The sequence below is a fragment of the Gobius niger genome, assembly GCF_951799975.1.
Source record: "Gobius niger genome assembly, chromosome: 2".
Classification (NCBI taxonomy): Eukaryota; Metazoa; Chordata; class Actinopteri; order Gobiiformes; family Gobiidae; genus Gobius; species Gobius niger.
In genome coordinates, this window is record NC_136853.1 from 22,488,162 (window position 1) to 23,031,882 (window position 543,721).

Here is a 543,721-nt window from a genome sequence, read left to right on the forward strand (position 1 = left end):
TCTAGAGTTTTAATTGAAAAAATATATACAGCGTCCTACTTTTTTGAGGGATGACATATGCCTCTTTTTTTTATATAGCATTCCTGCTGAAGTCCCTCCACACAAGGACAAAAAATATATTGTTCACGAGGACCAACTGCTGGAGCTGTTCAGGCGATGTCCTGTCTGCACTAGTCGCTGTGCTGTGGACACCATCACAGTCGGCACACTGCTTCGGGTCACGCAACAGTGTCCTCGCTGTGAGTTTACCAATCAGTGGTCCAGTCAGCCCATGGTGAACAACATCCCAGCTGGAAACTTACAGCTCTGTGCTGCTGTGCTGTTCACCGGCTCATCATTTAGGCAGATTTCAAAGGTACTACAAAAACATTTGAATTGTTTGGATTATTTTTCCATATATTATCAGCTGATAACAGATGTTTTCATTTTATAGTTCTTGGGGGCCTTCAATATTCAGGGCCTGTCAGAGCAGTGCTTCTATAGGCATCAGGCAAAGTTCCTCATCCCTACGGTCAACTGGCAGTGGAAGCTGGAGCAGGATGACCTCATCAGGGAGGCTCTTGAAAGCGGCTCTGTGTCACTGGGTGGGGACATGCAGGCAGATTCACCTGGTAAATACATTTCATAAACATTTATCAGAAGTATTAATAAAAGTCAGCTAATGTATAACTTGCATTCGTGTAGGACATTCAGCCAAGTATGGCAGTTACACCATGATGAATCTAACGTGTAACAAAGTCATTGACATCCAGCTAGTCCAGGTAAAACATTACAATAAAAATGTATATGTAATTTGGGATAACTGTGCATTATGATAGAATTCTTTATTCTTATTTTTTTTGTCTTATTAGAGCAATGAGGTTGGAAACAGCGTGCGCATGGAGAAGGAGGGCTTTGTGCGGAGTCTGACCATGCTGGAAGAGAGGGGTGTCAATGTGGAGGCCATTGTGACGGACCGACACACCGGCGTGCAAAAGTTTTTACGGGAGGAAAGAAAGGAAATCCGTCACTACTTTGACCCATGGCACATGGGAAAGGGTATGCATTTTGGTAATGCTGTATAATATTATGGTTATTGTGCATTTAGTAACAATATATTTTAATACCTAGGAATTGGGAAAAAAGTGGATGAGCTGGGAAAGAGAAAGAGCACCCAGGACGCTGGCCAGTGGAGGAAAAGCGTGGTAAACCACCTCTATTGGTCAGCTTCTACGTCCTCCTCGGGACAAGAGGCTGTCGCCAAGTGGACTTCTGTGGCGAACCACATGCAGAATGTCCACACGCATGACAACGTCCTGTTCCCTCAGTGCCTCCATGGGCCTCTGGTTGGGGAAGGGTCAAGAGTGTGGCTCAAACCAAGTAAGTATAGCAAGCAATACTGGCCCTTTGGCCATTGTATTTTAGATTTCAGGCTAGCATTGCCATTCTAAATGTCATTCTTTAAAATGCTTTACTCTGTAGGTACAGCAGCGTGTGAGAGACTCTCAGACATTCTATTGGCCCCACGCTTTGTCAAGGATGTGGAAAAAATTAGTCCGGTGTACCACACATCAACCCTTGAGGCTTTCCACAGTCTGATTATCAGATTCTCCCCAAAAAGTGTGGGCTTCTCCTTCAAAGGAATGTTCGCTCGGTAATACCTACAGAAAGTATTAAAATATATGTTCTGTGTGTATATATGTAAATATACTTTTTTTCCCCAGGTTGCAAGTTGCTGCATTGCATTACAATGAGAATGCAAATAGGTCTCACGCAACGACAGTAGAGGGTGTGCTTAGGTATGCTATTGTGTACCCAAAGTACAAACACGGAGACTACACTGTGAGAGCCCTGAAGACGAAACCTACCTCATGTATGTCACATTTACAAAATGAGTTCAATGCTTATAAGTCAGCGAGGACAAACGTTGTATTCTTTGTTTACAGTCTATATTGACAAGCTGATGGCACTGCTCTTTGACAGTGTGGTGGAGGATCCTCTCCTGTATCAGGAGCATTCAGAAAAAGTCCCTGTGCCTGAACCACTCTGTGCACAATATGAGAGGCCAGACAAACAGGAGGCTGTGAGCAGGCACAGGTCCAGATTCTTCAAGAAGACATAAGGTGACCAACGCACCTGTACTGCATACAGATTTTAAGAAATTTTGGATTTGGTCATTTTGTATGGCAAGTACATGACGTAGATTATAGAGCTAGCTTATTTATTCCGAGGGCTCGCATGGGCACCGCCATTAATTGTGCCAGCCCCTTTTCTCCTATCTGTTAACATGGGACTGCATGCACTACACGAAAACAAAGCCTTTTTTCGAGCGCAGAGCAACGGTGCAGTGTTGACTTGTTGATGCAAATGAACATTGGACATTTTGCACAAATCAATCTACTAAATGTCAGATTTTAGGGAAGAATATTTTCCCTCGTTCTCCGTTAAATGAACGGGCTTCGCGCTCGACCAGAAGTGTCTGTACAACGGAAGTGCCGAGACAAAGCAAAAAGTGGCAAAAGTGGGCGGGCCAGAATAAGGTGAATAGTGCTAAGCTATAGTGCTAACCATTAACCAAAGTGTATTTTAGTCATGTAATTGTTTAATTTTTTCAGTAATTTCATTTTATATCTCATGTATTAAAACACATATTTTATTGTCTTGGGGTGTTGGGTGTCCCAGGGATAGGAAAAAACTGAGCTGGGCAAAAAAAGGTGAACGGAGGAAATGACGAGTTGGAACAAAAGCGTTGTGAACCATCTATATGAACCATCTCTACTGGTCGCCATCAAAGTCCTCCTCAGGTGATGATGCAAGAGTGCGTCCAAAATCAAGTATGTGGAATTGCAACTACTCCTCCCAATATCTAATTTATATTGATGTATTTACACTTCAGATATAAATTTATTATTCTTTGTAATTCTTTATAATTCTTTGTAGGCACAGCAGCATGCGAGAGACTCTTACTATTTTGTTTACACCACGTTATTTGAAAGATGTAGCTAAAATGAGCCCACAATACCACACTTCGCATACTGAGGCATCCATAGCCTGATTCTCTCTCAATAGTCTGGGCTTCTTGTTCAAAGGAATGCTGGCCAGGTAATGAATCATAAAGGTTCAACAAATATTCACTTGAGTTATTTTATTGCTTTGAAATGTTTAGAAAATAATACATTGATACTGCATGTTAATGTTTATTTGTGAAATTGATTATGATTAAAAAAGGCAAATCGTCACATATGCTGCTGTATGCCATAGTGTATCCAAAATTCAAACGTGGAGACTACACAGTGAGAGCCATGAAGACCAACCCTACTTCATGTATGTCATATTTATTTAAATTAGCATGACACATAAGTATTATTAGGATAAATGTTGATTTAAATAAATGTTGTGTTTTAGACTACATTGAAGAGCTGATGGATCTACTTTTCAATAGCATGATAGAGGAGGCCCGTCCCTATCAGGACTACTCTGACAAAGTACCTGTGCCTGTACCACTTTGTGCCCATTTTGAAGGAGCAGACAAACGGGTGTCGTGTAAGGTGAGAAATGTGAGAATTTTTAAATGTGTGTTTTTAAAATACAGATAACAATGTTTCACTTTTGGAATTTAAATTTTTATATTCATACATTTTTTGTGGATGTTGAGAAAATCAGCCATCTGTACCACACAACCCTTGTGGCATCCCACTGCCTGACATTCAAAATCATCGTCATCAAATTAATGTTGGCCAGGTAATGAGTAGATAAAGTTATAAAAATATTTTGTGTAATGTGTACATTTTACTTGTGAATAATACTACATTTTGTGTTTGTCTTCTTTAGGCCCAAATTGTGATGCTGCAGTGCAACGGAAGCACAACATGGTCACACACTACAACTGCTGGGAGTTTCCCAAAGCTCAAACATGGCAAGTACACATTGCAAACCTTTATTAACCTCGATTAGTGTCCTGCGTAACAAGACCTTCCAGAATGGAATGATGTGTTGTCTTCTATATTTTGCATGACAATATTATTACATTACTGTTAATGCTAATTTTTTGTTTTTTTGTTTTTTTCCAGATTTATCTGGCGTGGTCAATGGCAATAAGGACCAACAGTGTTTGAGAAGGAAAAAAGTTGTCAGCCAAGTGCTGTAACAGACTAGTATGATGATGGATTCCTTTGCACATGCTATCTTCGTGAATATCCTGCCTGAGGCTTTTGCAAAACAGAAAAGGCAACTATTATCTGTTGTTGCATGTATCTACAGGAGAGCATATGACAAATGGTGTAGTTTTGCTGCAATCAAAATAATAAATTTAGTCTTGGGCTAGCCTGGCCTTAGCCATCCGTAAATTCCAGTCAATTATAATTACCATTCAGTGAGCAGGGGAGGTGGGTGCGGCACCTCAGATGGACCAGTAGCCAACCGCATATAGAACAATAGGGTGTGATGATGAAGTCCATTATGAACATGTAATTCAGATGTGTCAAGTTTTGATTGTGTGCAGAGTGTGCAGGCCAATGTGTGTTCTGTATTTACAAATACTTCATCAGTGTCACTTTATCAGCCACAGTCAACCTTCATTATCACAGTAATTTGTAAGTTTATCTTTTGGACAGTCAAGGAATGTTTTTTTTATTTTTATTTGTATGTAATCAAGGTCTACTTTGTTTCCTTTGCACATGTTTTATTCATTTTACATAAAGGACTTTTTTCTGTTATAAGTACTTGTTATCAAATGTAACTTTTTTTCTTTATGCTTGTTTGCACCTCAAAGCTGTCTCTGTAGTAAAAAAGCTGCCTGCATGGATATTGATTGTAAAAGTGAAGCATAAAAGTATGATTTCAAATCGATACCAAGAAATGTTTTTTAATGGACCAGTAATTAACAACTGCAAGTCTTTTCAGATATTTGTATTTGATTAAGAACATCCATCCATCTTCTTCCACTTGTCCGTTGCCGGGTCGTGGGGGCAGCTGTTGGAGTTGCCCAAATCACATTGCACCAGCCCTTATGGCTTCTCCTGCAGGTGGTGGGTCCACGGAAGGACGGCCTCATGGTTCTAACCGGGCCTGGTGGTCTCTCATAAGGGGCTTCTGAACCGCTCTTTGTCTGACCCGTCACCTAGGACCTGTTTGCCATGGGAGACCCTACCAGGGGCACGAAGCCCCCGACAACAGAGCTCCTAGGATCATTCGGGTGCTCAAACCCCTCCACCACGTTAAGGTGGCGGTTCAAGGAGGGGTGATTAAGAACACATATATTTAAAACAAAAACTGCAAAACTATATACAATAAAATACTATACAACTATACAACTATACAAATTCCAGTGGCGGGAGGAACCCAGTATATTCCCCGTCTTCTGGGAATTCCTGCCTGATCCTGGTCACCGCACAGGAGGGGATGACCACACGAATGTGCTGCCCTAAATAACCCCAGCACCACCGGACAAAGTTCCTGTATGCCAGGTGCCTGTAACAGCTGTAAGAAAGATGATACATGTGTGTTTTTATTAAATTAATGAGCCAACACATTGTCATACTCTAACTCAAACTAACCTGTTGATCATGGTCTCTGGCATGTCTCCAAACAGCTGCACATAGGTTGCATACACTGCTTGGAGAACATACGGATTTAGAGACACTGGCTCAAATCCGGGGTGCTGGGTTATGCAGGTGGCATGACCCACCTGCTGACATCTGCGCATAACCTGACAGGCAAAATTAAAATAAATAAATCAGGGCTAAGACTTTAGTGTAGGGTTAATGTGTTAAATTAATGTTTCTTTTGTGCACATAATTTCTATCAAAAATACCTTGGGGGTCTCCTTGCAGCACACGTTTTCCCTTGGGGACAAACAGGTGCAGTGACCACAGGTGCACCTATTGAGGCAGAGTTTTCAATATTATACCTATATAATAACACAACATATAGTTTATCTTGGTCTGGGTTCATTTATTAAATTCAAATACAAAAAGGTCAAGCAAAGGACCGCAACAAAAGGGGTTACTTTAAAATTGTATGGGAATGTGTTAGGCTATATAATTGCCCACTCTTGTCAAAGGTTCGATTCAGACAGGTTAGCATTTCGGTATCCGGATCCCTACAGGATAGCTTTTCAAGACCTGTAACAAGCAGTTCGTACTTTTTATTCCGCTCTAATATATATATATATACCATTCAGAAACAGGCCCCATTCTGTGGCCCTGCGCTGCCTCCGCAGCCTCCGCTGCCTCCGTAGCCTCCGCAGCATCGGCTCCCCCGGTGGCGCGGGCTAGCTCGCGAGCTAGCGGCTCAAATTGATAGGGCTGAGGGCCGCTATCTGCCTCCTCTCTCTCAACCTCCGGTGAGGATGGTGGAGAGAAGTCCTCCACCTCCCAAGACCGCACAGAAGCTGTAGAGCTGACGTCGCTGTGATCGTCCTCCATCTTGGTCACTGCCAATGTCAAGTGTCAATCATAGCCTAGACCCGCCCAACATTAACCCCCCCGCCTGTCCCCTTTAGTCCTCCAGGCTACGCCCATTTGGAGGGAGATTTGAAAAGAGAATGTGAGTGACGTAAGCCTCGAGCAGCGGGGGTGAGAAGCTCTTTAATGGAGATTAATATGAACAGGAAGTACTAGCGCCCACAACTTCAGCTCAGAGGAACTAGCGTAGCCACATTGTGCAACAAGCCAGAGCCGTGGGAAGATATTATAGTTACGGGGTGCTGAGGGACAAAATTTACCCCAAAAATCCTTTTTCTGTACATATTTCCTATTTATTCATATTGCCTGCCGTTCGCAAATTATCCACCAGGGGGTGCTGCAGCGCCCTCAGCACCCTGTGTTCCCACGGCCTTGCTAATGGAGATTTTAAAAGTTCAAATACTGGAGTTATTGTTCACATTTAAACACTTGGCCTCCACAGTGAGTTAGATCTATTTACCAGCAGTAACTCAGCTGCTAACGTCGTTCCACGGAGCCTATTTTCTCCACTTTTTATACTGTTTTTAGCTAATGTTAGTCTATGGAAATGTATGCTAACGGCTGCAAAGATGGTGGATCTCCATGGTAACTGTGGAATTTCACAGAAACTCACCTTATTCCGCCCCGCCTAAACGGAGAACAAGGGAAAATATTCTCTGCTCAAATCTGATGTCCAGTCGATCGATTTGTGTAAAATGTCCAATGTTCATTTGCACCAACAAGTCAACACTGCACCGTTTCTCTGCACGGCCGAAAAACGGCTTTATTTTCATGTAGTGACTGATTTTATGTGGACTTCTCTGGACAGCCCCATGCTAACAGATAGGAGAAAAAGGGCGGGCACAATTCATGGCGGCGCCCACGCGAACTTCCGGAATAAGGTGATTAGAGCTTCACACTATTAAGAGTTTAATGGAACTAAGATTAGACAGGAGAAAATATGCTCGGTTCATGTGGGGGTTAAGAGGTTAAAGGAGAACTAAGTAATAAGTCTTTTCCGTAGGCCCTGTGGGGGTAACGCAAGTGTTAATGGGACGATTGGTGGTCTTTCCTCTCCCCCTGGTGTCTCTGTTCAGAAAACCACACTTGTAGCTTTCTCTGCATCGGGTCGGAGTCACCAATACACACTAATGGAATCACAAAGAAGAAGCTAACAGGCTAACGGGCAAAGCTAACTCTGGGCTAGCGCCACTTAAACAGTATTTACAGCTAAGTTTGAGTGGAAAAAAAATGTCCACACTGCAAAAAGTATTTAACTAGATCAGTATAAACATCTAAATTTGAGCATAATAATCCAAATTTTAGTTGTTTTGACTAGTTAAGTAGTTCTTGGGCATTTGTCCTAGATTATTTCACTTGTTCTGAGATGTTTCTGACTCGTTTCGATACATTTCGTCCTTATTTCAGGTAATTTTCTTTGCCAATGGGGTAAGAAAATTGGTCTTATCTCATTGGCAATTTTACTTTCTTATTTCAAGCGAGATTTACCCTAGAACTGGTCTGAAATGTCCTCAAACAAGCAAAGTAAACCTGGAATCAGGAAAAGTGTCTAAATGAGTGAAAACCACTCAAAACAAGATACATTTCCTCAATTCAAGTCATTTAAGCCAATGCTTGATATTTCCTTTTTGTAGTGCATTGTGTCATTGGGTTGTGGCACAATGTACAACAACACAGTCACAGTTTCATTCAAGGAGGTTTAGACTTTTGTCGGCTGTGGTGACTTTGCTCCTCAAAGGCTAAATACAGATCCCCAAACACTCACTGCTGTTAATAGGCATAATGTATCAGTAACACATGGAGGTGGAATCCCTTTTGTTTCTCTTCTTGTTACTAAGTTTAAATCGCAGTAGCAAATGCTGGTCCAGAAACGCCCACAGCTTTGTGACAAGCATGTAGATTTCACACATTTTTCTTTCTTTGTACCAAACTATAAAGAAATGTGAGTGCTATAAATACAAAAGAGTGGGCTTAGTGAATGTAGTGCATCATTAGAGCAGGGACTGGACTTTTCAAACTCTGTTAGCAGTACTTTGGCTCTCTAAAGGTAGGCCTGTTGCTGAACTGCTGTCACAAAGTAAGAATGTAAGTATAAAACACTACCTAAACACAATGGAGCTGAACGTTTTATTTTGCATCAGATAACAGTTGAATACCAAATATTTGTATTTTTTATTTGATAGGGACAGTGCATATTAATGAACATCCACAACGTTTGCACAGTAAATATACCTGATCAGTTTCCATGTGTCCCTCCCTGTAGGCGACAACAAGTGACAACAGGTCAGCACTAAATGTGACTATCCAGTTAATAAGAAAATCTAATTAGATACAATTAATAACTAAACTTTTAAATATTTGTATTAATGCAAACATTATAACCACTTTTCCAGTCATTTCAGTGTAGGGTGTTTAGGCCTGGCCTAAGGTGTTTAAGTCAGCTTGAGTTTTGAAAAAATAATGATCAGAACTGTTTCAGTCTTTATTGAAATTATGATCTTTCAGTTTATTATTTTACAACTTACAATACAAAATAATACAAAATACAGTTTTTAGAATAATTTAAAGTAGCCATTTATCTCAAGTATGTTCACTTTTGTGTGGAGATGATGGTGTAGTTTCTACGGTTGCTTCACATTTTTATTATCCATTATTTAACCAGGAAAGTCCCACTGAGATCTCTTTTACGGGGGAGTCCTTGCCCCAGAGGGGAACCTATTGTACACGTTTTAGTGGTTGGGGAAACCGGAGTATCTGGAGGAAACCTATGCATACACGGGAAGAACATGTAAACTTTGGGACCTTATTGTTGTGAGGCACGAGTACTAACCGCTGCACCGCCGTGCCGCCACATCTGGCAGAACATTGGCTCTAACAAGTGAATCTCTAATGTTCATTTTGTAATTGTTGTTGGTGTAATATGTGTCATAAAAGGGTGAAAATGACCACTGACCACCACTCATCAATGCACCAGCTCTGTTCAGTTTACCAGGTGTTTACACCAGGAATTCTCTGAAAGTGACTCAGAGAAAGCTCAGGCCATGTTTGTGTGATTGGAAAGACTTCAAACTCCAACTTCCTGAGTCACTATTCATTGCACTGAATATAGATGCTCCTTTTGACTCCCTGTCTTCCCTCAAACCCTCACAGCTATAGAATGATCTGTCCTGTGAGGACACAGAGCCCAATGTGTGTCTCTATGATGGCTGGGCTGTTGTCCTAAAATCAAACTCATGCAGATTGATTAATGGGAGGCTCAAGGTTGTGCAATCTGTGCACAGCTCTCTTTGGTGAAGATAAATACACTGCGTTCCAAATTATTATGCAGATTGGATTTTTGTGTCAAAAAGGTTAAAAAAAAAGCAATAATAATGAAACTCATGGATGGTGTCGTGTCTTGGGGCTCTATGAATCACTGACATAAATCTCAGAGACCTGGGATGATTAGTTGTCAGGTTAAGCCCAGTTAAGGGAAAAACTACTGAAAAAGGGTGTTCCACTTTATTATGCAGATCATCATTTTCAAGCAATATGGTAAAGAAAAAGGGACTTTCTGCTGAGGAAAAGCGTGAAATAGTTGAATGCCTTGGTCTAGGTATGAAAACCTTCGATATTTCATGAAAGATTAAGCTTAATCATCGTACAGATAAGAGATTTGTGGATGATTCAGAGCACACTCCGTTTTGTGCCGATAAAGGCACAATATGGACGGTTTCTGCCAGACAAACACATCAGGGAACACATATGGGAACAGATGCTACAAAGCAGCATACAGGTATTTGAAGCTGCTGGTGCCTCTGGAGTCCCCCAAACATCAAGGTGTAGGACCCTCCAGAGGCTACAGTTGTGCATAAACCTTCTATCCGGGCCTCCCCTAAACGGTTCATTGAAGCTGATGAACAGAAACGGCTGCAGTGGCTCAGAAATACATTAGGACTCATTTTCAAACAGTCTTGTTCACTGATGAGGCCGTGTAGCCCTGGATGGTCAAATCAATGGAGTAGTGAATGGTTGGTGAATGACCACAATGTCCCAACAAGGCTGTGACGTCAGTAAAGAGGTAGCGGAGTCATGTTTTGGGCCAGAATCATGAGGAGAGAGCTGGTCGGCCCCTTTAGGCCCTTTAAGGATCCCTGAAGGTGTGAAAATGACCTTTGAAAAATATGTGGAGTTTCTGACTGACCACTGTCTTCTATGCTACAAAAAGAAGAGCCGTGCTTTCCCTAACAAAATCCTCTTCATCATGACAACGCACCATGTCATACTGCAAAGAATACCTCTGCATCACTGGCTGCTATGGGCATAAAAGGAGAGAAACTCATGATGTGGACCCCCTCCTCCCCTGACCTCAGCCCTATTGAGAACCTTTGGAGCCTCAACAAAAAACACTTCTATGAAGGTGGGAGGCAGTTTTCATCCAAACAGCAGCTCTGGGAGGCTATTCTGACATCCTGCAAAGGAATCCAAGCAGAAACTGTCCAAAAACTTACAATTTTAATGGATTTAAAAATTTTGAAGCTGCTATCACACAAGGGCTCCTATGTTAAAATATAACTTGACCTGTTAATATTTTTTTGATTGAAAAAGCTTTTGATTTCAGTAAGTATGATCTCCTAATGCTGCAAATACAACAAATGACCATTTTCAGTTAATTACAAGCTTTAAAATGTATTGAAACGATGAGTTGCATAATAACTTGGAACAGTGGATTTTGAGGTTTTTACTATATTTATTTTTGAAAAAAATACTGTTGTCACTAGGAAATTTTTTCCACCACATTTAAATGATCCTCTACCAGTTAAAGACTTAAAAATTATGCTGACTCTCATTTGAGTTGACAATTTGGAAAATCTTAGAAAAATGTCATTTGCATAATAATTTGGAACGCAGTGTAAAGGTGGAGGACTGGAAGAAATGTGCAACAGTCTGGTCAGACAAGAACTAAGGACTTGAAAAAAAATGTCTGTATTCATTGAATAACACAAAGTTTTGTGCCATCTCCCTGTTTGTATGATAGCGCGCAAATAAATAAACTAGGCTTAAAACCAATGCCATCGTATTCATAACAGATTCAAAACATGATGAAAGTAAAATTGAAAGTGTAAATGACAAGTACCAGTAATTATCTCATTGACCATGAAGAGACTGAGGTAATATGACCTAACCTGTATATCACTGTGATCGGACACTGCATCCACTGCAGCTACTGTACAAATCCAACATTGTTCAAAGTAAACTGAGGTCACCTGATTAAAGATGGGGTAACTGATTATTCCTGTTCAAACTGTGAAATGTTTAGTTTTGGCCCAAACTCCTTTGTCGCTCTCACAATCTGAATTGTTCAAGCAAATGAATTATGTGCATGTTTCCACCTGTGTGGTGGCAGAATGAAGGAGGGGCCACTCCCAACGTAAATCGCACTCATTTAGATTCTACTTCAATGTTCCATCACTCAATTAAAAAATGTGTGAAGAAAAAGAAATAAGATCTTTTTGTTGTTGTTTTTACAACATACTCTGTGCAGGCAAAAACAAATAAACAACAAAAAGTCAGGTACCTCAGCTTTAATGCTGAACCTCCATCTGTGGTATGTGGTCCTGCACAAAGCGGTTAATGTTTATAGTTCTTATAGAAGTGTAGAGGTGAAGAGCCTAGCACAAATACCAAGATATTTTAATGGAATGAATGTGGTGTAGCGTGTCATCCAACAGTGAGAGAACCAACTAGAACACACATCAACATGGTTTACAGGTCTGTACTAGGAAGTATGTGATGTTGGTAATATCTCATTATGCTGCAGACTCTCGTACAGACAGACTGAGTTAGTGGGATCACAGTGTTCTCTTACCATGTCAGGAAGTGACTCATAAAATATAACCCAGTTTAAACAATTTCTCTGTGCTTCTGGCAGATGTGTTTAGATTAAAACATAGAGCATTTTACCCCGAAGTCAATGGGTTAACTTGGCCTTCATGAGTGAGGCAAGTCCAGCTTATTTGTAGAGAACAATTCACAAGTGTTTCACAGTTACATGAAATCACAAGAAGGCAGAAAACATCAATGTGCTAATTATAAGAGTGCAGATAAAATCCATTCACTTGTCATATGCACAACTATTTTCAACCTGGATTTGAACATTGTCAGAGCTGAGAGACTTGAAGTGACTGACAACACCTTCTCTTTGTTTCTGTGGGCCTGAGGGAGTTTTATTGGAGTAAGTGTGCATTCTCTGGTGATGTGCATGTATTTATGCTGCGTGTCTGTGGGCCAAAGACAAGCAGTTTCAGTTTTGTCAGATTAGCCTGTAGAGAGTGTTGTGTGGTCTAAGTCACTTAATTTACAGTAAGCGCCGCACTTCCTTGTCCATTACTTGCAAATGGAAACAAACTCACCTCACTTCTCTTTGCTTTATCACACAAAAAGATATGCAAACATATTTGTATTGTCCGTGCCGAGGTAATCGCCTCCAAGCAGTCGGCTTGAGTAATAAAATAAACAGCGTGATGAAAAGCAATCAGGCTGCTTTAAATGATATGCCTTTATACAGACTTCTGTCATTTCCTTCTGAAAACAATTCTGCTGCAGAAAATATTGTGATACATTTTCAGTTAGACACGAGAGGGAAAAATATAATTCTAGATGTTGTGTAAGAAGAAAGAATAATTGCTTTGATATACCCTCCAGTCTCCTCATAAATTGAAGATCTGATTTGCTAAAAATGTCAAGGAAAATAGTAAAACACCATGGCATATCCTCATAGTTCCAGTACAACTCTGTATACTATTATATCTGTGCGCTGTGTGCCAGTCTCACATATTATCAGTCAACCTGAGCCGCACTTACTGTGTCCTTGTCCAGTTGCCAGCCCCCCTTTCTTCCACTTAATAGTTGGGTTTGTCTGTGAGTGGCAGCACTGACAAAATGCAGATGGTCCCACTCAATCGCTTTTGCCTTCAGCCATTTTGGTAAAGCAAAGCAATCACTTGACAGTAAAAAGAGATGCTGGCCATATCCACGGAGAGACTAATATGATGGAACTGTAAGATATAGTGAAAACAAATCTCTGGGTTGGAAAGAGAAAGAGCCACACTTGAAATGCGGATCACAAAATGTTGAGCTAGAATATTAGACATACAGTATGACCTGTCGTGGCCGAGAATGACAGAATAAATACAGATCTTTTTTGTCAATATCTCCCTGGTTCATTATCAATACCTTCAATCCCTAACTTCACAGTTTCTTTGCAAATCTACGTATGTGAATCTCAATGCTGACATAATCTCTTTTTTATATTTCACATTTTTCTATTTTCTGGAAGATAAAGATAACGTAATGTTATATTTTATTAAACAAAATTAACGTAAAGTTGTTAGTGATACAAGCATAAAGTGTAACATTTTTAAATATCAGCAGGAAAATGTACTACAAATACCATGAACATGCATAATAGGTTAAGGTTATTCTTAACATCAGCCTGGCTCCACATCTATCTATCTATCTATCTATCTATCTATCTATCTATCTATCTATCTATCTATCTATCTATCTATCTATCTATCTATCTATCTATCTATCTATCTATCTATCTATCTATCTATCTATCTATCTATCTATCTATCTATCACAGGCAATCACTCACCATTATTAATAATTATTATCATAATTATTGTTCCCATTGAGCAGCACATGTTTTGTGTTAATGGTTCATGATTAAACCAGACAAGGGAGTGTTAACAGGTTAAGAACCATGGCAGCTGCAGTGCGTATGTTTTTTTAAAACAACATGCAGAACATTAGCTGCTCTGTGATCATCCAGATCAATGGTGTGTTGTATGGAGGCTGCCCGGCAACATGACATGAGTCGCTATTCCCCCTCTTAAAACACAACAAATTAAATGGCATAAATCAACTTTAGTAATAGCAATAAATCAATGCTGGGCGGGTGTCACGGTGTGTGTGTGTGTGTGTGTGTGTGTGTGTGTGTGTGTGTGTGTGTGTGTGTGTGTGTGTGTGTGTTCTTGTAAAGCATCACATGTGGGGACGTCCACCTGTATACACACCAGCCATGTGGGGACCTAAAACCTTATGAGGACCTCATTCGAGGTCCCCAGAGGCACAATGCTTTTAAACGGCTAGAAATGGCCTCAAGATGGGCCCCATGTACTTTTCCTGAGAAGTCCCCAGAATGTCCAAAACCTGAATTAGTGTGAGTGTATGCGACCCTAGTGGACACACTGAGGTACTGCAGTCCCCATATGACACCATGTTCTGGTTCTGTGTATCACAGGTCCCCACAAAACAGCGCCCCCACAAGGTGGCTGCTGGTACTGCATCAGTCCTCATATGACACCATGTTCTGGTAGTGTGTATCATCAAGTCCCCACAAAACACCACCACCATGTGTTTGCTGTTGCACTGCACTTATTACAACTTCAACCTTTGTAACCTTTTACATTATAAATACATGAAAATATTAGTTGTTCTTAATGTAACATGCAATTAAAAAAAAGCAAATAAGCAGGATATGAGAAATATTTAGGGCTTGACGGTAACTGGTTTTCTTAAGTTACTAGCTACCATTGCTAAAACTAAAATGGATATATTTTATTGGTAAATGGTCTCAACTTATATTGCGCTTTTCCACCTACATACTGTAGGCACACAGCAAGGAACCATTCACTCTCTCATTCATACAACAGTGTATGCAGACACTTGAGGCATGGAGGGTGAAGTGTCTGGCCCAAGGACACAAGGTCAGTACGCAAATTTGAACCCCCGACCTTCTGATCATGAGACGACCCGCTCCACCAACTGTGCCACAGTCACCACCATTATCGTTTAATGATTATTATTTCAACTTAATTCAATATAAGCGTAATGTTAACATGATTTGTTAACACAGACAACCCAAAAGAAAATCATAAAAACTAAAATAAATGTTCTCTTCAGCCTTCAGCCCTATCTGCAGAGGGACTTTTATCTGCCCTGAGTCTATCTATAGCCTGTCCTAGGAGCGATCACTGTTATTGTTTGCCTCCACGATTTTTACCAGATGAAGGTAGAAAAGTGCCATAAATGTGATTTTATGTAGGCTTCACATGAACAGGATTTCACCAGTCTAGAGCTGTGGGCTGTGTGGAACATGCTGTAGGTGTCTCCAGAGCAGTAGCCTACCTAAGTGTTGGAAGTGAATATCCAACATCCAACGTGAAACCATCTTGAATGTGCACCACATCATTTGCCTCCCATGAACTTTCATAGCGGCCTCTATCTTTTTATCTTCACTACAAGGGCGTTTATTAACAGCGCTGGCTGCTTTGAATCAAGTCTAAATCAGTCATTAAATCTATGTCATTAACCATTGAGTGAATATTTGTAAAGCACTTTGAGTTATTTTGTATGAATGGTTCTCTTCAAATACAGTTGATGGATTGACAAATAGAATTATAAATTGGCTTGTCTGAGTGTTGGGGAGGGACTTGTGTCCTGCTTCTGCTCCTCCCTCTCACCTCTCTGTATGCAGGGGCTCCACCCTCCCCCATGGCTACTGGGTGTGGCTTCTCAGCTGTCCCCTAAGATTGGCTGCATCTGGCCTGGTGGCTCAGCTCAGTCCCAGCCACCTTTGCCATTTTTGGAGTTAAACTTTGTAATAAAATTGGTATTTAACCGCCCTTCTGGTTGCTTTCCTCATTGAGCCGGTCGGGACAATTTGTGAAAAAGGAGCTATATTAAAGCTGTTAATATTGTTGTTTTGTTTACAATAGTGACGTTTAAAGAACAATTAAGACTGAGAGGTCCATTAAAACGAACTAGAAAACAAACATTTAGGGATGCACCGATAGTATCAGGTATCCAGGACCCAGGAAACAAATGACAAATTAAGCCTTGGAAAAAATGATTAATAATAATGAAAATTATATTCAATTAAAAAAAAAAGAATAAAATAGCATATGTAAGATTCTCATATAACTAAATCTACGTTTCTCAGGTAAATGGGTAACTACTAACTAGTCTGCTATGATATAGTCTATAAACCATCTATACACAAGAATGTTTGAGAAAAATGCATGGTACTCGTTTTGGTATTCGGTGTTGGCAAGTAGGCTACTCAAGTCAAAGTACTCATAACAGTTTTAGAAAAAAGTAGTATCGGTGCATCCCTATCAACAATAACAACAGACTGGTGGTGATGCTCCATCATGACACAAACTGGGATTAACAGGTCCTCATAATGTTCATCTCTAAACTGTCTCATTATACAAAATGGTGGCTTGACTACATCGTGATACACAAACCAGGATTACCAGGTCCTCATAATGTCCATCTCTAAACTGTCTCATTATACAAAATGGTGGCTTGACTACATCGTGATACACAAACCAGGATTAACGGGTCCTCATAATGTCCATCTCTAAACTGTCTCATTATACAAGATGGTGGCTTGACTACATCGTGATACACAAACCAGGATAAACAGGTCCTCATAATGTTCATCTCTAAACTGTCTCATTATACAAAATGGTGGCTTGACTACATCGTGATACACAAACCAGGATTAACGGGTCCTCATAATGTTCATCTCTAAACTGTCTCATTATACAAAATGGTGGCTTGACTACATCGTGATACACAAACCAGGATAAACAGGTACTCATAATGTCCATCTCTAAACTGTCTCATTATACAAAATGGTGGCTTGACTACATCGTGACACACAGGTATCAGCTATGTGCTAACTACCGACCATTGCACAATATTTTACAAGAAAGAAAACATTCAATACTACATTGAAAAACTTTTCAGTTTATAAAGTTTTAGACAAATCTTCAATTTAAATTTTTTTATTCTGTGTCCAAAAGTTGGAGCATAGCTGATTAGCAGACATCATGCTTTAAAACTCTTAATATTGAATTCTTCTTTTGAAATCAATGCTAAAAATAAATTGGATATTAAGGCTTTAAGTAGCCTGTGGACACAGGCACAATTTTCACTGTAGGCATATGTGAAAATGCCATTCCTCCTTCGTCTAATTTATTTAACCCTTTGTCTTTTGATATTCTTTAAAAAATTAGCATTGGTTTGTTTTGGTTTGCAAAATCCCTGGCCGCCATTTTGCATTGCGGGGGAGGAGCTAGTGGTGCCACTACCCGTGCTCTGCATCTCTCTGCATCTGCGTCCACGACAGATGTCACGTAGCCTACAGTCAACAAACTGGTAAGTCTTTTTTTGAGAGTTAACTAAGTTAGAGATGACAAATTAGTTTGCAATGTTCATGTTCTAAGATATGTGCTCAAAAACGTTTCAAAAACAGTGCTAAGTACTGTGGCAATGTGCTAGCTTTTCTGTTCATTTCTACCACAATACATAAAGAGACAGACTTATTTTTTGCTCAACTGCCTACTTGAAGGAAGGTATATGAGGCTCTTTTTTTTTTTTAGATTAGATTGTTGAAAAGTTTAGTGGATATTAGCTTGATTAGCTAGCTGCATGGTGGTTAGCTATCATGCTAGTTGTACATTAGCAAAACCAGACTCACGTGGCCTCACTTTTCTTTAACAAGGAATACATTATACAGTTAAAACGTTGGTGTAAAGTAATTAGACATTTATTTTGAGCTCCACAATACTGGTGGGCATTTTTTGCATTGGGTCGTCCATAACTTTTCTGTCTGACCCAGTCTTAGCTTTGAGAATAACCATAACATTGAACATGTTTAGCATCGTGGTAAGAAGCTGCTGTAGCACCATGTGCTGTGGGAAGTGGAGCTGAGACTGCCACAGAGGCATTAAACATAAATAACTCATCTAACAATGGGACAATAGACTATGTTTGAGATCTCAGGACGTTAAGCAAAGATTGTTCACAGCTACCATAGTTAACTCAACTTTATTTTTTCAGCAACAATGAATGAGTCGAAGGATAAAGAGGGACATGGGAAATCTGAGGTGAGATGTTTTTTCTTCTTCTTGTGAACCACTGTACTGTATAGAAAAGGCTTTATTTATTCATTCATTTTTTAATACATGTATAAAAGGAATACCACTACATGGCCATAATGTTTTATCCAACGTTTTAACCTTAAGTCTCATGCTGTTTATAGGGCAGATACATGTAAACACAGCGAGTGATTTTTTTGTTTTGTTTTGTAGTCACAAGTAAGATATTTTCGTTGGCTGCAGACATTGAGAAATCACCACGATGCCTGTGTGACCCGACAAGAAGAGTGGCTCACAAAGGAAACACACAAAAACTTTTAAATTACATCACTACCTCAAATTGTAAGTCTGTGCATACAATATTGTTTAAGGCAAGACACTGCAGGGTAATGGGCTATATGCACAGTGACCCCACGTGATTTCCGCCTGGACAGTCAGCCAGACGCTGTCCTTCCTGTCCGAATTAGCAGGTCCCACAGAAATGAAGCAATAGCTTAAGATTTGGTAAAGGACAGCGAGTAAAAGTTCAGATGTGACTGGAGCAGGTTAGAAAATATTACATGAGACGTAACGACTTCACTGGAGGAAACTCCGTGTTCATAACGTGGATGTTTTTGTCTTGAGGCTAACGCGGCTAACACAAAATAAAAAATAAAACTAGCGAGGCGTTTGGAACGAGCCTGCGCAAAAAAGAATCATCCTGTTAGTTTAAATTATATTTACTTGTTTACATGTTATATTATCATTTTTCAACACTAGCCTTTAGCTCTAAGATAAAGCTCCGTCCCTTACGACAGCTGGCGTTTCCTTTGGGGCAGATTCACAGCGAACATGATGTTTGTAACACGTTTCTGTGACTCCATCAGTAACTCGTTGTCCTTAACCAGATCCTGAGCTTCTCTACATTTGTGTGGGAACCTGCTAATTGTGAACATAAACGACCAGCGACAGGAAGTCCAGCGTCTGGCTGACTGTCCAGGAAGACGTCACGTGGGGAAACTGTGCATATAGCCTATAAGGAAAAAAATAACGCCCCATAGTTAACCGGATATTTTAATAAAGAGTTTTCTACAGCAATATAAACAAATATCTCTGTCCACATGACAGATTATGCGCAAAACAGATTAGTCTATCCCACGAAAGTTATATATTTTCCCAACACTTTTTTTTATATAGCAAATAAGTTTGACTTTGCATTTTTTTTTATTTTGCTGAGGTTTAGCTCAGCCACTCAACTCATGGAGAAACTTTAGCAAGGTCAACCCGTCAAAAAAAGGTCTCTCTGTATAATGAATAAGTTCTGAGAAAAAAGAAATAAAGAAATCTGCAGCCGCAGTGCATGTGACGTCGCGCAGCTCGGAGAAAGTAGTGGCTTCTGTCCAAATCGCCAACAGAATGAGTGGACTATACACTACTATATAATGCAGGCCTATATAGTGAATGAGGGGTTAGGGACATTCGGACACAAGCCAGGTCTGGTCTCCTGTCCAGACCTGTTCACGTCCAGGTCTAGTTGCGTCCAAGTTGTGTCCTGTTAAATGACTGCATGCCCAAATCCATAATTGAGTCTTGTCTTTTTCAGTCAAACCCCAGAAAGGATGACATGTCCACATCTGAAGGCCGCCAAGATGAGTATGTCCCAGATCACACAAAGAGCAGCACAGACAGTGAAGACGACGATTCATCTGCCCACCAGAAGCAACCACATAGAAAGAATCTGGATCAAATAAATATAGATCCACAAGGTAAGATAAGTTTCACAATGCCATGTACTGTTACTTCCTGTTATCTATTAAGTGTCCTGGTAACCATTTCATTTTTGTTTTTAGAGGGGGTCATGGAAGACACAGAGGCATCAGATGATGAAACTGATCCAATCTCAGCCCCAGATTCGTCATCTTCAAAATCTCCAGGTATTTGAACAAGTAACACCAAGACCAAGGACAAGAAAACAAGACAATTATTTCCTGTATTTTGCTTAGATTAATCTCATTATGTCCACAGGAACCAGGAAGAGGAGAGAGCCTGCACTCCAAAACCTTCAACCAGGAAGTGAAGATCATATCCCTGGGTTTTCTTCGAAGTCTCCAGGTATTTTAAACAATCAATGAAGGAGAGAGTTTGGCTGTTTGATTCGGGAAGAAGAGATTCAGGAAAGAAGAGAGAGTGTGACCGGGGAGAGGAGACGGGTGAGAGAGATACAGGACAGACATAGGGGAGAGAGGAGGAGACTGATGAGAGAAATACAGGACAGACGGTGGGGAGAGAGGAGGAGACTAAGGAGAGAGATACGGGACAGGCGGAGGGGAGAGAGGCAAACGGATGAGAGGGAGGAGGGGAGTGAGAGGAGTAGAAATGGGAGAGGAAGGGGGAGAGAAGACGAAGGAGAAACGGATGCAAACAGGGATGGAGGAGTAAAGAGAGGGAGACTGGAGCGAGCAACACAAGAGCAACAGAAGTGGAAGGATTGGTACTGGTCAGAAATGTCTGATAGTGTTGCAGAATGAAGTGATGATACATTTTATGGGAGAAACATCCAGGAACTTGTGCTAAGTCCCCGGCCCCTCTATTATTCTGTGGGTCTTCAAACACGTGTTGACGTTGGCATTAGTTACTGTGTGAACCATGTATATATTGCTCTCACAATTCATACATTTAATATAAAAGGGACAGAAATAAAGCTGAAGCTGTAATTACAAAAAAATAATAATAATAACATTAAAAAAAAACAATTTCATGTTGGTGAGTGAAATCAATGATTTCTTTATGCCCATAGAACCAAGGAAAAGAGAATTTTTAGCTATATACTATAACTTGTCTTGAACACTCAGGACAGACGGGAGGAAAGGGACTGCAGACACGGACGCCAACAGAAGAAATGTCTACTTCCACTGGTAAAGCTCATTCCAACTACTTGCAATACAATTGGTTATTGTCTGTAAAGTCATAGTAAGTCATGTCTATGTCTTTGTTGTCGTCTTGTTATATTTTACTTTTTTTTTTTTTCTTCATGCCCTTATGGCCTTGTAGATTTAAAGTTTGTATAGCTTATTTTTACCTGAATTCTATGTTTGTTGCACGATTGTACTGAGAAACATTGCTAGTTTGTGAACCTGTTCTCAAACAATGGCAATAAAAAGTGTTCTGATTCTAGTTTTTGCATATCTTCCAGGATCTAAAGGAAAAAAGAGACCGTGGACAGTGCAGGAAGTGAATGCAGTAGAGGAAACCCTCATGGACAACATTCAGTCTGGAAAGGTCCCTGGTAAGGCGCAGTGCATCCAATGTATTGAAGAGTCTGCTGGGGCACTTCAAACAAGGAAATGGGAGGGTGTCAAATTTTATGTCAAAAACCGGATTGAGGCTGGGAGACGACAAAGTTGTAAAAGAAAGTAATAAGTAAGTAAGTAAGTGCTTATGACACATTAGGTACGATGACAGAAACCGTTTTTGTAAGAGTTGGCTAAAGAAAACGTTGTTCTGTTGTATATATATTTTTTGGCTTTTATTGATCCTTAAAGGAACAGGCCACTGTGTTTACACACTGAGATATGTTCTTATCTGAGCTTTGACGAGTTCTTTAGGACCTGTCTGATCTTCCCCCGTGGCTTCAGTCACGTAAACATAGCGCAGACGGCGTTAGCATTTAGCCTCTCCCTCTCTCCTCTATAGCTCCAAAACAGGTCAAGATAGAAGCTACCAAGCTCTTCCACGTTTTCCCTATTTAAATATGGTTACGTGAAGTGTTACACTACAAAGTATAATTACACACAATTAAACAATGTGGATTTTCTAAGCGGATAAAAGGGGGGACTATATTGTAAGGCGTAATAATACCAGGAGTAATTTGGCATCCGCACAGTAAAGTGAAGATTACTGTGCATTAAAGTGAAGATATTACTGCGCGGATTTCGAACTACTCCTGGTATTATTACGCCTTACAATATAGTTCCCCTTTTTATCCGCTTAGAAAATCCACATTGTTTAATGTTGTGTAATTATACTTTGTAGTGGAACACTTCACGTAACCATATTTAAATAGGGAAAACGTGGAAGAGCTTGGTAGCTTCTATCTTGACCTGTTTTGGAGCTATAGAGGAGAGAGGGAGAGGCTAAATGCTAATGCCGTCTGCGCTGTGTTTTTTCGTGACTGAAGATCAGACAGGTCCTAAAGAACTCGTCACAGCTCAGGTAAGAAACATATCTCAGTATGTACAAACAGTTGCCTATTCCTTTAAAGGAACAGGCAACTGTTTTTTCAGTCTGAGATATGTTCTTGCCTGAGCCTGATTGTGATTTGATGTGTGAAACCATAGACATTAGCATTTAGCCTCTCCTCCTCTCCTCTATGTGGCCAAATGGGGGTGAAGTTAGAAGCGACCAAGCTCCTCCACGTTCCCCCTATATGGTTATGTGAGATCCAAGTATAGTTGAACAAAATTAAACATGTCAATTTTCTAAGTGGATGAAAAGGGGAACTATATTGTAAGGCGTAATAACACTTAAGAAGCACTTTGGCGTCTTACTGCGCAGATGTCGAGGTGCAACTACTCATGTAACTGTATTTAAACATGGGAAACGTGGAAGAGCTTGGTGGCTTCTAACTTAACCCCATTTAGCCCCATAGAGGAGTGGAGATGAGGCTAATTGCTAACAACATCTTTGGTCTTTTTGACTGAGTGCACGCACAAAGACCAGACAGGTGCACATTAACTCGTCTAAGCTCAGGTAAGAACATATGTCAGTATGGAAAACCGGTGGCCTGTTCCTTTAAATACAGGAAGTAACAGCTAGAGGTAGAGTTTTCATACTGTTGTGCAATCGTAAAGTTATGCAAGAGTTTAAAGTAGAGACCTGTACAGGAATGGATTTTGTGAAATGTTTTGGTCTGACCGCCCGTTCCCGCCTAAGGCTTTATGAATCCTGACCGATCCTACAAAATTAGTGTCGAGTCCTGCAAGTCTTGTGAGAATTCCCGCCCGTTGCAGGTCTCTAGTCAAGAGTTCTATTAAACTTTCCCTCCAACTTACTCGTGTTGAAGAACATGATAACTGGCAAACCGTTGGGCGACAGACCCATGTTCAGTTTTTTGTAAATAAATATTTCATTGTTAATGAACATTTGTTGGGCATTGAATTTTTTGTTTTAAACCTCCTCCTTTTTCCTGTTAACCTATCTACCAACATTCAAAAATAACAAAAAATACAAGAAATACAATTTTCCCCACTATTGCCATCTGGTGGTTGTTTCAGGTACTACATAATAGACAGGTCCCCAAAAGTCACCAATTACCGGACAAAAAATTAAAAAGAAAACTTAGGAGATTTTGGTTCAAAATTTGCATTTGGAGCCCAAGGCTCAAGAAAAAATTTTGAGAGTGGTTTTGGTGGCTCTATTCCCTTAAAAAAAATGGGGTCCCCATATGGAGCAGTTTGCCTTGAGGTCCCCATTTGTACTGATTTACAAGTATGCGTGTGTGTGTGTGTGTGTGTGTGTGTGTGTGTGTGTGTGTGTGTGTGTGTGTGTGTGTGTGTGTGTGTGTGTGTGTGTGTTCAGTTGTGACAGGTGCAAAATTAAAGTTGCAAATGAGACTGGATGTCTTCCTGTGTCCCGCCAGAGAGAGCGCTTGCTGCTTCAGCATTACCCTGATCAATTTGTCACTATGTGTTGAATAATCCAGTTCTTTTGCTCTGGAACATTACCACAATCTACCGTCTTGAATCATCAACAAAACACAAAATCAGTTATTGATGATCTGCGTTTGATCAGTTTTTCTCAGAAGACAAATTCACCTACAGGCATGAATAAAGCAGCCTAACCAAACCTGTGTGAGACGGGTTAAAAATAGGCTCCGATATCGAGGAAAGTAATGGTGCATTTCTGTGCACTTCTTAAATAATGAGCAGAAGTAATGTATTCAGAGGGGTCCACTGATGTGTAACAGTATGAGACCAGGCTAACACATCAGAGGCGACTTGAAGCATGACCTTGTGTCAAATCACCAGTTTAGCAGCAGCGCCTTGATAGCGGACAGACTCTCTCCGAATATATCAAGACTAATGATTCCCAGCAGTCGCCCAGTAATGGCCACATGAAGCATGATAGCCGTCTCATTTGGGCAGCAACAGTACAGAGAGTCTCCGAGCTGAGGGGAAGAGCGTGCACATGGAATCTGATGCCTGCAGTTGGCGTTAAATTGATCCAAGTCAGATATAGTCTGGTATTGAACAGGCTTTCCCCAGGATAGCCTGAATTATTGATTGTTCAGTGAGGGACTTCCATTTCCATGAATGTTAGTGTCACCGCGTTTTTTAGTCCTACAATATTGACACTCAACTTTACATTCACAAGCACTTTTCCACGTTGATGTTAGAAGTTAGATACAAAGACTGTGTAAAGACATAATTGGATGTAAAAAAAAAAGGATAGCATTTTTTTTTTTACAAACTTTATTGATTTGCTTCTTGTGTTATTGCTGTAAAAGGTCCTTACGGCACATGTGACATTACAAGGCCTCAGTTCGAGTGTAAAAAGAGTTGCTCGTGGTTCAGTCCCACTTGCACCACAACACGGCTGCTTCTTTCACCTTTTCTTACACTTTTGTTTGTCACCTCCACCTGGCGTATGGCAGCTCCCACAAAATAAATAAATACAAACAAGGGAGGAAAAGAGATGATCACAATGTCACATGCTGTATTCTCAACTGCAGAACAAAAGCATTGAAAATATTTGTCTCTCTAAACACAGACCAAGAGCCGTCTCATTAACTATCATTCACTGAAAAACATAAAAACATGACATGCTAAAGCCAGCCTCAACAAATAAAAAGAAATAACAAAACAGCTACATCCTCATCACTTTACCATTGCATGTGTCATTAACTCAGGTGCCTTGTAAAAAACATTTCCCAATATCTCCTGATAATCTTCATATCGGAGCGTGATAGTCAGTACACAACGGCAAAATGATTGAAAACAATTCATCGAGAAATACAACAAGCACCTGTTCTCACATTGTCGTTTGATTCTAAATCCAGTGCAAAACCTAAGAAATGTGTGTTTGGTAAATTGCTTTTGTGTTGTAGCAAAAGTTATTTGTAAATTAAATAAAAATACAGCATGAAATCCCTTTTTAAAAGTGTGGCACAATTACAAAAAAACGACAACAACAAAAAAACATACATTTGTGTAAAAACAGCAGAGTTGAATAAAAGTTCCAAACAGATGAAATGTATTTCTCCATGATGACACTGACGCTGTGAGGAGGATCGATACAGACGGAATCGCATATGGTCGTGTTTGAAAACAGTAAAAGGGAAAACAATTTGGAGAAAAATCTAAACTTTCTCTAATTATTCCAAAACTACTTTAACAAATGCAGAGTTATGAATATAGTTTTATACTAAATAAAGATACAAAGACATGGAGAGGAGCAAAGTGGTTTAACAGCCCATAAATACAGAAATAGCAGAGAATGCTAACTTGATGCTTCACGTTAGCATCGGGCTAATGCTAACGGTTAGCTAGCGCTAGCTACGACTGCCGTTTTTTGTTGTGAATAAACATCCATATGGGCCTGATTTAGACTTGACTTTATTTGTATGTGATAAATAAGTTAATATTTCACCAGAAAATGGCTAAAACGAGTGAAATATTGTGTTTCCCAAAAGACTTCACCTTGGCGAGGCCACGCCCCTTCTATGACGCGAGGCCGTCTGTATCTATGTGCCAGGCTGCGGACATGGTTTGTCATCTTGCCACTAGGGTTCCATTTGAAACAGTTTCTGTGTTAAGTTCCCACAACATATGTGCCTTAGTTGGTGCAAGAGTAGCTACATCACTACAATGTAAACTAAATTATTTCCCTTACAAAAATACCAGCATTGTTCATTATCTATTATCATACAGGAAAATATAGCATTCTGATGATACGTGTATTATCACAGGTGGAAAGAGTGTCTTGAAACCTACAGTTCACAGCATAAAGCGTGTGTCGAGTGGACATGGCAAAGACACACTGATACACTGAGGTGAGACACTGTCCTAACCCCTCTGTGGGACATTAGTTGTGTCCTGGTTGCTGTCCAGGAGCTCCTCGTCGGAGAAACTGATGTGGAGACAGGTATCATTCATATGGGACTGTTCTGAGTCCAGATGGGATTTCACCTCAGGCTGAGAAATGCTGCTTTCTCTTCTTTCCTCGTCGGGACTTTCACAGCCACTTGTAGCAGTGAAAAATGTCAGCCGCTCTCCAAAGAGGTTGTCGTCGTCGCAGAGCGGCGAGAAGAGCGACTTGGTTTCCGAGCGCACGCCTGAGTCCTCAGAGGTGGAGCAGGAGCTGGTGTCCCCGTTACTGAAGGAGTGGAAGTCCCCAGAGGACAGGGGGCTCGGGGTGATGTCGGGGAAGGACAGGCTGCTGCTGCGGCTGGCTGCTCCGTCATTAGAGCTCATCTCCAGAGGCAGCGGCGCACAGCCGGCCTCTGAACTCGGAGACAAGGTCCTGCTGGCTCGCTTGCGGTTCATGGAGGGAGGAGGAGGGTCAAGTTTGGGGATCGGACATCTGCCAAAGACAATAGAAATAGACATATGACTAGAGGTCTATCTAAAAACAATATAACGTATGCACTGCTGTCTACCAACCGACCCGCCAAAACGTATTCAGCTTTAACGAGAGCTGAGAATCATGTCGAGCATTATTTAGCACAGTATCTCAACAGGAGAAAAGGCAGCATGAGACAGCATGTTCAAATCAACAGTCTTTACAACAACAAAAGAGACGGAGACAAATGCAGAAGATGCCGAACAATATTTGGATGATTTCTCCATTTTAAGCTGTTTCCTAAAGAGTACAGTCAGAACAAGCCTCGAGAAAGAATCCCCCACTTTTCATCAAGCTCACCGTGAAATGAACTCAGTGTGATGCTCTCTTTTACTAGACAAACCACAAATCCCCCGTCTCTCTAACTAGCGCCTGCTGAGATTTGGTCGATCTGGGGGCATTATACATCTTCCCAACTCCACCAGATTCACACACACAATATCCCTGATTATACAGCGGGATAACATGATAACAGCCCTGCACCATTACAACTACTGAAAACAGGCTCAAAAAACCCTGCTAACAACAGAAGCTCTCTGATATACACTGTAGTTCACTCTCATTACTCCTCATTGTAGTGCATTCACTTTGCAGATGGAGTTTTCCTTATATCCACGTTATAATGCACTGCAGGCCTAAAGCAGCTGCTCAGCACAGGTATTATCATCATACACGTTACTTTATTTAGTACAAGCTTTCACAGCGACTCAATAATTGACTGGAGCCTTATTATAAAGGTCTGACTCAGCACTTTCCTTCTGTCAAACTCCTCACTGCCCTTTCTTTCCTTTGGCCTTTTTATTCATTATTTGGCCTCCTCCTCCAAGTTCTATTCAAGACACCTGCCAAGTGTCTCTGCTGCAGTCTTCTCAGTTCACCTTGCATTTTATATCGTCTGCACTAACATCGTAAATGTCCCATTAAATATGAGAACAATGATTCGTAAATACAAGTGTGTAATTAACATGACCAGAGCTAATCATCTGTGTGAGGTTTTAGGCTGACCTAATTAACCTAACCAGGCCTAACCAGGTGCAGTTTGTCCAGTCAGCTTTACCCAAATCTAAAATGTTACAGCCTATAGACCAGAATAACGCCTCAAGCTAAGACCTACATTACTGATCTAGAAGGATCTTTTTCCTTGCGTTGTTGCCACGTCACTTAAAAATTATTATTATTTTTTCATCCTTTCATGACTTTTCAGTCACATTTTTGTCATTTTTTAATCGCTTTTCGGTCACATCATTTTTGTCATTTTAAAAATTATTTTTCATCACATTTTTGACATTTTTGACTTTTTTTTGTCAAACTATTGTCATTTTTCCCATCACTTTTTTGTAATTTTTTGTCACATTTTTCCATCACTTTTTTGTGTCATTTTTGTCATCACTTTTGTGAAACTATTATTTTTTTTCATCACTTTTGTCATATTTTGTCTTTTTTTTCATCACTTTTTGTCACATTTTTGTCACTTTTGTCTTTTTTTTTTTTTGACAAAATGATAAAAATGAATTTTGTAATTTTTTTACAACTTTTTTTGGACACATTTTTGTAATTTTTTCCATCATTTTTTTGTTACTGTTCTGTTGCTCTTTTGTGGCTTTTTTGTTGTGTTGTGGCTTTTTCATCCTTGTTTTCTAATACTTTCTGCTCTTTAGACCCTTCCTTCAAGAAGCTTTTAGATTTGGGAAATGCCAAACTGGAGATAATGTGCTCGCTTTAGGTGGGGGTTAAAAAAAGAAATATATTTCCCTCAATGTCATTGTTTTTTCATACGTTACGCCTATTTTAGCAATGATTGATCCAGAATTGACATCTTTTTTGACCCTGTGAGCCACTTTGACAGGACAAAAGTGGGGATATTTACAGACTAGGAGGAGGCGCAGTGCCACCGATGATGCTATTATGGTCATAAACCTGCACAGCCATATCCGCATTTACATGGATCTAGTTATGAGGTCGTTAGCAGAAAAACACCCACCACACGCCTCAGACCCGGACACAGCTCTATACTCACATAGAGGGAGGAGAGAAAGGATGGAGATGAGGAGAGAAGGGGGGTATGCTGTGGCGCGGGCTCCCCAGGCTCCCGAGGAGAGACAGGCCGGTGCAGCGTATGAGGAGGGGGACACAGAGGGTTAGAGGCAGCAGCGGGAGGGGCAGGAGATTTGTTGGGAGAGTGAGAGAAAGCGGGGATGGTTATATGAGGAGGAGGAATAGCACAAAGGGGTCCTCGCACCTGCGCCAAAGAGAAGGGCAATTAGAGAAATACATGGCTATGTATGGGGATAATCTCATAAATATTAGGCATCATGTGAAAATATAAATTGATGAGTTTATAATCCCTATAGTGTCTTGACTTATGTTGACTTGCAATGAATCCATGATAAATGAAAAAGTAATCTGACTAAGTGTGAGTAAACTTTAACATTCCTGCATTAGGCTGTATTCCTGCAGTGGTGGTGGTGGTGGTGGTGGTGGTGGTGGTGGGGGGGGGTTGCACATTGAGAGCTGGTGTGTGTGTTTCTATTTGATTTTGTATCTAACGTTGTTTTCTCTTTTCTTTGGATGTGAATGTGAGGACCCCCTTGAACACCAGGGGATTCGTCTCATGGGGAAACTCCTCCAATAAACATAAAGCATTACAATGTCAAATAATCAATGCAATGGTTTTTTTTTTGCTCTAAACATCAAATGCAAATCAAGTTATGTTTGTGTTTATCTTCATTAGTTGCAACACACACAGTACAGAGCAGCACAGATTTCAGTTCATATTTCAGTCTCTCAGGTGTTGATGTGCCTCATCTATGTCCATTGTGAACTGAAACCTTGCATAATACCGTATACTTCATAAAACTATCCAAACTAATCTTAACATCTTACATATAGTTGTGTATCATGAGATCCAACAATAACGGAAACTCTGATGTTTGTCCAGGAACTATCCATTGTAGTACAGGTGATAAAATTAGGGCTGTCAATCGATTCATGTTTTTGTGAAATTGGATCAATCTCCGTTAATTTTTCTCTAAAAATTATATTGATTTTTTAAATACTTGTCCAACATAAATTTTCTTTTCTTCATTTCATTAACCAAATATTCACAGTTTCATAATTATGGGAAAAGCCCGCCAGTTTATAACCGGGATCTCTTCAGCCCAACACTTGATAAGTCACATTTTAGACACATTTCTTTCGGTGCTGAACAAACTTTCAGGTTCATAAAGTAGAGTATGGGGACAGAATTGAAATGGTGAAATAGGTTGAATGATCTTATTGAATAGGATAATCAGACCAGCCTTGTTGATGCATAAGTCGCTCTTTGTTGCTTTTGTTTCATGAAACCTCATCGTGTGGAAAGATTGCAGACTCCTGGCTTATAATTTGTAGTTAATGCAAGTGCTTTGTGTTTCAGGTCATGTGTGGCTCAGATACAGACGTGTGTTAATGCCGATTAATTATGTTTTCGATTAATCGCGATTCATTTTGACAGATAGTATGTTGTCGTCTGGACTGGATAAAGGAATCAGATCATTCTGTCTGCACCGAAGATTAAAAGTACATGTTTTCTAGATTTAGTTAATTTCTTTGTTGCATCAGTCCAGTCGACAACATTTGAAAACAGCATTTCAAAACTCTGATGCCCCCACCCTTACTTTAAAATTACAACATATTCAACATATTAGTTACAGCTTTAAATATATTATATGTTTGTGTGACATATTACTGTTTCAAAAATGTAGCTGAGTTACACGAGTTACTTTTGGCAAAACACAAATTAAAAACAGTAATAAAGCCAAGGAGCAAAAGTGCATAAGAGTTCCTTTTCCTTCACTTTCCTCTTTCTCTTGTGTTTTTTTTACTTTTGTAATACGTGAGTGAATCAATGTGTAAAATCCAACAGCCCCCAACAACTGCAAACAACCTTCATTATAACTGCATAAGATCTTATTGAATCAGTGAACGTATGAGCATTAACGCAGGTCTGACAAACAGGCCCCGCAGTGATGGTAATGATAAAGCGGAAAGGTAAAAAGGAAACAGGACAGGAAAAGGCGTGTGTGATACAAGCCGAGGCCGGAGATTAAATTAAGTAATCTACAATTCAGGAAGGCATGGCTCAGTTATTTATGTAATGTACGGCTATCAGGCATTTGTAACTCGCCTGATCGTGAAGTAACAGATAATGTCGTCATAATGGCAAATGCTCATTTGAGTGGTGGCCCCTTCCTCACATCATGGCATAACATTTATATCATTTATTTTTATAGTATTGTAGTTTTTTTATAATCTGACACTCCTTGAGGAACAAAAAGATGAGAAGAATAGATGTCAGCATGCATTGATTCTCTGAGGATTTCCTGAATGAAATGGAGGGAATACAAATGTGGTAAAAAGGAGTGACCAATCATATAGAAACATGCCAGAATAGTTAAGCGGAGACACTACAGGCAAAATATATATATATATTTTTCAATTTTCAGGTTATGGGCCCTTAAAGGGACTATACAGAGTTTAAAAATGTTAATAATGTTTTAAAATGATGTATTTTCCTCCCCCTACATGTTCCATCCATGTCCTAATGTGTAGAATGAGCCCAGACCTGTTCACCACAACTGCCTCTAAAATCCTGCACTGTCACTCAGAAAGTTGTTAATATAGAGACTGCAGTTACACACATGACCTGAGGTGGCAGTAGTGAGTATAAAATGACCAACGTGCATCTTGCCCCTTTAACATATAAACTTTCAACTGAAAACAAACCAAAAAAACCTTCACAATAACATGCTACATTTTTCCACAGCTTATTTTAAAAACTAAAAACGACATCCCAAATCCCCTCTGAAAAAGTCAACTCATATGTCAACAAAATAAAACCATAAATCGATCCATTAATCGCACAAGCTTAAAAAAGGCAACACTCTCTATAGTAGAAATTAAAATGTAACACGTCTGCCTTCAATGTCTATCTAATTATCTCTCAATACTTTTTCTGAACGGTTTGCAGAGATCATGACTTTATTTAGAGGTTCGGTATTCAGAAGGAAATGAGATAATTCTGCAAACATCAGAAGCTATGGTAGTGCCAGATGATATGTGAAATACTAGCTATAAAAGTATTCAGATAATCACCTTTCTTTTCAGAGTTAAAAAACATATAAGTGGATGTAAAGGTTCTGATTTGTGCAGCCCATAACTTGATTCTGTCTTTGCTCGTCTTACAGTAAAGGCTTTCCTCCGAGCTGCAGCCTCCTAGTTTGCATTAGCTGCAGAGCATTTTGCTGAGTTGTGGCTTTTCTCAGTTGCACTAATAACACTAAAAGCTTAAAAGCCATAACCTATGTCGACTCAAACAAAACTAATAAGAAGATGGCTGTATGCTTTCTCAACTATAACAACAGAGTTAGTCTTAGATTCTTCTTCTTTACAATTTGTGAATTCATATTTACACATGTCGATTTTCTCTGTGGATAAAAGGGGAACTTGCGAGGTGTAGTAATACCTTTGGAGCACTACGGCGTCAGTAAAGTCGAAGTGCTCCTAAGATGTTGCTACGCCTTGACTATACTTGGATCGTGTAATGAATCATGTGACCATATTTAAATACAGAAAACATGGAAGAGCTTGGTCGCTTCTAACTTCACCCCCGTTTGGCTCCATAGAGGAGAGGAGGAGAGGCTACTAACAACATCTGCTGAACTGACTGTTCTGCTTTATGACCCCGACATTAGAGGCCGCCATTGCTGTAGTACCTGCATATAGGCGCTATTCCCTCATTGGAATACAGTGGACTTTAGACAGGTTAAAAACAACTTTAGAGCCTGGTGCCTAATTTTTTGGAACTGATGCAGCTAGACAGTCCTCCTGTGATAACGCTGGGTTAGTTACAATAAAAGGGACCAGGCCGGTTTTCGTAAGAAACATTTTAGAAATCTTGTATACTAATGAGGGCTGGACTGTTAGCATTGGAGCAGCGCGGCTCCGACCGAACTACACGTCACGCTAAGGCGGAGTCTCCAGTGAAGATCCCGCCCTTATGCCCTTTTTGGGAACTTGCGCATCGTCAGAGCTGGGGCGGAGGACTCTGTAAATCCGCCATGATTTCCCCCTCGAGCGTGGTCATTGTGGTAAACGGGGAGGAGTGAGCAGGAAACGTCTATTCTTTGTCTATGTTTTTTGCGTGACTGAGCGCACGCGTAACGACCAGACAGGTACGCATCAACTCGTCTAAGCTCAGGTAAGAACATGTCTCAGTATTTAAGGGGAGACACTACAGGCAAAACTTTTTCAGGTTTTGGGCCAAATTGGTCTCTGAACATACAAGCTTTCACCCGGAAACCAAAAATATACCTAATCTTCACAAAAACATGTTTAAATATTGCGCTGATTCAATGTTCCCCCATAGACTTATATGGGACAATGCAATTTCAAGGGCCTTTTTCTCAAAATACATTTTTCTGTCATTGTGGCGACACTATGTTCACTTCAGTAGGACCTAAAGACTTCACATTTTCCAGCCTTGGACTGGACAATACTTGGAAGATTTTTTCAGGAGGGATTTTTTATTATCTAATCCCTAAGCCCCATTTATTGAGTTTTGGATGTCAAAAAATGAGGCTAAAATTTAATTTTTCCACTAAAAAACAGCTTATTTTAAAACTAAAAAAGAAATCCTAAATCCCCTCTGAAAAAGTCTTGGCAACTCATTTATCAATAAAATGAAACAATGAATTTGAATGTAGCTCTATCCATTATTCAGATTTCGTCGCCGAAAAGATGGGAAATTTGGGGTATTTTTAGGCATGAAACACCTTGTTCTTATATGAAAAGATAAAATGACAGAAAACTTGCAATGTATTTTTTTCTCACATTTATGCCAGTGATCTACAGCAACAGTTTCAAATTGATATCTGTAAATATACATTTTTTCCCCTATTCGCCTGCAGTGTCTCGCCTTAAAAACGGTGGCCTGTTCCTTAAATAGTCCATATCTTTAGCGTTAGGGGAAATACCTACACAGAAACGCAAACTCCACACAGAAAGACCTTATGTAGCCACAGCTCCCCATCCTTAAAGTGAAGCTGCCCGTCTTCACAGTCCTTTAAACTTCCAGTCCCACAGCCACACACTCAGAGCGAGACAATACAGGTTCAAACACTGAGCCACCGACGCTCATGTCATAAAGATGCAGAATAATGAACTTTAAAAAGGAGCTGCTTTGACTTTCGAATGTAACTTTATGTGTCTTACTTGTCATCCACGCTGCTGCCGCTCCTCGTCTTGTATGGTACAATCTCACTGCCGGCCTCTTTATTGTCTGTGGTGCCGTTGGCCTTAATAAAAGGGTCTCCCTTAAGGTCTGCGTCCGCTTTATTGCCGTCTCGAAGGTTGAGCAGGTTCAGGTAGGACTCTGCGCTGTCCACCTGCGACGGAGAGACGGGCCAGGTCGCCGTGGAGATGAGCTGATCCAGGGAGTCGCCATAGCGATTCATCAAGTTCAGAGACAATGGTTTGACAGCGGCTGATGTCGGTTCATCTAAAACACACAAACAAAGAGATCACAGATGGAGTACCAAAATATTTACTCAAGTAAGAGGGTAGTTAAAGTTCCTATCTTGCTATTTGTACACCTGGCAGGATAAGCATGTTCATGTGTTAGTCACAGTATCAAAGTAGAAGTGAGATGCTGCATGTTCCTGTATTAACACAAATGACATCATCTGATTTATAAACATACGCCCGAAGAATGGCAATCCCGCTGTTGTTCTGTGTGCCTCATTATCTCCTTGGAAGGATTGGTCATTTTTCTCGCCAATGCAAATGCCAAGCTCTTTGCTAACAACACGCTTGGGACAAAGTGTGAGAAAGGTGAAAACAACTTCTACTTTTTATCTCACTATAGTATGAATGCTTAGATACTGTGCAATAACAATGCAGAGACACTTAAAGTCACAATGCGCAACTTTTCACCCGATAAAAGGAATAGAATACAAGCCTCTCCTAAGACGTGGCTTGTAACTTCACTGGGAGAGTTTGTCTCCATGGAGATAAAAGGCAACCAAATATGAGATTTAAATTTATTCCTCATGCAAATCCAGTCTTTGATTGCCCACTGCAAAAATAGCATTTTATGTGTCGAGCTGGTCATTAGGAGCATGTTTTGTATTGCTTGGCCAAGAATTTAGTACTTTAGAGTACTTCATTTAGAGTATTTTATATCAGATCAGATATTGAAAAATCACAGAGGATGTCCATGGCATATTCAAGATTGTCTTTTTTTTGTCATACTGTGTGATGCCTGCCCATTACTGTTTAGTATCTTCCATCTGCACCTATTATCCTTGACGTCAATGGTCTACATGGTTTTAACTTTGCTTTAACCTTGAACACGTTTTTTTTTCCTCTTTACCCAGGAAGGACAGACTCAGACATTTATGTGGCTCAAATGGAAGAGCACTTATCTAAAGTCCATACCTCCACCAACAAAAGGTCCTGTTCATGCCACATCATGACTTTCTAAAGAGCAGAACTAAGGTGCAGTGAACCAGACTTAGAATTAGCCTCTGTGATTGTGAATATGCAGATGTTTTGACCTGGTCTAGTGTTTATATCTCTGTAATTACTGGGCCTATTTACATGAAGCAAAGCTAGCATGAAGTTCAATGTCTTCTCTGCCAACTAAACCCCAAATATTTTTCTGAAGAAAAAAATCTAGGAAAGGGAACAACTGCTAGCTAACGGCTAAATACAGTGTGTGAAGCCTAATTAGAGTATTTCATTGGATAGCATTACATCCGTTAAAAATGACAAAATCCCTCTATTCAAAAGTGGCAGCATTAATTATTTATTCAAGCGTGACTGTTGTCAGTGGGCAGGACTTTGTGCCACAAGATTAAAGCCTCCTGGAGCCTCTGCCCTCCATCAGAGATGGTGACATCAAAAGTTAACTCACTGTGCTCAGTAGACTCTTGTTCTGGGGACGCGGGTGTTTTTGGGGAGCGGGCCTCCAGCTCCTTCAGCTGCTGCACCAGGACAGTGATGTGCTGGAGCAGGTCTCTGTTCTGCAGCAGTAACTGGTGCACTCGGGCCTGAGCCTCCATTCGAGCTGCTGTCTCTGCTGCCATCTGATCCTTCAGCAGCTGCACCTGCAACAAACAAACCAGGTCTTCATTAATGCACTTTGATCAGCTGGATTTCTACAGTTAGAGGAGGAAGATCATTCTGAAAGAGATTGTTGATCATATTTTTTACTTGTGGTAAGACAGCCTCGTGGGTGAATGAAGCTGACGTCTGTGGGGATATTTTATTCTATAAGAAGATCAAACTGCGAAGTGAAGAAATGATTCTGTTTACGTGGGTCATGCCCCGTCATGAAAGGTTGAAGACGGCTCCCAAAGCTTCATGGGCGACAGTGGCTCAGAGTGGGACGTCTCATGGTAGGTGAGAGGTTTGAAGCCCAGCTCTCACAGGTGCAGACTGTTGTTCAACCACCAACAATTCAACCACCTTGCATGTGTGAGTGAGAGGTTGGCGTCCAGCAAGTATGTAGTGAATGAATAATGACTACAGTGTAGCTCTTTAAGAAGCTTGTACACACAATACAAGCATAAACCAGGAGTTGGCAACCACAGCTTTAAAGGATGAACTAATGATTCTCAGATAACTGTTTGTTTGTTTGTTTGTTTGTTAACTTTATTGTCCCCGTAGGGAAATTCGTTCTCTGCATTTAACCCATCCTTCGATGCAGCTGGGGCAACCCGTAAGGAGCAGTGGTCGACGGCAGTGCCGCGCCCGGGGACCCATCTCCGTGATGTGGAGCCAGGCTGATGGTCAGAATCACCTGGCTGGAGGATTCACCTATTGCACATGTTTTTAGTGGTAGGGGAAACCGGAGTACCCGGAGGAAACCTACGCAGACACGGGGAGAACATGCAAACTCCACACAGAAAGGCCCCATCCTTGGTGGGAATTGAACCTGGGACCTTCTAGCTGTGAAGCGGAGGCGCTAACCGCTGCGCTACCGTGCCGCCCAACTGATTCTTTCACATGTTAGAAACATTGGATGTTTAAAGTTGTTTTTATTTCATGAAGGCCTTTTGATTCTTTTCTCAATTTTCTCATTTCTATCATTTTTTCTTTTCTTTTTTCTAGCACCACATGCATGTGAAGTGGACCAGCACAGTTGATCTTCTCCCATTTCTGCCTCCTGTTCTGCCCCCTAGTGGAACAGCCCAAACACCTGCAGTAGTTGGTCATTTAAATGCAGCTGTAGTTTTGGTCAAATATTGATTAATTCATGTTCAGATATTAACTAATTGATATTAGTGAAACGTATTCAAATCAAATGCGTGTCTGTCACATGTGTAGCTAACTGTCCAATCACAAAGTCCTGAGAGCTCCATGTTTGTATTGTCAGATTTAATGCCAGGTTATAGCAGTTCAGTTTTGTTTTTCTGGCCTTTACTCAAACATTACTGTGGATGAACCAGTGGATCATGTTGTACCTGAGCCACGGCCACTTGTGTGTGTTGCTGCTGTTGCTGTAGCTGTTGTTGTAGGAGTTGCAGGTAGTGCTGTGAAGCCAGTGGAGTGAGGGACGGTGAGCAGGGGCTGCTGGCAGTTACGCCTTGTGACGTCACAGTGAAGATGGATCCTCTGTCGAAGTCCTGGTAAAACAAACATCAACATTTAAATGATCAATAAAGCAACACAAGCAAAACACTTTTTTATTCTTAGAGGTAATGGCTGCAGGATTAGTTCTTTGAGGATTTTTTCGAGTCCTACAAATACAATAGAATTTGAGTTGCCTTAAAAATCATGTTTTTTTCACCAGTACAGCTGATATAAACCAATATTTATTTTTGAACATGTTGATGAACATTTCTGGGGGCTCGGATGGGTCACGTTTATGAATTATATACAAACTAGTCGTACATAACCAAGATGTGTTTATTAAGCGTCATTATTTGTAGCTCCCCTGAAGAAACACTAGGGGGCGTAAGTACACCATTTTGAACTGTTATTCTGTAAATCACATTTGAACCATCAAAGCATTGATAATAATGATGTTCCAAGGGGCAGATGTTTGATATAAAAACGAGGTCGATCAATGAGATCGACATACAACAATGTATTTGTTTAAATAGAACATTCTCACAAACATTATAAATACATTTATCTAATATCTAGTCTCATTATATATTCTATCACTACTGTAATGGCTTTCCCCTTCAAAGAGAATCAGTGCAGTCATTCTCTATTTCTGTGACTCTCATCTCCGCTTTCCTCTTTCTCTCCATGTACCCTGGTCGCATGTGTTACTTATCTCTTTTTAGCAGATGTTTCTGAACTCCCTCTATGGGATTATGGGTTTGGGAGATTAGGTAACCCCCATAACAGCAAGTAGGAATATTTCAGGTTTCCATATTTACGTTTGGTAGAGAAAAGGCTAAAAATGTCCTTATTATAACTACAAAGATGCACAACATGGCGCATGGTAATATCTGGACCTTCTTGAAGTCAACATTAAAGGATTTCACTCTAATGCAACAAGCTCTTTCCACCTTAAGTATTTCATGTCAGCTGTGATTAGTCACTGTGCATTGCACTCCGAGATTGGCCAGGTACTGCAGTAGATGACATAGCACTTTTGTCGTCCAATGAGCCGTTCGGCAGCATTACAGATAAGAGCATCAAAACACAGCTAAGGCCAAGGAATAAATCAAAGCACGGTTTGCATCTCGTAGATATCAGTGCAGAAGGAGAAACTTTGACTTTTATTATTCAATTAGGGGAATGGGACGTCTCCATGCTCTTACTGCTGGAGTGCGCAATAAGCTTTATAGAAAATATAGTAGCGCTGCTCTAACTGATAAGGCTTAAGAAGCCCTTTGTTCTATACAGAAAGATGTCATACATTATAGTTTAACCAACGTAAAGCTGGGGTACCAGACTAACTAGCTTACTGTCTGGTGGAATATGTCTTTTTGCCACCAAACAGCACAGTGCTTTCAGCAAATATTGGCACCACTGGTAAATAAAAGTGTACTGAAAAAAAAAAGACTTATATTTGTAACATTTTCAAACATAATACAAAATACAGCTCAAATACCACTGTAAGTCGCTCTGAAGTATAATTCACACCAGCCTTGGCAACTACCTGCACCGTAACTGCACCGTTTCCAAGCCTCTCCCGGCGGCACGTTGTTCAAGCTCTCATTTGTGAACTCGTTCCTCTCGCTGTGGCCATCGAGCTTCTTTTAGCCCGTGATTAGCTTATTTTGTTTTCTTCATTGCATAAGAGTAACCTCCGCTTTTCACCAGTCTCTCACCAGTGTCTCGCCCACTTCACACTTTCTTTCTGCTGCTCGATTACCGGTTGGTACATTTTGGTGATACAGGAGTAACGATAGATTTTGATATATTAGTCGCACCTGAGTATAAGTCAGCCAAACTATGAAAAAAAGAGCGATTATAGTCTGGAAATGATGGTGCTTTGGTTTGTGTTGGCAGAGAGAACAGCTCTGAGAGAACTTAAGCATGATGCTGAAATCAATCCTTCACCTACAATCTCTCTAGACCTTTCATAATCATTGATGCAGGTGTTCAGTAAGATTCAGGTCATCCTGAGGTGGGTAGAGGAGTCAAAATATTGATTCAATCAAGAGTAAGATTACTTTAAAATAATTTCACTCAAGTAGAAGGAAAAAGTAGTAAAAATGTGTGAGTTCTGTGGTACTGAGTGAGTGTTTGAGTGTAAATGTTTGATTAATGTTTCAGTTGTGACATAAATTATGAGAAACAAAACATGAAATTGTGATATTTCCACATAAAATACCCCAAAAATGAATTGTATGAATGTATACGTCAGATTTACTTACTGTGGAACGAGCAACAAGGATTTTTTCATTATAATATTGTTTATTTTTTTAAAGTAAAATGTACTACTGTATGATAATACTACTCAAATACATAATGAGAGCTCTCCATATTGTATTGTAGGTGTGGTGAGGATTGGAAGAGCTAGAAGGAAAAGGTTTGAAACATGATCAGGTACATGAGCTTTAAAAATGGCCTTACTATGATGGTCTGTCCAGGCCTGACCACACTAAGCTCTGCCAGACTTTGCAGGATATCACTGACTGCCTTCTCGCTCTCTGAAGGCCCCTCTTCTGGCTTTTCACTGCCGTTGGTTTCCTCCTTTTCCCCCTGGTTAGCTTCTGTCAGCTCATGACCTGAATGAGAATGTTGCAAAAGAAAAACAACATTGGCAACGCTAAAAACATGAAACGAAACAAAGGCAGCCAACGTTAGAGAAATAACAACGGGGGAAACACAAACCACAATGAGCTCTGTTCTCAGTGAGTGTTCATTAGGAGACAAATTACACTCATTACCACGGACACTGCTGCAGACTTACAGCGCTTTTCTGAAGGCAGCCCTTATTCAGGGACAAAGTATTATCTGAGAAACTGATGCCCCAGCAGACATTTACTATTGCGACCTTTAAGGGCGGCAAATATATGCCCAAATGGTGATGCAATATTCATATCACTACAAGTTACATTTTATATTTAAATCACTGAGGTCTTGCTTGAGATTTTGGTTTCAATGTAATGGACTATATCGGGTTGAAATGGTATAATACAATATTGTTAGAATTCATTTCATATCGTGCAGTCTTACATCCTGTGCAACTGCAATTCCAAATTGTGTGGAAATCACCTTGGCTGCTGTGCTGTTCTGTGTCGCTGTGTCCATCCGTCTGTCCGTCCACGTCCTGCTCCGCGTGCTGCAGACTGATCTTATGACACACCTCAAAGGCCTGACCAACAGTTCTGACGATGCGCATGGCCTGGGTCTGAAACACGAGCACACAGAACAACAACTATAGGTGCAGCTTAAACCTTAGGTGGCAGGCTGCTGATAAATCTGCAGCGGGAACTAAGTACCCATCAAAATGCAGATGTTTTTAGTTTTTATCTAATGTCAGTACTTTCTGGGCCAAGATTGGTACCAAAGTCACTGGCCCTGCCCCCCCATCTGAGATTATGGCAACATCAAACTCTAAAGTACAACCCAGTGTTGTAAGTAGGGCTGAACCATATTAAAGTAACTTGTGATACAGCTGTGCAATATCACGATAACGATATTATTGCGATATTTCACTAAACCATTTTAACACGATATGCTCCATTCTAGTCAATCACAGATCGTAAGTATTTCGTTTTTTCAGCAAATTGTGTCAAAATAAAACTTAAAAAAGACACTACATCAGGAACAAAACAAGACTAAAATTGAGTCAATGTTTAACTAAAACTGAACTTTTACACATTTATAAATTCAATGCATTGTTTGTTTTTGGCTGAGTTTGTTGATCTTAGTCCGATAAAGGCTTTACTGATGTTGCCATGTACAGTGGGGAGAAAAAGTATTTGGCCAAAATCTAAGAGAAAGTCTATGGGAAACTGACCAAACACTTTTTTCCCCACTGTATTGTGGCGCCCTGTGATACGGATATTGCATCCCCTAATATTATGCAACCCTAATTGTCACTTTGACACAAGTTTTTACACGAGAGATAAACAACATCATCATATGGGTATATGGGGATATGGGTGCTGCTGCTGGATGCTCTCTCATCGAATGCAATTTCTCCATCTGTGAGATCAATAAAGTATCATCTTATCTTATCTTATCATTCATCACCTCCTCATCACCGGCAGCTCTCTCCAATTGTCCAATCACAGACCCTGCTCAAGCCACACCTTCACAATCACCGCAGCTGCTCATCCCTGCTCCATCGCTCAGGATCCCTTTGTTAAGCTCCCTGGTCAATCACTCAGCTGTCTCCCAGCCGTGCTACGACCCTCCTCGACCCCTTTGTCCGCCTGGCCTCTCCTCAGCTCTGCTCGTCAACTGGCCAGGGTCCAGGCTCCGGGGGAGATTCTGGCTATCATTCATCAATGCTGTACATTCCATATCATTCATTCAATCGTCCACCGCGGTCTGAGCCCAATAATGATTCACTTTCATTAATAAAACACTCATACCGCCATTCTGTCTCTGTGAGTCTTTTCAGGTCGAACTAGCTTTCATAGATTGAAACCATGAACATCCAGAAGTTCATATGACAAGACTTTCCAAACTTTTCAGGTCATGAATATGAGGCATACAAATGGGCCCCCATGCTCACTTTGGGAACCCCCAGGTTAGACCGGTGACCTCGTGTGCTCCTTGGGTCATACATTAATTTAAAAAAGCAATAATTATAAAAACAAGTAAAATCCGCCAGCTTTTCACGTGGATTTACCTTTTTCTTGGATTTAAAAACATTACACCGGAAGGAATTGCTTGATCCATCTCTTGCAATGTAGCTGAAGATCTTTAAGTCCTGAGAGTCATGGGACACATAGAAGATTCTGTAGAAAAATAAAAAAAACTACAATATTTATCACAGAGACATCCAAGACATGATGACTTCACTAACAGATTTCCGCACGTGGCTGTAAAGTGGTCAAAGCAAGTCCGAGGAGCCTCCTTTGGGAGCACATAATCATTTCATCCTCATACATAATCACTTCATCCTCATACATAATCATATACAAGGCAGAGTAGTGCTTTTTGTATACTTTTTTAGATACTGTGTGTTTTCTAATACTGTCTTCTTTTTTTCTTTTTTTAAGTGCATCAGAATCTAAGGGTTGGAAAAAAACATGCATGCACCATTTCATAGAAGAGTAAATGGGATGCTAACTATATGCACACGCTACAGGCGATGGATTATTCATTACCAAATCCACCGCCACTGGCACGAATGAAAGTCACATAAGTAATAGCTCTGAGTCACATGTGTATAAAGTGAGATATTTGTTCAGCCTTGATGTTCTTATAAACTATTGGAAGTGTTTCTCTGTGCTCTCCACTGGGTATTTCAGTAAAAGTCATGGATTATTTGCTTCACTGACCTGTATATGGGATCGTGCATGATCAGCATCTTGCTCTCGTCCCACGCCCATTCTTTCCTCTGTTAGATACACATGATAAACACCTTAAAATGTCTGCGAATGGAACTGAAATCAGCTTGTTCCAACAAACCTTTTGTTTCTTTCTGACGATCACTTTGACTCCATCCACCGACACCACAATGTTAACTTTCTTCTTCTTGATATTCTTTGCCTTGAATTCAAACTGAAAAGAGAAAAACAAGACATATTTTACAATTCAACAGATGTTTTGTAACACAGACAAAAGTATAGAGGTAAAATGGAAGCCTTTGGACGTGACATTGGAGCCGATGCTGAAAAAAATATGATATCGGGTATCGGCTACAAATATCTGACACTGAACCGATACCAGTTTTGTCTCTCAATGCCATAAAAACACAACTTTTACCACTGAAATCTAAGTAAATATGGGCATGCTGTATATCGTTTTGAAGAATCCATTCGCTGAGTTGATTTTAACCTCTGAGTCGCTTTATGTGTATAAAGTGAGATATTTGATTTTTGTTCAGCCATAATGTTCTTATAAACTATTGGAAGTAGTTTATAAGAACTATTGCTAGCTATTGCTAACCGCTGCGCAAAATGCCGCGGTTAGCAATAGCATGCTAAAGCTAGCTAAAACTAATCAAGGTTGAGTCAGAAACTAAAGTAGCCTAATAAAAAAAAATAAAAACACTACTGAAGACAAGTGTTTGTGTTTTAAAATAACTGATCTAACATATAATGAACAGATCACTTCATTATATTATTATATTAATGTGACCTAAAGCCTGACATATACCCAAGGATATATAAGTCCAGTGATCCTTATTAAATGTTTATCCAAGAGATTGTCAATATATGTAATTGACAATAACATGATTTTATTCAATGTCAATTCAATGGTTCACTCAAAGATAGTCACTTTTAACAAAGTCTCTTGGTATCAGTAAATATGGGCAGAGACTCAAACCCCAGTATTGGTGTCGGTAGCAAAAAAAGCTGGATCTTTTCATCTCTAACAACAATTACACCTGCTGCGTAAAATGCTTCACATAAAAAAAGAAGATTTGAGACAATAAAATCTAGCGATACAAAAATACAGCAGTCATCCTCATCAAGACCAGAGAGGAACCGAGAGGTGAGGATTTAAACCAGTGATTCTCAACTGGTTTGGCATCGGGACCCACATTAACCCAAGGATGAACCCGTAAAGCTGAAATAATGATCAAAAGAGAGCTATGTATTTCATCGCAGGTTTTTGTGATAAGAAATGCTCCTAAATCAATGAATCAAAACCTCATTCTGACACCTTTAGTTCTAGAAAGCATAGAACTACACTATATAGGAAATAAAGTTACACAGAAGTGAAGATCCTTGTAAAATGTTTTCTGCATGTTTGTGTCATTTCTGGACGGCCTGTCTCAGACTTCAGTCCACGGTGCCACTAAAGCTTTAGACTAATTATACAGAGGTCAGAATCGGAGGAGCTGCTTATGAAGGTAAGTTTAGAATCAGAGAGATATGAGAAAGAAAGAAAGAAAGAAAGAAAGAAAGAAGGAAGGAAGGAAGGAAGGAAGGAAGGAAGGAAGGAAGGAAGGAAGAAAGAAAGAAAGAAAGAAAGAAAGAAAGAAAGAAAGAAAGAAAGAAAGAAAGAAAGAAAGAAAGAAAGAAAGAAAGAAAGAAAGAAAGAAAGAAAGAAGGAAGGAAGGAAGAAAGAAAGAAAGAAAGAAAGAAAGAAAGAAAGAAAGAAAGAAAGAAAGAAAGAAAGAAAGAAAGAAAGAAAGAAAGAAAGAAAGAAAGAAGGAAGGAAGGAAGGAAGGAAGGAAGGAAGGAAGGAAGGAAGGAAGGAAGGAAGAAAGAAAGAAAGAAAGAAAGAAAGAAGAAGGAAGAAGGAAGAAAGAAAGAAAGAAAGAAAGAAAGAAAGAAAGAAAGAAAGAAAGAAAGAAAGAAAGAAAGAAAGAAAGAAAGAAAGAAAGAAAGAAAGAAAGAAAAGAAAGAAAGAAGAAAGGGAGCATAGTGAAAAGTGCTGCAGCCTCAGCACACTGTAGCCTGGCTCTGTTGGATGAAGCCGTACACCTATCTGCACTTTCTCTGAGTCAAAACAACTCCTCTATAATTCACACCTCGAGTCGCCTTCTGCCAAAGCAAAGAGCTGAGCAAATTCCTATTCAGCGTTTTTTATGCACTTAAAGTCCTTTCTGTATTGCATTCAAAATGACAAAAGCCACAGAGTTTCAGTACAGCTGTAATAAGTAAGTAAGTTTGTAAGTATGTAAAGTTTTTTTTTTTATAGAAACAAGTAGGTTTTCAGTTTACTTTTCAAAACATCAACCAAATCAAGCAAACGTAAGGAAGGAGAACGTTCCAGAGCGTCGGCGTGACCACCTGGAAGGGGCGACCTCTTCTGGTCCTAACATGAGTACGAGGGACCAGGAGCAGGTTCTGAGAGGGGGAGTAAGGACAACAAGTCTGTAATGTAGGAGGGAGCCTGACCATGCAAGGCTGGGGAGGTCAGGATTATAGGACGGAAACAAAAAGAAACAGGGAGCCAATGCAGAGCTTTAGGAGTAAAATGAGCCCTTCTGTAACCTCGCTGCAGAATGTTGGACCTGCTGAAGACAAGACAGCTCGTTTTTGTTTAGACATGAAAATAACCTGTAACGAGATGAAAAAAAGGCTGGATAATCATTCATCTGTGGACATAATTGTTCTGAGATTTTCCCCGTTCAGTTCTGACTGATGTTCTAAGGACAGTGATTCGTCAAAGATCACGCAGAGATTTCTAATACAATATTGAATCTCTAATTAAACTCCACATTATCAGCCCGAGTGCTTTAGGAACAGGCGAAATGTCAAACATAATCATTTAAAACCTAAATCTTCCATTGTACTCCAGAAAAGCCCAAAGATTGTTATTTAAAACTACAACCTACCAACACCAGGTGTATGAGGCTTAAAGAGATGCTGTACGATCTGTGGACTCAGTCAGACTTATCACTGTTCCCTCACAGCAGAACACGTTTCCACAAGCTTCACAAAAAGGACAGAGAGTTACTGTTTATTTGTTTGTTTGTTTATTTATTTAGATCCCCATTAGCTACTAAATAAAGCAGCTATTCTTCCTGGGGTCTTAACAATTTTAAACAAATATTAACATCAAGGCTGTGCAACAATGAAGACAAATACAGAAGTGCACACAAAACACATACCCCCCCCCCACACACACACACACACACAGCGAAACACAACGAAACATAACACATATATACTGAACATTAGGGCTGCAACTAACGGTCATTTTGATAGTCGATCAATCCATCAGTTATTTACACAACTAATTGACTGGCTGTAAATAGAGTATTAGGATGGTAAATGTTTTTTCTTTTTTTCTCTCTCTCTTTTCTTTTTCTTCTTTTTCTTTTCCTTTTTTTTTTCTTTTTTCTTTTTTTCTCTCTTCTTTTTCTTTCCTTTTTAGTTAATTTTCTTTCATTTTTCCTTCTTTTCTCTTCCCTTTTTTTTTTACAAATTAGTAAGTTGTCACCTATTTCAATAATCGATTATTAGTCGACCGATCGATTAACTGTTTCAGCCCTACTGAACATGACAATATAACAACATAAGCTCTTCTATGATAACAAATATTACCACACTCGGGGTATCATATCAAATATAACAAAAACATATCAGCTGACATAGCTCATTGTAAAGTCATTACATAGATGATCCAGTTACTCCAAAGTAAGTGCATACAATCTAAGTCGTTTGGAAAAACTAACATTGTGAATCCCAGAAACCAGGAATTGTGGGAGTGAATTCCATGCCACCATTGCTCTATAACACGATGTTCTCTGAAGTTGATTTGTTCGACAGGCAGGTAGCAGAAAACGCCCTTCACTTGATTGGCGAGTGGAATAAGTATGAACATCACTGAAGAGAGTCAGTCTATTATAAATAATTTCAGGTGCTTTTGTGATAATTATATTTTTTAGAAATTTAATAAGACAATAATTGATTCTACTTCTTACTTGAAGCCATGCTAACTGATTGTGCATGTCTGTAATGCTTGTTCTGAAAGAACAGTTAAGCACAAGCCGAGCCGCTTTATTTTGTGCAATCTGTAATCTGTTTAAATTATTCTCTGTAGTTGTTGCCCAAATGATGGGACAATAATCCAGATGACATAAAACTATTGATTCCACCAAAGTTTTCCGTATGCGAGTCGGTATGCATTTTCTGCAATGCCGAACTGCGGCCATACTCCTACCCATTTTATTCACTAATTGTTTTATGTGAGCGTTCCAGTTCAGCCTGCTGTCCAGAGTCACACCAAGCAGTTTGACCTCAGCCACTTGTTCAATGATCGACCCACCAACAAACAAATTCAGAACAGGGGACTCTTTTAAAAGATGATTAGATCCCAATATCATACATTTGCTTTTCGCAACATTAATAATTAACTTATTTTCTTTGATCCAATTTTCAATTAGTTTTAGTTCATTATTTAATGAAGTATTAAGTCTGGTAGAGTCATAATCCGACACATAAACAGTTAAGTCATCTGCATATAGGGCAATAGTGGCACACTCCAAAATAAAAGACAAATCGTTTGTAAAAATAGAAAATAACAGTGGTCCAAGGCAACTCCCTTGAGGCACCCCACAACACAGAACCTTTGTCTCAGAATAACTACCATTAAACAGTGACTTTTGTAATACAGGAAAAGCTAAAAGTTTAGCTGTAAATAATAGGATACTGATCTTTACGGACAATTATGATAAGACTTTAAAGCAATAGAGTTTGGAATGTGATAAATTCACTGTTGCCATGGATACCCGCCATGTTTCTGAGCTTGCAGCTTATGGGCCAGAGTGAAGCCTCATTTGAAAGCTAAGGCTTATTTTCATCACCTTTTTGTCGCTCTATCGTGGCTTTTTTTGTTGCTTTTTAATCACTCTTTAGTCATGTGTTTTGTCACTCTTTGCGTTGTGTTATTGTTTTTGTGTTATTGTGCTTTTCCAGCACATTTTTGTGGCTCTTTTGCCACATTTTTGTCACATTTTGGAAAGTTATTGCAGGGTTCTCGTCTTTTTTAGTTCTGTTTTTCATCTCGTTTTTGTTACTCTTTTGTGGCTTTTTCTGGGGCTTTTTTGTTGCTTTGTCCTCACTCTGGTTTGCCACTGTTTTTGCTTTCAGATTTGAGTAATGTCAAACTGTTTTCTGTTCTTTTCTCTACTTTTCACTTGGATTTCTTCTAATGTGGACGACGTCAGCACATAACCAGAAACAGGACGGGCATCCATGGTCAGACTGAGTTTATAACATCCCCTCCTGAAGTCTGTGGGCAAATGCTTCAAGATTACATGACGAGAGCCGAGAGGACGTCGTAATTATCGGAGTAGCTAAGTGCTCACAGTGGAATATGGTGAGACAGTTTCAGAGCAGCATCACTCAGTGGAATGAATAATCAAGACCTGCAGCAATGCCATAAGGATTCGTAACCGTTCTTTTCCCTTCGGATAAAACAGGGACCAGCAGAGGAAGCAGCAGGGCAACCTTTTACAATGAAAGATAGCTACGCTCGAGATTAACTCCTACAAATCTGGTGCACCTGCCAACCGCCAGTGGGGAACGATTCCTGTAGCTTCAGTATTAAAAGAGGCCCAGTCTGTTCTTTGAAACTGTAATAATGAAAAGGGCTTAATTTTGGATTCCCAGTGGCAGAAAAACACAAAAATAAGAGAAACCCCCCCCCCTCTCTTCTTGGTGCTAAAAACAGAGGAATGCAGGGTGCATTGTGGGTCACCGACACTCCCCCTTTGCACTGCTATTGAGTCTATACACCAGTCTACAATGGGCTCTATACACTGCAGCCTAGCAACCCCCCCAATACAATCCACAAGATTTAAGCACTTCCAAGGAATTTCACTCTTTTTCTCCAGTGACCTCACGAGGAAGTGACGGTTGGAGGTTCAGATCAGAAGGAAAATGTTCACATGCAGACGTGTAGAAGCAAGAGAAAAGTATATTATGGTGGCAATTTTAAATACACTTAGAAGCATTTGTTTATTTATGTCCACGTATCAGTCATGCTGTAGAGCGGGGGCCACCTATGTAGACCTGAGTGCTACTTAGAGAGCATCAGAGACTTTAAATGACTCTATTTCATTTAGTGTCTTCACCATATCCGGCACAATTTCATGCTTTTGCACAAATAGAGTCTTAAGAACAGAAACAATGGTATAAAGAAACCACGGCATAAAAAGTCCTGCAGTGATTTCACATTAACTCTACTACCGGAGGCCTACTGGGTTTTTGCCCTTCAGACTCTGCCTCCTAAGGGTCTAAATGATTTCTATCTGAATATCTCTTGATGAAAAAATATTATTATTTGAGGTGGACATAGTCATATGATGATACACAGTCCGTTTTCCTTCGATTGACTGACTGTGATATTTGTTTCCCATATGAACACTACATCTTACATAGACAGGCCTGTCACGACACATTTGAAGTTCGATATATTGAGGCAGGAAAATATCGCGATAAATGATATTATTGACTCTAACGATACTAGATACTGTCGACTCTCAGGCATAAACATGACAGTAAACCTTTATTTTTATCCTAAACTACCACACGATGTAAAAAACAAATATCACGATAACGATATATTTGACGATGTAATTGACAGTGGACAAATGACAAAATCCCAGCCTTACGCCTACTGGGAAGATTAATTCAGTTTTTCTTTTAATGACTTGCTAATTTCCTCATAAATATGATCTGCTCAAGCACTTTACATCCTTGTTTTCACTTCACTTACTAAGCTCCTGTCCCCGTGTTCTACAGTCAGTGTTTCTGCTGCTCTGATGGAGCTGAGCGGAACATAAATTATATCGTGTCCACAACGATATAAAAAACGATTAAAAAAGAATCATATCACGATAACAATATGCAAAACGAATTGGCCCTTCCCCCCACCACACAAGCTGCAATAAACATGAAACATAATGTAACTCAATAGGTTGCATTCACGTGACATCACAACTTTCTGAAGAGCCCATAGTTTAAATTGAGGTGGAGCAACTGACGGTAACTATGGTAACTGTGGTAACTGACAAAATGCATATTTTTATGTCTTTGTTTTTTGGCTCATATCTCAGTCATTACAGGAGGAACCCACATGAAACAAAAACTGTCACAAAGCTCATTGTCTGCTCTGTCGGCACATATGAACTAATGTACAATTATTTTCTCAGAAAAACGTCAAAAAGTGGTGACATTATGCGAAAACATAACCGTGATGCTGGCCAATAGAAAGGACTTTCAGACATAAAAATAATATCACAGGTTTGTGAATCCAATCACGATCAAATACTGAAGAGGAAAACCATTTGTCAGTTTTCGTTTTGGAGATTTCTTACAAAAACTGCATTTCTCCCATAGAGTTGTATTGGCCCTGCCCTCCACCTGACATTATGACATCATCACAGTCTAAATCGTGAACGCTACGTATTTGCGTCTGTTAGAAAACAAAGTTTTCCAAATAAAAAATAGAGGGGACATGCTGTTATTTATTGAATGATAAGTCGATATAGTCATTATCGTGACAGCCCTATACATAGATCAAATATACTGATCTGTATTGAGTGTCAAATGTTATATGACCCGTGCACCTTTTATTTCAGTCATTTTTGCGTCATCGGCCACTCCTTTTTAAGATGGCTCCTGACCGCTCTGAAGAAGGCCGAGTAAATAAACCGTACTTTGTTTTACAGTGTGCGGGAGATGATATTTTTCACATTATACGCAGGTCTAAAATAAAATAATTACTGACCCACAATGCACTTCCTGAGCCAGGTGGAGGCACCTGAGCAGCTGATCAGAGTCCATGCTCCTGGTTATGTCAGTCAACAACGCTGCAAATGGACCAGGCGTTTAATGCAACGGTGCTACAACAATGTCCACTTGTTGACCACTTGCATCTGTATTGATTGTGACATCAGTTGCAGCATATGTTAAATCGAACCAAACAAAGTGTCCCTCCTCGAATGAACAGAACCACTACTGCCGTCTGTGTCGCTTCCTTCATTTAAAGCTACAAAGTCACCTCCATGAACAGTGTGTGTTTGGTGAACTACACCTGAAGAGAGCATGTCCCAGGGCGACCAAATGCTCTTAAGTAGTCTCCCCCCCCACACACTGTCGATGGCCCCACGCCTGAGCGCCTCTCTGACAGGCACACAGAGAGGACAGCCTGTCCCCAGCACCCACCGCAGTTACTCAGGGTTAGGAAATACAAAAAAACAACCTGAGCGTACCAAACACTTTGGTTTTGGTCGGACTTGAAAGCAAAAGGTGCAAGAAAAGAGAAATAAGCAGAACATAGAGGATTTGTCTGGATGAAAAACCTTTAACAAAAAGCGAGGGAAGGGAGGAAGTTTAGCTTTGACTCTATGCCACAGAGTGAAGTCATAATATTTAAGAGCAGGATTACGACAACTCACTCATTACTTGATCAAAACAAACCTACACAGTATTTGTTTCGAGGTTCGGTTACATTATGAGGAAGCAGACTGTGACTACACCACACTACAATAAATCTACTTCTCATTTATTCAATATGAAATGAAAGTGCTGCTGCAGTCTCTGTTTGGACTGAGAAATGCAATTAGCTTGATCACATTCAGGAAAGTAATGAACCCTCCTTTTTTTTTAAACGCTCTCTTGAGGATTATTCAGTTTCTAATTTGACTTCATCATAATTCTTATGAACTTGGGAACACCAGGTTTGCATGAAGTTTACAAGTGACAAATTCAGATGTTTCCAGAGAGACCTTATGTACAGTATAGAAGTCGACCGATGTGGATTTTTCTGAAGCAGATGCCAATTTTCGATGACGCTTCTAAATTGCAAAATATGTCAGTGTGTGAGGGGCATAGGGCGTATTTATTACTACTACTACTACTACTACTACTACTACTACTATTAGAGAAACTGTATCATGTGTAATCTTTGGATAGAGTGTCACAGTTGTAAATGGGGTTTCTTTGATCTTTGAAAAACATCTGACATGTGAGGAAATAAACTACTACTATTTATTCAGTACATTCATGTTTAGCAGGAACTTCTTTGAAAGACAAAATTCTGCAGATTCCAAAACAATCTGAGCATCCGAGGTGTGACCGATTGCCACTGTAATGTTTCTCCGCTCCCTCGAGGAACAGGAAGCCGATAGCTGATACCCATATATCGGCTAAATATGTATTAAACTTAATGATGAGAGAATGAAAGGGAAATATAGGCCACCGCAGAGAGGCAATACGGTTCTGTCATTTTCACAGCTACTTGATCACAGGCTACACGGATCCAGTTGGGACGGAAATATTCAGAGGAAGAGAAAACTATGAAAACACATTCAAAACTTATGCTAATGCCACCGCTGAATATGATTACACAGAATATGGGCTGCCGCTGTGCTCATTAGCAAGTCAGTTCCAATCCCCCCATGGCATGATGTGAGGCGAGCCGGATAAATACAGGAGAAAGCCCAGACAGCAGTGTGTTAAAGTAATGCCTACACGGACACATAACATTGTCTTTATTTCTGTTAAAACCACAGAGACCTGAAGGACAGTCATCATCACTAAGTTATCACAAAGGGTTCACTGTCACTGATGGGCACAATAATCACTGCTCTTAATAAAAGCTCACAAGTAAAAATGCAGTTGTCATGGTGAGGTCAATGTTTTATTGCAGACAGGTCGAAAGTTTTAGCAAGGAAAATCCCATCTAGCTTTAGAATACATGAGAAGAGTCCTGGATCCAGAGGTTTTTTTTTTTCTCCCTGTCTGACATGAAACCAGAATGAACTTTTACTTTTTTAGGTCAATCAAATGCCAGAAGAATGAGAGATAAAATGTTCTACACAGTTTTATATTACTTTTTACAAAACCAAAAGTTGACATACATTTGATTAATATTTGGTAGAATTGCCTTTAAACTGTATAACTTGGGTCAAACGTTTTGGATTTCCTTCCACAAGCTTCTCACAGTAGTTTTAGTTCATTGACTTTGTTTTCCTTAAGCCACTTTGTGACCAGTTTGGCCGTTTGCTTTGGGTCATTGCGTTCATTGAGGCATTTGGAAAACCCATCTGTGCCCAAGCTTTAACTTCCTGGCTGATGTCTTGAGATGTTGCTCCACATATTTCCACATAATGTTCTTTCTTCATGATGTCATCTATTTTGTGAAGCGCAACATTCCCAACATTCCCAACAACCCCACAGCATGAGGTCTTTTGCATTTGTTCTTGGGTTGATCTTCACATTTCAAACACAGCACGTTCATCTCTGGGACACAGAACCCGCCTTCTTTCTGATCTGTATGATGGCTGGACATTTACATAATTGTTTGAACCAATGAGCCTGAACCCTGGAGTGTCTTGAAATTGCACCAAAGGATGATCCCGACTTGTGCTTCCAAGGACATCATCATTTCCCAAATTGTTTGAGGGTAAAGTAATCTTAGTGTATGTAAACTTCTGACTTTATAGACAGTAGCAAAATAAATTCTATCTCTCATTCTTTTAGAAAATAGAAATAGTTTTGAACATTTTAATTGACCTAAAAAAAGGAAAGTTAATTCTGGTTTCATATCAGACACATAACACCAGTGTATCTTTTAAAATAGTGTATGTAAACATCAGATGTTTAACCTGGTCATTATTTATTTGGAAGTGAAACTGGTTGTTTCTAGTTTAACCCATCACTAAAGTAGTAAATTACAGCGTGAGTATCAGCCAGACATAACGACTAGTCTTTTTTTGAGAATAGAACACAAGAAAAGTGGAAGTCATTCAATAATTCATAGGAACTGACAAACTTCAGAGCAGTTCAGTGGGCACCAGTGGAGCACGTTTGGTCTCTTTGTACCTCCTTTTTTATTTCACATAAGGTCACATTTTGTGTGTGGCAGTTTTGTGCTACAGTTTTAAACTCTGCCTGAAAAAAGGTGTGCGTATTGAGACTATAACATCAACCTGTCCATGGAAATCCCTGTCCCTGTTTAGATTAAAACACACCATCAAAACAGCAAAAAAGAAAATATACAGTGAAAAATATACAGTGGAAATGAGATGATCCCAGACAATATTATCTACACAGAAAATAATCTAAATGTGGACAGCCCTGCAATTTTAGCACACAAACTAAATAAGATAAAACGGGTTGAAAACAAAACACGGAGCATAATGAAATATTAAGAAAGCTGTTGTATTTGGGGCAGGGAGTGACAGTGCTGTAGCGCTGGAGCAGAAAGAAAGTGAGTGAAATGCACACATCTCCACATTCAGAAGTAGGACAGCCTATCTGCAGCTCAACGGCCTAAAGCAATTTCCTCACACAATTATTGACTCCACCACAATATCTCAAGTGATCACAAGTTTGTACAATAGCAGCCACTGCAAAGTGTGACTTTCATGACTCACAAACTTGGCATTCGATTGTGTTATTATGTCAGCTGGGCATTTGTGGGGATTCAAATGTGTATTAATATTGTGACAAGCAAAAGGAACACTCATGTGGAAAGATGATACATGCTATTGTTGATATTCTGTTTGGAGGATTTCAATCAAAACATAAGATACCTCTATTTCCTATTGAACTGTTTGCATATTTCCTGTCTATTATTACCCTGAGTGTTTTCTTGAGAGCCGAATGTAATAAGTGAATTTCTCCATTGTGAGATCAATAAAGGATCATCTTATCTTAAGAACTGTTTTCCATTGAGTTACATATATTGTTATGTGAAATTAGGAAACTACTGTGATGAATGAACATGAACCTATTCATCTCATTTTAAATATGAACATGTTTTGTTGCATCAACCTTCACAACAGGCTGAGTCCCTCACTAAATAATACCCTCCCAGTGGTCGGTAGAAATGCCCCGCCCTTCACTTAGGCCTTGTTCTGCAGGTGTGCTGGATGACATGAGACTGTGGCCGTTTCTCAATCTGTGTACTTGTGCGGACTTCTGTGCTCGTGGACTCGTGAAACGTCATCACGCGCGGCCCAAGTCCTGTTCCAATTCAAAGTTCGCTTCTCAGCAAGTTCGCTGTAAATCCCCGGATGAGAACTTGCTCCGCCCGTTTTACCGAGGATGCATCAGAGGAGACTTGTGCGTTCTCCGCCAGCTATATTTCCCACAATCCGTTTCGTTTTGAGCACGCGCCTCACCGCGCGCACCGAGCCCCTCCAGCTGAACTACAGCTGATCGCGCGCATGTAAATAAACGCGGAGATGTTCCCGGTTTAAGAGTCTTTTATCCTCACAGACGTGTCTCCTGCTCAAGATGGTTTTCTGAGCAGAAGTGTGGAAACAACTTTGAACATGCTTTCATTTTCTCAACGATCAGCAACAGTTTCATTTAAAGTCTTAACGTCATGAACAGGTCATTGAGGACAAATGCATTTTACTTGTACATTGTTTTATTAAGGGGGCGCTGCAGACACATCTTTATATGGGAACTTCAAAAACAGCTACATATTTTAAAGTCTGTTTGTTTTTTCAGAATAATTTGCAACCCCCAAACAAGTTCATATTTGACCCATTTGTTTTTTATTATTATTGTTTCAGTTTGCACATCAGATTTTTTAATGACTTTCCACATAGCGCCTTATTTATAGGCTATAATTGTAAAAAAATAATAATGTGAAATTGTCTAAAATGTAAACATTTATGTTTTTTTTATTGCAAAAGTGTATAATTTATGTCTTTAAAAACATGTTTCCACTGCAGTGTCACCCTTTTAATTTCATATGATGTGATTTAATGTTCTAAAAGCTCACAGCCCTGTGTTCAGGAGCTACTTCCTGTGATGTCATCGAGTTCACTCGTTCCAAACGCTGAAAAAGCCGAGTCCACACTCGTGAACTCCTGAAGTCCGTTCTCCGAGTCTGCACCCGCAAGTCCGTACCCCGGAGTTCACGAGTACTAAGTACGCATACTGGGGATTGAGAAACGGCCTGTGCTTATGGTTTAACCTCAACACTGAAAATGACAGCCTTGAGGCACATATTGGCATTTGTAAAGACGGTGTGTCGCGTGTGTCATGGCTTGCAGAAAAAGAGGGGTCAACTTACTGAGATCTGAGCAAAACCCTCTGTCAGTGCCTCTCTATGACAAGGGCTGCACCAAATCAAATGCCTACCTTTTCCGAGAGTCTTCAGGCCCTAAAGTAACTGCACACAAACTACCACAAACATGTAGGCCTGACATGAGAACAAAATCTGAAGTTCGATATACTCAGCCTGCATCTAGATGGAGAAAACTGCCTTGAGATCAAGCAAAACATTCGCTATAAACATTCGACATTGTACAATGTGTCTCCACCCCATAAATTATCCCTGACCCTGCTTGCCACTCCGTGATATTTTTTCTAGATCCGCCCCTGCCCGTTAGTCTGTTAGCTTCTTCTTCGTGATTCCATTAGAGTGTATTGCGCCTCCGACCCAGTGTAGAGAAAGCTGCAAACATGGCTTTCTGGCCAGAAACACCAGGGGGAGATGAAAGACCCCCCCAATCATCCCATTAATACTTGTATTACCCCCAGAGGGACTACAGAGAGGATTTATTAAAGTAAACAAGTTACTTAGTACTGCTTTAGCAATTCTAAATCTCAAGCAGACTATAAAAGAATATGTTGGAATATAAAAGACCTGGATTTGAAAAGGAGTATGAAAAGTATTTTGATGCTCAATCTATCAAATACAATACTCCAAATATTATTACAATACTTCAGGACTACTTGGTGCGTACTGCATATAATGAGTATAAATTAACACATACTAAATTATGATATATTGTACGCATTGCAGAGGCAGGTACTCAATTACAAGTAAATCTACTCTTGTAACCTTTTATAGTAACTGTACCACTTTAATCATGCAGTAGTCTTTACTTATGACTTTGAGGTAACAGTTACTTTTAGTACCTCTGTCTATAGTGAGTAAATATGTAAATGGTACAAACTTCATGTTGGAAATGATTGAAACTTGATTAAAACATTTCATCTGTGATTAATTTTCTTCTTTCCTAAAATAATAATTTACTTTACCTATACCTTCAGGGCATATGTTAAAGAAAAACTTAAATTAGACACACTCAAAAAAGCGCTCTATAAATCGGACACATTATTATTATTCAAACAATTACTTGGTATTTTCACAAGATACTTTTTTAACTTTTACTTGAATAATTATCTGGGGGGCTACTTCTTATTTCACAGTAACGCTGCCCTTGCTTGAGTAGATTTTGGCTGCTCTGCCCACCTCTGGCATTGCACATATGTGAACGTTCAAAGAGGGGCAGCAGGGTTATCTTTTCAGAGCTCATGATCCTCATTTTGCCACGCATTTAGGTCACCCCTGTGTTTCTCCTGTACATCTGCCACTAAGCCAGCATGACACAAGACAAAACAATGCCCCCCATTATGTGTCATGTTCCCCTTAAACACCCTATCTCACACACATCCACTGTGCCATGGACCCCCCTCCTTCCTAGAGTCAAGCTGTGCTCTCATTTCTGCTCTGTTTTTTTGGGACAGACGTATTGACTTATTGTTATGCAAATCTTATAGCCTTTGCCTACAGTATGTGCCTACAGTATTCAGGGGATTTGCTCTGACTTAGTTATGAATCATCATTAGATACATTTTCTTTCATCATGTTGAAACATAAAAAGCTGTCACGGGTCTACAAGGTAAGTCTGATTGTATCTAAATAGAGCAATATGAACAAATTATATGCATTTATTTTTCCACACATTCAAGAGCATAGGCTACTATGCACTACTACACTGCGTTCCAAATTATTATGCAAATGATATTTCAGTGTCATAAAGGTCAGGGCTCTTTGTATCACTGATATCAATCTCAGACGCCTGTGAATAGTTGTCAGGTGAGCCCAGTTAGGGGAAAAACTACTGAAAAGGATGATAACTATTATTAAGCAGACTATTATTTCAAGCAGTATGGGAAAAGTGTGAAATAGTTGAATGCCTTGGACTAGGTATGAAAAACTTTGAGATTTCACGAAAAATCAACCTTAAAGGGACTATACAGTGTTTAAAAATGTTAAAACTAAGTATTTTCCTCCCCCTACATGTTTCAGCCATGTCCTAATGTGTAGAATGAGCTCAGACCTGTTGGTGTTACTTCGGGTCCAGCTTAATATAGAACCTGCAGTTACGCCTAAGACCTGAGGTAGCAGTAGTGAGCATAAAATGACTAACTTGCATCTAGCCCCTTTAATCATGATTTGTGTGTGATTTGTGTGCAGATAAAGGCACAATGTGAACGGTTTATGCCAGACAAATACATCAGATTAAGAGAACAGCTGCTACAAAGCAGTAAACAGGTATTTGACCATTTAGAAAATCTGAGTAAAATATCATGAGCATTTGGAACTCTCACAATTTCTAATCTAGGCTAAAAACAGTTCTGTATAGTTGTGCATGTAACAGAAAAGCTTCACTAGGATCCATACTTCCTGGACAACAGAGTCTGCACAAACATAACACAAATATATCTAATTTTATTTCTTTTAAATTAATATCAGTTTGTTGTTGTCATTATTTTTCGTCTTTTTTTAATGTATAATCAGTGTGTGTGTGTGTTTTTTTTTTTACTTTCACCTAATTCTCCATAAAGCGTAAACAAACCTGTCTTTCCTGCAAGACCGGAGAAATCGTTGCGTTAGGAAGAATCTCCGGCCATAAAATCTATGCTACATCAGGCAAATCACCACAGAGGGTATGCAGATGACATCAAAAGACAGTAAGAAAAATATAGTTAAAGTTAAACATGAAGGTGTAACCATGGGTCAAATCCAAAAAAGTGAGTTTGACTGAACCTCTTGGCCGTGGGAGGAAAGAGGCAGCATCCTGGCGGACATCTGAGGGAAGCTTAAAATCCCATTAGAGCTGATCAAAATTCAAAGAGAAGCAGAGGCTGCACTCAGCCAAAAATCTATTTCTTTCAGCACTAAGGAGAGAGCTGTAGATGGGACAAATCAACGCAGACTATTTTGGTGGGAGGAGAGACAGGGCATGGAGAGAAAATAAGCATTGTTGATGTGAGGGAGGAGGGAGGTGGGCGTATGAGAGGCAGACAGACGAGGTTAGAAATACCTCTTGTCATTAGTGAGATGGAAACCTCCAATAAACACCCTTTTCCTGATTACTATGAAAATGCTCATCAATCTTTAATTCAGTGGTTTGGTTTGTATATGTGTTGAAATAATAAGAAACCTGACCTGAAGAGTGCCATTTTAGGGAAGATTAATGTGTTATTCTTGTACAACACAACACACGATCAAATAATGTGAAAGATAACCAACTTGATAAAAAAGGGTATGCTATAGTGCCAGCAAAGATGTCGTGAACAGCGTCTCTATTCCCTGTTCCCCCGTTTGGAGATGATGTTAAAGCTCCCTCAGTCTCTCCTCATGTTTCCCACTGTTCCTTCCATAGACTGAGACTAAAGCGATTAGCCGCCCGAGATGAAAGGACTACCACTGCCAGGCCTGTGCCACTATTCTTCTGGATTCTGGGGGCTCCTCTGCAAAGCCACTGCTCCTGGCGTCACATTGTCCTTATAGCTTTCTTTAATCACACCCAAGTCCGCTGAAAACCATGCACAGTTGCACAGTTAAAGGACCAGTTGAACCTTCGTGAAAACAGATGAGAGGGAAGAAGTCAGTGGAGGAGCCCGTCAATATTCATCCATGAAGAACAACTTGGCAATGGCACACACGGCTGCCCTCTAAAATGCTACTTCTGTATTCCGACAATGGAGCAAGAAGACTGTGAGGGGTTTCACTCAAACAAAGAGCTAAGTGCTTGGCAAAAATAGAGTTCCCCAAGACCATTGAACCAGGGCAGTACCTCTTAAGGCTATTTATATTCTGAAAAGCAACACAAATAGAAAGTATCTGGAACCAGCAAACTCAACATGGCATGCTTAGTGCCATTTAAAAGGCATATTTTTATCTTGTAAATATAATTATTTATGAATGAGTTTCTTTTTATATGGTACTTTGTCGAAGTGTAGGATGCATTCAAAGCATTTTCCCTGAAAAACCCATTAAAACATAGATCGCATATACGTACAATGGCACGTCCATTATCATCTGTCTTATTCATTATTGAGGCTTTGAGGCTTAAAGCTCTTCTGGGAACTTACTAATAGATATTCACAAACAGTACATGCATCCTAAGATATAAATAAACAATACTGAGTCAGGTTGTTGGTGGTTGCTGGTTAGAGTGTGCATGTAGAAAGTGTTGCATTGATCACTATTGTCCGCTCTTCTGCATGTGTGAACAACAACAACAACTGTTCTGCTTAAGATATTACGGAAACATTACTGAAATCCACTTCTGAATATACTCAGTGTTTTTGTTTTATATATAATTAAAGCCACATCTGTCCATGTAAAACACAATGCACCTTCATCCACTTTTGTTTGATATTACATGAATCCATCAATTAACCAGACACACACTAACACAGGTGAGGCAAACAAAGCCCCTGGTGAGCCTGACCAACACATTGTCATGCAAAAGACAATATCTTCTCCAAATGACTTCAGGTATGCTAAACAAAACAAAAACAAACACAGAGACTAATGTAAATGCCTCTCACCACATGTTCATTTGCATTTCCAGCAGCAGCAGCAGCAGTCAGCCCTGTTGTTGTGGCTGACTTTCAAACCACTGCAGCTCTCAGTAAAGCAATGAGAAGGCTTCTGGATAAATGAAGGTCCACAGGGAGAAATGAGAACATGATTTGAACGGACAAAGAGATAATCTGTTGTGTCACCGCTTAATATTTTGTTGTTGTGTCCTCCAGAAATCCTTTATGTGCACTATTGTTTGAAATAAATAAAATCCTTCTTATTCACACTGCCTGTGAATGAGGCTGCACTGGTTGTGAGTCGTTTGTGTTCATCCTTACCCTGATCCTCCTCATGGCAGCTACAATTTCCATTCGACTATTGGGCCTGGCCACGTCAAGACTCCCCACATACTGTTTCCAATCACAACAAAGCAGAGTCAGTACAAACATGTGGCAAAAGTTTTCAGGCTACAGACGCTGCACATTCACATTAACATTCAATTGTAGGGCTTTTGTTTTGCTCTTCGTCACTGTGGAGTCAGTGTCACGGGACACAATAAAGACACACCTAGAGCAGGCTTTGAAATCTCTTACTATGCACTCTACATATAAGTGAGCTATCAGGTGTCAGATGAAAAAGGTGGAAACAAATGAATGGGCAAACAAACATTCGCTTATTGTGTTCATACTCTGAAGGATATAATAATACAATAATAAAAAAACAGCTCGTGCTCTTTTCAAACTGATAAGGCAACTCCTATACCACCTGCCTTCAAAAGTCCTACAGGATCCTTGATCTCACCTTGGCTTGGAAATGTATCCCGTGCTGATAAGCCTCCTCGTTGTGCAGCGGGATCCTGGAGTCCGCCAGATCGTCCACCAGGTTGTACCTGTTCCTCGCGGGCATCGCTGTGAATCTAAAGCACCGTTCAACAAAACACCAAAGTGAGATCGGCGGGCACTGAGTCTGGATGGCACTGCTCCAATACAGAGTCCCCCGTGGAGACGAAGCGCATTGTGTTCCTGTTTCGGGGGGGTCCCGCTCTCAAATAAGGAGATGATTTGAAAACGATCACATGTTCGCAAACATTTTGTTACGTCCTCTTTTCGACTCGATCGCCTTCAGCAGAGACGTGGCTGAATATTGCCCTTCAGTGCGCGCTCCGCAGCAGGTGATGCTCTCTGCTCGGTGTTTGAATCAAGTGCTGTTGGTGGCGACCCCCCCGTCTCCCCCTCAGAGGAACACAGCATGTCCTCATTGGAGCAAAGTTCCATGGCGCAACCGCGTGACAGCTTTTGCGTCTGAGGCTGAAGTCTTTCGGGAGGGGGTTCAGACCAGACATAACATCGCAGACACAGAAGTGAGCACCACACAACCGATATGGAGACACTGGTAAAGTCGTAGCCTGGAATGAAAGCCTCATGTGGCACAAAATCAGTGTAACAGGCACGTGAGAAAGACCAGAAATGTGAGGTTATGTATTTAACTAATTCTACTGTGTAGCAACAGGTTTTTTTGTTTTGTTTTTTTCTTTAATTTCATTTCTTTGCTTATGCACATGGATACGTTATTTAATGAAGTGTAATAGATGTATTGTAATCCTCTCAATTAAATCTAGCTTTAAGCCATGGCGCCCTCTGCTGGTTTCTTTAGTTGACTGCAGACTTTGTCTTATTATGATACAATACTTAATTTATCTGTAGTCTGTTCATCACTATTCACATGGTGTCTCTTGTCCCACTCCCCCTCGGGAGTGCCTGTCTAGATCGAACGGAGGAACCTGGGTGAACGGAGGAACCTGGGTGAACGGAGGAACCCTGCATTCTGGAATCTGAGGACTGGACGGTCTGTTATCTTGGCCCGTCTGCTGAGGGATCCTTCGGCCCTGGGTCTCTATAGCCTGTCCGTCCATGGGAATGGATCTCTCCTTCTGTGGTTTTCCCCAAGGTTTCTCTTTTCTCCTGCCGGGTTTTTGAGTTTTTCCTTGCCGTGCTGGAGAGTCTAAGGACGGGGGACACCCACGCCGCTCGTCGCTACCTCCTATTGGACATTATATTTGCCATTATATTTACCTGAACTTTTAATTGTCATATTTATTGCTCTGTTTTATTGCCTTGATGTTTGGTGCTGCCCTGTGAGGCGACTTCTGTTGTGACGATTGCTGTAAAGTGTTTCTTTTTTTTATGTGTTTAACTTCTTAATTCAGTAGATCCTGCTTTGTTTTTGTGAATGTGAGGAAATATATACTATCTATCCATCCATCCATCCATCCATCCATCCATCCATCCATCCATCCATCCATCCATCCATGAATGAATGGGCTACGTGTACTGTATCATTTTTCTTTAAACAAGAGAAAGAGTTCCCCGCAACACAGAGATGCAAGTTTGTTTAATTCGCAGATATCATTCGAGTCAACTCACACATAAGAGTCACATAAAAAGTAACATTCACGACCTGCAGGCTGGTGCAGAAAGTGTTACTGGATACATGTTTTTTACTGCGAGGAACCAACAAAAACAAGTTTCAAAAGAAAACAGTGGATCCTCAGTAGAAGCTTAAAACTTTAGTATGTGGAGACCAATGTTAGCAGCTGGTGGGTCTTTAGTGTTAATGACACTGTTAAACATTTGTGCAGCTGTTTGAAAGAGTTTAACCAAAGTTCTTTAGGCTCAGAATTTCTTTCCACTTCTCTCCAATCCCTTTGAACAGTAACTTTGTACACAATACCTGAGAGAGATTTACTACACTGAATAAGGTTAAGAGAACATGTAAACAATTACGTCAGAAACACAGGTTCACAACAGAGGCAAGGCAACACCACAAGCACAACTTCTCCCACGGCCTCCCCAAGGCAAAGTATGGTTAAACACGGATTGGACCAACCTCTTGTTGTTCAGAGGAGATTTTTTATCATTTGTCAATGCCATAGAAAAGCTACAAGTTCAACAAATTCCAATGAACCTATGAATCGCTCTTTCCCTTTTTTCCCCCCCAATGCATGTAATATTTAAAAAAAAAGATTGATCAGCTAGGGCAAATAAATAGTCAGATTTTTCTCCACATATTTATCAATCTCAATCTTACTTTCTGTATTAAAAAAACAGTAAAACTTTACATTACGGGCCGGTAAGTCCTTGGTACTTACAGTGGTAATTATAGATACTTATCGTGGTACTTACAGTGGTAAATACTAGTATTAATAGTGGTACTTCTAGGTACTTATCGTGGTACTTAAAGGATACTATAGTGAGAATTACAAGGTATGTACTTCTAGATACAGTGGTAACTCTCAGTAATGAAGGTTGTACTTCATATTTTCCCTAAAGCTGTTCTATGTTGTGTTAACATTTTGGACTATACTGTTCCCATTAGTGCCTATTGACCAGCTCGACACAGAAAAATACTATTACTGCAGGGAATAATCAAGAATGGATTTGGATGAGGACCTAACTTATTTTAATCTCAAATTCTACTGACTTTAGTCACATCTCCTTGGAGACGAGCTGGAGGCGTACCCACTCCTGGTAAAGATACAGTCATGTCTTAGTAGAGCTGAGCCGCTCACAGCAAATACACATGTTTGTTTGTGCATTTATGAGGTATTGTTCCAATGATGAAATTATTCATCATCAAATAAATGCTAGTATTTCCATTTCATTTCTAAGTCAAATTCTACGCGGTGCGCCTTTAAAGTTACACAATCTTAGAAATTACTGTTGTATGTAGAAGTACACCATTTACTACCTATGAATTGCTGCTGTTGTATCCTTGAATTACCAGTAAGTACCATAGAAGTATCACTGTAACTACTAGAAACTATCACTTGAAATACCGAAGTATAGAAGTACAACCTTCATTACACAGAGTATCCCACTGTATCTTAAAGTAATGAGAGATACAGTGGTAACTCTGTGACTTGGCAAAGGCGGTATGGCCATGACTTACCACTGTAAGTGAAGTACCACAAGAAGTACCAAGAAGTACCACTGTAATTACCACTGTAGGTACCACAATAGGTACCACTGTCATTACTAGTAATTACCACTGTGAGTACCACGGACTTACCGGCCTGTAATGTAAAGTGTTACCAAAAAAAAACAATAAATTAAACTTTTACTATTATGATTCACGAGCACAGACGAGACTTTCTAGATTTGATTTGTGAATGCTTTGCTGAGATTGACCAAAGTTGAGATTACGATTTTGAAACATTTTGGTTGAACCATCTACTGCTATTCCATTCCCTACAATCCAGTTGGAGAGACCCACATGTTCACGCTAAAATATGGGTCAAGAAGAGCTCAATGTTTTAAATACATTCATCACCTGCACCGACATGAAAGGTGACATCGATGCTCAACAATGTGTCCACGGCCGCAATGTGAGTTCCAACTAAAGGAGAGGTGGTTCAATAAACAGGCGAGGATTTTCGGACCATTCCATAAATAAACAAGTGGCATGATAAGGATGGAGGGTGATCATGAGAGATCAATAGTTTAAACTGAAATACAACACTGAAAGCAATGCAGATAACATTGTTCTGTCTCATTCAGGGGCACCGTTTGTCACCTTCTCCTCGTCTCCTTGTTTCTGGTGCTGAAGTCGGGCGTAGGTCACGGCGTCCCCTCTACACAGGAAAAGGTCGGGAAATGGACGCTCGGTTAGTGACCAAATGTTAGCAGCAGGTAAGGAGTGGGTTGATTGTTAAAAATGAATACATGGAGACTTTAAATAATGAGCATTATCTTAAGACGACATTCAGTGATTACAGCAGGTAAGAAAGCAAATCATATTGAAATTAATCACAATGTAATCAAACTGTAACAACTGTTGCATGAGAAACATCCATATTTGTTTCTTACTTTTTGCCTAAGGATGCTAAGCCATACAGGACTCCTGTGGCAAAGGCAATGGCGTTTCCAAACAGGGTGGTGAAGTTGAAACGTAGGATTATAGGGAATAGTGCCATCCTGCAAAACAGAAATCAATGGAATTACAAACATGGGAAATACATTCTGATTACTCTGTGTGAAGTATATTGCACTCACCCACAGTAGAACAGGGCCTTTTGCCAAGGCTTGAGCCGGTCTGCACGAGCGGCTATAACATTAGCAAACTCTACAAACTGGCAACAGAAGGGGACTTCACACAGAAATAACACGCAGGCTGTCAACCTTCAGAAAAGAGCACAAGCATTGATATTTATTCCATCTTTTTATATTTATTTTCATATTTGATCAAAAACATATAATGCTACTATATGGGTAGCCCTTATAATAAGTTGTAACAAAGAACTTACACCATCCAAACTCCAGCAGCGATATTTAAAGGATTAATTGTGACACAGTTCCACACTCCCGCAGTGGCACAAGCTGCGTTTGTTGAACAAAAGAAAATGAAATCAAATTATTTTCACAATAACTTTTGTATATGAAGTGAGGGGTTCGCACTGTAGGTCTGTACAGAATGTGAAGCCAAACAAGCCCACTCTGTTCCAGACACAAGAGGCCTGTTCTGGACTGCTTTAATAATACAGAGCTCATTGCATATGCAACAGTCCGTGAGTTAACATGATCCGCGCCAGCTGACTCTGGTGTCACTGTGACTGGAAGAACAGAGCAAGAAAGACCCGCTGCATATGTGTTATAAAGGCTCCATTACAGTGTTATAACGATGTGATCGAATAAAGCATGTCGTATGTTTGACACGGGGGACATCATAGATAGAATGGATATATGCACCACATGCATCCGAGCCAACACTACTTACAGATTCCTCCCAGGACTCCAGCAGTTTTGCAGAGCCATCGGTACCACCATGTCATCCCATCATCCTCAGGGGCGGGTTTGGCGGCTGCTCCAGCCTCCTCAGAACTCATTGTGTTATTCTGCTTATGAAGCGAAAGCTCTCGGGGGAAATGTGGTGAAATAATACAAAAGCCAGATGCAATACCACAGGCCCTGTCAGATCCCACCGGCACTGTCAGTGATCAGATGTGTACTAAGGGCAGAGTAATTCCTTTGTTCGTACTATGGGTGGCCTGATGTTAACCAGCAGCAAAACCCGCAGCATCCGAACCACGCGCTGACGCGAACTCCACAGACATCAGGCGCAAAAACAGAACCGATGTGAACGTGACGCGTTACAAAAACTATTATAACGGTAGAAACCCCAAGGAAGTAATACAACTCCCCTTGTTTGGGTATTAGCAGCTGCTACGTAGTCCTCCTCCCCGATGTGACGAGCAAAGCATTGTGGGAGGAGGGATTGCCCTGCGTCATAGTTTGTTTACATGCGCAATCACAGACATGGCAGATCCGGGCTTTATCCCTCCTTTCTACTGAATGTGTGTTGTATGTTCAGCAACACCAAACACAAGCAAAACAAACTCATAGTACTTTGTTTTTTTATTATTAAATAAGTATTTTATTAGCAGCACAAAGTCCAAAGTTGTAGTGAAGTAACGCCTTTCCCGTGGCTCCTTAAAGGCCTCTGCATCATGACATCACATTATGGATGCATTTGTCGTTCTGTTCTGGACATGACAAACACAATCTGCACACTTTGGGGTAAATCGGCTTGTACACCAGATAAAGAAACTCAGGTCATTTTCAATAGAAACCTCATCACAAGTTCCCCTGTGTACATTTGTAACACAAGAAGCTCCCGGGGTAAAACACAGGAGACCTCGGCCCTGGCGCCGCCTACACCCTGTGCAAACACGTGTGCCTTCTGAGGTGAAAAGGTGATAGATAATTACTATAAATTGTTGTTGACTGACATCTTCACTCAGACAAAAGGGCGGAATTGAGGAGCGTTGAAGTTTGTCGACTTTTAGTCCTTCTTGTGTCTCCCATTTGTGGAAAAAGTTTGGCCTTTACATCAGGAGTGTGGCACAACAGGTCATCTAGAGTGAGCTGGATAACTTGTCCAGCTTGTTCAAGCCGAGACAATATCTGGTTCATTTCAGTTCTATCAGGTCTATCTCCACAGTGTACACGAACATAATCCACCTGTAACACACGCTACAATAAGAACACAAAGACGCACACTTTAAGGACGCACTTTTACATTGCATTTCACATACCACTTCTTGAGAAAATTCTTGCTTTCTAATCAATGCAGGGGCTTTACGCGAAGTAGCCGCCATAAGAACTGAGGACACTTCTTCGACCTCCCCTGACATGGCCAGTGTCAAGACCTAAAGAGTAAAAGGTTTTTAACAAACAGTATTTGGTGTAATTTAATACCAGCATGATTTATTCAAGTTTGCACTCACTTTCAGATTTTTACATAACCTTCCCTCCGTATTGATAATTCTGGAAAACAAACACTGTGCCATCGCAGTGTCATTCTAGAGGAAGAAAGTAAATCACATTTTAAAATACCACTCCTCAGTGTGTAGCTCAGTGTGCAGAGCAGTGTTAATTTTGACAACATATTTAATTTAGTTTTAGTCTTAGTCTTTTGACTAAAATGTAATTTAATTTTAGTCGAGATTTAGTCGAAAAAATCTTTACAATTTTAGTCTAGATTTAGTCGACTAAAACTGCATGTCTATTTAGTCGACTAAATTTAAGACTAATTTAGTCGACTTTGCATTTAAAATATTAATGATAATCATATTTAATCTGGTTCCTCTGCTTCATGGAGCTGCTCCACATGAACAAAGCTCAGAGCTGATCCTTTGGCAGAGAATTTACATGATCTGAGGCTCTTTCAGACGCTCAATAGAAGTTTGGATGATTTTAGTCTCTCCTTTTCATTTTTATTTAGTCTTATTTTAGTCGACTAAAATATCTGGACATTTTAGTCATAGTTTTAGTCTCATGAGAAACTTTTAATTTAGTTTTAGTCGTCAAAAATATCACTTTGACTAAAATTAAGACTAATTATTTTAGTCGACGAAATTAACACTGGTGCAGAGACAGCTCTGACCTGCTGAAGAGCCAGCGCTATGCCAAAGCAGTAAGCATGTCGAGGAACCAGGCGCCCCTTGGTTTGGCTTTCCTCGATCAGAGAAATACAGATCTTGTAGGACTCTGGTGTATTCTGGGAAGAAAGAACAAAAACAGAACCGGGAATTAAACATTGTGAATTACAGGTCACTGTCTGTTTCATCAGTTACTATAGTCAAAGGCTACTTTCAGTTCAGTTTCTTTAGTAATCTGTGCTTTAGGATCAGGAGAATAGAAATGTGGATTTGGCTTCATCATAGACACACCGGGGCAGACGGGCTGTGTCCATTCTGGAACAGCACAGAATTACCACTGGCTCTAGGGTTCCCGGTCTGCCTCTACACTTTTACTTAACCTCTTAACCCCCCGCCTTAACTGAGCTTTACCCAAATCTGAAAATGGAACAAAAATCTGGCGGAAAAGCAAGGCTATAATCCGGTGTGGCTTGTTTACATGCATGAGGTGAGACCCATGTATGTTCATTAACATGCACTGTCCTGACCAAATAAACCAATAAATACGTAAACAAAAACGCAACGCAAAAGGTGACAAAAACAAAGCAACTGAAAAAAAGCAACAAAATGGCCACAAAAACAAAATAAAAACGTAACGAAAAAGTGACAAAAACACAATGAAAAAGGTGATGAAAAAGCAACACTTCCTTTTTCTTTTCCTTTCTCACGACAGAAATAATGAAAAAGCTGTTCTACAAATTAAAAACCTGTTGGGCCAAATGTGGATTTGCAGAAAAACTACCAGAGGTCTTACGTTTTCCTGCAGATCCAAGCGTAACATACAATTACAACATTTTAGGTGTAATTAAATCCAACATGAAACAGTTGGACAGAGGGAAAGTGTTTTTTGGGGGGGTAATATATAAATTAACCAACATTTGAGGCGTTGGCCAGTTTTAAAATCTTGCAAAGAACCAACATACATTTACAGATGTGATGTCTGATTAAAAAGCTGAATATGTCGTTACCAGTTTATAACAGATGCCAAATGCCAGTATCAGTGTGGCTTTATTCAACACAATGTTGTAGATTTGCATTGTTCTTAGCACTTCCAGCGCATCTGTAAAGGACCAAAATCACAATCACAACCACATCATTACAAATAATGATGTTAAATGTTACTTACCCTCATAGGCACCCTTTAAAAAGAGCATGTTTATGCAAATGTTAAAGGAGGTGGTGTCATTGAAGAAACCTTTCAAAGTCTGTTAAGACAAAAAAGTGTCAGTCAGTATGTGAATATTGACCAAAACAAAATATATGACCAGTTACCGTATCTGTAATCGCAGCAGCTGCCATCTCCTCAAAACCCAGCTCAAAACACAGCCTCATAAAGAGAGGCCCGAAAATGAACTCTCCGTATGCCACGTTTGGATTCTCTGAATGGTACCTGTGCAGGACAACATAGGCTTATCTTTAAGAAAACAACAATCACACGTCACGTCTTCCATACCTGTAAATTGCCTCCCTGGCCACGCCCATGTCGTCAGGTGTCTGGCATAAGTGGAGAAGACGCTTTAGGTCATCCTGCAGAATCATATCTTTTCTCTGCAACTTTTCATTGAAACGCTGAACAAAATGTCCTGCAGATGAATGATAAAGCTCTGTGATATTTGTTTTGGTCCTTTCAGTCCATACATTGTTGTGAACAGCATGTCTGAGGCACCACCTTGTGTTCCTTCGATAAGATGAACTGCTGCCAACTTTTTCAGCTGAAAGTCTTGCAATTTAATCACATCTTCTGTCAAAAGATGACGTTTCACTGCAAAAATGTGTTATTACAAGATATTAGAGAAACAGTGTTATACAAGTCCAGAATACTCAAGGCAAAAGGCAAGGCAACTCAGTGCGCCATACAAGCACGACTTTGTGCCACTCTTCAGCTGCAGCTCGCACGAGTATCACGAAACCTTTGGACCTTCATGTTGGTTTACCTTGTACGCAGCTGCTCCTCCAGCCTGAGTGTAAAAACCCGCAGAGAACTCCTTTAGAAGACTCGTATAATGAGGACGCACAACGTTTAGAAAGCCTTCCCAGCGCCATGGTCTCAGACTGAACCAACATCAAGGACAAAAGGGGGGGTCATGAACATTTCACACCCACAGTTGTTTAAGTATGAGAAACAATCAAAGGGAATATGTGAAGTAAACCACGGCTCCGGGAATTCAGACGTAATCTCAAACAACTCTGATAATATACGTGTCAATAACAGGCGCGTGCTTTTCTGTAACACCATCTCCCCCGTATGTATTGGTATGATCCAACATGTCAGCGCACTGCATGGTCAGCAAGCGTTTGGTCAATATCAACAACATTAGCTCAACAATAGGCTACGTGTTAGTTTTAGTGTGTACAGCTTTTTCTTCGTAGTAAAGCAAGTGCAGTAGAATATATTTTAGTTTTATTACGTGTTCAGGGTTTGGTGTATCCAGCAGGTGGTGCTGCTGAGTAAGTTTTCTTCTAAATATACTGTCAATGATGTGAACACGAGACACTGCACTTTTTTTGTCAATTTTTTTTGTCAACAAGGCCTATGATGAAAAGTGCACCATATTTACTGTGAACTATGGAGCTCCAAGTGAAGATCCGGTTAGTGACAATCTCACTTTTATCTTTCATATTCTTTGAAAATAATAATATTTAAAAATAAATAAATTTATATAAAATAAAATAATAATATCATAATAATCATAACAATAATAATACAATTCTGCCTGGGTATGTAAACTTTTGAGCATGTATATTGTATATTCTTTATTAGTAGTTGCAGCTTTAAAAATCGACAACTAATCTATTATTGAAATAAATGACAGCTATTTTAGTCATCGATTTATCGTAACACAGACTCAGATAGAAAAATGACATGACAATTATATATTTTTGTGGAAACCTACTGTTTTTAAAGTTAGGGTCTGTGGTATCACATAATCGTTTGCTGCAGCAGCATTAGTTAGTTTAACATAGGGCGATATGGCCTGAAAGCTAAAGTCTTGCTTTGCTCTGCCCATTCTCTCGCGTCTTGTCACTACAGGAAAAGTCCAGCTTGATTTGGTGCTGAATTTTGTCTTGGGCAGAGTTTGGCCTTTTTTCGTTCATACATTTAACTCCAGTTTATGACTAATGACTAATGTGTTCTTTATTAAAAAGTCATATAGTTTTGTAACTCGTTACTTTTGTAATACGTTAACAGTGATTGCTACAACATGGCGTCAGTTCATTAACATGTTTAACATGTTGGTGTAAACTCCACTCTTAACACTTTTAATTGCAAAGGTTTCCACTCTTTTTCACACTTTTTTGTTGCTTTTTCAACACGTTTTTATGTTTTTTGGTCACTTTTTTGTTGTGTTTTTGAAAACGCAACAAAAATGTGACGAAAATGTGACAAAAAAAAACGAGGAAAGAGCTTTGGCTTTAGCTTTCAAATGAGGTGTTACATCTGCCTACAGGGTGTAAACTCTCAGGTTATGAAGCTTTTAGATTTGGGTCTAAGCATGCAATGCAGGAATGCTGCAATTTATTATATTTTACCTAGATTGGTGAAAAGACTTTTCTGCCACATAACGCTGTGTCAAACTGTGACATTAAGCTTGAGATATTCCTATTATCATCATCTCATTAGTGAACAAATGGAAACATGTGACTGTGATTCCCATTTGTACAGAAAGCAGGAGTGGCGCCGCTTGCCGTGCACACAGGGTTTTAAATTAGCATCTTCTGAGCGTTTTGTGTTTTAAAATATTTAGACAATTATATTTTCCCACTAGAGAAAACAAACAAGCAAACATGAATTTATTGAAGTTTTTATTTTGCTGTGGTCTTTTGGGCATTTGTTTACCTGTTCTCCGTACAGAAATATTGCAACACACACATCTGTAAGCTTTAACAAACACTAGTTGCATATGATGCACACGTTACATATGGATTCAGGGGCAGGTGGTGGATTGAAGAGTACAAGACTAATACTATATAGCTGCTGACAAACATGGTTAAAGATCTGCACACAGGTGTGGAGAAAGGCAGAGAAGAGTTGAAAGTGAAAAACAAACAGAGAAAGCCATTAGACTTGAGGAGTCTGTTAGTTTGTTGCTGTTGATGACATAGTGGTCATAATATATTATGTTGATACCCTATTGGAAAAATGATTTCTGATCTGAATCCTTGCCGAGTGAATGACAACAAATAAATGTATTTTCTGCAACTTTTATCGTTAAAGTTTGAACCTTACAGTAGAGCTCAAAGTAAGCCAGAATGAAAATCCTGCTGTTTTGTCATGTTTCTGTGGTGTTTAATAATATATTGTGGTCAACAAGAGAAGGTCCAACTGTTTTCTACAATTGGCATTAATGTCCATAATGGTTTTCAAAAAGCCATGTAACAGAAAGAATCATCATTCAGTTCCCCCTCGATAATTTCGCTGTGATTATACCAACTCAATTACAAAAACTCAAATGCTGCTTTGTTGTTTTAGATTTGGTGTCCATGGACCTGCTAATCGCATTGTGGATTTCTACAAATGTTCTGCATTACATGTGACCTCAATGCTCAAGAATGTTATAACCAATCTCTCTGTATGCTCTTACCAAACTACAAGGCATCCACTTAATCTAAAAATAAGCCACTGTAGTAGAACGTTAGTGAAGGCTTGAGATTTACAGGTTATATCTTTTGAGGAACCTGGGTGCCCAAAGATTTGCGTGGGTGCTCGAGCCCCACAGCACCCACAGGAGCGGCGCATATGGTAGCTTCTGAGTGCATGAAAAAGCTTCATACATTTAATACAGCTCGAAAAGCCCTGTTATAGATCATTTATAATAGCAAGCCAACATCTGTCCTTAAAGTAAGTAACTAACTAGTAACTAAGTAACTAAGTAAAGTCCAATCGTATGGTTGTATAAATTGCTAATCAAACACACTTTAAAAACGGAGACGTTTTGTAGAGGCCTGTTGAAATTGGCACAGTTTCAAATAAATAAAAAAATACAATAACAATAAGACAATAAGAAAAAACAATAACATTATCTTCCTAACAAGCACAATAAATATAAATAAATACATTCCAAATAAATAATGAACTTTACATGAGCAGCGGGAAATAAAAAAAACAATATTAAAGCCATTTATAAAACAAATGTTAGACCTTCTTGTACATCTTGTATGGTCTTGACAACCTACATTCATTTAGCCTCCCTAAGCAGGTAACAATAGCCTGATGTCTGAAGTCCTTTGTTGCAAAACTAGTCATAATTCACAAAAAAATGTCTTACCAGGATTTTTAGCACTTTTTATTACTGTTATATTGTGTCTGTGGGTTATGTTTTCTGATTACATAGGTTTATGATCTGTTTTAGAGTTGGTATGAGTTGCTTTCTTCTCTATTGTATTGTTGTACATTAATGTATTTCATAATCAAGATTCCCTATCGTGTCACACTGAAGCCATCGATTCACAACCTTACATTTCGATTTTACAAGCGGGAAAAGACTCATCCTGCATAACAACGGTGCTGCTGCTGGCCAGAACCATGATGTTCAGTTCTTGTTGTTTGTCGTGAGTTTCCTGGTACCACTCCCTCAGGACATCAGTGTCATGCGTCGGAATGAGAGTAACCTGAAAAAGAAGTTTGTTTTTTAACTTTTCAATGTACATCCCTCATCAGACTAGAAATCAGAATCAAAAAACATACTTGCATATTGTGTTCCCAATGGGCCTTTCCTTCGAGCAGAGCATCAAGGACTCCCTTACTCGGCTCCTGAGCCGTCTGGTTGTTGCCACTGATAACATAATAAGATGACCGCACACACTTGAAGAAGTCAGCGTCCACATTCTTGGCACTGCAATGATTAGGGATGTACACTAAGTCCATGTACATAGGTGGACAGTTGAGTTGAGATGTTCCACTGGATCCCTTTCCACTACCTTAAAAAGAAGAATCATCATGTATTGGTATTTAACATGTAGCAAAATAGATCTAGACCAGTGGTTCTCAACAGGTGGGTCGATCATTGTAATTTTTGATGGAAAGAGTTATGGTCAACGGCTATTAAATAATTAAATTAAATTGACAATGCGTTGATGGTGGGTCCCGAAGGCACAGTTGAGAGACCCTGCTCTAGACAAGTGGTTCTCAACTGGTGGAGCTTCGGGACCCAAATTAATTATTAATTTCAATTTATAACAAAAAACATTTTCAGTTTAGCCCTGTTTTAAAAATATAGAATTAAAAAACAATTTCATTACAAAGTTCTGTTTATTCAAGCATTTATTTTTGGGGTTGACTATGAAAACAATTTATAAACAATTCTTCTGGCAACAACCCTCGACCCCCGATCCACCGGTTGAAAACCACAGCTCTGCACAGAGTACTTACCTGTGGCACTTTTTACTCCTCGAGATGCAGAAGTGTTGGTTGCATTTTTAGCGTCTTTTCCTTCACCGAGACCTTTCTTATGCGATACAGTCTTTGTGTCCTTGGCCTTTGGAGAAGCAGTCTTACTCGCTGGTGTAGACTTCTTTGACATCTTTTTCTTCTGGGGTTTTTCGCTCCCAACAGTGTTTGAATTTTCTTCCGCCTTCAGAGCTTCTGGATCCACCATACACACATCATGGTGCCCAGGTGATGGAGAAGAGTCCCTGACTGCCACTGGAGGTGGGTCTACATGTCTGTAAGTGAGGGTCCTGTCCGTGGGCAGCGTTTCAGAGTCATCTTCTGAGTCTATATTAGCATCTGCTGTGATCGAGGGGCACTCCTCTGTCCCGGGAGGAACATCTGAATCAGTCTGGGAGGGTGCAGAGTCACTGAGGGATGTGGGTGGGGTTTCTTCACATTGCTTTGAAGACAGCTTTCCTCCTGGGGGTCGGGAACCACCCCCAGATTTTGCCATAGGCTTGTCTTCGTCTAAGGTGCTCTCTTCACCAATGAAATAGTCCAGGGGGGTGGGGTTGATGAAAGATGGAGACAGCTCGGTCTTTGGGTGACGGAACTCGCACGATGAGACCAGGCAGAGGTCAACATCTGTTTTAGAGGAACCGCAATGACTTTGCTTGTCAGATGCTGGGTCCTTAGTGTCACCTGGCGCAAGTGGATCAAACGTGAGAGGAAGAGTAGTGGGGGAAGGAATTTTGGATAAAGATTTTCTTTCCGGTGAAGATTCTGTGTACATAAATGGGTTACAATCTTTTTCTGGTGAAAGATTTACGTCTTTCTCATAGTCAATTGGAGAATGCACTTTTGGAGGTGTGGGACAGTCAACCTTTTCATCTGTGACTGTCTTTTTATCAATATTTTCCACCGGAGATGAGTCTGAACTGAGGTTGTCTTTAGCTAGTGGATCTTCAACCAGTGGAGAAGGGTCATTTGAAAGATTGACAGAGGCCATTGGCTGGGCACTTGAAGACCTTTCTGTCTGTTCCACCACATTCTGAGTCAAATCTGTCAATTGGCAGGGTGTTGTGACAGAAGGAGTGGACTGAGAGGCTTCTGAGGGAGTAGCAGAGGTTGCACGAGCATCACATTCTTCAAAAGGCACTGATTTATCTTTAGTAGGACTGTACTCCCCTGACGGTTTGATGTCTTGTCTGCCTGATGGACTAAAGTCAACCTCAGTGGGGCCATTTTCTGTTGCATGTGGCCTGCTCCCTTGTAGCGGATGCTCTGGTGACTGCTTACTAAAGTCCAAAGCAAGGGAATGGTCAGGTGACTCTTGGTCAAACTCTACAGACATTATTGAGTTCTCTGGGGATCTTGGATCCATCTGTGCTTGAATTTTACCTTTTGGTGAGATATCTGGAGAAATTGACATTGGCCGTGGGCTATCTTCTTTTGTAGGAGATCCTTCAGTTTCATGAAATGTAGTTGGGGTCTGAACCACAGACACTGAGAGTGAGTCATCCACTTCTGTTGAATGTGGAGAGCCAACTTCGGCGTGAAGTGAACGAGAGTCAGTGGTGGGCTCTGGGAGGGAGCTTGTCGCTAATGAAGCTGTCGAGGCTGAAGCCAGATGAGAGAATGTATCTTCTGCCACCACTTCCTCCAAAGGAGTGCCTGACTTATCTGATGTTGTTCCTTCAGAAATCGACATTTTACTTTCCTCTTTCAGTGTTGTAAAATTATTGTTGTCTGTTTCATGTCTGCATGCTGATGAGTGCTGATTGTCATCATTTTTCTTTTGTCCAATGGGAAGTGTTGTGTCCTTATCGCTTGGTTGGGTAATTTGGCTTGTCAAAGAAATGTTTTGTGGTGCACATGCCACCTTCTCAGTGGATTGTTGTGGTTCCTCGGGATCAGGGGTAACTCTAGAGAAATCCTCCTTATCGCTAATGACTTCCACAATAACAGGACCCTGCACTGTCACCTCTTCACCATCTGGAGGTAGGGGGCCTGTTTTCTCATCAACTGGAGATTGGTAGTAAGGTGTGTGTCCAGAGGACTGGGGAGAGGATGTTCCTTCCAACGTTTTGTCTTCTGGACTTGCCTTTGCCAATGTGGTTGACAGTTCTATTGCAGCAGCAAAATTTGAAGAACCTTCAACATTGTCTTGCTTGCTTTCCGCAGAGGGAGACCATATGAAAGGGGATGAAGGGGAATGTGACCCATCATAATCTTGTTCCTTGGATTCATGTACTGTTTTCTCTTCGACCTCTTTAATTAATTTGTCATCTTCTAGTAATGAACATGGTGATATTGTTGAAGCAGACACATTATAGTCATGTCCTTCAGTGGCATCACTATGGGATCTATTGTATACAGACAGGCATTGAGGTGGAGAAAGTTGCTGTTTGTCAACTTCTTCAGATGGTGATGTTTCCAGATTTACAATATCCTGTGTGGGCGATTCATCATTGGCGGTTTCTTCACTCATGGCGTCTTTGGGTGTTGACATGTCATCCAGGGCTGTGGGCACACTGGAGATCTCAATTGTGGACTGGGTAAGACCAGAGGTGACAGTAAAATCTTCAGGTTGTTCATCTCTGTTCTCGTCATCTGACACTGAGTTCTCAAAGCCAACTGGTATCATTTCGTCATGGATAGATGCAGCTGGGGAAATCGGTGACGAAACCTTGTGTGTTTCTGGTGCAAACTGTTGTACTCCTACTTGTACTATCTCTATAGACTGAAGCTCCACTTTCTTATTTGTCACATCATCATCATTTGCAATATTTCCAAGGTGTTCATCTTCAGAAGGCTTTTGACTGCTTGATTCTTCTTGTGGTTCATAAACCTCTTCTATATCATGCTTTTCTTCAGAGTTTATTTCCTCAAATGTTTCTGTCATAACTGTTCCCTCATCTTCAAACTTTTCACATGTGCTGCCATTAATTTTTCCTTTAACGATTTGATCATCTGGAGATACACTGTTTCCTTCAACTTCAGTCAAGGTGATACCATCATCAACACTTTCTAATGCTTCTGGTGATTCTTTGGTCTGTTTTATATGTTCTCTTTGGATAATTTCTTCTCCGAGTGGTTCTTGCACTGTAACCTCATCTTCTGTAAGAAGCTCTGCCCTGAATTCCTCAAAGTCTTTAGTTAGGTCTTCCGGTGAGGACATCAGCGACCTCTCCACCTCTGGATCATCTGCCACTTGATCATCTGCGATTGGATAGTCTGCAACTGGCTCATCTGTGATTAGATCGTCTGCGACTGGATCGTCTGCGACTGGCTCATCTGTGATTAGATCGTCTGCGACTGGATCGTCTGCGATTAAATCATCTGCGATAGGATCGTCAGCGACTGGATCATCTGCAATTAGATCGTCTGCGATTGGATCGTCTGCGACTGGATCGTCTGCGATTGGATCGTCTGCGACTGGATCGTCTGCGACTGGATCGTCTGCAACTGGATCGTCTGTGACTGGAGCTTTAATGTCATCTGCTTTGCTACTGGTTGTGCTCAACTCTTTCTTTGCTGACTTTGATTCGCTCTTTTCCTTTGATTTTGATGCCGCCCCTAACTCTTTTTTCTGTGTTTTTGGTTTTGACGCTACATTCTTTGCCTCAGCCACATTCTTTTTTAAATTTTTTAAGGGCTTCTTCAAGTCTTTCTTTAGTTCTTTCTTGTCGTCACTCACTGAGGACTCTTTCTTTGTGTCCTTTTTAATGATTTTTTTGGTCGTTTTTACTTCTGGTTTTGATGTGTCATCCTTTTTTACAGCATCCTTTTTGATCTCTTTCTTATTTTCCAGTAATTTCTTGGGTTCCTTCTTGAGGACCTTCTCTGTTTTAGGTCTTACCTCAAATTTCTTCTTTTCAGCGGCATCACTTTTGGCTAGTGATTCCACCTTCACCTTTTCTTTCTTGACGAGGACTTTGTCTTTTTTCTCTATCTTTTGTGTTTTTTCATGTGCCAGATCTACGCCTGGTTTGTTTTTTTCTGGAGGTTCCTCTTTTGACTCTTTCCTCCCTGTCTTAACCGCTGCTGGCTTTGCACCAGACTTTAAGCTCTCTCTGCTGTCTGCCCTATGTTTCATCTTGGCCTGCTTAAGAATTGGCGTTGACGGCACACTTGAAGCTACTCCTTTTTGGGTCACAATTGGTTGCTTCAAAAAGTCCAAGTGCTTCAGCTTTTCCAGGCCCTCAAAGATGTGTTTTTGGGTCGCATTTCCAGGGAAGAGAACACGTACAACCTTATCTGAAGGATTTGCCGGGTGCCAAACAATGAGTGAAGAGATAGATGTCAAATACGAAACAGGGTATTCAGATTCTTTCTTATTCGGTAGAAGAATAGAGGCTGTGTCCTTTTCAGTGCCTTTCCAGTGTTTCATGAAGTGTTGCATCTCCTTACTGTTTTTTGATGGATTTAACACATACATCTCAAGTTTTCCGACACCCATTTTTTGGAATAGTATGACTGGCTCTATAATGTTTCCAACAGGTCTTTGTAAAGGCTCAACTCTCAAATTCAGCTTTGCAAGTAACTGTTGTGTCATTGTGACTTCATCAAGAGTTCGACGCACTCTGGAATTTGGTTCAGGATTATCCAAGCTTTCTGGTAGATTTACAAACACAACACCGATATCTGGAGAAATCATGTTATTTGTCCAGTCACTATTTGCTGTAGATCCTTGTGACTGTTCTTCCTCAAACTCTGCCACTTTTCTCTGTAGCATACTGTTAATGCCTGGCAAGTTTTCGTCTCCAATATGAGTCAGAAGAATTGAGTCCACCCTGTCTAGATGTCTTACAAGTTTCCAAAAGCATGATTTTCTGTCAGAGCCACCATTGATGAGCATGTTAAAACCATTTACTGCGAAGAGAGCTGAGTCGCCTCGGCCACCGGGGAAAATGTAGCAGCATGGTTTGGAGAGTTTGAGGAAGCCACCCGATGTTGGTGGTTCTAGCAAGTCAAAGGGTGCTGGGATTTCGACGGACTCAAATAAATACTCGGTGAACTCTGAGAGACCCTCCATTTCAGGAAGTATGAGCACAGAGTTTAATTTCATATTAATAAAGTCTTGTAGATTGTGTTTTTCCAAGTTTGAGTTTTTCCAGTCACCTTGATCTGGACAAGAGAGAGTCAGGTTTGCTTTGTTTGCTGGGTGAATTGTGCTGAGCAGCTCCCCAATCTAAAGGTGGAGAAAAGGCACAAATGTACAATATACATGAAGTTTATCATAAAGTCAGATCCATTTAAGAATGTACTCTATACATACAGAGAAATATATACTTACTTCTTGGTCAGTAAATATGTCAATAAAATTGTAAAAAGAGAATGATCCGGACTGAAGAATAAGCTCCCCAGTGTTTTCAGAGCACTGTCCTGAGAGAACTAAAAGCTTGTGTCTAGCCGTGTCTGAAATCATCAAACGGACCTGAAAAATAAGATGATGTTAGATTTGAGTAAAGGCAATCAAGTTCTAAAATTAAAATGGAAAACAAAGCCAATCTTTAGCTGCAGCTAATTCTGAGAGTAGACTTTAATTATGCATGACTGGCATGGTTTGACCTCAGCCAGCCAGTATCAGGCAGCAAGCTAAATGGATTGGGAATGTCATTTGGCTTTAATTCAAATGTAATAAAATAACAATAACAAATAAATCAAAAATATTGATTAAAGAAGTAGTGATGTTCCCTTTCTAAAAAACAAAAATAAATATAATTTTGCTTGTGAATGACTCACCTCTGTGCTGACTGCTTCATCTGAAGGGTTGATGAGCACCACTGTTTCCAGGACAGTGCTTTTATGATGAAGAATTCTTTGCCCTAAAAGAAAGAAAGAGTTACTACAGTAAACACAATAATATTATTACAATGCATGAAATTCCATAGTTATAAAGGCTTTATTGTGTCCAGTATTCTTAAAGTAAAACTAATTCAGAACAATCACAACAAATGTGAGGTTTTCAGCTCATACTGACACTAGAGCACATGAAAAGGCACTGCTATGATTTTTCGCGTCTGGGTCAATGTGGACAGATAAAAAATGTCCTGCAGGGAGGTTCATAATCGATCAAAGTTTTTAATTATGTTAATTTGTTACATTCATCAAGTCAACAGGCATTAGGACATACATGACTATCCAGAAGCCGTCTTCACAAATCATTAGCCTACTCATCTAGCGCTGTGACACATTGCCTGAAATATTACAAGAAATCATCTCTAGATTTTATCAAAGGATGAGGCCATAATAATCCACACAAGTGCACGCTGTAATTGTGTCCTTGGGCAAGACACTTCACCCAGCTTGCCATTTACAGTTTCTTATATTGTTCTTTTAACTTTACGTCTCATGGGCCCTGCCTGCACTGAAAACAATAAACTCCAAACACACCTTAAGTATCACATCTCCCAATCACAATAACACATGTGACTATGCCTTCTGTGCGAAGGCAATAATCAGACATGATGGAGGACACATTATTAACTTAATCATGATCTCCTCACATATAGTATTTGTCACACACAAAAAAATCGTAATTTCAAATTGTGCCTTAAGACTTCCTGTCTTTTCTTCCTTCACATTTGGTTTGTTTGTCTCATGGTTCTCATCAGCGGTCTTTCCTCTACCCGTATGGATAGCCACTTGCCACAGGGGATTTCACACTAATTACTCCCACACAAACTGTGTATCTTCAACACAACTGGGAAGGTACAGCACTAAGGGAGGACAAAAACAAAGGGCTATTTGCTTTTGTGGTGCCTTTGAGAATCTGTTTTATATGTTGCAATCTTGTCCGATGAAAGTCATAACCTACATGTTGAGAGCTGAGGCCTCCAGACTGTCACTGCCCTACTGCCCACTGAGACCACATGTCTCCCCTCCCTGATCTATTTTATGTGACCACTCCCTTACTGTGCCTCTGGAGCACAATGTAATAAATCACTGGTGTATCTGGAATTAGGTAATACAGTAAAACACAGTCTGAGATATGATACATCTGAAAAAAAAAATGCCATAAATACATATATTCTGTTACTCGCGAGGGTTGGAGAGTACCAGAATATATGTATTCATAATACATATTTAAAATACTCATTTTCAGTAACTGTATTCAGGTATTGATACTTTCATTTGATAGTATTTATAATACAGTAACCAAAAATCAAAGGAATACATTACACAGTCATTACATTTCAGCTTATTGCACAACATTATTAAGAAAGAACTTATAATGGCCTGTTTTTCGTCCGTGTTCCTCATTACTGGTAAAAGGTTGTTAACAGGTGTTCCAACAAGCATAGCTATGTTTTTAATTATAATTATTATAATAAAAATATAATGCATATATGTACCACATGCCAGTACCTATATATATATGTATATATATATATATATGTATGTATATATATATATATATATATATATATATATATATATATATATATATATGTGTGTATATATATATATATGTGTATATATATATATATATATATATATATATATATATGTGTGTATATATATATATATATATATATATATATATATATATATATATATATATATATATATATATATATATATATATATATATATATATGGTCCTGGCAACTGCTCAGGGACTTCGTCCTGTACTCTGGCATTACCTCTGACATCTGCAGAAAATCGAGCCGAGTGCCGAGAGACGAAGAGCTTGAGTTCCTGGTCCAGGTTGCAGTCAATAAGGTTGGTGTCCCATGACCGGATCCCTGGAAGATAAACATACGCCAATAAACATAAAAAGAAATAACTCAAATCAGAAGGAAATAGAAATGCATAACACATAGAGGCTACAGTAAACCTCATAAATCAAAGTTAACTTCACTTAGCCCAACTGTTTGTTTTTCTTTGATTCATTTAACATGACATCAGCACATTTGAAACCATGACTAATGCCTTATTGTGCTCCTTTCTGTCTGTCTGTTTGGCTACAGAGTGAATAACATTTGTTTCTTTCTGCTTTAACAAAACTAGAGACAGACTAGTTTCCAAAACCTATGCGCATAAGCAGATGATAGTTTGCCGTACGGACCGCAGTGCGCATTAGCCACGCCCACTAGCCGGTGTGATGTAGGATGGATGAGAGAGCTGGATGCTGCTGTGTGGGAGGGGGGCACGAAAAGAGAAATAAACTTCTCCTTTTTGTTATTCATTTCAAACTCCAATAAATGGGCCCATGCAATAGACTGTCTGGAAACAACAGAGAGAATAGAAAGGAACCTAAAACATAAACAACTCCCCACGGAATGAATCGATCGCAGGGGGAAAACAAAAGCCTGACGCACGTGATTTTAACCCAAGGAGACGCGCTGCAGGAGAATAAACGCACACAGCATTGGCACACGGCCAACACTGTTTTTACCTTATTAACCCGTATCAATAAACTGATGAATCACTGTGGTGTGATGAAACCGTTTTCGTAAAAAATCATTCCAATCTTCGGAAATGCCTTATGTGAAATACAACAGGCTGTCCTTATTAAATAAACTTAGGCTCTTAGCGAACGCAATGAGCTTCAAAGAAAGTGACAGGTGGAAAGCCGCACCAGGCAGTGGGGATGGGCAGTCTATAGCCTATGTTTTGGGAGACTGGGAGGGGCCACATCGACATCACTATATAGCCAAGGCTATTTAAGATTACGCTATACAGGCTATATGCAGATAAACTATGCATTCCTGTGTTTTGGAAACATGCAGCGCCGACCACAGCTACAGGGCCGTTTTACAATCTGTCAACACTAATGTAAACTTGGCCTCCACCCTGAGCCTCCACCCCACAGTATGACTCTTACCTTTCTCAATGTCTGCAATGGCACACTTCAGATGCTCCTCGTTAACCACCTCCCCGATCACCACGAGCAGGTAGAATTTGCTGTCATTGAAATGCTGTGAGGGACCGGAGGATGTTGGCGTCGTCCTAGTGTTGCTGGGGTTGTACAAAGTCTCCATCACATCTCCGGACTGGACCAGGGTAGCCATCTCCGCGCGCACAGTGTATCCCGACAGCGACAGCAGCAGATAGCAGCGACAGCACCTCCCTCCTCTCAAATCTATTCACTCAAGCAAGCAAAGCCGTGAAGGGGCTGAAAGGAGGGGCTTTTGCTTTATATACCGGCAGACATGGTGTCATCCTTGGTTGGTAACCAGGGAGAATGAGAAAGCCCGAATCTTCTTTTTGCACACTCACTCCACAACTGATGTCACGAGAAATCAAACGCCTCCGGAAGTATACAGCCTGATACAGCCTGTGGTCAATGATGGCAACTGGGCTATAGTGATATTATTATTACGATTTAGGATTATTATGACTTATTATTGTTGTTTATTATCATTTTATTACTATGATTGTTGTTATTAATAATAATTTGAATAATTATAACAACATGATTGCTAATAATAATAACAATATGATTAATAATAATAATAATAATAATAATAATAATAATAATTAAAGCCGCACGCGGCGATAAAGGCCCTCGCCCCTGGCGCACTCCCCGCTCGCTCTCGTCCCTTGCGACCACTCTTCATCACACTAGGTCCTTGCGAGCCCCATGATTGAATTCGCTCATTTTGACGCGAAAATCCCTATTAAGTTGCATTACAGTGCATTATATGCGAAAGTCCCTTTAAGTTGCATTACAGTGCATTATATGCGAAAGTCCCTTGAAGTTGCATTACAGTGCATTATATTCGAAAGTCCCTTGAAGTTGCATTGCAGTACATTATATGCGAAAGTCCCTTGAAGTTGCATTACAGTGCATTATATGCGAAAGTCCCTTTAAGTTGCATTACAGTGCATTTTATGCGAAAGTCCCTTTAAGTTGCATTACAGTGCATTATATGCGAAAGTGCTTTTAAGTTGCATTAAAAATCTCTGACAGACTTCACTGTATCATAATCCTATTAAAATGCTGGCAAGAAAAGAGAAAGCATTAGAAAAGTGTCAAAGCCATATATGAACCAGCAACCTCCTACACCAGAGACAAGCACACTATCACTGAGCTGTAGCTCCATAGTAGTCTTATCCTGATGTGCGCTACTTTTGTCTAAGTTATCGAGCAGAGGTTAGTTCCCAGCACACCACTGGAGGAGAGAGGTAGCTTCATTTCCTCGATTGTTTTCGACATTTTCCCTAGTGTTGCCTCAATTGTTTTCCTACGATCCCCCCATTTCTAGCTCTTTAGTGACGCATATGAAAGCGTTTTTCATGAAAGTGGGACCGTAGGTGCGGTTAAAAAAAAAAAAAAAAGAGGAAAGGTCAAAATTGACCCAGCAATCTCATGGTTGGAAACCCAATGCACAAGCAATAATGCTACACAGGCACAGCAAAACTTATGAAACGTGCTGTACTCATGTGACAATGTGTGCAGTGGCCCATGTAAAAGGTGAAAGCAATAGAAAAGTGTCAAGGCTGTGTTTGGACTAGCAACCTCCTTCACTTGAAACACATGGGCCTGATGACAGCTTGGCTTATTTTAATTCCCAGGCTGCAATTTTGTACCAGCAACAAACTGGAGGAGAGGTTTTTTCTGTGGGGGACCATAGGCAATGATTCTTGTTCTTCCCAGAAAGTGCTGAGTCCAAAAGAAAAAAATAAATAAAAAGAGTGAAGGTCAGGATTTGATCCAGCAACCTCCTGTACACTAACCCAGCTCTCTACCAATGGAGCTACTTTAGTTGAGAAAAAACAGCGGATGTGAAATAAATGTCATGAGAGACTCCGCACTTGGGTGTTTGCAGGAAACGGATTAACAGTTTAGAAAATAATATATTGTATCATTTTTTTGGTTGCCCAAAGAATCGTTGAGAGGGGGTTTCAGCCCTGCAGCACCCTCGATATTGAAGCAATTATTTGGTAAGACCCATATAGTATGAGGAACACACAGAGAGACGGACAGGAAACAGTCGAATTGAACTTCCTGTGATTGTACAGTTGAGAAAAACGTGAATTTGGAGGCAAAAACGTCCAAATTAAAGCTGATGTCTGTGACAGAGGGGTAGGATAAGTATATACGAGTCCAAAAGTGTAGTTTTTGTGAAAAAAGGGGGAAATTTGGAAAACTGGCGAATTTCAGGAGAAACCTCTGACAGAAGCCAGCATGCTGCCAGGCTAAGACCTCTGGCGATTTTCACGGAGGATGGGCGGGCCACTTACAAGCCACTTACAAGCCAATTAAAGGCATTTTTGGCGATAGTGGCTGCGTGTGCACACCATTAGGTCCAGGTGGGGAATGTGCACGTGCGCCGGATTGGGTCCGTTCCAATCCGGCCAAGTCTGTGAAAGTTATGAGGCTTTGAAATTTGCTAAAAATGGCCTCTCAGTTGCGGCCTTGTCATGACCACGCCCAATAGTTTAAAAAAAATGTAGTTGGTGATTTTGAAAGCCACAGGGGTTTGGGACATGTTGGCCAAAATTGGAGGCGTTCCATTGAAAACTCGGGGATCAGGGGCCAGAAGTTCAAGAGGTACGATTTTGAAGGTTTGAGGTTCGGGCCAAGATGGCCGACTTCCTGTAGCATTTAGGGCGGGGTCATAATATCATTTTTGACATGTCCTGACGTGGTCTATGTCCCTGGCCAATGTCACTTTTGTACCATGATTTTTTTTGCGACCGCTACTCCATTAGGTCAATGTAAACTGCCTGTTTGAGGGGGCGCCACAGAGCCATCTTTTATCATTCTCTCTCGCGAACCCCACCCAAAATTAGAGCTTGCAGAGCACTACGTTTTGACCCCTGTTACTTGCGAATCGGTTGACGTTTGCTACGTGAAATCTTGCGTTTTCGTCCCCCGTTAACGGTTTTAATTAGTCCCTCGCGGGACACTGCGTGTCCGTTGCTCGGGCCTAATTATACAAAAAATTAAGCGAGATAGAGGCATGTTGTGATTGACTTTTTTGATCAGTGTGACGTGCCGAATCAGAATATGACCTTTGTTTTCACTTTCGTGAAACTAATTTTTTCCCATCCATGCAATGTGCACAGGGGGCGCCGTTGGGCACTTTCTTTCGCGGACTTGAAAATAGTAAATTTTACACCAGCTTTGATCATTTGGTCAAATAAAATGGACTTTTCGTTAATGTTCAGAGGGTCAAAATTGGGGTCAAAGGCGCACCAAAATAATAATAATGGAAACGATTTTTCGGCCATTATTTTTCTCCCACAAAGACATTACTCAGAGAGCCGTGGCTTTGATATGTTGTTCCCCATCACAGACAAGGTCTGTATGATTTTTTCCACACCTCCATACCATCCCGTTTTTTTTATACAAATTCTTAAAATCAAAACTTTGAGGGGGCGCCAGTGAGTCATTTTTGGCGCTAGCGGCTGCGTGTGCACACCATTAGGTCCAGGTGGGGAATGTGCACGTGCGCCGGATTGGGTCCGTTCCAATCCGGCCAAGTCTGTGAAAGTTATGAGGCTTTGAAATTTGCTAAAAATGGCCTCTCAGTTGCGGCCTTGTCATGACCACGCCCAATAGTTTAAAAAAAATGTAGTTGGTGATTTTGAAAGCCACAGGGGTTTGGGACATTTTGGCCATAATTGGAGGCGTTCCATTGAAAACTCGGGGATCAGGGGCCAGAAGTTCAAGAGGTACGATTTTGAAGGTTTGAGGTTCGGGCCAAGATGGCCGACTTCCTGTAGCATTTAGGGCGGGGTCATAATATCATTTTTGACATGTCCTGACGTGGTCTATGTCCCTGGCCAATGTCACTTTTGTACCATGATTTTTTTTGCGACCGCTCCTCCATTGGGTCAATGTAAACTGCCTGTTTGAGGGGGCGCCACAGAGCCATCTTTTATTATTCTCTCTCGCGAACCCCACCCAAAATTAGAGCTTGCGGAGCACTACGTTTTGACCCCTGTTACTTGCGAATCGGTTGACGTTTGCTATGTGAAATCTTGCGTTTTCGTCCCCCGTTAACGGTTTTAATTAGTCCCTCGCGGGACACTGCGTGTCCGTTGCTCGGGCCTAATTATACAAAAAATTAAGCGAGATAGAGGCATGTTGTGATTGACTTTTTTGATCAGTGTGACGTGCCGAATCAGAATATGACCTTTGTTTTCACTTTCGTGAAACTAATTTTTTCCCATCCATGCAATGTGCACAGGGGGCGCCGTTGGGCACTTTCTTTCGCGGACTTGAAAATAGTAAATTTTACACCAGCTTTGATCATTTGGTCAAATAAAATGGACTTTTCGTTAATGTTCAGAGGGTCAAAATTGGGGTCAAAGGCGCACCAAAATAATAATAATGGAAACGATTTTTCGGCCATTATTTTTCTCCCACAAAGACATTACTCAGAGAGCCGTGGCTTTGATATGTTGTTCCCCATCACAGACAAGGTCTGTATGATTTTTTCCACACCTCCATACCATCCCGTTTTTTTTATACACATTTTTAAAATCAAAACTTTGAGGGGGCGCCAGTGAGTCATTTTTGGCGCTAGCGGCTGCGTGTGCACAGCATTAGGTCCAGGTGGGGAATGTGCACGTGCGCCGGATTGGGTCCGTTCCAATCCGGCCAAGTCTGTGAAAGTTATGAGGCTTTGAAATTTGCTAAAAATGGCCTCTCAGTTGCGGCCTTGTCATGACCACGCCCAATAGTTTAAAAAAAATGTAGTTGGTGATTTTGAAAGCCACAGGGGTTTGGGACATGTTGGCCAAAATTGGAGGCGTTCCATTGAAAACTCGGGGATCAGGGGCCAGAAGTTCAAGAGGTACGATTTTGAAGGTTTGAGGTTCGGGCCAAGATGGCCGACTTCCTGTAGCATTTAGGGCGGGGTCATAATATCATTTTTGACATGTCCTGACGTGGTCTATGTCCCTGGCCAATGTCACTTTTGTACCATGATTTTTTTTGCGACCGCTAATCCATTAGGTCAATGTAAACTGCCTGTTTGAGGGGGCGCCACAGAGCCATCTTTTATTATTCTCTCTCGCGAACCCCACCCAAAATTAGAGCTTGCGGAGCACTACGTTTTGACCCCTGTTACTTGCGAATCGGTTGACGTTTGCTACGTGAAATCTTGCGTTTTCGTCCCCCGTTAACGGTTTTAATTAGTCCCTCGCGGGACACTGCGTGTCCGTTGCTCGGGCCTAATAATAATAATAATGGAAACGATTTTTCGGCCATTATTTTTCTCCCACAAAGACATTACTCAGAGTGACGTGGCTTTGATATGTTGTTCCCCATCACTGACAAGGTCTGTATGATTTTTTCCACACCTCCATACCATCCCGTTTTTTTTATACGAATTTTTAAAGACAAAACCTCTGAGGGGGCGCCAGTGAGTCATTTTTGGCGATAGCGGCTGCGTGTGCACAGCATTAGGTCCAGGTGTGGAATGTGCACGCGCGCCGGATTGGGTCCGTTCCAATCCGGCCAAGTCTGTGAAAGATATGAGGCTTTGAAATTTGCTAAAAATGGCCTCTCAGTTGCGGCCTTGTCATGACCACGCCCAATAATTAAAGAAAAATTGAAATGATGATTTAGAAAGCCACATGGGTTTGTGACATGTTGGCCAAAATTGGAGGCTTTGCATTGAAAACTCGGGGATCAGGGGCCAGAAGTTCAAGAGGTACGATTTTGAAGGTTTGAGGTTCGGGCCAAGATGGCCGACTTCCTGTAGCTTTTAGGGCGGGGTCATAATATCATTTTTGACATGTCCTGACGTGGTCTATGTCCCTGGCCAATGTCACTTTTGTACCATGATTTTTTTTGCGACCGCTCCTCCATTGGGTCAATGTAAACTGCCTGTTTGAGGGGGCGCCACAGAGCCATCTTTTATTATTCTCTCTCGCGAACCCCACCCAAAATTAGAGCTTGCGGAGCACTACGTTTTGACCCCTGTTACTTGCGAATCGGTTGACGTTTGCTATGTGAAATCTTGCGTTTTCGTCCCCCGTTAACGGTTTTAATTAGTCCCTCGCGGGACACTGCGTGTCCGTTGCTCGGGCCTAATTATACAAAAAATTAAGCGAGATAGAGGCATGTTGTGATTGACTTTTTTGATCAGTGTGACGTGCCGAATCAGAATATGACCTTTGTTTTCACTTTCGTGAAACTAATTTTTTCCCATCCATGCAATGTGCACAGGGGGCGCCGTTGGGCACTTTCTTTCGCGGACTTGAAAATAGTAAATTTTACACCAGCTTTGATCATTTGGTCAAATAAAATGGACTTTTCGTTAATGTTCAGAGGGTCAAAATTGGGGTCAAAGGCGCACCAAAATAATAATAATGGAAACGATTTTTCGGCCATTATTTTTCTCCCACAAAGACATTACTCAGAGAGCCGTGGCTTTGATATGTTGTTCCCCATCACAGACAAGGTCTGTATGATTTTTTCCACACCTCCATACCATCCCGTTTTTTTTATACAAATTCTTAAAATCAAAACTTTGAGGGGGCGCCAGTGAGTCATTTTTGGCGCTAGCGGCTGCGTGTGCACACCATTAGGTCCAGGTGGGGAATGTGCACGTGCGCCGGATTGGGTCCGTTCCAATCCGGCCAAGTCTGTGAAAGTTATGAGGCTTTGAAATTTGCTAAAAATGGCCTCTCAGTTGCGGCCTTGTCATGACCACGCCCAATAGTTTAAAAAAAATGTAGTTGGTGATTTTGAAAGCCACAGGGGTTTGGGACATTTTGGCCATAATTGGAGGCGTTCCATTGAAAACTCGGGGATCAGGGGCCAGAAGTTCAAGAGGTACGATTTTGAAGGTTTGAGGTTCGGGCCAAGATGGCCGACTTCCTGTAGCATTTAGAACGGGGTCATAATATCATTTTTGACATGTCCTGACGTGGTCTATGTCCCTGGCCAATGTCACTTTTGTACCATGATTTTTTTTGCGACCGCTCCTCCATTGGGTCAATGTAAACTGCCTGTTTGAGGGGGCGCCACAGAGCCATCTTTTATTATTCTCTCTCGCGAACCCCACCCAAAATTAGAGCTTGCGGAGCACTACGTTTTGACCCCTGTTACTTGCGAATCGGTTGACGTTTGCTATGTGAAATCTTGCGTTTTCGTCCCCCGTTAACGGTTTTAATTAGTCCCTCGCGGGACACTGCGTGTCCGTTGCTCGGGCCTAATTATACAAAAAATTAAGCGAGATAGAGGCATGTTGTGATTGACTTTTTTGATCAGTGTGACGTGCCGAATCAGAATATGACCTTTGTTTTCACTTTCGTGAAACTAATTTTTTCCCATCCATGCAATGTGCACAGGGGGCGCCGTTGGGCACTTTCTTTCGCGGACTTGAAAATAGTAAATTTTACACCAGCTTTGATCATTTGGTCAAATAAAATGGACTTTTCGTTAATGTTCAGAGGGTCAAAATTGGGGTCAAAGGCGCACCAAAATAATAATAATGGAAACGATTTTTCGGCCATTATTTTTCTCCCACAAAGACATTACTCAGAGAGCCGTGGCTTTGATATGTTGTTCCCCATCACAGACAAGGTCTGTATGATTTTTTCCACACCTCCATACCATCCCGTTTTTTTTATACACATTTTTAAAATCAAAACTTTGAGGGGGCGCCAGTGAGTCATTTTTGGCGCTAGCGGCTGCGTGTGCACAGCATTAGGTCCAGGTGGGGAATGTGCACGTGCGCCGGATTGGGTCCGTTCCAATCCGGCCAAGTCTGTGAAAGTTATGAGGCTTTGAAATTTGCTAAAAATGGCCTCTCAGTTGCGGCCTTGTCATGACCACGCCCAATAGTTTAAAAAAAATGTAGTTGGTGATTTTGAAAGCCACAGGGGTTTGGGACATGTTGGCCAAAATTGGAGGCGTTCCATTGAAAACTCGGGGATCAGGGGCCAGAAGTTCAAGAGGTACGATTTTGAAGGTTTGAGGTTCGGGCCAAGATGGCCGACTTCCTGTAGCATTTAGGGCGGGGTCATAATATCATTTTTGACATGTCCTGACGTGGTCTATGTCCCTGGCCAATGTCACTTTTGTACCATGATTTTTTTTGCGACCGCTAATCCATTAGGTCAATGTAAACTGCCTGTTTGAGGGGGCGCCACAGAGCCATCTTTTATTATTCTCTCTCGCGAACCCCACCCAAAATTAGAGCTTGCGGAGCACTACGTTTTGACCCCTGTTACTTGCGAATCGGTTGACGTTTGCTACGTGAAATCTTGCGTTTTCGTCCCCCGTTAACGGTTTTAATTAGTCCCTCGCGGGACACTGCGTGTCCGTTGCTCGGGCCTAATAATAATAATAATGGAAACGATTTTTCGGCCATTATTTTTCTCCCACAAAGACATTACTCAGAGTGACGTGGCTTTGATATGTTGTTCCCCATCACTGACAAGGTCTGTATGATTTTTTCCACACCTCCATACCATCCCGTTTTTTTTATACGAATTTTTAAAGACAAAACCTCTGAGGGGGCGCCAGTGAGTCATTTTTGGCGATAGCGGCTGCGTGTGCACAGCATTAGGTCCAGGTGTGGAATGTGCACGCGCGCCGGATTGGGTCCGTTCCAATCCGGCCAAGTCTGTGAAAGATATGAGGCTTTGAAATTTGCTAAAAATGGCCTCTCAGTTGCGGCCTTGTCATGACCACGCCCAATAATTAAAGAAAAATTGAAATGATGATTTAGAAAGCCACATGGGTTTGTGACATGTTGGCCAAAATTGGAGGCTTTGCATTGAAAACTCGGGGATCAGGGGCCAGAAGTTCAAGAGGTACGATTTTGAAGGTTTGAGGTTCGGGCCAAGATGGCCGACTTCCTGTAGCTTTTAGGGCGGGGTCATAATATCATTTTTGACATGTCCTGACGTGGTCTATGTCCCTGGCCAATGTCACGTTTGTACGATGATTTTTTTTGCGACCGCTCCTCCATTGGGTCAATGTAAACCGCCTGTTTGAGGGGGCGCCACAGAGTCAACTTTTATTATTTTCTCTGCAAACCCCACCCAAAATTAGAGCTTGCGGAGCACTACGTTTTGACCCCTGTTACTTGCGAATCGGTTCACGTTTGCTACGTGAATTCTTGCGTTTTCGTCCCCCGTTATCGATTTTAATTAGTCCCTCGCGGGACACTGCGTGTCCGTTGCTCGGGCCTAATTATACAGAAAATTAAGCGAGATAGAGGCATGTTGTAATAGACTTTTTTGATCAGTGCGACGTGCCGAATCAGGATATCACCTTTGTTTCCACTTTCGTGCAAGTGTAATTTTGAAGGTATAGGTAGGGGGCGCTATTTTTGGGAAAATTGTACAATTATCAAGGGTAATCAGTACGATCCATAGAGGGGCTTATGTGATCCAAATATGAGTGTGATCTGAATTTGCGTGCCCCTGTGAGTTGTCACCAAAGAGGCGGGGAAAAAGCATGTTTTTTAGCAGAGCGGTAGAGACAAACCGTAACAGATATCCGAACAAAAGAGCTCGATTATTGTAGCTCTACGCCTCTAGATTACACTCACCAAGTTGGATGTCATTTGGTTCAAAACCCTTCGAGTGACTTGACAAAATATCAGGTGAAGAAATTCAGGTTACAATTTTCAATCCAATATGGCCGACTTCCTGTTTGTCAGAGGGCGGAGTTATAATGATGTTTTAAGTTTGTCTTGATGTGCTCTATCACTGTACTCAAAGACAAATGTTTAGGCCAAAAAATGCATGCTTCCAAATGAATGGGGGGCATGCATGTGGGGGCGCCACTGAGGCATTGTTCAAAGTGTTGTCTTGCGAATATCAAAATAGTTAATTTTACACCAACCTTGAACCGTTGGTCAAATAAAATTGACTTTTCGTTAATGTTCAGGGGGTCAAAATTGAGATCAAAGACGTAATAATAATAATAATAATAATAATAATAATAATAATGGAAACGATTTTTCGGCCATTATTTTTCTCCCACAAAGACATTACTCAGAGTGACGTGGCTTTGATATGTTGTTCCCCATCACAGACAAGGTCTGTATGATTTTTTCCACACCTCCATACCATCCCGTTTTTTTTTAATGAATTTTTAAAGACAAAACCTTTGAGGGGGCGCCAGTGAGTCATTTTTGGCGATAGCGGCTGCGTGTGCACAGCATTAGGTCCAGGTGTGGAATGTGCACGCGCGCCGGATTGGGTCCGTTCCAATCCGGCCAAGTCTGTGAAAGATATGAGGCTTTGAAATTTGCTAAAAATGGCCTCTCAGTTGCGGCCTTGTCATGACCACGCCCAATAATTAAAGAAAAATTGAAATGATGATTTAGAAAGCCACATGGGTTTGTGACATGTTGGCCAAAATTGGAGGCTTTGCATTGAAAACTCGGGGATCAGGGGCCAGAAGTTCAAGAGGTACGATTTTGAAGGTTTGAGGTTCGGGCCAAGATGGCCGACTTCCTGTAGCTTTTAGGGCGGGGTCATAATATCATTTTTGACATGTCCTGACGTGGTCTATGTCCCTGGCCAATGTCACGTTTGTACGATGATTTTTTTTGCGACCGCTCCTCCATTGGGTCAATGTAAACCGCCTGTTTGAGGGGGCGCCACAGAGTCAACTTTTATTATTTTCTCTGCAAACCCCACCCAAAATTAGAGCTTGCGGAGCACTACGTTTTGACCCCTGTTACTTGCGAATCGGTTCACGTTTGCTACGTGAATTCTTGCGTTTTCGTCCCCCGTTATCGATTTTAATTAGTCCCTCGCGGGACACTGCGTGTCCGTTGCTCGGGCCTAATAATAATAATAATAATAATAATAATGGAAACGATTTTTCGGCCATTATTTTTCTCCCACAAAGACATTACTCAGAGTGACGTGGCTTTGATATGTTGTTCCCCATCACTGACAAGGTCTGTATGATTTTTTCCACACCTCCATACCATCCCGTTTTTTTTATACGAATTTTTAAAGACAAAACCTCTGAGGGGGCGCCAGTGAGTCATTTTTGGCGATAGCGGCTGCGTGTGCACAGCATTAGGTCCAGGTGTGGAATGTGCACGCGCGCCGGATTGGGTCCGTTCCAATCCGGCCAAGTCTGTGAAAGATATGAGGCTTTGAAATTTGCTAAAAATGGCCTCTCAGTTGCGGCCTTGTCATGACCACGCCCAATAATTTAAAAAAAATTGAAATGATGATTTAGAAAGCCACATGGGTTTGGGACATGTTGGCCAAAATTGGAGGCTTTGCATTGAAAACTCGGGGATCAGGGGCCAGAAGTTCAAGAGGTACGATTTTGAAGGTTTGAGGTTCGGGCCAAGATGGCCGACTTCCTGTAGCATTTAGGGCGGGGTCATAATATCATTTTTGACATGTCCTGACGTGGTCTATGTCCCTGGCCAATGTCACGTTTGTACGATGATTTTTTTTGCGACCGCTCCTCCATTGGGTCAATGTAAACCGCCTGTTTGAGGGGGCGCCACAGAGTCAACTTTTATTATTTTCTCTCGCGAACCCCACCCAAAATTAGAGCTTGCGGAGCACTACGTTTTGACCCCTGTTACTTGCGAATCGGTTCACGTTTGCTACGTGAATTCTTGCGTTTTCGTCCCCCGTTATCGATTTTAATTAGTCCCTCGCGGGACACTGCGTGTCCGTTGCTCGGGCCTAATTATACAGAAAATTAAGCGAGATAGAGGCATGTTGTAATAGACTTTTTTGATCAGTGCGACGTGCCGAATCAGGATATCACCTTTGTTTTCACTTTCGTGCAAGTGTAATTTTGAAGGTATAGGTAGGGGGCGCTATTTTTGGGAAAATTGTACAATTATCAAGGGTAATCAGTACGATCCATAGAGGGGCTTATGTGATCCAAATATGAGTGTGATCTGAATTTGCGTGCCCCTGTGAGTTGTCACCAAAGAGGCGGGGAAAAAGCATGTTTTTTAGCAGAGCGGTAGAGACAAACCGTAACAGATATCCGAACAAAAGAGCTCGATTATTGTAGCTCTACGCCTCTAGATTACACTCACCAAGTTGGATGTCATTTGGTTCAAAACCCTTCGAGTGACTTGACAAAATATCAGGTGAAGAAATTCAGGTTACAATTTTCAATCCAATATGGCCGACTTCCTGTTTGTCAGAGGGCGGAGTTATAATGATGTTTTAAGTTTGTCTTGATGTGCTCTATCACTGTACTCAAAGACAAATGTTTAGGCCAAAAAATGCATGCTTCCAAATGAATGGGGGGCATGCATGTGGGGGCGCCACTGAGGCATTGTTCAAAGTGTTGTCTTGCGAATATCAAAATAGTTAATTTTACACCAACCTTGAACCGTTGGTCAAATAAAATTGACTTTTCGTTAATGTTCAGGGGGTCAAAATTGAGATCAAAGACGTAATAATAATAATAATAATAATAATAATAATAATAATGGAAACGATTTTTCGGCCATTATTTTTCTCCCACAAAGACATTACTCAGAGTGACGTGGCTTTGATATGTTGTTCCCCATCACAGACAAGGTCTGTATGATTTTTTCCACACCTCCATACCATCCCGTTTTTTTTTAATGAATTTTTAAAGACAAAACCTTTGAGGGGGCGCCAGTGAGTCATTTTTGGCGATAGCGGCTGCGTGTGCACAGCATTAGGTCCAGGTGTGGAATGTGCACGCGCGCCGGATTGGGTCCGTTCCAATCCGGCCAAGTCTGTGAAAGATATGAGGCTTTGAAATTTGCTAAAAATGGCCTCTCAGTTGCGGCCTTGTCATGACCACGCCCAATAATTAAAGAAAAATTGAAATGATGATTTAGAAAGCCACATGGGTTTGTGACATGTTGGCCAAAATTGGAGGCTTTGCATTGAAAACTCGGGGATCAGGGGCCAGAAGTTCAAGAGGTACGATTTTGAAGGTTTGAGGTTCGGGCCAAGATGGCCGACTTCCTGTAGCTTTTAGGGCGGGGTCATAATATCATTTTTGACATGTCCTGACGTGGTCTATGTCCCTGGCCAATGTCACGTTTGTACGATGATTTTTTTTGCGACCGCTCCTCCATTGGGTCAATGTAAACCGCCTGTTTGAGGGGGCGCCACAGAGTCAACTTTTATTATTTTCTCTGCAAACCCCACCCAAAATTAGAGCTTGCGGAGCACTACGTTTTGACCCCTGTTACTTGCGAATCGGTTCACGTTTGCTACGTGAATTCTTGCGTTTTCGTCCCCCGTTATCGATTTTAATTAGTCCCTCGCGGGACACTGCGTGTCCGTTGCTCGGGCCTAATAATAATAATAATAATAATAATAATATAGTTGTAGAGGACTTGAAATACTGTATATTGTGTCTAAGTGTATGATATCTACTGTACATGATATTTAAGGTAGACCTTTTCCTCAAGAACAGATTATTGCATCTACCACAAGACTTAGGCCCGTAAATCATTTGGTGAAGGTGCACATACACATTGTTGACTGTGAGAGAGACAGAGCCAAGCAAGAGGTTAAAGAGCCTCAATAAACAATCAAAGAATGTGCAGTTCACAGGAAACTATGTTCATCTTCTGTTTGAAGTTCAACACGTCCCTTCTTTATTCTGCTGCACAGGCTAAGCTTTGCTGACAGTATAATAAGAGTTTTGTGGTTTGAAGTAAAGATAAAAGAGGCAGATCTTTCCCAAGAGAATGAACAGGTTTCTTCAAACAGTCTGCTTCAATAAGACGGTGAGCAGCGTGACAGGGTTGTAACGGAATACATATTTAGAAAATAATTATTTTGAGAAACTGGATTCCGGTACAGTTGCTCTTTCATTTGAGGTTAAAAATACAGCAACTCTCCTGAAATCAGAGGAATAGGGAAGACCGAGCTGCTTTTTACAGCCGCACTGAGCAGCACTGTGAACATCAAGTTAAACATCCTTATTCTCCCGCTGTCATATACTTCCATTCACTCACATTACACCAGGAGAGGATTGATCTTTTCTGAGGGTTTGGATAATTTTTCAACTGTCTGATGCTTTGTGTTAAAAGTCTGAAAATTCTCATAAAAAGCTGTAGGTCACAGCTCTAAGTTGAACAATAATTGAGCTTTCGAGCTGAAGTCAGTAGAACCAGGTGAAGCCTCATGCCAGATGGTCAGCTGGGGCTGGTTGTCTCAGGTGGGTCAGGAGTTGGTTGTCACATGAGTCTAAATGGTGGTGTAAAAATGTTTATCATGAGCGTTTGTTGAGCACATGTTACTGCTTTGGATGATCTGCTGCTTTTTTTCAGCTCAATACAGAGGATTTTGTAGAAAATGAACATGAAGGATGACAAGTAATTAAATAATTAAAACAACGTTATAGCGAAATACGGAGTCAGGTGCCAACTGTGGCTCCCAAGATGATGATTTTTTATTTTATTTTATAATAATAATAATAATAACAATAATAATAATAATGCATTTTATTTCTTAAGCGCCTTTCTAGACACTCAAGGTCGCCTCACATCATTTATTATACATCAATTATTATAATTTTTTTTTTTACAAAAGTTAAAATTTCCCTGAGGTAGAAACCTCCTGCTTTTATTATGGACAATGCAACTATTTGTGCTGCATCATTTTGGCAGGCTCAGCTGCGTCTAAATAGAAAAAAATGTGATCAAGCCAAACTTGTTTACCTTTGCTATAAACATTCAACATGAAAATGTGTTGCCGCCCCAGAAATGATCCGTGACCCTGCTTGCCACCCTGTGATTTTTTTTCTAGATCCGCCCCTGGCGGGGCCTTTCTGTGTGGAGTTTGCATGTTCTCCTCGTGTCTGCGTAGGTTCCTTCCGGGTGCTCCGGTTTCCTCTACCTCTAAAAACATGTACAACAGGTTTCTCTCTGGAGCCAGGACTCCCCTGAAAAAGAGATTCTTAATCTCAGTGGGACTTTTCTGGTTAAATAAAGGTCAGATAAAAATAAGTTCACAGGTGTTCCAAGGGCATCTGTTCCGGATATCTCCTGGTCGCCTCTCTTGGGAGGTGTTCTGGGCATGTCCTATTAGGAGGAGGCCTCATGGAAGGCCCAGGACACGCTGGAGGGACTATGTCTGAGCTGGCCTCGTGTCGGGGTTCCCCAGAACATCAGGAGGTCTGCGTGGATCGGGAAGTCTGGGATCTCTGCTCAGACCGCTGCCTCCGCGACCCGGAGTTATGATAGAGTCATGATAGAGTTCTGATAGAGTCATGATAGAGTTATGATAGAGTCATGATAGAGTCATGATAGAGTTATGAAGGAGTTATGATAGAGTTATGATAGAGTTATGATAGAGTTATGAAGGAGTCATGATAGAGTCATGATAGAGTTATGATAGAGTTATGATAGAGTTATGATAGAGTCATGATAGAGTCATGATGGAGTTATGATAGAGTTATGATAGAGTTATGATAGAGTCATGATAGAGTTATGATAGAGTCATGATAGAGTTATGATAGAGTTATGAAGGAGTTATGATAGAGTTATGATAGAGTTATGATAGAGTCATGATAGAGTCATGATAGAATTATGATAGAGTTATGATAGAGTCATGATAGAGTTATGATAGAGTTATGATAGAGTTATGATAGAGTCATGATAGAGTCATGATGGAGTTATGATCGAGTTATGATAGAGCTATGATAGAGTTATGATAGAGTTATGATAGAGTTATGATAGAGTCATGATAGACTCATGATAGAGTCATGATAGAGTCATGATAGAGTTATGATAGAGTTATGATAGAGTCATGATAGAGTCATGATAGAGTCATGATAGAGTTATGATAGAGTCATGATAGAGTTATGATAGAGTCATGATAGAGTTATGATAGAGTTATGATAGAGTTATGATAGAGTCATGATAGACTCATGATAGAGTTATGATAGAGTTATGATAGAGTTATGATAGAATTATGATAGAGTTATGATAGAGTCATGATAGAGTTATGATAGAGTTATGATAGAGTCATGATAGAGTCATGATGGAGTTATGATCGAGTTATGATAGAATTATGATAGAGTTATGATAGAGTTATGATAGAGTCATGATAGACTCATGATAGAGTCATGATAGAGTCATGATAGAGTTATGATAGAGTTATGATAGAGTCATGATAGAGTCATGATAGAGTCATGATAGAGTTATGATAGAGTCATGATAGAGTTATGATAGAGTCATGATAGAGTTATGATAGAGTTATGATAGAGTTATGATAGAGTCATGATAGACTCATGATAGAGTTATGATAGAGTTATGATAGAATCATGATAGAGTTCTGATAGAGTTCTGATAGAGTTATGATAGAGTCATGATAGAGTCATGATAGAGTTAAGATAGAGTCATGATAGAGTTATGATAGAGTTATGATAGAGTTATGATAGAGTCATGATAGAGTCATGATAGAGTCATGATAGAGTCATGATAGAGTTATGATAGAGTCATGATAGAGTTCTGATAGAGTCATGATAGAGTCATGATAGAGTTATGATAGAGTCATGATAGAGTCATGATAGAGTTATGAAGGAGTCATGATAGAGTCATGATAGAGTTATGATAGAGTTATGATAGAGTTATGATAGAGTCATGATAGAGTCATGATGGAGTTATGATAGAGTTATGATAGAGTCATGATAGACTCATGATAGAGTTATGATAGAGTTATGATAGAGTCATGATAGAGTTCTGATAGAGTTCTGATAGAGTTATGATAGAGTCATGATAGAGTTCTGATAGAGTCATGATAGAGTTATGATAGAGTTATGATAGAGTTATGATAGAGTTATGATAGAATCATGATAGAGTTCTGATAGAGTTATGATAGACTCATGATAGAGTTATGATAGAGTTATGATAGAATCATGATAGAGTTCTGATAGAGTTCTGATAGAGTTATGATAGAGTCATGATAGAGTTCTGATAGAGTCATGATAGAGTTATGATAGAGTTATGATAGAGTTATGATAGAGTCATGATAGAGTTCTGATAGAGTCATGATAGAGTCATGATAGAGTCATGATAGAGTTACGATAGAGTCATGATAGAGTCATGATAGAGTTATGATAGAGTCATGACAGAGTTATGATAGAGTTCTGATAGACTCATGATAGAGTTATGATAGAGTTATGATAGAGTTATGATAGAGTTATGAAGGAGTTATGATAGAGTTCTGATAGAGTTCTGATAGAATCATGATAGAGTTCTGATAGAGTTCTGATAGAGTCATGATAGAGTCATGATAGAGTTATGATAGAGTCATGATAGAGTTATGATAGAGTCATGATAGAGTTATGATAGAGTCATGATAGAGTTATGATAGAGTCATGATAGAGTTATGATAGAGTTATGATAGAGTTATGATAGAGTCATGATAGAGTTCTGATAGAGTTCTGATAGAGTCATGATATAGTCATGATAGAGTTCTGATAGAGTTCTGATAGAGTCATGATAGAGTCATGATAGAGTTATGATAGAGTCATGATAGAGTTATGATAGAGTCATGATAGAGTTATGATAGAGTTATGATAGAGTTATGATAGTTATGATAGAGTTATGATAGAGTCATGATAGTTATGATAGAGTTATGATAGAGTCATGATGGTGTTATGATAGAGTTATGATAGAGTCATGATAGAGTTATGATAGAGTTATGATAGACTCATGATAGACTCATGATAGAGTTATGATAGAGTTATGATAGAGTTATGAAGGAGTCATGATAGAGTCATGATAGAGTTATGATAGAGTTATGATAGAGTTATGATAGAGTCATGATAGAGTCATGATGGAGTTATGATAGAGTTATGATAGAGTTATGATAGAGTCATGATAGAGTTATGATAGAGTCATGATAGAGTTATGATAGAGTTATGAAGGAGTTATGATAGAGTTATGATAGAGTTATGATAGAGTCATGATAGAGTCATGATAGAATTATGATAGAGTTATGATAGAGTCATGATAGAGTTATGATAGAGTTATGATAGAGTTATGATAGAGTCATGATAGAGTCATGATGGAGTTATGATCGAGTTATGATAGAGCTATGATAGAGTTATGATAGAGTTATGATAGAGTTATGATAGAGTCATGATAGACTCATGATAGAGTCATGATAGAGTCATGATAGAGTTATGATAGAGTTATGATAGAGTCATGATAGAGTCATGATAGAGTTATGATAGAGTCATGATAGAGTTATGATAGAGTCATGATAGAGTTATGATAGAGTTATGATAGAGTTATGATAGAGTCATGATAGACTCATGATAGAGTTATGATAGAGTTATGATAGAGTTATGATAGAATTATGATAGAGTTATGATAGAGTCATGATAGAGTTATGATAGAGTTATGATAGAGTCATGATAGAGTCATGATGGAGTTATGATCGAGTTATGATAGAATTATGATAGAGTTATGATAGAGTTATGATAGAGTCATGATAGACTCATGATAGAGTCATGATAGAGTCATGATAGAGTTATGATAGAGTTATGATAGAGTCATGATAGAGTCATGATAGAGTCATGATAGAGTTATGATAGAGTCATGATAGAGTTATGATAGAGTCATGATAGAGTTATGATAGAGTTATGATAGAGTTATGATAGAGTCATGATAGACTCATGATAGAGTTATGATAGAGTTATGATAGAATCATGATAGAGTTCTGATAGAGTTCTGATAGAGTTATGATAGAGTCATGATAGAGTCATGATAGAGTTAAGATAGAGTCATGATAGAGTTATGATAGAGTTATGATAGAGTTATGATAGAGTCATGATAGAGTCATGATAGAGTCATGATAGAGTCATGATAGAGTTATGATAGAGTCATGATAGAGTTCTGATAGAGTCATGATAGAGTCATGATAGAGTTATGATAGAGTCATGATAGAGTCATGATAGAGTTATGAAGGAGTCATGATAGAGTCATGATAGAGTTATGATAGAGTTATGATAGAGTTATGATAGAGTCATGATAGAGTCATGATGGAGTTATGATAGAGTTATGATAGAGTCATGATAGACTCATGATAGAGTTATGATAGAGTTATGATAGAGTCATGATAGAGTTCTGATAGAGTTCTGATAGAGTTATGATAGAGTCATGATAGAGTTCTGATAGAGTCATGATAGAGTTATGATAGAGTTATGATAGAGTTATGATAGAGTTATGATAGAATCATGATAGAGTTCTGATAGAGTTATGATAGACTCATGATAGAGTTATGATAGAGTTATGATAGAATCATGATAGAGTTCTGATAGAGTTCTGATAGAGTTATGATAGAGTCATGATAGAGTTCTGATAGAGTCATGATAGAGTTATGATAGAGTTATGATAGAGTTATGATAGAGTCATGATAGAGTTCTGATAGAGTCATGATAGAGTCATGATAGAGTCATGATAGAGTTACGATAGAGTCATGATAGAGTCATGATAGAGTTATGATAGAGTCATGACAGAGTTATGATAGAGTTCTGATAGACTCATGATAGAGTTATGATAGAGTTATGATAGAGTTATGATAGAGTTATGAAGGAGTTATGATAGAGTTCTGATAGAGTTCTGATAGAATCATGATAGAGTTCTGATAGAGTTCTGATAGAGTCATGATAGAGTCATGATAGAGTTATGATAGAGTCATGATAGAGTTATGATAGAGTCATGATAGAGTTATGATAGAGTCATGATAGAGTTATGATAGAGTCATGATAGAGTTATGATAGAGTTATGATAGAGTTATGATAGAGTCATGATAGAGTTCTGATAGAGTTCTGATAGAGTCATGATATAGTCATGATAGAGTTCTGATAGAGTTCTGATAGAGTCATGATAGAGTCATGATAGAGTTATGATAGAGTCATGATAGAGTTATGATAGAGTCATGATAGAGTTATGATAGAGTTATGATAGAGTTATGATAGTTATGATAGAGTTATGATAGAGTCATGATAGTTATGATAGAGTTATGATAGAGTCATGATGGTGTTATGATAGAGTTATGATAGAGTCATGATAGAGTCATGATAGTTATGATAGAGTTATGATAGAGTCATGATGGAGTTATGATAGAGTTATGATAGAGTTCAAATAGAGTTATGATAGAGTCATGATAGAGTTATGATAGTTATGATAGAGTTGTGATAGAGTCATGATAGTTATGATAGAGTTATGATAGAGTCATAATGGAGTTATGATAGAGTTATGATAGAGTCATGATAGAGTCATGATAGAGTCATGATAGAGTCATGATAGAGTTATGATAGAGTCATGATAGAGTTCTGATAGAGTCATGATAGAGTTATGATAGAGTCATGATAGAGTTATGATAGAGTTATGATAGACTCATGATAGAGTTATGATAGAGTTATGATAGAGTTATGATAGAGTTATGAAGGAGTTATGATAGAGTTCTGATAGAGTTCTGATAGAATCATGATAGAGTTCTGATAGAGTTCTGATAGAATCATGATAGAGTTCTGATAGAGTTCTGATAGAGTCATGATAGAGTCATGATAGAGTTATGATAGAGTCATGATAGAGTTATGATAGAGTCATGATAGAGTCATGATAGTTATGATAGAGTTATGATAGAGTTCAAATAGAGTTCTGATAGAGTCATGATAGAGTTATGATAGTTATGATAGAGTTGTGATAGAGTCATGATAGTTATGATAGAGTTATGATAGAGTCATGATGGAGTTATGATAGAGTTATGATAGAGTCATGATAGAGTTATGATAGAGTCATGATAGAGTTCTGATAGAGTTCTGATAGAGTCATGATAGAGTTATGATAGAGTTATGATAGTTATGATAGAGTTATGATAGAGTCATGATGGAGTTATGATAGAGTTATGATAGAGTCATGATGGAGTTATGATAAAGTTATGATAGAGTCATGATAGAGTTATGATAGAGTTATGATAGTTATGATAGAGTCATGATGGAGTTATGATAGAGTTATGATAGAGTCATGATGGAGTTATGATAGAGTTATGATAGAGTTATGATAGAGTTATGATAGAGTTATGAAGGAGTTATGATAGAGTTATGATAGAGTTCTGATAGAGTCATGATAGAGTTCTGATAGAGCTATGATAGAGTTATGATAGAGTTATGATAGAGTCATGATAGAGTTCTGATAGAGTTATGATAGAGTTTTTAAAAAAGTAATTTATGTAATAAACCCCTATTAAATGTTTGTTTTCATCCCAGAAAGGTGTAGAATATTTAGCTTTTGCACAGTGACTGTTTACACTGACAAATAAGTAGCTGCACTCTTCATAGGGGCCTGCTCAGATGATAAGTGTCCTGACTTCAAACACTGTTATCCAGGATTGAATTCCCGCTGGGGGCATGTGAGTGCTATTGGTTGCTTCCTCTGACATACAATCAATAGTGTTGAGATAAGAAAGTTCCATTAGAAAAACCTAATTATTAACCTAATTAAAAACAAATAAATATGCAGGCCTCGTCATGATCTGTACCATTTTTTTTATTCTGCGACAAACTTAATTTTTAGCTTACGAGTCTTATCTCGCAAAGTTGGAGAAAGAACGGAGGTGATCGGATTAGGGTAACTCTGAGTTTTCATTAAAGTTCACTGAGTGCCAATTGTAACAGTGTGAAAGAAATATGAATAATATTCACATAAGAAAACAATGTAACGTGGTTACCATGAACTATACACAGTTGTGCTCAAAAGTTTACATACCCTGGCAGAAGTTTTTTCAGAGAATATGAATGATAACACAAAAAGTTAATTTGTCATTGTTCAAGTGTACAATGAAAATAGTGTTCAGGTGTTAGTCCTGAAAGCCGGTTTCTTCAGGGCCATTATCGACTCTTTGCAGTAAAAAACAAACAAAAAAAATCCACCGATCCCCACAAAACACGTCAACATGATAACTGAAACTGACCTTGATCAAAAGTTTACAAACCCTGGTGATCAGCCTGCAACACACACATGAGTTGACACAAAGCTACTAAAGGTAAACATCCTCACCTGTGATCTGTGTTTTTAATGAATGTGTGTGTACTAAAGGTCAGTGAGTTTTTGGGCTCCTGACAGACCCTTTCAGCGTTTCTGGTTTCTGAGTCATGAGGATAGGAAAAGAATTTTCAGAGGATCTGCAAAATGGGAAAGGGTTAAAAAGATATCCAAGGTACTAAGCGTTTTAATCAGCAGTGTTCAAAAGAAGATGCGGGTAAATGGCAGAACAATTGTGGATGCAAAGAAAAACCAAGAGATAACTTAAGCTATAATACAAAAAAAAAGTGGTGTATCTGTTTTGAGATGCACAGTGGAGGCACTTGATTTACTTTGCAAATGCCACAAAGTATCTGCTTAAATAAGCCAAACAGCACAGAGAAAAGCCTCAACATTTCTGAAACAGTGTCATTTGGCCTTAACCATAAACGTCACATTTGGAGGAGTCAACGAGGCCTGTGATGAACAGTGCACCATTCCTACAGGGAAAGTGTCTCATCAGCCGGGAGCTGCACATGGAGGTTCCAACATGACAACGATCCAAAGCACAAGGCCACGTCGACCTCTGATTGGCTACAGCAGAATGAAGGGGAGGTTCTGGAGTGGCCGTCTCTGTCTCCTGACCTCAGTATCATTGAGCCACTCAGGAGAGATCTCAAACGAGCAGATCAAGCAAGACAATCCAGGAATTTAAATGAACTGGATGGCAAGATATGTAAACCGAAAGTAAACCTTTGAGCACAACAGTATTTTCGGTCCCGTATTTCCACCTGATGATCGGGGTCCCTGGTCACTGACAGGACTTTTATGAGCTTTGCTCCGCGCACTGCTATATGATTTTAAGAGCCTCTTCGCCAGCCTTGATGGCGCTCAGGCCTAAAGTTGTGTTTTTGCCATGGGATATGGGAGCACAGATATACAGTAGCTCCCTCTAGCAGCAACAATGAGGCAGCATCTAACTACTGCCTAAAGAAAAAAATACACATTCTTGAGTTTGTCCTTAAGCCTGGTTATTTAAAAAACAAAGGGGGAGGTGGCCACGCACCCATGTTTATCCCCCAGCGCCTTTATTCTCAGCCCAGAGCCCCGTGAGGACAGTGTGAAGTGAGGGACACAGTGACAGCGCCTGCTACACAGTGGCAAAGACCGACATGTAAAACAAAGTATGCCCAAATGAGTAGCATATATATATATGGACTTGTTCCTGCTGCTGTGATTTTAAATGATACAATTAAAGTGTTCCATATTGTTATATACATATTTATATGTAGGCCTATAAATAAAAAGTGTAACTAGGGGCTTGGAGTGGAGGCTGACGTTTGAGCCTTTGAACTATGACTCTGCGTGGCCCTGTTTAGCATTGCAAGAGACAACCCAATGTAGCACGCTTTACAAGATTCATTATGGATTGATGAGCAGAAAACGATTTGTATTTGTCGAAGGTCTACAGGCCTAATTGAAGAGACAGATCAATCTGAAATTGAACCTACAGATGGCGCTAAAGTTCTGCGATAGAAACAGACCGCGTTGCTGCGTTAGTTTCTCAAAGAGCCATAGTCATTATTCATGATCCCCACACTGACTGGTGGTAAGCAACTATTGTAGCCACAGCCGCCCCAGACTAATGGAATCGAGGCTGCCAATCTGCACCATCGGTCCTTCTGGCCTATTGTACATGTTTTTAGTGGTGAGGGAATCCTTCGGGAAAGTACCCAAAGGAAACCCACACAGACACAGAAAGGCTGCCATGGCCGGGATCGACCCCTGGACCTTTAGCTGTGAAGCACGAGAGCTTCCATAGAATATGCAACAAGACGAAATGAGTGAGACAAAAATATGTTTTGAATAAACCTTTTTTTGAAAAACACAGTTAAACTGAAATAGGCTGTTTTGCAGCTGATTAAAAAGTTTAGGACCTCATGTCATTAAAAGGCCAAATCAGGTATTCACACTGTCACAAAAAAAAAAAAAACAACAACAACAACTGCAGCCCAATAACCAATGTCCTGATGGTTTCTAACGTTTCTGGTACCACAGATGTTTTCTATGTACCACAGGGGAGGGGGCGCCATAATGATCTGTGGTGCTGTTTCCTTCAGTGGAACAATGGAGCTTCAGGTGGTGCAGGGTGATGTGTGGTCCTAAACCTGTGATCAGCTGCAAAATAGCTTGGCCAAGGTGTAAAGTAGCCTACTTCATATCAGAATGGTTTGGTTCTATCTATTTTGACAAGTTACGTATGTGAATAATATTCTGTTTAGGGAACTATTGCATGTGCCGTTTCACATAGAGTTCTTCTGAAGCAGTAATTGGAAACGTTGCTGATGAGATGTTGATAAACTCTTTTATTGATGAAAACTCCCATAATTCATGAAACCTGGAAACACTGCAGTCGATATCAGACTGTCACAGCCTGCTTTTAATACCAACACCAGCATTTCCTCCTCAAAAGTCACATTTGTCTCTTGAACTAGTCAGAGTCTGCGTGTGATTTCACTTCCTCTTTCTCTCGGAACAGTTTAGTTTCCACAAGGCAAGAAAAACATGTCAATGGTTCAGCACTAAAACAAAACAATGAATTTAGTACAATTAAAGCAGATAACTAGTTTTATTTAGATTATAAGAATGTGATTATTTCTGTATGTTGACTTGACTCTTGAAATGATCTTTCTTTTCAGTGGTTTGTCACAACTCAGTATTAACGTTAGCCGTCCTATCATACAACTGTATTTATTAATCCTTCAGACATTTTTATTATTAAACTGTGGTGCCGTCTGATCTGGGTGAACTGTGTTTGTGGTTGACATGTTTATAGAGCCAAGTAAGGCTATGGGGCAAAAAACCTTGGGAATGCTCGTTACTCAACTTGTCTCCTCTAAACATATCTCTGCCCTGGGATTTTCAATGACAAAGACACTGGGGACAAGTTAAATATACAGTACAGTTATTTTGTGTTTGTGAAATTAAAACTGTCACACAACTGAATAATTAAACGACAACGCCATCTTGGATTTTGTCCCAAGAACCGCAAGTTACAGATTGGCCCACGCTTGAAAGGTTACACAGGTTTGTAAGGACTTGAAAATGGACAGACAAAGGAAAAAAAGTTTATATAAATTGTGTTAAATTAGCTTTTAAGAAATGTGAGTGAAGAGATCACAGAGAAGTGTGAATATTCAGAAAGAGCAGATGGCTTGATAAGACACCCTGAAGGTAGGCTACATGAATAATGAATAAATCAAAATCAATCATTAACTTCACTAAACTGGGATATTTAACTGGCCAATGCACAGTTAGTCAGGTAATAACTTCATATATATGACCATTTATTATTGATGTCGGAAGTTTCAATTTCTGTGCATGCACTTAGATCAAGGGCTTTTTAGATGTGGACTTGTGAAATATAAATCCACTTTTTGAAAAAAGGTTCATACTGTCTTCTTAGTTTAAACTATTATAGATTGTTCTTTTAGTAAGACAGAAGGTTTGCTGGTACCTGCTTACTGACTGACTGACTGACTGACTGGCTGGCTGGCTGACTGGCTGGCTGACTGACTGACTGACTGGCTGGCTGGCTGACTGACTGACTGACTGGCTGGCTGACTGACTGACTGACTGACTGGCTGGCTGACTGACTGACTGGCTGGCTGGCTGACTGACTGACTGACTGACTGGCTGGCTGACTGACTGACTGACTGACTGACTGACTGACTGGCTGGCTGGCTGGCTGACTGGCTGGCTGACTGACTGACTGGCTGGCTGGCTGACTGACTGACTGACTGACTGACTGGCTGGCTGGCTGGCTGGCTGACTGACTGACTGGCTGGCTGGCTGGCTGACTGACTGACTGACTGGCTGGCTGACTGACTGACTGACTGACTGACTGACTGGCTGGCTGGCTGGCTGGCTGGCTGACTGACTGACTGACTGACTGGCTGGCTGACTGACTGACTGACTGACTGGCTGGCTGACTGACTGACTGACTGACTGGCTGGCTGACTGACTGACTGGCTGGCTGACTGACTGACTGGCTGACTGGCTGACTGGCTGACTGGCTGGCTGGCTGGCTGGCTGACTGACTGACTGACTGGCTGGCTGGCTGACTGACTGACTGGCTGGCTGGCTGACTGACTGACTGACTGACTGACTGACTGACTGGCTGACTGACTGACTGACTGACTGGCTGACTGACTGACTGACTGACTGACTGGCTGACGCCTTCTGTGAACACTGTGTTCTCTATGAACTGGGACGACGGAGCCTACACCTTATCCCACACCTGAGATGCCGTCCTGGGGATCGCGTCAGTCAGTAGGAGAGCTCCATGTACTGCCTACAGCACGTCACCTTCACCACCAGGTGATGCCTCTCTGAGGAAGATAACAGGAAGTGACTGACAACTAGTAAAGCAGGTAAACAAACCTTCTGTCTTATTAAAGAACAATCTATAATAATAAGTCTAAGAAATATATATAGAATTCCTAAAGACAGATCAGCATAAGTTGAGCTCTACTTTGCACGTAGTCCGTCAATGGTTGAAACTGCAGCCATTCGATTAGTTTATCGTTATATGATTGTGAAACACCTGCCTTGAATGTTTGGGTAAAGAAAAGAGAAAACATTCCAGACAAAGGTGGTTTCGTTGAACGTTAGAGGCTGCAGATGAAGCATGAAGGAGCGTGGTGGCTCAGATATCAGTTCTTTCTCTTTGTGCTTGCAACCAACCTAAACTTTGTTTGTTTTTCTAACAGTGCCATCCCGCTGCTTAATCATGATGGATGACGGTGCGTTATATCCCTTTCTCTTCCATCATTTTGTCCTGTTTTATGCCAAACCTGTCCAAGCTGGTTCCTTACCTTTCACTCTCCACAGTTCAATGGGGGCTTTTGCTGTTATTCTAACGGCCTGGCTTTGTCGTTATTTTGTTTTGGTGTAAAAAATGGGTGACCGATTTGAACAAAGAAGATCAACAATTAACTTTAGATTGTTTTATAGATGCTGAATGTTTTTTTCTAATGTTAATTTGACTGTTTTATACTATGACTGGAACATTTCAGGTCAAACTTAAATCGTAATTTCAATACACAACTACTGCAAGTTTTGATGAATTTTCCTTGCGACTTTATTTGTGTCTTGCATCAAGATAAATGACATCTTAACACAAATCTGTCATGATGCAGAGATGGGTGGGTACAGATGAACAAGGTGAGGAAACACCATCCGAGGAGCCGTCTGCACCGGGAGCAGCTGCAGCCACAGGGCACCGACACAGGGCGCCCAGAGGAGGCGGGCTGTGACACCACACCTCCATCAGGCACCCATAGGACAGCACTCAGACAGCCAACCACCACTCCCGAGTCCTGTTTCGACCCCGGCTCGTGAGGCCGCAACAAAGGAAGGAACAGGACGCAGAGTACGAGTTTTTAACCCAGAACGTATTTTCTTTTACCTCGACTGGGGATGTTGTCAGGCGGTGGAAGGAGTACTTCGAGGATCTCCTCAATCACGTCTTCTGATGAGGAAGCAGAGGCTGGGGACTCGGTGGGGGGCTCGCCCATCACCCAAGCTGAAGTCACCAAGGTGGTTAGAAAGCTCCTTGGTGGGAAGGCTCTGGGGGTGGATGAGATTCGCCCTGAGTACCTTAAGTCTCTGGATGTTGTAGGACTGTCTTGGCTGACACGTCTCTGCAACATTGTGTGGCGGTCGGGTACAGTGCAGACCGAGGGGTGTTGGTCCCTCTCTTTAAGAAGGGGGATCAGAGGGTTGGGATCACAGCCTCCCAGGTGAGGTCTATTCCAGCATGCTGGAGAGGAGGATCCAGCCGATAGTCGAACCTTGGATCCAGGAGGAACAATGCGGTTTTCGTCCTGGTCGTGGCACACTGGACCAGCTCTATACCCTTCATCGGGTGCTCGAGGGTTTGTGGGAGTTCGCCCAACCAGTCCACATGTGTTTTGTGGATCTGGAGAAAGCGTTCGACCGTGTCCCTCGTGGTGCCCTGTGGGGGGTGCTCCAGGAGTATGGGGTCCGGGGCCCTCTGTTAAGGGCTGTCCGTTCCCTGTATGACCGCAGCAGGAGCTTGGTTCGCATTGCCGGCAATAAGTCAGACCTGTTCCCGGTGCGTGTTGGTCTCGCCAGGGCTGCTGCTTGCAGACGATGTTGTTCTGTTGGCTTCATCAAACCAGGACCTTCAGCGCGCTCTGGGGCGGTTTGCAGCCGAGTGTGTAGCGCCCGGGATGAGAATCAGCACCTCCAAATCCTCCAAATCCGAGGCCATGGTTCTCCACCGGAAAAAGGTGGCTTCCCCTCTACAGGTCGGTGGGGAGTCCTTGCCTCAAGTGGAGGAGTTCAAGTATTTCAGGATCTTGTTCACGAGTGAGGGACGGATGGAGCGTGAGATCGATAGACGGATCGGTGCGGCGTCAGCAGTGATGCGGTCGCTGTATCGGTCAGTTGTGGTGAAGAGTGAGCTGAGTCGGAGGGCAAAGCTCTCGATTTACGGATCGATCTACGTTCCCACCCTCACCTATGGTCATGAGATTTGGGTAATGACCGAAAGGATCGCGAATACAAGCGGCCAAAATGAGTTTCCTTTGCAGGGTGGCTGGGTGGTAGTTCGAGATCGGGTGAGGAGCTCAGCTACCCGGGAGGAGCTCGGAATAGAGTCGCTGCTCCTTCACGTCGAAAGGAGCCAGCTGAGGTGGCTAGGGCATCTGTTTCGGATGCCTCCTGGAAGACCCAGGGCTGGTGGGACTATGTCTCCGAGCTGGCCTGGTGTCGCCTCGGGGTTCCCTCAGAACAGCTGGAGGAGGTGTGCGTGGATCCGGAAGTCTGGGCATCTCTGCTCAGACTGCTTCCTCCGCGACCCGGCCCCGGATAAAGCGGAAGAAAATGGATGTGAAGTATATGAAACGTATAGCGGGCGGCATGGCTGGCGCGGCTTGGCGGCCCAGGCGAGGTGATGTGCGCCCAGGAGCCACAAAGGAAGAGAGAGGGAGACCACTCAACCACCGCCATCCTTAAAGGGCCGCGGCCTTAATTATAGCCAATCACCTCCACGGCACACAGCCTGCTGAACACAAAATAGTTAGTAGAGCGTGGGCGGGGGTGATGCACGCACGGAGCGTGCATCACCCCCGCCCACAGGTGGAGGTGAGGATGAGGCGTCACAGGGCGCCTTCAGAGGAAACACTGGAAATCCTAAGAATAAATTCTGAGAATAAAAGAAACCGTCTTCAAAAGTCTTAAAAGTAGAAAAGCCAAAAAACAAACATGAAAACTAGAATCGAGGCAACAAGAGAGGAACCCCCAAACAGGAATTGTTTGGCAGGTGGAGCCGGCTGCTACTTTTTTCCTCCAGCATCCACTAGTTAATCCTTTAGGTTAGCACCTCAACATGTCCCAATAGATACATGCAGATTTTTGGGGTCCAATACTGATGTGAAGGGGGTTGGCATGGCCGATATACAGTAGAAGCCAACATTTTATGTAATTTTTTAATTTGCTGTTCTTATTTTTTTTCTCTCTCTCTTCATATCAAATCAAATCAAACTTTATTTATAAAGCGCTTTTCATACCGAAAGCTTTCACAAAGTGCTTTACAGATAACAACATTTAAAACAATGCGCCTGGGACAACCTCCCATATATATATATTTTATATATTAGGATTCAATAAATAGATTAGTCAGTTAAAGGCTAAGCTAAAAAGGTGGGTCTTGAGCCTGCTCTTAAAAACATGAACGTTCTCTGCAGCCCTGAGCTCCTCCTCAGGTCGTTCCAGAGGCGAGGGCCGTAATATTGGAAAGACGCCTCACCGTGAGTCTTTTTGTTGACTTTAGGAATAACTAGGAGACCCCTGTCGGAGGAGCGAAGGGGCTGTGAAGGTTCGTAAGGTAAAAGCAGTTCTGAAAGATAAGAAGGATCAAGACCATTAAGACATTTAAAAACCATTAAAAGAACTTTAAAATCGATCCTGAGACACAGGATCGATTTTGACTGAGCTCTTTCCAGGGCTCTCGATATAGTAGTATACCGCGAAATCGGCCCGAATAGACTATATTACACATTACCATATGCCTCCAAGCACTTACATTAGACATCAGGAGATAGGCAGTTTATTTCTAGTAGACCTGGACAGGACTGTAGGTCAACAACCATCACCAGTCCAGGACAGTTTGAAACAGGATGACTACCACCAAAAACGTAGAATGACCACCAGCCGGCTATACTTTATGGAAAAGCAAGCTCTGGTTAAACATGTTTATCCCAGTTGGTTGGTGCTTCAAGATTTATTTTCATTATAAAGATGTCTACATGAGAAGGATTCTTGTTTGGTGCAGTGTGACTGATGTGTTTTGAAGGTTTGATGGATGTATAAAAAGACAAGCCCCTGGGGACACCTTAGGAAGGAATGTGAAATGAAAAAGATTATGTTAGAGTTCCCCTGGCACCAGAATGGCACTGTGTAGACAAGGGATCTTTTGTGCCTTTGTCCGGGGCAGCATTTACACTTTGTTTGGAAACTTCACAGATGCCTCAGGCATGGATGTTTGATGGCCCGGGGCCTAAAGGTTTATAACAAACAGGTAGGTATGTATAGGATGTGTATGTGGCATTAATGCACACTTTGTTTCTCAAAAAGCACCAGTGAGATTGAACCAACAGCCAAACTGCTGTCAGTATCGATAATGATAACGATGTGGCACTTTGAGAAACTTAGTAACGCAGGCTTGTAAAGCGCAATACAGGTGTAAGCCATTATTATTACTATGATCACACTGTCAACAAAAGGACTAGTGAGGATTTTTAGAGAATAAGTTGCATAATGCGCTTTTAAATAATTAGCTGACTCGCCTTCATTAATTTAACAAAAGACATCACTGTGTTGGACAACAGTTTCCTAAGCGTTATCTGTCGAAACTACACAAGTGCAGTGTAAGCATTAGGGTCAGACAAGGTCACCTGTGTGATCCTGAGGTCTGCTGCATTCTGGGGCCTCTCAGGCCCATCGGACTCGACAACCGTCATTAGTAAATGAAAAGGAGCAAAGGTGCATGAACGGCTGCTCCAATTGATATTTATATCATATATTTCTCTGTCTCTGTTTTTCATACATAAAACAGTGGCACAAGACGTTCTGTTTGCTCCGCCGTTTGCCGCAGGGGAATAGTTTGCCACTGTTGAAACTTGTTCCTCTAAAGCTTATGTTTCACCAACTGCACCAAGGGGAGATGATGACAATAATTATTGTCATTAGTGTGTGTGGATCTTTATGAATGCACTGGTAGACTTCAAGAGATTTGACACAATAAAAGAGCAGGCCTGTTTACAAACACACATTGTCACAGATAAAGCATAGTCCAGACGACCACTCAAACTGCTTCCTATTGCTCCACATGATCTGCCACAGGCCTATGGCCACACTTTAATCTTTTCAAGGCAGTGCAGCAGTTAGTGATCATGCTTCACAGGTAGGAGGTCTCTCTGTTTGGAGTTTGTATATTCTCCTCGTGTCAGTTTAGGTTTCCTCCGGTTTCCCCTATACCACCATCCTATAGGGATGAATGTGTGCGTGACTGTAGGGTGGTAGTCATTTGGTGCAAATGTGCAGTCACACTTCTGTCAGTCTACCCCAGAGGAAACTGAAGATGCAGACAGTTTATCATCACTGTGTAGAGTGAAAAACAAAACTTTGTGTGACTTGTGTCATGTGAAAAGCACTATGCAAATAAGCTTCCAATCTAAGATTAAGGGAGACGGAGGGTGTGATAGCGCCCCCTGCTTTGGGCAAGGTGGTCGGGCGAGGGCCGATAATCGCCTTATTCTCCTGTTTATTCTAAACTGTGTTTATTCTAAACTGGAGATTTCTTTTGAATGTATTTCAAATAAGGCTATATTCATTATTCTTTATTTTTTGAGCGTTGGGAAACTTTATAAAGAAACAGGAAATGTATGTGATTAAATTGTGGTTGGAATACAGGGTGGGATTAAATAGACACATGCATTTGTAAATTTGGCTTTGAAAGAGAGTTCACAAGTTTGCTTTAGTTCTGATTTCTAATACGTTGTTTTGCTCACATGCTCAAAATGATCAGTCATTCATTTACGATTGTAGGTTCTGTCTTTTTCCACCCATGGGTGCAGTGATTCATTTGCATTAAATAGAGAAATATATTGAAGTATTTAGTTTATTGCTGTAAACCCATTGGAGAACAACAGCATGTTAGTCCCAGTTTAAGGGATAATGTGAGCAATGTAAGGAATCTAGAAGAGAAAACATGACTTTTCTCTTCTAGTTGTAGTGGGGTGGTTTCTTTTGACCCTTGGTACACCACATAGTGTTTAAGTTTCTCTCATGATCTGCTAGGGGACTTGCTCATATGCATATCCTGGAACACACAACCACAAGTGCGTCCACAAGTGAAACAAGCTAGAGTGTGTGCTACAATGTAAAGATTGTCAGCAAACTTGTTTAGGCATCATGCTCTAGATATTAGACATTTTATATACATATTAATATTACTATATGTTTAGTTTCTTTGACCTAACACATGCAAATACACCATCATCCATCCTGTAAACCAACTTCAGTCATTAAAGTTTGACTGAAATGAACTTCTCTCAGATTGGAGTGCTGTCAATGGAACTTTCCAAAACATCTCCTCAAATGTCTCGAGAAGGTTTTGAGTCAATGGGAATTTTCTAAAATGGTCGGACATGTCTACGAAGATTAATGATAGCAATGTTTGTAAGTGGAACAGGACATGGTCTGGGTTAGGACTTTGGACTGGGTGGGATTGAGTTGAGGACGTTTCTATTCACAGGAGCTTCTTATCTTTGGCCTGAATGTGACAGTATTGATGAAGACGGCACGAGGTCATGAACCACCTGACCCAACGGAACAAAGCCCCAGTGCAAAAAGACTCCACCTGAACCGAGCACATTTTCAACATAGGCTTTACCCAAATCTAAAAGCTTCTTGAAAAAACTAGCAACATAATAGCGGCAAAAATTAGATGAAAAAGAGGATGAAAACGCAACAAAAAAGTGACCAAAGAATAACAGAAAATGTGAAAAAAAAATGACAGAAAAATGATGAAAAAGTGATGGAAATGGGACAAAAATGTGACAAAAAAGTGATGAAAATATGACAGGAAAGTGACAACACGCAGCAAAAAAGCAACAAAAACATGGCAAAAGAGTAAAGGAAAAGCGGCAACAAAGTGACAAAAAAGCAAGGGAAAATATCCTTTAAAATGAGTTTTGTAGGTTTTGGCTTTCAAATGAGGTGTAACACTGGCCTAGAGGCTGTAAGCTTTTGAATTTAGGTAAAGCCGATCAGCAGAAAATGTGCTCGGAGAAAGGTGGGGGTTAAGAGGTTAAAGGATAAGTGACGTACGACCTCCGGAAACTGTTAGAGAGCGACTACTCTGGAAAACTTTGACAATTCTGTATTTTAGTCAATACATTTTTCCTACGTCCGTTAGCATTTAGCCTCAAACATCGCTAATTATGAACAATTCAGATGTTTTCAGCTGTTGTCAACCCATCGACCTCATTTAGATGATGTCAGAGCCTGGCACGAAATCATTCATGAAATACTTAATAATAATAATAATAATAATAATAATAATAATAATAATAATAATAATAATAATAATAATAATAATAATAATAATAATAATAATAATAATAATAATAAACACAAATAAAAAGTTAGGTAAAGCCTAACTGGAGAAAATGCGCTTGGTTAAGGCGGGGGTTAAAGCAGTACTAAGTAACTCATGCCCCTAGAGGTCATAAGCGCCACTGCAGGTGTCGTAGCATGTTGCAGTTTTTTACTCATTAATTGTCCGTGAGAGTAAATACTACACTGACAGAAAAGTCAAAGGGAGAGAGGAATATTGTACATTGTGCCACAACCCAATTACACAATGGAGATAATTTTTGTCACTCAAAATTGGCGGTAAATACTGCTAAAAAGGTGCTAGCATGCAGATAGCTTTGCCCATTAGCCTGCTAGCTTCTTCTTCGTGATTCTACTAGTGTGTATTGCGCCTCCGACCCGGTGCAGGGAAAGTTGCAATTGTGGTTTTCTGGCCAGACACACCAGGGGGAGATGAAAGACTCCTCAGTCTTCACTTGTATTACCCCCAGAGGTACGACGGAAAGGATTTATTTATTTAGTTACTTACAAGTTCTTTATAGGGTTAAAACGTATTCATTTTTTTCTGCTTATTGCGGTCGAGTACAAATCTAACAGCCTCCAAACATCATCTCCTAATTTGTTTTTTATGGAGAATTTTCAGAAATGATTTAAATTCCATGAAATGGACATTCTTACCTCGCCGTATAAGCACTGGCCTCACCATCCAAGACCATGGACCTTTTTATTTCTATGTAATAGAGCACGAGTCTGGAATAAAGTTTAATTGGATTGGAACATCCTTGCTTTCTAAATTCTCTCTTTCTATTTTTTATTTAATGCAACATTTGGACACGATGTTAGTGACATCTGCAGAGTATTTTTCTCTAGTCAGCCAGAGGCGTATTGGCTTGGTGTCACAGAAAGTTTACCGCATTACCGGAAGCAATAGTCAATGATGCAAGCAATGTGATGGTGTGAATTTCATAAAGGAAACCACCCTGCAGATGAAAGTGAACAAATAACAAAGTGGGCATTTGGGGTTCACACAGATCGAATGTTTACAACAAGGAGCTGGACCTATTTTTGCATAGGCGCTACATTAAAGATAGGCCTAATTCGATAGATTTAATTCCAATGTTTAGCTTGTATTATCCAATTATGAGCAGACAGCAAACTACCGTAGCTTGAACACTTTGTTCTGAGCTTTCAAGGTCTGGGAACTCCTCCATGTGAACAAGTGTGACTGCATGTGTGTGGCGTGGTGAAGCAGCGCAGAGGAGGAGCTGCCAAACCAGAAATCCTGTCAGGTTAGAATGACAGCGGAGCTGCGCAGAATGATGAGCGTCTCTAACGAATCATCACATCAAAATCCACCTTTTTAATGGATTTACAGCGGTTTGGCCATTGCGCGTAAAGCAGCGCGCCTGTGCGTAAAACCAGCGGCAAAGAACTCAAGCCTCATGAAGACAACCACTTTCCTGTGAAAGAGCGAACTTGCGAGCAACAGAAATGATGAACTCTACCGAGTCACCGGGAAAGTTTCAGCCGCCGACAATCCCATCCATAATGTTTCTTTTTGGCGTTGTGGGCAATGTTATTGCCATTGTTGTATTGCGCATCTCCCGCAAGGAGCAGAAGGAGACGACTTTCTACACGCTGGTGTGCGGGTTGGCTGTCACTGACCTGCTGGGTACATTACTTGTGAGCCCGGTCACAATAGCCACATATATGAAGGGCGCGTGGCCGGGAAAGGAGCCTTTGTGTCAATATTACGCATTCATCCTGCTCTTCTTCTTCTTGGTGCAACTCAGTATAGTATTTGCTATGTCCGTGGAGCGATACCTGGCCATCAACCACGCATTATACTACAATCAATATGTCAATCAAAAAGTGGCCGCCGCCACTCTCATGGCCGTGTACATGGCCAGTGCCCTCGTGTGCTCACTGCCCAGTTTGGGGCTTGGGAAGGTCAAGCGTCAAAAACCAGGGACATGGTGCTTCATAGACTGGAACAGTAACCACACCGCCACTGCTGCATACAACCTGGTTTATACTGGGCTCAACTCGGCTATTGTGCTGGCGACAGTCATCTGTAACGTGCTTGTATGCAGCGCGCTCATCGTTATGCATAAACGCTTTATCCGCCGCACGTCTTTGGGCACAGACCCACTGCGCGCGGCGGAGATTCGGAACAGCAGACGGAGTTTTCGGCGGCTGGCCGGAGCCGAGATTCAGATGGTCATCCTCCTCATAGCTACGTCTGCGGTGGTTCTAATCTGCTCCATACCTTTGCTGGTAAGTTCAGTCGCATCTTTACAATTCAGGTTTAAAAAACATTTCTGAGCCAATATGTTCTTTGGCTCTTGATGAACACCGAACCATTAATCAGTGTACACTGTTCTCAAAAGTTTCACTCACAGCTGTGCGAAGCCATTTATGCTCAAGATAAGATAAGATAAGATAAGATAAGATGAGATAAGATTTTTCACGCAGGTCCTTTGACAATTCTCTTGCTTTCCTCATGACTCAGAAACCAGAAACACCAGTGCAGCTCTGGATGAAAGACACAAGCGTCTGTCAGGAGTCCAAAAACTCACTGACCCTTTATACAAACACATTACAAACACAGGTCACAGGTGAGGATGTTTACCTTTTACTTGCGCATGTTATCAGGCCAAGATCATCAGGGTATGTAAACTTTGGATCAGGGTCATTTTGGTAGTTTCTTTTATCATTATGATTTAAAAATAGTAAACTCAGTTGTTTGACCATATGGCTTCACACAATCACTAAATATGAGTGTTTTTTTTGTGTGTGTTATCATTCATATTCTTTGATAAATAGTAAAAAAAAAAAAAGAAAAAAGTGCCAGGGTATACTATAAAATTTAGCCTAACAATATGCAGTGACCCCATGTGATTTCCGCCTGGACAGTAGCATAGGCGCTGTCCGTCCTCTCCCTGGCTCTTACATTCACAATTAGCCGGGTCGGCACTTGGATGGAGACACATATCAATAAACACTTAGCCTAATTTGAATAGCAACTACGTATATACAGTTCAATATTTTGGCAAACTTGTGTGCAGGTTTGTACTGGTAACATTAACACTGCATCAGCGCCATTAAGTGACCGCTGAGAGGCCTGTGCCACCTCTGCCAAACCCAACACATGCACCTGCTTTCCACCACTGCTTTAGCCCTTTGGCTGAGGCATATTTTGATTGACTTTTTAATGAATTCATTTTTTCCCTTTTTTTTTTTACTAGCTACGGATCTTTATAAACCAGATGCACCAGAAAGAGGAGAGTTCTCGCTTTGACCTCCTGGCTGTGCGCATGGCGTCCATCAATCCTATTCTCGATCCATGGGTCTACATACTGCTGAGGAAAACCGTGGTGCTCAAACTCATGGAGAAAATAAAGTATCTGTTTTGTAAAATGGGGGCATGTGGCCACGGGGGAAGTGGTCAGTTTCGCTGTGCGGACAGACCCCTCTCTTCCTCCATTGTGTCACGGGACTCTCCGTCGCTAGTGACTCGGGATCTAAGGGAGTTTGCCGGCACCCCACAGATCTGCCTGCACACTCTGGAAGGGACATCATTGCTTCCAGTCTCTGTGGGGACAATGAGTATCTCTGGTTCACCATCCTCTGTAGAGACGTTTGCTCTGCAGGACATGAAGGTACTTGGGAGGGGGCTTTCAAAAACAGCCAGAGAGGATACATCACATGTAAAGGAAGTTCCTGTCGACCCTGTGTTGCATGTTACCTTCACTGAGGAATCCAACCCTGTTCAGGAAAGGTGCATCTAGGAACCATGAGAACACATGTGGGGCCCTTTAGAAAGCACCATCTAGTATAAGCCATGATTCCAGTTGACTGAGCTCAATGTATTTATTCATAACGTTTTAAAGTAAAACTATGTTTCTTCTCCAGGAGAAGGCCTCAGCCGCTGCCAGTAGCCATTATTTAGTCAAGGTATTTTGGATAACCTACTGGTGGTGAGAACGGCAGCTAAACTATCCTTGAGGACATTCAAAATGCTTTTAAGCTACTTTTTAATGTTTTACCATTTCATTCTTTTCTCTGAATATAATGTGAACTTGTCCTGGTTTTAACTTTTCAGAATCCAATGTGATGTTCCTCAGACTGAGCACACCCATGTTATGATAAGAATACTACTGTTAATTAAAGAGACTAAACAAAGGGAAATTTGTTCAGAGTAATTTTAATTGCCTGCCTTCAGTTGACATAATTTCTATTATTTTATTATTTTAAGAGGAATAACCCATATATATATATATATATATATATATATATATATACACATACACACAAGTACATATATATACTTATATATATATATATATATTTATATATATATACTTATATAAGTATATATATATACTTATTACATATATATATATATATATATATATATATATACATATATATATATATATATACTTATATATATATATCAAATTTCCTCCAGTGGTCAAATGAGTCCGTCTTCACCAAAGGAAACAGACAGTTTGGTCCTGGTTTATGCTGAACATGCTTGATAAAGTTTTCTCCGAGGCCCACGACATGTCTTTTACCCAATTCCAACTGGGTTGAAGTAATTTTAATGATCTTATAGAGACGGACTTTTAAACTTGATGATTTGCTCTTTTCCTCTTATGTAAGACTTAATGGTAATTAAAGACATAATCTCAGACTCAAACAGACTCAAAACTCAATCACTCTGATCTTTATAAGAAAGAAAAAAACACATTAAGTTTTACAGATCGTCACATCAAACATGCAGTATATTATCAGTCCATGTTTCAAACAAACATTCAATTCAAAGTCCTCTTGCTTTTACATATTGTTCGTTTGAAGGCGTCGCCCCCTCTGCTGACCCTCCCTCCCCGGGCAGCACATTTCCCAGATTCCCCTCTGCATCGATAACCAGCGCTGTTCTCTTCAGCTCCTCGTAATGACTCTGTCTCTGGGCCACAGCCTCACAGGCCGCCACCACCTCCTCAGACTCAAAGTCAAAGTCCTGCTCCAGCTCAGGTGCATTCAAAATCTGCTTCTTTGTCTCCTCTTCCTCCAGATTTTTCTCTTTTGTGGCTAAATGCTGCTTTTGTAGCCTGCATGCCCACTTTAAGTCTTCTTGCCATAAGGAGACTTCTGATGGACAAAGGTGGATTGCGATCTGGAAGGATCTGACAGCCTGGAAGAGATGAATCATTTAGATTAGATTAGATTAGAATGTAGTAACTCAGTAGCTACGGCAGTGGCCGCTTCCGCATCATGCCCCGAACAGTAAATCATTATTTAACGCTTAATTTCATGCACATTAATGGTTTACTGCTGAACAAGCAATAGGAAATCAATCAAACGTTTTTTACACAGATAACCATCCAGCAGAATACAGATCTTCAGCTTTAAAAAAAAACACGCTTGGTTTATAATTAGCTCATGAATCTCCAACAGACTCGATCGCACCGACATGGAACAGATCAAGGACAATAATCAAGGTGCAAAATACAAACCCTAAGTCTAGGATTCACTACCTGCTATTGCCGTCTCTCAAAAACCAACAGTATCTTTGGGACACACTTAACTTGACTTTGACATTCTATGATTGTATATTCAGTTTGTTAACTTCTACTTGGAATGCTGTTAAATTATATATTATTGGCTACTTTCCTTTGAATGTCTACCTGAAATTAGACAAAGATGAGCAGAAAATTAAAAAATGCTCATTAAACAAAGCAATTACTGCTTTACCTTGTGTACGAGGGCGCGCTCCTCAAACATGTTTATGCACACAAAGCTCACACGACACGACCCAACAAGTTCTGCTATAAATAGCCGAGCATTAAAAAAATCTTGCTTCAGAATAGCTTTATTATACCGGGAGGCGTGTTTAAAAGAACTTTCAACACTTCCTATTGTTGATATTGGTCCTGAAGGACAGGTCTACTGCTCTGGGACAAGTGCCTTCTACAGTATACACCCTCAATAGTTAAAGGATTTTTGAGGTCGGGCTTGTTGGTTTTAGATGGGTTGTGTAATTATGAACATCAAGTATTCATTCAATCACGGGTCTAGACATGTTGTTTGAGGCAATCTGTCGAGCCTTAGGCACCTTTGTGCAGAAGCAGGAAAAGAAAGTCAGTAAACAAAATTGTCTGATTTCACAACTACTTTAGTTTATTTAAAGATTCAATTATTTTCTTGTCTCTTAGATTGTAAAAAAGATTAACCTAAAGTATGAAAACTGAGGAATCTAGGTAAGGCATTACTACTCATTGGATTTTTAACATTTAATCTACTTTAAATGATACTGACCAGATCCACCTCTCCCAGATTGAGTTGAGCTCGACCCAAAGTTTGCCAGGCCTCCCACCAGTCGGGGCGGAGCTTCACGGCCGTCTCTGCCGCGTTCACAGCTGGGAACACCTCATGGAGAATGGTTAATACCTGGACATTAAAAAAACAGTTAAGAACGAAAGAGAGAGAGAAAATATGAGAGAGACATTGACGGAGAGATATTGTTATTGAAGTCACTGTAGTATTCATTTGTCTGTATTTATGACTTGCTTCTCGTTTTCACGGGTGCCCTACCCTGGACATTTCTTTCTTAGGTAGCGATTCTCCTAAATCCCATAAAGCGCTGCCTGACTTTCTTTAATAACACTGAAAATAAGTCTCTCTCTAGGAATAATGATGCAATGCTGTAATACAACAAGTCAACCAATCAGAAGTCTTGACCTGAGGGGAATGATACACTTTCCCAGTTTTATTTATTTATTTGTTAGACCTTTATTCGACCAGAACAATGCGACTGAGCTTTTCAAGCAGGTTATGGCTCTTCTGGTCATTGTGTTTTTATTTTGCCAATATTCTACATGGCCTCTGCTGACTTCTCTTAACCGTTATATAAAATAAGATTTAAATAACTGCATGAATACAATTAAACCCACAATATACAACAGGACGGTCAATCTAAATCGGCACAGTCCAGTCTGGTGAGTTTTTACACGACTTGGCGTCACACAAGGGTCAATAGGGTTAAAGACAAACAAGCTGCACAGCCAGGATGCGGCGATGAACAAACAGCACAGAATTAGCATTGAAACACTGAGCAAACCGGGCACGTCATATAGAAACGGATCATATTAAAGTGATGAGAGGAAATGAACAGCCAACCACAGACTAATGGCGTCATCTGGACCTGTAATAGTATTATGACAAAATCCGGAATAATCACTAAAAGAGATACTCTATATTCTTGTTAGAGCTGAGATTGAGTAAAACTACACATCCCTCGGCATGCTCCTCTAATGACATCCTTCTCAAATGTCTTCTAATGGACATGATCGTATTAGCTCTAAAGCACTGCTAAGAATATATTTTATTGCATTAGTAGTACTACATTCATTAGTCTTTTAATATGGATGCCTGTGTTGAGAAAGTAGGTGTGTGGGATGACTCAGTGTAGCTAACATGAGGAAGTTGACTAGTAGCAAATTTTTAAGTGTGCACTGAAAACTGGTCACGGACATGTGCTCAGACATACCCACACTGAACAGCCACCCGCGACGATAGTAGATGGAGAAACTGGGTGCTACAGGTGGCACCTCACCTTGCACCTTGTTAATAATCACTCGTTTATTATTTGCAGTTAAATTGATCAAACAGACATGCGAGATGGTAATATGCACTTTAGCACATCATTGATTGATTCACACAGAACCTGGCCTTTAACTTTATTGACTGAAGACTATTATTGTTCAAAATCAATTTCAATGTTATAAAAAGGAAAAAAAATATACCTGTGACTTCATCTCATATAATGATGCATTTTCAGGAGTCAGCTGTATTGCATCGTCCCACTTCTTAATGGCCTCCCAGTGCCTGAAAAACAAACAAGTGGCTTTTAAGTGATTTTTAATTGATTTCTCTATTTTTTTTTTCCCTCTTAGGAAATCATAAAAGGCGTTTAACCTCAACTCCCACCTGAACCGAGCACATTTTCTCCAGTTAAGTTTGACCCAAATCTAAAAGCTTCTCGACTGGGGCTTACAGCCTCTAGGCCGCCTCATTTTAAAGATAAGACCTCGATATCTGATCGAAGATTTGTCCTCACGTTGTTGTCACTTTTTTTGCTGTATTGGTGCTTTTATTGTCACATTTGTTCTGTTCTGTTGCTTTTTCATCCTCACTTAGGTCTAATTTCTGTAACTGTTTTGTTGCTTTATTATCCCTTTTTGTCCCTTTTTAGTTGCCATGTTTGTTGCTTTCTGGTCACCTGCTTTTCTGCGTTTTCATACTCATTACGTCTCATTTTTGTTGCTTTTTTTTTTTTCAGAAGCTTTGGGTCAAATCGACCTGGAGAAATGTGCTCAGTCAAAGTAGGGGTTAACAGTACTAAGTAACTTGTGCCCCTAGAGGCCATAAGCGCCACTGCAGGTGTCGTAGCATGTTGTGTTTTTTTACTCATTAATTGTCCGTGAGAGTAAATACTACGCTGACAGAAAAGACAAAGGGACAGAGGGATATTGTTCATCCAATTACACAATGGAGATCATTTTTTTCACTCAAACTTGGCTGTAAACACTGTTTAAGTGGCACTAGCCGCAGCTAGCTTTGCCCGTTAGCCTGTTAGCTTCTTCTTAGTGATTCTATTGCGCCTTCGACCCAGAGGCAGGAAAGCTGCAAGTGTAGTTTTCTGGCCAGAGACACCAGGGGGAGGTGAAAGACCCCCCAATCATCCCATTAACACTTATATAACCCCCAGAGGGCCTACGGTAAAGAAGTTACTTAGTACTGCTAGTTAGTAAGAGATTAAAGGTGCACACAGTATATCAATCTTCAGGCTTGTTTTCTTTTATTGCCGGTATTTACTCATCACAATGTACCGTTCTATCTGGTCAAACATGGCTTTGTATTTACACTAAAGTTTGAGTACCGTCGGTATGTCCAATGGAACATGCACTTTACTGCCTTATATATACACAACCTGTTCTCTAATTTATTTACTTTAGACAGTGACAGTGTAAATGGAACCACCCAATGTTGCAATGCATGTCAAGGCTGAGGCAAGAAAAATACCAAAGTAGGAAGTTAAGCAATATTTGTCAGCATTTTAACATAATATCCTAACTCAGCTTTGAGCCCTTTGTGTTTTAGGATCCACCCTGCTCCCCAAACGCCAAAACCTCCTCAGGCATGATTTTAATTGAATGTATTAATAGAATGCATCACGAAATGTGCCGTCTCATTTTCGAGGAGGTCACTGGTTTTGTCCACCAATCAGAAGGCCCGTTACAACCAAAGAAGCACCTTCAATCAGTGAATGTATTGAAAAAGAATTTTACTTATTTACTTATGTACTAGGATAAAGCAAGGCCCGTCCAAAGAATGTCTTGGCTTGGCTTATACATGAGGATTATTTAAACCTTGAACAATTTAAAACAGGAGTGAATCACATTAAAGACATGATTTACCCAACTCTCATACGGTCCACTCCAAATTGTGTTCGATTCCGGTCTAATTTCTCTAGAGAGCTGGGCAGGCTGTCTCAAACCTCAAAGCAGGCATTATGAAGCATCATTTCCTCTGCAAAATCCACTTTTCTAACAGAGATGACAAAGTGCCACAACTGATTATCTGCGGGAGACATCACTTTCGAAACCCAAACTCGTTTGCACAACATGCCCATTAACCGCCTACTTTTACACTGCATCTCAACACCAATGTTCTATTTCCATTGATTCAGGATTGGCCTAAGCAGATATAAACACTCGCTGACAGCAAGACGCACCAGGAATCCATAAAGATGATCCTTGTATCCGCTTAAAAAATAAAATGCCTCATTATAGCGCCATTGAAACTAATGAAATTACTGATTACTTAACCATAACTGTGCACATATTCCCCAGTTTTATCCAAATCGAGAAGCTTCTCGGCTGAAGCTTAAAGCCTACAGGCCAGTGTAACGCCTCATTTGAAAGCTAAGGCCTGCAACACTCATTTTAGCGTCTTCCTCGTTTGTGTTATCATGTCTTAGTTGTTTTGTTGCGTCTTTTTTTTAATCACGTTTTCATTGTTATTTTTGTCGCTTTTTTGTTTCGTTTTGGTGGCACTTTCTTTTTGCCGCATTTAGTTTTTTTCTTAGTGTAGCGTAGCTACAGTCCTGACAGGAACCAGGAAATACGACCATATTAGTCCATTGCTCCGGTCTCTGCCCTGGCTTCCTGTCACTCAGAGAATAGACTTCAAAACAGCTCTGCTTGTTACAAGTCTTTTCATGCTTTAGCACCAAAGTACATCTCTGACATGTTACAGCCGTATGAACCATCTCGGGCCCTGAGAACTTCAGGGAGGGGTCTCCTGGAGGTTCTCAGAGTCAATGATAAACACGGTGAGGCTGCGTTTCAGTTTCATGCAGCTAAACTCTGGAACAGTCTTCACGAGGATGTGAGACAGGCCTCAACTCTGACAATGTTCAAATCCAGGCTGAAAACAGTTCTTTTTGCCGATGCATATGACTGAAAGTATTTTATCTGCACTCTTGCCTTTTACTATAATTGATTAATTTTATGTTGATGTTTTTATTGATTCTATTTGCTTTCTTGTATTTATGCAACTGTGAAGCACTTTGAATTGCCTTGTGTATGAATTGTGCTCTACAAATAAACTTGCCTTGCCTTGTCTAGCTGTGATCAAGCCACAAAAATGTGACCAAAACATGCCAAAAAACAACAAAAATGTGATGAAAACACAAGCAAAGAGGACGAAAATGTTGCAATCATAACGAGGAAGAAGCCAAGATGAGTTTTGTAGGTCTTAGCTTTCAAATGAGGGTGTAAGCTCCAGTCGAGAAGCTTTTAGATTTGGGTGAAGCCGACCTGGAGCAAATGCAAAGGGGCAAAGGGGTTAAAGCTTAAAGAAAGATTGTGTTTTGGCGCCCTCTTCTGGATGACCTTTAGACCAGGTTAAATGTTTTAATTCCTGACTCCTGCAAGACCAGCTGCAGAGATAAAGGAAAAGTCAGGCCTTTAGATCCTCTCCCCACAAAGAGAGCAGATTTACCTCCCCTCTTCAGCGAGCAGAGAACCCTCATCCTTCAGTCTCTTGCTCTTGGCGGCGCAGTCCTCCTGCAAAATCTCCTTCCGCCGCTTGATCGCGTGCAGCCAGTCCACCTCCTCGTGCTGCTGCTTCTTGGTGTCCTCGTCATCAAACTGTTGGAGCACTGCTTTAGAAACCTTCTCCCCAGCTTTGCGCTTCCACCCGAAGGAGGCCATTATGCATGAAGTTTAACCGTGTGCAAATACAAGAACTGACAGACCGTCGGAGTATCGGCTAATAACTTGTAGAGGTGAGTTGGTAAAGTTTAGAGCTCAGCCAACAGCGCAGTATCTTTCAGGCTTGATTGACAGACGCATACCCGCAAGACTCTGTAATGTTCGTTTATAATAGATCATGTTGTAAACAGTACGGCAGCTGGCCTGGCTAACACAACATGGCCATAGAAATATATGGCCCGGAAGTGATAGGAGTCTTTTCAACATATCTTAAAGGGGCAGATCATTTAGGCCGCACTTGAGAAAATTAATGCAAATAAGACAGACCTTTTAATTGTTTGTTAACATTCCGGGCTCAGCTGGAGGCGCGGGGAGCCAGATTCCTATCTATTTCCATTGTAGCTGTTGTCATAGTAACGATAAAAACATGTCTAACTGTTGTTGGAAATATCAGATAAACCTTATTTTATCGTCTCAAATGTCATTGCTCTTGTTCTTGGCCACACGGGACCACATTTTAGACGTAGTTTTACACGTATAATCGCTAGTTTTAGTTTAATTATTTCTCTTGATCACTTCCTGCCTCTCGCTGATGTCACGGAAGGAACGAAACCTTATTCCGGAAGTTAACGTGGGACTGGAAAAGTCCAGATAAAATCAGTCACTACACGAAAACAAAGCCGTTTTCAGGCCGCGCAGAGAAACGGTGCAGTGTTGACTTGTTGGTGCAAATGAACATTGGATATTTTACGCAAATCAATCGACTAAGCATCAGATTTGAGCGGCGAACATTTTCCCTCATTCTCCACTGAATGAACAGGCTTCGCGCTCGACCGGAAGTGTCAATACAACGGAAGTGCCGAGACAAAGCAAAAAGTGGGCGGGGCGGAATAATAAACTAACTTAATCCGTCGACCTTCTTGAAAAATACAATCTTATGGGCTATATGCACAGTGACCCCACGTGATTTCCGCCTGGACAGTCAGCCAGAGGCTGTCCTTCCTGTCTGTCATCTCTTCCCATTAAAAATTAGCAGGTCCCACAGAAATGAAGCAATAGCTTAAGATTTGGTAAAGGACAGCGAGTAAAAGTTCGGATGTGGCTGGAGCAGGTTAGAAAATATTACGTGAGACGTAACGACTTCACTGGAGGAAACCTCCGTGTTCATAACGGTGGATGTTTTTGTCTTGAAGCTAACGCGGCTAACAAAATAAAAAATAAAACTAGCGCAAAGTTTTGAACGAGCCAGCGCAAAAAAGAATCGTCCTGTTAGTAGTTTAAATAATATTTACTTGTTTACATGTTATATTATCATTTTTCAACACTAGCCTTTAGCTCTAAGATAAAAGCTCCTACCTTACGACAGCTGGCGTTTCCTTTGGGGCTGGATTCACAGCGAACATGATGTTTGTAATACGTTGCTGTGACTGTCCATCAGTAACTCGTTGTCCTTAACCAGATCCTGAGCTATCGCTATTTTTGTGTGGGAACCTGCTAATTGTGAACGTAAACGACCAGCGACAGGAAGTGCTGCGTCTGGCTGACTGTCCAGGAAGACGTCACGTGGGGAAACTGTGCATATAGCCCATTGTTGTGAATTAGCAGACCCCTGTGTTGTTTTTTTAGTTTTGTTTTGTGTTAACTGATTGTATGAACGTGAGCAATGCATGTTGTGTATGATGATTTTGCTTGAACATGAACGTATTGTAGCTCTAATGTATGATTTTGTACTGACGTTTAATAAAGACAAAGGAACAGGTTTATGTCATAGGTTGCGGTCACGTGACATCACAACATTCTGTGGAGGGCAACTGAAAATTCTAGCTCAAAATGCAGATTTCTAATCTGAAATTATTGCTAATACATCTGTAATTCCTGGGCCAATTCACATGGAACAAAAAAGACAAAGTTCAAAGTCATATCTTCCAGCACTTATGAACATATGTCCAATTATTTCCTCACAAAGGCATCCAAATGTAGAGGCAATATTCAAAAACATGTGTTTGATGTGGGCCAGTAGAAAGGACTTCCAGCCATAAAATTCATATGTCCAGTTTGTGAATCCAATCACTGTCAAATGATGATCAGAGAAAACATTTGGACATTTTCTTTTTGGAAATTTCTCATGGTTTACCTCGGCTATTAGGAAACGAGTCACTGATGTGTAGTTCAGCAGTTTATTAGGCAGTTGCGAATACAAATTATATCAACACTTTCACTTAAAATGTACACTGGTCAATCATGTAAGGTCCCTTTAGCAATTGCTCAATCTTATAAACTTATATTCTATTGTATTAACTGTCAAATGTAAGACAATCATTATCATAACACCCTTTGTGTAGTGCAGACTCAGAGCAAATTTTGTTTGACGCTTGAAATGGCACCATATCAAAAATGCTCTTAGCAGTTTCAAGGTTTAATTAAATACACAAGAATAAAGTTTTAGAATTTACTTCAAAAGTGGTCACTACACAAGAACCAAATGAAGATACTACCGCTCAGCTAAGAGATAAAAAATAAACAATATGAACAAAAGTGTGATTTAAGGCAAAGAGCAACCATGCCAAGATTATAACAGTTAACACAAATCATCTGACCTAAGAATTTAGTTTCATTGCCAAAGAACAATACCTCACTGTCATGGGGGAGAATGTTTGAGTTGGGAAGTTGATTGTATAGGGACTGCAACGAGTAATTCACTTATTTTTTTTCTAACAATTGAAGTAACAGATCAATGCAATAGCGGAATCAATAAAATTAAAGTACATGACACAATAAAAGAAAAAAAATCTATGAATTGATGCAAAAACATGGATTGCCTTTGGCCAATACTTAGTAAACCTCAATGACAAAGAAAACAAATATATATATATATATATTGCTCCACTACAGGTCTTGGGGGTTCATCTGCCAGAATTGTCATCAAAATGGAACAGTAAACGTGACATAAGGCCCCTTGCAATCAGATTTGTGTTTTACACTTCAAAACGGATTTGAGTGCCAAGTGTGCAAACCTTTGACTAGCAGTTGATAAGCAAATATCTCCATCTCAAATGAATGAAAAGGCAAAAAACAAAAACAAATGTCAAAATCAGCGCGTCATTTAATGTGTCTCTAACGATAAAGATTTTGATGGTTGGGGAAAAATACAATTTAAATCATAAAATCAGTCTATACTTGTTTGGAAAGACACTCAAGGTTTAGAAAACAATGTGATTGACAGAAAGAAAATATTGTAAAAAACAAAGAAAATAAAAAGGATATATTACATATAATCCAGCAATCGATATAAATGTATGAAAAAAGGTGGTTTGTTTTCCCCCAATGGAACCAATAAATGCACTGATAAATATATCCATGTCTTTATAAAAATGTTTGGGACAGACAGACTTTAACATTATACATCTAGGACATCATGAAAAGTTTGCTTGGAAAGAAAAAAAAAAGCATTCTGTCCCTGTCACATACAAGAAATAGAGGGACATCTGCAATGTCCGAAAGAGTTTGATAACAAACTCTGGATAAAACTCACTGCAGTGTCCCAACACAAGTGCACCTCTCCTCTGATCTTCAGAGACAAACAAGAGCAGCAGGAAATAAAGGAAATTTGTGCAAAAGTGCTTTCTGTATCCTATACATCGAACGCATCATTTCCCAACCTCTGATGTGTCTCATTTCTGCAGACAAAACTTGATGTTGTCTTTTGTACTGAACAGCAGTTCTCACTAGCTACAAGTACAGCAAACAGATTAGTCACCGTGTATAATTATTTTCTGGACTGTTCCCGATTGATTGCAAAATCTTTCTGAGCTAATATTAAGCTTGTTGTTTATTTGAAACAAAGTTGTTACATTCCTCTGAGTGCCGTGTCCTGTCAGCTCTCGGGACACCCCCCTGTTTCAGTGCCATTGAACAATCTCTTCACCCTCTGCCGGGATGAACTGAGCCATTAAATGGTTGCATGCTTATTGCTGTAAAGACACTAATAGGAAAAAGGCTAGCGATAAATTTGCAAGCTATCGTGCAAGTAGTTTAATTAGGTTTGCACACATCTCGAAGAACTCTATGGTGTGGCTTCCTGGTCGAGGTAAAGTGGCATTGTCTCCACCTGTTGAGTCAGTGGATGAAGTCAGTGATGATGCTAAAGAGCCCTCTGTCACTTTGGGGGTGTGCACAATGCTAGATGTCCCAGGTGTCTCTGCTCCGTCTACATCATTCTTTATCGTGGTGCGGTAATTGCCCACAGAGCCTGATCGAAGAGGGGTAGCAGTCCCAGATTTTGTCTCCACAATATCATCTGAAGGAGACAAGGCATTTCCCACAAAACACATTTTAATATAGACTTCACAATCATATCAAGCTTCTGTATAACCTCATATGTTATTGTCAGCCTCCCTTCACAATACTCTGGGTTTTACGGCTATACAAACTCAATGCTTGGACATTCATGTGAGAGCAAAAGTAAAAAATATGCATACAATGAAACGTTTCAATCTACCACAATCATCTTCAAAGTTAACATGAATCTGCACTCATAATTGTTTCTTTTTTGTAAGTTCGCAAACACATAAAATATATACATTTGTCTTACCATCTATGCTACGAAAATCAAGGAGGTAGGTTCTGCTGTCCACCTGGTAAAGCTGTAGACTCATCTTGGTTTGCATCGCCGTAATAGGATTCTTTCTTCTCACACGTAAATAAAACGGATTCACAACCTGATTCGAAATAAAGAAATGCGAGTCACTCAGTCATTTACGCTTAATTATTGTTTGTGTAGGTGTCGCGCACTCACTTTCCACTCGTAGTCCAGCTGTTTCATGGCACGGCACACTTCTGTCATGATATCATTTGGTCTGCTTTGGCTGCGGATACCCAGATGCCACTTGGCTCTTCTGACCCCCTGATGTTTCGACTTTTGTGGGTTGAGTTCGTCCAGCGTATGTCGAGGTCTTGGAGGGGTCTCTGCCAGGAGAAAGGGCACACGTTCAGGGTGAGGCTTTATGACCACGCCGAAGTGCTGATCATCCAGAAAGGTGTCGGGGGGGCTCGAGGCAAGATAGAAATCCTTGGCTTCGCTCATTATGCGACGATTGTCAATGATAAGATGGTAGGCAACGGCGAGCGGATCCTGATGGTTACGGCTGTACAAACAGGAAAGAACTTCTTCCTCTGTGCACTCGAACTTCTCACACACTTCCTTTAAGGCTTCGTCATCGATCATGTTGTTGCTATAGGAAGGATCCTCTGGGAACAGATACTTTGGCAAATCCTGTTTGAACCACTCATCCTCCCTGTCAGAAATGCAAATGTTGTCAGGTCACAAAGACTTGAATTAAAGTACTACGTCAAACATACAAACCGGATTTCTTTGATTGTGGCTCTCTTCATAGGGTCGACCTGCAGCATGTGTTTCAGTAGACTTATGACAGAGGGGTTCAGGTACTGTGGCGTGAAGAAGATCCCATCACAGATCTTCTTAAAGAGTGTCGGCACATGGTCATCATCAAAGGGTAGAGTGCCACAGAGCAGGGCATAGAGGATGACCCCGCTGCTCCAGATATCCACCTCTGGTCCAGCGTATAATCTGAAGCAAAAGGAAGCTTTAATGTGCGCCCACCCCATATTCAATACACAATACTTGACACCTGCATTTTACAGAAGCACATGTGAGCTGCATGCTTTCTCCATAGACACTACTAATGTCAGCAATTGGCCTTACTGGATATTTAAAACAGCTGATTCCTTGTCGAGTTACCAGATTAAGTGCTCATAACAATCTTTTTCATGTTTTCATAAGGTAACAAAATTCGCAAGCACAGAATAAGGCTGCAACACTTTGACAACGAATCTTCCAACAGCGTGAGTTATTTTCTTGTGTTTGTCGTAGACGATGCTTTAGTTCTTCTGAAAGGCGCCGACAACACTCTGATATTTTGGCTGGATTACCTTGTCCTCTGTCCCGCACACCGGCAGCTTGTCTGGGTGATGACACAGGAAGTGGACTCACGCTCATGTTTGTGTTTCCGGAAGGTACAGGGCGCTTGTGTGGCAGTGCTTGCACAGAGCTTTATTTCTATTGACTATTTTCGTCCCCTGGTCGTTATAATTAAATCCAATTAATCCTGCCACAGCTGATCTGTGCAAAGCTGGCGCGTTCAAACTTTGGTCTCTCACCATGTCTGTCTGTGAGCAGCTCGTGCTACAAACACAACAGGCAGATTATGCAGGGGGGGCTTGAGGGAAGGAGTATCTCACAGGCAGCTGCTTGGAGGTGGCCGTGTATGGCCTTTTGTGATGAGTGCGCCTCATCACCACCGATAAGATGGTTAAGGCTGCAGCATCAGTCCAGGTGGCCCCGGGGCCGCTATGATACCGAGTCCCCATCCCTACCAACTACTAAATTATGAATATTTGGCCACGAACGAAAATAAAACAACTGTTCATATTTTCTCAACATTAGCAAACATTTCATCCCAATATGTTTTGGACCATAATTCTCTTTTTCTGATGAACCTTTGCAGCATACTTAGTCAAGCAATGTCGTTGTTTTACGAGAAATATTTATTTAATGCCAGTTTATCCAAATCAATACTTTTTAATGATATTCAAGGACTTAATTTAGGAAAAGTTATTGCAATTACTTTTAATACTTTTGAATGCCCTGTGTAGTGATGTAAAAGTAAAATGCATTAACAATATGAAACAATACCTTCCTGATATGACTTCGGGAGCAGCATAGTTTGGAGAACCACAACTTGTTCGCAGAAATTCTCCATCTGACATCATGTTTGACAACCCTGAAAACAAGATAGGCAAATGGATAACGTAGCACCGGGAAGTTCAAATATGTCACTTATGCACCGGCTACTATTAAGCGTTTTACAAACAGTGCACCAAAGATACAGACCTGAGGCACTCAAAGAGTTGGTAAAAAGGCCTTTATTGTAGCATGGCCATTTAATGAAAACTTTGCCCTTGTGGGCCTTCAACAGAGAGAGCTTTGGGCACCTTAGTTTTGTATCTTTGTAAAGTATCTGCTGATCCCTGCAGTGAAGCGCACCAAATAAACATTACTTACAAAATTCTATAAGGCTGCCAAATACTCACCAAAGTCTGCTATCTTTGCATTCATATGTGCATCAAGCAGAACATTTTCAGGCTTGAGATCTCTGTGCACGACCATGTGCCTGTGGCAATAATCCACTGCCGAAATGATCTGCTGGAACAAACGGCGGCTCTCTTTCTCATCCAACTGTCAACACACAGGAGATCTATTATTTCTGTGACTCATCATCACACATCGCACCACAGCTCACAGCACAGAGCCCACTATGGTGTTTTTGAAATTGTTCACAGTCACTGCATGGTCAAAGATAAGCTGCATCAAGGGGAAGGAGAACATTTTCCTTTTTAAGAGAAACGCTCATTGGTGGTGCCTTACCTTTCCATTTTTACAAATGTAGTCAAAAAGCTCTCCTCCTGACACATACTCCATCACCATGAAGATATCAGTGGGGGTGCTTATAACTTGGTAGCTGTATAAAAGACACACACACATTACCAAATCAGCACAGATATTCAAGAAAATACTTCATGTTGGTACAGCATAAAGTCAGTTAATCTTGTTTACAACCTGGTTGTGTGCATAAGAGGAGCAAAAAGTGAAATAATCCCCACAACAGTTTTACAAATGGAGGATGCTTATCAGCTGTATTCTCAGATAAGCAATAGTTATGTGTGTTGCCAACAACTTCATATTACAATATGTAGTGTCTCGATACAGGCGCCACAAAGCATGTGGAGGGCACACACAACTGTGTTCCATTCTACAATGAATCATCATCAACACACTTTTTTCCCCATACGGTGCAGCTTGTGAGAATTTTCATTGTCCAAATTGAATCCGTGCCCAAAACAGGATCATAAGTGACCTGGGTGCCCCGCCGCCGCAGATGAGTTTGGAGGAGAACTTTGAGGCCCTGAGAGCGGTTTGGTAAAAGGGGATGTTTATCTGTGCAAATGCGTAATTTATTTGTGCATATGCGTTGTTAGATTTAATAACAACAATAATAATAATAATAATAATAATAATAATAATAATAATAATAATAATAACAATAATGCATTAGTCTTATATAGCGCTTTTCCAGACGCTCAAAGTCGCTTTACAATTTCGTGCATTATTCATTGACTCCAGACTCAGTGATGGTAAGCGAGGCAACCAGTCTGCACCACACACTACATTCACCCAGGCTCAAACGGTCTCCCATCCAAGTACCGAGCAGGCCCATCCCTGCTTAACCTCTGAGGTCTGATGGGATCAGGTATAGCAAAGGCTGTATTAGAATGTAGAACTTAAGTCCCTAATATTATGGTGAGATAATATTTCCTCAAGTAAATTTCCCTCATACAAAAATAAAATGACATCAAAACATCAGTCTATTTAAGGAACTACACTGATGATAAACTGCAGCTCGGAAACCAAACAATTTAAAGCTAATCAAAGCAGTGAAACGGTCACTGATGAATCCCCAGAAAACACATTATCTGTGTTACTGTAATTCAGTACTGAGAGTTCAGTAGTATTACTATGACCAGTGTAAACGTTAAGCCTTTTCTTGTGACATATTATTACTATAACCAGACATGTTGCGCAGATGAGGCTCAGTCTGGACTCTGCCCCAGTGTTTTGCACTGCTGCTCACTGTTCAAGATGGTATCTATCATCGTGTACATGAGCAAACATGGGTTACATTCCTGTGCATGCACGATACGGAAGTGCTATTTTACAGAGACAGTATCTTGGCAAGATGTTTTTCCTTTTTCCTATCACATGCACATTAATGTTTGTGGATGTCATTAAATCACACATGTGGGATTACAGAAGAGTCAGTATAGGGTCGTATGGGACTTACAGTTTAATTATGTGAGGATGCCTGAAAAGCTTGAGGTTCTGGATCTCCCTGCGGATCTTTCCTACGACATCTAAACTGCGGATCTTTTGCCTGTTCAGGATCTTCACTGCAACTTGATGCTTGGTCAGTTCATGCTGGCCCACTTAAAAAAAACAAAGAGATTTAAGCAAAACAACAACTTTAATCACTATGCCCAAGTATTAGTGTGTCAAAAACAAACAAACAAATAACCAGACAGTGAGATAGACTGATATATATTGGTATATATATATATATACAGTGGGGAAAAAAAGTATTTGGTCAGTTTCACATAGACATTGTATTGGATTTTGGCCAAATACTTTTTTCCCCCACTGTAGATATATATAGGCAGCAGCATCAGTCCATCTCTGCGTTAACGGTAAAACACCTTTCTGCAAGTTAATAAGTAGTAAATAGCCTGAATGAATGACAAATGGTGCCATACTGTGTCCTGGCCATAACCTGAGGTTTCACCCTCGGCAGTGTCTATTAGAACTGACAGGTACAGACTTTTGTTTTTGCTCTTTTGCCGTCTCCTTATGATAATGCGTAAAAAGACGTGCAGTGAGCAAGGGTTAACACTGCTTTATGTTTGTCTTGAACAAACAAAAACATGTCGTTTTTGTTCATTTCATGCACTTAGCTTTGGTTTGAGAGAGTAAATGATTAGTTATAAATTAGACAAACTTGATTAAACATGTCACATCATTAATATTATTGCTCGATACACCTACACCTAACCTTTCCCTGACCTAATCAGAAATGTAATTATTGCCATGGTTATGAACAGGTTCACAACTAGGCGTTTTTTTTCCCTCTGGTCCATCGTGCAACATGAAACATAGAATACATAACACATAACTTAGCCTTGATTGTTTTCCTGTTTCCAAACTTCAGCTTAGAAACAGGAAAACAATTAAACAGTTGGGCTAGATCAGGGATCTCCTACCAGAAGCTCTCCAGCCCTGTTGGGTAGGTATTTCTACAATCACATTATAAATGTATTTTCTTTTTGTTTTGAACAATTTGAGCAGAATCTGTACAGTACCAAATAAAGTAAATGATAGGGAGAAAATTCAAGTCAACTTCGTTAATTCTGTCTTGACAACAAACTCTTGTGTGTGTCTCCGGAGCACAAGTGTCTCTCTGATGGTTCTGGTATGTAAAAGTAGCTCACAAAGGTTGGAGACCCCTGGGTTAGATGTGGTCCAAACATAATTGTGAGGGTAAACTAGCCGGAACCGTCCGACGGCATCGCAGACACTCCGTTCTCCCTTCGCGATGCTGCTCCTCTGGCCTAAACTTTACATTTGTAACTTGTGGAGGGCAAAGTCGAGCTGCAATAACTTTAGAAATCGAGCCTGGGTGGACAACTCTTTGGTTAATTTGTACCCAGTTCGTTTGAGTTCAGAGACTTTGGGGCGGTAATTACTTCCCGGAGTGATGCCTGGTATGACAAGCTACTTGTGGCTCGCTGACTTACGCAGAGGCTGTATGCTAAACGGTTTGTATCAACATGCTGTTGTAAACAATTAATTTTAACCCTGCAATCCTCTAGCTCCCACGAGAAATCCCTGAATCATATTCATTGTGCTTAACTTTGAAGACAAATGACTAGCATAACAACTAGCACAACTTCAAAGCGTTACAAGTTAGCCTTCAGTGGTGCTAAAGTAGCAATGAGCTAATAGCCACCATCTTTCGGTTGCAGCACGCAGTTGGAACCATACCTTTAACCTTCCCAAATGTTCCCACTCCGAGTGTGTCGCCAAGAATATAATGTCCAATCTTGACTCTCCCTTCGTGTTTCGTTTTGTCCGTCGCCATCTTCCCGCAGTGGCCTTGCGACGGGGTTGTGTTGCTGTGGGCAGAGATGGTCTGATCTCCGCGGTGCGTCTCTACACTTCGGCCGCTCTGCCTCACGGAGGAAGTGCGCCGCCGCGATTCGACGTACTCCGTAATGTGATGCGTTCACGGGCCTCTGGGAGCTGGCGATATTTCACGGTTCTTGACTGTTTATGGCTGTATAAGAATGTGTATGTATATATTTTTTATGTGATATGTCTAATAATAAAAAAAAAAGTGAATTTCACGGACTTCCACGTATCTCTAAATCAGTTCTCATGTTTTCTTTTCATAGCCTCCCAAGTTAGACGCTCAAGCCCCTAATAGATATTCAAACTGAATATTATCGCATGCGTAAGTGCTCAATAGGAAAACATTCAATACAATGTGTGTATGTAGCCTTAGCCAACTTCCCAGGATTTTTAGATACCGCCAGTTGCAAGTAACAATGTGGCCAGTAGATGTCAGTGTTTTCCATACGAGGATAATGCAGTTCACAAGTGAAAGGTTTTTTCCCCATTCATGTATTAATTTACACCGCATAATCATCAAAAATGTAATGCGTAGACTACCACCACTCTGTGTAGTGTCAGGCTACACTGTGTGAAGCGCTTTGTGTGACTTCTGAGATGATGGAATATACAAATAAGCTTCCTTTCTCTTCATACCTGTATGTAACCCGATGCAAATGTGGAATAAGTAATTTGCACTAGTAAACAGTTTGTCACAAAGTGTATGAGACCACTGAAATGTATTCCTTTTGTGCTTGCATACAATGTGTAAATGACAAATAGATAAACATAAAAATTTGAAAACTTCCTGTAAAACTACAATGAACCCAAAATGGGGAAATGTAAAAAATAATTTCAAAGTTCACATTGCAGTGTGAACTTAAAATATATATTTTAAAGTGAGGCACAACAGCAAAACAAAGCAAAATACTAAAAACAACAATGGAGTACAGGTGATAGGAATGAAGTTAAAGAAAAATACAGAACAATTGATAAATTAGCGTTACACATTTAAAATATGTACAGTGCACAGAATTCAACAGACAAATCTAGATTTTAAAAAGACACTTGCCACATTTTCTTATTTCAAAAGCCTAAGCTATAAAGCTAAAACTACCTTTGCCAATTTAATACCATGACACAGTGGTTCAAAAGCGGTGGTACATGTACCATGACTTTATTCAATTTAATTTGAGACCATTTCAATTATACTTTCGTAATGCATTTAATTTGGGTGTTTTTCTGGTGTGGATATGGTTTACACCCAGTTTGCCATAAAACCAGACATACTTTAGTCCAATATAGGTCTAGTATAGACCTGGTTTAGTCCTGATTTGATCTTGGTGGTAGTACTTGGGAGGTCAAATACTAGGAGGTTGTGCTTGGTGTCAAAAGTTGAACCACTGCCTTAGCATTTCCAAATCAAGTTGCAATCTGAGGCACTTGGAGAAATGATTGAACAGATGAATGATTTCCTTGCATCTGTAACTCATGTGGGTTGTTTGTGCTTGTAAAAATCACACTTCTGACATTTCAACATGAAATCCACCTTGTGATCAGACAGACATTGAAGTCCATGGTCCCACAGTCAACAGGTTCTCCAGCCATGTAGAGCAATCGGCAAGATTGAGGTCTTCAGTGACACATTCTGTAGTTACTGCTGCTTCCAATTCTGGATTTTTTCAAACTGCCCAAGAGCCGCCCGAGTCTAATCTGAAGTAGAGCTTTTCAATAAAACTGGGCACAGTGCAAAATGTGTTGGGGGATGGAGAGGTTACTTGTTCTATGCCTTCCAAATGCATCAAACTTAAAAAACTAAAACACAATGACACATTTCCCTTCGAATGCATCCATGTAACACGATAAAATGGATTTTCACAACTTCCCTTGCTACATCTTACTCATGGGTAAAAAAATATTCACAGTCAAACATGGAGTAAATCCAGGTGTCTTTCAATACACAACACTGGGGCCATTTATGATGGTGTCACAAAGTTCAAATCTTCACAGACTGTTCCCGCACAAGCACAACACCCAAGAAAATGGAAGGAGAAAGACTCATTCACACAAGGCAGCCAACAGTGCCTCTGTTATAAGAGACGTCTGGGCTTAAGGCAGACTGGCAATGTCCCGCTTAGGAGGAGGTCCAGATGGTTTGGAAGGAGAGCCATTTGCCTTGTCCTCAAAGATCAAGACACTGAAAAAAAAATAAACAAATGATCAAAAATGCACTATATCACAATGCTGGCACAAATCATTTACAAAAAGCACAGTTTTCTCTCTCTGGCTCCATCTGGTGGTCATGTCTGTGATAGTTTCAGATCCAGATACAAATAGTAATGGAAGTATTTCTGATATGAATATTGTATTGGAATGGAGGTATTTGTTCAGGTATTTTTTCAGTATTTCGAGTATGCAAACATTAGTGGTGCTTGTTCATATAAGAGTGTAGCATATTTGAGTGTCATTTGTGGGACAGTAAAATATACCTTGGAAATATTTTACATTACCGTATTTACTATAAGTCACACTTTTTTTCATAGTTTGGCTTGGATCTGTAAGTCGCACTGAGTTGCACTCAAAAAAAAGCTACTCGCGGGCTAAAAGCTAGATAGGCACAGCGAGAGGAACGAGAGCTTGAACAACGTGATGCCGGGAGAGGCTCGTCAACGGTGCAGTCATGCCCCCAACCCCAGTTAGTTGCAAAGGCTGGGACTTAAAGTCCAGAAAATGTGGTATACATATTTGTAATATTGCACAGTTTTTCCCCAGTATCAAAATAGAGTTTTAAATTTGAGTAACATGACAACACTAATCAGACTTAAGGGTCATTTACTCTGCTTATTCAGTTCAGGAAGACTCCATTTTAGTCATGCTGTTCGTTAGTTAATCATTTGGAGGACAGTTGAATATTATCATGCTATGATAATATAATGTATATTTCAAACACACCAACCAAAGTTTCTAAAGTTTCTCATCATACTATTATTTTCTGGTTCCTCAGTTCTTCTTGTCGAGCTTGTGTTATTTGAACGCATGAGTCTCCCAGTGGCACAAGCAGATCAAACCCCAGCTGGGACACTCTCTGTGCTTTCAATTTCAGAAAAGTCATTTGTGGTAAGTGATGGTTGTATATCAGTCTGAGTCACGTTATGTGTACTGTATATTTCTAGTTAATCATATATCAGTGTATCAAAGTCTGCTGATGTAGTAGTTATTTGCAGTTGCTCCAAAATAAATCCAGTGCATTTGATTTGGATGAAGTATAAGAATGTGAAAAGACCTAAAGGAAACGGTTGGTGAAGCAGCTGAGGAGAGTGAAAGGTCTGATGGGAGCTATTCACAGCGAGCGTCTTAAATGCCCTTTTTTGGGAAACCTCTGCAAAGCTCCACTAAGCCTGTGAATAGTGATCGCCAACAAAAAAAACAAAAAACAACCTCAGGAACGCAACACTATTCACTTTGTTTCACTCAATCTGCTGACACTGCTTCATATAATCAAGTGTTCTGCTTTCTTGATCTACTATCTACTAATTGTGGCTTTTTTCCCCTTCTTTTAAAAAAAATAAAAGGCACAAAAAAAAGCATAGCCACACAGCCATAGCCAGAGTTTGAGGACTGGGGAAATAATAGTTATTTAGGTGTAAGATTAAATCCGACTTGTATCAAGGTGCAAAGACGGAAAGGCCTTTTCTTTAGTTGGTGTTAGGATTATGAGATTTGTCCAGTAACGTTTTCAGCATAGGTCTATAAAGCTGACTAACAGAAGCAATTCTACCACTTGTTTGTCCAAGTCAAGGATGGGTTAAAAGTTTACTCCCATATTGTATGAAGAAACTTCGAGAAACCATTACTCATCAACAAATATTTAAGAAATGTTTGGAATAAAATAAAATAATAACAATTATATCATGGTGTGGGTGAATACTCGATTCTGATTGGCTGGAGGGTGTCCGTTAAATAGTCCGGCAACAGTTAAACAACAGTTTCCATAGTGACGATAAAGAATTGAGCTGGATATAGCTTCAGGTAAAACTGATTAAAAAGTGAAATAACTAGTGATAGGCTAAATGAGCCGAGGCATCGACACCTGTATCAGGCGCAGAAAGCAACACCTCGGCCGAGTTGTATCACGGGCGTATCATTTTAAGAAAGGTCACATGACCAACACTTTCACTCTGTCATTTTGTATCATATAGTGTCTTGTGCAACGAGCAGCAGTGAGCAGCTTCATTTTTAGAAGGTTGTATCACTGATACTTCTCATTAATTCTCATTAATTTGTTTGTTTATTTCTAAATGATCAGACAGACGATAAACAGACGATTTGGTTCACATTTCTGAACGACACCGTCAGTGTGGAGTTCGCTTTTTCAGACTCACTGCTCCAAAGCCTTTTCACCACTAGATGGCGCCTATAAGCCTACAAACACAGTGTGATACAGTGTGATACTGTGTAACACACACTTTGAGGTATCATTACCCCATCACAAGAAATAACTCCTGCCCAGGACTTTGAAAAATAAGCAAACAGGCCCCAGTGAACAGTTTCAGTTTGTGGGATGATGCATGACGAGGTGTCCATTATCAGAAATAACTGGACTCTTACATCAATTAAATTAAATAAAAGGTTAAAACTAAAATACAACATGAAGTAACCCAAACTTCGCTCCACGGATTAAGAATAACTGCACTAATGCATTCTTCCCTTCCCCCATAACGTGTTTCTGTAATGTTTTTTTTGTTTTGTTTATATTAATCAAAATCTATACTGCAAAAAAAACGAAATGTGAAAATGAAAGGTTAACTTCACATCCGTTTGTAAATCTCCTAATCCCTCGCGACAGTCACTTAACTATCTGGTAATCAGCTACTTAAGCTCATGATCCCAAGCTACAGGTAAAGACTGCAGTGAATATAGACTAATAGACTATTGTTTACGTGTTGTTTTGTTTTTCCAGTTGAGTTCAAACGCTAGCGTAGTATGCGGTTACTTTCAGTGGTGTCATGACTGTTTATCTCCTTGTCTCCTCCATTGTCGGCTCAAATAAAGCCGGCCTGTAACACAGACAGGTGAGGGCGGCACTTACAGTTTGAGAACGGCCGAGCGCTTCCCCAACATCATCTTGACAAAGTCTCTGTAGTTGATTGTGTTGCTGCTGCCGCCTGTGACTTCAACGATCATTTTCTTCAACTCTAGGTGTGTTTTGGGCACTCCAAGCTTCTCCATCATTCTCTTCAAACCCATCAACTCTGAAAGGAAATGAGCAACAATTTAGCAAGAACACACACTTTTGCTTTTAATTTTAGATGATTTTCGCTAACTAAATAATCACTTTTCACAATATACATGCTACAAAATTTGACCACAACATAGCATTATCTTGGCTTTCAACATTAGCTTTGCACCTGTTTTTGTTTTTTAACAGACAGGGGTGTCATTTTACACTAACCTGAAATCTAAGCCCTCACACGCTGTGGCCCAAATACACAAACATCTTTAATTACAGGTTTTACACGGCTCAATGCGCAAGTGTTGTTGCAGTTGGCGTTCAGGTGTACTCACCAATGTCTCCTTGGTCATTAAGGTCAAATTCTGCATATTTATCTGTAAAAACAAACAGATTAGTTTAGAATCTGGGCTTATATAAAGGCATTTGTGAAGTCTGTACATATGTATTTAGTAAGTCAGTGGTAGTCGTGATTTAAAGCAGAACTAAGTAAGTCATGCCCCTAGAGGCCATAAGCGCCACTGCAGGTGTCGTAGCATGTTACGGTTTTTTTACTCATTAATTGTCCGTGAGAGTAAATACTACACTGACAGAAAAGACGAAGGGACAGAGGGATATTGTACATCCAATTACACAATGGAGATCTTTTTTTTTTTTCCATTCAAACTTGGCTGTAAATACGGTTTACGTGGTGCTAGTCCACAGCTAGCTTTGCCCATTAGCCTGTTAGCTTCTTCTGCTCCGACTCCCGGTCGGAGCAGGGAAGGTTGCATGTGGTTTTCTGGACAGAGACACCAGGGGGAGATGAAAGACCCCCCAATCATCCCATTAACACTTGTATTACCCCAGAGGGACTACGGAAAGGATTTATTAAGGTAAACAAGTTACTTAGTACTGCTTTGAATCTTGTGTGTATACAAGTCTGTACAGTTCTCTATTCCCTAAATAAACACAATAGTTTACCTGCCTACATATACGTGTATATATGTGTGTATATGTAGGCAATAAAGCTATAAAGAAACAAAAAACAGACAAGAGAAGAAAAAACTAAACAAATGCAACAATACAACCACATACAGAACTCTACCTTGGGTGATCTACATTATGGGAGAACTATACAAACAGGACTCCCTCCCTTTGGTTAAAGAGAGACCATAAAAATCTGCTTTTTTAACGTTTATTTTATAAGTCTATCGCTCCATTCATTTAATACTTTCTATAGCTTCAAACCAGTTTTTGCAAATAGGTTTAATTAATTTTTTGTGATTGCAGTTATTCTAAAAATCCAGATGAGATATTGCTCTCTTCTTTTCAGTCTTCTTGGTGCTATACCCAGTAGATGTTTTGCTTCAATGTGGCTTAGAGAACCATGAATTTGAGCTTGGACCAATACATTTCTGAGTTATGCTTAGTAATTCTCTTCTTGTGAACGGTACAGTTCCTCAATGACAGGTTGTGCATTGTGAGACCCGATATTGGACAACTTAAGCCTGGGCCAATACATAACATTCTCTGCGTACTTACTTCTATTGGAATCTGGATGGGAAGATGCCACACTTAAAGCACACGACGCGCACCAGCTGCTGCGCACCAGAGGAACATGTGTCTTGAAATGTGATATGTTATTTTTTGAATTGTGCGTTAAGAGTTGGGAGCTGTTCCATATACAAGATGTAGAAAATATGCATTATTGCTGTAATTGTGCAATGCATACTGGAATTCATCTCATCATATTGGAAGTATAATATTTGGGGGTTTGTTCGGAGAACCCCCGCTATAGTCAATGAATAAAGAGCACACAGCCATGTTAACAAAGCGATCTGCTGGTGATCTCTGTTAGGCAGTTGTTGTGGCAAAAGGGAGAGGCCATACAGCTGAGAGCGACAGGTGTGTGCTCTTGTAGGTCAGACTGAAAACTAAAGCCGAGCGCAGCTGAACTTGGCACAGCTGAAAACGACTTCCTTCATAATAATAATGGGACGACTCAGATAAGAGTTAAAATATTTCACTGTTTAATAGTCTGGTTGGTCTCATTAAGCCCAGTTGTTGACACTCTTAAAATGGCAGTTGCAGATTGTGGGGCTTTTCCCTGTGTCTTCCTAAATTCCGTCACCTCTTTTCTCTTGGCCACTTTGGTCCGACTACACTGGCTATTTCAATCTCACAATGAGCGCTCTGTCTGTGGAGGCAGAGAGAGGAGGAGACTGAAATCTGGGCCCTGGGGAGTCGGGACAGGACAATGCGAAGCCTGTTTGGCAGCTCTGAGGAGAGGGCCCCCACATAGACACGGCACTTTCTTTAAGGGAATGAAGTCCGGGGGCAACATGTTGATCATCTTCTCCAGCCACAGAGAACGGCTTCAGACGACAAAACGTAGGTGTTTCAGACACGCACAGACCTCTGGCCTTTCACCTCAGGAGCGACAGTGTCATCAGTTTAAAAACGACTTGAACTCTTGGAAGAAGGAAGCCAGCGATTAAATGACACTGATTTCACTCACAGAGAATGTGTTGTTTTCTTTGTCAGGGAAGGCTCTTAACCGTTAGCTGCAAGACCAAAGATAAAGCCCTTTCCTGTTTGTAGTGCTAGATACGGTCCACACATGAAACACTTTTCTTTTCAAACTTACTCATAGTTGTGACACGGTTAGAAGAACTGTGTTTTTGTATAGAATCCAGACTTGTGCTGTTGGTTATGGGAGTGGGACAGCTGTGACTAAAGAACGAGCCAAATTTTTCCCATCACCCCAGGGTCAGTGGGACAGTATAGAAAATCCTGGGGGTTGATGTTTACATTACTGCTCCATTTCCTTAAGCTTGTGGAGATTCTTTGTAGGGCATTAAAGAAGTATTAGAAACATGAAGCTAAAATTGAGGAAATGCAATTTTAAAAACTCTTGTTTAATGATTCCGTCTAGTTTAGTTCCATTTATCCTGCTATCTCACATCCCCCCCCCCCAACATAAATATTGGTATATATCTTTCCTTAAACACGAAAAAGCAGCAGCTTACATGCTACATAGAAAGAGGAGAACTGCGCTTTTACTTGAGTTGCTCTGTCCAAAAAGAATAGTTCTTATCCCAATGGGGAAAAAAGGTTTAGACAAAAGAATCTGAGCACTGTAACAACAGACTGCGGTTACGCCCAGCAGCACATTCCTCCAAGGCCATGCAGGACCACAGAAGAAAACAAAATACTTTAGGTTCTCCAAAAACCGTAAGACAAAAGATACACGCCAGCGCAAAAAGACAACCCACTTACTTTTAAAACCTTCCAATTTTTCAGCCAGATCCTCTTCATCGCTGTATTTCTGGTCCTCCAAATATTCCTGGGATAAAAAAAATGGAGGAAAAAAGCTGAGAAAATGCAAACACGTGATCTTCAAAGTTAATAATAATAAATAAATGTGACATGACAAGGACATTAACTCCATACCTAAAGATTGGGCAGAACAATATTCTTTGCAAACAACAAATATCTTGACTCCATTGGGGTGTTTGGATCTATAGAAGCAGATATCCCTCCCTGCAAGCTCTAAGACCTCCATGTCTATCAGCGTGTTCTAAAATACATGTGATTCTCCGGCATTAGTTCATGTTTCAGTCTCTCAAACGTTTAAGCTCCTGGATGTGTTAAAAATGTACAAAATGCTACAACTTAACCCTGATTTTAAAACTAAAAAATCCCAATCTACTCCCACTACTTATTTTTACACAATCACCATCTCAACCGTGAAGGCGTTAGTGAATGTGTTTGCTGATTAAGTGGAACACTTCACAGGAGGCGAAACGGAAAGAGCAGAATAATGCCCAGAGGAACCACTAATGAAATTATAATGGAGCAATCTGCAGAAGGAGCAGCTTCCATCTCCTTCTCACAGAAAAGGGGAAAGTATACGTTTCGCAGTAGCTTGTTGACCTCTGTGTGTTCGTGAAGATTATAATTAAAGGTGATGACAAAAACTCAAGTGGATGTGTCGTTGCCTGACTCAGCCAAACGGCTTCATAGAAAAGGAACGTCATCCTACCCCAGGGTTTATCTGCAGAGCAATGTTCCCTCTCATTTTTATGTGTCTTGAGCAAACACACAAACTCCCTGAGCAGTCCCTGGACTGCTGTGAGCAACGTGTGCAATGTGGCCACACTGCGCAGGGGGTCAGGTGGTCCTCCATGGGCGGAGGCTTCCCTGCATTATGGTTAACATGATTGAGTTATGCTGATGGCGACAGCCACGTCATTTTATTTGTACACACTCATTTTACTGCAAATGAAGGACAATAAAGTTATTGTACTGTTTCAGCACTGTAGTACTGTTAATTTATAAACTGACTAGTTTAAACTGACTGGTTTAAATTAGTCAGTTTATAAACAAAAAAAAAAAAAATTGGAGTGAACATTGACAACACACATAACCGGGCGCATGGCCTCAGATCAAGACTTTTATATGTTTTGGCAGCACACCTTCAGCTCTTGCATCTAGATTGAGAAAGGCTTCAGAAATCTGCCAGCAGATGTCACTTCATAATTAGCCATCTATATTCATATAGAGTAGATATATAGAGTAGATATGACATATGACAGGTTTTAATGCCTTTGAAAATGAGGGTTATTTAGAATGAAAAAATCAGTTGGAAGTTCATCTCTTGCATAATTATGACGCAGCAATTTTAATGTAGAAATATTTGGCAGAAAAGTTATTTTTCTTTGCATTCTTAAGCTGCTGAAAGAAGAAGGTAAAGTTCCATAGCAGTTTTTAGCTCATTTCCCACTGGCTTTACATGGTCAGCACGGCAACAGTTTAAAATTGTTCTACCTTCTTCTATGTCACTTCCTGTCAGTGTAAGGAAGTGAAACTATAAACATCACAAATATGGGCAAACTAAAGAAAGCTGGGAACAATCAAAATCTTAAATATAATCGTGTTAACTATGTTTGAGCAAAAACTGTGTCTAAGGTGTCATATGCACTTTAAGTCTTCCTCTTCTTCTACACTTCCACCAAACCCCTTTGTTACAAACTGGCTTTATCCAGCCTCAAAAAGTAGCCGGACTGATAACAGGACGACACGTGCTTGGTTACATTCAGGGACAGGGTTCATGGAGGGTCAAACCACCAGAGGGTTAAAACTCAGTAACTTCAACAAATGCACTTCTTAAGAGGAGTTTTACAGTACTTCTTACATCTTGAGTAATATCATAATGAAGTATGTGTACTCGTACTTGGGGTAACAAAGGAAATAGTTACTCGTTCCACGGTGAGTAAATCTTTAAGTGATAAATCTAACATAAACATAATTCTGCATCATTTATTGTTTGGTCTTTGGAAAATATATATATTTTTTTTACATTATTTAATGTAGTTTCAAATAATTTACGTCACTACTGGAACACGCACCAAACTTTTACGCACAGTTATACTCACTCAGGTAACATTTAAGTCGTGTTTTTTTAACTTCTCCTTGCGTAAAACAACTGTATAAAGTACCAGTAAACCTTTTGGCTCCTCTATCCACCTCTGCAACATGCAACAAGTGCCACAGAACAGAAGGTCACTCAGATAAAAAAGGAAAAAAAAAAAAGAAGAATCAGTTGACGGTGACAGAAGCGACAGGGATCTGAGGGATAAACCAAGTTGGCTCCAAACGCACAGGCGCGTGCTTGGAAACAGGGCCAATGCCAAGTGAAGTGTCTGCGCCCTAAATTCATCCACATTCCCATTCCCATGAGGACGTGATGCAAAAGGCACTTACCTGGTTTATCTCCTCCAGCTTTTGCCTTTGCTGGTCCTTTAGATGCCCGAATGCTTTTCCGCCTGAAAATAGACAGCCATGTGATGGGACTTTTATTGGCTTAGCTCTTGAGGCGCTCTTATTCGGCCCCGGCCTACAGATGATGCTCTATTGTACGCGCTAAGCCGAGGCTAACGTGAGACGTGACAGAAGCGCGAAAAATCACCCCCTTTTTTTTTTTTTTTTTGTAATACAACTTACCTTGAAGGGTTTGGTTGGAAGGCATGGTGGGATTTTCTGTCCCCGTTTGTCGCAGACAGGTCAAACGAATCGCAACCGCGCTGTTCCCGGCAGGTCGATACTCCGGCTCCTCTTCAGTGTGAGGGAGACTGTGCACGGCGGCGGATGCTCTGTCGCCGCGTGTGAACCGAGCACCACGGCAGATCCGGGGACATTCTTCACAATAAAATCGACCCAGACGTCACGGCGTTTTTTTTTGTTTTTTTTCCACTTTAAAATAAAACAAATAGGCCTAAATCTATATCGACTACAAGAAACAGGCAGCTTGTTTAGTTGGCTATAATAACCATGCTGTAGACCAGGGGTCACCAACCTTATTTCAGCTGAGGGCTACTTTAAGAGCATTAAGTTGTTCGAGGGCTACCAGTTAAAAACAAATCCTAAAGACTTAAACGTACACTGTTCACTTATAGGATATTGACCCCATATTATATTAAAATAGCTTTACCGAAACCGAAATAACTGTAATTTTAAGAATTAGATTCAAGAAAATGAAGTGTTTTACACTTTAGAAAAAGTCCCAAGGGCTACTGGACATGCCCCAAAGGGCCCCTGGGTGCCCGCGGGCACCACGTTGGTGACCCCTGCTGTAGACTATGCGATTATTTAATTCAGAGAACCTCTTAAAGGAACAGGCCACCGTTCTTCCATGCTGAGATATGTTCTTACCTGAGTTTAGAGAGTTGATGCGTAACTGTCTGGTGTTTGTGCCCGTGGAAGAGTGTGGTCGCTTCCAACTTCACCCCCGTTTGGAGCTATAGGAATACATTGGGAGAGGCCAAATGCTAACGACATCTTTGGTCGTTTTGTGTGACTGAGGGCACGCACAAAGACCACACAGGTATGTATCAACTCATCTAAGCTTAAGTAAGAACATATATCAGTATGGAAAAACGGTGGCCTGTTCCTTTAACCCTTAGTGCATTTTCTCCAGTTCAGTTTTACTCAAATGCATTAGGGTCATTTCACCCACAGCCTCAGGTGACCCTCTCAGATTTGGATGAAACTTGTTTTTGTTGGGTTCCTCCACATGTGTAATGAACACATGCAAAGTGATTTGCTCTAACTCCCAATAGTGTGTTTGTTTGTTTTGTTTTGTTTTGTTTTGTTTGTTTGTTTGTTTGTTTGTTTGTTTGTTGACAATTTACAAAACACAATGTTGTAACCTCTGCTGAAACTGAGACTGCTGCCTCTGTGACCCAGCCCCGGATAAAGCGGAAGAGGATGGATGGATGGATGGATGGATGGATGGATGGATGGTGTAACCACACTACACTTTTAAAGAACTGTAGCTCAGCAATGGAAGCATGCACAGGGCTCAGCTGTGGTCTGTGCCATGTCTACATGTCCAGGAACAATCATCAAAAATATTGTAGATCGTGAAAAAAATAAATAAAAAAAGTTTCATGAAGTTTACAAATACATAGGCTGGTGCTGATAATGGTCAGCTTCAGGTTCAGCTTGAGGAAGTGAGGACCTCTGTTGCATATTTTCCTTGGTGAGATAGAAGACATTTGTACATTAGCACAGTATAGTAAATCACATAAAGCAACAAAGCCTCAGATTAAAAAAAATGTCTACTTCAGTGCTGTTTGCCAATATAAAATCTACGAGAACTTTGCCAATTTGCGCAACCATCAGCAGGACCATGGACTCGCCTCAGCAGGGCACCTCTTTGCCACACTGAGAGTCCCTGTGATGGGATTGGTGGAACTGTGAAACGTCTTGAACCAGAACAAAACAACAGAAATGTGGAAAAAATGTGTAATCTCAAGAAATGTGTTTGCATGAACTATTCCTTTTGATAATGAAGCTAGTGAGAATTCAAAGTTGAAGACATATCTGCATATATATGTATATATATATATATATATATATATATATATATATATATATATATATATATATATATATATATATATATTTGTCTGTTTACATAAATGTGCATATCTATCATTATAAACCTTGCCTTTTTATTTTAACAATGGACAGATGGTTAGAAATGCACTTGTTTTTTTTGTTGCAAAAAACAAGTAGCATTAAAAATAATTTTTAACCATGAAGGCATTTGAGACAGACAAAGATGTTCTGGCTACAAACTGACTGATCTGGCTTCTCTCTGTGAGAAACATTTGCAGTGCCTCGGTAGTGACTACGTGGTCAAATCCCGCTTAGACCAGAGGGCCATTTCTTTGAGCTTTTCTGAGTCGGACCATCTTTGTGAAGCTACAAGTCAAAACCCTTTATCTGATCAACAGTTATGTCCTAATAAACTAAAATATAGACGATGAAGACGATCACTCAATACACTTCTTTTGTAGAGCCCCTGACATTTTGGGGGGAAATTCAAAAGTTGCCATGTTTAGCAGCCTTTAAATCCCAAACTGTACAATCTCACACATTTCTGATGATTGTTCCTGGAACTGTTTGGTAGACATGGCCGCTGTGGCTTAGCTAAGCACCCTGGAACAGAAAAGGTGGTTAGGTGGTGGTGTAAAAAAGTTTCATCCAAATCTGAGAGGGTCACCTGGGAAGATTCTGTGAATGTGGGTGATGTAGCACGGAATGACCCACATGTCACATTGTATGTAATGAATCTATAATATGATATATTAGTTTCACATTGTAAGTTGAATTATAGAAATAAATGAACTTTTGAAAGATATTCTAATTTTCCGAGTTTCACCTGTACTGCACGTCTAACACACTGTGGTGTCCAAGTGTTTTACGACAACAATAACTCCAGTAGGCTATTTTACCTTTTTAAAATCTCCATTATTATTGCTGCAAATCCCATGATGCTTAGCGATATGACATCACAGCCCTGAACTCTGTAATACTGAAGAAATACTATAATGTAGCTACTATGAGAGTGCAGTATCTGCGTCAGTTACACTTTAAGTTTGTTTGAGATTTGTCATTAGCTTCTTTAAACTGAACATTAAAATTTGGTCTGAACTGGAGTTTGGACTCTGGCCGAGACCCTCTGTATGACCCTGTCTGCGGTCAGATCTGTCCTTGGTTCGGTCTCTGATGTGGATCTGTTCTGGTTGGAAGTTGCTCTGAACTTTGCAGACTGTCAGGACTTGGTTTCGACAGAACAAGCTAGTTTTCCATTAGAAAGCATTGCACTTTAGACACGTTATAAACAACTGTAAAGCCTGCTTTTTAAAACCTTCTACAGCTGGATATTGTTCTGTGATAATTACTGTCCTTAAGTACATTAAAACAGTAATTATTTGAATAACTTTAAGAATTGGAAGGACTTGAAGTACTTCAGCTCAGGAAAAACACTTTAATACCCAAAGAGTCCTATTAAAATGAATGGGGAAAATACCACAAAGTACTTCAAATACTGCAAAAACTGTAAGAGGTACAAACAGCAAAAGTAAAAACAGTAAAGCTATTGACATGAACTTTAAAAATAAAATAAAATAAACAAATAAAAACCTTAATGACTTTAAATGTCTGAAGAGTTGAAACTGCTGAAAACGTACAAAGAATAAAAATCAATAAGTGACATCACCGCAACCACTTAATTATAAAGTACTTTATTACAACATAGATAAAAGTGGTCAATTTTACACGAAGAAGATGTATAGATAACTTAATGTGATCAGTTAACTTAGAAAAATGGCGTCTGTTCATGGCAATCAAGATTACATTATTTAAAAATTGCAGAGAAGGAAGAAACATTTTTTTTGTAGTTTCTAGCTGTGCTTTAGGAAAAAATAGGTTAGAGCTGGATTCTAAATAAAATAGATAAATAAAATGAATTGGTGGTATTGGGGGAAAGGCTATTAGACCCTCTAATGTTCTTTCTGTAACTTATTCTCCCATGTTGCCACATGAGGGCAGTGTTGAATCACACTGAATAAGGCAGAGCGGTTCAAAGACCAGCTTTAAGACAGGGCGGCCTTTATTACTTGGAAGAAACCTTTATAACAAAACCATCAGCTGGTTAAACACTTGTAACAAATGCGATTCAGCAGCAGAGTATTTCAACTAAATTAAAGACACTGACTTGAATGTTCTTATTTACCTAAATAAGACAATTAGGCTAATTGTAGATTTTGTTAAAAAGGCTCAAATCAAACAGAAAATACTTCTAGACTCACACCCCTTGTATGGGTCAGGGTGCAGGTCAAAAGCTTAATGGTTCTAAAACATAATTCCGGAGTAAATTCTACGCTGACGGAAAAGACAAAGGGAGAGAGGGATATTGTTTATCCAATTACACAATGGAGATTATTTTTTTCACTCAAACTTGGCTGTAATACTGTTTAAGTGGTGCTAGCCCACAGCTAGCTTCTGCTTCGTGATTCTTTTAGTGTGCATTGGTGCTCCAACCCGGAGGCAGCGAAGTTGCAATTGTGGTTTTCTGGTCAGAGACAGCAGGGGGCGATGAAAGCCCCCCAATCATCCCATTCACACTTGTATTACCCCCAGAGGGACGACGGAAAGGAATTATTAAGGTAAACAAGTTACTTAGTGCTGCTTTAAGTGTTTGGACAGCTTTGAATTTTAGAAAATTCACAATTTCACAGTTAAGATTCCCGTTGAAAATTTCCAGAAATGTATTGGGAATTTTCAACCCCTTTGTAACAATAGTTTGAACATTAATGCTCTAGGGCAGGAAACCAAATAATAGAGTATGACAAGATTGATTTTTATTGGTACCTTCAAATGTTCTTACAGAAATGCTCCCCGCCCGGCCAATGCCTTCGCTTCAAAGAAATAAGGATTTTATCTTATTTATTTTTCACTGCTTTGATATAAATAACCCAACAAGAAGGGGGAAAAAGAATAGCTTGAAACCTTGTGAACTTGTTGAGCAAGTGAACAGAGAAAGGCGTACATAAAGTTTTGAGAGAGTGCACTGACACTGTGTTCTTGGTGGCCACGTGAGAGGATCCAGCGTTGAAGAAGGCCAGTCTTTGCTGCCCTTTGAAGAGAGGGCACGGGGCAAGGCTGGAGTTTGTTTTCTGAGAGAGACAGACTGGTTGTTGTACCACCATGTTTCTGAGACTCTATCTTATTCACTGAGTGGACACATGAGGCGTATGCATGTGTTTGTGTTATTGAAGATGGCAGCAATGTTTGTACAACCCATGACCATGAGCAGGTCAGGGCTTCCCCTGGCCTGAAGGTAGGGCTCCAGAGTGAGACCATAGGTGCATATTTACTTAAAACATTGCGAGTCCCAGAACTTGTCAAAATGATGTTCTTTTTGTAAACGACAGAGTAATAGACTCAGATGAATCATACAGCGCTGTATCCTTATCTTTCTCATTTATTTGGTATCTGACCCTATATTAAAACGCTCTGGACCCGACTTTGCAGATTTCTGCTCATAGCATTGTAGCAGAGTGTTAGAGACTTACTGTTTGAGTGTTTTTGGGGCTGTATATCATTATGGTGAAAATGGTCACGAGCTAAGCGTCTTATGTTACTGACTTTTACTATATTTGACTGAAAAGTGATGGAGACAGACCGGTTTTGTTTTTGAAAAGTATAGCTTTCAAATGAGCCTGATCTTCTGACACCTTCTGAGAGCTGTGCAACACTGAGTCCTGAAAAGTCCTGAAAATCCATGTACAAGGACAGCAAAGTTAACACATTAAACATTTCTACTGTCGCTACTACTTTTATATTCTACCTGCTTATCACTATAGGACTGTGAATAACAATTTTCTACTGTCTCAAACCATTTTTACTTTTTCTGTTTCTTTTATATTTATTACAGTCATACAAACCCAATACAGCATACATATGATACAAAAGTATATATAATTTTTCAGAAAAAACTAAAACAATACTTGATGGTGCATGACACGGTGATGTTTTATTTGCAATAAAGCAACGAATAAAAACCAGGCCCAAAATTCAATGAAACCTCAGAGGGTTTTTTGTTGCAAACTGGTGTGGTGAACACACAGCCAAAAACATCTTACTATTTCACTGCAGGATCAGTGGGATTCACTTCATGTTCACATCAGTACATGAATGTCACGTGCTTCTACACTCATGATTTGTTGGTCATTGCTCAATTATGCCGTGTTTTTCACCATGTAGTGCAGAATTTAGAGCTTGAGTTTTGATTATTAGATTTTGGCTGTAACCTAACATTCACTTTTAAGAAGAATTAAACAAAAATCATAGCAGTAGAAGAGGCTACTAACGTCTATGACTTCACTTTATTTACGAGGGGATCGCAGGTTTGTCCTTGTGACGTCACTCTCATCTCACCACATACAAACTCCTGTGAGTTTCTCAAAATAATGAGAAAGTCAATAATACTATTTCCTGCTCTTACAGAGTGGTAGTTCTTTAGGGGAACAGATTTTGGGGGCACTTAAATTGAGCTTGCCTTTCCGCTCTTGCAGCCAGCTGTGCAGCGGGATGAGAGGCTCAGTGGGGGGGTGTGTGGGGGTGTCACTAACTGTCTTTGATGTTAAGGATTTGAGCTGCTATGTTCGATCCGGCAGCTGCTTTTACACATTTTTTACGGTTTGGTGTGGATTTTAACACTAATTTGACAGATGTCTGTGCGTGCACAAATAATAATTGTATTTTGGGGAGTCTATTTCAACTGTGCACCTGACTATCTCTGTACATCTCTAACCTGCAGATCTATATGAAGGAAATGGACTAAACTACATTACTGGAGATATCTGCAACTTCCAAATATATTATTTAACGTTTCAGGAAAAGGTTCCCCATCACAGCATCTCCTTGGACATCAGACTGAAACATGTATTTGTCAGACGAAGACTGGGGACAAATATGTAGCACCAGCAAACTGTCCAGATGTCAAAATCAAACGAATCCATTTCAAAATACTAAATTGTTACCTGACTACATCTCGACATTTCTCGACTTTGAGTTCACTCCTCAGCTTTTTATTCTGATCCACAAATAAACACACAGGAAACGTCATCAGACCTACTTCAGACCAGTTTCATGATTGGAAAACAAGATTCTGACAAACCTCCTTTTGTGGAACGGTTCGGGGCTCTCGCTGAGGTGGCTTTGCATGAACATTTAGTATTATGGACCGGGATATGATTTAAACAAATGACCTGGAGTATGTTAAGCAGTAATGGAGTAACTGTAACATCATGCACATGTCAGTGCTTCTCAAAACCAGGTCATCTGCTCTGCGTGATGCCCAAAGTCCATTCATCAAGGTTTACAGTGGAATTAAATAGAATTAGAATAAAATTTAAAAAGAAAAAATAATGCATATACTCCCAGGCGATGTGTCAAAATACGTGATGTTTATGGGTTTTCTTTTTCTTTCAAAAGGTGTAACCCGCTTACTTTGTTTTGTTTTGTTTCGGTGCTGTGAAAGATGCTTAAGCTTCTGAGGAATAAACAGAAGCGTGGCAGATTTCTGGTCGTAGTTGATGTTTTGTCAATGTGAGGCTTTTTGTGATCGATGTAACCATCTTTATTGAAACGGACGCATTTTATTTGTTTTATAAATGTTTGTTGCATTTGTTTATATTCCATGCAAAGATGACCACTTTAAATGACAAAAAAGAGTCTGGTATAAAATGTAAATGCAATAAATAATCAATTCATTTTGCTACTTGTGTTTGTATCTTAAATATATTTCCAAAGACTGTGAACAGCATTACCTGACAAATTCTGATTAAATCTATTCTCTTGGCACACAAGAGATGGCATATGATATAAACATCTCATGTTGAGAATGTCTTTTTTATATACTACTGGAATTGAGAAGAATTAAAACAATAAAGTGAAATGAGTAAATTAACAATAATGCTTGACATAATTTCCCCAACTTTTCTTTTTGACATACAATTAAACAGTCATGTTTGTCCAATCCTTTCACGTTTAAGGTATTCACTCACAGACCAGGCACGGTGGCCTCCGTCAGTCCACCCCGAGGCAGCTGTGGCTACAACAGCAGCATGGATGATTTTGGCTGCCCTCCCCCTCTCCAATGGGAGGGCACTGAGGGGAAAATCAGTTTATTCTCCCACTGGAACACTGGAACCGGGGGGAAGTAATAATAATGATAATGATAATGATAGGTGGTGACGATCGATGCAGTACTTGGATTATTAAGCCAAAATGATGTCTTAAAAACAAAAATATGTCTTGAGTTTTGTCCTCCTTATGTCAACATGTTCAGAACAAAAGGAAATGTATACAACCACACACACACATGCACACACTACACTTTCTATTTTTTATTCTTCATGTCAATGTATTGTCTTGTGAGTCTGTAAGTGTTACGTGTATCAGCATTATTAAATAAAAACAAAAAACAGTAGCTTGCCATGACCGAGTATGATGCGAATGAACAGTCAGTACAGTGTGGCGCTTTGAGAAACTTGATAACACAGGCTTGTAAAGTGCAATACAAGTGTAAGTCCTTATTGTATTCATGTTATTAATCCAGGAGGTGGGCGGGTCCATCAGGCACACGCTGAAGTCACAGCATGGCATATGTTGAACTCCTCTTGTACATGGCAGTGTAAGTAACTTCAACACACAAAGACAGATTCACTTAAAAAAAAAAAAAAAAAGCAACAACTGTTTTTATATATATTTGGTCTAATATGGTAAAGTTCCAGTTTCAGAAATAAGAACCAAAGAACCACAGATAAAGCGCTCAGGTTCTCAGAAATCCTTCACGTAAAAGAGCCTCCAACAAAAAGGGAAGTTATGAAATAAGGAACTCCGAAACACTTAAGTATATCTCCATTTCTCCACATCATGACAGACTGTTAGGGCAGATATGCATAACTCTGACACCTCAGTCACATAATTGAATTCCGAGAGCAGTTTTTCTTGTCGGCAACGTTTGACAAACGACTGGAGCACAAGCAGCGCTGATGCTTGAACTGGTAACCCGCAATATTGGCTATAAACACTGCGAGTACAAGCCCCTGGGCAGCAACAAATCACAGACAAGAGGCAGCCACCTCGGTGATATAGGCCGGGCCTGCACTGTGCAGCATCAGCTCTGAACTCTCACACTCATGTTTACAGTTGATGGTATATATTCACAAGCATAAATCTATCCAGGTCTTGATATACTCGAATAAAAGACGCACTTCTTTGATTAAGAGAAATACAATTTTGAGTGCCTTTATTTGAATCATAACGGTTAACCATAATCACCCATTGTGTTTATATTTTTGTGTCTTTTCACACGGGGAGTCTCATTTCTGTTGCAATGATTCTGAAAGCATTTAAAACAAGTTTGCAGAAGAATGTGGCAGGAGCGGATCATTACAGGTGCACGACATATTCAGAATATCATGAAAAAGTGCATTTACTTCTGTTATTCAGCTTAAAATGTGAAACTAATATATGATATAGACTCATTACATGCAAAGTGACACATGTCAAACCTTTGTTTGTTTTAATCTGGATGATTATGGCTTACAGTCCATTTTTAAATATTCTAATTTTCTGAGATTTCTAATTTGTTTTTACAAGCTGAACCATAATACTCAAAATGATGACAAATAAAGTCTACATATCTCACTTTGCATGTAGAGAGTCGATCGTATATTAGTTTCATAGTTTAAGTTGAACAAAAGAAGTCAATGCACTTTTTCACATAACACAAGTGAAGTGAAGTGAAAATTAGGCTGAGGAAGTCTCACCTTCCATTTTCTGGCGACATAACACCTTAACATCTTTCTTATTTCAAATTGAAGTTAGGCATAAGAAAGTATCTTTGAAACAAACATTAACTTGGCAAATGACAGCAGCACACACAGCCTGACTGATATGGAAATGGAGGCTGACACTGGGGCCTCTATGGGCAATGATTTGTTGAGATTAAAGGGGGGTATTATGCAAAATCGACTTTTTCAAGCTTTATATCATGTTATTATGTCATTCCCTCATTAAAAACATGCCTGAAGTGTTGCCTTGGCACATTCACGTATTTTTGAGTAATCTGTAAAAACTCTGATGGCAGATAGACAGAGGCCTATTTCAAGACATTCGCTACAGCCATTTTGAGAGAGCAATTTTTTTACTAGGCAGTTATTTAAATTTACTGCATTTACAGACCAACAGAAGGTTTCGTCATCATTGTAGTGTGCTATAGACTGGTACTATGTGATTGAAAAAAGCATAATACCCCCTCTTTAATACATAATCCAAGAAACTTTACAGAAAGCACTCAATGATAATGTAGATTATGTTGTTTTAGTAAAATTTGTTCAGTCGCAGTTGATACACATATAGCACCTACAAGAAAGAAGAAATAACTTGAAAACACAACTGACAACTGGATTAGGCTGGATATGATTATTTAATGAGTTTACAAAGGGCAAGGACCACTGTTTTTCTAAGGTGTCCTGGTTACTTCTTTTCATAGAAATTTAGTTTTGGTTGTGTCCATATTATGACCATAATTTTACAGGACAGTTCTCAAAAAGCCAAATATCCAATCTTTTTGAGTGGCAGTTGGTGTGAGTAAATCACGCCTCTATAAATGTCCACGTGTATTACAGAAGTGACTTTGCAGCAGTCAGACCTTCTCAGCCTCTGTGATGTGTGAGCAGGACTGAGGTAAGTTCAAGGCAATGTCCGTCAGACTGTTTCTCTCCTCTGTGATCTCAGAAATGTCCTGCTCAATGACGGACATGCGAGTCTGCTGTTCCTTTGCAGCTGAATTTAACTTCTGGATCTTCAGAGTCAGTGCGGGGCTCTCCACACTACTGCGAAGCGTGCTCAACCGTTGTGCTGTTTTGTTCAAAATGCTGTTGAAACGCTCCAGGGGGACGCTCCCATCTTCATGCAAAGAAAAGAGCAAGAAGGAATAAACAATTCAGATTTTACAACAATACATCAATTGAAAACCATTTATCAGCAGTAAATGTATAATTATGTTTACCTCCCACACACAAATACTTATTATGTTAAACTTAGTGAGCTGTACATTCAATGAAGATCTATTACAATAACACCATTCAATAAATTATAATCATAATCAAGTCAAAAGTCTCAAATGTTGGTTTTGCCCCACAGATGACCATCCTTGAATCTTTTTCATGCTTTTGATTGGTTAATGAACCCATAAAACGAATAAGTGCAGGTTGTTGATTCGACTTTTCACTCTATTAAATCTTCAGCTTCATGTGGGCTGGACAGACACCCATGGCGATGTTATATACAACAGTAGCCCCTCCCCAAACGTTTCCCTCCAACAGACGGTACGAGACTTGAATATTTTCTGAAGATTGCGCTCTTCAGCACCAGCGCGAGAGCTGGACCATCAGTATATTCTCTTTCTCTTGGGACATGGACAGTGCTCACTCACAGTGGGATGAATAAAGTTTGTATTTGCGTCCATATCGTTGTGAGGGATGTTAATGTAAAGTAGAGGCGAGTGGTCCCTTTTTTTTCTCAGCAAGGCCCTCAAGTATCCTGGCTGCAAGCACTGGCGCACCGTTGTATGTATGCAAGATGCCGGCCAACGCTGTTGTTGCGCCAGGCGGCAGATGAGTCTAAAACTATTCCTATAATCTTATAACACATAATGAATTACTGTTACAATCCTTCTAATACCTGGTGTTGACTAAAAGGAGTGTAGAAACAGCAAAACTCACGCTCCCTTCGTAATTTCACACATTGTACAATGTATTAGGTCAGGCAGTAAAACCTAATTTATCACAGCACTTTTAATTTTCAAAGCAAAGGTCTCTGTGAACGGCAGTTAGTCTTACTTTACCATGGGGGTAAGAGTGTGGGAAATATTTCCATGCTAAATGAGCCATTAAAGAGCACGGAGATCTAATGATATGACATTTAAGATGTAATGAAGATTTATGGGCATTGTAGGCGTGCGACAGTAAAAGGTAGCCATATTGAAAATCATCCAGAGAAAGATTGCTTACCAATTTTGTTCATTAGTTCCGTTAGTGTAGCCGAATAGGCCTCTAACTGCATCTTGGCCAACTTCATGTTCTCTTTTACATTATTCAGTGACTCTTCGGGCTGACAATACAGACAGTGTTATAAACATGAAAGAACAATATGCATAGACTGTGCTGGTTGTTGTACCTCAGTGGAGAGCTGGGAAATGGCCTTTTGGCTTAACATCTCTTGCTTAGCCAGCCTGAGCACTGCAGAATCTATATGGGAGCTGAGGTGAGCGGATGCAGTCCTTGTATGCTTGGCTTGACTCAGGAGGCTTTTTGATTCCTGCACACAGATGGAAGTTGTGCGTGAGAAACTAAAATAGAGCTCCAAAACAGTGAAAAAGGAAGGCATACCCTAGCTGAAGACTGTGCTATTTGTTCAGCTGTATTAGAAATGTTGGCAGCATCACTGGAGTTGGCTAGTGCTGGTTTAATCGTCTCCTCCACCTGTGCCATCTTTCTTTTCACGTCAGCGAGAACCTTCTCTCTCAGTGGTCTCTCTTTCTTCAAAACGGCTTTGGTTTGAAGCTGCTGTCGAGGCCATTCCTTCACCATGTCTGGAAATGGTAGAGCAAACAAATTGAACTGTTTGTCTCTGTTACTTGACAGTTCAATTTTAAAAGACAAAATTAAAATGCACAAAACATTTTCTAGAAGGCAAACAAGGCTCACATTCCAACCCTCGATGAAGTGCAATTTCCTCTGATTCCACCTCTTTCCCAGACACCACAGATGACAGCGCTGCGATCTTTGCCTCCTGTGCAAGAGCTTTTAGCTGGGAATAAATAGATGGTGAGAATGTCATATTAAAAAAAAAAGCATGAAGGCATATGATGCCTAACATTAGACTCTTCATCTTATTAGCGTTAAAGTTAGACATTACATGGTTTGTATGGCTGCAAAATATACAAACAGATCAAGCAAAGTATTTTCACACATTTCTGTGAGAAATAACATCCTCAGGATCTGAGCTACAGCACAAATTGCTTGGTAGATAGAGATGTTTAAGCCAGTCTGGTACATGTCCTACCTGTCACCATTAGACTATCATTCCTGCAACCATTATTGTTCATGCCACCATTAGACTATTGTTACTGTCAGCATTCGACTACTGTTCCTGTCACCATTAGACTATCATTCCTGCAACCATTATTGTTCCTGTCACCATTATACTATTGTTTCTGTCAGCACCAGATTTTTGTTCCTGTCAGCATTAGACTATTGTTCCTGTCACCATTATACTATTGTTTCTGTCACTATCAGACTATTGTTCCTACCATTCTAGACAGGGAGTACCACACAAGAAGTTAGGTTTACAGATGCTCAAGTTGTTTAGCCAGCCACATTTGGTTGCTTTGATCACAACTGACACAAAGCCATTTTTGCCAGCTTCTCTCACATTAAAGCTCAAGCTGAGGTACCAAAAACCAACACCTCCATGTGTTAGTATAAAAATATAAAAAATTTTCTATTGCATGAAAATAAGAATCATAGCAATATAGTAATTCGATGGCAATCCGCCCTAATTCACTTCACTGTCTGTTACTGTATGTCCTCTCTGCACAGTCTGTTTAATTCGTTGGTATACATACCTTATTGACTGATTGAGCCACCTCGTTTCCTTTCTCTAATTTCTCATTAGCTGATTGTATTTGAGGCTCCATACTTTTGTGGACTTCAGTAATGTGGTTGTCTGTAATATCAATGTGATGGTCCATATCTTTCACCTTTATTTCCATGTCAACCTAAAGAGGGACATTTAACAGATATCACAATCAATAGAAAAATGTTTTTGGGTAAAATGTCAAGGAGCTACTTAAATAAAGTTAGTTATAATGTTCTAGTGACGTCATACCTTTGTTGTTTGGTTGCTTTGAAATGTGTGGTTTCGTGGTATCCGGCCTGGCTGTGCTGACGTGCTGACAGATGCTGGTGCCAGCTGATGTAAGGATGATGTGAGGTTTCCCAGGGTGGCTTTCCAGTCGGCATGTTCCTGCGCCGTGGCTCTCTGTGCGGCTTCAGTCTCATTCACCTGTGCCTCAAGAGTCTCCTTCCATTGATGCATCTGGGTTATTCTGGGCACAGTTCATATCATTAAAATCAAGTGTTTGATGAGGTTTTTTTTTTTTTTAATCCAAAGTGGAGGTACTGCATAGTTAAGCAGTCAGTTTCTATATAATCAGAGCAAATGATGTTTAATGATGAGGTCTGTCAGGACTGGTCAGTTTCCCGAAGCCTGGAAAAAAAGCTCTTGTCAAACCCATAAGCTGCCTGCATGTTGGGCCAAAAGTTTTAGAAAAAAATCATTATCGAACAGCTACTAAAATATTTGGAAAACAAACATCTCCTACATCCTCTTCTATTTGGTTTTAGACATAATCATAAGAGAAACAGCTACCTGCTTATTTTTAAAACCGGTCAAACTATCATTTGACAAGGGCAGTTGTGTTGGGGCAGTGTCCCTTGATTTAAAAAGCACTGACACTGTGATGTATAGACAGCTCATATCGAAGCTCTCATCCTTCCATTTCACAAAGCGCTCAGTGTCCTGGTTCCAGACTTACCTGCAGAACCATGAACAATGTGTCAGCAGCAATTGCAAATCATCTTCTCATTCTCATTCTCTTTAGTTAATAATAATAATAATAATAATGCATTGGTTTTATATAGCGCTTTTCTGGACACTCAAAGACGCTTTACATTGCACTATTCATTCACTCCATACTCGGTGGTGGTAAGCTACTATTGTAGCCACAGCTGCCCTGGGGTAGACTGACGGAAGCGAGGCAACCAGTCTGCGCCATCGGCCCCTCCGACCACCACCAACCACTCACTCACACACTACATTCGCTAGGCTTCCTGGTGTTACCAAACGGTCTCCCATCCAAGTACCGACCAGGCCCTTCCCTGCTTAGCTTCCAAGGTCTGACGGAATTGAGCATAGCAAAGGCGGTATGACCACAATAATCTCCTTCAGGTCTGTCCAGAAATCTATCTGGAAATGTATGCTGACAGCACTTCATGTATTGGGTCCGAATTGTGCTGGAGTCAGAAAAAAACTGAAGCAGATTTTGCCCTGCAGGTCCAAATAAATGGGGAGAATATTGAGCAGGTGCAAGACGAGAAATATTTAGGAATTGTTTTGGACTTTCATTTAAATTTTAAAAGCCTTGTCAAGAAGACGTGTCAAAACTGGTCAAATATTAACTGTTTCAAGACAATAAGGAATGCTTGACTCATGAATGTGCACAAATGTTGTAAACCAGTACAAAGCCTCTACAATCCAGCCCCGAAGGTTTTTGATTAAAAAAATACAATTAGATTCCATCACTGTAATATTTCTATCTATCATTTACAAATCTCGTTAATTTTAACTTAGTAAAACTGATTTTTAAGTGTCTCAGTGGATTTCCCCTGGAGCCTGTGAGCATGTTTGAGTCAGCTGCAGACTGCAGAGTGGTGGAAGGTCGACCCAAGCTCCTCAAATGAGGACTGCAAGGAGCTTTATAGTTGGCCTTTGCCCAATCTGCATTTTCAGTGAGAGGTGCCAATCTGTGGGACTTGTTCCCTGTTGAATTAAAAACTTTGACGAGATTTGGCAGCTTAAAAAAACGTGCAAAATCACGGATGAGCAGCAGCAGCAGCAGCGGCAGCGGCGGCGGCGGCGGCGGCGGCGGCGGCGGCGGCGGCAGCGGCAGCAGCAGCGTGGTACTCATGTTTAGTTGTGTCCCTGTCGTCTTTTGTGTGTACAGTTCAGTGTCTGTAAAGGTCATTGTTCTCTCATCCATTTAACATGTTTTTAACGGTTTTATAAAAGCCCATATAGGGACAAGTGCTGCAAATTAGCTTCTGCTATAAGCACTAAAATGTATACACCAGACTTCTATTACAGTTTGTTTATATTCTTCTATTACAGTTTGTTTATATTGTTTATTTTTGTTTATATTTTTGTGTCTGTCCCTGTCAAATAAACAAAATAAATGAATAAATAAATGAATAAAATGAATAAAAAAAGTACTAGAATTAAAATAGGCATTCAAAGGTCTAAATGTCTGCTCTGGGATGTTTCACTGATAACTCTGGTGGTCGAGCAGTTCCCAAATCAGATCCCACTCAAGCAAAAGAAACTTAGTTATATGCATATAATGTTATGTGAATTCCTAGTGTTTAAAGGGATATTTCAGGATTTTTGACATAGGGCCTCATTTCCAAGTTACCCAGAGTGTTGTTGATTTCTTAAGATATTTTTTTGTTTTAACTCATGCAGTTCTTATATTTGAAGAGTTTAGTGGTGCTAGGCTAGTGCTAGGCTAGCACATGTCTATGGTAACTAGTAGCCTGCATTAAAAACCTCTTCAAAATCATGGGGTCGTCCTCCAAATGTTGCCATATCTGATTTGTAGAAAGCTCCTTTGTGAATTCCACGTGTAGTAATGGGGCCGCAGGTAAACAAACTACTGTAGATCTGGTAAACTAGCAGATCACTCCGCCGCTGCGTCGCTACAACCAGGAGGCTGATGCTGCTCAAATATAAGTTCTTTTAAATGAAAAATGGTTATACTTTAAAAATGATTCAGTCAACACAGACATTTATATGGGTAGTCTGGTGTTGTAAGTAATTTGCCTCAGGTGCACTGTGCTTGGGTCAGACTGCTTTTAATGCAGGCTACTAGTTACCATAGACATGCACTAGCCTAGCACTAGCCTAGCACCACTAAACTCTTCAAATATAAAGACTGCATTAATTAAAATAAATATATATATCTCCAGAAATCAACAACACTCTGGATAACTAGGAAGTAAGCCTACACAAGTCCTGCAGAAATCCCCTTGCTATCACTTGAATGTATAAATACATATAAATAAAAAGATAAAATCAATGAGCTTTCTTCATGTATTTATGCAAACAAATAATAGGAATAGGCTACCAATAATGCAAAGCTCTTAATTGTGTCTGTTTGTAATATATTACAGAGAGTCGCTATCAAAAAATAAGTTAAGACAGTGTATGGGAGGAATTTGGGCTCTATAGGGGATTATCTAAAGCCTGTTCTATTCCTGACTTTGCCTTGGATTAATTGTTTGTCTCACTGGCTTTGCATCATGCCAATAAAATTCATGCCATATTCTTAATACCAACATATAGCAATAAGAATGTGTGTGAAATGTAATGCTACGCTGCCCATTTTAGCATTAATAGCTTCAAGTGACATCCTATATCGAGCACAAAATATAGGCATGTCACTCTGGAGATTAGCGCAAATATCCCAGACCAAACCGACTGCTGTTGTTGGTGGCTGTGGGGACGGAGGGGGTAATCAATTTTGAGTTTCTCGCTTCTTGGTTCTCATCATGGCCACCGGAGGGCTTTTTGCATCATTCTGTCTAGCATTTGGGATAATCCTCGCAGCAATCTCACGCTAGAGGATGCAGCATGGGTGCAGAAAATCCAAGAAAGCAATAGGCTTACAGTGAAGAGAGTCGCTATCCCCCTGTGGCTAAATGTCTTACTCCTGAACTCTGGCGTGCTTTAAGGGCCTTTGTGAAGAATAGGGTATTGAGCTGTAGCACAGAGCTGCTCTGTACTTCATTCAAAATATATACAGAGTGAGATCATCTGGGAAGTCGCGGGGCATGTAAGAATTCAGCGATGCGGGATGTTTGATGTGAACGAAAAACAATTTTTGGTAATGTGCTTGCGTGAGAGTTGAGAGGTGTGCTTTGTGCTTACTGCTTGGTTAGGTCCCCAATGTACTCTTCCGTGGAGTTGTCCAGTAGGAGATCTATCAGCAGAGTGAAGGTCTGCTTTGAGGCTTGTAGTGTGCTGCGAGCTATGGCCTCGATGTGATCCGCTGCTTCTTTGTGACTGCAAAGGAAGACAAATTTGAAGTCGGGAAAACAAGAGACGCTAAACAGCCCGAGGAGGGATGGATGGAAAGGATTCGGGCACTGAAAGCTTCCTTTTGCCAGACCATTTTTGGCAGCTACTTTATTCATTTTCATGTAGTAGAGTGAATTTCTTTTGCCAACTTACGCCTTTATGGTAAACACAGTCAATAGCGAAAACAGAAACAGACAGCACGCACTGTTAGCATCTGAATATGTGCAGTTTCTATAGTCCATTGTCAATCCACTCTCTGACAAAGCTGTTAATGACTCCTTTATGACAAATATACATCTGTGCGTCCTCTACCTGTTGTAATGTTTTCATGCAATAAAGACAAATTTGAACCTTGGTGAAAAAGTGTTGGCAAACAGACAATGAAAAGAATTCGGGCACTGAGCTCTTCCAAATATTCAGGGTAAAACATAATTTGCAGTCCCACAGCAGCCAAAGGTCATTTTTGTTGGTCCGGTTTCAAAACATCAGGCAGGAAACTGAGGTACTAATCAGTCTGTTATTGCTCAGTGTCTGCTTTGATTAGCGTACCATACCTTTTCATTAGAACTTGAGAATCATTGACCATAATGTTCCACTGGTTCGGGTCTGATGGCATCTCAAAAGGAATGATCTACAAAAAACAACATATACACTCAATGCAGTCACAGTACGATGATGATGCGGGGAAGGCTGCAGTCGTTCAATCATTACTTAAATGGATAATATGTGCTAACTAGCCATTTTATAAGGGACACACCTCATATGGTCAGGGGGTCTCATTTTTCTGAGATGTGATGTCAGTCTTCCTATTTGGTTTGTGTTCATGTGCTTTTATCTTTCAACCTTTGTGTGTTTTGATGTCACCAAACCACACCAAACTTTTATTACCCATAAGCTAGCCTGGTTTTACCAGACCGTCGTACTCATTGCGTTTCGTACAAGGGTCTGGACCTTCACAACTGAGCTCGGTTATCAGGTGGGAGGGGTGAACTCCTTTGAAACCATTGGGTCTTCGCTGGCATTTGGCCATAACGTATGTAATGCGCCCGAGTGAGTGAAGCAGCTAACATTAACTCTATCATGACTCTATCATGAATCTATCATGAATCTATCATGACTCTATCATGACTCTATCATGACTCTATCATGAATCTATCATGACTCTATCATAACTCTATCATGACTCTATCATGACTCTATCATGACTCTATCATAACTCTATCATGACTCTATCATAACTCTATCATGAATCTATCATGACTCTATCATAACTCTATCATGACTCTATCATGACTCTATCATGACTCTATCATGACTCTATCATGACTCTATCATGACTCTATCATAACTCTATCATGACTCTATCATGACTCTATCATAACTCTATCATGAATCTATCATGACTCTATCATAACTCTATCATGACTCTATCATGACTCTATCATGACTCTATCATGACTCTATCAGAACTCTATCATGACTCTATCATGACTCTATCATAACTCTATCATAACTATCATGACTCTATCATGACTCTATCATAACTCTATCATGAATCTATCATGACTCTATCATGACTCTATCATAACTATCATGAATCTATCATGACTCTATCATGACTCTATCATAACTATCATGACTCTATCATGACTCTATCATGACTCTATCATGACTCTATCATGACTCTATCATGACTCTATCATGACTCTATCATAACTCTATCATGACTCTATCATGACTCTATCATAACTCTATCATGAATCTATCATGACTCTATCATAACTCTATCATGAATCTATCATGACTCTATCATGACTCTATCATAACTATCATGACTCTATCATAACTATCATGACTCTATCATGACTCTATCATGACTCTATCATGACTCTATCATAACTCTATCATGACTCTATCATGACTCTATCATAACTCTATCATGAATCTATCATGACTCTATCATGACTTTATCATAACTATCATGACTCTATCATGACTCTATCATGACTCTATCATGACTCTATCATGACTCTATCATAACTCTATCATAACTCTATCATGAATCTATCATGACTCTATCATGACTTTATCATAACTATCATGAATCTATCATGACTTTATCATAACTATCATGAATCTATCATGACTCTATCATGACTCTATCATAACTATCATGACTCTATCATGACTCTATCATAACTATCATGACTCTATCATGAATCTATCATGACTCTATCATGACTCTATCATAACTATCATGACTCTATCATGACTCTATCATGACTCTATCATGACTCTAATATAACTATCATGACTCTATCATGACTCTATCATGACTCTATCATAACTCTATCTTAACTCCATCATGACTCTATCATGACTCTATCATGACTCTATCATGACTCTATCATGACTCTATCATAACTATCGTGACTCTATCATGACTCTATCATGACTCTATCATGACTCTATCATGAATCTATCATGACTCTATCGTAACTCTATCGTGACTCTATCGTGACTCTATCGTGACTCTATCGTGACTCTATCATGACTCTATCATAACTCTATCATAACTATATCATAACTCTATCATGACTCTATCGTAACTCTATCGTGACTCTATCGTGACTCTATCGTGACTCTATCGTGACTCTATCGTGACTCTATCATGACTCTATCATAGCTCTATCATAGCTCTATCATAGCTCTTGGGAGAATTCTTGGGAGAATTCCTTGTAAAGAGGAATGGTCCAAGATTCATCCTGATCATTGTGAGCGTCTAATCTGCAAGCAGTTATCGTGGCAAAAGAAGGATCAGAAGCTATTTAATACAGGGCTGTACTCACTTATTGACATGCTGTTGTGAATGTTGTTTTTTCTGTTAGTTTAAGCAGACACTGTTTAATTACTCCTGTGATTTTGATGAAGATCAGACCACATTTAGTGGTCGATCTAGGCACTAATGTGAGAAATTCCAAACGGTGTATTTACTTTTTCTTGCCACTGTATGATGTCGGGCCTCTATATAACAATTACTTTATGTCAAAGACAAAACTGCTCACAATAAACTCTTGAGTGTGGCAACGTTTAACCCAAAAGCTCATGTTAAACAATTAATTGCTGATCTCCACTATCAGGTTGGGGAAGTTGTGCAGCTTCTTTTTGACCCGTGTTCTTTTCCCCAGTTGTAAGCCTTTCAACGACGACAAATACTTTCCTCATTTCCCTTGGACCGCGCTACCGCATTAACGCCTGAGATGGCTGTTCTTGGGTCTACAGTGAATGCGTGTAAATGGATAACTGTGAATTCTGGACTAAAGGCACATAATGATGTTGCAAATATGGATCGCCAAGATAGTAGCACGCTTTGGAAAGACTTCGGAAAGAGATGAGTCAGGTGAAAATATACTTCTTATGGTTTGTTCCCTAATAAATATAAATGTTATACGTACAGAATACTCCCTGGGTGAAAAATGCAACAACAAAAAAATGTATGGTATAAACAACATCCATGCATAACTTTTTACTGTGCCCCTGTGTATATTCATATGAATTGCTGCAGCTTTGGGTTTCACTAATAAGGGCTGGGGAAGCGTGTCTTTGTGAATACAGATATGTCTGCACCTCAGTCCACCCTAAAAGAAGACCAAAAAAAATGCCCTGCAGGAAGGAAGGAACAAGTTGTTCATTTTAACGTCCATCAAACCCTTTTTTTAATGAAAACAATTTCTCAAAAGGAGAGCGGGTTGAGGTGGGTTGTAGAAATATTGTTTTGCTTTGGGGGCTGAGAGTGGATCTATACTGAGGAGCTCTCCGAAGAGTATTAAACTGCAGCATCCCAAATGAGGACAAAAAAATCAATGGCCGTACAAGCAGTTCCAGTGTGCACATGGACTAAACTGAGACCACCCTTCACATGCTGCCTGTGGGGATCAATTAATGGGTTTTCGGTCAAGAAGCTACTGGTAAAAATGTGAAACCTCTCCAGCTGACAGATGAATGAATAATGTATTACATATGTAAATTAGAAATCTTAGCAATTGCACAAATATCAGCAGACATTTGATAAATCTCTCAACATGAGTAAACCTGTCATGTTAAATATTTGAACAATTTTTTGTTTTATTCATTATTTTACTATTACATACATTTGATTTACTAGTAAATAAAAAAAAAATGTCTCTTACATATAAAAACATATTTACCCTAAGTACTTGCTTTTACCAAATAAAAACCTTCACACATCAAAAACTTAAAGGTGCATTATGGAACTTTTTATGTTTATCAGTTTGCATGGCACCTTTACTTTTCATCACAGTGGCCTCTATAATGCTCCAGGATCATTGTTTGTAGAGTTTCAGGTATAGTATAGTATAGTATAGTATATAAACTGATCTCGGAGCGTTGTAGAGGCCGCCATGACTGAAAGTAAAGGCGCCATAGCAACCAACCATACAGTCGGTCACAAAAATACGCACAAATATCATGTTTGTTTTTTTGCACAAAACGTTGCATCAGGGGTAGGCAACGTCAGGCCCGGGGGCCAAAACCGGCCCTCCATAATCAAACTCTGGCCCTCGAGATAATTTTGAGACATATTATGACCCAAATCAGAGATCAAATGCCTGTCAAAGTACTCTAGAAATGTGAAAAAGTTAATTTGCCTGATTTCCAGTGGGATTTATATTTGCTCCATTGGCATTAGCGTTTTTATCTGATCTCAGATTAGTTCAAACCGACTCAAAGTTAACATAAAAAACCTTTATTCAAGTGATTTTAAGTAATTTATCGCATTTAAGATGGACATTTTTACAGTGTATATGATGTACAACACTAGCATATGTAGAAAGTGATGCTTTAATTGGAGGGTCCGGCCCGATGAAGAAAACCGGCCCTCCACCGAGCAAACTTGCCTCAGTGGAGGGTTACATGATGCACCTGTGAGGCAGGTGCGCGGGAGATGAGGGAGAATCCCAGCGTTCATGAATAAAAAATAATATTTCCCCCACACTGCCAATCTTGCAAAAACAATTTATCTGGATAAAATCAACCTTTCACCTGATGAAGGCTTCAGGAGCGAAACGTTGATTTTAGTTTTAGTCCAACTTGAATAAAATGATTTTAAATGATGCTACTCTTACTAACGTAAATACTCCCATCTCTACAAATAGTGGGATAGTGGGGCTTATTTCGGTGTAATAATACTTGTAATGGTAATGTGAGAAAAATGAAAATATCTCGGGGCATATCCAAAAACAGGGATTGAACAAGCAATAAAATCCCCATCACTTTGTATTGTTTCCATTTCTAATCTTCATGTGAAAGCATGCATATCAGCAAAGGAAAGTGTGTTTGATTTACCCACCATGTCATCCAGGTGGAGCATCGCCTGCTTCAGTCTTCTCTGTGACGCAGCGATGGTGACCTCTGTGCTCGTGAATGACTGACACACTACAGCTATCGTTCCTTCATCCTTTCCTCTCTCCTTCCATCCTTCCTCTCCCTCCCGTGTCAGACCTGAGGTATTCGTGCAGTTCAAAGCTGCCACAATGCCGTGCAATTGTGATGACAGTGCGCCCGTGGACGCTTCCAGTGTGGCAAATTGTTTCACGAAGGCCTCCCGAGCTTCTGCGAAAACAATGAACACATGGCAAATAAATTCACACTAAGTCCTTCACGGATTATTTCACTCAGCTCATTTGTCTTCCTCCTCTTTGTGGTTGCATTCTTTAAAACAATCTCTTTAATTCGCCGTGGGAATCCAGACATACAGTCTATCTTTTGTTTTGGGTTGACAAACAGAAAGCATGTGTCCAGATGCTTGTGCCAAATGAATTTCCTTTTATTTGGCGTTGTGTGCAGACTGACTGGCAGCATTGCTAATATAAAGCAATTAAAGCGACAAGTCGGAAACAATTGTCACCGTATTTTACAGTTACACGCCTGCAATGTTTTTGATTTAGGGTATAAATAATAACACAAGTGGCTGACAGCAAAGCCACCCACTCCCTATAACCCATTGTTATACGCAAAGCAAAATAAAAGTTTTTACCGTTTGACAAAACACTATTAAGACTATGGCCATGATAGGAAGTATCGCAGGAACAGAGTTGGTCACATGGTGGTTGCTGCTGTATTGTTACGATTTGTCTCCATTTGGTCTGCGCGGCTGTGCCTGTGAGCCCTTTTGGTCTCCAAGATAATGAGGATATATTAGCATTGTGTTAAAGTAATTGGGGGAGGTTTTTCATCGCCGCCTCCGAATTGAAGTCATGATACAATGTCGTATTGCCTTGCATACAAAAAAAATGATTACAGATCAAGCCAAATTTTAAACATTTGGTTAAAGGAGCCCTTCCTGGAACTGCCACCTTAACGTGGTGGGTTTGAGCACCCGAACCCGAACCCGGGTTGGTGCCCCTGGTAGGGTCTCCCAGGGCAAACAGGTCATAGGTGACGGGTCAGACAAAGAGCGGTTCAGAAGCCCCTTATGAGAGACCAACAGGCCCGGTTTGAACCATGAGGCCGTCCTTCTGTGGACCCACCACCTGCAGGAGGAGCCATAAGGGGCTGGTGCAATGTGACATGGGCAGCTCCAACAGCTGCCCCACGACCCGGCAATGGAAGAAAATGTATGCTCAATGGACAAATCCCACTCGCTAAAGCTTTGCTAAATTCCCTCCAAATACATTTTTTTTGCTTCAAATAGAGATGCACCTATTCAGCTTTTTTGACACCGATACTGGGGTTTGAGCATATGCCGATATCCGATATTTACCAGTACCAAGAGACTTTCTTAATAATGGCTTTCTCTGAATGAAAAATCAAATTGACTCTTTTCTCCATTTTAAGATCAATAAAGTCATGTTCTATTGTCATGATGTTACAGATCAATTATCAATTACATATATTGATAAACTAATGGATGAACATTAAACATGGATCACTGGACTTTTCAACACTAATTATCCTCGGGTTCATGAGATGAAGGCTCATGAAGTGATCTGATCATTACAAAAATGTTAGATCAGTTATTTCTTAAACTAAAATACAAACACTTGGCTTCAGCACTGGTTATTTTATTGTATTAGGCTTCTTTAGGTATTTCTATCACAGTTTCTGAACCAGCCATGAATAGTTTTGGTTAGCATTAGCATGCTCCCGCTAGCATGCTATTTCTAGCACGGCATTTTGCGTGGCGATCAAAATACATTTGCGAAGGTTAAAACTATTTCAGCGATTGAATTCACTGAGTTCTTAGCGTTATAACGATATACAGCATGTCCATATTCACTTAGATTTAGGTAGTAAAAGTTGTGCTTGAGAGCCAAAAGTGGTATCGGTTCAGTATCGGATATTTATAGCCGATACCTGACATCGTATTTTTTCCAATATCGGCTCAGATATGCATCAGAAAAGTCTTTCCACTAATAAGGGCCACGATGAACATCTGTGGCCTGGATAGAACGCTTCTTAACATCGATAGTTAATTGATGACAGTGAGACACACAAACCTTGGAAAGCCAGGAATTCCTCCAGGGCATTGGGAAGAGTATCCTCCCCCTGGTGCTCGTGTCCATAAAGCCTGCCCATGTGATACTTGAGGAGGTGAGGCTGCCTCCCTAATCTACCTCTGCAATCAAACTGAGCCAGCAGCTTCTCCAAATCCTGCAGTTGAGTTCGCAGCTTTTCCGCCTGTAAAAGCAACCACATTTATCACTCTCACAGCCACAATGAGAATGCTCGACCCAAATATATAAAAAAAAGGTCTGCGCCTGCAACAAATCTATCTTTCAAAATGTGTGTGTATTTACTCAAACAGCGGGATTGAGATAAGACTCAGATTCTTGGTACACCGTAACATTAAAATGTAGTATTCTCCAAAAAGCAATGAATAAATGAATATCAACAACAGGATAAGGGGAGAATGGGCTTTTTCATAACCCCATTTGCTTGCACTGTTCCATGCATAGCAGCCACAAGATAACCTGACTTTCTGAAGAATTGGAATCTCTGTCTGAACATGCAAAAAAACACAAGTGTCTTTAACTGACGACAATTGGCTGACCCTGACTCCAGACCTATAAAAAAAAAATCATGTCGTCTCTTTCAAAAACGAGAAAACACTAAAATATCACAGTTTAACAAGCGAGTTCATGTCCTGGTTCGCTGTAATGGTTCACAATGTCCAAAGGTTTTGTTCTTTTTTTCTTTTTCGGTTCATAACAGCAAGCGATATATCATTCATTATTTTCCTTTCGCCCCCTTACCTATGTAGTCTACTGAATAATACAACTATTGACCACAAATCTTTTTCATTTTTCACCTGTGTTGCCATGCTTGTTAGTCTATGGGCTTCCATGAGTGCGAGGCAAAGCGAGTATGTGAGCCGCATAAGAGGAGAGCGGGGGGAGGCTGAGGACAGTAAGAGTAATAGCAGGTGTTCACGGCAGACATGCCTTGGATGTAGATTGAAATGCTAACACTGTGGAAATCAGAGCTTGTGTTCTGCCCGGTCAAAGGCACGGTGAAGCTGTACCAGCGCAAAAAAGACTGAATACAACCATGATGTTAGATTGGTCTCCGAAGGCAAACGCATATAGAGCCTTTAACAAGCCCAGAGTCAGCAACCGATCTGAAGGGACAGGGACGCAGCACAGCAGATCATTAAGCCAAATGTCTTTCTTTTCCAATGCACATCCATGGTTTGCCGGCAAAAATACTTAAAAGAGCCATATGGGGGTTTAGCAGGAAAGAAAATGCACCTCAAATAGGCGTGGATGCTGCAGAAGAATATCCAAGTCACAATCTTAACATTATCAGGGTAAGAACCGCATGTGTACATAACAAATTCAGAACTGTTACAGGACCAAGACCAAATAATAATTAATAATTTGATATTTTATAAGATGGTTCTTGCATTGTTCCCTTTCAAATGGATGCATCTAAAAGTTTGAGAAACACTGCTGAAGTTACTTATTTGTCTTAACTCTGACTTTACCTGTTTTTTAATCAGCCCATAGCAATCGGGGCATTCTTTACACTGGTGTGTGGCCCTGTCGTGGAAGTAGTTCATTTCACATTTGTCGCACTTGTAGCCAACAAAGCCCGGTCGACAGTGGCAGGTGCCGTTACCGTGACACTGCATGGACATGGAGCCCATTGGATCACAGTTACAAGCTGCAGAGAGAACAAGACCACAGGTCAAGTGATGGAGAAACAATGAAAGGAGTCAGAAGTTGTGTTTGTGTTGTTGTTTGTTCTGTGTTAGACGAGGCATTAAAGGATTAGCGGATACACAATGTGGTGCAGTTGTGATTCTCCCAGCAAAGTCCTCTACCTCTGCAGCCGCGTGAGGAGAATCCAAAAAAACCTGGGCGGCAAGTCTCGCACAGCCGCCCCTCCACTCCTGTCCTGCACACACACTGGCCCGTGGCTGGATTACACGCAGGTGATGATGAGCCAATCGGATTACACTTACATCTATAAAACCAACACACAAGATGTTTACATTCAGCCTGTCTGATGCACCGGTTTGTCTTTAGCACATTATGTCTCACCTTTCACATCCTACACCTGGCTGTAGGTTGAAAAATCCCACTTCACAAGAGCTACAGTCGCGCTCCGTCACATGACCGAGGCAGCGACAGTCTCCTGTCTGTGGGTGGCATTCATTAGCGGGTCCGAATGTACCACCAGGATTGCACCGGCAGGCTAAAGACAGTGAAGGTGCATGTTTGTTACAAGCTTAGTGTCACATATGTCTGTGAGAAGAGGCTGTCACCAAATCAAACATAATTATTATTCAGGCATTAATAACAATAATGTCATGGCTCACACATGCAGCTACATTTACGATCATTAGCCAATCCCACTAGGATTATTTCGTGGAACATGTACAGCTCAGATGGTTTGATTTTTTAAAACACGAGTCACAGAATGACAAATTAGGAACACTCAGTTTCAACATATTATATATAAGATCTTTTTCTAAATTGACCTGAAATGTTGGTGATCTACTACTAGACAGGAATACATCAGAATATTAATAATCTGTGATATGTTAAGGGCATTTTAAACAGATTTCTTGGTAGGCGGCTGCATATATGAAAAAAAAAACACCTAACCCCCAAAAAATTGCTACAAAAGGTTTTTCAATGGTTTTCTGTAGTATCAGGTGTGCTTATTAACATACTAAAAGTCTACCAAAATCTGACCACTGGAAAGGTCTAATTTTCAAGATGGCGTCCAAGAGGGTGGCGAGATCCTCAAAATGCCCATTACTCCTTTATTATTCATCCTAGACAAGTCCTTTTGGTGTCTAACCCCATGTTTTGGGTGTCTAGGAATCCAATGGGGATGTTCAAATTGTAGTCACATGATCACATAATTATGATATACAAATCGTGGACAAAGACTCTATATATTAACATTAGCGAGTTGTCATGGCAACGGCACACATTTTCAACGCAACCTTTGCTTCCCAGAGGCTTAGAGGGGCAGGGATGGGCTCATTTTAAAGCCCCGACCCTCTTCTTCCCAACGCAATAACGTCTCTACGACATTTACTCGCGGAGATATTCACTTAAGTCTGCGAGGCAAGCGACCACGTCGGCCCTGAAATGGTAGATCTGGAAGGTTCAAACCCTTCCAGGTCCACCATGTCAGGGCCGACGTGGCCTCTCTGTTATCTTAACATTTTATCAGTTAGCATATTTAAATTATAGTGAAATAGTGAAAGGATTGCAATTACAAAGTGATTACAAATCTTAATTATTTTTGAAGAAATACCTTTGATTTGCACCAGATTTACAAATAGTCATTGTCACACTGTTCCTCCCATAAAGGTGGATTATGTGGATTGGCACAATTTTCCACTTGACATGGTCCACAAGCAGGTGTGCATGGTAGTTCACATCCTCTGCAACTACACCGTGGTGTTCGGCAGGTAGTTGTGCATAAATATCTCATTCTTCTGGAACTCTATAACTCCGGGAAGTTATGTCACAACCTGTGAAAGCGTGAATAAACAGTAACTGAGAACACAAGTCACCCCCCAAGACTTGTTTCATCTCGTTGATATTTTATACTTTAGGAAGTGTGGATTTGTCCAAATGAAAATAGAAGTCCCCGTTTTTCATCTCAGCCTAGTAGAGAAGAAGAATATGTAAGTCTGTATCTTGGTCTATCAAGATCCTGGGCTGATGTTGGGACACCTTGATTGCAGCCTTCACAACGTCCATGTCTGCATCTCCTGTGCTGATAACATTGCAGCTGTTCTTCTGCAGTTCCTCAGTCACAAGACCAATAAGTTCTTGTTTGTTACATGGTCTGCAAAGAAAATCTTCTTTTCCCACAAACTCAATTTTGCACTGAAGGATCTTCACTGTAGCCATCACAAACTATAGTTGCTTTACCATAATGACGCATCAAGCAAAGAATGTCATAAATGTCATTTGCTCAGAGTGTATTACCAGATTATGGTGTGGATCGGAAAGGCGAGTGACATGAATGTGGTGGATGGGGATGGAAACTTGGTCTCACCATATACTCACTTCGTAAAGAGAGTTTTCTTCTTGTGGATTTTCCCAATTGTGCTCCGTTTTCAGGAGGGAGGGGTGAACTCCTTTTAAAGTTTTAAATGATTGGATCTGATTTTACCCAATCGCTAGTGTTTAGTCGTGAAGTAATGCACCCGAATGAGTGAAGCAAAGCTATCAAATGCTTGACGTCACCTACAACATCTGCCTCCCCCGCCCGCTGAATGGTAGGTTGAAATTTAACCGATGCAACGCAGCCACTGAAATCAGACCCAGACGTTCATGTAGGGAAATGATAATTGACTGGAGTTTACGGATGGCTAAGGTCAGGCCAGTTTGTGCCAGTTCTGACCGTTAAAACTGCTGCCCTGAAAAGTCTCCGGTAGATGGTCCACTTTAATTGCACAACTACCTGCCGAACACCACGGTGTAGTTGCAGAGGATGTGAACTACCATGCACACCTGCGTGTGGACCACGTCAAGTGGAAAATTGTGCCAATCCACATAATCCACCTTTATGGGAGGAACAGTGTGACAATGACTATTTGTAAATCTGGTGCACATTAAAGGTATTTCTTCAAAAATAATTAAGATTTGTAATCACTTTGTAATTGCAATACTTTCACTATTTCACTATAATTTAAATATGCTAACTGATAAAATGCTAAGATAACAGAGAGGCCACGTCGGCCCTGACATGGTGGACCTGGAAGGGTTTGAACCTTCCAGATCTACCATTTCAGGGCCGACGTGGTCGCTTGCCTCGCAGACTTAAGTGAATATCTCCGCGAGTAAATGTCGTAGAGACGTTATTGCGTTGGGAAGAAGAGGGTCGGGGCTTTAAAATGAGCCCATCCCTGCCCCTCTAAGCCTCTGGGAAGCAAAGGTTGCGTTGAAAATGTGTGCCGTTGCCATGACAACTCGCTAATGTTAATATATAGAGTCTTTGTCCACGATTTGTATATCATAATTATGTGATCATGTGACTACAATTTGAACATCCCCATTGGATTCCTAGACACCCAAAACATGGGGTTAGACACTAAAATGACTTGTCTAGGATGAATAATAAAGGAGTAATGGGCATTTTGAGGATCTCGCCACCCTCTTGGACGCCATCTTGAAAATTAGACCTTTCCAGTGGTCAGATTTTGGTAGACTTTTAGTATGTTAATAAGCACACCTGATACTACAGAAAACCATTGAAAAACCTTTTGTAGCAATTTTTTGGGGGTCAAACCATATATGCAGCCGGCTATAGTGTATTTTACTTTAAGTATATTTTTTTTATTCAGATCTCAAGCTTAATTTTCACAAAGGGACTAGATGGAAGTTGACATTTTTGTACTCGCTACTGCCACCTCAGGTCTTGCGCGTAACTGCAATTACTATATCAAGTTCATGCACGACGGCACTTCAACTTTTAGAGGCAGTTGTGGTGAACAGGTCTGAGCTCATTCTACACATTAGGACATGGCTGGAACATGTGGGGGGAGGAAAATACATCAACATTTTAAAACTCAGTATAGTCCCTTTAAGCTGTCATAAAAAAAAAAAAATCATTATCTGTCGACTGCCACGTTTACTTACGTCTGCACTTTTGGAAGGCAGTTTGGTTCAGTGCGTCGCCGTAGAAACCCTGCTGACATCGTTGGCAGCGGTCGCCCTCTGTGTGTCCGAGACATTTGAGGCACCTCCCCGTGACGTGGTCGCATAAGCCCAACGCGTTGAAATCCACGTTGCCGTTGCAATCGCATCTGACACAGGGTCGAACGGGTCCAGACTGCCCGAGGGGGTCGCCATAGTAACCATCTTCACACATCTGACAGCGAGTTCCTATGTAATACACGGCGCAGTAGATTCACAGAGTTTGACAAAATCTTTTCTACTACTACTATTCTTAGTAGTCTGATACTAAAGTCAAGAACAGTTCTTTTCTATTGGTAAAAGCCAGACTGATCACCCTATGATAATAAATTAAATATGAATAAAGAAAAATCTAACATAGTGAATCCTCTACAACTGCAGGCCTGTAATGTTCCTCAATGATAGACATGCTTTTGAACATACAGGTTTGTGGTAAATCCAACAGTACACCCTCTGCTGTATATAAAGCCTGAGGGTATTTTTTAAGGATCAAATAAGATGTATACACCTAGTTGATGAATTTTCTGAATCAGAAAAGGAGGGGTATGCAAACTGCAGGTGTCCTACGCCTTTCCTTAAATATGGCTTCCTGCTAAAGTGTGTAACATCACAGAGGAGTGCCGTCATAATAATTTGACATTGCATGATGCGGGCCTCACCTGTCTGTCCAGCGGGGCAGTTGGTGCAGACCACCTGTCCCGTCCCTGCAATTTGAGCACAGCTGGTGTGGTCCGGGCAAGGGCACCGCTGACAGTCGCCAGGAGTGCCAATCAGAGCGTTGCCGTAGTAACCATCCAGGCACAGCTCGCAGGTCGGCCCCGTGGAGAAATCAGAGCAGTCACACACACCTGAAACAGACGGAGGAAACACAATTAGATTTGACAAGGCCTGAGCCAGAGACACAGATCAGTCGGTAAATACGTTACTGAAACTCCAGCAGTCCGGCTCGCTGTGCACATGGAACACATTTTCAATTCTTAGAGTTTGGATTTGAGACTGATTGTGCCCAAATGGTGGATTGGCTTGTGTGAAACCTGTATTAACCCCTTAACCCCCGCCTTAACCGAGTGCATTTTCTCCAGTTCGGCATTACCCGAATCTAAAAGCTTAAAAAGAAGCATAAAAAGGTGACAGAAGAGAGACAAAAAATGCACCTGAAAAGCAACATGAAAGTGACAAAAACACACAAAAAATCGAATGAGAAAAAAAGTTCGTCATTACCCAAATCTAAAAGCTTAAAAAGAAGCATTAAAAAAAGTGACAAAAGAGCGTCAAAAACGCAACAGAAGATTGACAAAAACATGACCAATACACGACAAAAAAGTAGAGATGCACCGATGCAGCTTTTTTGCTAACCGATACCAATACTGAGGTTTGAGTATCTGCCGATGTCCGATATTAACCAATACCAAGAAACTTTCTTTTCTTAAAAATGGCATAGGCTACTCTTCTCCATTGTAAGACCAATGAAGTCATATTTTATTGTCATGTTACAGATCAATTATCAATTATTACTCTTGAATAAACATTTAACAAGGATGACTTTTCAACACTAAATATCCTTGGGTACATGACAGGCTTTAGGTTACATTAATATAAACAACTCAGATGAAATGATGAGTGGTGAAGTGATCTGATCTGATCTGATCATTAGTATATTAGATCAGTTATTTCTAAAACTAAAACACAAACACTTGGCTTCAGCAGTGGATGATTTTATTTTATAGGCTACTTTAGGTATTTCTATCATAGTTTCTGACCCTGCCTTGAGTTTTCGTTAGCATTAGCATGCACCCACTTGCTTTAGCATGCTATTGCTAACCGCAGAACTTTGTGCAAAAAAAGGTTAAAACTAACTCAGCGATTGGATTCTCCGGGTTCTTAGCTTTACAGTGATATACAGCATGGCCATATTCACTTAGATTTAGGAGGTAAACGCTGTGTTTTTAAGGCGTTGAGAGCCAAAACTGGTATCGGTTCAGTATTGGATATTTGTAGCCAATACACGATATTGTATTTTTTCCAGCATCGGCTCTGATATCTAATGCCAGTATCGGATCAGTGTATCCCTACAAAAAAGCGATTAAAAAAGGGATGAAGAAAAGGGATGAAAAAGCAAAAACGACAAAACCATGACTAAAAAAGAGTAAACACGGCAAAATCACGGCGGCAACAAAATAGTCACTTTTGTAGGTCTTAGCTTTCTAATGGGGCGTCACACTGTTGCTCTCCAGTTGAGAAGCTTTTAGATTTGGGTAAAGCCGAACTGGTGAAAATGTGCTCGGTTCAGGTGGGGGTTAAGAGGTTAAGAGGCACTGTTTTATTTGCCCTATTTTTTTTAAATTTGCACATGTGATTTCGTTAATATGAATCTTTTTTACAATATGAATCAGTATTTCATTAAAACTTGCCCGTATTTGTGAGAAACTTGTTTTGTCAGTCGGACTAAATCAGATACAGGCAGCCAGACACCATGGAGAATTGTGAATCAGCCGGCGTTCCCCTCAGCTCCACCAGAGGGCGCTGTGTCTCTGTGTGCGAGGCTTCAGCTCTTCGACGCAGAGACCGTGGGGCTGGACTGGGAAAAGGAAACATCCCACACAGCCCACCACTGAGAGCATGCGGCAACTAAATTCACCCCGGGTATAATTGCTCAGGGAAATATGGGAGCAGAAACGTAGTCCAAAGACCTTCAAGAAGTAAAGCAATTCCCTTCCCATGTGAGGGAGATTACCATTTCTATGAAGTCTCCAAAACAAAACTGTTATTTTCTCAAGCAAGTCTCCAGCTCTCATATTCCTTTAAAGGATTGATTTGATGGTGAATAGCAGTGAGATTCCTGAGTTTTTATCGACCAAATCCCAGCTCCCTTTGTATTTGAATTCACTTCGGCGTTGGATAAACATAACAATGCCCATTAAGTCCTCGCGGGTAAACAAAGGTATGGCTGCGAGAAAAGGATATGGGAAATATGAGTGAAATGCTTTGGCTCCTTTCACACATGAAATGCAATTCTCAGCATCAAAACATCAAAAAATGGAGGCATTTAATTTAATAACTGACTGACTAAAGCCTACACCACATTTCCAAAGCAATAGTTGAACAGCAAAATCTAAATGAGAAACATAATTGTGGGAGCTAATGTATGACTGAGCAGCTTAGAGTGAGTCACAAAGAGCAGAATATTCATTAAATTTCAATCAACATTTATGCATTTTAGGCTGTTACAAAATAATAACTGCTTTGGAGGAGCTTTGTGCTGCGAAATGGTATTTAGTGCTGCAATGACGATTTACAGCACATTTTAATGTCTCTTTGTCTGAATTTATTTTCCTTATGAGTGTTAAAAAACAATGGTAGACGTTTTCAAGAGAACGTGAAGAGCGTACGTTTCCAGTACAGAGCAAATAATCCTTGGGCGTGCAATTTTGCAGGATTCTCATTAAAATTCCCTATTACTCCCCTCATAGCCCACAGTGTAATTCAGAAAGAAGCTCTTTGCCATTGCATTAGAAAGTCAGCTCACACCACAGCGTATCAGAGTGAAGAAAATTCTCACTTTAAGTTATGCGACCGACGTTTCCCCTCGCTAAATAAGGCTATTGGCACACGCAATAGAACCACAAAGCTAAGATAACCAGACGACCATTAGAATTTTTACGTTTTATGTGACATGAATGTTTCAGTAAAAAACCCACAATATCCTAATTCTATTCAAAGTCTCACGTTGACTAATTTATAGTAATAGAAATAAATTAACTCAGTGGTTTTCAAATGAAGGCTTCCTCTAGGGGTGGATAGGATTGTTGAATGTAGATACAATTTATTTATAATTGTGTTCTTTGGCTCAAACAGAACTACCTAAGCTTTTAATTGGTCGGATTCTGACTTTTGTGCTTTTTTCCTGCCTCTGCAAGTGTCTTTGTCTGACTTTTCTTTTTTTTTTAAAGGGAAAAGGGATGAACTGTAGAGGGAGCTTGCTCTGGAGAACTGAACTAATGCTGAGAAGTAAAAGACAAATGATTGCAAATGTATGAACTCTTCTGGAATAATTCTTTCCTCCTGAGAGAGGAGGTTTGAAGCAGTTGGACCTTACCTCTCCAGCCCCGTCAACACTTTCCCTTCAAGGCCAAGCCACGGAGCTAAACCAGATATGGACTGAGCTCTAGGCTCATATTTTGCATAACACTGACTTTCAAAGATAAACGAGTACACACACTCCGTCCCTAGCCACGCCCCCTCATTCTGAGTCTGCCTCAGCCCCGCCCCCCGGTCAATGGCCGGTCGTCCTTCCTGTCCCCTGGTGTACTGTGTATTTCCCATACGTGCTTTGACTTAACTAAACCTGATTGTAATTTTGCAAATAACCTTTTGTAAGTTGTAGGACTGGATACCATTAAAAATACCAGTATGATATGACAGGAAAAAAAAAGCATAGGTACAACTGGTATCGCAAAATTAAAGGCATCGAATTCAGGTTTTAGTGTCGAAAAAAGTATTGCTCAGGTATCGGTATCATAAACCAAGTAAAGTACTGGTAGTATCATTACATTTGGCCTAAACTGTGAGCCCTTTCTGTTGGGTATTTGGGCAGTAATGATCAATCCTGAGCACAAAGAAGTGAATCTTGCTCGGATTTCACAAGGCATTACAATGACACTGATGGCGCGTGGCGTCGATCCCCGATGAGCCGTGCCCAAAATTTAATGTCCGCCGAAATGTGCTGACTTTACCGGGTGTGACGATGACTGAGTGTGCTATGAGGCAGCGGGGCCACGGAGGACCACCCCGGCACTATTATCATTCCATCGTCAGAGAAAAGCTAACGGCATGCATCACAAACTGTGGCTCAGTGAATGGATGTTCTGGGGCCGCAGCTATTCATAAGGCTTTCCCCTCATGGTTGTGCTAATTTGTGTTATTATATTACAACATGTACCGTAACATCCCGGCAGAACCATTTTATCAATGAATCAATGGCCATTCATTTGCCCCCCTAATGAAGTGGGATCTCTGTGGAGCTGCATTTGTCAGTGCAGCTCTATATCTTTTCCCTTATGGAGGTCTCCACACAATGCACCTCTCCTCTGCTGAACTCTGCTCCTCCTTTTTGATCCTGCATAAGAGAAACACAGAGGTGGGTAATTCCTAAGAAGTTTATAAGTTTTACGTTACTGCGTGACTTGGCGTCATTCAGAAAGTGCACATATTAGTTTCTATCCTGCTTTATTCCTTGCAAAATGTATTGTTCAGTTTTATTACGGCTTAGAGAGATTATATTATATTATTGAGCTACTGTGACAACACAATTTCTCTTGTGGACCATTAAAGTGTGTCTAAGTGTAAGCTGAAGCTTTGTTGGCCTATAAACATTTCTATTGTAAATTCTTAATGAAATTCTTACAGTCACACATGCAGTGGTTTATTGTTTAAAGTAACAATTTCAAATAATAAATACAATTCACACTGTTTCAGGTCATGTCTAATATTAACAACGCGAGCAGAATCTAAATGTATAGCTGCTGTGTTATTACACACAAGTTACAAAAGCTTAGTGTCCCTACACTACCACAATTTTCTTGTAATATGATTTCAGAGTAATCTTACGCTTATTGGATTATAATCAATGCAAACTGAATTGAATGCACAACTCCTCTGCTATTGCCTCTTTTGAAATGGCTCAGTAATATTTCTTTAGAGGGACAGCAGCACACAGACCTCTTCATGCCACTCATTCAACCGTCACATCTGGTATTGTAGACGCTCTAACGCACTTCATTAAAACCCTACTCTTGTGTCGAGCTGGAACACGTTGGAATTCATCAATAGGTGATAGCTGCAAGGGCATGGACACACTCACCGCCAAAGACCGCTCTCACACGCATGGTTATTTGTGAGTCATAATTACATTGTGAGTATTTCTTGCTAAAATTAGGTTTTCCCTTACGCGATGCAAGAGTTCTTTTCGAAATGCATGACGCGACCAAAAGAGGATCTTGGGAGGTTGGACTAAGAAAAGCAAACATCCTTGTCCAAACATAAGAGTGTGGGATTTGGCTTACATAGAATACTTCAAAACAGACACACAGAATACTCTTCCCTCAAAAGCAGCCAATTTATGATAAGAAATATGTGGTAAATAAAGTGGTAAATCACAAACTCTGCAGTACCACCATCAGTACCCGTAGCACATAAATAGGCCAACAGTTGCTGCGAGAGACAGACTAAACAGATACAAACTGCAGATGCTGTGTCATACGCGACTTTCCAAGATGTCTTTCCAGAAGGCTTGCCTCCTATCCTGGAACACTGAAAAGGCTCAGGGCTAAGGGAACCTATTTACTAATGCATGTGAACACCCCGCCATAATGAACAAGCCGAATGAAAACAAAACCGAAATAGAGCGGCCCAGACAGAGAGGAAAAATTGGAGTGCAGTTCGGAGGGCCTCGGGGGCAAGAGCAGGGCTAAATTTGCTGGCGGGACTGTTTGAAGCTCTCTAATTTAACACAGATATGCTGGCAGCGTGAGCCCGCAGATGTGGCTCATGTCGGGAGCTCTGCAGAAGGAGAGCATAGAAGGAAATGCAGTGTTTTTTTCTGTCCACCTACATAAACTATAAACGGATGGAGAAATTGAAAACAAACAAGCAGCGTAAAGGGACTGTCGATTTGTCTTCCCAATAACTTAATAAAATTGCACAGCTTTTCTACTTCTTTACTATTCCTACTGTCTTTACTACAGTCTGTGTTGTTTTTCTCTTTCTACTTGCCGCTGTGCTATAATGATAACAATGATTGGCCATAGTAATTCAGCACATACACCCTTCAAAAATAACAACATGAGCCTGTTATCCAAATCACCTGCCAGTGGTTAAAATGATGGAAACAAATGATGGCATCTTGATAGTGTTATAATTTACTGTGTTAAACTTTAAAAAATCTGATGTTTTCTCTCTGTTGATAGGACTAAGAAGCAGTGCATCAGCTACAAATACTCAAACCGAACAGAAGGTCTCTGTGTGGCTTGTTTTGTTTCGTAACAGCATATGCTTGTTTGTTCCTTTGACATTTGTGCGAGGCCAAATTTTGTGAATAATGCACAGTTGTTTTGCATAGCTAAATGTCACGCCCACTGCAGTCTGGCAGCAGAGGGGAAGGAGCAGAAACACTTTTTGTATTTGACTGGTGAAGTGAACAGACCATGGGGGTTCCTGTACCAAGACACACTAAAATAAACCTAATAAAGGCCAGTATAACTGTCTCATTGCATCAAGCAGGATCCAAGATGGTACACATGCACAATAATACTCATAACTATTTCACTTCAAAGTGGATGATGTTATTTGTCAGTGTTTACCACACACAATCTACAAATGCACAGATTTAGCCAGAGCATGTGCTCCCCAAAGCCTGTCTAAATGCCATCTTCAGCTCTTAAAGGTCATTAGTTTAAGAATCTGTGGGGAAAAGTTGGTTCAGACATAATGATACGGTGTCGAGCTGGCTCCATGTGCGGATACTTCAGCCTGTTAATCTCTCTGTTGAGCTGTTTTTGTTGCAGGCTAAGCCCCCAGATGCCCCAACAGTATTGGCATGAACTGATACGAGGAGAGAAGAGTGAGAGAAAACTGAAAGGACAGATGTAGTCAGTTAGAATGTGTCTCACCATGTCATTTTGTCTGCTTATCCGATTCAGCATGCTTTACTCGTCTCCGGGAAAACCGATGGAGTTTTACACAAAAGTAAACAGAAAGATGACAATGTGCACACTCGGTGCACAAGCTGTGGTTTCGAGGCTTACTGATTTAAAAAGGCCTCAACCTTTTCCATCTTGAGATTAGTCATGGAGACCTTAGCTAAGATGGTCTTAGTCAAATTGGTACAAGACTAAGTAAATCTATGGAAAGACCTATGAAACGTTCTTCTTCAAAGCTATTTCCTGGGTCATTCATTCATTTGGTGGACCATTCAGGAATCTAACATAAGGCTTTAATTGAATTTTCTCAAAGCATGAACAAAATGGTCATTTTGAAGTCTGGCTGTTGTTTAAATAACACTTTGGCCAAACAGAGTGACATATTTTCTGGTCCTGAAAGAAAGCTTGAATCAATTGGCAGTGAAAAGAGGAAATTGAGTGTAGCAGCTCTATTTCATATTTAATGCTTCAATTTGTAAAGGATTTCAGCTCAAGTGAAAATTCCAGGTGACTTTGATTGAACAATGTGCGAATCTGGGTTAAGCAGTTCTAACGCAGAGGCTTAATGGTCAACATCCTGCTAAGAGTATGTTCCATTTTTATAGGTGATTAATAACTGTTCCCCTACAGGCTTGACTGCACAGGAAATTGAATGATGTCGTTTCGAACAATAATTTCTCTCATTCCTTTCCAGCTTCCCTTCGGGCACATAAATTATGGCCATGGTCACTTTAATGGATGGTATGCATGCATTTAGTATGCTTGTTTTGCATACACGGGGCATATGTGGTACAAGGTATAAGACTACTTGAATGAAAGTATGTTCTCAGATATGAAAATACATTTTGGTAGAAACTGGATTAAACTTGCAAAGATCAAATGATTAAATGAGGCTAAAACAAAACATGTATCAATGAAGTTAAAGTAATTGACATCCTTGTAATTTACTGGTCCAACCTATGACTGTACATGGATGGACTATCGGACACTTGTTGATGCTAGCAATTTGGCTAGGGGTTTTGGAGCTAGTGCCATTATTTAGACTAGGGTAAACATTCTAAATAGCAAAAGCATTGTTTTAATGCAGAGTCCATAAGAGCAAGGGATTTCTGGAGCCAGACCCGATTTCTTATTAGGCTTCCGGAAGAAGGAGGCTATAATTGGTCCTCTGTTATTCAGTCTATGGTGCAACAACAAATAATAGCATTCGCAGTCTGTTGTATAGCACCACGGTGAATAGAAACGCCATGAATCAGAAAGCGTTAATAAATCATGATTATGGAGCCCAATTGGCGGCCGCTTCCCTCTGTAGCCACTGAGTAAACCCCATCCTGGTTCTCGTCTGTGGGCACACCCTGCATCATAATCCGTGTCACTAGGTAATTCTACAGCAATTAAGATTCAGATTGGAGAAACAGCAGGTTGGTCCACCCTCCCTGTGACAAATGATCAACACTGCGCCTACAAATGACTCCCCTTTACCTGGATTTATGGATTTATTCTCTTCACTTAGGAGTTAATGAAAAGGTTCTTGATTTTATTTTACAAAACCCATCCATCCATCTATTTTCTTCCGCTTTATTTTTTATTTATTTATTTGTTTATTTGACAGGGACAGTACAAGGAAACATTGCCAATTCGTTGGCCGATGTTCTGTACATAAGGCGTCTAGCCATCGGCTAATTTGCAGCCTCCGTCCCTGGTTAGGCTTTTGAAAGGGTTTATAAAAGAACAGAAGGGGGCCGGGTCACGGAGGCAGCAGTCTGAGCAGAGATGCCCAGACTTCCCAATCCTCCAGCGGTTCTGGGAGGACCCCGAGGCGACACCAGGCCAGCTCGGAGACTTCCCTCCAGCGTGTCCTGGGTCTTCCACGAGGCCTCCTCCCAATAGGACATTCCTGGAACACCTCCCGAAAGACAACCAGGAGGCATCCGGAACAGATGTCCAAGCCACCTCAGCTCTTTTCGACGAGAAGGAAACTCATTTCGGTATCCGCTTGTATCCGCGATCTTGTCCTTTCGGTCATTACCCAGATCTCATGACCATAGGTGATGGTGGGAACAGATCGGTCGGTAAATCGAGAGCTTTGTCCCCTGACTCAGCTCCCTCTTCACCACAACAGTCCGATATAGCGACCGATGCGTCTGTCGATCTCACGCTCCATCCGTCCCTCACTCGTGAACAAGACCCCGAGATACTTGAACTCCTCCACTTGAGGCAATGACTCCCCACCGACCTAAAGAGGGGAAGCCACCTTTTTCCGGTGGAGAACCATGGCCTCGGGTTTTACAAAACCTTAACTATGAACAGGAATATAGCGGGCATTTCAGAATTTAGCTTGAGCTGGTGTTATTATGATCTGTGCTGCAGTCTTTTCACTGCACTACAGACGTATTGAATGAATCCCATACAACAAAGTACAGAGTAAGAAACCTTGAGCAGAGACTAACAGGGTCTTAAAAGAAAGCCAAGCTGATGAGGCAGGAGCTAGTGATGTAAGAGAACGAATCAAGGGAATGTGTCCACACAGACATGCGAGACACTTGAAATCTGAAGATCAAACTTCATTAGCCAAGAGGTGGGTAACAAGTCCAATTAGGGCACAGACAATTACACCAGACTCTCCTCCGGATCCCGGATGCCTGCGCTTTCATTCAATACATGATCATAGTGCGTCACAAATTTCCAGATGAAACTTGAAATAACTGTAACTAGGTCACATCCCAGAGACTTTAAGAAAGAGGGTATGAGAAAGACGAAGGATTTTCAATGGTGCACTTGGTGAGTATGGAGGTTTAAATAACGAATAGAAGAGAGTCATTTTGCTTAGCACACGCCCATAAAAAGAACAACCACGTCGGCTTGTTTAAACACTAAACAGCTGCTACCTCGGCACTGCCTTTTTGCATTTACTGGGAGTGGATTGAAGTACACCTGTATTTACCGTCTATTTACAAAATAAAAAGATACATAAAAAGTATAGTTTTCATACACACTGCTAGTTTCTGGAGCGTCTTAAACAAAGATGTAACATGTGTTAGTGAAGTTCTTCAGTTTGAGTGATGGCACGCCAATGCTCCTGAGGGATGACACGGTTCCACAGCTTTCAAGTGATGGGTGTCAGTTGTAGAATGACAGAGAAAAGTCACCGCTTGTTGCTTGTGTTCCCTCTGCTCTCACCATGAAATCATGGCATAAAATATTGGCTACATTTTGTTGATATGATGGCGGTGATTTCATGGGAAGTTTGTGGGACTGTGGACGCCCTTTCAGAAGAGGAAATACAGACAAAACAAAAAACTAGGAGCCCCTGAACGTCCTCCATCTTTCATCAATGTAATATTAAGGCAAGATGAATTGAATGATAAAAGACATTAAAAGCCCTGTTCAAAACTAAATTTGGAGAGGCAGCCAGATTTGTCAGAATTTCTTTGTCGGCAGTTACTTTCATGAACAATTTAAACAGCACTGTTACAAAATTTGGTATAAGTGAATTGTCTTGGACTCCAGTTTGAGAATGAGAATTGTACTGTGTTGTGTAGTACTATGTATGTGGTTATGCACCTCTGCTGTTTAAGACATGAAGAAAACAACAACACATGTGGTAAGATTATATAACCAGTCATCAATAATCATTGGATTTGTCAAATCCGATACTTAATAAATGTATGACATGTAGCTATGTGTGGTTTATCTGCCATACAAATGTGCAACAACATCGGCCCTCTGCATTTGACTCATGCTATGATGTCATTAGGGCATCGGTGACATCACCGCCTGGGGCCCATCTCTAGATGTTGAGTCGGGCTAATGATCAGAATCACGTGGCTGAGAGGCCCAGAGGAACACTCTACAGACACAGGGAGACCAGGCAAACTCTACTCAGAAAGGCCCCAATGGTTCAAGATTTGAATCCGTGACCTTCTTGGTGTGATGCAAGAGCGCTAACCACTCAGCCACTGTGCACATTTTTAAACACTCAAATCCAAATGGAATTGTGCAGAGTGAATTCTTGTTGTAGCACAACTCGCATTTGGTTCTGTGAATCAAAACGATGTATACAGAGCAGAGATGGGGACTCACTTGAGCATTACGAGTCCCTTGTGGTCAGGGACTTGAACTGGACTTGGACTTGCAAGTCAGGGACTTTTGTGCATCTCTGATACTGAGTTATGAGACTCTTATAACAATTTCTGGTAGCAACAGATTAACAGTAACAGAAAAGCAGCCAATGTATGGCTTTTTTTGTCTTATGCCTAATGCTGTGTTCTAGGCCAGGCAACTGGCAACCGATACATTTCCACCAACATGTAAATGCCAGAGGTGGGAGTAAGTCACTAAATGCAAGTCTCGAGTAAAGTCCAAGTCGTGAAGGTCCAAGTCCCAAGTAAGTCCAAGTCAATCGGTCATGCGCTCAAGTCAAGTCAAGTCATAGCTTTTGTCAAGTCAAGTCAAGTCTTGCTTTAGCCGGCAAGTCACCTCAAGTCACAAACGCCAGCGTGTCTTTTCATGTGTTTAATCTTGAAAATAATAAGTGCTTTCTCAAGATACCGTAATTTTGAAAATTTAGGCTAAAAACAAACTTTTAAAACTTCATGGATTTGGATTTAAAGTCTAATTAATATTTAAACGCCACAACATTCAAAATATATGTATTATAAATAAACAGTCTATGTACAAAATTGCTGGGACAGCATTTTAAGGAAGGGGGCCCGGGGGGACGACTTAAAAAAAAATGAAACAGAGTCTTTTAAACATGAGCTGCTTTTCCCTGCAGTCTGAAAGATAAATATAAAATAATATTTTTATTTTTGCTAGTTTCTGGTGGTTTTTCTGTCAGTAGTTCCCCTGTACTGCCCCAGCCCCTGTATACTCGGATTCGCCCCTGCTCAAAATAGATTCCGCGTAGCCTTCAGTCCCGCTGTCACTGGGCTGTGTGCGGATGCGTAAACTTTGTGTGAACACCTTAAAACATCGAAAAGCCCCGAGATTCCTGTTGATTAATCAGCTCTTACGCATCGTCGTTCTGGAGGCCGCCCGTCTGCGCTGTAGGTACAGTCCATTGTTTGAAACATTTTCCTGTCCGTAACCTCTTCACTCTGTTTAGAAAACTTTTAATGCACGTATTTCGACGTCGTATTTCCTCCTTCCTTTTCGCGCTGTATTGATTAGAAGCTCCGTTGGGAAACCGAACACGCATGAGGCTAATTACCATATGTAAACAAAGATGCGCCGTTGTTACACAATGAATCCTGGTCTTTCGACAGTTTCACTCAAATAAATCTATTATAGAAAACGCAATCTCAATGGCCGCCGCCTGGGCGCCGCCATGTTTATTTCCCATACCGACTTTGAAGCTAAGCAAAGTCGGTATGGGACTTTGCTTAGAACTGGGATGGGAGACCGTTCCTCGGATGCTAAGCAGGGAAGGGCCTGGTTAGGACTGGGATGGGAGACCGTTTGGGAACACCAGGAAGCCTGGCGACAGTACTGAGTGTGTGCGTGGTTGGTGGTGCTGCTGTCCGAGGACAACCCGCTGTCACAAAAATGCGAGTGCACGAGATCTGACTGCCGTGCGTGTGTGCGCATCCAAACAGGGCGATGTGTGTGTGCGCGCGTGTGTGTGTGTTCGTGCGTGTGTGTATGTATGTGTGCGCGCGCATCCAAACAGGGCGATGTGTGCGTGTGTGGGCGTGTGTGTATGTGTGTGCGTGCCCAAAACCTGCTCAAACACGAGCCTCTAATCAAACGCGCTGCTCCGACTGATTTATCCTCCGTGTGAGTAAAAGCGAAAATGAAACTACAACTTCACGAGCGCATGGCCTGCACTGCGTAGTTTTTTTTCTTTTTTTTTTTCTTTGCTGCTGGACCATTTGTTTTCTATTTTGCTTTCACGTAGGCTATTGTGAGCCCAGAGGTACATGTTATTCTAAAGCAGCTTTGAACGCATTGCCAATTTTATTGTAAGGTTATAAATAGGCCTACTGTCTAATAACGATCATTAGGCTATTTCAGTTCTAAACCTACTCATTATTTTTTTTATTGTACACTACCGTGATGCACCAAACCACGGGTCCTGCACCGTGAACCCCAAAAGCTGAACCCCTAATATTTATCAATAATTATTCCACTGTCTCTTGAATCCTGTTCCCCGAGTTTAGCGAAAATATTGTCGTAGTTTATAAGAAAGGAGCACGGGTGCATCAAACACTCCAATTGCAGTTTGTTTGAAATTGTTTTTTGCCTTCATTCTTTTACTCATTTGTAGTGGCCATAGTTTTTGGAATGGGTTGGGAACCACTGGTCTACAGCTGAACTGTGTGATGGGTTGGACATTTCTTTGTAATCACTCACAATCTCAGAATATCAAATGTGGAGACTAGCGAGGCCCGGCCGAAGGCCGGGTCTCAGCTAGTCTATAATAGAAAACGCAATCTCAATTTTTATTTCCCATACCGACTTTGAAGCTAAGTAGGGAAGGGCCTGGTTAGGACTGGGATGGGAGACCGTTAGGGAACCTGGCGACAGTAGTGAGTGTGTGCGTGGTTGGTGGTGGGGGCTGATGTGCGCAGTGGACTGAATGAATACTGCAACAAATTGTACACCGACGAGCATCTGGAAAAGCGCTATATAAGACTTGCCATGTTCATTTCCCAAAAATCCGCGGCCGGCCCCACGTGACCGTCCCACCGGCCGCGGGCATTGGCCACGGGTCCATATGGACCGCGGTGCTGCTGTCCGAGGACAACCCGCCGTCACAACAACGCGAGTGCACGAGATCTGACTGCCGTGCGTGTGTGCGCATCCAAACAGGGCCATGTGTCATCGTCACTCACCCTAAACTGCAGCTGTAGACGCTCCGCAGGTACAGGTACATCCTCCAAAACACATGACATCTGCGTGTCTTTGTTTAAGTTTCTCCTGCAGTGACCGAGGCTGTGGTTCATTATAGATCCAGTGCTGCGTCATGTCAGAAGCGCAGAGACATGCGTAAGATCCAATCCTGGCCGTATTCCGTCTCCAAAGTTTGGTCTCCGAAAAAAAGTACAAGCAGAAACACGAGCTTCAAATGAAACGCGCTGCTCCGAGAGCTTCAGCCTCCGTGTGCGGAAAGCGAAAGTGAAACTACCACTTAACGAGCGCATGGCCTGCACTGTTGCTTTTTTTTTTTTAAATGTATGTATTTTTTAACTTTGCTGCAGTACCATTTCTTTTCTATTTTTTCTTTACATTCTATAAATCGGCTTTGAAAGCATTGCCAATTGTATTATAAGGATATAAATACTGTCTAATAAAAAAAACTTCTTATTTTATAGATTGCACTTACACCATGATGCATCAAACCACAGGTCCTGCACCGTGAACCGAACCATGAGAGCTGAACCGCTAATATTTATCCATAAATATTCCACTGTTTCTTGAATTCTATTCCCTGAGTTTAGCGAACATATTGTCGATGTAGTTTATAAGAAAGGAGTACAGGTGCATCAAACACTCCAATTGCAGTTTGTTTGATATTATTTTTTGCATTCATTATTTTACACATTTGTAGTGGCCATAGTTTTAGGAATGGGTTGGGAACCACTGGTCTACTTACTGCGGGTCTACAGCTATACTGAGTGACGGGTTATAGGGACTATACTGGACATTTCTTTGTAATAACTCATAATCTCTGAATATCAAATGTGGAGACTAGCGAGGCCCGGCCGAAGGCCGGGTCTCAGCTAGTAATAACTATAAAGTCACAGCAAGTCATTGAGAGTCATTGGCCTCAAGTCCAAGTTAAGTCTCGAGTCACACACAGCAAGTCCCAAGTCAAGTCAAGTCTTTTTGGAGCTTTGGTCAGGTAAGTCTCAAGTCCCGAAAATTGCGACTCGAGTCTCGAGTCAAGTCATGTGACTCGAGTCTCCCACCTCTGGTAAATGCTAATATTACCTGAGTGCTCTGTGTTTATGTAGCAGAGTGGGATATTGAGGGTCTGATCAATTATATCAAATTAAAATTAAAGCCAGACAACGCCACGATGTTTAACTTAGGCCCAAAAGCACACAGGTTCGTTGATTGAGGCAGAGACAGAAATTATATTTAAGTTAACAGTTTTTATTTTGTTGTTCATGAGTTAGCTTAGTTTCTGTTTGTTTCATCATTGTTTCATGATTTTCACAATTAAAAGCAGGACCATACAAGACGGGCAAGGCAAGACAGCAGGATGCAGACTGAAGAGATTTTCTGTAGATTGGATATTTTAGTTAGCTTAAATTAAAGTAAGTTTATCTACACACCGTTTTAGTGAACAAAACATACCGCCTTAAAATACGCAGCCGTGCGCCATCAGCGACTTCATTACGGCCCGGGTGGCAATGACACCCTCAACACCGGCCCCCACACCACTGAGAAGGACGCATGCCATGGCCCACAGTAGAGCGCCATACGCTGCTCGGCGGGAGCTCACAACAGTACTACAGAGGAACTACATAGGATCTTTGCTGACAAGAAGTTTAGGACAGAAATAATCTTGCATACTACCTGGCATCGCAGAGGATGGGGCACCACGGCACAAATGCCACAACACGCTAGACGGAAGTCAGAGAGCGCAAGGGGAAGTTGCGGAGATTTTATGCGCTAGCGCGCTGGCGCCGCCTTGTGGTGCAAAGTGCACCCTGTTACATTTAGATACGAGATCAGTAATGGCGGCCCCCATGGATGAGCACAGCTAATGATAAAACTTTTACAAAACCACTTAAGTCAATTTAACTTTTGGTCACAAACGACAACATTATGTAGCATGTTTTGAATTATATCAAGTGTGGAGAAACATTCATATGACGTTAGCATCATATTAGCAAACCGTGTTATTTACACGCAACTTTATTCAAACACTCTGAGGTCGTAAGTCGTAATATTTAAAAGGGAAAAATCCCAGTTGCCTTGAATGCAGCATAAAAGAAGGATTCTAATTTAAAAAATATATATTAAAATTAGGGCTGCGCAATATGAAAACTTTTTCAATATTAACTGTATTGAACGGGATGATAATTCACAATGTGACGGTATGAATGTATTGATAGCGAAGTTCTCTGCCAGTCTGCTGGAAGCACCACATTTTACTTAAAAAAAATCTCCTTGTCTGGTCCTGCTCAGTGAAAGCAGGTGAAATGCTAACTACCATTCAATCTGAAAAATATTGAATAAGTTCTGAACAAAGCTACCCCTTGTAGTATCGCTTTGGTTCTGGGGGGAGCGTTTCAAGCAACACAGCAGCTGTAGATCGGGCATATGGGATCCTGTGCGGTATATTGCCCATGTCATCTCTTTAAGTCAGCAGGTGAGCAGCCTGTAACAAAACTACATGTAGCTCTTCTGTACCTGTGTCCTTATTTGCATGGAGTGTGCAGTAGCTGTTATATTAAACATACCCACAGTGACCTTGAGCCAGATGGGTGATACAATAGGGCGGGGGTAGTAGTTCTCTTTCTTACACCCAGACCTGAGTCTGCTCTGCTATACCCAGGGCTGGACTGGCCATCAGGAGCACCGGGAGTTTTCCCGGTGGGCCGACGTACTTTGGGCCGGTCTGACCTGATGAGAGGTCAAGCCCGCATTGCACCACACTGGCCCACAAGAGATACTGCATATTCTATTGACGTGCTCCTCACTATATAGGTCCAGTTTCATGATATATCCACTAGAAGTATCTGACGCTTTTATATAAGTTGTAAACGACAAGATTAAAGCAGTGAGTCTCTGATCCGTAAGCTCATATTCGGCTGAAACAACAAGCAGCTATTGTCCTCGGTTTTGTAGCTTATACTGGTTTAGTTAAAGGGCTTATTGTGTTGCTAATGACCTCGACAACTGCATAGCGCTCGTGTTTTTGGGCGGTTCATAACATGAATTTATGTGTGGCGATGGACCAATGCTCCACTTGTTTAGCTCCATAGGTAGAGCGCCGGGCTCATAACCACGAGTCTGTGAGATCAATCCTGACCCTCGCCCACTGGGAAGAACATAAATCAGCGTCCATGGTATGACTGATTTTCTAGAGGGCCGGTCTTGACCCAAAAGTCCTGGGCCGATCTTTTCTGCCAGTCCAGCCCTGGTTACAACTGAAGCCATTTTAACTGTTTGATGTTGTATGTATGTGGTACCTATCAATGTGTTGTATCGTCGGGACAATTATCTCTTGGTAAAAGGTACAGAAAACCTAAACCTAAGCATTAATACAAAATAAATTATGATTGTGATGTGAAAGTTGAGGGGAAATACATGGACCACCACAATTAGCAATGTTTAGCAGCAATTGGAATTCCTGATTTTTTTTTTTTTTAGGAAATTAGAAAAAAGTTCAGGTTAATTTGTTTCACAGTAAATTGCAAGCGCAGAAATACCACTTTATACCTCCATTTTTAAAGATTACACCAAATGTTCTTGTGGCTTTTGTTAGGCCTCTTGTCCTTGATAACATAATTGATACGCTGCATTATGTTCTCTATCTTCCTCACAACAATTTTGACATTATTAACATCTAGTCTAACCTCTACTTACCAGTCTCTGGGTGACATGTTCCATGATGGTGGCAGTTGCAGGGAACACATGCTGAAAGTGGTCCTCTGCCAGGCTGCTCCCGGGTGAACCCTGGGGAACACTGCTCACAGAACTGGCCCATGAAGCCAACAGGACAGGAACAGAACTCCACCCATGGGGCAGGGGGACTCTCTGCATCAGTAGAGATGGACGCTGAGGCCAGACTCACACCGGCTAGCTGAGATGTGTCTGCAATGAGAATGCAGCCTTTATCACACTGAAGTATGCACACGGTCAAACTCATCCCCTCACATGCTTTGAATGCACTTGTCTTTCATTAAAATGGTGGGTATTTGTAAACTGTACGCAGCAGCTTGTTGGAATGTTTGACTCTGCCCCTCTTTCCCCGTCTCATCAGAGCACTGGGCAGTGTTTACAGTTTGCCGTCTCCCCTTTTCTCTCAACGATGGACGGCAATAACACATTTACCCGCCCACCAGATAATAAATGCCACACTTAATGCTCGCCTGCACGCACACATTGGCATGCCACATGTGCCCACACACGTCCGCTCGTCACCGGGGGGATCTTTGATGTAGCAAATGAATAAATCACTGCACCAGAGCAAGACAAAAGGAAGAAAAAAAGACAAGAGGCTTGGCGGAGGTAAGTCAGACGTGCAGCTCCAATGGGGTTTCGACATTCCACTCTCATGAATAGTGATGTGGCCTGGCCCATCCTGAACCGAATCCCCCTAAACCGCCACTCTCCAAACCACAGCCTCGCAAACACTAAATTACTTTTGTTCCTGCTTCATCACCGAGGCTGCGCTCTCAGAAGAGATGGAGGCAGGCGGGGAAAGACAGACAGGCAGATAGGTACACAGAATAGTAAACCACAGAGGATTTATGCAAGTCTACATTTACTGAATAATACAGAGCAAACAGATTAAATATCCAGGTCAGAATGTAGGCAATATTCAGCTATTCATTTAGTATATTGCATAATAAGAATACCATATACACCCACACATAAACAGTCGTGGACAAAAGTGTTGGAACCCCTGAAATCGATGCACAGTGAGCCTGCATTTGCCTGGATTTCTTTAGAAGTTGTTTTTTTTATTATTGATTATCCTGCATTGCAAGATGGAAAAAAAATAGTCATCAATTTTTGTTTTCAATCCTTTTTGGGCAAAGGAACATTAAGACCTCTGGAGACAGACTTGTAACCTTGATGTCGTTTATGTTTTATTACGATTTGAGTTCTGAAGTCCTCTGAGAGTTCTCTTCTCCTCAGCTTGTTCTCCTCAGTCTGTTCTCCATGCTAGTATGGCATATGTCAATATTCTTTGAGTTTTGTGTATATTCCCGTTTTTTGTATAAGTAATATGTTATATTCCTTAGTTACTGAAAAAAAGTAATATACAGTATTTGTGTAACTCGATACTTTTGTAATGCGTTAACCTAACACTGCGTATTAATATGAACCTTTTTTTTTTTAAAGTTGAAAAGTTAAAGTTAAAAAAAGTTGAAAAGTTAAAGTTAAAAAGTTGCACAGTGCACCTTTAATAGTATAACTTGTTTTATAATAAGCCAAGGAGTGCAGTCTGTGATTGCACAAAGGCACAAAGCCTGCTACTTTTATTTTGTAAGGCCGACAGGGAGCCATTTCAAGGCTTGTTTGCATGTGGTTGGTTCTGCTATTCTTTCATATTAAAAAGTCTAAATGACGAATCCAAACTAATTCAACTTTCACAGACTCGCAGATTTTTTCTTAGTGTAGGCCTGCTGCATGTGTTTTTTCTACTGAATGAATCTAATGTGTTTAGTCTCCTGATTTTATGATCAGTTGAATCTGTTTGAACAGTACTGGACTGCAGCTGTCTCGTTCACTTGAGGGAGGTGCTGGTGGCCTCATAGTGCTCTGTGCCACCCCTGTGCTATCCTCTCTGCTTTAGCCTACATGCTTTCAATAAAGAAAATATCATTGCAAAGCCAAAGCCATATTGGAAAGAAAGTACTTTTAATTAGTAATTGTAATGAATTGTAATTGTATTTATATGCATTTTTTGTCTTTATGACCAACGATAAAATATATGAAATAAAATACAGTGTTTAACAAACTCATGATTCAAAGGAAATATTTGATCTCAGACAAACAAATAGGAGTTTTTGTTCATAAAGAATGATGTTGCTGGAGTAAAGGAAACAGAGCAGGGGCTAAATGAGTTTTCTTCAGAATATACTTGAAATGAGATGCTGCATGATCCCAAGACTTCAGACTTTTTTCTCCGCCCGTCATCCAGCCGCAGTCGCATTTTGAAGTTGTTTCAGGTCAATATATCCTCTGGCTATGATTCATTTGTTAAATATGAATTTAACAAATGAATCATAGTTGTATGTGTGTCAAAGATGATCCCAAAAAGCCAGAAAAAAGCTCTCAAATCTCATTTAAGTATCGAATAGTATTGATTCCCTTAATAAATCGAGACAGCTGGACATGTTGTGATATAGAAGATGGCAGATCACTTCTCCAGGGCCAAAGTTGGTAACTCCTAAGATGGTGAAGTGGTAATACAGAGTGCACAGGTGCTAAAGATTACTCACAGTCACTAGGACAACTGCCAAATTATAATTCAATGAAACAGGACTTTTCAGGCATCCAGGTGGATAGAGGAGTGAGTGGGAGAATTACATAATTCAATGAAAGAACTGAGATTTTTTGGTAGAGTAGGTTGCAAAGAAAATCATCCTCCTGGGCCCATGTCCAATAGGGAAGTAAAAAAATGAACATCACAAAGAGGTCAAACCAGGGAAAGGTCAGTAAAATGCTTTGCTAAATCCTAATTTTATTTAAAAAAACAACAACCAAAAAACATCATATGCTAATAATATAATATTTAATTGAAGAGGCAACAAAACGGTAGCAATGTGGCATACAGAGAGAGCCGGCTGAAAGAGTGGGAGAGTGGCTGAACTGGAGTGAGGATGGACCTTGACTTCTAACTAGAGCAGAAGAGCTATTGCTTGAGTGCTGATGAAACCGGTTCATTTGCACCTCAGAGGGACGATCAGTAGTCACGTCTGTACTTCTCCTCGCTCTGGCTTCAACCCTTTAACACCTCTCTCCTCTTCCTCCATCCGAGCAATTCCATTAGCCCATTCAGCAGGGGAGAATGGGCAATTAAAATGATTTCGTAGAAAATGAACCCTTTTCCCATTTAAATTAAAAATATTTAATTTTACGTCACGCTGCATGTGCTCTCTCCATCAATCCTGTATCAGAGCTGCTGGGGAGGACTGTCATTTCATTCAATGGGCAGTTGCAGAAGTGCATTAGCAATAAACTTAACACACTAGGAGTTTATTAAGCTATTGATAATGATTAATTGGTTCTGATTTTGTACTGATATAGCCAGCAGTAAACTGTTTTAAGTTTTGAAAGTGAATGTATGATAATATGGTCATTTTGACCAGCTGTTTTATTTTCATGGAACAGAAAACAGAACAGTTTAGGCCCTAAGTTCTTAGATCCTGCTCTTTCCAACAAAGCAAAAGAAGAAACAGATTGAGGTTTTAAAACAGGTTACTGTTATGAATTTCCCTCTTCCTCGGTTCAAATGACACAGTTTTAGCAGCTGCACAATTTATGACCTTTGTGCTGCCAATTTTTATTATTGAAGCACATAAAACTATTGAGACGCTCTCATGATACGTGTCATGTTGTCACATATGGTAGCTGCAGCGGATTTGGCCAATCATAAAGGCTGTGGCGTACACTGGGATTGAAGGTGTAAATTAAAGGTTGCCATAGAAATCACTGCAAGCTCTCAAAGGTGCTCATACGACAGCAGCAGATTTGCACATCTTCTGCCTAAGCAGTAAACTTATGTACCAATCAGATTTGTGACACTATTAATACACACCGTTTCTAATGGTAAATCAGGTGCAATATATCACATATTAATTATCGCATTTACCTGGCTTACTAATCAGGCCCTGGGTAAAAGCTCCTGAATTAAACTCACTGAGGTCCAAATTGAAAAAAAAAAGATCAAGCAAAGGCTCAGAGAACATTACAGTATGTAGCAATACTTTTTTTTAGCCTTCATTAAACACAATACTAATTACTACCCCCTTACTAAAGGGTAATGTATTCACATATTAATGTAGGACTGTAGATACAGTTAAACGTTCTAAATAGACCATGGTTTAATATCTCCTTGGAATTCAGATGTTTTCATCCAGGACACAATTACAGATTAATGACATTGAAACGATAAACAATACAGTCCCACTGGCTCTTTCAGAAGCCACAGCCGTGCTCATGGTGTGCATGGAGTACATTCACTTCACATTCCCCATATTCATGGTCATATATAAAGGATATAATAGTGACATACAAGTGCCTGACGTCAGGGGGTCGGGAGGTCAGGTGAGGGGAGAAGCGGAGGAAGGTGATGGCTTTTTATAGACTGGAGCAAAGTGCAGTCAAAGCCCATACCTCTACACGTAGTAGGACACACAGCTGACCAATGACTGAGCATGTATAAGAGGGCTCTCAGGAGCTACCCTTTGGGCAACCCCACAGATCACTGCCACTTTGTCTAAGACACAGGTCCCAAGTTCAAAAAAGTATGTCCTGTCCTCCGGATTGGACTTGAATCCGTTTAGGGCAAAACAACAGATTCCCACCCAGTTTTGAAACCTCATTATCAAGATCTCAGGGTCCACTGTGTCAAAATAACCCCCACAGTAAGGCCGCACAGGTTCAAGGACTGAAGAGCACAAGAGAGATCTCTTTATTTTGACAATTCTGAAATTATTTTGTTGCGTTAAAACCTTTAAGGGAGTAGATGCAAGTTGGCCATTTTATACTCACTACTGCCACCTACGGTCATACACATTACTGCACCTTCTATATTAAGCTTGTGCATGAAGGCACTTTGGACCCGAGTTAACACCTTTCTGACTGACAGTGCAGGATTTTAGAGGCAGTTGTGGTGAACAGGTCTGAGCTTATTCTACACATTAGGACATGGCTGGAACATGTAGGGGGAGGAAATTACTTAATTTTAACATTTTTAAACTCCTTATAGTCTCTTTAATTTTGCCACACACTCTGATACAGTTAAACACAAAAGTAACCGGGGATACAGCAGCACCTCAACACAACACTTCATTGCTTTGGTCAGGGCCCTGATAAAGCCCCTACTGGCAGAAGAAAAGCCAATGAAAAAAGCATTGAACACTTAAACAACTCAGTGCAGATAATGGCTCAAAACAATGCAATATTGTTTATTGTTGTGTTGAGTAAAGCAGGAGAGTGTTTTAGGAGTACTTACAGTTGTGTCCACCTGCATTGTTAATCTTGAGCACGGTCAAGTTGCTCAGCAGAAGTTGAAAGTTGAATGAAGACAGCGATGGTGTAAATCTGGTCTCATGTTCATGGAGCCTGCAAAGTAGAAAACATGCATAAGGTCAACCTCACCTCATCAAAATGCACGTCAGTTTTATACAGTAATTAAAGTGCGGTAAATGTAAGTAACAGCCTTGGCCATATGCTCGCGTTTTAAGGTGTCTGCTCCACAATGGGCCACAATGTAAATGCGCTGACTCGAACAAAAACAGGAGGTCTTGATCATTGAGCTTTGCCATCTGCTGCAGGAGGCTGTGCACCGCTGACATCTGCCCGTTGTCCTGCAGGTATCACACACTCTTCTATCTCTATGTGGCACGTGCTGTGTCAGCTCCATTTCGTTCATGTTATGTTAGGAAATGTGCCCTTTCTATCAAGTTAATAACCCAAAAGGAGCAATCCCAAGCGTGAAGGGACATATACTGTATACCGCATGGCCTACAGTGAAGTCTCTGCCAAATACAGGTTAGCACTGCGCCCCTTTTTGTTGCAGAGCAGATAAGTCATTCACATGTAGCAGGCTGGAGTTGCCCCTAGGTGGCGCCAGTCATAAACTATAACAGTCCACCGCTCTAGTTTTCCCATTCACTGTTCTCACTGTTACCGCCTGCCCGTTCCTCTTCCAGGCAGTCATGGAACATAGCATAGTCATATGGGCGGCTTACAGGTAACCGTTTGTATTCTGTTTATTGTAAATTATATTGTAAATGCTGTTCGTACAATCCCTCTAGCTCTTGCCTACCTGTGGTAAACAGTCGGCCATGGCAGTCACTGGCCTGACTCCTATGTTTATGTCCTGACCGCGTGGGGCTCAGTGTCTTGAGGAATATGTTGGCTGTGCTGGGCTAAGGTGTTCTCAAGCTGTAGTAGCCTAACATTTACTTTTTCGATCCATACTCATCAACGCACTGTGGCTGCCTTGACTTTTATCTTTCTTGCCATTGGGTTGCCTTTCTGCCAAGATCCTTGTTGCATAATATTTTTTAAATAATGGAACGATGGAAAATAATGGGGAATTTGCATTAAGAAAGGGATAAAGAAAAAGATATATGCATAGTGCACAAACACCTTTGGTCTCATTGGGTCTTATGCAGAATTATTACACTTAAAAGTAGAACTCATGCCCCTAGAGGCCATAAGCGCCGCAGCAGATGCTGTAGCATGTTGCGGTTTATACTGACAGAAAAGACAAATGGAGAGAGGGACATTGTACATCCAATTACACAATGGAGATATTTTTTTTCACTCAAACTTGGCTGCTAAAGTGGCGCTGGCTCGCAGTTATTGCGCCTCCGAAACGGTGCAGTCAAAGTTGGCAAAGGGTGGTTGTATTACCCCCAGAGGGACTACATTAAGGTAAACAAGTAATAATCTCAAAAGCTGTAACTTACAAATAGTTGGAGCCCTTTAATTGATGAATGCCTGTGAAGCAGTTTTCCAAAAGAAAAGCTCCACCACATCCTTTTGTTTGCCTGGATATCAAACTTCGACAGACTCAACATTGCTCCATTTTAATAGAGCAAATGTTCTCAGCGTGACACTAAATTTATTTTAAAATGTCTTTTTGAGCCTCCCCTCTGCCTTCTATTCACATTTACAGTTGCTCATAAAAGATATATGTGTGTGTCTTCCAAGGCTGCCACACCAGCTCTCCAGTGATGCAGAGGGCCCCCGTTCCCTGGCCTGACACGGAGGCAGTAATAAAGAGAGGCAATTACAAACTGGGTCTCAAAGCCATGGTAATGGAGCTGGTCAGACAGCGATAAGCAATGTGTGCATGAAAGTGAACAAACTCCCAGCCATGCTTTCCCTATGGAGCCTAGTGTCACTTTTAATCAGCACCAAGCAGAGCACAAAGAGCCATGCTGTAATTAAGCCGCTCTGTTGAGGATCAGAGCAGATCATCAGGAGAGGAACACCCAGCCCCACCACTGGGCTCAGAAATGACACAAACTATAAATAAATACAGATTTAGGCAGGCAGGAGAATGTACATGAAATATGAAGGGACAGAAGCAGGTGGAGAGTGGGGATAAGCACAGTAATAATGCATGTGTACTTGTACAGCACTTAATGAGAGCAGAAACATCATGTTAACATGACTCACTATAGAAGAACATAGAGTTTAGTACACTTTAAAGTGAATCTTCAACAGGATATGACAACAAAACATAACCATGCGACTCCTCTAGACTAGGGGTTTCAAAACGTTTCATGTGGCGACCCACAGAATTGCCATGCAAAACATCCAAGACCCCTGGAACTAATTAATAATACGGATAATATAAATCAAAGACTGTATTGTTAACAATGTTCCATGTCGTTTAAATGCCCTGCATGTAAATATCAGTGGCTGCTTTCAGGGGAGCGTGATGGAAACGTCACAGAGCAGATTCTGCATGAAGCCCTCACCTCCTCCTTTCATAAATCCTATTGCTCAAATTCCCTTGTTGTTTTTTCCCCCATTCATGATGGGAACACATTTAACTGGATAACATTTACCAATGCTGCAATAATATGCTGTCAGACATATGGAGTGTTTGCGCCACTCTTACAAGAGGCATTCAGATTCAGGAATGTTTTAGATGCATATTTGGAAAATTCAAAGAATACCACCAGAGGGTAAAGGGAAGTTCATCTGTGCATGTACATGCAAACAGTAATGAGATTTGCAAAGAACTTCTCCAGAGGAACACTTAATGATAGCACAGGTCCCTCAGCTCCAGTGGTTTTGGGGACTCTTTTGGCTGGCTCTGCTCTTTGGATGACGGAAACTCATTAGCTTGGCGCACACAGCAGAGAAAGCCCTGGAACTTACGAGGTATCAGAGGAAACACAAGACACAAGACACTACACACGTCCCGGAGGAGGATGGCTAAGCTGAACAGGTGTCTCTACCCACTTACATTGTGGCTTAGCTAAGATTACGAAGTTCGGTTGAATATGCTTATATGTTTCTTTTCCTTCTATTCTCACCTTTAAGTCCAGAGATAGCTTACATATTTTGAATTTAGTGTACTTTTTTCCTTCTTTATAATTATTGTATTTTAACATTCAAGCTTAAATCAACATACAAACATGGGACATAATTACACAATTGGTGTGCCCACCCAACCCTCCCTTCCCCACTCACATACTACAGGCATACTACTACATATTGCAACATTAGGTGATGCGATGCAGTATCTTATATTGTGTTTAAATTAAATCAAATACTGCAATAAAACAGTAAAGATTTCATCATTATCACAATTTTACACACCCATTTTGCATATTACAATATCACACAGCCCTAGTTTACATATGTACACATCAGAATATTTAACTGTCCATCATAAATCATGAATTTCTCTTTTGTGAGATCAATAAAGGATTATCTTATCTTATCTTATCATAAATGCAGTCTGCAGAGGGATCAAAGGGTTCCCATACCACAGCCCGGTATACACTCATTTTGTGTACTTTGAGACATATTTTTATTGAATAATGCAACAAGATTTTCCCACACATTTTCCACATTCACAAATGCATAAAACTAACAATATACATTTAAAGATATATGAGCAGTTTCCAAATATCAAAGCAACAAATCAGTGCATTTGTCAAAGCAAGTGCTTTCCAGCAACGCCTTTTACAAGGGCTTTTCTTACGCAACAAGCTGGAGAAGGTGAGTCGTGCTTTCACTGACCTGTCCCTTTATATATCCAGGTTGGAGACACATCTGTTCAGGCTGGCTTTCAACACCTGGGACACACTTGCTTTCGGTCAAGAGGACATCAGCTCACAGTACTATGTTGTCTTGGTTGTTTAAATTGTTTCTGTGAAGAATTTTGGTCTATGTTGTGTTGTTGTAAAAATGCAACACAACGTAACTTTGACTGATTGATAAAGTCTATTGTTCCCCTTATAAAGAAACTGTTATATTTGTAATCCTATCAGGCTGGACCGTGACACTCACATTCTCCAAAACTCATGCTTTAATCATCTCCCTTCTGAGTCCCAATAAGCTATACCACTACTTTCAGGAGCACACATCCGCCCTGTGGAGTCTTTTTAGCAGCTTTATGTTGTTGCTGAAGTGGATAAATGTGATCCCACAAGTACGAGAGCTCCCCAGTAATGTTTTGAGCTAATGGTCCGCAACGTATTGCAAAGGACATGCTGCTCTCTCTTGCTGAATGTCAATAATGTCCTTCTCCACTCCAGAGCTTGAGACGGGATTTCGACCATTGCAAAAGTGGACGGTAACGCTCAACAGTGCACAGGTGTTAAAGACTGGTCAGTCATCACCACACAAGCTTTGGCTCTGGAGGAGGGATTTGGATTCATCTCCAAATGTCAGCCGTTTGTGTCAAGAAATGTCCAGATTTTTTGATTCATTGGACTGTAATTATTGTCTACCTGAATGTTAGCTTTTTTGTTGAACGTCACACAGATAAATAAAATAATGCATGAATTAGCGGAATACAAGACAAATTACAAGCTGCTGGGAGAAATGAAGGTTTTCGTGCATGCAAGACAAGAGCAACCAGACATTTCCGGACTGTAAGTCGCTCCGGAGTATAAGACGCACCAGCCAAAATATGCCTAATGAAGAAAAAACAACAAGCTGAGTAGGCGCACGGTATGCTAACGTGACACATTGATGGTTAGCTACAGGGAGCATTAACAACGAACTAAATAGGTGTCTGGTAGGTTAACATTACATAAACAGATCAAATAACTATAGCATAAAGAACATACCAAACTCTCCATCTCACTCCAAATCACTAAATCCATTGAAATCTTCATCCTCTGTGTCACTTCTAAAATATCGCCTTGGCAACTACCAGGGCACAGAGGCGTAACTGCACCGTTGACAAGCCTCTCCCGGCAGCACGTTGTTCAAGCTCTCATTTGCAAACCCGTTCCTCAAGCTGTGGCTCGAGCTTTTAGCCCGTGATTAGCTTTGTTTTGTTTTCTTCTCTAAGAGTAACCTCCGCTTCTCGCTCTCTCCAAACTTTCTTTCTGCTGCTCGATTAGCCTGCAGTGCCCTCTAGAGGCATGTGATATTATATACTTGAATAATTAAAAACAAAATCACATAATAGTCACTCCAGGGTATAAGACACAGCCCCTGCCAAAGAATGAAAACAAAGTGCAACTTATAGTCTGGAAAATACAGTGTATATAACATTTTTTCTACATTACAAAGCCTTGGACAACGGTTTGTCAGATCTAATGAAATTGTGATCCAACAATGTAACTGATATCCATATATATTGCACCACAGACTCACGGCTTAAAGTCCGGGCTTTCTGTTCACTCACGTCTCTGATGGACTTGAATGTGAACATTGGGAGGGAATAAAACCTGTGGTTCAGGTGAAGAACAAAATGTTTCACGGTCTTTGTCCAAATTTGGCTGGGCAGACCGAAACAAAGGGAGACCCTAACGGGTCGGGCCGGGAGAGGTTTGTCAACGGTGCAGTTACGCCTCCGTGTCCTGGTAGTTGCCAAGGCGATATTTTAGAAGTGACACTGAGGATGAAGATTTCAGTGGATTTAGTGATTTGGAGTGAGATGGAGAGTTTGGTATGTTCTTTATGTTAGTTATCTGAACTGCTTATGTGACGTTAACATACCAGACACCTGTTTAGTTTGTTTATACTCTCTGTAGCTAACCATCAATGTGTTACGTTAGCAAACCGTATGCGTATTCAGCCTTTTTTTCTTCATTAGACATATTTTGGCTGGTGCGTCGTATACTCCGGAAAATATGGTAATCACATTGTTCACTTCGTAGCTTAAATGATTTGTATTTGTTTCACCGTCATTCATTTTTTGTGACTTAACTAATGGAACACTGTAACTGGGGCAAAAAAAAAAATGCTTTCCCAGCTCATATATAAATGTACATGTAAGCTGGAAATGTTTTAATGTGTAATTAAAACTTTTTTGTGATCATCAAAACGAGGATTCTGTGTTGGAAGTGAAACTGCTGCTGAGATTATGTTTATGAGAAAATTAAACCTAGTTTATGAATTTGGGCTGTTTTGCAAATGTCTTGGTTTTGAGAAATGTGTCAAGGCGGAATTGTAGGACATTTGTGCACTGATAATTAAACCAGGTACGATACATGATTCTCATTTTAATGTATCCACTGGTATTAAGTACAAACTATATTCATGATTAGATTGTTCTCTGTATTTAATGTCACACAAATTGAGCAAAAAGGAAAATCTCAGCCGCAGCCAAAGAGAAATACAAATTTGAATTGGAGCAGTTAAATAGTAAATAAAACCACGGTTTCAAATGAATACCAAGTGAATGAATGAATGAAACATTTAAACAGACATCATGTGATCAAGGCTTGTACTTTGGGTTGTAGAGACGTAACACATCCATGTACCTGACTTTGAAGGAGCTGCGTGGTGTGAGTCCTGGAGGCAGGTCCACCACAGGACCGGGTGAGAGGTCAGCGGTGAGGGTGAGTCCAGAGCCTTGGAGTGTCAGCGTGACCTGCTCCGGCAGAAGCTCAGCCATTTCTGAGGTAAATTTGATGATCAGAAGCTGACCGTAGCTGTGGAGCTGGCCACGCAGGAACTTCTCTGGAGGAGAAAGATCAAAGCACAGAAATATTACCGTGGCAACTCCATTGGCATTCAGAGAGAAAGATCCTGGAGACCGTAATCAACACCTAGTGGTCTCTGCTTCTTTATAACAAGATGGACAGAACTTGATTGTGGGAAGGGAAACCGGAAAACACAGTTATCGATGAAACTTTGAGAAGTACAATATTACATATAGTACATTTCTTATATAGGGTGATGCAATATTAATCTTTCAAATTCACCTGAGTCTGCATAACACCAAAGGGCAGTATTTCCTATTAAAGATCTGTTGATTAAAACCTCATGCATAGTAAGGCTTATCTATGGTGAGTTTGGGCAAGTCTGGTGACCCACTGAAAATGGCCCACTGGTATAAATCATTATAGCTGTGGCTTTTGTTTCTTATCATCTAGTTGTGATTTATTTATTGTGCAAATATTTTTCAATGGATGATATGTCCTTCTCATGTTTAACAAAAACGACTTGGGGTGTGTATAACAGAGAGGCCTGGCAGGTTGACTGCTCTCTTATTTCTGAGTCTAATTGTGTGTGAAGTACATGCCAAACTCTTCTGGAGGTGGCGAGGACTATGGACTGGAGTGGGCGATTGTGTGTGGAGAGCAGCCCATTGCATTATTCAGTGAGATTGTCTGTGCTTTTCTAATGGCAGTCAAAACAGCACCCTTGATCATCTTTGATGTGCCCCTTCGACATCCACAGCCCACGCTAATACATTCTTCAGCTACGTTTTAGTTTACTGTGCATTTTAATCTGAAAAGAAACAGTGTTTGGGTGATAATTTATTCTTGCAGCGGTGTTTTCATCCGTCAAACCAGTGTTAATACATTTGTGATTCTTTTTACGGGTTTAAAAAAAAAACAACTAAATTTATTGTTGTCACTACACGGTTTTGTAAAGTAACAGGTCCATTGTACGTATGTTTTCCTGAAGATATTTGGCTAAAAGGAAATAGGCACGCATATCAAAGACAGTGAAACCTGCATGCTGGATCCAAAATAAGAATACAGTGATTTAAAGCAAGGGTTCGCACAGCAGTAAGAGCTCCCAATTTTCTATTTATTTCTTAAACCATTAAGAGTGACGTTTCGGGCTTCATGCCCTTCATCAGACATGAGCGTTAGAGACACACCTGTTTATATAAGTGTTGAGTGGTCACTTCACCAATCAGATGACCCACATCTCTACACATGAGGGATGATGTCACAAAATTAGCATAAACATAATTCCTGAAAATATTTCTAATTTTTGTCAACTCCATCAGAGACACAACATTTAAATCCATTTGAATTAAAACTTCTAATATGATTGAATAAGGTTTATTCACTGTATACAATTAAAGTTCATGTGAACATTTACGTTGTGATTTTACACTATTCTGAAAACTCAGATTTCACAATATCTCAATTTCAAAACTTTATTGCTTTTGTTTAATGATTTAAGTCATTTCTGTAGATAATTTAGATAAAAGAGGCTCAATCTACTCCATTATTACGGTTGGCCTTTGGAAGCCAAATGTATCTGACAGTAATGGTTCAAGAAGCCAGTTAATAGACTCCCATCTGTGCTGTGAACTAATATTGCCGACTTCCAGTTTGTCTAGAGGCGTGGCTACATTTATATTTCTTCTTTGTGCCGCTTTGATCTAGTTTAAGTTGGGTCAGCTCCCATTTGCAGTCATATATTTTCACTTTTGCAGGTGATGCTGATGCTGCCCTTGACCCACACAACCACCAAACTCCCACCTTCATATTTTCAGGTAACTCTAAAGCGATAGTGCACACACATCCAGAGTGTCAGGTGAGAGAGAATCCTTGTCAATGTGAAGGCACGTACATGTGCAAATAATTACCTGTGCAAGGGATTCACGGGACAGAGAGATGCAATCAGGGTGTCAGAGCCTGAATGCATCAGGGTGTCAGAGCCTGAATGCATCAGGGTGTCAGAGCCTGAATGCATCAGGGTGTCAGAGCGATTGTATCGGCTCTATACAGTGAGTGAACACATTACATGGACAAGAGAAAGTGGAGTCCAACCCACTCATTTCATTCAGGCAAAAGGACACAGATGATCATCTCTATGAACTTAGAGCAACAACCTCACCTCTTCTACAACATAAAGACACAAGCCAAACGGGAACACAGTCTGAAAAGAGGAGGAAAAAGCTTTGGTTTTGGACCGTGCAGCCTGTGGTCGTGTGAAATGCCTCAGATTGGAGGAATTATATGCTTCAATAAACTTATGACCACAAAAGACACAAGAACGTACGGGATTATAAAGATGATTTGATCAGGATTCTGGACAGACAGGCACTGCACACTCCAAACACACTTGTATTATTGGCCAAAGCGAATGAAAGGATGTTTAGGCTGTACGATTCCCAGGCCGGGCAGGCCTGGCGGAGGACGGTAGGGCTGTGCAATTAATCGAAATTCGATTACGATTTCGATTACAACAGTAAACGATTACAAAATTAGCATAATCACAAAAAATCTATTAGAATTATTATTTTTTTTTCTATTTTTTTTAATCATTATAATTTTTTGGCCTTTTTTTTTTTGCAAAGCAGACTTGCGTTATTTCAGGCCGCTGAGATTATTTTCCTTTCGCTTTTCACGTGCCATGGCTCATGCTTTTGTCTGACATAAAAACAAACGGCGCTGTGTGATTATGTCATCAGGCCGCACTGCTCAGTTTGCTTGCGCAGGTGTGAGGGCCGGCCAGCAGGGGGCAGGTGTGAAACAGGGACCTCTCTTTAATCAAGGCGTACTGGAAATCATTTGTACTTTTATGACCGTCCAGAAAACATAAAATATCATCATAGTGTTTTGATTAATAAATAAATAAAATAAAGACTTTTTTTTAAAGGCAACAAATAATCGTTTGAAAAATCGTGATTTCAATTATGACAAAAATAATCGTGATTATTATTTTTTCAATAATCGAGCAGCCCTAGAGGACGGTAATAAAACTATTCTGCTGTCATCAAAGTACAACCAGACTCGGGGGGGAAAAATCATTCACAACTTTGTGCTCTGGAACAGAGTGAGGGGCAGAACACAGAGGTTTTCTCAGAATTGCGCAGCCACCTCTTCTTGAAGTGTCCACAAGCGACCAACACGTTTGATGTGCACGTGACATTACAATCAACACTCACGCACTAACACATACACACCTAAGTGCACATTTAAAACACCATCTGCACTGGGAGCACCCACCGGACAGGACCCCAGCAGCCACAGACAACCAACCCACACTCCCAGGGCAGATGGCTCCCTCAGAGGAAATGTTGGGAGGATCTAAGAATAATAAATAAAAAACAATGTAAAACTGTTAAAGATGAAAGTCTTAAGGGTGGAAATCAATCAAAACACTATAAATAAAAATACAAGATAAATATGGACTAAAATAAATAATGGTCAAGGACCATTAAGGCATAAAAAAACAACAACATTAAAAGAACTTGTATAATGTAAAGCCCGCATTCCTTGTTGTGAAGTGCTGCTGAATTTTGTAAAAGCTGTAAACCTGAGGTTCTCTTTTGTGGGAACACCAAAAAGTAAAGCACTTAAGTAGTCAATACGATGTGAGAAAAAAAGCATATGTCAGCATATGCGCCTCCGTGTTGGCCCGAAACAGAATGGGGTGGACTCTGGCTGTGTTCTTTAAGTGATAAAAACCTATTTTAGTGATATTCTTGATGTGTGAAATGGAAGTCAGCTCAAACTCAAAGGTCACGCCTGTTTCGAGGGGTCACATTCCTGCTCAAACGCACAATTATTACAACCGTGAGTTTTTTGTTTGTTATTTTCTCTTCACATTTTCAAACTCCAGAGTAAAACTGAAAGGCTGTTTGAGCGTCCCAGGTGAAGTCAAAGTAGGTCCACGCTCTGAATCAAGTGTGCACAATTATTATGCAGCTATTTCTCCTCCGCAAAATGCAAAGGAAAAGACATCTGACAAACTTTGAAAAGTCACAAATGGTTAATGATGAGCATCTTGATTATAGGTCTTTTCTGATATTATACTGAAGACTCACTTGCCCCATCATTAACAGTGCTTAAAAGTCCGGTTTATCTTTGTTTGCTGAAAAACTAACAGGCCTATGTTTTGCGTTTAGTTTCAAGATTTCACAAAATTGCAGCTGCAGCTTTTCACAAACCTGAATGGCTGATTTCAGTTTACAATACAACTATGGAAGTCAACAAATTTTCTAATTGTGGATTCATCTTTGTATGAAGAGATTTGTGACTTTGCAATCAATAAAAACAAACAGAACACCGCCAATCAAGCTTATAGGAATGAACAAAACACTCATACATGAAAAAAATGAATAAAAACATTGATTGTGAGCAATAAGAGACATAATCAGAATGAATGATGGAATGAATGAAATCAAATTACATTTTACATTTCTGATGTCTATAACCACAAGAAGCAACAAGCTATCACTCACAATTTAGTTAAGGGACTTTGAGAACCCCCTGGTGTGGATATTTCACAGCATACTGAGGCTTTACAGTTACCCTATTTTCCAGACTCTACCCTTTTTCCATGGTTTGGCTGGGGGTGCGACTTACACTCAGGTGCGACTTATGTATCAAAATATAGTACACACTGAGAGGCGCTAGGGGGCGCTCTAGGCTTGTGTACCAAGATCTGCTACTCCTGAACCATTGAAGATTTAAAAAACGGTAATCGAGCAGCAGAAAGAAAGTTTGAATTGAGCGAGAAACTTGTGAGGGACCTGTGAAAAGCGGAGGTTACTCTTACTGCAAAGAAGAAAACAAAAAAGCCAATCGTAGGGTAAAAGGTAGATGGCCACAGCTAGAGGAGCGAGTTCACAAATGAGAGCTTGAACAATGTGCTGCTGGGAGAGGCTTGTCAATGGTGCAGTTACGCCTCCATGTCCAGGTAGTTGCCTAGTCTGGTGCGACTTATACTCCGGAGCGACTTATAGTCCGGAAAATACGATAAATGCAAAGAGCATGAAGCCTAATACAAAATAAAATGTATTCATAATGACTTTTAGAGGGAGCTGCTGGGAGACTGAGCAGGTGTTACATTAGATATCTGCAACTCAAAACCAAGACTTAGGCAAAAAAGCAACAACTCTTGAGGAGATGCTTGAAAAAGGACATACTACAGCACATGGTAACATGGTTTATTTGGTCGGGACAATGCATGCTAATCTGTCTTCCTCTCATTCATTCTGGCCTGTTGTTTTTATAGGGAAATCCTGAGCATGCAGAAACCAGGAGGCTAACAGTTATTAAGTTAACAAACCATTGTCCCCTGGATATGCCCATATGGAACAAAGTACACAAAGTAATTCATCATCTGCATTACAGTGAGTTTATTCAAGTGCATGCGTCTGTATATCCTCAATTTTGGGTGCAACATAAGATACATAATTTGCTTCAATTTGGAGATCAGTCCACGGTAATAACGAGTAATGCACAAAACTCACCGAAAACGAAAGCCAGGCAATATTACGTTTGAAATGATGAATAGGAAATACACTCTTAGCATCACGGTGGGTAATGAGCCCAGTAATACTACTGTGTGACGAAGCTACAGTAATATTCACTGCTGAAGGACGCTTTGTACTAAAATTCCCATTTCTCTGCTGAAACCTGTATTTTTACGGCACAGTCTCTGGTTATTTTTTTTTAAGGATGTGTGTTATCATTATTGTTGTTGTTGTTTTAACAGGTGGCAACAGAGGTGTAGTTAGAGAAGCTAGACTCTGGAGAATGTAATCCCAAACAGATTAATCATAACGCACAGTAGAAGGTTCACAAAACAAAACTAGTTCATTTCACAAGACGACAGTTAAGATTGCATCCCTGTAAACAAAACTTCATCTTATTCCATGAGGTTTGAGGTTTGAGACACGAAACCCACAGCCGTACACTTACAAATATGAATCCTGCTCGATTCAATTTCACAACATCACATAATCTAGATAAAAACATATAAAGATGCAGGACCACAGACCAATCTGTCTTTGTGCACCCCTCAAAATAAATACCGAGCTATATTGTTGTTAAAACAATAATGCACAATCTATGTAACTCCACTAACAGGGCCGCTGCAAGCCATTTTGGGGCCCTAAGGAGAAATGTTGATAGTGTGCCCCGCCAAAAAAACAACAACAACAAAAACATTGTGGGTAGGAGGTGTAGCAGCTCCTTAACATCAAACACAGCTTTAAAACTACACAAAAGATATTTGGTGAATCTAATTAGTTCAGATGTACAGTTTAGGAGTTGGTGCCCCCCAGAACCTGAGTTTCTCTGCTCTGCCCCTGCAGCCATGGCGCATTTCAGCTCAGACATGTCTTCTCTCCCCACGCCTTCCCCTCTTTCCTTTCTCTCCTGCCGCTGCGAGCACAGAGAACACTCCATGATGTAACAGTTTTGTCAGGATCTGAAGTTCTGTTTGCTGGTGAATACTACGTTTGTATGACCGGGGCACAGAGATTCCTTCGTGTGTTGTATCATCGCTCGTGCTGGCAACATTTCTATAGAACTTCTTTCTTAACGTTCTCATCGGATACGGGCCGTGCTTGTGCCAGCTGCGTTAGAACGGCGGTACCAATACTGCACAATGCCACTCCATCACATGGGCCTCAGTGCGGCGCCGTGTTATCAGTGTATAGGGAGCGGCGGCACCGTCCACTAAACTACTGTCTTTTTTGCACACACACACACACACACAAAAACAACAACTCCAAAACAAAACACAAAAACGTGTGAGATGCCAATATTGACCACTGCAGGCTATTTCTGGGCAAAAGAAGTAAGAGCAAACTTCAACCTTTCAATCGGGCCCAACGGTGTCAAGACATACTGTCTAGCACCAATCTGTGATGCCTGCAGGCGCTGTGTGTGAACTAAACACCCATCTCAAGGCCACCATGCTACCACAAAGTCACTGAAATCACTAGTTTATGCATGCAGACTGCTCAGCATACTAATTACATTCAGTCATGGTGAGGAGGAAGCCAGTTTTGTCTTGGGCATCTCTTGAATCAAGCTATGTTGGAGACTGATATTGAAAAGGTGTCATACTGCCTCTGATCAGTGTCAACAGAGGATTTTGGTTGTAACAGCCTGGCAAAGTTTACCAGTACATCAATAACATTGTTAGTGAGTTAATTTTAGTCAGTTGGAAATGCAATAAATGATGAATGACTTGACATTTCCATGTACAAATACCTGTGAACTGTATTGAATCCTCAGTCACCAGTCTACTATATGGACATGTGTGCTTATGATTCACTGATTAATTAGTGAATTAGTGTGTTGTTTTGCAAATTACTATTATTTGTTTTTTGTTGGTATTTCATCTTTACATAATTTAAACGGGAATGATGAATCACTCTTAAGTAGTCTTTTAAATAAAGTGAATATCGTCATCCCTTGTGCTGAACACACTGTATGAAGCTGAGTCCAGTGGCCACTCATATTTCTCCGTCTTTTGCCTTTAGAGGTTAGGCCCTATGTAACCTCTCACAACTCTTTCACTTTTATTTACCTTTCCCTTTTCAAACCTCCGCAGTTTGGAGGTCAAGGCCAAATGGGAGCACTTGTCTTGTGCAAGACACTTAGCAATTGCCTCTTGGGCTGAATGACAGGTAGCCTGCTCTGCGTAGTGGATACTGACCCTCTTTGGACTCCTTCACTGCTTGACATCCTCCAGTGTCTGCATACATTGGTGCATGAATGAGAGTGTGAATGGGTGGCTGTAAACTAGGGCTGAAAGACATATCGTTATCGTATCGATACCGAGATATGAACATTCAAAACTATTTTTATCAATAAAACTGCACTCTTTTGTAATATGTTTTTATTTTTCTGAAAAATGCTACTGTCAACCTTCCAAATACATCAGTGTTTATTTCGTCAACTTAAATATTTAGTCTTAATTTTAGTCAAAGTGATATTTTTGATGACTACAATTGGACTAAAACTAAATCAAACGTTTTTCATGAGACTAAAACTATGACTAAAATGTCCAGATATTTTAATCGACTAAGACTTAATAAAAATGAAAAGGAGAGACTAAAATCATCCAAACTTCTATTAACAGTCTGAAAGAGCCTCAGATCATATAGAAATGAACAGGTCTGAGCTTTATTCATGTGGAGCATCATGAAGCAGAGGAACAAGATTCAATGTGATTATAATGAATATTATAAATGCAAACTCGACTAAATTGACATGAACTTTTACTCGTATAAAACTAGACTAAAATAGTAAAGATTTAAAAAAAAAACTAAAATCAAATTACATTTTAGTGAAAAGACTAAGACTAAATTAACATATGTTGTCAAAATTAACACTGAAATACATCAGTAAATGTAAAAACTGAACAGATGTCTATGGTGAATCCTCTGTGTTAGCTGCCATCGCCGGGAACATCCCTCATATACAGTCCTTCATACTGTCCAATGCTTTCGAGTGGTGACAGTGTTTCTTGGAGGACAGTCAAAGCAACTGTTTAGGTACTACATGCTTGCTATGATTGCGCCAGGCAGATGCACTCAAGTGTTGAGTCTGTCGAATCGCCGCAGGGACCGGAGCCATGCTGCGTGTCAACTGTCAAGCAGATGTCTGAGATCCATAAGAGGCCCCTGCACATGCTCTCAAAGATAAGCCCGCTGCCCGTGTCTGTGTGTGACCCATGCTCGTGACATCCCGGAGTGCAGAGCCAAGGCCGCTTCATGAGGCTTTATGGAAACTTAACATCATATGACAACATGAGTGACATTCTGATTGGATTTAGCCAAACACGTGGGATGAGAAGTTGGGAAAGACGAGAAAAAGGTGTCACAAGCCAGAACGTCAGAAAGAATGTGAAATTTGTATCCGACACAATTGCCAAGCCGAGCTCGGAAAGTGTCAGCAGAAATGTGTGACGGCTTGTCCATTGTAGCATTAGCTTATATTTTTAGAAATGGGTGAGAAAATGATTGAACCCTCTCCCTTTGTGACAGCTCCTGCTCAAAACATACACCACGGTAATACATGCAGTTATTGAGATCACAGCAGCTTCATTTGGGCTAATGTGTAGTGAATGAACAGCAATGTACAGAAGGAAGTATAATATTTTGGAATTGATGAAGAATTACTCCTCAGTATCATTACGAATATGCCATAATTCCTATTGGTAAAAAAAATTGTGCTCAAAAATGTAATATAACATTATGTTGTGCCTAAACCTTTATGTACTTCTCCTAGGACAAAAAATAGCCAGGATATGTAACATCATTTATAATTTACAGAAATGTCTTATTGGAAAACTGCTCTATGCCAGATTGAAATAGAAGTGAATCAAAAGCAAGTAAAAAAAAAAGCAACAACAGTTCAAACTGCGCCAAACATATCACATAAGCAAGCACAGCATGTGAAGTTGTCAATATGGGCATCATTTACCTTATAAAGTTATGACTATATTATTCCCCAAATGTATAAACCGCCACATAATGCAAAAGTATTCCTGATGTAATTGGATTTATGCATCTATATAGATTTGTCCATCTGAAGTCTGCATCTCTTATTTGGTTGGGGTTAAAACCACAAATAAAGTGTTGGAGAGACCATCTAGTTTGATATCCTGAAGCCGACGAGAAACCAAGCCGATTTAACTTCTGTCTCTACAGCCAGAACATCCAATTTCATAAGGACTTCGCTGCGGCACCACTTGATAGAAATAGGCGCTAAGTCGAGGATGTGGTGAGGATGGCTTATTCCCTTATCGGCTAATGGCTCAGATAAGAGGCTGAGAGAATTTTTGTCAAAATAACTGTTATATGACCCCCCCTGCCAAATGCCCCGTTTAATCGCAATAAGACTCAACATTCAGGCTAAAACTCTTACACACGCCTTGATGTTAATTCAATTTACACATCAGACGTGAAAGAACTGCAGCTTTTAAATCGTTCATTTACCCCGACTTGATAAGGAGAAGAAAGGAAAATAATAATACTGTTGAATTAAACAAAGACATTTGACCCAGCCCGAGGTAACAACCTGTTCTAGTTAATCTCACATCTGACTCACCAGGGGCATTGTAGGAGCCAGAATCTTCCTCGGAAATTGGCAGCAGGTAAACTTCACCTTCTTTCCACAGCAGGGGGTATTCCTCTCCCCCCGAAAACACCCCCTCCCAGCCGTCCTGATCTGCAAAAGGAAGTGCACTACTTTTGCTACCGTTACATAAAACAAAAGTAGAAATGTTAAGATGGTTCCACAATGAAATCAACTCCATTCTTCAGCTTTCCAATTATACTGCCAGTATTTTAATTACAATGAGTTTCAACTGTGTCGGATGTAGAACTGTGCACTTCATTAATACTCTGTTACAATTATGATTATTACACTAACTGTAATGTATCTATGGTGTTCAACGGGTGGGAACTTTTTCTGTTGTTATATAAGTACATACTTTAGTTTGCATTCATTAAAAAACATCCAATAAAACAAATTTTGCACCACTTTTCCGACACGATGGATGATGTGCCACAATCCACTTTCTACTTCCTAATATAGTGATTTGTAAAATACGTTTTTATGTTAAAGGAGAATTTAGTAACTCGTGCCTCGAGAGGCCATAAGCGCCACTGCAGGTGTCGTAGCATGCTGCGTTTTTTACTCATTAATTGTCCGTGAGAGTAAATACTACGCTGACAGAAAAGACAAAGGGACAGAGGGATATTGTTCATCCAATTACACAATGGAAACCCTTTTTTTCACTCAAACTTGGCTGTAAATACTGTTAAAGTTGTGCTAGCCCACAGTTAGCTTTGTCCGTTAGCCTGTTAGCTTCTCCTTCATGATTCCCTTAGAGTGTATTGCGCCACCGGGTCGAAGCAGGGAAAGTTGCAATTGTGGTTTTCTGGCCAGAGACACCAGGGGGAGATGAAAGACCCCCCAATCGTCCCATTATCACTTGTATTACCCCCAGAGGGACTACGGAAAGGATATATTAAGGTAAACAAGTTACTTAGTTCTTCTTTAAATGCAAAACTTAGATGATTAGAGGGTCAATGCAAATTATTTCCCCTCCAATTGGCTTGTTGCACGGTATGGCCATGCTAGTTCCTCTGACCTGAAGTTGTGAGCGCCAGTACTTCCTGTCTGTATTCTTTTCCTGGAATAATAATCATATTGTCAAAAGATTATGTTGTGGGCAGTGAGGTCCCGGTAGATGATCATTTACTGTGTCAAATGTTGATGTAGGATGTAGCGAGTTCAGAGGAGACACCTGTGATCATAAAGGATTGATTGTTTGTATTGAAGCTAAAGGCTAACATGCTATAAAAAAAAATGGAATAAAATGCACTATTTCAAATTGTATAATTCATGAAATCAATGTTAGCCTTTAGCTTCAAGACAAACTCACTGATTCTTATGAACATAGACGTCTCCTCTATGGAAATATTTACACTGTACAGCAAATCGTTCATCTGCAGTAAGTGATCATCTACCAGGAACTCACTGTCCACCCCAGAATCTCTAGGAAATACGATGATTCGAACCGGTCTAAGCTAAGCTTAATGGAAATTAATACGAACAGGAAGTACTAGCGGCCACAACTTCAGCTCAGAGGCGTAGCCACATTGTGCAACAAGCCAATTGATTTTAATTAAAAACTAAAGTTATACACAAGTTCTAAGCAATAAATGACTGACATTAAAGGAAACAGATTAATGTAAATTAAACAATTATTCTATGACAGAAGCATAAACAAGTTCGGCTCCAGGATCAGACCTTTATGCTCATGTGTAAATATATGTCAGAGTCAATCACAGACTTTACCCTCAAGGAAGTCAGACGAGATGTTGAGAGCACTGTAATGGCTGGAGGAGGAACAGGCTGATGAATGCCCAAAGCAGAAACATGCCTGACATCCTGCTGGGTTGCTTTGTTGAAGGTCAAAAAATCCTGGTTTGCATCTGCAGGCAGACAAACATTTCATCCATAACAAAAGCAACTTCTGTGTCATGTTTCTTTCACGTTTAATAAATTCCAGAAGCTTGGACCTGCTCACATGTGACTCGCATGTGGCTGGGAAAGGTGCAGAATTTAAGTGCTGCAATACGAGTGCCACACTAGTCGCTTTGCCGAGGGGAGTTGACTGCTCAACGAGCCACGAAATCAGCTAAAATGTCAACAAACAAGGTGAACAACATTGCTCATTTGTTTAACCAAGGACAATTTAATTTGCGGCTGTAACAAAGAATGTAATTGTTTTTCGAAAAATCAACTGGTTAAGCAGAGAGACTGACTGGGCGCAATTAGTGCTCCTTCCTCCCAATATGAATGTCCCGGGTTCAATGTCCCGGGCCACGAGGGGTGTGACTGTGTGGAGTGTGTATTCTCCCAGAGCCTGCGTAGGTTTTCTCGGGTTCAACGGCTTCTCCTATCACTGAAAAGGTGCAAGGCCAGGATGAATGAGAGTGACTGTGTGTGTAGTACAAGCATAGAAATGAGCCCAAGGATACAGTCCGGGATAAAGCTCTGGCTAAAGAACAAACACAAGTGTGAGCAGCGAACTGGGTTGTGAAGTGGCCAGATATGTGTTCTCTTCTTTCGTTTTAGTGCTGTATTGTGTGATGCTTTTTACTGTTTTTCTGTCTTTCTATTCTTTTATATACTTTGTAAAGCCTCACCAGGGACTGGGGCTGCAAATTAGCCTCATGTACATAACATCAGCCACATACTCAGCAATGTTCCCCTGTCAAATAAACAAATAAATAAAATAAAAATAACATGAATGAGTCCCATGTATATGTTCACTATCATGTACTGTCCCAACCAAATAAACAAATCCAGTCTAATATGAAAAAAAGAAGAAGAAGAAAAGCAGAATGACACCAGTCAGAAGTTATGTTTTGCTCCAAATCCTTACCTGTCACAGCTCTGTCCCTCAACGTTAGGCTTGCAGTAGCAATGTCCGCCTGTAGGGGAGCAATGTCCGACACTTCCAGCTGAACTGCATCGACAGGGCCTGAATACAACAACACACAGAAACATGACTCAAAAATGTGCCTGGAATTTCATTGTGCACTTAATAACATACTGCCGTTAAAAAATGTTGTGTGTGCGTGTGTGTGTGCGTGTGCGTGTGTGTGTGAGAGGGGGGATTGTAATTAGAACCGACATCCCACATCCACTCCACCAATGATAAATGACTATTGTTAAGTGTCTGTTTAAAGCCATTTCATAATGAGGCGCTAACACAAATAATTCAATTATCCACAGACAAAGCATCTCTTGTTGGCCTCGCTCCACTGGACTGTGTAATTCACACCTCAACTCAACAGCTGGATTTCGCTTGATGAAACTGACACTGTGTGGTGTCTGTTTGCATGTGCGATTGCATGTCTATTTGTGAATGCACTTTAGAAAACTTCACTCGGGTTGTATTTTTAGTGGGTATCACTTGTGGCTTTGCTGATGTTTTTGTTAAAGGTCTATTTACCTTCTGCCACACCCAAAAAAAAACAAAAAAAAACATAGGCCATCCATCACCAGCAGTCTTTGAATATATAATTGACCCTCCCTCATTTATAAACCTCATGTGCCCACACTCTAAAGGCTGCACTCGAGTTGAGGAAAGTCAGATTCCAAGGCCTCATAAAGCAGCAGAAAAGACCAAAAACTCTCCTACATGGTCACGGCTTTAGCCCTTTCCCCTCCATCCACAACCTTGGCCTCATAATGAACTCTAAACTCTCATATTAAACACTCATCATTAACTGAAACATCGCTCCATCCTCCAACGGCTTCACTGGATCCCTGTTAAACACCACTCCTCAAACTGCACTTGTTCAAATAGGCTTTTCCTTAAGTTCTCTCATATTGTTTTGTATAACACAGGTTAAGAGTGTTTCAGTGTCCAAGTTTGATGTGTTATGATAATTATTTTTCATTTATACCACAGAAAAAACCTCCCAGTTCCCCTGGTATTCACTGAAAACTGTGATCCCACCTCCGTATCCTAACTTAGCCGACATTCCCCGTGCTGTTCCCTGGGACTTATGTTTCCTGGTACCGATGTTCAAGGGGCATCAGCAGCAACTCCAGACACAGGAGACGCCAATGGGTTAGGACTGAGGTTAGTGTTAGGACTGGGGTTGGGAGCAAAGGCTTGATGTTAGAACAAGGAGAGCACAGGGACATCAAATGGGTACAGGTAGGGTTTGGATGTTGGAAGTCTGGAAGTACTATTGTTCCCTGGTACCACTATTCACCATAAGCTGGGAGGAGGAAATGCGAGACCTCTTCAAATACAAGGTGCCTTTTGGTATCACTGTTCCTCTGTCCATACCAGAGGGGAGACCACAGAGAACAGGGCGGCACGGCGGCGAAGGGATTGGTGATTGGTGGAGAGTTTGCATGTGTGCATAGGTTTCCTCCATGGGCTCCTGTTTTACCTCAAAACATGTGCAATAGGCCACGTTGAGTGTTAGCCAAACAGGTTTAAATGATCCCTCGGCTACAATGACTTGTTTACATGAGACTCTAATGCATGTAATGTAATGATTAGACTCCTGCTCTGCCCTAAAGAGGTTTGCTGTTGCTGCTTCAGATTTTACTTCTGACTGACCTATGTTTCTATAATTATATTAATATCTGTGTTGGTGTCTGCTGCCTTATTTGTTTGGATGAGTCACTCAAGCGACTGCAGGTGATCAATAAATGATGAAGAAAGCCACTCCAAGTGTACACAAAGTGAGTTTATTATCAATTGATTTCCAGATGTACCATTGAAAGATAGTTCTATAGCACTGAATAATCATTCACTTTAATTTGGAGTTATTTGTTCTTTGGTGAACAAAAGCAATGGCCATGCACACACATGAACTTAAATGGCAGTTCACCATACATAGATGAACTGCATGATTATGTAATGATTAAAAAAAAACACTTGTAAAGTACATTGTAAGGCTGTGCTGACAAGTTTCTCAAAGCATCTAATGATACATTTACTCCATGCTCAGTAATAAAACAAGTAATGTTCTATAAGACCACTGTAAACTCTGGAGTTTCTTGGCCTCTGTGCAGATCTCGTCTCTGTCCTCAAATGTGCTCAGAGCTGGTACTTAATCTGCTTACCCAGCCCCTCTCCCTACGGCAACTGTGAAACTTTGCTCAAACATCAGGTGAAGGATGAAGCACCTGCTTGAAACACTCCTCTGTTTGTGTTAAATATATCATTTTTATGACGCGCTGCGTCAATTAATAACACATTCATGAGGCGGTGCCTCAGTGGCGAACGCACTTGCACGCCCCTATATTCAAAACCCTCCAGATCCAGTCCTGAATTTCAGGCACCTTCATCTGGTCATCCAGGCTCATCCATTTCTAATGTGAGGAGGTGGTTACTTGATACACAGATAACTGTGATACAAAAATGTCACTCAAAGCTAAATTTTACATTTGAATTTTATACTTTATCCTTTATTTTATCCTCCAATTAACTGTGTACTTTCAATGGGCCGAATACGAGGCGGAAACAAACCAGTGAAGTAATTTTGTCATGCACGGAGATAGAGTTTGCAAATTTGTTTCATAATAATGTATGTTGGTTTTAGTGTTGTGTGTCATAAAACATGAAACTTTTCTCAGTGCTTCACCACCAGCACTAATTATTGTCAGATTATTGGAATTGCATGCACATTAATCACAGGGTGCATAATGAATATTGATTACACAGCCAACAAACATAACATAAAAGATCATTAATGTCCTATCAACCCACAGCCAATAATGTAAAAACCCTTCAATAAAAATGTACAAATTGGGCTCAGTTCGCGAGATCCGGGGTGGTAGGTTATTGTGATTAAATATAATGTGATCATTATATTTAATGATTGGTCTGCATGGCTAATTACCCATAAGGAATCCCTCTCTTAAGATGATGCACAAGAAACCCCCCAAACAGTCTGCAGAAGACAAGCTGGATTACTGGAACCATCTCCAGCTGAGGTGAACAAAGACAAGCGCCTCACTCCTGGTCTGGGGCTGAATGAGGGCTGCCAGCACTGGGGACCTACAGTTCAAGGAGAGAACCATGAATTCCACCATGTACTGATCCCCTTCCTTCAGAAACTGGGCCACAGGAGGAGCGTACTCCAACATGAAAACCCCAAACTTATCTCCATGACGACCAACAAGCTGAGGATAAAGGTAACTGACTAACCAAGCATGATCGAGGGAGATCTTAACCCTTAAACAGAGGTTGGAGGAGCACAAGGTCTCCACGTCCGTGACGTCACAGAAGAGGAGAAAGGTTCTTTGAAGCTCTGGTGAAATCCATGGCCAAGAGGGTTCAGAAAGTGCAGGACATATAATAGAGCCATTTGGAGTCAGATTTGAACATTTGAACATTTTCACTTGTGGTTCCACCAGTTTTTACACTAATGGCTGTGTGTTAAGATATTCTAATGGGATATTAAAATCACACCGTTATAAGCTGTACACTGACTACTTTATATTACAGCAAAAGTGTCAAATGTTAGTTCACCCCTTGGTCTTGATCGAAAATATTTATATTTATTTTCTACCAAGCCCTCATTAGTCAGCATTTTCTATACTTTAATCCTGTTTAAAACAAAAACAAGCGTAATAAAACAAATATAATCTGGCTAGCAGAGTATAGATCTGATTTGATTTAGCAGGGTATAGATAAAATCAACTAGTTGACGCTACACTGCATCAGCTTTCTTGATCCTTGCTTTTGTGTGTAAAATGACAACTCTTGCAATATCCTGCTGTTGTTGATGCCTTGTTGTCACATCCCCCTGATAAAGGACACATATTAACAATTGTTGTGTCACATGAGGAAATATTATACAATAATATATATATATATATATATATATATATATATATATGTGTGTGTGTGGTGTGGTCTGATTTTTATCAAAATCCTAAGAATGAATTGTAGCTTTATAATAATGGTACATGAGTTCATTTATGATTTTCATGAACTTATTCATGAATTAATGCATGATTTCATGAAACATCCATGAATAACTAAATCTTGACTTGATGTGATGATGAAATATTAAGATTTTCATGTACATTCATTACAGTTCCAAGTTTAATTGAGGGATGAAGTCATCCATGAACCAACATGTGATCATGTTTGTTCCTGAGAAGTCTATCATGAAGTCATGTATTCATGTGTTCATGAAAATCATGCATGAGCTCATGTATAAATATCTTGATTAACTTGTGTATTCATTTTTGTATTGATGACGCACGTTGTCCAGGCCCTGAGCCAACAAAACAGCCCCACGCCCTGATGCTCCTGCACCAGACTTTCACAAGTTAAGCAAGATATTTTGCAGAAAGACCAGAGACATTCACAACAGCGTGGAATAAGTGAGTGAACCCAACCCTTGTATGGAATAGCTGGCTGATCCTTCTTTACAAAACTGCTGCAGTTCAGTGAGATACATGTGGTGTACTCACTTATTCCAGACTCTCCTGTCAATGTTTACATGTTATGGCCAATGAAAATATGATAAATATAAATGTTTGGGTGGTATTTTTTAAGCACTGTGTGAGAAAGTCCAAACAGTGTACTCACTTTTACCTCCCACTGTATATATATATATATATAAAGTATTTTCTGATGTGGTGTTGCAGGAGTGTTACAGACATACATGTTGCTCACCTGCAACCACCAGGGCCAAGAGAATGAAAACCTGGCAAGCAAGTGTCACACTTCTCCCCTGTCACTCCTTCTTTGCAAACACAGCGTCCTGTCTGATCGCACTGCAGACTGACAGAGCCTGGAGGAAGTAGAGGCCAGGAAGATATAAATGAACAAAACAAAACCAAAAACCTACAATGTAATTCTTACTGTTTACATGCACTGAATATTATTTGGGGGTAAAAAAAAGGAAACTAAAGCTGAAACGTAATGACAGTGTGAATACCTGGCAGAAAGTGACACTGAATTCACATTTTTCCACAGATTTGCACCTAAAATTTTGATCAGCTGCAAAACAGACTTTTTCAGTTTATTTGTTGTTTTCAATAAAAGCTTTACTCAAAGCACTGTGTGTCTCACTCCCTTTTCATCTGGTTGCATATTGAAGTTCTACTTGGAACATTGTAAAGATTGAAGCGTGTGAAATGTGATTTTTTGTGTGCCATTTTTCAAGTGATCTTAAAATTTTGATCGGGACTGTATGATGAACTATAAATCACAGAAAAAGCCACTCTGTGGAGGTTTTGTGATGTGGGAATGGGTATAAATAAATTCTATGGTTCAGAAACAATTGTTTGCCGCATCAATCGTATAGAAGTAAACTGTTGAAAGATAATACATTTACCGTTGATATTGCAGCTGCATGGCAGGCAGCCATCCTCTGGAGACATCCTGTAGTGGTCCTCTTTGCAGCGCTCACAATGGGGTCCATCTGTATTATTTCTACAGTTAAGGCAGCGCCCCCCACTGCCTGTGCTGCGGTACTGCTCCATGTCAAACACACACTCGTCTGATCTTCCACTGCAGTTGCACTCTGCAAGGACGAGATAGAGGTGGAGGCACAAGACGAAAGCAAGAGGTCAAGTGCAGAGAAGAGCCACAGGGAGAGAAAGGACAAGGCACAAAAACAGGCATCAGACTAAAATAGATCCACATGGAGACATATGTGTGAGAGAGATTATGTGTTCAGGGATTGGATCATAATTTAGAGGCTCGTTGCTAATCTCATTTCACGCAGGCCTAATGAGGAGCCAATTGGCTGTCAGGGGGCACTTAGATAACAGTAATTCATGTTTATACAAGAGAAAATTACTCAGCTGATAACACACCATCACAGCTCTCACACCCTTCAAATAAAATCCCCCTTTAGCTTACCCGCTACACCCTGAGGGGGAACTGGGAAAATTATAGATTTTATTATGAACCTAGCTCTGTGTTGTTTCAGAATGAGATGAATATTGCTCAATGTTATTAAGTTGTCCCAGCAAAGTTGAGACTTCTCTTGAGACTGCTTCAGGACTTGTTTAAAGTTCTTGGTACAAAGTAAATTTTTGTATGAAACTAAATGTGATGGCTGTTTTGCTAACACAAAAACATTTAAAATTAAATTTTGTGGAAATAAAAGAAGGAAATGATCAGCCAATGGCTCGTGTCTCGCTTCCTTGGTTTCCGAAAACCTAGAGGCATCTGTTCTGACAGGAAGCGACACAATTCTCTCCAAATCAAACCTTTTACTGAAAAATGATCAAAACGAACTTTCCTTTGAAACGAATTTTGAAATTCTGCTCAGTTTCCCTTTCTTTTTTAATCTGAAATAATTCCAAGGGCCCCCTGGTTGGGAACCACTGCTGTAAACAACAGGACAGTCCAGCTCGTGACAGGAATGCTTTTTCTAATATGCAAAGCCTTTTCACAGGAATGTTGTCTACTGTTGTATTTCGTGTGTTCTTTAATTCACATTGTCCTGTAAATATGTGAAATGACCTCTCATTCCTTAGAGCATTTATTACAGTAAGGCACTTGTATCAGCCGTGTGGAGAAAGTTATATAATACATTTAGTTTCATATTAGATTCTCTGCACTGCTGTGAACCGATCCTGCTCCTGTGAATCACATAAAGTGAATCTGAACATTTAAAAGAAGCCCAAAAATAAAGCATGACAGCTACAGTTTTACCCCAGCTGCATTATCAATGGTGCTGTCCAGAAGATGTTCAACGAGCAGAGAGAAATGTGGAATTTGTGTTAAAATGTTATTCTTTATTTGTCTAATCAGTGTAGATACAGAGAGATTGACAGATGAAGGATAGAGTTAGATTAATTAAGTTGTATTGCAGTTAATACGAGGAGAAAAAGAAAATGATTAGGGCCTGTAAATCGATGGTGACTAAGAAATGGTTGAAGAGCAGCCACAGGCACAAGAATGTCTAACAAAGCAGGACAGCTGGATCAGATGTTACTTACCATTGTGGTATTTCGTTTGTCATTGTCGGTCCTTGAAAAACATTGTCACCTGTGGTAATACCTGTGTAATACGAGTCAGCATGTACAGTGTGTGTGGTTTGACACAGCTGTGTTATAGGAAGCAGCTATTCTGTTTGTATTATTACATCTCACTGCTCATTTCAAGCCTCAGTGTGTAAGTGATTTATTATTGTGTTGCCCATCTTTTATGTTTATTTTGCCCTTGGCCCACGATTTGCTTGAAATAATTCTGACAATTTCAGATTCTGAATGAGTGCAGTCCATTGTATTGCTCAAGAGTCTCAATAAATTTTGTAGACACATTTCCATATTATTACCACCAAAAAATGCTCAAAATGTTTCCTGATAATTTATAAATTATACTGGGTCAGGGTTGAGTTTTGATTCATTATGATAATGAATTGGGTTTGCGCTGTTTCTACATCGCAGCTATTGCTGTCCTATTCCCATGCAACCGCTGTGCTTTAATGTAAAGTGATACTGAAATCTATAGTTCAGAAAAGAGCAAGCCATATAATTTGACATTAATAGATAATTGTAAAAGATTACTGGAAAGGCGAGCAGAAATCTTGTTTCGATGTGAAGACTAACCGTAGACATCTTGTTAGTGTTTTATTGTTTGCCTCTGTGTTTTTTAAGCCTCAAAAAGGTCAGACGTCTGATTTCTGGTAGAATGCAGTTGCTTAAAGACACTTGACATTTTGGCCACAGCGGCTTGAAATACTGGCTTTATTTATCCGTGTACGAGTCAATGATGGGTTATTTAGTTTTAAAAAAATAGAGTAAATCGAATCACTATAGAAATACCAAATGTATTTCCATGTTACGTGAGACATGAAAACGTAACGTGATTAGCTGACTGCGGCACCTGCCTCTGTAATAGAGGGCATGACCTACCACGCTATATCACTTATAGTAATAGTACTATTAAAAAGATTCCTTAGAGTGGTTCTCAGACCATTCTCTGCCTTCTTTAACAAATACACTCCAGGGCTCAGGGGCAGCAAGTGTGTTATTAGGCGCCCGAAGATGCCACCAAAGGAATGTGACACGAGTGAAAGGGAACGCTCGGATCTAATTATTTCAAAATAACTTCAAACGGAGATGAAAGTGTTTGTGATTGAGAGGTGGTGCAGGTATCATTGTTGAGCCCTCTGGCTGTTGTGGGTCCAGAGATAAAATGTTAATCAGGAAGCATTTCAGTGTGATACAGATTCTACCTCTCCCTTAAAAAACTGACATCACAGTATTGAAATATTGCAGCCATTTTCGTGGGGCTCCATCATAAAGTGCACAAATATACGCAAACTTCAACATGGTGGTCATCAATGAGGTCTTTGAACAATCTGTGAAACTTGGCGCTTTTTGCTTAGACATAATGTGCAGGGCATCAGGCGTCCTGTTTGAAGGCAATCAGGCTGTGTCAGTTGAATTTCACGCAGCCCGGGGGATTTCTCAGTGCTGATGTGTGACAGTGTCCCAAAGGCAGAACTCACTCAAACACTGGTTGGCCGAGTCCCCCGTGGCCCGAGCCCAGGGCCGGTCTTGGTAGAAGGGGTGACATCTCTGGCAGTCTTCCCCGACTGTGTGATGCTGGCAAGCACAAACCAAGGTTCCACTCTGCCCCTCCACACACTCGCTGCCATGGCCATTACACTTGCATCTGAGGGGCAACACAGACACAGACAGTTGCCAGTAAGTGTAATGAAGAACTGGGATTTGTCATGTTTCCCCAAGGCTTGGTCTTATTTTCTACATGTATGTACATTTTGTAGTTTATTTAATGTCATTTATTTTCCTTGTATTGGAAGTGACTACACTGAGGTGCAGCGAGAACTACTGAGATTCATGAGACTTTTTCAGTGGGTTGCAGTCTTTAGCACTGGTGTGTACCCTGACACTTAATGTAAAATGACTAGTGGTCCAGCAGGATTGCGCGACTTGGTGAGGTGTGAAGTATTTGCTGAGGACCCTACGCTACAACATGTTGTCATGGGCAGTTTCTCCCTCAGGTGTTGTGACAAGGGCTGCTGGTAATTTGTGTAGCTGCTGTGCTGATCTTAAGTGTTTATGACAGGTGTCAGATCAAGTTTATATTCCTCCTGAAGGCTTCATCTCGACTAGTTAATCGTGAACTTATTTTGCAGTGCTAAAGTGCAGCCTGGTCCTCGGCGCCATGTCCTATCTCATTACTGTGAGTAATAAAGCCCAAGAACTCCAAAGAGGATGCAACGTCGTCTCACAATTTTGCATCTGTGAACTGCTGCCAGGCATATGCTGATGTTCAGGTGCTTGGTAACGGAAATTATTTGATGCAACCTGGTGAGCAGGATTTAAGGATTTGTAGAATCCTTGAAGTCAAAATAAATTGAATCTAATCTCAAGGATAGGGGATTTGTTCATATACATCATATGGCACTTAGGGGGCACAGCCATTTCTAGACTTTGGTCATAATGTTACGGAGCTGCAAGTCATTTGATAATCGTCATGATGCCACTTCAGTTCATGGGGGAAGGCTTTAGAAGTATAGACGTTACAATTTATTTCAGGCTTAGACTCGGAGCAGGATTTGTTGAATCCTTGAAGTCAAACTAAATTGAATCTAGTGTCTAAAAGGCCTTCTCTTCATTCTCTCTTACTCCCCTCTGTCTTTAATTTTGACTCCTATGTCAATCTTTGCATGTAACACTCTGGAAATGCTTGTTTATAAAATGTGATGTACAAATAAAGTGGATTGGACTGGATGGGCTCTGCGTGCCCAGGGTGTGCAACACCTCCAGTCTAGTAGATATTGTAGATATTTGCAAATGAATCTCTTGGTGCTTCCCTTTAGTGCGGGTGGTTGAGGGCTTCACAGCGCACCCTTCGGTGCTGTGCTTGATTGATAGAGGTCTGAGGCTTGGAGTAGCCAGTACCAGGTGTATATCTAAGCTAACATTTCTCTAATTCAAGGGTTCTGATGATGCCTCGCTCAGCCCGGTCTCCTGCTGCCTTGGTCATACTGCCGTTAGTATTTTGGATTGGAGATCTGGAGATTGGACTGAGAACAACTTGTGTATGGACCGTCAGAACTACTACTGAAATTTAAATACATTTCTGAAATGAAGTAAATGAACATAATAAATCAAATTTTGGAACATCCTTTATCTTTGCAATGAACAGATTTGTGTGCCTTTTATTTAGAAGTCCAGCGCCTTCTCTTTGGTGGCATTGTTCATTTTAGTTCAGAAGAGTTTCATTTAAATCATGTAACATGTAGCATTAGACAGAGCATCCATTGCATTCAGAGTTTCGATTGCTTCCGTCTGGGCGTCGGTTTTTGATGCCAATGAGCCACACAAACCGTTTTAAGAAAAGCTTTGTTCCCGCTGCCCTTTCCTATATGAACAAGACGGGATCAAATTGCCCCTGACACGGCTTTTTTATCTTTGTTGCTGTCAAGTGGCTTAAACTTCAGTTGTTTCTGTACCAAAGGCACATCCTGTTAGTATCTGGAGCACTTACAAGTTTTATATTTAAATATGTGTGATGTTTTATGTATGTATAATGTGTTTTAATGTGTCGACTAGTTCTCAGAATTGCAAGACAAATTTACCCACGGGTACAAATAAATTAACCTAACCTAACCTAACCTAACCTAACCTAGACCTTCACCACTTGCCTTGCCACACAGGATTTTATCATTAAATTGATGAATCTATCATTAAGAGAAAACCAATGTAGTGGGACAGGGTATAGCGTCTTTGTGTTGTTGCCGTAGTTGTGGTGGGCGGGGTTAATGTCAAGCTTCTGCACATTTGTCGTAAAAAGCACAGCCAGGTAACTCTGCAGCGACCTGTGTCTGGTTGGAGGGAAAAGGTTGTTCTACACTGCGTTCCAAATTATTATGCAAATTGTATTTTTGTGTCAAAAAGGTAAAAAAACTAAAAAATTATAATGAAACTTGTGGATGGTATCGTGTCTCGGGGCTCTATGAATCACTGACATAAATCTTAGAGACCTGGGATAATTAGTTGTCAGGTTAAGCCCAGTTAAGGGAAAGACTACTGAAAAAGGATGTTCCACTTTATTAAGCAGATCATCATTTTCAAGAAAGAAAAAGGGTCAATATGGGAAAGAAAAAGGGTCTCTCTGCTGATGAAAAGCGTGAAATAGTTGAATGCCTTGGTCTAGGTATGAAAACCTTCGATATTTCATGAAAGAAGAAGCGTAATCATCATACTGATAAGAGATTTGTGGATGATTCAGAGCACACTCCGGTTTGTGCAGATAAAGGCACAATATGGACGGTTTCTGCCAGACAAACACATCAGATTAAAAGAACAGATGCTACAAAGCAGCATACAGGTATTTGAAGTTGCTGGTGCCTCTGGAGTCTCCCGAACATCAAGGTGTAGGACCCTCCAGAGGCTGCAGTTGTGCATAATCCTTCTATCCGGGCCTCCCCTAAACGGTTAATTGAATGGTGATGAACAGAAATGGCTGCAGTGGCTCAGAAATACATGAAGACTCATTTTAAAACAGTCTTGTTCACTGATGAGGCCGTGTAGCCCTGGATGGTCAAATCAATGGAGTAGTGGATAGTTGGTGAATGGTCGCATATGTCCCAACAAGGCTGTGACGTCAGTAAGGAGGGGGCGGAGTCATGTTTTGGGCCAGAATCATGGTGAGAGAGCTGGTCGGCCCCTTTGGGCTCCCTGAAGGTGTGAAAATTACCTTTGAAAAATATGTGGAGTTTCTGACTGACCACTGTCTTCTATGCTACAAAAAGAAGAGCCATGCTTTCCCTAACAAGATCCTCTTCATGCATGACAACGCACCATGTCCTGCTGTAAAGAAAACCTCTGCATCACTGGCTGCTATGGGCATAAAAGGAGAGAAACTCATGATGTGGACCCCATCCTGCCCTGATCTCAACCCTATTGAGAACCTTTGGAGCCTCAACAAAAACTATGAGGGTGGGAGGCACAAGTTTAATGCATTTAAGAATTTTGAAGCTGCTATCACACAAGGGCTCCTATGGTAAAATATAACTCGACCTGTTAATATTTTTTTGATTGAAATACGTAGATTTTGATTATAGTAAATATGACCTCCTAATGCTGCAAATTCAACAAATGACCATTTTCCGTTAATTACAAGCTTTAAAATGTATTGAAACGATGAGTTGCATAATAATTTGGAACAGTGGATTTTGAGGTTTTTGCTATATTTATTTTTGAAAAAAATACTGTTATCACTGGGAGATTTTTTCAACCACATTTAATTGATCCTCTACCAGTTAAAGACTTGAAAATTATGCTGACTCTCATTTGAGTTGACAATTTAGAAAATCTTAAAAAAATGTCATTTGCATAATAATTTGGAACGCAGGCCAGGTGTCTGTCCAGCCCACATACATCCCACTTAGGGCTGCACGATTTTAGTTGCAATTTTTCAAAACAAATATTGCAATTGTAATTGGATTTGGAACTTTTATATTTGATCCATTCAGATGCATAAACTGCTAAAATGATAAGTGCTGGAAATCATATTACTTTTGGACTGTCAAACAACATATTCATGCTCAAATTGCCACATTTTCCAAATATTTTTTATGTGGACAGCGCCCTCTTCTGAAGGCGTGTCCCCGACATTGAGAGTAGCTCTGGGGGACAGCCACGTGACTAAAATAAGTCTGGGATGGAATCACAGAGCGTGTATTTAAACACTCTAGAATCTGCTTTATGGAAACTCAGACACACTCTTATCTGCTGAGACTGAACCTGAGATCAGAGGCTCCACAGTTGTGATCAGTGACATCCATCACTTAAAAGAGAAACAAACCTCAAACTCTTGAGCTTAGGTTTTTGCAGTGGTCAAAAAAATAAAAAATAAACCATGCAGCCCTAGTTCTGTGTATTTGTAACGGAAGCAAGGTTTAAAATGGGTTCCTAATCAAAATTGAGGGGACCCCCACCCGGTTACTAACCTGGCTAACACCAGGCTGCTGTGTGCGCTCGAATTATTTCGAACTGCACAACAGCCTGGGGACCATGGCCAAATCTCCGGTGGATTTGGGAACCAATCACAGAGCGAGGAGGGACGGCAAGACGATGACGCGCTATTCGATATATGGAAGCTTGTAGTTTATTTACGGATAATTTAAAAAAAAGTTTATTTACGGATCCAACATGACAGCAGCAGACACGATGGTATTTTTTGATCAAGCTTTAGACCTTGTTCTAAATAATTTAGCTCAAAAGTTTACAGCGGGTACGTCATACGTCATCTCATACGATGATATGATTGGCTGGGGCTACGTGCAGACGCATTTTTTTCGTATCGCCCAATAAACGACTATGGACGATCGTAAACCACACCTCTCCTACGAGAAAATGAATTGGTGGTCCCCAGACTAAATATCACTTGTGATTTTAGTCTGGTGTTAGCCAGGCTACCCGGTTACACCAATCCCACAGAAACACACATGTAAAGACAATGTATAGCTTCAAACATGTTTCCTACCTTCCTCCAACAGAAAAATCTGAGATGGCGTAGAAGTACGAACGCAAGACTTTGGAATCCTTGAAGAACTCATCTCCAAAGGTGTTAAGCCTGTCCAGTGAGATAAGCAGGTCAGTGGCAGTCACCCATTCCTGCAAGAGAAATGGAGACCAGAGGGTGAGAAATTGTTTAACTCTTAAAAGTATCTGGGGTACTTTGAAATGGACAATGACCATGTACTTCTTCTGGATGCTGACAAAGTATTCAACAGAATTAGATTCAGGGTTGTTTCTTTCAGGATTTATCTTCTGTAGGTGTTACATTGGTTAAACCCTTGCATTCACAAAATATAGTGATAGAAATGACTTGAGTCTCTTTATATATCAGACATGTATGTTTTGGGTCCACAATGTTACAGACCGAAGTCTTTAGGTAAACATGACCATTTTGTCTTATCTTCAGTGACAGTGATACACCCTATTTCACAAGGACAGCGGTGTTCCTGCACAGGAATATTTATTTTGAAGACAATGCTTTTATGTGACATGTTTTGTGCACTTCACTGTAAAAAATAATAATTAAAAAAAAACAAAGCTGTAATACATATAATCACATCTCACATTCTCTGCTGGGGACATTGAGCTACATCTCCCATGCTTAGCTTAGCAAAAAGTCTACAAAGTAGATCGGTAACGTTAAATTCTGAAAGCAGCTTTGTCAGACTGAGGACCGCTCAGAACACAGGTACGTTTGGCAGAGGCGTAGCTTGCCATTAGGCAAGGCAGGCAGCTGCCTGGGGCCCCCAATCCAGCAGGGGCCCCCAGAGGACCAACAGATTTGACAGAAACGACCAAGAGAATACAGTCACTGTAGCAGCAGTGTATATACTCCCTGAAAATGCTAACACCACTCTTGCTCAATGCTAAGCAGCTAGCTTTATCAATGACAGTGGAAACACTCTAATAAAACAACCCAGCGCCTCAAAGCAGTCTCATGACAATGCTTCTCCTGTGTGTTGAGAGAGCTGCAGAGTTGTCCCAGTGGAATATGTCGCTAAACAAGTCCGCTCCATGCGGACCTTGTTTATGAGTAGCAGCCACAGTTTGGTGAATCCAGGTCAGGTGACTCTGGCCTGTCAATCACAGACACACAGACCCGCCCCAACACCTCCTTTTCTTGCTTTTTTTGAATCTCAAGCTCAGGAATAAGGCTATGGAAGGGATGGGGGTGGGGATGTTGTTCTTTAAGGCCGCCCTCACACTTTCATATCCATCCAAACCCTACGGCAGGGTTGCTCTGTGCACTCACACACACGGATACAAGCAGCTGATATGAGCGGCTGCATTTGTTACTCAAAAAATGTGAGCAAAGGCTGTATTTATAACATGAGTAAGTGCCACTGCAGCGTTTACCTCCTGATAAAGGTGGTCGTTGTAATAAGCCTCGTGTTTCCTTTTTGCATTGCTGCACCTCGTGACCAGCACAGTCCAAAACAGAAGGAGCGTGATTCACAAACATGGCGCATGGCAAACTTTCATCAACTCAGCCCCTCCAAGAATCCTGCAACTGTAGTGCAAATGTTCCTTGAAACTACTGCATAACTCTGCAACTTCTCCGCAGCCAATGTGACATTATGGTAAGTTTGTGCATTCGTGTCAAATACCGAGGGCTGCTTCCTTTCACTCCCCGCCCGCCTCACACTCACCTCGGATCTGACCCAGCTTCTTTCAGCTTTACTATCGCATCATGTCATTAAGCTTTTGCGGGACAAACTACAAACAGCTACTTGGCCACATGGCGAGAGAATTATCAGAGTTTATTTGTTGCTGTCTCGTGGTACTGCCCCCCGTACTTGTGTAATATTTGTGTGTAAGAAATTCTTATTTGGGTCACTGCTATGGTGGGTCCTGACAACATCCCACCTGAGAACCACTGGTCTAAAACATTACAATCCATGAAGAGAACAAATGTCAAAGTGTACACTAAATTAAAGTCATGCTTCCACTTTCCTCATTTGAATGGACTGCTAAGGTAAGTATAAGTATAAGCATAACCTGGACAAGAAAGTGAACACAAAGGAGGAAACAAGGGGTGCTCTGGGGGAGCGGATGATAAAAGTGAGGGCAGGTAGAAGCCAGGAGAAATGACACAAGTTTAAAACAAATACTGTGGGAGAAATGTGTGTGTGCTCTGAATCAGGCCTGAAAAGAAGTCTGTACATTTTGAAGCCTCTCCCTAGAGCCAACTTTGATGTGGGAAAAGCGATGAGAAAAAGGGAGATGGCAGCAGGCGGCTTCAGATTCAGAAATGTGCCAAGAGTTAATTCACAGCTTTTTCCTAAATAGGCCTTTTTGGGAACGAGTGGGCAAATGATTAGCTTTTTTTTTTCCTCACATGGGTAAAAATAACAGGTTTGACATTGAAACATCGTTAGTGTCCTTTTATTTAGCAAGAGGTTTCTCCCTGTCTCTGTTAATACCACATCAGACTTGAGCAGAGATTCTGGAGTGAGAGACCACCTACTGGGTCCCAGACTGGCAAGAGGTCAGAGCTTCTTGGGGGAACATCTGGTCTTAATATCCAGCACATGTTTCTGTTCCTGTGCATTCCTCTTTTCTACATACCAGTGCAGAATGGTATGTTGTTGTAACTAATGTTGTAGTCTCAAAATTAAACAGGTTTAAATGAAGTCTCCTCAGTCCTTTTCACAAAATCTGGACTACTTTGACCACAAGCCACCCACTACTTCCGGCTTGATCTCACCTCAAATTACCAGCCTGCATCCCATTTTATTTTAGTATTTTCTTCAGTGCTCTGAGCTACAGTGTGTTCTATGGCGATTCCAGACACTTCCCATTGAGGGCTATAGATAGATTTGTTATTTGGTCGTAAGCGTGAACACATTGTTACAAAATTGAGTGCAGTTGTCCGCCATGCTATTGTTACGGTACTTTCTTATCGACTTTGGCCTGGCTTGACACAGCTCCGTCGGCTAATGGGGTTTGGACGGTGGCGGATGACCTCGAGGCACTGCAGTGGCCGGAGAAAACTGATGTTGATGCTTCACTTTGTCTTACAACACCTGGACAAGGCGCAGGGCCACCAGAAGTGTCTTACATGCCAAAGAAAACTGCAAAGTCACTATTATGATAGAGGTTTCCTGTGTGTCCTATTTGTAGATTTATGAACAAGAAAACATCCAAATTAGATAGAAAAACAAAAAGAGATGAATTAGTTCACATTAAAGGAACATTTGACCGACTTAGTAGTATAAATGGCTTAAGATTTATGCAGATTTTGAGCACGTTGGTAAAATGAGAGAAAATAACTTTTACACTTAAAATAAGAGACGTAGTAAGATGGCCTAGTTAGATAAGATAAGATATAACTTTATTTATCTCACAATGGAGAAACTCAGCTCTTGGGGGCGCAAATAGTCTTGAAAATGTGCATTAAAAGAAGAACAGGAGACTTGCAGACCTGGAGTCTTGGTTTGGACATGTTTTGGTCTTTAGTCTTTACTACTTTTAATAATTTAATGGTTTAGTTTTCATTTTCACAGTAAACAAACAAATCAAAATTAGTTGTGGTTCTTAATGAATACGAATTTTAGTGTTTCCAGGGCGAGATACGGCTCTTTGAATCTAAAGTTTGCAGACTCCTGGTCAAGATCATATACAAACACTGTTTCACGTTTCTTTGAACATCTGTAACTTTGCGATGTTTGTGTTGCATTACATTAAGTTAAGTAAGATGTTGAATAGACAGTTTTTTATTGTATGTAATGGTACTTTTTCATTTATCATTAAGTACAAGAGTACAGTAGTCATTAGTTTTGCTTGGATAGCCAAACCTAATTGTGTTTGAATGAGCAGACACAGTTCCAAATATTACTTTCTTTACTGAGGCAGATTCTTAAGGTTAATTAGCAGTCAGCCCCATTACTTATTATTTGTGCAAAGCACTGCAAAAGCTTAATTAACTTTGATTCCCACTCATGGAATTTGGATGCACAATGCTGCAGTGATGCTGACTATGGTGGAGGATCGGGTGATGAAAATGGCAATGAGCCCATATAAAGCAATCGCAAATGCATGATTTAGTAGCCACACATATACACTGTACAGGTGGACATGACTTTGTATTGCAGCTCCTGCCCTTCAGTCACTGAAATGATCTTGTGTCAATCCTATTACCCCTTTCCCACATTCTCTCATTCATTCCTCCTCCTGCTGCAAGTATTTTCTTCAACACCAAAACGTCTGGCTACAGGCAAAGAGTGCGGTGTCCCTCATTCCAAAGTTAATAACTTTTTAATTTAATTGCATAAGTTCACTGTGCCCTCAATATGCATTTCCCCTCTAACTCATTGTCATTCTACAGTGGTGCTCCAATTGGCCACACAGCCTTAAAGAGAATCAGACAGAGTGACAGGGAGAGAGCGGACAAACTGGTCACTGGAGACTATTTTAATGGATGACCAAACACATTCACTTTGAATTCATGGTGGTGCGCATCTTTAGTTTAATTATTATTATTAAAAAAAGCTGCATCAGATGAAGGTTCCCCATCCAGGCAACAGGAAGACCCATTTCAATTAATTTTAAATAATGCCTTAGGCATTATTTTTCTTTTCATTAGATGGAACTATGACATAATGAAGTGAAGAGGGGGTAGAGACAGTAATTATCAAGGCCACCTTGTAGTTTATGAAAGAATGCGGTTTAAATCTCATCTCATTCTCTGAAATGTTGCCCCAGAGTTTACAAAACTACAAGTGACCTGCACTACATTAAAATGGTATGAAATACTATAGTATTAGGCACAGACATTGGTGATGCTCAGTGTAATGTATGTGACTAATTCACTAAATCAGATCATGCATTTTCACAGTACAAGTATAAGATAACATTATAAATAATCGCAAGGCACAGGAATGATACTCATCAAGAAAAACTTTAACCTAACTTGGAGTCCTAGATAGCTTGTGGTGCTGCGTGGTTCCTAGAGAGCCTGCAAATGAAGTGAGAAAGCATATTATAAATTCCATATAAATATGGAAGTGGAATCATATCTTCAGGGGATGTGCCAAGCAGGGAGATTTTGTTCAAACATTAGCTCATATGGTGAGAAGCCTGCGAATAGCATTGTGTGCAAACAGGACGTCAAGCAAAAATTGTGGACATTTTCTTTTACTCTCAGTGGAAGAGTACGTCTGTCCGTCTGCCGTCTTCCTGTCTGTCAGTCCGGTTGGTCAGGTCAGTCGATCATTATAAAGAGCTTACATAGGTGCATCACAAAGCAGATTAAAACATAAAAAACAAACTAAATAAACATTCTTGCCTGTGGCGATTGGAGAAAGCTGTGAGGCTGTATTAAAGTTTTGGGTGATATTTGTCAAAATGGAGGATGTTTAAATCTAAGTTTGTGAGTTTTTGGAATATGAAAAGTAATTTTTCTTGGACTGTGACAGTTATGTTACAAAATAAACGCTTGACCCTCTAGGACAGATCACATGTCAACGACTCAGACTGTCACACATAAAGAAAGAGGTTTAACACAAAGCGCTCATACACCTCTTTTGTTTTTGCATAAAAGAGGCTAATGGTGATTTTCTTCCAGCATCCATCTGTGCTATCTGGCCTAAAATGAATGATACAAAGCAGTGGGATGTCTCTGAGGATGACCTGGATAGAGTACTGGAAGCAGCTCAAGCTGGAACATGAGAAAAGATGGATGAAACATTGACAGAAATCACTGACAACTTTGGTTTGGAGGAAGTAGGAAGGATGAAGGAAAGACTGAACCAGAAATAGAGGAAAGAAATTAAAACCCTAACAAGTAAGTTTAAGAGGGCGAGTGTGGAGGAACAGCTGACAACTACCCTCAGGCAGGGCTTTAAGTGGCCCAAAAGAGGTGCCCGTATTCCATATTTTTGCCGAAACCTTAACCCTTTTATTGCATCTACGAGGGCAAACGGGGCACAAGCCTGAGCTGAATCCCAATCACTCCCACCAGCTAAAAACCAGCTCCATCACTGTGTGGTTCTTCTACACAGGGACTATAGAGAGCATCCTGACCAGCTCCATCACTGTGTGGTTCTTCTACACAGGGACTATAGAGAGCATCCTCACCAGCTCCATCACTGTGTGGTTCTTCTACAGAGGGACTATAGAGAGCATCCTGACCAGCTCCATCACTGTGTGGTTCTTCTACAGAGGGACTATAGAGAGCATCCTGACCGGCTCCATCACTGTGTGGTTCTTCTACAGAGGGACTATAGAGAGCATCCTGACCAGTGCCATCACTGTGTGGTTCTTCTACACAGGGACTATAGAGAGCATCCTGACAAGCTCCATCACTGTGTGGTTCTTCTACACAGGGACTATAGAGAGCATCCTGACCGGCTCCATCACTGTGTGGTTCTTCTACACAGGGACTATAGAGAGCATCCTGACCAGCTCCATCACTGTGTGGTTCTTCTACAGAGGGACTACAGAGAGCATCCTGACCGGCTCCATCACTGTGTGGCACATGAACTAGCCTCCAGCGCATCGTGAGAACAACGGAGAAGATCTGCGGTGCCCATCTATTAAGGAGATGTACTCTACCCGTCTCACCCACAAAGCCGTCAGAATCACCAGGGACCCTTCGCACCCATCACACAGTCTCTTCAGGTAATGCCCTCAGGGAGGAGACTGCGGAATCTACGGGCCAGTTCCAGTCGACTGAGGAACTGTTTCATACACAAGGCCATCGGGAAGCTGAACTCCCTCTCTCAAACCATCTTTTCTCTCAAGCTTTTGTCCTTACTGTCATCATCATTAGAGTCATCTGCCTGATGAAGGCCATAGCGGTAAACCGTTGACTTGTTATCAAATATTTATTTGCTAGTTTTGACAGTGTGCAGGATTTTTCCTGATCAATCTTACTGTGTCCAAAGTATAGTCAGTGACTTTCAGCTGGAGATGCACAGCTGACCCTGGACCTCTGCTGCTTTCCTATTAACCCATTTTCATTATTTTACTTCATAAGCTATATTTCATTCGTCTTTGGTATATGGCTCTCTGTCTTGAATGGAAAATAAAACAAAGTTTAATTTATTTTAGAGGTTCAACACAAAGCGCTCATACACCTCTTTTGTTTTTGCACAAAAGAGGCTAATGGTGGTTTTCTTCCAGCATCCATCTGTGCTATCAGGCTTTAAATAGAGGAATGTGGGATGGGGGATTCAGTGAAAGAAATGGTGCAATTGAGCTGCTTTTTATTCTAATGGGAGAAGATCACTGTCAATTATGGCTCTTTTCATCTTGTGTTAGAGTCGGAGGGTGATGGGGGCTAGGGGTGTAAACAAAAGAGTGTTAGGCAGCCGTTGTGAGATTTGCCACCCAATATATTATTGACTCTTATCGATCCCCGATGTGTAATCATCAAATAATCATTTGCCCACACAACACAAACAGTTAAAGGGAGCACATCAACTAATTTCTAAGGATGAGTTAATAAGCATGTTCTACTTTCCTCTACACCTTTTCTCGTTGTGTCCCCGCATTTCAGACACTGAATTTTCATGTAATATTTTTAAATCCTGCACACAGACAGACCAGACCTGCTAGACGTGGTTCCCAACCTTTTTTTTTTGTCTTGTGTACCCCTCGATTTAATAGTGTGTTCAAAATGAATCTAAATTTCTCTCAAATCAAACCTTTTACTGAAGAACATAATTGCAAGTAACTTTCTTTTGAAATTTATATAGATTTTCCCAGTTTCACTTTTTTTTAAATGAAATCATTCCAAGTAGCCCCGTCTAATCTGCAACTACAGGAAACGTCTGGATGAAGTTATTGCAGCCAAAGGAGGGTCAACCAGCTATTGAATTTAAGGTTGTACTCACTTATTCCATGCTGTCTTGTGAATGTTTACATGCTATGGCCAATAAAAATATGATTGTTATTATATATTAATATTTAATTGTTTGGGTGGTATTGCTTTAAACACACACTGTTTACTCATTCTTGTGATTTTGATAATGATCAGATCACATTTTATGACCAAATTAGGCAGAAACGTGAGAAATTCCAAAGGCTTCACATACTTTTTCCTCCCACTGTACATGAATCCAACTCACTGACAATTGTTTGATCAGACAGTTTGATTAAAGGTTAAAGAGTAAAAAATAATTGCTGTTAAATGTTTTCTAAATGATTGTGTGAAGGATTGTACACAGAATCCTTGTACGCATTATACATCCACAATTGTCCAGTAAAGGAACCCTCCACCCATTTAGTAGGTAATTTAGCAGATACATAATTGTAATAAGGAGCACAGGTTGTGTCTCACAAAGTTGAAATAATATACAGCATGTAGAATTTATAGTGGCATTGAAATAGCATAGTGGTGAGCTAAAAAATAAACTTGATACAATCTGAACTTGAAAACCTCCTCTTTGATACCCTTTTTTGTATAACGTAGCCCAGTTTCGGAAAGAACAGTTAGTTCGTGTCAAGACTAGTATTTTATCCTCAATATTTTCCATTGCCTTTGTCTTGTGCAATAAAGTATGTGTCTTTTGAACTCACTTTTCCTGAGCAGAACTTCCGAGTACCATCTAAAATTTGATTCCTTATGTGTGAAATGCAGCAATACTTAGATAATGATAATAACAAGAGATAAGTAGCTTTTAAAATAATACATTTCCTGAAACTTTATACTTTCTTTTTGTGTCCTTTGGGACCTTGCATTGAAAAGATGAATGTGATTTTTTTCATTCTGCGTATCTCCCATATGCTTTTGTGACAGGGCAGCTGTCGGAGTCCCCATCTTTCTAAATGCAGTCACAGGCACTGACTGCGCAGTGGGAGGTTTGCTAGAGACATCCCACATCCAATGTCATGGTTGATATTAGGAGAGGTTTTTAAGAAGGGTTAGCCTCTGCCATGTGTGTGTGCTCTGGTGTACTGGGGAAGGTGGTGAGGTATGTGCAGTACAGATGGAGTCAGCTGTTTCCGCTTTAAAATCACACCCTTTAGGACAATAAAATGCCACATCAAGCTCAGTCTTACAGCGGAATTAAACCACTAGCTATTGTATTCAAACATGAAAGATCTCAGATGTTTTCCCCCCATAGGCACATCTGTATAAATTATATTGGGATAATTTGTTTGTTTTTACTGAACATTAGTGGTGTTGTTGAGTAAGAGGGATTTGTGGCTCATCAGGTTCCTGAGATTCTAGGACAATAGTGCCAAAAAGAACGGCTTCTTTATTCTTCGTCTCTAAGATTATGGCTTAAGTTACAGCAAAAAGCCTAAAGGTAATCATCTGTGCGCTTTATAAACAAAACACAAAAATGAATCATTAAATCCTATGTGCCTTGTAGTGCAACTTGACGAGGATTGACAAAAACCCACTATCAAGACAAACAGTTTTTCTTCATATTTTGGTTCCTCATACATAGACTCAGGTGCATCTCAGTTCAGGACTGCAGTTTCAGTGGCCTGCTTCCAAAATACACCCTTCCCCTTCTTATTTAACGATGTGGAGGTGGACACGTCTTTATACAGAAATATGCATGGCTGGATATTTTCATGCGGTGCTTTACAGAGAAAGGTAAAATATATTTATTTTTGACATCAGCAATACGATATAATTACGGTTAAAAAAAAAGTTTTTTAATAAGCCTGCTCAAAAAATAATTGGTCTGTCTTTAGTATAAATACGTTTCTAGTTGTTTATTTGTTTATTTTTTTTATACTAGCCATTAGCTCCTACCTCAAAAACAAAGACGTTTCCTGCGGTCAAGTGAGGTTTTCTTGAACTATTTGCTGATTTGTGCGAGACATCGTTAAACCTTAATGGGGAAAAAGCGAGAGAGGAAGTTGTTGTTATGGTGGCCATTTTGAATATCAAAGTAGAATTATGCAGTACTACAACATGTAACAATATCCCTACTCAGGATGAAAATGAAAGACAGCTGATCGACAGTGGCATTTTTATGTACTCGTAGTCATTGCTCAAGAAGAATGTGAAGAAACCAGTGAGTCACTGTTTAAGATGCTAGCATGTTACCGGTTAGCATTTAGCTACAACATGTGACAGAGGTCAGAGCTGTTACTGTAGTATTTCCTCAGTGTTCATAGATGTGAGACACACATGTGTTTATCATGTTGAAGCCATTGACAGTTGATTCAATCAACAATTGCTAACCGGTAGCATGCTAACATCTTGAGCAGCTTAAACACTGACTCAGACAGAGAAGTGTTTTCTGTTTCCTCTTTGATGTGTTAATTTAGTCTTCAGAATGAAGCAGGTCTTTAGTAAACCCTGCTGTAGCTCGACAGATGGAGCTGCTACGTCTGTGCCACATCTGTTGGTTTCATCACATAAATGTGCGTCTCTGGGGCCGTGTTTTTACTGTTTTCTTCTTGAGCAATGATTACGAGTCCATTAAAATTCCACTGTCGATCAGCTGTCTTTCATTTTCATACTGAGTAGAGATATTGTCACATGTTATAGTACTGCATAATTCTACTTTGGTATTGAAAATGGCTGCCGGAACTGTGCGTGATGTCATTGGAAACGCATGTATGGAATCATGCAGAGAAAGACATCAGAGAGGCTAAATGTATAATATGTGGGTTTGTTACTTTCTATGATCATTATGGAAGGAGTGGAAAAAGAGTCACTATTTTCAGACTGATGTATGGAATATTGAGCATTATTTCCAGCTCTTTTTTTGCAATCATTTGCCACAAAGGCTTTTTTCACTGCCCCCCACCCCCCATAGTGCCTCCATCTAGTGTGTGTGCGTGTGCGCGCGCGCACGTGTGTGTGTGTGTGTGTGTGTGTGTGTTTATGCGTTTCCTCAAGACTTCATCACTGCGAACCATAGCTAAACATAACATTGGATTGCATGCAGCCACAGTGGAATAAAAGGACTTCAAGGCATGACTTATCGTCAAGGTTTGGATATGTAAAATGTACACACTATAAGGGCTGGGAAGTTGAAGTGATTGAGTTTATTCTTGGAGCGTTTCATGTATGTATGTACTGTGTGTGTAGGGAAAATAATGTCATATTTTACTGAAAGGGCTCCACTGATATTCTTCAGTTTAGGACAGAAGAGTGAAATATGTTTTAACTTTAAGAACAAATTGAAAACCATGTCTCAACTGCTGAGGTAAATCATCAGGCGGTGGTCATACCGCCTTTGCTCTGCCCAATCCCGTCAGACCTTGGAAGCTAAGCAGGGAAGGGCCTGGTCGGTACTTGGATGGGAGACCGTTTAGTAGCACCAGGAAGCCTAGTGAATGTAGTGTGTGAGTGAGTGGTTGGTGGTGGTCGGAGGGGCTGACTGGTTGCTTCGCTTCCGTCAGTCTACCCCAGGGCAGCTGTGGCTATAATAGTAGCTTACCACCACCGGGTATGGAGTGATTGAATAATGCAATGTAAAGCGTCTTTGAGTGTCCAGAAAAGCGCTATATAAAACCGATGCATTATTAATATTATCTCCTTATCACAGCACAAAAAAATTAGTATTCATAATAGGGATACTGTAACAAGCCACAATGAGCCAGCAGTTTTTGTTGTTATTTAACCTAAAGCAAAGCCTACCTGTAAAACCACACTCTGGTCGAAGTTGTTGGCACTGGGGCGTCCCTCTAAGGTAGAAAATGCCACGTTGCCTCCCGTAAGCGGTGAGATATCGCTGAATTCATCCGTACACAAAGCTGTCCGCTCGTCTTCCCCTGGGCGGATATAACCTCTGGCAGCTTTGTCATATGTTTTCTCACAGGACGCGCTGTAATACTGGTACGGTATCCAGGGCCCATCCTCCTCTGTGCGCTTGTAGATAGCAAAGCTTTCTGGCCGGCTGGTGTAGAATTTTAATCTTATATAGGTTATCACAAAGGCCTTTCCTGTGGGAGACAGATATGATTTAGTCAGGACATAGAAGAACATACATTGGGAAGTGTGTGGTAGTTAGTCTTCTGTAAACGGTAGGCACACAAACAGTGAACTGAGGAAAGCCCAGGAGCCCGAAAAAAATCAGACATAATAATTGCATTAGAGAAAAAGGGAAAACAATGGGGGTTAGGCTTAATTTCCTGTGCCTTGACGCAGGGTAAATGAATGTCATTCCTGCTGGAGAGGAATGATTATTTTCTCATTATCGAGATCATAATGCTGCCCAGGAGTAAAACATAGGTCACAGGAAAAGGGACAAAAGAGTTTGGTGGATAGAAAAAGCCAGTGGTTGCTAAACTACATAACAAAAACAATATTTTTGTATAATGACAAGTGATACATCATGAAGCTACTGTACACTGATGCATTTGGCAGTGATGGGAAAGCATGCTGCTCATGAGGCTCGAACATTTCCAAAAACTTCACAATATAATACATTTCCAGACACTGGATACATACTGTATAAAGTTGTGCCAATAGGTTTACAACCAATAGGTTTACACCCATGCCAAGAAGAATGGGCCGCTTTGCCATTAGATTATATACAGAACCTTTACTACTACCACAAAAGACTCCAAGCTGTCGTTGATGCTATGGGGGATGCTACAATTGTTTCTAGTACAACTAAAGCATTCTGGCCTGTTCGAGTTGTAAATGTGCAATAGAAGTAAAAGTGACTCTGACATTGGTTGATGGTTAGTGCATACTGTATGTGCATCTGTTGATCTGCCACTAAGGACACCTCTGGCTGCAAACATTGCTTACCACTACCATGTATATCTGCTCTTATTATTTCGCACACTAAAAACAAATGTCTTTATAATTCTGAACCTCAAACAGTTTTGGCATTTCAGGCACATAAACAGTGGGCAATGGACAATGTTTTTCAGATGATCAGAGTAAGCCTCATAAAGCAGGTGGTTGTTTTGGTGTAGAAGGACTTTATTGTCTGGTATATGTTTAACATACTACGTGCAAGTTTTTTCCTATTGTTATTTTCTTTACCTCAGATGTGTCTATTGTTGAGAAGTTCACCACAATATATTACCATATACTGTAAATCATTCATACACAGTCCTCTTATAAAGAGTAGGCACAGTCATTTCACTCTGCAGGGCATCCCATACATTTTTTGTTAAAAACCTCTCCATATAATGTAACATTTTAATGGCATCCATCTCTCTCTGGTGTAGTATGTGCAGCCACTTGAAACTGTTCATCAGGTTTGGAGTGTTTGGGTGGACATAGACAGATTGTACTCCAGTGTGATGAAGAATTGACTGGACATTGCACAAACTTCTGTCGTCTTGACCGCAGTAAGAGGTTGTCTAGAAACTCTTTTAACAGGCTTTGCTATTGCTGTCTCACTGTGTTTTTCTTCATTAGATAAACTGTGCCACATAGTCCCCGCTGTTCCATGGCTTCTTCCGACTCAGCCACTCTGACATCTGTTGCTTTCTGTGCCATGGCATCATTGCGTCTATACAGCACTTTCCAACAGTGTCTTTTCTCCTTGTGTTCTGGGATCATTTTGGATTTGATTTAGTACCTGCGTGAGATGAGCTCTGTTCTACTGGGACCACTGGTGCAGAGGATGAAAGGAGCTGATTAAACATTTTTTGATGCACATGACATTGGATAGAAAACAATTGTAAATGATATTTCATCAGCAGCTTTGAACCTCCACGAGCACCGTCCACATGCACCTTACAGAGGGCGCTAATGCCCTGTATTTTTGTATAATGGGGGATTTTTGTGTCCGTCCCATTAGAACAACATGGGGCGTTTCGGTCGTCACCATGGCAACGCCGTGAAAAATACAACATAGGTCCCAATTACTTTTTGATTGGGATCCCATTAACTATTTTTCTGCAAAATTCTATCCATTTCCGAGAAACACATTTTTGACTGCCCATGCAAATGTTTATCTCATTCTGTAGGGGTGTTATTACACAATTGTTGTGTCCAGGGGGAATGGTCAATTAGTGTATACATTTGTTTTATTAATCTGAGTTTGTATGTCTGAATGGGAGTACTTTTTAGTTCACGGGAAATCACAAATTTCTTAGTAAAGTTTGTGACAAACTTAAAAAAAAAACTGGATGACCTTTAATAAGATTTGTTTCACTAAAACATTATAGCCAGTGCTGCGGCTACTTCCGACTATATTTATGAAAGCTTTCAATGTAGCGTGGGTGGCGGAGGTGGATGACGACAGTTGGCCATTGACTTCTATTCGTTTTCCTGCAATAACAAGTATGTGGTCCTTACCAGAGGTCGGCTGGTTACTGTTCGCTGCTCTGAGTTCACGTGTGAATGGGAGACAGTGATTCGACTGTTTTCATGCGCTCCACATTGCAATACTAATACACCTTTACGTCATGCAGGACGCTTGGGCCTAATAAACAAACAATGTAGCAAACAGAACAGATCGAGACACCTCTTCCTCATGCCATATGGGATATACAAAAAGAAGAGGAAAAACAAGTGTTCAAAGTCGTATGTGCACAGATCAAACCATCCAAAACTGTCCTTAGACATTACTTTTTTCCTTGTCTCTTAAAAACCTCTTTATTCGTGCAAAACACCCACAAGAACAAAAAGATTGCTGTTTGCTCTTTTACTGCTGTTTGACCTACCCTGACTCACTCGTGTAAACTCATCATTTCTACATTGGCCGGCCAGACTAAACTCATCTGATCCTCTCTACAGTCTCAATATTTACACAGTGTCATCACATATACAAGAGAAGCCATTTATCTGGTACACCTGTGAATCCAGTCACTTGTATGTAGACAATTACCACACAATACGAGGCTCTTAAAACATACAATGCAGCCATTTATCATTGAACATCCCAGACAGGATGTTGCGTTCCTTTGACGGCTCTCAATGAGAACCAGCTGTAGACATTGCTCTGATATTTGAACATGTGTGAGTTTTTGTGGGAAAGGATTTGACCCTGATTTCTTACATCTCTCCATTTTAATCATCCTCTTCCTCGGTTCTGTTTTGTTTACCCCATGAAGCACCCCCTTCCTCTTTCTTGCTTGCCTCGGACTCACGCTGTCTGGGCTGTAGGATGTGTATCCAACCCTTGTCTTTATCTGCCCAGCAACGGCCTGCATTCCCTTCGGAGGGGGGCTTGTTTTGTTTGGAGAGCGAAAAGAAAACAGCCATGTTACAGACACCTCCCATGACAGCTCCAGATGGGTCCCAGAGCTTTCATTCCCAGCCATCCCTGGTCATCCCTGACATACTTTTATTTAAAAAGTCCAAGAATATACAACAATGATAGAAATATATTTTATCATGGGAGGGGAGGTGCGCGTCTAGCTAGTATTTCTATTTCTGTCTGGATAATCATTAATGAAACACATCTTCCTCACCCACCGTGGGCGGTCTTATTTCCCTCCAAGCTCGGGTCCTCTACCGGAGGCCTGAGAGCTTGAGGGTTCTGCTCTCAGGCCTGACTTTTCTGGACCGAGATGTCTGATGTATTTCCTGGGATCTGCTGAAGCCACTCCTCCAGTTTGGGGGTCACTGCCCCGAGTGCCCCAACGACCACGGGCACCACTGATGCCTTCACCCTCCAGGTTTTCTCCAGCTCTTCTCTGAACCCCTGGTATTTCTTGGGACCACAATGTCCGGTTGGTTCGCCATTACCATTCTGTCCGTCTGTATCTGGAAGTCCCACAGGATCTTTGCTTGGTCATTCTCTACCACCTTTGGAGGTGTTTCCCACTTTGACTTTGGGGTTTCCAGCCCATACTCTGCACAGATGTTCCTGTACACTATACCATGTTTCTCCATGTAAGCTTCCCCTGCAGCATCTTACACCCTTGTCTGGTGTGATAGATCTGGGTAGGGCTGCTCGATTACAGAAAAAATAATAATCACGATTATTTTAGTAATAATTGAAATCACGATTACTTGTTGCCTTAAAAAAAAATTTTTTATTTTATTTATTCATTTTTATTATTATTTTAAAAAACAACTATGGACTACATTTACTTTGGACAATAAAAGCATTTTTTTTTTTTTTTTTTTTATATGCTCACGTTTCTAAACTAATTCTATAGTCCACACCAGAGACTGGTTCTCCGTCCCCGACACATCCATCAGTGCTATTTTAGTATTTTCAGGAACACTTTTGGTCTGATGTGATGGGATGAGAACAGGCCAAAACACTTGCCGGAACACTCTCATAAAACACCATTATATCATATCCATTTTTTGCCGGATCCTCTTAAATATTTCCCGGATCCTTTACCCTGAAAAACTGAGAATTGGGGGAATGCGTTCCCCCAAACGGGGGATCAAATTAAGGACTGCCTCCAATAAAGCAAAACTGAACATTTCAGATGTTCCTTTTATTGTACGGCACATCGATGTAGTAGTCATGAGGTCTAATCAGCATGTTGGTACGCCACACCTGTGAGGCGGGGCAGATTCTCTAGACAAGTGCTCACCAACACAGATTTCAGCATTTCACTAATTTCTGACTAATTTGTAATTTAGACATTTTGTGAAATCATTCTCTAAACCAAATATACGGTGGAGGATGTTTGTACACATTCAAATGCATTTATGATAGCTCAATTTCAATTTCCACACGTTTTATGTTCTTTGCTTTGAATTTGATTTATATTTGTACTAATGCAATGCAGCTAATACATCTCTTTAACATTTCTTGATCAGATTTTTATTCTCTGTTTAGATCGTCTATTCATCACAAATGCATCTTTCAGTGCAGGCTCAAGCTGAATGAGCAGAGATTCACATTTAATAATCAGTGATTTGTCTCTCATCCCAAATACAAATAAAGATATAAAATGCCACAGTTCATGCTAACAAAGCACATGTACATGTACATTTACCAAGTACCGTTTTACCTTCATGATTGGTGATAAATAAGTTAAGCTTATTAGTTATTTTATATCAAGTCATATTTGAAGACAGACAAAATGGAACAATTCCAATAATGCTTTGAATTTGAAAATTGTCTCAGTTATTAGCACTGGAGAAAGGGATATTAGGGCGGCTTTTCACCAAAGTTTTGAGAAAAGTTTTAGTGGAAAAAAGGATTAATTAACATATTTAAAAATAATAAAAGAAAAGCAGACCTGCTGACCAAGTCTTTGTCTATGCAAAACGGTCTCTTGCTGGGGGTTAATAAGATTTACCTCCCCAAAGTAAGGCTATGTTTGGAATACAAAATATGCTTTATGTAAATGTTGGCACTATTGCCATGCTGTCCTTATTACAGGCTTTTGTCTGCATCCTTTTAGGCAGGTTATAATCGGCTTGGGACTTTGAACTTTACAGTGAAGAAGGGGTCACATTTTAAATGTACTGAAGTCACAAAATATGACACACTCACTACAGTAAAGCTTCACAAGTTTAGTCCTACACTTGTCCTTCTGTATCTCCTGCTTCATTGTGAAATGTTGTTCTCATTAGGCCACATTCACGACGTTCTTAAGAGCTTCTGAGGAAGGTTTTTGGCATTCACAAAACTTATTCTTAGCTGAAAACGTTCCCCTGTAAGAACAAATTCTGAGAACAGCCAAGAGGATTCTTACGCACAAGAACATCTCCAGTTCTGTACATGATCATACTTCCAACATTCTGAGTCATAGTATGACTCAAACTATATATAAATCAGAGTCATATACTTCACAGTCATATATATATTATATTATTTGTACATAATAAATATGGTATTAATTCATTCCAGAATGCAAATATAATTATAATAAATAACAGATGTCCTGTTTATTCAGTAAGTTGGTAATATCACTTGTACTTATTGTACTTATTAATGTACTTATTTATGCAAGTAAAGAACCAATGTATTACAACTAAAACTTTTGAAAGCTTCCATTTTCAAATAGCTCTAAATGTGCTTTGTATAAACGTTGATAAAGACGAGCCTCGGGCTCAAGCCCCTGTGTCTGAAAGGCACACTCGCTCCTCTTTGAGCTACGCGGGTGGAACGTCACGGCACCGCATCTATTAAGGGACTGACCCTCGGCAAGAGAAGGAAACCCTTTTGTGATGTACGGGATAATATATCTATTTAAACATTTTGTAATGAGCAGAGTCGTGGGCCCAAAGGTCCTTGAGCACGGGGCGCCAAGAGTTTTTATTTATTAGTTTTGGATTTGTGTCAGGACCCTTTTTGATGTAAGTTCACAATGTGCTTAGGAAATTATGAATATATATTCATGGCTCTACAAAATTGACAAAACATACAGGACAACAAGAGGAAACATAAAAGCATAGCTCAGCCTTGTAGTGTTTGTGCCCTTACCCAGATGCAGAGTGAGGTTGACAGAGTTGGGGTGCTGAATGCCGTAGAACATGGACTGGCTCTGCCACCATGTGGGGTCCTCATTCTTGTTGAAGTCTGTCAGCAGATCAGTATTGTGCCTGAGTACAGGGTCAGATGTGTCACAGGTGTGGCAGGAGCGTGTAGAGCCCGTCTGCATACAGTACTCTTCAAGAGGGGAGCCGCACACATTGGACGCGATAACTGTACGATTGAATGCAATGTTCTCAAACTTGGGCATGCAGCTGCTGGGGTTTTCGTCCTCATCATAACAGGAATCCATAGCGGCCCAGACAGAAAAACAGCTTTGAAGATATAAAGAAACAATAATTCTCAAATGAAAAGATCCATCCATGTCTTGAAGCAGTGATTACGAGTGCAGAAGTTTTGTAAATTCTGATTCTGCAAGAAGCCCCTCTCCCAAAGGCTTTGTCCTTCCGTCTGCCTGTAACTCCTCACATATGTTTCCTCTCTGTGGCATGTAGTGAAGTTTGTTTGGGAAGTTTCCTTCCAGACACTTGGAGGAGGGACTTTGGGGGTCAATACTACTGAGGGCTTTGAAATTTCTCCATCTACTGGTACACAAAGGAACTCCATTATTTCTACTATATAAAATGTTTAACTCATGACATGATACTTATTATGTTTGGATCGCGTTAGGTAAATTTATTGAATTGTCTGAATTATTAGAAATCGTACCAGAAAAAAATCTTTGCTGAAGCGAAAAGTCAAACTGAAATGTGTTGAGGAGTCCAGAGTGGTCAGTACTGGTCACTTCACTGTTGCGTAGGAGTCACACAGTCATGACTGGATACTTGCAGATGTGACACTGACAGTACTTACAAGCCGTCTGACCCTCCAGAGGGTTCAGCCACAGCACCTGCCATCCCAGGTGCCCCACTGCCATTACCTCACTCTGTCAAGCCACTTTCTCTGTAATAGGGATGGTTCCTCTTCCACCAGGGGCAGCAGCTGCTTTGTTCTACAATCTCCAGACACACTTCAGTAGATATTGGTTTGTCGCAGCATCCTTTGGTACACGATATACCTTTTTTTACCAAGCAAATCTATAGCTTCTTGGATGGGAGGCGAAAAAAACAACAAACATGTTTGACTATTTTTGAAAAATGACTTGAAATGTATGTACAGCTGATTAATGATCCTTTTACACTTAGCAGGGTAAATATGTTTAAATGTTGTACCTCTTTATCAGCATTGATTAGACATCTACATACAGTGGTCATTTCAGAATTCAAGCTAGTTAAAACTAACTGGGCTGAAGTCATAATTAGGATAAATAGCTGTAGTAATAAAAATGTGGAAAAGTGTCACAGTGGACACATTTTAGAGCAGGGCTGATTCAAGAACATTAAGGGCCTGATTTACAAAGCCAGGTGCTAAACTGCAAGTGAAATTAGCAAACACTATTTAACAGCATCAGGCCCACCTTAATGTACCCATAGGCCCCGGGGTTTAACAGATATGTTTAAACCCCACCTCAGCGCCAACCCTAAACCTAACGCTAACCTATAACCCTAAATTCCACCAAAACCCTAACCCTGCTACTCCTACATGTATCCCTCTGGGCCAGGTAGGGCAGGCTTCTCCAGGTAGTCAGGTACACACAAAAAGCGCAGCGCAATCATCGCATACGGTCAGTCATGCCGCAAAGTGAAGTGATTGACATGAAAATCAACAAATCACCTTTCTTTTTTTTCTTTTTTTCCTTAATTCTGATAGACCCTGGTAGGCCCCTGGGCTCCAGCCCCTGCTAGCCCATTGGTTGAGGTGGCTCTGAGCATGTTGCATCTATAATTTGTACTTCAAATGTTTTGCATCATTTTCACAGACTATCTATTTTGCACAAATAAGGCTTTACGTTGTTTAAGCTGCACTGTTTCAGAGGATCAGAGGAGACTGAAGGCAGCCAGCTGGGTTTCCTCCAAAACATGCTGGTCAGGTCGGCCCAGAGTGGCGGCGCGCTCTGTCACAACGGCTCAGGACTAACACCTGAACACAATTTTATTGTATGTTTGTACAATGATTTGATTTTGTAGTTTACAGCACACTTTTCATTTCCTTTGGATAAAGAATAGTTCTGATTGATCATGTGAAAACAATAATTATGATATTATATTATGATATTTTCAATAAAGCCGTCAATTACCTAAAGGAGCCTTTAAAATGATCACACACTGAGCCGGGCTTGTCACATGTGTAGCTTATTTTTATCAATAATGATCTATAGGAGATTGGAGGAGTGGATGACCATGCGTCAGCGTCCTTGTTGTTAGCAAAGACGAGCTCCTACAGAAATGCTGTTTTAACTCATTTTAACATCACTGTCTTTTAAATCACGGAGTTCGCACCTGTTTTTAACGTTGTTTTACTCAGATCTATACTTTTGCATATTTCTAAACACTTTTTAACCTTGTAGTGGACTGGTATAAATGGCTCTACTCCCCTCCAGGCCCAGTTATAGAGACTGTGCCAGCCTGAGCCAAAAATGATTCAGATTTGGAGCACCTAATATCCATCCTGTTCAAGATCCAAGAGGAACGGGACTCGGAGATAACCGTGGGCTAAACTCAAACCAATCTAACCAGTGCTCAGCTCGCTTTTTCCGGGAACGTCTCTGAACACCAGTCTAACGCTACCTGTCCACAGCAGCCCGAGTCCAGCCCGGTGTCGTCTCTACCAGCGAAAGTGACTGGCTCCAACGTAGTGCTGAGCCCAGTCGACCCCAAGGAAGTCAGACCAGTGGACAGAAGTCCCAGCCAGCAAAAGTATAAGTCTGGCTCCCCATTACACCAAACACTGGGAAGTAGCTTTATTGTCCTGGACCATGAGAATTTTCCTTCTCTGCCTGCTCTTCATCACGCAACAGGGGCTCACTCAGTACGGGATGCCCCTCCACAACATTCGGCCTACTGCTGGTCCCCCAGTCTCGGTCAGATGTCGTGATAGTCTGCACTACATCCCAGCTTCTGGCTATAAGGACAGATCACCACCTCCACTTGGCTTTCTGCATGAGAGTGAGTTTCCGGAGCTGGGCTGCCAACAACCATCACGCTTGAACAGAGCGCTGACACCACCTGGAGACCGTGGGGCCTCCTCGCACACCTCGAGTCGTGCACTTGCGATTGGCTGGAGTGTCCACCACTTTCTCCTCGTGCACGTTGGGACTGAGTTCCCAGGGTGAGCCAGGGGGATGCTCTGCCTCCTCCTCACACATGCTGTGCCATAGCACGCCAGGGGGTCGGCTGCACCGTCTGGGCACAGGGTGCTGCAGTGGATGTGGGTCCTTGTCCTCGGAACGTCCATGGTGTGCAATGTGAGGGTGATTAATGACCACACCTCCTGCCACCCAGGTGCTCTCATGCTGGACATCAAGATATTTCTTGATGATATTTCTTTTCACTCAAACTTGGCTGTAAACACTGCTAAAGTGGCGCTAGCCCGCAGTTAGCTTTGCCCGTTAGCCTGTTAACTTCTTCTTCATCATCCCATTAACACTTGTATTACCCCCAGAGGGACTACGGAAAGGGTTTATTTGAGTAAACAAGTTACTTGTTCTTCTTTAAATAGGGAACACATGGAAGAGCTTCGTAACTTATCACTTCAGTCCCGTTGGGCCCCATAGAGGAGAGGAGGAGAGGCTACATGCTAACAACATCACCAGACAGTTACGCATCAACTCGTCTAAGCTCAGGTAAGAACAAACCTCAGTGTGGAAAAACGGTGGCCTGTTCCTTTAAATATAAACTTGATTGTGTGTTTTTAAGTGAGACTTGGCTGGTTGCGGATGTGAATGCCGCTCTCGCGGGGCCTCTACATCTAATTTTGCATTTTCCACTCGACAGTGCACAGTAACCTGCTGACTCAGTGGCCAACTGAGGGGCAAGTGGACACAGGCCGAGGTGATCTCAGCAGCGCCATGGACGCAACTCCCCAGCCACAAAAAATGAACTACCAGAAAATGGACAAAGACATGACTGCAGTATCTTACTCATAATTCAACCACCAACAAAAGGAATCCGTAAAAATGATATTCCTCATCTTTAAAGTGATGTGCACAATATAAATTGGGAACTAGCACTACAAACACATGATCAATAATTGTTGCAACATGTTGACAGATAATATTGAACAAGTGAATCAGAACTACACAAAGCCCATCAAAATGAGAAAAAAATGTCGATCAATACCATGGAGCACAAGTAAGTTGTGGCTGTTATTGAAACAAAGGGATCTTGCCCGTTAAAAGGACATTTCTACAAAACTGTATACAGACAATGCCATCTTTAAAAGTCTTAGAAATGGTTAGTGAAATGAGAAAAGGCAAAAACAGTATACTTTGTGCATTTGATGGAAGAATCCAAGAGCAACAGTGTTTGTCTCTGGAAACATATACTGACTAAAAATGACTCCAAACGAGAAACGAACCACCTCCGTATTTCACAGTAGGTGGTGCACGTTTTTGTTGTGAACAAGGCCAATGGTGAAAAGCCTATGATGGCCTATGGAGGTGTTTCGCTGATGCCACTGGTTCCAGCAGAATGAAGTGAAGGTCCTGTTAGTGCCATCTCAGTCTCCTGACCTCAATATCATTGAACCACTATGAGATCGCAGACGTGCAGTTTACATACAGAACCTTCTCCACCACTACCTCAAAAGACTCTAGGGAGCAATACATGGTATTAGGAACTGGGGTGTGTAAACTGTTGTGTGTGTAAACAGGGTCATTATGGTATTTTTTTATTTTGTTATGGTGATTTGAAATATAAATCGCTTCACAACATCACTGACTAGGAGTGAAAAAAACCTTTTTGTGTTTTTATTCATATTCTTTCAGAAATGGCCAAAAAATCCAAAGGAAAAAAATAAATAATTAAATACCAGGTTGTTCTAAACTTATCGGCACAACTGTGTATGTGCTTTACACTACCAAAGAGATGTTCAGAGAGTATTGTGTGAAAGTTCAGGAGCAGCTTTAATTTCGCAATTCTACTTTTGCGCTGCGTCTACTAATTCAATTCTAGTCTTATTTCTTGAGTTTGACAATTTCAGGAACCTCTCAGAGTAAAATGTGCCTTCGTCATCCAAATTGCCCTGCTTCCTTTCCAACCTTCTTTTCTTCCCTCATCTATCCTCACATCTACTGGACCCCCTGCTGCAGCGCTCAGGTTGTCAGATAAAGGTCTTCTTTAAAGTGCTTGACTTGGCTATTCTTTTGCCTCCTTCCACTGCTACCTCTTAAGTATAGGAGAATCGTTTCAAGCTTCAGCGGTGGCATTTCTGATTGGGCTGCTCTGAAGAGGGAGATCTTTGCGGTGACTGACCTTTCCTGGGTTTTTAATGCTCATTATTCCTCATTGGACTGTTTGGCACTGCAGGGAGTGACTGGTGACAGCTACTGCGACTCCATGCACATCAGAAGAATCTTTTTCAGTCCACTCTCTTCTCGCTCATTCTCAATTGCTTTCTGCTGATTTTTTTGCATTAATTTTATCACATTTATCTGCATATTTATTAGAGGTCGATCGATATATCGGCCCGGTATTTGAGATTTTTCTAAAGAGGCTATTGGTGAATCTAATGCCGATAAACGCAATATCTCCGGAACCAAAAGTTAAAGAGACTTCCTGTTAAAAGAGACTTCCATTTTTTGCACTGGAAAAGGCTCAGTCAGAACTTTAGTACAGTATATGAGCCCACAACTTCAACAACAAGGGCAGGGTTGCCAAGAATTGGGTGGGTTTTTAAGCCTTGCCACTGATGACAAAACCTGTGCACGTTTTTTTGCCTTGTTGTTTTCAGTATATAATTAAAACTAGCCGCGCCGTTTGTCCGCGTGTTTGGCCGCTTTTTCAGATATTTTTGGGCAGGTTAGTTTATGAAATAACTGATCTAACATATTTGTAATGATCAGATCACTTTAAGGGAGTTGTTTATATTAATGCAACCTAAAGCCTGTCTTTTACCCAAGGAGGTTAAGTGTGGAATAGTCCAGTGATCCTTACATTAGTTTATTAGATATAACTGATAATGTAACATCTCTGTCGCAAGAAAAGAGGACCATTCACTTTTTTCACTCAGAGAAAGCCAGGACAGGAATGTGTTTTATAAATGAGCCTTATGCCCCAATAAATCGCTTCCTGCTGTCACAGTGCAGCATTTAATAGTTTAGAAGCTTCATATACAGGATTATAGAAAATATATCCATTAAAAAAATATATTATATTGGTCGATTTTTATACTGTAGCTTCTTCCCAAAGAAGGCTTTATTTGTGGAATAGCAAATTTGAAAGTGCATATGCGTTTCAGTCACATGACTTCTGTAGTTCTAGCCGCCATTTTGAACACCGCTGGCTAATACAACAGTATCAATCTGCGCCTCAACTGGTTGAATTCAAGATGCTACATCAAAAAATTGCACACCTGAGCAGATGAGCTGAACAGATTCACAATGAAGATAGAAACCTTGGGATTTTGTCCTTATAAACTGTCTGGAGATTTTTTTAGTGCCACTTGAAACCAGTGACAGTTTATCTACGACGTCTATCTACATTTATGTGGTCCATAATCCCTCTCCATACACCGGTGACGCCGGACTATCATTGCTTTATCTCAGGATGGGTTACGGATTCCAAGATACATCAGGTGAAGAGGCGCAAAATGTTCTTGGTCACAGGAAGGGTAAGTAATAAACAAATGCACGTATCTGCCTTTTGTGAACGTTAGCATGTGTCGCACTCATCTCTCTCAAACAGTAAAGCTATGAGGGTTGTTCTTTTGTTTTAGTCTCTACTATGAGTCCTGTTTTATCGATAGGTTTTATCAGCTATGGATCGGGGTAACATTAACAAGAGAATCAGAATCAGAATCGTGTTTTATTGTCATTGTTTGTAAACAGGTTCACAAACTAGGAGTTTTTCTTGGTGAGACGTGCAACATTAAACATAAAAAACATAAAACGCAGAGTTTGGATAAAAATAAGCTATAAACTTTAAACTACAAGGCTTTAGGGGCATGCATGCAAATATTAATATAAATAAGATAAAAATAAAAGGTAAAATATGGACGACAACAATTGACATAGAACAACAGGATTGGATTTACATATGGTGCATAAAGTGATAGAGTGATATAAAGTGATACAGTGATAAGTGGTGCAGTGGATCTAAGTGCGGACAGTCCACATAGTGCAATAGAGCAGATTACAGTCTGTACTGTAATGTGAGAAGAGAAGTGTTGCTCTCCCCAACAGGCAGTTCACACGGGTCAGTCGGCTACATTTTAACCTCTTACCCCCCGCCTTAACCCAGCACATTCCTCCAGTTTGGCATTACACAAAGCTTTTGGACTGGAGCTTACAGCCTAGGCCAGAGTATATTCATGTAGGTAAACAGCCTAGCGTTTGTTTGTAGCCTAGCCTCGTTCGCATTACAATGTTTCTACGTTGCTTCCCTTACCTGTACCAAAGTGGCAATTATCCATTTCTGTTGACAAACTGGGTCTTTAGGAAACTTGTAGGAAGCAAGTCCTTTTTTTGAGACAGGATATTGTACATCCCACAGCGCAACAGGTGGATGGCATGACAGCGGTGTTCGGTGCTTCGGTATTGAAAATGGCGGCCACAACAATGCGTGACGTCACAGGAAAAGCATGTATACACCGATCTCTTTTGATCAATTGTATATATATATATATATATATATATATATTATAACATCAGTAAAAAGGAACACGAGAAACTAAAGAAATACCAGGAGCTCAGAGAAGAGCTGGAGAAAACCTGGAGGGTGAAGGCATCAGTGGTGAACGTGGTCATTGGGGGTGTGGCTATAGAAGATCCCAGGAAATACATCAGACATCTCGGTCCAGAAAAGCGCAGTTCTAGGAACAGCAAAGATACTGCGCAGAACCCTCAAGCTCCCAGGCCGATGGTAGAGGACCCGAGCTTAGAGGAAAAAGAGACCGCCCGCGGAGGGTGAGGAAGTGTTTTATATACAGTGCCTCTCGAAAGTATTCATACACCTTGAACTTTTGCACATTTTGTCATGTTTACAACCCTAAACATAAATATTTTATTTGGATTTTTTTACTGAACGTTCACACACAAGTAACAGACAACTGTGAAGTGAAAGCAAAATGATACATGATTCCGTTATTGTTCAAAAAATAGAAAAGTGAAAAGTGGGGCGTGCATAAGTATTCATACAGCATTTTCTGAGTGCATTAAATTGCCTTTAGAACATTCCTCATGACTCCAGAATGTTCACACCTTGGCCTAACCATTAAATAGAGGCCACCTGTGTGTAATCTACTCGGAGTGTATTGGTCACTAAACAACATCATGAAGGTCAAGGAGCACCAGAGAGGTCAGGGATAAAGTTCTGTAGAAGTGTAAAGCAGCGTTAAGTTATACAAAGATTTCCCAAGATTTAAACATCTCCCAGAGCAACTGTTCAATCCATCATTCAGAAATGGAAAGAGTAAAGCACCACTGCAGACTTACCAAGACATGGCTGTTCACGTAAACTAACAAACTGAACAATGAGGCCCCAAGATAACTCTGGAGGAACTGTGAAGTCCTGCCGCTGAGCTGGGGGAAACTGTACATGGGACAACTATAAGTCGTATCTACACAAATCTGGCCTTCATGGACGAGTGGCAAGAAGAAAGCCATTATTGAAAGGAGGCCATAAGAAATCTTGTTTGAAGTTTGCTAGAAGTCATATGGAGGACACAGCTCCATGTGGAAGAAGGAGCTTTGGTCAGTTGAGACAAAAATTGAACTATTTGGCCCAAATGCAAAACGTTATGTATGGAGCAAACCTGACACTGCTCATTGTCCTGAGTGCACCATCCCCAGTGTCATATATACGAGGGGGAGCATCATGCTGTGGGGCTGCTTTTCCTCAGCGGGGACTGGGGAGATCGTAAGAATAGTTGTGAAGATGGATGGAGCCAAATACAGAGACATTTTGGAGGAAACCTGCTGGAGTCAGCAAGAGAACTGAGGCTGGGGCGGAGATTCACCTTCCAGCAGGACAATGACCCTAAACACAAAGCTAAATCTACAATGGAATGGTTTAAAAATAAACATATTAATGTGTTAGAATGGCCCAGTCAAAGTCCTGACCTAAATCCTATTGAAAATCTGTGAAAAGATCTGAAAACTGCTGTTCACAAACGCTCTCCTTCAAATCTGACAGAGCTGGAGTTGTTTTGTAAAGAGGACTAGGCTAAAATTTCAGTTTCTACATCTACAAATCCTATAGAGTCAAACCCCAAAAGACTTGCTGCTGTTATTGCAGTAAAAGGGGGTTCCACAAAGTATTCATTCATGCTGTATGAATACTTATGCACGCCCCACTTTTCGGTTTTCTATTTTTTGAAAAATAACAGAAGTGAATTTCATTCTACAAAAAGACAATTCTTGTTTTGACCATGAAAATTAATCTATGGTGGACAACACCCTTCCAGGCACAGCTCTGAAACTATCCTGAATCTCTCACTGTTACTCTCCCATTTTCACTGTACACAATTTGGCAACTCCACTCCAGACCCCATCTGCTGTGGTGTCCCACAAGGTTGTGTCCTTGGCTCTTTATTATTTTTTATATAATCTTTCTCCTTCCATAGGGCAAGATTTACAAAAAAGATCAACATCAAATATGACAAAAGAATATGTTAGTCATTATATTAGTCATTACAATTCAAGGAACTCGAGTTACAAGTGCATTTAAATGTATGAATGACAAAAATGCCAAACTCCCCCCAAATAATATGATAAAACAAGATCTCTAGTTGCATGGTCACCATTTTGAAGATACTCACTGGCTTTTCAGGGAGGTTTTAAGCAAAACCATTGGAGAGCACTAAAGTTATGCAGCCATCTTTGGTGTAACCTGGAAGTCACCACTCTTGCAATAGTCACACAGCTTACACAGCTTTATCATGTCAGTCTAAAAACAATAATCCATTGTGACTACAACATTTAACAACAATTAGCTTGATTTGACCATTAAAATTGTGATTCAGATTTAATCACAGTAAGTAGTGCATCCCTAGTGAACAGGACTATGTCATTAAGAAAAAATGATGTTCTAGGCTCATTCATACTTCATAAGACACAAGAACTTGCACTGAGAGGTGAAAGAGCACAATATAGTCATTTTTGCCATGTAACCATGGACATTTCTTCTAACTGAAGACATGTGTATGGCTACGAGGCAAATATGACTTGTACCTAATAGAAGGGTGTCACTTCAGGGCGCTCCATGTCAAATGTGAAAATGTAGGATCCCAGTGTTGATTACCTGTAGTCACTGTTTTTTGGGAGGCTGTTTGAGGGTTGTTCTTGCTGTGTTTCTTTGCTGTATGACTCTAACTCTGATAAATGGCGCTGTTTTGGAAGCTGTGGAGAAAGGCCCAATCATATTTCATGTGTTGCCAACTGGTGGGGCAGAACAGGGAGGAAAGTACAGAGGAAGAGACTCAAGAACAAAACAAGTTTTGTTGTTTTGGCAGGCTTTTCCCAACATTGATTAGTTTAGTATAGTTTATTTGTTTATTTGACAGGGGCACTCATTTCCACAGTCCTACATTACAAAACAACAACAACACATTCCAAATAACAGTCAGTAGCATTAGTCACATTAATACTACTGACTGTTAGCACTAACAGTCAGTAGTATTAATGTCAGTAGCATTAATTCTTGTTAACATTAACAAGAATAATTTGAACTGTATCACATTCACATGTCACTCCAAATGGCAAAGTCACGAACAAAGTCCCACAGCTTCATAAATTAAAAGTGCTTATTCACGATGTTAGTGATGTGAGCGCCTCCTGTGACGCCTCCACTGTGCTGCAGGTGTGGGGGCTCTTGGTGCCTCTTCAGTGTTTCAGAAGAAATTTGTAGGTCTCAAATGTCTTTAGCTCAAAAGCTAGCTTAGTTTTGCTAGCAAGTTTGTTTACTTTCAAAAAGCTGCTTTCTTCAGGACCATTATGGACTCTCTGCAGTAAAAAAAAAAATCCACTGAACCCCACGCAAAACAGTGTGGAACACAGAAAGAACAAATGCAGTTCACAGAAGAAGTCAAAAAATGCAACTGTACCAAGAGAGAGGGAGGCTGCTACTTGTTTATCTCAACATGACCAGTATGCAAAGTAACTGATCTGAGTTCTTCCAACTACAGTACCTTCCAAACATGTAGTATTGTAATTTCAGTTGGATTTTCTTTTATATTGTCTTTTGTACTGCATTTCAAGTCCCGGCCCAATCTCAAGATTACTGAAAGACTATGAGCCCGATGCTGAAGTACTGGGGCGGAGACACACTTCCTCCTCCAACCAAAGCGACTCCACGGCCGGGAAGGGGCGAGGGGTTGAGGGGAGTGGGAGGTGAATATGTGCAATGAAAATAGCAGGCAGTGGTTTGGCTGGGATGACCAGCTGTGACTACCAAATTATTGATTTTGTTTTATATAATGCAAAATGTTGTGTTTTCCCCGCAAATTATTGTTGAATAAGCATTAGATAAGCCCAAAGAGCTGACATAATAACAGACTCAGGTGGTGTTATTATTATAGATTTACAGAAGATAAATATTGAAAAGCATGGCTCGTGACCCTGAAAAAGGGTCCGTGACACGCTTATCGGTTCCAACCCACCAGTTGAGAAGCACTCTCAAAGAATGTGACAAAACAACAAGAATGGATAATGAATAAAGTTTTGGATCGTTCAGAAAGTGAAACAAAATGAATTTTAGAGAGAAGCAATTTTCCTATGTGGATAAGCAGGACGCCAATCTCCGGCAACATATGGAGAAGCGCATTGGAGGGGCTCCTTATCAGCAGAATGACTGCTCTCCACTCTGATTGAATGACTAATCTCCTGTCCTGACAGTGTAATGCTGCTTAAAGTACACAAAGACCCAGAGTGCGAGGAGATGGAAGAGGCTGGCCGACACTGCAGAGCATGTAGCCTGCAACAAAAAAGGGGTGAAAATACAGAAAATAAACATACACATTAAAACTAGCAATCTGAGCACTCATTACTTTGCCCAGTTTCCTCTGACCTCTGTTATACAATGTACTGAGGTGAAGAAGACAAAAGTCGCATTTCCATAGGAGTAGACGAGTTCAGTTCATTTAAGGAGGGGCTGCACCCGGTCTGGGTCGTCAGCCTAATATCTTGTGCTATGGCCCTGTATCAAAACACCTTTGTATATGCACAATTTGGCCATTTGGTGGGGGCGGGCACTCATCTACGAAAAAGACTTGTCTAGCCCATCTCTGATTGGCCTCTAGGCTCAATCCATTCAGAAGTAAAAATCAGCTGTGCCATGTGTGTCAATGTTATGTTTCACTTTTAGACGATCGGACCAAACATTTGTGTCTCTCCGTCGACTATGAAGTGTGTTCTAACCGTGGGAATATCGTTTACCTCAACATGGAAAGACGAAGATGAGTAATTACAGCAAGAATTGGATCTATTTTCAACAGATATTTATATTATGTGTTTCTGAAACATGTCTGTAAATCAAATTCATATATAGATTATATAAAAGCTGTGCCCACACACAAAACGTTCCGGGTCGTTCCTATGGAAATGCGACTGTACTGTAATTTGTTAAGCCAATTTTCCCCCCTATAGTATACCTTCCACTGATTTCTTCATCTAGACCTCTAAGTAATGAGAGAGAGTTCATTACCAGTATGCCTGATGCAATTACTTAATGGAACCAAATTAACATCCTGCTCCCATATGCCCTATCATATTTGTGTTCATCTGTTGTTATCAAGGCTCTTAATCAAACACTGATAGATTGATCAGGAATATTGATAGTAGTGGAATAGTTGCCTGGCTGGCACACTGTCTGTCTTTGCTTTCTAAAGGCGACTTTATTATTTTTAGTATAGTGTCTGTGATTATGGGGAGAGTTTCTTCGAGGAGTCTAATTGGAATTGGAGTTGACAATTTTGAGGACATAATAAGTGATGTTATCTCGACCTCATCTACTGTTATAAACCTGTCGAAAAGTTTCACGTAACCATTTTCTAAAGTTTGTTATTTTCAGTATAGTGTCTGTGATTATGGCGAGAATTTATTGTACTTCTGCAGTGCTGAGACAGTTAACCGAACTACAGTCCCAAATAAAAACCCAGGGCTATTTTTTTTAACTTCAATTACAGTCAGTGGCGGATGGTGATGTGAACACCGGATGGGCTGTTGCATATACTGTAATTTCTTTCAATTACCGTACTTTACGGACTATAAGTCGCTCCGGAGTATAAGGCGCACCAGACTTGGCAACTACCTGGGCATGGAGGCGTAACTGCACCGTTGACAAGCCTCTCCCAGCAGCACATTGTTCAAGCTCTCATTTGCGAACTCGTTCCTCTAGCTCTGGCCATCAAGCTTTTAGCCCACGATTGGCTTCTTTTGTTTTCTTCATTGCAGTAAGAGAAACCTCCGCTTTTTGCTAGTCCCTCACAAGTTTCTCACTCAGTCCAAACTTTCTTTCTGCTGCTCGATTACCGTTTTTTTTAGATTTTCAATGGTACAGGAGTAGCAGATCTTGGTACACACGCCTAGAGCACCCTCTAGAGCACATGTGTCAAAGTCAATGCCCGCATCTCGCGCATAATTTAATGTGGCCCTTTGAGGAGCAGGAATTCCTGAGCATGTCAAAAAAACAGTAAGTCTCTAGCCCATTCCTGTGTGGAGTTATGGATTTTTACAAAATAACCCGTTTGCTCTCTCCAGCCACTAGGAGGCAGCTTAAATTTAAAAAAAAAAGAAAGAATTGTGTCCAGCAGAGGCATAATAAGAGATCAAGCTATAAACAGCATATGATAGCCATGTGGTAAATGGTCTGCCCCAGGGCGGCTGTGGCTACAGTAGTAACTTACTGCCATCGAGTGTGGAGTGAATGAATAATGACTTTATGTAGCACTTTGAGAAACATGTGACACAGGCTGATGAAGCACAATAAGTGTGAACTGTTGTTATTTATAAGGGCCACAGTCCATAACATATGCGGCCCGCAACCCGACGTGGGCGCTGGATTTCACCCTCGACCCAAACGACTTCGACACCCCTGCTCTAGAGGATGTCAGTATGAAAATAACAAACATGTGAAATTATATATTTATACATTTACGTTGCCCGTGAGTATAAGTTGCACCCCCAGCCAAACTATGAAAAAAAGTGCAACTTTTAGTCTGGAAAATACAGTATATGTAACATACTCTGAAGATAATTCTGAACATATTACATATGGGTTTGAACAATGGCTAGCTTTGGGGTTTCTTTTATTTCCTTTATGTCAAGTGCAACATTTAACATTATTGCATATGACACAGTGTTAAAAGAGTGTGACTGTGGGCTTACATCATGTGGCTATCAGATCTAAATGAGAGGCAGTAATGTTTCATCTAAGGCTGAATGAGTCCCTGATGGGCTGCAGATACAGTAGGCCTATATACTTCTAACCACTGATTCCACCTATTTGCATTCACAGAGTGCAGCACATTGACTTTCAGCACTGTTCCTTTGATAAGAAAAAACATGAATAATAAAAGCCTATTGATTTGAAAAAGAATAAATAAAAAATGAGCATTAAAGGTTCATAAAGAGGTGATTACTATTCCATTCATAAACTGATAAATGGGTTTATAAAAAGACAGCGTTTTATCAACTGAATTTCTGTATGAGATCAGCATATTCTTCCTAATTCAGAATTAAAGGGACTATACAGAGTTTAAAAATGTTAAAATTATGTATTTTCATCCCCCTACATTTTCCAACAATGTCCTAATGTCAACCCTGTGAACTCCTACCTTAACGTGGTGGGGTGGTTTGAGTGCCCGAATGATCCGAGGAGCTATGTTGTCTGGGGCTTTATGCCCCTGGTAGGGTCTCCCATGGCAAACAGGTCCGAGGCGACGGGTCAGACAAAGAGCAGTTCAGAAGACCCATATGGACGTGAAACACGCAAGGACCGAGACGTCGCCCGGCATGGCGCAACCGGGGCCCCACCCTGGAGCCAGACCTGGGGTTGGGGCCCGAACGCGAGCGTCTGGTGGTCGGGCCTCTGCCCACGGGGCCCGGCCGGGTACAGCCCGAAGGGAAGACATGGGCCCGCCCTCCTGTGGACCCACCACCCACAGAGGGATCCGTAGGGGTCGGGTGCGGAGAGGACTGGGTGGCAGTCAGAGGCAGGTGCCTCGAGGACCTGGTCCGCATGCGCAGCTTCTGGCGTTCGGGACTTGGAACGTCACTTCGCTGGGGGGGAAGGAGCCTGAGCTTGTGCGGGAGGTTGAGAGATACCGACTAGATATAGTCGGGCTCACCTCCATGCACAGCTTGGGTTCCGGATCCCAACTCCTGGAGAGAGGCTGGACTCTCCAATTTTCTGGAGTTGCCCACGGGGAGAGACGGCGGGCCTGGGTGGGTTTGCTCATAGCCCCCCAGCTCAGCCGCCACGTGTTGGAGTTCACCCCGGTGAACGAGAGGGTCGCGTCCCTACGCCTTCGGGTTGGGGACAGGTCTCTGACTGTTGTCTCGGTCTACGGGCCCAACATTGGTGCAGAGTACCTGGCCTTCTTGGAGTCCCTGGGAGGGGTACTAGATGGAGTACTTCGAGGACCTCCTCAATCCCACCGTCACGTCTTCCGATGAGGAAGCAGAGGCAGGGGACTCGGGGGTGGGCTCGCCCATCACCCAAGCCGAAGTCGCCGAGGTGGTGAGAAAGCTCCTTGGTGGCAAGGCTCCGGGGGAGATTCGTCCTGAGTACCTTAAGTCTCTGGATGCTGGATGTTGTCTCTGGATGTCAGAGACAGTCCTACTGTCTTGGCTGACACGTCTCTGCAACATCGCGTGGCGGTCGGGGACAGTGCCCTTGGATTGGCAGATCGGGGTGGTGGTCCCTCTCTTTAAGAAGGGGGATCGGAGGGTGTGCTCCAATTATAGAGGGATCACACTCCTCAGCCTCCCCGGTAAGGTCTACTCCAGGGTGCTGGAGAGGAGGATCCGGCCAATAGTCGAACCTTGGATCCAGGAGGAACAATGCGGTTTTCGTCCTGGTCGTGGCACACTGGACCAGCTCTATACCCTCCGTCGGGTGCTCGAGGGTTCGTGGGAGTTCGACCAACCAGTCCACATGTGTTTTGTGGACTTGGAGAAGGCGTTTGACCGCGTCCCTCGTGGTGCCCTGTGGGGGGTGCTCCGGGAGTATGGGGTCCGGGGCCCTCTGCTAAGGGCTGTCCGTTCCCTGTATGACCGCAGCAGGAGCTTGGTTCGCATTGCCGGCAGTAAGTCAGACCTGTTCCCGGTGCGTGTTGGTCTCCGCCAGGGCTGCCCTTTGTCACCGGTTCTGTTCATAACCTTTATGGACAGAATTTCTAGGCGCAGCCAGGGGCCGGAGGGTGTCCGGTTTGGGAGCTTCAGGATCTCATCTCTGCTGGTTGCAGACAATGTTGTTGTGTTGGCTTCAACGAATCAGGACCTTCAGCACGCTCTGGGGCGGTTTGCAACCGATTGTGTAGCGGCCGGGATGAGGATCAGCACCTCCAAATCTGAGGCCATGGTTCTCCACCGGAAAAAGGTGGTTTCCCCTCTTCAGGTCGGTGAGGAGTCCTTACCTCAAGTGGAGGAGTTCAAGTATCTCGTGGTCTTGTTCACGACTGAGAGACGGATGGAGCGTGAGATCGATAGACGGATCGGTGCGACGTCAGCAGTGATTTGGTCGCTGTATCAGACTGTCGTGGTGAAGAGGGAGCCGAGTCGGGGGGCAAAGCTCTCGATTTACCGATCGATCTACGTTCCCACTCTCACCTATGGTCATGAGATTTGGGTAATGACCGAAAGGATACAAGCGGCCGAAATAAGTTTCCTTCGCAGGGTGGCTGGGCACACCCTTGGAGATTGGCTGAGGAGCTCAGCTACCCGGGAGGAGCTCAGAGTAGAGTCGTTGCACCTTCACGTCGAAAGGAGCCAGCTGAGGTGGCTCGGGCATCTGTTCCGGATGCCTCCTGGTCGCCTCCCGCGGGAGGTGTTCCAGGCATGTCCTAGTGGGAAGAGGCCTCGTGGAAGGCCCAGGGCACGCTGGTGGGACTATGTCTCCGAGCTGGCCTGGTGTCACCTCGGGGTCCCCCCAGAACAGCTGGAGGAGGTGTGCGTGGATCGGGAAGTCTGGGCATCTCTGCTGAGACTGCTGCCCCCGCGACCCGGCCCCGGATAAAGCGGAAGAAAATGGATGGATGGATGGATGGTCCTAATGTGTAGAATGAACCCAGACCTGTTCACCACAACTGCCTCTGAAATCCTGCACTGTCACTCAAAAAGGTGTTAATTCGGGTCCGAAATTGCGTCATGCACGAGCTTGATATAGAAGCTGCAGTTACACGTATGACCTGAGGTGGCAGTACTGAGGATAAAATGACCAATTTGTATCTAGCCCCTTTAAGAAAAGTCCATATTTTTTCTTTAGCTATTTTAAGTAAATGCTTTTATTCATTATGTTGTGTTTTAGTAATCTTTTCACACCAACTTGAGATGAATGCAGTTCAAAAAAATAATATTTCGAACCCTACTTATAATATGTTGAAATGATTAGTTTAACTATGACACAATTGGTAGATCTTGAATGTCAATTTTAGATAAACCAATAGATAAACCAATAAACAAAAACGCATTGGCACAATGGTTTGGAGTCCCTCATGGAAAATAAATCAAATGAAAGCAGGTGAAAAGTAATTGCTGATCTGTTGACTACAACATTCTTTTATATTTTCTTATTCTTTACAAAGTCCTGCTTTTGAACAGATATAAAGCAGGCGTGGAGCTGATCGGGCGAGGGAAACATAAGGAGCGCCATCTACAGCAAATAGTGCCAAAATTAGCTCTGACTGAGTGAAATATATAGATCACGCATTGATGTCCTGCCTTTAGCAGCGGAGCCGCAGGTGCCTGAGGCCCCGCCTACTGAAGCTCCGCCCACAGACCCACGTTATAAAGAAAATGAGTCTTTATTTATTTATCGTCCTATGATTGGTTTGATGAGTTCAAACCTCAATATCAGGCTGTCATTACTAAAACTGCCACACGTCTGTTTGAAACTTCTCTTCCACATGATTGTGTTGGCGCTTCAGTCGCAATAATAAAGTTTGTCCACAAGAGGTCACTGTTCAAACAGAATGAAACGGCTCAGAGACTTCAAAGCGTACAACACTTTTTTGCGAGGAAAGCCTCAAAGTGATACAAGGCTTCACTCGCCCATCACTAGTGTTTCGGTGAAAGAAACAGTGATGTGTGTCTTTGTAAAAGTCCCAGAGCTGCTGAAGCTCCAGATCATGACACGATGAAGCTCCTCCATGACTGTTTACATCTGTGGCATAGGATCTGCGCTGGCTCCGCTCCAACATCCCTGTTGAGGAACCTCCTGATTGGGTTCGCATATTTTGCCAAAAGTTCAACAATGCAAACTCTGGCGTTGGCCATATTGGAAGCACGTCAAAAGCTTGAAATTTCAACACATGCTTCAAAACCTGCAGGACGTGCTGCGGGATCTCTCAACGATCCCCAAAGCTTGTCCACTATAATGTATATTTTAAATGTAAACTTGACGCTTTTGAAGCGTTTAATGTGAACTTGCCATTAGTGGAATTCTCTTGATAATAAGGCTTTTTATAGACACGTGAAGCATGATGCACTTCAAATGCAGAGAATGCAGGAGTATGAAATTGAATGTGACAAGACTGTTGGATTTGCACTTACTCTCTCCAGCTGAGCAATGAGGGTTTGATTGGGGCGCTGGGACTAATTTCTTGGCAGTTTCAGGCAGACTGCCTTTGGAGGCGGGCAAAGGTTTAGATGGAATAAGTTGAACATATTTCCCAAAGTCCCAAGCCTTGCGAATTGGGACAGAGAGGATTGCTAATTGAGTCAATTATGAGGGAGGGGACATGCATACCCATGTTCTGCTCATGTCTATCTCACAACTGTGTGGAATAATGCAGCGTGCTCAACTCCACATCTGACAAAATACCAGTGTGTAGGAAACCCTTTTGAAATATCAAATCTGTTTTTTCTTTAAGTAATTGGGGCTGAGAGATGCACCCCCCAGTTACACGTATTTCACCCCTGGATGAGTAAAAGGCTACATGAATGCTGAGACTTACAGATCACAACAAGTGACAAATACTGTATAAAGAAAATATGACAAGATCCGCTGCAGGTTGTCTCTTCTTTCTTCCTTTATGCATCATGTTAAAGCAATGCAGTGTACTATAAAACTTCACGGCTTTATGAAAAGTGTACTGACATCTGAGCAGCGAGCGTAGTGTGTTGGGTTCTGCTGCTTCTGGCAGCAAAAAGGAAAGTAGATACCAGGGCCCCCCTGGTACCCTTGCTACGCCACTGTATCAGAGTATACACTTTCAGATGCATCTGTTAAAGGCTTTCATTCACATTACGCAACTTACCAAACAGCTTAACTGTGGTCACTAGTGATGAGCGGATCGACCCGAAACCCGCGGTCAACCCGCGGTCAACCCGCGGTGCCCGCGGATTCGGTCGGGTCGGGTACCTCAAAATTACTGCAAACTTCAGGTGCGGGTGGGTCGGGTTTTTCTTATATTGTTGGCTTACTACATAGCCTACACAAAGCCGGCTGTATTTTGTTGAATGTTTTGTTTCATGGGATAAACGTATCATTATGTTATGTTTGCATGTTATGTTTAGATGTCACCTGGCCGATCGCTTCTGTATGACTTTGATCACCGCTACAAATGCGTCACAATAGCCTTTCCCAAGCGCCTAATGACACGCACATGTGATAAAAGTAATGCATCAACAAGAAGCAAGGTGAAACTAAAATCAAAGACACAGCATCTTACTAACCTGAGGGAGGGCAACTTCTTAGCGTCAGGTAAAGCTGCTCCACTTTAGTCCAAACTCTGTTTACTTGACAGAAAGAGTCGTCCATGACGTGGTTGAAGTAAAGCCTCATGATAGTTTCTGCTTCTCGTTTCCTGATAAGTCCATTTGCGATTTCAAAGGTTCCTCAGCGGTGCAGTAGCAAAACAAAGCATCAAGTGCTAATTCTCCTGTAAACTCGCGGTCACGTGTGTTTTTTAAATGTGCGCGGGTCGGGTCGGGTTTAAATTACGGCGGGTCGGGTTGGTGCGGGTCAGAAAAAAAGCCGACCCGCGCATCTCTAGTGGTCACGTCTTGAACTTCTGTGAATGTCCATTTCTTCCTGTTGAACCTGTAATTACTTTTATATGACAGCCATGGACTTGTGTCCATAATAAGATGCTTCAGCAGTGCCGAGCTTTCAAGTGGGCAAACACATTGTGCTTTTCTGATCTAATTAATGCCCCAATTAAGGAAAAGGAAAACTAGCTTCCCAAGGGCAGCTCTGCAAATTAAATCCTGGAAACATGAGTGATGTGCATTCTGATCACATGTGACAGTCGGCTCTCGACTACACCAGTATACAGACACACGCACGCACACACGCACGCACGCACACACACACACACACACACACACACACACACACACACACACACACACACGCGCACACACACACACACTCGAACAGGACTTGAACAGCAGAAGGCACAACTAATTCAGAAAATTACAATTTTAAAGGGACATTAATTATTAGCACAGTGTGTTTGTTGTTTTATCTGGTTGTTTGGAGTATACAGGGAAATGGAGACTAAATAGACGCGTTGTCCTGCTGTCGAAAAAAAACTGTACTGGGGTGTTTTTATGCGGAGGTGGAATGTCCTCAACATAAAAACAATCGAAACTCGGAAACTGTTTTCTAATGATGGGAAACTGTACAATTAAGAGCTAGCACACATTTGTAAAGCCCACAGGCTGCAATTACAGAAAAAAATAACGCTGTCTGAAAATCATTCTTTAAATAAAGACAGTTGTTTCTCCATTACTGGTGGATATTTTTAATTTCATCATTGTGCATAAGGAACATTCCTGATATGAATGTTAAGTTTCTAAAGGAAATGGCCTCAACTTATGTTGAGCTTTTCTACCGTCATCAGGCCCAAAGCGCTTTACAGAAAAGGAACCAGTCACCCATTCACACTTTCATTCATACATCAATGTACAGACACTGGAGGCAAGGTGGGTGAAGAGTCTTGCCCAAGGACACAACGCCAGTGTGCATCTACACTGCGCCATTGTTTTCCCTTTCTTGTGAAAGGATCCCTTTTATTCACACGGGATTGGAATTACCTGGGCACGTCGGTAAAACAGGACGTCAGGTCATTTGTATGTGCATTTGCATGTTCCACATTGTTTTGCTGTGTTTTTGTGAAGTTCAGCTGACTTTTTGCTGCACAAAGTCCCTGCCTGCATCTGCCTCCCTGCCTGCATCTGCCTCCCTGCCTGCATGTGCCTCCCTGTCTGCATCTGCCTCCCTGTCGGCATCTGCCTCCCTGCCTGCATCTGCCTCCCTGCCTGCATCTGCCTCCCTGCCTGCATGTGCCTCCCTGTCTGCATCTGCCTCCCTGTCGGCATCTGCCTCCCTGCCTGCATCTGCCTCCCTGTCTGCATCTGCCTCCCTGCCTGCATCTGCCTCCCTGTCTGCATCTGCCTCCCTGCCTGCATCTGCCTCCCTGTCTGCATCTGCCTCCCTGCCTGCATCTGCCTCCCTGCCTGCATCTGCCTCCCTGCCTGCATGTGCCTCCCTGTCGGCATCTGCCTCCCTGTCGGCATCTGCCTCCCTGTCTGCATCTGCCTCCCTGCCTGCATGTGCCTCCCTGTCTGCATGTGCCTCCCTGTCTGCATGTGCCTCCCTGCCTGCATCTGCCTCCCTGCCTGCATCTGCCTCCCTGCCTGCATCTGCCTCCCTGCCTGCATGTGCCTCCCTGTCTGCATCTGCCTCCGTGTCTGCATCTGCCTCCCTGCCTGCATCTGCCTCCCTGCCTGCATGTGCCTCCCTGCCTGCATCTGCCTCCCTGCCTGCATCTGCCTCCCTGCCTGCATCTGCCTCCCTGCCTGCATGTGCCTCCCTGCCTGCATCTGCCTCCCTGTCTGCATCTGCCTCCCTGCCTGCATGTGCCTCCCTGTCTGCATGTGCCTCCCTGTCTGCATCTGCCTCCCTGTCTGCATCTGCCTCCGTGTCTGCATCTGCCTCCCTGTCTGCATCTGCCTCCCTGCCTGCATGTGCCTCCCTGTCTGCATCTGCCTCCCTGCCTACATGTGCCTCCCTGCCTGCATCTGCCTCCCTGCCTGCATCTGCCTCCCTGCCTACATGTGCCTCCCTGCCTGCATCTGCCTCCCTGTCTGCATGTGCCTCCCTGTCTGCATCTGCCTCCCTGTCTGCATCTGCCTCCCTGTCTGCATCTGCCTCCCTGCCTGCATCTGCCTCCCTGCCTGCATGTGCCTCCCTGTCTGCATGTGCCTCCCTGTCTGCATGTGCCTCCCTGCCTGCATCTGCCTCCCTGCCTGCATGTGCCTCCCTGTCTGCATGTGCCTCCCTGTCTGCATGTGCCTCCCTGCCTGCATCTGCCTCCCTGCCTGCATGTGCCTCCCTGTCTGCATCTGCCTCCCTGTCTGCATCTGCCTCCCTGCCTGCATGTGCCTCCCTGTCTGCATGTGCCTCCCTGCCTGCATCTGCCTCCCTGCCTGCATCTGCCTCCCTGCCTGCATGTGCCTCCCTGCCTGCATGTGCCTCCCTGTCTGCATCTGCCTCCGTGTCTGCATCTGCCTCCCTGCCTGCATCTGCCTCCCTGCCTGCATGTGCCTCCCTGTCTGCATCTGCCTCCCTGTCTGCATCTGCCTCCGTGTCTGCATCTGCCTCCGTGTCTGCATCTGCCTCCCTGCCTGCATGTGCCTCCCTGTCTGCATCTGCCTCCCTGCCTACATGTGCCTCCCTGCCTGCATCTGCCTCCCTGCCTGCATCTGCCTCCCTGCCTGCATGTGCCTCCCTGCCTGCATCTGCCTCCCTGTCTGCATCTGCCTCCCTGTCTGCATCTGCCTCCCTGCCTGCATGTGCCTCCCTGCCTGCATCTGCCTCCCTGTCTGCATCTGCCTCCCTGTCTGCATCTGCCTCCCTGTCTGCATCTGCCTCCCTGCCTGCATCTGCCTCCCTGTCATCTCTTTGGTCTGCCCCTGCCTACTTACACACTCACCAATTGTGAAATAAACCGTTCTGGTTTTGGGTCCTGTGAAGACAGACAGATTATTCCTCTCATGGACAGAATTTCTAGCTGCAGCCAGGGACCAGAGGGAGTCCAGTTTGGGAAAAATCAGGACCTACAGCATGCACAGGGGCACTTTGCAGCTGGTTGCGAAGCAACGAAAAATCCAAAGCTTTCAAATTTGAGCCCATGATTCTCCACCGGAAAATGTGGGCTTGTTCTCTGCAGGTCGGTGGAGAGTCCTTGCCTCAAGTGGAGGAGTTCAAGTATCTCGGGGGCTTGGGACGGATGGCGCATGAGCTTGTCAGACGGCAAATCAATGGATGCGGCTAGTTGTTAATTGTGAGCAAACAAATTCCCTTACCAACCCCACGTGATATCTTAACATCAACACCCCCTCCTGTCGGAACTTGGCCCTGATGGTCGGCATTGGCTAAGTTGCATAAAGCTGGATAATTGTTTTAGAGATATAAAGGGCAAACAAGAACTTTAAACATGCAGGCTTCAAGCATCTAACTTACATGAGGTTAAATCCTGGCACCTAGTATCCCTGTGTATCCAATTAAGATTCAATTTTCTTGGTGTAAAGGTCTGCCAACAATTGTCTAAAAAGCTTACAGCGTGTTGTAAAGTTCCCCATTAATTTAAATGGCTAACAATTGACTGTGCTGTTAATGCTTTTACTTTTACTGACTATAAAGCCTCTGCTGTGAATAGGTCCTTACTATAATTAAAAGGAGGTAGACTTTTCTTTCTTTATCAAGTCTATTCTCACTATTGGAAATGAAATCCTGCTTTGTATATTTCAGTCTAAATTCAGTACCCACCGAACCAAACTGCGCAGTGTCCATTTGGAAGACGCTCCATAAAGCTCTGAGTTAAGTTTCAATATGTCTTTCCCCTGGGGCGAAAGTGAGTCGATGTGTTGTGAACTTGACTGCAAGCGGGCCGCTGATTTGGCAGAGGAAATAAAAACATTAAACAATAAATACAGATAAAACCGTGTGTTTTTATTATTATCATAGCGTAGGATGGTGTTCAATATAAGCTTTAATACTCATTATGCGACCAGCAGAAGGTGCAGGGTTATACGCTCTACAGCAGGTTAAAATCAGCTAAATCCCATTATAGTGAAGCAACGACATCATCACTTAACAAACGTATAGATACAGAGGGCAACGTGTCATTCTCTGTGACATTGTAGTTTGTTTACTCTTTCATATGTTTGAAATGGATCAAAAATAAAACGCTTTTGGGTCGGAGAAATGTTGACCACATAATATTATGAAAACAACTTAAATGCAGACATAGATATTGTTAAAAAAGATGTTTTCACCCAATGTGGCCCTTATTTTGACGTCATTATGCAGGTTAAAACTGTAAAAACACAAACATTACCGACACGGCAGATCCACACGAGCATAGAAACTCAGAGGACACTGATGGTGATAGCAAAAAAGTTGCAACTGAATATTGAAGCTGTCAGAGATCTTGGAGTGTAAATATTCAGGGTGAAAGTGCATTGCTCCGCTCATTAGTGACGCCGTATTTAACAGAGGTGTTTCAGAACCAGCTAATTATTCCCAACACATCCTCCAACTCCCTATGAGCATATTCCACACTCCTGCTGGACCATTCATTTTCTTTAAACACATTGTAACTATGGACAATATTTTTCAACCAATCCACAAAGGTCAACATGTATGGCCCGATTATCTCAACATTACTTTTTTGAGCGACTTGTTGGTGAGGGTGTATGGGAAGAAACTGGTCCAGGTTCTTTAAGAGCTCTTCAAATACAAATATAATAAAAAGACAGAGAGAGAGAGATACGTTTTTTCAAAATGGCAATTAATATGGTCTCCTAATTTTCCCCTCAGCTAGTGCAAAACTTGATCCACAATGCAGACTGCCAGACTGCTGAGATGACACTAGTGTGTTCAACCGAGGGAAAAAGCAGGCGAAGCCACCACAGAATCAGTGGACCAGTGGAGCGAGACTGTGATCCGTTAAGATGGGCCTTAATTTAATGCTCATCAGGCATCAGCCATCAAGGGCCTTTAAGGCTCGTCCCTGGGCACGCTGAAAAACAGATGTAGCGCTCTAGTGGTTGAAACTTGTTTTTAAATGGAAATGTATAAATCTTTGTGCATGAGGAGATAGACTTTAAGGTAGTGTACAGTGTATGTGGAGATCCTCACTCTTCGTCAGGGGGGCCATGTGAATGAAATGTCTCTGATGTGGGTTATCAGTAATCAGATTTGGCCGACCCTCAGTATTGACTGCTCCTTCCGGATCATATAAACGTGCTGCTGTGTCTGCCCACCATCCTGCCCGTCCAGTTGCCTATACACACCCTGTGTCTCAGTGTTAACTTTGACATAAACTCTATGTAGTCTTATACATGCAGCACGAGGACACATCTCTTGACGTTTTGACCTTACTTTGTGCCGTGGGAGTGAGGAGTCCTATTTAGGTGCTTAGCGTTCTGCTGCATGCAAGATGTGTTTCAAAGGCGGTAAAGCTGGGAGCTCCACGTTGCCTCTGTGTCACCTGGAGCACTCCCCGCCCCACTGTGACAGGCTGACATGAGGCCTGTCTGGGTGATGTCTGCACCAGACAGCTATGTCATCTCCTCCTCCTGTGGAGCTCAGCAGACTGCAGGGATTAAACCGCCTTTAACTTAACAAGCAGTGAGAATTCCCTTGACACGTCTGCAGTGTGAAGAAAGTGACAAGAGATTATTTAGTGTTTATTTGTGTCTCTTCATGTCAGTGACATTGATGCATCAAAGACATTACTGATGAAATGAACTGTGCCAATCCTAAAGTCTTCTCTCTGTCATTTAAAATGGCCTGAAGCATAAACAATCGTCACATTAATCACATTTATCATTAATTATCTATCATTTGCCAGAGTTTTGAAGAACATAAACATGTTTTTGGGACAGTTGCATAATACTGTTTTTTTGTGAGATGTAGTCAAGCAGAATGTGATTATTTATTTTGTGCGGGAAAAAAACATTTTACACGCAATTAGGCATTTTTTATTTCATAAAGATTGAGAACTCCTTGTTTCTCAGTCAAATATCCACTGGTAACAAAATATTTATCCCTGGGTTGAATTGTATGACAAGTGCATTAGAGCATACAGTACAGAGCCGACACATGAGACCTCACAGACCCGGTTAACTACCATAACTACCATAACCTCGTGGACAGAACCGGAGGAAGACAGCGATATAGAGTTTTGCCGCCTTTCTGAGTTTTTGTGCAGATGAAGATACATCCAAAATGTTCTGTGTGACGCCTGCAACTCTGTATCGTCTCCACGAACACAACGTTATGTTTGGATTTGGAGCTCAGAGTCCTTTCATTAGAAAAGTGTTTTTGGACCCTTCTGGATTGCCTGTGTTTTGTATGATCAAGACTGTTGCTGTGATGAAGACGCTGTTGTTGCTGCCACCCCTCACTAGGTAGTGCGCTGCTATAAAATACACCATAATAAAGCCATGAGGTACTCTGTCCATGTGAAACGAGTGATGTCCACTGCACTTCTACTTGCGATACTAAATGAATGGACCAATATTGTGCTGAACAGCTTGACATCCATGTAGACTATGCAGTTTTAATGGTAAATGTGCTCACAAAAATTGAGAGTCATAGTTTTTTGGGTAATTAACCTTTCAGAGGCTTGACTGTACAATATTGTACAGTCAAGGCTGTATCTCATATCTCTATCACAGCTATGACGAATACACAGATTAGCTCTGCTGGATGAAGAGGGGCAAATACAAATTTGATTGGAGAGGATCAATAAGGTTTGCAAATGACACAAATCTTCTGAGCACTAGAAAGGGGGAATTACTTTGTTGTGTCAATACAGAAAGGGAACAGAAAGAACTGTATCTCAGTGTTGGCAAGACTACGAAATGGTAGTGGATAAAAATGACTGATTTTGGTGAGTTCTTCTCAGAAAGTAAAATCATTGCAAGAGTGGGTGCGTCCAGTAAAGTGGTATTTGGAATAACAGCTTTCTCCCCTCATCAGGCCCAAAGTGCCCCATTCACTCTCTCATTCAGACACAGGAGGCAAGGAGGGTGAAGTGTCTTGCCCAAGGACACAACAACAGTGGACAGCTGGGATTCAAAACCCCAACCTTCCGATCAAGAGATGACCCACTCTTCCAACGGCGCCACGGTCGCTCCCATCGCAGTACACCAGACATTAGAAGATGAAAAGAAGATGAGCAAAAAGTGATCAACATCTGGAGAAGATGCATCAGTTTTGAACTGATGATAAGATTGTTGCATGACACACGGACGTCTACTGGACAGAACTGGAGGAAGACGGCGATATAGGGTTTGGCCACATGTTCACTCTGTGTGGATGCATGTAACATGTGGAGATTCTTTAACACATTGAGGCCGCGCTGTTTTGGGATTTAGCTGTCCAGACCTTTTTTCATGATATTTGTAGCACCACTAGCATGCTGTGGCTCATTTGAAAGAAGAGACTCTAAGCTCTCCGTAGGTGAAAGGAGAAATCCAAAGCTAAACAGAGGCTAGTTTTGATCAAAATCACAGATTTTTTTCTAGATTCTGAGATAATTTATGTTGTATCCTTTCTGATTAACTCCTCTCTCCAACTATTGTCTCCTCCCTCCACTCTGGACAGACACTAATGTTATGGGAAGAGGGAAAAAATCAATAGCTTTTTAAATTTTTGTTGTTGCGTGTGCCTTTAAACAGCCTGGTTCTCAGATTGAAAACTTAACTCGGATGTTTCTCAGTCGGCTTTACAGCTGTTTGCTGCGCAACACCACGTCCCCTCGGACTAAAAAAAAGAAACACAATAACATATATGAAATGTCCACTTCTGTTCATCACAGAGTTACCAAAATCACACATAAGGTGTATTAGAGTGTCCAGTTTTGTAATTTAAGAAAAACGCAAAAATACGTTTTTTTCCGTTTTTGACACTCATCGTGTTAAACATGAAATGTGTTTAAATTTATGTGTTATGTGTTTATTTATGGAAAGGTAAATGCGATGAGGAAGTCCCCAACATTGGGTCTAAAGGACATAAAGGAGTGGACCGGATTGAGCCGCGTAGCAGTTTGCACAGCAACACTGAAAGATTTGGTGCCAATTCAGGGAGACAATTATATATTTTAGAGTAGCATTAAATGTAACTAAATCATATTTGACTTTTGAAGTCATTCAAAGACAAATAAGTGAAATCTGAAAAGAGTAATATTAAGCCTCTGTAATAAAAGAAGCTGATTTGCTTCTCCAAAACTTATATATCGCAATTCACATTGAAAATATTTACAGCAACAAATGCAAAGCAAAAAGATTTGGAGGTATAAGATGTTACACACATTTTTTTTAAAGTTAAAGATGTTGTGCTTGCTGTGTAAAGAGACAACAACTGGGCAAAGAAATGACATGTTTATCTCAGGAGATGAATGCTTTACAAACCTTCAGACGTACGGAGCTCCAACAAATCACAGCACTTTTGGTTTCTTTCTTTGCTGCTGCCTCTCATGTTCTTAGACCTACAATGATAATTTGAGTTGGTTTTTTTTTGCATCATTTGTATTTGATCACAGTATCTTCTGAAATGCAGTTACGTATAATGTTTGATGTTGCAATCCGGAAAAAGTATAAACACCAAATAGTTGCTCAAGTACTGACATTTTGCTTTTGATAAGATGTTTAAAAAAGCTGCTAATGGCCCTGAATGACACCCTTCAAAGACTCGGCTCCATTTTCATTGGTGAGTTATAAAGAGGCATCTCCAGCGTCAGCTTGGCAAGAAAAAAAAAAGTCCATTATCAAAATAACAAAAGATGATGAAAGATAAAAAATACATTACTGAGGGTCGTACAATTATAAATCCATTTAGCTGTGAGCCTGCTGATCAAGTAAATGAAAAGTGCAATTAGGCACAAAAGTCCCTGCACATGATTGCTCATTAGAGGCTCAAGCTCTTATTAATGGGCCAGTGTCCGCAGTTATTATGTCTACTGTTGATGGAGTGAAAAAGCATGATTTATCATCCCAATTTTTTACTGTCGCCATGAGCGGTGCAACTACTAATTGAATAAACCGTGGGCATTTGGTTTATAGAGAATGTAAAAGAGAGAACTTGGACTGTGATGGATGGATGGAAGTTATTGATAGTGAAGTAAATACATTCATTTGTTGATTTTGATTGTTGGATCATTGTGTAATGTTTAATGCATTTTAAAACACAATGGTATTGCGATCGCACTGGTATTGCAATTTTTGTCCTATAGAATTTAAAGCATGCCTCTAGAGTCCATAAGCACCACTGCAGGTGTCGTTACAGATGTTACAGTTTTTTACTCATTAATTGTCCGTGAAAGTAAATACTACACTGACAGAAAAGACAAAGGGACAGAGGGATATTGTTCATCCAATTACACAATGGAGATCATTTTTTTTCACTCAAACACGGCTGTAAATACTGCTAAAGTGGTGATAGCCCGCAGTTAGCTTCGCCCATTAGCCTGCTAGCTTCTTCTTCGTGATTCGATTACTGTGTATTGGAAGCTTCGACACGGATGCAGGAAAATTGCAAGGGTGGTTTTCTGGTGATTTTCATCCCACACATGTACTATCCCCAGAGGGACTACGAAAAGGATTTATTATGGTAAACGTCTTTAAAATAAAATCACTGGTACTGCTCATAATTATTAAGAATCTGTATTCTCTATAGCCATACCTAAGCAAATGGTAAAGCAAAATATGTTCATGTTCACAAACTCTCTCATTCATTCACAAGCAAAGTGGGTGAAGTGCGTTGCCCAAGGACACTCTGATAGTATGCACCAACCGGTCTACTGTACCGGTAATGTTCAAATCGATGGATCACCTCTATAACCACTGAGCCATTGCCACTCTATACTCTACAGCACCTTTCTTTCCCACATGGTCTCTTATCCAGTTATGAACCGGACTTGACCTTACAAAGCTTCTGAGATCAGATGAAATATGAGCATTCTCATATTTGGATGGCTGCTATTATGTATCACGCAAAAGAAAGGAAGAAACAAACAAACAAGACAGGCAGAACAGAAAATAGCTTTCTTTGTATATTTTATTAGTATAATTCAAGAACTCCACTCTATGTTGGCAGGCTCAAACAGGAAGAGCAGAATAATTCATGATGCCGCTGGGATACATTTGGACATAACACTTCCCAGGTCTGTTCCACTGTGCACACCTCGCTGCAGTGCTGTACAGTTTGCAGACCATGCAGATGGAGACTGTGTTTCCCCAGTCTTCAGTAACCGCTGTTTTCTGTGCTTCTGTTTGTGCACCCCTGTGGTTTACCTCAGATTCTTCTGCTCTAAACACAGTTGCAATTCTTATTATTGTAAACACCCTTTCCATATACAGCCCTCCATCATCAACTCCATGATCACTTTTGAATGCCGTGCACGATAGAGTAAGGTGGATTTTGTCGAAGGGTTTGTAGCTAGTTGCACAATGCGTAATTATTGTCATACAAGACGTGTATACTACAACTGTGGGTATGGGAATGTGGGTGTGTGTAGATGTAAAGTGTGTGGGTTTTAGAAGGGATAGGACTATGCGAGTGAGTGCAGGGGTGAATGTGCAGAACAACTGTTAAGGACTGATTGATGCTTTGCAGAGTGAGTGGTGTGTGGTGTAGCCGGGCCTGGTCCGGTTGGGGACAGAGGATGGAAATTAGCTTGAGCTATAATCCTGCATTTTAAGTATACTGTACTTTGTGTAAATGTATTGTCCCTTTTAAATAAATAAATACAAAATACAAAAAAAATACAACAAAACAATATATTATGTATAACATTTACAATAATGAGACAAACAAGGCTCTCAAAATTACCTTCATTATACCTTCCTGGCCCCTCCCCTCAGCTAATCACCACACAATTACTGTTAACTACCTTAAAACAGTATCTGACCGCTAGACGCTTAAACTAAACTGGTGTGTCCCTGAGCCCTGAGACTGCTTACCATGATGACGCAATCTACCCGGAAGTCCGCAGGCGCTCGGTTTGCCTGTGGAGACATGGATGAGTAGAACAGATTGTGGGGAAATGTTTGTTGGACATGGGAGTTAGGGAGGGAAAAGTTGGTTCAGCGGCGGCCTAGTGTGCACCCAAGACCCCACGATGGATGTTTGAACGATAACGCTCGCAAACGCTGAACAGACAGAGGGTCACCCCCGTCACACTACAGAGCACTGTCAAATACATATGTGCACAATCGGGGATAACAGGGAGGGAAGGCGTCAGTTCAGTTTCCTGACAGCCAGATGGATGGAGCTGTCCTTCAGTCAGTTGGACCTGTCACTGATTGAAACCCCATACAGTTTTCTCCCTGGCCCTTTCTCCCTGGCCCTTGTCACACAATCCACTGAGAAGTGTTGTCCAACCCTATACTTGAAGATTGTACGGTGGTCTCTACAGTAGGGGCTGGCATCTTATCTGGATTACCCACTTTTGGGTCAGATATCTCCTCTGTTTTCTTTAACACAGTTTGTATACGTATGTTGAGATCTGGAGCTTTTAATCAAACACTTTGTTTACGAGCAAAAATAATGTAGGCAATCTGACTCTGACCCAAACCTGTTAATCCTGTCATAGGGTGCTCCCCTTTCCCACATCGCTACAATCATGTCCCCGCAAAGGCCAAGAGTCCCCTGTTAAAGGCTCTCCTGGTTAATTCAATCAATAAATAAAGTTTATATTTATGTCTTGAACTAAATGTAGACTAAGCTATGTGATATAAGAAATGTATTTATAGCAAACCTTATGAAAGCCTTTACCCGTTATGGCACGTTTGATTTGGCGCAGAGCATGGCCAATGTAACCAGTCCGATCAGATGTTAGCCATAGATCAAAGGAGCCAATATGAATAGCGCTCCCTTGTTATTGAGTCATAAATTACAGATGCATTTCCTCGGGATTTCACTGCTGCTCGGTGCAAGCTAGATGCCCATCATTAATGTGCTTCCTAAAATAAATCTCTAAAATCATAGGCAGAAATAAAGTATCTAGAAGACAATTGTGTATGTGCCTATGATTTGTGTGGAAAACAGGAAATGCTGACGTGCATTCAAAAAGGGCTGGCTCAACGTGCGCGTTTATCCGTGCCACTCTGGCTGCAGATACAATTCATGAAAGCACAGGCCACCGATGCTGTCCAACATCTGAATTGTTTTGGGTCCTGATGGTCGGAGCCTCATATTCGCTCATGTGACCCATTTGCAGGCCCCGCATGTGACACAAATCTTTTCAGAAATCAGGTTGTGTGCGGTCCCACTTGAATCGTGTAGTCTGTGGGTTTGTACAATGTCCTAAATATGCTCATCTCATAAGTAGTGGTATTGTCTTCCTTTTCTTTTTTAAAGCAACACTAAGTAAATCATACCTCTAGAGGCCATAAGCGCCACTACAGGTGTGGTAGCATGTTTTTTTACTCATTAATTGTCCGTGAGAGTAAATACTACACTGACAGAAAAGACAAAGGGACAGAGGGACATTGTACATCCAATTACACAATGGAGATCATTTTTTTCACTCAAACTTGGCTGTAAAAACTGTTTAAGTGGTGCTAGACCACAGTTAGCTTTGCCTGTTAGCCTGTTAGCTTCTTCTTCATGATTCCATTAGTGTGTATTGCACCTTCTACCCGTAGGCAGCGAAGTTGCTATTGTGGTTTTCTGGCCAGAGACACCAGGGGGAGATGAAAGACCCCCCAATCATCGCATCAACACTTGTATTACCCCCAGAGGGACAACAAATTCATATTCACTTTATATCACTTTATGCACCATATGTAAATATGGTGTCCCGTTGTTCTATGTCAATTGTTGTCGTCTACCATATTTTACCTCTTATTTTTATCTTATTTATTTTAATATTCTTATGCATGCCCCTAAAGTCTTATAGTTTAAAGTGTATTGCTTATTTTTATCTAAACTCTGTGTTATATGTTTTTATGTTTATTGTTGCACGTCTCACCAAGAAAAGATCCTAGTTTGTGAACCTGTTTACAAACAATGACAATAAAAACTATTCTGATTCATATGATCAAAAATCATGATTAGACTTACGACCTTGGGCCAGATCTTGTGGCAGCGCACGGGGTAGCGCAGGCTCTTGGCGAATTATTTTCCGAGTGGCGGCGCTATATGTGCCATTCGCCTCCGCCGCCTGTGAGGGGGCGTCACAAGAGGAGGTGACTGCACTGATGGAAACACGGCTGACATTCACTTCCTTGTTTACATTGCGCTGTCTTGCGTTCTTTCTTAAGCCTTAGGCTCTCACAGGTCAAACTAAAAACTTTATTTACCCCATCGTGAGCTAAACCATGTTCACGTCTCGAGAGAAAAAGAGCTACAGCGTCCGCTGTGGCGCGGATCGGCCGCGCTTGGCGTGAACGCGAAGCAAAACAAAAGCACATGTTCACCCCACACAACCACTCTCCTGGACGCGGAGTCGATCTGGTTGGAGGAAAATGTGTGTCTCCACCCACTTAAAGGATCTATATCATGCTATTTTAGCCATTCCAAAGTTAAGTATAGGCATTTATATGAATGATTGTACCTCTACCGCTATGGAGCACTCATTTTTGTGATAAATATAAGTGTTTTCTGGAGGTATTTTTCAAACCCGGAAGACACAACGCTTCGATTCAGTTAACTCCGCCCCCTCTCTCCGCACATACTTTACCGTAATATAAATAAACAGCAATAAGTGAAGATACTTCACAATGCAGTTATAAGGAGTTGAAATCTGCAACACAGCTTCATAAATGGCTAACACACATGCTAATATGCTAACACACAAGCTAACACGCGTTTGGACTGACTCACCGCTCTGGTCCATCGCTGTTTATATTATGGGACTCGCGTTGGTTATAAAAGTTAATCCACTTTGATTCAGGCGAAGGTTCACCAAACATCCATGAGAGACAGTCACAGAAAAACAACCAGAATAAGTTGCAACGAGCTCCATCTTCACAGCTGCAGCGCAAACATGACGTCTGTTCAGACGCTCAGGGGATGTGTTTGTTTTGGCCTCAGCTGACCTGGAAGCACCTCGGGCACATCCTTTTTTTTTTTTTTTTTCCTCTTTTGTTTTCTCTTTGCATCTCTCTTATGACAGAAATAATGAAAAGGGTGGTTTACAAATTCAAATCAGGCCGTAAGCATAGAATTAAGACATTACAGACGTCGAGCACTTCCGTTCCGCTGTTACGACACAACTGAACACTCAGTCGTTCAGCAGGAGAGGGCGGAGCAGCTGCTCAGAGAGCAGGATTCAGGAGGATTACTGAGAGCTGCGTGAATGAAGCCACAAACCACTCTGGGGGTGTTTTTGATAAGGAAATAGCATTACAACATGGCTAAAAGCTCTAAAAAGTCGATTTTGCATGATATAGGACCTTTAAATGTGCTAAGTCTGGAGTGGCAAGATCACAAAGTGCGCTCCTACTGAGCGCAAAATGTCACGCTATCGTCTCCGTTTTGATGCACACGATCGGGCCCCTTGTCTTTTATTTAAAAAGTGTAAAGCTGACGACTGCAATGATTATGAAACCACATTGAACTTGGCTAAGTTGGCTAGTTCTTTCTTATTGTGTTTATTTATGTAACACAGAGAGATCCTGGACACTATAGATCTTGTATGGAAATGAATAAACATAGAAGGACGAGTAGACACAGTGTTGAAAAGAGACCACAAAGCATATTTATTTTACACTAATCCCTTTAGGTGTGTATTGGATGGTGGAGATTGCTGTCCATGTTTCATGTCTTAGCTCGTCGACAGCCGTTGGTAGAAAACGACAGGTGCAGTGGGTGAGACTTGGCATGAGCCTGGCTGTCCACCTTTGGGTGCTGATTGACAGATGGCGAGATGGTTGCACCCTGTCTGGAGTCCGCTCTATGATGGATGTAGGTGTGTCCGGAGAGCGCCCTGGCACATTTGGATGCGGGACATTAATCTAGTTTGACAGGAAGAGGAGCTACAGGTTCTGCCACTTAGTGTTTATCTACCAGTTCATCTTTGTGTATGTGGCCATTTTAGGTCATTCACTTGTGCTGTTGTACGAGGGCAAACGCCTATTTCTACTGTTGGATAAGGATAATAAAAATGAGTACCTACTTACTACCAATCAATTTATTTTTGTAAATCAAAACATTTCCTCACAGGGCGTTTCAGTTACTGCAGATTAGATCAAACAGAAGATATTAAACAGTTAACCAGACAGGCAGATGTAATGTCCAACAGTCCACTGTGAAGCAATGGATGGACAACTGTTGCCCCATGCTTCCCCGTCCCCTATGCCCAGGGCTTATGTCACGTTCTGCTATTTTCTTTATATAACTTTGACTGAAATTATGTGTAGACCTAAAACCTATTTGATACACATCACTTATCTTGACAACAAAACTAGATAAACTAACACATTTTACTACTTCTAGAGTATTGCTGAAATTTGGTGATGTTAATTTAACTTCAAACATTATGCTTTGGTTTCTGCTACTGTAAATATTGCCAAATTACAGAGGCACTCGCATGGACTAGCCAACTGGAATTTAATAAAATCTACTGCTAATATTTGTTCTCTCAAATGTGTCTAATCTCAGCCTGGCACAGTTTTACAGAGCTGTTCATAATCCCCAATCTGGTGGGTTTAAAGACTTATTTGTGTTCAACAGAATGATGTGCATATGGAGACACGCTCAGAAGTACAAAGAATGAATATGGCCTGCAGTTTATGCGCATTAATATATTTTGTTGATTAGATGCGCTAAAAAGCAGACTTCCTGGACATTCACATTTTATTTACTCTGGTTTCTGAAGTGATGGTGTATTTGCAATCCCTGTCCAGGTGATTGATTTGATAAGGCTAGCTGTCACCATGTGTCACGCACGTCGTCCTCAGATCAGGCATCCTCCGGCAGCCTCTGCAGCGTTATAAATGCTCTCTGTGCACAGATGTGATTCCCCAGGTGTGTCCTCAGTATACAGGGTCATTTCAAGTTCAAGGGTTAGGATAGACCGGGGCTGGTGGTTTGTATATGGGACAAACAAATAATGATCTCTCCAGGACCAAAAGTGATGGAGACTTGCAGTGTTTTTAACATGGTAAAGAACTCAGTCGGATACCTGGAGAGCAGAGTAACATTCTGGTGAAAATTGGTCTGAAGTTTTACACAAAGTCACATTTTATGTTGCAGACTTTTGTTTTTAAGGAAGGGAAAGAGTTACTGTTTTTTGTTGTTGTTTTGGAATCTCATATTTTTTTCTACGTCATCGATCTTGGCCTCCTGGGGGCTGATAACTTTGTGGGTCCAGACTGTGTAAACCCCAAAGACCGAGGGTATCCGAGCTAGTGCACCACCTCAAACTTTTGATAACATTAAGCCATTAAACGGACTTCCAAAAAATGCCAAATGAATTGTAGCTTCACTAAAATTGGGACAGTTGCAGATCATGTCAGGACAAGCCAAACATATTATCATGGCACTGTGGGCCAAAATGTTGTATCAAAGAGAGAAAATCAATCATTTGCTGTTTTCGCATGCATCAAATATTGTTGAATTCCTTTAAAGGCACTTTATCGGAGCAAGCTGCATTTTTAATTCATTTTGAATCATCAGCCAAATCAAAAGCCAAATCTTTTGTTAATGATTTTCGTTTTCTTTGAGAAGCAGCGACAAAATAAATGATTTTGCTGATTTTTTCCGCAATGGAAATCTAACTCATTCACACTTGGATAACAGTTATTAAACTCCCCAGCTTAAACCTACTTAATAAGTAGGTTTACTTATTAAACCTACTTATTTAATAAGTAAACCTACTTATTAAATAAGTAGGTTTACTTATTTAATAATATGTGAGAAACACATATTATGTTTCTCACATAATATGTGAGAAACCCTTTCTTTGACAGGATAGGGCCCCTACAGGATTGCTGGCACCATTACATAATGAAATCAATACATTTCAAGTAGAGCAAATACTTGAAATTTTACCAGAATCATGACCAACACAGGACGCAATGTTCAAACTGTCTGTTGTGCCAAAAGGGTAGCACGAAAACTGATTTTGAGCTGGGAAAGATGTAATTTTTTTGGGGGGGACACAACAGCTGTAGTGTGCCTCATGGGCCATGTGAGACACCCTCATCAAAAGTGGCCAGCAGCAGGGTGACCAAGCCTGAGCTTGTGTCCCATGCCCAATCATGAAAATCGCCAAGTTGTTTAAATGGCGCTACCTGCACCCTCCTTCTGACCTGGACTCCCGAGTGAGGGGGTGGGAAATAAAAATGAGGCCTATCTCATCGACTGCTGGAGAAAAGACAAAAGGTGAATTCCAGCCTAAACGCAGACCAAGCTACTTAGGGCTCCAAGAGCGTCCACGTTCGTAGAGTCAATTACGCAATTAGCGCTAAGCGCCAAGCGCGCTACAGTTCAAATGATCTCTACAAGTAGCTAGGACTAAAAATGACCTAAGACGGAGCTAAAGCACAGGACTACGCAGCGAACACCCAGAGGACGCTTGTTTCATTGGAAAAATACACTGGTGTGTTAGAAGACTGGATACATGTGTAGTAGAGTGGACTGCAGGTTCTACCGGGCAGAGCCCACACTTAATTATTTTACCATTTTACTTCTCATTACCAACCACTTAGTTATGTAAACCTAAATTTAACCTGCAGAAAAAGGCAACACAGATTTGTAAAACTGGCAGGACAGAGGCATTCATTTACAAAAGTAGGATATTTATTAGTTACATGTTTTGTTTAAATTTTCCATTGTTTCTTTTGTCCAAGGGTTGTCAAATAAGTTAAGGTTCATGACGGGCGCTCACGTGAATGAGCACGTTCATTTCAGTGTCCATATTAAAATGGCACGTACATCACAGTCTATAACATAAACAAAGGATGATCCTGGCAACACAGGCGTGGAAGAAGAGGAGGTGTGTAACGCTGACAGGACCTGAAGAATGGGAAATCTACATTAGCACAGAATGGACGGGACAGTATGAGATATCCACGGTATGATAACCTTGACAAAAAATACTGCGATATCACGGTATACTGTGAAATTGCGTGTTTTATATTTAAAAAGTAAAAACAGGGTTCACATTCAACAAACAGGGTTGTTTATCTTTCATTTGTAATTGGTTATGTCTTAACATGCTGCTAAGGATCAATAAAGTGTAATAATATGAAAAAATGAATAATTTATTATCCAAAATTACACTTTAAACAAAGGGATTTTTTTTTTACCACTTCAGTCACAGACGGAGTTCGCTGACGCTCTAATCACTGTTTGTTCGATGTCTGCCCAAAAAACCTCCAAAGGTTTGCCATTATAGTTTGCTGCTTTATTTCTCACTAAAGTAGTCTGTGCATTCAACTTCATATCAAAGAATAATCCTAATAGTAAACAAAAGTGTTGCATCAAGCAGCAACAAACTCGAATGCTTGTCTGTCATGTCTATTGTGACGATGTGTGATTTTGTGACTGTGATGGTGAACCAAAGACACATTTCCACCTTGGTAGACAATAAAGTAAATCTAATCTAATCTAATAATTGACCGACTAGAAAACTGCATCAGGTAAAGGTTCCACCTATGTCTAATCCTTATCCTCTAGTGAAGCTTACTTCTAGGAGTGAAGACTAGAGGGTAAAGAATAATTATGCTATCTGCCTATATGCAATGCATCAAATTATTGTTTGGGGAGACTTAAGTCGAGTAGTGCGTAGGTTTGTTTACATCACGTAGTGGCGAGTCGCAGCCCTGGCGACGCGTGACAGCGAGTGGAGTTTGGAGCTAAATGAAACTCAGTGTGTTTTTGATGAGCATTTGGCAAAGGAAGGCTGAGCGTCTTCTGATCAATAAAACGTGAAGCAGTGTTGTCTAGTGCGCGTCTGATAAACGATGGACTGGATGATGGACAATCCAAACCACAAAGCTAATAGGTTAGCGTAACGCGAGCTAAAGAGCTAAAGCGCTAAACAGCTGCTTCTCAGCTTTTAACGCGACAGATCCAAACAAAGCTTCATCTCAGCGGCAGCAATACTTTTCACGGAGGACAGTGACTTTTTACTCTGCTGCTGCGGGCCGTGTTCAACAGGCTGACGGCCGAGAGAGAGAGGGGGAGAGAGAGGGACTGCGCCGCGGTGTCAGGTGAGGAGCAGTGGAGTAGAAGTCACAGTCTATACACGTACATCACAGTCTATAACATAAACAAAGGATGATCCTGGCAATACAGGCGTGGAAGAAGAGGAGGTGTGTAACGCTGAGGAGCAGTGGAGTAGAAGGAGACAGCGGGGGTTTGCACGGAGCGCAACTTTTTTTTGGCAGGAATAGCATGATAAAACAAACCGTCAGACAGGGAATCCTCACGGTAGTGATGCCGTAGCATTTTAATACCACGGTATACCTTGAAACCGGTTACCGTCCCATCCCTAGCACAGATACAGATGCGTGGTCAGATGTAGCTATGAAGCCACTGACCTACCAGGGCGACGATGCATGGTGCTCCTCAAACGACCCATACTGAGACCCCGAACATGTTACTTGTCCAGCTATGCAGTAGCCTTTGGCCGGAGCGCCAGCATGCTAAAAACACAATAGCATCATAGCATAAGGGCTAGTGAGCCTACAGTCTGCATGAATATAAACTGGTCAACACGCTTACCAGCGAGACGGTTGTGTGTACATCTAGCCACTGGCTTGACGCCTAAAGTCACTGGCTTGACGCCTCCTGAACGACTATAACAACTCACAACATCACCAACTTTCACGCTGTGCCCTGCTACAGCAGCAGCGTGTGACGTTAGAGGGAGGAGAGGTCATGCCAGGTCCATAACCCCCGTATTTATAGTGCGCACACGCAATGTGATTGGCTTAATGTAAGGGCGATATAGGCTACCCCACCACACATGGACATATCAGAAGCAGATTTTAGTTTGTACCTGTCTCATTCCCCTGATACAGCAAAGTCCAAATCATAACAGCTTATACTGTGTCAGATCATAAGCATGTGCATGATGCTCAAACACATGGTTTTACACTCTCACAGGGATTCTTTTAGCTGTGGACCTTGTGTTTAGAGCTCAGACTCAGCTCTCCCACACCTCCACACGCTCACACATGACTCCAGTCCTCTGCTCGCTCCACTGGCTCCCGGTGCGGTTCAGGGTGGAGTTTTAGTTCCTGACATTTGTGTTTAAGGCCATCAATGGTCTGGCCCCGGCCTACCTCCCGAATTAGTAACGGTCAACCAACCAGCCAGAACTCACCTCGCTGGTCACTCCCAAGTTCAAATAGAAAAAGTTTGGAGGTATTTTCCATCCAAGGCCCAAAGCTGTGGAAGGCACTTCCAGCACACCTACGAAGCATTACCTGATCGAGTGTTTTTACATCACAGTTGAAATCCATCTATTTAGACACGCTTTTAACACATAACCTCCGACTCGACTGCTATTATTATGTACATTTGTGTTTCTATTTACTGTTGTCTATTGATGTTTTTACTGGAAAGCGCCTTGTGCACCTTCTAGCTGTTGTAAGGCGCTATACAAATAAAATTAGATTTATTGATTTAATTTTATTATTGACAGTATTATTGGATATTTGACAACTTTATTGAGGACAGTACCATATGAAACACACATGAAATAATGATGTCAGGGGTTCTTGTGCCGTAGGTATTTTAAACATAGTAAGTGCATGATAGAGCTGTCATGTGGTGTGTGAATCATCAATCTGAATCTGTGAGGTGCTGACATTGTTAGGGCCCTCTAGTCAAATTTTGCTTAGGGCCTCCTGAAGGCAAGGGCTCTGATCTCAGTGGAGACTACATGGAGACTTGGGGCGGCCCCAACAACTGTTGCAATGAGTAAGTCTGATGTTTTCAGCCTGGTCAGCAGGGGATGTCGGGGTGAGGCTGGCACAGGTGTCTGTGCCTTTGCAATGAACCAAGGTTGTAACACTGTGGATGAAGAATGAGCCGCTGACATGCAGTCACATGACGAAGCTGAAGCAGCGTATATCAGTATTCATTCAATCTTTTTTTAAATTCAGAACTACTGTGACTTGAAAGACTACACTGTAATTCAGTTCAAACAGAATTATGTAAATACTGAATTCTTCAATCATATACGTATATCCGTTTAATTTACGCAATATGAACAATGACTGAAGACCTTCAATCTGCATAACATGTCGGTAGCCGGCTGATCACTCCTGGGCATAACATCTCCACCTTCAACCACCACCTTTGGACACGACAAAGAGAGACGATTATGAAACTGTAGGGCACGGTTCCACACACCACACAGGCCCGAGATCAGAGCACTTCTCCAGCGGAGAGGACCACCCAACTACTGCTTTCTACCTTTATTTGGAAGTGTCAGTCCTAGATTGCTGCGTTGAGTAGCCCACGTTCCATGGACTTCATATACACATAGTAGTCATACTAGTAATCAGCGTCTGTACAAAAGTGGCCTGGACCAACTCTCCACCCAACCCCGAAACAGCTGCGTGCACTGTCTTTACGCATCTCATTCTGCAGCAGTGCTAAGTAGTCAGAGGCTCCAGCGTGTGGACAGCAGGTCCAGCACTTACACCAATCCCATCAACAAGCGTTACTCTTGAATTCAAAGCCTGTTGGAGTACCGAAACAACAGTCTCACAGCTCCCTGTGCACCACCTTTGCCTCTGGATCATTGTGCGCTCTTTGGGCACGTGGATTATCAAAGCTCCTGTCTGTTTTGCCCAATGTTGTGGCACGCGGAACACTGATATTTGTCTCACCAAAACATGCGATGGGGTTCCGCCTTGACAATAATGTTAAAACTAGGCAATTATTAAAGTTCACTGTGAAATACATTGCGACAACCACAGATTGTTGGTTTGCTCATCAAAAAAGTTACCTTGGCGTCACATCCCATTGGATCGATGAACAGTCCCTGGAAAAGACTCAAAGGGTCTCATACTTTTGATGTCCTTGCAGGAGCTCTAACTTCAGTAAAGCCTTCAATTTGTCTGGAGCTCAAAGTGATGGACAGTGAGGAGGAGGCAGAAGACACTGATGATAACCAAGTGCAGTACAAGGATACAAGCAGTATTCTCCAAGAGGACTCAGCTACCCCCTCACCAAAGACACGCTTGTCACCTACTCAACCTGGTGGCGACAACTGATCCTGCCCTAGCCGATCGGAGCAAATGGCACCTATAAAAAGCTATCACGTTCAATTTTTGACAAATGCAAGGCTATGTGGAACAAAACAGGTGGAACAAAGCAGAGTGACATTGAGGAGGAGAACTGGGGGCTCCAGTTGATTCCTCCAAACAAGATTGGAACTTACCTGGCTCTGGCTATTGAAAGGATTCTGCGCATGACAAGGGGGAGGACACTATCAGGAGGATTTGTGAGGAATTCAAGGTGAAAATGTGAGTAATATCCTGCAAACAAAATCCGATCAATGAATCTTGACAGGCAAGGCAAGTTTATTTATAAAGCCAGAGCACAATTCAAAGTGCTTTACAAGAAGAATGTGCAAATGGCTTAATGTAAGCTACATTCACTCTACTGCCAGTCATCCAGCAACTACAGATGAAACTCAGAAGGTTGGAAGCTTCATGCAAGACCTGTTTGCCACTTGTCCATACTCAGCAAAATGGTTTGCAACATCAATTTGGACAGATGATGGAGGATCCAGAGTCAATTCTACTACCAAAGTTAAAGACCTTCTGGATAATCACCTTCTGATGATGCCAACTTGATTGAAGCTGATGGTCATATTATCTTTACAGAGGTGTTCAGTAAATATCATGCCCTTCTGTTTATTCTAATAATGTTAAAGTCAGATACTGAAAATATTCAAATGACTTATTTTCATTATTCAAAAGCTACAGTCATGTTGTATGGAAGCTGCACTTTTCAGTGTCATCATGGGCAATGTATAGAATGTACCACATGCCTAAACTTTATGAATGTTCAAAAACACAACTCTCTGAGCTGTGAATGGGTGTTGTTGTATAGGTTAAAATATGATGGCTTTAGGCAGGCTGCTGTGTACAAGCTTCACAAGTTGTTTGTCACAGATTTCTGAATTTCTTTTGTGATGAGGTTGCATTAATCCCCTTAAGGCCATACCACATCTGCCATCTCTGTGATAGCACAAATTTGCTCAGCTTCATTATTCTCTGTTCACAATAAACACGTCAACTTGCAACACACATTTCTTACTGGACACTCGGTAATGCCCTTTGCTACAGGCCACCCCCTCCAAGGCCTGTACAGCAGCAAATACACACTGCACCTCGCTAGTCTCCTGCCTCTGACTGGAGGGATATTTCCCACACAGTAAAACAGACGTTTTGGAGTGTACCTGTCTGTCCAGCAATCATGCTGTAATACATTTTTGCTAATAATATGTTTGTAATCCAATGCGTTTTTATTGGTCTGTGTGTCATGATTTCATTACGTTTTTGAAGCGTATAATTTCTCGAATCTGGATCTGAAAGGCTTTTCATACAACCAGGCTGCTCCGCCCACACAAAAAGCTTTTTATTGTTCCCTCTTTCAGATCTGGTACTTTGGGGGTAAACCCATTTGTGTCTTTATGATGTAGGAGAGGTACAACTGTTTAGCTCCTGGTTCACACAGATAAGTGATGAGCTGCGGATCTGCCCTTCCATGTCCTTTCTCGCTCGAATGAGTGGGTTGGACTCCATTGTCACTAACCATTGTCAGCTGCAGCCTTGTGTCAGGGAAGGTCTTTCCATTTTGCAAGCAGGATGTAGCTGAGCCTCTTTGAAAAAAATACAGTCTTGGTTGTTCTCTGAAATTACAGGCTGATTTCAAAGCTTACTTTCATGTTGAAGATCTTGGAGAAAACAATTTTTGCTCAAGATGCAGAAAACCTTTTACATCATAAATGTTTTCATAGCACTGAGTTCTTTTAAAGGTTTTTAATAATGGATTCTGGTGATTCAACCATTTTAAAGTGGACTCTATCAGCCCCTGTAGTGTGCTGTGTAGTGCAATCAAACCGTCCCAGTTTGGTTCCTGAGGTTCACGGCAGGGCATGTTTCTCATGTATGCACACATGCACAGATAAGGAGCTGTCATGTGAGCGCCTGTATTCATCACGGTCAAAAAGGGAGGAAAGGCTGCTTTTTATCTTTTGTTGCCATTTCCACTTCGGAGTTATCACGTTCGTAATATAGTTTACAATTGGTTTTCAGAACATAAAAGAACATAAAAGTCTATACAAAAAGAGAGCACCTGCACAGTGATCACGTACGTCTCTGTACAGCGCTCCCGCTCTGTCGTAGTCTCTAACTCACAAGTCTGTTGTTTAAGTTGAACAGCACCCCTCCACATTAGGTCAAGTTGGTGCCGCCCAATCCAGCACTGACAGAGAAGTGTCTGCGTGAGTCCTGTAGAGAACAGAAAACAGCCAGGTGCGGCAAAAAAAGAAGTAGAAAACGTGGACAAATAATATATTTTTCCACGATATAACTTGGCTCAGACTATGTGAAAAGAGAAAGTGGCGTCAGCAGGAACTGATCGTACAACCTACAAGTAGGCCGGTCTCGATCATTAAACTCCCGGGCCGAAATGAGGTCCCAGCATGCAGCATGATGTTTAAACTGTGGGTTTGAGAACCACTGATGTAGGTATAGACATTTCAACACCATGAACAGTTAGACATTTGTGGCCAAACTCAAAATGTATGAATACGTTTACAAAACTGATGCCCTCCTGCTTCTAAATGGCTCTAAAATATGTGTGAAATTCAGCAGAAGCACATTGCTCATTGTCCTGGCTCCACTTAGATACGTTTATGGTCATTTCCTATGATGACTTGTGATGCAGGATCTAATGGCTGTATCTCAGATTGGAGAGGCTTGGGTCAGCATCAGCATTGTCATCTGTTTCCTCCGGCAGATCTGCACAGATTGGAGTTAGCCTTAATCTGAGGGGTTCACATTGGTGCAGCAGGCAGGACAGACGTGCCGTCAGTGACACTAGATGACCACTGCAGCTGGTCTCACACATGACACACTGCAAACTGTGAAATGACAACGTTACATTAGACACGTGCTCATTCAACTGCTCAGTTTGTTCAGCGGACATGTTGTGGGCATTTTCCTTTGCCAGAACAGATTCCAGTTCTCAATGAACTGCAGTCCTCTTGACCCACAGGCTTCGGACAGCCTAGTGTTCAACAGAAGCAATCGGCTGAATTTCCTCAAGACTGTCAAACACTTTACTGAAGTCTGATTTTGAAGACTTTAGACTGTTCCTTTTGCATGTTTGAGATTTCAGACAATATGGCATTTACCTGCAACTAGCTATTCATTTTAATATATTTGGCTCCCTCACCAGCAAAGACAGTTTTTCTTGCCATCTGCTGCTTTGTTTTGATTTCATGTTGCAGTTATTTTACTGTTTTTGTCTGTTTCTCTCTGTTTGCTATACTAAAGGGCCTAAATGGTTTCCTCCGGGTACTCCGCTCTCCCCTAGCACTAAAACCATGTACAAGGGGTCGAAGGCACACACTGGTAGCCTCGCTTGCGTCAGTCTACCCCAAAGGGCAGCTGTGGCTACAGTAGTATCTTACCACCACCAAGTATGACGTGAATGAATAATGTAGTGTTCAGATTCCCGCAGAAACCGATGGAGCGCCCCCAGGATCAACACACTGGGCGACATGGAACTCAAGCGGAAGAGCAGAAGGAAACAGATTCAGAACTCGGAAACAGACAACAAGGCAGTTCAGAAGGAGAGACTGCAGACTCCAGAGTGGAAAGTTCTCAAAACGCTGTTTACGTGCCGCCATAATCTACTGACCTTATAATGAGTTTTCCTCATGGATCTATGATGGTTTGACTCCGCTCCTCTTTGCTCCACTGCAGTCCACAAGCCACAGGTGACAAGTAGAAAAACACGAGTCAGTCTGTGATTATGGACTGTCAGTAAAAGTCACTGACAGGTTTTTCTGCTTTAGTCCCGTTACGTCTGAAGAATAAACTTGCCTCTTCTGTAGATCCTAAATCCTTGAACCAGTTTCATTTTCACTGTTTACATTCCACATAAGATTACTGTGCATGCACCCTCTATATCTTGTTCTATTATCTGTGTTAGCGTCACAGTGCCTCACACAGGCCTGGCAAATGAATTGGGCCGTTTTCACAGACCTGAGTCGACCCATGTGGACGCAGACATTTACTAAGCTGGCTTCATGCTTACAAAGAAAGTTTCTGAAAACATAAGCGTTTTGTGTGGATAGAGCCGAAGGGTCACTGTATATGTCTTGAGAATTCACATCCTTCAGATAAATCTGTAGTTCAGCCTTTTATTTCTAGTCTTTTATATTGTTCGCTTTTCGAACTGGTGCCTCAGTCAATCTTAAGGCTAATCTAGCAACCTATTAATTAATCTATTGACAAATTAATTGATAAATAAATCCTCCTTAGTGGAGGCTCCAGGTAGGCTAGACTTCAGCGGAGACTGCATGGAAACTTGTCTTCCATGAAGTTGTTGCATACAGTTGTGTCGCGAATACTATTTGTCCTCAGCCTGTGAGACGTTTCTGTGATGTCCTTGCAATATCTGAGCAACTCTCCTCCGGTGAGATAGGCCCTTTAGTCACAGGATTGACCATGTCTTATTTGTACTATTTTGGAGATTGCTTTAAAATGAGAGCCAGCCAGGTCTCCCTCCTGACATTTAGGATATTTGTTTATTTTAGTCTTAGTCAAGTTCTTGCCGTATCCGCACACCAAGACGTATATTACAAGACATAAACCCTTTGTCTTAAAAATAGTTTCTTATGTGAGCTATGTATTAAAACAAGAGTCCATTACACACACTTACAGTTGAAAGTGTTCACCATAAAAAGGATCCACAATCTGAACAAACGCATACAATTGTTTCGGATTAATTTCATCGTATATCTCAAAATATTCAAACTCTTACACACATAGTGAATGAAGAACAAATGGGTGAGAAGACTGAGGAATGGGTCGTGCATGAAAAATGAGTTGAGAGGTTGGAGTGGGCTGATGTGTGACAGCGCAGGTTGTCACAATGAGAGTCCATTGATAACAGCAGGTTGTCTCTGCTTTGGTTTAACACCATGTTGCAGTATCCTTTAGCTTCAGGTTGGTAGCTGCAGTATTTTTTCAGTCTTCTTACCCCTGCATTCCACTGGGAATGTGTCATGAAGTCCTTTTCAAGGCTTTAAGCAAAATTGTATCAAAGTGCTCAGGTGGTGGTGTTTATTGTGCCACTGTTGTGCAGAGCTCTGCAGCAACTTAGCTTTTCTTTAAAGATGAGTTCAGGTCACAACCTCCGGACTCTCTAGAGCCATGTTACCTCCATTGGAACACCTGGTATACTGATTATACAATCCTGAAACGGCTCCTCTTTATACAATGACAAGCCCCTCCCACTGGGCATGTACTTTTACAGTGAACAAATCTGTATTGGGGCAACTAAATTCACAATGCAACCACAGTGCTTAAACAATATACAAAGCACAGACTTTCTAAAAGTGTAATAATGTAATGTAATGTGCATCACATTATCAACACTACGGTGCAAACAGCTTCCATTTAAACCCACAGGAACTGATGCCTCAGTTTGGCATAGTTGTGCTTATCTGAAAGTCGGCAACACGGGCGAACAGGTGAGAGAGTAACCCAACGCGCTCAAGTGTGCACCCTTGGGTGAATTAAAACAAAAGGAAAGAGAGGGGAAATAGCATTATTGTATCCGGTTCGTATGAATGAAACAGCAGGGACGGGGCAAAATGTGCAGAGCTGAATGAATCATGTGTGTACATGTATATTTGTGAGAGTATACGATACCAACTGGCTCCATCACAAAGGCAGAAATGTTGTCCTATAGAAACTGATTTTTGAGTAAGTTAAGCAAAAATAGGTATAACTTTTATCCAAAAAGTCTTAAAAGTAGTGAATAAAATCACATCCACCCAATCTATTAAACTTTGGTTTGCGACAGAGCTCTAAACCATTCCTCTTTACAAAACTCTGCAGTTCAGCGAGATTCAGGCGGTGTACTTACTTATTCCACGCTCTCCTGTGAATGTTTACATGTTATGGCCAATAAAGATATGATGAAATATAAATGTTTGGCTGGTATTAGCTTAAGCAGAGACTGTTGACTTATTTTTGTGATTTTGATAAAGATCAGACCACATTTTATGACCATTTTAGGCAGAAATGTGAGAAATTCCAAACGGTGTACTTACTATTTCTTCCCATTGTATAAACAAGGAAAAGTGCTTCACAGTTGCATATGATTTCAAGGAAGCAGAAAAATCAATTCATAAAACATCAACATAAAAATGTATTAATTACAATAAAAAACAAGAGTGCAGATAATACTTTCAGTTGTCATATGCACGGGTAAAAATGTTTTCAACATGGATTTGAAAATTTGAGTTGAGGCCTGTCCCACATCCTCATGATAATGTTTTGTATTAGATATATCATTTAATAGATTTTTCTGCTACAAAACAAAAGACCATTAACTGACAATCTCTGTGAATATTTTAACAACTATTTACATGATGATCCAGATTTACTCATCTATACCTTTGTTCGTGCAGCTAAATGTGTCCTCGTAATTGCTTGGCACTTTACGCACTCTGAGAGCGATTCTTTGCAAATGTGATTAGACATGGCAGAACTCATCAGTCGGTGAGAATAAGGCGGCTGCCTGGGAGCGGTGGATTACAGCCAAATGATTCAGTCCAGAGTGGAGCACAGAATGGAGTAACTCTAGCTGCTGCACCCCACTACCACCTTGTTCATGTTTGGGCTGCCAGCTGCGAATGACTCATCGGTATTGATGTTTGGATACTCCCAACAGAAAACGTTGCTTCTGGACTCAAATTCAGTCCACCCCACAAGGATGCAGCCACAGTTATCAACACCTAAACTGCACAAAACAACCAGAATGCTCTGAGTAAAAATGCATTTTCAAGCACTAGCCTTGCACAGCATTTCAGTTCTTTTCTATGAAGGGAACTCTTTCAGTTATACTTCCAGTGCAGTCTTTAATATATTCATGAGTATATGAATCCTCTTTAGAAACACTGGACATGCTTGTCTTCTCAAAGCAGTTGTTGAAATTCAGCACCATGTCTGGAAGAAAATAGGGTTTCAACACAGAACGGGGGGTGCTACCTGGGATTTAACATATAGCTGAAAGGACAAGCACTTTTCACAAGCAGCTCAAGTTTCCTCAGAAACTAAGAGGTTGACACATTAAATGTCATAAAACAAGTTGTATCTATTTTCCCTTTGGATCAGATTGATCCAAAAATCCGTCTTTGTCATATTTTGTGAGGGATGCTTGCTTTGAATCAGTCAACAATGAGTACAATGTGGACACTACAGTAGATACACATATTGTTTAAATAATATGGAACAGTAGACAATCAAGATAAAAAAAGATGAACTGACCTAAAAGACAATCAAAAGAACAAACTAATTGATAACGGTATAATCTTCTCTCACAGGTGAACCTTTCATCCTCGTGTTTCCCTCCACGGGGGGGTCATGGGTCACGGCGTACGGCTCATTCACACCACATCAGCTGTGTAACTCTGTCCCGCTCACCGCGAGCATCCCTGTTCTCATCCATCCGTTCTGATTACACCTCTAATGGGTCCTCTTCGCAGCAGTCACCCAGCGTAATGGAATTATGCTTGAATGAACAGCCCTCTCTCAGCTCTCTCTCTCGCCTCTGTCTCGCCCTCTGTCTCCTCCTCCTCTCCCAACACTTTAATCCACGGTAAACTGTGTGCACATCAAACACTCCAACCCCCATAAAAAGACAATTCTGAAATGTGCAGAAACTTTGTGTGTTTTAGAAAAAATTCTCTATGACTATTGTTGTATGCAATTCAACACCTCTGCAAACAGCTATACAGGAAATCAGCTTTTTTTCGTTTATTTATTTATTTCTTGCTTTAATCCCCGGAAGCTTTTTTGCTTTTTTTTGTTGTCATAAAATAACCCTTGTACTCCACTGGGGAAATCATCCTTCCATCGCCCTCCGCAGCGGCCTTATCTGTGACTAGGGAGGAATGAATGTGGGATCAAAAGAGCGTTTTCTTTGCTTTCTTCCCCCCTCACTGTCAGCTTGTATTTACTCGGAGGTCCCAGTGGTTCTGCACAATGCCACACACACCAATTATACATGACAGGCTTTTGCATTTGGGGGGGACCTGCCGTGGTGCAGTCATGCCGTCATTGAAACCTCTTTAACCAAACGTCTTCAAGGGCAGACGAGGAGCGTTCTTAAGGGGCTTTCCTTTAAAGTCTCTGCGTGAGGAAGCAGTAAATTAGGTCACTGTAAAAAAAAAACATAATCAAAAAAATGTATATTTGTGCTTCAGTTTGGTAGTTTTGGGTGTGAAGAGTAGGGGAGACATTTTTGTCATGCAGGGTCATGCTTTTTATAGCCACACTAGAGGGCGCTGTACGCTGGTACTGATATATAATATGTGTAATGGTATTCCTCTTCTCTTCCAATAATCATTTTTCTCATTTGGACTGAAGACATGAGGTGAAGAGGGAGCTGATTTACCGATCGATCTACGTTCCCACTCTCACCTATGGTCATGAGATTTGGGTAATGACTGAAAACACAAGATCGCGAATACAAGCGGCCGAAATTAGTTTCCTTCGCAGGGTGGCTGGGCGCACCCTCCGAGATCGGGTGAGGAGCTCAGTTACCCGGGAGGAGCTCGGAGTAGAGTTGCTGCTCCTTCACGTCGAAAGGAGCCAGCTGAGGTGGTTAGGGCATCTGTTCCGGATGCCTCCTGGTCGCCTCCCGCGGGAGGTGTTCCAGGCATGTCCTAGTGGGACAAGGCCTCGTGGAAGGCCCAGGACACGCTGGTGGGACTATGTCATGAGCTGGCCTGGTGTCGCCTCGGGGTCCCCCTAGAACAGCTGGAGGAGGTGCATGTGGATCGGGAAGTCTGGGCATCTCTGCTGAGACTGCTGCCCCCGCGACCCGGCCCTGGATAAAGCGGAAGAAAATGGATGGATGGATGGATGGACATGAGGACAGGACACATTTGAATTGTTTTTATGCCTTTTCCCAAACTTTAATGTTTTGGTTATTTCTGTAGTGAGAGCTTTCCTTTAGTTGCCGTAAACAAAAGACAATGATCTGAAAGACAGAGATGTTAGCTTTGATTTGAGCCGTTTTAGAGCTAGCATGCTAAAGCCGTTTGTTAGCTAGCTCACATTGTTGGTAAAGTGGACACTCAGGGTTATTTGTTACAAAAACTGACGGGTCATTAGTCACACGGGGAATAAATAGCAGGATATTTTTTTCTTTTGTGTCTAAAATGTTTTTATGATGACTTTTATAGAGGACGTGTGTGGGGGTCGTTTTAGAGAATTTGTACATTTTACACCTCATGGATCATTTTGCAAAAATAATCAGTTCAAATCAGTGTCATAAACACATCTTGCTTTGCGGCTGTTTTAAAACGTTTGTCCTTTTATCTCAAAAAGCAAAAAAGTTACAAAGGTTTTTAAAATTTCAACACAAAAAACTCCATTAAAACAATATGACAAGGACAACTTGCCCTGCACATGGGGCACATTGTCACAGTCCATTTAGTTGTGTTTGACAGTTAATAACTATTTATCAAAATATGATAGAAAAAAGGAAGCAAGGACTACTTTAAGACATGGGTTCAAGCTTTCATTCAATGCAGGTCTGAGTCTTGTGGGATTTTCTGTTGATGAGCAGAAAAAAAAAGTGTGACAAATAACCCCGATCTATATGAGTCTGTCTTTTTTGCAGCTGTCAAAGAGAAGGAAAGCTTTTCTTATTCATGTGGAACATTTTTTGAGTTTCTGACAGCTTGTTTGAGGTTGCTAAATTGTGCATTTTATTTAACAAAATATGAATACAATGTTTGCTTGTTTTTTTTCCCTCCAAAACAAATAAAGCTAAAGGAAAAGGCAAACATAGACACCACGTGATTGACACATAGGAGAAAAGCAACTTGCTTGAGACGACAAATGGACAACTTGCTTGGCAGCCTCCTTTATTCACAGTTAATCTGCCAATTCAAACCCACCTGCCGTCTCCTAAATCCTTTAAATCATTTATAAAGGAACATTGGCCAACCGTGAGTGTGTGAGGCCAATGTAATAACCACAATTTTAACAGCAAAAGTAGAGCACTCCTTTGGTCACCTCAATTTTACCCAGTTCCAGCAAACCCACACACAATATTGGAAATAGTTTAACACGGGACGGAAAATATCCAATTTATTCATCCCTATTTTGTCAATATTTGCGTTGAACTAAAGCCCGCCAATGTGCAAAGTGTTTTTGACTGTTTGACTAGCCCCAATTACAATGCATTACATTTTTGGCTGTGGTCTTAAGGACTGGCAGTAACCCACCACTTAATGAGTAAGGCCCTACAGCTGCTCCTGCCAGCCGATAATCTTCTTCTTGGCATAACCGAATCAAGCGCAGAAGTGTTCTTATCAGGCAAAAACAGAAGACATTCCCCTCCAAATGCTCGACAGACCCCTCAATAAATTGATTTTCTCCATCCCAAGGCATCTCGTTCTGTGCGTCAGACTTGTTTATTTACTGGACGATTTGTTTGTTTTTTTGTGTAAGACCATTTTCCCCGATTTGATGGAGGCCTTTGATGGGGATGTGGTAGCTTTAAGCTCCACATATGAGTGGTGTTATCGGATGGTCTTATTTTCTGTGAATATATTTTCCTCTTATTCCGACTAAATTGCACACACAGTGTTCATGTTCAACAGCAGTTATATGAGATGTAAATGTATTTTCAGGCACATAATATTACTTTTGTTTCCTAAACATACAGAAACTTCTACTGCACACAGTCAACCCTGGAGTAAAGAAAACATCAGATGGATTTAAGAGATAAACCCAATTTAGATTCAGACGGAGTCCAAAACGCCCATAAATAGAGAAGTTGACCTGAGTTAGAACAGTGTGAACTTTCTGCCAAATTAAGCATTCAACTGTATTCACACAGTGACAAGGGTGAGTAAACTAAGGCCGGTGGCCTCATGCAGCCCATTTAGCTCTAGAAATCTGGCCTGCAGCATTTTAGCAAGGCCAACACCTTAGATCAGCTTTAAGAATAACAACCACAAACTTTGATGCTTTAACTAAAAAAGGGTGAAGAAACCCACTGCTTAAAAGCAGCACTAAGTAACTTGTTTACCTTAATAAATCCTTTCCGTAGTCCCTCTGGGGGGTAATACAAGTGTTGGGGATGATTGGGAGGGTCTTTCATCTCCCCCTGGTGTCTCTGGCCAGAAAAACACAATTGCAACTTTCCTGCCTCCGGGTCACAGGCCCCAATACACACGAATCACGAAAAAGAAGCTAACAGGCTAGCGGGCAAAGCTAACTGTGGGCTAGCGCCACTTAAACAGTATTTACAGCCAAGTTTGAGTGAAAAAAAAAAAGATCTCCATTGTGTAATTGGATGTACAATATCCCTCTGTCCCTTTGTCTTTTCTGTCAGTGTAGTATTTTCTCTCACAGACAATTAATAAGTAAAAAACCGCAACATGCTACGACACCTGCAGTGGTGCTTCTAGGGGCACGAGTTACTTAAATAAAGGCTTTACAGATTTTGTTACTTTTCACATGGTTTAGGGGGATCAAAGTCTATTTTGTATTTGTTTGACAACCCCCAAGCTATACATCAAACCTATAGTGTGACCAGTGATCAGATCGTCTCTGTTGTATTTCAACACTGCATTGCTAGATGTGATGTGTCACCTTTGAAACTGTGCTAACTTTGTCCCGAAGTAGAGATGAACTCAGCATTACCCCCGCCTCAGAGTGCACCCCCACCACAGCTCTGACGTGCCCCACACCATCTAAGCACAAACACATGCAGAACAAGAGTCAGAAATGAAGTGTAATTTTTGACTGCACTTTCTTGTTCGAACATGTAACCAAAGTTGTTTTAACGTGTTGCAAAGTCGTTTTCTTGTCTTGCAAAGTTGTTTGAATGACTTCTTAGAGTGTAGGCTAAATGATAAAAACACTGCTTTTTCCCATAATGCCACGGGCCTGGCACGAGCCCGACTGATCCTCCATGCTAGAGATACATGGGGATACAGTGTGGAATTGTGTGATTTGAATCTCGCTGACTCCGACAAAACCAAGATGAGCCAATCATAGCACGGGAGGCGGGAGTTAACAGTGCGTTATCTTCCACGCTAGGATTTCCCATCAAACAGTGAAGATGGCGGCCGTGACACAGCAATCTTTTACCAGGGCCCTTTCTTCAGTTTTAAATGAGCTGGACTTGCCGTAAAGCCACAGAAGCTGCTCTGAGGGCTTTCACCAGAACATTAACTCCACTGCACGTGTGGACGACAAACAATCATGGCGGAGGATGTAAGTGTAGGTCGTTTTGTGTTTGATTGGTTCGCTCTCGTTCAAACTGCGATCGTTAGCCCCGCCTCCTCGAGTTGGAAATTGCGTCCTATTACCACAATTCCTGTCTTTATGTGTATTTATAAATACATAAATAAAGACAGTCTGGCTTTATGCCCGGCTATAACGCCACAGGGTATGGGCATGTGCACTACTGACCAGCGTTTCCGTTAGCCGGCTATAGCCGGCTATTGGCCGGTTTGAAAAGCAAATGGCCGGTAAAAATTATGTCCATCGGCCAAATTGGCCGACAGTAAAAAAGAGAGAATATAGAAAAATGTATTAAACATGTCACCTAAGTCAATGACTAACATAATAAAGTGTTTTCTCGAGACAGGCCTAAATATTAAAAAAGGTTCAATATTTCTATCAAAAAAGTTTTGATTTACGCCTTTAGCCCGTTTTACAAAGCGCAGTCGAAGCGCCATCATCGCTGTCTGGATATGTAACACTCTTTCTTCGTGCTTCGTCACATTTTCCAAGAAAAAGGCGAACTACAGGTACATTTGCTTTAATATAAGTGTGTTTAGAACTCAGCAGCTAATACGTTTGATTAGGATATTCTTTAAACGCGCATGTGTTCAGTCAGACTGACGCGCTGTCCCGCAGCGGCTCTTCCTGGGAGAGTGGCCGGGTTTAGAGGCGCTTCCCTCGGTCAGTCTGCGCAGACGCCTCGGCTTAGTTACCGGTGTTCGGAGCCGCTCTAAAGCGCGGCAGAGCTGGGTCCAATTTGAATCGCTCGAGACTGACTTTTGTGACTTTAGTGCGATTTGTCTCTCCACAATATTTCAGTGGTGAGGGACTTAATCACAATTTTACACCTGAAGCCACGTAAAAGCGCGGAAGGGCATCTAGAGCCCAGCCCTCGCTGTGCAGCTGGTCAGACCTGGATGAGGACAGCGTTAGGGTCGTAGATATCGGCTACTTTCTGTCTGAGTTGAAGTGCATATGAGTGGTGTATATCCGCGCAACACCTGCTGCTCCACCTGTTTTGATTTTCGCTGTTGCTACATTTTTCTCACGTCAGTCTTTAATTAGAAATAGCCGTGTTTTGGGACCCACTAAAGCACTTGTGTAGCGCTCTGTCTAAATGTAGATTGTTGTTGATAATATGCCACGTTCATAATGTAGATATTTTTTACGACCCAGCTGGCCAAAGTGGCCGACAAAAAAAAGGTCTGGTGGAACCTCTGCTACTGACGCTTGCTCATGACAACATGCTGCGAAGAGGCCGACTGTGAAATAAAAGTAATTAAATATAGTTGTTAACAGTAAATGCTACTAATATTGAAGCACTTTTCTACATAACTGTAGTTTAGTTAAGTGTCACAAATCAAAGGTTTTCAGTAGGGAAACCTGCTCCCACTAGCCTTGTCATTAGAAGTGTATTGACCAAGGCAATATGGAAAAGCAGGGATTGTCCATCATAGATGAAGGTGCTGGATTCATCTTCTGTGCTCTGTTGTTGAGGTATTGGACATTTTTTCTCTCATCTAAGAAGCTCCATTAGTGACACTAAAGACCTATGACCTCAGAAGGACCTAATAAAGACTTCTGGGAGGGGTTCAACATGTCCTAGTTTTTAGAATTAAGAGGAGAGGGATATGAACAGTACAGGTGATGACTCAAGAACCATTATAAAGAAGTTTACCATTATTGTGAACTGAACATCTAACCTGTTCTCATGAGAGGCTTGTGTTCCTTTGTTTCATAGTCTTTTAATTTTTTTTTCCACAGGGAACTGACACAATCTTAATTTCAAACTCTGTGGATGTGGGAGTGAGAGGAGACCTGCTTAGACCTGATTGTACATTTTGTCAGTAATGATTTAAGGGATAATTTAGACTTTATAGGAATTATATTAGAAAGTAGTGTCAGTCTTTCAAACTATAGTGCGAATAATCTCAGTTCACTATTATTCACATTCTTATATAATGCTGGATTCATTTGTATGGGCTAATGTACAGTTTTCAGCACACACATACACTTGAAGGAAATACGTATGAGGAGGAATAACTGTAACTGGACGTGCAGTTCCACTAGTCATGCTCTCTGCAAAGGAGGCAGCGGGAGACTTTTCCTTTTTACTCGGGATAATGTGCCAAGTTGTTGCATTAAGTCAATAGTGGACTTTTGTGTGGAGGACTGTGTGACTGATGAGGTGTGAGCAGGAGGTATTGCTGTCAAAAATAACTCTAGGTTATGGATCTGTGGGAGAAACAGAGCTTCGAAAAGGTTTTGAAGTTAGATTTGGCACCAGCGATAATCAATATTTGGCTGCTTTTTTCCATTTTAGATTAAGTATATAATAAGTGATTTTGGAAAATAATTCATACATAAATAAATCTGTGACTTAGGCTGGTCTTCACTGATGCAACAGAAAGTGCAATAAACGAAAGAAGAAGAAAAAATTAACTTGCCTTTTAGGTGTTATTTTTACCAACAAACATAATATAAAAGCAATTTGCAATGTGTTTTGTTTGCATGTATTTTGGAAGTTAACCATGTTCAAGTCCTTTTGTATCTCACACTTTGGGAGTGGAATCTTGGACCACTGCTGATGACAGAGCCGTGGAAATTAAGAAGCGGGTGGTTGATGGTGTCAAAAGTTGCAGAAAGGCCAGAAAAATGAGAGTGCTGATGTGACCAGAATCAGAAGTGCAAGTCACCAGTGTCTTTGGCCAGGCCTCATTCTGTAGAGTGAGCACAAATTCTTCAAAATACTTGGACTTGGGAGGACAGAGGTGGTCTTTCACTCAGCAGCCGGCGACACAGACTAGTTTCTGTCAAGGTTATGGGAGGTGTTGCAGGTATTATTTCATCAAGATTGGAATTGAAAACCCATTGTATCGTGTAATTTGTTTTGTCTCTTTCTATGGTTATTTTCTGTTTCAAATATTATTATTTTCTGTGTATCCCGGTGGTTAGGTTAGGGCATTCTGGTTTTCTACTGGTATGGCTCCGTGACTCTCTATTTTATAAAGGATTATCTTTGATTTCGGGGATCCTAAGCCATTGTGTCGGGCTATGGATGTGAGTAAATGCTTGTTGTATGGTCTGGTTATTACAGTATCTCTGTAAACTAAACTAGAGACCGGCAACGGGCTGAACTTCCCGTGGGACTTGCAGGACCCAACACTAATCTCGCGAGATCGGTCGGGATTCACACCGCCTCGTTCAGAAACAGGCAGTCAGACCAAAACACGCCTCCCGCACATGTGCCGACATGAAGAGACAACAGCTGGTCAGACACAGTGGACACGAGCGCAGCCTTTTCCACATCACCATGGACACCGGGATGCACATGGATCCATGCTTCACCACACTGACCAACCCAACCTACAGCTGAACGAGACTCAAACCTGTGGTTACATCCTGGCACAATGCTTCTCAAAACCTCACTTAGTCCGTGCCTGTGCTTTGGATCAGCCATTAAAGCCAATGCACTCTGAAAACACAGTTTCATCACATTTCTATGAGAGGAAGGAAAACACAGGCTTTTAACCTTCTGCAAAGACACAGACGACACAGGGCGCTGTAAATTTTGTTGAACCATCGTCAGAACTCGGCACTAACCTGCAAAAACAAGCCACCTTTGCTCTCTCTCTTACAACTCTGACCTACCAGTTGTATTTTATTTTTGATGAATGGATAAATCACATGTTGAAGGCGCTGCACGGTTTGAGAAAAGCCTTCTCTTACACTGCGTTCTGATGAGCGCTCAGCCCTGGCCTGTAATAACTCGGGACTCATTGGGCCCCGTGGGACTCCCTCGGGAGGTCAGGGGAGGACAGTCCCATGGGAGCGCTCCGGAGTGGGCAGGAGGGCGTCGGGGGCGGCGAGAATGGGATTGAAAATCTATTCCCATGCAGGTCTCATAACTAAACTCTCAGGTTACTCCTTGCTAATGCTAATTGCTAATTGTTCGTGCTTATTCTGACAGTTTGGGGATTGTGATGTTTAAGTGTGTAACTTTCTGTCACTGCAGACATTAATCAGATCTCTAATTTTATTTAGTTTGTTTATTTGCTCGGGACAGTGCATGTAAATGAACAAGTCCACAGCCATTGTCTAATTTATATCCTTTGTCCCCCACTCGTGCTCTCAAACATACTCTCCCTCATTGTGGCCTATTGTACAAGTTTTTGGTGGTAGGGGAAACCGGTGTATCCAGAGGAAACCTACGCAGACACATGGAGAACATGCAATCAGGTCTTTTTTAGCTGTGAACCACACAAACGCTAACCGTGCTGTGCAATTACTTTTATTGTACATGTACAATGTCCAATCAAAAGTGTGAAATGGAAAACATGGCACTACCTGTGCAAGGCTGTGGGATGCAATAATAATAATAATTGCGGGAAGCGAATGCAGAAATTGCATAAACTGTTCAAATTGCATAAATTGCTTTATTTGCATAATCTCATTTGCATAAACTGGTAAAATGCATAAAATGTCATGTTGCATAAACTGTATTCACCTTATTCCGCCCCGCCCACTTTTGCCTCTTTTTGCGTTGTGTCGGCACTTCTGTTGTCCAGACACTTGATATACATAAATATTCTCCGCTCAAATCTGATGATTAGTCGATTGTTTTGTGTAAAATGGTCATTTGCACCAACAAGTCAACACTGCAGCGTTTCTCAGCGCGGCCTGAAAACGGCTTTGTTTTCCTGTAGTGACTGATTTTATGTGGACTTCTCCGGCCCCATGTTAACACATAGGAGAAAAGGGGCGGGCACAATTCATGGCAGCGCCCACGTGAGCCTCCGGAATAAGGTGAATAAACTGCATAAAGTGGTAAAATGCATGAATGGGTTAATTTGCATAAATTATTAAATTGCATAAGCTCTTTAAAATTCATAAATCCTAAATGGCATAAACTGTTAAGTTGCATAAACGCTTTAAAATGCATAAAGTGGTTAAATCCCTTAAAGTGGTTAATTTGCATAAATTATTAATATTGGTAAATGCTAAATGGTCTCAACTTATATAGCGCTTTTCCACCTACATTAGTAGGGGGGCAATGTGGGTGAAGTGTCTTGCCCAAGGACACAACGACAATGTGCACTTTCAGGAGGTGGGATTCGAATCCCCGACCTTCCGATCATGAGACGACCCGCTCTACCATCTGTGCCACTGGAGGCCTGGATTCCCCCCATTCACACTAATGGGTCAGGTCCACATACACACCAATGCAAAAATGTCAAACTCCCGTATAAAAAAACTGGAAAACTGCAGAAGGACAATTTTTTCTCCAAACCCACAAGTTGCAGAAGCTGAACATGCACAAAGTGCAGAAATTGCAGAAAATGCAGAAAAAAGTGCAGAAATCATGGATTTGCGGAAGCCCCATTATAAGTCAAGGGGAAAAATCTCCGACATTTTGGCCGATTGCGGAAAAAACGTAAATTGCAGAAGTCCCAAAAGTAATAGCACCCTTCTCCTCAACATGCGGACCATTTTGATGCATAACTTGCATAAATTGCACAAAGCATGAAGTTTGAAATTTTTGCATTAGTGTGTATGTGCGAATCCAGCCAATGGGGAGACTCCAGGCCTTTCAGCCATTTGTGCAGCTTCTGCCAATCAAGCACTGAGGCCATTTCAACAGTTTGACCAGTTCATGGAATTTAAAAAGTTTATGCAATATTAACAATTTATGCAAAGTAATGCAAAGGATTTAACCAGTTAATGCATTTTAAAGCGTTTATGCAATTTACATAATTTATGCAAATTATCCCATTCATGCATTTTACCACTTTATGCAGTTTATACAGTTTATGCAACATGACATTTTATGCATTTTACCAGTTTATGCAAATTTGATTATGCAATTTGAAGAGTTTATGCAATTTCTGCATTCGCTTCCCGCATTTCCGCAGTCAATCGTCATTTCTAGTTAACATTTGGTTTTGTTTAGTTTCCACTGATAGTTTTGTTGTAAATTGCATTGGTTTTGTCTGCTTCTAGATTTCCACCTATACTTTATTAACTTTTCCACCTAGAATTGAAATTGGTGTTTGGATTTTCTCACTAAATAAAATAGTGAATTAATAAAGTCAGGTCCGTTTTTATCTTGAAATATTATAAAGGGGACCTCCAGTCCACACATTTGTCATATTTGAAATAAAGCTGTGCAGACGGCTTTCAAGTATTACTGTCATTTTCACTTCTATATCTCACTATTATTCCCCAGATATAAAAACTCCAATATCACTGCCTGGACACTCAACCTCCAAAGCTCGCCTCCTGATAGTCCTCTTCACCCTCCTCATGAGCTGAAATTATATTCTGTGGGAAGACATCTGTTGCAGCCTTTTGCTGTCACTTCCATAGACCCCATATTTCAAACCGGGAGCTTGTGATATTATCATTATCACCATATTACCATACGTGCCCATCTCTATGGTTTCATCCATTTAGCTTCACCTGAAAGTGCGACGATAGAATGAGCAAATGTGATATGCAAATGGAGTTTATTGCTCTGACTCCTGACTGAGCTCCTTTGAAACATTTACAACGTTTTGATGGATTTGTGACAGATGTCCTTAATCAATAATGATAATATGATAATAATGATTTAATTTAAAAAAATCATTCAGTTGTTTAATTGTGTACATGCACATGCTGGCACAGGAGAACAAAAACAAAGGTCCTTTACCCCCTCAAAATTCAGAATGTGTTTGCCAAGCTGCACGTAACATTATCTTTCGAAAGACAAACAGAAGAGGTAAGATGCTGTGGTCGACAACACCAAGTGATGGCAACATCAGGAAAAACAGGAGAAAGAGGAGAGCTGGAAGACATCAAACAACTGCAACAATACATTTGAACTCAAGCTTCCAATCCAGGGCCCAAACAGGAAAACCCCCCACAAAGGTGAGGGACCTTTGACTTGTTTATGTGTTTTGTAGATTAGCCTAGAAGCGTTATATCTGGATCTCTGCACTCGCAAGTATCTTAACCGCTTAACCCCCACCTGAACCGAGCACATTTTCTCCAGTTTGGCTTCTTGAAAAGGATGAAAATGCAACAAAGACACAACAAAAACATAATTAAAAGTGATTAAAAATACATTTAAAAAAGCCACAAAAGAGCCAGAAAAGCAGCAATAATACAATAAAGAAGTGACAAAAACACAACATAAAAGTGACGAAAACATGAGCACTACAAAACGAGACAAAAACGCTTAAAAAAAACATCATTTCTATCCGCAGATTAATAGTGTGTCATACTATCAGGAGAAGTTGTATTCATTTAGATAATAAAAAAAAACATGTGCTAAAAAAGCCAATGCCACATGGGTGTGAGGCTGCTGCACATACTGTATGGCAGAACACTGCTCAGTCCTCAACATCGTGGGTTTGAATCTCTGAAGCTCTGACAATTTGCTGAACATCTCTCCCTGCTCCTCACCACCTTTCACCTCGCACTGTCCCATCCAATACATTCTACCAGCTAAAGCATCTCTTAAAATAGGTGCCATTCACAACTGGAAGTTTTGCAAAGCTTTTCGGGAGACCATATGGTGAAGGAATACAGAGGGCTTTAAAGGGAATCAAACCGCTCACGATGGGGGTTCAGAAACACCACAGAGTCCCAGCAGGGGCTGAAGGATCTTAATGGAATTATACGACTTTACGATAACAAGTATTTTAGGATTACCTTAATTTCCAATCCCCCCAACGGGCACAGATTGCAATTAAAACCGCTCGACATATTCCTCTAGACCCTTGGGAGCTTAGCCGTTTAACAGTTTCAGGCAAGTGCCCCCTAACTGATTGCAAGATAGACCGTCCCCTCTCATTCTTTGTCTTAGATTGTATTTCTACAGGATTTTCTGTCTATTGTTTTCTTCAAGTGATATTCTGTAAGTTGATATGTTTAAAAACACTAATGGATTGCTTTAATTGACCGCCTGGGCCTGCAAAAATATATTATTTTTAAAGTTGACGTTTGAATTTCCTGTCTCTCGCTTACTTTTGACATTTCTCTTTCTGTCCTTTTGTAATCTTACAGACTATCACTTTAAGAATGAAATTTGTGACCCTATAGTAATTTAATAATAATGACCACCATAATGAGGTTGTAATGATCTTGAATGCACGGACAGATTGGTGCAGTCTGCAGTGGCACAAAGAGATAAGAAGGAGCTCAGCTGAGAGGCGAAGCTCTGGATTTACCCATCAATCTAGGTTCCCATGGTCATGAGCTTTGGGTCAGCTGTTTCGAATGCCTCCGTTCTGCCTCCCTCGGGAAGTGTTTCGGACATGATCCAGTGGAGGCCCCAGGGAGCCCCCAGAACATGCTTGACAGATCCTGTCTCCCGGATGGCTTGAGAAGTTTGTTTTCCTCCAACACTAGCTCTCCGATATCAAAGACCTCTGCGGCTGCTGCAGAACCCGACTCCTGTTGCTGTAAGAAGCCTCCTACTTTTCTCTTTTTCTCTTTTTCTCTTTCTCTTCTCCCTGCTGCTCTTCCACTGAACCTCCAGGCCCAACACCACTCAAGCAATGCATGATGTTGAGCACCCTGCTTAAGAAGATACCTGGGAGCAGCAATCACACTGAAGGATCATTAAAAAACACTCAACAAACATGGCGCACTGGCTGGACGTCCACAAGTTGACCATGAGCCAACAGGAAAACAGAGAAAAATACGAGTACGAGCAAACAAATTCTGAGAGTGATCCTGCATTTAACTCCGGGATTGGCCGGACAAATTGAAATTCCAAAACAATCCAAGAGATAATAATCAAAGGGCTCGGACTATGATCCTACCGATAAATACTGCACAGCTGCACATAAGGGGGGCATAATCTTATATAATAGGATGTAATAAAGCCAGAAAACGGGGTGTCATTTCCATGAGGTGAACAAACCCCCAATGCAGTGTAAGATCATAACAGTTCAATCAGTCTCACTATGTCAGACCAGTTACACTTTTCTAAAGCTCATTATCTGCAATGGTAAATGTCACTTGCCTTTTATTGGGGTTTTACTGCTAACCATAAAGAATATTTTCAGCAATAGCGCTGGCATTATAGTGGCATTGCATTTATTCCTGAAAGCGTTTCTGCCACTGTTGCAAAAGACAAGCAAAACATTATTGGAGACATGGGTGGGTTGTGTGTACTAATAATAATGGTTTGGACTAAGTCACACAGCAATACTTTCATGTGAGTGCACGTGGCAGTTGAAGATGGAATAATATAGAACTTTAGGCAGAATTTTTACCTCATTAATAATAAAAAGACAAAATCATCATTATTTAGATTATTAACATTTCAATTCCATATGCTGTGCAGGTCCTCTGTGAGCTCTGGTTTGTGCACTGAGTGTTGAAGCCTCCCTTCTCCTGCTTTGCAAAGAAGGGAGCACAGGTGCCTTCCCCCAGAGATATCTCTTTTGCACTCCCTGCAGCTGCGCTGCCTGGCTCTGTTACACCCCACTATGAAAGACACTTCAGTACTCTACATTTACTTATGTTCAACACCATTTGGAGGACATGTTGGTTTGTAACGCTTTCTTTTCTTTGTTCTGCTTTGTGCCTCAAGTGAAAGGTAGCACATGATTAAAAAAACAGCAAATCGTCTAAAACACCTGGGTAGAATGGATTAATTTCACTGGCCCCACATTGGGAGAGCTGGAGAAACGTCATTATACATCTATGAAAGCACAGCCTGGCCCTTGGGCTGCTCTGCTGCTGTTTGTGTCCCTTATTGATTTTGCACTGATTTCTTTTGATGGGAGTATAGGGTCTGACATTTTGATTACTTTTGCCATTATACAGTGCTTTGTATGGCTACACTGGATGTGTACTGTAGAATAAGCAGTGCACAAAAAATAAAGTGTTCTACAAATGGACAACTTTACACCAAAGATAATTTATAAAGAAAACTCCAATTACACTGCGTTCCAAATTATTATGCAAATTGTATTTCAGTGTCAAAAAGGTAAAAAATAAAAAATTAAAAAAAATAATGAAACTCATAGATGGTGTTGTGTCTCAGAATCACTGGCATTAATCTCAGAGACCTGGGATGATTAGTTTTTCAGGTTCTTTACAGTTAACTGGTACTTTTTTCAGTTCCTGCTTGGCCCTGGTTCTAAGCAGACCAAGCAGGTTCCATGGATACGGCTTTGCTTTTGGCTGTATCCTTGGAAACAGTACCTGCTTGGTACTGTACCAACCAGGCCAAGCAGAGTAGGACCAAACCAAGTGGATAGAAGGGTGGGGGTGGTGGAAACAAACCATTAAGTTAAAATGGCCATACCGCCTTTGCTCTGTCAATTCAGTTGGATCACTCTTCCGACTTAGGATTCCTTCTCAGATAGTCAGTTTAAATCTCTCATGTCCGAGTTAGAGAAAACACATGGTGGCACAGTGTTGAAAAAAGAAAACACCAGACCAGTACATCAACATTAACATTACAATTCTAAACCCTTTTGTGGTCCTTTGCCACTGTCTGACCGCTCCAGTGCAGCAGTGGAGCCTCTGCAGTAGATGTTTGCTTATGTGGTGCTAATGTTGCTCCTCCACGGGCTGATGAAACAGGAGCTAACTGCGCTCTGTAATTGATTTGGAATAGCATAAATATAACCACACTGAAATGATTTACTGTATATGTGTGCCCCTGTCATCAAACTTCCCCCCTTGACAAAAGGAACACAGGAAAATAAAACAGCTTGTGCTTTTGGAGCCATCACAGCCAAACACTTTGCATCACTCTTTTTTGTATAACATGTTAATTGCCCTGTATACAACAAGTTGAAAATAGCTGCCAAATCCATCCCACTGACTTATTTTTACTCAGTCGCAATATCAGAGATTTTCACTTTCTTCAAACTCTCGCATTAAATTATATCTCGTAAATGTCACAGCTCACCCATTTCCTCCTTTTCTCCCTTGTATCATTTTGTATATTATAGGCTTGGCATTTGGGGAGGGCGGTTTATTTTGTAGATTCTTCACAGCTGTGTGCATTTTTTCTGCTGCTACATCAGGCGTGAATATTCAAAGCAAAACCGACTGCATGCTAAAAATGCAAAATTGTCAGACCATCAACTTTTTCTTTTTTTTAACCCGTTTTAAATTAATAATCAAGAAAAAAAAAATCATCATGGCTGCACAGGAACAGGCCTTGAGCACCAGAGCAATAGAGGCCCAGATCTATCACACCAGACAAGACCCCAGGTGTAGACTGTGCAAAGAGGCCAATGAGACAATCCAGCACATAACTGCAGGGTGTAAGATGCTGGCAGGGAAAGCTTACATGGAGCGCCATAACCAAGTGGCTGGTATAGTGTACAGGAACATCTGTGCAGAGTATGGGCTGGAAACCCCAAGGTCAAAGTGGGAAACACCTCTAAAGGTGGTCGAGAATGACCGAGCCAAGATCCTGTGGGACCTCCAGATACAGACGGACAGAATGGTAATGAACCAACCAGACATTGTGGTGATGGACAAAGGAGAAAAGCCGTTGTGGTCGACATAGCAATACCAAGAGATTGTAAGATCTGGAAGAGCTGGAGAAAACCTGGAGGGTGAAGGCATCAGTGGTGCCCATGGTCATTGGGGCACTCGGGGCAGTGACCCCCAAACTGGAGGAGTGGCTCCAGCAGATCCCAGGAAATACATCAGACATCTCAGTCCAGAGAAGTGCAAAGTGCAGTTCTACGAACAGCATAAACATATATATAGATATATGTATATACGTATTTACCGTTGTTTGACCAGGATAGTCTCATTGAGAATCTAATTTTTCAGGGAGTCCTGGCCCCAGAGTGGAACCTACTGTGTTATAGGAGAAACATGCACATCTCCACACAAAAAGATTCTTGCTGTGAGGTGTGAGTGCTAACAGCTCTGCCACTATGATATAGGGGACATACTCTACACCTGATATGTATGTATGTATGCACATGTAATCAACCCTCTGAGGGGTATAACGAGCAAATAAACATTTTTCCCTCTGAGACCTGTTTCCTAACGTAAACTGATTTCAGCGGCGGCACAGGGCGCTGGAAACACACATGCCGATGGTCAACCATGTCTTATCAACACTCAGTTTGGTTTAGCTTTCTGTGATGTGTCTTTCAGTTAGTTCTAACTAATATAAAACTCACACCTCATTCACTGGAAATCCATATATTAGGACCTATTTGTTAAAAGCCCAGAAGGATATCATTTAAATTGAACCAGATTGCTTTTAGTGATCAAATATGCAGCGTTTGCACATTGTTACCGATTTCATCAAATGGGAAATACATCCTAAGGGTGTAGGAGGCAGTCAGTGTTAACAGAATTGTTTCAGTAAGCACAAAGGTTTTACACACATGATGTACATGGACCCGATATAATATAATACAATATTCATGTGCAGCATTATATTAGACTAAAAAACATGGTTTTGTGAAGAGATTTAGACATAAAGTAAATCATTCCGTTATCATGATGCCAAAATAAATAGATAAATAGAATAAAAAAAATAAAATAAAAACACACCAAAAACACAGTCTGTCATATATGTCAAAATGTGTCCTGGCCCCAAAGGGAATCCTATTGTTCATATTTTAGTGGTAGGGGAAACCGGAGCACCTGGAGGAACTCTCTGCAAATGCGAGGAGAACACACTCACCGAGAGGCCCGGCCCGGGCCCTAACCCCTGCACTATGAAAATCTCTTTTTTTACTTTCCTTTTCTAACTGAGAAGCCAATTAATCCAGTGTCAAAAACATTAGCTTGAATTATTTTGCACACTAATCTTTATTAAGAAACATTTAATCAGCAGTTTGCATATCCAGGCCTGTGTGCCCCCTGTTGCATTCAGATCCTCTGCAATGTAAATATGCTGACACAGCAGGCAAGACTGACCTGCATTGTATTACAGGTTCTTTGGGGAGCCCATAAAACACCATCTTTCTCAATAGACATATTCCATCTTAAATGTAGAAATAAGGTTAACATTTTAATTGTTAGTCCTCCGATACAGTTCCCAACCTTTATTGTTCTGTACATATCTGCATTCTACATTGGCTATTTCTTTTTCTATTTTATTTCTCTTCTATTTTTTTTCCTACTTTTTTCTCCTCAATAATGTGGTGTCTTCAAAAACATATGAAAATGTTTTAAGCACATATAAAAATGTAAATTTCAAGGACCGTGATGTCGCCCGGTGTGGAGCCAGGCCAGGGGCTCATATGCGAGTGCCAGACCTTTGCTCACGGGGCAGGCTCAGCCAGAATGGACGACATGGGCCTGCGCTCCTGTGGGCTTATCACCTGCAGGGAGCAGAAAGGAGGCAGGTTCAGTCCTTAGGGAATGCCTCAAAATGAGGTAACATCTTATCTGGCAACACAGTCTGACACAGGTGTGGCCTAATGGGTCATCACCTACAGCTGTGTGGGCTGTACGTTTGTTAAGTGTGACGTCACGACTTCTGCTTCCGGGTCCTAGCAGACCGGCTAATATGCGAGAACAAAAACATAAAAAACTCTTAAAAACAACCATCAATATTTCTGAAACTCAGCAGAGAGTTACTGAAGCTACTTATTTCTCAGACTCATTAGCCAGAAATGCCGCACCTACTGCTAAAAAAGTATTATTTACTAAAGTTGCTACTTCCGGGGTTAGCGTCGCTGCTGCGCTGTGAGCATTTTTTTTTTCCGCAAACCCGGAAGTACCGATTTTGGTAAATATCACTTTTATAGCAGTAGGTACAGCATTTTGGGCTACTGGGCCTGATAAATAAGTATAAATAAATATTGATTAGTATTAAAGAGTTTTTTGTAGTTTCTCGCACATTTGCGGACCCAGAAGTAGAGCTGTGACGTATATAAGACCAGTGCTCAGTCTCAAACTGATGATGACACTTAATAAGTTAATTAGTAATAGAAATAACACTGAATCAAAACTAGAAGTCCAGAGGAAATAATTTGCTTGTTTTTTTTTAGAGCATTTCCTTCTGTGCTTTGTGAATCTGTAGATAGTGTTCAACTGTGTCCCTCCTGGTGTTCTTTGGGGGGTGCTCCAGGAGCGTGGGGTCCAGGGCCCTCTGCTAAGGGCTGTCCGTTCCCTGTATGACTGCAGCAGGGGCTGGGTTAGCACTGCCCTCAGGTCAGTGGAGTCTTTGCCTCAAGTGGAGGAATTTCAAGTATCTCAGGTTCTTGTTCACAAGTGAGTGATGAATGGATGGAGTGTGAGATCGACAGAGGGATCGGTGTTTGCAGTGATGAGGCTGCTGCATCGGACTGTTGTGGTGAAGAGGGATGCGTTGGGGGTCAAAGATTTCGATTTAGCGGTCGATCTTTGTTCCTACCCTCACCTATGCGCATGAGATTTGGGTAATGACCCAAGGACAAGATTGCGGAAACAAGCGGTCGGTTTCTTTCTGAGCCTACTCCTTTTGAGCAAAATGTATGCTCAAATAAATAAATAAATACATTTCACAGGGGTTTTGGGCACACGCTCAGAGATAGGGTGAGGAGCTCAGTCACCTGGGAAGGAAGCCGCTGTTGAGGTGGCTCGGGCATCTTTTTCAGATTCCTTCAGGTGTTCCTCGGGATGTGTTCTGGGCATTTCATATTCTCCTGACTACCAGGAAATAAACTGAACCTTGATGGCAAAGTTAGTCCCAAAGAAAATGCCAAAAGGTCAACATTAGAATGAGTTTAACATCCAAGAAACTGTCCATCATCACTTTGGTTTTGCTTTGTTGGAATGACACTTCAAAAAGTAATTCCTCTTCTTGGAAACAGAGAGGACTGCCTTTGTGCAGAGGTTTTGCTTTGCATCATGATCTGCCACACCTTGATGCTTGTTTGGTACACCATCTCTGGAAGATAGATGGCACCAAAGTGTCTCAGAGCTTCATCTGGCTGGGGTTTCCGCTTTTCATGTGGGAGGTGTAGTTATTTTCTTCTACCTTTGTACTTCATTCTTCCATCAAAATGGACTAAATAACTAATGTTCACGACGGATGACGTTTTTTAAACATTCAAACATACTATGGTGAAATACAGTTAAAATAAGTCATACTGTGTTTTAATGTGTTGTAAGGACACTTTATATGTAAACATTATTTGAATCCGCATTTACTTCTTCCCACAATGTGTTCCTTGATGAAGAAAAGAAAGTTACCAAAGCCCCGCCCCTTCATATTTGGTGTCATTGAAAAGCTCCAAATGGCCTCTATAGATTCCAAAAGGAGCTAATTCAGTGTTATGTGTTGGGTGGGAGATATTCAGGTTTAGAAATGTCCTCTATAGAGGACAAATTTGCATAGCAGGTAGTCAGGAGGCTATTGAGAGGAGGCCCCGGGGAAGACCCAGGACATGCTGGAGGGACGACGTCTCTGAGCTGGCCTGGTGTCGCCCCGGGATCCTCCCAGAGAAGCTTAAGGCAGTGTATGTGGATAGAAGTGAAGCTTAAATCTTCTGGACTGGGTTTGGTTGAGTTGAGGACGTTTCGCTTCTATTCTTCTTAGCTCCTGTGGTCAGAGTGTGACACTGGACCCAAGCCAGAGTGGTTTTAAGACTGAGACTCCTCCCAGGAGAAGGGAACCAAAACTGTCAATCTGCATGGATAGGGAAGTCTGGGCATCTCTGCTCAGACCGCGACCCCAGCAACCCAGCTTCGGATAGAAATGGATGGATGGATGGATGGATGGATGGATGGATGGATAGATGGATGGATGGATAGACAAACAAATTAAAAATTCCCATACGCCTGATTGTGAAACGCTGCATTAATGTAAAACATTTCCCCCCAGCTCCTCGGCGTATACTTTCCAGGCTGCTGGTCAAAGTTTCCTTAATAAAACTGAAGAAGCCCCTTTTGTTTATCCAATCAGTTAGTGATCATTAGTTGAGATTGTGCGTATTATTGATACATGCAGCATACATGGATTATGAAAAAATAAATAAAACTGTCCTGAATTCTCTCAACGCCGTTGTGAAAGTGGATCAGTAGTTCTGTGGTTCTTGAGTGTTTCCCTGTCCAGATGGTGAGGAAAATACTATCTAATGTGTATCTATTTTCATGCATGTACAACCTTGTATCTGAACTTGAAGATGTCTATTAATTATTATTTGGATGTAGGATGAATGCACTTAAATTGCAAGCTATAGACTTGATTCAGAGAATTTAATTCACACCATACTCGGCCTTTGAAACAGGCAGATTGTATAACCGTGTTACAATAGACAGTTGTTTGCTTTAATAGAAACTATACACAAGGACACAAGATTTTAATTCTTCATATGCGCTCAATGCCGTGACGTGAAAGCTGGAGGTCTATTCTTTATATCACTTGTTAATGTTACACCACTTCACTTTATTCCCCTTCCTAATTTAGGCTAGGTGTCCTTTTTTTGGTCATCGCTGCTCAGGCTGCGCTAAAGACGAGGGAGTGGAGCTGCACTTGTTTTCTCTTCAAAGCAGACGGTGGAGGGCAGGGCTGCACATGCACGCGGCGAGAAGCAGAGAGGAGCGAAAGAGACGGGCTGCAGACTCCAAGTGCGCGGCGCGTTCGAGGCTGACGCACTGGGACCGGACTATCGCACTGATTCAAACGCATATCCCGGATTGATCATCACAGAGCGGACACAGTCTGCGAGGATGGAAACGGGGGCATAGAAACCCGACACCTTTAATGCGTTAACGGAACGGGACTCGGATCATCGGTGACAATATAGCGTCACTCCAAGTTGCTTCAAGCGGAATACACACCTGAAAAACAAAACGGATTTAAGTTTTATTTTTGTTCTTCCAAGGCAGGGCTAGTTGTGCCTCTCTTCCAGTGCGTCTTGCTCCGATGGAGTAGCCTGAATCTCGAATTCCTGGTGCAAAAAAAAAAAAAAAAAAAAAGATCCGATTATTCTTCTATGCGTAAAACAACCAACATCGGTCTGATGTTCATTTTCTCCGTAGGATGGTAAATAACCGACGGGGAGCCATGAACAGCTCTTCCGAACTCGAAGATGGGACCCGGCACAAAAACCAGGTATGCCTGTCCGTATCCTGTTCCAGATGCGTGCGTGCTTGAGGTGAGAGGAGTGGTGCATTTGCATGGCGGTGCAGCCTTCTGGACTTGTTGGCGTCTGTGCGGTTAAAAGAGTTAAAGATGTTTTATTTTCGTTGATGTCTAGACTTATCTCAGTGTGTTCATCAGATTATCAAAACATACCTCAGTTTAGCGCGACGCAATAGCCGCACTACGCCCCTGAAAGAAGTAGAATTTGAACCTGCACACTGCACTGGGTTCGGCGGACAGCCCGGGTGTCCGTGGAGCTGGTTCGCGAGTGAAATATGGCATCCGCGTTTCGATTATCACCATCTCTTTTTGTTGTTGTTGCAGCTATTAACACTTTCGAGCTCTTTGAAAGAACCCTCTCTGATCCGTTGAGACAAGGAGCGAACGGCAGTCAGGCGAGCTCACTTTGGGGAACAGTCACTGTTTTCACAAGGTCAGCGGAGGGTTATTGACAACAGCCCCGTTTGGGTGAACAAAAAAAAGAAAAGAGAGAGAAGGCTCCCATGTAGAGAAAGAATCGGATTTCTGAGCCCACGGATGTGCGCTGGGAGAACACGCACGCGCACTCACGCGGTTATATTTTCTGGTCTGGCTTTATCCGTGAATGTTCGACTTCTTTTGTTTTGTTCAACCTCTTTTCAGCCACAAAACAATTGAGATTATTTTTTCTGACTCTTTTTTTTGCAAGGATGTGTTGGCCAAGCTGAGCAGGAGGTGCAGCACAAATGTGGAAACACTGGGACATAGACTGGGAAGTTGTCTGGCTCGTCTTAAGAATATAAAGCAAAGTGATTTTTTTTTAACATTGTGCAGATGCATTGTTGGACCTTGTATGTGAAAGTGTGTTTATAGTGTGTGGCAATGCGGCAGGAAAAACATACCATGATCCATCTAAAATGCATTGATAATGGAAGATGAGCAGGCCATTTTTCGTCTATCAAATTCTGAATTTGCGAGAGCTACATACTGTAATTACTTTGTGCCTATGACAAGCTTAGCAAATTACCGTCCACCTACTCCAGTAATACAATAGCATATGACACATAAATGTAATCCCATAGCCCGCCTTTTCTGAGCGCATCCATTGTGTTCCTTAATTTCCTTAGCATATCCCCTCTGTGGACAGGTTTAGTCAGTCTGTGCTTCGATTCTCACCAGTTGCTTCTTTCTTTCTTTCTTTCTTTCTTTCTTTCTTTCTTTCTTTCTTTCTTTCTTTCTTTCTTTCTGTCTTTCGATAAGTCTCATGGCAGAGAAGGCCCAGTTTGAAATCAGCCCACATTCATAAAGAGATTTGGTATCGATAAGCTGGAGCTGCAGTTAATTTTTCACATATTACAGCCGGATGATTTTTATGTAACCATTATCCTCCAGTGGAAGGAGCAGCTGATCAATGAGCAAGTTGATATGTGTGCTGTTTTGTCTCCCCATGTTCGCAGAATGAACAAACACGCTTTGAAACAACAGATTGAGAATAGTGTTGCTGAATGACAATAAAGCCATGAAAAGCATCTTATTTTAGACTGAGGCATTATATCTCTCATAACCTCCAGATCATGCTTTATTTGGGAGTGAGGCAAGAGCATGTGGGAAATGTACGACGATGACTAATGCTGCTGCATGTCCTTCTGCTCCCAACATCTGCTTCCCTCTACCTCACTTACTGCACATGCACACACGTATACTGCATTGTGTCGGGTTTATTCCGTACGTCATAGCAGTTGAAACAAGTTGAAACAGGCGGTCGGAATCACTGAAAATGAGTAGATTGATGTATACTGTATTTGAAGGGACCTCTGCCAAGGCACTAGGCCTGCATCATTGTGCCCACATCGGGGTCATTTCAGTGCTAAAGATAAGCATTAATGAAATCTCCAGAACAAATTAAAACACAGCATTACAACTCACAAAATACAGTTCTGCACACTGCCTAAAACCATTGACAACATTCTCTTTGTGTTGTATGGTATTAACACTTTGATCAACTTTGCTTCAACTATTCTGTTCAACTATGTCAAAATACATTAGTTTAATAAAATACATTAGTTTAGTAAAAAAATAAAAATAGCGTGCAAGGGAAGTCTGCTGCCTGTGACCCGGCCCCGGATAAAGCAGAAGAAAATAGATGGAAGTTATAATAAATGTAATAACTGCATAGATTCGAAACTATGAGTCAAGCATCTGTCCTGATGCTGCAGCTGTGGAGATGCTGAAAGCATGACAAATACCTTCGTTATGGGGCAAATGTCATTTATTTGTGTAGAACTTAACAGTTGATGAATGCTGCGAGAGGCTCAATAATATGTGTTCTTTGTTTATACCGGTGTTTTCCATTTAACCCACTTACACCAGCACTTATACAACCCATGTAACTGAATCCTCAATAAGATCACACAGTTTCTCCATCAACCATCTTCCTATCATCATCATCATCATCATCCTTTGTAGCTCTTTTGTATGTGGAGATATTCTAGGACTCCACATGTTTGTCCTGCTTCAAATTTGACCAGACAGGTGGTGTAAATTATTCAACACGGTAGCCATCTTACTCCAAGCTTTAAAGACAAAGTCTCTCTTCGTTTTTTTTTTTTTACCCTGCCCAAGCCGACCCATTGAAAATCAAACCCGACTCACACGACCCTAAAAAATGGGTCTCAATTTGCCAAACCCGATGGTCACACATTAAAAAGGCACTGCGTGAGCTGTCACTCAATCAGTGGCGCACCACTTGAATGCGAGTTTACTGTGGATAAATACCACATCTGTTTGCATCTATTGAGCTGCCAAGGCCATGCTCGAAATCGCTTATGGACTTATCAGGAAACGAGGAGAAGAAACTGTGAAAGGCTTTTTACCATGTCATGGACAACACTTTCTGCGAAACTCTACAGTGGCTCTGGGGCAGCCGACGCCGCATGAAGCTGTTCTCTCTTCAACTAGACATTCCACAAAACATGCTTTAGTAAGGCTTTGAGTGTTATGGATAAACATGCAGTTTTATGTTATAAGCCTTACAAAGTACAAAGTATGTGTGCTTTTTAACCAGACCCACCTGCACCCAAAGTTTGCCGTATATGTTGGAGAAGCAAGTTATTGTTATTTTGTTTTGTGATGCCAACACATCCATTCTTTTTTATATTGTCATTGATACAATGATAATTCACGTAACACAACATTGTACACTTATTCCGGAGGCTCGCGTGGGTGCCGCCATTAATTGTGCCCGCCCCTTATCTGACTGGAGAAGTCCAGATAAAATCAGTCACTACACGAAGACAAAGCCGATGCAGTGTTGACTTGTTGGTGCAAATGAACATTGGACATTTTACACAAATCAATCGACTAAACATCAGATTTGAGCGGAGAATATTTTCCCTCGTTCTCCGTTTAAATGAACGGGCTTCGCGCTCGACCGGAAGTGTCTGGACAACGGAAGTGCCAAGACAACGCAAAAAGTGGCAAAAATGGGTGGGGCGGAATAAGGGGAATAGACTAGTTTGAATTATGAAGATATGTCAATGTGAGCTACTTACTATTGCAAACTTCCACACTCTATATTCATGCACTTCCATGACCAGCAGCCAAATGCAGTTGTATCATGTATATTCCACATTTCTCCGAGATGGTGGTTTGCTGCTGATTGCCGCAGTCCGTTGTATGACAGGCTGGATGTGCGCAGAGAAGTGTAATGCATATGTGTGGGATTTGTGGGACGGATAGGTTTTTGTGGCTAACCTTGTCAGACTAATGAACCTGCTGAGCTAGCTGGAAGTGGAGAAGGAGGCAGAGAGTGGACTGGAGCAGAGCTGAGCCAGAGGAGAGAGCTCTCCCTGGTTCAGTGAGTTTGTGATTTCCCTGTGGGGGGTCCGGCTGTATGGCAACACTAACAACCTCAGCTCCCCTCTCCTCTGTCCCGCTCCGGGTGGCAGTGCGCTGGGCAAGCTATGTATGTACGACTACCCAAGTTTCTCTCAGAAGAATAAAATTCTCTTTTGAGCAACAACACATGAACTATTTGAGTTCTTGTCCACAAGCAAAGCTGTAACTTTTCTGTAAAATGGAACTTTGTGATTGCTACAAACAAGTTAAATAGAGCATCATGTGGAGGAAAAAAAACAAACATTACAAGACAAAGTGTGTTGTGATCCGTTAATGCCACTCAAAGTAGCTATGTTTTGTTGAATGTCCAGTTTGAGGGGGTGAACGTATCATTAGCGTGTTTTGTTTTCTCATAGTGCCGAGTTTAGCTGTAGCTCGTAGCTTTTATATGACTTTGATCACGGCTCCAAATGCGTTCACATCGGCAGTGCCCAAGCACATGTGAGGGTAGTAAGATAAGATCAGACTTTATTGATCTCACAATGGAGAAATTCACTTGTTACATCAGCTCTCAAGAAACACTCAGGGGCAACGTTCCCTCTACTTTTTCATGTGTCTGAGCAAACACACAAACTCCCTGTGGCCACACCAGCATGACCCTGAACGGGGGTCAGGTGGTCTTCCCCTGGTGTTTTTTTTTTAATTCAGAGGATTTCCTGTAGTTTCAGTTTAAACTATTATTCAGAGCTATTTTTGCCACTGAATGTTTTTCATTTTATTTTAGAAAACTCCAATAAAGACAATAAAGTCATTCTGTTACTGATTATAAACCTGTTCATTCACAAACTCTTTGGGTTAAAGGCAGCTTAATCCTTTGGACTCCTTCAATCAGAGCCTTGTATGCCCCTCACATAGTATATTAATAATACTAATAATACATATACTAATATTATTAAGAATATTACATAATTAAAAACATGAATTCATGTTATTGAAATAATATGCAAAACAGGAATAATCCTATTTATTTGTCATGGAATTCACAGGCTAGAGCTAAGCTGTACAGCTGAGGCTGTACAGTGTGAGGACAGAAATCAAAATGACCTCAGAAGACACTGAGTTCTTCTGAGTTCTTGAATGACTTTAATGAATAAAGTCATTAAAGTCTGCTCTCATCAACCCCTCACACATCAAATCAGCTGATGTCTGTAGAGGATACGTCCCGCTGTGCAGCGAGCGCCCACCCAAATGCCACCGTGAGCGCCCTGCGTCAAAATGCCACCGTGTGCTGCTTCTTGGAGAAGTGGACTCGCTTTAGCTTTTTTGTTTTGAAATAAGATGAGAGTGTGTGGCTGAGGGCGGAGCGTATAGGCTGCGTCTTTCCCGTTGACTTCAGTGCTTTGGAGTGAAATACAGATTACATGTTATCAGCCCAAACCCGTCACTGCCTTTGCCCAAAGCCACTCCCACGGGCCGCTGCAGAGGGAGGGAGGAATGAGCCAACATCGTGGACTCTCAGGGTGAGGGAGGAACAGACGATACAAGTGTCTGTGACAGGGAAGACGCTAACGACGCTAACTCCTGTGCACAGACAGCATGTGGTTATTGCAAGTGGTTATTGCATAGACGTTATTGTACATCTGTTACTTCACAGTAGTATTGTACAGCCTGACAGCAGTAGGGATGAAGGACCTGCAGTACCACTCATTCTTTCACCGAGGGTGTCTCAGTCACTGAAAGAGCTGCTCAGCTCTTCAACAGTCTCGTGCAGTGGGTGGGAGGTGTTGTCCATGATGGAGGTGCGCTTGGCTAACACCCTCCTGTCCCTCACCTCCTCCACAGAGTCCAGAGCTGGCCCTCCTGACCAGCTTGTTCAGTCTGTTCTTGTCCCGCTCTGGCCCAGCACACGGCAGCGTAGTGGAGAGCAGAGGCTACCACAGAGACCTGCTCACTCCGAAGGACCTCAGTCTCCTCAGAAGGTGGAGGCGACTTTGGCCCTTCTTGTCCAGGCCGTTGGTCCAGTTTATTGTTGAGGTGAACACCCAGGTTCTTGAAACTGTCCACCTCCTCAATGTCCTCCCCCTGATGTTCAGCAGTGTGTGAGATCGTGTCTTCCTCCTGAAGTCGATCCCCATCTCCTTCGTCTTACTTGCTTACACCAAGTAATGCAGAAGGAAGGCAGAGCTTTACCTCAAATAAACTGGTGTTCAATCCGGTTTTATTCTGTTTAACTGGTGTACCAATCGTGTTGCAGTCCCAGGATTTTGTTTTTTCTTTGACAGGTGCAACTCCTACAATTTCACACAGCAAAGAAAGCACCTCACACAAATGCACACCGCAGAAGAAGTGTTCTAAATGTGCACGTAGATAAGTCAGATTATAGCCTCTCGCCAAAAATTGACCCAGTTGGCAAAGAAATGAGAACCTGAAGGAGGGTGAAAGAGAGCAGCAACCTCCGCTTCAGTCTGAGTGATTTGACCCCACGGCGGCGCTGATCACCACTTCCTATGACTGACTTTGGTTGCTGAAAAGTGAAAGAGTTAAAGAATAGTTGTGAGAAAATTGTAGAATTATAAGTTGCAATACCTCACTGATTTTGCGGTGTTTGCTTGATTTAGTGCTAATAGCTAAAATGCTAAAATCCTGAAGACTGATATAGTCGTATCCTATTGCCATGAGTGGGTGTTTGTTACATTTGACAACAACAAGAAGCACCTTTATCGTTATTCACAATATGAAACACAAAAAACACTTTTATTTACTCTTTTCCTCCATGGTCTCATTTTCATTTTGGGCTTTGCATTTCATTTTCTTTATGTGACTCAGAGAGATGCAACCCATTGAATTTGTATTGTTGGAGTGTGGGATCAAAAACCTAAGTGGCTGGTGCTTACTGTGTCCTATTGTTAGGATAGACCTACAGTATGTGTGCTGCCTGTGTGTTGGTGGATCAAAGTGGTACCGAGCCATTACTGTCAAGTTGTTACGTAAGTGAAGAGTGCTTTTACATAGAAAGTGATTTAGTGCCTTATCGGAGTGGGGTTGATATTTAGTTTGGGAGTGTTAGGCAGGCAGATGGTGCCATTTTGTGGCGCAATGACTGGCAGCAATAGGGCTTTTCCTCACATGAAGGTTATGACAGAAGGCAGCTGTCCCATATGCAGGCCTTGTGTGACCTATCCTTGTAATCTGACGCCGTTCCAAAGGCAGCTATGGAATAATGGGACGTTTTAATATCAAATATCTGAAAGTGGAATACTACTACTGAAAATACATATAGACATTGGTAGGATAATATTAAAGGTCATTTATTACAATTGGTACATATCATTTTTAGATCAGGATAAGATCAGGATATACAGATAAACATTTCAACCTCAGAAAATACTTTGGTACTGTAGGTGGTACAATCAACAAATCAGGTTCCAGTTCAACAGTAAGAGGAAGCTCAGTGTAAGACACATGTGTGACACTTACTCATGATCTCATATCTGCAGATATAACACTGTTGGCAGATGCAGTAGCTTCCATAAGAACAAAGGTTACACTTCACACTGTCAGCTCCATAAGAATAGCTGCAAGGCTCATTAGAGAAGCCCCAAAGGAACATCATAGTCATGGCACATCTGACTGCAGCTGTACGGCAAGTAATTGCACCTAATTGAATCATGATTTTAAGAAATTGTGTTGATTTGCTTCACCTCGCACACCTTCATCTGAGTGCATGTGTTTGTGTTATTAGTTCCTTTACAAATATGAGAAAAGCAATGTTCAGTGGGGAATGTAAGGAAGCGCTGCAACAAAAGATTTTGTGCAGTCTCCTATGGGGGGTATTGACAGATTTGTCAGGAGGCTGTTCCTATGGCTGGATTTCTGAAGAGGAGGGAAAAGTGTGAGGTAGTTACACTGCAGCTGGGTGACAGGATTAGATTTCCATTTCCGCTGTAAGAACATTACCGAACTCTTTAAAGCTTCCCATGCTACCATGCAAGATGACAGTGTAGATGCATCCATCAATAGACATAATCATTTGGCCACATACCTGATATGTAGCTACAAACCTAGAAAAAGTAAACCAAAACAATAAAGCATATTGGTACATCTATATTGATCATGTATATCGATCATATTGGTAATGTATTCAGTAAAAGCTATTTGGCATGTTTTTGCAATATTCTGTCAATTAATTGAACTTGCACTTACATTGGCTCATGTGTTTTCATTATCCATTCAGAAACAATTGAATAGTCATAAAAGGTGGAAACAACTCTCCAAGGGGAGATAAACGTATGCACATAAGGAGCCATTTTTCTGCCTGGAAGACCGTGATAGTGGCATTGGATACTTTATTAGCAGGTCTCTTGCTAAACCTTCATTAAATATGCATTTGAAGTCACCTGTAAGTGATGAAAGAGGAAACGTTCAGATGGCAGGGACTGAGTAGAAGAATGACTGATGTGAGTGCACCCTTCAGACGTGGCTCCACTTTGACAGACAACAAACCAAGCCCATTCCTCTAATAAATAGGATCCTATCTCCACGTATGCAAAGGAATTGTTCATTTACCATGTCATAGCTCCCAGCAGAAAAGGTGAAGGCCTATCATACTCTCACTGGAAAATGTGATGAAATTATCTAGATTGACTATGAGAGGAAAACAATATTTGTCATATTTGACGACAACAACAGCAAAGATTCCTCTGAAAAGGGCAGCAGAGTCAATGGTAAAAATAGTGTATTAATTACATCTGGAAGTGCAATGAATAATTAATGTGAAATGATTTGACTTTTTTGTAAGCTGTGGCAGCTGTTCATCAACGCGCACCTCTGCTGCCTCTCCACCAGCGCTGTTGGTTCTTTTAAGTCACGTGCTCATTTTGATTTACCACTGTGGGAACATCCACCTTTTGCTTCAGTCGCACCCGCCAGACCCGCCCTGCGATCAGCTCCCACCTCTCTGAGCTCATGCAGCGCGAGTCGACAGGTAAAGCTGTGCTGCTGATATGATTTGGTGTGTGTCCAAAGTCAAGCGTACCATTTTGCTGGTTGTCTTATGTCAATAGGGCGATACTGAAAACCCCACATTCAAACACACACCTTAACACATCAGCAGATTCCACCCCATGGTCAGTCAGAGCCTGTCACTGACCTCCAGAACAAAAACTACCAAATCAGTAAAGTGGTCTCCAAACTGGACTTTACTGAACGGTCCTCTTTCCATTCTTATGGCCAAACTTTGGGCCCGATCTTGTGTTTCAAAATGCAGACTACAGTATAGCGGAATATTTTGGGCTTATTAGGAGTGCACTTTGTGATCTTGCCACTCCAGACTTAGTGCATTTAAGTGGGAAGTATGTGGGGTGGAGACACACTTTTTTTTTTGCCAGGCACAAGATCTGTCCCTTTGCCTCAGAGTATCTTTGATCCATCCATCTCGAGGAGATGTTCCATATTTTGTAATGCACAAACACCTAGGAGCAGAGTACCGATGCTGTGGAGACAGACACAGAAGCACAGTGCTCTGGTCATGGGGTGATTATTAAAAACCTTCACCTTTTCCAGCCTGATCTGTGTGTGCTGGACACTCAATGTGAACACCAGGTTCAGGCTGGTCCTAGATGCCAAACCGCCTTTGCTCTGCCCGATCCTGTCAGATCTCGGAAGCTGAGCAGGGAAGGGCCTGGTCGGTACTTGGATGGAAGGCCGTTTGGTAACACCAGGAAGCCTGGGTGACTGCAGTGAGTGGTTGGTGGTGGTCGGAGGGGGTGATGGCACAGACTGGTAGCCTTGCTTCCGTCAGTCTATCCCAAGGGCAGCTGTGGCTACGACAGTAGCTTACCACCACCGACTATAGAGTGAATATGAGTCATAACAGTGTAGAGCTTTGAGAAAGTAGGTAATACATGCTTGTGTAGTGTAAGTGTAAGCCGTTATTATTATCAGAGAGCTCAGAAGAGGCTGAAGTCAGTGTTCTGAGCGGATCCCGGCAGGTGTGGTTGATTACTGTGTATTGTCAATGTGAAGTACACGCCCATGTGTGTTAAATTACTGCGCATGGTGGCAGGTGCGGTAGAGCGGTTTGAACAATGACTACGCGCATCAGCTGTTCAGAGCAGGAGGAGGAAGAAGAAGAAGAAGAAGAAGAAGGGCTTTATTTATAGAGCTCCTTACAGACATGGTCTTTACATGAGACAATGTTACCTTCACTTCACACTCGATAGTGGTAAGCTACCTCTGTAGCTTCAGTTTCCCCTGGGGGAGACTGACAGAAGCGCTGTCGTGACTGTACACATCTGCGCCAACGGTCCCTCTGACCACCACCATACATTGTACATGTTTTAGTGGTAGGGGAAACTGGAGTGCCTGGAGGAAACCTACGCAGACACGGGGAGAACATGCAAACTCCACACAGAAAGGCCCCGTCCAGGTGGGAATCGAACCCGGGACCGTCTTGCTGCCTCGCTAACCACCGCGCTACCGTGCCGCCAGTCAGGACCAAGTGACCAAATAGAAGCTGCAGCGTGATTCATTTGGTTATGAGTGAACCTACCTTTAAGTGATGATGTCATCACTCTACTTCCGAGTCCAAAAGAACTTGGACCCTTCACTATAATGGGATTTTAGATCTAAGGCCTGAGCCGGGGTCTAATAAAATGTATGCTATGGGCTTAGTCTATTGGATACTGTGATTGTATTTATTATAAATAAAAGATTTGTCCCGTAGTTCAGCCCACCAGACTGTAGCACAATGAGGGAGGGTCTGCGGGTGGAGTGCACATGCTGAGAGTGTTGGTCACACTTCAGAAGCTCGGATAGGACTTTAAGTCCGCAGGCCCAGGTTGGGCTGGATCTTTTGGGCCCAATATAAACTCTACCTGGGATGTATACAAACAACTTACAATTAGCCCAAAGTAACTTTTGATTAAATTTAACACTAATTTTAGTATTAATCAAACACTAGGACTGGCCACACATTGGAACAAAGAAGAGCTAATAAGTGACACTTTACTGCACGCCCGCACACGACTAAAACATGTAAAGGTGAAGATTTCAACATCTCTAATCCTAGCGTCTGACTAAATGATTCTTGACCCAAAACTCCAAAACTGCTGTATATAATCAGTTTACCAATCTCCCTACACAATCATAACCAAAGAACCCTACCGATCCTGCTAATAGCTACCTGCTAACTGCTTATGCTAACGGGGAAAACATAATGACATCATTAAGGCACCAACAAAGTCAAGTGTCTCAAGGTTAATAGCTGCATCTCTAGACCTTAAGAATCATGAGTTATTCCTCTGCAGTCTTCTTCAGAGAGTAATGAGGGAGATCAGATGGGTGGGGCCATAGGCAGCGATCCCGTGGATGCTACGGGGCACTAGGGCTGGGTACCGTTACATTTTTTAAAACACCGGTACTTTAACAATACTTGGTTTGTCGATACAGATACCTGAACGGTATACTTTTTCCAAGACCTAAAACACAACAATAATCTGTGGAAGATCTGCAAATGCACAATATCGGGTTCATCAATGCCAAGAAATGTGTGAACAATGGGGAATCATTTGGGGGAAAATTGGGAGGAATTGTTTGTGAGATCAGTAATTTTTTTGAGTGGGAACCCACTGGGAAAAACATAAACCGGCGCCTATGGATAGGGCCATGGCTGTGCACAACCTGATGGCAGTATATGGAGGAGTCTTCGAAACAGATTAGAAATCATCATCATCATAAATCAACACAATTCGAGCTCTATTCTTCTTCATACATTATTTTGGTGGCAATATTTTTGATGATTTATGATTTGTAACATTCTTTTTGATCAATCGTCATCAATACATCATTACCTTCACACATTACACAGTCTGTCTTCTCTCAAAGATCATACACAGGCGATATCTTGGTAGGTCCTTTAATTGTGATGGGATTACATTTGTATGGTCATAATAATCACAGACAGCTCTAAATGATGGCTTCCCTTTAATCCTGCGTGCATCTCAAAGCCTCACTGCCTCCACAAGTCTCTCTCACTTGGGAAATTGAATGTCTTCCACGGCTACCATAACATACCCAAAAATCAATCCGCCTCACACTATTCCTGCAGCCCCTGAGCTTGTATTGATTTATTGTAAATGTGTTGAAGATGAAGAGAGCCTCCTCCTTAGCACGGTGGTGCCACTGTGGTCAGGGGTGGAGATGCTTGGACAGTACACATGACAGTTTGATGACAGCTTTATAAGGACTAAGGCTGTGGATAAAAAAAGAGTGGACCTGCTCATTCATGACCTTTGTTTTGATTGGTTGATACCGTTCACCCCGCGGGGTCAATACTGTCTGTCAACCAGTAAATTGTGGTCATTTTTTTTTTTCATCTCAGTTGCACTTGAAGCTTGTATACATGTTCGAAACAAAAATTAGATTTAAGTTTGAGAGATCCAGTATTTTGTATATACAAGTACATACAATTTAATTTTCCATATAACAATATAAATACGAGTACCCTAAGTCACTTGTTGTGACTAAAAGACACAGCTTTACTGAGGTTTCTCTTGTTCCCTGTGTGCACATAATTACTCTGTTAGAAGACACTCAAGTCATTTAGTTTAGTCACCATGATTATCGGTCATAAGAAGCAGCATATCTTTATATGATTTCATATTTTGGGATTACTTTTTTGTCACATTGAAATGATAAGTTGCATCGAATATGATGTTTTTTTTTCTTCAAAACCACTGATTTACTGAAAGTCTCTTTTGCTCATAACATTTTTTTCTGTCAAAACAAATTATCTTTGCCATTACATTTCCTTTTTGGCCCTGGTGGCATCATTGTGTCACCACTGAGACTATATTATAGTTTCTGGCCAGTTTAGTTTTTGAGGTCACAACAGTGAATCATATGACTCTAAGCATGGTGTTCTTTGCATGTTTTCGCCTGCAGACAATCAACAAAAGTCTGAATCAGGGGAGGAGAAGTCATTTAGTTTGTTCTGAATCATTCATCAATGAGTTTTACAGTTATGCCTTTTTGTGCAGAAAGTGTTGACTTCTCACTTTGGAGCCGAGTGCTGAAACAATGACTCTGCTGGAGTCAGAAAGACCAAAGACGAAGCTGTGATGTTATGGCCTGGCAAAACATGGACCGCCAATACTACAGGCTAAAGAGAATATTGTGGCAGCCAGGCTGGTGTAGTTAAATAGCAAGCCGTAAAAAGTCAATAGGAAAGGAAACATGGGCCAGATTGTCTCGCCCCCTTCAGTGGATGTGTCTATAACAAAGGCGTGCACTTCAGGCAGATGTGGCGCTGATGGGGATTCAAGTGGCTTTACGTATAAATGACAGATTTCATATTGATATGTAGACGAGTGTAAAGTACTTCGTGAAACATACGTCTGCCTTTGCCCACATGCAGCTGAGCAACACGCTGCCAGCCCTGCGGGGGTTGATTGAATGGTTTAAGAGCAGATTAAAGCGATAATGTACATGCCTAATCCGTGGCACATTAAGTGTGTAAAGAGTGCAAAAACCTGCCTCCAAACACAGAGCTGGATATGGAGAGGGAGCATCACTGGCCATTTGGGTCAGCCGTTACCGTGGCAACAGATTACGGGGAATAATTGTGTGCCATATGTGCCGTGTCACAATTAGAAGTTGGCTGTGAGCAGGGTGGAGGTCAACTGCTGAGCTGAGTGTTGGGGTTGGTGGCGAACATAACCGCCCACCGCACGTTCAGCGGCTGGAGCACATCTGCCACAGCCAGTACTCTAAGAATCATTGTGGATAACAACAATAATAACTCACTAATTACAGTACACTGCTGTCTTCTCCACTGACGGTCGCCAGAGCAAACAATAATGTTGTATAGTCATTGTCAGAAATAAAGCAACTGCACTTCTCCAGTTTTAGATATGCTTTAAAGGCAAGGCGAGTTTATTCTTCTTCTGCATATCAGGACTTATTTTTTATTGACTGAATAGGTTTTTGCTTGGCACAACATGAATGTTTTTTTAAATATTGATAATATAATATATAATATATAAAGTTTCCTGCAGACATAGACGATAAGACTGATACACAGACATTACTTTGATCAAATGTGGTGCCGAAAAGCAGGTTTGTACTAAGCCACAAATATGCTCGAAATGTCCACATAAAGCTCTTTAGGTTTAGAATATTCCATTATTCTGGTCTAACCTCACCTTTACGTTAAAGGGACTATACAGAGTTTTTTGTATTTTCCATTGTAATTTCCATTTACATGTTCCATGTCCTAATGTGTAGAATGAGCTCAGACCTGTTCACCACGACTGCCTCTAAAATCCTGCTCTGTCATGTGCTGTCATGCACGAGCTTAATATAGAAACTGTAGTTACACGTTTGACCTGAGGTGGCAGTAGTGAGTATAAAACGGCTAACTTGCATTTAGCCCCTTTAAGGCAAAACTCTACAGGCTTTGAGGTTTTTTTTTTCTTTTTCTTTTTTCTTGTCTGTGCAGTGCTGACTCACGAGACTCACAAAGACAGAGACATAATAATGTCATTGCATATTGCAGTCAGTAAGAGGCTTTTTTCAATAATGGGTCTTACAGAAAGAATGTCTGGGAATGCACACATGCATGATTTCAGTCAGACGACTGAGCTACTAGACAGGACTTTTTGCTTGAGTAGGAAAAGAAATGTTATGGAAATGCCCAAATGTGAGTTGACAGAGCCTTGGATGAAAAAGGAGAGAATAAAAATCTACCTTCTACTGTCTGTTCTCACAACTGAGCCTTCGATTACAAGTCCAGACATTTCAACTCCCCGCTGCGGTTCCCCCACAGGTGCAAGGCACAAAATACTTCATTCTCCATAAAGCTGTGTTCACCCGGGTGCCCAAGGAAAAGTAGAAACAAGGTAAATCGGTTTATCCTTTATAATGGATCATTAATTTTGTCACTTTAGCGAACGTGAAAGAAGGCATTTAGAGCCCTTTATCACTTCACAATGTGCTGCAAAAAGACTATCATTATCTCGCAGAAACCAGTGCTTGATGGTGTGAGAACATTCAGCAAAATGCCTGCTGCAGATGTCAAAGCATGAGAGCTTTTAGACGTTGTCTCACAAACACCAAGACTCACATATAAATGCAAAAATGGGGAAGCGTCTGCAACATTGAAGACAAGTTACATATTTCATGAGTTCTTCAAGTCACAAGTCCAAGTTCTCATTAAAAATGTTCATCAGGTGCAATTCCAAACCCTTTATGGGGAACTCATTGTAGTACTTTGAAATAAATAATTTCAACTTAAAGGGGCTAGATGCAAGTTTGTTTTTTTATACTCACTACTGCCACCTCAGGTCTTACACATAACTGCAGCTTCTATATTAAGCTTGTGCATGACGGCACTTCAGACCCGTATTAACACCTTTCTGAGTGACAGTTGTGGTGAACAGGTCTGAGCTCAGTCTACACATTAGGACTTGGCTGGAACACGTAGGGGAGTAAAATACTGAATTTTAACATTTTTAAACACCGTTAGTCCCTTTAAGAGTGCTATTGGGGGACATAACACAAATTTAGCTCTGTTGTAACATTTTTCAAAATGTGGAGAGTGAAGTTACCATATTTCGTTCTTTGCCCTAAACTGGTAAAAAAGAAAATACTGTAAATGAAGTTACAATATTACGTTCATTGCCCTTTAAGCAGTAAAAAAAAAGAAGAAAAGGTTTACATAGAAAATACAAAAAGTACTTTCAGGTCTCAGGGGGGTTCTGTTACTCAGGAGATGTCGTGTTTTGTGATATTAATGTTTGAATGATCACACCGTCATAGGCAAGAGCTTTTGTAATGTGATTGTGCTTTATGTGCAGTGGGCAGGGTCAATCACCTCCAATATTGCCTACAAAATTTACTATAAATGACCATCACATAAAAACATAGTCTTAAGGTTTATTGGTTCTTTTGTCAAGAAAATATGAATAATGGCATGTCCAAATATGGGCAAAACTTAACTCACTTAAACTTATGGTTTAAGTGAACATGATCAAATATGGTGCCTGCCTTTTTCATGCTTTATTTCACTTATTTCACTCTGTCCTCCAAAGCCAACACATATATCATCACTTAGCACAATTATTCACCAATAAAATGTGTGAGTTTTATCAGCTTAACTTGGTTAGTTTCACAGTTATGTAAAAAATGTACCGTGAATTTAGCCAGACTTGAGAGAAAACAGGAAGTTGAGAGCGTGACCTGCTGATTGGTCAAATGCTACAGAGGTGGGATCTGTGATGTCGGGTGAGCTCTTCTGATTGGCTGAGTGAAGACTTACTGATGTGCAGCAGGGGCGCCATATGTTAAGTATGTGAAAATTATCAAAAAATAGTCAATTGCCCTATATTAAAGTAATAATAATAATTCCAAGTTAATCATCCAAATGTACACACGTTGTATCATAATTGTACTGAATCACTAAAGTTCTTGTGCAGGACTTGAGTTCTCTCTAATTGTCTCATAGCTGACTCAGATCCTCTGGAGAAACTGTCAAACATGACAGTGGCTTAAATTCCTTTCTGACAATACCTCCAACTTCCTGTCCGGCTGTGTGAAGAGCACAGTGGTACCGGTTTGCACTGATCAAAATGGTGTCTTTCTGGGCAGGATCACAGACTGTGACAACCCATTTTTTTAAGAGAACCCAAATTTGTTAATACAAGCCATTTAGATTAAAAGACTAATTAAAACCCACTCAAGACTTACATCTGGGGTCTATTATATTGTCAGCCGTCACTATTAGAGGACACACAGAGCCCTCTGGCATTATGGCAAAATAATTACTTTCTTTTTGTTTCATAATTACTGCCTTGAAAGTGTCTTTCTTTGGAACACTAACATGTAGCTCCTCTTTCCGCCTCCCTCCGTGCTCTCCCCGTCTCATCTCGTGTCTGTCGTCTCCCTAATGGAGTGGCTTAATTTCGTCAGCTGTGTGTTCATTTAAAAAATACATTTTGGAAACTGTAATATTTGCCATTATCACTTTGTGACTTGACAGAGAGTTGGCGAGGAATTGGTGGAGGGGAAGATTTAGGCGTTCATATAGTCCAAACCTTTTTCCGTGTGTTATAGATTCTGAGTCATGTGTTGTTTTGTATAACTGCACTACGTATTTACCCTTCAAATGATGACGAGAGGCTCTGGTCATCTAATCCTGTGACCTGGTACCACTATTGGGCCATGTCTGTCCAAAGTACCTATGCAATCTATAAATTCCGTGTCTTGTTTGCGCCTCGAGAGAATATCTTTGTACAACCTGTGTGAATAAACCTTCACGCTTCATTTTAGACAGTTTCTCTCAGGTTTTTGTTCTTAAAGGGGGGGTATTATGCAAAATCGACTTTTTCAAGCTTTACATCATGTTATTAAGTCATTCCCTCATTAAAACCATGCCTGAAGTGTTGCCTTGGCACATTCACGTATTTTCGAGTAATCTGTAAAAACTCTGATGGCAGCCATTTTAGGGATAAAACGCCTGATTCCTTCAGGAAACGCCCTCGACCTCCAGGATACGCCTCCGACCTTTCGTCACCAGCCGCGTAACCAACCACTGCTCCTCAGCAGAACCCCCTCCCCGCAGTGTCCAGCCCTAAGACGTAAACAGAGTCATCATGGAGGTTTAGCTTCATGTGTTGTGAACCGGAGCCACAGCAGACTTTTACAAAGACACACATCAGTGTTTCTGTTACCTAAACACCCAGGATTAAAACCGGTGACAAGAACACTTATTTCAGCGGCTGGTTCTGCGCTGGGCCTTGATGATGCACAGAGCCTCCGGAGAAAGCTAATGCTAAGCTAAACCTCGAGTCATCACGTGAAAACGAGAGATATGCACACATAAAGTCAATAAAACCACCACACACATAAAGAACCGTTTAACAATGATCACACACGGAGCCAGGCTTGTTGATTTGGACGTTTATTGCTCACATTTCATCTACAATGGGTCATAGCCGAGTGGCTTTCTCCCGGAGCTAACAATCTAGCCACGTCAAGCTAACGGGAAAATTCACTGAATACAAGCAGCATATTATGCATTGAAAACGTCACTAAAACAGGCAACTGCTTGAAGCAGCCTTTATGATGATCACACACTGAGCCGGGCTTGTTGATTTTGTAGTTTATTGCTCACATTTCATCTACAGTGAGTCGTAGTCGAGTGGTTTCTCCCGGAGCTAAGGCACTATTAGCCGCGCCAAGCTAACAACCTTCACCTTCACAACATTCATTGAAAACAGGCAGCATATTATGCACAAATAATGTCAATAAAGCAGCAACTACTCGAAGCAGCCTTTACGATGATCACACAATGAGCCTGGCTTTACACATTTGTGGTTTATTGCAGACTTTTCATCAACAATGAGCTGTAGTCGATTATAACAAGCTAACGGGGTAACCTCGAAAAACCATTGTCCACTTGCACAGATAATGTCCGTCTTTTGAATCGTATGGGCTCCTGCAGATCCTGGTGTCGTCCATGGGGGTATAGTTAGAGATCCATAGGGCATGGCAGATGCAAAGAGAGAGCCTCCAAACAGCAGTTATTTTTCAGGCAAGAGCCTCTTCCAAGCGTCCGGTGTGGAAAGTTCGTCTCCAAATAATATCCTGTGTGGCCATTGTTCACAAAGTGATAAACAGTAGCTCCTTTCCAACAATAAAAATTAAAATGCACCGATCGTAGTTTCAATACTGTTGAGACGACGAGCGCAGTGTTGTTGTGATGCCACAGACAGCGTGTGGAGGGGACGTGTCGGAAAGGGTCAGAGGTTCTTAAAGAGACAGGGGCCTATTTCAAGTCATTTGCTAACGCCATTTTGAAAGAGCAATTTTATATAAGGCAGTTATTCTAATTTACTGCATTAACAGACCAACAGAAGGTTTCGTCATCATTGTAGTGTGATATAGACTGGTGCTATGTGGCTGAAAAAAGCATAATACCCCCTCTTTAACAAAAACCACAACAAGTGTTCGATGCGATGTTTGCATTTTGCTGCAAACAAGCCTGAATAGTTAAGTGACTGAGAAGATTTGAATACTACATTTGCATGTTTTAGTTGTTTTTGAGAAGAACACCAGAGACTTACTTTGTGGCATGGAGGCTGTCTCATGTTCAGCCAGTTTTGATTATGAGGATGTACATGATGTATGGTGTCTCTTTTGTAATTAATTAATTTATTATTATTAATCTTGATAGATAAACCATACACCCACACACAGGATGAAGAAAAGCCTGGCTCTATAACTCACCTTTAAGGCTGCAACGACGCGTCGACATCGTCGACGTCGTCGATTACGTAAATATGTCGACGCCGTTTTTGTGCGTCGACGCGTCGCTTGTTGACATTTCACTTCCAGCGTGGCTGCGCGTAATGCAGACGCTGAGAGCGAGGGGGAAAAAGCACGGCAAAAGTCGTCAAAAGTGTGGGAGTATTTCCAGAAACGGCCTAATAATGTTGTTGTATGCATGATGTATGTATGCAAATGTCATATCACAGCAACTAACCTGGCTAACGCCAGACTGCTGTGTGCGCTCCAATCATTTCGAACTGCAATATCACTTGTGATTTTAGTCTGGCATTAGCCAGGCTACAGCGCAACGGCTATGAACGAACATGTGAAACGAAAACACCCCCGGCTGCAAGAGCCCCGCATCTCAGTCACACTACGGTGTTGTTTCACTGATTAATCAACGCGTTGTTACGGGGACAGGCTCTGACAGCGCGCACGCACTCTCCGCCTACTTTGCCGCATATAAAACCAAAACGGAGCGGGCTGCTGAAGTGAATGAGCAGGAGAGACCGACCGCCTTCCCCGTCTCTCCCAACACGCGAGTAGGCTACTTCTCCGCTCGTGTCCCGCTCGGCCGTCTGTCTCCCGGTGTTTCGCCTCATGCGCGGCTCCTCCGCGGCTGCATCACGTCCCCGTGTCCGGGCGCAGCTCTCATGTTTTCTCTGCGCGGACTCGGGGCATCGGCCACACACTCATTTAAACTCTCTTGTTGTGTCTAGCGGAGAATCAGGACAGTAGTTTGATGAATAAACGAGAGTAAAGCCGTGTCCGTGGCCTTTTTGTCTCAAAGAGGAGTTGAATCCACATGGTTCTCACGAGCACAGTAACTTACAGTAACTCTGGTTCTCTGAATGTGCACAGTCTATAACGAATTGGGCGACTCACAGGCTAATTCTCAGTGGTCAGACAGAAATAACCGTCAGGTGCAGGTTTCAGTTAGTTTTAAATCAGCGGTTCCCAAACTGTGGGTCAGGGCCAGAAGTGAGAGAATGAGCCCATTTGCCATTTTCCATTTTAAAAAGTGGGGAAAATAGACTAGTAGTAAATAAATATATAAAAGCCATGCCATTTGGAAACATCAATGTTTTTTTCTTCATTTTAAATGAAAAAATAATCAGTAACATGAAAAATAATCGATAGATTAATCGAAAAAATAATCGATAGATTAATCAATAGAAAAATAATCGTTAGTTGCAGCCTTACTCACCTTACCCATACTTGCCAACTCTCCCGATTTTTAACCCTTCCAGTCAGTCATTTCTCCTGCTAAAGCCCCAATTTTACATTGAAGGAAACAAGTATGATAGTGGGGGATATATTTGCATGAACTGGCAACCCCGACCTGGAGAAGAAGTGCCTCTGCCTCTCTGTCATCGCTCTATAGCCGCCTCTTTACCATGAATGATCCGACAGGACAGCCCTACAGGACAGCCCTACAGGACAGCCCTACAGGACAGCCCTACAGGACAGCCCTACAGGACGGCCCTACAGGACAGCCCTACAGGACAGCCCTACAGGATGACCCTACAGCTCTACAGGACAGCCGTACAGGACAGCCCTACAGGACAGCCCTACAGGACAGCCCTACAGCCCTACAGCCCTACAGGACAGCCGTGCAGGACAGCCCTACAGGACAGCCGTGCAGGACAGCCCTACAGGACAGCCGTGCAGGACAGCCCTACAGGACAGCCCTACAGCACTACAGTCCCTTTGTCCTCACTTTTGAGCATGTCCGACTTTTCACTGGTCTCTCTACTTCTGGTACTCTTTTCAACGATTTGTCCTCAGTGGAAAACAGAATAATTTATGGAATATCAAAGAAACAATATTTTCAGAACAGGTTTCCTTCATCAGCTACAAGGCAAGAAACATTGTATTACACACACACACCTGGCAAAGGAACATTGTTCCTTGGGCTGATGCACCGATGAAAAAAATCTCCCTATTTTTCACTCTCTAATATTGGCATGTATGTCTTACCTCATAGAATTTAAGCATAACATGTTTGTGCTATTCCTATATCGCTGCACCTGCTATTTGTTTAATGTGTATTTATAGAATTCATGCTGCAAGTGTACTATGGCTGCATGGCTAGCACTTACTGCTACTGCTATTAATTACATATATTCACTATGGGCCAACCTGACCAGACTGTTTTTAGTAGAAGTTATGTTTGGCCTCCTATGGCCCTGGGACCTTCATCCTAACTTTTTGCACAAATACTATTTTTTCTTCTTTTTTCTTTATAGAACTATTACATGGCGTTGGCATAAGCTCTGGTTTGTTGAAAAGACGTATGGTCTTGCATCATATGTGGCACTCCCCCTCCTCAGGACAGTAACACATGCTTATCTCTTTAGAACTTTGAACAGCCTCTATAACACTTGTGCTATTAAAGGGGGGTATTATGCAAAATCGACTTTTTCAAGCTTTACATCATGTTATTATGTCATTCCCTCATTAAAAACATGCCTGAAGTGTTGCCTTGGCACATTCATGTATTTTTGAGTAATCTGTAAAAACTCTGATGGCGGCCATTTTTGCCTGAGTCCTCCTAGGAACGCCCCCACCTCCTGGAGACGCCTCCGAGCTTTCGTCACCAGCCGAGTAACCAATCACTGCCCCTCAGCAGAACCCCCTCCCCACTGATGCCACAGACAGCGTGTGGAGGGGGCGTGTCGGAAAGGGTCGGAGGTTCTTAAAGAGACAGAGGCCTATTTCAAGACATTCACTACAGCCATTTTGAGAGAGCAATTTTATACAAGGCAGTTAATCTAATTTACTGCATTTACAGACCAACAGAAGGTTTCGTCATCATTGTAGTGTGATATAGACTGGTGCTATGTGATTGAAAAAAGCATAATACCCCCTCTTTAAATAAAATAATATACAAAAGTAATCAAGCTAATTGTTTTAGAATCAGAATTAGTTTAAAAAAGACAAAGACAAACCATACAAAGTTAGTGCCGGTAAAAACAAACAGCATTAAAGTGTGTTTATAAGTAGGTGGATGTGTGCCTATAGTAGTGCTGATAAGTGCATGCATTATAAGTTATAGCTATTATAACTTATTAATGTTAGTGCAGTGCATCTAACAGTAGGATTTGTGCAGTAATACAGTATAAACGATCCACTTAATAAGGTTTAAGTGCATTGTAAATCAAAGTAATTCCACATGCCATTGGTTACCTGCGCATTTAGAGCTGTCTCTATTCTTTGTTCAACTCTTCGGGCTATAGTCAGTTAGCACTGTCTCTGTAGGGTTATTTTGTACATCCTTTCACAGTGTATCTTTTACAGAGGGAATTTTCAGTGAAGTGCTTTTGCATTCACAATCTCAGCATGTGGACTGCGCACTCACACTAGCTCTATTTTAGGCATTTGTTGGAAGTGTGAAGATTTTGCAAGAATGCCAAAAGGTGTGGAGGACAGTGATGAGAGCACTGATGCTGAATTGTTTGGAGACTGTGGCACTGAAAATAGACTGTGGAACTGTAGGTAGCCGAGTTGATAAGATGATGAGGCTATGAGAAGGAATAAGAACATGAGAGGGACGGCTCATAGGATGGACTGGATATAATCATATTATGCCAGGGAGCCAAGAGTGAGGTGGTTGAGATGAACCAAATATATTGCTTTAAGGATACAGGGGTTAGAGCTGCTTGGATAAAGGCTATGAGGAGGGCCAAAGAGGAGATTAAGGGATGTGAGTGAGTGTGTAATACTACTTACTGAGAGAAGAGGATGCGGAAGATTGATTGATGAAAAACAATTAATAACATAAATGCAGGGGGAACATTTCCATTTTGAACATCTTTAAAGCCAACATAACCTGCCCTTCAATCCCGTTGTATAGAGGGAAACTTCTGTTTTAAAGACATTTTATTGCTCCTTACCTGTAGAATTAAGCCGCTGTCATGATTTAGATGTCACATGTCATCATGTCATCTGAAGAAGGCGATGCCGAAACATAATCTTGAATAATTTTTTTTTTTTTCCTCAACATCTGCACCTTTGTTGCTGCTTTTGGTGTGCACTACTCTTCTCTCATATAATTTAGATGTCTCCCTTGAAGGCACACTGCGTAACATTTTGGGCTATACTGTTGCCTTCAACACAAACATGTTCCTAATGGCCAGCTCGACTCAGAAAATGCTACTATTGCAGCGGGTAATCAAAGTAAAATTCAACTAAAACTCTGCTGACTTTAGTCACATCTCCATGGAGACGGGCTGGAGACGTACCCACTCCTGGTAAAGTTATAGTCATGTCTTTGGAGAGCTGAGCCGCTCACAGCAAAAGCACAAGTTCGTTTGTACATTTATGAGGTATTTTTCAGTGATGAAAATATCTAAAATAAATTGTTTGTATTTCAATATTATTTATTGGGTAAAATGTTACATGGTGTGGCTTTAGTTGAAGGTCTCAGTGTTTGTCTTATTGATGTAACAGATTTGTAATGCACAAGTTGTTCCGCGTCCACATTGTTGAAAGTCAACATTAATGCGTTGAAGAATTGCAGACCCTTTTGTCTTAAAATATATGTTTTATTTGTTAACCATCACTATGGCCTGTGATAGTAAAGTTCCCGTACAAATCTGCGACCTCAAGGGTCCAGTATGTTTTCGCATGAAAGGTCCAGGGAGCCACGAGCACTTACCACCCGATAGCAATTCCCCAAAACATCCGTTAGTCACGCACACACAGCGGCCCCGCGCAGTCACACAGACCAGCACACATCACGCCAGGGAAAGAGGAAAAGACCGCATTTGTCTTGGCCCATCAGTCCCAGAACCTGATCTCTTTACCAAGGTCAGACTGTCGAGATGTGGGCACCCATGCATAGTGATAGATGAGGTGAGAAAGAAGGGCCGATAAAGACACATACATGTAAGGCCAGTGTAATGTAAGAGAGGAGGCGCAACAATACATCTTAGCCACACCATGAGAAGAACACTATATCTTTAACATTCTTACATTATTTATGAACATGGGGATGAATGCAAATGTATACACTAAGGAGAAGGCGGCTCTTCATTTCTTGCCTTTAAGTGTCTGGCTTCTTTTCACTGAACTAAAACCGCAGCTGTTGGGCAGGGAACTATTCTTATTTGATGTGTCTTATTGGTCTTTTTGCCTGCATGATGCATGTGCAAGGCTTATGCGACTTCGCTAGTCACAAGGAGCAGCTGGAAGAGGAACATGAGTCGTAATAGTTGTAGCTAAATGTAGAAGGCTAACACTGGAATATTGAAGCAGATTCACAGCAGAAGCTATATTAAAAAGCAGCAGGAGTACTAGTAATGTAAAGTGTAGTTTGCGGGATGGCAGATGGATTTGGTGGTTGTGCACATGCGGGACAATTTGTAGTGTCAGTATTAAGTTTGTGTTTGTTCGATTGGTTCTTTTATTTGAGTACTGAGGTGCATACTGTACAATGTGGTTCCCTGTGGGCCATTACTGTGTATTGTCTACGTCACATCATTGGTGCCAAAAGGTTACCGCCCCTTTTTGAGGGATGACAGAAGCTCTCGTACAATGATGACATGAATGATTAAAGAAGGTCGTCTGAGAACTTTTCATTCACATATGAAAAAAACTTTTCATTTACTTGTTGAATGTGAAAAGGAAGCCATGGAAGTGATTTTTTCTTTTAGATGATTCACAGAAAAGATAGTTAATGTTTTTAAACTGAGCAGCTAAACCCACTGTGATCATGACTTGTCAGTGACATTTGCCTTTGTAACTTTTCCGCCGGTTGCTTTATAATGTCACAATGTTTCAGCTTTAGCTTTTAGTCTGTCACTTTTATATTATCATTCAATTATACGGCCTACGGTGTCGTTTTGTAGCTTATGAGAGCAAATGGTAGGTTCATGGTTCATTCAGCAGCTAATCTACTAGCTGCTAATGCTAACGTTAATGTTAGTTTTAAAACCCAGACAATCATTAATCAGGCGTAACACTGAGCACGTTTAAGGGAACAGACGTTCTTCCATACTGAGATATGTTCTTACCTGAGCTTAGACGAGTTGATATGTACCTGTCTGGTCTCTGTGCCCGTGGAAGAGTGTAGTAACTTCCAGCTTCACCCCCGTTTGGAGCTATAGGAATATGCTGAGAGGCCAACGGCTAACAACATCTTTGGTCTTTTTGTGTGACTGAGGGCACACACAGAGACCAGGCAGGTACGCATCAACTCGTCTAAACTCAGGTAAGAACATATCTCAGCATGGAAAAATGGTGGCCTGTTCCTTTAATAAGTATTTACCGATTGAAGACGTCACAAAGTGCATAATACACGGCCACCAGGGGGAGCTATTTCCCCAACAATGAGCCCTGACAGATGGTAGTAATTGCTAAACTCTCTCATATAATTTTCCACATAAATCTGAGTTGATGTGTCCGTAATCAAGACCGGCCATTTTCCTGTGGTTCTGACTCTGGTTTGGAATATTTTACCCCCAGAACGAGAAGTGATCCCTGTTTCCACATACACACCAATGCAATTTTTTAACTCCAAAAGGGGGCGTAGCTAAGAGTGCTTCAATAAACGTATGAAAACGTAGATTACAAACATGTTTTAAACAGGGTTTTATCATGACATGATGCTGGACAGTCAGACAGGTACTGGACTCTCCAAACCACATATATTGAAATGATATCAGGGAGTGGCAGGAGGGAGGAAAGAGGCGATTATTCCACTGTCAACAAAGCACAAGCAAAGAATCAAGAAACAATCGACCAAATAGAAGCGGTAGTGGGATTCATCCGGTTCGGTGTGTACGTACCTTTAATGTTGAAAGGATTTTGATGCTTTCTGCCAAAGTAACAGACCTACCTCCTAATCCTTGAGACGTGTGTGGTCCTTTAGGAAACGTTAGCCGCCTACAGTGCGCTGCCATGTTTCTGACTGTCACTGAAGTGCTGCCTTTGCATAACTGTCTCCCCATTATACTGTAATGTACCCCATGCTGAATGTGAGCACACGGTAATGGCGGAGATTCTGTTTTATTTAGTCGCCCACTGTGTTTGGCCTGCATCATGAAAGTTTAATTCTGAGTCAAGGCGAGTCAACTTTATTTGTATAGTCTAATATCACAGAGTCCCGGTGGGCCACATGAGCTCTGAAACGATACTGGGTTACAAATAAGAGTGGATTACATGAATGGAGCTATAATGCAGGGAATGGTGTTTTGCTCAAAGGATGCAGAAATGGTTACGCATGAGAGATTGATGAGTAGCAACAATGTAATGTGACCTCAAAACAACTCAAATGAATAAAGCTCATCATCTTGTTTAAAAAAAAAAAAAAGAGATTGAATCCGCCACGGGGTCCACAGTAATTACGCTACACCTACCATCACCAACTATTACATCAGTCACTCAGACAGGCAAACGGGAAGTAATGATGATGATGCAGGATACTCCGGTGCTGAGGCTAGACGTTTTCATTCAACATCCTTCAGCAGCACGCCTCCACTCAAGGGAGGCAACATACACAGACGCTGCAACATATGTATTCACAATGTGGAATAGCGTCAGCATTCGAGTTGTTTAGTGATATGTATTTGTACTTATTTTGAACAAAAGATCATAAATGTTTTGAAGATGCACTGATGGTTTGCATTTTTTCTCGAGTTATAGCAGGACTACATTCCTCACACATTTTTTCACACATTGGTCGAAATGGAGATTTTTAGTTTCGTCCCTTTGCATGGTAGTTTTCATGTCAGAGTATAAACATGACAACACTTACCCCTACCCCCCTATTTTATAATGTTTTGTCCACGAGAAAGGCGGAGATAGCCAAGAAGTAGCAGCTCCGCCGCCTTCCAAAGCCGTCTTTCCCACGGGTATTCATCAGCAAATATTGACCGATTTTACATCCACGTGTCCTGTGAAAGGGTGGTGGTGACGCTATAATCCAAATATGGTCTTTTTCCTTCTGGGAGTCAGAGCGAAGGAAGGGGCAGCGCATGCGCACTCGGAACAAAACACTTGGCATACAGGTTGTTTACTTACTTACCAGTTGTCTCAGGTCGAGAGAGTTTGATTCATTTGCTAGAGTTAAATGCACTTTTTATTACAAAGATAGTACTTTGAAAGTTATGTACAAACACTTGTCTGTTTTACTCATTGCACAGAACTGCTAAAAAAAAAAAATCTAAATTCTTTGACATATAGCAACTTTTTTTTTTAACAGTAACGCAAATAGTTACTTTCCTGGTAACTAATTACTTTTATTGTAGAGTAATTCATTTACTAACTCAGTTACTTTTTGTAACAAGTAGTGAGTAACTATAGCTATTTACTTTTTTAAAGTAACGTTCCCAACACTGATGCTCAAACTCTATCATTATTATCATTATACACCCCTTACTGAAAATTTAGCAAACAGGATTTGGGGTGTTGTGAAAGTATATAAATAAAATAAACTTAAAAATGCAAAGACTGAGGGCCAGATCTTGTGGCGGCGCACGGGGCGGCGCAGGCTCTTGGCGAATTATTTTCCGAGTGGCGGCGCTATATGTGCCATTCGCCTCCGCCACCTGTGAGGGGGCGTCACAAGAGGAGGTGACTGCACTAATGGAAACACGGATGACATTCACTTCCTCATTTACATTGCGCTGTCTTGCGTTCTTTCTTAAGCCTTAGGCTCTCACAGGTCATTCTAAAAACTTTATTTACCCCATCGTGAGCTAAACGATGTTCACGTCTCAAGAGAAAAAGAGCAACAGCGTCCGCTGTGGCGCGGATCGGCCCGCGCTTTGCGTGAACGCGAAGCAAATCAAAAGCACATGTTCACCCCACACAACCACTCTCCTGGACGCGGAGTCGATCTGGTTGGAGGAAAATGAGCGTCTCCACCCACTTAAATGCGCTAAGTCTAGAGTGGCAAGATCACAAAGTGCGCTCCTACTGAGCGCAAAATGTCACGCTATCGTCTCCGTTTTGAGACACAAGATTGGGCCCTGAATGTTTGTTATAGTGAACGGTCCCGATCCTTCAGGACAGAGCTGTTTTGTGAGAGCAAAATACTTCCAATTTTCAAATTTTGGCCAGATACTGTAGTAAGGCTTACTGTGTGTTCCCTGACGCTTTTGTGCTTCGATCTGCCTTGCCTTGCCATGCTCAGCATTTGTAAACTCAAACTCAGAGTGAGCCATAACTCTCTCTGAGAAATAACTGGAAAACCTTTCTTTGTTAGTCATTCTGTGTGTAGAGTTATTTTATTATTTATTTAACCAGGGAAGTCCCACTGAGATTAGGAGTATCATTTCCAAGGGAGTCCTGGCCCCAGAGGGAACCTATTGTACATGTTTTAGTTAGTTGAGCAGGCATGGTGAACAGTTTATGCCCGGTGTGGTCTAGAAATAAGCAAATCCAGCAGTGTTTGTGCATTGGTCCAGTGTGTACAGGCGTCTCAGGGACAGACCACAGTGACTGACTTCCAGCTCAAGGACAGAAGAGCAGTGGAGGGTACAATAGGTGATCTGTCTCTCAGGATTGAACTCATCTCTGTGGTTTGTTTCCCATGGGCTGCTAAACCATCCTCTTCCTTCTGTCTTAGAGTGAAGGTGAACTGCATTTCTCCATGTGTCGCCATGATTCTGCTGATGCAAGCCATGTTTGGGCAATTTGTTTTCCTCAAGGACAAATAGATTCATTGCATTTACATATACTGTAGGCCTAGATACATTTAGATAAGAAACAAATCTGTTCAGTTATTTATTCTTGATAGATCAGAATAATGTTGCATTGATCCTGCATAGGATGTGTATTTTAAGCTAATTATACCTTTATATCATAAAGTACAAGAAAAAGACGGCGTGATTGTTCTACGTGGCTGAGTGGCTACAGGAAGCAAAAAGGTCACTGTTATATGTTCCAGCTTATTGACTTCATGTTACATCTTCAATATCCTTTATAAAGAGTGACCCATGCTCCAGCTGTAAGCAGCACAAAGCCTATGATATACAGTGAGTATTGTTAATATCATGAAACATGCAGGGTAAATGTATAATCTACACTTCAGCCTATGGGGAGGGGTGTCATATATCGAAGCTGTTGCTTTGTGTGAGGGGTGCACATCTGGACAAGGGTGTATGTCAACCTAAATCATGCACAATAGGATAAAACCTTCATCTAGGTCGTCCTGACCAAACATACAGTAGCATAACATCTGTAGATGAGATGAGATTTTATCAAACTATTAGTATTAGTATGATGAATATACCAAATTATCTTAATAATCTAGTACATTCCACACTTACTTAAATATAATCTTGATCATATCCAAAAATGTACCAAAATTAAAAAGCTTTTTTGTTTTTAAATCATATTTTATCCACAGTTTCAAGCTTTACCGTATAGACCCGGCTAGCCTGACACAATCTGTCTTTCAAATTTCAAAAGGTTTATTTCATGTTTCTTCCATTGTTCGATGTTTGTTTTGCCTGTGGCCAGAGGGCAGCTTTGATAAGGTATGTTGGGAAAGTACCATGTTTTTCCCTCTGAGTTAGCTCCATCTCAGTCTCTAAGCAGACGCCACCAGTCAGTAGTAATGAATTCTCAGAATTAAATAGAAAAAGACAGAAACTGTCTGTAATCATAGAAATTCTGAAGGACATCTGAAAGTGGAATGGACAAAGAATGCGTTTACTTAAAATAGCTCTTCTTAGCTGCTACCCAGTGTTCAGGTGCTTCTTGAAAGGCATTTAACTTGGGCACTCATCAGATTTTGGCACTGCAGCAAATATTCCCTTTGAAGACAGTAAAAGCACTGTCCATCACACCGATGGAAGTGCACTCTCAAATATCCCCGACTGGATTCTGTGAACTCGGCAGAACACAATATAGACAAAGGCGAATAAACACCTCCATCACATTCAGCCGCACAGGCCGTAACCTTCTGGCTATGAGAGGTTTTTAAAAACAGTGTTTTTGTTTGTTTCATTTCACACAAACATATCAGGTTTATGGGCCATGTAAACTCAATTTTAACAGTGAAAATATTTATGTTCTTGAAGCGAGTTCAATACGAATGAGAGGGAATTGATGTAAAGAAATGTGGTTCGATTTCTGTCTCTCCTCCAGGTTATATTCCAGTGTCATATTACAGGGCAAGACAAGTTTATTTGTGGAACACAGTTCATACACAAGGTGCTCCACAGCTGCATAAAATTACGAGAAAGCAGAAAAAATCGATCTATAAAACATCAACATGAAAATTAATTAATTCCAGTAAGAGTGCAGATAAAATATTTTCAGTTGTCATATGCATGTCTTACTGTCCTGAGCGTCCCACAGGCCATCAGGGCAGCAAGTAAAGGCGCTATACCAGACCTGGGCAAACCCCGGCCCGCGGGGCCACCTTTTTTTTAAAGAAGAATGCACACTCCAGCCACTCGGGGGCTGCTTAAATGAAAGGAAATACAAAATTCCACGTGTGTCCAGCAGTCCGGGCACTGACATATTGAGAGACCAGAATATAAACACATTACAGCCACGTGAGAAGTGGACAGTCTATCCTACATTAGTGGCTTATCACCACAGAGTGTGGAGCGAATAAATAATGACTGCAGTGTAGCAGAAACTTATGACACAGGCTTGTAAAGGGCAATACAAGTGTAAGCTGTTTTTTTATGAGGCTACAGTCCTGCCAGGCTCATTATTATTCAGTTATTGACAAAAAAGTTTCCTCAATAGTATTTTCCTAATCAAAACCCCTTTTTATTTTGGAGCTTTTGTTTATGGACCCCAGCAATACACTCCCGATATGTTTTGGCCCCCAGGGAAATATACCTGGAGACCCCGCCCTGCTATCACTTCATATCCCACAAATTCCGTTTGAAGGAAGCGCAGAGGTGCTTTCAGTGCGATGGTCGGAGTAAACGAGGAAAACAAGTTGAATAACCTAAATAATGATGCACTCACATGCTTGGCTTGACACGGCTAAATATTTACAGAAAATAATATTCCCACTAAATAACAGAAGGCATCAGCTATACAAAATACACATTTTACTGTAATCTACAAAAGGATAAAGTTGAGCAGAAAAAGTTTGAGTTATTGTTGGTGCTTCTCATGTATGAAAATGAACTGCCCCCCCCCTGCGCTACTAACCACCCAACTAACCCGGGTCACTGAGACGTCAGTACGTATTCATATCGACTTTTATTTTCACATAAAAAGTTGCATAGTGCACCTTTGAGCAAGACTCGATAAAAGTGGTGACTCCTGTGTATGCCTCTGAGTGTCTCCCCCCCCCATCCCCCCCACTGTTCAGCCGTCTCTACGTCCTGTTAAATGATTAGTAAGCCCACGGGGGAATGTATGCAAAGCCTTTTCCACACTGCGGCTTAGCACACAGTGGGCTTATACACACCTTGGTGAATTTTGCTGCGACACCCGCACAACAGCATTCAGTGTGTGAGGAAAATACATTTCAGACGGGGGGGCACTGTACATGTAGTCATATAGGTCCCTTGATGTCGCAGCTTATCAGATCAGGTTTAACCTTTAATCCGAGCAATCAAAAGCCCCAATATTTTACTTTAGTGTAATGTTGTGCCTGTATGTGGAGATTAGGGTGAGATAAACAGTGCCAAGCATCAGGCCCACAGCGGGACCACTGCCAAAGTGGAGCTCCTCTGATATGAGACTGTCTTTACGTGTGTACAGGAAGAGAGCAGGAGCCTGTGAGCAATAGCAGGATGGGGATGAGCACACTAAAGCCTTGATACGTGCTGCCTGCCTGCAATAATGGGGGGGTGGGGGGGGGGGGGGGGGTCGGGCGCTGCGAGGGACCTGTTCTGTTTGATATGTGTGCATTGCCTCCTATGTGTTTGCTCCGGTGACAGATATGGCGGCCTATCTTTATGCCTTTCCTATCTCTAATGGCGCGTTGTTCTTTATGCACAGCACATTAAAGCCCAGGCTGTTTTTTACGCCAGCGCTTTTATACAAATGAATTTCCATTTAGCTGGCCGTAGACATGACTTGCTAGTTTGTTTTATCACCGTGGAGTCTGTGTTTATTTAGTAATTCTATCTGTGTAGCCGCTCTGTGCACGGTGTGCTCAGACAGCTGCAATGTTTTAGGCAGAACAGACATAGATTTCTATCGCTGACCCTTAGGCGCCTCATTAGGATTCCGAGCACCTCTCCGCTGCACACTCTCTGCGCTCTCTCCCACATTCAAAGAGCATCTATAGAGGGAACACTGATAGAGCTTATTAGTGAGCTTTCATAGGAGTGAATGTGTGATGTGTGTACAAAGTCAGATTTTACTACAAGATGAGTGCAATTGTTCAACTTAAAGAAATATCTATTTGGCAGTGCAAAGAATAGATTATAGACGTTCACAGTCACAGTGCAGGTGACAGTGATTGATAAAGTGGCACTGATTGCAGGATGTGCACGGCGTTGCTGGACAATGGCATGATCGACATCTCCACAGTAGCTAACACGGTGTTGAGTTGTTGATGTTCCTTTTGGTCTGACAGTTTTGGGGCAGGGGACAGCTTTGATTCGGTTAGGCTGTCCAGATTTACATGGGGTTGGGCAATCCTGATCTAGTCAGACTAGGCAAGAGATCGGACTCTCCCCTCGTTCATGTATCTACCAGAGGCGTGTTTCCACTGGCAGGGCCTACCCAGCCCAGTACCTGGTCCACCTGGTGAGGCGAGCGTCCACTTTGTTCTCATCGCAGCTCACAAAGGTTTTCATCGCTGTTCTGTTTTTCTTTATAAAAGCCTTTAATGCTGAAGGCAGAACCTGAGGCAGCGATATGTAAACGAGTCTGCAAAAGGAGAGGAAAACAAAGTATAATGAAAGTATGCCTTAACCTTAAACCTGCATTAAGCTATGTCTGTGATTTTTTTTTTTTGTCAGTAGGTGTCAGTAGTGAAACCCTGCATATAGAACATAATAAGTGCTCTTTTGCTTTGTGATCATAAGAAAGAAAAAGATCCGACAGCTCCTGTAGATATAGGGTTATTAAACAAACGGACATTTCATAGGATTTCTGCTGCATCAGAGCAGGTCGGTCAGACGTTTGTCAGTTCACCATCTTTTTGTAAACTTCTGTCATAAAGCTAAACTCTGTGTTAGCCGCTCACTGGTGTGGCTTCTGCTGCTTCTCTGCATGTGTTTGTGTTTACATGGTGTGGAGCAGGTGAGGCTGTGGTGGGGGGTTTCTCCTTCTGTGGTACAAAGTTGCCTCGCTGTTTGCGACAGTGCAATGTGGGAATACAACCACGCAGGTCCGGCAAAACAGGAAAGCTTAGAGTATGTTAAGATGGCCGACATTTCCTTCATTGAAAAATACAAAATCTTCATCTAATTTGCGAGTTCAAACCACAAAAATATGAACTTTACATTGTCTTATTTACTGCTCTGTTTTATTGCCTTGGTGTTCAGTGCAGCCCTGTGAGGCAACTGCTGTTGTGATTTTAGGCTATGCAAAACCTTCGATTGATTGACTGAAATATCGGAGTATATACTGTGTGCGTGATACACAATATTTTGCCTACTAACGATTGTGCTGGTCATCCAGCACAATCCATGCATCTCAAGACTTTAGTAAGTATTTCTATAAAAACAAATGTATTTTGTGTAAATTATCTTTTCATCCACAACAAGAAGATAACATTTACATATTGCATATAAGCACAATAACCTGAGGAGAATATGTTGTTCTGATAGATACACTTAGATTTGTTTAGTGTAGGAGGAAAGTCTTTGATTTACAATGATGCTGGAACCTGTCACAAAATTATTCATCCATCAACAAATTCACATTATGCCAGAATACATCTGTATTTGTTTGAACATTACTTGAGATTTTCCTAACTAGACTTTGGCTACATCACTCTGTTTCTCAGTTTAAACTTTCTTACTTCTATGAACACATAGAAGTAAGAAAGTTAGTGTGCTTATTCACCTCCTTCTGGACGTTCCTGTCGGTGTTGTCATGACAGTGGTCAGACGGTTTCCCCAAACGGCGAGTCTGGTGAGCGTGTTGAGTCCAAATATCTAGTGAATGTTAAATCCGAGCGTGCAGTGCAGTGCTTAATAGGCAGGGATCATGTGTAAGTGAAAGGTGCCTGTGTCTGTGCCCGTGTGCATGCGTGCCTCATTGCACATGTGACTGGAACACACCCCAACACTGGTGCCCCTGTCTGTTTGTCCATGCAGAGTTTCTGTGAGTGTGTGCCCAGCTCCTCCCAGCTCAAACACCGCTGGTCAGGCTCTGAGACAGCCAGGGAAACACCGGCCAAGGTAAGGCCTGCTGCCCCCCCTCTGCTTTATCCAATCAAATGAAATCTGAGAATCACTGATCTGTCGAGAGCCAGATTGTTGTTACGGTGCGATTTACATTAGCACTGTCATATCAATCTGGAAAAGCTCCAGTTTTAATTGTTTACAATTGTTCATTTTAGTCGATCACAGCCAAATGTAAAAACAGCTGTCATGTAGGAACCGATAATGATATAATAAATAATGATTGAACGATTCACCCACAAAACCCACAAAATAACAGGTCATCTAACATTTTAGAGAAAACTCCACAAAAACAATTTTTAATGTGTTTGATTGATGTATTATTATTACATTATTGGCTGAATTTAATATTTTCATCTTGTCTTTGTGAGAGAATTTGCTCCGCCATGTTTTTTCCTGTAAAACTAATGAACTTCTTGATGTTTTATATATCAAAATTATGAAATTATAATGTACTTATTATGAAAATATTGTGTTAGAATATATGCTGTTATTGTTAAATGTGGGCCATGCTTTATGGGTCAGTTGAAGATCACACATATACCTAGAGATGGACAAAGAACCTGGAGCTTGTATCGCTCTTCCTGAAGCGGCTTTGAAACAGCGGCTGAACCAGGATGTTTTCTGGTCCATACAATGGTCTGTGGGCCGGCCAGAATAAACGCTTTTCCTATTCTTTACAAAGTCCTGCTTTTGAAGTTGTTTAGAAAATGACAGAAAACTTGCAATACATTTTTTGCTCATATTTATATCAGTAATGTTCAGCAAGTTTCAAATTTATATATTTTCTTTTTTTTTTCTCTCTCTGTTCACCTGCAGTGTCTTGCCTTCAGGCCAAATGCACTTCTTTAAAGAACATGTTACTTATTTCTAGATTACCTAACACAGTTTACAGTATTAGCAAATGATTAGACACCGCTGCACTCACAGGTATAAACTGTTAGCACATTTCCGTACAGTGTTAGATTAGTTTCTCTCAGAGGTTTGAGAGAGTGTGAATAAATGTACCAAATGTAAAAGTCCAGATAAATGCATGGACTGTCATTGGGCTTAAATATCAGACCTGCTTTTTACAAAGTTATAATGTTCATCAAAAACCTACCTGCTCATTTTTAGTCATCTTGTTCTGGTTTGTTGAGTCCTGTTCTTCTCTGATTTGTTTTTCATGAATTTTGTTTTGCAGTGTTTTATGTCAATTATCAAAGAAACACAAAAGAATGTTGTTGTTGTTGATTTATGCAAACTTTTAAACATGTGAATTTGCATAATATTTTCCAAGGCTTACGTTAAAAATACAAACTGACAAATCACAAACAGGTTCTGTCTTTGTGTTTCTGTTTGTTAATGAACTGCTTTTTGAATAGGCCTTATTAGATTAGGTCAGTGTAGTAATAATAACAATGCATTAACATTCAGTCTGGGTGCACTCGGTGGTGGCAGACTACATTAGTATCTGCACCATCACTGACCACTGACCCTCCACATCTTACAGCCTCCGTGTCATCTGCACACAGAAAATCTGTGCAGCCACATAAAGCTGTCATGATAATGACTATATCCACTTATTGTTCAATAAATAACAGATATTATTATTTTTGGGCTCGATATTTATCGTCTGTTCATTTATTAGCATTTCCACTCTATGTTTTCTTGTTAAAAAATAGATTTTTAACTGAAGCAAATTGAGTTACATTATATTCCATGTTCATTGCAGATTGTGTGGTATTTTACATTTTTATCCCTGAGAGTCGACAGTATCCAGTATCGTTGGAGTGAATAATGTAGTTTATCCCGATACTTTCTTGCCTCAATATATCAAACTTTAAATGTGTTTTCATGACAGGCCTAAGCACATGTTATTGAATTGATTTCATCAGCTAAACACTAAGCATAATGTGTTATTTACAAAGTTGTCTGAAGATAAAATCTGACATTCCGAATAGCTTATAGAAGCACTTAGCAGTCCTCCCGGCGCTGGAGCAGTGGTGTAATGGTTCACGGTCAGCTCAACAAGGTGCGTGCTGGTAAAATGCAATCTGAAGTCCACGGGAAAGATGCTATTTATTTTACACTCAGACACTGCAAAGTGGATGCGCCGCTCGGTGTAAACACCACCACACTGTCCAAATAGAAGTCCACTTGTCCACCAAACAGCACGTGGTGGTGTGCACGCCGCAGTATGTAGGCGTTTGCTCTACAGTGTGAGTGCTCCACTACACTGGCATCAGCTGGCCTGATCAGCTGTGTGTGAGAGCTTAGCTAGGGATAGCAGATTTGTGCTACTGCCTAACCCTGTGAATAAGAGCAATGATACTTTGGATTATTCCTAACTTGCTATTATTTTAATAACATTTAAAAACCAGGCCCAACCTAGCTCGGCTTCCAAGATGTGACGGGATCAAGCTGAACATAGTGGTTGGTAAAGACGAGCACCGGGTCTATAGCACAAAATAATTCCAACAATCAGCCTCAGAAAGTAAACCATAGATTTGAGTCCCATTTGGCCCCATTCATTGTAATGATCCCGAGTGGTCTGTGAAATTAACATGGCTGCTCAATCTCCTCCTACGAAGCCCGTTCCTTAAAAGGGCAAAACGGTGGGGAGCCGTGCACTCACGGGGCGAAAAACTGGCGAAGAGCCTCCACAGAGCTCTGGAACTTGTCAGTCAGGTTCTTGAGCTCTGAAAAGGCTTCCACTTTTTAGTGCTGATGTACAAAAACACCCAGCCCAGCATTGTCACATGGACATTTTAGAAAGAATGAAACTCTTTGGAGCCGGGCGTTTAAGCAGTGCGAGGGGAGGTCAAAGTGCTCATAAGGATACTGTTTACCACGTGTCTTCTGGAGTCGCCCCTGGTCACCAGGAGGTGGTACTAATGTCAGCTCCCCGCCATGAGGACCAAAGAGAAACACTTTCCTCGCGCTTTGAAGTAAACAAACAAAACATGATCTCTTAGTAAAGCATCTGCGTGAATCCTTGCGTGTAAAATGCATGTTGGAAGTTGGGCAGTGATAGTTATGTGAGCTCTAATTCAAATTCAAAAAGATTGCAGATCAGAACATAGGCTTGGTCTATCAACTACTCATGTGGCAGGCGGCGTGGCAAGTGAAAATTGGAAACATGTTTGCAGTGTTGGGGAGAATACTTTGAAATTGTATAGTTACTGAATACTTGTCTTAAAATGTATTTTGTAACATATTCCACTACTTTGTCTAATCAGAGTACTGTATTCTGAATACTTTGATACTTTTAGAACACTTTCACATTGATTGTCATCATATTTACATAAATATGACGTATAATTACATTATGAAGACTATCATTGTTGGAACACCTGTTATAAACTGAGTGAGTAAAGGAGTACGCAAAGACAACAATGACCACAACAAACAGGTCCAAATATCGACAACAAAGAACAGGCCTGAGCTGGAACCACGCCCCACCAACCTCAATATTTAAATTATGTTCCTGCGTTCTTTAATAGCCCTTTCGGACTGACCAGCATAAAAAGAAGAAATTCGCCTTCTGGCTGCTTAAGAAAATGAAAAATAATGGACATCATCTTTGTTTAACTGTAAAATGACCTGTGACTGCCTGGTTTTAGACAGGGCGGGGAACCTGTACCTTCGACCTGGGGACAGCAGCTCAAACTCTCTAAACAGAGGATGTTTTGAGTTCAATAATATTTGACCTGTTTTACCCAGAGCTGGAGCAAAATGAACGTCCTGCAGACCTTGGGCCAGATCTTGTGACAGGCGCAGTCCGTGCGCAACTCTAAACGCAACATGGTGCACGCGCGATCTTGCATGTGGCTCAGGTTTTGCGCTAAAGGCTGCGCTGCTAGGGAGAGGGCGTTATTTAAAAAAAAGAGGCCGACTGAGGCGTGGTTTATTACAAGCAGCACAATTGAAAACAAAAGCGATATTGCCTTGAAAAGTCTGTTTGAGCGTAGGTTACGCACGGGCTTTACTTTGATACTGTAGATCAACGCGCACACCCCTAACACCAAAACAACAACAGTTTTCCATAAATAAACCACACATGCCTTCAAGTGCCACAACACCAGGTCTAATCTGTGTTTTAAGGAGACATTTCCATCATGTGTCAGTGTTTACCTCCTGGTGATGCTCCGTGTGTAGCCACAGCTCAGTCCAAAAGAAAGAAGCGCATTTTGCAGGGCGCATAGCAACTTTTTTTTTTCCAATTCAGCCGCTCCAAGAATCCTGCAGCTGTAGCTCAAATGTTCTAATACGCTACAGTTTTCTTGCAACTACTGCATAACTCTGCAACTCCTCTGCAGCTGATATGACAGTTTCTGATCAATTAAATCCTGTACATTTCGTAACTTTGCGCATTCGAACGGTGTCCAACGTGAGGCTACTGCCTCTCTTTCCCCGCCTGCTTACCTAGGATCTGTAGCGAGTGGCTGCAGCAGCGGAGGGACAGTTTTATTTCTTTAATATTTATTAAATATTGCGCGCTGCATCACGCATGTTACGCGTTTACAAGAGAACCCCCCCCGCTACCCACCGCCTTCCGCAGGTCTGGGGAAAGCATGGGGAGGGGGCGGCACCACAACATCGCAATGCGAGTCTGTCCCCCCCTCCTGTCCTGCCCACTTTTTGCGCCAGGTATGACACTGAATATTGCAAGGAGCGCCACCCGTCTGTGCACTCGTCTTCTCTACAGCCTGCGCTATGAACCACAAGATCTGGCCCCTTATGTTTCTAAAAGAGTTCTTTTGCACCTCAGTTATGGCCCTGACCAACAGACAATACAGAAAGTCAGAGCACTCTCCACAAAAGCATTAGAAACATTTTCAACATTGTTTGTTCCTCCTGAAAGGACACCAGTTTCTTCATAAAATATAGTCTCTGTTTACCCTCTTTTGTGACGTGCTTTTTTGTCCCACTTTAATTTGTTTTCTAAGATCACACCCTGATACTCCTGCTCAGAAACAGAATCAATGACTCTCCTTTCTGATGATCGGGCTCTGTGTTATTGTTGAAGTGGATGGTTAACTCTTCGTCTTGTATCGACCAGTACTCGAGAGAGACACTTGTTTATGTAATCTGAGCTTTTAACATTTGAATGGTAAAATCACATAGTTTGTTACAATCGAGGTTTCAGGCAAGTGGATATAATGTGTGTAATTTGTTCATGATACTTTTGTGTATTTAGGTGGATCTGCAGTATGGAAAATAGACTCTTATGCACAAGGTATAAGCCGGTTGCATAACACTCACAGAGCCATGAGAGTTTGTATTTTGAGAGAATGCAGAGCTGGACAAGAGAGGAAGACACAGCTTGCATAGCTCCTGCTGGTGCCCTGTTTCTCTAATGAGCGGACAATGTTTTTGGTCTGAGAACAGTCTGCCAATGCTGTGAGTGGACAACTAATAATTTCCACGTGGGAAGGATATCGCTCATTGGCAATCTCTTCTCCCGTTCTCATATCTGTTTCCCCTGATGTCCCGTCAAATGCGTGGTATGTGGCTGGAGTACAGAGAGGATGTGAAGATCTGCCTCTAATTACAGCCAGGCCTCCTGCTGTGAGATTCAGACACTCGTTTTACACCAGCGCTGTGTTAAGAGAGGCTTCCTGTGTCCTGTTGTCTCTTCACTTACCCAGCAAGCGTTTGGTTTAATCTATACTTTTGGCACATTCTCCTTTTTTGTTTTCTGACTAAAGATGACTTTGCAAAAGGTTCATACTGTCTTCTAGTTTAAACTGTCGAAGATTGTTCTGTCAGTGAGACAGAAGGTTGGGACAAAAGATGTGTTGTTTTTTTTTCTGTTTGAGGCTGGTTTGTCAGTCTCATTACAATAAATGAATGAATAACAATTTGTCTGTGAAAGGTGCTATATAAATAAAGATTACTTACTTACTTACAAATCAAAAAGCTTCTTGACCATTTGAAAGCTGAGACCTGCATAACTTTTTTGTCGCCACATTATTATCCAATTTTTGAAGCGTTTTTGTTTTTCTTTGTGTTTTCATACTTTTTATCGTGTTTTGTTGCTTTTCATCGCTTTTTTTTTCATTCCTTTTTATTTTGCTCTTTATGTTGCTTTTTTTATCACTATTTTGACGCTTTTTTAAAGAAGCTGTTAGATTTGGGTCATGACAAATTGGAGAAAATGCGCTCAGTTCAAGTGGGGGTTAAGAGGTTAATGGACAATAGGATTCTGCAGGACTCGGCTTGTTAAAACACCCTGCAACTACCATCAGTGGCTCAATAATACAAAAATTATCCAGCAATCATTTTGAGAAGGTTTCCAAGATTGGCCCAAAGCATGGGTATTGTGTTGCATCACTAATGTCTTCTTTAACTATCTGAGGTGGCTTTAGTGTCCTCAGCTCCCGTCTTCTTCAAGTAGCTAACTCGTAGACATAAACACAGTTAACAACACAAGCCACAGCACCTTAAACACGTGTATGTGCAACATTTGGTTTAATCTCTGTTTTATAGCCCATCATATTTCAGACGCAATGCTTGGGGGAAAGCTTAACATCCATAAAAGCAGTGTCAGCTGCCTATTTTGTTGCTCAAATGGATTATCCTTATGCTACTTTAACAAAACATAAAACTCAATGCACACACGTGGTGGTAATTTCACACATTTGACGAGTCAACTGAGTAACCTTGTGTGGTGGACTTGGGAGAGATGATTCTTGTTAACAACAGAAGTCAGTCTACAGGCCTTAAAGGAACAGGCCACCGTTTTTACATACTGAGATATGTTCTTACCTGAGCTTAGACGAGTTGATACGTACCTGTCTGGTCTTTGTGCCCGTGAAAGAGCTTGGTCGCTTCTTACTTCACCCCCGTTTGGAGCTATAGTAATACATCGGGAGAGGTCAAATGCTAACAACATCTTTGGTCGTTGTGCATGACTGAGGGCATGCACACAGATCAGACAGGTACGCATCAACTCGTCTAAGCTCAGGTAAGAACATATCTCAGTATGCAAAAACGGTGACCTGTTCCTTTAACCGCATCTTGAATTTATTTATTTATTTAAGGCACCAAATGTTCTGTTTAACTAGACCGATAATAACCAAGAATTTGTCTACGTTTCTGACTGAGTAAGAGGGCATTCAGAGGTAGACGGGTGTGTGGAGGCCATGGAGGTGGCGAGGCCCAGGCCGATGTTGAGCAGGGGCATGGAGCACTCTGTTACGGTGGTGTCGGCTGGCGGTCTCCCTGGCACGAGTCTTGTACAGGCTTGGGGGCGCTGTGGCCAGTGGATTGACTGGAAAGGTCTCTGCAGAGATTCACTGCGAAAGGTGTTGTCCAGGTAGTGACGAGCGTGTGGTTCAGGAGAGACACTCCTAGTGGGATGGCGTGTGGGCGCACTCGTTGGACCCGATTTCAGAGCTATATGTTGGTCAAGATGTCTTAAGATGGTACTTTTATGAGTGAACCAAGAGCATCAGGCAGCCTAAAGAGCAAGAGACCTCTAGTTTTATCGTAAGTGCGCTTATCGGGGGCGTCACTTTGTCTTGTGTGGCTCAAATAAATAACTGGGAGAACTTTGGGTCAATCACAGTGTGTAAATATTTCTCATACCATATGCATTTCATAGTTTCAGTAACGTAGCTGGCAGTATACACTTGGTTTAAATGGCACATTAAAACAGATCATAAACTTACAAAGCAGTAGTCCTTTAGCTGTGAAGTCCTGTAGGAGAAAAGTCACTGAACATAGATAAGAGCAGCGAGCAGACAGTGGTGAGTTTGAGTATCACTGACGATCAAAAGGGTGAAGTGTCTGGTCGTCGATGTGGTGTCCCACGGAGACAGCTTGAGGAAAAGATAAAACCAGTGGCTAGCACTTGCGCCTCACAGTGAGAAGATCCTGTGTTCCTTTCCCTAGGTAAGGGTGGCAATCCAAAACATGCACAGCAGGCTAATCCTCCAGCTGTGTAATGATCAAGATCCCGGCCATTGGTCCTGACAAGTTGTCCTGAAGCCCAGGTTGAAAAAAATGTGTCAAATGCAGAGAATAAATACATGTAAATAAGTCTCCAAAGGATATTATTAGAGCAAACAAAATGGTACAAATCATCACATCTGACTAAGTATGGACAATATGAGTAGAAAACGCTGCAAAGTTTTTTTCTAAAATAAATGCTAATTGGCATAAGCATAGTATAAAGCCTACATTTAGTTTGTTGGACAGCACTTCCCCCTGCGGCCAAGAGCTGTAGATAAACATCGCACAACTGATATGCACACACCAGGGGAACTATAACGCTCCACTGTTAAAGCACACCATTAGTTGTGTTTTAGTTTTCGTGTGGACCAGTGTGCTCCTGCATTTGCATATTAATAAGTTGGCTCACTTTGACTTTTCCTTGCACTGCAAATATAGTCACCCCTGTACACACATCCACAGAAAATAACACTCGGGCAGAAGGTGTGAAGCAGATCAGAATTAGCCCTGTTGCAGACGTAAATCTGGGAGTGCGCCGTACTATTAATCATGCGCGAGGAACATGCATCTTTCTCTCCATCAGCTGTTCCCTGAGCTGCGTATGGAGCATTTCTGAAGGACGTGGATGTGAAGACCTTCTTTTCCTCGATTATATCTCCAAAATATGAACTTGTTGGTTTGCTTGTTGAAAGTGTTTGGTGTCTATAGGGGATTTATAAGAACAAAGATGCATTTTAATGATATGTTTGTGAAGGCTCTCATCTATCCAGGGAATATCCATCATAGAAAAGTTAAATCATCAACTGGACTGGGTTTTGGTAAAGTTGAGGACACTTTGCTTCTTGTCACAGAAGCTTTCCTGACACTGAACAGAGTAAACTACATTAAGTTCGGTGTCTTGTCTTTAGGATGGACTAACTTCTGTCTCAAAGTCTTTACTGGTTTGAAAGACACTGGGATGTTGTCTGTAAATCCTCTGTAGCAGGACTAGGAGAGACGCTACAGAGGATAATGGCACAGCATCGCAGAGGAAACAGCAGTGGTTCACAGTCTGCTGACCATCTCCATCTGAAAGCCACTAACCACACCATGAAGACAAAGAGCTTAAAATACTAGCTAGGGAAAAGAGATGGTTCGAAAGGGGCAAAAAGGCAGCATATTTATGTGGTACGACCCTCTTTTGTTAAGGCTAATAGCTCGTTTACACCAAGTGTCTCAGCAGTAGAGCAGAAGAAAGACCTGCTAGTGAAGTGATACTGCAAACAACTTGAGTAGGGCTGTTTGGCAGTTTTTGGTTCCCTCCTCCTGGGAGGGGCCTTGGTCTTATTTAGAACACTCCAGTTTGGGCAATAGTGTCTGACCCAATGGCCACTGGCTGCTGCTTTTTGACAACAACACTAGGGGCCGCCATGGCTCCACCATTGTAGTAGTAGTACCTCCATATGGCCGCTAGTTTCCCATTTGAAAGCATTGTACGTTAAAAACAACTTTGAAGCCTGGTCCCAATTTTTTGGGAACTATCTAGAGCTCGATATTCCTTCTGTGATAATGCAGGGTTAGTTACAATTAAGGGGACCAGGCCGGTTTTCGGAAGAAAATTTTCCGAAATCTCTACTAATGAGGGCCGGACTGTTGGCATTGGAGCAGCGCGAACTTCACGTCACGTAAGGGCGGAGTCTACAGTGAAGATCCCGCCCTTATGCCCTTTTTAGGAACATGCTTCGTCAGAGCTGGGGAGAAGGGAGTCTGTAAACCTGCCATGATCTCCCCCTCGAGTGTAGTCATTGTGGCAAACAGGAAGGAGTGAGCAGGAGACGTCTTTTTAACGGTCTATGGTCTGACCTAAAGAGTTTTAGGAAGAAGCTTCTGTGACTAAAAGCGAAACGGCCTCAACTTTACCAAAACCAAGTCCTGTCGATGAGTTAACGATTTTAATTATATGGATTTCAAAATGTTCATCACACATTATGATTAAAACTATTTTCTATAAAAGCATATTTTGATAAATTGTATTGTAGGCATTAACAAGCAGTTTTTGAGGGTATTTTGTGGCTTCATTATACTTAACAATGTTTTTGTTTTCCTTGTCCTTCTCTCTCCCACAGCGGATGAGCTGCAGCTACCTGCTTTGCACCATCCTGCTGTTTGTGGCCGTGCTGCTGGCTGTCACCGTCACTGGTACTATCCTTTTCATGAACCACTATGTCCCGCCCATGTCCGATGGTATGCCGCATATCTCCACCAATCAGGAGGAGGGAAATGCTCTGGTTACTATTGAGAGGGGCGACGGTTCACGCATCAACATCATCATTGACCCCAACTGCCCTGATTACAACAGTAACTTCCTCCGTCTTGAGGGGGTGCAGACGTCTCTGCTCCACTCGCTGACTGACCACGACTCGGACCTGAAGTCAGTTAAGGGCCAGGACAGGGCATTGCTTGTCAGCCTTGCAGAAGAGGTGGCCAAGCTGTCAGCACATGCGGGGCAGCTGAAAATGGATTACGAGTCGCTGAGGAGAGGCCAAAGCAGCCTGGGACAGGACATCAACACTCTGCAGACAGAGCAGGGGCGGCTCATACAGGTGAGTGCAAAATAGTCAGTAACACAGCACCGACAAAGAAGTACTGCCGATGAAAAAATCAGCTTCGGAGCCAGGACAGAATCTGCATTGTGATTAGTATCAGTACCGCTGAGCCGGTGCCACCCTACATGCTGTATGTGCCGTACCATGATGGCTTGTAAAAGGGAATGCATGAATTGAATCACACATGTATACAGACTGCTGTTGGCATCATCACTGATTTGGGTTATAAGACTGTAGCTCCAGCTCTTATTAGATGTAGCATTTTGCCGGCCCTGCTTATTTTAATTCAACACTGACTGTGCACATTAACCTAATCCACTAGAGTAGACAAGTCAGTGCACAAACCTGACTGTGAGTACTGTACTGGAGTGCTCTAAGACTGGATTCTGGAACAGCTATCAATAAGTATCGATCGTGAAACCAGCTTAAGATGTGTGACACTTCATTGGACATGGAGCTACTCCTGAGGCAGGTGTAATTTGTCCTTTTCTTGTTTTACTGACTAACTGATCAGTATGGGATTGGTCTGCACATATTCAATATGGTTGATAGAATATTATAGTCAACAAATGAAGAGTTCATTTGCAAAAGCAGTTATCTCCGTTTTGATCCGTTTTTTTTTCTAACTCGGTTTGGATATTTGCTTCTGTACTAAACAGATGCCGAAACTTAAGTTGTAATAATTAAGAACATGTGATTTTTATGGCACTGAAAAAAATCTGGTAATGAAAAACACTGCTATGTAAACAGAAATTGTCAAGCATACGTTTTCTACTTATACTTATCTGTTTTTGCAAATGAACATGAAGATATCAAATGGGACTCTATAGCAGTTTTTTTTTTTTTATCACATTATCACTCTCTCTATGCTGTGGTATAAGTCGGCATCATATGGGCAGGATGTGTGAAAGTTCCATCACAAATCTCATGTTTAATTCATGCTTCTGTCACATGTTCAGGAGCAGTGTTATAGTATTACACGTTAAGGGGTCTGACCTAACCCTTGGGCGAAGTCCTATATTTGCACTCAGTCAAGTGAAGTATTTATCTTCACACCACATAAGAACAGCGGTGTAAATATAACAGTAGGTCGTTGATTCTTCTTTTTGGCTGACGGGGCCAAGAGGCATATGTATTTGTGCCATCCTGCGTATGCATCCAATGTGTCAGAGCAAAGATATGAGCTTGACCCTATTGCAAAATAAATCATTGGCAGCTCAGATATCAGCATTATTAGTCAGTAATCATACCTACATGACTTGAAAATTTCACATTAAATAGTACAGTTTTGATTGTTGGCCCGTGCCTGACTTGCCTGGCAAAAACAGACACCACTGTACCAGAAACTGAGTCTGGTTAGAGTCGGCATCAATTACATTTCCAGAGTGGAACATACGTAAGTAAACAGGATGTGGAGTAAACCAATCAGCGAAGGGCAATTAGCATTGTTGTTAGCGGCTCTGCGTTACTATTGGAACAGGATTATAAATCACAAACCTCACATAAGTACTGTCGTATAATAAACATTTATTTATTTATTTGACAGGGACATTGCACAACAAATGTTTCATCTGTAGTCCCTGGGCAGAGGCAAAGTGACAGCAGGTTTAAACAGTGACCAATGAGCATCTGACTTTATAAACAAATAAAGGGCCAGAGCCTGACAAACACCCAAGCTCGGCCTCATCTGACGGTTCTAACACACTTGAATCGCCTTGCACATACCTACCTTTTAGGCCTCTTATATTTGACTTTGAGCTCTATGGGTCTCTGTTATTATTTAGAGAGAATGAGGCAAAGACGTGTTCTGCTTGTGAGGGACAAAATGAGATCTGTCCAAATCTGGGTTGCTGCCATTGCATGCGAGGGCAAAATGTGAGAACGACCTTTTTGTAATGAACAGCACATAAAGGGCTGCAGGTAAGGAAGTGACCATCAGAGAGGTTACTGTGCTCCGCTAGTCCTAGCACACACATTTATCACCAGCCTTCCCACAGGGCGCACTGGCTCTGGACCATTCACCATGGCGTATTATGGGATGGAATGCCATGTGGTGTATCTCCTATTCAGGGCACACTTGGCACGTGTTTGCTACACAGGGATATGCCGGTGCTTCTATATATCTTTGATTTGTTTGGGTATGATACAGCGGACATGCTTTTTGATTGCATACTAACATGTATGTATGTTCTCAGAGGTGATCAAAGTACATCATTCATCACTTCTCTTGCTTTGATGTATTTTAACTGCAGTGATTCACTTTGAAAACTTTGGAAATTATTAGTAGTAGTAGTATAGTTATTGTTATTATTATTTAAAAAGTAAAAATACACTTACAATAAAACGTTGTTCAGTCTTTGTTTCCCTAAAATGAAAGTACTGAATAATTTACTTTAAAATAAAATCAAAAGTACACCTTGTGAACACTAGTCCAAGGAAAATATTGCTCTTGAGCCGGAGAATAGACGATATGAAACACACCTTTACTTTGCTTTTGTGTTGCAGCTGCTGTCAGACAGTCAGGTGAACATGGTCAAAGTGGTGAACTCGGTGAGTGATGCTCTGAATGCCATGCAGAAGGAGAATGTGGGACTGAAGGCACGAGTAAAGGCGGATCTGCAGAGAGCCCCGGTCAGAGGAGCTCGTTTCAAAGGCTGCTCCAACGGTAAGACTCCTCTCTCCTGTAGGTCTGAGCAGATTATTCATACATGTACACTCCTGGTGTCATCTATCATAGCACGTATTCATGCTGCAGCACTTGCTGGCATCAGTATTCTCTGGGATGTTCTGAATGCGGCTCGTCCAGTAGCCTTGGAGCAGAAGTGAATGTTTTTTTACAGTACATGAGGAATGACTTGCACATCCACTGGGCTGTGTAGCTGAAAGGCAAACCCAGGCCTGAGGCATCATCCCATTGGAAGGCTTTTAAAGCAGCCGCACTCTGCTGATGGCGTTCCCCTGTCGGATTTGCCTTGCACCAGGTAGCTAAAGATCGCAGAGTGAAGGCCACTCGTGTACAACATAGGCTCACTGTAACAAAGATGGAGGGCCCCAGCCTATACCTTATGAATGTACAAGTAGTTTAATAAAGCAACCTGCACTCACGCGGTATCCCTGAGGATACACTTATACACTTCACTTGCACAGAATTTCAATGATTTGCTGTTTTTCTTTTCATGGCAGTTGCAAGTTTTATCAATATTGAATGTGCTGGTGTGCTTATACGTAACATTTTGACTGCTAATTATCTGAGGAGTTATATAATGTTTCAGGACATTGTCCCTTTGTTTTTTTGTTATTGCAATTGCAAACGTGTGCTGTATACGTAATAACAATGACGAATCTATATGATAGAAATGTTCAGAGATTGTACTTCCCCACTGGCATTTATTTCATCCCTTTCATTATTTTTCATCAATTATTCAAATGTTTGGACCGGTCAGCGGGTCACATCTCTGATTGCAGGTTCAAGTCACTTTCCTTTTAACAATCAATGTCTTGAAATCCTATATCTATGCCTTGTGCTATTTCTATGCTTTGGCCTTGCACATTTTTGAAAACGAGTTTGAAAAAGCTACAAAGGTAGTAAACCTGGAAACTTTGTACATACACACTGTTATATTATAATCTGCACCTCTGGGCGCTGTTGTTTTATTCAATAAACAAACCATGCATAATGCCTTGTGACATTTGCACCCAATTAGCCCAGATCAGTGACTATGACAACAGCATTAAGATTTAAAGAATACTTTGCTATCAGATTGATTAATTATGCATTGGTGCTTGAAAATGTTGTAGGGTTTCATCCTAATGCTGCAATTGCTTCACTTTGACCTAGTTTAAAGTGGTAATATCCCGAGGCATGGTGAATGTCATGGGAAACATTGCACAGCAAACTTCAGCACCATGGACAGCGCTCATTCTACTGAGACGCAGACAAATCCAAATGTTGTTGAATATTATTGGAGAGCTCACCACAGTTACACAAAACAAGCACATATTAATTAAAATACATGGACTGATCACTCTAATCTTATGTTATATTAAAATAAAATAATTCAATTAATGCATAGATGTTAAGAGCAAGGACGACTAATGCTAATGATATCAGAGCATCCGTTGTACCACCTTTGATATTCACCTCTACAGGCCAGAACTCCTTCAACATTTGGTCCATGTTTTTAAAATATCTCAACCATTAGCTGAAGACACAACAGACTTAAATTTGTTATCACCAATTACATGATCAGAAACAGCCATTACAGCACCTGTTTGCATGTGGGATTCACCCATACAGTGTCCTGTCTGTGCGTGATATGAGCTTTTCACCTCAGCCATTTTTGTAACCCTTTTCAATAAACATGCACTTAATTTTCAAGGTTTTGTGATGCCAGAATTTTTGAACCTCTTCTCAGCAGCAACGTGGAAGTAGTTTGAGCTGGATAGAACCAGTGTAGGAGTCCGACTTTCTTTCTGATGCTCACACAGATTTGCTACATGAAAGGAACTGTGAGCAATGACAGTATATATATCTCACGAGAGCAACATTTTGTTTAATTTAGACACCTTTTCTTTTAAATAAAACATTAAGGACAGACAAAAATAGAATGAGCAATTTATTTAAAGCTCTTGCTTTACAACTTAAATATTATGTGTATGGAGGGGAAATAATAAAGAAATGATTTGTTTTGTACTCAACTTTCTGTGTGAGCAAAACGACATTATACTATGGTTAGCTTGTAATTATTATCTGTTTGAACCGTTTTGACCACTATTCAGAAGTGAGCTTGAAACAGGAAAGGTGGATGAAAAGGGTTTGTAAAGGAGTGGAAGAGCAGGCTGAACCAGCTGTAGCCAATCAATATATGCCTCTACACATCTATATATGGTTCCATGTACTGTAGGCTTTATCAGGGTACATCCTGTCCTATTTTGTGATTTCTGATATACTCACATGAATGATGTTTAATGAGCTAATTGAAATGCAAAGTTAGTAATTTAATAATTTAGTAATTATAGTGTTGAACAGTACTATAAATACAATTACAATTACAAAAACACAATCATATCAGTTGAAGACAGAATCAATGCTGCAAAAATGTTGATGTTTGTTTTGAAAAGATAGAGGTAGGAACACAGTGGAGCTGATAAGGGCTAAGGCGAAAAGCAGTCAGTCAGGAAAGAATTATAGGCTACAGACTGACAGCAGAGCTGTAAATAATGCTCGGGGCATTTTGACATGATCAGATTATGTGCCTCATTTGTCAGCCATGTCAACAGCTTGTAAAAATGAAATCTGCGTTGACTGCGACAAAAAATGTGAAGATGTCCACATAAAGTAACCTTGATTTTTTTGTCAGGTGGACACTATTAAAACCTCAGGATTAACACTTGGGTGGTTCACAAAATGTACGAGTCGATTGCTGCACATTGAGAGGCTGACACACTTTTTCACAATGTTAAAATCTTTCCGCCTGTCGCAATAATTGCTATATCCACTTATCGCTCTTCAGTAAAATGAAGGAAGATATTTTTTTAGACTGCTGCACGAGGGGGACTAAATGACATGTGATGTATGTGCTTGAATACAGAAGAATGAATGCTATCACAGAGCTGAGGGACCTGAGCACCCATCTGCCAGTCTGTGCATAAAACCAGACCCCACAAAAACATCACCCTGGAAACAAGCTCAAAGCAGTAAAACTACGGCCTCGTCACCCGTCGCTCAATCTACTTCTCTGAAGGTTTTACTGAAGGCCAAATGAACAGCAGATGTAATGATCACGATGATGTGAGGTCCGTTCTCACAGATGATAATCTGACACAAAAAATTCCTTGAAGGTCATCACCGACAGCACAGAGAGAGACAGTCCCCTGTAAGACCAAAAGTATGTTTAGCTCTGCATTGTGCACGGACAGAGATGAAGTCTCAAAGAGAACAAAGTCATCATATAGTGTTTGATTTGTTCTCACACATGTAGGATAAGTACAGAGAGACTGGGAGACATTACGAATGACTCATTATCTTTACGTATCGTTCAAGTTTCTGTTTCCTGCCAAAGTTACACATTCTGAGGCCTATAGAGCAATAAGAAAAGTGAGAAGATTCCACTCTTCACTGGCGTCCTATTGGCCCATTTGTTGGTACAGATGTTCATAATGTCAATAGGACCCAGGCAAAATGCAATCTGGCAAAATTTTGAAAACCTTTCCTTAAACCATCATATTGCACCTCCCTATAGCCAACACTTTATACTCGGCAAAGTGTCCAAAATTGCTGTATGGCCTTTTCAAAAAGCCCCTCTATTTATATTCAGGGCTTTGACCCACAGACGGCTGGCATACATAATCTATGACATTGTCCTCCACACTGAAGCTCCTTAGCTGCTTCCTGGGAATAGATTTAGTCCCCCTCGTGCAGCAGTGGTTCCTCAGTGACAGACAAGGGCACTAGTGTTCTTCAGCCTGTCTGTATTCCCCCTCCATCCTTGCCCTGTTACTATCCCCTCTTATTCAATTGACAAGTACGATTTTCCTGCTTAACAAGCTGTTTGATGACTAGAAAGGGTTTTTACTGCTTTACAAATAAATAGATTTTAATACAGAAAATTGTAGTTATTAATATGAGTAAAAGTGCTTATAGCTGAAATATTTAAAACCATTATAAACCATGACGCTAAATTCCTCCCCACTCTATGATCACCTACAACTGACCCATTTATGCTTACTTATTGTTTTATTATCACAACTCTGTATCTCACCTTTATTCACTTTGTTTTGTTTAATGTCGTTTTTTTCCTTTGTCCAGACACCACCCAATCGCTGTATTCTGTCTTTGTTCTTGTTCTCTCTGAGCTGCACTTATTCGCTTTTGTCCTGTGTCATCCATCATCCCTCCCGCTTTACCAATCTCATCATCTGCTCTTTTCTTTCTAAGGCCGTTCTATTCCTCCTAATTGCTTCTCCCTGTTTGCAGGTCTGCTTAAAAAAGTTATTTCAGTATGCAGTGCAAGCTGGATTGACATAAGTTTGCATCATAAAAAAGTCTATCAATGCTGAATGTTATGTGGGCTACAAAGCTCTCTGCCTACGTACTAAAAAGTCATTTATAAATTAAATGTGGACTTATGAGACATATATATTTTTATGGTAGATCATTTTCAGGAATGTCGATATTTCTTGATTCCTTCAGTTGATTAGTTTGACCCTTAAAACATGCAGTTCTTGCATCAGAATAGCGGATCGAACTGTTGATGTCTCATGCTGTACTTTCTGGTATAGACTTAGTCCAACTTAGAGCAAACTGTAATATTTCTAACTCAAGCCATAGTTTTTCAGTTCGTACACTGAAAAATATTGAGGATTTTGATCATAAACAGTGCTTAATGCTTTCATGTTCACTGACAGAAATACTTAACTTTGGTTAATTTACAAAATATTTTGAGCAGGTAATGTGATTCTACAATTCCTCACTTACGAAATACGTGCAAGGTCAATGTTGAAGCAAGCTGTTAGAGTACGCTGTTGGGATAAACATCAGTCAAACATCAGTGTAAATATGCCAGTACTGCAGAAAAGAAACCCCTGGACAGGGGAATTTACAGTCTAAAAGCATCATAAAGTAGAACTGGACAACCTGTACGGCCATGCCATCTCTGTAGTGCAGCTATAACCTTGGTTTAATTATAAATAGTTAGGCAAGTTACAATGCACTGGCTAATGCAAACACAGCTAGTGATAATGTCCACAGCAACTTGCTGTATATACTCACTGAGGAGGTTATGTGCCAGCAAAAAACATAAGTATTGAAAGGAAAGGATTACCTTTGCTGTGCTTCCATGTAGCCTTTAGAATCGGAACTTTGGTAGAATCGAGCCCAACAACTATAATCAGGAGACAGAGTCGTCCTTTGTTTGTTGGTGCATATTAAGTAGCTAAGTAAGTTAGTGCTTTATTTGTCATTGCAATTGTACAACAAAACTGTGTTCAGGTGTTGGGTTAGTCCTGAGCTGCTGCGACTGTAAGCCAACCTGAACAGCATGTTTTGATGGTCGGGGACACCGGAGTACTGTCTTCAGTGATCCTCTGAAACGGTGCGGCGCCTCCTGGTTTTGTCCCTGTTTCAGAGCCTGGTGTCACTCACTGGTCGGGTTCCAGTCTAGTAGATCTGGGAGGGCCTTTAGATGCCAATAGGACTAAAATAGCTTGTGTCTGTCACTGTGAGAGGTTATTGCATCTGCTGCTGTGGTGTTAAAATGCTGTGCTCTTCCTCCCATGTTTGCACATGCGTGAACATTGACCACTGACCAGGCACGTGTTTCATAAGTGATGAATTGTTGTATTGTTTATTTTTTCATTTCATCAGGCAAATAGTTATGTGTCATCACTGCTATGCAAGGCAAGTTCATTTGTAAAGCACAATTCATTCAAAGTGCTTCACACTTGCATAAAAAGAAGTAGACCAAATCAATAAATAAAACATCAATATAGAAATGTATTCATTCATTTAAAAATCATTAAAAAGAACAGTTTTCAGCCTGGATTTGAACATTGTCAGAGTTGAGGCCTGTCTCTCTGTGAAGACTGCTCCAGATTTTAGCTGCATGAAACTGAAGCTTTAGCCTCACCGTGTTTAGTCCTGACTCTGGGAACCACCAGGAGACCCCTCCCTGAAGTTCTCAGGGCCTGAGATGGTTCATACGGCTGTAACATGTCAGAGATGTACTTTGGTGTTAAACCATGAACAGACTTGAACATAAGCTGAGCTGTTTTAAATCATATTCTCTGAGTGACAGGAAGCCAGTGCAGAGACCGGAGCACTGGACTAATATGGTCGTATTTCCTGGTTCTTGTCAGGACTGAGTTGCCTGGTCAGCCACAGGCGACTGATGCACTGTTTTCTTCTCCTCTTTTATCTGTTTTAAATGATTTAGAAAATATAAAATCCCTAAAACCGGAGTGAGAAACAGTGTTGGAAGCGTTCCTTGTGACAAGGACATTTTTGAAATGGCTTCCTGCCGCTTGCTCCTGCGACATACAGTATCCAACGTTTCTCTAATTGGTTGATCCTGTCTGTCAATCACACACACCGGGAAATCACTGAGATCACGCTCCCAGACTACATATCTCTGAAAATATGGATGTTTTTTCAGTCTTCTTACCACTGTGTTCCATTGGGAGTGTGTCATTAGCTCATTTTTTAGTCTCTAAGGCAAAAAACCTGTCCTGTAGAAAGCAATCATTATTTTTGTATATATCTGACAGGTTTCACCTGTTTTAAGATGTTGGGAAGGTTGTAGTCGCTGGCTCATCAGATAAGTTGTAAAATAGTATAAAAATAGTTCCAAACGTCTTTACCTGTGGTAAAAAGTACAATGAACAAAATGTGAAAATAAAGGAAAGCAGCAGGAGCGTGCTCTTGAGGAACATTCATGCGCTGTTTAAAAACAGACATGTGCTCTCTGATGCTCCTCGTCTTGTGATCAAGAGGGCATTTTACTTTATACCCATGGTGGGAACTCATTTGTTCAATGCTGGATTTTGCCTCTCCCTAGGCTCACGTCCCCGTGACTGCGGTGACCTGTACGCCAGCGGTCAGAGAGAGGACGGCATCTACTCTGTGTTCCCGCTGCACCATCCCACCGGCTTCCAGGTCTACTGCGACATGACCACAGATGGAGGGGGCTGGACGGTGAGTTACCGCTACAAACCCACCAATACATGGAGATATTGAGTAGATGTCTTCAGACTAAAAATAAATGTACTGTATCTCTTTTGAGGATGACTACCAGAGCTAATTTTATCCTATTTATTAGTTTATTTTTTTATTTGGGTTAGGTTTAAGGACGGCAAGTGCAATGTAAGTTGTGTTTCCCTCACATAGATCTTACACATACTGTACACATTTTTTTTTCCACACTGGCATATGGGTTGTGTGCTCTGCTCTCCAGTCAGTAAACTTTAAGATTTAGGTTCACATAATGGGAGAATGTATCTCTAACCCTAAGCATTAGGGTTAGAGATACACCACCAAGGTGGCCGTTAACAGATTATGTGTGGCTTGCAGGCTTTATGATGTGGCGATACAAATTCGAAACTGGGTCAGTGTATTGTGTGCACTAAATGTTAACCTTTGAGCCATTGGCAGTAGGTATAACAAATTCAATACAATTTCAAACTCACATACCGATTGCAGTCACCTGATGTGCCATGACCCTGTAGTAGAGATGTTCTAACATCATTGAGTGGACTCCTGAGGGAAGGGGGTTAGGTTTAGGGCTAAAAGACAACGATGAAGGAAAGCAACATGTTATGTCAACACCAGCTAAGGTTGTGCTAACGGTGGCTAAATGCTAATATCGGCAAAATCCCCTTTTCGAACAGCAGTGTGATGTTACGAAATATGAAATCCGTATGACCTTTCCAGTTTTAGTGAGGGCTGTCTTCTCTCTCGTTTGCCAATCAGAGGTCAGCAGTCTGTTCATTTCACGTTAGTATCAGTTCAGCACTTTGGCCACGGCCAGAGGTCGGTCCCAAAACGTGCCTGGGTGGCCCTTGGCTTGGCTTTGGTCTGCAGTGGGGACACTCGCCTAACAGGGCAGACCAGGCGCTGGGCTGGGTAGAACCTGCTAATGGAAACACGGCATAACAGTGTTCAGAGTGAAAATCCTCCGTTACTTGTGTGTGTGTTTGTGTATACATCATTTTCAGCATGACTGAATACGAATGCCTTTTACCTTCACAGAGTCATATTTGTGTAGCTCCGCTCTTGCCTCTCGCATATCGAGCATGTGAAGGTTGCTTTAAACTTTTAGAAAGAGTAAAAAGACAAGGGCATCTTTAACTTTGCTCTATAAAAGTGAATTCATTTGAGTTTGTGTGGCTTTAGTGGTCCTTTATGAAGTCACTTTGCCAATTATGTTTGCTTCTGTTAGCAGATGTTGTAGGTAGAAGGCTTAAAGGGAGTCAAAAGCACAGAGACGAGATACAAATGATTCTGTGAGACGCAGACAGATCGTGAGTCTGCGAATCTAAAAATGGCTCGCGATATTCTCTGTAAAGCAGATGAAATTCCTTCTTTGTTAAGTTGCCAAAATAAAACTTGTAACTTGTCATTTGTCAAGCTGTTTCCATTGCAGAAGATGCACGGCTGACCCGCTTATTTGCTTTCTCTATATCTCACATTATCGTAATTGTTTTAACAGTTATTTATCAAAAAAGGAAGCAAAAAAAAAAAGGAAAGGTGTTGAGGAAGAGTTTTGAAAGTTGTTTTTTCTTGCACACATGTTTCCTCTTGATCAAACATCTGTCACTCGTCTGGCCTTGCGAAAGTAAACAGTGTTGTTTAAGTACAGCCGGCAGACTGGAAGCACGGCGTCTGTGGGGAATGAGAGACAGCGAGGTGAACAAACACCGACACGCTTCTGTTTGAAGTTATATTTGGAAACGTGCTTGAGTATTTTACTGTGTGCGCACACGTCTCACTTGTTACAGTCGTTTAGGTCTCTTTGTTGTGCAGCTATAGTAGTGGTCCTTGGGGAAAGTTAAGACGTTCTTAATACAGAACAGAGGGGCCTTGTGTTGTAGTCCTGGAATAAGCATCGTATTTCTACAGGCATCCATCAGGACCACTCCGGCTGTGAAACGTTTTAGTAAGACATCAGGCTGCTTATTGGAGTCAGGTCCCAGCTGCAGGCCAAATATTACACAAATATACCTTTTTTTTTTCTCGATATTGACTTTCTGACAATTTCTTTCCTTCTTTCAAAGCGCAAACATCTTCCAAGAGTGTGCAAATGTTCTGCTGTTTAATCTTCAAACCTTTTAACCCCCGCCCTAACCAAGCACAATTTCTTTTTAAAAGCTTCATGGAAAAAGCATGAAAAATAGAGCTAAAAACGAAGATGAAAAAGCAACAAAAGCCACAAGCGAGTGAGGAGGAACAAAAGGGACAAAAGCACAACAGATGAGTGACCAAAAAAAAGGTGACAAACACATGAGGAAAACATAACAAAATCAAAGTTAATGGAAGATCTAGTAAGATAGATAAGACTTTATTGATCTCACAACGGCCTGTCAGTCTATTGATGCAGTTTGTTGTACCTGGAATTATTTCTTCTATTCATTTTTTTCCCTCCCTCCCACTAATCTTTAGAATGATTATTGTAATGTTACTGGCTTCTATAGTGGCTTCTCTTTCCTAACAGCAAAAAGGTTTCATGTTTCAACGTTTTCGAGGCTACTTTAAGAGCTTTAAGTTGTTCGTGCTACTAGTTAAAAAATAATATCCCGAAGCTAAACTACAGGCTCTTATAGTACAGCATGTTGTATGACAAATTAGCCTTGGCAAACCAGCTCGGGAGGATTTTGACAGATTGCCCAGTGACCCCAGATGAAAGATGAGTCCCCTGCAGGGAGCAAATTTACCGACCTATATTTTGCATATAATGCCACTGAGGCACGATTCCATTTCTTCCAGATACAACAACTTCACCTTCACTTTTTGCTTGAATAAATCTGTGAGGAACTGCAGTAGATGCAATAGGCAAGGTCGTAGCCTCCTATCATCACATAATGCCAGACTGTCAGAGTGACAAAGTGCTAAGAGCAGCATGAAGGACTGAGACACAGAGCAAACAAAAGACTGTTCTTTAAGCCAGATACTCAAAATGATTTTAGCCTATGCACAAAAATGAGTCACATCGTGCAGCTTTTCAGATTCTCCACACATTTTGATTCTCACCACTGAGAAATACAGTATATAAGGGCTTCATGATACTTCAGAACTACATTTTAGATATAGTTAAACTTACAGTGTTATTACTAAATGTGTATCTTTCCCCAACCGTATTGTAGCTGATATATCTAGGAACGGGGCAGTTGGAGTACTTAACACATTGAGGCCGCGCAGTTTTGGGGATTTAGCTGTAGAGTGCCAACAATCCAGACCATTTTTCATGATATTTGTTGCACCACAACGTATTCCATGTTTTAGCTATGGACACATGGCTTGTTTGAAAAGCGAGACTCTAAGTTCTCAGTAGGTGAAAACACTTTAATTCCATGTGCCTCGATTCCTGAGAAATCCAAAGCTAAACAGAGGCTAGTTTTGATCAAAATCACAGATTTTCTTCTAGAAACGTAGATAAAATACTCTCCTTTCTGATTAACTCCAATCTCCAACTCTCTCCTCCTCTCTCCTCTCCTCCTCTCTCCTCTCTCCTCCTCTCTCCTCTCTCCTCTCTCCTCCTCTCTCCTCTCCTCCTCTCTCCTCTCTCCTCCTCTCTCCTCTCTCCTCCTCTCTCCTCTCTCCTCTCCTCCTCTCTCCTCTCCTCCTCTCTCCTCTCTCCTCCTCTCTCCTCTCTCCTCTCTCCTCCTCTCTCCTCTCTCCTCCTCTCTCCTCTCTCCTCTCTCCTCCTCTCTCCTCTCTCCTCCTCTCTCCTCTTTCCTCCTCTCTCCTCTCTCCTCCTCTCTCCTCTTTCCTCCTCTCTCCTCCTCTCTCCTCTCTCCTCCTCTCTCCTCCTCTCTCCTCTCTCCTCTTTCCTCCTCTCTCCTCCTCTCTCCTCTTTCCTCCTCTCTCCTCCTCTCTCCTCTCTCCTCTTTCCTCCTCTCTCCTCCTCTCTCCTCTCTCCTCCTCTCTCCTCTCTCCTCCTCTCTCCTCTCTCTCCTCTCTCCTCTCTCCTCTCTCCTCTCTCCTCCTCTCTCCTCCTCTCTCCTCCTCTCTCCTCTCTCTCCTCTCTCCTCTCTCCTCTCTCCTCTCTCCTCTCTCCTCTCTCCTCTCTCCTCTCTCCTCTCTCCTCTCTCCTCTCTCCTCTCTCCTCTCTCCTCTCCTCCTCTCTTCTCTCTCCTCCTGGGGAGGACGACCCGATGATTTTGAAGAGGTTTTGAATGCAGGCTACTAGTTACCATAGACATGCGCTAGCCTAGCACTAGCCTAGCACCACTAAACCCTTCAAATATAAGGACAGCATGAATAAACATTTTAAAAAATATCTCCAGAAATCAACAACACTGGAAGACTAGGAAGTGAGGCCCTATGTCAAAAATCCTGAAATATCCCTTTAAAGCTCATAGAACAGGTTAGGAAATCCGTTACACCAGAGCACAGATAGTATTATTAAGATTATGATAAAAAATGAAAAAATACGCTTTACTTATTTTTTCCCTCCCAATTTGGAAGGGCTCGGGCATTGATGATCTTCTAAGCTGCTCTCACAAAGCGCTGGAGGCTCCTACAACAGGATGCAGCACAGGCCCCGTCACACACAGTGATGTAGCTTCTCAGAACACTCTCTCTGTTCCCTCAGCATCACCCCCTCACTCCCCGCCCGTCGACCATATGGGCGACCAACTGCAGCACATATGCTCCACATCATCTCCACACACACACACACATGTTGGCACACGGTATGATCATGCGAAGAGACCATACATGACAGTCAAGTACTTACAAACACTAGCCGGGCCCCTCCACTCCCTCGAATCCTTCTACGTGCTCCAGCGAGGACACACGCTTCAAATGCCATTGAAATAAAGGCACCGAACGGAAGGCTAATGCCGTATTTTATTACTATTTTATTCGTTAAAAGGACTGGACTAAAAATGACCATTCTATCAATAATGAAAGAGCGGAGATATAGAGAGTGCCGTGTGGGTCTGCATTATCAAATGGGGCTTTTATCAGAAGCACTGCAATCACTCTCAGAGATCCAATTCAGCTAAGAACTGAAATGTAAAAGTTTCAAGTGGATGTAGGATTGTGTGCATGTTGTATCAGTCCTGTGGAAGGTTAGAGTGGTTTCTAAGCATATCAGAGAGCACTTGATGGGCTTTTCACTACCTCTGTCCAGCTCACAGGCTTCTCAATATTTCATTTCTGTTTATTGGTTTGGAAAGTGGAGAAAAAAGATGGATGTCTGTGTGGTACTGTCTTATCCGTTCAAAACGTTAGCAAAATTCTGTCAAATGTATTGGTGTGTGTTTTTGTATTGTCCTTTCTCTCCGTTGAGTGAGCGTTTAATCAAAAGTTTGTCGTTTTGGCTTCACCTTTTGAGGTACAATGGAGGTATAAATTTGGTGTTTTATTAAGCATGAGGTGACAGCGTGTGGCGGCGCTAAGGGAGATTGTGTCCTCTTCGCATTATAACCACTTGTGTGAGACGTGCCCTTTTGGATAATGAGTGCCGCGGACCGCAGACAGCGGCAGCCCGGGCCAAAGAATGGGTCGAGGAGCTAAGAATACTCGCTTTTGATTTACAACAAGACAAATGAAAAAAAAACAAAAAAGGGGGGGTGGCGGGGGGAGTTGGCTGAAATAAAAGTAGATTCAAGCTATGTCAGAGAAAACATATTTCACAACAGCGCCCACAAGAAGAATGGGCAGTATTGGAAAGTAGAAGTGGCCCTGGTGGTACATATTTGTGAAGGGCTTTACTATAGAACCCCCGAGTTCCTCAGTGGCCCCTTGCCCTTCCTGTTGTGGCCCGAGCTGGGATCGGTGCAATGTCTTTAATTCATCACAATACTGAATGTGTCCCAACCAATTGCCATGCCGCTTTGGTTCCAGGGGAGCGCGGATTACAGAGATTTCTTAACAACCGCAGAATGGAATAGGCGGATGAAATAAGGGGATAATGTGGACTGGAGTTTTGCTCATACGTAGTGGATTTGGTAAAGTCGGGCCGTTTTAATGATCGGCGACTTAGTGCAGAGTAATGAAGCCTATTGTCTTGGTATGACTCAGCCCTGGTCCACATACTCACCTTGTCTGTGAGCGGCTGCAGCCTCACATTGAGAGTGTGTAAAGTCCAAAGACCAGCTTCAGTTTGCTGTTAGATGTATTGTTTTACCTTTTGTGCTTTTGGTTGAGTTTCTTGGCCGTAGATATTTTATATATATATACATAATTATTCTAAGGCGTTATTGTCAACTGTGACCAATTGACCGGTGCATAAAATTGAAATCATACAAATCCGCCCAAGAAGTTACTTCCTGTTTCGATCCAGCACGCCATAATAAAAGCACACAGCTCGTCTCATTGATTAGTTCAGCAGATACTTGCAACACTACAAGAATATAATTAAATACACGCATTATGGTGTTTTGTCTGTTAATAGTTAGGCAGAAATAAACTAATGAATAAGATGGTGCTTGTATTTTGGCGTGCTGGATCGAAACAGGAAGGCACTTCTGGAGTGATTTTGGAGGGAAAAGGGTGTGCACCACTGATCTAGAGAGGTTGTTTGAGGAGGAATGATTTCAAATGAATCCTTTATTTCTCTTTAGGAGTAGACTCAGAGCAGTTTCTCGGCCAAAGGAAGAAACATAAAGTATTGCCATTAATTTGATCTGTTTGAATCTGTCTAAAATACTACACTTTCAATTAATCAGAGAGATGTATAATTGAAAAACTGTTATTTGTTAAGGGTGCAAATATTTCTTAAGGCCTCTGCATTGCCATGAATCTGCACATCACATGTGGGTGTGTGTCCTCTTTGTCATGAAATGTCTTAAATCTCTAGTATCCTTGTGTTAAACAGACAACACTGTGTTCTTTATGTGTGTGTGTGTGTTTTCTATCAGTTCACATTTGCGGCTCCACGTTATGAGCACATCTGTCATCCTGATAGGATTATAAAACATTTGCCAACAGATGTTTGCACTAGAAGATAGCACTTTTGCACTCTGCATTGAATTTATGAGAGCTTTAATCCGACTGTGTTACATTTGTCACCATATCATCAATATTCCTTACAATGTAATCAAATAGCTCCCGTGTTTTGATCTGCCTTACAGCAGGTGTGCATTAGAGCGTTGGTGGCTGTTTGTGTTAGATTCAAGACTTAATGCCTTATTTTATTCAGTATACAAGCGGTATCGCTGCAACGTTTAAGAGCAGAGGAGTTGATTCAACACACGTGTAGAAATGTGCTAAACAATATTACTGCAGGACTAAATCTATGGAACGAGACAAAAAATAATAATCCTTAAGGTTAAAGGGACTATACGGAGTTTCAAAATGTTAAAATGATGTATATTCCTCCCCTACATGTTCCAGCCATGTCCTAATGTGTAGAATGAGCTCAGACGTGTTCACCACAACTGCCTCTAAAATCCTTGCACTGTCACTCAGAAAGGTGTTAATTCGGGTCCGAAGTGCCGTCATGCATGAACTTAATATAGAAGCTGCAGTTACACGTATGACCTGAGGTGGCAGTAGTGAGTATAAAATGGCCAACTTGCATCTAGCCCCTTTAAAGTAATATTCTGTATACCAATGGCATTTTCCTCCAAAAGACTAAAAGTACTGCCAAAAACAACACTGGTATGAAGCTTATAAAATAAGACTCATTTAAACAGCATAATAGGCTAAACCTAGATTTTTTCTAAATGTGCATAGGACTGCATTGTTTACAAAGCAACCAATTCCAATTTATGAAGGGCAAAAATACCATCTATTCACCTAATTTTCATGCCTTACTCACATAACAAAATTGGGCCAATTTAATATGAATACAGTTTGTTATTATAATCACTGTAGAAGACAGAAAGCCTGTGAGAAGCTACGCTCTTACTAACTAAAATTATAGATACGGCATCAGGTCAGAGAAACCTTGCTCACATGTTGCAACAATCCATAAAAAATAAAGAATATATCCTGTCAATCCTGACTCTAAATAATGTCCATGAGGGCAGTTTTGTCTGGTTTGGCTCGTCCGCCTCAGCTCCGCTCCACATTAAACTGAAAACAACTTTCTTTCAGAGACAATTTTGCATTTTGTGATCCTATGCTGTGGAGTTTCTTTACTTTAAAGAGTTAGTGCTCGTTTAAACACAATAGAATAAACTGTAGCAGTAGCCTGTAGTATATGCACTGCTGCACACTATAGCATCTCTATGGAAGTTATTAACAGAAGAAAATATATCAGTGTTCAATTTTCGACATGCGCCAATACTGTATCGTCCATCCCCCCCTCTGACATTCACCCACCAATTAGGGTTGGGCAATGTCCCCTTAATTGGCCGTTGACGATGTTTACAGTGAACCATTGTGATGATATCGTCCATCGGCACAACCCTACCACCAATCCCTTTCAGCCAGTACTGCCATTAGACAACACTTCACCTGTCTTACCCATGTGTCGGTGTTCATTGTTGAAGCAGTGAGAGTGTGCTTGTGAGTGTGAATATGGGATGTAATGGATGCAGGAAGTTGTGTGTGATGGTTATTGTGCTCTTCAGTAAATATATAAATAGCACATAAGATCAAATCAAATATGTTTTTTAAAAGAAGGAACTCTCCCTGATTCCACAGCCACTCGTTCCTGAAATCTCTGAGCTGCTTACTCTCTGTGCCTGCTCCCTGTCTCAGCCTATTTGTTGGTGTATTGTTAGATTTTTGATTATTTCTGACCGTGGGCTGATGTGTTAATCGCCTCTGAAGATGTTCCCAATTATTTTCACTTAGAGCAGTATCGCGCATTTGTACCCGGTGGCATCTGCTGCCAAAGCTCGCAACATATAAACATAGTGTGCTCACAGTGAGTACATGCCAAGAGCTAACAAGCTATTGGCACATCTCCTATTTTCCACATAGCCACATGCCAGACTGTAAATCTTCTCCAAATCAGCTTCAAAGTGCCTGTGATGCTTCCCCTGCTACTGCCTTTCCCTCTGTGTTCCGGTCGGTGTCTGCCTGCGTGCACCATGTGCTCCAAGAGGCTGACAGAAAGCCTGCTGAAGAGCTTAAGGCAGCGTGTTAAGTAGCCTTCATCTACTGCTGAGATTACAGGCAACTTAATGAGATGGTGCCTTTTAGCATGTGTTCATAGAGCCTGCCATTAGAGATCAGAATGTTAAAGTGCCTATATGCCGTCTTTGTGGGCCTGCTGCTGTAAAGTCTGGAACTGGTTCATGTGTTTTACAAGTAATAACCTCGAGTCACCTCCATAGGTGGGGTGTAAGTAATGCCTTGGCAATGGAGGGCGGCAAGGCCAAAGTGGGTTTGATTATTGGAGGACAAACCACAAGTCTTGGTTTGTCAATAGTAAATCCTTGCTGCAGCTGCAAACACGAGCAAAAGGTAAATTGTTTTTCTCAAAGGGAATTTTATCTGTACAACATATCTGTGTTTATGTAAGTCTGAATGTTTTGATTTGACTTCACAAGGGAGAGATTGTTTAGCATTTTGACAACACTGCACTGTGACCAAAATAAAAAGCCACCATCACCATCCTGGCCCAGGCGGTGTCTTTCTGTGTGGAGTTTGCATGTGCTCCCCATGTCTGTTTAGATATTTCTAAAAAGATAAACAGAGGTGTTTCAGACCAATCATGTGTTTTCAAACCAACAAAGTGTGATTTAGTGGTCAGGGTGTGTTTGAGATGAAAATGATAACCAAATTACTGCAAAAGCCAAACACCTGCTTTTCAATTCTTTTCTATTTGGATCAGACTAAAACACATCATGTGCTGAGTTTTTCTGTTTTCTGTCTTTTTGTCTGACCCCCATGTCCATGAATGTGTTTAGTTTAGTTTATTTGAGCAGTTTACATTCTTTACTTTTGACAACATTCGTGGTCATTACCGCCTTTGCGATGCCCAATCCCGTCAGACCTTGGAAGCTAAGCAGGGAAGGACCTGGTCGGTACTTGGATGGGAGACCGTTTAGTAACACCAGGAAGCCTAGCGAATGTAGTGTGTGAGTGAGTGGTTGGTGGTGGTCGGAGGGGCCGATGGCGCAGACTGGTTGCCTCGCTTCCGTAAGTCTACCCCAGGGCAGCTGTGGCTACAATAGTAGCTTACCGCCACCGGGTATGGAGTGAATGAATAATGCAATGTAAAGTGTCTTTGAGTGTCCAGAAAGCGCTATATAAAACCGATACATTATTATTATTATTCACATTATCCAGTTATAGAAGCTCAAAAGGAGGAGGCTGAAGCTAGAACTGAATGTACGAGTACGCCAGCCCCGTAATCAATGTTATAAACAGAAGATTAAAAAATATGACATATGAAGAACTAGGGCTGGGCAATTTAGGAAACAGAATAATCATGATTATTTTCCCCATATTTTCGATTTTCGATTGGATTTTATTTTTTTCATTATAAATTAAATACATGTTGCTGATTCATGACATTGGATACACTTTTATTCAAACAAAATCAAATGCTTTCATCAAGTCTCATTTAAACTCCCAAACCAGGTACTGTTAATGTCTGTAAACCTGTGGATTATGAAGTCACATGACGATTATTGAGATTGACCAAAGTAGAGATTGCGATTTCGATGAATTGCCCAGAACTACGACTAATCTTCTTACAGTTTGACATTAGATCAGACATTCCTTCCTGAGTTTCCCATTTACAAAATATTATTGAAAAAAAAGGTTGTGTCATCCCCTGGTACAACACACACTCATGATCATCTCCTATGATCATTTTCCACAGACACACACACCGCTATGTGCCTGTAAATGAATTACCGTAAATTCTCCAATACTGGCCTGTATTCCATTAGCGGCCGGGTCTCTAACAGTGGCCGGGTTTGCGGCTGGCGGAGGCAAATTAAAGCCGATCTCTAAAACAGGCCGGGGCTTTTATTAGAAACTATAGCGGTAGAAATAATCCCCATGTTAGGAATTTGTCTCATGCTCGTGTAAATGATAACTCACGTGCAGGAAGTAAACAAACGGGAACCCGGGCCGATGGGGACGCTGCGGAGTGGAGCTGATCCGAGCGTAACTTTGACACAGATTTAGCCACTTTTCAAACCTCCTGTGACTATATTTGGAAACAGGGCAGGCAACAAATGTTGTGTGACCCTCCAGGGTTTTAATAAAGTCACCATTGCGTCTTCAAAGCACGTCCAGCTAATCCGTGTGCAGGTCAGTCCCACGCCTCAAAATAACTCCTCCGATCAGCGCGAGTGTCTCGTCATCTTTCGGGTCTTTTATGATCTATCACAAACACAAACACTCCGTCTAACCTTGCCTTTTACACAAGATAACAACAAATAATCCGGTCCGCCGTAAAAACGAAACAGAAACCTGCAGTGACATTGATGTCAATGTTCCGCTAACAGCAGCGAAACACTTCCTGTTGTCCCGACAAAATAAAAGGCGTCAATGCTCCAGCCGCTGGGAGAGTGTTTGAAATGTTAATTGATAAATGAACCTAATATTTTAGGTGCAAATGGACACAAATCTCGTTTTTCTTCATTTTCCTGGTAGTCCGCTTTGCTCAAATAGAAATAAAGGCCTGTCTCTAATTGTGGCCTGGTTCCAATAAAGGCCTGGTCCTAGATGCCCTTGAGTAAATAAAGGCCCCGGCCAATATTAGAGCATTTACGGTACATCTTATTGCAATTACTTTCTCAACCATATACGATGAGCAACTTTAACCTTTGACTTAACAGAATTGACAAGAAAAGAAACTTACGACAAACAAACTTACTAGACTGGTAAAAGTTACTGGACAATGTTTGAGTTGATCATAAAGTGAACAGAAAAACAGCACAACTATATCAATCGTCTTGTTTTTCAAATGTGTTATAAGAAGCAGTAAGTTCTTACTCACTCTTCACATATGCACTGTGATCTGGCTTCTTCACCGTTGTCATTACCATCTCCACTGCAGTATATTATTAGTATGGGGTTTTGTTATATATATATACATACATATAATTTAACCTATTTAGTGTGGTGTGTTAAGAAGCCGCCCTAGCTCGTGGAGTTTGTGGATAATGTTTCTGCATCCTATCAATGTAATGCAATTAGCAATGACGAAGTATCAGCAATCATATACATCAGTGATTGAATAATTTGCAAAATTATCACTTTTATCTCCGCATACAGCAGACCGTGTGTTGTGATGTTCATGAAATGATGCTCCAGAAATGTAATTTGAACAGAAATCCGACAGAAAGTGGCTGCAAAAATATGTTCTCTGATTTTTAAGCATTTAAGCAACACTTTTGGTAGTTGAAGACAGAAACATGCAAATACCTGTAATAAATACTGCAGAATATGTAGGAATACTTCAGCAAATAGTTGGACAAATGGTATTACGTCAGTCTGACCCACTCATTGTATTCTTGTGTTACGTTTCTTCTTCAGATCCTCAGCTGACTGATTAAGAATGGACAAACTGAAAGGCAATTCCACATTTTCCAGATTGTGTTTCAGTGAATCTTAGAGAGCACCTCCTCAGAGAAGTGGCTTTTGTGGAGCTTGTAGAACAGCTTGTTTTAAGAGTTAATTTTGTGCAAACTGCAAAAATAAGAAAGGATCCAGTAATGCAATTAAAGGTCAAGGATCAATATGAATAACTGCTCCGGGTGATTGTGCTCCAGATTGTATGTGATGTGAAGGGCTCAGGTGTTGAAAGGAAGTTTGACGTGACGTATAGCACACCAGTGAGAGAGTGTGATAATGTTTCATTGGCTGAATTCATTGGCTTTTATTTAGTGCTCACTTTTAAATCACAATCGCCTGTTTCCCTAACGGCTGATGGCTACAATGTGTAACAAATCAATGTTTCCGATTGGTAAATTGTTTTGGACAGTCAAGTACGGAAGCTTAGAACGTTCACACGTTTTTATCAACATCCTTATCACGTTTTTTCAAGATACATGTTCATACAAAATAGATACAAGAGACTGATCAAGTTATTACATGTTACTTAATTATCTTGTTTTTTACATGATAACGTGATCAGTAAGTTGTACAAACGTGATCTGAAATAAATATTTTGGGGTTGAACCGGAGTTGTTCGTCCTTATTTGGCTTTGTTTGTCAGAGTGTGTATAATAGTGTGTATAATATTTCACCAGAGCAACAAAAGCTGATTGTGAACAGGAGCAGAGCAAAGGAGAGCTGGTCAGTAGCTTTGGGAGTTTATTTATGACCAAGACACTCAGATCTATTATAGTTTACGGTTTGTGTAGATTCTACTCTGACTCCTGCCTCCGCTGAGACACAAATGAAGCCAAACCAGGACATACAACTCTGGTTTAACACCATTATACGACTATTGTTGCTCACGTTTGTACAGCTTGCTGATTATTACACTGATATTTCATAATAGATTGGCATCATGATGACTCACTCACTCACTCACTCACTCACTCACTCGTTTTCCTTCATTCTTTGATGAGACATTGCATTGTTTTATAATTTGTTCATTCTTCTGCTGTGTATGAATATGTATCTCCTAAAATGATGATTTGTAATCTGCAGCTTTCTTTTGCTTTTACTCATTCAGTTCTTTTACCTTTGTTCTCATAATACCCACAGCCAATGTGAGGGTTATGGGTAATGCTTTATAATAAGGCTACATGAATTCATGCATGAATTCATGAATTATTAAATGTTTAAGAATGGTTCATTCTTTGTTGCAAAGAAACCAACCACACCAAGGACTAGGGCTGGACACCCTTAAAAAAAATGTCGGTACAGGTACTTTAACAGTACTTTGGTATATTACATGGTTTTGTGACTCAAAGGAACTGATTCCTGAACTATGCTTTTTCTATACCTATACTAAAATGTTTGTCATATAGAACCATCAAACATATTTATAATGTTAATTTGTTCATTTTCCTTCCATTACTTTTCTTTTGGATTTGTATCATTTATTTGAGGTGAAACAACGTTAACGACAAAAGGGCATAAAAAAAACAGTTTCCACATTTTTCTTATTCCCCCCACCCCCACCATTTTGACCAATTTTCCCATATTTTTTCTAAATGTTCTCTCTCAAATATAAACTCGTCATGAGTTCACTATGAATGTGCAAAATATAAATGCATATTTACTCTATTTTGTCATTTTTTACGGCTGTTTTAGATCCACCTCCTGTTTAAGTGTTGAACATGTTGCCGCTTTAGTTTTCAGGGGCACATTCATAATGAACTCCTGATTAATTAAGGATGAGTTTACATTTGCTAGTATGTTTATACAAGTTATTACAAATGCTTATAATGAAGTCATCACTAACCATGAGATCGTTTTTAGTTGTAGTTGTAAGTTTGGTAATGATAATTAATGGGTCAATTGTCTGAATAAACCGTGTTAATTCATGAGTTTTTCATCATGAAGCATCATGACCTCACATGAATTCATAATGAATAAATTCATGAATTCATAATGAATTATGCATGAACTCATGTACCCTTTTATAAAGCGTTACTGTGAGACTTACAGTTGAATTTTAGGCATGCAGGCAGAGTGAGACTGAGAACAATGACAGCATGAAGACCAAAGCTGAAAGATGCTGGAGCAGCTCTTTCAAATCCTCTTTGTTTCATTTTGTACGAGGTTTTTGACCCCGGTTTAATACTGTATATTGGACAGTATCAAACCAGAGCATGTGTTTTTATCCAGCCTTGCAATCTGCAACTTTGTTAGACGATGGATCAGTGACGTTTGAGTTGACATTGAAAAGGCTGAATGGTTTCAATTCTAAGGGAAAAAAAATCAATTGTTCCATTGTGAAAAGTTTTCGCAAATCAGAGCAGAGTGGAAAATCACAAATGTTGTCAACAAATGTGTTGTTGACAATGCAATGATGATGGTGATGATGATGGTGATGATGATGGTGATGATGATACTGCAGGCTTTCATAATGAGGCCTATTATGAAGCTGAAAATGGGGAAGACATTTTGGGTCAGGATCTCCTCTGACAGGTGCCATCTGGTCTCCAATGGAGCATTTGGAGATTAAGAACGATGAACAAAACCCTCATTTCCACAATAGAGCGGCGACTTCTACCAGCAAGTCAATTTCCTCCTAAGAAATATGCTTCCCATTTTTCTTCATTCGCTGAAAACATTTAGAGTCAGCATTTTCCATGGACGACATGCTTTATTGGTGGGAATTAATTCAGATCCATTTGCACATGCAGAAATGTATCAAAAATAAATGAGTTTTATGCAAATATTCTCTTTGTTTCTAACATTGAAAGTGTTGCGAGGCCTCTCACTTAATATCTCCACACATTTATGCCTTATCATTCTCCCGCCATCCCCACAAACAAGGAAAGACATGCATTTCATCCCTTTGTGTGCTTTTAGGATTATTGCATTATGAATAATTTCCCTCTTTTTCTGGGATTTCAATTAAGTATGCAGATCTGTGCAATGATTTGATTCAAAGTCAGTCAAGATTTAATGGATTCCTTTTATTAGCTTCCGACAAATTGCCTTTTTAGTGTGGAAGAGTGTTTGCATTATTCATTTGTGAAAGAGCAAGCATTTATGAGTTCATTTAGTTTTGCTGGAGATGAGCACAGAGCAGCCAACCAGCCCTGGGATTTAGAGGACGGGAAGAGGGAGGGATGGTGAGTCATGCACGAGCAGAGGAGGAGGATGATGATGCTCACACAAATGAAGTTGATACGACCTTTGACCTGTGTGATTCGTTTGCCGCCTCCCCAGGTGATCCAGCGCAGGGAGGACGGCTCGGTCAACTTCTTCAGAGGATGGGAGTCCTACAGGGAAGGCTTTGGAAAGATTACTGGAGAACACTGGCTCGGTAAGTGTCTGTGAATGTGCACACGCGTGAACACAGCGGATCATGCGTCATCGAGAAAGCAGGTGTACAGCATTTGATGTGTTTTCTTTGAATTTGTATACCTTGTGAAGCTTCTGGGGGAAAAAGCATGTTTTTAATGTACCCCATGCTGATACTATGCACATCTTCTCAATGTGACAGAAATAAAACACTGGCAGCAATGTATTCAACTGTGAAATTATCAGCTTTCAAAAGCCGGATTCTTCAACCTCACACAGGCTTTCATTAAATGGACTAAAATACAAAGTTATTTTTAGGGGATCAGCTCAGGCACTGACACTTTTTTTTTTCTTTCACCAAAAGCTGATTTCACACATGAAGTGTCAAGTAGTGAGACCTTGCATGATAAATTCAATTCATTATAGGCCTTTATACAGGACGTGTGATGAACATTTTTATGTTTCCCTTATTCAAACAGCATAGTATGTGATGATCTTGCAGAGCAAAGAGAGGCCAGGCTGCCGTTCTGATCAGTATGTATGAGGTTAAAGCAGAACTAAGTAACTTGTTTACCTTAATAAATCCTTTCCGTAGTCCCTCTGGGGGTAATACAGGTTTTATGGGATGATTGGGGGTTTCTTTCTTTTCTTTTCATCTCCCCCTGGTGTCTCTGGCCAGAAAAACACCTTTGCAGCTTTCCCTGCTTCAACCCGGAGGCTCAATACACACTAATGGAATCACGAAGAAGAAGCTAGCAGGCTAACGGGCAAAGCTAACTGTGGGCTAGCGCCACTTTAGCAGTGTTTACAGCCAAGTTTTGAGTGAAAAACAGCGTAGTATTATTCTCACGGACAATTAATGAGTGAAAAATGCAACATGCTACGACACGCGGAGGGGCTAGGGGCTTGAGTTACTTAGTTCTGCTTTAAAGTGCGCTTTCGTTGTGTCTTGTCTCTATTGTGTCCATAGGGAAATGTGGCCTCTGCTTCTCTACTACATAGTTTGTACTGAACGGGAGTGAGAGAGAGGGGGGGCTAAGTATTTTTGATAAATATAGCATTTTCCAATCAAGTGTACAATAGTAATCAAGGTGTGTTTGAAATTATTTCCTGATAAGTGTGAAAAGCATAATACCCCCTCCTTAAGGTATGATTTCACTGAGTGTCGAGATATGCAGTGCACAAAAATAGATTTTCTCAGTTACATTAATCTGTGTCAATCAATAAACTCACTCACTTCCTCCGTAAATGCCTGCGCTCTGATGATTGTGAAATAATGAACTGTAGGCAGTGACAGGTCTGAAGCCGACACCTTTCCACCAGTATTGACTCATTTTGCTATCCCAAAACAATCATCTGCTAAACAGTGATGTAACGGATACAAAACAGACCAGCGATTAAGAAAGAAAACTTACAGTGAGATGTTGAATCTTAAAACACTTTTTTGCCACGACTTGCATGGAGCAAATGGAGCTTGACATCTATTTCTGTGAAAACGCACACCTGGGTGAAGGTCATACAGCGGAGGCATCAGCACCAACATACATGTGCATGTACAGTTGAAGAAGAAGAAGCACACTGCAGAGATGTTTCAAGATGGTGAAATGTTTGGAATGTTCTTTACCATCGTGGAATGACTAAAGGACTCATTATGTGAGGGTAGTGTAGGTTTTTGTCAACACAAATTAGGCCATTGCAGCCTCCCAGCAGAGCACCGTTTGTTGTTGTTGTTCTTTTGTACCTTGTTAATGGCAGGAACATGGAGAGGGCAGAATGTGAATGAGGCCACTTTGAACCTGCCACAGACATTCAGTGTGTGCTGATGTCTCGTTATCGATAATGAAAAACTCTCTGAAACTGTCATCTTTCATTTACTGCTGCCTTACTTTTATGATTGTTTGACTCACTGCTTATATAATTATCTGATATTAGATAGCTGTTATCTGCCAGTAAGGGCCCCTTGTGTAGTAAACACGAGTGAAGTTTTAAATGTACTTTTGAAGCATGATTCATGACTGGTAATGAGTAGTAAGAGCTTTATTGCAACTGACAGCAGAACCACAGCCTTTAAGTCTTTTTGAAGAGCAACCTCCATCCCAAAATTGCCACTAGCTGCCTCCCAGTGCTTATTTGTGCAGTCTAATAGGCATGTTGACAATGTGGCCGACAAGAGGAGTAAAGCAAAACTTGAGTCTGTGCGTCACTGTGAAAACCAACACACCGCTGAATAATGTCTCCCAAAGGGGCCGGTATTAAGTGTATAAAAGTAGGCCAAGGCAGTTCCACTGTCTCCATCAAATCTATTAGACACCTGTGTGGCGCCTCTGACGGGACGTGACTGCATGTAATGTAGGTTATCAGACGGTTTAATGCCGTCCCTTAGAAACTAACCCAATTTTCCAGATGGCACGTAACATTTCAATTGTGCTAAAGCAGAATGCATGAATTTTGATGTAACTGACTGTCATGTTGAGTCCAGGGCTTTGACATGGACAGCTCTAAAGAACCCAAGTAACACATGTGGTTGGAAGAGCTGTAATTCGGTAACAACATAATCTGCATTGCCCTGGGATTAGTTGGATGAGACGCATCTTCCTGGTAATGTATGTTTGAACGTGAATGCATGACTGGGGGTGGCATCAGTCTGGCCCAGGATAGCTGAGGCTTACCTCCACTGTGTAAGGAGTGAATCATGACGTATGAAGTAGTTTATGTGGCATATTTGACTAACGTGTAACGAGTTGTGGCATTTAGGTTGTTATACACCTGTTTTAGATCGTTTTCAGTGACATGAATCTTGCCACCAGTAAATTGTACCATTATATTTTAAGTAATGCAGTGTGTGCCAGAACTGTAGCTGTGAGAAATCCTCCAAATATTACAAGTAGTTTGACAGGTTTCAGTTCCTCAGCCGCCTGTGTCGGCTCCAGGACCGTCTGTGAGCTGCAGCCTCACACTGTGTGACATAGGCTCCATTAAACACTAAGGTCAAACCTTTTGCCTGGACTCATGACCTTCTGTTTGTGTTGCTTTCATAATGGGCTGATGCTGTGTGAAAAGGCCGCCGTCACGACGTATAGTAGCTGCGCAGTTTTGCTACTTCTCGTTTCATAAGCACTGCCTAATTATGCTAACCTGAAAACCATATATGAGGCGGATTGTTGTCAAGTAAAAAGTGGGAGACAACCTTTATGGATTTGTTTGTTTCTTGTGGATGAAGGCAGTTATTGAGATGGCACACTCAACCTCCAGCTTCTCTCACTGTGGATTATTTCTCCAACGCCACTGCATAGAGAGTGGACTTCTGTCCCGCGCAGCTTCAGCAAATAAGCAATAAGCTCCACACGTTCTTTGTCTTCTCTGTTTGTTTGGTGATGCTGATTGTCTGACGCACACATTTTTTTTCTTTTCTTTTTTTGCCATTACCCAAGCTGCTTACCGTTCTGGTCCACTTTAACCCCTGGTAATTGCACTTCAGCAAACATTTTATTCTTGAATTAGTGCTGCTCAGAGTTCACTCCAGGTCTGCTTAGGTTTTAAAGGCAGCCCTTTCTTTTGAGCAGCACCCAATTTCATTAATCATTGGAGCATTAACGTTTTAATCAATATCTCAAATGCAATTCTTCTTTTAGTTAGCTTCCTCAATTACAAAATAAACTTTTGTTGATTCTCTAAACGGCTCTCCCATTCAGTCCAACTTTGCCTCCTCACTTTAAATCATAAACCTAATCCATTTCACCTAATCCATGCAACATGACTTTAATTCTGATTTAGACACCTCTACAAAATGGCATTACCTTCTGATGTGAGACAACATCTCGAATATATTTTTATGATAATTTATTTCATCTGAAATGTGTTTTTAAATAGGCTTACTTGAAATTGAATATTTTCTCAGAAAGAGTGGGTGCATGAGCTTTGCATTCAAAATCACACAGAATTTAGGGCAGCAGCAAAAGTGTGGGGGTGAATTTTGAATTAGAACCACTTTTCTTTCATTAGCAAAGCTGGTGCATCCACGAAATTATGTGAGACAGGATCTCCTTTTTATCAGTCAAGGTTTTGGTATTGATGTCACGGTGCCCTCACTTTCAGGATTGTGATTAACCGTCAGCCATTTTCTCACTGCTGGAGTCCTCCCCTTTTATCCTGCTACAATTTGATACGAGAGCACAAGCAAATTCCAAGAGACTGAAAACTGAAATGAGAACTGTCAAAAAATATTGTTGTGCCATTGTCATGAGGTGGTGCACAATATATTACAAAGTCAGTCAGAGAATATGAAACAGCCGGACATACAAGCGTTCATTTGCCTTTCTTCAGACTTGAATAGCTCAGGCCATCACAGGCTTGTCCAGAGATGGTGATTATTTTGATTGAGAAAATACCTTTATGTCTGTTCATTAGGAGCTTGTTTAAAATCACTGGCATGTTTATGTTTCAGACCTGATACTTTTTGCAGTGTGACTTGGAGATTTCATAATTGTATTGCGTAAGGGTGCTTCTTTGTTACCGCACCACAGCTGCCAGCACAGATCTCTACTTAGTATGTTACTATTATCCCCAAACCGCTACATTTGAGAATAAAAATGTGAAAACATGCACAGCGGGTAGAAGCACATGGTACTGAAAGAAACACAGGGATCTGCCCCCTGTGATGCTTTTGGTCATGAGATCACACACTCTTGGATTAGCCACACAAAGAGGCCTCTACAAAAGCAAACCTCTTCTGTGGTTATACAGAACCCAAAGAGATGATGCTGTGTTTTAACAGTGTAGCACAGACCAAGAACATGTCGAAAAATGAATGAACTTGTGTGTTGAAAGAACAAGACTGATATTTTATTCCAAAACCTAAGTGATGTAAGGTTTAAAAAAGCGCTGCCTCTTCAATGGGGCAAATCAAAAGGAACGAGGGATCCTCCAGGCACAGATGGCAAACCACCTCCATTCTGCGATGACAGATGCTCTTCAAGCAGATATTTAACCCATAATTCAACGAGTATACGAACAGCCCATCTGTGCTACGCTCATTAATGCAAGACACAAGCAGAAAGACTGTTGATCCTATAGAACGATCCACTTTCCCCCGTAGAAAACAGTTGCCATGTGAATCCCAGCTCTTTCAACATGTAGTGCATACAGTGGGAGGAAAGTCTGTGAACGCTTTGGAACATTTCTGTTGGTCATAAAATGTGGTTTGATCGTCATCAGAATCATAAGAATGAGTAAACAGAGTCTGCTTAAACTAAGACAACCCAAAAATGTACATTTGATCATATTTTAATGGCCATAACATGTACACATTCACTGGACAGGGCGGAAAAAGCAAGTGAACCCAGAAGCCTCGCTGAACTGCAGCCGTTTTGTGAAGAGGAATGGTCCAAGATTCAACATAATTGTTGTGAGCGTCTAATCTGCAGAAAAGCTGTTACTGCTGCAAAAGAAGGATCAGCAGATATTTAATACAAGGGTTCACTTACTTATTCCATGCATGTTGTGACTGCCTCAGGTTTTTCTGTAAAATATCTTGATAAACTTGTGAATTAATGTTTCTATTGATGCTAGCACGTTGTCCAGGCCCTGAGGCAACAAAACAGCCCCACACCAGGATTCTGCTGCTCCAGACTTCACAGTGAGCTTGGTGTAAAGATGTTAGTGTGCTGTTCCATTTGTCCTCCACACATGATGTTGTGTGTTCCTCCCAAACTATTCAACTTTGGTTTGCGAAAGAGCACTTGGATGCTCCACAGCACTGAGGGAAGAATATTCAGTGGACTGATAGACCCAAGAGCGCAGGGCGGTTAATAACAGTGAGCTACGTGCGGCAGCAGACCACTGTGCAGCTTGTTTAGCTCCGTAGGTAGAGCGCTGGGCTCATAACCTCGAGTTTGTGAGATTCATCCTGACCTTTTTTTTTTTTTTGACTTAGCACCCACTGGGAAGAACATAAATTGGTGCCAAATAGTATTCCTCAAGCGTACATGAGGCCATTTGGAGAATAAAGGCAGTATTATTTTTTAAAACAGCTTTGATTAGAGGCAGAGCCGGTGCTGGCCCTTCTGGGGCCCTAAGCAAAAATCCACATGGGGGCCCTACAGTACGTATCCCATGGTTATTCGGCAAAGGGCGGACCTATTTACGGTCAAAAACAGTTCCACTGTACAGTAAAGCAGAGCAGAAGTGGAAAATAATTACCTCAATTCAGGCCCTGCCCCTCTGTGTGAGAACCACAAACCACTAAGCCATTGTCCAACTGGATTTAGGACGACTACTAGTCTATTTCCCCCACTTTTTAAAATGGAAAATGGCAAATGGGCCCATTCTCTCACTTCTGGCCCTGACCCACAGTTTGGGAACTGCTGATTTAAAACTAACTGAAACCTGCACCTGACGGTCATTTCAGTCTGACCACTGAGAATTAGTCTGTGAGTTGCCCAACTCGTTATAGACCGTGCACATTCAGAGAACCAGAGTTACTGTAAGTTACTGTGCTCGTGAGAACCGTGTGGATTCAACTCCTCTTTGAGACAAAAAGGCCACGGACACGGCTTTACTCTCGTCTATCCATCAAACTACTGTCCTGATTCTCCGCTAGACACAACAAGAAGAGAGTTTACATGAGTGTGTAGCCGATGCCCCTAGTCCGCGCAGAGAAAACATGAGAGCAGCGCCCGGACACGGGGACGTGATGCTGCCGCGGAGGAGGCACGCATGAGGCGAAGCGAGAACCGGGAGATAGACGGCCGAGCGGGACACAAGCGGAGAAGCACTCGCGTGTTGGGAGTGACCGGGGGAATGCGGTCGGTCTCTCCTGCTCATTCACTTCAGCAGACTGCTCCGTTTTGATGTTATATGCGGCAAAGTAGGCGGAGAGTGAGTGAGCGCCTGTCCCCGTAACAACGTGTTGATTAATCAGTGAAACAACACGGTAGTTTGACTGAGATGCGGGGCCTTGCAGCCGCGGGCCCTACGCACCTTGCGTAGTCTGCGTATAGGAAGAACCGGCTCTGATTAGAGGCATCAAGAAAGAATGTTGTATGTCTGTCTTATTTTCAGACTAGCAGTCTCATTTTCATGTTTTTGGCCACATTTATTTACCTTATCGGAATCAGTTGCTTGTATTTACTTAAATAAATAAATAAAAGTTCATTTAGGCAACCTACATGCTAAAGCTAAGCAAAACTATCTTAACTACTACACTCAACACCTCTGAAACAGAAACGAACCCAGGAGCCGGTAGGAGCACTGAAGGCAGGCAGCCAGGTTTCCTCCGGGTTCTCCGGTTTCCCCGACCTCCAAAAACATGGTGCTCAGGTTGGCCCACGGTGGCACCCTCAGTCGCAGCGGCTCAGGACTAACCCAACACCTGAACGCAATTTCCTTGTAAACTGTTCAATGACAAAGAAAGCACTTTTGTTATCTATCAAGTCTCACAGCACTTTAAATGCTGGAAAAACTATGTTTTCTAATGAAGATCAGGCTGAGTTTTTAGTCGGCTAACTTGGTCCATGTACAGTAGTTGCTCTGTTGTTCGCATGAACACAGCAGCAAACACAGTGCAGCCACATGTGAGCTCCTGCACATCTACGACATATTTGGACTAGACCATGAATTAATTTTCAACTTCACTTCTGTCCTTTCAAAAGGTAGGCTCCGATAGCAGTTTTTGCTACGCTAAACATTATGTGAAAAAAATCTGTCTCCATCTTCCAAAATGTGCGTTAACGCTTATTCAAAAAATAACCTCAAGTGAACTGATGCACTTTTTTAATGCAAATTAAGGGTTTTAATTGTGATATTTGGTGTTTACATCACTCGTTACTTATACAAAACTTCAAATTGTTAAAATCAGGCGATGGAAACGCAGTTACTGCTGTTATGGAATCATTCAAATTCTGCTCTATGTTGTAGCATACTGTATATAACTGAATAAACTCTGTCTTGTGAGACCACTACAGAGGAGTGTTAGGGTGAATAGGCTATTGGCCATGCATTGTTAACCTCAATAATGGCACATTCTGGTGGTTTAGTACGGTCTGAGCACTCACCCTGCACTCATTCTGGCTTCATGAGCTGCCTCCATTTCATCCACCGCATAAGAGCCAAGCCAAACAATGACCGTACATTTCCCTCACATTTTTACAGCCCATGCATCTCCAACATCAGACTGTTATCAGACAAAAACTGCTGTGAATACCTGGATTTCTCCTGCTCCTAAGACACGTATAGCTATAATGTTTCTCCACCACAGCTGTCCCTATAATACAATATAGATACAGTATTGACAAACACCACTTTATTTAGAAAAAAGTATTTAACTAAAGTATTTAACGGCACGGTGGCGCAGCGGTTAGCGCTCACGCCTCACAGCAAGAAGGTCCCGGGTTCGATTCCCATATGGACGGGTCCTTTCTGTGTGGAGTTTGCATGTTCTCCCCGTGTTTGCGTAGGTTTCCTCCGGGTACTCCGGTTTCCCCTTCCACTAAAAACATGTACAATAGATTCTCCTCTGGGGCCAGGACTCTCCTGAAAAAGAGATTCTTAATCTCAGTGGGACTTTCCTGGTTAAATAAAGGTCAATAGATAATAAAAATATTTATTTATTATAATGATTTAGTGCAGTGTTTTTCAACCACTGTGCCGTGGCACACTAGTGTGCCGTGAGATATTGTCTGGTGTGCAATTATGCAATTTCACCTAGTTGTCTTTTTTAAAATAAATTCATTATTATCCGCAAATAATGTACAGTTTTCGAATGTCTGTGCCCTCTAGTGTCATGGCAGAGTAACCATGTAATACTCTTCCATATCAGTAAGTGGCCGCAGGTAGCTCATTTGTGGTGATCAATGGCATTGTGGCTAGCGAGACTATATGGTGTTCCTATTCAAGACACTTTGATGAGAACGACTGAGTATAGGCTACAGAGTTACATTTCTTCTTACATTTTCTGCTGGTGGTGTGCCTCGTGATTTTTTCAATGAAAAATATGTGCCTTGGCTCAAAATAGGTTGAAAAACACTGATTTAGTGTACACTTAATAGAAGAAGAAGATCTTCTTCTATTTAAATTGTATAATATTCAATATACAATTTACCAATTGCACATAGGGTGACCATATGTCCAGAAAAAATCAGGATAATCACAAATTCAAGGCTTTTGTCCCGGATCCCGAATCTAGCCCAGACTGTCCCAAAACTGATCCAAGTCCCACAGCAGTAACTGCTTCAGGACCAATAGGAACCAAAGCCTGTTGAGGCTGGTCATTATTGTGGTGACGCGGTGTTGCTTCGCACCAGGGTCTGCAAAGGCACGGGTCATTTCTGCAGATAATACATCGGTCTGGGACTGTGACTGGCACAGGGATCACTGTAAACTTTGAGGACAGAGACAAGAGCTGCGGTAAAGAGGAAGAAATAACTGCAAATGTGTGAGTTTTGAAACTTTTATGTCCTTCTCTCTCTTATAAAACATTACTCACTCATCTCCGTGGAAATAACAGGGCTCTAAAAGAGCCATGACGTGCCCGTGTAGACGCGTGTGCACGGCACGCCTTGCTACACAGTACACATGCACACCACCGCGCACAACCCGCGCTCCACGCCTGGCCCCATTCTCCCCATTCACATGGCATGCATGTGTAACTCTAACTGCACATACAGTGAAGAGTTTATAAAGTTATACAATTGTTCTTGTGTGTTATTAACCTATTAGTGTTTAATCATATGTCAGATACATTTTAATTATCGATGTATTAAAAGCTTTTCTTCCACATAAGCAAAGATTGCAGTCTAATTGTTGCAATTACCTGAGTAATTCAGTGCATGGCAATTTGTCTGTCAAGGTTAAGATATACTTTGCTGATCCCGTAAGGGGTCCGCATGCTCTTGGCCCTGAGTAAACCTGCTGTATCTATGAAGACATTGCATGGTGTATGTGAGTTAGTCGCCCTGTGAGGAATTTAGAAATGGGACTTTGTCAAAATATTTATGTTGATTCATCATGAGTGTGAATGGTGCAGTTAGATCAGCACACAGAGTGCATTGTCATTTAAACTATATTATTTTTTATAATTAATATTAAAATCATGGATGCAATGCACTTTCAGCCATGAGTAAATTGTTTACAAGGCTGTTTGAATTAGAGTTTGAATTAAATTAAATAAAACAAATAAATAAAAAATCTTAAAGCTAAATCGTATACAGCTGACACAACAGATTTTTTTTCCATTGTTAAATTTTAATGTTAATGTTGTCCCTAAACAACTTAGATATTCACTTGCGGTGCTTCAGGTCTGTCACATTTTTTGCTATCTCCTACTTTTTGAGAGACACTGGTGCAGCACAGGGGCACACAATGAGACCCAAGTGTCTATTCCGCCTGGAAGATGTCCTTTTTCATTGCTATTGCTGTGATTTCACATGCTGCCTTATTAAAGATACACCATGCTGCTGCTGCTGCTGCTGCTGCTGCTGCTGCTGCTGCTGCTGCAAGGAGGAAAAGACAAGCAAACTCCTACTCTTTTGTCAGTCTGACTCCTAAATTGTGCATATCTGGGCAGAAGGTAGAACACTGTTAAGAGCCAGACAGACAAGTGTTTATTGTTGTAGGAAGGTAGTTCTTTATTTGTGCAGTGCCTTTCACAGACACGGTCACAAACTGCTTTACATGGGACAATTCACATTCACATGTGCAAACGTGATGGTGCTATACATCTGCCCCATCGGACCCTCTGACCACCATCCATTCATACACAGACACACAGACACACACACACGCACACGCACACACACACACATAGCACATGTTTTTAGTGACTGGGGAGAACATGCAAACTCCACAGAAAGGCCCCATCCGGCCAGGGGATCGAGCCCGGAACATTCTTGCTGTAGAACACAATGGCTAACCGCTGTGCCACCGTCCCATCAATATATCTCACTGTCCACATACGTAATCTTCTAAAACATTATTATCCGAATGGGTCTAAGCTAATCTTCATCTTCAATTGGACGTGAAGTACTGGCACTCATAACTTCAGGCACATCATGCAGCGAGCCAGTACTTCTCCAGGTGTGGTTTTGATATTTATAACATGGTTCAAAAAAGCAGAAATTAATTAATGTTGCAAGTTATATCACCTCTAAGTGCACTATGGACAGTGTGTGTGTGTTGTGTCCAAAGAGAAAAGACAAAATGTGCATTCAATGTGTGTATGGCACATAGTAAACGACAGTCATTTTATGTTTTTACTATTTTTATTTTCGACCTATTCTAAATAATGGACCTGGCTCCAAAAACGAGCTGAATTGCCAGCATGAACAAGCTTCAGCTAGCCTACTGAACACTATGGGGTAAGCCTCGCTCCCTCAGTCCATTCTTAATTTTTCAGTCTATGGTGAGCTTAGAACCAAACAGAGTGGAGCCACAGCCTGGGCTCTGCGATCATTTATCACATACCAGGAAGTAGCGCTTAAAGGAACGCACTCTGGCAGCACCCTCGTGGATCTGCGGCGGCTGATCCTGGCAGGTCATGGCACGCATGGGGAGCAGCGGTTATTTTATTTCAGTTTTAGCCATAGTCTTTTGATGAAAATTTAATTTAATTTTAGTCACAATTTAGTAAAATAATTCTCTTTTTTTATTCGACTAGAATTGTATTTAAATTTAAATTGGACTAAATAAGATGAATTCCCTTCAGCCTTGCATTTTTAATATTCATTCTTATCACATTTAATCATGAAGGTTTTCTGTTTCATTTTTTGTTTGTTCTTCCATATGAACAAAGCACAGAGCTGTTCCTTTGGCAGTGAATTTAAATAATATGAGGCTCTTTCAAAATGTTTGGCTGATTTTAGTCTCTTCTTTTCATTTTCATATTTTTGTCCATGAAAATCTCTGACATTTTAATTATAGTTTTAGTCTCATGAACAACTTTTAATTCAGTTTTTGGTCATTTTAGTCTGCAAAAACATGACTTTGACTAAAATTATGTCAAAATATTTTGGTGCTGATGACGTGAATACAACATTTTGTATTTATTATTTTTGATGTTGGGAGGAGAGGCTAAGTATATGCAAGATGGGGAAAAGGAAGCACAGCTAAACTATAACACTCGCACCGAAAAAGGAGTTTGTGAAACTCTGACAAACAGCTGCTGTAGCCGCTGGCTCAAGCTTATTGCTGACAACAAGCTGCCATCATTCTGACCGGCAGAAAACACACCAGACGAGAAACAATATAGAACACATGTGCTGGTCTTGCTGATGCTCTTCCTTCCTCCTCAGTGCAGCTGCTTGTGGATGCACTTCCTCACCTGTGTGCGACTGTGCCTCCCCGAGCATCATGCCGTCATGGCAATGCAGCTGTTCAGCTCAAACTAGACCCATTTCAACACTTTCTTGAAGTCATTAGTTATTTCTGTGATTTCAACAAAGTAACATATTCCAAATAAAAAATAGAAAATGAGCGATGCTTCAGGTCCCACAAGTGTAACAGGTTGTAGGCAGTGAACTCCGGGTGCTCTTCCAAGGAGCCAATAGTGCATGAAAACAGAAAAAAAAATGACTGGCTCTAAAATGCAGTAAAATGCAGTCAGAGAAGGTTAGGAGGCACTCCGTGGTTATCAAAAATGAAAAATCCTTTATCGTGGCATGGACAAAGTAATTAAAAAACGCCAACACGTTTCCACAGCTATGTCTTCATCAGGGCAATTTTGTGAATGAGTTACTTGCGCTAAAATACCCGAGGGAGGGCTCACGTGAGGAGTGTCACGTGACCCATGAGAAAATGCGACAACACAATAATAAACATACAATATACATAGACATGAAGTGATCACTTCTAGGACAATAGTATGTCAAAAAGCTTTACATATGTGGACAGGACATGTTAAAAGCATTCACATGTGCAAAATACAATATTTCGAAGCATAGTATGACACATATAGACACTGCATGAGCACTGGTGGAAGTAAACAGTGAGAATGGCAGTATTTACATAACAGATCAGAGCTCGAAGGAGGCATAGCTGTGGAAACACGTTGGCGTTTTTTAATTACTTTGTCCATGCCACAAAAATGCTAATCGTCATGGCGGCGTGAAAACAGGAAGTGACCTCCCTCTCTCCTGATGCAGCTGAATTGTTTGCCTTTTTCAGTGAATTGTTTGCCTTTTTCAGCGAACCACGTTGTTTTTCTGGATACGTACTTTACCGTGTTTTTGTGGAGGTTTGGTGGATTTGTTTACTTTGAGAGTCCAAAATGGTCCTGAAGAAAACAGCTTTTTGAAGGTAAACAAACTGCTAGCTTATCAGCTAAACCCATTTAAGATCACAAACATCTTCTTCTGAGACACTGAACAGTGAAGAGGCACCAAGAGCCCCCACACCTGCAGCACGGAGGAGGCGTCACAAGAGGAGCTACAGGAAACAACAAAAGGGACCAACGAGGAGATGGTGATAGACTGTGGAGGGAGCTGTGCAGGAGGAAGAGGAAGGACGAGGTGGAGCTGACCAGTGCAGGACACCACGCTCTGAGACGGGGACAAGCCCAGGAGGCGGTGCACCGTTTCAGATGATCAGAGGAGACAGAGGGCAGCTACAGTTTCTCCATCTTCCAAGGTCATGCGGGTGGAGTGGCTGAAGGACAACGAGATCATCGACCCGGCCAAGGACAGGAACTTCTACATCACCGTGGACCACAACCTGATCATCAAGCAGGTGCGTCTGTCCGACACGGCCAACTACACCTGTGTGGCCAAGAACATCGTGGCCAAGCGCAAGAGCTCCACCGCCGTGGTCGTCGTCTACGGATTTCCCATCAACCAGTGCTCCTCCTGTGACCAAAACAGTGAAGATGGCGGCCGCGACACAACGATCTTTCACCAAAGAAAGAAAGAAAAAAGAAGAAAAAAAAGTGGTGCGCACTGAATGGGTGCTGCTGCCGGATGCTCTCTCATCGAATGCAATTTCTCCATCTGTGAGATCAATAAAGTATCATCTTATCTTATCTTATCTTATCTTATAAAGGATTTTTAATTTTTGATAACTACTGAGTGCCTCCTGACTGCATTTTACACTTATAGCTTATAGTTATGTTATGGAAACTTATAGTTTCCATAACATATTCCAAATACCATCAAATTAAAAAGTAACTATAACGAATTCAGTCAGTCAAAATGTGTATTCTAGATAAGTTGCGACCCCACACTCTTTTCTTAAAATGTTCAAGATACATCAAGAACCAACAACCTTTGTCAAGACTACATCTCTGCCAGATGATGCAATCAGAATGTTGTCATATTATTTCATTTCACCACAAAAAGACACAGAATCTTTCTCCCAGATTACTTCAGTGTTCAAACTTCAGGGCAGTGGCCGGTGTAAAGGTGTAATTGTGTTTTCATGGCTTCTTTTATTCTCCCCGTCTTTCTTCTGGCACACCCCAGTATCTTTATTTCTTTTCTATGGCTCGAGTCACCGCCATGTTCCCCAGATCAATGTGAGTCTGTGGCAATTAAGTCCCCCAGCGCCAGTGGAACTATTCAGGGCTTAGAGGAGCAGGAGAGACACACACAGCAGGGAGCCACATTCATCTTTACTCCTCTTCAGTCCGCTCAGAACACAGTGTCCACAGACCAAGATTTACACACTCCACAAACCATATTGGATTTGAGAGAATATGATGGATATGCTTAAAAAAAGGATTGAAATTCCCAAGAACGGTTGAAAAATGGGAGCTGGATGAATGCAGTACAGCCAGCAGTGCTGTTAAAGTGTGAAGACATGGACAAAACGTGTTCATAATTGTGTTATTAAATGTTACATTAGCAGATAATATTGTGTTTTTTAGGTGCTTTATATAACTACAGTCAATGAGAGGGATGGTGTGAAATAAAAATGAGTAGTAAGAAAGTGGTAGGACATTATCATTTTCTCATCTTAGTGTGGGAACTGGAGACTAAACATCACGCTCAACTCTATCCATAATGAAGACATGAGCCGTCGTTGTAGAGTCGGAAACTTTACTCGACCCATTCACCATCGCAGTGAAAACTGTCAAAAAGACCCAAAAATAAAGAACATAACTGAACATGATGTGCCTGTAGGCTTTTAACAGGACGATGCATAACTTAATGCAGCCTCAATTAGCCTAGCTGCGATTAGCATTAGTGTTTTTTTAACATCGTTTTTAAACATAAATTATACAACATTTGCATGAAATAATGACAGAGATTTGTACATAAACAACTGATTACTTCATTACCACCACTTATGACACTGATATGTCAGTCCTGAGTACAGGATGCAAACAGATGTGCTGTGCTGAAGCTTTTCAAAAACTCATTCCTTGTCTGTCTTTGCGTTTACCAAAACAGAAGTGGTGTAGCTGTGCATCACACAAACAAACCAACAATGACATAGCCTAACAAATTAAGATATCTAACATTTTACACATATCATATCTCTATATATCTATATCAAGATTTAACATCACAGGCAGAGTAGACCAAGAGCCCAGTAATTCACTCATTCAGGGGTAAAGTCTTCACAGTCTTCATATCTCACAGGGGGATTGCAATAAAACTGAATTCACTCAACTCAAATAAAGCATAAACATATCAAGGGTCTTTCTTGTGTAGGTTTCATGTAGAAAAGTTAGGGTATTCATGGGCTAAAAAAAAAAAACTAAAAAAAAAACTCTACACCAGGGGTAGGCGACGTCAGGCCTGAGGGCCAAATCCGGACCTGCGTCATGAAACCTCTGGCCCCAAGATGATTTTGAGGAATATAATTTATTACCCAAATCAGTGATCAAATACCTGTTAAAAAACGCTTAGCCAACACTTTAACCAAGCGCATTTTACCCAAATCTAAAAGCTTCTCGACTGGAGAGCTTGAAAGCTAAGACCTGAAAAACTGATCGTAACTCTGTAGTTGCATTGTTGCAGTTTTTATCTAAAAAAAAATTTAAGCTTTTTTAAAGTTTTTTGTTGCATTTCATCCTCACTATTTTGACGCTTTTTTCAAAAAGCTTTTAGATCTGGGTAAGGCCAAACAGTTGAACATGTTCAGGTGGAGGCTAAGAGGTTAAAGCTCTCTAGAAATGTGAAAAATACTGTCAATGCCGTAAACATTTCTGAACATTAAGGCCATACATGATGTACATGCTGCTCCTCAGACTCATAGCTGGAACATTGCTAAAATAATACTGTTGTTTTTTTTTACAATTAAAAAAACGTGAAATGCTTAAAGCAGAACTAAGTAGCTCATGCCCCTAGAGGCTATGCCACTGAAGGTGCTGTAGCATGTTTCTCTTTTTTTACTCATTAATTGTCTGTGAGAGTAAATACTACTAGACGAAGAGAGAGAGGGATATTGAACATTGTGCCACAACTCACTTACACAATGGAGATCATTTTTGTCACTCAAACTTGGCTGTAAATACACAGCTAGCTTTGCCCATTACTTCTGCTTTAAAGCTTAAACATTGTTCCTACATTTGCATAACCCAACTCCCATTTGGCCTATGCGGTTCATTTTAACCGTCCTTATTTCCTCTTTTCGCAGTAAAGGGTAAACACATGCCTATGCATTTATCGTCCACAGCTACTACAACACCTTACAGAGCGTGTTTTTTTTTTGGCAGAGAGCACAAAGAGGGCTGTATCTACACACACAAAAAGAGCCAAAATCAAAGAACAGTGCAATTCCTTTGTGGCTGACAGGCCATTCTGCTCTTCTTTGTGTCTGAATTCCCCATTTTCTTGTCCCTGGACATTTGCTTTTGTGTTTTTGAAGTCTTAGTTGGTCTTCCATACACATGCAGAGTGTACGTCATCAGCAGCCAAGTCACAATATTTCACAAAGATCCTTGTCATGTCAATTTCATTTGTAGGGCAGTTGCTTGGATGTTTGCAATATGACCGAAAACATAGCATTCAACGTTGAAAACAGCAAATATTGCATTGCTTGGAAATGTTGATCAAATATTGGTCGTGTGTCTATGTATAGTGCAGTGTATAGTCCACCCCTCTTCTTCTGTCAAGTTGGGAAGGCAATAAGGCAGGTCAGTCGATGTTCTGCTCAGGGGGACATAATGTTGGTCCGTTCCCTACCTTCCTTTTCCCTCTCAAGAAAGAACTGCGTCACAAATAGACAGCCGTTCTGATTGCACAAACTTCAAGAGACAGCAACATAAAACGCAGACAAAGCAATTGCGCTTGACGTGCCTTGACCCTGTCGGAGTCGGAGGTTTGCGTGTGAAACTCTGCCAGACACTCCAATCATGCGCCGCAGCGGTGTCTTTTCTTGGCTTCCTCTGACAGAGGCGGGGCTGACAGCGGCGGGGTCATAGGCCAATACTGCTTCCCACTCACAGGTTAGCCCGGAGAGGGGGTGGAAGGAATACTCATTGATTGCTCACGGAGATTTATTACTCCAGTCTCCGATAGATAGTTGGTGCTCCTGCCTCGGATGCACATTTTTGCTGCGATTTCACTTGTGCTACGATTTTGTGAAGGGGAAAATAAATGTGCATGATGTGACGCTGTATATACCAAATGTAGTGGTTTGCCTTAAGGGCTGAGATTACAAAAACATACCTGCGTCCGTGTGTTGGTTGAAAATAATTGTTAAGCATGATTTATTTATAGGAATGGTTAGCTTTACAACTGTTTAGCATGAAGACTAAAACGTGGTGTGTTGTTTTGGGCAGCCCTCTTGTGTGTTTGGATTTGAAGAGGGGGAGTGAGCCGGTGTGGCGAAGGTCAGGGGGGAGAGTGTTCCAGAGCAGCTGAAGGCTCATCCACTCCATAGTGACGAGGGAGGCAGAGAGAGCGGACAGGTGGGGCCGTCTAAAGGAGAACAGGGAGGGGTTTTCAATGTGAGGAGCAAGATGTACAGTCAGAAGGGTTTGGGACTTTCCTCAGTGCTGGTCTCAGTCATATTTTAGTCATTTCTATATGGGACAGTTTTAGTCCAGTTTAAGTCGCCAGTCTTTAGTCAGTTTCATTACATGCTTTTATTTCAACAAATTAATTTAGATCAAGAAGGGATCAAGGTTGACATGCACGACAGCCAGAAATGATATTGTGAACATACTTTTCTTCATAGCGGGCTTTCTCTTCGTCCTTTGATCATTGCTTCACGGTTGTTTATTAACAGTGTGCACATACGTTCATCAACATGCTTCCTGCGTTCATACTGCTGTGGTCTTTAATTGGAAAAAAAAAACAATTGTCCTGGGAGAAGATAAAGTGCAGTGACAGCGCTCGGTGGCGTAGCTTGTCATAAGGCAAGCCAGACTGCTGCTTGGCGCCCCCTAAACAGCAGGGGCCCCTGGAGAGTAAGCAACACCAAGCAACACTAGTTATGTGAGAGCCGCCTGAACTGGTGCAATTACATCATCTCTTAATGAAATTGGCGCTATTTAAACCCCTTCTTATCCTCAGTTATGTTTCCAAGCCATTTCCTTATATTGGGCAAAGTTATAAGTCTATCATCAACTTATCATTTAACATTCAGCAATAGGTTATTGAATCATGATATTGATTATCACAGACTTCCACAGCATTAATAACACAGTAAAAATAGTACTAAATCGCTGGTTTATGATGGGCCTCATCATAGAGTACAGAAGCCTTATACAATCATATATAGGGCCCCCTGTACATTTTTCTGCTTGGGGCCTGTTGTGGATTTTTGGTCACCCGGCGGCAGGACGCCACTCTGGTTACCAGCTTAGCTTAACTAAACCTGTCACAACAGTCCCCAAGGCGTCCTTGTTGCTCCACTGAAGGCTGTCTTGTGTGCGCTCAGACTGGAGTGAGGGGAGAGAGAAGGGGCAGCATGTGAGCTCATGTAACTCTCCGTCCCATGGATCCCATGGATCCCATGGATCCGGCTAAACCAAGAAAAGGAAACGTTTCATTTACGGCACGCATTAATGCATACAACTTAACATGAGATGACACTGGAGACTTACCACTTCCTCTGTCCGTTAGCAAGGCCAGAGCACGGGATCATCAGGATCCCACATGAATACTACTGCTGTTGGAATGAGCTTGACACGCTAATACTACAATAGATACTTATTACTTCTTTATGAAATCAGCGGCCTATAACCATCTAAAAAACATTGCTAAAATAAAAAACAACAACAAACCAGACTTGGAGAGACTAATTCATGTGTTTGTCTCCAGTAGTTTAGACTATTGTTCGCCGGTCTCTCTAAACAAGCTTTCAAATCACCGCAGTATATTGAAGAATTTAGATTAGATTAGTCCAGTGCTCCGGTCTCTGCACTGGCTTCCTGTCGCTCAGAGGTTAGACTTTAAAATAGCTCTGCTTGTGTTAAGTCTCTTCATGATCGGGCACCAAAGGATACAGCTGACATGTTTTACACCATATGAACCACCTCGGGCCTCTGGTGGTTCCTAGTGTTGCGACTAAACACAGTGAGGCTTCGTTTCAGTTTCATGCAGCAAAGGTCTGGAACAGCCTCTGTGAGGACGTGAGACAGGCCCCAACTCTGACTATGTTTAAGTCCAGGCTGAAAGTGTGATTATTTACTGCAATTGCATATAGATATTTGTGTTTTAGTATTTGTATGAGTTGTATTGATTGATGTGTTTTATTGTGTTTTTATTGTGCTTGTGTGTTTTCGGCGTTGCTGTGAGCCACATTGAGTTGCCTTGTGCATAAAATGTGCTGTAAATACATTTGCCTTGCCTAATGGCACGTTAAGCCTCTGCCATTCATTATACAACAGATCGTGCTCTGATTCATGGTAACTTGATAACCCATTACCACAAAATTATGTTGTTTTTTTTCTTCTAACAAAGGGAAGGTAAGTGTGTTTATGTGTAAAGATCAATGTGGGCACAGGCGCATGTAAGCAGCTTCACAAAATGCAGAGTGGAACCACCAACATTGTTTTTCATGCATGTGCATTAATGCAGGTATAAAAGCCTTCATTTGCATAAGCCCATACACCTACAACATGCATATGAGGCTTATTCAGAGCGATTGGAGTCAATAAAGGCGGCTCATTCCCAGCAAGAAGGTCAGTGTTCAGAGAAAGCGTGCAGCCGGCTCTACACAGCCTCCCTCTGAACTCACTGTGTTCTTGTTAGAGGGAATAAATAGGCTCATTATTCCTCAGGCAGTCTCCATCCATCCATGTGTCCCTGCTATTGTTTTAGAAACCTCCCAATACAGCATTCAGACATGGCCTCTTTCTTATTGTCAAACTGTGAAAATCTAGTTAGAGAACTCTTTGTTTTATGGAATTACAATTGTATTTGTCTCACTGTGGGAAAATTTAGATGCAACATGTATTTGCATCTTTATTTATTCAATGTATTTATGGTTTATTTAACCGGTCAGTTCAAGTGAGATCCAAATACGCACACGGAATTCAAAGCACATATTAAACGCACTTAAATTGTCTCGCAAACCAACTAGAGGGTGATTTGGCTGTGTGTATTTCTATGCAGAGAATGTGGGGAATTAACATTTTCAATGTAGCTCTATGAAATGAGATTTTAATTTTGAGGTCCCCAGGAAGAATGAATAAGCTACATTGGTTAAGCATACCCAGGAACACGGCAACATTTTCTAAGCCAAATGTTTAGGCTAATGCACCCACGCCATCCCATATGGAAATTAAATGTTTTTCGTAAATTCAAACATTGGTTTAAGTCACTGTAAAATCTGTGTCTAAGTTAAAGCTATGCCTCATAAGAAAACAAAATAAATGTTATGGAATGACATGTATTTTCTTTAAGTATGTTGTAAACTCCGACATTTGTGTGGAAAACACTGTAGATCTAGCATTTTTATAAATTTCATGAACTTGCAGGATAGTTTTGTAGCATTTTTGTGAAAGTGACCCTGAAAAGTGACCCTGCAAGTTGTGAAATGTACCTATAAACATGTCCCAGTCCCAGAATTGGAATGCTACTAATGTATTAGGAAGATTAGGGATGAGTTGGAACATTTCAATTTAGTGGATTGTGCTTTCATTGTTTGAAATGAAAAAATCAGGTATAGGGCCTTTCACTAGCAAGAACCACACCACAGCAAAGTGCAATTCAGATTTTATTCACAAGGTTATAGTGTGGAGTGAAACTGGGCGAGACTGTGGGTGGGGGCTCCATCTCAGATGAACCCAGCTCTTCGGGACCCCCCTCTAAGCAGGAGAATCATTGCTGAAATGGAACAGACATGAAGGGTGGGGTCGACAGTTTCAAACAAACTGAGATGACGAGGCTTGGCTTGGCATATAAAGGCTCGTGAGTAATTAGAGGCGTGGTCAGGTGAGTGGTTGGTGTGCAGTGTGATAGGTAGAGGCGTAGTCCTGCACCCGAAGCTAGTCAATAAATATTGACTCCATTTAATATGTTAGACATTTTAGAAACACAAGATATGTTGGTGAGATTTCAATTAACAACTGCTCAAAAAAGAGGATATCAGCAAAGGGAGCAAATATTTGATTTCATATGTTTAAACAAAAAACACAAAGTATAAAAGGAGCATTTTGAATTGGTATTTTGAACTTGCCAGCCATACGGACTAGACCAGGGGTCCCCAACTGGTGGACCTGGGTCCAGATCCGGACCTCCATAAGTATTAGTCCGGACCCCAAAGCTTTTGCATCCTTTCAATATTTTTAATGTCTCAGGCTGAATTGAAAATGATCTAACCAATTTAAATAACATGGAATAAAATGGCAGAATGATTGATTCATTGATCAGCTCTGCTTTGTGAATAGACTACGTGTGTTTTCAAGAGCAATGACTGCATATGTCCGGAGTTACGAAAGAAAGTTTGCGGACCTCGAGCTGATTTAGCTGGGGACCCCTGGACTAGACAACTGTTCTTTACCAAACCCAGATATGGAGTGAAACAGGGCAGCATTTTTTCTCCCTTTTTATTATTTTTTATATATGGATGATTAGTCAAAGCTTTTTAAATGACTGTGGACGGGCTGTATAGGGTTGTACCATGAACCACTTAAAGGAATAGTTCACTGTTTTTACATACTGAGATATGTTTGTACTTGAGCTTAGACGAGTTGATACGTACCTGTCTGGTCTTTGCCCGTGCCCTCAGTCATGCAAAAAGACCAAAGATGTTGTTAGCATTTGGTGGAACTACATGTGACTGTAGACTTGTCTGATGATAGAGACATTAACAGACAGTGTGGGATGCTATATGCCCTGCTGTCCTGCACTGTCTATGCACAGGTGCGTGTGCAGGACTCAGTGAACAGCATCGTCACTGCATTGACCAGCCCTGGACTGAACGTGTGAGTTATTATTCAGTATGTGGCTCTCTGGCTTCTGAGCAGGAAATAACTGTTTTGTTTTGTTTTTTATGTGTGTCCTTTTTTAATATTGACCATTATTTTAGTGTCCGAAATAAAGTATTAAATCGAATTGAATGGTTATACTGCTTCCAAAACCAAACATGCACACATTTCTTTCCAAAAGGACCAATTTAGTTGTTTCGTTGTGTTGTGCGTTGGTGAAAACATAAACAACATTCTTCCCCTGACAAAACCCTACCCTCTGCATCAGCCCCGTCATCCTTTGATTAGTTTTGAGAAATACAAATAGTCCAGAGAGTTTCCGGAGATGGCGCTGATTTGGCATGAGAAAATGAAGCCATTCAGACGTAGCAAAGCAGGGGAACTAATTAAGACAAGTGTGAAAGTAAGCTGTCAGAAAATATCTGAATATATGATATGAAAGAGACTCCCATACCACAAAGGCATGAACTACAATCCACTGCAATCCATTATTTAACACACGCGTAAGTGTTTTCGGTTAAAGCTCCACCAATATGCCATTCATATCTGATCAATAATTCAGCAGGCTGACATGCTGATGTTGGCTGTCCTGGGATGCAGGCTGAAAGTGTGCCAATCACAGCCGCAGCCCTGACCAGATCCTCAACATGATTTCTACTGTATATACGATGTTCAATCCCTTTCCAAGTTTATTGCTTGTCTACGGATTCACAACCAAAGGCTGCATGTCTGTTGCACCTTGTTCTACTTACTGTGAGTTCACATAAAAATTGCTTTGTATGTCATTTTACAAATGAGATCGAATGGAGGGTTAAAAGACTGTGAAGTCACATGCATTGAAAAGTGTTTGTGATTGCCTGATTTGTGTTGAATGAAAGGGTCTTGTGTAAGTCTGGTCCCAATATTCTGCCTTTGTGCTTCCTTCAGGAGGCTGATGTCTCTCTGATGAGTGACATGTACCCTGGTAGCCTCTTCTGTGCTGTGTGGTAGATTGCACTGGCAGAGGATGAGAGATGGAGCTGCAATTTGCTGCAATTCCTGGGTAATTTCGATATTTATGAGCAGCAGAGCAATCCATAGGGCCTCTCTCCACAATGCCCTGGTACTTTACATGTGATGATGCTTCTCATCCATAGCACGCTGCTACGCCACCGCTGTTCAGAATGTGAGGAGGCAGACGGCACTTTCAAAGGAGATCTGAAGAAAATTACACACAGAACGATATAAAACAATAAAACATGCAGCTTGTGTTATGGAAAAGTCATTATTACTACTGAGCGCTTGTGTCAAGCCCGGAGATGAAGCATCAAAACTGCTAAGTATTCTGGGAAAAGGGGAAATTCATTCCATAATAATAAACCACTGAATGATTACTAAGTAAGTAAAGTTTATTTATGAAGCACCTTTGACAGATAAGGTTCTGTACATGGCATTTGAAATAAAACGAAATAAGAAACATCACATAATTCAGGTCATGTTCAGCAGTTATCAATCAATCAAGGTTTATTTATAGAGCCCTTTACAACGGCGACCAAAGTGTTTCACAGTAAAAGACATAATCACAACACAAATAAAGAAAAACATATTTAAAACTATTAAATTGTTCATTATAAAATAGTAGGATCTTGCATAAGACACGTACTTTGCAAAAAATAAATAGGTGTGTGGCAAGAAGCATTCCTCAGGGTATAAGGTCCTTATGCCCTGAGGAAAACACTTTGTCGAAACGTGAAGGCATGCCCATGTTGAATTAAAGGACTTTTCATTTTACTATAACAGAGTGCCTCGGAATCCTTCTTGCCTCACATCTATTTATTTTGTCTTATGCAAGATCCTACTATTTCATAGTCTATAGGCCTTTTCCGTGAAGAGAACCTGGCTTGACAGATGTTTACAACATTGCCTGGATCCCCCTGCAGCCCTTAGCTTTTTGTATTTGGAATTCAAGTGTTCACAAAGTGCATCAATAGAAGAAACACAAAGAAAGTGCTGTCGAGTAAAATGTACCTGTGCTGTTGAGTTAAAAGCCTGAATAAATACCTTTTAATCCTGGATTTGAAAAGGCTAAAATCAGTAAGCAGTGGACAGCTGATTTATTAGAGATGAAGCTGAGTTATTGTTATCATGCCAGCGTTTACATTGTTTTTAACTAATGGTAGTCCATAGTTCCCTGAACATTCAATAATAATACTTTTTCCTACCTAACAATTCCTATCAATGAATTTGACAAATTTCCACTCATAGCAGACGGATTAGACTCACTCCAGTCACTCTCAGTTCAGTGTACTAAACAGAGGACCCAAAATATGGAATATTCTGGCAACCTCTCTCACAGACTTTCACCAATTTCACCAAATCTTTGAAATCTTGGCTCCTGAGTGATTGCAAGGTTCCTCATGGGAACCATTTCTAAAGTTGGTATTGTACTTCTGTAAATGTTGTTTGATGATAATGTATTTCATTTTTTGAGTATTGCAAATGTGGGCATGCTTCAAGGTCAAGTTTATTTCTATAGCACATACACAACAACCACAGCTGCCCAAAGTGCTTTACATAAAAAATAAATAAAATCACAGGACACAACAAGGCATAATAAAACTAACAGAGAAATAAGATAAAAAAAATGCTTCACATTTGTCTTTAACCTCAACTTAAAGAGGCTAGATGCAAGTTAGTCATTTTATACTACTGCCACCTCAGGTCATATGTGTAACTGCAGCTTCTATATTAAGCTCATGCATGACGGCACTTCTGACCCGAAGTAACACCTTTCTGAGTGACAGTGCAGGATTTTAGAAGCAGTTGTGGTGAACAGGTCTGAGCTCATTCTACACATTAGGACATGGCTGGAACATGTAGGGGAGGAATATACTTAGTTTTGACATTTTTAAACTCTGTATACCGAAACCAGATTAAATCAATCCGAAGTTATAACATTCAGACCCAAACTTTAGAGCAACATAATTTGCAATAAAGATCAGTTTGTGTCTTTTCAATTAGACGACAAACGCCTTTCAGGTCTTTGCACTAGTGACGCACTTTTCATGCCGAGTCAGACATTAGACAATACAACAAGAAGATTAAATATTCATCATTTCCGACACTGCCTGGCTCTTCTCAGCGTAGATACGTTTCTGTGAGATGACGGATCAGCTGGGAGCCTGTGCATTCTTAATAATAACAACATGCTCACGGCTGAAACGGTTTAGTGGGTGTGAAAAGCCTGACACCACAACACCAGAAGGGGATGAAAAACACCTCCTCTTTCAGCTTCCTGTTGTATCCGCCACAGCAGGTCAACATTTAGGAAATGCAGTCTCTTAGCACAGCTGGAGGACACGCTGTTAGCAAGCCTTCCACTCCAACGGCAAGATCATGTTTCTCTTCTCAGGGCATTTTTCTTTGAAGCGCAGTTAGAAAGAAGACCATTTGTTGATATTACCGTCAGTACAACAATCGAAAACAATCAAATTGCTGATGAATAAAAGCATTTCTCACTTATTATATTCAACACTGCCAAATAAAAGGTACAGTTTTAGCGGGCACAAACGACAGTGGGAATCTTACTTAGATAGCATGTAAATGAATAATCATATCCAGTAATTGTGGGTTGTGATAGTAGCAGTTGCTAAATGAAGTTAAAGTAGTGGTTGCAGAATAATATAATAATAATATGTAGCTATTAAAACCACAGGGAGGGGTTCAGCTTGGCTTAGTCCCTCCCCTCTATTAAGAGCTATTCTCACATGACGGTAAACATGTAACGACCTAACTCACCTTTAAGTTTCAGTCTGAACGACCCTAGTCTCAGCTGATCACTGCTAATTACCTGCCTCTTGATCTGTCCTGGGCTGAGTTTCAGCCTCAATAACATGACAGAGCCCCGAGAGATGGGCTGTAAGAGGTTACACTGGAGAAAGATCAAATGGAAGTGGTCTATATGTGGCTGTGGGCTGAGCTAAACCTCACTGACGAAGCCTTTGGATGACTATAGTGACATGCAAAAAAGTAGGCATTATTTTTACTCAAATGTTATGTTCATAACTCAAAATAAGTAGACATTTCTACTTTTTTTTTTTAACAATCTTTATTGTTTTTAAGGGTTCAAATTGGTATACTAAGGAGCACAAAACTCCAACAGAAATGTCCAAGTGACTCTTTGAGGGGTGTGACTGGCTCATATTTCAATATTTGGACTCTCAGAAACACAGCAGATGGGATTGAACTTGTCCGTGAGAGTAAATACTACACTGACAGAAAAGACAAAGGGAGAGAGGGATAGTGTACATCCAATTACACAATGGAGATCTTTTTTTTCACTCAAACTTAATAATAATAGTAATACATTTTGTCTAAGAAAACACATCTCAAAGTGCTACAGTCGCGACAGATAAAAACACAAAACACATCAGCAGTACAAACACCAAAAAAACATATTAAGAGAATGCCGTACAAAATAAGCGGGTCTTTAGTTTATTTTAAAAACCTCAGTAGACTGTGGCGCCCTCAGATGGTTGGGGAGGCCCTATCTTCCATAGTGTGGAGTTTTGTCTTGGGGACCTGGAGTTGGTGGCTGTCAGAGGAGCTGTCGGGTTGGTTTGTGATGAGTTCTTTCAGGTACACTGGTGCACCGCCATAGACACACTGATAGTTCAGGAGGCAGATCTTATACCCAATCCTGAACCTAACAGGAAGCCAATGAAGTTTATGGCTTTAACTTGGCTGTAAATACTGCCTAAGTGGCGCTAGCCCGCAGTTAGCTTTGCCCGTTAGCCTGTTAGCCTCTTCTTCTTGATTTCATTAGTGTGTATTGCGCCTCCGGCTCGGAGCAGGGAAAGCTACAAGTATGGTTAGAGACACCAGGGAGAGATGAAACACAACACTTGTATTACCCACAGAGGGACTACGAAAAGGATTTATTAAATTAAAAAAGTTACTTAGTGCTGCTTTAAAGAAGGGGAAACTCTGTGTGTCACTATAGTTTCAAGGACAAACATGAACTTTCAACTTCATCTTTTGAATTGTGTAACCTTCATTAGGCGAAATAACTCTTTGAACTACACAGGATAACTAAAAGTTTGACTTAATATGAGTCAACTCTTTCCCCTTTCTCCATTTACTCATCCAAACACAGTGGGATAAAATCTTTTGTTGATGGTAATATCAGATGATAGAGTCATGACTTTCGAAAGAAACCGCCCCAGCACTGTGCATATGTGGGGTTCTTAATTAGCTCTGAACTCCACACAACCTCGCCACAGGCACACAGGGCTGGAAGGCTTGGGTCTCACTGGGCACTGACTCCTTCTCTGCTGCCTCAACATTTGACCCATGGGGGGGTGGGGCTTAACCACTGGAAATCACACACTCAGCCTGGCCCTGGCGCTTTAATTTCTGGCTCTGTGATCAAAGTGTGCATAAAGTTTGAGTGTTTCTGTTCCCTTCTTATCATGAGCGGTTCCACATTAGCGATCCCTCCTCCCTGTTTTCGACTCTGCCTCTGTGTTGTTTCTCATCAAACGCAATTTTACCATTTCATAACTCTCCTCAGGGCAGATTACGGAACGTATATGGCTTAGCTCTTTGCAGCCCCTTTGAAAGGCTTGTGTAAGTTTCAGCTTCAAATGCAGTCCTGGATAAGTCAATGAGTGAGGTTTGTGAGTGGAAAAAAAAGATATGCGGCGAGAGACTGGATTTTCCGTGTTCCATTGCCGTGAATGTTTGCGTCGTGCTCAAAGTTAAAATGGACACATTTCATCAAAGCTTGGAATACCGGCTCCACATGAATGAATTGCAGAAATGGGTTCTAAATTGGAAGTGAAAGAATAAAGAGAAGTGGCACAGAGCAGTTTAACTCCGCTATCCAAATAATTTGATGATTTGCATAATATATTAGCTGTTCTTATTTGTGACATACACTTATAAAATCACTTATAACTTGTATAGACACAAAAGAACTGACACTTCATATATTCTATGTGATATTTTTTGATTTGCTTCATAAACTTGGCTTGAAAATCCTAAAATAAGATAAAACTTGCATAACAGGATAAGGATAATCGGTATTGCCCATTAAGTATTAATAAGCATTAGTATCCACTTTAGGGTAAGAGTTAAGGTTTGGGTAATCATATAATTAATAGCCTATTAGTATAGATAAAAAGTATAATAAGCAGTGTGTTAATACTTTACAAGCATATTATTAATGCTTACCTTATTAATACTTAACAAGCATACGTAAATATAAATCGTCACCGGATAATCAGACACATTTTCACTTGACTTGGGATTGGTAACATATCTGCTTGTTTTTTAGTTTGCTTTTTTATTCAGTTTCTCAATTTCCACATTTTTATTATTGTACTATTTTACCATCATTCATTTAAAAAAGAACCTTTGACTTCTCTATAATCCAGTTGTATTTGCTTTGGCATCCCTGTTTGTGGCACTGTATATTTCGGTGGCTCTGTGCCTTGTGTGTGCTGCCAATCTCCGTGCTGTCAGCCTGGCACTGCATTGCTCATTTTGTTTTACCTGAGAGTACCTCTAAATATTAATGTGAGCCTCTGAGTGAATTACAGCCCCACAGCTCTGCCAACTCTGCCAGCATTTGTCTGCCTCGCCTTCCGCCTCTCGCCCTGCGCATCTCCCCCGGCTGCCTTTGGCTGCAGCCCCGAAGGTTAATTTCTGATCATATCGGATGTGATGGGTTGTTGGCTCCTATTCTCCCTCTCATGATTTTATGAGTCTAATCAGGCCACTTGAGAGAAACCCTGCCTTTATTTTCACACTCTGGATGGCATTTGGAAGCGTTTAGTTTCACAGTGATTTGGGGATGAAAGTAAATAGGAAATCTGAAATCTCATACAGCAGAATATGTGCTGTATCTACCATCAAATCAGTTAATCGCATCTTACTGTGACACGCCGTCTTCAAACCAATATGGAGAATCCACTCCACGCTAAGGGATTTCAAATGGTACTATATAGGATGACTGTGGGAGGATATTTTTGTTATAATGTTTTACAGACAAAGGCGGAACATGGCAGAAAAAAACATCTTAAAAACAATCATCAATATTTCTGAAACTCAACAGAGAGTTACTGAACCTACTTATGTCGCACAAACTGCTAAAAAATAATATTTACTAAAGTCGGTACTTCCGGGTTAGCGTAGCTGCTGCACCATTAACATTTGTCCCCCGCTAACCCGGATGTACCGCTTTTGGTGAATATTACTTTAATAGCAGTAGGTACAGCATGTTTGGCTAATGGGCCTGATACATTATTATATTATATTATATTATATTATATTATATTATATTATATTATATTATATTATATTATATTATATTATATTATATTATATTATATTATATTATATTATATTAATTATATTATATTATATTATATTATATTATATTATATTATATTATATTATTATATTATATTATATTATATTATATTATATTATATTATAATAGGGCGGCACGGTAGCACAGCGGTTAGTGCTCTCGCTTCACAGCTAGAAGGTCCGGGTTCGATTCCCACCTGGACGGGGCCTTTCTGTGTGGAGTTTGCATGTTCTCCCCGTGTCTGCGTAGGTTTCCTCCGGGCACTCCGGTTTCCCCTACCCTACCACTAAAAACATGCACAATAGGCCAGGATGAATGATGTGTGTGTGAGTGAATGTATGGTGGTGTCAGAGGGTCTGTTGGCGCAGACGTGTGTAGTCGCGAAAGCGCTTCTGACAGTCTCCCCCAGGGGAAACTGAAGCTACAAACGTAGTTTACACCACCAAGTATGGAGTGAATGTACAATTGTCTCATGTAAAGCGCTTTGTGACTATATGTCTGTGAAAGGCGCTATATAAATAAAGATCTTCTTCTTCTTCTTCTTCTATATTATATTATATTATATTATGTTATATTATATTATATTATATTATATTATATTATATTATATTATATTATATTATATTATATTATAGCCTATTATATTATTGCCTATTATATTATAGCCTATTATATTATAGCCTATTTTATAGCCTATTATATATATTACATTTGTAGTATATATATGTATATAAATAAGGTACATGTACACTTTAATCTTAAAGATGTATTCACAATGGGCCGAGCAATTTTCTTTTCTCAATTAAGAGTATAGGGGCCAGATCTTGTGCAGCGCACGGGCGGCGCAGCCTCTTGGCGAATTATTTTCGGAGTGGCGGCGCTATATGTGCCATTCGCCTCCGCCACCTGTGAGGGGGCGTCACAAGAGGAGGTGACTGCACCGATGGAAACACGGCTGACATTCACTTCCTCATTTACATTGCGCTTAAGCCTTAGGCTCTCACAGGTCAAACTAAAAATTTTATTTACCCCATCGTGAGCTAAACGATGTTCACGTCTCGAGAGAAAAAGAGCTACAGTGTCCGCTGTGGCGCGGATCGGCCCGCGCTTGGCATGAACGCGAAGCAAAACAAAAGCACATGTTCACCCCACACTCCCACACAACCACTCTCCTGGACGCGGAGTCGATCTGGTTGGAGGAAAATCTGTGTCTCCACCCACTTAAATGCGCTAAGTCTGGAGTGGCAAGATCACAAAGTGCGCTCCTACTGAGCGCAAAATGTCACGCTAGCGTCTCCGTTTTGATGCACAAGATCGGGCCCTAGGTCTCATAGCATTGCTCAAGTAGAGGGATAAAGTATAGTGTGCGCTGTTGTGGCGTGAAGTGGGGAAAAATCAATTTGGCTGTAATGGCTGGTGAAGTAACACATCAGGCTCCGTATGACACTCAAGTGATTGTTCTGCTGCCGCGTTCAATTACTTCGAATACAAATCTTTAAGGTTGAATATGATCAGACAATTCTCGGCTCCGCCTGAATCCCGTTTATTATTCACCACCATTCGACTCACTAATTTCCAACGTGAGCGGATCGGGGCTGTGAGGAAGTTTGACATAGTTAAAGCACAGCTCCAGCGTGAACATGCACAAGCAAACATGTCACCTCCAACTTGTATCGTGACAGCTCACAGTGGAAAAGACAAAGCCGGCAGTCCTCATTCATTTGAGATGAGCCCAGGGATGAGGTGGGGAAATGCAGCGGAGTGACAGCTGGAGGAGACACCGCCGATCCACACGCAGAGAGTTCACTTTTAAACACGCTTTAACTCAGACACGGATGGAAATGATTGAGTCACAAAGTCAATGAAATGACCAATCTCTTTACATCAAAACATTAGATGAACTTCCTTATGGTGCTGACTGTGGCAGAATTTATTTGTAAGGGAGACCGGGGTTATTTGTCACACTTTTTTTTCTAGAGTTTGCTGCTCATCAACAGAAAATCCCACAAGAGTCAGAGCAGCATTGACTTGAAGGAGACCTTGCTCTCTTTGTTGATAGTTATTAACCGTCAAACACAACAAAATCGACTGTGACAATGTGCCCCATGTGCGGGGCAATTTGTCACAAGGCATGGGGTTGGCTGTCATTATTGTTTTTAATGGAGTTTTTGATGTTTACTTGAAATTTGATAAACCTTTGTAACAATTTTTGCTTTTTGAGGTAAATGGACAAAATATGTTTTAAAACAGTCACAATAGATCAGACGGCGTCTCTGGAATCGCCCATATATGGTCATGTTTGAAAACAGTTAAAGGGGGAAAACAATTTGGGGAAAAATCTAAACTTTCTCTAATTTATCCAAAACTTCTTTAACAAATGCTGAAGTATGAATATGGTTTTCTACTAAATAAAGATACAAAGACATGCGGAGGAGCAACGTGGTTCAACAGCCCATAAATACGGCTTGCTAGCATTAGCTACGACTGCCGTTTTTTTGCTCTACTGAACAATCTGCTGTGAATAAACATCCATATGGTCCCAATTTAGACTTCACTTTATTTGTATGTGATAAACAAGTTTATACTTTGCCAGAAAATGGTTAAAAAGAGTGAAAAACCTAAAATATTCTATTTTCTCCCTCGGCGAGGCCACCCCTTCTATGATGCCAAGCTGTCTGTATCTATGCCAGATGTGTTCATGACACTCATTTGATCTAACTGATTTTCTCTTTTTTTTGTGCAAATTGCTCTATGAGGTGTAAAATGCACAAATTCACTTAAACAACCCAAACATACGGCCTCTACAAAAGCTACTGTTCAAATAAAGTGATCAGAAAAACATATAAGACACAAAAGAAAAAAAATGTCCCGCCATGTTTTACCCCATGTGACAAATACCCCCCAGTTTTTGTGACAAATAGCCCCGAGTGTCCACTTTACCAGCAATGTAAGCTAGCTAACAAACGGCTTTAGCATGCTAGCTCTAAAACGGCTCAAATCAAAGCTAACATCTCTGTCTTACAGATCGGTGTCTTTTGTTTAAGACACTAACTAAAGGAAAGCTCTCACTACAGAAAAAACACAAACATTAAAGTTTGGATAAAGCCATAAAAACAACTCAAATGTGTCCCGTCCTCATGTCTTCAGTCCAAGTGAGAAAATTAGAATTGCAAGAGAAGAGGAATGCCAATACACATATTACCCCACATGACAAATAGCCCCGGTCTCCCCTATTTATTTATTTATTTATTTATTTATTTATTTATTTATCATAACTCAATTAAAACCCAGCGACTGCACGGTCGATGTACAAAGTCTTTGCAGTAATGTTAAGAGCGTAAGTAGGCTAAATGAGTACATGTATTCATTATATAATACATTCTTACCAATTTCCATTTTGAAAGACCTGCAGCCACCACGCCTAGACCTGAATACTTTCTTCAACACTTTAACCTACTATTCCCAAATTTAGCATGGGACAATACGTGAAAATATAGTTACCGTCCGCTCATGTCCAGAACATTTATCATCGAGAATGACCTCATTTCCCTCAACATGTTCAGAAACAAGCCGCCATAGAGCTTTTTCATGCTGCCTGCTTTTGTTCTTTTGCGACAGCTACTGTATGAGGAAACAATATTTATAAATAAAATATTGCTAAGTGAATCTATCTTCAAAGACAAAGCAAGCAACCTCTGGGAAGTGCTGTAATGAGGGTGCTGTGGGCAACGGGAGCAAACATTCTCAAGATTTTTACTCCCAAGTTAGACTCTGCCCGAGGAGCCGCACAGTGCATTTGCTGCTCAACCAATGGCACCAAGGAAATTTAGTCAAAGGACATTCGGTTTCCCATTCACCAAGCAAGAGTTTGTGGGTGCTGGCACTTCTCGCACGACGGCGCTTGATCCAAAGATGCACTGTAGATACTTGAGCTGGAGAAGGATCGGAGTCTGTGAGGCCGCTCTGACCAGTATGGAGAGGCTAAAAGCTAAAGGTTTGTTTGTCATACTGTAAACAGCGGTAAACAACATCTCCCCGAAAGTTCCCCAAAAGACACACCCTCAACAAACTGTATTAATATTTTCAGTTTTTCCCACTGGAATAAATGTTTTATTAAGCTTATTGTTTTACAGTACATCGCACTTTTGTAACAACTTGTAATAACTTGTACCTATGGGTTGGATACACAATGGAATAATGTGTATTTGTAGTTTGTATATATGTACATAATATAATAAGACATAACTCTCACCCTAACCTAAAGCCCAGGCCCTAATGTCCTATCACATTATGTACCTACAAAGTACTAATAGTTATTCCATTGTGTATGTAGTGCATAGGTACAAGTTATTACAGATTGTTACGGAGCATACTACATTGTACTAGATTTAGGAAGGTACAATGTGTCAAGGTACTGTAAAATAAAGTGTTACAGTTTTTCCCAAAAAACTTGCGCAAACCCGATGCTGAAGAAGCTTTTTTAACAACACAGCAACAATCAATTAACACAAGGTATTGAGCGTCAGGTTCACTGTGTAACTTTGTCGGATTTTTGTGGAGAGTATAAAAACTATACATTATTCAGATTTATTAAATAAGCAATCAGAAAAACAATGTTTCCATTTGCTCTGACGTGTAGTAAAAAAAAATGTGATAATAATAATAGTGATATTATAACATTTATATGGGGAGTAAAAAACATAGTTTGGCAGAAATTGACTAAATTTGGTTGAAAATTCCATTTGTTTGTTCCAATAAAAAAAAAAATGTTTTACTGTAATGGAAAAATTGTATAACTGCATAATTTTACCAAATGACGAGGGCAAATGGAAACATTGTTTCTCTCACTGCTTTTACCAAAAATAAATAGTGTTCATGCTCACCACAAAAATCCCACAGCATTGGAAATCTAAACATGAACCAGACAAATAACATATACTGTATTTGATATTTCTAGTGCTTTGTTAAGCAGTGTTGTGTTTTTGTATTTTTATTTTTTGCTATAGTTTGATCAAAGTCTTTTCTTATATTATTTTATGTATGTCTTGTGACTTGGGTGTGATTGGCCAACACGAGGTACGCGTGATCCAACCATGCTAAAAGTCTTCTTCGAGAACAGTTTACACTGGAGCCTTTCCAGATTTATATTACTGTGAGTATGAATCGCTCTGTTCTTTCAATCTTTTGCCAGGTGAATTACTTTTGGGCTGAAATACAAAGTTTAAGGGAGCTGCACAGACCAAATACATTCATGATGATTATAAGAGAAATAATCATAGATAAATATTCATATATTGGGGTCTTGGGGGGGACAGAGCCCTCTTTAAACAGTCTCATAGCCCCTACAGGGATTGATGTATGAATATGATTTTCTTTAGTTTATATTTTCAAAAACACAGCATAAAGGTTGAGTATTAGTGTGTAAAGCGGCCTCTACAAAGCTAGTAAAGCTGCTTTTCACGAGCACGGGGTAAAGATAATGGACCCCTTTGACACACTGCGACAAAAGCAAACATCGCAAATAGTCATGATGTTATGTCACCGGCATGACCACCTTGAACACACCTTTCTTTTTTTTCTTCTATTGAATATCAGTTGTCTCGTGGGGAAGTGGAGTTCAGCACCCACCTGTCCATTTTCTGTTTTTCTTTGATGAAAAGGGTAGAGCCGACGTTAGTCAGTCTATTGTTGACTCTTCTCTTTCTCCAGAGACCTTCAAACAGTTCAAATCACCCACAGTCTCGCCCCAAGTGCCAAAGGTGAGCTCGCAATCCTGGTGGCAGAATGGAATACGGTATAGTCCTGCTGGCTCTATTACTGGAGAGGCCTACACAATATCACAATATATATGAGGATGTGTGGGTGGAGAGATTCAAATGAGTGCTTCAATTCAGTTTTACAATGTACATTTTAGGGTATAACTTGATACAAGCAAAACACACATTGAAGACCTTTCTTTCCCGCTGGTAAGTCTGGCAGATCTTCAGAACACATAAACTAAATCTTGTGCCTAGACGCCTTGAGTGGAGCAGTTAAACCTCTCATACATACAGAATAAACCCGGATAACGTAAGAAATTCCGCATAATTGAGCTATGAGCAGAGTCCGAGAGAGCGCTCAACGTATGTAAATGCACCGAGGCAGATTAGTGGAATAGAGAGAAGACAAATCGTGGGAGGAGCTGAGTTATAGTTGGAGGTAAGAGATGTGGGCGGAGGAGAAAGAGTGCTCCTTTTTCTGCTTCTGAGCTCAAACTGTCTCAGGAGCTCCCCTAACACAGGGAGAAAAGCCTGATGAATATTTAACTTGAGGAAATGCTGCAAGCAGCACGAGGGACTATAATCATTTCTGTGTTGTGTGTTTTCCTCATAGTGGCACATACGTCAAAAAGTCCCTTAAAAGCATCTGATGCATTTCCCTTGACATACTTACATACATACAAATAAGAGCGATAAATGATTCATATTTGGATCTTTTACTGCGGCTGATGCTGCTCTCATGAAAATCCTGTCTGAGGAAAGAGGCTTTTCAGTTGGCAATGGTTTAATCACTTCCAGGGAGGTGTCATTGTTTTACATGTGGGAGGGAAATGTGGCTCAAAGTGATGAAGGGGAAAAAATGATTGAGGAAAAAACAGGGAAAAAGACAAATAGCGATCTTCAGAAGCACAATATGTTCCCCTTTTCCTAACCTCAAAATGCTCAAAATGAGTAATGCACTGCCATTACCTATTGTAGTAAAGTAATTGTGCACATGCATCATTTTTACTGTGGTCTTATTAGATCTAATATGAAGGAGAACAATAGTATGCCCCCTCTTGTGTTCCACTTTTATAAAGGTGAAGGGGTGAGGAGTGTATAGAGTAGTTTAGTTCTCCTTTCTTCTTGGTTTGAGCCCTCTGAGTCTGTCAGACCCAATGTCATATGGTCATTTATTGAGTTGTTCCAGATCTAAGTATACACATTTTATTCTTTATTCTATTCTATTTTAAAACAAATTGCATAGATCTTGTAGTAAGGGGTGAACATGACACCTGAAGAGTTGTCGGTTCACATCCCTGTACACGTGCTATTGAGTTAACTTTGTTGGTAGGCTGTAATAATACAATAACGGAAGAGTGATCAAAAACAAATACAGTTTGGTGTCTCATTTTTGCATTTGCATTCATTTTCAGCTCCTCTGCTGTTGCCTGTCCAGAGAAACATAAAACATAACAATCTCTGTCAATAATTATTACCAGTAAAAAAAAATTTCCATGTTCAATAGAGTGCCTCTGCCTCTGGCATCATCATAGACTTGTTTGTTGCAGAGAAAATGCTTGTTCTTCTTTTATTTTTCTTTCTTTTTTTATCATGTCTGTCAACAAAGGTCATACCTTCTCCGCCCAACCCCGTCAGGGCTCAGAGGCCCAGCAGGGAAGGGCCTGGCTGGTACTTAATGGGAGACCCTTTGGGAACCTGGAAGCCTGGGTGAATGTAATGTGTGAGTGAGCGGCCGACGGAGCAGACTGGGTGCCTTGCTACCATCAGTCTATCCCAGGGCAGCTGTGGCTACAACAGTATAGCTTACCACCACTAATGAATGAATAATGACGACGGTGTAGCACTTTGAGAAACTTGGTAATACAGGCTTGTCTAGTGCAATGCAAGTTATTATTATTATTAACTTGATTCTTGACTTATTGTCATAACATCTGTTGAGCTATAAAAGCCACGACAGAGAGTTTAATCAAGATTGTAGCAGTGAGCTTTTCTTTGGATCTGCTCTCATGTTTATGTTCCTTAAATTGTCCATTTACAACCACGAGGAATTCATGTTGTCATTAGCAAACCTGTTGTCACCATTAAGCACTCCTCTCTGTCAGACAATCCACTTTAGTGATGATCTGATACGATACAGTAAGTAATTATCAGTAACATGTTTACCTTAAAATGAGTAAAAAGTCATGTGTCTAAAGTTTATAAACCATATGCCATTTGACATTTACTGAAGTGTTAAGATTGAAAAGTGCATTAACACAAAAAGTAACAAGGTGCTCTAACTGTCACTGGAAAACAAAGTCGTGTGATAAAAATGCCTCCAAACACAAGTATTGAAAGTATTGCAATACTTGATAAAGTATCGATGCTAGGTATTGCAGCACAAAGTATTGCGATCCAAGTCCGATCCGATATTTTGTCATTGTTCATTTATTTAGTTTTTTTCATGGAGGTTAAAAATGTCACCATCATTCAGAGGCGTGACAAGTGGAGTTTCGTTTTGATACTTGATGAAAACTGCATTATATCGGATATCATCGAATTTACACTGCGGGAACGAGCCGGAGCAAACAGAACTTTGTAAACACTGTGAGGTAATCTCCGCGTTTTCAAAGCGTGGGAGCACCTACATATGTGGGTTTTTCTCGGCTTGCTTTAAATGAAAAATCAGTGCAAAGTCTTCCTCCCAGTGGTACAATCATCACATTTAAACCGTAGCAAAACGCCTGAAAATTCTCCATTGTATTAGACCCATTTAAATGAAGCTAACAATAGCATGTAATCAACAGTGCGGTACACCTGAGCATTTAGATGTGAGCCAACCAAGTCTCGGATGTTTTCTTCCCTCGCATTCGACTCACAGTAATTATTCAGAACTGGTGTCTGACGAAGGGTTCTCCAGGGCTTTAATTAGAGAGTGAATTAAAGTTATGTAAATATAGTGGGGACTGCGCTGTCTTTAAATAGAGCCATGTTGCATCTGCTGTTTAATTTCCAAAGATGGAAAAACATTCTCTGCCGTCTCCCTTTTGAAGTTCGTCAATTTACTCAAGTGTTTTTAATCTGGACCCCAGGAAGACGAGGGATCTCTCTATGGAAGCGAATGGGCTTCCAAATAAAGAATGTTGTTTGATATTTTCAAAGGTTTCTGACATAATATTTATATGTTGTTGTTTTTTCTCCCATTTAAGCACATTAAAGGAGACATATATTCTTTTCTTTTCTTTTTATTTCATTTCCTGCGTCAACAATTCGCAGAAGCCTTATTTTTACTTGTTCAACAATGTTTTCTTTTCAGTTCATTTTATGATAATTTACCTAAAGTTTCGGGACAGAAGGATGCTATTAGGGTTGTGCAATGAATCGAAATTCAATTACGATTTAGATTTTTACACTAGATGACTAAAAGAAATGGCGTTCATTAAGGATGCCCTCCCGCTCGTCCATCCAAAGCTCAGAAAGTTTGTCTTGCGCAGGTAGAGTGAGTGCGGCTGAACTACCTGCAGCGTGATGAACTGTTGTATTTGTCGCAGAAATGATAATATAATTATTATTATTTTTATAAGTAGTAGTGCTCACCTTTTGCTGAAAGGAGAAAAGAAGTTAGAAGCCTCTATATCTTTTGCCCAGAGCTGGTTGTTGCAGAAAAGTCTAAAGCTCTGCGGAGGAGCAGGTCTCACAAACGCAGCTCAAACCTATTATTTCATGCCACTGTGATGATTGTTTCTCTTCCCTTCACATTTCACATGCTACTAAACAAACAACGCTGTGTGATGATGTCATCAGGCCGCAGAGCTTGGTTTGCTTGGGCAGGTGTGAGGGCTGGCTCTTAATAGAGGATTAGTTATGAAACGTGAGCATATAAACAGGAATAGTCCACCGTCCATCAGTCACGCAAAAAGACCAAAGAGCGATAGTCGATATAGTAATTATCGTGACAGCCCTAGTCCAAAGAAAATATTTTGCATAGGCAACAAATAATCGTGATTTCAATGATTGCTAAAATAATGGTGATTATTATTTTTGCTATAATTGAGCAGCCATAGATGCCATAATGTTTGTATTTAGAGAGCTATGATCAATTATTACAGATTGCACGTCACCAACAGCATATATTGGCAAAGTATTTGCATTTGAAGCTTTGGAGAAGTGACATTTTGAAAATGACCGGTTCAGCCTCCCATTAGGTAAACATAAAATCCTAACTGAGCTGCTTTCTCCACATGCTAGGCTTCATGGTGAAGGAGGCTGATGCTGATTGCTGTTGGAGGTTTAAATGAAATGCTACAGCTTGTGCTTTTTCTTTCCAGTTGACAGATCCATAGAGTGAAGTGGGATTCTGCGGCAACCATAAACAACTCCCAAAACACTGGCCTGCATGCTCAAAACACTCATCCTTTGAAACAGTTTCTCAAAAATATTCCCTCGCACAAATGAAAACTGCATTTGTAATTTGCATAGTCTTTCAGCTCTGTTCACTCTTGTTTGTCTTCTAGTGCAGTGGTAAATTCACTGTAGAGTTCCTCACTCTACTCGCTGCATGACACACTGCTCCTCAAGTAGCTTTGATCAGCCAGCAGAAGGAAAACCTGCCCGAGGAGGAACCAGCTCTCTGACACAGTGGGAGGGAAGTGAGAGGAAGGCGAGGAAAAAAGCAAGGCAAACTCTGGCCCCCGCTGGTCGTGCTTGTCAAAATGAAACAAGAAAATTAAAAGATCGTTTAATGAAGTGCAGACATGCCTGGCTAGATGCCTCAGAAGACGATACTACTGCCGTGCTAAGCGTTAATAAAGGCCAACAATTAAGCGTGCTTAAATACAGGCACTTTATAATTATATTTAACCATGTTGTGACATTGTTCCCGTGTCACAAACATGTGGCGCTATTCACACAGTTTCAGCTCTGAAGGTTTGCGGCGCATTGAGTTACCTTGTGTATGAATTGCATGGAATGAATAATATGCCTTGCCTTGAAGTAATGTTTCCTAGAGTCGTTTATTTTTCCACTGAAGAGGCTGATCTGTATTTCCTGGATAATGTCGCGCAAGAATCCAAAACTGACCTCCACATTTTTACAGTTCATAAACCCTCAGCGGATCCATGCTGCCCTCAAACAAACTGTGTTTATCACAGCTCCATTGGTTTGTTAGCATGGGTAAAATTACTTTTTTTTACATGTTTCATTCCCTCTGCTGCCAGCAGACAGCGTTCCATCCATGCTTTGAGACTCTAACTTGCATGGCCCTTGGTGATAAAAGCCTCCTTCTATACAGATACATTATTGTAAATCTTTTGAAAGACTTTAGAAAGACTATGGATGTGACATCTCTTTAAAGGGACAATACAGAGTTTAAAAATGTTAAAATTAAGTATTTTCCTCCCCCTACATGTTCCAGCCATGTCCTAATGTGTAGAATGAGCTCAGACCTGTTCACCACAACTGCCTCTAAAATCCTGCACTGTCACTCTAAAAGTTGTTACTCGGATTTGAAGTGCCGTCATGCACGAGCTTAATATAGAGGCTGCAGTTACGCGTATGACCTGAGGTGGCAGTAGTGAGTATAAAATGGCTAACTTGCATCTAGCCCCTTTAATTGTCCTTGTTCCCATGACCTCTACTGCAAATGTCTTTATTTAAATAAACATTTAGTGTTGTATAGTGTTATAGCAGTAACATCTCCACAAATTAGCTGTTGTTGGTTTGTTTTTTTATTCGTCTTTCACAAGCACCTGTTGCAGGTGTCTCTTTTTAAAAGCAAGGACAGCTACACTAAATAAAGCAATCTTTTTATCCGATGTTGGCATATATTTGTTCATCTACAACAATTAAAGAAAACGTTGATGTTGCAGACAGTTTTATCTAGGGACAGCTGAAGAACTAATTTTAACAAGATGAAAATGTGTTGCTAAGATGCGACACTTCCACATTTGGTTTGAAAGGATACTTCAGTTCTCAAGAGTTTATTTTATAGATGCACATATCAAACACTCCTCAGTGCAACTTGGTTATGTTTCAATTTCACAGTTCACCTGCACTTTTTCCACAAGTCAAGGTTGTCATGGAGAAGTGAAAGCAATTACTCACTGACAAATCAACAGCCCTTATCGAGGCAGAGCACTGAGCTCGGAGAAGCTAAAGGTGTGCTCTGTAGAAGTTGAGCATGGCGAAGCATAACATGATAGCATTTTAATAAAAAAAAGAAAAAACATTGCAGTCTGCTAGACCTGAAAGTACAGACGTAGACCTTTTAGTATAAAAAGGAAAAGCCAAATCCACTTTTCGGTTGAAACCAGACAGTAAATGGAGCAAAAACTCTGTTAGGTCAGAAAGGCTGCATTGTGGTCAATTGAAGTGCCTTTAAAATTAAGTCTGCAGCCGTAAGTAATGGATTGTTTTCGTCTTGCTTTTTGAAGGGCTGAAGCAGATCTACACTTTGTCCATCCAAGGGAACTACGAGCTGCGCATCGACCTGGAGGATTTCGAGAACAGCACTGCATACGCCCATTACGGCACTTTCGGAGTGGGCCTCTTCTCTGTGGACCCTGACGATGACGGATACCCTCTGACTGTGGGGGACTATTCTGGAAATGCAGGTAGGCATTTCCACCATGCGATGAACTAGTTGAATATGTGCTGAGCTCACACTTTGCTTTGCTTTGCTTTTTTTTTCAACTCTGAGGTAAAGCAAAACTTTTCTGAGGTAAAGCAAAACTTCCACTGCACTTCCCCGACAGAATATCTGAACACTCAAATATATGTCATTAAGTCGTATATTTCATGAAGCTTTTTGCCCAGAGCAGGGGTCCCTAAACCTTTCTGGCCGGTACACCCAAAATTCTGCTTAGTAATTAGCAGTAGTTATGGAATATGTTAGTTAATGTTAGTTTACTGCAGCAATGCTTTAAAGAAGACTATACCTTTAGTCCACGGGTGTGAGTAACAGCAAATATATCTTTTCTTATCTTGTGCCCTTCCTCTCAGGTCCTAGCCAAGCTACTTGTCAGCTTCCTCTAAATTATTGCCAATTAATTGCACTACTTGAGCTGCAGCGTAAACAAAAATATGCAGCAGAACTGAAGCAGCTATTTCCTGAGCCTCTGGGAACTCAGTGCTCCAAGAACACTGTAGAAATGGGGACAATTTTTCCGAAGTGATGGGGAAGGCAGGGGAGAGAGAGATGTAGTGAGGTGGAATTGGAGTTGGAATTGGACAGGTGTGAAGAAGGCAATACAGAGAGAGCGAGGTAAATAGCACGGAGATAGAAGACTGCACACTGGTCTATAGAGCATGGTCTGTCCACCACAAGCCGAAACATCTTTTAGCCGTCAAATATAAATCTGTCACATTTTCGGTAGATTAAAATTTCGTTAATGTGTGTGTCACTTCTCCCAATCACCAACATCCTTGTACCCTGCTCCACCCTCCATAATCCATGGTTCCTTTTCTGCTTTGTCGTGCAAATTCCATATTTTAGTCCAAAGCATTTGTCTATGAACTATTATACCACACCACAAACCCATGTATTGCTTTCATTACCACAGTTATACCAACACTAATATAGAAGCAAATGCAGCACGAGCATTTATCAAGTTACAACATATGACACACACTTAGGCACAGTGATTAGTTAATTAATGTGTGCTTTTTATTAGCTGCAGTGTGACAACATGTCAGCTGTAAAGGGTAATGTAATGAACATCAATGTAGGATTTAACATTGAGGCACACTGTTTTACTGCTTTGGAGTTTTTGCAGCTCAGAGACATGGGAAAGGGCAAAAGGCGTAAATCTTGCGGTTATCATTCTTTCGGCTTAACGTATCAGTGACATCAAATGGTCTTCAGAAATGCTGACTGCAATATTTTCTGCAGTAATATATCATACATTGCACTTTTCAATTATTATTTGATCCGCCACAGACAGACGGGTTATTTTCATCCAATGCCTGTCTGCCTTTTGTTAGTGACACTTTTGTTTCATGCAAATGATTCCTTCCTTTTTTATACTCATCCTTTGGACGCCTTTTTTTCCTCCCCACACGCCACTATCTCCTCTTTCGACAACGAGCAACACACAACACGGATATTAGACATTCCTGTCGGATCATTTCTCCTGCACACTGGTTACCATGGCAATGCTAAATGGAGGGAGCAAGAGGGTAAGGAGCTGAGGTGCCCACATCTCGAGCAATTAAGCCTGGTTTGGTGCACTGATGAGACGTTTTCTTTCACCCTCTGTCTGTGAGTCTCATTCAGTCTGCAGCATGGCCGGGGAAAAAACACACATCTATAATAAAATTAGGGATGCTGGTATCGGATATTGGAGCCGATACTGGAAAAATACGATATCTGGTATCGGCTACAAATATCCGATTCTGAACCAACACTAGCTTTGGCTCAATGCCTTAAAACACAACGTTTGCCTCCTAAATCTAAGTGAATATGGCTGTATATCACTGTAAAGCTAAGAACCTGGAGAATCCAAACGCTGAGTTACTTTTAATCTTCGCAAATGTATTTTTGATCGCTGCGCAAAGTTCTGTGGTTAGCAATAGCATGCTAAAGCTATTGGGAGCATGCTAATGCTAAAAAAAAATAATCAAGACTGGGTCAGAAACTATGATAGAAAAACCTAAAGATAAAATTGCTGCTGAAGCCAAGTGTTTGTATTTTAGTTTAAGAACTGATCTAACATGTAATGATCAGATCACTTCATGTGAGTTGTTTATACTGATAAACACCAATACACCCAAGAATATTTAGTGTAGAAAAATCATTCTTGTAAAATTTTTCACTCAGAAAATGCCACTTTTAGGAAAGTTTCTTGGTAACTGTAAATATTGGATATCGGCAGATACTCCGAGTATCAGTAGCAAAAAAGCTGGATTTGTGCATCTCTAAATAAAACTCTATTGCTATAGTAGTTCATTGTGGCTGCCACTCACTCACATACCACATTCACACAGGCAGAAGATCCAAAAGTGTCTCTTTCCCATCTTTACTGACAACTCAAAGCACATGAGTTCAAATAAGACTGCATTAAAAAAGCCTCTGCTTCAGAATCAGAATCGATTTTATTTCCATTGTCAGCAAAGGGTACATTCACAAACTAGGAATTTGCTTGGGTGCAATCCTGTGACATAAGACATAGACTAGTTATAAAATAAATAAAGCTATAAAGGAATGCAATGAAATGAACTAAGGTTTATATACATGTATATATACACAAAAACAAGATATGGCTAACTGTATATACAAAAAATACACATGTCGGCTAAACCGTGTGAGTTGGTGGATTAACAAATGTACAATAAGCAGCAAATGTGAAGTTACCACTTAGTGCAAATCCAGCAGTGCAAATGAGGAGTAATGAGTTATTTAGTGTTAATGAGTCTGATGGCTGAGTTATTTAGTGTTTAGGAAAAGCTGTTAATGTGGCGGCACTAGCTTCTAACTACAGTTGTATGCTTTTTGCCATAAAGTATTGATATTAACACATTTTCAGAAGGATTTTTTTTTTCAGAGCCGGAGGCCATAACACAATTTGGTTTGAGTCTGCCTGACAAGACAGCGCGTGTGAATGTACTCTAAGGGGCTCTGAAAGAACTATTACAATGTTCTATTTACAATGGTCAGCACTCCCCCTCCCCCCAACAATGGAAATAAAAGACACAGCCACAGCACACTTTTACATTTTTGACGTGCCCGTAATCAAGATTCCTTCCAAATCAATGGGAGTGTGTTATTAAAAAGGGGGATTAAAAGGTCACTATGAAGTCTTTGATAAATTGGCTACAAAGCTGTCTGACCTCCTGTTTGTATAATGAGACCCAATACTCAGAGGAAGGAGTCTGAAGCTTTTTAATTACTGCTGGTACTGACTAATGCTCAGCTTCTAATTTTATCCTCCGAAATGTAAAAGGCATACTAAAGATTACATTCAGTGGAGCTTATAATTTCAATGTTATTTAATGGATATATTTTAGAAGGTGCAACTGAAATGGTGGGAGAGTGAGTGCATTTCTATGTGGGACCTGGTGGGGGGTAGGGACTGGGTAGGTACATCTGTCACTAGGTAATGTAAATGTCCAAGGGCGAGTTCAGGGAAGATTGAAACCCCACACACATAGCTGAATGACTTCCTCCCAGTGTCGTTCTGCAGCTGAATAAAGACCTGCTATTTCAGGAGTAAATTCAAGTTTATTGTACAGGGATAATGACAGTAGGAACTGAGAAGGTATTTTGATTGTTAAATAACGGTCTTTTGCCGTTTTAAAGCAGTACTAAGTAACTTGTTTACCTTAATAAATCCTCTCCGTAGTCCCTCTGGGGGTAATACAAGTGTTAATGGGATAATTGGGGGGGCTTTCATCTACCCCTGGTGTTTCTGGCCAGAAATACACAAATGCAACTTCGCTGCCTCCTGGTAGGAGCCACCAATACACAATAATGAAATCCCAAAAGAAGAAGCTAACAGGCTAACGGGCAAAGCTAACTGCGGGCTAGCGTCACTTTAACAGTATTTACAGCCAAGTCTCAGTGGAAAAAATGATCTCCATTGTGTTATTGGATGTACAATATCCCTCTGTCCCTTTGTCTTTTCTGTCAGTGTAGTATTTACTCTCACGGACAATTAATGAGTAAAAAAACACAACATGCTACGACACCTGCAGTGGCGTTTATGGCCTCTAGGGGCATGAGTTACTTAATACTGCTTTAAAATAACTGCAAAGTTATTTATTGTATTATTTAAATACTAGCTGAGACCCGGCCTTCGGCCGGGCCTCGCTAGTCTCCACATTTGATATTCAGAGATTGTGAGTGACTACAAAGAAATGTCCAACCCGTCACACAGTTCAGCTGTAGACCAGTGGTTCCCAACCCATTCCAAAAACTATGGCCACTACAAATGAGTAAAAGAATGAAGGCTCAAAAAAATCTCAAACAAACTGCAATTGGAGTGTTTGATGCACCCGTGCTCCTCTCTTATAAAGTACGACAATATTTTCGCTAAACGCGGGGAACAGGATTCAAGAGACAGTGGAATAATTATTGATAAATATTAGGGGTTCAGCTTTAACGGTTTGGTTCACGGTGCAGGACCCGTGGTTTGGTGCATCACGGTAGTGCACAATAAAAAAAAAGAATGAGTAGGTTTTGAACTGAAATAGCCTAATGATCGTTGTTAGACAGTATTTATAACCTTACAATAAAATTGGCAATGCGTTCAAAGCTGCTTTAGAATCAAATGTACCTCTGGGCTCACAATACGTGAAAGCAAAAGAGAAAACAAATGGTACAGCAGCAAAGTTAAAAAAAAAAAGGAAAAAAAACTACGCAGTGCAGGCCATGCGCTCGTTAAGTGGTTTCATTTTCGCGTTGACTCACACGGAGGAGAAATCAGTCGGAGCAGCGCGTGTGATTAGAGGCTCGTGTTTGAGCAGGTTTTGGGCACGCACGCACACGCACACACATACACACACAGGCACACATCGCCCTGTTTGGATGCGCGCACACGCACGGCAGTCAGATCTCGTGCACTCGCGTTTGTGTGACAGCGGGTTGTCCTCGGACAGCAGCACCGCGGTCCATATGGACCCGTCACGTGTGGGCCGGCCGCGGATGTCCACGCACACACTCAGTACTGTCGCCAGGCTTCCTGGTGTTCCCAAACGGTCTCCCATCCCAGTCCTAACCAGGCCCTTCCCTGCTTAGCTTCGGAGGAACGGTCTCCCATCCCAGTCCTAACCAGGCACTTCCCTGCTTAGCTTCAAAGGCGGTATGGGAAATAAACATGGCGGCGCCCAGGCGGCAGCCATTGAGATAGCATTGAGATAGCGTTTTCTATAATAGATGGTCGTAATAAAACAAGATTTAAGATTTTCTAACAACAAACACTGATATGATTTCTAGTGCTGGCAATAGTTGTGTGATCATTTTTATATGTAATTGGTCGACAAATATGACTGTGGACGGGAACTCCAAATCAAACACTGCTAATACAGCCAAAATCAAATTAGCACTTCATTCTCAATTATAGTCTTCCACACTTGTAACTTATTATATCTGTACAAACATATGATAGGCCAAGAATACAGAGTTTTTATTTTATAATCATTTTATCTGTTTTTAAGTTACCTTTAAAGGCACACTGTGTTAAATTTTGGACTTTGCTGTTGCCATCAGTACAAAACATGCTTCTAATGATCAGCTCAACACAGAAAATGCTATTACTGTTGTGTGTAATCAAAGAGTGGATTTGGATGAGGACCAAACCTGTTTAAATCTCAAATTCTACTGACTTTAGTCAATATCTCCATGGAGACGAGCCGGAGACGTACCCACTCCTGGTAAAGTTACAGTCATGTCTTAGGAGAGCTGAGCCGCTCACAGCAAAAGCACATGTTTGTTTGTACATTTATGCGGCTTTGATTAAATGTCTCTCTCCAACCCATAGGCGACTCTCTTCTGAAGCACAATGGTATGAAATTCACCACCAAGGACCAGGACAACGACCATTCGGAGAACAACTGCGCCTCGTTTTACCACGGGGCCTGGTGGTACCGCAACTGCCACACCTCCAACCTGAACGGCCAGTACCTGCGCGGCCAGCACACGTCCTACGCCGACGGCATCGAGTGGTCTTCATGGACTGGCTGGCAGTATTCTCTAAAGTTCTCCGAGATGAAGATCCGACCGACTCGCGACCCTGAGAATAAATGAAAGAAGTAACTGGACAAAAGAGTAATCCTACTTGGGGGAGATGGGAAATATTTACAAACCACAACTCTGAACACACACACGGGCGGAGTCTTGTTTCATCACCTCAGCGGAAGCGACTCCTTGACATTTTTCTTCATATCTCTAGTGTCATGGTGGCTCTCTTGTACGTGACCTCTCAAAACTAATGCAACCTTGGTGCCCTACGTCATTTCCATGGAAGAGCAACTCTGTGCCCTGTCTAAAATGGTGCATTGGTGGTCCTTTCCTGGTCTCTTACCAAACCTGTTTAGCCCTGCTGACTGTACAATTCAGTTGCACTACCAAAAAGATTTACACCAGTATTATTTCCATAAGATATTGATTAAAGCAGACACAACTTTACTCGAATCTGGCCCGGAAAAGACAATCCATCTCTATTACACAAAAACACCAATGTATAATTTTAGATTTGCGAAGAAAAGATTAGGAAGGGAAAAAAAAAAAAAAAAAAACAGTGTGAAGAAGAAGCGTGGCAGAAAGAATAAACACATGCAGTTCTCATTCATCTGACTTTAGCCATTAGGGAGCATATTGGGCACTTTGTCTGATGTAGCTGCCAGCTGAGTACCGGCCAAGTGATGCAGCATCCACAGATGGTCACCCAGCGCAGCGTGCATAAGTAGTGTAGCCTGTATGTGTGTATCAAAGACAGCGATAGACCGTCACAGATCTCTCACACCATCAGTTTCCCGTCAGAGCTCAGTGGCGCGAGGCGATCACTGGACAGCAACGTTTACTTTGGTCAGACCGAGCATTCCCTGCCCCCCCATACGTCCGAATGGTTTACACGTGATTGTGATGATGATACACGTGCAACAGGAGACGGTCATTAGTCTCGGTTCAAGGATTTGCTATGAGGACAACAAAGAAAAAGACAAAAAAAGTTTCCTAGATTCTAGCTTTTATCAGACTATTATTTTTCAGCAACATTGAGAGTTTAAGGAGGAAACTAAAAATCAGTGAGACGGTTTGTCTTTAATGTTTCCGAGTCTGACCACAGGAAACGTTTTGACGGTGTTGAAAGGGACATAAATTTGATTTCATTTTTGATGTTCTAAAAGCTTTAAAAAAAAATGTGTAGATTTTACTGTACAGTGTGTATTTTAGAGCATGTGATGCTGTTTTACAATGCTAAAACACAAAGAGAACTCAAGCACACGGACAAAGACAAATCCACTAGTTTAAAAAAGCAGAAATTATATAAATGAACTCTATACCTTCATTTCTTTGAGGTGCTGCTCGGAAACTGAAAAAAAAAAAAAAGATGTATGTGATAATCCCAATAGCACAAAAGTCAACCTTTCTAACCAAGGCACAGATGACTACCATACTGTCACTATCTGGCTGCCTGAGGGATTCTTCTGCCTTCTTGGTTTGGGATTTACCGTTTCTTGGAAGACATTTTGTGAGCGTCTCTTCGAGGAAGAGTCTGACAGGCTGACAGGGAGGAAAACGTGCAACACATCGCCATGTTGCATTAACCACCGCTGACACTGGAACAGCTGTGAAGCTTTCCTGGAAGGGGTCCTCCCTACATTGCACCACAAAGGCTTGGCTGCAAACAACTCCTGCCGTCAAAGCACAGACATAGACAATATTGTTCAAACAGCACAGCGGCGTGAGCTACAAGAATGTTAGAGGATTTATAGAGACATTGAAAGAAGGTGTTATGAAAGAGCACGGACGGGGGAAGGTGGGGTTTCGAGTGTGAATGTGCATCTTCGGGAACACACTATCAAGCCTGAGCGCATGAGGCAAAACGGGAGGAAGGGGAACGAGAGCAGTGTTTCTGAAGGAAGCGTGCTTTCCCCCTCTTGTGTTGCTAAAAGAGAGATTTACACTATTATAAAGAACTATTGATTATTGTGATTGTGAACCCTATTTGAGTGGAACAACCCCCTCTGGTACTGTGTTTACCTGCCCTGATCCGATGTGTGCTCGAGCCATAGACAGCAGAAGTGCTGGACCAGGTTTATTGGCTGTCAAGTAACATCTAAATGTAATCAGATTCATATTCAATCAGACAATTGCAGGGGATTGTAAGACAATTACACCACTGAGCAACAAGTCGAATCAAACTGAACTAAACCTTCAGGCAAAACACTCAAATTGCATCAGTATTTTTTGACTTGTTTCAGGCAACTATGGTTTCTTTAATAATGAAATTTTCCCTCTTTTTTATTTTCCGGGCTTAACAATTAACAAGTCTTTTGCAGCAAATGTTCAAAAATCTAAAATGACAGTAGTTATCCTCTGTGAACTGAACAGTTTCTCCCATTTAAATGTCTGCATGTCTGGACGATCATTGGACGTACAAGGCCGGTAGTGTTAACCTCATATATTAGTCTAGTTCACTGTCCTCCTCCTGTCTATGGCTGGTGCTTCTGGTAAAAAAAAAAATCCCTTCTCTGTTCTCTCTTCATGTCGCCACTCTCGTGTGCTCACTGTATATGTTACTGCTATGTTGCCCGCTTGTTATTTTGGTGTAAAGAGCAGAGATTCTTTGCCTCTGGCCTCCTGTGTTCTCAGTCCTTTACAGCCACTTATCTGATGGACAGACGCGATAAAGCAGAGGAATCAGCGACTCTAATCATTCCCAGTTATCCCGCTCATTACGTCGCATCAATCCCCCTGGTCCTCCAATTCTCTATCTTTCTGACTGTGTTACTCCTTTAATTGCCTTAGCCTCTGCTGCCAATTCCCTCTCACTCGACAGTCCCTGAACGCTCCATCTCAACCCCCGAGCACCCAACCAACCCTTCATTTCCCTTTTCTTTTTAGTGAAGTAGTTTTTCTTCCTTTTTTTTCGCTGAATCTTGAGCTGTGTTAAAAATGTTCTTGTCAACATTTAATAAATATTCATTTTGTAAAACCAGAGTTTTATCGAGATTTATCTTTGTTGTGTTTTTGTTTTTCAAGCTGTAAATATGCAAACAATAATCAGCTCAGACTTTTATTTTTTATGCTATGTTGTTTTTTAAGCTGTCATGTGACATGAACCAAACCATGTCTTGTTCCTAAGTGTCGTAGTTTTACATTAATGTGCAGCTATATTGAGAGTTTTTTATATTTTCTTTGTGTGATGTCAACACACAGTGAGTAATGACTTCTCGGCTCCGCTCTGACACAATCATGAGGACTTTAACACGGAGCACACTGACTCTGTGACAATCAGCAATTAAAAAGCTTTGCGAGCACTTCCACCTGGAGGAAAATGTGTCGATTTTGACACACAACAGCACAAGTGCTCTGTTTTGCAGCTGCAAGTGTCGCGTTTACAGTGTAGATCCACGGTGCCAAATGAAGTCTAAGAGAAAATCATTTGATGACCACAGTTTTAAAGGGATATTTCAGGATTTTTGACATAGGGCCTCATTTCCTAGTTATCCAGAGTGTTGCTGATTTCTGGAGATATTTTTTTGGGTAATTTATGCAGTTCTTCTGTTTGAAGAGTTTCGTGGCGCTAGGCTTATTCAAGGCTAGCGCATTTCTATGGCATCAGCTAGCCTGCATTAAAAACAGGCACTCCACAGTGCACCTGAGGCAAATCACTTATAACACCAGACTAACCATATAAATGTCTGTGTCGATAGAATAATTTTAACTATTTTTGAGCAGCATCAGCTTCGTGGTTGTATAAGCTACGCAGCGGCGGAATGATCTTCTAGAAAATAGTCCCTCAAAATGCGATCATTCATGTGATGCAAGGTCAGTTATATTTCAAAATATATTCTATCGACACAGACATTTATATGGTTAGTCTGATGTTATACAGTAAGTGATTTGCCTCAGGTGCACTGAGGAGCGGGTCAGACTGTTTTTAATGAAATAGAAATGCGCTAGCCTTGCATTAGCCTAGCACCACGAAACTCTTCAAATATAAGAACTGCATGAATTAGTAAAAAAAAAATTCTCCTGGTACCAGCAACACTCTGGATAACTAGGAAATTAGGCCCTATGTCAAAAATCCTGAAATATCCCTTTAAGGGTGAAGGGGTTTTGTGAAGCAGAGGTGACACATTTATAGTGGCTTATGGTGCAATCCAAAGTTTTAATGATGTTTTAAACCTGTGTCATAAGTCAAATACTACACTGTGATCATCATTATTGATTCATTCCATACTCAGTGGTTCTTATCTACTGGTGTAGCCACAGCAGCCCTGGGGCAGACTGATGGAAGCGAGGCTGCCATTATGGGGAAAGGTGAGTGAAGTGTCTTGCCCACAAACACAACCGTCTGCACAGTCAGGATTCAAAATGCCACTCCTCAGTTATGGGACAACCCGCTCTACTATCTGTGCCCCTCATTCTGGAAACCAATAGTCTTATGAGACCAATAGAGACTACTATTGACATACAGCACAAATCATGCTGTGCAGGTATGTAGATCAGGCGGTAAGATCTGACAACCATCCGATGATATTTTATCTATTTGGTGTTTTTTGTTCATCAGCTGCTGAATATTGTGAAGCAGCTGCTGAAGGGAAAAGATGAAAGAATGTTTTTCATGAGATCAGCTTGCAGTATTTAACACCAACGAACATTATCAGCATCTCGGTCCACCTTCCCTCTGATAACCCCATTATCACCTCACACCTACAGCTGTGACAAGGCGGCAGCTGCTGCCAAGTGCTTCCTTTGACACAACCTTCATTTTCCCTGTTTGTATTTGTTGTGAGTGCTTGGGTGTCTTGCATTAACTTCTGCAATAATTAGACTTTTTTTTCCTGCTTCTCAGAGGGTTGTATTTATCAAGAAGCCTCTAACACAGGTTCACTGTAGTATTTATTATCGTAAAATGTTGACTTGTCCAGTGATAAGAAGTGACATATCCAATGTTGATGCCAATAGATCCATCATGCACTTCAGTATCTTAATACACGTCTTAATACACATCTTAATACACGTCTTAATACACATCTTAATACACGTCTTAATACACATCTTAATACACGTCTTAATACACGTCTTAATACACATCTTAATACACATCTTAATACACGTCTTAATACACGTCTTAATACACATTTTAATACACGTCTTAATGCACATCGTAATACACATCTTAATACACATTTTAATACACATCTTAATACACGTCTTAATACATACCACTACTGCTCACCTGAGAAACTCGACCAGCACAGAGCACTGTCTGCCACAAAGTCAAGAGGAGAGTGTAATCCCAGTGCTTAGGCAGCAACAATAAATGACCCAATATCCAAAGCAGCGACATCAAAAGGTGCACTGGGCCCCGCTCTTTCATTTTGAATTAGGGCTCAAGGATGTGGAGCAGCTCTAGCAGGCCATGCTTGAGGACACAGTGAAGGATGTTTAAGATGTGTTACCTGCCTGAAATAAGTTTGGCATTGAGAGTTGTGCCCTGTTACTGGAATTTTCAAACAGCACAGCTCACTTTCCTATTATATTATTTCATGTATAGTATAATTGTGTCATATAAATGCTGCAAACACATCGAACAGAAAATGCAACAATCAGGAATAGGACTGGGCGATACTTTACAAGACATGAAATTGATATATATATATATATATATATATATATATATATATATATATATATATATATATATATATATATATATATATATATATATATATATATATTCGCACTTCTGAGATTCTATATAAGTATTCTGTATAAGTATGGTCCCTGGTCACACACACACCAACAAACATTTCTTGAGTTTTTGCGAAAAGCTCTGAGTGCCCTAAATGGAGCTCTCATTCAGTGATAATCTGTTGGATCCTGTGCCTGATCTGATGGTACTGATAAAGCAAGCAGTTGTGAAAATGACATCAGCACAGAAATGCAATTTAGTGGCTCTGCGGGTGCACACCGGAGCTCTCATCCAGGTGAGCCAAACACTGTCACATCTTCTTTTTGTATAGATCATTTATTACGGCTGAACGCCAGACGCCATTTGTGTGAGCCAGAAATAGGCTCTATTCTAATTTCAGTGGTCACAGTCTCATAATATGATTTTATTGTGGTAACATTATGTGGTAATCTTAGGTACTTTATTGTTCCCTTTGGAAAATGTGTCCTCTGTAGTTGACTCCTCTGCTGGCAAACTGTCGTGGGCGACGCAAGGACTCATCTTCAGAACTTCAGCTACCCATAAACAGAGTGAAAACACAAGTTATACTAAACTACGCTCCAGGAACCAAACTCTGAGTTCTTCCAGCTGTGAGGCAAGCAAAATGTATTTAAAGGAATAGGCCACCGTTTTTACATACTGAGATATGTTCTTACCTAACCTTAGACGAGTTAATATATACCCGTCTGGTCTTTGTCCGTGCACTCTGTCACGCAAACGGAGCAGTCTCTCCCACATGTCATATAGCTCCAAAAAAGCTCACGATAGAAGCTACCAAGCTCTTCCACGTGTTCCCTATTTAAATAAAGTTACGTGAAGTGTTTTCAAGCGAAGTATATTTACACAGAAATGTAACATGTCGATTTTATAAGCAGATAAAAAGGGGTACTATATTGTGAGGCGTAATGATACAGAAGCACAACGTCCGCGCAGTAACTCCTAAAGACTTCCCTCGCTCACTTCCATCAATAACCTTTAGGAGTTACTGCGCGGACGTTGTGCTTCTATCGTGAGCTTTTTTTGGAGCTATACACTGTAATAAATAATATAGCAGTTCAACTTAAAATTCTGTTAAATTTCTGCCATAAAGATTTGAGCTCATTGAAGGTACCAATATTGTTTCAATCAAGTAAAACCAGTAAGTTCTAAATGGTCCATAAAGCATTGCTATGAATTGTTTCAACTTAACAGTTTCAGTTTTAACTAACCAACATGTTTTGTTGTGCCAACCATAAACTTGTATTGCTTCTTCATATTAACGCAAGTCTGTGTGTTTTTTAAACTCACGAGGCTAAATTAAAAACATCTTTGACTTATAATTGAATGTCAAAAGAAAGCTCTATGAGCATATCAGGTTAAGTTATGAACAGATTTCAACTCATTCACTGCAGTTGAATGAAACCAAATATATTTGCCACTATAACACAAAATACTACGTTTTCAAATAATGGTACCACTTACAGTCTAATGTTAAAAGAACTCAGATGTTTATGGCAGAAATTGCACAAACACTAGTAAGTTAACAGAACAACTACTTGTAATTCCTGTAAACACAGATATAAGTGACAAGAGACAATTATAGTCAAGGCATTTTCATTTTCCAGTAAAAAATATATACAAGTGCTTATAAAGTTACAAATGTTAAAATCTGATGAAACTTACAAATTTTGTTTACACATTCAAGCAAATACATGTATATTTTTTGTATGCTCTTGTGTAGGCCTGTCACAAAAGTTTATATCAACTTATTGTTTAGAAAAATGTTGCATTTTACCTAAGTAAATGTTAATTTCAACTCGTGTTGTTGAGGATCTCTTAACACGTACTTTTAGAACAACTGCTTTCTGAGATTTTGTTTTAGTCGCATCAAGTGGTCCACAATATCATTCATGGCAATATTTTTTTTCAATATAATGAATTTAATTGTGTGATTGTGACAGGCCTACACTTGTGTTGTAGACAAACTTGGAGGCATGGCAGTGCCTCTGATGCCGCTCTGACAAAAACTGTAATGTTGGTGTTAACAAAAATACCTCATTTTAGAATTACTTCTAAAAGGGGACAATTAGACAGGCCTGTTACATATCAAAAATGTCTCAGAACAGTGAGTGAGGATGAAAAAAAATACAACAGCATTTGCCTATAATAATGGTTTGTATCTTGTACCTGCGCACACCATGTACTCCAGCGGAGCCTGTTCTAGTTTGATTTTCATGATGGCCTTTAGCAGAAACGTGACGTTGATTTTCTCACGGTGAAGCACGAGGCTTTCTGTGACCACAAGTGCTACAAAGTCCTGATGTGCAACAGCATCCTGCTCCTCTTCATAGATATTAAGCAGTCCAAGTTCCATTCGCTTCATCCAGATGGTTTGAATGGTCCTTAAGAAAGAAAACTCATACTGTAAGTGTCAAAACATCAAAGCGTCTTTACCTTTCATAATGATGTGAATTATTTATGTCTGGGATCATTATAGTGTAATTTAAAGTGTTTGCCATTAACCTTTGCAATACATTATTCTACATTACTTTTTTACTTGACCATTCAACATCTTTCAGAGCTAGTAGGGTTGACTTACTCAGTATTTAAATACGCTCCAAAACTAGAAGAAACACCCTGTAAGTCCTACCTATAGACAATAAATCAATCACCAGAAGGATACGTGTGAAAATAAAAATAGCGACTGGAAAAACAGGACGATATAGTGTGTGTTGGGACAAACGCATGGACACATGAATGACAGCACAACACTGTACGATACCACACATTTGAAAACACCGCAGCAGAATGTAATTGGGGGGAAATGTGTCCATGAAATTGTTAGTGTGTACTTTTAACGAACATGTTTCATGATGAAAGCCAGGAACGAACAAATATGCATGTAATTGATTGACTGCGGAATTCTTCCGCAGTCAATTATTGGTTTTCATGTTCTTTATTATTATTCCTCTTCCATCTTTTTCCCGATTTTCTAGAGCTTTCAGCACCTTCATGCTTTGTGCAATTTATGCAAGTTATGCATCAAAACGTTCCGCATGTTGAGGAGAAGGGTGCTATTACTTTTGGGACTTCTGCAACTTACGTTTTTTCCGCAATCGGACAAAATGTCGGAGATTTTTCCCATTGACTTTTAATGGGGCTGCCGCAAATCCATGCTTTTCTGCACTTTTTTCTGCATTTTATGCAATTTCTGCACTTTGTGCATGTTCAGCTTCTGCAACTTGTGGGTTTTGAGAAAAAATTGTCCTTCTGCAGTTTTCCAATTTTTTTATACGAGAGTTTGAAATTTTTGCATTAGTGTGTATGTGCGAATCCAGCCAATGGGGAGAGTCCAGGACTTTCAGCCGTTTGTGCAGCTTCTGCCAATCAAGCACTGAGGCCATTTCAACAGTTTGACCAGTTTATGGAATATAGAAGTTTATGCAATATTAACAATTTATACAAAGTAACCACTTTATGCATTTTAAAGCGTTTATGCAACTTAAGAGTTTATGCCATTTAGGATTTATGAATTTTAAAGAGTTTATGCAATTTACATAATTTATGCAAATTAACCCATTCATGCATTTTACCACTTTATGCAGTTTATGCAACATGACATTTTATGCATTTTACCCGTTTATGCAAATTAGATTATGCAAATTAAGCAATTTATGCAATTTGAACAGTTTATGCCATTTCTGCATTTGCTTCCCGCAATTCCGCAGTCAATCGCAATGGCGCATTTCTAGTTATTTTTGTTGTTGATATTTTAATTTTAGATCAAATTTATTGTACTCACCGCACACATTCAAAAAACACTGGATGGATCTTCTCGGAGGCAGTGCTGATCCCACCACCAGAGCAGCAGTCCTGTTCCTCTTGTGTTCTAACCTGGCTAACACCAGGCTGCTGTGTGCGCTCGAATTATTTCGAACTGCACAACAGCCTGGGGACCATGGCCAAATCTCCGGTGGATTTGGGAACCAATCACAGAGCGAGGAGGGACGGCAAGACGATGACGCGCTATTCGATATATGGAAGCTTGTAGTTTATTTATGGATAATTTAAAAAAAAGTGTATTTACGGATCCAACGTGACAGCAGCAGACACGATGGTATTTTTTGATCAAGCTTTAGACCTTGTTCTAAATAATTTAGCTCAAAAGTTTACAGCGGGTACGTCATACGTCATCTCATACGATGATATGATTGGCTGGGGCTACGTGCAGACGCATGAGACTTTTTTTTTTTTTTTTTCGTATCGCCCAATAAACGACTATGGACGATCGTAAACCACACCTCTCCTACGAGAAAATGAATTGGTGGTCCCCAGACTAAATATCACTTGTGATTTTAGTCTGGTGTTAGCCAGGTTACTTGTGTTCTGCAAAAAGTGACAAATGTTGTTTATGAGCAACTTTCCTTCATTATGTGGAGAAGAGACGAGACACTGAGGAATAAAATGGCATCTACTGCATTTAGAAGTTCCAGAGTCTTAAGGATTGATAAGATTATTTTTATTTTATTTTAAAATGTATAACTGATGAGTCATTTATTATGCAGTTGGTAGAGCGGGTCGTCTTGTGATCGGAAGGTTGGAGGTTTGAATCCCTGCTCCCCCCCTCCCCTCTCAAATGCAGAGAACAAATTTCTCTTCAGAGATTAATAAAGGATAACTTAACTTCCCACTATACTTACATTTTTACATGGCACAAGGAGAAACACCTTCAAGGAATTGCTAGAACATTAGTGAAGCTCTAGCAGTCGGGGAAAAACTTCCTCAAAGCCATCCAGAAATGAAGCCAGCAGTTCAGTTACAGCCACTTATTGAAATTCAGCTTTTATCAGAGAACAAAATACAAATAATGTATATTAGCAAGCGCGCAAAAAAAAACAAAAAAAAAAACACCACCTCATCACTGACAAGCTCTCTCTTCCACTGGGCCCACCATCGGTTTTGTCATGAATGGGGCTGTTTTTACGAATTTCTCTCCATATTCTTCCAGTTTTCCTCCATTTCTTCTTCACAGTCACCTTCTTGAGGCTCCTTTTGAAATATGTTAGGATTAGACCTACTTAATCTCAAACATACTGCATAAATAAGCACACAATCGAAACACGTTTGCATATCCAGGTTGACCCAAGTAGTGGAATTTTATAATCTAAGTTTATATGCTAACACATTTAAAGTAATTACTTTTTGTCATGTGCCAATAAATAAAACCAAGATTTACTCCCTCAATTTAATTCCCATACTTTATTAGGCATTTTGAAGCACACCAGATGTATTTAAAAGAAGTAAGAATGTATGCAATGTATTAGTATAAAAATACATATTAAAACACATTTCATCTTTCTGCCTTTACTGCACTAGTGCCCCCTCTCTCATCCTCCCCTGACAATGCAAGTGAACGTGTGTTGTCTCCACGTTATGTTCACGGAGAATGACAACAGAATAATCATTTCATTTTAACAGTGACGCAGACGTTTGACGAGTATTTAATGTAAAACTGGGCCAAAACGCAGACTATACTGACAGTGAAAGAATCACTAGCAGGGCTGCCAACTTTTCACCAAACTTTGGAGTGAGACATTGGTCGGTCCTGAGCTGGGGGGCCTTTTCATGGCGATAGTGTCTCGTAATCGTACTAAATTCTAAGCCAAAAGCAAGTCTACGATCTACATGACTGAGCACATCAGGAGCTGCATATGGATCAGAGGGGGTTTGGCACCACCCCACATGGCCATCAGAACCTATTGAAAGTGTGGGAGGGTACTCTGAAGGGGGGTTTGGGGGTCCTCCCCCAAGAAATGTGTTATTTATAGCCCGGCCTACCACAACTACTAGATGCACTCATGCAGTGTTCATTTTAATTGAGTTTTAGCGCTTTGAGATGGAGCACCTTTTGAGAGAAATCATTATTATAGGGGCGACAGAGGTGCAGATGGTAGAGCGGGTCGTCTCATGATCGGAAGGTCGGGGGTTCGAATCCCACCTCCTGAAAGTGCACACTGTCGTTGTGTCCTTGGGCAAGACACATTGCCCCCAGTGTCTGCGTACATCGGTGTGTGAATGAGAGTATGATCCTTGCTGTGAAGCGCTTTGAGTGCCTAATGTAAGTGGAAAAGCGCTTTATAAGTTGAGACCATTTGCAATTTTCAGTTTTAGCCACGTTGGTGTAATGTACCATGACCTTTGACCTGGGAAAGTGGAATCTACCTTGTAACCTAGCAACAGGTCATATTCCAAAATGTGTCATTTTGGAATGTTCCTTCCTGCTCCATATGGAATGCTGTGTCTGTTGCTATGGTGAGTCCGGGTCATTTCTGACCAACTGTTGGTTTAGTTCACATTGTGACGCCGTCTTAGCAAACGCAACAGCACTTTCTCACAGTTTTGATCGACTTTTACAAACATTTGTGACATTAGCAAAATGGAAAACGCCCAAGACACTTCTGACAGTGTTACAGAAGGAGCTGAAGCGTTTTCTGAAAAAGACAAACTCAAAGAAAAGATCCAGGAGCTCCATGACAGAGAGCGTCAGTGGAGAGAGGAGAGATCAGGTCTCCTTCAGAGAGAAACATGGAGGCAGGAGCGTGACAGGCTTTGGCTGTCGTTCTTTCATGCCAGAGAACGACAGTGGTCAGAGACGCAATTTGAGAATGAAAGACGTTGGCATGAAAGTCACAGTTACAAGACTTTGAAAGCGCCGCACGAGAGTCTGCAGTACGTGAGGAGCTTCTCTTAAACGTGTTAAAAGACGATGAAAGGCATCTCATCATCGAAATTGAAAGAACATCAGAAATATTAATCCCTCAGACGACGAACACACAGGGTTCAGGAGCAGAAAACGTCCAGCAAACATTTGAGCCAGCGAACAGCGGCAACATGAGCGAAGGCCACAATAACCGCGCTTTGCTCACATTTGGGGATTTTCCCCCAGAACAAGAACAATTTCTGAACAATCCTTCAGTGACAGTTGTAGAAATGGTGCCACTAAGACCAAAGCATCAACAAATTAATATGTAAATAGGTCCAAATTAAAAAACTTTAAAATAAACTTTACTATAACTTTTACTATTAAGTCAAATGAAAACTGTGTCTTCTAAAATATGAATATATTCTTCTCAGGGATAAACACACATCTCAGCTCCCGTTGGTTTCCTCTGCAGGCCGGAGCACTGAGGCACCAGGCGGCCATCCCAGGAGGAGAGCGCCCCCTACAGGAGACCAGGGCCCAGACAACGGTGAGCTGAGGAAACAGCTTAATGCAGGTGCAAGGACGATGCTGCTCGAACGACAGCGGGCCACAGAGCGAGGACCTGCAGCTGCGTCTGGAAGCCTCTGACCCCAGGGTCCCGCACGGTGGGGTGGGAGGGGCCTCTGCGGCGAGCGGACCCTACGAAAAGCTGATTAGTCGTCAGGGAGGTAAATTTGCTGCCATTGGTGTGACAGGGCCGGTGTTAGGACAGGTCGGTGGTTGTAGGACTTGAGGGCGGGGGGAGGATTAGGACAGGATGGTGGTCACAGGAGTGGGGGGGGAAGGTTTAGGACAGGTCGGTGGTTACAGGAGTAGGGGGGGGAGGTTTAGTACAGGATGGTGGTTACAGGAGTAGGGGGGGCGGTTCTCTCACATCAATGGCATAAAATTTGCTTTTACTGAGCCCAGTTTGGTAGAGATTTGATAGTCCAGGATGGGACGGCATGGGGTAAATTAGCGAGGGGTAGGACATTGCGCGAGGGGTAGGACATTGCGCGGGGCATTAGTGAGGGGTAGGACATCGCGCGGGGCATTAGTGAGGGGTAGGACATCGCGCGGGGCATTAGTGAGGGGTAGGACATCGCGCGGGGCATTAGTGAGGGGTAGGACATCGCGCGGGGCATTAGTGAGGGGTAGGACATCGCACGGGGCACTACCGAGGGCTAGGACATCGCGCGGGACATTAGCGCGGGCTAGGACATCGCGCGGGACATTAGCGAGGGCTAGGACATCGCAAGAGAGGATAGGGCGTGACAGTATGGGGCGTGAGGGTACTGTGTGTAACCGGACTGGGCAGCGACATGATAGCTTTTCTGAGTTCAGCTCTGGGACAGATGAGTCACCAAACCCCCCCATGTGCAGGACCCGGGGCAGGGCTCCACGCAGCTGCAGTGGACCTCGTTCTGTGGCTGCTGTCGCGGGCAGCATCGCTTTGTACCTGCATTTAGGTTGTTTCTTCAGCTCAACGTTGTCTGGGCTCTGGTCTCCTGTAGGGGGCGCTCTCCTCCTGAGACGGCCACGTGTTGCCTCAGAGCTCAGGCCTGCAGAGCAAAATAAGGGGAACAGCTGGTGTGAGTTTAATCACTCCTTCCCTCTTAAACTCTGTACAGTTTGGGTAAGAGAGTAAGAATGTATGACAAATGTTTAGAGGTGATCAGGAACTGTCTGTTTTTGAAGTTACAAAGATGCTTTTACTCAAGTAAAGTGCTTGAACTTATTTTAATAGTAAAAGTTGTTCGGTCAAATGAAAACTGTGTCTTCTAAAATATGAAGATATTCTTCTCAGGGATAAACACACATCTCAGCTCCCGTTGGTTTCCTCCGCAGGCCGGAGCACTGAGGCACCAGGCGGCCATCCCAGGAGGAGAGCGCCCCCTACAGGAGACCAGGGCCCAGACAACGTTGAGCTGAGGAAACAGCTTAATGCAGGGCAAGGACGATGCTGCTCGAACGACAGCGGGCCACAGAGCGAGGACCTGCAGCTGCGTCTGGAAGCCTCTGACCCCGGGGTCCCGCACGGTGGGGTTGGAGGGGCCTCTGCGGCGAGCGGACCCTACGAAAAGCTGATTAGTCGTCAGGGAGGTAAATTTGCTGCCATTGGTGTGACAGGGCCGGTGTTAGGACAGGTCGGTGGTTGTAGGACTTGAGGGCGGGGGAAGGTTTAGGACAGTTCGGTGGTTACAGGAGTAGGGGGAGGGGGAGGATTAGGACAGGACGGTGGTTACAGGAGTAGGGGGGGGGAGGTTTAGGACAGGACGGTGGTTACAGGAGTAGGGGGGGGCGGTTCTCTCACATCAATGGCATAAAATTTGCTTTTACTGAGCCCAGTTTGGTAGAGATTTGATAGTCCAGGATGGGACGGCATGGGGTAAATTAGCGAGGGGTAGGACATCGGGCGGGGCACTACCGAGGGGTAGGACATCGCGCGGGACATTAGCGAGGGGTAGGAATCGAGCGGGGCACTACCGAGGGGTAGGAATCGTGCGGGGCACTACCGAGGGGTAGGACATCGCGCGGGACATTAGCGAGGGCTAGGACATCGCAAGAGAGGATAGGGCGTGACAGTATGGGGCGTGAGGGTACTGTGTGTAACTGGACTGGGCAGCGACAAGATAGCTTTTCTGAGTTCAGCTCTGGGACAGATGAGTCACCAAACCCCCCCATGTGCAGGACCCGGGGCAGGGCTCCACGCAGCTGCAGTGGACCTCGTTCTGTGGCTGCTGTCGCGGGCAGCATCGCTTTGTACCTGCATTTAGGTTGTTTCTTCAGCTCAACGTTGTCTGGGCTCTGGTCTCCTGTGTTGGGACACTCTCCTCCTGGGATGGCCACGTGTTGCCTCAGAGCTCAGGCCTGCAGAGCAAAATAAGGGGAACAGCTGGTGTGAGTTTAATCACTCCTTCCCTCTTACCCAAACAGTACAGAGTTTAAGAACGTATGACAAATGTTTAGAGGTGATCAGGAACTGGGTCGTCTTCAGAAGTTTACCGTCATATTTTTGAAGTTACAAAGATGCTTTTACTCAAGTAATGACATAGCATAATGAATTCTTTGGGACTGAACTTAGAATTAAACTCCTAGGATCTAATCAACAAGATGGATGACTTCCATCCTCTCCAGACTGGCACTCCTTTGTTTCTCCTTTTGCCAGAAGCAAGACCCCCACTGGGATAGCAAGGAACCCGCTAACAGGAACTGATACTAATGTTAAAACTCATTCGCAAAGATGAAACTTCCTTGAGCTTTTAACATCTGCTGAAAAGCCACACTCCTCTGGATTCAGGATTGAAATGGGGGGAAGGTGGCCAGCCCTGACTCTGCTAAATCTCCAACATCTTGGCCTTGTGTTTGAGGTCAGACAAGGCTCCCCCCCACAGACAGTGGATTTCCATGCAAAGACTGTCCTATCAAAGAAAGAAACAGATTTCAACTTTTTGTTTCATTTATGACACTCATGAAACAGGTCTGAAGCTGCTGCTGGCCATGGACCCTCTGGACGAGACCAAAGACTCTTTACTGACAATGTGACTAATGTACATATTAACTGCCTCACTATGTGTGTCACACAAATGTTTTACTCTTTGTTGAATATTTATCAGTAATTGATGGAGTATTAATGTTGCCTTCAAAATTAGAGGTACGGCCTGATCTCGCTCTCTTATAAAACTTCTCTTTGTTGTGGTGACCATCCTCGTGGTCACGCTCGTCTACCCTCCATTTCAAACCGCGTGTTTCTCATTTATTTTTCTTTAAAAATATATACATTTTTGAGCTCAGTATAATCGTATACGCTCCTTTTAAGTCGACAATTTACAATTTGGAGCAAATCCTGGTAAAAAAAAATAGCTTTACAAATTTAATTTTGTTTTAATTTTGTAATTAATTTATTTATTGGTTTATTTGGTCGGGACAGTGCGTGTTAATTAACATACATGGGTCTCGTGCATGTAAACATGCCACACTGGATTGCAGCCTTGGGCTAATTCCATCCGTTTTTAGTGGGAGGGGAAACTGTTTTTTGATCACAATTGTTAAGAGCACTTTTTGCAACACAATGAAGCCCTGGACGGGCTCGACCAAGCACCGGCCGCAGTAGCTCTAAAGAGCAGCTCAGTGCGGCTCCACGAGAGTACCCGCGCTGGGCCTGAGCGAGTATACTGGAGAGCCTCTGGGGACCCACACAAGGAGAGAAGTGGTCAAACCAGGCGCACCTGGCTCCTCTCGAGCGCCACCAGGCTGACCACCACGGTGCCAAACCCGTCCTCCAAAACAAGTGCTGTCCACCTCCATGGCCTCCAGGTAAAAGATCGCCTCCATCCTGCGGTGTCTGTCGGCTTGTTGTTGAGCGCAGGCTACTCCAGCTCTGACCAATGTCCCCTTTGACCTCGCCATCGCTATCCGTAACTCCGGCCAATGATTATCTCCCTACATGTTTCGTGTGGGTCTGATCTCAGTGGCCGCGTTACATCGGTTGATTTTCAACCTACCAATCAGCGAGCAGGGGAGGCGGGGCTTGTAGGTGTAGCATTTGACCGCTCTCTTCACTCACTCGGGCGCATTACATCGCCTACGTGAAATGAGATCCAATCGTCTCAAACTATAAAAGGAGTTCACCCCTACCACCTGAAAATGGAGCTCAATTGTGAAGATCCAGACCCTCTGTATGAAATGAGTATGAGGTAAGACCAGGCTACCTTTGACAATTTTTATTACATTACTTTTAAAAACCCTTTGTAAATCGATCAGGCCAAACCGTATTAAAGATAATTAGACCAATGTAACAAAGATACTCCATCCACTACTGTAATTGTCATTCACCCCATTAAAGACCTGTTATACATTAAACCTTAATAATGTTGATGCTTAAGTGTGTGTGTGACCTCAAATTTTGAATAAATATTCACATTTGCATTTAAAGTTTGAATTTCTACGTGTTTTTGTGCTTTGATTTCGTCAGTATAGATAAAAGATTCAAGATTTCATTCCTTCAGATATGTGTTAATAGATTTATATAAGACTTTCTTCCTGAATGTCCAGATTACTCTGTCAAAGAACAGAGTTTGAGCGATAGTGTTCTAGGGTTTGTTAGGATCTGGTTCTTTTGCATCACGCGACAGTTATTTGGATATGGCCAAAGCAGACACTGGAGATATAAGTTGTCTCAAAGAAAAGGCTTTTACTGCCATTGTTCCAGTTACAAAGAAGTAAAACCAGCTGGTGACTTCAGAGAAAGAGAAGAAGTCCAGACCTTTTATCTCCTTTTATCCCAGTCTTGCTCCTCTGTGCTGAAAGGGTGACTGTCTATCTGTGAGTCAGTTGTTTGTGTCTATGTGTTTGCAGATTATCTGTACTTTACGTTATGTTCAGAATGGTCACGTTCAAACCTCCGTACGGAGCCCGGGGCTTTACCAGCCCAGTGACCGAGACGGGTCTGCAGCCAGATACACTTGCAGTGACCGCAGAGCGTGGCCTGTTCTTGGGCTTGAACTGCGCTAGCTTAGCTTAGCTTAGCATCCCTGCTAGCTTAGCTTAGCACTGCCGCTCCACTAAGCAGAGAAAAGTGGCGCGCAGCGTTGTACAACACAAATAATAACGTAATTAACGTAATTAACGTAATTAACGCAATTAACGTAATTAACGTAATGCGGAAATGATCGGCAGCAAAGTCATTGCTTGAGAGGTTAAAGTACTTGCTAAACAACACAAATGACAGCCTTAGTACTAGTTTACCTTTGCACAGACACAAACTCAGATGAAACCTGTGGCATGACTTGCCCAGTAGCTCCCCTCTTTCTTGTCTCTCTCCTTTCTGGGAGACTGGCCTGGACTTCGCCTGCTGTGTTACACGAGAAAATATTACCACGATGAAGCTTTTAGAGCAAATTAAAAACCCCACTCTAAGACAACTTTCTTCAAATAGCCCACCCCTTTTGAAGCTAGCTTTAGCACCGCATGGCTTACTTTACAAAAAAATATATCCATATCTCTATATATGGGTAGGACATGGCTTAGGGTGATATTGAACATATATTTTATTTGGCTAAAACACAAGTGAAAGATTGTTTCCTTACTTTAGCGCGATCCTCAGCGAAGAAACGTTCACTCCATTTGAAAACAAAACTGTTGAAATGTACCGTTGATGTGGATCGCATTCTTACGCCAGTACGCCAATTTTGTCCAGATTGATTTTTACCAACAACATTTCTTAAGCTGTTACAGTAAGAGTTATTATTAAAAATAAGTATTCACTCTCAAAAAAGCTGAATATTATTTTATATTATTTTCTAGCACTATATGTGTGGCGCAGTAATATGGTTGTGGGGTTACAAGATCCGGTCTCTTTCTAAAACTTACCAAACTAAGTCAAGTTCATGTATTTAAATGTTACCCCAACACACCTCAAAGAGTTTTTCACCTTTGAACTTACTGACATAAGTTAAACATTTAAAACGATCATTGTCATGTGAAGACAAACTACACTCTTACGTTACAATAACAGTCCGTGCGCTCTGTCCGTGACAGAGCGCACGGACAAAGACCAGACGGGGATATATTAACTCGTCTAAGGTTAGGTAAGAACATATCTCAGTATGTAAAAACGGTGGCCTATTCCTTTAAAGGGCGATAGCAGATTTGTTTAGACCTTTGCAACTGCAGCTATTTCTAAAGCCTTTTTATTAATGGCAGAGAGTTGTTTACATTACAGAATTACTACCTGAAATTTGTTTATAACCTGATAATTGTAAAGAATTGAGATGTTATATAGGGGGTATTATGCTTCACGTTCCGGTGGCGTTTGGAGCCCCGCGTGGTGCTGTTCATTACCAGAGCCAGCTCTGTTTCATTCTCAGCTCTGTTCTCAGGACAATGTGGAACTCACTGTGGAATACAGGTCATAGTCTGTCCTGTGACGGAAAATGCTGAATGAAGGGGAAGAAGCAACAAGTCATCGTTGCAGTCAGCTGCATGCACACCACGCCTCAGTCCACGCCGTCTTTCTTAACCACGGCCCCACGCACTGGCCACGCAAGCTCTAGCACCCAAACGTTAGTCTGCACGCAAGATAACACACGAGTGTGAGCAAACGCTGTAGTTACGCCTGCTGGAAGAGCGGGCTTTATAGCTTCCAAGTGTAGATAGAAAATTCAATAATATCAGGCCATTATTGCTTGACATGGTTGAGTCAATATTATTATGTATATTTGTATGTATATATGTATATGTATATATGTATATGTGTTTGTTTGTTTGTTTGTTTGTTTGTTTGTTTGTTTGTTTGTTTGTTTGTTTGTTTGTTTGTTTGCGGCAGCAAAATGGCCGCATTTATTGAAAATATGCTTTGTGTAGTTTTATACACAGCAATAAAAAATCCCGATCCAAAACAGGTCAGCTTTATGAATGCAGTTGGAACAGGAGTCAGGACTGTTGTTCTGACAGACGCCTACATTGGCCTGATGGCTCATGAATCTATTTCCTATTGGATTGTATTCAAACATGTTGTTTTTGCCAGTGAACTTCATTGTTAAACATGTATAAATGTATAAACAGTATATTACTGCCAAAAAATGTCTTTTTAAAATGACTCATCAATGTTATTACATGATATTAATCAGCTGTTTTTTATGATGTTATTAGACATTATCATTGGTTCATATGCACAGTTGAGCTTTAACCATACATTTAAACTGTATATTTGGATTATAATAGCATCTGTTAAATGATTTAAAAAACATATGTAGAGTGAAGACAATATAATATCATTTGATATATAACTAAAAGGGTATGTGCTGGAGGGTGTGCACATAAAAGTAATGTAGCATTGTACGTTCAAAGTCTTGTACACTATAGCTGGAGGAAACTGATAATGCGATATCTGAAACAGGGTCGCGCTCCATCATTACACGTTCAAAGATGTTATTGGTGTTGCTGATGATGCATAACGCCTTTATGGCATTTTTCTTGCATCATAAATACTATCAGATCAGCATCGATTATAACGACCAGGGGAAGATGATGGTGCCCAGAAACAACCAACATGAACTCCATCTACGGCATTATGCCTTAGTAAACTAAAAACTAAACTTAAGTACAGTATTTTCAAATGTCTAAAGAGCTTAGTACTTGAATATTTTGCACTATAGAACCTATTTTGATACAATACAGCAGATAGTGTCTGTCTGTTTGTCAGCAAAATAGGACTTGCATTTCTTTTTCAGTGCAGTGTAAATGTTTCGAATTTAATTTAAATCGTGACCTTCATATCGAAAGACCTATGAAATTGTGACATCCCTAATAGCCAGTGAGTGCTTTTGTTTTGTTTTTAATGTTTTTGTGTTTTACTGATATTTTATTCTATGGCTTGTGTATTTTCTTGGAAAGCACCTTGTACACTTTTTAGCTGGTTGTGCGCCCAGAGGTGATGGACCGTGGCCATGTCCACACAACGTCAAGCTCAGGCCTAAACACAATATTTTTTTTTTCTCTCATCACCCCGCCTCTTGATAAAGACACATGCCCTACACTCAGAAAACAATGGCTCCGTACAGTGTTGCCTCTGGGCTGCTGAACACGTGACCCCAAACCAACACTATTACAGCAAAATCCCCATTATTATCAGTGACAACAAACTATTATTGAAAACATAGTACACCACTTCACTTTGGACTCACCGCGGAGAAGGACCTGAAGGGCATCCAGGCTAAGGTTTTTGGATATGACCTGGCAGAACCAGCAGCTGGTGGGAGAACTTTGTGAACCGTGTTGACCTGCACGATGAATGGAGGGAGACTTTCACATGTCCCGGACATCATGAGGGCACCCATTGATCCTCTTCAAAGGGTCGCTCTGGCGCTGTATTACATGAGCTAAGAAGGAAGGGTGTCTGTCATTGTCAGACAGACCTGCAGGGCTATTTCTATCCACCTTGGTCCCAGATAAGTCCAACTACCTTTCACGGAGCAAGACACCACGAATTTAGTTGTGGGGTTTCAACAGGCTCATAGCATGCCCCCCATGTTTAGGAACAGTACACGGCACCCACGTTGAAATGGAACCATCGGTCAACTCCACGGACTATATAAACCGAGGAGGCAAATACCCCCTCACAGGCAGCGTGGGATTACTAGTGCAGATTCATGGATGTTGTCATCAAGTGGCCTGGAACTGGAGTGTGCACAATGCTCGGATTTTTGCCAATGCCGAAGGACATCAGTTTGAATGACCAGCCCTACGTTATATTCTTGTTAGTTCTTCACCCTCTCTGAGAGGCCAGTGAGGAGGCTGTGGATGAAGTGTCTGCAATGCGAGGAGAGGTGGACTCACAGCCTCCCACACAGTGCAACAGAGAGTGTAGGAGCCTGGTGAAGTGCCGTGACCCTTACGTAGTAGTATTGACAATACAGTGTTTTACATTGTGACATACACTTGGAAAAACATTTTTGGGAAACACTATGAAGGTTATGGTTACCTTTCCTCAGTTTAGTTTGAATGATGCAGAGTTTTGCCTCTCTTGAAGCCCCAGAATGAAAGGCTCATGGATTTCAGGGATTTTTACTTCTCCGCCTGTTCCGGAAATGATGAAGCTGAGTCAGCACTTGCATCACACACAACACTTTGGCTCACAGCTCATTATTGAATTTACATGAGGCTGAGCTGATCACTAATGATGCCTCCTCATAACCTGCCAATAATAACTGCTTGCTGATCCATGTTCATTACCTCAGAAGAATTTGATAATTGCTGCGTTAATAAGTGCTAAATTCCAAACTTGGATCCAACCAGAAAGACCTTGTGCAAGGATAAGATTGTCCCTGTAGGTAAGTTTTGTTTTCTTATAGTCATTGGGTTATTTATTTTATTTTTATATTATTTTCATTCACTGACTATACATACTACACATATAATACCACCGCATACTTCTAAAGATGCAAACCTGCACTGCTTTTTGCAGCTACCACCGCCACATTTGTTTCAGAAAGAATAGAGAGAAAGAAAGTTTTTGCTGCACGTGATTATGATCATCGGTTTTCTCTCATTATTAATGCAACCTCCTATTTACACAAATAACAGGAATGTATGGATCTGCAGCAAGTTAGCACCCAGATATGTTTTGTCATTTATAAACTAAAAATAGAAGCAGTATTTTAGTGTGGGCTAAGCTGACCCAGCCTCCATGTCTGTCCAATGACTTGATTTGACTGAAAGGTGCCACCCTGGTGAAGCAGGTCGAACACATTATCCTAGAAGAAACATTATTACTACAATAGGAAAGATGGACATGACAAAGAGACTAAATCATAGTCTAAAACAGAGAGCAACTAAACAAATAGCCCAAGGTTTTGTCATGCTTAGAAATGCTGCAGCTAGGATGTTAAAGAGGTTACAGAGCAAACAAAACCAAGCAGCTCTGATGGTGTTACACGTGTGATTATGGAACCAGCACCAAAGTCATGCTGAGCCGACTAAAGTGGTTTTCAGTACAAGATAGATTATTCCATTCATTATTGTCTTTCCTTACAAATATTATAGCATCAGTGCAGCCTCTATTTAGCATTGATAAACACAGCTATCATTGAGATTGGGCCTAATTCATGAACGGCTTCTTAAAGGGACTATACAGAGTTTAAAAATCCCCCTACATGTTTCAACAATGTCCTAATGTGTAGAATGAGCCCAGACATATTTACCACAACTGCCTCTAAAATCCTGCACTGTCACTCAAAAAGGTGTTAATTCGGGTCCAAAGTGCTGTCATGCATGAGCTTAATATAGAAGCTGCAGTTACACGTATGACCTGAGGTGGCAGTAGTGAGTATAAAATGGCAAACTTGCATCTAGCCCCTTTAAGAAACTTCTTAAAATCTGTTGTTACGAAGGCACTGTCAGGAAACTGCACCTGATTCACGACACGTTCTTAAGTAGGAAAATCCTTCGCACTTGTGTTCTCAAGTTTCTCAAACGTGTATGTGAAGACCAATTAGCATATGTCACCGCCGCTGATTCACCATATAAGGACAAAAAAGTGCTGCGCGTGAAAGGCAGCCAGAGGAGGAAATTAATGACCAAACACGAATCCAAAACTAATAATAACCAACAAAACCCCCAATAATCGGCGCCACACGCTCAACGACCCTCCTAAACCTTTGGGCGCGCGAATTCACTCTCATTACAAAATGTTTAAATAGATATGAAATGTACATCGCAAAAGGGTTTTGGAAATATCCCTTAAATAGATGCGGCAGCGCTGTAACATCCACCTGGTTAGCTCCACAAGTAGGGCGCACTCCTTGGGAACACAAGGTCGCAGGCTCAAGGCCCACCTTCGTCTTTGTCAAATAATGTTGATGCAGCACTTTTAATGCTGCATCATTTGTGAACGGCAGGATTCAAAACTTTTAGCAGTAATACATTGGTGCAATAATAAAAGTAGGCTAAAAGGGAATTTACCAACTTATTTCTGTATAAAGGCATACTGTATGACTCAGAATGCTGGGTCCCGTCAGGAGCATGGTCTTGTCCAGAACTGGAGATTTCTTTGTGCGTAAGAATCCTCCAGACTGTTCTTAGGATTTGTTTTCAGCTTTTGTGAATCTTCCTGAGAAGGCCTTAAGAACTAATGTGTGTGTAAGAATGTGTTGTGAATGTTGGTGAATGAGGCCCAGTGTCCATTTTGGACAGTTGTGCATTCATGGAATCAGAAAATGTAACTCTGGTTGTAAATACAAAAAAAAAGAACATTTCAATCAGTACATTTTCTGTACAATAAAACACACAGTACACTGCGTTCCAAATTATTATGCAAATTGGATTTTTGTGTCGGAAAGGTAAAAAAAAAAAGCAATAATAATGAAACTCATGGATGGTATCGTGTCTTGGGGCTCTATGAATCACTGACATAAATCTCAGAGACCTGGGATGATTAGTTTTCAGGTTAAGCCCAGTTAAGGGAAAAACTACTGAAAAAGGGTGTTTCACTTTATTATGCAGATCATCCTTTTCAAGCAATATGGGGGGGGAAAAGGGACTTTCTGCTGATGAAAAGTGTGAAATAGTTGAATGCCTTGGTCTAGGTATGAAAACCTTCGATATTTCATGAAAGATTAAGCTTAATCATCATACAGATAAGAGATCTGTGGATGATTCAGAGCACACTCCGTTTTGTGCCGATAAAGGCACAATATGGACGGTTTCTGCCAGACAAACACATCAGATTAAGTGAACAGATGCTACAAAGCAGCATACAGGTATTTGAAGCTGCTGGTGCCTCTGGAGTCTCCCAAACATCAAGGTGTAGGACCCTCCAGAGGCTCCAGTTGTGCATAAACCTTCTATCCGGGTCTCCCCTAAACAGTTAATTGAATGCTGATGAACAGAAATGGCTGCAGTGGCTCAGAAATACATAAGGACTCATTTTCAAACAGTCTTGTTCACTGATGAGCGCCGTGTAACCCTGGATGGTCAAATCAATGGAGTAGTGAATGGTTGGTGAATGGCCACAATGTCCCAACAAGGCTGTGACGTCAGTAAAGAGGTGGCGGAGTCATGTTTTGGGCCAGAATCATTGTGAGAGAGCTGGTCGGCCCCTTTAGGCCCTTTTAGGATTCCTGAAGGTGTGAAAATGACCTTTGAAAAATATGTGGAGTTTCTGACTGACCACTGTCTTCTATGCTACAAAAAGAAGTGCCGTGCTTTCCCGAACAAAATCCTCTTCATGCATGACAACGCACCATGTCCTGCTGTAAAGAATACCTCTGCATCACTGGCTGCTATGGGCAAACAAGGAGAGAAAATCATGATGTGGACCCCCTCCTCCCCTGACTTCAACCCTATTGAGAACCTTTGGAGCCTCAACAAAAAAAACTTCTATGAGGGTGGGAGTCAGTTTTCATCCAAACGGCAGCTCTGGGAGGTTATTCTGACATCCTGCAAAGAAATCCAAGCAGAAACTGTCCAAAAACTTACAACTTTAATGGATTTAAGAATTTTGAAGCTGCTATCACACAAGGGCTCCTATGTTAAAATATAACTTGACCTGCTAATATTTTTTTGATTGAAATAGCTTTTGATTTCAGTAAGTATGACCTCCTAATGCTACAAATACAACAAATGACCATTTTCAGTTAATTACGAGCTTTAAAATGTATTGAAACGATGAGTTGCATAATAACTTGGAACAGTGGATTTTTAGGTTTTTACTATATTTATTTTTGAAAAAAATACTGTTATCACTAGGAAATTTTTTCCACCACATTTAAATGATCCTCTACCAGTTAAAGACTTAAAAATTATGCTGACTCTCATTTGAGTTGACAATTTAGAAAATCTTAGAAAAATGTCATTTGCATAATAATTTGGAACGCAGTGTATGTCTGGAGGTTGTTGCGCCTAGAATGTATTGGTTAAATAAATGATTGTATGTTGTTATGAGACTCTTTTTGTATTTTAATGTTTTTACTGGGACCGCAGAAAGAATAGCCACAGCCCAGTTGAGCTAAAGGGGATCCCATCAATAAACGATAACGGGAGTATGTTAGAGAAATGCAGAGCTGCCCGTTAATACAGGAAAGTGACCTGAGGCGGTCGACTTTGGTTGATACAATAAGGCAGAAAATCTAATATGGTGGCTCCACTCTCCCACTGGGTTGAGCTCCCAACAAACAGTAGGCGCTTCACTCTCAGTGTAAGTTACATTTCCCATATCCTGCTGCCTCCTTCCTCCTCATTCAGCTCCTTGGACTTGCAGTTACATGGAGTGATAACCCTGCAGTCCTGTCTTGACTTTGACCCTAACCTTGTTGCATTGAGTTTATTGGGCAGCTTGTCTGAAAATAAGCTCTTTTTTTTTTTTTTTGCCCGGAGGAATATCGAGTCAGCATTTTGTATGTCTGCTTGCACACTTTTCAAAGTCCTATGCTCTGTTGTGCGTTTTTTCTTTCCCTTTGTGTATCGATCTGTATTCTCCACACTGTCGACCCCCACCTGCTATTATGCCACATCCTAAGATGCTTAAGTGAGTTGCTGTGGGCCTGGGCAGTAGGACTTCACCACCTTAAGGTAAAAATACTACCAGGACATAATTTGTGGTAGAACTCAGATGTTCCTCGTGCAGAGATGGTGTGCGTCTCGCTGTCATGGCCCCACATCCCAGTGTTTGGCCTGCATCTATGCTAGGTTTTGGGGCGGATGTTTAGGTATACTTCTATTTGTTTTGGGGGGGTCAGGTGATTGCTCTTTCGTTTATTCTTGTAGAAGACAAGCAGATGAAGAAGTTACATGTTGCCTTGTTTGTTTTTTTTGGGCACTTGGGGCATGTTTCTCTGGTTTATCATGGACTCCTCTTGGTTTTATAATAACGTAAACTGCTGTTTTTTTTTTTGCACACTGAAATGTTAGCCATCAAACCAGGAATTATGAACTCTGATGGCCTGAACTTCAGTTATCAAAATTGTATTTAAAGCAAATAAACAGTATTTTTAATCATCATGGGAACTGCCTGTAAATCAAAAACAACCTGCATAACTTTGCATAGAGGTCTGGAACCTTCTCTCCACTGGTATATTTCAATAGGTCGCGTTCACGTTTTAGAATGTAATGTCAGGTGGGGGGCAGGGGCCAATACAACTCAATGGGAGAAATACAGTTTTTTTTAAGAAATCTCCAAAACAAAAATCAACAAATGATTTTTCATTATCAGTATTTGACAGTGGTTGGATCCACAAACCTGACCTATTATTTTTATTTCTGAAAGTCCTTTCTACTGGATAAAATCACTCTCATGTTTTCGGATGTTGTCACCACTTTAGGATGCCTTTATGAGGAAATAATTGGACATTTTGTACGTGCTGATAGATGAGACAGTGGACTTTGAAACTGTTTTGTTTCATGTGGATTCTTCCAATAATGATTGAGATATTAACCAAAAAGACAAAAAAATATGCAATTGGCCAGTTACCACAGTTACCATAGTTGCCGCCATGCAATTTTCAGTTGCCCTTCACCTCAATTTTAAACTATGGGAATGTTGTGATGTTGTGATTCCTCCATGTCCTAATGTGTAGAATGAGCTCAGACCGGTTCACCACAACTACCTCTAAAATCCTGCACTATCACTCAAAAAGGTGTTAATTCGGGTCTGAGTTTAATATAGAAGCTGCAGTTACATGTATGACCTGAGGTGGCAGTAGTGAGTATAAAATAGCAAACTGCATCTAGCCCCTTTAAAATAAAATAAAAAATAAACTGTACATTACAAAAGTCATCACACAATATAAGAGATTTAATTTGACACAGGTTTGAAAAGAAAGTCTAATAATTGTCGGCCTCCATTGTTTTTACACCGTTTCAGACGATTTTTCAGTTTCGGTCCACTCTTTCTTTGTTGACTGGATTATTGGCAGTTTCGGTTTTGACTGTTTTTCTGTAGGTGTCCCAGGGTCTGTGGATGATTGTTATAAACAAGGGATTTGAGATAATTGTGATGATGAATTTTCACCAGAGCACGCAGGCCAGTTTACGTCTCCTCAGGACTCGTTCGTCAGTCCGTCCTTTCTTTTGAGCGCATTTCCCTGTTCCCCTGAAGGCATCTCCACCCACAACACAATTGACACACGGCCTTGCAGGGGGATTTTCGAAGTGAAGATGAAAGGCACGTTGCACCGGGATGACAGAGTGGTCATTAGAAAAACATGGCTGCTCGTCCTGGAGCAGAACAGCGGCAGCAGGTGTGCAGAGCGCGGATCGCTGCCCTTTCTCATAAATGCAGTCATCATAAAATGCTCATGAGAAAATTCCTGCTCGCATTAGAGCTCATGCACTTTCCGATCAGTGTTTACAGTGATGGGAGTTGGCTGGCGCTGCGGGAAATCAGGATCAGGACAGTCTATCAAGAAAAAAAATGTGGTGGCACCTTTTGAGGTGCATGTGCAACCACTCCTGAGCCCTGGGGGTTTTCATTTGGAGACAGCGGATAAAGGCCAGTGGCAACCGGTAAAGCAAACACTGACCTCTCATGAATGACCCATAACACAAGGACAAGGCAACAGTGTAATCATAATTAGATCAGATATGAGAATGCACTTTAACCACAAAATAAATACACGAAGTACATGTACACGAAGACAAGCAAGAAGAGATACAATCGTGCAGCGCATGAGCCAAGCCCGGATAATGGGGGTTAAAGTCAGGCACAAAATAACCATGAAACAAACACAACCGCCTGAAGAAAGGTATTAGTCATTAGTACTCTACTTAACTCTACTTGATTGATGTCAAGAGTGGAAAGTAGGTGTGGTCTATAGGTGCCACACCTGTGTCACACCTCCACCTCAGTTATCGCCCTCAGTTCTGCTTTTAAGCCTCCAGCATCCATGGTTCATTCTCTTCCCAGCTGTTCTGTGACCTGCCTCCACCCCGGCCATAATATTATAATTTTTTTATAATACATTCGATTTTTTGTTGGTTGTTTGTTTGTTTCTAAGTGAGAGTTTACATGTTAAGAGATCAAATTTGCCCAAATTAAAACTATATACAGTATCTATATATTTACCTGTAGCAATCTAACCCAAAACCTTGGGGGAAAAAAGGAAAAACAAACTACTCATGTTGCTTATTCATTGTAATTTATTGTAAATGTACCAAAACTTGTGGTTAACATCTTCTCCTGCCTTTAAGCAAAGTGGCATCAGGTCTTCATTAAAAGTCTGCAGACCTGTAAATATCTCAGATTTTTATGTTCAAAACAATACTGTTTAAGAGAGAGTTACCTTTCTTCCCGATACTACACTGTTGGTGTAAGTGGTACAAGGATGTTCCTCTGTCTTCACTCACAGATTCCTCCCCACTTTGTGCCCGCTGTGCAGTGCGGCGATGGTGCACAGCTGACTGCTCTGTGAACTTTGGGTCCTGGGGGAGGGACATAAGGGCCCCACCTCAGACTGATGCTCCACTTCAGCTCCTCTCTGCACACTGCCTGGCTGAGGTTATACATAGTTAATATAAGCGGAGGAGGAGGGGCTTGATTACAGTCTGTTTCTACAATGTTCACACCGACACACAACAGTACTTCTGCATTATATCTTATCAAATGATGTATGTATACTCCAAAAATCACAACTGTATTGCCTGATCAGTTTGAGTTCATTTTTACCCAAGATGTTTTTATACATGTACTCTAATCAAAAATATATATACCTGTGTTCTGTTTTATGTTATTCCTGCACTAACTGTCTCAGAATGTTCATATTATATTTTGAGTCTAAGTGGTATTTGGGTCGGGGCTCGTCATTCAAGGGTGATTGTGGGTCCCAACGCCATATTAGTTCAGAACCACTGGTCTAGAATGTTTATGATGAGGGAAAGGACAATAATCGGTTATTGTATCTTAGGATTGGTTTCAGATCTGCACTTGAGGTGGAATAACTAGGTTTAAATACATTGCTGATCTGCTTTACAAATTAAGAGCCAAATCAATAAAAACACCAAGATGTTGGACTTAAGTGTGCAAAAATCAGTTTCTAAACGCAGACGATAGTGTAATATTTTGTGCTTAGTAAGAGCGCACTTTGAGATCTTGCAGCTCCAAGACTTAGTGCATTTAAGTGGGAGGTACATGGCGATGTTATGTACAACAGCCTTTTTCATCCAACTAGACTCCGCAGTGAGGGGGAGGGATGAGGGTGAACATGTGCTTTTATTTTCGTCACGTTAATGCAATAACAGCCGAGCGAGTGCCGAGTCAAGCCACTGCGGGTCCAGCTGTTGGCGACATCTCTTTCTCTCAGGACAGGAACATAGTGGAGCTCACGATTTTGTTGTAAAGTTTTTAGTTTGACCTGTGAGAGCCAATAATGCTTAAAGAAGAACACAAGGCAACGCAATGTAAACAAGGACATGAATGTGAGGCTGCCAGTCGACCTCTTCTCTTTTTATAAGCGAGTGGTGCAGGCACACAGCACAACAGCTACGCCACTCAGAAAAAAATCACATTTAGAGTTTGTGCTGTCCGTCTGCCAGGCACGAGATCTGGCCCCAAGTGGTTTACCTCTGGTAGGTAGAGAAAGAAATCGTGCTCCTCTGTGCTTTTAAAGCTCTAGTGTGTGACATTTGACTTATGCTGGGACAGATAAGTACCCCACTCTAAGAGCCCACTCCAAGGGGGCCGTAAATTAATCACAATTCTGTGCCACTGTCTCTGTAAGTGAAACAATGGTATGGACGACTGATTAAAGTCAGATTTAACAAACACACAGTTGAGGACAATGAAGACTGTGATGAACCAATCTTCTGATCTCACCACCAGAGGTAGGGACTCCAACTTGTCAGAGCTGTCACAAACTTTAATGACCTTTTGAATTGGACTTACCAATTGCCGCCGGGACAGGCACCAGAGAAGTTGCTGCCACAGGAATCTGCCAGACGTTCCCATCTGACAGCTCTACCCCTCTCTTCACCCGGGTGTCCGAGACACACAGCCGGTGGTCAGAGTCGATCAACAGCCTCCGGCCCAGGGTGTCCTTGTGTGCCATGTGCACTCATGGACACCCCTGTGCTCGAACATGGTGTTAGTTAAGGACAAACTGTGGCTAGCACAGAAGTAGGCTACAATAATACTAACCCACATTGAATCCTGGATGGTTGCAGTGCAGCCTCTGCAAGGAATCCAAAGTCATTCAAATAAATGTTGATGGGTCACATCAGCCCCGCGCAGGACCGCTCTGGTCACCGGGGCCGTACAGCACAACAGAAAGAATCCGCAAGAAGTCTATTTTTGGCAGATTCCGTAGAAGGCTGCAGCACTTTTTGATCAAGCCCAGGGAATCACACACACAAAAAGGAAGGACACCAGGCAAGGAAGAGAATCTGGTGAATTTCAAAATAAAATCAGCTGCTAACATGCACTAACTTGGTTAATGTAAACAATACGGCAAAACAGACACATGTGGCCATGAGGAGAAGCCAGAGGATCAATGTGAAACCAGTGTTACACCACTTGGGTTCAGATCAGCGAGGCCATTCTTCCCCATCACCAGCCTGGCATCCAGAATGATTAATAATACTGTTGGATGAAACTGGTAATGCCACATCTGCTTTCTGTTTGTTTGCGTATGTTCTGCGGTGGAAATCAAGTTGATGTGGACTCTTACCGCTGGTACAGTCTGGATTTCTCCAGGCAACCCGATCACACCTAAGGACCTTCAGTGTGCACACGGGTTGTTGGGTGCAGCTGAGTGAGGAGCAACTGAGATTAACATCAGCAATTTAAAATCTGAGGATTTAGGAAGATTATTTGTGCTCCCAGACAATACATTTCACCATTTAAAAGAAAAACTATCGTTGTATTTCTTTATCTGAAAAGTTGTTATCAGGTGAAACCTTGTGAAGTCTTACCACACCATAAAACAAAGCCGTACACAAAACTGTGCTCTATGTGAATCACAGTTTACTGAACAGAATATGTGCAGAAGCTGTTCCGTAGTCAATGTGAAACCGGTGCTACGCCACTCGGGTTCAGATCAGGGAGGCCATTCTTCCTGATCACCAGCCTGGCATCCAGAATGATCCCCGTCTGTATATTTTACACACAGGGACATCAGTCTGGGCAGGGAGCTCGCTTTTGCCTCTGCTGCCAAACTCACACGGGCCCATGCAATCAGATTTGTGTATTTGCGGTCACGTGTTGTTTGCGAGCAGCATCACTCTTAAGACGTGGGAGATGTTCTGGGTGCATCTCATTGGGAGGAGTCCAAGGGGAAGACCTAAGGCTGGAGGGACTTGTGTCTCTGAGCTGGTTTCGCTTTAGGATCATCCAAGAAGGGCTGGAGGAAGTGTACGTGGATAGGGAAGTTTGGGCATCTCTGCTGCCTCCAAGACCCAGAACGGATAAAGTGGAAGAAAACGGATATCTGGCTATGTCTGCTCCATTTGCAGGCAGATGATTGGTCCTGTGTATGTATAGGATCAATGGGGACTGGGACGCAATCATTTTCCATATTCACCATGTGCCATTTACACTTTCAGTGTATGTCTTTCTACAATATTGATCCACTTATTTCCACAAGTGAATTCTTTATATTCTTAAATGCTGTTCAATCCAGATTTGAGGCCTATACAGTGGGACTAAGAGTGACTCCTTTCAAGCACCCATTGCACCATACAATGGCCTCATCATTCTTCTTTGCTTTCCTTTCAGCTCTGATTAAATGAGTGTGATGGATCTCAGCATCATTAGAGAGACTGAAGGTTGGCGGATTGGAGCCATCACAAATCAGCTTTATGTGTGAAGAGTATGGAGTGGCAGTGACAGCTTTATGGCACCGCTCATATTAATGTAGGGGCAGTGAGAACACGATGTGGCCCAGCAGCACTGTTTCCTGCAGATGTATGCTAACCAGGAGACATTATACATCCCAACACGTCTCCTTATGACAAATCCACCTGTATACTGAGTCAGGTGTAAGAAACGCTGACCTCTGACAATTTGTGTAAATGTAGTTGTTAACATGTGAGGAATGTTTGGTAGTTTGCCGGTGCTAATGACATGTATGTTGTAGCTTTGTGTTCAACTGCTCTAGAGGAATAGAGTCATTTTCTCAATTTGTTTGGTAAAATAGTACTTGCGTAAACACGATTATCCTTATTAGAGACTAGTGGTGAGGTTTTAAAGTTCATTATGCAAATTGCTTGTTTTTTGGTTAATAATGTGTGGGTTTTGTGTAGAACAGCACTTGAATATTAGATGGATAATGATTCTGTTCAGGTTCATTAGTTTCGAGAAGCACAGCCTTTTTGTTGAGATCGAACCGATATAGGGCTTGAACAGGCAAGTCGACGGCAGTTTTGTGTTGATGATAGAATATGATGAAGACCTTTGGTAGTCATTGAAGCCCAAATATAGGCTTATCTTCTTTCATTTTTACTCTGTAGTCTCTGTCAGTGGATGCAGATCATGTCTAAATACATGCGATTCTATGATGTTGTAAAGCATTTTTTTGCGCACTTGTCTCTTGACGCCTCATCGGCATAAACCCAAAGAAGGTCCAAAGAAAGTTTGTGAAAAAGCATCTCTAAAGTTGACCATCCATCCCCATGCGGCTCGTTGAACTGTGGACATTTATGAAAACCGGCAGAAAAGGTAGTTTTAGTTTTCAATTGTTACTCAGCACATATATTTGTTGCCACAATCAATAAAGGCAACATACTGTAAAATCAACACCTTTGAAGCTTTGACCCTTTTTTTGTAATGGTTACGAACTAAATGGAGCTTTAAGTGACCTATTACTCGATTCATGTTTATATGTTTTTTTTTTTGCAATTGCTACTGACTCAAGATCATATTTAAGTGGTCAGATTTCCCCAAATAATTGTTTTGAGTGTCTGAATATAAATGAAATGTTATGGCACCAATTTTTATTTGTTTTTCACAAAGCGCTATGTTGCGAAAGTTCAATTAAATGTTGTCACAGTAAAGAGCTGTAATATTTTTGTGGCTTTCTGCTGTTATTTCACAGTAAAGAGCAGGGAAATGATTTGCCAGCTCTCACTGTAAGTGTACGGTATATAAAACAGTAATTTACGGTATATATGCAGTATACACTCAACATTGTAAGGGGAGGAGGATACTGCTGTCCAATTACAATGTTCATTTTTACAACGATACAAGTTCCGTGCACAGCGTGAGTGTATGTTTGAGGGGAGGCGGGCACTGCTATACGATAATAAGAGCCCCTTCGCCAGCCCTGATGGCGCTCGGGCCTAAATATAGTTCCATGTTTGTTTAATGGTAATGTAATTCCAGGCATATATCTTGAAGTAAATGTGCTGTAAAAGGGCCAAATACAGAAGAAATCATTTCATGGATGACATGGGAGTATTTGTGAAAACGCCCGAAATTCTGATAATACTTACAGGAAGTATATATTTTATGTATTAATTAAAAATAATCCTTTAATGCATTTTGTTTGTGAAGGCTCTCATTCATCCAGGGAGTATCCATCGTAAGAAAGCTAAATCATCAACTGGACTGGGTTTTTGGTAAAGTTGAGGACGTTTCGCTTCTAGTCACAGAGTCTCCTTTTTAGCTCTTCAGGTCAGAAGAATAATAAAACAGAAATCTCGTACGGCAACAGTGTACAAAATATAAAATATAAAACGTTTTTGTGTGGGACAACAGATGGAAATTAGTCCAGGGCTACAATCTGGCGTGGCATGTTTACATGTATGAGTCCCAAATGTGTTCAAGCACTGTCCCGACCAAATAACAATAAATGTGTTGTAGACGCCCCACAGCTGTGTCTTGTCTGAGAACACAATAGCTAGAGTGAAAATGTATTTCATTCTAGTAGATAGATACTGCTCCTTTATGCAAAATAAAGTACATTCATACCACTGGGGTGCACAGTGGGATATCCATTGCTTTGTTGTCAATGAGTTATAGCCTTATTGAAACCATACAGAGCAACTGAGACTGGGAGCCCCATAGACCTCCGAATAAGCTTCTGCCTAAGTGTGTGTGATGCAATGGTTTGTGTGCACAATAAAACAATGTCTCAGTGTGACGCCTCTTTGGCAGAATTTGCCTATTGTGAAAATCCATCAAACTGACATGAGCTAACATTTACTCATTAGTGTCAAGAGAACTTTGGAACAGAAACACCAAACAGGAGGAAGTCTTTCTGTAGGCTATCATGACAATCTTCAGGATTTGCTCTTTTGTTTGCTTGCTTGGTTTCTGTTTTGGATGTCCCCCCCCATGTGGTTTGGTCCGCCTCTATGTTCTGACATCACATTGCACACTGCGGCTGACTGTAATATGTATTCAGATGCAGGAGGAGTCACTCTTAATACAGCTACACAAACTTATTCAGTGTTTGTCAAATATTGATTAACCCCCTGTTCATCCTGGGGACTTTGCCCTGGAAGTGACATTAGACAAAAAAAAATGAGGGGGTGGAATTCTTTTTGATTGACTGCGGAATTCTTCCGCAGTCAATTATTGGTTTTCATGTTCTTTATTATTATTCCTCTTCCATCTTTTTCCCGATTTTCTCCAGCTTTCAGCACCTTCATGCTTTGTGCAATTTATGCAAGTTATGCATCAAAATGTTCCGCATGTTGAGGAGAAGGGTGCTATTACTTTTGGGACTTCTGCAATTTACGTTTTTTCCGCAATCGGCCAAAATGTCGGAGATTTTTCCCATTGACTTATAATGGGGCTGCCGCAAATCCATGCTTTTCTGCACTTTTTTCTGCATTTTATGCAATTTCTGCACTTTGTGCATGTTCAGCTTATGCAACTTGTGGGTTTTGAGAAAAAATTGTCCTTCTGCAGTTTTCCAGTTTTTTTATACGAGAGTTTGAAATTTATGCATTGGTGTGTATGGGGGAATCCAGCCAATCAGGAGACTCCAGGACTTTCAGCCATTTGTGCTTCTGCCAATCAAGCACTGAGGCCATTTCAACAGTTTGACCAGTTTATGGAATTTACAAGTTTATGCAATATTAATAATTTATGCAAAGTAACCACTTTATGGGATTTAACCAGTTTATGCAACTTAAGAGTTTATGCCATTTAGGATTTATGAATTTTAAAGAGGTTATGCAATTTACATAATTTATGCAAATTAACCCATTCATGCATTTTACCACTTTATGCAGTTTATGCAACATGACATTTTATGCATTTTACCAGTTTATGCAAATTAGTTAATGCAAATTAAGCCATTTTTATGCAATTTGAACAGTTTATGCAATTTCTGCATTCGCTTCCCGCAATTCCGCAGTCAATCGCAATGGCGCAGCCATTGCATTTCTAGTTTTAATTCTTTTTTTTATTTTTATGAAATACATACAATACATTACAATTCCTATATATTATATCAAGGGAATGAGATATCATCGCGGGGAATGAGATATTATCACGGAGGAATAAGGGGGAATGAGTTATTATCTTGGGGAAATGACATAATTATCTTGGGGGAATGAGATGTTATCACAGGGGAGTGACATAATTACCTCAGGGGAATAAGATATTATCGTGGGGGAATGAAATCTCGCAGGGGAATGACATAATTATCTTGAAGGAATGAGATGTTATCGCAGGGGAATTACATAATTATGTCAGGGGAATGAGATTTTGTCACGGGGAAAAAAATATCACGGGGAATGAGATATTATCACAGAGGAATGGCATAATTATGTCAGGGGAATGAGATATCATCTTGGGGAATGAGATATTATAGTGGGGGATTGGCATAATTAAGTCAGGGGAATGAGATATTATCATGAGGGAATGAGATATTATTTTTGGGGAATGACAAAATTATCTTGGGGAATGAGATATCGCGGAGGAATGACATAATTATGTCAGGGATAATATCGAATTTCCCCAAGATAATTATGTAATTCCCCGCGATAATATGTAATTCTCCTGACATACAGTAATTATGTCATTCCCCACGACTAAGTCCCCGCAGAGAAGAAGAGCTGCCCTTCAGGATTTTTTTTTTTGAGGGTGTGTGTGGCCTTGTTGGAGGGATGAGGATGGGATGCCAATGATCCTGCAACTCCTTTTTTGTCTTTGTGAGACCACCCCGCACAGGACTGGCAGGTCAGATCGTTCTGTTTGAGGACCTTAGCGGGGAAAGTATGTTTTTTTTTTTGAAAGCATGCGCATGCCAGGATAAGTCTGATCATCTGGACACTGAGAAGTGTACCCCAGCTCCCCCTGGGGTACCTGCTGGACTAGCACAGGGTGATGAAAGCAGGAGTTATGCCGCATTCAGACCGAACGTGGTGAATGCATCGGGGGCGACTGATTTACATGTCATCACTATGTAAAGGAGCGAATGAACGCTCAGCGGTGCGATGGGTGCGAGTAGTGCGAGCCGATTAGGGCACGCTTGACGCGCGTCTGGAGCAAAGCGTAAAAGCGATTCTGCAATTTCGCCTCCACCACCCTGCTCCCTTACATTTTTTGGTCAAGTCGTGGCGCATTGACGGAGAAGACAGAGCTCTGAGGTGACGTGATGACATGCTGGTCACAGAGCAGTGAAGGAGCGGGAGGATGCGGAGGAGAAGACCCGAGAAAGGGATTTGATCTACGGGCTCCACAACACTCACATACTTGCCCTCTTCTACTTTATTAAGACTCAAATATTTCCCCAAAATATCTACATTCTGGTAAAGGAAAACGCAATGGTGACTGGGCAGCCCTGTTTAAATCATCATTGATCTTAGAAGTTAAATTTGATATACTGGGATTAGTAACACTGTTGGACTAGGATGTTCTCACGTTGAAAATTCGGCCACAATAAACTTATATTGGGCAAAGCGAGCTAATAAGACGGCTGTCAGCGCTTATGAGATGGGGCTGAGGACTACTTTTACTGTAGTCTCCCTGGGCGAGCTCACAGACAACGGGAGCAGTGGTTAGTGAACCATCCTGGGCCACATCTGAAGCTCAGAGCCAGGCGGAGAGATCGTAGAGCGGGGCAGTGTGTGTGTGAGTGTTCACAGAAGCCATATCCACCGCCCGCACTCTGCATGTAGCCGGAACGAGTGTCTGGGAAAGTGTTGCTAAATGTCTGGTGAAACCAGGGCTCCTGCTTGCAGTTGAGAGCCGGGGCTGGAGAGTGGGGCAGTGTGTGGTCGAGTGTCTGTTGAAGACAGATCCGTAGGCTTTGTGTCCCATCAGACTTGTTTTCTCTGTCTGGAATCTATACCCAGACTAAATGATTATTTTATTTATTTATTTTCAAACATTTGAATGGATGTTTTTTATGTTATTTTTTTATTTTAATGGCTACTTCAAAGGTGCTAAATAAACAAATGCAGCCCCAAAAATACCTGACCCCTGCATTTGGTATTGGTGTAATTCTTTGAAAAGAGGTAGCTGGCCATGCATCTTTCCAATACAGAGAAGAAGAAGATTAAGTAGAGATACAGTATACTCTGGTTGATCTTCGGAGAGTCTTTCTCCTTGGGGATGAATATGGTGATTGCCCTGCACCAGGTCTATGGGATGGACTTCCGGGCAGCACACTTCATCTTCCAAAGTAGCCCCAGGATGACATTTTGTTAGCAATGCCATTTGGGCCGGGTGCTGATGCAGTTCTTGCTCATTTTACCACCATGTTCACTTCGTACCATTTTGGCTGTGTGGTGTCGAATGGTAAAAATGGCTCGGGAGGTTGAGGGAGATAGCCTGGTTGTCGCTAACTGTTTGATGTGGTTTTCTAACTTCCGCTCAGTTATGTGTAGAGTCGCATTCCTTTTCTTCTCTAATAGACTGTGGGCATACATGAATGAGAGAGAAAACGTGATCTGGCTTTTTCCTTCTGGCTTCTGCATTTTCTGATCCTCTGAGTTCTCCTTAGGTGTGTGAGCCATCCCCTAATCTGACTTCACAGACATTCCAGGCACTTCTCTTTGTTCCTTACTTTCCTCCAAACCTTCCGAAGAACACAACATTCCTAAGTTGCAGAATCTCTGTTTTCCGTCCTCCACCTTGCTTCAGAAAGTCAAAGCTTCTCCACTCGGCCTTCTCACTTGCTTTTGGCCACTTGACCTTTTTCCTATGGCTTGTCAACTCAGTTGATTTCTTTGGGTTCTTGCCTGCAGTTCGGTGGGCTGATGCAGTTGTGGGATTAAAGACTGCTGCGACATTTGTCACTTTAAACCGTCATTGCCGTAATACTTACTACAATGCAGTAATCTTTTTCACATACACCTACTTCACATATGTTTTGCTACATTAGTATTAGTAACGTCATACATATATATAACTATATATATATTTTAAAACTCTTCCTCACCCTCCGCGGGCGGTCTCTTTTTCCCCCTGCTCGGGTCCTCTACCAGAGGCCTGGAAGCTTGAGGGTTCTGTGCAGTATCTTTGCTGTTCCTAGAACTGCACCGAGATGTCTGATGTATTTCCTGGGATCTGCTGGAGCCACTCCTCCAGTTTGGGGGTCACTGCCCCGAGTGCCCTAACGACCACGGGCACCACTGATTTTTCACCCTCCAGACCTTCTCCAGCTCGTCCAGATCTTTCAATCTCTTGGTATTGCTATGTCGACCACAGCGGCTTTCCTCTGCTCTTTGTCCACCACCACAATGTCTGGTTGGTTCATTACCATTCTGTCCGTCTGTATCTGGAAGTCCCACAGGATCTTGGCTCGGTCATTCTCTACCACCTTTGGCGGTGTTTGCCACTTTGACCTTGGGGTTTCCAGCCCATACTCTGCACAGATGTTCCTGTACACTATATCAACCACTTGGTTATGGTGCTTCATGTAAACATTCCCTGCGGCATCTTACACCCTGCAGTTTTGTGCTGGATTGTCTCAGGGGCCTCTTTGCACAGTCTACACCTGGGGTCTTGTCTGGTGTGATAGATCTGGGCCTCCATTGCTCTGGTGCTCAAGGCCTGCTCCTGTGCAGCCATGATGAGTGCCTCAGTTGATGTATGCATTTCTAAAAAATGGCAAAGGATGCAGTGCAAACTTAGTGCTGTTTATAAATGCTGTTTATAAAAAAGAATCTCACAATACAATTGTTGCACATGGAAGAAGGCTTGAGTGTTTTCTTTTGTTTTCCGTTCTGACATGGCTGTAGTTAGAACACAGCGATCTAAATAGACTGAAGCAGAGCTCATGTTTAGCAATGTCTATGCTGGACAAGGCATCTGAAATCAATCCCTGAGCAAGAAGAAATATGAACCAATTACCTTATAGCAGCAGCATCCCGACCCACCCCATGATTTGCATGCGATGTGAGAAATAAAGATATAAATACAGAAATAAATAAACACAGAAATAAATACAGAAACAAAAAATATATATCTTTTATTTATTTATTTGACCTTTATGTAACCAGCAAAGTCCCAGTGAGATTAAGAATCTCTTTTACAGGGAAGTCCTGGCCCTAGAGGGGAACCTATTGTACATGTTTTAGTGTTGGGGGAAACCGGAGTACCCAGAGGAAACCTACGCAGACACTGGGAGAACATGCAAACTCCGCACAGAAAGGCCCGTCCAGGTGGGAATCAAACCCGGGACGATCTAGCTGTGAGGCACGAGCGCTAGCCGCTGCACAACCGTGCATATTTGAATAAATAAATACATAAATAAGACTTATAACAATAAATGAATGCATTTCTTCACAGATCTTTATTTAAATAAAAATGATAACTTGTTTTATTTTGTATTTATATACTTATTTATATATATATATTTATTGTTTTGGCAGCCACGGACCTCCGTACTTTTGCCTGACTTGTCATTATGCAGGCACCACATATAGGTCCATATTGTTGTTGCATGTTTTGAGTAAAAAGGATAGTGTCAGAAGTTTTAATGTATACATATGTTTTTTGTTTAGTTTTTTAAATTTTATTTGATCCACCAAAGACATGACCCCATCCCATGCTTTCTCCAAGCAACATTGATAAGTGTTAGGTTGACTTTCAGAGCAACCCACACAGAACAAAATAAATATTCATGTTTAGCTGCAGATCCAAAAAAAACAACTCTCAAACCCAATGCAAAGCTGCTGTTTTTTGCTCTCACTGTCACTTCTTTTTCCACTGTCTCGTGTCTTACACTGGCTTTGTTGCTTTCTTTGGCATTCCACTTTGTTCACACCAATACAAACTCAATAAAAGACTTTTCTCCAGCAAAACTTGGAGAGCCACTAGAGTTAGCACAGAGCCTTGATATTTCTGCTGCAGCGGATTTCTAAGACGCCGCCTGTCACCACTAAGGGTATTAGCACAATGTGATTTGGTATTTTCAGCTTTGTGGGCCCCCTTTGCACCCAGCTATCTGGCAGTAGAACATTGAAGACTTTGGACTGTCATTTTGCATGGCATCAGCAGAGACACTCGCAGATAGTGTCAGTGCAGGATATCTCAGGTAGAAAGGGGTCTGTTCCTTCGGGAATGGGAAGTGGTAATAAGACAGAATCAGAGAAGCACCAAAGAGCGACAAGTGAAACTTATCTGCACTGTCACCAGCTTACTATTACATACACCTACTATTCTATACTAGAGGAGGAATATAGGGCAAATCAGAACGATCTATCTGGCTCAAGTCAAGGTACACGTCACCATGTCTGGATGCACCTCTTAAATGTCACTATGAAATGCCGGTTTTGACATAAACGTTGTGATCGCTGTTGTCTTGCAAGTTTATTTTGAACCTATACAATCAGGTATCTGGGAAAACTGCTAATTATCTGGACTTGTTAGCTTTGGAAAAAAGCATCAGAATCTAATGTTCAAGCTGGTTGTAGGTGACACCTGCAGCTCTCCATCTCCAGGCGCACAACTTTATGTTTCAATTTGGAGCTGTTTTTGCATCTTTCTGAGTTCTTTCATTAGAAATAGCCACTCACTCGTATTATCTGTCTATGATTAAATGCAGGTACATTGTTATTGATAACATGGCACAATAATCAGTATGACTGTAAAAATCTATACATTGGCCACATCTGTGTATAAGGCTCATAGTTTGGAAACTGCAGTACTACTACCACCAATTGTGGAGTGGTAATCCTTTGTGAAGCATTTTGGGTGAAATGTGAGAAGAGCTACGTACATACAGTACAAGTAAGATTCCCTTCAATCAAATCACATCCTAGCCGTATATACCATATCTTTTTCTTATTGATTTTCCAGTAATGCAAAAATATGTGAGTTAAAATACTATTTGTTTATAAATTTCCCCAGGTTGCACGTACCACACAGCTCTTGCACACTCTTTGTGGATTAGTCTCCCGCATACCCTCAGTGATTTATTTTTAGATCCACTTACACGTTTATTTCCTTCAGTCTCTAGGCTAATATCTTTACAAGCTCTTGTGCTGCTTTTGACGGAGTAAGACTGTGTTTGGCTCTAAAATGTCAGACAGAAAACAAGCAAATGTCACTGCCAGACATCCATCCTGCAGTCTCTTTCCCCATGTTTATCGTCCTCCACTCAAGTACGTACACAAAATGTATTTTATATTTACTTCACACCCGACACCACTCTCTTGAGTAAGCCATACGTGTTTCCACCTCCAGAAGAGAAATCAATAGTGCTCATCGGCTCTGAAAAAAAAGAAAATACTGTGGACACAGTCCCCACTGTCCAGTTTACACAACTACATTGCACTGAGCTTTTCATCCAGATATCATGGCCAACAATAACCATGGGATCTTAGCAGCATTGTTTTAACCAATATTCCACAGTAGGATTCCGTTTTCAAATAAATACACACCCTGTATGTACTCAGTTAGCAAAACAAAATTATCATTATTATTATTATTATTATTATTATCTTTAAAAAATAAAAATATGTGAGGTACAAGGTGGCAGAGTGGTTAGTTAGTGATCATATAGTTGCTAAATGGTAAATGGTCTCAAAAAAAAAAATATATATATATATATATATATATATATCTAGTCACCCGACTTCCACACAGTAGACCCTGGTTCGAATCCCCGTTGGGGAAATGGGCTGCCAGTGTGGGTCCTTAGGCAAGACCCTTCATGCTACTGCCTACCTCATACAATGATGAGAGACCATAAAATGAATGACATGCCGGCTCAGACATCGCCCGGCCAAACAAGGTCTGCGTCAGGTGCTGGGGAACCGGAGCACCTCGATGTAAAATGGGCTACTGGAACAAGGCGGAAATGGGAGAGATGCGAGAAACGAGGTACAACACTGATGCTCCGGCAACGGGGAGCCAGGACACCAGGTCAGAGGGGAGTTAATACCAGCCCCCCCAATGGAAATTGGGTACGAAGCCCCAATAAGCGCCATCACGCTGAACGAGGCAGCGACTGACCTGAAAAATAAGATCATGGTGTAACCTGGTGCCTGGGACATGGCCTTGTTTGTTTTTACGTTTGCTGTGTTTTTGTTGCTGCACCTTTAAATGCATGTTTTTAGTTTTGCACACCTGGCCTGTCGCCACGGCAACCTTGTCCCGGGTGGAATAGTTGTCCAATCCGCTGCGCCCGCAATTAACGCACCTGTGCCACGGCGCTCCAGGGAGGATAAAAGGAGTGTTTGGGGCTACACAACGGCAGTCAAAGACGGGGCGAGCATCGGAGGGAGAGAGCACCAACAGCAGCACCAGCACCAGCACCAGCACCAGCACCAGCACCAGCACCAGCACGTGCAGCAGCGCGAGCACGGCAACATCCCGTGACCAAGCCGGGTTGAGCACCACGACGCTGATCACACGCAACGGCAGGGGGAACCCTGCCTTGCCCGTGAGTAGAATAGATATTCCGTAGTGGTGCTCGTTGTGGGCCTTCGGTCCCGGGTTTGGGGGGTGTTTGTGCGTGGGCTTCGCGCTGTCCTCTGCGTGTTCCGACAGGTGCAGGCGCACGGGAAACGGCTGGATCTGGGGGATCAGGCTGGCGGACCGGGGAGTGTCGTGCTATCTCCTACACGCAGCGGCAGAGGAAACTCTGCCCGGCGTGTGAGTATCCTACCCTGCAGTGGCATTTTAAATCGAGATCGCCTAAGGCGTCGACGCCAGGCCTGTCTGCTGTGTGCTGGCCCCTTTTTTGTGTTGTGGTCCAGGGAGGTGTCCGTCGCAGAGTGGTGTCCGTTGCTGGAGCGGAGTTGCGCGCGACAATAAAGCACGACCTGAAGACTCAGCGGCAGGGTGGAGAAGCCCTGCCTGGCGCGTAAGTGCCGCTACGGCCGAGTGAAGTAACCACCTTCCGAGACTCTCCGTACTGGCTGTTGTGTTCTTGTGTGCACAGGCTTCGCAGGCGGATCTGGCCTGGACGGGACGCCCCCCTGACTCTCCCTTTCGTTTAACTTAGTTTTTAATAGTGCTCGTGCCTTATTTTTAAACTTGACATTTTAACCTTTGTACTGCAGATTTTTATTCATTTTTATTTAAATCTATTAATAAATTGTATACCTTTTTTAACTGTTTGCCTCTTTTTGGTCACACCAACCGCTCTCGCCACCAATATTCTCTACCACTCGACCATTATCACCCCATTTAAGCCATAGACACAAACCCCTCCTTACATAATTTGGCGTTGTCGGCAAGGATTCATTTTCCTGAGAGCTGGTGTTTCCAATAAGAGCAAACATGATGATGCCCGTGTACCCCGGGGCGCCTTGGCTTCCAAAATTTAAAGGGCCAGACGGCGATTTAAAGTACTGTGATTGGAAAGAACAAATCAAAGGGCTTTTGGGTACTCAGGATCTAACAGAGGCAAGGAAAGTAAGCATTGTGTTGGGAGCGCTAACTGGAGAGGCAAAACGTCAAATTACAGTTTTAGATGCTGATGAAAAAGATCAGACTGCTAAAATTTTTGTTTATTTAGATTCTCTTTACGGTGACCAGACACCAGTACCAATCTTGAGGTCGAAATTCTTTAGCTGTACACAAGGATTAGAAGAGCCTGTGCAATCCTTCATTTTGCGGCTGCGCGAATTGTATTGTAGGTTGCAACGTCAAGACGCTGATAATGCCCCCTCCGGAAGTGCTTTGCGGGACCAACTGCTGCTCGGACTCCGTGATGGCCCTCTAGCCCAAGCCTTGAAAGTCTACGCTCGCCGCCACCCTGACATGGAATTCGCTGACTTGCGCCTGGAAGCTTTGCAGCTGGACTCGGAATATGGCCATACACAACCAGAGGTAACATGCTCAGTTATCAATAAACAATATGGCTCTCCTAGACCCCCACCCGATGCTGACTGGAAGGACCAGTTAAAACGTGAGATCATGGACGATGTGAAAGCGCAGATGAAAGGTATTACACAAGACATCGTTGCAGAGCTCAAACCACTGCTGCAGCAAGGATCACCCCGGCCCAGTTCTCCGAATCCGACATGGACCCGGCAGTACACACCCAGACCAAACAACGATCGGGATGAGCAAGGTAGACCCATCTGCCATCGCTGTCGGAAAGCAGGCCACATAGCTCGGTATTGTAGAGGTTCTGCTACACCTGAACCGGCTTTAAACTAGCCACCCCTGCTGCTGAGGTCCGAGTAGCAGGGCTCATTAACCCACCATCACCAACGAGGGCCTCTGAAACATTCGTCGGCCAATGCCCTACTGTACAACTAGTCATTGAGGGAGTTGAATTAAGTGGACTGTTAGACACTGGGTCTCAGGTTACATTGATGGCAGAGAGTGTGTTTAATAAGCATTTCACACAAGCTAAGCTTGGGAAGGCCCCTACCTTGTTCCGACTAAGGGCTGCTAATGGATTAGAAATACCCTACATCGGTTATACCGTACTAGACCTAGAGGTTGAGGGTATTGAAGTTCCGGGACGAGGAGTGGTAATTGTTGAGGATGAGAAGTGCACACACCCTTTCATTATTGGTATGAATGTCATCATGGCTTGTTGGGATAACCTGTTTAAATGTTCTAGAGGGTCTGCGCTTCCACGAGCCTTTAAAGAACAGAAGGCCTGGAGGGATGCGTTCGCCACCTGCCGCTATGTCCAGGTTGCCCCTGCTGAGGATGGTCTAGTAGGATATGTCAGACTAGCGTCCAAACGTAATCTCACAGTCCCTCCACAGAGTGAGTTGTTGTTGTGGGGTCGTACAAAAAGGGGTCCGCGTGGGTCAGACTACTGTGCCCTTTTAGAAGCTATGCCAGATGCGTGCAGTAGTGACGTGGGTGTTGCGAAGGCCCTGGTTGAAGTGAGGAAAGGTAGGGTTCCTGTGCGTGTTTGTAATCCCCATCCGTATAGTGTTTCTATAGGTCGCTTTCAAAAATTAGGTCGCCTCTACTGCATTGATGACTCTGACGTGCATGGCTCTAATGATCTAGCCCTGTCTCTGGAAGAGGATGATGTTGTGCAAGTGACCCTGGTAGATGCTGCAGTTTCTGCCCCGAGTTCGGAACCACCGACGGAGGTGAGCATGTTTGGGGATAGACCGGATTTGTCTGAACAACAGCGGGGAGAGCTATGCGCCCTTCTGCAGAAATGGGAGAAGGTGTTTGCCCAGCATGAGGAAGATTTTGGCCGGACTAACCTGGTGCAGCACAGGATCCCTACTGGAGACGCTGCCCCCACACGAGAGAGGTACCGTCCAATACCACCCATGTTGTACAAAGAGATTAAGTCCCTCATTTCTAGCATGCTTGAAAAAGGAGTGATTAAGGAGAGTTGTAGTCCCTGGGCTGCCCCTATAGTCCTGGTGCGCAAAAAGGACGGTAGTTGGCGCTTTTGCGTGGACTATAGGAAACTAAATGCTGTAACCCACAAAGACGCCTTTCCTTTACCTCGCATTGAAGAGACACTAACCAGCTTAAGCCAGTCCGAGTGGTTTTCGACCCTGGACCTAGCCAGTGGCTACTGGCAGGTCGAAATGCATCCAGACGACCAAGAAAAAACTGCATTTACCACCCCACTTGGCCTGTACGAATTTGAACGCATGCCGTTCGGACTTTGTAATGCGCCGGCGACGTTTCAGCGGCTAATGCAGCAGTGTTTGAATGGACAGATAGCAGAGTCACTATTAGTGTATTTAGATGACATCATTATCTACTCTGCTAACTTTGCTTCCCATCTTCAGCATCTCGACCAGGTGTTTGAGCGGTTGTGGCGCCACGGCCTGAAGCTGCGTCCAGACAAGTGTAGGCTTCTCCAACGGGAGGTAACGTTCCTGGGGCATGTGGTGGATCAACACGGTGTGAAGCCTGATCCAGGGAAGGTTCAAGCGGTCCTGGATTGGCCTGTCCCAACAACCATTAAGCAGGTTAGAGCGTTCCTCGGTCTAGCTGGGTACTACAGACGTTTTGTAGCAGGGTTTGCGAAGGTGGCGCGTCCTCTGAATAGACTGTTGACTGGCATCCCTGCTGATAAGCGGTTACAATCTAAGAAAGTCTTATGGACCCCGGAGTGCCAGTCCTCGTTTGATGCTCTGAAAACGGCTCTTACCCAAGCCCCTGTCCTTGCATACGCCCACTATGACAAGCCCTTTGTTGTGTATACGGACACTAGTAATCAAGGGCTCGGCGCTGTACTATCACAGGTTCAGGATGGTCATGAACGTGTGATAGCGTATGCCAGTAGAAGCCTACATCCGACCGAACAAAATGATGCGAACTATAGCTCCTTCAAACTCGAATTGTTGGCCCTTAAATGGGCTGTGACTGAAAAATTTAAAGATTTTCTTACAGGAGCAGAGTTCACAATCTACACTGACAATAATCCTCTGGCCCATCTGCAAACGGCGCACCTTGGAGCAGTAGAGCAACGCTGGGTGGCACAGCTTGCCTCGTTCAACTACACTGTGAAATACCGCTCAGGTAAAAGTAACGCCAATGCTGACTCACTGTCCAGATTCCCTGTCCCTGTAAGACAGGTCACGGGGCTACCTACAACGGCTGCCGTCGAGGTGGTGCCCGAGGATGGGTGGAAGGAGGCCCAACACGCTGACCCGGACATCCGGCCTGTCAAGGAGTACGTTTTGAGGAGGAGCTTCCCAAAGCGCCCGGACCGCCTGGCCCTCCCCGTAAAGGCCCAAAAGCTGCTTCAACAATGGAAAAGGTTGTTGGTGAGGGATGATGTACTGTACCGGAGTTTCGTTGATAAACTGACCCATGAGGAACACCATCAGGTTGTATGTCCGAGTTCCAGGTGTGAAGAGGTCTGGAGAAGGACTCATGAGGCTGGGGCTCATTCTGGTGCCGACAAGACCTTGGCCCGGATCCGACAACAGTTCTATTGGCCGGGCATGGAGGGGGAGGTACGCGCGTTGCACGAAAAATGCGTCATGTGTAGCCTGCAGAAAAGCCGCGTTGAGCCTAGAGCCCCACTCCACCCAATTGCCGCTACCTACCCGCTTGAGATTATTGGGTTAGACTTTTTAACTTTAGGCCGACCCACTGATACCTACCAGAACATTCTTGTTGCTACCGACCTGTTCACCCGTTTTGCGTGGGCTATACCCACCACTGACCAGTCCGCACAAACGACAGTAAAAATGCTTTGGAAGCATATAATACAGCAGTTTGGCTGTCCTGCGCGCTTTCATTCCGATCGTGGTCCAAATTTCGAGTCTGCCTTAATGAAACAACTCTGCGACTTGTACGACATAGCTAAAAGCAGAACAACATCTTACCATCCCGCCGGTAATGGTAGCGTCGAACGGTTCAACCAAACTTTGTTAAACATGCTCCGTTCTTTGGAAGAGGAGAAGCAACGCTGTTGGCAAAACTACTTGCCTGAGTTGATCCACGCCTACAATAACACGGTGCACAGTGCCACCGGTTATGCACCCTCATTTTTGATGTTCGGTAGGCACCTTCGACTGCCTGTAGACGTAGGCTTAGGTATGGGCTCCCAGCAGCTTCAGTTCGATCCAGCCGGATGGGTGAAAGACCACCATAACAAACTCACCTTTGCTTACAACATTGCGCGTCAAAAAGCAGCTGATTCGGCCTCCCAACACAAACAGCAGTTTGACAAAAGAGCTAAAGCCTTGCCTCTGGTACCTGGGGAACGTGTGTGGCTGCGAAATAGACGCAGGGAGGGGAGGGGTAAGCTTGGTACTTGGTGGGACCCCAAACCTTTTGTAATCTTGGACTCTGTGGGGGATACTGGAGTTGTGTATAGAGTGCGTCCTGAGAAAGGTGGCCGTGAACAGACTGTACACCGGAATGCTCTTAAAGTATGCACGGCACCTCCGCTTGAACCTGAGCCACCTCAATCAGAACTATCCCCTCCAGCTCAAGGGCCTGAGCTGCCCATGTTTTATGGATTTCCACCAGTAGCACCTGAGCCACCGTTGATGGACAATGTGCCCCGCCGTTCTGTACGTGCGAACCTTGGACAACCGCCGACACGTTATAGAGACTAGTTGTGTGTTGCAGGGACTGGCAACTATAAGGTGTGGGGGGATGTAACCTGGTGCCTGGGACATGGCCTTGTTTGTTTTTACGTTTGCTGTGTTTTTGTTGCTGCACCTTTAAATGCATGTTTTTAGTTTTGCACACCTGGCCTGTCGCCACGGCAACCTTGTCCCGGGTGGAATAGTTGTCCAATCCGCTGCGCCCGCAATTAACGCACCTGTGCCACGGCGCTCCAGGGAGGATAAAAGGAGTGTTTGGGGCTACACAACGGCAGTCAAAGACGGGGCGAGCATCGGAGGGAGAGAGCACCAACAGCAGCACCAGCACCAGCACCAGCACCAGCACCAGCACCAGCACGTGCAGCAGCGCGAGCACGGCAACATCCCGTGACCAAGCCGGGTTGAGCACCACGACGCTGATCACACGCAACGGCAGGGGGAACCCTGCCTTGCCCGTGAGTAGAATAGATATTCCGTAGTGGTGCTCGTTGTGGGCCTTCGGTCCCGGGTTTGGGGGGTGTTTGTGCGTGGGCTTCGCGCTGTCCTCTGCGTGTTCCGACAGGTGCAGGCGCACGGGAAACGGCTGGATCTGGGGGATCAGGCTGGCGGACCGGGGAGTGTCGTGCTATCTCCTACACGCAGCGGCAGAGGAAACTCTGCCCGGCGTGTGAGTATCCTACCCTGCAGTGGCATTTTAAATCGAGATCGCCTAAGGCGTCGACGCCAGGCCTGTCTGCTGTGTGCTGGCCCCTTTTTTGTGTTGTGGTCCAGGGAGGTGTCCGTCGCAGAGTGGTGTCCGTTGCTGGAGCGGAGTTGCGCGCGACAATAAAGCACGACCTGAAGACTCAGCGGCAGGGTGGAGAAGCCCTGCCTGGCGCGTAAGTGCCGCTACGGCCGAGTGAAGTAACCACCTTCCGAGACTCTCCGTACTGGCTGTTGTGTTCTTGTGTGCACAGGCTTCGCAGGCGGATCTGGCCTGGACGGGACGCTCCCGGACTCTCCCTTTCGTTTAACTTAGTTTTTAATAGTGCTCGTGCCTTATTTTTAAACTTGACATTTTAACCTTTGTACTGCAGATTTTTATTCATTTTTATTTAAATCTATTAATAAATTGTATACCTTTTTTAACTGTTTGCCTCTTTTTGGTCACACCAACCGCTCTCGCCACCAATATTCTCTACCACTCGACCATTATCACCCCATTTAAGCCATAGACACAAACCCCTCCTTACAATGGCACAAATGTCCAACAGCCAACCCCGAAGCCAATTACAGAGGCTAAGAGAAGTACTGTCAGAAAGTCTCCTAGAAGATGTGAATGCAGCTCTGAGAGCAATTCCTACATCAAGCATCACTGAAACCAATGAGCTGATATACTCCACAGCAGCAGTGATCCTAGAGACGCTTGGCTATCGTGAGAGCAACCATGAGATGAAATACCCACCATGGAAAAGAAGGCTGGAGGATAACATCAAGGCAGCACAGAGGGAAGTGAGTGAATTGACAGAGGCCTTGAAAGGTGCAATGAAAAAGCAAGTACCCAAAAGGTACAGCCAGATGCCCATACCTGAAGCATTGGAAACTGCCAAACAAAGGCTCCAAGCCTTGTCCAGCCGCCTAAAGAGGTACACGAGAGACAACGAAGCCAGACGAGTAAATCGTCTGTTCGCAACTCAACCAGCGAAATTGTACGCTCAGTGGCAGGGTAACAATAACAGAGCAGACCCACCAAGGCTGGAAACTGAACAGTACTGGAAAGGCATAGGGGAGAAGGAGGCAGCACACAACAGGGATGCACAGTGGCTGGTGGCTCTGAGAGAGGACCACAGCAACCTCCCTGAACAGAATCCAGTTACCATCACAGTGGCAGACCTCCAAGAAAGAGCCTCAGGTATGAAAAATTGGACAGCACCAGGCCCTGACATGATACACGCCTACTGGCTTAAGACACTCACGGCACTCCATGAGCGCTTGGCAGCACAAATGAACCAGCTGCTGAGGGATGGGAATCACCCTGAATGGTTAACCGAAGGGCGCACAATCCTGATCCTGAAGGATCCCTCAAAGGGTACAGTCCCATCCAACTATCGGCCAATAACCTGCCTCTCCACAACGTGAAAGCTCATGTCCGGCACCATTGCGGCTAAGATAAGTAAGCACATGTATCAATACATGAGCACAGCTCAGAAGGGAATCGGTAAAGATACCAGAGGTGCCAAACACCAGCTCCTGGTAGACAGAACAGTCGCTCGAGACTGCAGAACAAGAAAGCCTACGACTCAATGCCACATACTTGGATCATTGAATGCCTGGAGCTATACAACATCAATAGGACTCTAAGAGCCTTCATTGCAAACTCGATGAGGTTGTGGAAAACCACCCTTGCGCCAATGGCAAGCCACTTGCACAAGTCTCCATCAAATGTGGCATATTCCAAGGAGACGCCCTGTCCCCACTGCTGTTCTGCATAGGTCTGAACCCCCTCAGCCAAATAATCAACAAGACTGGCTATGGATACCGACTCAGGAACGGGGCCACTATCAGTCACCTCCTCTACATGGATGACATCAAAGCTAAGAATGAGCGAGACATCGACTCACTGATCCATACCACCCGGATATACAGTGCAGACATTGGGATGTCATTCGGACTAGAGAAGTGTGCTCGGATGGTGACTAAGAGAGGGAAGGTAGTCCACACAGAAGGGGTCTCACTCCCAGAAGGAACAATACCAGACATTGAGAACAGTTACAAATACCTCGGAATCCCACAAGCAAATGGCAACCTCGAAGAGGTGACAAGGAAAGCGGCTACGGCCAAATACCTCCAACGAGTAAGGCAGGTCCTAAGAAGCCAGCTCAATGGCAAGAACAAGTCCCGGGCAATAAACAGCTACGCCCTGCCAGTAATCAGATACCCTGCAGGAATAATAAGCTGGCCAAAGGATGAGATACAGACCACAGATGTTAAGACGCGAAAGCTCCTAACCATGCCTGGAGGGTTCCACCCTAAATCCAGCACTCTGAGACTGTACGCTAGCCGTAAGGAAGGAGGCCGAGGACTAGTGAGTGTGAGAGCCACTATCCAGGATGAAACATCCAAGATCCATAAGTACATCAAGGACAAGGCTCCAACAGATGACGTGCTCAGTGAATGTCTCAGAAAATGGGGAACAGAAGATGAGGTGCTCCCCAAGGTTTCTCTTTTCTCCCCCAGAGAGAGGTGCTCTGAGCTCACGCAGCCGCCCACAGCCAGGCCACTCAAACCGGGAACACGGACACCAAAACACCGATCACTGCCCTGAGGCTGCAGTATCAGCTCGGTCATTCAGAGCTCGCTGTGCACCCTGTGATCCCTGACCGTGGCCCAGTTCAATATCCCCGAATGCAAACAGCTGGTGAGTCCGTAATAAGTGTCATTCAATTCTGCAAATGACTGCAGTGACTGGACTCGCGAGGCACTGTTTATAGTACTTCAAACTATTACAAAAGCTAAATAAAACATGAGACCAAGTGTCCTGACTAAAGCTATGGGCTGTTGTGTTCAGTGGAGCCAGGGCTCAGTGTGAGGCTGCACCTCAGTCAGAAAAGAAGCTTAGAGCAGGGGCGGAGCACAGGCAGCAGAGGTCTGGGGCTCTGGGCCTCCACTCACTTTGATTAATGAGCAGCAGTGTTTTGTTAAAACAAAAATGAAAATATTTTGAATTTAGAAGATAAGTTGACAATCTTTATGCGGGCCATTATTTTTTCATTGTGTGCTGAAATATGTTACTTGTCAACAGCATTTTATGAAAATTGAAGCTGGGGCACCTCTAAAAGGCACCAAATTGCTGGAAATGCAGTCTGTTCAGTTAAAAATTCTAGTGGAGCACCACCCCCACCCCTTACTGTAAGTAAACGTAAAATTAGCCGCTTAAGGTATAGGTGATTTTTAATGGGTAATTTAAAAAAATGTGGGGGGCCCAGAATTAGTTTTTATCTCGCTGGTGGCGTCGGCACATAGCGCAACAGCGGCGCCACATGGAAGATAACCATAGTGCTTGAAGCTTGCGCTGTCCTTGCGTCAGGCACGAGATCTGGCTCTACGTCTTTAATCATACTAAAGCTGAGCAAACGGGCCAGGCCAAGGAATTTGCGATGCTAACAGATTTCAAATTAGTATTATTTGAAATAATGCAGATTTACATGCTTATGTAAATAAAGGTCAAATTTAAAAAATGATTCTGTATTTGACTGGCAATTACAGCAAAACATGTACAAACTTTGACATGCTTCGAATAAACTTTGTGAAACTGTGTCAACATTAATAACCTTCTTGAACCTTCTCTGGTCACAACTGATAGAGGATGTACCTTTCTACAGTAACGAAAAGTTCATTCCATTTCGAAATTTCATTTTGCTGTTTCACTTTGCCTGCCTTTTCTCATCTGGCACAATTGTGTGCCATTCATCTTGTCTTGAGGTATTATACTTAGCGCTCAGACATAAATGCAATGCTGTTATTGGCCTTTGCCGAGAGCTGTGTCTACTCTTCAGTCTGCCTTTATTGTGAACGTTACTGTGACATGAGACAGGCCTGAAATGAAGAGGCATGAGGCTGGTATGATGCTTCGTACTGGTGATCTATTCTCATGAGGAAGTGTCGGCTCATCACTGTTTTTGAATGGAGGAACCTGTACACTAAATCCTGTGTGATGACATAGATTGACCTGGCTTTGGTATATGCATGCACCTATAACATTGATGATACTGCATATTGTACTGACAATACAACACAGTCCAAGAGTGGGAGGAAAACGTTGTATCATCATCAGGCAACAGGATGAGAAAGTGCATATTTATTGGGGAAAACAAACAACATGTACGTAGCACTTTAGTTTACAGCACATGGTTGGTACCTATGGGAGCAGCACAATACAGGACACATGCCCCGATCTATTAAACAAAATTCAATCAATCAGAATGTATTCATAAAGCACTTTTCAGGTGCATCACAAAGTGCTTTACAGATTAAAACATTACGGCGCCCCCTTGGAACCACCCTAGTTGCACTTCACAAATATTGCCAATTTATGGCTTATTTGTGTGGTTAAACAAGACAAAGTCATTCCAAAGGGGTTTTAACATGAGCCTTGACAATTATTTAGTTGATATTATTTTGTTTCCTACTTACATGCATAGGATCAGCTCTGCCTTGCACAAGGTGAGAGAAGTTGTTCTTTGTGGGAAACTTCCTTTGGACCAAAATGCTCTTATTTGTGCCTGGCACCTGTGTAAACAAGGACTAACCCAAGGACTTCAAAATACCCAGTTTGTGTCAAACCTGGTGCGGCCCCAAGATATTAGACGCTACTGCTTCCCCTGCTTCATTGATAATAATGAAAATGATTAGTGAGGCTAACAATCTGCACCTTCAGCACCCACTCATTCACACACCATCCACCCATCCTGGTCTATTGTACATGTTTTAGTGGTAGGGGAAACTCGAGCACCTGGAGGAAACCTACGCAAACACACACAAATAGGCCCCATGCAGGTTCAGGGATCGAACCCGGGACCTTCTAACTAAAGCGCAAGCCCCAACTGTGTCTTAGCTCTGATCAAAAAATGATTTCAGCTTTAGATCTGGACCATACATTTGGGTAAAATATGACCTTTGTGAAAGTAAACACTCATTTATTTATTTTTATACACCACATTTAACATGGCCAAATGCTTTGACATACACCTCTTTTGTTAATAATAGTTATTGGACTAAGTATGACTGAAATTAGAATATCACCTCTCTGGATATACAATGTTCCAGGTAGTGCCACGACTGATGCAACTTCCCTCCCCTGCTGACTACAGCAAAGTATGTCTTCAGGCAAGATATCACACGCTTCCACCATCTCTTTACACAACACTGTTTTCAACACTGCATAGTTTTTCACGCTGGCACTTCTGTCAACTTGGAGAAATTCTATAAAATATAGTGTTTCTTTTCATATATGCTTTTTGTGACCACATTTTTATGAAATGGTTCAGCCCTTTAGAATGTTTAGACTATTGCTACTTTAAATACAAAGAGCGGCCGAGTGCGACACAGATTTGCCTTAGGTAGTGTCTATTGTGTGATGTAAATGTAATAAAAATGAGACAGGCCATTGGAGGCACTTCGTAATGTCTCTTTTCACACATCACTACATTTGTTATTTGTTGTACACACTCACACAGACAACCCTATTATAGGCCAGTCAGCAAGTGCTGTCATCTCAAATTTTCACTTGCATGATGATCTTATTTGGTCTTGATACTATGGAGGCAATGAAAGTTATTGAGAGGGGAATCAAAAAAATTAAGTGTTTGGATATGAAATTCAAAACACTTAATTAGTTCAGGGTGTACCCCAGCTGCTCCATTTTGTAAAAGTGACCCTCCAAAATTTACAGACATTGGTTTCTGAGACTTTTCTGAGGCTTTTAGTAGACGAGCCCAAATCCCCAAGATGCTTTATGATCAAAGGGGTGTTTTTAACAGGAGCTGTGATCAGAGCTCTAGTTTGGTTTGATATGTGTTGATATGTACTTTGAAGGGACGTTTTTTTGATGCAAAACACACATTCCAAAAACGCAGATAAACGTTGTGCTGAGTTCCTGTCCTTGTGAAGCAGAATTCACCAAGCATTGGGAAAAGGGAATGTGAGCTGGGATTTGACTGCAGGGATGGTTGTCCGTCTGCAAGGTTCTCCCATTCCCTCAGAATAACACTGGAGCTCTGTCAGAGTGACTATTCTTGGTCACCTCCCTTCTCTCCCTCGATTACTCAGTTTGGACCAGCGACCAGAGTCCGGTGGTTCTAAACTCCAAAGCCCACCTGTTCTTTGGGACCTTCAGTGATGCAAACATTAGCTGCTGCTTTCAGAACTTTTGCTGCTACATGTGAATTGTATTTTCCTGGAGATTATTTATTGGACCTTCTCTCGTAGAGATTGGAGATAACCAGCTGATGAAGAGGTTAGCTAACTATGAAACTGGTCGTGCTGAGTGTTCTTGAGCACTATCGGTCATGCATGTATTGCTTTATTACAGACTCAGAGAGATGTATACCAAATCCTTATTCTCAGTGAAGTATGATGTATTTAAGCTTCTCGTCCGTGAGAGGTTGTATGTCAGAGAGTATGGTGAACATGCTCAGGTGTGGATGAAGACGGAGGGAGGGGGGAAAGGCGTGAATAGAACAGCAGGGTGTGGTCGAGAGCGTCCTGTCACAACAGTTTATTTTATTTTTTACAAACTGGGCAGTTTCTTCTCAAACTCGATGCGTACAGGCTTCGTAACATTCCTGCTATAAACATTTTTTTTTGCTTGTTTTATGATGCACAAGAATAAGAAATGAAAACACAATGGGCAGAGCTTCAGAGGAACCGAGCGCATCAACTTCCAGGTTGACAGAAAGTAATATCTTTCTTTGTATTTCTTTATATTTCTTTATAAAACAGTATTTCATTTTGCCAGATGTGAAATATTATCATGCCATATTAAATGCATGATAAAGGCCCTTTAATCAATGAAGTATTTCTTTAAGGTTAAAGTATACTTTATTGATTCCCATAGGAACAATAAGTTATTTTTTAGTGGAAGAACGCAAACCACTGCACCACCGTGCCGCCCAAACATCGAGAGTCCCTATACTATATCTAAAACAGGGCAGAATTGGAAAAGCAATATTTGCACTTGTGTAGCCAAGTCTAGGGTGTGATGCAGTTGGCAATGACAACCAAACTAATGGTCCTCGGTCGTCAGTCCCACCGGGTTGGGAGTAGGCCAAGCACATGAATCAAGGGCTATACTTGGTGCAGCACTACCTTTTTGGAGTGTGCAGTACATCCCCTCTTCATTACACCAGCCCACACTTGTATTCATTAATCCAGTATCACTGAGGTATTATCGGGGACATTACATAATGACACGCCCTCATCAACACTCAGTACAGGAGGAAAGTGATCCACAGGTGCATACAGTAAGACATGTTTTAATGACAAGGCTTAGGCAGTAGTATATATATAATTTTGTTTACTTATTTATGTATTTGTTTCTTTGTTTGCTTTCTTCAAGAAAAAGCGACAACAGTGTATGTTATTGAACGTTAGGTTAAAGCCATGGGCTAATGTGCAGACACCATGGCAGGAATAGTGGTGGTCAGTCAGGCCTCAGCAAGCCCTGGCAATATAAGAAAGTGTACAAAAAAAAATCACAGTTGAGTTGCTTATTTGTATTGTTGAGGTTTAAGTGAAATACTACTACTAAAAAAAGGCCTTAAAGGGATATTTCAGGATTTTTGACATAGGGCCTTATTTCCTAGTTATCCAGAGATATTTTTTTTTGTAATTCATGCAGTCCTTATATTTGAATTAGTTACGTGGCGCTAGGCTAGTGCAAGGCTAGCACATTTCTCAATCAACAACACTCTGGATAACTAGGAAATGAGCCCCTATATCCAAAAATCCTGAAATATCCCTTTAAACACTGCTGGCGAGCTGATTCTCCGTCAGGGCCTGCAGTATAGATCCAGCTACCCTTCTGTGGGAGAGTGGCTGCCCCCTTTGCACTTGTGCATCAACTTGTAACTGAAATGTGAGTGAAATAAAGCCTCCTCGTGATCAGAACAGACTCCTCCTCTCTTTTTCTGACATTACAACTCGATCAGACTTTCACGCTGTTCCCGTTAAAGGCTGTAAACTGACACAGCCTGAGTTTCTTGGGTGTTCCAAAGCTCGGCTATTTAGGTTTTGCTTGCACAGTGTTTTCTCATTGTTGATAAATTAGCACAAACTTTACAACACAAACCATTTCCTTCCCTGAACATAAGATTAGTCTGGTATCTCTCCCCTCACTTTGCCACTCTCTCTCGCCCAGTCTTTTCTCTCTATCGCTCTCACCCGACAAAGACGGGGTGTTTCTCATTTGCCAGGATGACTTTCTCTAAAGAGAAAGTCACCAAATTATCTAAACATTAATATTGACAAAAATAGAATCGAGCAGGTCGATGAGTTTAAGTATCTGGGGGTTATTTTAGATTCTAAACTGAAGTTTGATGCCCATGTCAGGAAAATGTCTAAGACCATCAAGACAAATTTAAATTGTTTCCGTATGATTAGATCTTGTGTATCAACTCAGGCGGCACGAGTTTATCTACATGCTATGATTTTATCACATATGTCATATTGTTCAGTCGTTTGGGGCCAGGCTTCACAATCTGTCCTAAAGACTTTAACATCACTCTACAAGCAAACACTAAAGGTGTTTGATCAAAAACCAATGAAGTGGCATCACTGCACTATTATTAAAAAATACAAAATGATGACATTTGATAACTTCATCAGTTTCTCTTTTATGAAAACGATATTCAAGTGTCTTAATGGTCTTGCTCCGTCTGTAATGTGTCAATTAGTACAAAAATACACTAATCAAGGAGTGAGTACCAGAGCTGGAGTCAGCGGGAACTGCAGAGTGAAACGGTGCAAAACTGCTCTGGGTCAGTCTGCGTTCTCAGTGAAAGGGACTCAGTTATGGAACGCTTTGCCACTGGAGTTAAAGTCCCAAATGGACCTGAGACTTTTCTCACAAAAGCTGAAGCTGTGGCTGAAGAACAAACAAAAATGTGAGCACTGAACTGTGAGGCTGAACTTGGGATGGGAAGTGGTCAGATATGTCTTCTCTTCTTTCTTTTTATTGTTGTATTGTTTGATGCTTTTCTCTGATTTTTCATCTTTCTGTTCTTTTATAAACTCTCTTAAAAGCCTAACCAGGGACGGAGGCTGCAAATTAGCCGATGGCTAGACGCCTTATGTACAGAACATCGGCCAACGAGTTGGCAATGTTTCCTTGTACTGTCCCTGTCAAATAAACAAATAAATAAATAAAATAAAAATCCTTCTTCCCTAGACCAGATTGTTGACTTACTTGGGAAAGTGTGTGCAAAATATTAGGAATAATGTTTAATAAACCACGTTTTTTGGCACATCTCCGAGGGAACAAAGAATCGAACGGTGCATCTTTGGAAAATGAGCCAAACAGAGATGTCGAGCTGTACAAGGTGCGAGGGCTCTGGAGGTATTGGAACAACACTTGGCAGATCTTTGATGGCGTGATTTCCTCCAAAGTGGTTCAGACGGAGACGATCATGGCAACTGAGGAACATCCACGACACGTTGCTCATTGACAGCAGAGGCACAGGTTAGACTGGACACATCAGGAGCGGAGACATATACAGGGCACATGTCTCACATTAAGGCCGCTGTCACGGGTTGTGGTGGAGTGAGGAAATAATAATAATAACAATGCATTGGTTTTATATAGCGCTTTTCTGGACACTCAAAGACGCTTTACATTGCACTATTCATTCACTCCATCCTCGGTGGTGGTAAGCTACTATTGTAGCCACAGCTGCCCTGGGGTAGACTGACGGAAGCGAGGCAACCAGTCTGCGCCATCGGCCCCTCCGACCACCACCAACCACTCACTCACGCACGCATTACATTCGCTAGGCTTCCTGGTGTTCCTAAACGGTCTCCCATCCAAGTACCGACCAGGCCCTTCCCTGCTTAGCTTCCAAGGTCTGACGGGATTGCGCAGAGCATAGCTGCTATGGAAAATAAAACCCAAAATGCTGGACTGCAACAAAACTGGCAAAGTTTAATAAATGACGAAAACCAAAATAACAAAATCCAGAGAAGACAAACAAACTGGGGCTGACGTAGACAATGAACTGACAAAGGACAAGGGAAACACAGGGGTATGAATACATGAGGAAACGGGGCACAGGTTTAACACATCAGGGCGGGGCAGGCAATTAACAGAAGTAAAGCAAAACACAAGGACCAAACATGTCAAAATAAAACACAGGACGAGACCAGAGGCTAGGAAACAAACTAAAAACAGGGGACAGAAGACAGATCATGACAGTAGCTTCACGGACTTTTGTTTTAGTTTAGAAACAAAACTTTACAACATGTTTCTCTCTGCACAGGGCAGTCAGGCTGAAGGTTCATAGACTGAATCTGACTTGTGCAGGAGCAAAGCTGAGAGGGAAATCAAAGGACTGTGCCCCCTGAAAGAAGACTTGTGTATTACACAAAAAATTCAATAAAAAAGCTGTGCCCCTCTCTTAGCAGCTCTTATTACCATATTATCAGCCCATAGGCTAATTACTGTGCCATTTATTTTAATAACCTGCCCCACCACGGTCTGGTGGCACAGCCACTGCCTTCTAGAAAAATGAGGACCACTCACTGGGTGCATGTGCACAAACAAGGTGACACAGATCGCTGCCCAGAGAAAAGAAATCCCACCGATGTTTATAAATCCAAACCACCAGGGGTTTGACTTGTCACGTGTGTGTTTGCCGACAACAACAACAACAACAACAACAACACTGTTTTAATGATTGTACTGCGCTCTAGCTCTAGTTCTCTATCCCACCCATCTAAACACCAGTGCACGATACCTTGTTTAATCCCGTACTAGGGCCGAACTCTCGCATGGGCGACGCAAGTATCGAGAGTTAGGGTTATAGTTTAGTGACGGGGTTCACAGACAGAAAGAGGGAGAATAACAGATTTTATTGCTGGGTTACAACAGAGGAACTTAGAAGCGTAGAGAGCGTAGTAGAGCGCACACTGACAAGGGCGCCGAAATATACCAATAAGAAAAAGGTAAAAACAAAGCACATTCATGAGAAATTTGATAGTGATAGACCGTAACAAAACACGGGGAAGTGGAAGTGTTGCTGGAGGAGATTTCTCGCACGAGCCCAGATCAGACCTGGATTGGGAAGAGCATAGAATCTGTCTGCTAAAATGAAGACACATGAAGTGCTGCGTCCACAGGGACAGGCTGTCCACGTCCAGATGTTGCATGAATACTTTTAGTGATTGATGCCTGCGGGGAATGTTGGGACTGTAAATGTGCTCGCAAATACCTCTGCTTGATTTGCATCTGTGGGTTCGTTGGGGATTTTTACTAAATATTTCAAAGGGCCAAGAGAGAAAACAAAGGAAAAACGGATATCAGAATCTGGAGCAGTAATCCCTGAAGAGGCACAGAGGAGCTCCCATCTCCCAGTTACAACAGAAATAAAATTGTTTGATCTCTGCTTCTTGCTTGAATTGTTACCCAGTGTAAACCTCTATCAAACCTCACTATATGCATTGCACCAAATGGAGAGCTCCGCAAATGTTTACTCAGCAATTATGTTTACACATGTATCCTGTGAAATTAAAAAAAAAACACCCAATACTAATTTGAGCAATTTTCACGCACGTTTCTTAATTAATTTGCACGTTAAGAGAACAGCCTCTATTTCTTGCATCACTTAGTGGCACACCTGGCTTAGCTCAGCACCATGCAGGCCTGTGTGTATACAACCACAACAAGCTCTTCCATCGAGTGAGGCGTCCCATCCATTAGTTCAATAGTGTTGTGGTCTCATTGTGGTCCAGTGGCTGCAAAGATGTGCTTGGTGTGGTTTGAAATTATGTTTTTAAGATACGTCACACAGAGAAAGGCACAGCCAGATGGAGATTCATGTTTACTTCTACAACATCTCCTAAGCTTCAAAGTGTGGGCATCTGATAATTGTGTAATTTAATGATATCAGAATGAGCGCTTTTAGTCGTTTGATGCTGGGACGTGATAATACTCGTCAATCAGATAAAGCAACAATGAGTTTTGTTTGTTTCATATTGCAGAACTGACGCTGGGACAAACCGCTTTCTTCTAATTTATTCTCAAGTAAATCTATATCTATGTTTGCCGCCAGAGAGTAAAGTGTAAACAGTTTGTACATATTATGCATATACTTTGTGCAGGCTGCCTGGATTCCTCCAAGAATTTTCCATTGTTTTATCGATTGTGAAGGTTTGATGATTGATTGTTGTATGTGTAACCGGGTGGGGGCAGGGGTCCCCAAGATAGTGATTAGATGCCCAATTTTAGCCATAACTTCTGCTACAAGTACACACAGGCAGAAAAATTTAAGATTATTTATTATTTCCAGTTCATTCGTTTATTTTAAATGGCACAATAGACCCAAATAAAAACAGTAGCAAACCATGCAATCCCATTAGCTGGGACTCACTTTATGTACACTATATAGAGCCATACCTGATCCCGTCAGACCTTGGAAGCTAAGCAGGGAAGGGCCTGGCAGGACTTGAATGGGAGACCGTTTGGGAACAGCAGGAAGCCTGGTGAATGTAGTGAGTGAGTGAGTGGTAGTGGTGGTGGCTGATGTGCGCAGACTGGTTGCCTCGCTTATCATCACCGAGTATAGAATGAATGAATAATGCACAAAATTGTAAAGTGACTTTGAGCATCTGGAAAAGCGCTACATAAGACTAATGCATTATTATTATTATTATTATTACTATACACACTCTACAAGTGGGCCGACACACGACTCCACACACCGGTGGATTGACTCCTTAGCCACATTAGCGGGCGCAGGAAAATGCAGTAAGAACATTTCCAGCACATTTACAGCAGCGAGCAGTTACCTGTAACACCGGTGCAGAAGCTTGACGCTAACCTCGCCGACTACAGCTACGGCACCATCACAGGGACACAAAACCATTTCCCACAATACTCATTAATGACAGTAACCAAGGCAAAATGTAAAAAGGATCTCATCATAGTGCATTGAGAATTAATGTGTAAACCATTGTTTGATTTAAAGCAGTACTAAGTAACTTGTTTACCTTAATAAATCCTTTCCGTAGTCCCTCTGGGGGCAATACAAGTGTTAATGGGATGATTGGGGGGTCTTTCGTCTCCCCCGGTGTCTCTGGCCAGAAAACCACAACACACACTAATGGAATCACAACGAAGAAGCTAACAGGCTAACGGGCAAAGCTAACTCCGGGCTAGCACCACTTAAACACTCTCACGGACAATTAATGAGTAAAAACCGCATCATGCTACGACACCTGCAGTGGCGCTCATGGCCTCCAGGGGCAGGAGTTATGTAATACCACTTTAAAGACAAGGTAATAAGCCATTAACCCTGCACCATTAAAAGCAAAGTACATCATTTTTCATAAAAAAAACTTTTTTGTATCATTATGTTGATGCAGGTCTGACTCTTATGGGATTTTCTGTTGATGAGCAGCAAACTCGAGAGAAAAAGTGTGACAAATAGCCTTGGTCTCCCAGCTACCCGGCTTTAAATCAGAATATCGTTTAATGTTGATCCGAGGCCTCTGCGGTGATGATATCTTAACACATGATATCTCTAACATTCCTAACAGCGAGGGTCATGAGAATTAATACAAAAATTGTGAATTAACCTCCTAATATTTAGTCCATCTTTCTCTGGCGTTCTCAAAACACATGCCTACTTTGATCTGAATCTCAGTGGGAGTATCCTGGTCAAATAAACATAAAACGAACTACCAGATGGCTGCTTTAATCCCAAACGTTTTGGTGGTTTTTGTACAGAAATCATTTGGGGCATCTCAAATCAATGCAGCACTCTCCACATTGACCGGCTCTTTAGTTGTGTACACTTCCCTAATGGGTCGAAGCACCTGTATACCTTGTTGTGGAATAAAAGAAAACATCCTTATCTGCCACTGTTCACACACAGTCACATACACACCCGGCTCTTATCACCCCAGAGCTCCAACCAACCCATTCATTAGCATTGATTTCTCTTACGATTGCCGGACAAAACATCCTCACCTTCTGACTCTGTGTTGACTCCCTATTATACGCGCACCGTCCTAACCTTGCCTCTGCGCCAAAGGGACTCCTCCTCCCAGACACTTCAGCAGGCAAACGCTTGTTAATTGCTCACAGCATTCGGTGGTTATCAGGTGGTCAGGCAGTGAAGGTCTGAATAATAAGCAGAAGCGAATAAGGCCCAGGTGGAAAACAATTACTAGAGTATAAAATCTGCTGCTTCCTTACAGGAGCTGATGGAGGGGGGGTAGACATGTTAAGATGAAGTGGTTTTAGGGAGCGCTGATAAATAGGGCAAATGCAGGAGAGGAGGCAGCTGGCGTGTTGATGAGGTGCTGCTGCCCCGAGCGCGCCTGAAGCTGCCCCTTTATACGGCTATCCTTACATTTCCATTATGCCAGGCTCTGACAGGTGAGTGTCTGGGGTCGATACTCTCTGATCCCGATGTACACCTGATCAACAGCAGCGGGCGTGTAAGGGACAGCACTGATTGATTTACTCCATTCCCCACCTGTTTTCTGAATGCCCTTGACATTTCTAGTTTTCTGAATTAGACTTTTACTACTTTTGCACCTGCAACAGACAAAGCAAGGAGTATAAATGTTCAACTCTGTCTCTTTATCATCTCTCTGTGTAAATGTACAGAGCCTCGATATTTGGCTCGTGTTAAAAGGCCGAAACATCTAACTCCTCCAACCTAGACCTAGAAATGCTTGTCCCGTCATTGAAAGGGGTGTACTCAGGTTGACACAGGAACAAGCTCCTCTACCAGCGTCAACACAACAAATGGGGATGTGGCGGGTGAGTCTGCTGTGCTGAGTATAATGAGGATGCCTGTGGCAGAGGTGGCCCCACGGTATTCCTGGACCTAAGTCCTTCCTCTCGTCCAATCTGGCATGACGTGATTTTAAGCTTCCCTCTGCTGCCAGTGAACACCACGAGAGCGGATTCATAATGTTTAACTTTTCTTCTGTGAGACTGCTTCGGGCTATCTGTCCACTTTCAAGACCAATCAAGCAAAACGCTGTATTTCTATTTCTTTGTCTTTGCTCATATCTTTCCTTCCATTATTCTTTCGCCTCAGTCTGTCTAGTGTGCGCTCTAATTTGCACACTTGTTCCTGCCTATGTGAACTACGTGGAACGGAGAAGGCAGACGTTAGAGCTGCATGGTTTTTCACTCCATTGTTGTCCATCTTGAATGAAGGTTCTTGAGTCATCATCTGTACTCTGTAGTTGTCGTACGACTACTCAGGGCTACAACATAAGATCAGTTCGGCTGCATGTGTACATAAAAATGTATTGGGTCCATACAACAAGTCCTTTTCATAAGCAGAATAATGTTATACAGTAGTTATACATTAGTAACATTCTTTTTGTAAAAAACAGAGAGCTCAAAGATAATATTAGGAACCAATAACGTAATATAGACAACAATGTAATAACAAAAAAATAACATAATACAGTTTTAAATTTAGCCATAGACAGCCAAAAATACCAATTTGCTGGCAGATAATGTAATAAGTGATCAGAGAATCCTTTGATAACAGGGACCAGTGACCTGGGACTGGTCCATGGAACAGGGACCCAAGCCTTGATACAGAAACAACGCTTTGTCCCATTGCAAGCTCAATCCAGCCACCTTACGCTCTAAAGGCCAAACCTCTACCAACTACGCCATTGGATTGAATAACTGCTGTAATATTTGTGTTCCAAGTGGCAAACAAGTGAATGAATAAAATGAAGTGGGGGGTTAGTTCAAAGTAATACATTAATATGGAATCAAAATGATACAAAGATGTCTTCAATTGTTCAAAGTAATGAATCAGATCATAGCCTTCTGTATGTCCGATCCACCAATTCTTTACCCATTAATTATATAGTCTTATATTTATTTTGGCTATTGGCATTGAATAATGGTTCTGGGAGGCTTCTAACCTCGATCTTAACCAACTCAAATGTGTTTCATACGTTAAAAAATAAGAAACAAAATAGACAGGAAATGTGCAGAGGAAATGTGCTAACAGTTAACTAGTAAGAAGGGGTGTCTTATGCACAATGAGTAACAGAAAAAATCTTAAGAGACCGAAATATAAACAATGAGAAAATAAAATTAGAACATAAAAAGTAGATATCAAGGTCAGCATCGGCAGAGCAGAGTTTACAGTCGCAGATATGGAAATATTGCACGTAGTTTTGCAATGGGGTTATTTTACCATCATCGAGTCATGGTGTGAAGGAATAATGTGCAAAATTGTAAAGCGACTGAGCATCTGGAAAAACGCTATAAAACACTAATGCGTTATTATTATTATTATTATTATTATTATTATTATTATTATTATTATTATTATTATTATTATTATTATTATTATTATTATTATTATTATTATTATTATTATTATTATTATTATTATTATTATTATTATTAAAACTAAAGATTGAAGGAATGGAACGGGTGGAAGAGGACATGTGTTTGCACTCCTTGAGAGTGAAGAGCTTTCATTATCAGTGGGACCTGAGCCATGCTTGTCTTGCCAGTCTCCACTATCTTGTGTGTCTGTTTCACGCGGCACTTGTCAAAAGTGTGCTGCAGCAAGATACCTCTATGTCGAAGTCACTATGGGATTTCTGCAGCTTCCACTCCAGCGAGACAGGCCAAAGAGAGGTCTGATGGATGGCGATGTCTGTCCGAGAGGATGGAGGGGTCACTAGGGTTCATGGCTGAGACACCTCATTGATATAGGGACCAGAAGATTTTTTAATTAACCTCTCAGGGAGGGACAGGTTCTTCCTTTGCCGGTAATCACAGTGCCTCTCATAAGAACTTACCTGACCTCCAAGTCCACTGGTGTCCACGGTCGCTCTTCACACTTCATATTTCTCCTGTTCAGTAATGTCACTGTCTGCCAGACACAAGACGAACAGTGTAGCAAAGACATGACATCATCAAGCTGAGCAAACAGCTCACAACAGCACAACATCCAATTCAAAACAATCAAAATATACAGATGTACCAGTATTTGTCAACAGAGGAGAGCAAAATGGTCAAAAGAATGAATTAATATTATGCGTATATACAGTATATATAATATAATATTGTTGTTGTAGCAAACTATTTTATTTTATTCGACCTTTATTTAACCAGATTGGGGCTATCTCCATTGTGACAGAGGAAACGAAATTACCTGGAGGAAACATATGTAGATGTAGAGAGAAATCAAAACTACTCACAAAGGAATTGTCTCCACCTTAGCAGATCAACCACAGTTTATTTATAGAGCACAGTTTGTGAAGTAAATGCTTTACAGAACAAGACAATATATAAAACACATAATAGAAAAAATAAGACAAAATTAATTATTTATATGAAATAAAGTACATTTAAAAGCAAAGAGAGCAGATATAATACTTTCAGTGGTCATATGCTCGAATGGTTTTCAGCCTGGATATGAACATCTTCATGAAGACTGTTACAGACTTTAGCTGCATGAAATTTGGAACACAGCTTCACCGTGTTTGGACCTGAGTGTTGGCACCAGCGTCCGAGATGGTTCATGGCTCTGACATGTCAGAGATGAAGAAGCGTGTGCACACACAGCGTTCTTTACAGTGTGATCCCTGAGTGACAGTTTGCAGAGACCCTGAGCATGGTTGTGTTTACTGGGTCTATAGGACGAGTGCTGCTCTACTGAGCAGGCTGGTATAGCAGGCTAATCCAGTGGTTCCCAAAGTAAGGGTCGGGACCCCCTGGTCAGGACACTGAAGAGGGGGCCGCAAGATTATTGTAAGACATTATTTTCTGAATTTGATGTATTTTAAAATTTCCCTTTTAGTGAAATTTTAGTGAAAGTCATTATTAAACCATATTATAAATGTTTTGCACCTTAAATTATAAAAAATACAAATTACACAAGAAGTCACAATGATATAACATGCTATCATTAATCCTATACAGCTTTTATATATTTTTATTTTCTTTAAAACCACATTTTAACCAATAAATACAAATTAAATACAAGCATTATTTTATGATATTTCCAAAATTGGAAAATACCTCATAAATGTACAAACAAACTCGAGCTCAGCTCTCCTAAGACATGACGGTAACTTTACCGGGAGTGGGGACGTCTCCAGCTCGTCTCCATGGAGACGTGACTAAAGGCAAAGAGATTAGAGATTTAAACAAGTTAGTTTCTCATCCAAATCCAGTCTTTGATTATTCACTGCAGTAATAGCATTTTCTGTGTGGAGCTGGTCATTGGGAGCATGTTAGTCCAAAATGTTACGCAGTGTGCTTTCAAGAATGAAATAACGTTCATTCATAGTCAGACTTTGTTTTAAGCTCTTTTGGAAATCACTGCTCTGACTAATTCCCCATCACTCTGATCAAACGCATTATTTTTCTCTCCTCTCCTCTCAAATAATGAAAGATGAAAGAAGACATCTTTCATCTGGAGAACAGTGGCCTTAGTTGCACTAAGAGAGGTTTCTGATGCACTCTCATATAAATCCTGCCTAAGCTTACCAAAATAAATTGGTTTACTCCATAGCAGCTGCAGTGCAACCTCTGGTTTGCTTGATTTGTGGAGGAAAAAAGGCAATTCAGACCAGATGAATGGGCAAAACTGCGGCCTTCTTAAAGTGCAAGAGTGCAAATCAGGGCAGGTGTGAGTCCCAGAGAGTTGATCTATAATGTGCTGGAGTAGGAATTTAATAAACTATATCAGCTCTCAATGTTTTATATGGTCACAAACTGGAGGGAAAAAAGAATGGGAGAATGATGCGTGATGCCACAGCTCCCCCACGTGGACGTCTGGCTGAAGTTCATCCGGAAAACAATGAATAAATAATAAACACATAGGCCTGGATAAGATAATTAAACAATGAATGATGTTACCTAATCAATAACAAACAAAAAGGTCCTCATCAGGAGCAGAGGAAAAGGCACAAAGAGATAATTCAGACAATTCTTTTCTTGTCTTTTTTTTTTTTTTCAGCTGTTTATTTTGAAACTTTACAACTTTACAACAGATCATTTCATTCTTTTTGTTTCTTTGTTTTTCAAATACAAATAAACAAAGCAAAACTACTGAACAGGTTTCAGTGTTATATGAGCAAGTTAATCCTCATGACATGATATTGACATGAAAACATATATTTACATATTAACATATTTTTACAATACAGAATGCTTGTTTTTCTCTCCAAACTGTCCTATACATTCAAGGTTTCGACATATTGCATCTGGTTTGCATGAACATAATATATCCATTCTGATTATGTGTTCATCTGTAATAGAGAAAGTCAGATTTTCCATCTGATAAATTTCCTTCACATTTTTCAAGACTCGATGGATCCAGGAGAAGTGTCTGGTCACAGCCTTTTGCAGCAGATATTAACATTTGATTCTAAGTAAATATTGCAGTATTTCAGTCTCACCCATTAGAGCAGCGAGTCCAAAAGGTAATATATGTGTGTGTATATCCTTCCAGAATCCTGTAATCATTTTGTCAATATAAAATATGTGTGTAATTGGCGTGTTGGTTTCCACACTTAGGCTGGTTGTTGCTCTTGCATGAGTAAAAAATGTGGCTACTCTCCCCATCTCTGAACAACGATTAAAAAAACCATTCCCCTCTCCGGAAATGCAGCTGGAAGTTATCTTGTTCTGTACATTTCTAAAACATACACATTTTCTTAATATGTTTTTAAGGAATAAAAAATATGACGTGCTTTTGCGCCAAACGCAAAAGTAGGAAAGTGAATTAAAAGTGTCTCATTATCAGGGCAGTCAGCAGGCATGCAGGGGCCCGGGACGATGTCATATGGGCACCCCCCCACTTGGGACTTTGATGCCACGCCATCCATTCAGTCATAAAATCAAACAATCGTACACGCTCCAAAATACAGAAAGTATAGCAATAACAACAAAAGCTTCTCATCACTTTAAAGGAATAGGCCACCGTTTTTACATACTGAGATATGTTCTTACCTTAGCTTTGACGAGTTCTTTAGGACCTGTCTGATCTTCACCCGTGCCTTCAGTCACGTAAACACAGCACAGACGGCGTTAGCATTTAGCCTCTCCCTCTCTCCACTATAGCTCCAAAACAGGTCAAGATAGAAGCTACCAAGCTCTTCCACGTTTTCCCTATTTAAATATGGTTACGTGAAGTGTTACACTACAAAGTATAATTACACAAAATTAAACAATGTGGATTTTCTAAGCGGATAAAAAGGGGAACTATATCGTAAGGCGTAATAATACCAGGAGTAGTTCGAAATCTGCGCAGTAACATAAGTAACAGTAACATAATACCATGTATGTAGTTCTATTTTTAGATGACTGGGAAGGAGAGCCGGGTTGTGTGAGCCAGATTGTGTTTATTTGTTTGTTTCTCTGTATGTCTACTATGTCTTGTGTTGTATTGTTTGTTTGCCTGATTATGTGTTGTATATCGTTTTGTGTAATTGTTTTATGTTCTGGTTCCCCCTTGCAAATGAAATGTGTCATCTCGAGGGGTTTTCCAGTAATAAAATTAAATTGAAACAGATAGACTTTCACCTTCAAACAAAAGAACAAAAGACTGAATCTTATCGACGGGCCTGCTCTTTATGAATCCTCATATTCACGCATCCCTGTCTGTGCGTAGACTAAGGAACTGCTCAAATCTCTGTGATCACAAATATATAGCTTAGATTTTGTATTGAAAACTACATTGTGACATTCAAGGTCAGCATTAAATTAACAGGATTCAAAGATATTCACCTTATTCTGGAAGTTCGCAGGTGCCGCCACGAACTGTGCCCGCCCCTTTTCTCCTATCAGTTAACATGGGACTGGAGAAGTCCAGATAAGATCAGTCACTAAACGAACACAAAGCCGTTTTCAGGGTGTGCAGAAACACGTTGCAGTGTTGACTTGTTGATGCAAATGAACATTGGACATTTTACACAACTCACTCTGGAGAACATTTTCTCCTCTGAATGAACGGACTTCGCGCTCGACCGGAAGTGTCATGACAAAGGAAGTGCCGAGGGCAAGAAGAGGCAAAAGTGGCGGGGCAGAATAATAGGATCAGCATTGAAACAGCCAATTGAAAGGTTCTGTTTCGCATCTTCACAGTGGAGTCCTGCAGTAGAAGGGCGGACTATAACTTCATCACTGCATCCCAGCCAAGGCCAACCTTCATTTATTTGTGGCGGGCAGTGCCAAAAAAAAAGAGGATAAATATTAATCCGGTCCAAGGCAAGAGTTCGAAAATTAATTAAATTGACTTGCAACGTATTTGTCATTCCAGCACACAGAGAATTAACACAACAGTTGACAACAGAGATAATGCTGTCTGTTTGATATTTTTTGCTCCTTTTTGTCTTTTTAGCGAAGCTTCTTGTTCAGTTGGTGAGTCTGTATCTTGGCCTGTGGTCTGTGGGGTACGGCTTAATTCCATCTTCACAGTAAATTATCTTCCAGGCCACCACTGTGTTTCTAATTAACACCCCAACTGAGCAGGCGGCCATGGATATTGTCAGGTATATATTCTCAAACTGTGGTGTTCAGTGCAGTTCTGTGAAATTATAGTCTTTATGCTCAAAGCGCCTAATTGCACACGTGTTGGCCTTAATTATCACTTTCTTTCTTTCTTTCTTTCTTGCACAGAACAACGTGCGGGACGTGTGGAGAGGACTAAAGGACCTCTCCGGATGTGAATAGGATGCCAGAGGGACAGCTAAAGAAGAACCGGCCCAATATAGGCCAGTCACCTTGACCTCCTGCCTGATGAAAACATGGAGCGGCTCATCCTCACCCACCTGCAGCCCGGCTGGAGCGCTGTGAGAGTCCTGGTCTTTGACTTCTCCAGCGCTTTAAACACCATCAGACCGGCACTGCTGCGGGGGGGCTGATGTATGGACCAAATCAGTAAATGGACTTGGATCATATTACTCCAAAATGTTTGGATCATATTACTCCAGTCTTACAATCTCTTACTGTGAGCCAAAGGAGAAATTCTACTTTTCTACTTTTGGTGTGTAAGCCATTAAATGGTCTAGTGCCAAAATAACAATGGGACATGCTTGTCCCATGAGATGAAGGCAGTTCTCAGGTAATCAGGAGGACGTGGGAGTGGATGGACATCTCGCTGCATGGACCATCGACTACCTCACGGACCGACCACAGTACATGCGGCTGCGCAGTCTGAGTTAGAACTGGGATCCCTCAGAGCACCGTCCTCTCACCGTTTCTCTTCTCTTCTACATGTCGGACTTCACATACAACACGGACATCTGTCATCTGGGCTGTGTGTCTGAATGGTAAAGGCCTGGTATGGCAGTGCACTAAACAGAAGCAGGAGATGGAAGCTGTGAAAGCCTGAAAATCCGTGGCAATGAACACATCAAAATGTCTTCAAGAGGAGGTGACAGACTAAAGCTGATACTCCAACAAGAGTCTTTTTGGATAACTACTCTGAAGGCTACACAATATCCTGGACTAAATGATAAACTAGATTTCATTCTTTTTTTGTGAACCATTCCTTCTTGTTTTTGTTGTTGTAAATACCGTCTTATGCTCTGTGTCTTCTGTGTTCACTGTCCCTTTAAGTACAATTATCTGGTCATGTGAACCTGTCACATGTCACATGTCATGACCATAAGGTATAAAAGAGGTCTGGCAGCTATTATGAATCTTTTCAAGCAGCACATGCCCTGATGAAGGCCGGGAGAGGCCGAAACACGTTGGCGTTTCTAATCATGATACAGTTATGAATTAATAAAGGCGTTGATCCCCAATCTGAAGAGTACCTGGGAGAAACTTTCTTTACTGTTTGATAATAGACTTGAGAAGCAATCCAATAACCTTGACCAGATTGTTCACCTCAACAATAAACTGGACTGGTCCCCCAACACCAACGCCCTATACACGAAGGACCAAAGCCGCCTCTACCTTCTGAGGAGACTGAGGTCCTTCGGAGTGAGCAGGACTTTTTTATGACTTTTTATGTTCTTTGACAAGAACATACTGAACAAGCTGGTCAGGAGGGCCAGCTCCGTCCTGGGCTGCCCCCTGGACTCTGTGGAGGAGGTGAGAGACAGGAGGTTGTTAGCCAAGCTCACCTCCATCATGGACAACACCTCCCACCCACTGCACGGGACTGTAGAGGAGCTGAGCAGCTCTTTCAGTGGAAGACTGAGACACCCCCAGTGCAAGAAGGAGCACTACCGCGGCTCTCTGGAAGCACTGGTACAGTTGTCTTTTATATTATTATTTTTATTTGTGTTGTTTTGTTTTGTTTGTGTTGTGTGTCTTCACATGAACCTCGTGTCTGATAATTTAGATGATGTTGATGATGATGAGGAAATAAATTTCTTCACTAAGGTCATGAAAATCATACATAAACTGATGCATGATGTACCAAGTGCTACATCTTCTCTTACCTCGTCTGGGTATTCTCTGGTTTTGATCACAAGCTACTTGGTAAACCCTCTTCTTAAAGGAATAGGCCACCATATGTTCTTACCTAACCTTAGCCGAGTTAATATATCCCCGTCTGGTCTTTGTCCGTGCGCTCTGACAGGCAAACGGAGCACATACGCAGCCTCTCCCACATGTCATATAGCCCCAAAAAAGCTCACGATAGAAGCTACCAAGCTCTTCCATGTGTTCCCTATTTAAATAAAGTTACGTGAAGTGTTTTCAAGCGAAGTATATTTACACAGAAATGAAACATGTAGATTTTATAAGCAGATAAAAAGGGGTACAATATTGTGAGGCGTAATGATACGAGGAGCACAACGTCCGCGCAGTAACTCCTAAAGACTTCCCCCCGCTCACTTCCGTCAATAACCTTTATGTGGGAGAGGCTGCGTATGTGCTCCGTTTGCGTGACAGAGCGCACGGACAAAGACCAGACGGGTATACATTAACTCGGCTAAAGTTAGGTAAGAACATATCTCAGTATGTAAAAACGGTGGCCTATTCCTTTAAGAAGTGATCATACCACAGAACTAAGAGTACACGGCTGTAAAGTAAATATATAATTTATTCATAATTATCTTATTTTATTTTTTCATTTTAGCTGCATAGGCCTAAATGAGCTCTATATTTACTGTGTCCAGACACAGTAGGGGAGAGTGATTGTGACGTTGCCAGATATTCCCATATTCTGTCTTCTGCCTGCAGTGACAGGGGCTGATCATAAATAATATATTGTAATACATTATTTATATAATTAATACATAATGTTTGTATTACAGTGGAGAGTAAAGTCTGCCCTGTCTTTCTGGCTTGGCGGCTTTACATTGGGATGGGACTATGTTTAATGCAACAAATCAAAACAGCTGGTTGCTCACAGACGCACAGGCCTATTTTCGGTATTCTCACTTTTGTCCTTTTTTTCCCTCTAGATTAATTATGGAGAAGAGGCTAGATGCCAGTGTTAACATTTTCAGACACGTGTAATTCACATTTTATCCAAAGAACACAACACACACTTAAGTCATTCTGACCATTATGTTCGGACAACTGTCCTGACATAATAATATTCACAACATGCTTTGACAGATAAATTAGCTATCCGAGGATATTGCTACATCTTTGGGTTACCAAGGCAACAGCACCCGCAATTGGGGCACCTCTGATTGCTTTGTCTATTTATTCTTATCAATGGAACATAAAGGCAGTTTAGAGCAGTCTGTTTGCATGGATTAACCTCTCATGTTAATGCATAATCGCAAAGGGAACAAAACTAACCGGCCATGGGAGCTGGGCTGAATAGAGAGTGCATTGCTAACATCTGCTCACCTCAAGGGAGTAAATATATTAGTGTCTTTGTACAAAAGCTCTAGTTTTTCTTTATACAAAAGCTCTCAATTCTTTCCTACAACTGATCTATCGTCTAATGCCACCCTTTTTCCTTTACGTATACATAATGGAAAGGTGAAATTCGTGATGTTAGTGAAATTCTTATGGTTAAGTTATCTGGATCAAAGTCTATATTTTTGTAGTTAAGTACTGATATCATGCCATTGGTATTACAGCTAAAAACAAGGACCACCATGATTCTAAATGTCATAGAATATGTGAGGTAATGTCATATAACATTAATTTAACAATAATATTTCATTCATCCAGACTTAAGCCTTGCAGAAAGAAGACAGAATTTCAACAGAAGATGTCGTGAATTAAACTGTGAAGATGAATGATGGATACGGAGTGCCTTTGGTTGGAAAGGAAAAAGCAATTGTTTAGAAATGGATGTGTTCTCCATTTAGTGGTTTCATTTACAGAGTAAAAGATTCTCAGTACGGTTTTGTCCCTGTGGGTCTTCAGTGACAGTGACCGAGGTGCTCAGAATGTTTCATGTGCAATTCATTACAAACAAAGCTATACCATGTCTGGAAGAAAAAGAATAACGTCTCTGTGTAGTTTTCTTCAAGGTCTGTCCATCCATACGCAACCCCAGAGGTCCTCAGTATCCCTGTGGAGCATGGCAGCCTGGAATACCTCAAGTGAATCGATGAAGTCCTTCCAGATAACTGATTTATCATTATTTCAAACTCAACTGCAGTAAGAGGGATAAACAGGGGGGCCCAAAGTGTGGATCAGGAGGCAAATGCGGTTCTCAGACCAATTTTTGTTGACCCTTAAACTTTTCTTGTGTTGGCATACACCGCAAGAGATGTTGCTTTTTACTGCAAGTCAAACAATTATTTTGAAACGGTTGCAATTTCAATAACTAAATATTTAATGTGAGACCGAGCTGGGTTCAAGGTTCAGAGCCAAAATAAAGCCATGTGGCACGGTTAAAACTAGAATGTTTCACTGCATTGACCACAGCCCTGGAGTCCGTTCAAGGCAAGGGAAATTTATTTATAGAGCACCATTCAGGCAAAATGAAGGCAGCACAAAGTGTTTCCCAAATATCCATAACACATTTAAAGCACAGTAGAAAATTAATATGACACACAATTTCCTAAGTTAAGAAAAACAGTGTTAGAAACGAACACACGCACACTCACACACACAAATTCAGCAACAAAAATATCTGTTCCTTGTGCAAATGAGACTGCAAACAGTGATGTTTTCAGCCCAAATTTAACAGCTCCAATGGTCAGAGCTGATCGCATGTTCTGAGGGAGTGTGTTCCACTGACGAGGGGCATAATAACTAAAAGCTGCTTCACTCTTCTTTTTTGTAACCATTAGGGACATACCAGTACCTGATTACCTGAGAGCCCTGTCTTTATCTCATGGGACAAGCGTGTCCTGCGTTTATTTTGGTGCTGGACCATTTAATGGCTTACACACCAAAAGTACAATTTTATTTTATGTCTCCTTTGGCTCACAGTAAGAGATCGCAAGACTGGAGAAATATGATCTGAACATTTTTTGGTCAAAAAGCAATAACTTTGTTCTTATCTGAGTTAAAGCAGTACTAAGTAACGTGTTGCCTTAATAAATCCTCTTCGTAGTCCCTGTGGGGGTAATACAAGTGTTTATGGGATGATTGGAGGCTCTTTCATCTCCCCCTGGTGTCTCTGACCAGAAAACCATGTTTGCAACTTGACTGCCACCGGTCCGGAGAAAGCAATACACACTAATAGAATCACGAAGAAGAAGCTAACAGGCTAACGGGCAAAGCTAACTGCGGGCTAACGTCACTTTAAACAGTATTTACAGCAAAGTTTGAGTGAAAAAAAAAAGTCCATTGTATAATTGGATGCATAGTAACCCTCTCTCCCTTCGCCTTTCCTGTCAGCGTAGTATTTACTCTCCAAGACAATTAATAAGTGAAAAAATCGTAACTTGCTACTACACCTGCAGTTGCGCTTATGGCCTCTAGGGGGAAGAGTTGCTTAGTAGCCTACTGCTTTAAGACGAAGAGTCCATTTACTGATTTGGTCCATACAGTCTCAACATGCAGGTGGTGTGTAATTTGTGGTGAGTGACACAGAAATATACAGTTGTGTATCATCTGCATAGGTATGGTAAGAAATAACGTTCTATAATCTGAGTCAGGGGCGTGTGTCTGATCTACTATTACCCACCCACTTTTCTAACCATTCAATACAATGATCCACCGTGAGATCTAATGATACTAGGACTGTAATATTGGAAGCATCATTATTTATCATTATTTAAATGGATGTGTTTAGGACCAGGATTAGCGCAGTCCAGGGGCGGACTGGCCATATGTCCATTCTGTAAGAACACAGAAGGGCCACTGGCTCTAGGGCCACCGGACCTGCCTTAACTGAGCTTTACCCAAATCTAAAAGCTAAAAAGAAAAGCATCAAAATAGCGACAAAGAAAGAGGATGAAAACAAAACAAAAATGTGCCGGAAAAGCGACAAAAGATGTGTTGAAAAGGTCGACAAAAACACGACAACAAAGCAACGAAAAGGCCACAAAAACGTGACAAAACCATAACAAAAAAAATGATAGAAAAAACGTGACAAAAAAGTGACAAAAACACAACAAAAAGCCACAAAAAGTAATGAAGAGACAACAAAACTATGACAAAAAATGCGGCGACTTGACAAAAAGTTACAATCACTTTGTAGGTCTCAGCTTTCAAACGAGGCGCTACATTGTTGCTCTCCAGCCGAGAAGCTTTTAGATTTGGGTAAAGCCGAACTGGAGAAAATGCGCTCCGTTAAGGCGGGTGGTAAGTGGCACATTTACGCTAATTTGGGCCAGGCTGGTCAGAGTCCAGGGCTGTTTTTCAGTCCCAGTCCGCCCCTGGCGCAGTCTCGAAGTCTAGAAGCTACCAAGCTCTTCCACGTTTTCCCTATTTAAGTACAGTTACGTGAAGTGTTTTCAAGCAAAGTATATTCACTCAGAAATGTAACACGGCGATTTTATAAGCGGATAAAAAGGGGTACTATATTGTGAGGCGTAATGATACGAGGAGCACTACGTCCGCGCAGGAATTCCTAAAGACTTCCCCCATGGATCTATTATATTAAGACTTCCCCCCGCTCACTTCCGGCTAGCAGAGTACAGCTGAGGAAGCGTCACGTTTTAGCACGATAACTTGTGAACAATGCCTTTTACGTGCATCGTGCCGGGCTGTGATAGCAAGCAGAAAGTATATAGTGTAGTAATGTTTCACAGATTTCCAACTCACCCCGGACGACGACACAGGTGGTTCGCTGCTTTGAATCTAGATAAAGCAACACTGAAAGGTTTGAAGAACTGGCGTGTTTGCTCCGAACATTTCACAGAGGAGGACTACACCTCGTCTGGGTTTCGCCTAAAGAGTTCTGCCATACCGACGATTTTGAGATCACGTATGCAACAAAGAAGATCATCAAACCCTGTAAGTGTCCTTGGGTCTGGAAGTAGCAATAACTTTATCCTACCGTTACTTGAGTGGAATTAAATCCGGCTAGGACATACTATAACTTCACTGTGAAATCAGTGCTCTTCTTCTTGCAAAAAGAAATTACAGATTGATTTGTACTTTTGTTTGTTTGAGTACTAGAATCCCTGGTGAAGCACTGAGTACACTACTGTCTGTTTATGTATTAGATGTATCTGTTATGTAATGCACTGTAACAATACTGTCTTACTGTGATGATTGGAAAAGTGTGATAGTACGTTAATAAGTAATCTTGGGATTGTAACGTTTGTCTGAATTCTGTCAATTGTTACACAGGTCAACTTCACAGAATTACTGCAATATCTGCCCGAACCTGATGACACCTTTTATGAGAGTGTTCCTCATTCAACCCCCCAGAAGCACAAAGCTGATGAGCCTACAGTTACAGTCCAAGTGCCGGTACAGCTGGCCAGTCCCTCACATCCAACCAACCCAGCGGTTCCCATGGCTCCCACATGGACACAGCTATTGGTAGGCTAATGAATCTTACATGATTCCACCGTGACAATTTACTTGAAATCTGTTTTTTCTATAGAACACTGCATCTTCATCCACGAGGATCGTCACCTGTAGTCCACGAAAAAGCCCAATATATACGGTGAGTGACCTCTATTGAACTACTATGTTTGCTATTGATTTATTTATTTTACTATAGGGACAGTGCATATTAATATACATTATACATGTAAATATGCCAGAATTAGCCTAAGGGCTATTTTTCATCTGCAGTCCCAGGACAGTTGTTATGTGTCCTCCTGAAGGGATAAAAGTACAATCTAGTAAAATGCAATACAATAAAATATTTAAAAAAGATATATCAATATCAATAATAATAATGATGATCCATCATGCAATATATGAGTGAGTGAGTGAGTGAGTGCGTGAGTGAATACATACTGTCGTGCTTGAAAGTTTTCATACCCTGGCTGATTTTCTGATGAGGTGTTGACCTATTTTCAAAAAATATGAAATAGTGGCTTGTGGTGAAACAACAGGTTCTGTAATAATCCAATGCTAAAGTGGCCCATTCATAATCTTTTTTATAAGGGTCATTTATTTTTTTATTTTTTTCATCATGATTTAAAGGAATAGGCCACCGTTTTTACATACTTACTTACCTAACCTTAGTTGTGTTAATATATACCCATCTGGTCTTTGTCTGTGCGCTCTGCCAGGCAAACAGAGCTCCAAAAAAGCTCACGATAGAAGCTACCAAGCTCTCCCACGTGTTCCCTATTTAAATAAAGTTACGTGAACTTTTTTGGAGCTATATGACATGTGGGAGAGGCTGCGTATGTGCTCCGTTTGCGTGACAGAGCGCACGGACAAAGACCAGACGGGGATATACAAACTTTTTTAGCTTTTTTGGAACTATATGACATGTGGGAGAGGCTGCGTATGTGCTCCGTTTGCGTGACAGAGCGCACGGACAAAGACCAGACGGGGATATACAAACTTTTTTAGCTTTTTTGGAACTATATGACATGTGGGAGAGGCTGCGTATGTGCTCCGTTTGCGTGACAGAGCGCACGGACAAAGACCAGACGGGGATATACAAACTTTTTTAGCTTTTTTGGAACTATGACATGTGGGAGAGGCTGCGTATGTGCTCCGTTTGCGTGACAGAGCGCACGGACAAAGACCAGACGGGGATATACAAACTTTTTTAGCTTTTTTGGAACTATGACATGTGGGAGAGGCTGCGTATGTGCTCCGTTTGCGTGACAGAGTGCACGGACAAAGACCAGACGGGGATATACAAACTTTTTTAGCTTTTTTGGAACTATATGACATGTGGGAGAGGCTGCGTATGTGCTCTGTTTGCGTGACAGAGCGCACGGACAAAGACCAGACGGGTATATATTAACTTGTCTAAGGCTAGGTAAGAACATATCTCAGTATGTAAAAACGGTGGCCTATTCCTTTAAAAAGTGCACACTTACTTGTTTCATAAATGGCTTCACACAAACCATGAGGGAATAACCAAAAAAAATGTCAATATTCTTTGATATATAGTCTACAAATCATAAAACATTCTGCAAGGCTATGTGAACTTTCAAGCACAACTGTATGTGTGGGGAAAGGATTGTGTTGGGATTAGTGTAAGTGTGGATTCACATCAATGCCATGATGTGCATAAAGCTAGACTTTTTTGTGAAGACTTGCAAACAAGTTTACTTTGTACTCTCGTTTGGATTTGTGTGGTAAGCTTGTATGGCTGTTGGTATATCATGCCCTTATTGTTTTACAAACTTTGTCTGTAACCTTGTAGATGTAACTGTATGTAGTGGCCTAAGAATATAATGACTTATGCTATTAAAAAAAAACTATATAGTAAAGATCAAGTCTATGTGGGACTAGTGTCAATGCATATTCTTATTTGGCTAAAACAGGAACCACACCACACTGGAGCAACTGCGATGGATAGAAGTGCAACATCAGTGTTTGATGTCAGCATGACCTCAGAGCCGGCTCCTGATCCTGTGCCAGATTCGAGCCCCTCCACCTCCACCACAGGAAGTTCCTCAAGCCTCTCTGGCCAACCCAGCGGATTCAAGGAGAGGAAGTGGATTGTGAATGAGTCTAAACTCTTGGAGCTATTTATGATCTGCCCAAAGTGTGGTTCTGCAATGTGTGACCTCAATCATACAATAACACAATTCGGCAGCAGAATACAAATAAATTGGCAATGCAACAATGGCCATATGGGAGAATGGGAGTCATGTCCCAATGTACGTGGATTGGCAGAAAATAACCTCCTTGCAACAGCTGCCACTGTCTTTACCGGTTCAACATATACCGACGTTGCAGACTGGGCAGGACTTTTTAACTTGCAGATGCCCCAGAAAACAACATTTCATGACATACAGTCAAGTTACCTTTTCCCAGTGATTGAAGAAGCATACATACAGCAGGAGGACATTATCAAAGCAAAATTAATTTCCCAATCAGAGGATGGTGAGGGAGTGCAGCTACGTGGTGATGGCAGAAGTGACAGCCCCGGGCACTCCAGCAAATATAACACATATTCTTTCATGGATGACTCCACTAAACAGATTGTGGGGTTTGAGCTGATGCAGGTAAGATTTCAAGTTGTTTTCAAAAATCAAAGCTCAATTCAGTACTATATTGTAGATGTCATCATCCATACATTTGTGCTCTGTAGGTCTCTCAGACCTCAAGTTCTGTCGCAATGGAACCATTGGGCTTCAAGAAATGCCTGGAAAAGATCCTGAATGAGGGCATAGACGTTAAAGTGATCACCACAGACCGGGATCCCTCCATAGGAAAAATTATGAGAGAAGAATATCCTCATATCATTCATCAGCTTGATCCTTGGCATGTAGCCAAAGGTTAGTTGACTTTTAGTATCTCCTTTATTGTCTTGTTATTCTCTGTATCACCTGTGTTTCACACAGGAGTGTAGTGGGCTGTAGAATGTGTGCGATGCACTCCCACTGTTCTGAATGAAAGTTCATACACATGTCTTTATAGCTAATTAATCCTAAATTGGTACTGATAAAGAACAAAAAGTAATGCAAGACAGACGTAAACGAAAATGAAACATCACTATGTGTCATATATGGTCGAAATGAATGGTGGGCCACTAAGCTATGCAATGAAAGAAGAAACGCTGGTATTATGTACCACAGGAAATAAGTGACCACATGTTTTTATAATTGTCTTTGCTTTTTCAGGATTAAAAAAAAAAATGGTTGCGGCATCCAACAGGAGGGAGTGCAAAGATCTTGCTCCTTGGGTCAGGAGTGTCAGCAACCACATGTTGTGGAGCTGTTGCACCTCCAAAGGAGATGCAAAGGTACCCAAGCATAAAGACACCGCTCAAGTGAAATTCTAGATATAAGCAGATGTAATGCATAGCAACACTAAGCTCTTCAACATGAAAGAAAACGGTATTGTATTACAGATATATAAAAGTGTGCCTCTGTTCTCATGTTCTCAGGAGCTGCTCAGGCGATGGATGTCTCTCCAACACCATATCACTGGGGTCCATCGCTGGGAAGAGAATGGCACGGAATACGGATGTTCCCACCAAGACTTGTCTGCACAGGAACAAAGAACTCAGAGGTGGCTAAATGTGAGTTCCCCTTCCTTCAAAGTCCTGAAGTCAATGATGATGGACACACGTTTGCTGAAAGACCTACAACAGATGACACTGTTCAAACATACAGGTATGTGTAAACTGTTGTATAACATGATAGTGATATGGCTAAAGTCATGCGTGTGTCTGTAAGAATAGGTGATGTTTCACCGGTACTAAATTAGAATTCAAATCATGGCACAGTAGTTGCAAATAACACTAAACTTTTTCTGCTCCTTTTTCCATTATAAAGCCTTCGTTTTGGTTTGTTTTATTTTTCAGGACAACTTGAGGTGTTTCACAATGCTCTCTTGAAGTACTGTCCAAAGAGACTTCATTTTCAGTACCCAGAAATGAAGGCACGCAACATGCTTGCTATCATGGACCACAACGAGAATCACTCCACAGATCGGGAACAAGCATCAACAGCAGCAGGTTGTACTAAATGAGTCCAAAGTACATGTTACTTCCATACTTGAACATAATCTTCACATATGGCACTGACATGACTAACTAATGTAGAAATGATAACCTTTCTATATTTTGAGCATGTTTGATTAAAATGTTTTTTTATTCCAGGCCACCCAAGAACAAATGCTGTCTTCAAAAAGCAATCACAGCAATGGGTTTCTGTACCAATTAATACGGAAAGAACACACATGTTCAGAGATGACCTCATGGAACGAGTGCTCAAAAGAAGACTTGACCCTTCAGTCAAATTCAAAGCCAGTAGTGGCGGCTGGTCCATTATGGGCGGTGGGGCGCCGCCCATCCTATCAATTTTGCAAATAAAATAAAAAGTTTAGCAAAATCATAACTTTCTTATGTACAGGTGTTTTTTTTTTTACACTGGGAGAGGGGTAGCGGAGGTGAAGGAGCGTGTCATTTTGTCTGCCTGGTTCATCTTGTGCTGTAACACAGTCTCATAAATGTGTAGTTTTGTGCTCGGGGCGGTGAGGAACAGCGCCCCAAGCATCTAACCAATGGCGCCCTACCATGATATAAAAACGTCACTGTATATCATTAATTCAACCAATCAGAGACGCGCAATAATAAATCTCCGATGGGCGCGTGGCCTCAGCGCCATTGGAGAATTAACAGGTGAAAGACGAGGAAGCGTCTCCTGTAAACAAACGCGAGTAGGTCGTTGTTGGAGCAGCTCTGAGCTCACGGACGATCGGAGGAAAAACTTCTCATTTGAAAGACCGGAGAAGCTTCGTGTTGTTTCCTGAGAGGAGGTAAAAGGATTTAGTCAAACTAATGGACTTGGGACAACTTTCTTCACTCAGAAGTCACGTCTTAACGGACTTTCCTGGAGGTAGCATGACGATGCTAACTAGCTCATCTGCTTTAGCTGCTGCTTGTTTATTTCACACTTTGGGACAACCCTCGCTGACTTGGACAGACAGTTCTGTCCCAGGACGTGGACATTTGATGGAGAGAAGATTCAGGACCGTGAGGAGGAGCTACGACAGGAGAGGGGAACGTCATTCATTCACTGAGGGAAACAGAGGTGGAGCTCCAGGTGCTACAGGAGGAGGAGGACTCTCGTCTATACGTGAGCTGCACATTATTTCTGAGCGGATCATTTGTCTGACGGTTTATACTGGTTTAAACCTGTGGCTCTGAGGCTCATAATGAAATCGCAGCAGGTCTGGGACTAAAACTGTACCTGAAATCAAAGAGGAAACACCTGCCTTTGTTTGGTTCTGTTGGTACAAAACACAAATCAGTGGTGCACAACACAAATATGTATAGTTACGGAAACTCATTGCTGCCAATGTGAGTGAAACTTTTTTGACTGCGCTTTCTCGTTCGAACGTAATACCATCTCGTTCTAACGAGTTGCCAATGTCGTGTGAACGACTTTTTAAGCCCAACGCAGACGATTGACGGTGCGGCAAAGAGCCGCCTCCTGTGATCCAGACGCGGTGCCGCGGGGTTAACACATAGGACTACGTTTTTGACCTGCTGCAGAGGCACAGACGGGTCTCCGCTGTGACAAACAGGGAGACCGCCGTACACTTTGTTTAAGGTGATGATTGAAGCAGCGGAGACAGAACCATCATCAGGGCTCAGGTGGAGCATGTTAAACTCGCCAGCCCCCTATTGACCTGCAAAAGAGAGCCACGTTTTCTCTCTCTCTCTCTCTCGCAACACGGACATACGTGTCTTATTTTATTAATGATGAATGTATGAATTACGCGTTTAAAGCACCACATGGTTTGAGGAAAAGCCTCTGAACTGAAGTGCCCTGACGCGCCGCCTGTGCCGAAATGGACGCGCGTCAGATGATGTGCCGCTGCGCTCTGGTGTGCGCTGGGCTTTTGGCAACTCGTTAGAACGACATTGGCAACTCGTTAGAACGAGATGGTATTACGTTCGAACGACATTGGCAACTCGTTAGAACGAGATGGTATTACGTTAGAACGACATTGGCAACTCGTTAGAACGAGATGGTATTACGTTAGAACGACATTGGCAACTCGTTAGAACGAGATGGTATTACGTTCGAACGACATTGGCAACTCGTTAGAACGAGATGGTATTACGTTAGAACGAGATGGTATTACGTTAGAACGAGATGGTATTACGTTAGAACGACATTGGCAACTCGTTAGAACGAGATGGTATTACGTTCGAACGACATTGGCAACTCGTTAGAACGAGATGGTATTACGTTAGAACGAGATGGTATTACGTTCGAACGAGAAAGCGCAGTCAAAAAAGTTTCACTCACATTGGCAGCAATGAGTTTCCGTATATAGTGACTATCGTTACACTTTAGTCAGAAATTATTTATTTTTTTGTTGAATAAAACTAAACAAGTTTTAAATATATTCTACTACATAAAATAATAATATTAAATGCCCAATAACTTTCTTAAGTTAAAAACAATGTTTATAAGTATCTTCTAAAATATATTTGAAGGTAGGTAGAGGCAACAGCCCCCCCTGGTTTTCACATCACCAGCCGCCACTGAAAGCCACATCATCCCATATCCAAGTACTTCACCTGTCCAGCAAGCCCAGCAAAGAGGAGGCCATACAGTAACACGCCTCAAGATTGAAAGGTCCCTCAGTGAAAGAGTAACTGGTTTGCCGCCGACAACCTACCTCATAGAAAACCCCTGGACCGGAGTTGAACTAGTTCTTACGTCTGAGAATGTGCGTGTTTGCTTCTCTGCTCTACCCTTGGTTTCTCTTCCCGTTTCCAGACTTTCGGCTGCACAGCTGAGGTTGGGTGTAATTGTAATTTTTTCATTTGTAAATAGATGTTTAGTTTTTGCAATTTTATTGGACTTGTACTTTGTTTTCTGTGTTGTACTTTATTTATTAAGCTTTATCTATCCAAATATATACAACATTTTAGAAATGTAGCTATCCCACTTCTGTGAATGTAACGCCATAAGCATACTGAGGGGATGACTTACTTATAAGGAGTTGCAGGGATCTAGACTGCGACCAAAATGCTCGCATATGCGACTATTTTTAGAGAATGTGCGAGTAAAAAAAATAAGTGGTGGCACCTGTGCGAGCAAAAAAAGGAAAGAAAGTCTAATAGGCTTTATGAGGAGTGCTGCAAATAACGTTATAAAGCATCTACAGAGCACTCCTCTGAGAACACGCACACACTGCACAAACACGCACGCACACACGCACACACCCAAGCTTCCACTATTATTGAAGAAGTCAGCTGGTAGTTTAGGCTAAACGTTTTGTCCAGGCCAGTGCCCCGCTCTCCCTGTTTGTCCGAGGGACAGGTGAAACACAGACAGCGACAGAAGCCACGTGTCCCGACATGAATTAAACTTCTATTACTTTCTGCCAATGCGCACTTTCCGACAGTTTATTCCCCAAAGAAGTATCTATTTTCACTTTTATGTTCGCCTTTTGGGGCGGTAGCGCCGCAGCCGAGCGGCGAGCTCACGAGCGCAGGTCAGAGAGAAGCACGCGCACGAGAGGAGCGAGAGTGACTGAAGAGGAGGAGACAGGAGCAGAAAGAGCTTAGCGGTTTATGTTCCTACCTGAGCTCGCTCTGATCTCCTCGCGGTCAGAAAAAGCTTGTTTCAGAGCGCAAATGTAAAGCTAACTGAGAGCTAACGTAAAGCTAACAGAGAGCTAACATAAAGCTAACAGCTGCTGTTATGACCCGCCCTCCCTCAGCCCACAGCTCCTGTATTTTATTTAGGCTTTAGGCTAAAACAGGTACTTTTTGTCTGTGATTAATACGGTCTTAATTGGCAGTAATACATTATTTTATAAGTGAATATCCTGCAAGTAACAGTGATATTGCAGATTTGGAAAGAAAGAGGCAAACAATTGTCAAGGAAGATGAATAATAATGGATTGAAAACACAAAATTAAAGCAGAACAATGCAAAAAAATATATAATACAATTATAATAAAATCACTAATATTAATATGAAAAACTAAATTTTATAAAGTTTTAACATTGTTTTAATCATTATTAAGATAAATTATTAGTGATTTTGAACATGTTTATAACTGTCCTTGTTTTAATTTATTAAAATGGTGAATTTTGATATTGTGTCTCGAGTCTGTGCGACCAAATGAAAAAGTTGGTAGCACCAGCGCTACTAAAATAAAAGTTAGTCTTGAGCCCTGAGTTGTGATAGTGGGATATCAATAATTAAAAAAACAAAAAACAAGTAGTACAGGATTCTGACATCAGCAGCAGCAGTGCAATTGTCCCACAGTACTGTCACGGGCCAGCACATTCAGCTAAGTTGCTAGGCCTACATGTCCATCGCCTCTTCCACTTCTTTGTAGCCAATATAGACACTGGCCGGATACCTCCGTTTAATCGCCCAGACCACACAGGATGGCAAAAGTTTGCGGTGTCCTCTCCCCAAAGTTTCACCCTGTAGGGCCCATTCTTGGATGATCCGGTAGGACACCAACCTCTTCTGGTTGAGAAAACAGGGATATGCTAAATATATTATGCACTAATAAATGGCAACATGATAAACGGCAGATTTCCATGGTTTCAGTTAGTACTTACTCTAGGGACAGCTGGCCATCGGGTCCAAGTCGTTTTTTCCAATTTACTTTGTCCAGGCGAAAGAAAAAATCAACTACTGCTGGATGAATCATTGCTTAGTTATTAGATAGACTAACCATATAAATCTCTGTGTCCAATCCATAGAGTATTTTTTGGAATAAAAATGACCTTGCATCATATGAATGACCACATTTTGAGGGACTATGTTCTAGCAGATCACTCCGCCGCTGCGTAGCTTATACAACCACAAAGCTGATGCTGCCCAAATATAACTTATTTTAAATGCAAAATGGTCAAAATTATTCTATCGACAGACCTTTATATGGTTAGTCTGGTGTTATAAGTGATTTACCTCAGGTGCTCTGTGGAGCGGGTCACACTGTTTTTAATGCAGGCTAGTTAGACATAGACATGCACTAGCCTTGCACTATCCTAGCGCCACTTAACTCTTCAATATATACATTCAATAAAAGAACTGCATGAATTACAAAAAAAAATATCTCCTGAAATCAACTCCACTCTGGATAACTAGGAAATGATGCCCTATGTCAAAAATCCTACAATATCCCTTTAACTTAGCCTGGCCTTAGCCATCCGTAAACTCCGGTCAATTATCATTTCCCTATACGAAACGACGGAAGTACGAGGGTTTGGTAAAACCAGGCTAATATTAACTCGTCTAAGGCTAGGTAAGAACATATCTCAGTATGTAAAAACTGTGGCCTATTCCTTTAAAGGTCTGAGGAAACTGAACAAATTGAAAAGAATTATTCACTATCTTTAAATTACTGGGATCAATGCTACTAAACACAACAACAGAACAGTTTCTGAGCATTATGATGTTATGATGTTTCTGTTTATGGCCTCTGAGAAAAGTCTGGCATCCTTCAGAGCTGCATTATAGGTATGAAGACTCTCTTTATACAGTGGGAAGAAAAAGTAAGTACACTGTGAATTTCTCGCATTTCTGACTAAATTGGTCATAAATGTACCTGAATGAGTGAGCAAGCCAAAGGCAAATTTCTGCCATCATTGTGCATGGTAGACAATAAAGTGTTCCTATGCATTTTTCCCCCCTACATTGATAACCTTTTGATAACCCCTTTTTAGGAAAAGAGGCCTAGAATTAACAAAAATTGGTTAATATTTTATTTTTATTTTATTAGGCTTTGTTTGAATACAGATGTTTCATGAGCTCATATTACATGCCTGCAACATTTTGGCCGAAGCTAATTCTTTAAATGTCAGTAATAGATTCATACTTTACTTTTCATTGGAATTATTGAGAATGAGCCTTGTAAGAAAGCTACAATTCATTTGAATGGGATTATACACTGCGTTCCAAATGACATTTTTCTAAGATTTTCTAAATTGTCAACTCAAATGAGAGTCAGCATAATTTTCAAGTCTTTAACTGGTAGAGGATCATTTAAATGTGGTGGAAAAAATCTCCCAGTGATAACAGTAAGCGGTTTTTCAAAAATAAATATAGTAAAAACCTCAAAATCCACTGTTCCAAATTATTATGCAACTCATCGTTTCAATACATTTTAAAGCTTGTAATTAACTGAAAATGGTCATTTGTTGTATTTGCAGCATTAGGAGGTCATATTTACTGATATCAAAAGCTATTTCAATCAAAAAAAAAATTAATAGGTCAAGTTATATTTTACCATAGGAGCCCTTGTGTGATAGCAGCTTCAAAATTCTTAAATCCATTAAACTTCTGAGTTTTTGGACAGTTTCTGCTTGGATTTCTTTGCAGGATGTCAGAATAGCCTCCCAGAGCTGCCGTTTGGATGAAAACTGCCTCCCACCCTCATAGAAGTTTTTTTTGTTGAGGCTCCAAAGGTTCTCAACAGGGTTGAGGTCAGGGGAGGAGGGGGTCCACATCATGAGTTTCTCTCCTTTTATGCCCATAGCAGCCAGTGATGCAGAGGTATTCTTTACAGCAGGACATGGTGCGTTGTCATGCATGAAGAGGATTTTGTTCGGGAAAGCACGGCTCTTCTTTGTGTACAATAGAAGACAGTGGTCAGTCAGAAACTCAGTCAGAAAGGTCATTTTCACACCTTCAGGGAGCCTAAAAGGGCCTAAAGGGGCCGACCAGCTCTCTCACCATGATTTTGGTCCAAAACATGACTCAGCCACCTCTTTACTGACGTCACAGCCTTGTTGGGACATTGTGGCCATTCACCAACTATCCACTACTCCATTGATTTGACCATCCAGGGCTACACGGCCTTATCAGTGAACAAGACTGTTTGAAAATGAGTCTTCATGTATTTCTGAGCCCGTTGCAGCCGTTTCTGTTCATGAACATTCAATTAACAGTTTAGGGGAGGCCCGGATGGAAGGTTTATGCACAACTGCAGCCTCTGGAGCGTCCTACACCTTGATGTTCGGGAGACTCCAGAGGCACCAGCAGCTTCAAATACCTGAATGCTGCTTTGTAGCATCTGTGCTAATAATCTGATGTATTTGTCTGGCAGAAACCGTCCATATTGTGCCTTTATCTGCACAAACCGGAGTGTGCTCTGAATCATCCACAAATCTCTTATCTGTATGATGATTACGCTTAATCTTTCATGAAATATCGAAGGTTTTCATACCCAGACCAAGGCATTCAACTATTTCACGCTTTTCATCAGCAGAAAGACCCTTTTTCTTTCCCATATTGCTTGAAAATGATGATCTGCTTAATAAAGTGGAACACCCTTTTTCAATAGTTTTTCCCTTATCTGGGCTTAACCTGAAAACTAATCATCCCAGGTCTCTGAGATTAATGTCAGTGATTCATAGAGCCCCAAGACACGATACCATCCATGAGTTTCATTATTATTGTTTTTTTTTAACCTTTTTGACACAAAAATCCAATTTGCATAAGAATTTGGAACGCAGTGTAAATTCCATGTCAATTCTCGGTCATCCAAGTAATTCATTGAAAGTTCTTACTATAATTATTTCCCTCTAAGGTTAGAATTTTGTATTCTGTCCACACATCACCTTTATTCTATATTTTTACTTTAAAATAAATCTATATTGCGTAACATACTTGCAGTACACCTAACTCTGTCTACTTTATATTAATAATAGAAAGGGCTGCATGCGTGAATTCATTTTTGATGATAAATATTTTAACATCATCTTATATAACCCTATTCAGCATCATACTGTACATCCTGTAAGCAAGATTAGTATTCTGGAAAGAAGACTCACTGTCGTGCTGTTTTAACTTCTATGTTGGCAGCTACACAGCAATGAATGTAAGTCACATGATGGATATCTCAATGGAACAATTAACAGTCAAAAAATAAATAAAAAATACAAACGCTTCATGTCCATTGTCAATTACTGATCTTGAGACTCAATATATTAGGAATGTTTTGACAATTTGCGCCCTCCCATGTGTTAAGCGGTTAACTTCTCCTCTTAAGCTAAATCTGAATGAACCGACAGTCCTGCTCTCTGTGTCCAGGGAATCCACTATAGTGACGTGCAATCGTGCATGTGAGTGTTTGAATCCAGTTAAGAAGCAGTAAAAGAAAGGTTTGGTAAAAAGAGATGTTGAATGAGCCTCATATGCAACAACATGAGCCACAAATAATAAACCCGATCAACAATACATGAAACCGTTCACTAGATGGTGCCATTATCATTGCTCACAATCAAATCGCAGCTCGATTGGACATTTATAAACCAAAGTTTTTTAGTATAAAGCTTGTTATTCTACTACTCTGCTTTAGGCACAACTGAGCACCAGTGTATTACAATACAAACCAATGAGCCAGAAAAAACGTCAAAGAAGTCACAGCATACAGTGGAACGCAGAGGAAAAGCGAGGGAAGGCAAATGGAGAGAAGTGTAAACACAAAACACTAAATGGGCATGATGTTTCATTATTTTCACCATCTTGCAGGATATAATTGCTTTTGTTTGATACAGAATCCTCAGTCACTTACTAAATAAATAAATATATTTCCCCCCGCTGTCGGTCATTAAACTCTCCCTGGGATGTGGAGTTAGGGACAGGATAATTAAGAATAAGCTGTTAGAAGGCAGCTGCTTACAACTCACTCCCACTGAGCTGTTTAATAAATAAGGGATAATGACAGGAAAATATGCATTTCCAGAATTAAATATCAACCTAGTTCAGAGAGACAAACATGAATTTAAAAGTTAAATAGATAGACAAAGAGCACTGTGAAGCCATTCTCTAACTTATGGTTCAACGACGTCAGATGTCAGGATAAAAAGTGATTGCTTCCTTGTCTTTTCGTGATAACATAATAGAAGTGTGTTGTTGTTTGATAGCACCCTAATAGATCTTGACAAGTCGAAATGAAACCCGACCCTCCCTGATTTATCCAAGGCGTTGACAGTACGCGGGATGTTGTGACCTCTCAAGAAGACATCCCCCTGAACACCAGACCTTTTTCACACTCAACGACTGGATGCTGTGCTGCTTGTAAGCCTTTAAGTGGTTTAGTGCGTCTGTGCAGCGCACTCACTGGGGAGGGGTGGTGCTGGTGGTGAGTAATGGCACAATGCCCAAACGAGTAAGCCTGACACTATAAAGGTGATTGCTTCCTCTCCTCAGCTCCTCCTTCCTTTCCTTCTCAGCCTCCTTGCTCTGGCTCCGCCCCCTCTCCTCCTCGGTCCCTGTCATCAATCTCCATCTGCAGTACAGTACATGTGCTGGCTGCCGCACACTCAAGTCTGCAAAAGGGGAAAATGAAAAAGACTGCTAACACTTGGCGCGATAAGACGGCGAGCTCATTTTCTCGTCCTACCTTGAGCTCACTTCCTGAGCGCTTACGACCAGGATCTTGTCATCACTACATACGCTGAGGGGGGTGTGCTCACTGCATTGTGGACATATTATTACTAGATGCACAGTGGAGGCAATACTCAAGATGCAGCAGGAAGAACGCATGTCTTCTGATTCTCTGTCAGGTAAAAATTCCTGTTGTGTTTTTCCATAAACTTTTTTTTATGAATTTTCTGTCATCCTTATTTGTTGTGTTGTTATTTTTGTTTTGTTTTTTTAAGAGAACACATCCTGGAATGTTTATGTCTCTCGACACCACCTTGTGCACAGAGCAAGCTGGGAAGTACATATGTACTACATAATGTTGCAATCTCCTGACCTATTTGCACTGATAAAGCTTGTGCTATTTGGAGATTTTTCATTCCTTTTTCTCTCAAACCTCTTTAATACTCGAATAATTTGAGTGTTCTTATCAAATGTTTGTGCTATCTTGTAGTTATATCAAACTGATAGATTTTGGGCAATATTCTGATTGGGTTGTCGTATGGAACTGTACTGCGATACTGTATTGTTGTGCTTTGCCTGTGGATGTCTCATAGTTGCCCATAGTGATAAGAGGGATGCTCCAATATTACGCTGGTGGTCATCTCAACATCAAGAATACAAATTATAAATGTACAGCAGCAAAACAGACAGTAGATTTCATTTCTTTGCCTGCCAGTGGGGATGTGCATCTTATAGATACAGAATTTTGTTGCAAGAACCTAATTCATGAGTAGTTAGTTAAGAAAGCAAAAATGGTAGATCTCGATTTTAGTGAAAGAAAAAGGGACATGCTGCACTACCAACACATTAAAAGTCTTCCAAATTGAAGGACACATAATATATTAGAATCAATATGTCATGATGGTACATTGACATTTTAACATAAGGTAAATATTACATTTACATATCTTACTTTGCAGGGTTACTTGACTGTAATTAACAATATTAGTCAATATTAGGACTAATGGGGGGGAAACATATTTAGTGTGTTATACAAAATTGTACTTAAGAAGATGGTTGTTTACAATGAATGCAAAATCAGATTGGGTATTGGATATTTCTAGTAATAATCAGAAATTAAAATGTAGAATATTTAAAATACATTATGTTATACTGTCTATTTGAACATCACCTTATAATATATAAAAAAAACATGCATTTCACTGAGTTAATTGTCTATAGTGTAATTTTCTATTTGAATAGGTTGTGTTTAACTGTGGTAACTGGTGAACTGCAGATTTTTTTTGCCTTTGTTTTGGTTAATATCTTAGTCCTTACTGGGAGAATCCATATGAAACAAAAACTGTGTCAAAGTGCATTGTCTTCGCTGTCTGGACATATAGACTAATGTCGAATTATTTTCTCTGAAAGGTGTCCAAAAGAGGTGACGATATTCGAAAACACGAGCATGATGTTGGCCAGTAGAAAGGACTTTCAGACATAAAAATAATATAGTGAATATTTTGTGAATCCAATCCCTGTCAAATACTGATGAGGAAAATTCATTGTTAGTTTTCGTTTTGGAGATTTCTGATAAAAACTGTATTTCTACCATAGAGCTGTATTGGCCCCTGCCCTCCACCTGACATTATGACATCCTCACATTCTAAATTGTGACCTATTAGATGTAAACAAAAAGTAAAAAGAGTACAGTGATTGTGAAGATGTGTTGTGCGTAGACACAACAACACGCGTACATTTGGAGAATTGTCTGGCAGGCCATCAAATGTCCGTCTTCTTCTGACACCACGCGATTCTGTCACCCATCAGCCATCGAATCCAACGCCAAGGTGAAGCCAGAGTCAGGACGGCCTGCATTATAGGCTTTTATCTCCTCGTCCCATACCTCTCCATCTGTAAACAATGACCCAGCAAAACAACAGCATCAGTCGCGTGCAGATGTGAGGAGTCTCTTGTTCTGTGCTTTGGCCACATGGGAGATTTTAGTGAGGCTATTGCAGCTCAGAGACAGATGTAATTTAGCCTTAAGTGGTTGTTGTGGCTAAAAACAAACATAGCAGGTGGTGTAAACACCACGGTTCATTATAAAATACAACCAAGAAACTACAAGAAGCATTCAATAAAAAACGCTACATATTTATGTAGGCGACATTATCTGCATTGACTAAGGTGTTATGCCATGAAAGCTTAAATTAAACAAAGATATTCTGTTCTACTTTTACATAATACACAGACTATCATCTGTCAGTCTGGCTGTGACTATTAGATCATTTTCACTGCATTCACAGGGACAAAATACTCGCACAGTCTTCTTGCACTTTTAGTTCGAGTACAGTTGGCGTGTTAAGTTCCACAATACCAGTTCAAAATAAAATGCAGCAAATGAAAACACTGGTTTCAAGTTTTGTTGAGGCACTGTACCTTTCAGGGACATGCCCAGAGAGCCCAGGTGGTGCTCAAGCACCTTCCCCTTTGCCCTTTAAATGCCACTCTCACAAGTGCATTTTTTGTTAAAAATATGTATTATCAATTTCATTTTATTTGAATATTTGCCACACTAAGCCAGTATCTGCAGAAAAAACAGTGCTCAACCTCAACAACTTTACATTTCGCTTCCTTCCTTCTCTGCCTCTTGCTCCGTGGCAGCTCTGATACATTTGTCCCCGTGTTTCCCCCGTTTGAAAAGATGGTACAGCCCATTCCCAAAACGCGGGAGAACAGAGTAAATTACAATTTATTATTTTGTACTTAAACCATAGACTGTATGTAACTAGCGCGGCAAGACTGGATTAGCCTATGGGGGAATGCCAATGAAAGGGCCAACCGGGGCCAACCGGGGCCAACCGGGCGGGCTCGTCAGCGCCGCGTGTCGGGAGTCGCGACCGTCCGGACAGCTACATTTCCCCCCCAGGATGAGAAAGGGCCTTTTCCATTCATTTTAGAGTTTTTAAGGTTAGGGTTAGGTTTCGGTCTACAGGTAGTTTGTATCAGTTTAAACTAGGGTTGTTCTCAAATGTGGCCTTTCTTATTCGAAGAAAAAAATGTCGTGTCCGGACAATGTCAGCGGTCAGTCAATAACTTTCGCGGTTATGTGTCGCGACCATAGACCCCGGGGGCAAAGGTGTGGACACAGGCGCACTCTTGCCAGCGGTGTATGTGAGCTGGGCCAGAGTCTATGGGCCAGAGGCACTTGGAAGGCCCATCGCGGGATTGGGCGCATTGTGCAGACTCAGTGTGAAAATACTGTCAACGTAGTAATATAATAATTATAATACCGTCGTGGATCCGCTTCTACCAGCAGAGGGCGCACTATCACGCGGTCATTTCAAAGCCGAAAACAAAGTGCCATGGGTCAGGAACGAGTGGATTGGACCAACTAACAAAATAATAGAGTGGGAACTGGATTTCACCACAATAGTGAACAAGTTTGCTGAGCAGAAGGCAAGCAAAGTTCTGACAGAGTGCAACATGTAACAGAGTGCTGTGTGACTGTTCCTGGAAAACAAAGGAGTGCATGATAAAACAAAGCCATCAAACACGTGTATTGAAAGTATTGCGATACTTGATATAGTATCGACACTTGGTATTGCACAATGGGCAAGAGGAACGTGCTTCTGTATTTGCCTGGCCTGTCAGACACTCCTCCTTTCTGTTGAAATATCTATGAAAAAGCATATAGTTTGGCAGGCCAGGCAACTTCTGTATGGTCCTTATTGCGGGGAGCTGACATTGCTGTAATACCACCCCCTTGTAATACCACCCCCTTGTGGCCAGGAGCAACTCCAAGAGACACTTGGAAGCATTGATTCTAATGAGACTTCCGACCTCCCAAGAACAGCTTAAAAGTCTGGCTCCAAAGAGTTTTTCTTTTTCTAAACATCACTTTGACCCATGTGACCACGCTGGGGAAGGTGAAATATTTTTAACCATGCTAATTTTTGTTTATCAGCCCGAAATGTGGAAGCATTTTCAGTGCATTGACTGGAGCTCTGTGGAGGCTCCGCCCGCCCCGCCACGAGCGCAGGGCTTCCCGCCTTTTTGCCCTCTTAAGGAACAGGCTGCGTAGGAGGAGACAGAGCAGCCATTAAGGTTCACACAGGA

General features: G+C 41.4%; 12 protein-coding genes and 1 long non-coding RNA gene across 21 annotated transcripts in view; 5 read left to right on the forward strand and 8 right to left on the reverse strand.

The window, feature by feature from the left end:
* The first annotated feature begins 20,080 nt into the window (after positions 1–20,080).
* On the forward strand, positions 20,081–21,357 carry LOC306959551. The gene is made up of 3 exons (XR_013792625.1): positions 20,081–20,124; positions 20,209–20,292; positions 21,211–21,357. It is a non-coding gene; the product is annotated as an uncharacterized lncRNA (long non-coding RNA).
* A 4,705-nt stretch (positions 21,358–26,062) lies between these two features.
* LOC306959671 (carboxyl-terminal PDZ ligand of neuronal nitric oxide synthase protein) lies at positions 26,063–61,742 on the reverse strand. Of its 3 annotated transcripts, XR_013792633.1 has the most exons (12): positions 61,448–61,742; positions 60,985–61,056; positions 43,076–43,168; positions 42,946–43,004; positions 42,291–42,399; positions 40,703–40,838; positions 40,058–40,212; positions 37,483–37,644; positions 35,931–36,123; positions 34,229–34,514; positions 28,995–29,216; positions 26,802–26,938 (listed from the first exon to the last, which is right to left on the reverse strand). XR_013792633.1 is itself a non-coding variant. In XM_079551845.1 (11 exons), exons 1-11 carry the CDS (start codon positions 61,550–61,552, stop codon positions 26,422–26,424), a joined length of 1,887 nt encoding a protein of 628 aa, XP_079407971.1. In that variant the 5' UTR covers positions 61,553–61,742; the 3' UTR covers positions 26,063–26,421. The 3 variants fall into 3 exon arrangements, 2 of the variants coding, with proteins under 2 accessions (XP_079407971.1, XP_079407972.1); XM_079551845.1 differs by lacking the exon at positions 28,995–29,216 and having other exon boundaries at positions 26,063–26,938; XM_079551846.1 differs by lacking the exons at positions 28,995–29,216; positions 60,985–61,056 and having other exon boundaries at positions 26,063–26,938.
* A 3,392-nt stretch (positions 61,743–65,134) lies between these two features.
* On the reverse strand, positions 65,135–66,898 carry cacfd1 (calcium channel flower domain containing 1). The gene is made up of 5 exons (XM_079551718.1): positions 66,419–66,898; positions 65,949–66,021; positions 65,698–65,823; positions 65,512–65,619; positions 65,135–65,276 (listed from the first exon to the last, which is right to left on the reverse strand). Exons 1-5 carry the CDS (start codon positions 66,525–66,527, stop codon positions 65,195–65,197), a joined length of 498 nt encoding a protein of 165 aa, XP_079407844.1. The 5' UTR covers positions 66,528–66,898; the 3' UTR covers positions 65,135–65,194.
* A 486-nt stretch (positions 66,899–67,384) lies between these two features.
* On the reverse strand, positions 67,385–70,665 carry ptcd2 (pentatricopeptide repeat domain 2). Its single transcript, XM_079551686.1, has 10 exons — positions 70,556–70,665; positions 70,291–70,383; positions 70,075–70,204; positions 69,894–70,011; positions 69,748–69,826; positions 69,590–69,681; positions 68,588–68,701; positions 67,929–68,003; positions 67,737–67,850; positions 67,385–67,662 (listed from the first exon to the last, which is right to left on the reverse strand). The coding sequence occupies exons 1-10, from the start codon at positions 70,662–70,664 to the stop codon at positions 67,435–67,437; spliced, it is 1,152 nt and encodes a 383-aa protein (XP_079407812.1). The 5' UTR covers position 70,665; the 3' UTR covers positions 67,385–67,434.
* A 2,600-nt stretch (positions 70,666–73,265) lies between these two features.
* On the reverse strand, positions 73,266–84,228 carry map1b (microtubule-associated protein 1B). Its single transcript, XM_079552568.1, has 7 exons — positions 83,828–84,228; positions 82,644–82,745; positions 80,740–80,822; positions 80,291–80,431; positions 74,992–80,185; positions 74,308–74,540; positions 73,266–74,231 (listed from the first exon to the last, which is right to left on the reverse strand). The coding sequence occupies exons 1-7, from the start codon at positions 84,012–84,014 to the stop codon at positions 74,076–74,078; spliced, it is 6,096 nt and encodes a 2,031-aa protein (XP_079408694.1). The 5' UTR covers positions 84,015–84,228; the 3' UTR covers positions 73,266–74,075.
* Positions 84,229–118,756: 34,528 nt separating this feature from the next.
* Positions 118,757–340,140, forward strand: ptger4b (prostaglandin E receptor 4 (subtype EP4) b). 2 transcript variants are annotated; one of them, XM_079581707.1, is made up of 3 exons: positions 118,757–119,864; positions 120,836–121,395; positions 340,128–340,140. In XM_079581707.1, exons 1-2 carry the CDS (start codon positions 119,079–119,081, stop codon positions 121,376–121,378), a joined length of 1,329 nt encoding a protein of 442 aa, XP_079437833.1. In that variant the 5' UTR covers positions 118,757–119,078; the 3' UTR covers positions 121,379–121,395; positions 340,128–340,140. The 2 variants fall into 2 exon arrangements, with proteins under 2 accessions (XP_079437833.1, XP_079437832.1); XM_079581706.1 differs by lacking the exon at positions 340,128–340,140 and having other exon boundaries at positions 120,836–121,710.
* On the reverse strand, positions 122,345–128,928 carry ttc33 (tetratricopeptide repeat domain 33). The gene is made up of 4 exons (XM_079581768.1): positions 128,661–128,928; positions 125,399–125,480; positions 123,912–124,043; positions 122,345–122,787 (listed from the first exon to the last, which is right to left on the reverse strand). Exons 1-4 carry the CDS (start codon positions 128,870–128,872, stop codon positions 122,413–122,415), a joined length of 801 nt encoding a protein of 266 aa, XP_079437894.1. The 5' UTR covers positions 128,873–128,928; the 3' UTR covers positions 122,345–122,412.
* On the reverse strand, positions 131,071–139,755 carry prkaa1 (protein kinase, AMP-activated, alpha 1 catalytic subunit). The gene is made up of 9 exons (XM_079582713.1): positions 139,542–139,755; positions 137,791–137,932; positions 136,317–136,410; positions 135,983–136,127; positions 135,585–135,672; positions 134,235–134,459; positions 133,668–134,166; positions 133,464–133,590; positions 131,071–133,169 (listed from the first exon to the last, which is right to left on the reverse strand). The coding sequence occupies exons 1-9, from the start codon at positions 139,636–139,638 to the stop codon at positions 132,889–132,891; spliced, it is 1,698 nt and encodes a 565-aa protein (XP_079438839.1). The 5' UTR covers positions 139,639–139,755; the 3' UTR covers positions 131,071–132,888.
* On the reverse strand, positions 140,492–151,013 carry aif1l (allograft inflammatory factor 1-like). The gene is made up of 6 exons (XM_079581786.1): positions 150,886–151,013; positions 150,646–150,707; positions 148,159–148,225; positions 145,233–145,274; positions 144,757–144,919; positions 140,492–141,864 (listed from the first exon to the last, which is right to left on the reverse strand). The coding sequence occupies exons 1-6, from the start codon at positions 150,908–150,910 to the stop codon at positions 141,777–141,779; spliced, it is 447 nt and encodes a 148-aa protein (XP_079437912.1). The 5' UTR covers positions 150,911–151,013; the 3' UTR covers positions 140,492–141,776.
* On the reverse strand, positions 161,452–257,427 carry lamc3 (laminin, gamma 3). Its single transcript, XM_079581308.1, has 28 exons — positions 256,941–257,427; positions 250,271–250,575; positions 238,679–238,809; positions 233,667–233,833; positions 230,532–230,720; positions 229,868–229,985; positions 225,089–225,187; positions 223,996–224,132; positions 222,238–222,357; positions 211,948–212,146; positions 205,485–205,594; positions 200,159–200,386; positions 182,576–182,764; positions 181,860–182,105; positions 178,290–178,443; positions 178,070–178,212; positions 177,731–177,909; positions 176,244–176,424; positions 174,095–174,357; positions 169,281–169,357; positions 168,577–168,711; positions 164,701–164,920; positions 164,438–164,590; positions 163,518–163,620; positions 163,200–163,402; positions 162,988–163,128; positions 162,822–162,921; positions 161,452–161,715 (listed from the first exon to the last, which is right to left on the reverse strand). The coding sequence occupies exons 1-28, from the start codon at positions 257,311–257,313 to the stop codon at positions 161,453–161,455; spliced, it is 4,926 nt and encodes a 1,641-aa protein (XP_079437434.1). The 5' UTR covers positions 257,314–257,427; the 3' UTR covers position 161,452.
* fibcd1b (fibrinogen C domain containing 1b) lies at positions 328,126–448,280 on the forward strand. 4 transcript variants are annotated; one of them, XM_079581645.1, is made up of 9 exons: positions 328,126–328,577; positions 328,666–328,738; positions 363,115–363,198; positions 373,248–373,724; positions 376,233–376,392; positions 383,282–383,418; positions 399,163–399,259; positions 441,076–441,255; positions 447,118–448,280. In XM_079581645.1, exons 2-9 carry the CDS (start codon positions 328,667–328,669, stop codon positions 447,381–447,383), a joined length of 1,473 nt encoding a protein of 490 aa, XP_079437771.1. In that variant the 5' UTR covers positions 328,126–328,577; position 328,666; the 3' UTR covers positions 447,384–448,280. The 4 variants fall into 4 exon arrangements, with proteins under 4 accessions (XP_079437771.1, XP_079437770.1, XP_079437773.1 ...); XM_079581644.1 differs by having other exon boundaries at positions 328,126–328,738; XM_079581647.1 differs by lacking the exon at positions 363,115–363,198 and having other exon boundaries at positions 328,127–328,577.
* An 80,416-nt stretch (positions 448,281–528,696) lies between these two features.
* On the forward strand, positions 528,697–533,055 carry LOC306959922 (uncharacterized protein; the record flags this gene model as incomplete). The annotated part of the gene is made up of 7 exons (XM_079552177.1): positions 528,697–528,796; positions 528,883–529,069; positions 529,415–529,536; positions 529,681–529,909; positions 530,101–530,253; positions 530,398–530,574; positions 533,036–533,055. The coding sequence occupies exons 1-7, from the start codon at positions 528,752–528,754 to the stop codon at positions 533,053–533,055; spliced, it is 933 nt and encodes a 310-aa protein (XP_079408303.1). The 5' UTR covers positions 528,697–528,751.
* A 6,515-nt stretch (positions 533,056–539,570) lies between these two features.
* The window catches only part of dab2ipb (DAB2 interacting protein b), a 103,235-nt gene continuing 99,084 nt past the window's right edge, over positions 539,571–543,721 (forward strand). For 2 of the 3 annotated variants that reach the window (XM_079581336.1, XM_079581337.1), the window contains exon 1: positions 539,571–539,799. In XM_079581336.1, coding sequence (XP_079437462.1) covers positions 539,760–539,799 — 40 coding nt within the window. In that variant the 5' untranslated portion in view covers positions 539,571–539,759. The remainder of the gene's footprint in view (positions 539,800–543,721) is intronic. The other variant, XM_079581338.1, reaches the window with a different exon arrangement.

Bases quoted from the DNA above. Each gene is read 5' to 3' on its own strand.
- cacfd1 (XM_079551718.1), bottom strand. From the start codon at position 66,527: ATGAGTTCTGAGGAGGCTGGAGCAGCCGCCAAACCCGCCCCTGAGGAT. The intron at 65,620-65,697 runs GTGAGTGCAATA...TCTGTTTTGCAG, and splicing joins AAGGCCCTGTTCTACTGTGG to GATGGCACTATTCCCTATAA. The intron at 65,277-65,511 runs GTAAGAAACAAA...TTTCCTGTGTAG, and splicing joins TTAGCATCCTTAGGCAAAAA to AGGGGACGCCGTGACCTACG.
- ptcd2 (XM_079551686.1), bottom strand. From the start codon at position 70,664: ATGGCGCTGGGAAGGCTTTCTAAACGTTGTGCGTCCTCATTATACGAG. The intron at 70,205-70,290 runs GTGGTGCCTCAG...ATTCATCTGCAG, and splicing joins TCTTATCGAAGGAACACAAG to GACATTTTGTTCAGCGTTTC. The intron at 67,851-67,928 runs GTGAGTGCAAAC...TTTACTCTTTAG, and splicing joins GGTTATGTAAAAATCTGAAA to GTCTTGACACTGGCCATGTC.
- LOC306959671 (XM_079551845.1), bottom strand. From the start codon at position 61,552: ATGCCCGCGAGGAACAGGTACAACCTGGTGGACGATCTGGCGGACTCC. The intron at 34,515-35,930 runs GTGAGTTAACTT...TGTGTGTTTTAG, and splicing joins ACAAGAGTCTACTGAGCACA to ATGAACCGACATCAGCCGCT. The intron at 26,939-34,228 runs GTAAGACACATA...TGTCTTTGGCAG, and splicing joins GGCAGCAGCGTGGATGACAA to ATGTCCGATCCCCAAACTTG.
- ptger4b (XM_079581707.1), top strand. From the start codon at position 119,079: ATGATGAACTCTACCGAGTCACCGGGAAAGTTTCAGCCGCCGACAATC. The intron at 119,865-120,835 runs GTAAGTTCAGTC...TTTTTTTACTAG, and splicing joins TCTGCTCCATACCTTTGCTG to CTACGGATCTTTATAAACCA.
- map1b (XM_079552568.1), bottom strand. From the start codon at position 84,014: ATGGCTACCCTGGTCCAGTCCGGAGATGTGATGGAGACTTTGTACAAC. The intron at 80,186-80,290 runs GTAAGTATATAT...CTCCACCTTTAG, and splicing joins ACATATTTACTGACCAAGAA to ATTGGGGAGCTGCTCAGCAC. The intron at 74,541-74,991 runs GTAAGTACTCTG...CTTCTTTTTAAG, and splicing joins AGGAGTAAAAAGTGCCACAG to GTAGTGGAAAGGGATCCAGT.
- aif1l (XM_079581786.1), bottom strand. From the start codon at position 150,910: ATGCCTTCCAACCAAACCCTTCAAG. The intron at 145,275-148,158 runs GTAAGTGGGTTG...TTGTTTTTACAG, and splicing joins AAAATTGGAAGGTTTTAAAA to ATAAATATGCAGAATTTGAC. The intron at 144,920-145,232 runs GTGAGTACACCT...ATTTCCTTTCAG, and splicing joins TAATGACCAAGGAGACATTG to AGTTGATGGGTTTGAAGAGA.
- ttc33 (XM_079581768.1), bottom strand. From the start codon at position 128,872: ATGGCCTCCTTCGGGTGGAAGCGCAAAGCTGGGGAGAAGGTTTCTAAA. The intron at 125,481-128,660 runs GTAAATCTGCTC...TTTGTTTTTCAG, and splicing joins CTGCTCGCTGAAGAGGGGAG to GCACTGGGAGGCCATTAAGA. The intron at 124,044-125,398 runs GTATATTTTTTT...TTTAATGTCCAG, and splicing joins TATATGAGATGAAGTCACAG to GTATTAACCATTCTCCATGA.
- lamc3 (XM_079581308.1), bottom strand. From the start codon at position 257,313: ATGGATGGATCTTTTCATTTGAGAATTATTGTTTCTTTATATCTTCAA. The intron at 178,444-181,859 runs GTAAGTAAACGT...CACTGTCTTTAG, and splicing joins TGCCTTCCAAAAGTGCAGAC to CCTGCCGGTGCAATCCTGGT. The intron at 163,621-164,437 runs GTATGTATACCA...ATTTATTCCCAG, and splicing joins TGGCTCAATCAGTCAATAAG to CTAAAAGCTCTTGCACAGGA.
- prkaa1 (XM_079582713.1), bottom strand. From the start codon at position 139,638: ATGGCGACGGACAAAACGAAACACGAAGGGAGAGTCAAGATTGGACAT. The intron at 137,933-139,541 runs GTATGGTTCCAA...GTTTTTTTTAAG, and splicing joins AACATTTGGGAAGGTTAAAG to TGGGCCAGCATGAACTGACC. The intron at 133,591-133,667 runs GTGAGTGCGCGA...ATTTCGAATCAG, and splicing joins AGCTGGACTACGAGTGGAAA to GTTGTGAATCCGTTTTATTT.
- fibcd1b (XM_079581644.1), top strand. From the start codon at position 328,667: ATGGTAAATAACCGACGGGGAGCCATGAACAGCTCTTCCGAACTCGAA. The intron at 363,199-373,247 runs GTAAGGCCTGCT...TCTCTCCCACAG, and splicing joins CCAGGGAAACACCGGCCAAG to CGGATGAGCTGCAGCTACCT. The intron at 399,260-441,075 runs GTAAGTGTCTGT...TGCTTTTTGAAG, and splicing joins TACTGGAGAACACTGGCTCG to GGCTGAAGCAGATCTACACT.